This window comes from Rhinopithecus roxellana, chromosome 5 (assembly GCF_007565055.1).
Source record: "Rhinopithecus roxellana isolate Shanxi Qingling chromosome 5, ASM756505v1, whole genome shotgun sequence".
Lineage (NCBI taxonomy): Eukaryota > Metazoa > Chordata > Mammalia > Primates > Cercopithecidae > Rhinopithecus > Rhinopithecus roxellana.
In genome coordinates this window covers 64,262,658-64,836,200 of record NC_044553.1, presented here as the reverse complement: position 1 = coordinate 64,836,200, position 573,543 = coordinate 64,262,658, and the positions used below count along the sequence as shown (strand labels likewise).

At 43.8% G+C, this 573,543-nt stretch overlaps 2 protein-coding genes and 1 pseudogene across 4 annotated transcripts; 1 reads left to right on the top strand and 2 right to left on the bottom strand.

The window, feature by feature from the left end:
- Positions 1-47,279: 47,279 nt before the first annotated feature.
- LOC115897559 lies at positions 47,280-59,823 on the bottom strand (annotated as a pseudogene).
- A 28,604-nt stretch (positions 59,824-88,427) lies between these two features.
- On the top strand, positions 88,428-549,834 carry TLN2 (talin 2). 3 transcript variants are annotated; one of them, XM_010374223.2, is made up of 59 exons: positions 88,428-88,553; positions 154,633-154,775; positions 294,087-294,162; positions 354,701-354,872; positions 357,863-357,960; positions 359,320-359,449; positions 360,483-360,635; positions 363,108-363,250; positions 364,964-365,091; positions 380,998-381,061; positions 382,393-382,497; positions 394,218-394,373; positions 399,564-399,665; positions 401,044-401,120; positions 404,221-404,401; positions 405,292-405,405; positions 407,670-407,778; positions 408,562-408,770; positions 409,307-409,405; positions 413,607-413,774; positions 415,028-415,322; positions 418,114-418,280; positions 422,920-423,048; positions 424,148-424,261; positions 426,345-426,458; positions 428,901-429,035; positions 431,677-431,805; positions 433,777-433,879; positions 443,345-443,553; positions 444,666-444,785; positions 445,794-445,991; positions 447,037-447,176; positions 455,342-455,435; positions 457,421-457,510; positions 459,408-459,530; positions 460,867-461,010; positions 462,965-463,126; positions 469,202-469,342; positions 469,792-469,973; positions 471,373-471,505; positions 474,103-474,204; positions 478,714-478,884; positions 484,155-484,301; positions 488,528-488,629; positions 491,182-491,301; positions 500,626-500,772; positions 504,089-504,255; positions 505,163-505,346; positions 508,249-508,374; positions 508,534-508,650; positions 513,473-513,658; positions 517,831-517,938; positions 527,767-527,872; positions 528,730-528,854; positions 541,899-542,024; positions 544,114-544,176; positions 544,268-544,450; positions 547,275-547,400; positions 548,832-549,834. In XM_010374223.2, the coding sequence occupies exons 4-59, from the start codon at positions 354,737-354,739 to the stop codon at positions 548,958-548,960; spliced, it is 7,629 nt and encodes a 2,542-aa protein (XP_010372525.2). In that variant the 5' UTR covers positions 88,428-88,553; positions 154,633-154,775; positions 294,087-294,162; positions 354,701-354,736; the 3' UTR covers positions 548,961-549,834. The 3 variants fall into 3 exon arrangements, with proteins under 3 accessions (XP_010372525.2, XP_030787087.1, XP_030787086.1); XM_030931227.1 differs by lacking the exon at positions 491,182-491,301; XM_030931226.1 differs by lacking the exons at positions 88,428-88,553; positions 154,633-154,775 and adding an exon at positions 265,688-265,734 and having other exon boundaries at positions 548,832-548,966.
- LOC104670863 lies at positions 342,372-350,506 on the bottom strand. The gene is made up of 3 exons (XM_010374222.2): positions 349,711-350,506; positions 345,365-345,567; positions 342,372-343,822 (listed from the first exon to the last, which is right to left on the bottom strand). The coding sequence occupies exons 1-3, from the start codon at positions 349,773-349,775 to the stop codon at positions 343,503-343,505; spliced, it is 588 nt and encodes a 195-aa protein (XP_010372524.1). The 5' UTR covers positions 349,776-350,506; the 3' UTR covers positions 342,372-343,502.
- Positions 549,835-573,543: the final 23,709 nt, after the last annotated feature.

Genomic DNA, 573,543 nt, shown 5'->3' with positions numbered 1-573,543 from the left:
GAAAATAAATTCCTACTTAAGTGGATAATTATTATGGCACTTGCCATGACTATCTTTTGAAATGGTTTCAGCCCTTGGAGAACTCTATTCTTTTACATGGACTTCTGGCCTGTGAGCAAGTGAAATTTTTATATGTAGCATTGAAGAAGAAAATAAAAGTTGAAGACAATGCTCTTTTTTGTCAGTGGATTCTTAAAAAGTTGTTGATGAAGAGATGCAATGTAATCCTGAAGAGTAGGAAAGCAATTTATGCCATGAAAGATGGTATTATATACTTCAACAAATCATATTTGAAGAGAAGCTCTCTGGGTTGTTTTTGTTTTTGTTTTTTTTTGAGACGGAGTCTCGCTCTGTAGCCCAGGCTGGAGTGCAGTGGCCAGATCTCAGCTCACTGCAAGCTCCGCCTCCCGGGTTCACGCCATTCTCCTGCCTCAGCCTCCCGAGTAGCTGGGACTACAGGCGCCCGCCACCTCGCCCGGCTAGTTTTTGTATTTTTAGTAGAGACGGGGTTTCACCATGTTAGCCAGGATGGTCTTGATCTCCTGACCTCGTGATCCGCCCGTCTCGGCCTCCCAAAGTGCTGGGATTACAGGCTTGAGCCACCGCGCCCGGCCTGGGTTGTTAACTTTATGCCAATACATGCCCAGTATACTGGCTCATCATGCTAACGTTGCGTATGTTTTCTCATTAATGAAGGTTCAATGGACAAAAGAATAAAATGAGCATATGATAACTGTAGAAGCTGTGTTACAATGTAAGTGGAACTTAGACTGTAACTGTAAGGAATTTTATAAGCACATTCTACGAAACAAAGAACCATTAATGAGAGCCAAATCATTGGAGAAATATAATTAAAGAGGCATGTAATTTAGATACTGATACTTTATTTCAAATAAACAAGTAATTGTTAAAGTATGTTCTGTGCAATATTTTCCTACTATATGAGTGCATGTATGCATGGACAATTAGAAATTCTGATGTAATTAGGCATGCTGTATTTTTATTTGCTAAGTCTGGCAACCCTTGATACATAGGTTACTCGTCCAGAGACACTGCTAGTAAGTGACTGGGCCAGGATTTAGCAGCACAAAACGGACTGAGACAAGTATATGAGAAGGACAGGGTGATGGCAGCGTCATGTAAGATAAGTAAATCCTCATCTACCATAAGATGCCATGAATTTTTATACTAAATAAATGAATCGAGAGATAATAAAGACACTGCACTGTTTCAATATGCTCTGAAACATGCCTGCCATTAATGACTTATTCCCAACAATGGATTCTCTTCCATTTTAGTAGTTAGTTGCTTTCTCCCTGTCTCTGAGTGCTGTGTCCTGTCTTTTGTTCTCCTGTGTCCTACCAGTACTACTACAGAGTTAATTATCAAATATTTAATGAGTTCCAGTTATGAGCCAAGCTCTTTTAATTATACTCCCCTTGGCAGAAAACAGTTACCTCCTGATGGGATCAGAGTTGAAACATGGGTTTCTTCTCCCCTGCATCCCTTGTTCATGCATACCCAATCACCCTACAGGGAGCAGGTAAAGGGCAGACATCAGAGACAGCCCCAGGGATGGAACGGTTCATTCTTTCCGCTTCCTGGAGCTTCAGTTCCCGTCTCCCATACTCTGGCCGCAGTAGCTGTCTGAAGTGCTCTACTAGAGGGCCAATCCCATTGTCTAGTTTTAGTCCGTAGTTTTATTGGAATACTGTGCAATCTCAGATTGGAGTCGGCCCGCTAACAACCTCAGCCCCAGAGAACCTTCACCAGCTGGGAAAGCTTCCTGCCCTCCAACAGGAAGGAATTACTCTCAAAAACTTCTACTCTGTATTTCTATTTTACAGGCTTTACTGTACTCAGAGAATATCTATATATAAGGTTCAATAACTCTACAAGGCAGGCAACCTGGATGTTATCCCCACTCTGCAGATGAGGAACAGAACCATGGAAAGATTATACGTGGCCATTATGCACTAGTGCAGCATACCAATTGTTAAAAAAAAAAAAATTCCAAACCAGGTGGTAAATAACTGTTGCCCCAAATCTTCTAAGTTATTCTGCTAATAGTTATTCAAGCTTTTATCCCAAAGCCTCTCTTTACCCCTGGCTGTCCTAGACCTTCCCCCAGGACATCCTAGACTTCACTACAATTCACCAAGTGAAGGGTTAATGCCTAGCACAGCAGGAATCTTGGGGACCATCCCTCTGATGGGTCAGAACCTGCCCCATATTAGAATATATTTTCATACTTTCCCTGGTTATACGACTGACCCTGGATTACATGAGTAAATAACAGAAATAGGAAATTTATACTGAGGCAACTCAGTTTAATGGGGCAGGGAAATGGACTAAAGCCTGCCTTGGCCAGTGTTTGTCTTCCCTTAGTCTTCCTCTTAGAACATTTTTTTTTCTTTTCGAGACGGAGTCTCGCTCTGTCGCCCAAACTGGAGTGCAGTGGCCGGATCTCAGCTCACTGCAAGCTCCGCCTTTCAGGTTCACGCCATTCTCCTGCCTCAGCCTCCCAAGCAGCTGGGACTACAGGCACCCGCCACCTCGCCTGGCTAGTTTTTTGTATTTTTTAGTAGAGACGGGGTTTCACCGGGTTAGCCAGGATGGTCTCAATCTCCTGACCTCGTGATCTGCCCGTCTCGACCTCCCAAAGTGCTGAGATTACAGGCTTGAGCCACCACGCCCGGCCCTCTTAGAACATTTTAACATTACATGTGTTTGAAGCTATCTGATGATAATCCAAATTCTTTTTTAAAGTCTTATAAATGTTCATACACCTTCCTCATAATCAAAGGCGTAGCTGGAGAGTTAGAGCTGGGCTCTGTTACCTTTACCCATCAGAGCTAAGGGCTTTGTATTTCCAATATTTAGTTTATCGTCTGATGTAAGGCTCTGGAACAACTCTTAATTGTTTCTGATGTCAAGGTGTCAGGAGCTACCAGGTCTCCTCACAGACATTTCCAGTGCTCATAGAGGCAGGTGTGTGACAAAACACATTCACCCACAAGAAGAAAATATAACCAAATGAAACATGAAAGAACACACATGTTTGAATTGGGGATGAAGGTCACCGCCCCACTTCTCCTCTCAATAAGGCCTTCTTACTTATCCTTGTGTCTGGGTGATCATGACGATGGAAGTGAAGTTTAACTAGGACGCGATTGTGAGGAGTTTTCAATATGGCACATGGGCTTTCGGCTACATTAAACATGTGACAAAAAGCGCTCATTTGAGTCAGGCTATCATTGTAGCTAGCCATGCATCCAGTGAAGTTTCCTAAACTGTTGCAAGCTGAACTGATCCATTCATGAGTTTTAAGATCAGTTCAGCTTGCAACAGTTTAGGAAAGGACTTCAGAGGCCACAACCCCTAATGCGGATGTGGAATGGGCTCTTCAAACCCCCAGAGGTGACCAGCAGAACCATGGCCAGACTCAGACTAAAAAGGGCATACAAGACTACTATAGACACCTCAGATAAGAGGAATCACATAATGATTGTCATTTTGTGACTGGCTTATTTCATTTAATATCTTCAAGTTTCATCCATGTTGTAGCATTTACAACATTACAGAAATTACAGAATTTCCTTCCTTTTTAATGCTAAAAATATTCCATTGCATGTATATACTACATTTTGGTTATCCATTCATGCATCAATGAATATCTGGGTTGCCTTTATCTCTTGGCTATTTGGAAAGATACTGTTATGAACACGGGTGTGCAAATATCTCTTTGAGACACTGCCTTCAATTGTTTTGGATATACACCCAGAAATGAGATTGCTTGATCACATGGTAGTTCTATTTTTAATATTTTGAGGAATCACGATAGTTCCTTAATTTTGATTGCTGAACAATGTTCTATGGATATACTATATTTTGTTTATTCACACATCGGTTGATAGACATTTGACTTGTTACCACTTTTTGACTGTTAAACACGATGCTGCTATGAACATTCATGTGCAGGTCTTTGTGTGGACATATGTCTTTATGTCTCCTGGGTAGATACTTACAAGTGGAATTTCTGAGTTGTATGATAAATGTATCTGTAAATTTTAAAGAAATAGACACACTGTTTTCCAGAGTGGCTGCACCATCTTGCATTCCCACCAGCAATGGGGAACCCCCATTTCTCCACAACTTTGCCAACACTTGTCTTTTTCATTACTGGCTGAAAATCTCAAGGAAGACTGTGCACTCAGGATCATCTTTATGACTAAGTTTACAGTTTCTAGGAAACACAGAAGGATACTAGGGCAAGTTTTAAGACATCAGAAGAAACCAACTAACAAATCCAGAATGAGGGACATTCCATAATGTGTAAGACAATTGAAGCATGGTCTCTTCAAAGAGTCTTTTTTTTTTTTTTTTTTAAGGAACTCTTGGCCAGGTGCGATGGCTCACGCCTGTAATCCCAGAATCTTGGGAGGCCGAAACGAGTGGATCATGAAGTCAGGAGTTCAAGACCAGCCAGGCCAAGATGCTGAAACCCTGTCTCTACTAAAAATACAAAAATTAGCTGGGCCTGGTGGCAGATGCCTGTAATCTCAGCTACTTGGGAGGCTGAGGCAGGAGAACTGCTTGAACCCAGGAGGTGGAGGTTGCAGTAAGCCAAGATCGCACCACTGCATTACAGCCTGGGTGACAGGGCGAGACTCTGTCTCAATAAATAAATAAATAAATAAATAAATAAATAAATAACTATAGCATGTAGCATATATGCTATACACAAAGTAAGTGTAAATATTTCTACTGAATGAGTGAGTGAATGAGTGAATGAATGAATGGATGAAATTCTGAAGTTTGGAGAAGACTTACACGGGAAGAACACAGTGGGTAACGCAGAAGGAGCTGATACAAAGAAGCAGAGAGATTTTTCTGAAGATATCTGAAGGTACCGTCTATGTACACATAGATCTTCTCAGAAATGGGAACCATAAGGCCACTGAGAGCCCTTGGAAACCATTAACCCTTTTTGCCCGCCTGCAGCACAGCTGGTGTAAGCTCTTTCGACTCAGTTAGAAATATCCCTTTCTTAGCTTTGAGGACAATGCTTATTTTTCCCATTCATTAAAATGCATACACCTGCAAAAATCAATTTTTTGATGATGGTGCAATCAGGATCAGAACACCATTAAACTGCTCCTGTTGTTGCTGATTAGAATTAACTCATTAGCACAGAGGGCTAAGCTGGAGGTGCCAACAGCTCGGCTTCCTGCTTCACATCTCTTTCTGCTCAAAGGCCTGGAAGGAAATGAAAAATACTTAGTTGAAAATATCTAGTGGCTTCACAGGAAATGGGTCTTGCCAGATTCCAGGACCTTCTGCTCTTCACTGACCTGGAAGAAGAGTGTCACTCACGAATTCTAAGGAAATTTATCCTCAAAATGGGAACTTGGAAGAGACAACCAGAAAACCCCAGTACTTATAACGCTGTTTGGAACACGTCACTCATCTGGGTCAGGCGCAGTCCTTCTAGCTTAACTCATGTGCACTGGTAACCTAGAGGTCCCAGGCCTTGTGGAGCAGTCCTGCCCAAGGCCCTTAGGAGGCAGAGGTTGCAGGAAAGGCCGGCAGCTTGATTTTGTAAGACTAGCAGAGCCACCTTGTGGTGGCTTTAGAAAATTGTGTTTGAGACGGTGGTCTCAAAATACTAGAAACAGCATTAAATGATGACCCCAGAGGCAGGAGACGCACAAAGGAGGAAAGCAGCCAGCATTACCAAGGAAACTTGGAAACAGAGATAGCAAGTAGCATTAAAAAAATTAGTTCTGTTGACAACTGTGTTTAAGCAATTTTGAGTTAAAGTTAAAATAACTTCCTTCTCAGACCCTCTAAGATGTTCTCATTGATTGTGAATCTCTAAAAGCAGTATATGAAGCAGTATTTTAAGGATTAGTATGTGTGATCTGAATTTGATAAACACTGTTTAGAGCCACATGGCGAATGACACAAAAATCACAGCTATCAGTACCTGGAAATGTTCCTCCATTATTAGAGAAATCAAATTACTAGAAAACAATAATGTTCTTTGATAAGACTAGCCCAGAAGACTCAAGTGTGGATTCTTTCAGCTGGACAGTTCAGTTCCTTCAGGTGCATTTGATCTAATTCGAGCAGGGCATTCCCTTCCAACACTCCTGAAAGATGTCACACAGGCAGTGGCTGACAATGCTGCGGACCTCACCATGCTTGGAACTCATCAATGTGAAGTGACTCATTCCCTCTCTGTTCAACTCTGTAGGAATTTCTTATATTGGGCTGAAGTCAGCCTCTATGCTTTACATGAATTGGTCTTAGTTCTGCCATTTGAGTTCCACAGAGTGACGAATATTTTTCCTTCATGACAATCTTTCAGAAATTTGAACAGTTGTTATTTCATCTCATCTCAAAATCATCTCCAAGGAAAGCTACCCCAGCATTTTCTATCATCTATAATAGTACCTGGATGTGGTTTTCAGACTCTTCAACCTCCTGGTTGCTCTCCTAAAAGCGCTTCCTCTGCCTCGGTTTCTCTCTTAAAAAGTGTGTGACCTGGAATTGGATACAGCGCTTCAGAGCAATGGACAGTGGGACTACTTGGATATTATACACACGCAGAAAATATTTAATGAAGTCTATAATTGTATCAAGGTGTTGAGCTTTTTGAGCACCAATATTCCTGAGTCAAAAAAAAAACAAATCTTTTTACATAGTTGCTAAGCCAGGATTGCCATATTCTCTACGTTTGTATGTACATTGTTTTTTATAACATAAATGTCACACTTCATTCAGTCCTACTTAATTCAATTGGTAGTAACACATCATTTTAGCTTCTTGAGATATTCTTCCCTACCACTGACTTATCTATTTGTTCATCCTTCAATTCATTCAGTAAAGATTTATTGAACAACTTTTATGTATTAATCATTTCTTAGGCTCTGGGGATTCAAAGACAGTGTCTGTTCCAAAGGAGCTTATTACTATCTAGTAAGACGGCATTGATACTTGTTTCTATAATGTCACTGGGTCCTATAGTTGTCACTAGAAACCTTTCTCCAAAATTAGATTGACCCAACTGTTTAGTTGGGGTTCTTCTAACAGATAAAATTTTATCTGAAGTTATCATGAGAAATTTATCAGTTGTCTTGCTGAAAACAAGGTTAGGCCTACATTATTAAACCAAGAAAATGTTGCCAGGTGCGGTGGCTCATGCCTGTAATCCCAGCACTTTGGGAGGCTGAGGCAGGCAGATCACAAGGTCAGGAGATCGAGACCATCCTGGCTAACACGGTGAAATCTCGTCTCTACTAAAAACACAAAAATTAGCCGGGCATGGTGGCGGGCACACCTGTAATCCCAGCTACTTGGGAGACTGAGGCAGGAGAATGGTGTGAACCCAGGAGGCGGAGCTTGCAGTGAGCCGAGATCGCACCATTGCACTCCAGCCTGGGCGACAGAGTGAGACTTTGTCTCTACAATTAAAAACAAATAAGAAGAAGAAATAAAGAAAATGTCTTCCATATTCAAAATGGTTCAAACCCTAACATTAAATGCAGATACAAGTCAATTTAATTGTATATCAAATTGCTAACATAACACCAGAGAAAGTATAATCAATTCAAGTAATTTTTGAAAAGAATATAATTTAAGTGAGTAACATCCTGCGGCCAAAAATAACTGCAAAAAATCTTGAATTCATGTAATAGGTTTGTTGTTAGTAAAGCAACAAGTATAATTCTGAAACTATTTTGTATATAATTGTAGGATAAAACAAATAAATATATTGATATTTTGGAGAAGAAAATATCAATCCTCTCACTGTAGGAGAATTTGGAATGAGTGTAGATGCAAAAGAACTCTGTAGCATTGGATTTGAATTGGAGATGTTCTATAAAATCAATGTTTTTAAAAAATATAGCATATACTCCAGGTATACTCACTGAAAGGGCTTCAAAACATTGATATCCCAGTAACTGGAGCACTTGCAAGCATCATGACACTTCACCTCTGCATGTTTTGGCATGTATCTCCCAAGAACAAAGATATTCTCCTAAGGAACCACGATATCATTATGACATATAAGGATTTACTATTGATTCCTCGGCAAAAGGAATCAGGGCTCTTTAGAGCAATGGATGATTCCAGGAAAGTATAAGATGAACCTGGGGCCGGGCGCGGTGGCTCAAGCCTGTAATCCCAGCCCTTTGGGAGGCCGAGACAGGCGGATCACGAGGTCAGGAGATCGAGACCATCCTAGCTAACACGGTGAAACACCGTCTCTACTAAAAAATACAAAAAACTAGCCGGGTGAGGTGGTGGGCGCCTATAGTCCCAGCTACTTGGGAGGCTGAGGCAGGAGAATGGCGTGAACCCGGGAGGCAGAGCTTGCAGTGAGCCGCGATCACGCCACTGCACTGCAGCCTGGGCGACAGAGCGAGACTCCGTCCCAAAAAGAAAAAAAAAAAAAAAGATGAGCCTGGAAAGTCTTACGATTCTAGAAGGTGAGGATATGTTCAAACACTAATGGAGACATGCCAAAAGGACACAAGAGCCAGCTTGAGGAGGCTCCCATGGTCAACTTCAGGGCCGTTTGAGCATCAAAATTAATAATGAAGTAATGGATTATAATGGACTGGATAAAAAAGAATCCGTTTGTGTAGATACTATAAAACCAGGCTGGAGGGGAAGAGAAGAGATTCTTTTTTTCTAAAGAATATCAGTTAATTTCCTCAGCACAGAGATCATTCTCAAGGATAGACCATATGTTGGGTCACAAAGCAAGTCTTAAAAGATCCAAAAATTGAAATTTGTCAAGTATCTTCTCTGACCGCAATGGAATAAAACTAGAAGTTAACAACAAGAGGAATTTTGGAAACTATACAAACACATGAAAATTAAACAATATGCTCCTGAATGACAAGTGGGTCAGTGAAGAAATTAAGAAGAAAATTGAACAATTTCTTAAAACAAATGATAATGGAAACACAACATACCGAAACATATCAAGTACAGCAAAAGCAGCAATACTAAGAGGAAAGTTTATGGCTATAAATACCTATATCAAAAAAGAGGGAAAACTTCAAATAAACAATCTAATGATTCATCTTAAAGAACTAGAAAAACAAGAGCGGCCGGGTGCGGTGGCTCAAGCCTGTAATCCCAGCACTTTGGGAGGCCGAGACGGGCGGATCACGAGGTCAGGAGATCGAGACCATCCTGACTAACACGGTGAAACACCGTCTCTACTAAAAAATACAAAAAACTAGCCGGGCGACGTGGCGGCGCCTGTAGTCCCAGCTACCCGGGAGGCTGAGACAGGAGAATGGCGTGAACCCGGGAGGCGGAGCTTGCAGTGAGCTGAGATCCGGCCATAGCACTCCAGCCTGGGTGACAGAGCGAGACTCCGTCTCAAGAAAAAAAAAAAAAAAAAAGAAAAACAAGAGCAAACCAAACTCAAGATTAGTGGAAGAAATAAACATCAGAGCAGAAGTAAATGAAATTGAAATTGAAAAATACAAAAAAATCAAACAAAAAGTTGGTTTTTTGAAAAGTTAAATAAAATTGACAAACCTTTAGCCAGACTAAGAAAAAAAGAGAGAAGATCCAAATAAATAAAATCAAAAATGAAAAAGAAAACATTACAACTGATACTGCAGAAATTTACAGAATCATTAGTGGCTACTGTGATGTGAACAATTATATGCCAATAAATTAGGAAATCCAGAAGAAATGGACAAATTCCTAGACACATACAACCTACCACGATTGAACCAGGAAGAAATCCAAAACCTGAACAGACCAATAACAAGTAATGAAATTAAAGTTGTAATAAAAAGTGTCCCAGTAAAGAAAAGCCCAGGACCTGATGGCTTCACTGCTGAATTCCACCAAACATTTAAGGAAGAACTAATACCAATTCTATTCAAACTATTCCAAAAAATAGAGGAGGAGGGAATACTTTCAAACTCATTCTAAGAGGCCAGTATTAACCTGTTATGAAAACCAGACAAAGACATACCAAAAAAGAAAAATACAGGCCAATATCTCTGATAAATATTGATGCAAAAATCCTCATCAAAATACTAGCAAACCAGATTCAACAATTAGAAAGATCATTCATCATGACCAAGTGGGATTTATCCCTGGGATGCAAGGATGTTTCAACGTACACAAATCAATCAATGTGATACATCATATCAACAGAATTAAGGATAAAAACATATGATCATCTCAACTTATGCTGGAAAAGCATTTGATAAAATCCAGCATTCCTTCATGATAAAAACTCTCAAAAACTGGGGATAGAAGAAACATACCTCAACATAATCAAAGCCATATATGACAAACCTACAGCTAGTATCATACTGAATAGGAAAAAACTGAAAGCCTTTCCTCTAAGATCTGGAACACAACAAGGATGCTGATTGTCATTATTGTTATTCAGCATAGTACTGGAAATCCTAGCTAGAGCAATCAGACTGGAGAATGATAGTAAAGGGCATCCAAATTGGAAAGGAAGAAGTCAATTTATCCTTGTTTGCAGATGGTAAGCTCTTATATTTGGAAAAACCTAAAGACTCCACAAGAGAACTATTAGGACTGATAAGAAAACTCAGTAAAGTTGCAGGATACAAAATCAACATGCAAAAATCAGTGGTATTTCTATATGCCCACAGTGAACATGAGGAAAAGGAATTTTTTTAAAATCCCATTTACAATAGCCACATATATAATTAAATAGCTAGGAATTTGCTTAACCAAAGAAGTCAAAGATCTCTACAATGAAAACTATAAAACATTGATGAAAGAAATTGAAGAGGATACCAAAAAATGGAAAAATATGCCATATTCATGAATTGGAAGACTCAATTGTTAAAATATCCATACTACCCAAAGCAATCTACAGATTCCATTCAATCCCTATCAAAATACCAATGACATTCTTCACAGAAATAGGAAAAAAATCATAAAATTTATATGGAACCACAAAAGACCCAGAACAGCCAAAGTCATCCTGAGCAAAAATAACACAACTGGAGGAATCACATTACTTGACTTCAAATTATACTACAGAGCTATAGTAACCAAAACAGCATGGTACTGGCATAAAAACAGACATACACCAATGGAACAAAATAAGAGAACCCAGAAACAAATCCACACACCTACAGTGAACTCATTTTCAACAAAGGTGCTAAAAACATGCACTGGGGAAAAGACAGTCTTTTCAATAAATGGTGCTGGAAAAACTGGATATCCATATATAGAAGAATGAAACTAGACCCCTATCTCTCACCTTACACAAAAACCAAAATGGATTAAAGACTTAAATCTAAGACTTCAAACTGTAAAACTACTATGAGAAAACATGGGGGAAAATCTCTAGGACATTGGTCTGGGCAAAAATTTCTTGAGCAATACCTCACAAGCACAGGCAAGCAAAGTAAACATGAGCAGATGGGATCACATCAACTTAAAAAGCTTCTGCACAGCAAAGGAAACAATCAACAAAGTGACAAGACAACCCACAGAATGTGAGACAATATTTGCAAACTACTCATTTGACAAGGGATTAATAACCAGAAAATATGAGGAACTCAAACAACCTTATAGGAAAAAATCTAATAATCCAATCAAAAGATGAGCAAAAGATCTCAATAGACATTTCTCAGAAGAAGACATACAAATGGCAAACAGGTTTATGAAAAGGTGCTTGACATCATTGATCATCAAAGACATGCAACTCAAAACAATGAGATATAATCTCACTCCAGTTAAAATGGCTTATATCAAAAAGACAGGCAATAACGAATGTTGACAAGGATGTGGAGAAAAGGGAACCCTTGTACACTGTGGGTGGGAATGTAAGTTAGTACAACCACTATGGAGAACATTTAGATGTTCCTCAAAAAAACACTAAAAATTGAGCTACCATATGATCGAGCAATCCCACTGCTGGATATATACCCAAAGAAAAGAAAATCAGTATATTAAAGAGATATCTGCATTCCTATGTTTTTTGCAGCACTATTTACAGCAGTTAAAATTTGGAAGCAACGTAAGTTTCCATCAACAGATGGACAAACATAAAAAAAAGGTTTACAGCTACACAATGGAGCACTATTCAGCTATAAAAAAGAATGAGATCCTGTCATTTGCAACAACATGGTCGGAACTGGAGATCATTACGTTAAGTAAAATAAGCCAGGCATAGAAAGACAAAGATCACATATTCTCACTTATTTGTGGGATCTAAAAATCAAAACAATTGAACTCTTGGAGAAAGAGAGTAGAATGGTTATCAGTGGCTGGGAAGGATAGTTGGGGGTTGTGGGGGAGGTAAGGATTGTTAAGGTGTACAAAAAATAGAAGGAATAAGCCCTAGTATTTGATAGCACAACAGGGTGACTATAGTAAATAATAACTCTAAATTTAAAATAACTTAAAGAGTGTAATGGGATTGTTTGCAACTCAATGGATAAATGCTTGAGGAGATGGATAACCTATTCTTTATGATATGGTTATTTCACGTTGCATGCCTGTATCAAAACATCTCATGTACCCCATAAATACATACATCTACTATGTACCCACAAAATTTAAAAGTGAAACAATTATTTTAAAAAGAATATCAGTTCATAAATGTAGAAAAAGTAGAATTTTCTTAAATCCTTATTTTGCAATCACCAATGTAATAATTAATTCAGGGAAATATTGTTAAGAGATGCCAAAGTCATTGAGTGAAATAAAATAGAATATGCACATGACCTCAGGGTATTGCCCACAAATATATTATCTATTGATGACAGAAGTAAAAAGGAATATTTATAATAGAAAGATCTGGTGGACATCATTGTACCATATAATTAAATTTACCATCACTCTTCCATAAGATTCCACTACACATCTACTAGAAAAGTTAAAATTTAAAAGACTGACAATACTAAGTTCTGGCAAGGATATGGTAAAGCTAGAATTTTCATGTATTGTTAGTGGGAATGCAAAATGGTACAGCCACTGAAAAAAATAGTTTAGCAGATTATTATAAAGTTAAGAACACACTTACCATACAACCCAGTAGTCCCATTCCTAAGTATTTATTCAAGAGAAATGTAAATAAGTCTACACAGAGGTCCACAGGCGCTTGACTCATAATAACCAAAAGCTTAAAACAACCCAAATGTCCATCAACTGTGAGTGAATAAACAACTTTTGCTATATGCATACGATGTAATGCTAATCAACAAAAAGGAACAAACTATTGATACATGCAACAGCATGGGTAAATCCCAAACTTATTATGCTAAATGGAAGAAGCCAGATACAAAAGGTTACATAGTGCATTGATTCCATTTACTTCACATTCATGAAAAGTCAAAACTGTAGTGGCAGAAATTGACTCTGTAGTTTCCTGGATTTGGGGGTATGAAGACGGGATTGAGTACAAAGGGGCATGAGAACTTTGGGGATGGTGGAAATAGTTTCCATCTAGATTGAAGTGATAGTTAGACAACCACAAGCATTTATTAAAAACTCATGGGGCTGGGCACAGTGACTCACGCCTGTAATCCCAGCACTTTAGGAGGCTGAGGCAGGCAGATCATCTGAGGTCAGGAGTTTGAGACCAGCCCAGTGAACATGGTGAAGCCCCGTCTCTATTAAAAACACACCAAAAATTGGCCGGGTGTGGTGGATCGTGCCTGCATTTCCAGCACTTTGGGAGACTGAGGCAGGCGGATCACCTGAGGTCAGGAGTTCGAGACCAGCCTGTCTCTACTAAAAATACAAAAAATTAGCCAGGCGTGATGGTGGGCACCTATAATCCCAGCTTTTTGGGAGGCTGTATAATATCAACCCTAAGTACTGATTTAACTTAAATTAATACTACATTCTTTACGCTTTGGTCCCAGTCTGTTTAACGTAAATGTGAATTGATTTCATTTATTCAGACTTTTCAACTTCTACCATCACTTCTCACACATGCCTCAAGGTGTACATTGTTCGCATCTCTTGCCCTGCTCAAATCAAATGTGTTCCCTTTATGTTCCATAAATGATACTGGTTCACACATAACTTTATACATATATATGTTATATATGTATATATAAAAGTTATATACATATATACACATGTATGTATAAAATGTAGACATGCATGACATAGGTGTTTGTGTCTCATATATATATATATATATATATATATATATATATATATAATGGAGCAATAATCATATAGTTAAGAACAAAACACCTGTGTGCCTAGAGGAAAAGACCATTTGCTAAAAGTATTTGTTTTACTAAAAGGATTTTAAAAATTACTGCTATAGGCTATGATACTAAGATAGTGGAAAACATTGCAAAAATTATTAAAATAATTCAGCCTTGAACTTCTAATTTGCAATTTCATTCTTATCAGATTAGAGTAATGGTAAAAAGTTGTCAGAACTATGGGCAGCTCTTCTGCTCTGAAATCATAGCCTAGGACCCTGACGGGCCCCCTACTTGTCTGCAGATAATTGACAGAGCCCCTCCTCTGTGCCAGGGATGTGCTTGGGCCTCCATCGCACCGGGCGAAGGCAGCCCTCGGCAAAGCTTTCCTCAGCTCCAGGATGCTCCTCTCAGCCTCCGATCCATAAAGCCCTGAGAGCCTTGGGCTGTTTCCGGAGAGTGCCCCAAACCAAGGAGACTTTCTCCAGAGAGGGAAAAAATGCTGAAACTCACCAATACTAAGTTCAGTTCTGTCAAAGCCAGCTCTTTGCTGGCACTACTATTTTTAAAAGATCAGAGCTGGCTGGGCGCTCTGGCTCGTGCCTGTAATTCCAGCACTTTGGGAGGCCGAGGCGGGCGGATCACAAGGTCAGGAGATCGAGACCATCCTGGTCAACATGGTGAAACCCCGTCTCTATAAAAATACCAAAAAAAATTAGCCCAGCGTGCTGATGGGCGCCTCCTGAGCTACTAGGGAGTCTGAGGCAAGAGAACCTGTAGTCCCAGCTACTCGGGAGTCTGAGGCAGGAGAAGGGCGTGAACCCAGGAGGCAGAGCTTGCAGTGAGCCGAGATTGCACCACCACACTCCAGCCTGGGCGACAGAGCGAGACTCCGTCTCACAAAAAGAAAAGATCAGAGCTAACTTGTTACCATCATAAAGCACTATTCCCTCAGGGATATCTGGATTTTAAAAACTGCCTGTCTTAGGTTGGGTTCCCCAGAAGCAAATGCTGAGATAATTCAGGAGCAAATTATTTATTTATTTATTTATTTATTTATTTATTTATTTATTTATTTATTTGTATTCGAGAAGGAGTCTCGCTCTGTCGCCCAGACTGGAGTGCAGTGGCACGATCTCGGCTCACTGCAAGCTCCGCCTCCCGGGTTCACGCCATTCTCCTGCCCCAGCCTCCCGAGTAGCTGGGACTACAGACGCCCGCCACCACGCCCGGCTAATTTTTTTTTTTTTTTTTTTTTTTTTTTTGTATTTTTATAGAGACAGGGTTTCACCATGTTGGCCAGGATGGTCTTGATCTCCTGACCTTGTGATCCTCCCGCCTCGGCCTCCCAAAGTGCTGGGATTACAGTCGTGAGCCACCGCGCCCGGCGCAAATGATTTGTTAAAGCGCTTCCAGGGGAAACGAGCAAGGGAACTGGGAAGCAGGACAGGGAAAGGTTCGATCTCAGCCAAATCCTACAGAGACAACTTCAATCTGTTCTTGCAGAGGGGCTCTAGAGGACGAGTTATGTCTCAGAGTCTGTCCAGAGCTTAGGCAAGGGAACCAGGATCCAGACCCAGTCACCACTCAGTGGCTGGCTGAGGGCTGCAGGGGTGGAATGTCCCAGGCATTTTTGACTCTCCATGTCCATGCGATCAAATGGCCCCGGCAACTCAAAGCAGTCCTCCAAAGAAAAGTTACACATACCAATAGTAAAAGCACACCAAGGTTGGGGAGGGGCACATCATCACGTGGATTCCCAGAGGTGTCCCACCTGCCCATCAGGGGCTTTACCTGGAAAGGATAGATGGTGTGAGAATTCAACGGGATGGAGCAGGTGCAGATGCTTGGGGTTCAGTTGAACCAGCCAGGACCCTGACGAGCCTGTGCCTGTCCAGCCTGCCGTCTCTTAGTTATGATGCTGTTCATGTCTCTTGATTTGCTCTCTGGCTTTACCCTCAAGGCCTTTGGCATGGATGCCTAAAACGAAACCTCCCTGGGTTGTTTAGCCCTCCTGCCAGGAGGACTGAGACAGAATTCACCTCCAAACCTGGAAAATGTGTGTGGTCTGTCTGGTCGAGTTGGTTAAATTTGTCAGGTTTCAAACTCCGTTTGAAATCGCAGGATCAGAGAACCTAAGGAAACGAAGTGGCCATATTTTAGACAGAGAAGTATCATCCACCTTAACATCTCTATGAGTTCTCTTAATTCACTGGTGCTAAATGATGTCCAAAAATCCAGGCTCTCCTCACCTTCAGCCTTTCCTCTGCCTCCACCTGCCCGTCATTTGGGCTTCCCTTTCCCCCCTCCTCCCTGTTTTTGCCTTTCTGACCCCACTGTCCTTCTCCCAGCCGGATGGCCAGTTGTTGGAGCTGGCACGACTGTGACACAGGTGAAGCCACCTGTTTCTGCCAGGCCTTTCTGCCCCGCCTCCAGCAGCTGTTAGCTGGGCATTTCAAAGGCCCATTCAAAGGAAGGGAAACAGGAGGGGGAAAAGCAGGCTCTGCCAGGCCAGCCAGAGTGCTGGCCAGCAGCCGTCATCAGCCTGTCCTGGAAAAACAGATTGGGAATTTTCAGCCAAATTCAAATCATGGCTCCCATTAAGAATCATCCAGACTCAAATTCCAAGTTACATTTGCATCTCTGGAGCCACAGGGTATGCTGAAGCCTGTTTGCACATGAACAAACAGAAATTTTTTAAAAGATCCTCTTTCTTTTACAGCTGATTTAACTTTAACATTAAAAAGAAAAAAGCAAGCAAGCAACTTTTTCCATGAGCCATGGTTCTATACCATTCACTAGAAATATAAAGGGTTCCTGGGATGTGCATGGAGGCTGGCTCGGGTTCCCCTCCATATTCAGGAGACCATTGGGCACACAGAACATTGCATCATGTTAGTGCAAAAGTAATTGCGGTTTTTGCAATTACTTTCAATTTTGTACCAACTTAATATTACTCTAGTTATTATCCTCCAGCTCAAAGCATAAAGACATATGCTATGCTTTCTTAAATTTCCTGGTGGACTTTGGTTATTTTTACTTATCAGGTTAAGGTAAGTGTTGCATTTATATATAAATGTGGAAAGCATTGAAGAATTCCTTGGCCGGGCACGGTGGCTCATGCGTGTAATCCCAGCACTTTGAGAGGCCAAGGCGGGCAGATCATGAGGTCAGGAGTTTGAGACCGGCCTGACCAACATGGTGAAACCTGTCTCTACTAAAAATACAAAAATCAGGCCGGGCGCTGTGGCTCACACCTGTAATCCCAGCACTTTGGGAGGCGAAAGCGAGGGGATCACAAGGTCAGGAGTTTGAGACCAGCCTGGCCAATATGTTGAAACCTGGTCTCTAGGTTTCAACATATTGTAATTTTGTAAAAATACAAAAATTAGCCTGGCATGGTGGTGGCGCACCGGTGGTCCCAGCTATTTGGGAGCCTGAGGCAGAAGAATCGCTTAAACCCTAGAGACAGAGGTTGCAGTGAGCTGAGATCACACCACTGCACTCCAGCCTGGGCAACAGAGCAAGGCTCTGCTTCAAAAAAAAAAAAATTAGCTGGGCATGGTGGCACACGCCTGTAATCTCAGCTACTTGGGAGGTTGAGGCAGGAGAATTGCTTGAACCCAGGAGGTGGAGGTTGCAGTGAGCCGAGATCATGCCACTGCACTCCAGCCTGGGCAAGACAGTGAGACTCCGTCTCAAAAAAAAAGAAGTCCTTACTTCAACCAGGTGTGGTGGCTCATGCCTGTAATCCCAGCACTTTGGGAGGCCAAGGCAGGTGGATTACTTGAGGTCAGGAGTTTGAGATTAGCCTGGCCAACATGGAGAAACCCTGTCTCCACTAAAAAATACAAAAATTAGCTGGGCATGACGGTGCATGCCTGTAATCCCAGCTACTTGGGAGTCTGAGGCAGGAGAATCCCTTGAATTCGGGAAGAGGTTGCAGTGAGCCTAGATGGCACCACTGCCCTCCAGCCTGGACAACAAAGCAACTCCGTCTCAAAAAAAAAAAAAAATCCTTATTCCTATATCTTTCTGTGTTTTAATCCCTGGACATTTTGTGAGGCTAAGCAGTTTCCAGGGGAGATGCTGTCAATAATACTGTGCTGCCAGCATTGGCTAAGGAAGCTATATACTCACTATTTATGCACTTTATATTGCATAAGGAAATGTTTATAAAATTAAAATACCAAGCCAAATATGGCATAGAGTGAAATGTGTAATGAGATAAGCATAATATGTGATGAAATATTTATCTTTTACATTTTTAAATATTCATTGTTACATTTCCTTGAATCCAAAAACCAGCAAGAGCTATTTAGGGATAGTGATAAAATTATGTGTGCATGTGTGTATGTTAAGCAGTGGATTAAATAAAATAATTCTTGCAAAATGCCTGGCCAATAATAAGTTCTAAAATATGGCAATTTACTATTGATAAACAGGAAAAAAATCCCATGATCAACCAAATTTTAGAAAATTGTATTTAAACAAAATTAAGCGGGTACCTTTACTACAAGCTCTCAGAGCCACTTATATGCTAATAGCCTTGTGACTTGAGAAGAGAAATAGTAAAATACAATCAAAATTCCAGACTTACATGAACACAGAATCCTTCTTTCTTCCCTAAGTGAAGACCAGAGTTCTATGAATTGCATTTTGGAAAACACCTATTCGAACTATTCAGGAAATACATTAAGTATTTTTTTTTTTTCAAGACAAGGTCTTTCTCCCTGTCACCCTGGCTGGAGTGCAGAGGCACGATCTCAGCTCACTGCAATATCTGCCTCCAGGGCTCAAGTAATCCTCTACCTAAACCGCCACCCCCGCCCCTCTCCGCCCCCACCAGTAGCTGGAACCACAGGTGCACACTACCACGCTTGGCTAATTTTTGTAATTTTTTGTTGCTAGAAACAGGGATTCGTCATGTTGCCCAGGCTGGTCTCGAACTCTTGGGTTTAAGCAATCCTCTCACCTTGGCCTCCCAAAGTGCTGGGATTATAGGCATGAGCCACTGTACTCAGCCAAGTAATACATTTTTAAAGCCAGTATCTGTTACTATACACTTCATCAAATACAGGTTGTCCCTCCCATTCACCTACCACCATCCAGCTACCTTAACTTCTAATTTGTTTATTTCATTACTAAATGACCAATTGCATCTTTGCACGAATTTTGGCAAAACAAGGTCTTGTCAGTGGACTTTAAAATATATTTTCAATTGCAGTCTTTTTGGATATGAAATGTAACATATATGTACATATAACTCAAATATGTATATCTCCATATTTAAACAGGGTACCATTATCAGTTTTTCTTCTGAATGGCTTACTGATGGGTACCCTGCTAGATATTTCAAACAGAGAGGATTTACTACAGACAACTCATTACTACAGTGTTGAAAAGGCTGAAAGAACAAAAGGGGAAGATGAGATAACCCAAATATTAGGAATGTGAGGAAATACTATCACTCCTGGGGCTGTGGAATAAAAGGAGGGGAAAGGATTACCAGGCACATCCTCTCTACTCTGCTGCTGGATTGTCCTGCGCTGTCTTGGGCCCACCAGGGAACAGCCACAGACTAATGTTGAAACCGCCAAGTGCAGCACCACGGAGTAAGCCCTGAGCACCAGCGCGTGGAGCTGAGGAATCCTCAGCCCCTGTTGCAGTGCCTCAGAAGCCTGAAGCAGGCTCTCCTCTGCCTGCCTCCCAGTCTCTTGTCAAGGCTTCCCAGGGCAGAACCTAACAGAAAGTCAACTGACAAGAGTGTCTGGGAAGTGAAATTTCCAGCTTCCTAAAATACACCTCAGGGAACAGAAGGGAAGGCACAGAAGCTAAGGACCCATGAAGGACCAGCACATTGGCAGAAAGATATTCAAAAGGCAATCATATTTGTAAATTTTTAAATAAAGTCATTTCTTTTTCTTTTCTTTTTTTTTGTTTTTTTTTTTTTTGTTTGTTTGTTTGTTTGTTTTTTGGGACAGAATCTAGCTCTGTCGCCCAGGCTGGAATGCAGTGGCACCATCTCGGCTCACTGCAACCTCCATCTCCCAAGTTCAAGCAATTCTTCTGCCTCAGCCTCCCGAGTAGCTGGGATTACAGGCACCTGCCACCATGCCCAGCTAATTTATGTATTTTTAGTAGAGTCAGGGTGGCAGCTGCCACCATTCCCAGCTAATTTCCGTATTTTTAGTAGAGTCAGGGTTTCACCGTGTTATGTTGGCCAGGTTGGTCTCGAACTCCGGACCTGAGATGATCTGCCCTCCTGAGCCTCCCAAAGTGCTGAGATTACAGGCGTGAGCCACTGCGCCAGGCCAAAATAAAGTCATTACTTTTTCCTCTTACAATCGAGAGAGAGACTGGTTTCTTTCAACTTTGCAAATTTGAATTAATAATGAAGACACTAAATTAGCACTAAACTAAGGTAATTTGGGGGAAATAAGGACTTTTTTAAAAAAGAAAATTCTTCCAACTCAGTTTTGAAGGAATGAGAACAGGAAATAAAATTTTCATAACTTATAGTCTTAAATTTGTCTAAAATATGAGTACTTGATTTGGCCAAGCATGAAATTTTAATTAGTGCTAAGTACATCATCTCATGTCACTCCCTTTTTAAAAATGTTTTTTGCTCTTTGCAAATTTCACTCCTTGCTCAGGTTCTCAGGGCTATTAATATTCACCCCTGGGCTCTTCACGTGGCAAACACGGCAGCATGGTCGCCTGTGCTGTACACGTGCTGAGTAGCTAAGACTACAACCCAGTAGCAGCACACTGAAAACTGTGGCTCTAAATGATGAGCCTGAAGCCCTCAAATTCCTGAGCTGCTTTTGAAATTATTAAAGAACGATTGAATTGCATCTGGTTAAATTTTTTGCATAGCATTTCCCAAAATATAGTCTGCAAAACTCAAGCTCCTTAGGCTATTAACAGGATAGTTTAACAGGGTTTCTTTGATCTAATAAGTCTGGGAAAAATGGTTTAAACCAGTGCTTTTCAAACTCCCTGTGGTAAAGGACCAATTTCTTTTTTTTAATTTTCAATTTGTCTCAGACCAATTTTTTTGCAAAATACAGTAAAACTAATTATTTAATAGGTAAAATGTTAAAAAACAAAAAGAAATACTACCCCAGCTTTATAAATTAGTAGTATCAACAAGCATTAAATTATTCTAATTTCTCTAAACTTTCTAAATGCTTATCTAGTTCATTTCAGTACTTATCTCAGACCAACAAAAACAGTTCAGACATTCGGCTGAGTAAGTTTTCAGACCACACTTTACATTGAAACAAAATGTAAATGTTTCATTACTAAAGTACTTCTCCGATATTTTAATTTGCTAATCGGCACTGGAAATTTGTAAGGGATAGATACCACTTGCAGCATTAAGGATATTTGTTCAATTAAATAAAGGCAGAACCTCTTCTTTTGGTTGGTTGGTTTTACCAGCACATCCTATGGAAACTCTGGTGCATATAACAGGCTTTGAGAAACACTTTTTAATGTGTTTTGTTAAATTCTGATTATCTAAAAATTGTAGCTCCATATATATTGTATAGGTTAAGTTTGCTTCCTAGCACACCTGTATTTTCAGGGAATTCCAAATTAGAGAGAGAGAGAGACAGAGAGAGAGAAAGGAAGAGGAGGAGGGAGGGAAGGAAAGAAGAAAAAAGGGGAGAGTATTATTTTGCATAAGCAGGTATTAATATATGTATGTGCAATTGGTTAAAAAAAAAAAAAAAAAAAAGCCTGAGGGATAAAAATTCTTTGAAAGTTGCTTCTGTCTTAGACAATTTTCTTTTTCAAACTTTCTTTTTTAAATTTTGAAAAGTCGTTGCCATATAACCGTGTTATGTTGGCCAGGTGGTGCTCACCATGGAACCCACTTGTGTTTTGGAAGGAGCTGCCCTGCCAGCACCAGGAAAGTACGCATTCATAAAGAGGGGAGGCTCATAGGCTGATCCCTCAGGCTCTGACATTCTCAAGGTTAAATGTGGGGGTGGCTAGCAAGCCAGGCTTGAATATGCTTTCTATTATACTTCCCGAGGCAACAGGGTGGGTTCCTCTGCTACCCTCTCTTCTAACTTCCCACCACTGAGACCTCAGCGACACCAGCTGCTGACATCACCACATAACACACAGCCTTCTTGCCATCCCTTGTAGTCTGTGGATTCCTAAAGACACACAAAGAAGGTGTAGGCAGGAATGTCAAAGCCTCCTCAGGGGGAATATTTAAGGATGCAGATGGTTGGAGAACTCATGTGCCTTGGATTGCCTCTACCAATTGGTACAGGGCACCCAGTCCGCATGCCAGTTCCAGGGTCCTTGGACTGAGAAGTTCTGGGTTCTAGCAGCCTTAACTCTGAGTCTCCTTGGACAACTTAATCACCCTCTGTGAACCACAATTCTTCCTCTGTAAAATAATACTAGATGACCACTATGGCTCTTTTCAGGATATAATTATGTAACCTTAAATAAAGAAATAGGCCTAAGGCAAATATAAGATTATATTAGTATCTGTGCTACAATCTACTCTTATACATAGATTGATATGCCTAATTTGTGCATTCTTAATTATGTGGATAATTCACAATGAAAGTATGTATTTGAGGCAAACGTGAAAGAAGAGGTTCCACAAAGAGCCATCTTTTATATAGAATTTAAGTTGACAAGTGACTGTTGATGTGACTTCAAAACCCAGGAAGGTCTCCTGACACAAAACGAATACATTGCACAACTGTTTGCTGAGGCTCTAAGCTCTGTTCGTAGCACATACAACCTCTCATTTCCCAGAGATCAGGATGGAATCATGCTTTGATGAAGTGCCTGAAAGACAATCTTCCCTGAGAGAGGGTTTTACCGTGAGTCCCAGCTCAGACAGTACCTAGTTAGGCAAATTAATATGACCTAAGCTCTGACTACTCAATAAGCCATCCAAGGACCAGCAGCATCAGCATCCATTAGGAGCATGTTAGAAATGCAGATTCTCAGGCCCCACCCCAGACCTACTGAATCGGAATCTGCATTTGTACCCGACCTTAAAGTTGGAGAAGCCCAGAGCTAACAGGAACTGCATTCTGAGTGCATTGTGCATACAATTGTGAATAAATATGAATTACTCAGCCTTGAGGGCTTCTGGTGAACCAAACTGAGGCTGGTTTGGGTGCAAGCCAGTAAATCTGAGCGGGGGGGCGGGGGGGGGGGAACTACAGAAAGGGAACCTGAGCGTGAACAGACATAATTTATCTGCTACATTTGCATAGAATTGGATTAGCTCTTTGTTATTTTTCCTCAATTTGATTTTTTAAATGGAGCCATTATGACCCAGGTCTAAGGGGTTCAGAGTCATCAACCAAAGTGGTGCTGAGAATTAAAAAAGTGCCTTCCTCTTCCCGTTTAACATTTCACCCACTTTTAGGGGGAAAGGAGGCGTATACATTCCCAACTTTCCCAGATCAGGGGTCCTTAACTGGTGGTCTGTGATCTGGCTGTGGTGTGGTGGGAGACATCAGATCTCCAGCATCCAACTACCCTGGGTTCTAATCTAAAGTCTGCACTTTTGCCAGCCATGTAATTTCAGGCAATTACATCTCTAAGAGTCTTCATTTCATCTGTGGTAAAATGAGAATACTGATACTTATACTGTCCTCACAAGCAATTCAAAGATACAGAGAATCCAAAGCACCTACCTGGGATTAGGCAATGATGGCCGTGTAGCAAATGGGAATGCCTTTCCCAGTTCCAATGTACTAGGGCGCTTTAGGCCAACCCCCTCTTCCAAAGCCCCACTCCCGCCAGCTCCTCGTCCAGTGGCTTGATGAACGTATATTTAGGGCCTTGGGTGAGCCAGGCAAATTAATAAATAACAGGGCCTTCCCTGTGGAGGTCTTCATCCAGTAAGAGGTTCATATGGAGTTCAATGATTCTGAGACTTTCAGATTTCACAAGTCATTAAAATTTCAAAAATAATTTAGGGCAGTGATAGAGGGTTGCCAACTTTTGTGTGTGTGCAATTGTTGAGAAAAGTGTTTTGAAACTTTCATTGTTTCTAAAAGAAAAGCCTATTTTAACATAAAAAAGTAGGATATTATTGAAGGCAACCCTTTTTATATGAATGAATGAATTTAACTCTTTGAAAAATATTGCATGGTGCTTTTTTTTTTTTAATCTCAGTGTAAAGAAATGAAAACCTCTTCGTGAGCCTGTGGTATTTGGTACCCACTCCTTTTTAAAATGGGAGAAGACTAACGGGATAATTTTATCTAGAAGTTGCCGGAAGGTCCTGAGGCCTGAGGTTTGCTGACCATATCTAAGCTCTACCTTCATTTCCCTTCCCCCAACACTCCAGGATTTTTTTTTTTTTTTTTTTTTTTTTTTTGAGAGAGAGAATCTTTCTCTGTCACCCAGGCTGGAGTGCAGTGGCGTGATCTTGGCTCACTGCAACCTCTGCCTCCCAGATTGAAGCGATTCTCCTGCCTCAGCATCCTGAGTAGCTGAGACTTCAGGTGCACACCACCACACCCAGCTAATTTTGGTACTTATGTAGACACAGGTTTCTCCATGTTGCCCAGGCTAGTCTCAGACTCCTGAACTCAAGTGATCTGCCTGCCTTGGCCTCCCAAAGTGCTGGGATTACAGGCATGAGTCACTGCACCCAGCCTGAATATGTTTTATTTACATAAAACAATGCTTTCTGTAGGTCCTGGTTATAGGTAGGCTTTGGGAGGCAGCTGAAGAGTCCAGCAGATATTAATCAATGAAATTGTTTTATTTACTACATTTAGCAAATATATGTGTTTCTAAAAGAACTGAAAGGAACCACATCCATAGGTAGGCAGATGCTATTGCCAGTTGGGTGGGATTACAGATTATTTTTATGTGCTTTGAACTTTCCACGACTTTCCACATTTCCCCCAAGAAGATATATTATTTATGCAGTAAGAAAAAAGAGTTTATCTTGAAAAAAATAAGAAAGTAAAAATGTGGCCGGGCGCGGTGGTTCATGCCTGTAATTCTAGCACTTTGGGAGGCTGAGGCAGAAGGATCACGAGGTCGGGAGATCAAGATCATCCTGGTTAACATGGTGAAACCCCGTCTCTACTAAAAAATACAAAAAATTAGCCGGGCGTGGTGGCGGGCGCCTGTAATCCCAGCTACTCAGGAGGCTGAGACAGGAGAATGGTGTGAACCCAGGAGGCAGAGCTTGTAGTGAGCCGAGATCGTGCCACTGCACTCCAGCCTGGGCAACAGAGCAAGACTCCATCTCAAAAAAAAAGTGTAAAAATTTTGGACTATGGGCATGGGGCTCCCTGGAATTTTGTAGTATAGTACCTGCAAATGAAAAGATTAAAAGGCAGAAATGAAGTCCACAGGCAAACAGCCCGGGCGGCGCCCTGACAGCCCGGGTGGCGCCCTGAGCCTAGTTAAAGATCGACCCCGGACCTAACCGATTAGGTTATCTATAGATTCCAGACGTTGTAAGGACAAGCGTTGTGAAAGTCCCTGTCCTGCTCTGTTCCGTTCTAATTACCGGTGTCTGCCATATATCTCAGTCCTGGGCCCAGTACAAACACATTCCTCTATTTGTCCCAACTTCCTGAGCCCAACACAAACACATCCCCCCATATATCTCAGAAACACCACCTAGAGAGCCCCCGATAAGGTCACAACCGTTTGTAGTTTTACTAAAGGCGCGGGAACAAATAGAAAACTGTTAAATGTATAACTTAGAATATTAACCAATTGTGATGCTGCGACCAAAAGAATTCCTTTGTTCCTCTGTAACCTTACATATCCTGTATACATCGGGCTATAAAAAGCAGGCACATGCATCGTTCGGGGCCCTCTTGTATGTTGTAGAATGGAGGGACCAAGTTCGAACTTGCATTAAAGATCCTTGCCGCTTGGCTTTGACTCTGGACTCTGGTGGTCTTCTTCGGGGAATAAACGGTCTGGGCATAACACTCAGCCGTATGCAATGTGCCTGCATGAAATGCACTTAGTGCCACCGCATACCTGCATACCCTTTTATATCTTTTGAATTCTTTTTTTTTTTTTTTTTTTGAGACAGAGTCTTGCTCTGTTGCCCAGGCTGGAGTGCAGTGGTACGATCTTAGCTCACTGCAACCTCTGCCTCCCGGGTTCAAGCCATTCTCCTGTCTCAGCCTCCTGAGTAGCTGGGATTGCAGGCACACGCCACCATGCCTGGCTAATTCTTGTATTTTTAGTAGAGACGGGGTTTCACCATGTTGACTAGGCTGGTCTCGAACTCCTGACCTCAAGTAATCTGCCCGCCTCAGCTTCCCAAAGTGCTGGGATTACAGGTGTGAGCCACCATGCCCACCCTGTATCTTTTGAATTCTGTGCTTCATGCATATATTATCTATTCAAAAAATAATTGGTTAATTTTGGAAATGTTTGGGACACTCAAAGGGGAGTTCCTGCATAGTAAGGTTTACCTCATTTTCTACATACCCTTGTGAAACCCCGCCCAACCCTCCCCATCTTTGGGCCTCGAGGGTCTCCTCTGGTGGCCACCTGACTGGGTAGCAGGTGCCACCCCAATTAGACAGGATAGAAGACGTGGTTATCTCATCTGGCAGTGTGGCCTGGCCTGGCTTGATTGTTACAATTAGGGTTACAAATCACGAATCAAAATAAAGGTCACTTCAAAAGTCCTGTGCTAACCAAAGCATGATGCTGTATGAGAAAGTTAGTTGAAAAAGAAAAAATAAAGAGCTTTTCAAAGCCAGGCCACAGATGACTGGGTGGACAGAACTCCGGGGCCTTCTGGGGCCTGTCTCAGGTCTTCAAGGTAAGCTGAACATTCCTACTCATTAGTAAATATTTGACATGAAAGCTTTTTTGCTCACCTAATTACCATTTTCTCCAAAGCATCTGCTTCTGGGAGAAGATTAATTAGTTGACTATTCCTAAAGGATGGATTTGAGGAGATCAAAGGCCTGCAAAATGTAATGGAGAGAGAACTAAACTCTGGAAATGTTCTCTTTGGAGGAATGAAGATGAGAATCCATTGTAGGAGTGACACTGTGAACAAAACTTTGCTCTGATTTTCTTTCTTTTCTTTTAGAAAAAAAAGAGGCTCCTACTAGGATACAAATATTTAATTTATACTGTATTTTATTAGCTTTCTCATTGCAGGACTTACACCTAAAAATGTTCTCTCTCTCTTTGGATAAACATCTCGGAGTGGTATTCTATCTAAGACTACATGCACAGACCTTTCAGATACTTAGTGTGAAAAACGCAAGATTCAAGGATGGCTTCCTTATGTGCACTTCAAATGTTTCCTCATTTTGATTCACCATAACTTTTCCTTAGAGATTTAAATAAGTCAACCAGGAAATAGATATTGACAGTCTGTGCAAGTTTATCCTGTGCCTGTGCAGACACCTTGGGCTCAGGAACTCGACTTGTCAGTGTCCCTGTCCCTAGCCCATGGGACTCTGCTCCTCTACCACTTTTCTTTTCCGTTTTAAAACATTGTTGGCCGGGCTCACGCCTGTAATCCCAGCACTTTGGGAGGCCAAGGCAGGTGGATCACAAGGTCAGGAGTTGAAAACCAGCCTGACCAACATGGTGAAACCCTGTCTCTACTAAAAATATAAAAATTAGCTGAGAGTGGTGGCGTGTGCCTATAATCCCAGCTACTCAGGAGGCTGAGGCAGGAGAATCGCTTGAACCCAGGAGGCAGAGGTTGCAGTGAGCCGAGATCGTGCCATTGCACTCTAGCCTGGGCAACAGAGTGAGACGCCGTCAAAAAGAAAAAGAAAGAAAAAAGAAAGAAAGAAGGAAAGAAGGAAAGAAAGAAAGAAGAAGGAAGGAAGGAAGGAAGGAAGGAAGGAAGGAAGGAAGGAAGGAAGGAAGGATTGCTATTAGCATGGATTGCTATTAGCATGAATTGCTCTTAGCATTTTGTTGTTTATTATATCCTTCTAGTTTTTTTCTAGTCATATAAATACTTTTCTACACAAACTGAATATTACCATGCACAATATTTTGTCATGTTTCCCCCCTTTGTTTTTTCCATACACCAATCTGTAAAGTAGAGAAGAAAACAACTCCATTCTGACTGAGGTGAATGTTGAAATTATTCTTACAACACATGCCAATCACATTTCATCCAAATATTGCTAATATTGCTAATATTTCTGTATGCAATGGCCTTCAAAATGATAACTGAGCCCACTCTATGGGTCATCAGGACCACCATGGGTTGCCCTGTACTACACCAGACATAGACATATGTCTGGAGGGGATCTGGACACTGCGGGAGGCCTCCACCAGGGCCTCAGGGCTCTTCTGAGAGACAATGCCTTTCACCCCATTCCCCACTAATGAATAAATGCGTGGCTGCCATGTTGGCCTCTTCTACTCTCAATTAAAGGGAAGCCCTTTTGTTCCCCATATTGCTGTGGATGGAGCTCCATGTTAGAGTAAGTAAATGATTTTCTACCATGTTCTGGAGAAGTCCTCATTCCAGTTATTTTGTACCTTCAGATGATTTCTTATTACTCATTAATTACCTTTACTTTCAGATTGAATAACTCATTTTAGCATTTCTTGTAGGACAGGTCTGGTGTTGATAACAATGCTTCAGCTTTTGTTTGTCTGGAAAAGTCTTTATTTCTTCTTCATGTTTCAAGGATATTTTTGCTAGATGACTATTCTAGGATAAAAGTTTATTTCCCTCAGTGCTTTAAATATGTCATCCCACTCTCTCCTAGACTGTAAAGTTTCCACTGAGACGTCTGCTGTCAGAAGTATTGAAACTCTTTTGTATGTAATTTGCTTCTTTTTTCTTGCTGCTTTTAGGATCCTTCATTTATCCTTGACTTTTGTAGTTTGATTATTAAATACCTTGAGATGGTCTTCTTTGGGTTAAACCTACTTGCTGTTCTTACCCTTCTTGTACTTGAATATTGATATCTCTCTCTAGGTTTGTAAAGTTCTCTGTTATTATTACTTTGAATAAACTTTCTACCCTGATCTCTCTCTCCACCTCCTCTTTAAGATCAATAACTCTTAGATTTGCCCATTTGAGGATTTTTTTTTACATCTTGGAGGCATGCTTTGTTCTTTTTTATTCTTTTTTATTTTGTCTGCTCTGACGGTATTTTCAAATAGCCTGTCTTCAAGCTCACTAGTTGTTTCTTCTGCTCGATCAGTTCTGTCATTGAAAGACTCTGATGCTTTCTTCAGTGTGTCAATTAAATTTTTCAGCTCCAAAATTTCTGCTTGATTTTTTTTTTTTTGAGACGGAGTCTCGCTCTGTCGCCCAGGCTGGAGTGCAGTGGCCAGATCTCAGCTCACTGCAAGCTCCGCCTCCCGGGTTTACGCCATTCTCCTGCCTCAGCCTCCAGAGTACCTGGGACTACAGGCGCCCGCCACCTCGCCCGGCTAGTTTTTTGTATTTTTAGTAGAGACGGGGTTTCACCGTGTTAGCCAGGATGGTCTCGATCTCCTGACCTCGTGATCCGCCCGTCTCGGCCTCCCAAAGTGCTGGGATTACAGGCTTGAGCCACTGCGCCCGGCCAATTTCTGCTTGATTTTTTTTTAACATTTTTCAATCTATTTGTTAAATTTATCTGGTAGGATTCAGAATTTCTTCTCTATGTGATAGTGAATTTAATGTAGCTTCCTCAAAATGGCTATTTTGAATTCTCTAAAATGTCGTATGTCTCTGTTTATCCAAGATTGGCCCCTGGTGTCTTATTTAGTTCATTTGGTTAGGTCATGTTTTTCTGGGCAATCTTGATGCTTGTAGATGTCTGACTGTGCCTGAGCATTAAAGAGTTAGACATTTACTGCAATCTTCACAGTCTGGACTTGTTTGTGCCTGTCCTTCTTGGGGAGGCTTTCCAAGTATTCAAAAGGAATTGAGTGTTGTGATCTAAATCTTTGGTCACTGCAGCTGTATCTGCATTAGCGGAAACCCCCAAGCTCAGTAACACTGTGACTCTTGCAGACTGTAGTGGTACCGCCTTGGTGGTCTGAGATAATTCCTTGGATTGCCAGGTGGAGGCTCTTGTTCTCTTCCTTTACTTTCCCCCAGACAAACGGAGTCTCTCTCTCCATGCCACACGCTGCCTGGAGCTGGGGGAGATGTAACACAAGCACCCTTGTGGTCACCACCACTGGGACTGCACTGGATCAGACCAGAAGCCAGCACAGCATTGGGTCTTGCCCAAGGCCCATGTTGACCACTGCCTGGCTATCACCAGTGTTTTCAAGGCCCAAGCGCTCTTCAGTCAGCGGGTGGTGAATCCAGACATGCTTGTGTCCTTCCCTTCAGGGTGGTGAGCTCCCCACCGGCCCAGGGTGGATCCAGAAATGTCATCCAGAAACCAGGGCCTGGAGTCAGAACCTTAGGAATCTACCTGGTGCTCTATCCTACTGCGGCTGAGCTGGTACCCAAGCTGCAAGACAAAGATTTTCCCATTCTTTCCTTTCCTTTCTATACATAGAAGGAGTCTCTCCCTGTGGCCACCACCACCCCAGGCCCTTGACAAGTACAACCTGGCTACTACTGATGTTCACTCAAGGCCCAAGGGCTCTCCAGTCAGCTTGTGGGTGAATGATGTCAGGCCTGGGACTCACCCTGCAGGGCAGCAGGCTTCTCTCTGGCCCAGGATGGGTCCAGAAATGCCATCCAGGAGCCAAAAACCTGGAATTAGGGACCCCAGAGTCTCATTTTGTTGAGACTCTAGATTCTAGAAACCCTGGCTTCTTCTGTTTGTCCCTCTCACCCTAGAGACGGTAGCTGCTTCCTGCAGTTTTGCTTTCTGTGTTCACTCAACATTGCCTTTCCATTTTTGCAGTCCTCCAGCACCAATTTAACCAATTCTCTATATTAAAGTATCTCTGTTGAAGCCAGGTGCGGTGCCTCACACCTGCAATCCTGGCACTTTGGGAGGCTGAGGCGGGCAGATCACTTGAGGTCAGGAGTTCGAGACCAGCCTGGCCAATATGGCAAAACCTCGTCTCTACTAAAAATACAAAAATTAGGCCAGGCACCATGGCTCACACCTGTAATCCCAACACTTTGGGAGGCTGAGGAGTGTGGATCACGAGGTCAGGACTTCGAGATCAGTCTGGCCAATATAGTGAAACCTCGTCTCCACTAAAAATACAAAAATTAGCTGGGCGTGGTAGCATGTGCCTGTAGTCCCAGCTACTCAAGAGGCTGAGGCAGGAGAATCACCTGAACCAGGGAGTTGGAGGTTGCAGTGAGCCAAGATTGCGCCACTACACTCCAGCCTGGCAACAGAGTGAGACTCCGTCAAAAAAAAAAAAAAAAAAAGGCCGGGCGCGGTGGCTCAAGCCTGTAATCCCAGCACTTTGGGAGGCCGAGACGGGCGGATCATGAGGTCAGGAGATCGAGACCATCCTGGCTAACATGGTGAAACCCCGTCTCTACTAAAAATACAAAAAACTAGCCGGGCGACCTGGCGGGCGCCTGTAGTCCCAGCTACTCGGGAGGCTGAGGCAGGAGAATGGCGTGAACCCGGGAGGCGGAGCTTGCAGTGAGCTGAGATCTGGCCACTGCACTCCAGCCTGGGCGACAGAGCGAGACTCCATCTCAAAAAAAAAAAAAAAAAAAAAAAAAAAAAAAAAAAAAAACATTAACTGGTCATGGTGACTCACGCCTGTAGTCCCAGCTACTTGGGAGGCTGAAGCAGGAGAATCCCTTGAACCTGGGAGGCAGAGGTTGCAACGAGCCGTGATTGCACCACTGCACTCCAGCCTGGGTGACAGAGTAAGGCTCCATCTCAAAAAAAAAAAGAAAAAAAGAAAAAAAAAAATCTGTTGAATCAATAGCCAGTGGGTTTCTATTTTCCTGACTTATAAAGAAGTTAAATAATTTACTCAAGGACATGCAACAAGGAAATGACAGAATTAGAATTCAGACTAGCTCTACTGAACTTCAGAGTTCCAGCTCTCACCTCCCACCCTGAGAGCTGCTCTGTAGCTGGCTTAGAGGCTCTGAGAGAAAAGAGACACACATGTCTGTCTGCATGGCATCTCTGTCACTAGTTTTCTTCTAGAATGCCTGTTTCAAAAGATAAAAATATCTTTACAATAATTAAAAACTACCCTAAAGAAAAAATGACTACTGGTATGTGAAATGGATAAAGTATGGTACATTCCGAAAGTGCTTGAGGGTGATTACTTTTAATGCTAATTAAAGTCTTGAATTCTAGAAATAAGAGTATTTCTTATAGGCCAGTACAGTCATTAGAAGGAAGTTACATTTCAGAGTATTCAATCTTTTAAGGGAAAATTCATAATTTTATACTAATACATGTATTTAGAGTATACTCCAGAATACAATTAGTGGCCTAAAGGAGAAATAGTTTAAAGAACTATGTGATAGATATTGTATAGCTTCTCCAGCTTACGCACTTTAGAATGTGGGAAACGTAGAGTACAGCATGGTGTAGAATAAAGCACTGGAGAGAAAAGCTGAAGCTTTTATCTCATCTGGATCTAGAATGGGAGCCCAGTTCCACATTCCACTTCCCCACCAAGCTTGGAGCCTGGAGCCTGTTTCATCTGTTAATACCTTCTTCATAGTTTTAAAAGTGAGGCCTATGAATGGACAATGGCTAACACAGAGAAGACTCTTGATGTATTTTATAGTTATTCTTACACACACACACACACACACACAGACACACACACATCACCAAATGTTTTGTAAAGTATAAAAGTAATATTGAATGAAATATACCATGTACAGGATAAGGATATAAATTATTCTAAAGATGCAACTCTTTATTAAGTTCCTGTTGAAATTTAATGCAACTGAAAAAATTTCAAAGAATTTCTGTAGCATTCAATGATCCCATTTTTTAAAATGGGGTTACCGAATGGGCATTACGGCGGCTGACACCAGTAATTCCAGCACTTCAGAAGACCAAGGAAGGAAGGTTGCTTGAAGTCAGGCATTTGAGACCAGCCTGGGCAGCAAAACAAGACCCCATCTCTACAAGAAAATAGCTGTGTGCAGTGGTACATGCCTGTAAGTCCCAGCTACATGGGAGGCTGAGGCGGGAGGATCGCTTCAGCTTAGGAGTTCAAGGCTGCAGTGAGCTATGATTACACCACTGCACTCCAGCCTGGGCAACGGAGCAAGACCTTGTCTCAAAAACAAAGTGTTTTAAAGTGCTAATTAAGAGGGAAATATCCAAAACAGAAAGATAAAAGCCCTCTCTAATCCTGTCTGCCAGAAGTAACCACTGTTAACCGACTGGCGAACACTCTTAGACTTTTCTCTATATATACACAAATACACCTGTAACCTCAGTGCTCTGTAGCTACTATTGTAGGAGGGTGATTTGTTCCACCTATAACCACAGGGTTTCTATTACGCATTAAGCACATATGAATCATCCAGAACTATGTGTAAAAAGTCCTGGATCTGAGCAGGGAACCCATAAACCTAGAAGCATCCTTATCCCCTTTCTCCACATCCCTGCCCACACACACACATGGCACAGTGGTACCCTTCTGCTCCCAACGGGATCAGCTTGGACTCTAGGAGTTAAGTGATCAGTCACCAGAGTGTGGCCTGGGTTTTGGCTTCTCTGTTCTACTGATAAAAGCCACTACATCTACAGGTATGTATTTAACTGCACCATTTCCAGGTAAAAAGCTTTGAGGATAACATTTTCCTCTAAATGCATGGAATGCCAGTATCCCATACAGTCTAAATAACCTTTACCATTGTCTAGGACAAGGCTCTGGCAAGGAGCAATAGGCAGTCACACAGGGTGACTATCTTAATCTACTTTTGCTGCTGTAACAGAATACCTGAGACTAGGTAATGTATAAAGAACAGAAATGCATCCTCTCACAGTTCTGGAGGCTGGGAAGTCCAAAACCAAAGCCCTGGCATCTGGGGTGGGCCTCCTTACTGTGCCCTCACATGGTGGAAGGTAGAAGGGCATGAGAAGAACTCATTTTCACATAGCAGAAGAGCTGAAGGCAACCCCACTCCTGCAAGCCCTTTTGATAATGGCATTGATCCATTCATGAGGGCAGAGCCCTCAGGACCTGAGCACCTCCCACAGGCCACACCCCACAGCACTGTTGCATGGGGATTAAATTCCCAACACATGCGTTTTGGAGAGGACATATTCAAAGCTAGCAATGATTAAAAGACACTTAGCAAAAGGACTATTTTCAAAGGTGTGACCCAGGTAAAGGGACAACAAGGAGTGGTGAGGCACCCCGGGGGTTTATTTTTCTCTCATACCTGCTCTTGCTCTCATTCTCTCCTCTTTCTCCCTCTGCCTTATACTGCAGCCTCTAGCACAGACATTTGAATTTACTGAGGAAATACATGCCTGATATAACTCCACTGCACCTTATAACTATCTCATTGTTACCCTTTTAACCTCTCCTTCCACTCCTTGGGTTCTGTGAAAACTCTGAATTTTCAGCTGTATAGATCCAATTCCCCGACCCCCACTCCTGGGGTGCTGATTAATGGGAGGTCGAAGCTACCTTTTCTTTTTTTTTTTTTCTTGTTTTGAGATGGAGTCTCACTCTCTCTCCTCGGCTGGAGTACAGTGGTACAATCTTGGTTCACTGCAATTGCCACCTCCCGGGTTGAAGTGATTCTCCTGCCTCAGCCTCCTGAGTAGCTGTGATTGCAGGCATGCACCACCTTGCCCAGATAATTTTTTTGTATTTTTAGTAGAGACAGTATCGCCATGTTGTCCAGGCTGGTCTCAAACTCCTGACCTCAGGTGATCTGCCTGCCTGGGCCTCCCAAAGTGCTAGGATTACAGGTGTGAGTCACTGCACCTGGCTGAAGCTGCCTTGCTTTTTTTTTTTTTTTTTTTGAGACAGCATCTCACTCTTGCTGCCCAGGCTAGAGTGCAGTGGAGTGAACTCGGCTCACTGCAACCTCAGCCTCCCAAGTTCAAGCGATTCTCCTGCCTCTGCCTCCCAAGTAGCTGGGATTACAGGCGCCCACCACCATGCCCAGCTAATTTTTTGTATTTTTAGTGGAGACGGGATTTCACCATGTCAGCCAGGCTAGTCTTGAACTCCTGACCTCAAGTGATCTGCCCGCCTCAGCCTCCCAAAGTGCTAGGATTACAGGTGTGAGCCACCACGCCCAGCCTGAAGCTGCCTTTTCTTAGCCTCTTGGACTCCTCCACACCAGCATCCCTGGCGAGGGTTTGCCACATTATGCGATGCTGCTGTCAGGGCACTGAACACAGTAACGAGCTAACACGTGGGTACCCCGCATGGTTGGCTGGGATGAGCGCCTGAAACCGCCTCTCAAGATTTGAATGTGGTGTTGCCCACAGGCTCATACCCTTTTCCTCTGGTCCCTTGTACACCTACATTTCTCACAACGCCTAAGAGCATTTCTTCAGGAGGAGACCAGGGGCTGTCACCTGCCTCTCACATACACATCCATGCAGAAGGCTGGAGCAGCCTGTGAGTTTGCCCTGGATTTTCATGATCACTGATGCCTTGGTCCACAGCCAACACTTCACCTGTCTCATTACAGCCTCTTTAGATTTGCTTTTGATATACCAGCCCAGGTTCAAGAGCAGCCAGCTACCTTTTATCATCGTCCAACTGAGGTAACCACCATGGTGGAGAAGATTCCACTGGGGGTGAGTCAGCTCAGCACCTGCAATGGCTCCTGCCTACGCTTTATCTAAGCCGCAACCTGTTTTCTCCTTTACAACCCCCTTGTACTCTGTCTCACTTGAAACATGTTCAACTCCCACTAAATTATTAGAAATTATTATGCCCACTACTTGCCAAGTGATAAGGAACCCGGGACCCTTCCTCTACTCTCCTTACCCTCCCAAAGACCCCATCCAGAGCCAGCCCTGTCCACGGCTGCTTTGAAACCCTCTGCTTTCAACCCACACACCACTCAGTAGAATCCTGTGAATTCTCCAGAGCCCCTCTGATACATTCCATCTTGTAGCTCTTCCTTAACTGAATCCAATTCCCACCACCACCACCCACTCCCTGGGCCAACTCTGCATCCGCCACCAAAGCCTTCACTTTTCATTCCTGGGAGAAACATGGGCCTCATCACCTGCTTCTCCTCCCGTCCTGGTAACTTGAAGTGGCGTCCATGGGAGCTTTTGTCTGCTGTGGTCTTCGTGCCAGTTCAGACGTGTCACTGGCAGACCTGTTTCCCCTCTGAGAGTAAGCCAACTCTCCCACACAGTCTGCCTAGATTCACCAATTGTTAATATCTTATTTCACTTGCTTAGTATATACATATATATGCAATTTGACTATATGTACATATGCTCTAAATACATATGCATGATACATACATATATACATATATGTTTATATGTGTATGCATATATGCATAGGTATGTATACATGTATATATGTGTATGTATGTATATATGTGTAGCTGAACCATTTGAGAATCCGTTGAAGACATCATGCCTCTGAAATACTTCAGTGTGCATCTTAAGAACAAGGATGCTTTCTTACATAACCTCAATACAATGAACAGAGGAAATTCAACACTATAATAATACCCCTGTATAATATATAGATGAGGCCAGGTGTGGTGGCTCCCAACACCTTGGGAGGCCAAGGTGGGTGGATCACGAGGTCAGGAGTTTGAGATCAGCCTGGCCAATATGGTGAAACCCCATCTCTACTAAAAATACAAAAATTAGCCAGGCGTGGTGGCATGCACCAGTAGTCCCACCTATTCAGGAGACTGAGGCAGAAGAATCACTTGAATCCTGGGGGCAAATGTTGCAGTGAGCCGAGATCGCACCACTGCCCTCCAACCTGGGTGACAGACTGAGACTCCATCTCAAAAATAGATAGATAGATAGATAGATAGATAGATAGATAGATAGATAGATAGATGATATTCAAGTTTTAACAATTGTCTCAACAACATCTTTTGTAGCATTTTTTTTTCCTAATCCTCCTTCCAGTTCAGGATCCCCACTGCACTCAGCTGTCATGTAGATCCCCACTGCACTCAGCTGTCATGTAGATCCCCACTGCGCTTAGCTGTCATGTAGATCCCCACTGCGCTTAGCTGTCATGTAGATCCCCACTGCGCTTAGCTGTCATGTAGATCCCCACTGCGCTTAGCTGTCATGTAGATCCCCACTGCGCTTAGCTGTCATGTAGATCCCCACTGCGCTTAGCTGTCATGTAGATCCCCACTGCGCTTAGCTGTCATGTCTTTCTGAGTCTTCCTTCTCCTGGAAGACTTGTTTGGCCTTTTTCCTTCAGGACATTGACATTTTTGAAGAGCACAGGCAGACATTTTGTAGACTGTTATTCAATTCGAATTTGATTGTTTCTTCATGGTTAGATTCAGGTTAGGGCATATTGGCAGGATTGCTACAGAAGTGATATAGCTCCTGGGCATATTCAGTTCTGGCAGGAGAAGCTTGGAAGAAATCAGTTTAAATTCTTCTCCCTGGAGTTCTCCTTCCCTTCCCCCATTTGAGCAGATAGGAGATCCTGGCTTCCTTACCTCAGGGGAGATTTGAGGCAGGGCAGGAAGTGGTAGTCCCCTCTAGGCCCCTTCCTGGCTTTTATTTCCAAAAGCACAGGCTTATTGAGATTAAATGGAGGGACTTTGAAGGAAGCAGAGGAGGGGAAAGAATTGTCTCAGACCCAAAGGAAATTCCTTCAGGGTAGAGACAAGAGAGAGAAGTGTGTGATTCCCACTAGGAAACAGGGCAAGCATCCTATTCCCTGGCAGAGCTCATGAGGTGGCAGGACCTCAGAGGGAAGCACTGTGTGATGGCCCAGGCAGGCTGCATCCTAGGTCTGGGCCCCAGACTTCACAAAGACTCCTGTGCTCCCAGTAGAAGAAGGCCCAACAGAGCGGGCAGCCCTGAAGCACGGTGCAGACTAAGACAGTGGGGGCCTACTGACTGCAACATGGGGGCCTCGCCAGTGCCTGGCCCCAAGAATGGCCAGAACCTCTGTGCTCCCCTGGGACATCAGCACAGCCCTAGTGATGACTGCCCAGCAGTCGTCGGACTCGAAGGTTAAATTAAGTTTATTTAAGAAAAGCAAACATGGTTGGGCAAGGGGGCTCACACCTATAATCCTAGTACTTTGGGAGGCCAAAGGGAGAGGATCACTTGAGCCCAGGAGTTAGAGACCAGCCTGGGCAACATGGTAAGACTCCGTCTCTACAAAACTGTAAAAATTAGCCAAGTGTGGTGGTGCAAGTCTGTGGTTCCAGTTACTCAGGAAGCTGAGGTGGGAGGATCGCTTGAGTCCAGGAGGTTGACGTTGCAGTGAGCCATGGTTGTGCCACTGTACTCCCATGTGGGCAACACAGCGAGACCTTGTCTCAAAAAAAAAAAAAAAAAAGAAGAAAAAAAAAAAGCAAAGCAAAGGAAATGAAATATTTATCTTATCCCCAAATTTATGGCTGAAATTCAGGCCTGCTGAACACACCCCTCACTGCAGCCCCTCTACCAGTTGTGGACCCAGCCTTACAGAGTTTATTGCGAGGCTGGGATTTCATGCAGAAAACTAGTTGCAAAAGGTGCTGAAGGGTCTGGGGGAGCACAAGGGAGAAGGAGATCGCCCAGACATCAGGATGCGGGCGATCCAACTGGCCAGCACGGCACTGGCCTGTTGGAGGCTTTGCCACTGTGCCGGGTCCTGATCGGGAACCAGGAGCCCACACCCTCTGGCTGCTGCCATGGCCAGAGGCCTCTTCAAGGGGCAGGAGGCCACAGAGCCTCATTTCTTCTTCCTACTTTCAGCTTCTATCAGTGTCTCTCGCAGGCAGACCCCCAGCAGAAGCAGCTGGCAGAAGTAGGGTCTTGGAAATGTACTCTGGCCTCTGCCCCCACTGCTGCACCCCAGGCCTGCAACACCAAGGACTCTGCAGAAGAGGGGTGAAAGACTGCTGGCCCTTCCACACACACCCGCTGCCATCTGGTCCTTAGCCCTTTGCCTTGGCTGCCAGGAGACCACCCTCCAGTCAGCCTCTCACCTGCAGTGGAGGATGTAAATGTTAACCAAAACTAATGGAAAAGAATGGAATATGAGTCACACCTGCACAGGTGGGGGCTGGCTCTGGGTCACACATGGCCAAGGCTGGCCTTACTGTTCAATTTGTCAGCTGTGGAATCCATGGTTAGGAAAACCTGATGCTTTATTTTATTTCTTTAGCAACCATTCAGGATGACTTCCTTACATTTTTTCAATTTCGATTTGTTCTATATTTCCTAGGAGATACAGCAGAAATATTTGACTCGAGTGCTACACAAAACAGGAAATTGCATTTCACCAGGTTTTATTATTGCTGGTTCCCTTTAGCTCCTAGTACACTTCCAGTCAAATGCCTGCCTTTGAACAAGTGGCAAATTTAGCGGTAATTCAGAGACATTTATTGACAGCCTGCTGCTACTGGCCTGACCCTAATAATTTAAAAAGAAAAGGAAAGAAGAGAAATAGAAAAAAATGTCAGAGTCCTCATCTTTAAGTAGCTTACAGTTTTGTTTAGGAATGAGGCTTCTGCACATGCAACTTGAAGAAACAAATAGATACAGTATAATATATTCTACAGTGTGGAAGTCTGTGCTGCAGATTCTAAGGATGACAGAACAGCTGTCTTTAAAGGGATTATATTTCGAAGGCAAAGGAGAGGGCAGGACAAGTTCCTAGCATGAAGAACTCTGACAGCAAAAGAGAGAAGTGAACAGGCACCTGGGAGTGGGCAGTAAGATTGCCCAGCTGCCTGAGGGAAATGCGGGTCATATGCTTGAGGGTCTCGAACATCAGTTTGAGGAAATTGAATTTCATTCTAAAATAGCCAAAATGTGGTCACGAAAGCAATGACAATTATAAACCATGTTGTCATCATTCTGGTTTTATAAAATAATCATATATAAGCAGTCTAAAAGATGCAATATTTTAAACAACCTGACTCTTTTTTTTTTTTTTTTTTTTTTTTTTTTTTTTTTTTTTGAGGCGGAGTCTCGCTCTGTCGCCCGGACTGGAGTGCAGTGGCCGGATCTCAGCTCACTGCAAGCTCCGCCTCCCGGGTTCACGCCATTCTCCTGCCTCAGCCTCCCGAGTAGCTGGGACTACAGGCGCCCGCCACCTCGCCCGGCTAGTTTTTGTATTTTTAGTAGAGACGGGGTTTCACTGTGTTAGCCAGGATGGTCTCGATCTCCTGACCTCGTGATCCACCCGTCTCGGCCTCCCAAAGTGCTGGGATTACAGGCTTGAGCCACCGCGCCCGGCCACAACCTGACTCTTAAGTAATAACTTCAGTTCTGTAAGACTAATAAATAGGTTTTTATAAAATACTGATTCATTAGGTATCAGAGAGCAAATATTTTATCTTATACCTCAATGTATTTTTTTCTCCTAAAATACAAAGTATAAATATTCCTCACTCTGTGACTCCATTTGATTCCTGAGTAGGGGAAGTGAGATTAGATAGGGAGGGATACTGTGCTGTCCATTTCTATGTGGCCCCTGAATTCTTGAGTTAGGAAAGCAAGGGATTCAAGCCCTAACTCAAAACTGTATTCCATTGTCTTCCGTCCCTGAATGCATATGGGGAGGGTTAAGAAAGCAAAACTGGTCTATACCAAACTTCCCAGGGCTCCTTCCCTCCTTCCATTCCCAACCCCCTTTCCTCCCTGCTCCCGGGGCCTGATCCAACCCAAGGCCCCAATCCAGGTCAGCATCTTTTTTTGTTGTTGTTGTTTTGTTTTTGTTTTTGTTTTTTTTGTTGTTGTTGTTGAGACGGAGTCTCGCTCTGTCGCCCAGGCTGGAGTGCAGTGGCCGGATCTCAGCTCACTGCAAGCTCCGCCTCCCGGGTTGACGCCATTCTCCTGCCTCAGCCTCCCGAGTAGCTAGGACGACAGGCGCCCGCCACCTCGCCCGGCTAGTTTTTTGTATTTTTTTAGTAGACAGGGTTTCACCGTGTTAGCCAGGATGGTCTCGATCACCTGACCTCGTGATCCGCCCGTCTCGGCCTCCCAAAGTGCTGGGATTACAGGCTTGAGCCACCGCGCTCGGCCTTCAGGTCAGCATCTTCTATCACCTGCTCTTAGGTGGGGAAGTTGATAATCCAGCCTTCAAGCCCACGTGCTACTCAGGCACGCACATGCGTGCGCACGTACACACGCACATACGCACACGCGCACGCACACAGAGGCACACTCATTCTGTTGTTAACTTTGAGAAGAGTCCCTCTAGTGGCCACCTGTACAACACACTGTGGGACCAGATGCCTCTGGATGGCTGACGTTGGTAGGTTACCTCACAGTGGCTACACTTTAGGTTTTCTGAGTGGGAGAGGTGGGAGAGGAAATGAAGAGGTTGGCTTTAGCCAGATTGTGAAGGGCTTTTGTGGCTGGACTAAGGACTTTGTCCTTTCCCTTATAGCAATGTGAGATGTTGGGCATCCAAAGTTTTAGAGGAGACAGTGAAGTGATCAGTTCTCAATTTTATAAAGGCAATGCTTGCCTTCAGTACTTGGGTGACTATCAGACAGTAAATGATGATAATAAAGTAGCTAGCTTAAGACATTAAAAAAAAGCCATAAAAAATAAATAAAAATAAATAGGTCCGGGCACGGTGGCTCAGGCCTGTAATCCCAGCATTTTGGGAGGCCAAGGCGGGCAGATCACGAGGTCAGGAGTTCAAGACCAGCCTCACTTAACATGGTGAAACCCTGTCTCTACTAAAAATACAAAAATTAGCCGGGTGTGGTGGCAGGCACCTGTAATCCCAGCTACTCAGGGGGCTGGGGCAGGGGAATCACTTGAACCCAGGAGGTGGAGGTTGCAGTGAGCCGAGATCGCACCACTGCACTCCAGCCTGGGTGACAGAGCGAGACTCCATATCAAAAAATAAAAATAAAAATAAAATAAAATAAATGGAAACATCTTTGTATGTGCCTGGCTCAGTGCAAAGCTGAGAGGAAGGTGCTGCACCTCCTCGTTTACCAGGCTGAGGGGGGTAGGTACAGAAATTGGCGTAAGGCCTCTTAAAACGCAACGCTCCTCGCTGTCTCCTCAATCCCCAGGGACAGCGCATCTCCTTCTCCATCATCGCTCTCCCACGGTTTCAGACAGGGACATCTGTCTAAATGGAGATCAAGGACAATTGAAAAGGGAAGAAAAGAGGAAGTTACCACCAAAAAACACTATAAGGACCATATCAGTTAGGATTAGTAAGTTCATCTCAGAGTAAAAATTCCAAAATAACAATGGCTTCAGTAGATATAATCACTTTTATTTTTGTGGGATTTTTTTTTTTCTGTTTTTCATGTAAAAGTCTAGGGGCAAGCAATTCAGGGCTGGATTGTGGCTCTGTCCCTCCCAGTTCTCAGGAAACCAGTCCATTTCCATCACTATTCTGCTATCCCTAGAAAGTAGTTCTTATCTTCATGGTCCACGATGGATGCCAGAACACCAGCCATCACATCTATGTTCCAGGCAACAAGGTAAAAGGAAGATCAAAGAGAAAAGGAGGAGCACATGCTAGCACATTTTAAGGAAGTGTTCTATAAGCTGGAACAGCAATTCTGCTTACACGTCATTGTCCAGGCCTTAATCACATGACCCCACTAAGTGCAAGGGAGATTGGGAAATTCTGGAAGCCAAATGATAAAGTATGTCTGTTGGGAAGAGGATGGTGGGTTTCTTTAAGTCCCAGCCAGTGACCTTATCTTCTTCTTACCTTTTCTGTCCCTAAAGCCCATTGTCTGCTGCCTGTGTCCCAAGCTTGTGTTGTGCCAGCGCTCCACAACCCATTTCTTCCAATGTGTTCTGCAGATAAACAAGACTGTTGCTGCTGTATATTTACTGCTAGGGGCTCAAGTGCAGGAGGTACCTTTAGAATAAGACTTTTATGTTCTAGAATGGGGGTTGGCAAACATTTTCTGTGAAGAGCCAGATAGAAAATAGTTTTGCCTTTGTGGCCCATGCAGTCTCTGTTGCAACAATGTACTCAACTCTGCCATGGCAGTGTGAAAGCAGTCATAGACACTATGGAAACAAATGAGTGTGGTATATTCCAATAAAACTTTATTTGGGGACATTGAAATTTGAATGACATAATTTCCATATGTCATGAAATGTTATGTTTTTGGTTATTTTTCAACTATTTAAAAATGTGGCCCAGGCGTGGTGGCTCACACCTGTAATCCCAACACTTTGGGAGGCTGAGGCAGGTGGATCATTTGAGATCAGGAGTTCTAGACCAGCCTGGCCAACATGGCGAAACCCCATCTCTACCAAAAATTAAAAAAAGAAATTAGCTGGGTTTGCGGCACGTGCCCGTAATCCCAGCTGCTTAGGAGGCTGAGACAGGAGAATTGCTTGAACCCGGAGGTGGAGGTTGCAATGAGCTGAGATCGTGCCATGGGACTTTAACCTGGGTGACAAACGAAACTCCACCTCAAAAAAAATAAATAAATAAAAAATAAAAATGTAAAAACTGTTCAGTTTTGGCCCATGAACTGTAGTTTACCAAGCCCTGCCCTAAAAGATGAAGGCGTAGGATAATCATTATAAATGTCTTAGATATGTGACATTGTAAACGACTAGTGGTAGTGCTGAGCTAAGTCCTGTACACAACCCTCCCAGTAATCCATGCGTAGATAGCATCTGATTTTATAGATGAGGAAACTGAGACCCAGAGAGGCTAATTAACTTACCTAAGATCACACAGCCAGTAAGTGATCAAGCCTCATGCAGAGTTTGTGTCAAGTCACAGCACTGTGTCAAACTGACAAAGCCGTGGAACTTGCATGGGAGGCTGGAAGGAAAGATTGAAAGAACAATCAGGCAATATCCTACAAAGGCTCAAGGAGACACAGAGGCAGGTGCCTGCCCAGAGCAACTTGGTGGTAAAGAGTAGACTCTAGGGTCAGAAGCCAGATTCAAATCTCCACTCCACCATCTATTAGCTGTGTGGACTTAAGCACATCACAGGACCTCTCTGAGCCTTATTTCTCTCATCTGAAAAATAAGGATAATGATATTACTTGCCTCATGGAGTTGCTTGGAGTGAAGTGCTTAGCTGGCACCTGGCACAGAGTCACATTGTTGTCAAATAGAGGTCCAAGGAGTTTACTGTAGGATGAGGGACAAGCTGTGTCCTTACTGTGAGGAGACAGGAGAAAGGGGCTTTGGGAATGGCATTGTTATTTCAGGAAGTATTCAAATACCTAAAGAGAAACTCTTGGGCCTATGCTGGATGGGAGGAAAGAACCCGAGAAATTGAACTTGCGGCTTTGGGCTTTCACACCGTGCACTGGGCTGAGGGTGGAGAGGGTTGGAGAAGAGAGAACAAGACCCCACTCAGGGGAGCTGCCTAGCTTGTGGGAAGACGAAACGCTTAGATTTGAAAACTAAGAGATCACGTGCAAAGCCGTATTTTGTTACCTCCTACCTCCAGTCCTGCTCAGCCGCAATCACAAAGACACTGTTCAGGAAATGAAATCCCCTAAACACAGCAGGCAGGACACTGGAAGCTCCAGCTCAACCAGATCAGGGCTTGAGAAGAATAGGTTTTGAGATTGATTACACAACAGAATCCCGGGCAGCTTGTTCTCAAATATAGATAGCTGGGCCTCACCCTCTCAGAGATTTCTATTCAGTAGGTATGGGGAGGGTCCCAGGAATATGCATCTTAAAACTTTTTTAAACAACATTTTACTTGGAGATAATTGTAGGTTTACATGCAATTGTAAAAAATAATACAGAAAGGTCCTGCAGGCCTTTCACCTACCCTTCCCCAGTGGTAATACCTTGCATGACTATAGTATAGTATCACATCCAGAAAATCAACATGGATAAAAATCCAGCAACTTTATTCAGGTTTCACCAGGTTAAACATGAACTCATATGTGTGTGTCCTTAGTTCTGTGTGATTTTATCACATGTGCAGATTCATGTAACCGCCACACAGTGAAGACAGTCAGTTCCATCACCCAGATCTCTTGTGCTGCCTTGTATATCTGAAGCCATCCCCTTCCTCCCTAACTCCTGGCAACCACTAATTTTTTCTAAGACAAATACTTTTAGTAGCCTTTCCAGGTAACTGTGGACATTCTTTGATACTCTATCAGTAGTGCCTCTCTCTCTCCTTTTTTTTTTTCAGACAGTCTCCCTCTGTTGCCAAGGCTGGAGTGCAGTGCTGTGTCCATGGCCCACTGTGGTCTTGAACTCCTGGGCTCAAGCAATCCTCCCATCTCAGCCTCCACCTCCCCATAAATAGCTGGGACTACAGGTGTGCACCACCACACCTGGCCAATTTTTAAGTTTTCTGTGGACACAGGGTCCCACTATGATGCCCAGGTCGGCCTCAGACTTCTGGGCTCAAGCAATCCGCCCACCTCGGCCACTCAGAGTGTTGGGATTAGAGGCATGAGCCACCACGCTTTGTTTATTGTTGTTGTTTATCTCCAGAGATAATTACTTTGCATAACTGAAACTGTGTACCTTTTGACCAACACCTCCCCAATCCCCCTGCCCACAGCCCCTGGCAACCACCATTCTCCTCTCTGCTACCGTGTGTGACTACCTTAGAGTTCACATTCCAGGGGTCACGCAGGATCTCTGGCTTGCTTACTTTTCACTTAGCAGCATAATATCCTCCAGACTCATCCATGTTGCTGCAAATGCAGTATTTCCTTCTTTTTAAAGGCTGGATAGTATTCCAGCATGCATATATACCACATTTTCTTTATCTGTTTATCTATTGATGGACACTTAGCTTGATTCATGTCTTGGCAATTGTGGCTATGTGCTGCCATCAACACAGGCATGCAGCTATTTCTTCGAGATTGAGATTTCACAGGAATGTGAATTTTAACAAACACACCAGGTGATTCTGATACATGCCAAGGCTTAAGAAGCATGACAGGGCTGGGCACAGTGGCTCACGCCTGTAATCCCAGGACTTTGGAAGGCCAAGGCGGGCGGATCACAAGGTCAGGAGATCGATACCATCCTGACTAACATGGTTAAACCCCGTCTCTACTAAAAATACAAAAAAAATTAGCCAGGCTTGGCAGCGGGCGCCTGTAGTCACAGCTACTCGGGAAGCTGAGGCAGGAGAATGGCGTGAACCCAGAAGGCAGAGCTTGCAGTGAGCCAAGATTGCGCCACTGCACTCCAGCCTGGGCGGCAGAACGAGACTCCATCTCAAAAAAAAAAAAAAAAAAAAACAAAGAGGCGGTAGGGAACAGTGGTGGAGACCCTATAACCTTGGTGGAAATGGGAGCCTGCTGCGAAGATTAAACTGCAACTGGGCTTCCAGAGAATCATGAAATAAATGTTGACTTTGTTTTTAATCTTCCAAACCCCAGTTAAATTCAACAAAACTGATTGAGAGTAAAAACAGGTGTAACAGAATGAGACCCTGATCTAAGCAGGCTCTTGAGCCAGCAGCAGGAACAAGGAGGCTGTAGGGCAGCTGTCTGGGTAGGGAAAGGGTGTTTCTCATCCCCTGCTGCGGGGACACCAAAGCTCTGCAGACCAACTGTCCCAGCCTCATCTGCAGGAGAGGAGCAAGGGTGCGGGACTCAGGTGGGAGGGCCCAGGGACCCCTGCCTCAACAGCACAGTGGGGTGAACCTGAGGGGCAGACTGGCCCTTTGCTCCCCTGCGGCAGGCAGCTAATGCAGTTTTTCTAAACCAGTTTACTGGGCCGCAGATATTGTCATCCATGGAGAACTCGAATTGTCAGAATCGCCAAAGATTCTAAAACACAGATGGTGGTGGTTCAGTGGGCTCCACTGGACTCCTCCCCTTGTGACGCTCAGAGGCAAAGGTCCTTTTCCTGATTTCAGGAATGGGGCCAAGAGCGGCCACACGGAAATCACGTGAGCAGGAAGAGAATCATGGCAGTTTGGGGTGAGAACGCTGACTCCTGCGGATTAGAGGGCCCATGCGACGGTCATGGCCAGCCTTAGGGCCGGTGGGCAAGGGTCTGTGGTGGGGTGGACCCCACCTGGGCTTGCATGCTGACCCCGAGAAGCAGCAAGAGAAAGCAGAAGTTGTTTTCTGCCTGTAGTGGAGGATCAGGCGATGCCTTTCCCTGCTGCTTCCTTCTTGGGGCCCTGAGATCCTATTCTCCCTGCAAGAAAACAAAAAGGCAATTAAATGAGCGGGACTAGAAGAGACTGACAGGAGGCCGGCCGCGGTGGCTCACGCCTGTAATCCTGGCACTTTGGGAGGCAAAGGCAGGTAGATCACCTGAGGTCAGGAATTCGAGACCAGTCTAGCCAACCTGGTGAAACCCCGTCTCTACTAAAAATACAAAAATTAGCCGGGCGTGGTGGCGGGTTCCTGTAAGCCCAGCTACTTGGGAGGCTGAGGCAGGAGAATCACTTGAACCCGGAAGGCAGAGGTTTCAGTGAGCTGAGATCACACCACTGCACTCCAGCCTGGACCACAGAGTGAGACTCCATCTCAAAGAAAGAAAAGACTGACAGAGAAACAAATGGGAAAACACAGAGGAAGAAAGGCTATACTAAGCAAGAGCCACAGAGAAAACAAGATTCGAAACAGGAGTGGGGGTAAAGAAAAGGGAGATGTGAGCAGATGCAAGGAAAAGAAGAGGGCAAGCCCCCTTTAGAAAGAGCAAGAAAGCTGGTCAGAGTCAGGGTTCACTGTCTCGGCTTCTGAATCATGTGGCCTGTCCATGGGCTCTCTGGCCCGGCCGGGCCTTCCCTGGGGCCAGGCAGGCTGAAAGCAGGCCTGTGGTCTTCCTCAGAAGGTGAAAGCTTTAGACATGGGGACAAGAAGACAAGGAGAGGAAGCCATTGGAGCAGCAGAGAAGGGGGTGGAGGAAGGTGATCCTCCCTCATGATGAGGAACACGCAGTGGACAATGGGAATAATAGCACCCACTCTAAGGTTATTGAGAATAAAATAAGACAAGGCCTGTGCAGTAGCTACCTCAGCAGCACCCCCCAAGGACTGTTCTGAGAACGGTGATGACAGCCTGCACCATCCAGGGGATCGTGGGGACAGTATGGAGTTGATCCCAGAAGCATATAAGAGGCAGTCAAGATTGACTAGCTGTAGAAAGAAGAGCAGAAAGAGGCCAGAGGTGGTGGCTCATGCCTGTAATCCCAGCACTTTGGGAGGCTGAGGTGGGTGAATCACCTGAGGTCAGGAGTTCGAGACCAGCCTGGCCAACATAGTGAAACCCTGTCTCTACTAAAAATACAAAAATTTGCCAGGTGTGGTGATGCGCACCTATAATCCCAGTTACTCAGGAGGCTGAGGCAGGAGAATCACTTAAACTCAGGAGGTGGAAGTTGCAGTGAGCCAAGATCACACCACTGCACTCCAGCCTGGGTGACAGAGCAAGACTCCATCTCAAAAAAAAAAAAAAAAAGAAAAGAAAAGAAAAGAAAGAAAGAAGAGCGGAAGGAAGACCCAAAGTCTGTTCCTGGATTTCTGTTTTGGGTAACTAGTGGGTGATCATGACAGGGAATAAAGGAAATGTGGATTCTGGGGAGGAAATCAGTTGTTTCATATTATTAACATTTATATCTGGGCAGAAAAGTATAACGGGCCAATAAACATGAACATGTGCTCCTCCTCACCAGTAACTAAAGAATGAAAATGAAAACAAAATCCTTATTTATCGGAATGGGATACAAAATTGAAAATATCCAGTAATGGCAAGGATACAACAGGCATTCTCATACATAGTTGATGGAAGTGTAATGTATAAAACCATTTTGGGGAACAATTTGGAAGGATTTATCTAAAATGTTAATTGTGCTTTCTGTTTGATCCCATCATTCCCCTTTAAGGAATTTATTCTAGAGCTTCCGAAGTTAAAAGCACAAGGCTATTCCCTGAAGCTTGTTTGTATTAGCAAGAACACCTCAATTCCTCCATGATCCAACCATGTGATCTTGGGCAAATTACTTCCCTTGCCTGTGCATCAGTTTCCCCACTTGTAAAAGTGGCACACACACAAAAATAGCACTTAGATCATTCATTTGTTAGGATTAAATGAGGAAATGCAAGACAAGCACTTAGCACGGAGCCTGAGCTGTGATCGGCGCCCAGCTAAGGTTAGCATTCCTATTCCTCTTGCTAGCAGCAGGGGTTCCTGATGGTGCATTAGTGGAGGGACTCTTAGGGAGGAGGGAATAGCTGGGCTTTGGGGGAGCACTGCTGCATGAAGCTGAAAGCCCAGAGCAGACAGGAGAGAAGATGAGTCTGCTTCTAAAGTGCCCACTTCAATCACAGCAGGGAAGGAAGCAGGAGATTCAGAGACAGTCTGGAGAGATGTGTAATGACAGTAGATGAAAAGGAGAGGTAGCTGGGATTCTTTGTTTTTTGATTGGGGATATCTATAAACCAATGAGCCCCAAGGTTCCTGCGGAAAAGTCGGCAGCCTGGCACAGTCCCAGAGTCTTGGGGTGGATTATTTAGTACTCCCTTGCTGCAGAAGTGCACCTGGGCTTCCAGAAGAAGCAGGGGTGAGGAGCGAGGGTGGCAAAAGAATGGCTGGTCTGGAGCTTTGTGCCCTCACAGTGCTGGGAACCCAGTTCAATCATTCTAGGATGACTTTGGGAGCACGCAGGGCCTTGGGCTCCTCAGTAGGAATGGGTCTGTGGCGTCATGAACCTGATTTTGTTCTCAGCAGCTGTGTCACGTGGGGTAATCCGTTGTCTGTACTTGAATTGGGCACAGCTCTTTTGCATTCTATCTGCCCACTTTTCTTACTGTCACTGCTCATGGGCTCAGAACTGCAAAGATGTTCTGGGCCTGAGCCTCTCCTCCCCTCGGTCCCACCAAACCTCCATGCTGTGTAGGGAATCTGGAACGGAGTTGAAGGAGTAAGCAGACACCTTACAGTGCATTTTATGTATTTACAAATAGCTCTTGAAATTTCACCCTTAGAGAGTCCTATGTTTTGGGATTCTACAAGTATTCCTGACAAGTATGTTAACATTCATCAATTCACATCTGTGTGCAAATACATGTAATCCTACTGAATTTCCCTCGGAGCCATGATCAGTTTAGAAAGACAGAGGTTTCATGAGGTGGATGGAGAAGAAGAGGGCAACTTCAGAAGTCATGCCATTCACCAGAGGAAGGCAGGACTCAGTTTCATGATGAGGTAGGGGTTCTCTTTTTCTTTTCTTTTCTTTTTTTTTTTTTTTTTGAGATAGAGTTTCACTCTTGTTGCCCAGGCTGAAGTGCAGTGGCTCCACCTGGGCGCACTGCAACCTCCGCCTCCTGGATTCAAGCAATTCTCATGCCTCAACCTCCCAGTTAGCTGGGATTACAGGCACTCTTCGGCTAATTTTTGTATTTTTAATAGAGACGGGGTTTCACCATGTTGGCCAGGCTGGTCTCAAACTCCTGACTTCAGGTGATCTGCCCGCCCCAGCCTCCCAAAGTGGTGTGAGCCACTGTGCCTGGCCCTCTGACTCTTGAAAAGCCTGGAACCTGGAGCAGGAGAGAGAGTCTCCAAAATAAACCTGACCAGCTCTACAGGGTAGTGGAATCCTGGTAAAATGCAGAGATCGTATGGCTAGGTATGGAAGATCTGCATTCCTGTCTCAACTTTGCGACTTAATAGTTCCATGGACCCAATTCCCCATAGCTAATCTCTCTTCCCTAGGTTATAAAGGAGTCGGTCATGCCTGCCGCAGCGTTTGTTTGAATGTGACTGTGTTTTGAAAAATATTCCCACTGCCACCTAAGCTCAAGCACATTTTTTATCATTACTATTGGAAATATCCCATGAGGGCTGGCCTCAGGCAGGTCAATGTGGGAGCATGTTCTGGACGGCTGAGGCCGGCTGGCCGGCAGCCTTGGCTTCAGGTCTCTCAGAGTCACTCACAGAAGCACTGAAATGACCCACTCATCTTTGTTGAGACCTAAACCTTAAACAGAACAAGTCTAATTGACAGCAAGCTTCCTTCAAGGAGTTTCAATGAACAACTCAGGGCCTGCTGATGCTGGGATAAGATGGACAAAGAACTCTGGGTTTGTGCTTCTGCCCTGAGGAGTGTCTCTGCCAGGGCAGGCAGCCGGGGCCTGTGCGTAGGTCTCTCTATTAAACTGCTTTCTCTTGGGCTGGGCCACAGAGCCCTGATTCACCCCACAGCAGCTCCCAGCCCTGCCAAGAAAATGTGGGATGGGGCCTGCGCTGAGTGCAGAGTGAAGCAGGTGCCCAGTGGGCACAATGTTGCGTGTGCAATAAAGAAATTGTATAGGACTGCCCCTGCTCATGTGGATGGGAGAGAAGATGTAGGCACACAGTGGGGGCAATGCCCACTAGTATGTCGTAAGTGCAGTGGTGGTAGGGTGGGAAGAGCCCTGACCACGAGTTAGACATGAGTTCAAGTCCTTATTCTGCCACCTTCAACCTTTCTCAGTCTCAGTTTCCTCGTCTGTAAAAGCAAGGATGAGACTGCCAGAGCTCTCTGGCCCATGGTTGTTGTGAAGAGTTCTTGGTATTATGATGCACTGTACAAAAAACCTGTCATTATTAATGATGCATTATCAGCATTAATGATACATTGCTAATGATTCAAGTGCTGGAGGGACCACAGTAGAGGTGATGAGATTTGTGTGGCAGTTTGATGATCATGAAGCCTATTGGTAAATGTTCTGAAGATTTTTAGATACAAACGACTACTTGGTTTTACTTCATATCATAGAAGTCAGAGGTAGGAAAAGAGAGATTAATCATCTAATTCAAGCACCTTATTTTACAGACAAGCCGACAGAGGTGGAGCCTAGAGACTCCATTTGATTTCTGTTTGCTTTATGCCATGCTTCTGGCACAGACTAGATGCTCAATGCTTGTGCTCAGTACTAGTTGTTGGTGGTGGTGGTGTTGTTGTTGTTTTTTTTTTTTGAGACGGAGTCTCGCTCTGTGGCCCGGGCTGGAGTGCAGTGGCCGGATCTCAGCTCACTGCAAGCTCCGCCTCCCGGGTTCACGCCATTCTCCTGCCTCAGCCTCCCGAGTAGCTGGGACTACACGCGCCCGCCACCTCACCCGGCTAGTTTTTTGTATTTTTTAGTAGAGACGGGGGTTTCACCATGTTAGCCAGGATGGTCTTGATCTCCTGACCTCGTGATCCGCCCGCCTTGGCCTCCCAAAGTGCTGGGATTACAGGCTTGAGCCACCGCGCCCGGCCAGGTGTTGTTGTTTTGGAGACAGAGTCTCACTCTGGCTGGAGTGCAGTGGTGCAATCTGGGCTCACTGTAATTTCTACCTCCCAGGTTCAAGCAATTCTTGTGCCGCACCCTCCCGAGTAGCTGGGATTAGAGGCACGTGTCACCACACCCAACTAATTTTTGTATTTTTAGTAGAGGCAGGGTTTTACCATGTTGCTCTCAGTCTGATCTCGAACTCCTGGGCTCAGGCAATCCGCCCTCCCTCGGCCTCCCAAAGCACTAGGATTACAGGCACGAGCAACTGCGCTTGGCCATTGTGCTTAGTACTTAATGAGACAGAACTGAATTAATTCCCTCACCTAAGGCTTAGTGAGTGCAGGACTGGGACTCTATGACACTGCATGGTGAGATGGAAGGAGAAGAAAATAGGACCTGAGATCGACGTGCACATGCCCTTTTTCAACAGTCCTCAAAGCATCTGAAATACTTGAAGTGCCTTTTAGATAACATAATTTAACTGCATTACTCTATAAGTAATAAAATGATATAATTATGTCTATGTGTACATACATAGTTTTTTTTTTTTTTTTTTTTTTTTTTTTTTGAGACTGAGTCTTGCTCTGTCACCCAGGCTGGAGTGCAGTGGCCGGATCTCTGCTCACTGCAAGCTCCGCCTCCCGTGTTCAAGCTATTCTCCTGCCTCAGCCTCCCAAGTAGCTTGGACTACAGGCGCCCGCCACCACGCCCGGCTAGTTTTTTGTACTTTTTAGTAGAGACGGGGTTTCACTGGGTTAGCCAGGATGGTCTCGATCTCCTGACCTCGTGATCTGCCCGTCTCGGCCTCCCAAAGTGCTGGGATTACAGGCTTGAGCCACCGCGCCCGGCCCATACATAGTTTTTGGCAAGGGGAGGTGATGAGGAAACAGTAAAGTGATCGTAATTCCTGCTGGTTACACATCCTGAACTGCAAATTTTCAGGTATTTTAGTTTAGAGGTAACTCCTTCTCTTGCTGTTGAAAAAAAAATCCTCAATTTAAAATTAAATAGTTTCTTATAAATATGATATACACACACAGGTACATACATATATACATTTGTATGTATGTATCTATCTAGTCTACATATAATTTGCTTTTTTTTTTTTTTAACTACAAAAACTGTCCTTTCTAGCTGCATAATTAACACTGAGTTTTACTGCAGTGCTTCAACGTCCTTTGCCTGGCTACTTCCTCAAATGACCTAGATCTGTTTTGATCTCTGGATAGGGATCGCATGCTGCCTAGGGAAGATTCTGTATTAGAAATTATTCAGGAGGTCTGGCTGCTTGTCAAAAGTCTTCTGCTCTTTACTACGGACCTTGGTTTTCTCCTTGGGGTTGGGGAAGGCAGGGAACACGTGAACTAGCGTTACTTTACAAACATGTATGTAATCGGGCTTATGATTTGACAGCAACCTTCTAAGTGCTTGCAAATATGAACTTATTTAATCCTCATAACCACCCCATGAGTTGCCATTATTACCCCTTCTTTAATAGATGAGGCTAAATAATTTATTTAAATTCTGCAATAATTTAGGAACCCTTGGAAAAACCCTCTGCTAAAACTAACACCACTCTTTTTTCTTTCTTTCTTTTTTCTTTTTGGTGTAGTTGGCAGGATTTAATACCACTCTTCAATGAAAAAGGAAACTTATCTGATGGCTCTTTCTAATAGTAGATACTCTTAACTTTGGTAGGCGGTCATATACCCCTTGAAGAATTAGATGAGGCTAGGGGCAGCAGCTCACATCTGTAATTCCAGCACTTTGGGAGGCAGAGGAGGGAGGATCACATGAGGTCAGGGGTTCGAGACCAACCCGGCCAATATGGTGAAACCCCCATCTCTACTCAAAATACAAAAATTAGCCAGGCGTGGTAGCAGGCACCTGTAATCCCAGCTACTTGGGAAGCTGGGGCAGGAGAATCACTTGAACCTGGGAGGCAGAAGTTGCAGTGAGCTGAGATCATACCATTGCACTCCAGCCTGGAAGACAAGAGGGAAAGTTGTCTCAAAAAAAAAAAAAAGAATCTGATGAAAGTTTTAGATCCCTTACTTGGAAAATACACCTTCATTGACAAATTAATTTATATCCCAAAGTCATCTGTAGAATCCAAGTGAGAAACAGTTATTATAGTAGAGGAATGCATCAGCACCCTTTGGGAGGAATTACAGCTTCTCTCCATGTGAACTCCAAACCATAGAGAGGGAGAGATTCTGGAATCTGCCTTATGCTCTGGGTGCGACATGCTCCTTCTTTTTCAATTATTCTAGATTAGAAATCATCTGGACAAACGAATAGCCATAGTGGTTATGAAAGGTGAGATTCTTGAGTACTTTCACATTCTGCATTATATATTTCTGCAAATATTTTCCTGTAAGCATGTATTACTATTGTAATCAGACACAACATAAAGAAGAAAACCAAAGTTTGCATTACGGACAATAATAGATTTGCAAAATTTTGTGCATACAAAGATATTCACTGCTGTTTTGCTTGCAGTTCTCCTACATGGCCTCGGTAGAGGAGAGGCTAACTCAACTATGGTGCCTCCTTCACTGGATTGCTGTGTGGCTGCTAAAACACCTGCAGGGTACCTGTGAATGTGCCAAGAGAGCCTCAGATACATTGTTAGGAGAATAAAGCAAGATGTAAAATGGTGTAGAGGGTACTACAATTTTGTGGAGGGTAGAAAAAGGAATATTAGTTGATGCATCGAATACCTTTAGGAGGACCAGAAAAACCTGGCAAGAGTGATTGTCTCTAGAAGGTCTGAGCAGTAAGGGAGGCTTGCTGTTCACTCTGTACCCTTTCATACCTTTGAAATTTGTTCAATTTATGAATTACCTATTCAATAAATAGATAAAAATTTGTAAAAAGAAAGAGACTTTAGGGCCGGGCGCGGTGGCTCAAGCCTGTAATCCCAGCACTTTGGGAGGCCGAGAGGGGCGGATCACGAGGTCAGGAGATCAAGACCATCCTGGCGAACACGGTGAAACCCCGTCTCTACTAAAAAGTACAAAAAACTAGCCGGGCGTGGTGGCAGGCGCCTGTAGTCCCAGCTACTTGGGAGGCTGAGGCAGGAGAACGGCATGAACCCGGGAGGCGGAGCTTGCAGTGAGCTGAGATCCGGCCACTGCACTCCAACCTGGGGGACAGAGCGAGACTCCGTCTCAAAAAAAAAAAAAAAAAAAAAAGACTTTAAACATCATTGAGAATCACCTCCCTGTTATCTAAGAGTTTTCTTCCTACCATAGAACCCTGCATAGTCTGTCCTTTTTGCCTGGAGCACCCTTCTATACCCCAACCCAGCCTGCGGATCTCAGCTCAGTTGAGGGTTTCTCATCAAGGATATCTCCGGCCTCCCATGATAGCTCAAACACCCTTTTATCTGCTTTTGTAACATCCAATGGACCTTTCCATCAAACACTTTCCCAGTTGCAGTTTTACATACACTCCTGTGATTGTTCAATTCATGTTTGTCTCTCCCCATGAGGTATAAGCTACATGAGAGAAGGGTCTTTGATTTTGCTCACCACTATATCCATAAAATTTGGAACACACGAATGTACTTGGTGCACTGGTATGGAGTAGGGTAAATAGTGAATGAATGGGGGGGTATATGTGCCAGTCACCACCTCTACTACTGGTCATCAGGCCTGTTCTTAATTATTATTTAAAAATTAATTTAAACATTTTTATCTATTTATTTATTTATTTTGAGACCAGGTTATGAAACTGGCTAATTTTTATTTTTTGTTTCTTTTTTGTTTGTTTGTTTCAGATGGAGTCTTGCTCTGTCTCCCAGGCTGGCGTGCAGTGACATGATCTCAGCTCACCGCAACCTCCGCCTCCTGGGTTCAAGCAATTCTCCTGCCTCAGCCTCCCAAATGCTGGGATTACAGACACATGCCACCACGCCCAGCTTATTTTTATATTTTCAGTTGAGACAGGGTTTTGCCATGTTGCCCAGGCTGATGTCAAACTCCTGGGCTCAAGTGATCCACCTGCCTCAGCCTCCCAAGGTGTGAGCCACTGCGCCAGACCAGCCTGCTAATTTTCTTTTTTTAGAGACAGAGTCTCTCGCTAGGCTGGAGGGCGGTAGCGTGATCTTGGTTCACTGCAGCTTCAAACTCCTGGGCTCAACTGATCCTCCCACCTCTGCCCCTCAAAGTGCTGGGGTCTCAGGCATGAGCCACAGTGCCAAGCCAGGCCTGTTGTTAAACATCTGAGAACCAGGATCTCACAACTCCCTCGAGCTGTCCATTGTACCTTTAAATTCCTCTCATGTTGGTAATTTCAGCTCATATTGAGCTCAACTGAGTCTTTGTGGCTTTCACCCACTGGATTTAATTCCACCTCAGTAACACAGAGAGCAGGACTAATCCTCTTTCCTATGATTGCTTTTAAAATATTTGAGCATATAGAGTTTCCTTTTTACCTAACTATGAATCTTACATTCTTTCAGCCACTACTAACGGACTGAAAGCCATTACTAACTCTCCTTGAGAGTGGGGAAGATGTCACCTACATTTCTGTTATCTGTAGCCCTCAGCTCTGGGTTTGGCTTAGTATATGTTGTTTGGATAGAATCATTTTTTATATGGCATCTTTTATATTACTTACCCTGAACATGTTCCACTTTGCCTCTTAAAATATTGGCCAAAATGCTGGACAAATATCATAGCTTCAGTCTCCCCAGTGCACCTTCTTTCCATTGTCCATAACTCTAGTAATGCCAACTAAGATCCCATGAGCTTTGGGGGCAGCCATTGATGACACATAATCAGCCTTGTTCATGCTGCTCTCCTTCTTTCTGTTGTTCAGAGCTCCTGTTTCTACCCTAGAGCATTACTGTATGTTGGCCCTTATGTATTAAAATCCTGCACTCGACTGCTCCCAGGCTCATTAGAATGGCTAATGTTATAATGTTGACTTGTTTTTCAGACTCTCCAAAGCCAGACCAACAGCTTCACAAAACACCGTGAGTTCCACACCAAGAATGACATCACCATTAAAAAATAGGTCCATTTGGACCTACGTGTCACAGCAAATACTATTTGGGGCCAACCCACAATGGTTCCCTCTACAACACCTTTACTCAGTGAGTATCTCCAGAGACGAAAGGAAAACTTGAAGGTTTGAGCTTCAAGTGAGAGTTTTTTTTTTTTTTTTTTTTTTTGAGGCGGAGTCTCGCTCTGTCGCCCGGACTGGAGTGCAGTGGCCAGATCTCAGCTCACTGCAAGCTCCGCCTCTCGGGTTTACGCCATTCTCCTGCCTCAGCCTCCCGAGTAGCTGGGACTACAGGCGCCCGCCACCTCGCCCGGCTAGTTTTTGTATTTTTAGTAGAGACGGGGTTTCACCGTGTTAGCCAGGATGGTCTCGATCTCCTGACCTCGTGATCCGCCCGTCTCGGCCTCCCAAAGTGCTGGGATTACAGGCTTGAGCCACCGCGCCCGGCCAAGTGAGAGTTTTTTTAAAGGCCAGCCTCTTTACTCATCAACCCTGCTGCTCAGAACTCTGATGAGACCCATTCTCGAGAGCTCTTATAATGCTGAATCTAAGCTCTTAGCATCAGATGACTCCTGGGTAATGTGAGCACAGGCACATCATTGCTAATGTGCGCAGTGCTTGGCAGAACGCCACAAGGCCGATATGTCGAGTGTAGCTTCTCAGTCTCTTAGCCAAGATCAACCGCAGAACCAGTCAATCTCCAACATCGTAATAACTCCTCTGTGGGGAACATAGCCTGAGCTGGTAAGGGGACAGATGCAGTGATTTAGTTTCTTTTTCCCATATTCAGCTTTCATGAGCCATATGACAAATGAGCAAAGGATCAGAGCATGCTGGGAACTAATGAACCAGAGGGGAAAATTCATTTAATGACTTAAGTGTGTTTTATCTAATGTGAAATGTAGGTCAATTCACTATAAATTTATTCATAGGGATTATTTGTCCTTAGCCTGATTACATGGCATGTGCTGCAAGATTCAGCCCTGTGTAAAACAGAACAGGCCTTGCCTGTCTGTCTCCATCCTTACCTTCCCCCAGCATCCATTCCCCTCACACACACACACAGGGTGGCAGGAATCTAGCAATATCCATCAGTGCTTGTCTCAACAGATAAGACTGATTTCAAACTATTCAAAACACTGATTTGGGGCTGTTCATTTTATTTTTTCCAATGGGGTCTCACTGTGTCTCCCAGGCTGCAGTGCAGTGGCACAGTCATAGTTCACTGCAGCCTCAACCTCCTGGGCTCAAGTGATCCTCCCACCTCAGCCTCCCAATAGCTGAGACTACAGGTGCACCCCACTACACCTAGCTAATTTTATTTTTTTCTTTCATAATTGAGATTTTGTTGATTGAGGATCAGTACAGACAATTCTTAACATACATAACAAAAATCTAAAAAGCCATGTATTGCAATTCATTTTTAAAGTTATTCCAGTGACTTCCCAGCTTGAAATTCTGAAGCAAATTTTCCTTAAGAGGCTATCAGGCACCAGTATCTTCACATGTTGATAAGCTGTTACATACATCCCACCAATTCACAACTGGAATAGCGTGTACCCTACATATTCAAATTTTTAATATTTCACAGTACAGTAACAAAGTTATTAGGAAATCAGGACTACCACAACCAAAGTTGCAGATTGCACATAATTCTCACAGGGAGAGCCATAAACAAAGAGTGGTTTTCTTTAGGAAGCAATTCTACTAAAAAACAACATGGGAATAGAAGTAATTTAAAATGTTCAAGACATTAAATGCAGGACTGACTCCATATTGCCATTTAATATGCTTTGTATTACAGGATATGAAAACTAACCCCCCACCTATGGAATGTTAAGCTGATACCAGAGACAGTCAAAGCTTCCCATAATTCAATATCCCACACTATTTTCTGGTTATACCAAAAAATTAACAACCAGCAAATGATTTCACCTCTTTAAAAAAAGCATTTACACTTAAAAAATGGGATGAGATGGGATTCCCTCCCTCTCAAAAATGTTTCTAGAGCTACTAAAAAGCTTGTATTTACAAAATAGTTGATAAAAATATTCCTCTGGATGGTACCAGAAGGGAGACGGAGACCACTGATAAGACATGGTGTATGGCGTTCATCAAACTTGGCTTCCTTCTCTTCTGCTTCATCAGGGAGGCTCTCCTCAGTTTTCGTTTCACTGTTTTCTGCAGGTAAATCGTCCTAAGTTTCTTGATTAGCCACTTCAGCCTGTTTTCCCTTTGCTCCCCTTTTCCCTTTTGTTTGCATTTTTTTATCTGAAGATTTATCCTTCGCTGCTGCCTTTTTTGGCTTCACTTTCACTTTTGCAGGAGGTTTAGCTGACAACCGCGCCGATCTCCTCTTGGGCTCTTCCTTGGCAGCCCCTTAGGTGGAGCCGACCTTCCTCTTGGGCATCCTGGTGGCGAGGAGGGCACGTGCCGTGCCAGGTGCCTGCGGGCCATGGCACACCAAGAGCCTTCTCGAAGCTGGGCTGCCTGTCCGCTGCCACTTCTCCCTCCGCCCGAGCTGCTGGGACCCACAGCGAAGGTGGTGGGAGAACGGAATGGAACTGGAATGGGAGCCCGCCTCCTAATTTTCTAATTTTTGTAGAGATGGGGTTTTGCCATGTTGTCTAGGCTGGTCTCAAACTCCTGGGCCCAAGCTACCCTCTTGCCTTGGCCTCCCAAAGTGCTGGGATTGTAGGCTTGAACAACCATGCCCATTTTATTACATTTTTGGAAACACTTGGAAAAATCTAAAAGCTGGACACCTACACAGAAATTCAGACGTATTGCTGAGTAGAGTCCAAAAGAAAAATTAGACAAGAAGGAGAGAATTTCATCACTCTGTTGGTCCAGCCAGGTATGTGTCACCAGAGAGACAAATTTATCAAACTCAACAACCAGGGAATGAGTCTTGGGAGGTTTGGCTAGCAACGGTTTCTCAACTCTAAGAAACCCAAGATAACAATCTTAGGGCACTTGTCATCACCGTCATTGTTGTTATTATTTTGTAAAATGCAAATTAGTAACTGAACAGGTCAGCTTGCATTCATGTCTCGTTCGCTTCCTTAGCTTCATTACCTCTTAGAATAAAAAAGAATGTTCAGTGCTTGGTCCTAAAAGATAGGGGTCGTAAAGCAATTTGAAGGAAGATTTGAACAAAGGCTTAAAAAAAGACATCGATTCAAAATAAATGACCACAAGATCATATTTGGGGAGGAAAAATGTGTGAGGACCTAGTTCACATCGGTATAATTTGTGGTTTACTGCAGCAATGTGAAAGTCATCATCAAAAATCATCTTTCTGACTCAGAGAAGAGAATAATGAAATTGTAAGCTTCTTTTTCTTTTCTAAGTTTAGCATTGATTTTAGAAGAAACATATAGGGAAATGCTAAGAAACATTAACTTTCTTTTTGAGACGGAGTCTTGCTCTGTCTCCAGGCTGGAGTGCAATAGCATGATCTCGGCTCACTGCAGTCTCCACCTCCTGGGTTCAAGCGATTCTCCCGCCTCAGCCTCCCGAGTAGCTGGGATTACAGGCACATGCCACCACGCTCGGCTAATTTTTTCTTGTATTTTTAGTAGAGACAGGGGTTTCACCATGTTGGCCAGGATAGTCTTAATCTCTTGACCTTGTGATCCACCTACCTCGGCCCTCCAAAGTGCTGGGATTACAGGCGTGAGCCACCGCGTCCGGCCAGGAGCACTAACTTAACATTGAGCACCTAGCAAGTAAAGCCAAATGTCATACTTTTTCCCATGCCATTTTCATCTCCAAAACAAAGAACAAGATAATCTTTTCATAATTCTGTAAATTCTAATGCGTTTTACAGGGGAAAACAAAGAATGCAACTTTTTTTTTTTTTGAGACAGGGTCTCTTTCTGTTACCCAGGCTGGAGTGCAGTGGCACAATCACTGCTCACTGCAGCCTTGAACTCCTGACCTCAAGCAATCCTCCCACTTCAGGCTCCTAAGTAGCTGGTACTACAGGCATGCGCCACCTCACCCAGCTGATTTTAAATTTTTCTGTAGAGACAGGGGTCTCCCTATGTTGCTCAGGCTGGCCTCCAACTTCTGGGCTCAAATAATTTTTTGTTTCATGTGTTTCTAGTTAAGAAATGAGACCATTAGGTTAAATGCACTCTCCTTATCTTCCCTAGGAATCATGATTTAGTTTCCCTTTTTTTTTTTTTTTTTTTTGTAGAAAACAATGGAGAGGCCAGGCTCAGCGGCTCGCCTGTAATCCCAGCACTTTGGGAAGCTGAGGTGGGAGGATCACTTGAGCCTAGGAATTCAAGGTGACAACGAACTATGATCACACCACACTGCACTCCAGCCTGGGTGACAGAGTGATACCCCGTCTCCAAAAAAGCAAAATAAAATAAAATAATAAAACAGAAAACAGTGGAGAACTCTAAAAAACCTTCAAAGTAACTTCTCAAGTCCTATAAAAAGACTTAAATTGCATTGTTCCTAGATGACGGGGGTTTGGAATGTAAGTAATAATAATGTCCTATGTTTGTTTGAAATTTTATAGTTTATAATGTGCTTTCACTCATACTATTTTATCTGATTCTCATATTGCCCTGTGATTCTCAGAAGAGCTTCATCTTGCATGAGGGCTTGGGTTCTGTAGTCACCATGGAAGGTGAAATCACATACACTTAACATCTCCTGACCATGAAATAGAGGATACATAATTTTGTGTCTATGTAAATAAGTTCGTTTGCCTTAGAGGCCAGGATATACCAAAACCTCCACAACTTAAAACCCAATGAGGGGGCTGGGCGCAGTGGCTCACACCTGTAATCCCAGCACTTTGAGAGGCCAAGGCAGGTGGATGACTTGAGGACAGGAGTTTGAGAATAGCCTGGCCAACATGGTAAATCCCTCTCTTCCAAAAAAATACAAAAATTAGCGGGCACGGTGGCACATGCCTATAAATCCCAGCTACTCAGGAGGCTGAAGCAAGAGAATCGCTTGAATCCAGAAGGCGGAAGTTGCAGTGAGCTGAGATCACACCACTGCACTCCAACCTGGGCAACAGGGTGAGACTCCATCTCAAAAACAAAAACAAAAACAAAACAAAACAAAACAAAACAACCCAATGAGGGACACTAAGACCTGATAATAAGTGAGGGTTCCATGTCTCCTATCTCACCCTCACTTCAGGGCACAGGCTCATTGAGAGGAATGGCTAGTGTAATTGCCCAGCCTGTTTAGATTCTTATTCTTTCCCTCTCTTTTTTTGTCAAGGGTTTATTTGAATTGATTAGGGTCCAGTCAGAAAAACAGAAACCATTCTAGGTATTCAAACAGAGGAGCTTTATTACCCGGAAATAGTTGCACAGGGGATAGGAATGTCCAGAAGAGAGTTAAGAAGCTGATATGGTTTGGCTATGTCTTCATCCAAATCTCACCTTGAATTGCCGTAATCCCCACGTGTCAGGGGCAGGGCCAGGTGGAGGTAACTGAATCATGGGGGAAGTTTCCCCGCTATTGTTCTCCTGGTAGTGAATACGTCTCACGAGATCTGAGTTCCCCTGCACGAGCTCTTTCGCCTGCCGCCATGTAAGATGTGCTTTGCTTTCCCTTCACCTGTCACCATGATAGTGAGGGCTCCCCAGCCATGTGGAACTGTGAGTCCAGTAAACCTTTTCCTTTATAAATTACCCAGTCTCGGGTATGTCTTTACTAGCAGCGTGAGAATGGACTAAAACGGAAGCCGAATAAAAGACAGTGAAGCAACCCAGCCATTCCTGATTTCTGAAAGCCTCTGCCAGCCCTCGGCTGGAGGAAATTACACCAGCACTAGGGGCTGGGATCACTGAAGTTAAGCTGGAACAAGGTAGGCCTGTTCAGCAAGAACTGGAGCCATAAAGGAAATGCAGTCACTACTAGAGAAGCCACCCAAGAAGAGAAGAACGAGGAGAAATACTTGAGACTTTCTTCCTGCCCTCCAGTAGATTCCACAAATTCCCACGTTACTGCAGCTGGTGCTCTTTTGCAGGCACCATTTCCTGGCTGGAGGCCAACTGACACAGTCCATTACATCATCTCCAGGTAGAATAACACTGCATCCAGGAAGGAGAAAACATGTGCATGACCTCAGCTATTACCATTGCCTGTACTACCCTGGCTAACCAGGAGGTCCTGAGTCTGTCAATATAACCTTTTCATTACTGCTACAACCATCATTTGAGAAAGCCAATACATTAAGGCTATCCATAACCAAGGAATCTCACTCCTGCCCACTGGTGTCTTCTGTAGGTGGATCACAGCTGGAAGCCAGCAGAAAGGGCATCTGTCAGATGCAGCCCATGGGGGTCAGCCCCCTTGCCCAAGACACAGCAGATGAAGGGTGAGGAGTGGAGCTGAGGACAAATAGCAGGTCCAGCACTATAACTAAATTCTCTTTGTGCTAATTGTACCCCTGAATTCCTGCACGTTAAATGGGCATATGATGTGTCACCACTGTACATATTGCCACTTCCAATTGATACTTGAGGAAACTAAGATTCGGGTTAAATAATTTGTCCAAGATTACAGAGGTAAGAAGTCCTGGAGGTCCTCTGATTCTGATATCTAAGGCTTTTGCCACAACCCCTGATTCCTTTCATACGGATATGTTGGAAAAGGACTAGGACATCTGAGGTTTTAAAACCGCTTTTATATACTCTTAGAACTCTACTAATCCAGGGGATTTTAAACGGAGTACTCAAGCTCTGAGGTCCACAGACTATTTCAAGGACAGAGTCAACAGGACCCCAAGATCCACCCTCCACTTCAAACCTTGTGGCAATCTAATCTGGCATGTCTCAGGATTCTAAGGAAAATTTTAAGAAAATGATTCTGCTAAAAGAATAAAATTGTGTTCTAGTTGATCTCTCCTAAATGAAATAGTTATGGCTCAGAGAGGGTCTAGTTAACAGCAGGCTTAAACCCAGACTTATACCCAGGTGTTCCCGCTTGTTACTCAAGGCTCTTACCAGTGAATCGTGCTTTATGCTTACTAACAGATAGTGAGGCAAGAGAAAGGGAGAAGCAACAGGGAAAGGCAGGAGAAAGATAGACATCAAGCAGAAAGATGGCAAAAGGAAAAAAAAAAAACAGAGACCAAGCAGGAAGATGGCAAAAATGCCATTGCGTTTTTGCACTTGAGGCAAAAACAAAGGTAGCTGTCAGAAATCTGGCCGGTTCGTGGAAGGGCTAAGTGAAATCAAGAATAATCATCAAAAAGTGAAAACAATCCAAATGTTTATCAGCCGATGAACAGATAACACATGTGGACTATCCACATGGTGGAATCCTATTTAGTCATAGATACTGATCCGTGCCACAACATGGGTGCCCCTCAAAAACATGCCGCTCTCAGGCCTGTAATCCCAGCACTTTGAGAGGCCAAGGCTGGTGAATCACAAGGTCAGGAGATCGAGACCATCCTGGCCAACATAGTGAAACCCCATCTCTATTAAAAATACAAAAATTAGCCAGGTGTGGGGGCGCATGCCTGTAGTCCCAGCTACTTGGGAGGCTGAGGCAAGAGAATTGCTTGAAACAGGGAGTTGGAGGTTGCAGTGAGCTGAGATCGCACCACTGTACTCCAGCCTGGTGACAGAGCGAGATTCGGTCTCAAAAAAACAAAAAACAAAAAACCATGATATGAAGTGAAAGAAGCCAGACACAAAAGACTACACATTGTTTGATTCCATTTATGTGGAATGTCCAAAATAGGCAAATTTGCAGAGACAGAAAGTAGATTAGTGATTGTCAGGGGCTGAGAGTACGAACAAAGAATGCCTGCAAAGAGACCTAAGGTTTCTTTTATGCATGATGGAAAATGTGCTAAAAACTAGATTGCAATAATGGGTGTACAACTCTGTAAATTTACTAAAAATCATTAGATTGTACACTTAAAATGAGTTAATTTTATACCTCAATAAACTAATTTTTTTGTTTTCTGAGACAGAGTCTCACCCTGTTACCCAGGCTGGAGTGCAGTGGCACGAACATGGCTCACTGTAGCCTCAAATTCACAGGTTCAAGCCATTCTCCCACCTCAGCCTCCCAAGTGGCTGGGACCGCAGATATGTGCCACCACACCCAGCTGATTTTTTGTATTCGTTTGTGGAGATAAAGTTTTACCAGGAGGCTGGACTCAGACTCCTGGACTCAAGGCACCCACCTGCCTCGGCATCCCAAAGTGTTGGGATTACAGGCGTGAGCCACTTTACCAGGCCAAAATTAAATTTTTCTTAAAAAAATAAAATAAAACAAAGACAGACTCTAGCCTGTGGTCTTGATGGCACACAAAACTTGCACAATAAAATCTCATAAGAAAAAAAAATCTTGCAATGGCTATTGAGGTGGGTGAGGTGTGGCCATTCTACTATTCCTGTGTCGAGTCACACAGGTCACCTGCCTTCACGCCTGATAATGGATCTGTCATGTGGTACAACTGGGTTCTGAGATTGCCCAACACTTTTGTGTCCTGGCTTTACAGACTATAAAAGCTACATAGATGCAGATTTGGGGTGAATACAGTATGAGAATAACAAAGTTATTGTTACATCATATCTCTTGGCACCCCTCATTGTAATGATCTGCATACTAGTCTGTATTCCTTTCTAGACTGTAAGTTCCATGAGAGCAAGAACTATAACCATCTCATTCACTGTTTTTCTCTCCACCACAGAGCACAGGCCTGGTTCGTGGTCTGTTCTAAATAACCATTTGTTTAAGTAATGTATTATTTATTTTGTATTATTATTATTATTTTGAGATAGGATCTTGCTCTGTCGCTCAGGCTGGAGTGCAGTGGTGTAATCATGGCTCACTGCAATCTCCTCCAACAGAGCACAAGCTATCCTCCTGCCTTAGCTTTCCAAGTAGCTGGGGTCAAAGTCATGCACCACCATGCCCAGCAAATGTTTACGTTTTTTTTTTTTGTGGAGATGAAGTCTTCCTATGTTGCCCAGGCTGGTCTTGAACTCCTGGGCTCAAGCAATCCTCTTGCCTTGGCCTCCCAAAGTACTGGGATTACAGATGTGAGCCACTGAGCCATCCTAAGAATTTTTTAAATTATTGGGAACTCTCTAAAAAAAGTAGTGATGCTGATTCAATGATCATAAATTAATCTAACTACCTTGTATTTGGGAACACAAGCACATTCCTACATGTAATTTTATTTAATCTTCACAGCATCCCTGTTAAGCAGATATTACAGGTAGATAGCTCAGAAAGCTGAAGTGATTTAGTTCAAGGTGGTGCAGAAGGAATTCAAATTGAGGTTTCCTGATGCTAAGTCCCAGAGCAGTTTCATTTCACCTGAGTTTCACACAAGCAGAGATGGGCTCCTCAACTTTTGATAAGGTTGCAGTCCCCATAAACCCATCAAAAGCTGAACATATCATAAATCAAAAATGCATTTAATATACCTAGCCCACAGAACCTCATAGCTTAGCCTCATCCACAGTTGGGCTAAATCCTCTAACAAAAAGCTTATTTTATGAGAAAGCATTAATATTTCCTGTAATATATTGAATACTACACTGAAAGTAAGAAACAGAATGGTTGTATGGGTACTCGAAGTACAGTTATTATGTTACTATTTCAACTTGGTTCTAAAGTGATGATGCAACTTAAAATTTTTCAACATTGCCTTCAAATCACTGTAAAGTCGAAAAATCTTAAGTAGAACCATGGCAAGTCAGGATCTGTGTGTATGTTGCTTTAGATTTCTCTGATGATTCGTATCAAACATACATAAAGGGACTATGACTGAAAAGTTCAATACTTTTTATCAGGAAATGACCATAACTGCTTAGTGATTTTTAAAAATTCGTTGATAAATAGAGTCAAAATGTGGAGTGGACCACAGAGGTCTCAGGGGAATAGCTATCAAATGAAGGATAATTTTTATATGTCAGAAATCTGTTCTCCAACTCCTGAGCTCAAGTGATTGGTCCACCTTGGCCTCCCAAAGTGCTAGGATTACAGGTGTGAGGCAGAGGTTGCAGTGAGCCAGGATCTCACATCTGCACCCCAGCCTGGGCCACAGAGCCAGACCCTGTCTCATGAAAAAAAAAAAAAAAAAAAGGAATCTGTTCTAGGAAAAGACTGAACCAGGAATAACTGCCTATGAAGGCTTAAGCTTGATACTCCTAAAATTTTATTAAATTCTCTTAAAGAAAGAAAATAAACTACACTGGATACTTTACTGAGCAACTTTTAATAAAAGTATATGATAAACCTAACAATGACCACAAACATGGATGAAGAGATGCAAACTTCCAAGAGTGGTTGTAACTGCCTTGGACATTATTATTCCTTTTGATTATCCACCCTTGGTGAGTGGTTCTCACCATGCTGAGGAAACAAAAGCTTCCTTCTTCAGCTCTCCTCTATTCTTGCCTCCCACAGTTAGCTGCTTCTACACAGCCAGTGCCTGGAACGGTTCTATCATTCTCTTACTTTCCTCCCTTCCTTCTCCCTCGTGTGGTCTACTGAGTCCCACTAGAGCCTTAAATATGCTCATTTTTTAATCTTTGAGTAAGCTATTCAAGAATAATGAAACCTCATGCCTTTAATCCCAGCATTTTTGGAGTCCAAAGAGGGTGGATCACCTGAGGTCAGGAGTTCGAGACCAGCCTAGCCAACATGGTGAAACCCCATCTTTACTAAAAATACAAAAAAAAAAAAAAAAAAAAAAAAAACTAACCAGGTGTGGTGGCATGTGCCTGTAATTTCAGCTATTCAGGAGGCTAAGGCAGGAGAATTGCTTGAACCCGGGAGGCAGAGGTTGCAGTGAGTAGAGATCGTGCCACTGCACTCCAGCCTGGTGACAGAGTGAGACTCTGTCTCAAAAATAATAATAATAATAATAGTAATGAAACCTTTTGATATTATTGCTCTTACTGAAGATAGAAAAAGAAAAGTATAACCAACCTTGTATTCCTACAAAAGAGTGAGGCCCCAGGTGTCAGGCGCAGTGTTAGGGCCATGTCAGTTTCCATCTCAGGTCGCCAGAGATCTGGGTCAAGGATTTGCTTCCTCCTGTGTTCTTTCTTAGCAAAAGCATAGTTTATTAGAAGTCTAGATGCTCAGGGTTGGAGAAAATTACCAATATGATTGTGTAAAAACTCTCTCTGTTTTTTTCCTCTACTCCCATGCCACAACAATCATCAACACAGAAGACTTCTGTGACCAAATGTATGGGGGTTTTGCCCCAACACCAAGCAGGGGACACCAGCTCGGTATTCTCTAGTTCATTTCCAACACTGCCTGGAGATGATATCAGATCCCATAGGTTGCAGGCTCAGTCCCCAAGACTGCCCCCCTCAACACATACCAGTCACATGTCTGGGCCTCTGGAACTTCTGACCAACTGGTTTCAAGTTGGGACTCCCACAACTCCCTTTTGGGTTGGATTAATTTGCTGAAGTGGCTCACAGAACTCAGGGAAACACTTACATTTACCAGTTTATTATAAAGGATGTTGCAAAGGATACAGATGAAAACATGCATAGGGCAAGGAATAGGGGAAGGGGCACAGAGCTTCCATGACCCCCCTGCCTGGGTGCCACCCTCCAGGAACCTCCACGTGTTCAGCTATCCAGAAGCTCACTGAACCCTCTTGGGTTTTTAGGGAAGCTTCGTGATGTGAGCATTCGTTCCCCCAGGGAACAGGGCAGGACCCTCTCACGGGAGGGTCTTAGGACCCACAATCAGAAAGGTGGGCGAACATTAGAGTCCGGCCTTGGAGCAGGCGAAAGGAGGGCAGGAGACGGTCAGAGGCTGCCACTGCAGCCTCACACACCCAACATTATAAGAAAAGACTGCAACAAGGGCTGTGGGGGTAGTGATGATTAATACTGAGTGTCAACTTGATTGGATTGAAGGATGCAAAGTATTGATCCTGGGTGTGTCTGTGAGGGTGTTGCCAAAGGAGATTAACATTTGAGTCAGTGGGCTGGGGAAGGCAGACCCACCCTTAATCTGGGTGGGCACAATCTAATCAGTTGCCAGCATGGCTAGACTATAAGCAGGCAGAAAAATGTGAAGAAAGACTGGCCTAGCCTCCCAGCCTACATCTTTCTCCTGTGCTGGATTCTTCCTGCTGTCGAACACTGGACTCCAAGTTCTTCAGTTTTGGAACTTGGACTGGCTCTCCTTGCTCCTCAGTCTGTAGACAGCCTATTGTGGGACCTTGTGATCGTGTGAGTTAATAGTTAATAAACTCTCCTGACTAATACAGGGGTTATGAGCCAAGAACCGTGGATGAAAACAAACATATATCATAACACCATAATAGTTCCGATCAATTTCAAAATATATTTCCAATATGTTAATCCCCACATCCTATCCCTTTAATTCCAAAAAGATTCTGGGAAAAGTGTCCTCACACCAATCGATCTCGGACCTCAAAACATCTAGGCAAGCCTTGGAGATTATCCAAACTCAGATATATCACTTCATATTTTTACAACATAATTCATGTTTCTCTGGAGCTCTCAAGAATTTTACTTTCCCTTTTGCCATCAGCCTTATGTCACAGGGGCAAAAAGATGGGGGAAAAAAGGTGACTTTTTCTGACTTGATTTTCTTCTTTCTTTCTTTTGATATTTCCAACAGCTTTATACTATGGCAGCCGATAAACGATTAAAAACAAAACATCAAAAATGACCTGAGACCAACAAATGAAGAGCAAGAGTCAGAGGAAACCCAAAGCGACTCCATTTCCCTGATGCAAACTTCACCCTTCTCTGAATGGCCCCCTCCCACTTGTTTCCTGACCTCAGCACTAACTTTACTCAACAAAGGAGACTTCTGATTCTTTTACATCTGTTATTCCCACCCTTCCCACACTAAATAGGGAATTGCAGAAATGATGGAGGGTGACTTCAGAGGGTAGATTATAAAAAGGTTCCATGGCTTCTGCCTTGCTCTCCTGTCACTGCCTCTGGGGAAAACCAGCTGCCATGTTGTGAGGACGCTCAAGCAGTCCTAGGGTCAGGCCCTTGTGGGAAGTAACTGGGGCCTTTTGTCAACAACAAGCACTGCTTGCCAGGCATGTGAATGAACCACCTTGGAGGCAGATCCTTTAGCCACAGTTGAGCCCTCAGAAGGCTGCACCTCTACCGGACACAGTGGCTCACACTTGTAATCCCAGCACTTTGGGAGGCCAAGGTGGGCAGATCACGAGGTCAGGAGTTCGAGACCAGCCTGGCCAACATGGTGAAACCCCGTCTCTACTAAAAATACAAAAATTAGCTGGGCATGGTGGTATGTACTTGTAGTCCCAGCTACTTGGGAGGCTGAGGCAGGAGAATTGCTTGAACCCAGGAGGCGGAGGTTGCCATGAGCCGAGATCGAGCCACTGGACTCCAGGCTGGGTAACAGAGTGAGACTCCATCTCAAAAAAAAAAAAAAAAAAAAAAGGCCGCAGCTCTGATTGACATATTGACTGCAACTTCAGCAGAGATCTTGAGCCAGAGTACCTAGAAAATCTGCTCCTGGACTCCTGACCCACAGAAAATATTACTTTTTAATCCATTAAAGGTGAGAAAACTTATTATATAGCAATAGGCAATAAATACAAAAAGTAACCTGAATATGTGACTAATAATAAGACAGATTTGGTCAGAAAAGTAGCCAGATTCTAGTTGTTGAACTTGCTTCTAGTGTAGAGAGAGGAGAGATTGAGGTAAGAGGGGAGACCAGTATATTTGACATAATTATTTGTCTTTTAAAAGAACATAAATATGTTCTTTAACTTTAGGTGCATATTATTGCTGTCTTTTCTCTCCTCCACTTTCTTTCATAAACAGGATCTGAGCAGGCTGATGTTACCAGTGCATGCACCTCCCTGGATTTAGAGCTACTGAGATCACTGGAGAAGCACTTGAGTATGAATGAAGGACAGAGTCATTTTCTTTCTTTTGATATAAAAAAGGACATTCTAGACCAGGTGCGGTGGCTAACTCTTGTAATCCCAGCATTTTGAAAGGCCGAGGTGAGCGGATCATCTCAGGTCAGGAGTTTGAGACCAGCCTGGCCAACGTGGTAAAATCCCGTCTCTAAAAAAAAAAAAGAAAAAAAAAAAAATTAACCAGGCATGGTGGTGCGCACCTGTAGTCCCAACTATTTAAGAGATTGAGACAGAAGAATTGCTTGAACCTGGGAGGCGGAAGTTGCAGTGAGCCACTGCACTCCAGCCAGGGCAACAGAGCAACACTCCATCTCAAAAAAAAAAAAAAAAAGACATTCTAATTTCAGATTCTGCAATAGAATAACATCAGCTTTGTCTTCATAAGGAACTTAGTGTCTTTAAAAAGTGCAAATAGTAACTAACAGTGGTGAGAAATGCTAACCTGTTGTGGGATCTTCCTGGATAAAATTATACACCCACATACACACACATATAGACATTAAAAGCCAATTTCCAAGAGGAAAAGTTAATTGTAGACAATATTTCAAAGATTAGTCTTGGGAATGATGATGTATTGGACAAATGGAAAGTGGGATTAAGAGTGAGAAGATTAAATATTTGAGAAGAGTTATCAAATTTTACTTGAGAACGCCTTTCCAATTTTAGTGCACATAAAAATAACTTTTTTTTTTTTTTTTTTTTCTTTAAAGAGATTTGGGTTCCACTGTTTCCCAGAAGTTCGAGAACTTCTGGACTCAAGAAATCCTCCTGCCTTGGCCTCCCAAAGTGCTGGGATTATAGGTGTGCGCCACCACATGTGGCCCTGTTTGTTTTTTAATAGTTCAAAGTCTAATCATCTGTACAGTGGCAATCAGAGAAGGTCTTTTAAAGCAATTTTATTATAAAATTATATGTTTTATAATTTTAAATAACAAATTTTAAAATAATGTTTCCATGGGTTTTGATGCTCTTATTTTGAAATAACATTTGACTTGCTAATTCTAAAACAAAATGAGAAATTTTTAAATCCAGTTTTGGAGGTAAATTAGCTAAATACACATTTTTATTAGGAAGAAGATGCAGGAGAGAACTATAAATATCCTGACTGTGTGTGGTGCATGGTTGGTAGAATCAGTTTTCCTACTGACTAGCAACCTGCACTTTGCAGACGCAAACCCTAAGGACATACTGGTACAGCATGACTTAACTGTTCTCAGCATGGACCATCAGTATTTCCAGTCATTTCCACAACTGACAGACTGACAATTGGATTTGTGCAGCAGTGACCCAATTCAGTCACTCAGACAGTTAAAAAGCACAAACATGTCACAACACAGGCAAAAATAGGAAAATGACAGCAAGCGAAATAACAATCAAGAGAAAAGGAAGAACTCCAGGACTGAAGGGAATCATGGGGGACCCTAAGTCTGGCATCTTAATTCTATAGGTGGGAAATGGAGTCATGAACAGATAGAAGCTTGTCTTTGACTACACGCCGCCCTAGCTGGAACTCAGACCTCTCAGCAATTAGCCCAGTGGCCCAAGGATTACTGGGCTTAGCATGGTAAAGTCAGCGCTAACCTGCCCCAAGGACAGCAGCCTCTGGGCCTCATCACTGTCTTGGAGGGTGCACCTGGTTGCTCTGCTGAAGGGTTGCTGTCTCGAGTAATTTTTTTTTTTTTTAATTTATCTGTTGTTTTGTACTGAACTTACAGAAACCAATTTTTTTTTTACTTTAAAAAATCTTTTGAAACATTTAATTGGAAATTGACAAATTGTAATTGTATATATTTATAGGTTACAAAGTGATTTACTATATATGTATACAATGTGGAATGATTAAATCAACCTAATTAACAGATCCATCACCTCACTCATCACTTTTTGTGGTGAGAACATTTGAAATTTACTCTCTTAACAATTTTGGGCCAGGCATGGTGGCTCATGACTGTAATCCCAGCACCTTGGGAGGCTGAGGTGGGAGGATCGTTTGAGTCCCGGAATTAAAAGTAAAAAATTAGCTGGGCATGGTGGTACGTGCCTATAGGCCCAGCTACTTAAGAGGCTGAGGTGGGAGGATCACTTGAGCCCAAGAGGTCGTGGCTGCAGTGAGCCTTGATCACACCACTGCACTCCAGCCTGGGTGACAGAGTGAGACCCTGTCTCAAAAACAAACAAAACAATTTTGAAATATATAATACACTATTATCATCTGTTGTTAACATGCTGTGCAATATATCTCAAAAAAAAAAAAAAGAAATGCTCTTTGTTGAATAACTTTCTATGATTATAAATTTTAAAATAAAACATCAAACAGGCCAGGCGCAGTGGCTCACGCCTGTAATCCCAGCACTTTGGGAGGCCGAGGTGGGTGGATCACCTGAGGTCAGGAGTTTGAGATCAGCCTGACCAACATGGTGAAACCCCGTCTCTACTAAAAATACAAAGTTAGCTGCGCGTGGTGGCACATGCCTGTAATCCCAGCTACTTGGGAGGTTGAGGCAGGAGAATCACTTGAACCCAGGAGGCAGAGGTTGCAGTGAGCCGAGATTGCGCCACTGCACTCCAGCCTGGGCAGTAAGAGCAAAACTCTATCTCAAAATAAAACAAAACCAAAAACATTCTACACTGTAATAATAACGTGTTGGGGCCGGGTGCAGTGGCTCATGCTTATAATCCCAGCACTTTGGGAGGGCAGATCACTTGAGTTTAGGAGTTCAAGACAAGCCTGGCCAACATGGTGAAATCCCATCTCTACTAAAAAAAAAAAATCCATAAAAACAAATTTTAATTGGGTGTGGTGGTGCATGCCTGAAATCCCAGCTACTAGGGAGGTTGAGGCAAAAGAATCGCTTGAACCTGGGAAAAGGAGATTGAGGTGGGCTGAGATCGCGCTACTACCCTCCAACCTGGGTGACAGAGTGAGACCCTGTCTCAAAAATAATAATAACAATAATGTGTTAGCTGGGTGTGGTGGCACAGCCTGTAGTCTTAATTACTGGGGAGGCTGAGGCAAGAGATCACTTGAGGCCAGGTGTTCAAGGCTGCAGTGAGCTATGATAGTGCCTGTGAATAACCACTGCACTCCAGCCTGGGAAACATAGCAAGAGTCTGTCTCTAAAAACAAACAAAAGGCCGGGCTTGGTGGCTCACACCTGTAATCCCAGCACTTTGGAAGGCTGAGGCGGGCGGATCACTTGAGGTCAGGAGATCGAGACCATCCTGGCTAACACCGTGAGACCCCATCTCCACTAAAAATACAAAAATTAGCCGGGCATGGTGTCAGGCACCTGTAGTGCCAGCTACTCGGGAGGCCGAGGCAGGAGAATTGGCGTGAAGCCGGGAGGCGGAGCTTGCAGTGAGCTGAGATTATGCCGCTGTACTCCAGCCTGGGTGACAGAGCAAGACTCCATCTCAAAAAAAAAAAAAAAAAAAAAAAGCCCTTCTTTGTGTCCTACTTTAATCATTGATTGTATCATGAGTATTCCCAGAGAGGCGGGTTTAATGGCCCACTGTTTTCCAGGTTGGAACCCTGTTTATTTTGATCCTTTTGATATCTCTAGCCTTTAGCGCCATGCTGGTACACAGTAGAAACCCAATAAATATATATGTTGAATGAGTTAATTAGTAGAATATGTCATAGTTCAACTCATCCTTTATTGTGGCATATTGAGATTGATTCTACTTTTTTGTTTTTTTTTTTTTTTTGAGGTGGAGTCTCGCTCTGTCCCCCGGGCTGGAGTGCAGTGACCGGATCTCAGCTCACTGCAAGCTCCGCCTCCCGGGTTCACGCCATTCTCCTGCCTCAGCCTCCCAAGTAGCTGGGACTACAGGCACCCGCCACCTCGCCCGGCTAGTTTTTTGTATTTTTTTAGTAGAGACGGGGTTTCACCGTGTTCGCCAGGATGGTCTCGATCTCCTGACCTCGTGATCTGCCCTTCTCGGCCTCCCAAAGTGCTGGGATTACAGGCGTGAGCCACTGCGCCCGGCCGATTCTACTTTTTTCACAATTATAAATACTGCTGCAGTGAACATTCTTTGATGAATATTTGCACCTACTCTTTATTATTGCCTTATGATAAATTCCTAGAAGTTGACTTACTAGATCAAAGGCTTTGGAAACATATTGGCAAATTGCCCTTCAGAAAAATGGTTCAATCCCCCCTCCTCCTGCCAACTTTCTTTCCCTTTAAAAAAAAAAAAAAAGAACAATGAAGATATTTTTCTCTTGGGAACTGTAGTGCTGGCAAAACATTTTAAAAGCACTCCACCCATTTTGATGGAATAAAAATAGCTTTTGAACACTTTATGTCTGTATTATATTAAATCATACAAGAAATTTATCTAGAGGTGAAAGGTTATTGAAGCCACTGCTAAATCACTTATATTCCTTGGACTTGTTCTGCCTTATATATGTTTAATAAGGGAAAACATGTGACTTTTGCTTGAGAGAGAGCAAGCGAGCCCAGACTGGCTGTGATGGAACTACTGTTGAATGAATTGGCTAGGAGGCCAGGGGATACAGCAGGAAAAGCTGTAGTCTTGGAGAACTGCAGCAGCCGGAAGCAATGGGCTACATGCTCACATGCAGGACAATATGGGCAGATCTTCAAGCATACTGCAAGGCAGGGAGGAGGGGACAGACACATTTTTCAAACGTGTAAAAATTAAAATCATGTACATTAAACACATCAGAATGGTGCCTATATGGGAGGAAGGAAGTGATCCACCGGGATAAAATGTGAGAGGGACAGTGGACAGTCAGTGACGCTGCTAATGTGCCATAAACTAACGAGTCCAAGTAACCTAGTCCACAAGAAGAAAGGCAGAAAAGAAGGAAGGCAGGGAGGGAGGAAGGGAGGAAGAAAGCAGGGAAGGAAAGAAGGAAAGAAGTGAGGGAGGGAGGGAGGGAGCAAGAAAGGAAGGAAGGAAGAAAGAAAAATGGAGGAAAGAAGGAAAGAAGGGAAGCAAGGTGGGAGGGAAGGAGAGAGGAGGAAGGAAGGAAGGAGGGAAAAAGGAAGGAAGGAAAGAAAGAAGGAAGGACAGAAGGAAGGAAGGAGGAAATATCGAAGAAGGAAGGGAAGGAGGGAGGGAGGGAGAGAGAAAGCAAGGAAGGACAGGGTGTGGCACCCTCTGAGCCCTGACTGGCACTAACTCCAGGTGCACTGCCCTGGATCCTTTACCTCTTCCGGGCCTTGGTTGCACCGTGATGGGGAGAGGCTAGATGATTTCTAAGGTCTCAGCCATATCATGCTGTGACTCAAAGCACAAGTAGGACATGAATGCTGTGGCCTAGACTCTTAAGTGTAAATGCAGGTGTAGTGTTTTTCCTGTATAAGCTGACAAATACAAGAAGAAGAAAACATTGATTTTTAAAATAAGGCATGTGCTTTATATAAGAAGTACTTTTCACATAGACTTCCATGATATTATAAGCAGATGTAAGTCGTTTATTAAATTTACAAACAGTGAAGTCCCATAATGATGGACCTCCCTAACTATTCTTTGGCAGAATTCCAGCAGGAAACTTTCTGGTGTTGACGGTTCTTCTTTCCTCTTGGAACCACACAATATTAGACAATGTTTGAATTATTTAAATATGCCCAAGTCTGCAGTTCGTTGTCTTATTTCAAAGGACTGTGCTTCTATAAATCATATCAAACGTCTGAGATCCTGACCAAAAAATTGAGTGAAAAAAAAAAAAATCAGGCACAGATACTCCTGGCTATTGAAAGAAAGTATAGAGCAGAAGGAAATTATACTGCATAACGAAAGTAAGTATCCATTGTTTGAAAGGTTTATGTTAACAGAAGAGGACATAATGCAGTCAGCTGGCCCTAAAGGTAAAGATATGCGTGAGCCTGGGCAACATGGTGAAACCCTGTCTCTACAAAAAATACAAAAATTAGCCAGGGCATGGTAGTGCATGCCTGTAGTCCCAGCCTCTGAAGGAGGCTGAGGTGGAAGGATCGCTTGAGCCCAGGAGGTGGAGGCTGCAGTGAGCCATGAGTGTGCCACTGCACTCCAACCTGGGTTAAAGAGCAAGACGCTATAAAAAAAGAAAAAGAAAAGAAAAGAAAAAAAAAAGATGTATGTGTATCTGTGTGTTGATTTTGAATTAATCTAGTTTAAAATTGCATACCACTCTCATAAGAGTAACAACAAAGTCAATGTATCACAATATGTGAGGAGCCAGGGGTTGGCTAAAAGCAATTTTCCTCTTTATTATAGAAGGGAACAGCAAGCCCTCCTGAAACCTTGACACCATCTATGATGGTGGATCCCAGACCGTCACTGTGTGATCAGTTTCCTCCTGGTTTTCATTTGAAAGAGGAAGCAGTTTGAAAACCAGGGGTTTTCTCTAATTTTAGAAGAAAAAAAAGGCCAACTTTTCAATATTCTGTTGGTCTTCGACAAGTTATGTAGGACCCAGTCCCTCACCTCTAGCTGCTGCCAGGAATTAGATACACACATGGAAAGAGATGTGCAGGAACAAAATACAGTGAGCCTTACCAGTGGAGAACATTTCCTCTGCTCTTGGCTTGGCTAATGGAGACTTGGACTCTGGGAGAAACACTGTCAGTTTCAGCATATGTGGAGACAAAGACCAGGGCTTCTCCCAGCATGGGCTGCTCTCTCACCCTGTCACAGCCTCTGCTGATGTTGGTTCATTTCAGCCTACCTTGCACAGGAGGTGGGTGGATACATGGGAGAGACAGGAAGGTGGTGAGGCACAGAATTACTATCACCAAAAAACAGACTCCAAGACTGAGATTTGCATGCAGTGGGTTGACTAGGGAGTGCTTTCAGGAACACACTATTGAGGGAGTAAGGAAAGCAGGCTACACGAGGAAAAGGTTGGACTGTGATGCAGTCATGAAAAGACCTCGGTCCACCAGGCACGGTAGCTCACGCCTGTAATCCCAGCACTTTGGGAGTCTGAGGCAGGCGGATCACAAGGTCGGGAGTTGGAGACCAGGCTGGCCAATATGATGAAACCCCATCTCTACTAAAAATACAAAAATTAGCCGGGCATGGTGGCGGGTGCCTGTAGTCTCAGCTACTCGGGAGGCTGAGGCAGGAGAATCGCTTGAACCTGGGAGGCGGAGATTGCAGTGAGCCGAGATCACGCTACTGCACTCCAGCCTGGGCAATGGAGTGGGACTCCATGTCAAAAAACAAAACAAAACAAAACAAAACAAAACAAAACACCTCTGCCCATTGCAAGGGAAGCTGTGATGGGAGAAGCTCTTTAGAGCTTTCCCTCATGGTCTTTGTTGCCCACTGCCTACATGGGAGGAAGGAAGTGGTGCCCTGTATTTGAACGCCAGTCACATGGTCACTGGATGCTGGCCATCACCTCCCTCCACCTCGCATACCACATGCTTGGAAGGGCTGGAGAGGGACTCAGATAAATGCCATCAGCCGCCAACACCCTAGTGGCTGGGGAGGAGTGCCTCAGCGAAAGCATCACAGCGTCCACTACACCATATGAAATACATTTCAGCTGCTCCAGGAAAGAAGCCCAGAGCATCAGCTACGGCACAAAGCAGTACATTGTAAGTGTCATATGAATGACGTCAATTACACATTTTATAGATATGCAGAGAAATAATGGAAAGTTAGAAGTGGAATTATTCATGATTAGACTCAACCTATTCCTTATTTATTTATTTATTTATTTGTTTATTTAGAGATGGAGCCTCTGCCGCCCAGGCTGGAGTGCAGTGGCGTGAACTCGGCTCACTGCAACCTCCGCCTCCGGGGTTCAAGTGATTCTCCCACCTTAGCTACCTGAGTAGATGGGATAACAGGTGTGCATCACTACATTGGCTAATTTTTGTATTTTTAGTAGAGACAGGGTTTCACCATATTGGCCAGGCTGCTCTCAAACTCCTGATCTCAAGTGATCCGCCTGCCTCCGTCTCCCAAAGTGCTGGGATTACAGGCGTGAGCCACCGTGCCCAACCACAGCCTGTTCATTTTGCAAATAAAATTACTCTGATGTTAAAAGTGAAGGGACATGTCCAAGGTCACATATCTACTGTGGAGCCACCAGTAGAACCCAGTTTTCCTGATTCCCGCTTCAATTTTCATTTTCCTCTTTAGTAAACTGCCCCCATTGGGAGTGATTACTTTTGACAGAACTGATCTGCATAATCTTGAACAGAATCCGATAAAGTAGAAAACAGAAACCTCAAAATAGTCCTCAATTGCAGAATTAAATTCAAGCCAGTATCTTTGGTCTTAGTCTTAAAAATGGGCAAAGTCAAGATAAAGGAGTAGAAAGATCCCCCTTATAAATAACTCCATGTTTCATCACTTGTCTATTTGTGGGAATGTGGGAGGCTGCCATCTCTTCTGAAGGAATGGGCAGCTCTAGCCATGCTCATTTTGTGGAAATGAGAAATGGTTTCTTAGGGTGTTCCCCCGAAAAAAAAAAAACACCAAAGAATATATAGGCAAGAAACCACCAGAGTCAACACCAGGCCACACTGGTGGCATCTAGAGTTGTCTGGTAGACCATAGCTGTAGTCTTAAGTGTGCTCACCTCCTTCCAAATGACAGTGTGTTTTCTATTTTACCTGATTCTATTAGCATCATGAGGTTTCCTCAAATGTGGTCTCTGGATCAGCTGCGTCATGATTCAGAGAAGATTTTTAAAGGAAAAGATTTAGTAAATCCACATCTCTTGGAGCAGGGCCTAGGCATTTGAATGAGCAGTCTCTTGAATCTAGTCTCTTTCTAGAGAAATGTCCAATGCTTAGAAAGCCTCCTTCTCTCCAGCCTTTCAGTCCCATGGTGGTTCTCTGGGTGGCCTTACCTGCAATCTGGGAATATTCATTTCCTTGGAGATTTCCCCCTCAGAGAGGATTGTTTCCAACTTTTTAACATTCTATAAAGGGAATAATTCTATAATTAATTTCAGATTGGGTGAGAATGTTTCTTCTTGCAGATATGAATGAGTTCTGTTATGCAAATGGAGAAAATTTCCCAATAGATCATATTTGGAATATTGTTTAACTGTGGAACCCCTCCCCAACAATATGACAGTGATAATATCAGTGACAATATGACATATTGACAAAGTGACAATATCAGCTGCTTCTGAATGGAGCTAGACTTTTAACAACTTAAATAACAAACCAAACTTTTGAAACTAAAGGTTTTTTTAAATCTTCATTTGAATGGAATTTAGAGGGATTTGGCGCCTTCTTAGCTGCCTTCTTGTGATCATGTATTTTCATGAACTTTATTATAAACATTCTAATTCAATGAATTCTAAGATCTCATGGACCTTTCAGGGAAAGAAGGTGCCTGCCACCAAGTATATTCCTTCACATGCTAATGCTCAATTAGAACATCCTGGAAGGGTGCGGTGGCTCACACCTGTAATCCCAGCACTTTGGGAGGCTGAGGTGGGCGGATCACCTGAGATCAGGAGTTCAAGACCAACCTGGCCAACATGAAGAAACCCCATGGCTACTAAAAATACGAAAATTAGCCGGGTATGATGGCAGGCGCCTGTAATCCCAGCTACTTGGGAGGCTGAGGCAGGAGAATTGCTTGAATCTGGGAGGCGGAGGTTGCAGTGAGTTGACACAGTGCCACTGCACTCCAGCCTGGGTGACAGGTTAAGATTCCATTTCAAAAAAAAAAAAAGAACATACCTATTTTGCAGCCCCTAATGAATCTTCAATTCAGACAATAGGAATAAGTAGGTGAAACCATTTGTTAAAAGGCAGATGGGAACTTTACAATAGCGGGATCCAGCTGGCATCTCCTGAACATATTGATCAATCTCAGCTTCATTGAAAAATTGACAAACTGACATTCTGTGTCACCTGATATGATGTAGTATGGAACACACAGCACCAGCTATGAAGTATGGTTGCCTAAAAGTCAAACCTGAACTGAACTAAGCTGATAGAACCAATGTCAAGTTTACAATAGGAGGTTAGTGGGCCAAGTCAAACAACTTCACAAGGAAGCAACACATAGATCTGGAATATGGAACATTCCATGGGACAGTTAAGGAGTTTTCTTCTAGTTAATGCCATAGAAAAGGTAAGAATGGGCTACTCTAGATGTCAAGATTAAAAGATAGTTGAGAAAAACAAGAAACTAATCTACTGTTTGGTGTTTTAAAGACAATTAGGGAAATCTGTGAATATAAACTGGGTATGATCACAATATTGATAACATTAAGGAATTATTACTAATTTTAGTAGGTATGATAATGGCATTGTGCCTATCTAAGAAAATGTCCATATGTTGTAGAGAATGGAGTATATTTAGTGAGCAGGGGTGAAATCACATGGTGCTTGAGATTAGCTTTAAAATATGTACACACAAAGGATAGATGGACCAAGTAGCACTATCCTGAGATTGTTGAAGTTGAGTGATGGGGTATATGGGGTTCGTTATATAATTCTCTTTACTTTTGTTACATATTTGAAAATTTTCATAAAACATATTAAAAATAAAACCTACCAGGTCGGGAGTGGTGGCTCACGTCTGTAATTCCAGCACTTTGGGAGGCCTGAGGTCAGGAGTTTGAGACCAGCCTGGCCAACATGGTGAAACCCCGTCTCTACTAAAACTACAAAAAATTAGCTGGGCTTGGTGGCATGTGCCTGTAATCCCAGCTACTTGGGAGGCTGAGGCATGAGAATGGCTTGAACCCGGGAGACGGAGGTTGCAGTGAGCAGAGATCATGCCACTGCACTCCAGCCGGGGCAACAGAGTGAGACTCTGTCTCAAAAAATAAAAGTTAAAAAAAAAAGTTTTTTGGCCAGGCGCGGTGGCTCACGCCTGTAATCCCAGCACTTTGGGAGGCCGAGGCAGGCGGATCACGAGGTCAGGAGATCGAGACCATCCTGGCTAACATGGTGAAACCCCGTCTTTACTAAAAATACAAAAAATTAGCCGGGCGTGGTGGCGGGCGCCTGTAGTCCCAGCTACTCCGGAGGCTAAGGCAGGAGAATGGCGGGAACCTGGGAGGCGGAGCTTGCAGTGAGCTGAGATGGCGCCACTGCACTCCAGCCTGGGCGACAGAGGGAGACTCTGTCTCAAAAAAAAAATAAATAAATAAATAAAGTTTTCTATTTATTTCTAATTTTAATTTTATTTTTTAATTTTTTTGTGAAGTCATGGATTATATTGAATATATTTTAGTTTGAGGTAGAAAAAAATTAAGCTAATTGAGTTGGTGCTGGAGGTTTTTGTTTTTTTATTGTTGTTGTTTTGTTTTCATCTTATTTTAGACTGCACTGGGTAAATGTTCAAATAATGTTAAGAACTCATGCATTGCAAATCACCTGAATGGATATTTTCTTCTTTTTCCTTCTCTCCTCAGCTGCCCTCCAACTTACCTTTTACATGGCTCTGTAGCACACCAACTTTACAGTCTTTGTGAAGGTGATTCTGACTAATGCTGAAAATTCCGAGTTTGTAAAAATAAATATATGTGAAACATCAAAAGTCTGCAAATCTCAATGGAATCACCTTTTGAGGCAAATTTGTAAAAAATCAAAACTTCCTGAGCTCTAGGAGATGGATCTGGCAGGAAATAAAAGTACATTCAAAATGGTGAGACAAATAATATATGAACCATTTCATCAGAGCTCCTGCTACGTAGTTAATCTTAAAAGTTCCAGGCTATTCTAGACTGCTCTGGGCAACAGAAGGCAGGAGAAGGACCATATCTGTTATTCTGTGCCTAGGACTGGTCTTACCAAAAAATGTTTCCTTTTGATGTTTTCTAAACTCTTGGAGCTTGTAACTCTGAGGGAAGTGATAAGATGAAAGAAGACTTTTAAAGACCTTTTATCAACAGAATCAATTTGAATATCTGGTGTGGCCTCTCTAATCTTAAAAGGGAAGGCAGAGACTATTTTATTCAGTAGATGTCTGCCACAGCTGGGAGGGAGAGTGTCTTGCTCATAGTAAGTCCTGGCATCAACTCAGTAAATATTTGTTAAATTGATTTAAAGAAATATGCAAGTAAGAATTGTGCTGGACATATTTATTTTGCCTTCGATGTAAACCCATAGTCCTCGCTTACCTCCCTGAAATTACACTAAACATATCTAAGTAATTTCGGCTTAAATTTTCTATATTTCAGTTGATCACTTTTAATTAAATAATGAAAAACAATGATTTAGACATGATCTAATCATCTTATTTTGTTTAGAACAAATCCATTCCATTTGAGGAAGATCTAGAATAATATTTCCTAGATGACAATACATACATTATTTTAAAATTAAAATTGGTCTAATCCCTAAACAAAATGTTTTATTTTTTTAAGAGTTCTTTGGCACCTATAAATAAATAAAAAATCTCCAGAGCCCCAAAGACCAATCTTAGTTAACACAGTTTAGTGAAAGGCGGGGGGGCGCAACAGTCTGTGATAACAGATTTTTAAAACACTTTTTTAGTTTAAAAGTCTTTCTACTGTATCTTGATATTATGGAACAATTTCATGAAAACATATTTATACCAAACCTTAAAAAAAACGCAAGTGACCAGAGACTTAAATGACACATATTTAATAAAGCAATCTTGATGATACACAATAAAATATTTTAAAAAGATTTTTAATCACAGTAAAACTACAAACACATCTTAAATCAGCAAGCAAGCAGTCAAAAGAAAAAACATCCTGCCTCCATACTCTATATTAATCATTTGATTTGGATTAAGGATGAATTCAACTTAGGAAAATGACTATTGGTATTATATTCTTCTAGACAGTATATTGCTTCAGAGACATTTAAAGAACCTTTGTAGTATGTTTTATATGCTGCAAAAGAAAAATTAATCTCAAGCATGTTCTGCATTGAGTACAATGATAACCATTTGCTAAATCTATCGGAGCAATTTCCTCTTTTCTTTCTCTTTTTTCTTTTTTTTTTTTCTTTTTTGAGATGGAGTCTCGCTCTGTCGCCCAGGCTGGAGTATAGTAGCATGATCTTGCTCACAGCAACTTCCACCTCCTTGGTTTAAGTGATTCTCCTGCCTCAGCCTCCCAAGTAGCTGGGATTACAGGGGTGTGCCACCGCACCCAGCTAATTTTTGCATTTTTAAAAAATAGAGGCGGGGTTTCACTATGTTGGTCAGGCTGGTCTTGAACTCTTGACCTCAGGTGATTCGCCTGCCTTGGCCTCCCAAAGTGCTGGGACTGCACGTGTGAGCCACTGCACCCGGCCTCTTTTTTTCTTAAGAATAAAAAAAAATTAAAAAAAAAAAAAAAGAGGTAAGGTCTTGTTATGCTGACCAGGCTGGTCTTGAACTCCTGGCCTCATGCGATCCTCCCATCTTGGCCTCTCAAAGTGCTAGGATTGCAAGCATGAGCCACCATGCCCAGCCCAATTTCCTTTCTTAAATAGGACATTTAAATCTGTATCTGTTATGTTATTCTGAATAGTTAGGGATGAAATGAGGTCATATGCTTTGAGATAAATAAAAAACTAAAATATATTAATTTTTGCAAAATGTCAAATATTTGCTTTTCAAATAAATTAAAAGTAGCTTATGAACTATATGCTGTACTACAACTCAGATAATATTTCCTCCTATAATTTTTGGTTAATATACTCTCCTAAAACTTATAATCAGAAAAGAGGTAGAGAGATTTCTACAAACCTAAAGATATCAAATTATAATAGAAGCCTAAGTATCTTCTTTTCATCTCTGGTTCTGAATGATGGACAATTATTAGAAAATGTGGTTCCTAACCTTCCTTGCTCTCGGGAAAGGATACAAACATTTTTGAAAGGATAGGAAATCATGAACTGTTGGTGTATTGTATCAAGGGAGCCCTTTAAAATATTTTAATATGGCACAAAATAAGCTCTTATAAATAAAGTAGAACAAAATATTTGGTGGAATTTCTTTTATTTTTTCCACATGGACACAGTTGACCCCAGATACCTACAAGTGCTGACAGGAATTCAGGAGGTTAAGGCTCAGTGTAATGGGAGGAGAGGGGCAATCTCTTAGCATCCAACTCTTTAGCACCAAGCAAGGTCTAATTTGGTAATCACAAATCTAACTTGTGAGGAAAATGTTTTTTTGTTCCAGATATATTTATTACAAGTGACTTGGAAGCTATCTTTTTGCCTTACCTCCCCAAATGTTCCACTCTTTATTCACACACAGTGTATTTATTTTGTTACTTAAGATCTGCTTGGTAGAAGTAAGAGGCTGTAAAGGCTTGAGAAATTGCTTAGGTGGACTGTTTTATCTCCCATCCTGTTTTCCTCTGCTGGTTAGAGACAAAGCCCCAAAATGTAATCTTGTTAAAAAAAGTTAGATTTTGTTTTTTTGTTTTTTGCTGATCTACAATGAACTATGATCACTGTGAATAAAGACAGAGACTACTAGTAGCTAACTCTAAATTTAGAAATAACTCTTTTTAGGTTTAGGGAAGCATCTCAATTTCAGAAAAGTTAGTAAAGGTTACTGGTAAAATTGCTTTTACTTCTACTGGGGAAATTTTTGAAAAATATAATGTAGGACATAGAATAGTTAGTTGATTTCTCTGAAGAAAACAGTAAATGATTTTGGAGCCCTAAGAGTGGTTAGAAAAACAAGGAGCTGTAAAATTAAGTGTCCAAATCCAACTGGTTTGAAGCTAGAACTAAAGCTGAGTTGTAAGGTTGATGTTCTTTCTCACTGGGGGAAAGAATTTAATTGACCTTGGAAAGCCACAAAATAGTGCTATTTGGATTATTAATGCACAAATATTCAGACCCCTGCACCTCACCTTCTGAATGCCTTAGGATTTAGCTGGGACTTTGAAAAGTAACTGAACCAAACCAAGGCTATAAATCTACAGGATCTCAACATACTAGAATTATGCTGACACTCTAAAAGGAGAGATAACTTTTCAAATATCTCAGCAACTAGTAAAATAGGTACTGAACAAACAGGCTATTTTCATAAAGCAGATTTTTATTGAGTACCTATTAAATATTATGTGCCAGGCTCCTTCAGGCACAGAGATACAGATAAGGTTCTTGCTCTCATGGAATACAGCTTCTAATACTGAATGGCATCCTGTTGATGGGTAGTGGAAAAGTGTGGGAATACTTTCAGGAGGATGCATTAAGTAATGGAAAATCTTGAAATCCAGGTGTCAGAAAGATTTTGAGATGCTTAATAGGAAGCTATTGGGCCCTATGAACGGAGGACTAAGTGGAAGGGGAAACTCACTTTAGTTGCAACCATTTTTTCCTCTCCTAGATGAGCCTCTTACGTAAACCTGGCATTTGGACCATAAAAATATGGTTATTCTTTGTTAGTAAACCAGGCAACAATTTAGGTGGCATTAATTTAGTGAGCTTATTACCAGGCTTGTACAGAAATTAATAAACATGTACTTTTTAATCATCCCCTGAGATGGCTTGCTGCCACCACTAGTTATTCTGTCAGACTGGTGAATGTTAAAAAAGGCGTGGTGAACAAAAATACTTTACCTGTGCAATTAAAAATTGTGCCCTGCAATTTTTAGGACTTTCTCAAGTTGCCAAGTAATTGGTTCTCTCACTGTGCATTGATAATGCATACTTTGTTAGCTTTACAGTTTATTTTCTGCAATAAGTTACAAAGTTGTACCCTAAGGTTATCTTTGCTGTTATGATACAATCCGCTTCATCAGCCTGGATAAGGACAGGGTATTGTTCTCACAGAGTGTCCAGCCTTATCCAATGTCCCAATGGACTTATTCAAAATAATTTCAATTTACAAAATCAATTCACTATCTGGTTTATGGTGACAGCAGTTTCTTTCTCTGAGAAACACTAAAAAGTTGCCAGCAGTTTCATTTGAGAAACTGAAGAGATATGCTACCTATTTCCTGGTCATTCTGTATTGGGATGGAAATAATGTCGTCTTTCATTTTTGAGACAGGGTCCCACTCTGTCATCCAGGCCAGAGTGCTGTGGTACAGTCACCGCTCACTGCAGCCCCCGAGCTCCTGGGCTTAAGTGATCCCCCCAGCATTCTCCCCAGTAGCTGGGACTACAGGCATGCACTCCCACAGCGAGCTAATTTAAATTTTTTTTGTGTGTGTGGAGATAGGGTCTCGCTCTATTGCCCAGGTTGATCTTAAACTCCTTGGGCTTGAGACCTTCCTGCTTTGGCCTCCCAAAGTGCTAGGAGTAAAGGGGTCATGGCTAATTCTTTTCTTGTTTTTTTTTTTTTTTTTTTTTTTTTTGAATTACTAATGTGTCCCTTACAGATAAATAAAAAAGTAGAATTACTCACAATTCCACCAATTACTGAGAAATTTATTGGTGTTTCTTTATCCAGTCTTTTCTGCCTTTCTCTAGAAATCACAGTTTTTAAAAATGGGACCATATGGTACATAGTGTTTTGTCTCCTCACCCCCTTGAATAACCTTCACATTGTTCCACGGTATTTACAGTATTTACTCATAATGACTGTAAATGTAAGAGGTATGTAACTGACTTTATTCAGGGCATGGCAAGCAGGAGTGAATTATTTTCTTCTTGTCAATAGAGCACACCCCTTACGCCACTCATCCCTATAGTCGTTCTCTAAATTCCTAAGTGACCCCTGACTAGCAAGGTTTCAGGATCCTTGTACTAAAAGGAGCAGGCTCGCCTGGGGTCACGGCCCTCCGCTTCGCAGCAAGACCCCACCGCCCGGCACGGCCCTCCAGTCAGCCCCACCTCGTTTCCCCCAGGACCTGGCCAGTGGTCCCGAGAGGGCACTCCGCGGACCTAGGGGCCCCAGCCCACAAGACGCTGTGTCCTCCAGTCATCCCCTTTACACAGCAGAGCCCCAGTTCTGGGAAGCCGGGGTCACCCCGAGCCTCCCTTCCACGTGACAGCTCGGCCTGTGCATCGCCTTCCCTCACGGACCCTTTCAGCATCAGCCCACGCGGGGAGAGACCCAGGAGGGCGCCCGAGCCTGGGTGGCGGCCCACCCCCGGTGCAGCGCGGCGCAGCGGCCGGACCGGAGCCGCGCCGTCCCCGAATGATGACGCGCTTCCTGCCCTCCCAGCGCTCGCGGGCAGTGCGCTCGCGCTCGCCCTCGGCTCTTGTTCCGCGCCCGGAGCCAGCGGCGGCGGCAGCGGCTGAGGCGGCTGCGGGAGCGGAGTGGTCGCCCAGCGCGGGGGGACGCGGGCTGCACTCCCGGGTAGGCGCTCTGCAATGAGACAGTAAATGCATCCCCCGGTAAGGCGCACGGCTCACTCGGGTTTTCCTCTTCCTCCAGCTGCATGCACGTTGCATGAATTTCTCGTATCTTTTCCCTCCCCTCTCCAGAAGGAAAATGTGGGTGGTTTTTTTTTCCTCCCTTTTGCTTCTCGTGAGTGATGCCAATGCAGGAAAAACCCTTAAAGCTCCCAGATTTGATGGTCTAGGAGGGCTTCTTGCAGGAAAATAAAAATAAAATGATATTAATGCACCTGTCTATTGCACATGTATGTTTCACTGCACTGGACCCGGGCGCAGCGGTTTGCAAACAGCCTCGCAGCCGGCGCCAGAGAGCGGATTCCTGGCTGTGTGGGCAGCCGGTCCCCTCCGGGGCTCTCGCTGGGTTTCCGGTAACTGGGCTTTGAAAAGCGGCCCCGCCTGCATAGAGTGTCCCCTCGACCCCGGCCGGGCCCCCGCGCCAGGAGAGTTGGCGCGGGCGGAGCGGCTTCATTCCAGCACTGGCCGCCGGGACTCCAGCGCCACTTTGCAAACAAGTCTCCCGCCGAGGCTCTGGGCTAAGACAACCCGCCAGTGCGGAGTTCCTTCTCCAGTGCCGGACACTCAGACCTGCCGATCCCACGACTGCCCTTTACTTGGCAGTCTCGCCGCGGGCGAACTGCTGGCCGCTGAGCGACGGGGGCAGTGCCGGGCCGAGAGCAGGGACAGGCTTTGCATCCAGTGTCGCCGGCCTCACACAGACTCAGCGGCTCCCTCTCCTTCCTCGGTCCCACGAGCTGAAATTTTGCACCCATTGGAAGCTGGAGGGACCTGGAGACGAGTATTTCGGGATCCCTGATGGGACCAAGGAACGACTTTCGAGGGCGCCATATTTTCAGTGGGTTTTAGCTGCGGAGGGGAGGGGGCGAGCCGTTTCTGGGCCCCGGGGAGAGGGCCGCGCCCCCGTCGGAGAGGCCTGAGCGGTTGTCGCTGGGAAAGTTTGCGCGCAGAGGCAGGCGCGGAGGCGGCCGCGCAAGGCGCTCACGGCTGCTGTCCCCGCAAGGGCGCGCGGACTACAGCGCGTCGCCACGCCAGCCGGCGGGGCTTGGGGCCGAGAGCCGTCGTCACGGACAGCGTGCTCGGCTTGCCGCCTTCTCCTGTCCTGCCTGGACCCGGCCTTGGGGCTCGGAGTCTCAGGGAACACGCCCCTCTTCCCCGCAGCTATCGCTGCCGGGCGCTCAGCCGGAGCCGTGCGCTTGGCGGCGTCCCGGGGCTGGGCGCTGAGTGCAGAGCGTTCTCCCGGCGCCCGGGCTCACCTGGGTACTCCGAGGGGCGCGGGAGCTCACTCCCTGGGGGAGAGGAGGCGCCTTGGTTCGTGGATCGGGATCAGGGCCTTGCCTGTGGTCGCCCTGAGGCCGCCGACCAGCCTGAGCTTCCAGTCGCCTCCTTGACTTTGGCGGCGACAGCAGTAGCGCCCGCGGCTGCATGTTCTGCTCTCGCAGCTCGTGGAGGCGAGGAAAGGAGGGCGTTTCCAGAAGTTGGGGCTTCAGGTGACGCGTGGGGAAACTTGGATTCTTGCTGTCCGTGAAGGGCTGGGACAACCTGGGCCAGAATTCCTGTGTCTCATAGTGAAAACTTCTGGTCTTTCAGAAGAGGAGAGAGGAATGAACTTAAGTGTTGGGGTTGTTGGGTAGGGATGATGTCCTGGAGAAGTGGACCCCAAAATACACGTAAATTGCCCTGGTACTGTAAGTACCACTTCCTATTCCTTCTAATAGTACCTGCGTGTGTTGAGTTGTGGCATTGTCAGGTTGCATGCTGACCTCCCTTCTCCAGAGCTTGGAGGCAGCGACCTCTCTGGAGGGAGGGGGAAGCGGGAGTGGGGAATCTTTACTTTTGAAATAGACTGTGACCTCTGCTTTGTGAAGGGGCAGGGCACTGGTGTGTTTGCTGACCTACACGCAGCCAACTGCCGGAGCGTGTTACCGAAATGATGTCATAGTATTAAGGCCTTGTCCGCACTTCGGGTCTTCATCATTGAGGAGGCTAGAAGGGACCACAGAAACCTCTGGGGTTGGGGGTTAAGTGTGCAGAGGGAGGGGAGAGGCTCTCCTGTGGGAGATGTACCTGGAGATGTTTGGTGTTAGGCAGCTCTTTCCCTGATTCATTTCGAAGCGCCTGCAAAAATGTCTCCGATATGAATGTCAGCCAAGATTTTGTCTACCTTGATTGCTTATTTGGGACCTTTATGCAGAATCAGAGGATGGTGGTGGGTGTGACAAGTGGCCTTCAGAGAAAAGGGATGCCTACACGAATGATTTTTTTTCCCATTGAGCGCTAGAATAGTGGAAAACACCCAGAGCCCAAGATACATTTTTCCAAAATTAGCATAGCTAATTTAGAAGAGAAATCAGTTGCAGACAGCCTCCATCCGTTTTAAGTTTCCAGTCTTAGAGGGAGTACCTTAATCACAGAAACAGGTCTCTTCAGATTGGTGAAGCCACTGGTTTCTTTCTGCCTTTGTACCCATTCAAGTTATCAGGGAGTTTCCAAAGAGTATTAGAGGGTCTCTCTTTATGGCATTGATATGGAGCTTCTACCTCCAAAGAGAAAGCGAACTTTTAACAACGTGACCCTGTTGAATGAGTTACTAGGGATATTCTGTACAGGCATAGGCTATATATGTGTTTTGAACTTACCTACTGCTGACTCATTCAGGTTTTTCCAAACACTGTTCCCTAGAGTATTTTTAAGTGAAGTTAGGGTTTAGGAGGAGGTGGATATGTCATTTTCTAGTCAGTATCTTTCTTTTTTGTCTCAAAACTAATCTGATTTCCCCTCCTTCACCTCTCACTCCCAGAACATCATTGGTTCTCAAGAGTAGTAAAGGATGATTACAGGTGGTGAACAATATACATTTTTACCAACTATTCTCTGAAAAAAAATCTATGCATCTAAATATGTATTTATGCATTTTAGCATTATGCTTTATAACTACATATATGCCACATATATTTTATACATGTTAAACCTTACATAATAAAAAAGAGAAGCTTTATTGCAAACCCTCCAATCTTTATTCCCAACTTTACTACCTTAATATTTATCCATTTCTTTATGCCTCTCTCAACAAATTGTTATGAATTGTGTTTTGCTGCCACTTGCCTGATTCCTTTTTTTTTTTGAGACAGTCTTGCTTTGTCACCTCAGCCTTCCAAGTAGCTGGGATTACAGGCACGCACCACCAAGCCCAGCTAATTTTTGTATTTTTAGTAGAGACACGGTTTCACCACGTTGGCCAAGCTGGTCTCAAACTCTTGACCTCAGATGATCCACCCGCCTCGGCCTCTCAGAGTGCTGGGATTACAGGCATGAGACACCGCGCCCAGCCAACCTGATTCTTATTGTCATAACTTCATAACTTGTCCAAAGTTCTTGCATTTTTTTTTCCTTTTAGGATTTTGTAACTTAAAAAGGTTAGAAAACGAGTATGTGTTTTGGAAAGTTGCCTGTCTGTTTACCAGTCTGTGAGGTGGTGTTGTGATGTGTGTGTGGCATGTCCAGACTCTTGAGACAGTGTCTACAACTTGTGATCTGTGACATTATTGCTCCAGAACTTTTGATTCATAATATTTTCTTGGTGATTTTGAGTGGTGGTTGGCCAGTACAGGAAGTACTCAAAAAGAGTTAAATAATTCAGTTATTTTTATTAGGTACAAAAATTTTAAAGACAAGAAGGAAAACATAATAAGCAGGCCTGGAATTACAGCTTAACATACCCACTGGTGCCTTTTTAATTACAGTAGTTTCCCCAGAACTTTTTAATCGTATTACTTTTATATCTATTAGGGAGACTAGTTAAAACATAAGCCACACATAACTATTACAAATAATAGGGATAAATGGTGGGTATGACCAGATGTTTTGCCTAAAGTTCAAAGAGTTAGGGAATCTGAACTCTGTCAAATTTCCCCTGCAGGGCTCACATCCCCTCCTCAATAAGCTGGAGAAAGGCAAGGAAGTCAGGGTGAAGGAGGGGGAGATAACGTGCTTAAGGTGGGCCTCTCTTTTGCACTGACCACCCTGACAATCTGTGGCTCAGGGGCAGGTGCCATTTGAATGACAACTGGTGGACAAGGCTGGGTATAAAATGCTTTAGTCGTGAGAATCTTTATGTGTCGCCCAGAGCTATGAATTAGGACTGGGCTCATTTGCCACCCATTTCACAGTGGAGTTTCAGAGACAGTGCCAAGACCATGGTTTTGTTTTCCTCTTAACCAACAATTTAATTTCAGTCAAACTGATGCTGTTCTGAAAATGTAGAACAAGGAATGAACATTTGTATTTTCTTTTTACTCTTTTAGCTGCAATTTTTATAAACATAATTCCCTACATCTGTTATTCACTCATTCAGTGAATGTTTTTGAGGGTTTACCATGCACTTTATGCTAAGAAGATATCCCCTGCCCTCACAATGCCCACACATTGTATTCCGAGGAGGTGATACACTTTTGTACTTCACGTATCTAGTAGCCAGGGTGAGGGTGGGGTAGAGGGTGGGGAGATGAGAATGTGATGAAATAGTAACTGAAATACAACATTATAGAAAGATGAGAAAAGGATGTGACCAGGCAATTCCCAGAAGAAGAGATGCAAATTATTGCATCTCTTCTCAACTTCCCTAGTGGACAGAGAAATACAAATTTAAAAACAGGTATTATTTCCTGTCCATACAATCGAAACATCTTTTAAAAGGTTGGTAATACTCGCTATTTGGGGTTGGGGTGGTGGGAATTCTCAGACCTTTGATACAAGTGTGAATTGTTACAATCTTTGGGAAAAGCAGATGGTTTCTGTGAAAGTTTGGAGCACACATGCCATGCCATGTGACCCAGCAGTCCCACATTTGCAACCTTGTTTTACCTTAAGAGAAACATTGGCCTGTAAGGATCTGTGTGTAAGGGTGTTTGTTGTAGGATTTTTTGCAGTAAATAAACTAGAAGCAACAAATGTTCATTAGTAAAATGAATAAAATAAGGTACATACATAGTATGGATTATTTTGTGAGGGTTGTGCATGACATATTAAAAATAATATGTAAAATAAAAGCTAGTTGCAGAGTATCATATGTTGCATGACCGTATTTCTGATTTTATTTAAATTTTTTTTTTTTTTTTTTTAGATGGAGTCTCACTTGGTAGCACAGACTGGAGTGCAGTGGCTCCATCTCGGCTCACTGCAACCTCTGTCTCCTGGGTTCAAGCGATTCTCCTGCCTAGGCATTCTGAGTAGCTGAGATTACAGGCACCCACCACCACACCTGGCTAATTTTTGTATTTTTAGTAGAGACGGGTTTCACCATGTTGGCCAGGCTGGTCTCGAACTCCTGACCTCAAGTGATCCACCTGCCTCGGCTTCCCAAAGTGCTGTGATTACAGCATGAGCCACTGCGCCCGGCCGTATTTCTGATGAAAAAAATAAGCCATATGTGTATGACCTTGGAGAAAGATGTGTAAGGACACCCAAAACTTAACATTGTTTAAGATTAGCAGTGAGGAGGGAGAGGTAATTAACTTTCTCCATATACACTTCGGTTGGTTGACTTGTTCAAACACGCAGGCTTTTCTATATGAAAACAAGTTTAAAAATGTTTGATTAATGGATAAGAAACTCACCAGCAACCATTTAGAAAAAAAGGCTGGGAAATATCACGCTTACTTTCTCTGATGCCTCCTATTGCAATCTCTTATCTCTTTGGAAATTTTCAATTAATTTTGTGTTTTTTTTTTTTTTGTTTTTGAGATGGAGTCCTGCTCTGTCGCCCAGGTTGTAGTGCAGTGGCACGATCTCAGCTCACTGCAAGCTCCGCCTCCCGGGTTCACGCCATTCTCCTGCCTCAACCTCCGAGTAGCTGGGACTACAGGCGCGCACCACCACGCTCGGCTAATTTTTTGTATTTTTAGTAGAGACGGGGTTTCATCGTGTTAGCCAGAATGGTCTCGATCTCCTGACCTCGTGATCCGCCCGCCTCGTCTTGGCCTCCTAAAGTGCTGGGATTACAGGCGTGAGCCACTGCGCCCGGCACAATTAATTATTTTCTAAAATCCTTTGATTTCTCAACTTGTAGTAGAGTATACTTTCAGTGTAAAGGATAGCTTCCGAAAAAACTGTTTCCCTCTGCCCCAGGAGGTGGTGAAAGTAAGAGCTCAGGAAAGCTCTTAGAAGCACTCTCCTTTATCTTAACTTGCTCTGATCCCATTCTGAGGGAAGACCAATAGTGGCCCCTGCAGAGAGAGCTTCTGGCCAATTGAGAAGCCTTTCTTTTTTTATTATTTTTAGACAGGGTCTAGCTGGAGTGCAGTGGCATGATCTTGGCTCACTGCAATCTCCACCTTCTGGGTTCAAGCGATTCTCATGCCTCTGCCTCCCGAGTAGCTGGGATTACAGGCATGCGCCACCACTCCCAGCTAATTTTTTTTTTTTTTTTTTTTTTTTTTTTTTTTTGAGACGGAGTCTCGCTCTGTCGCCCAGGCTGGAGTGCAGTGGCCGGATCTCAGCTCACTACAAGCTCCGCCTCCCGGGTTCACGCCATTCTCCTGCCTCAGCCTCCCGAGTAGCTGGGACTACAGGCGCCCGCCATCTCGCCCGGCTAATTTTTTGTATTTTTTTTAGTAGAGACGGGGTTTCACCGTGTTAGCCAGGATGGTCTCAATCTCCTGACCTCGTGATCCGCCCGTCTCGGCCTCCCAAAGTGCTGGGATTACAGGCTTGAGCCACCGCGCCCGGCCTCACTCCCAGCTAATTTTTGTATGTTTAGTAGAGATGGGGTTTTACCATGTTGGCCACGCTGGTCTGGAACTCCTGGGCTCAGGCAGTCCACCTGCCTCAGCCTTCCAAAGTGTCGGAATTACAGACGTGAGCCACGGTGCCTGGCCTGAGAAGCCTTTCTAGATAGCAGCAGCATCTCCTCAAACTTGGTTTTCCTAATTGAGGCCCAGAGAGGGCTGGGTTGGGATTTGAATCCAGATCTCTTTCCATACGATCCCTGACTTAGCTGGCTGTTCCACCTCTACCATTTTCTTTTTTTTTTTTTTTTTTGAGACGGAGTCTCGCTCTGTCACCCAGGCTGGAGTGCAGTGGCCGGATCTCAGCTCACTGCAAGCTCTGCCTCCCGGGTTTATGCCATTCTCCTGCCTCAGCCTCCCGAGTAGCTGGGACTACAGGCACCCGCCACCTCGCCCGGCTAGTTTTTTTTTATTTTTTAGTAGAGACGGGGTTTCACCATGTTAGCCAGGATGGTCTCGATCTCCTGACCTTGTGATCCGCCTGTCTCGGCCTCCCAAAGTGCTGGGATTATAGGCTTGAGTCACCGCACCCGGCTACCTCTACCATTTTCAACGCAGCCTCCTAATGTGATTTTTGATATCTTGATAGAAATGATGAGTTTTTGCCAGTTGCAGCTAAAGCCACCTTTCACAAGCCTTTCACATTTTATTTTTATTTTTTATCTGAATAATATTTTTAGAGACAGGGTCTCTCTGATGCCCAGGCTGGAGTGCAGTTGTACAATCACACCTCACTACAGCCTCAAACTCCTGGGCTCAAGTGATCCTCCTGCCTCAGCCTCTTGTGAAGCTGGGGCTACAGGAACTTGCCACCATACCTGGCTAATTTGTATTTTATATTTTTTTTGTAGAGACCAGGTCTCACTATGTTGCCTAGAGTAGTCTCAAACTCCTAACCTCAAGTGATCCTCCCACCTTGACACCTCCCAAAGCACTGGGATTACAGATGTGAGCCACCACACTCTGCTCTACATTGAAAAAAGTACAGACTATGTGACTCTGTGAATCCTGACGGGAGATCCAGAATCTCAGCCCACTGGAAGCCAGGGCTGTGCTGCACAATTTGAAAACTATGCTTGAGATTACATCAGTGGTTCCCAAACTAAAATGCTTGGGAATCACGTGCAGGGCTTGTTAAACCCCCAGATTATTGGGCCTGAGTTTCAGATTCGATGGGTTTTTGGTGGGGTTTGATTTGCATTTTTAACAAGTTTGCAGAAGAGACTTATCCTGTGGGTCAGCCAGAGAGGGCTGGGCTGGTGTTTGAACCCAGGTCTGTTTCCATTCGATCCCTGGCTTAGCTGGCTGTTATGCTTCTACTATTTTCAACCCAGACTGTTTATGTGATTTTTGTAATCTTGATAGAACTGATGAGTTCTATGGAGAACCACTGGTTTAGAGGAACTAGCTACCTCTCTTCCATGGGTGTTATGTTCTTTTCCAGCCAGCTGTGTTATGGATGGGATATGGTTTGGCTGTGTACCCATGCAAAATCTCATCTTGAATTGTAGTTGCCATAATCGCCATGTGTCGTGGCAGGGACGTGGTGGGAGGTAATTGAACCATGGAGGTGGCTATACCCATGCTGTTCTCATGATAGTGAGTGAGATCTCATGAGACCTGATGGTTTCATAAGGGCCTTTTCCCCCTTTGCTTGGCACTTCTCTCTCCTGCCATCATGTGAATAAGGATGTGTTTGCTTTCCCTTCTGCCATGTCTGTAACTTTCCTGAGGCCCCCGGCCCCAGCCTCCTGGTCCCAGCCATGCTGAACTGTGACTCAGTTAAACCTATTTCCTTTATAAATTACCCAGTCTCGGGTATGGGTAATAGAGTAAATTGGTACCGCAGAGAGTGGGGTGCTGCTATAAAGATACCTAAAAATGTGAAAGTGACTTTGGAACAGTTTGGAGGACTCAGAGGAAGATAGGAAGATGTGGGAAAGTTTGGAACTTCCCAGAGACTTGTTGAATGGTTTTGACCAAAATGCTGATGGTGATATGGACAATAAATTCCAGGCCGAGGTGGTTTCAGATGGAGATGAGGAACTTCTTGGGAACTGGAACCCAGGTGACTCTTGCTATGCTTTAGCAAAGAGATTGGTGGGTTTTTGCCCCTGCCCTAGATATCTGTGGAACTTTGAATTTGAGAGAGATGATTTAGGGTATCTGGGGGAAGAAATTTATAAGCAGCAGAACATTTAGGAGGTGACAGAGCATGAAAGTTTAGAAAATTTGCAGCCTGACGATGTGGTAGAAAAGAAAAAACCCATTTTCTGGAGAGAATTTCAAGCCAGCTGCAGAAATTGGCGTAAGTAACGAGAGACCTTCACGGGAGCCCCTGGGAAAATGGTTTCCTGGGCTGGGTCCAGGGCCCCCCTGCTGTGTACAACCTTGGGACTTGGTGCCCTGCATCCCAACCACTCCAGCAGTGGCTAAAAGGGGCCAAAGTACAGCCCAGGCCATTGCTTCATAAGATGTAAGCCCCAAGCCTTGGCAGCTTCCATCTGATGTTGGTCCTGCAGATGTGCAGAAGACAAGAATTGAGATTTGGGAACCTCTGCTTAGATTTCAGAGGATGTACAGAAATGCCTGGATGTGCCACTGCACTCCAGTCTGAGTGACAGAGTGAGACTTTGTCTCAAAAGAAAAAAAAAAATGCCTGGATGTCCAGGGAGACGTTTGCTGCAGGGGTGGAGCCCTCATGGAGAACCTCTGCTAGGGTAGTGCAGAAGGAAAATGTGGGGCCGGAACCCCCACACAGAGTCCCCATTGGGGCACTGCCTAGTGGAGCTGTGAGAAGAGGGCCACCATCCTCCGGAACCCAGAATGCTAGATCCACAAACAGCTTGCACCACATACCTGGAAAAGCTGCAGACACTCAACACCAGCCTGTGAAGCAGCTGAGAGGGAGGGTGTACACTGCAGAGCCACAGGGGTGGAGCTGTCCAAGGTCATAGGAACCCACCTCTTACATCAATGTAATGTAGATGTGAGACATGGAGTCAAAGGAGAGCATTTTGGAACTTTAAGATTAAATGACTGCCCTTTTGGATTTTGGACTTGCATGGGGCCTGTAGCCCCTTTATTTTGGCCAATTTCTCCCATTTGGAATGAACGTATTTAGGTAATTCCTGTACCCCCTTTGTATCTAGGAAGTACCTAACTTGCTTTTGATTTTACAGGCTAATAGGTGGAAGGGAATTGCCTTGTCTCAGATTAGACTTTGGACCTGGACTTTTGGGTTCATGCTGGAATGAACTAAGACTTAGGGGGACTGTTGGCAAGGCATGATTGTGTTTTGAAATGTGGGGACATGAGATGTAGGAGGTGGCAGGGGTGGAATGATATGGTTTGGCTGTGTCCCCATGCAAAAATCTCATCTTGTAGTTCCCATAATCCCCATACCAGTGGGAGGTAATTGAATCATGAGGGTGGTTACCCCCATGCTGTTCTTATAATAGTGAGTGAGATCTCACGAGACCTGATGGTTTTATGAGGGGCTTTTCCCCCTTTGCTTGGCACTTCTCTTTCCTGCTGCCGTGTGAAGAAGGACATGTTTGCTTCCCCTTCTGCTATTATTGTAAGTTTCTTTAGACCTCCCCAGCCATGCTGAACTGTGACTCAATTAAACCTGTTTCCTTTATAAATTACCCAGTCTCGGGTATGTCATTATAGCAATGTGAGAATGGACTAATACAGGTGAAATTTAGCATCTCAGTCAAGGGACATTTATTACAATTCTGCCAGTTTCCCCCAGCTGGGAAAAATTAATATTTGAGTTATATTACTTAATTCTTGTCTGAATTTGTTGTAGATATTTGGGGATTTAATGATGTTTTATAGATATTTGTATGTTTCATCGGCAGTGAAAGTGAGAATTCGTGGGTATCATTCTAAATAGTCTATAGAGAGTTCTCTTGGGAAAGAGGAGATTCTGATTGCTGTTTTTTCCCGTCATACGTGCATATTCAAGATTTGATGTTATTGATTTCTTTTAATAAAAAGTTGGCTACATATGAAGGGTATTGAGAATAATATGGTGACCAGATGATAAATATGGCATAAATTGTGTCATAATCTGATCATTCATGCATTTTTTTGGAGGAAATTAAGTACAGTAGCCATTAATTTCAACAAATGTTTATTGCAGTGTCAGCGAAGTGGTTATGTTTCTGGTTTTTTTTTTCTTTTGTTTTTTTTGAGGTAGAGTCTCACTTTGTCGCCCAGGCCGGAGTGCAGTGATGCAATCTCGGCTCACTGCAGCCTATGCCTCCTGGGTTCAAGCGATTGTCCTGTCTTAGCTACCCAAGTAGCTGGGATTACAGCCATGTACCACCATGGTTGGCTAATTTTTGTATTTTTAGCAGAGACAGGGTTTCACCATGTTGCCTAGGCTTTCCTCGGCCTCCCGAAGGGGTTATGTTTCTAATGATGCTTATCAGTGACACATAAGTGTTTGGCTGTCCTCTGGGACCCTCGCTTGTCTGGATGTCCTTGAGAGATTTGGATGACTCAAAGCTCAAGCAGAGTATTCCCTAAAAGGCTTTCCTTCTCACTGATCTCCTAGTTCTAAATTTTTTTAGCAGCTGAACAGTTTATTCTGTTTTCAGCCACTTAGTTTTAATTTGTTTTGTTTATTTTTAGAGACCGGGTCTCGTTCTGTCACCCAGGCTGGAGTGCCAGCCACTTAGTTTTAGAGCCTTGAATGTTTTTCTAGTGATTTCCTATGTCAGCTCTAAGCAAAGCAAAATTGGTAGTGATAGTGGAGTGCAGGAAATAGGCCTGGAAGGGAAATTGTCTTGAAGGAGGTCGTGTTTAAGTGGGGCTTTGCAGGATGGGTTTCTTCTGCAGTGTTCCTGGACCTGGCTGCACGTTGGAATCACCTGGAGATTCTGTGTAGTTGGTTTGGGATGGGGCCTGGGCATTGGTGGGTAAGTTCTCCAGGTGATTCTAATGTGCAGCCACGGTAGAGGACCACTCATCTACAGTCCTCTGGTTTGCCTTGCCTCATTCTTGGGAGATTTTAGCATCCGGCCCACAGTCCCTCCTCCCATCAACATTTTTGGTGACTTGAACATCTGTGTAGGTTTTCCATCCAATTCCCAACCTCTCAGTCCCTTGACCAACTCTCCTTCAGTTATCTTTTCCTCTACCCTGCTTCAGCCTTCGCTCACGTGGTTATCTCTAGACCACTGATTCTCAGTGATTTTTGCGACAAGGAGGATATTCGGCAATGTCTAGAGACTTTTTTTTGGCACAACTTTGGAGGAAGAAGAGATGCTGTTGACATTCTAGTGAGGCTGCTGAACACCCTGCAATGCACAGGACAGCCCCACACAACAAAGAATTATGCCATCCAAAACGTCAGTAGTCCCAGGGTCAAGAACTCTTGCTCTAGTGTCTTTGCATTTTTTTTTTTAACCCTAAGCCATAGGAGAAATATGTCTTATGTGATGACCCAATGCAAACACACAGAAGTTTCACAAAACAGTATTTACTCTTACTGGGTATAATGTACTTTCATACTTTTTATTGTTTCATTAAAACAATAAGATGCTGATCCTGACCCACTAAATTGATTTCACCACCCGCCAAACTTGCACCCCATCATTTGAAAAATATGGTTGTAGACCTTATCGTTACTGATAACTGCACCTCCAGTAAAATCTTGACAAACTCACCAGTCTGACCCTCCCCTTTTCTCTTTTGTCTTATTGCCTCTAGTACTTGGTTCCACCTAGCTTTCACCTACAAGGGCTTCTGACCTGGTGGCCCTTTCTTTTTCATTGTCCATCATCCCTTTCTTGTCCTCCTTACCCAGCTCAGGTTCTTGCATATACCCTTAACTCCCTTGACCTTTCCCTGCTTTGTCTTACTGTCCTGGGAAAGAAAACCCCATCCTTGGTTAAGCTCACCCTCTGCTCACTCTCCTTCAGCTCCAGGCTGATGATCCTGGCTGGAGTAAACACATATCCCTTTGCATTGTCTTTCCTTTAATTTATGGCCACAAACCTCAAGGGGACTCTTGACACTTTCAGGTCCACTATGTTTCTAGACCCACTTCTCAGCTGATGAACTGGCTTATTTCACTGAGAGAAGAAGCAATTAGAAGCTACTTTCTTTTTCTTTTTTTTTTTTCTTTTTTGAGATGGAGTCTCGCTCTGTCGCCCAGGCTGGAGTGCAGTGGCCGGATCTCAGCTCACTGCAAGCTCCGCCTCTTGGGTTTACGCTATTCTCCTGCCTCAGCCTCCTGAGTAGCTGGGACTACAGGCGCCCGCCACCTCGCCCGGCTAGTTTTTTGTATTTTTTTAGTAGAGACGTGGTTTTACCGTGTTCGCCAGGATGGTCTCGATCTCCTGACCTCGTGATCTGCCCGTCTTGGCCTCCCAAAGTGCTGGGATTACAGGCTTGAGCCACTGTGCCCGGCAGAAGCTACTTTCATCATCTTCATGTACTAAACTTACTAACCTACCAGCACCTGTAACCATGTGTGAATGAGATCCTGTCCTCTCTTGGCTTTTATACATGCAACTATCTCCTTTCCCTTTGGCATCATCAGTTTCCCACTCTGATGGATAGTCCCCATCAGAAGCATGCAGTAGCACCTGTCATCTAAAGGAAAAAAACAGCAGGCCGGGCACGGTCCCTAACACTGAATCCCAGCACTTTGGTAGGCTAAGGTGGGCGAATCATGAAATCAGGAGTTTGAGACCAGCCTGACCAACATGGTGAAACCCAATCTCTACTAAAAATACAAAAATTAGCTGGGCATGCTGTCATGCGCCTGTAGTCCTAGCTACTCAGGAGGCTGAGACAGGAGAATCACTTGAACCCGGGAGGCGGAGGTTGCAGTGAGCCGAGATTGTGCAACAAAGCTAGATTCCATCTCAAAAAAAAAAAAAAGAAAAAAACAAATAGCAACAAAAAAAGAAAAAAAACAGCAGGAACAAAACACTCTTGACCCTGTGTCATAGTCTGCTGTTCTTCCATTCCTCTCCACGCCCTTCATGGTAAAAATATTTGAAAGAACTGTCACACTCGCTGACACCATTTCCTGCTCTCATTCTTTCTTGAACTCACCCCAGTCTGGCTTTTTGCCAATTTTTGTTTTTTGTTTTGCCATGTTGTCCAGGCTGGTTTCAAACTCCTGGGTTCAAGTGATCCGCCTGCCTTGGCCTCCCAAAGTGTTGGGATTACACACATGAGCCACTGTGCCCCTCCCAGAACCACACTTATGAAGGTGGCGGCAGTATCCATGTGTTGCAATCCAGTGGCGAACTCTTTAGTTGTCATCTTCTACAGGCTCTCCCCAGCATTTGTCCAGATCATTGCTTTCTCTCTGGAACCCTTCCACTGGCTTCCATGTTACAACCTGGTTCTCCTACCCCCTGGCTTCTCCAGCTCCAGCCTTCTTGCTGGATGTTTCTTCCTGGCTTAAAGTTGGGGGCGTTCTCTCACCTTTCTCTTCATTAGGAATCTGCTCCAGGATCACCTCTTATGAGGTCACACTGGCATCCCCCGGCTCCTATTCTCAAGCTTCTTCCTTATTTTCCCATCATTATTCCCTGATACTACATACAGGACTCATTTATTGTCTATGTCACTAAATGTAGAATATAAGCTGCAGAAGAGAAATCATCTCTGCCGTTGTATCCCCAAGTGCCTACAAGAATGCCTGGCACATGATAGGTACTCAGCAAAAAATTCTTAGTGAACGATTGATGAAGGAAACTTGCTGGTTAGAGGTTAGCCTTGGATGAGGGAATAGAAGTGTTTTCCAGACTTGAGCTAAGGTGGAGCATAATGTTGAAGTGGAAAAGCAGTGTTTCATGGTGCAGTAGTTTTAGGTCATGTGTTGAGAGTTGGGGGTTCAAGTATTGAATGAAGGAAGCACATCCTTGTTAAACACTTGTTGAGTGATATAAGGCACCTGCAGAGGACAGCTGGATGGAGACAAATGGTTGCAGTTCTCATCTTTATCTCTGAAGGGGGCACTTAAGCATTCTACTTGGCAACTTTTGTCGCTGGGTTGAAGACGATAAATGGACTTGTCTGAAGTGTTTATCATTGACCTTAATGTTCTGGTGACTTGTTTTGGTGAATCACTCATCCCTACGGTCCACTTCATCACAGGGGGAGGTGTCTCCTTCTTCTCCTAAGCATTTGAGCTCATTGGGGAGTTCAGTGGACCCTCTCTGTGCTGCTTTCAGACACCCAGGTTAAAAGAGCCCCAAAGCATCCTCATCCTGTGTTTAAATTAAACCTCCTCTTCTTTTTTCATTTGCATTGCTTCAATACAGTCCATTTAATTACTTGGCACATGCACCTAGGTCCTAGTTTCATGGAGGTGAGGCTATTTCCCAAGTTTAGCCCAAGGTCATGCATGGCGGATCTTCCAAGGGGGGTGTGGATTATTCCCGGGTTTGGGAGATTACATGGAGACTGCTTTAAGAAGCTTAATTTTCTCCTTGAAGGGCTCTCTACTGGACTCAACACCTGTCACTCCTAGGCTCTCCCTGATGGGGTTCAAGGAGCTTGCCCTGTGGGTAAGACATCAGACCAGGGCAGCCTGAGGCACAGCCACAAAGCAGTTAGGTTTAGTACACCCAAGAAGACAGGACAGATGTCTGTGTGGGACATCTCAGCGACTCGAGGGAAGTTTACTTTTATTATCAGTATTTGTTTTAAAGAAAGGTTGGTCAGAATGGTTGTAGGTGGGTGTCTCCCTTTGACAGGGAAAGAACTGAGGCTCAGAAGGTTGTGACGCTTGACAAAGCTGGCACTAGAACCCTGCTACCTCCTTTTCTTGGGATGTGCTGTTGGAACCTGTCTGTAATTCAGGGTTGCAGTTCTCAGCCCTGGGTACGCATCAGAATCTCTAGGGAAGCTTATTAAACTGCTAGTTCCTAACCCCCACCGGACTCACTGAACTGAATCGGGAGCCCTAGGAAGGATCCTAGGAGGGTTGCCTGTAGGGGTCAAGGCAGCCAGGGGACTGGGGACAGGCACCCTGCAGGGCAGACGCCTGCTGGCCGTGCACACGGGACAGACTCGACTGAGACATGACAGCCATCTCCATCTCAACTGACTGGGTCGCAGTTTGCTCCTCACTCCTGCACTGCTTCTGGTTTCTAAGACAGACCCTGTAGAGCTCCATTTAAAATGCAAATAGAAAGGGCTTTATATTTTCTTTGGGGAAATTTAATTTTCTGGCATTTTTCCAGTGTGTTTTGTCCTACTTAGGTGAGAATGAAAGCTGCGTTTAGTGTGAGGAAATCACCTCCCTGCGGGCTTTTGTGAGTCTTCTTGATTAGGGTCCCTAGGTGAGGCTGAGACTGGCTCTGGGGTGGGGTTTGGGTTTAACCAGCTCTTGGAGAAGCTGGTGGGGAACCAGAAGCTGGCCTGAGTGCTCCTGGGACAGAAGGAGCAGAAGGGTACAAGCTGGCTGTGCAGGGATGGATTTTAACAGTAATAAAGGATGGTAAATTGTTGGCTGGTTTTTGCTGGTGAAGTTGTCGCATGTTTGAGTCCCGTGATCTTGTGATAGTTGCTATAGGCTGGACACGGCCCAGTAGAGCCTGCAGCAAGGCCTTGTCCCACTGAGCTGGCTCTTTGATGAATCTCAGAAGATGTTTAGATGGAGCTTTATGAACCTTCCTGGTGAAGGGCCTAGAGCAAGCCCTGGGGAATCCGAGAAGCATCAGGTGGCCGTATCCCTAACCATAGGGACAGGAGAAGGGCATTTTTGTCTTGAATTGGAAGCTGACGGATTGTATTAGTTTTCTAGAGCTGCTGCAACAAAGTACCACAGACTAGGTGACTGGGATCATAGAAATTTATTGTGTCAGTTCTGGAAGCTAGAAGTCTAAGAGCAAGGGTTTATTTCTTCTGAGGACTGTGAGGAGGAGCCTGTTCCATGCCTCTCTGCGTTTCTTGTAGAAGGGAATCTTCTCCATGTCTCTTCATTGTCATCCCTCTGATGCAGGGCAGATGAGCCCCAAAGTGGGGCTTAGTCCATGAGGATTCTTGGCTTTGCCCAGGAAAGAATTCAAGGGCCAGCTAGAGGTAGAGGAAAACAGCTTTGTTGAAGCAGCAGTGTGACAGCTCTGTGCCTGCTCCTGCAGAGTGGCACTACCTCACAGGCAGTGTGCTGACAGTAGCGGCTCAGGGCCGTTTTGCAGTCATATTTATACCCACTTTTAATAAAATGCAGATTAAGGAGTGACTTATGCAGAAATTTCTAGGGAAGGGGTAGTAACTTTTGGGTCTTTGGATCATTGCATGGAAATGGATGGTAACTCCCAGGTGTTGCCATGGCAATGGTAAATTGACATGGCATATTTGTGGGCATGTCCAACTGAAAGTTGCTTTCATCCCGGCTGTATCTTAGCTAGTCCTCAATCCAACCTGTAAGCCCTGCCTCCGGCCTCACCTCTATCCTGTTGTGTCTGTTTCTGTGTTCAAATTTCCCCTTTTTATAAGGACAACAGTCCTATTGGATTAGGGACACCCTAATGATCTCATTTCAACTTGATTCTCTCTGTAAAGACTCTATCTCCAAGTAAGGTCCCATTCTGAGGTTCTAGAGTATTGGACTTTAACGTATTTTGGGGGATGGCGGGGCACAATTCAACCCATAACACAAATTGTCAGACTGACTTCTGTCTCAGAATCTGCATCTGACATGGAAAGCTTGTCAGTGAAGTTACCTTTACAGGCCAAGGGACCCTAATTGTGGAATTCCCTGAAGTAAAGTCAACAAAGCCTGCAGGTGCAGAATTCCACAGTGCCCTTAATTGTGGAATTCTGCACCTGGTAATTTTGTTGGTTTTACCTTTTATTAAGGCCTTGCACGTTGATTACCATCATAATCCTGTGAGGTATTTATTGTCACTACTTTGAGGACGCTAAGGTGTAGCAAGGTTTATATACTAAATAGTAGATAGGTTTGACTGAAGCTCAGATCTCTTCAGTATCATAGGTTTCTCCCTTAATACCAGCAAGTCGCAAACCTTGGTATGCATAAGAATCTCCTAGGCAGGATACTTATTTTCGTTACAGATACAGATTTGGGAGGTCCTATGGAATACCTGAGAATCAGAAGCTCAGGTTGCAACCACAGAATACGTATTTTTATTGTTTCCCCTGGATATTTCAGTGCATTCAAAGATAGGAGAACAAATGTACTCTATCATGGACATAATTTAGAGGGGAAAACCACCATCATTACCAAGTTTTCATTTAATTTTTGTTAGCTGGCTTGCATCGGAATCCCTAGGAGATGTCATGGAAAGGTACTTACTGGGCTAGATGTAATAATGGCTCATGCCTGTACTCCCAACACTTTGGGAGGCCGAGGTGGGTGGATCACTTGAGGTCAGGAGTTCGAGACCAGCCTGGCTAACATGGAGAAACCCCATCTCTACTAAAATACAAAAATTTAGCTGGTGTTGTGGCGGGCGCCTGTAATCCCAGCTACTTCAGAGGCTGAGGCATGAGAATCTCTTGAACACGGGAGGCAGAGGTTGCGGTGAGCTGAGATCACGCCACAATACTCCAGCCTGGACAACAGAGTGAGAGAGTGAAACTCTGTCTCAAAAAAAAAAGAAAAAAAGACAGGTGCTCACTGGAGTCGGGGACATTTCAAACCTTAGAGGCCAAGGGGATTGTCTTCTTGTACAGTACCCCTGCCACCATACTTGTGAGCAGGGTCTGAGCTCTTTGTCTGCCCACACCATGCTAATTGTCTCTCAGTTAGTGGAAAATAAATCTGGCTTGAACCTTCTGTGCTACACAGATGTACCTTGTACCACAGTGGGGTGGCGGGTGGGAGATAAACTGAGAGGGTGTGGCCATACTGTAAGTTACTGCATGCCTTATCAAAGCAAAAATAAAACCAGCAAGAGGACAAGGCAGAAAAAATTGTGATTATTAAGTATTTATTGTTATTGTTATAAAATGTGTTTGTATTAACTAAAATGTGTTTGAGCATGCACAGTGCAGAAGAAACACCTGAATAAATTTTTTAAAACATGGATGCCTGGGCCCCAGCCCCGGAGATTTTCTTTCAGCAAGTCTAAGATGGGCCCTCAAAATTCTGAGCTGCTGGTCAGGGGACCACACTTAGAGCAAGCAGCCCAATATTAATGCTATGTTGTCACTGTATCGTTCAGCTTTTGAGCTTACAATGACCATCTCTCTGAATAATGAAACTGTTTATAAGCTTTGGCCACTAGCCTGTAGATTGTAACCCATATTCAGGACCAGGATCCAAATTATTTCACCTTATTAGCTTTACTGTAGTGATTATATAGTAAAGTACATGGTCTCTTAGCTAGGGTTGTGTTTCTTAGAGTGTAGTCTTTGGATCACCACCATCAGAATTACCTGTGATTAAGGTTAAGTATTGTAACTGCCCAGTCCCTGGAGATTTTAATTTGGTAGTCCAGATTAATTGTATGGCCCAAGAACTTGTGGTTTTCTTTTTTTTTTTTTTTTTTTTTTTTTTTGAGGCGGAGTCTTGCTCTGTCTCCCAGGCTGGAGTGCAGTGGCCGGATCTCAGCTCACTGCAAGCTCCGCCTCCTGGGTTCCCGCCATTCTCCTGCCTCAGCCTCCCAAGTAGCTGGGACTACAGGCGCCCGCCACCTCGCCCGGCTAGATTTTTGTATTTTTAGTAGAGACGGGGTTTCACTGTGTTCGCCAGGATGGTCTCGATCTCCTGACCTTGTGATCCGCCCGTCTCGGCCTCCCAAAGTGCTGGGATTACAGGCTTGAGCCACCGCGCCCGGCGAACTTGTGGTTTTCTTTCTTCTTCTTCTTCTTCTTCTTTTTTAATTTGTAGAGACTAGGTCATGCTTTGTTGCCCAGGCTGTTCTTGAACTCCTGAGCTCAAACAATCCTCCTGCCTCGGCCTCCCAAAGTGCTGGGATTACAGGAGAGAGCCACCATGCCTGGCCCTTATTTTTACTTATTTATTTATTTATTTATTTGTTTTTGAGACAGGGTCTCACTCTGTCTCCCAGGCTGGAATGCAGTGGTGTGATCTCTGCTCACTGTAACCTCTGTCCTCCAGGTTCAAGTGATTCTCCTGCTTCAGCCTCCTAAGTAGCTGGGACCACAGATGGCGCCACCATGACTGACTGGTATTTTTTTTGTAGAGCCTGGCCATATTGCTCATGGCCGGTCTGTAACTCCTGAGCTCAAGCCTTCCGCCTGCCTCAGCTTCCCAAAGTGCTGGGATTATAGGCGTGAGCCACTGCACCTTGTAGTTTTTATAATCAAAATATCCTTAGGTATACTGAAGTTTAAATGTCACTGAACTGGGGTTTGGAAATCAGTTCTGCTTTTTACCAGAAGCCAGTCACACAGTAGGGTTATAAATACTGTTAGATTGTTTATATTGGCATTTGTTTCCGTTTTCGGGCTGCTACAGGGTCTCATTCTGCAACAGAGATGTAATCTTAATAGACTGTTAGCTTTCTTTTTTTTTTTTTTTTTTGAGGCGGAGTCTCGCTCTGTCGCCCGGACTGGAGTGCAGTGGCCAGATCTCAGCTCACTGCAAGCTCCGCCTCCCGGGTTTACGCCCTTCTCCTGCCTCAGCCTCCCGAGTAGCTGGGACTACAGGCGCCCGCCACCTCGCCCGGCTAGTTTTTGTATTTTTAGTAGAGATGGGGTTTCACCGTGTTAGCCAGGATGGTCTCGATCTCCTGACCTTGTGATCTGCCCGTCTCGGCCTCCCAAAGTGCTGGGATTACAGGCTTGAGCCACCGCGCCCGGCCAGACTGTTAGCTTTCTATTTGAGTAACCACCCCCATTCTCATTTTCATAAAGGCTCATGCAATTCATTTTAAGATAGCTTTTTAAAAAGTTACGTTCATTGTCAAAGTAAATTCCTTTGGAGCATTAATAGTATGTGAAATATATTTTAGATTTTTGGAGTTAATTCAAGGAGGCTTTGTGATTTTAAACTGCAAAATCACATGGTAGTTAGGAATGACCATGGTTGAAATATATGTATATTCTTGGACTCTGTGTGCATATTTCAAAAATTGGTAACTGCTTTCATATGGGAGGGGGAGGGTTGGGAGGAGATACTTTATTAATAGAAGAGATTCAGTTGTCTTGACCAGTGCAATAGATCTTGGTGTTCTAAATTCCGTGCTTTGCAGATGTTTCTGCAAATGGATTTTTTTTCCCCCTGAAGACAAGATTTTTAGTTCGATGTTCCTCCTTCTGGGAGAATGAGGAAGCTTCACTTTTAGAAAGGAGAGCTAGGGCTGGGCGCAGTGGCGCATGCCTGTGACCCCAGTACTTTGGGAGGCTGAAGCAGGTGGATCACGAGGTCAGGAGTTCAAGACCAGCCTGACCAACATGGTAAAACTCCTTCTCTACTAAAAATACAAAAATTGGCTGGGCGTGGTGGTGTGTGCCTGTAATTCCAGCTACTCAGGAGGCTGAGGCAGGAGAATTGCTTAAAGTGGGAGTCAGAGGTTGCAGTGAGCCAAGATGGTGCCATTGCACTCCACCTTGGGTGACAGAGCGAGATGCCATCTCAAAAAAAAAAAAAAAGAAAAAAAAGGGGAGCTAAAATTCATTTTGTGTCTTTGGGTCATATATGCTCACATCATTTTATATAATGTATTCTTAAAAAGTTAAACTACTTTAAAAACTGTAGCAAGATTTACATGCGTTTGTCAAAATTTATAGAACTGTATCCCTAAAAAGGATGAATTTTACTCTACATAATTATACTTTAATAAACCTGATTTAAAAAAAAAGTATCGGGAGAACTTGTCACTTTAGCCATACTTTTTGTGAATTAGCTTGCAAAGTAAAGATTCCTTTTGTGAAGCACGTATTCCCTCAAGTACCCTCTCTGTTTCATACTTGTTTGAAAACTGTTCTTTGTGCATTCTTCCGTTAGTGCTTAGTGGGCTAAGTGGAGTGGAATTGGTGCAGGGCTACTGAGGGATGGGTGCAGCCTGTTATCCCTTACTCTGACTCATTTCTTTCTTAGAACCACATCTGGCACATGTGGGAGTTCACAGAGGTTTGGGGGATGAATTAAACCATCGGATTGATGAAGAAGCCAAGGTACAGAGAGCGAAGAGGCTTGTTCAAATCCGATGGTAAGGTAGCGTAAGTGGGACGAGAGTCCTTTAGTCTTCTGACTCCTAGGCCAGTGTCCTTCCACTGTGCATTCTCCAATGCATAGTGTGTCTTGTAAATTTGTGTTTTATAGTTTGGGAGTCTTTTAAACCAAGGTACACCCATATGCGTGCTGTGACTGTGGAAGCAGCCTATTCTTGTAGAATAACCCTGGCTTTGGAGTCATTCATCTGTTTGGCACATCTTTTTCTGGGTGTCTGCTAAGTGCATGGTGGATACAGCCTGAAACAAAACTGACCTGAGCCCTGCCCTCATGGATAGAACAGTCTGGAAGGGTATGCTTGGATTGAGGCATTAAAACAAACCAAAGAGGGATGAGTGCTGCAAAGGTCACACACATGCTGATGTGGGAACCCACCACACAGTGGCCATAATTTAGTGTGACCTTGGACAAGTTACCTAACCACTGTAAGCCTCAGTGTCCTTATGAGTAAAACGTGTACATCATCCCCAAATAATGACATTATTGCAAGGATTTAGTAGATGATGGATGTAAAACAGATAGTTCATGTTCCTGGGCACATGGTAATTAGATGTTCTCCTTAGAGAGTGTGAGTAATGGATGTGTGTGTGTGTGTGTGTGTGTGTGTGTTTTGTTCCCATGCTGCATTGGCCTTTGTAGGCAACCTTAGGATAGAAGTTTGGTATTTTCTTTTTCTTTTGGGTCATCTTAACAATGGGGAGATACATTGGAGGGCTCTGCAGGGTTTTGCCCATTGAGGTTGAGGTTGGAGCAGAGCTTTCTAGTCAGGGAGCTGAATTATGCTAACAGGTGAGCTGAGATAGTGAATGATGCCTTTAGTCCTCTCTCAGTTCCTCTGGGGCTGCCAGGACTTAGGCCCTACAGATATGATAATGTTTCTAGTATGCCAGAACTTGGAAAAGTTTGGGAGATCATTCATCTCTCAAAATGGGGGCCCTGGAAACAGGGGCTTGGCTATTACATTTTAAGTTAACTAAAGAGAAAAATTGAAAGGAGACAAGGGGATTCACTGGTTGTGTGGGCACTTTAGAAGAAGGATGTGGATGAACTAGTTCAGGGTTTTCCAGACTTCTCTGATGATGAGATTCATCTGAGTACTAACTCAAAGTAAATTTACACAGCTCACTGGGCATGCGCTGGCGTATTTAACAGTTGGTCCATGTCATTCTTACCAGGGACATTTGGGAAACACTGGTTAGACGTAAGTCTCTTTGTCCCTGCGATTTAAAATTGGTCTGTGGACCAGCAATGTCAGCATCACCTGGAAACTTGTTGGAAATGCAGAATCTTAAGTTAATCCAGACCTGCGGACCCAGAATCTTCACGTTAATCAGATCCTGAGATGAACTTGCATGCGTACTAAATTTGGGGATAGACTTGCCTAGAGGACTGGGACACCCATCACCACCTGAAACCAGTAAGGTGGTGGTAACAAGGGCTGATAAGCTTTTTGAAGAATTGGAAGAGATGGAGGTCTGAGATTTGAACTCAAGTTTGTGGCTCCAAATTGAGTGCCGTTGCTCAAATCCTCTTGACCCTGTGGTCTGTCGTCATCTCTGATGGTAGGGTGCTAGCTGTCCTGTTAATGTTGACCCTGGAAGAATGATGCCCAGGGAGACAGGAGCGTGTGTTTTTTGGCACGACTGGGACCACCCAAATGTGTCACAATTCTTGGCATCCATTAACTCTGTCAGGACACCTTCTTCCTGTCCCTGGGTAAAGACTTACATTCAAATGTAAGAGTCAGCAACTTTGAGTTTTTGAAGACTTGTGGAAGTTTACATCATACCAGCAGTGGGTCCTTGAAAAAGTTGTTATATTTTTGTCCAAGGGTAGGATCAGATGGAGTACAATTTTTCTAATGCTCCCCTAGACTCTTAAATCCTCCTTCTCCAAGCACAATGTCAGAGAAAATACCCTGCGAGGCACTTGCCAAATGGCTTGAAATAAGCGTCCATGCACATATCCGAAAAGACAATTAGAAGCTTATTTGAGGAACTAAAGGCCTGCTGTGCTAGACATTAGTTGGAGAGAGCTCAGTGCCAATTTGGGAAGCTCTCCTGGGGGCTCTTTCTCATCACAGCCCCTGCTCGGAGAAGCTGAACTAGGGAAGTGGAGAGGCTGCCAGGCTTGGGAGAGTGGACAGGGAGGAGGGGAAAAGGGAATGATATGCCCTCAAGAGAAATGAACAATGCCTATGTCTCCTCCAAGAAGAATTGAAATCTTTGCAGGTAAAATCAAGTGGAAAAGGTAAAGTCATTACAAGTTCGTCAACACTTGAATCGTATTGCTAGTTAGCACTGGTATCCTGACCTTGGAAGACTCTTTAGAAAACTGAGCTCTCATGAGGTTAGGGCCCTGCCCAAGGTGACATATGGGGTTAGGGATAAAACCTGATCAGGATCCTGGGATCTTGTTTAGTCCATGCACTGCCCTCTGTGCTCTGCTGCCTTGGAAGATGCTAACAATGTAAAATTACAATGATTGGATCCAGATGTGTTGGCCCTGCCCTCACCCCCAATCTAACATAGTGGGTTTTATTGCTAGTCCATCTTAAGTGTACAAGGCATAAAGATCAGGAAGGAAAAATCTCAAGACAGTAAATATCCCTATTGTTGGGGGTGCTACACCAGGCTGTTTCTCTTGGCTTGATGCACCAGATAGAGTGACCTACGGAACACAGAACAGGGAAAACCTCTGCACTGTAAGTGGCAGGATGTTTGTGTTCAAAGTCGTGGTGTGAATTTATATGCTATTGCCAAGGTCTGCAGGGACAGGTGCACATTAAGTTTTTAAAATTAAATTGTAGAAAGGCTGAAACTTTACAGCGTTTCTTGTAGCATGAGTAGGGGATCTGAAAGGGCTCCAGTGCAGAGGCATGGGGTGGGTAGAGCCATTTTCTGTGATGAAACACCAGATTGCTTGTGCAGAAAATCTGAAGGCTTTGACGTTTATGCTGCACAGTTCAGCAATAGATTACACACTGTCTTGGTTAAAAATGGTTTAATGTGTATGCCTATTTTATTTTTGTCCACTAGATTGAGTTTTGAAGGCAGGAACCAAGCCCCTTATTTATCTGGCAGTCTGAGGGCATAGTAAACGATTTGAGCCATCTGGCTGCAGTGGTCAAGGGAGATTGCCTTGGGAAGTTGAACTTGAGTTAGAGGCCAAGTGCGCTGAATTTTGGTGTCCTTCCATGTGGTTTTGGCTGTGGCAGCCAGGCCATTACAACTTCTTCATAATCATATGTCATATTGGTTGAACTCAGTGAAATGTTAGCAAAATATATATATATATATATAATTTGAGAAATCAAATCCTTTTAGATGATAGTAGGAGCAAGTAAGTGGTGCTTGAGGTTTAATTTGATTTGAGAATGTGGGGGAGGAGAGTGAGCCCATGCTTTGATTTCAGTGGCAGAACACTAGTGTTCCAAGGGGATTGTGTTTGAGAACCAGTAGGCTTAGTCTTGCCACTGAATCCAGTAAGAAGCTAGTTTGTCCTTCAAGTAGCAGCTGAGGTGCTGTGTTCAGCAGGCTCCTCAAAGTGTAGTCCAGGACCAGTGGCAGCAGCAGTATCACCTGGGAACTTACTACAAATGCAAATTCCCCAACCTGGCCCCCAACCTACTGAACCATACGCTCTGGGCTGGGGCTTAGGAACCATTGTTTTAACAAGTTCTCAGGGGTGTTCTGCTCATAGAGGTTTGAGAACTGCTGTCATACAGTATGTAACAGCAAAAGTGATTTGGACGTTCAGTCTAGTGAGTCATTTCCCAAAGCATTTCTTTTTTTTTTTGAGATGGAGTCTGGCCCTGTCGCCCAGGCTGGAGTGCAGTGGCGTGATCTCTGCTCACTGCAAGCTCCGTCTCCCGGCTTCACGCCATTGTCCTGCCTCAGCCTCCCAAGTAGCTGGGACTACAGGCGCCCGCCACCACGCCCGGCTAATTTTCTGTATTTTTAGTAGAGACGGGGTTTCACCGTGTTAGCCAGGATGGTCTCGATCTCCTGACCTTGTGATCTGCCCGCCTCGGCCTCCCATAGTGGTGGAATTACAGATGTGAGCCACCGTGCCCGGCCTCCCAAAACATTTCATGTTTGGTTGCCTCCTTGTTCTGGTAACACAAGCCAAGTTGATGGGGGGTAAATAAGGGGTAAATAAAGTTAGATTTCCATTAGTGCTTAGTCATGATTAATGACAGCTCCAAGGTCTGGCTGGACGGAACCCTCGAGTCTACCTCCACCTTGGCTCTGCCAAAAGCAGACTCTGGTTGTGACCCAAGGAGGAGTAAATAAAAGAATTTTTCCTCTCAAGGATGCCTTTTTACATTTTTATTTATTTATTTTGAAATGGAGTTTTGCTCTTGCTGCCCAGGCTGGAGTGCAATGGCGTGATCTCGGCTCACTGCAACCTCTGCCTCCCGGGTTCAAGCAGTTCTCCTACCTCAGCCCCCTGAGTAGCTGGGATTACAGGCCTGCACCACCATGCCCTGCTAATTTTTGTATTTTTAGTGGAGACGGGGTTTCACCATGTTGGCCAGGCTGGTCTCAAACTCCTGACCTCAGGTGATCTGTCCACCTCAGTCTCCCAAAGTGCTGGAATTACAGGTGTGAGTCACTGTGTCAAGGATGCTTTTGATAGTCATGTTCCTTTTAGGGACAGAGATGGACAGATTTCTGGGAGGAACGGGTAGGAGAGGTGCCCGAACTGATCGACAGCCGCGCAAGTTTCTTCTGAGAAAGTACAGCAAGTGGCAGGGCTGAGACGTGGATATGATGTTTTTCACCTGGGTTCAGTTGGCTGCATGGTAGCAGAGATGTTTGATGAACATTGTGCTGCTGAAAGGACTTTCTCATTTTAACAGTTGAAACAGAGCTCTCTGTTTAAGAAACATTTCCTGGTGGAACAAATGATTCCAACTGAAACAAACTGAATGTTGAGATAGGATTTACTTTGACTTTGAGGGGAAAGAGGACAGCTAACAGTGTTCATTCATTCAACTCCTGCTCGCCCCATTCTGGGGAAACAGCAGCCCAACAAAACAGGAGTCCCGCTCTGCTGGGGTGACCCAGAGGAAGGGGCCCGCTGCCAGGCGCTGCTGGCACAGGGAGCAGTATGTTCCAAGGGTTGGGCCAGTGGGCTCAGGGTCGCTGTGACTGTTTCCTCCGCTTGGAATTTGTGTTCTTCGCAGTGTGTGAGGCTGAGAGATTGTCACTAAGCTATGTTCAGAGGTCCCCGTGTCAAGTTTAAGGATCTCTGAGTTGTGGGGGGGTGGCCCTGCATGTCCATGTGGTAAATCATATCATAAAACTTCAAGGGACCCTATTTTAGTTGAAGATGTAATTGGCTTAAAAATAATTTAAAGGGAGTCAGGTCTGGGTGGAGATTGGGATGATTCTGTGAAGAATGTTGGGGAAATAGAAATTAAAAACAAAGTTGACTGGGCACAGTGGCTCATGCCTATAATCCCAGCGTTTTGGGAGGCCAAAGTGGGAGGATCGCTTGAACTCAGGAGTTCGAGACCACCCAGGGCAACATGGGGAGACCCTGTCTCTACAAAAATACAAAAATTAGCCAGGCATGGTGGCACATGCCTGTAGTCCCAGCTACTCGGGAAGCTGAGGCAAGAGGATCACTTAAGCCCAGGCGGTCAAGGCTGCATTGAGCTGTATTCCAACTTGGGTAACAGAGCAAGACTCTATCTCAAAAACTAAATAAGTCGATTAATTAATTAAAAACAAAATCCCTTTTCAGTCCAGAAAACCTCTCCACAAAGGTAAAAGAGAAGGAACAGAATTTTATTATTGGCTAAGCATTAAGCCAGAATGTGATTTGTATCACAGGCAGTCTGCTAAAGGAACTGCAAAAAGGGAAAGAAATCTTGCTCTTTTGTGTAGCTAAGTAGATACAACTCATTATATTTATGTTTTCAAGATTAAATTGCTAAATTTGTCACATCTTTGAGGCTGGAGGTAGGGTTTGCAATTTGGAGTCAGGTGACAGCTGAAGTTAGGCCCATTTCCTCCCCAGAATATAGCATTATCTTCCTTGATATTACATATCAAAGAGATGACTCTGAAGCCATTGTGAGAGAGGCTTATTTAGCATTTGGCATGACAGGAGCCGCCCTGCCCATTTGCCCAGAGGAGTGTGGCTTGAGTGTGTTGGAATTCGAGGCTTGCTCTGAGCTCATGGAGGCTCCTAGAAGACCGGGCTCTGCCTGCAATAAGGGTGTTGACCTTTGATAATTACTCATGGAGGCTCCTTGACGACGGGGCTCTGCCTGCAATAAGGATGTTGACCTTTGATAATTACCTCCTCTTGCTGGCCTCAGGAAAATGAGGAGTTGGACTGGAGTGCTGTGATGCCATGGCATGGGGGCTCTGTTCCCCTCCGCATTTCTCCAAGCTGCCATTTCTCCTCTTCCCATCTCCAGAACATCCTGGCCAGCAGTTGCCCAGTAGCTCAGAAGCCTAACAGATCTATTCCGCAGATCATCGAGTTACAGAGCAGCTTTTGGAGCTGACGTTGGGGAGTGCTGTGGAGATGGCATCAGGTGTTGGGGTACCCTTTGGCAAGGTCACCTCCTCCTCCCCAAGGCATGAAGATCTCTGGGGACAGTTCTGCATCTGATAGTTGTTGTCTAGTCCTTGCTCTTCCTATCTGGCTCCTTCTGCCTCTGTAATTTTATTTAAGTCATTTAATTTGCCTGTCACCCTCTCCAGCTTGCTTCCTTCATCATCTTTGTCCCTTCTTTGCTCTCCATTCAGAATCAGGGAAAAATCCTTGTTTCCTCATCAGCTTCATTTCTGGGCTATTTCTAGAGGAAGTGGTAAGGCTTTACATGCCTTTTAGACCAAGTGTATTTAGCTTCCTCTCATGCCCAAAGCAGCTTAGAAAATTGCTTTACTGTGTCCTTATTAAGGACTTTCCAAGAAACTTTGAGTTAAATGACAGTGTTCACATATAGAAATGCCCTTTCAGATACTGCTTCAGTTACTTGATTCACCCTTCTATTACTGGATCAGAAAATGGTTTTCTCTGCCTGATTCGGCCCTACTGTGGGAACCTCAGACTTTGCATCTGAGTTCAGGAAGAACTGAATCGAGTCTACAAGGAGGTTTGTGAATTTGGAGCTATTTACTAAAGCTTCTCAGGGCTACAAGCCCTGCTGGTAGAGATTAGGTACTATACTTGACTCTCAGCCACGACAGTGCCTGTGAACCAGGGGGCATTGAAGTAGCACCATTGGAGGGATTATATATTCAGTGGGACAGAAAAAAATGTAAAAGCTAGGCTTGTCAGGCCTTGCCCTCCCTTTTACCGCTCTGGTCCCTCTTCCCATCCCACATTCACTTTCAGACCAGGGCGTGGTTGTCCAAGTGCTTGGCTTTGCCATCTCTGGTCACTTGCCCCCTGGCCTGTCTTAAGTTCTACCTGGTATTTAATGTAGAGAGGACACACGTTGCTTTTTCCCCCGCTTATCCGTGGATCCTGATGCGGCAAGGTAAGGAAGGAAAGGTCTCCCTGGAAATAGCTGTGGACCAGTTCCCATTGTGACTAATCTCACATTCTGTATCTATTAAATCCACTTAATATGTCACCTACAAGATGGTAGGGAACAAATGGTTCAGTGGATGTTGTATGCTGGGTGCAGTGGTTGACCCACAGTGGGGGCTCTGGGAATCTGCCTCCCTCCCTTTCTCTTGGTGAGTCTTCCTCTCTCCCAGTTGTGCCTGGTACACTCCCACTCATCCTTAAGACACAACATTGCAATGATAGACTATTCCAGAATCAACACAAATCCCTCATGATTTTGTCCTTTGAGTTGCTTTTATAGCTTCTGATAATTAAGAAAGGAGAACATTTGGTATGGAATAACTTGGAAAGAAAAACCCTTATACCTCTGTTGTCACTGCCCAGAATGGTTATTGAATACTTGAATTGTGGCTGGTGGGACTGGGGAGCTGAATTTCTGATTTTATTTTATTCAAATTTAAAACTAGTTATTGGAAAACTTTTAAGTACATTTGGAATAACTCGGGTATGTGAATCAGCTTTTTCAGCTATAAATGTTATGAGATCGAAATAAAGATTAAGCATTTCTGATGAAGATTTGGCATTCAGATTGAGATATGTGCTGTAAATGTAAAATACACACCAGATTTCAAAGTCTTGGCAAACAAAAAAAGAATATAAACTATCCCACTAATTTTTATATTGGTTATATGTTGACATGATGATATTTTAGATATATTGAGTTAAATAAAATATATTATTAAAAGTAAGTTCACATGTTTCTTTTTATGTTTTAAAATGTGGCTACTGGAAGATTTAAAATCACATACACAGCTCACATTGTATTTCTGTTGGACAGTGCTGCCTTAGGCCTTGGTCTGTCTGAAATGGGCTTAGAGGCCACAAGACAGCTGTTGATGTTAGAAGTTCCTGGAGAGCGATGCTTTCTGGAGTCTTCCTTAGTGATCTGCGTACATTATGTATCAGAGCTGCCACTTACAAATAGGAACTATTGGAGCACCCTCCTGACCTCCTGGAGTACAATACCTCCGGGAGCAAGTTGGAGAGAGCACCTTTTTCTAGAAAGGTTGAACTGAAGAACCTTTGAAGAAGAAACGTTAGAAAATTGCTTTACCTCTGAAACAGAGTTTTTTTTTTTGGGGGGGGGGTTGGGGGGAGGTTAATGGGGACAGTCTTGCTCTGTCACCCAGGCCGGAGTGCAGTGGCTCACTGCAGCCTCGACATGCTGGGCTCAAGCTATCCTCCTGCGTCATCCTCCTGAGCAGCCGGGGCTACAGGTACACACCACCAGACCTGGCTAATTTTTGTATTTTTAGTAGACCATGTTGCCCAGGCTGATCTCAAACTCCTGGGCTCAAGCAATCTTCCCACCTTGGCCTCCCAAGGTGCTGGGATTACAGGCGTGAGCCACAGTGCCCCTCTTTATTTCTTGACAACCCAAGGGGCTCCTTATCCCTGTCAGGTTTACTTCCTCAAAGATGGGCCTCTGCCAGGGCTCTTTGAGATTCCTGTTGATCCCACTTTTCTTTGTTCTTATTTGTTATGTTAGGACCTCAACTGAAGAACAATAACGCCAATCAGCCTTATAAAACTGGGAAATTAAAAGTGCTGACTCACTTTATAGCAGACTTGCTGAAAGCTGTGTGGTCTAGAATTTAATGTATTCATAGTGGAGTGGTAGGCTGGCATCAACTAATGGAATTGTATTTAAAATTTTTAAATGCCTAATTTAAAAGATAAGACAATTTGTGTTAAATAAATATTTTCAATGGAATTTCATGTCATTTTGGATGGTAATGATTAACCAGTCCAGATTTTTCAAAAATTGACAGTATGTTAATAGGTGATTAAGAAAACATTCTTAGAGCACCCCTGTGTGTAGATATCCTACCTGCTATATATATATATATTTTTTGAGATGGAGTGTTGCTCAGTCACCCAGTCTGGAGTGCAGTGGCGCGAACTAGGCTCACTGCAACCTCTGCCTCCTGGGTTCAAGCGATTCTCCTGCCTCAGTCTCCTGAGTAGCTGGGACTACAGGTGTGCGCCACCACACCAAGCTAATTCTTGTATTTTTAGTAGAGGCTGTGTGCAGGCCAGGTGTCACTAACCACTGTTTCAGTACTGAGTGGTTAAGTTAAATATTAAAAGCTAGTGACTTTATACAAAGGCTGGGATGTAGCAAAAGCCCATCAAGAGTTTTGCCTAGGCCTTTCCCGGGCCTTAAAGCATGACAAAATAACGAAGGAATTCTTAACAGGACCCATTTAGGATTAAACAAGCTTTATTGTGGATTCGAAGAAACTCCCCAGGCCTCCACAAACAAGTTTATTGGGGCTCTGAAGGAACTCCTCAAACCTCCGTGATTTAGTAGGAGATAAGATAAGGGTAATCACCCCAGCACCTGAACCCGTTTAGATTAAGTAAATTTACTGAGGCTCCAGAGCAAGGTCTTCAGGACTAATACCTTAGTTAAAGATTAAAATAAGTTAATCACTTATGTCATTAGATGAATGCACACTTACTCGTAGACATATAGTTTAGAAAGTATATAAGCTCTGGAAAACTTCGTAATTTTGAGTTGGTCTGGCGATAATTTCCCGGCCTTCTCTCTGTAACCAGTCACAGAGGTAAAAACTCTCTTCCTCCCCAGTTCATCTGCATCTTGTTACTGGGCCACAAGAAATAGCATTCCGACCCTCAGTTTAGTCTGGGAACAACGGGGTTTCACCTGTTGGTCGTGGCTGGTCTTGAACTGCTGGCCTCAGGTGATCTGCCCACCTTGGCCTCCCAAAATGCTGGGATTACAGGCATGAGTCACTGCACCCAGCCCCTACTTGGTGTTTTTTAAGCATTGAGAGGGGTGTAAAATGTCATTTTACTAGGAGACAGGTTAACACAGCTGCACCTTTATGTACATATGAAGGAAAACAACTTCAGGTTGTATAAGGAACATAAAATGAGTGTTATTCATGGAATACTATATAGCCGTAAAAAAGAATGAGACCATGTCCTTTGCAGGAACATGGATGGAGCTGGAGGCCATTATCCTTAGCAAACTAATGCAGAAATAGAAAACCAAATACAGTATGTTCTCACTTATAAGTGGGAACTAAATGATGAGGACATATGGATATATAGAGGGGAAAACACACTCTGGGGCCTATTGGAGGGTAGGGGGTGGGAGGAGGGAGAGGATCAGGGAAACTAAACCAGGCTTAATGTGGGGGTGATGAAATAATCTGTACAACAAACCCCCATGACACAAGTTTACCTATATAACAAACCTGCACATGTATCCTTGAACTTAAAAGTTAAATAAAATTGCAGGGGGAAAATTCTTTTTAGCAATATTAAGTCTTCTAACTTAAGCAAGAAAAAAAGTGAGTGTTGCTGAGGGTAGCGTTAGGATGAATTATTACTGCATTGGATAAGGTTTTAGGGAATCATTCTTTGTGTCAGACTTGCCTGTCAGGCCAGGTGCAGTGGCTCACACCTGTAATCCCAGTACTTTGGGAGGCCAAGGCAGGTGGATCACCTGAGCTCAGGAGTTTGAGACCAGCTTGACTAACATGGTGAAACCCCTTCTCTACTAAAAATACAAAATTAGCCGGGCCTGGTGGCACGTGTCTGTAACCTCAGCTACTCGGGAGGCTGAGGCAGCAGAATCAGCCATTGCACTCCAGCCTGAGCAACAAGAGCAAAACTCTATCTCAAAAAAAAAAAAAAAAAAAAAAAAAAAAAAAAGACTTGCCTATCAAAGTGTTTCTCAAAGTGCAGTCCAGGCATCAACCCTCGTCAGAGGTGAATCACCTAAGATGTTGTTTAAAGTGCAGATGTCGTGGATGGAGATAAGGCTCAGGATTGTGATTTTTTTTTTTTTTTTTTTTTTTTTTTTGAGATGGAGTCTCGCTCTGTCACCCAGGCTGGAGTGCAGTGGTGTAACTCCGGCTCACTTCAAGCTCTGCCTCCCAGTTTACGCCATTCTCCTGCCTCAGCCTCCCTAGTAACTGGGACTCTAGGTGCTCACCACCACGCCCAGCTAATTTTTTGTATTTTTAGTAGAGACGGGGTTTCACTATGTTAACCAGGATGGTCTTGATCTCCTGACCTCGTGATCCACCCGCCTCGGCCTCCCGAAGTGCTGGGATTACAGACTTGAGCCACCACGCCCGGTCAGAAACGTGAATTTTTAAAACTTGTGTATTCCCTAAATGGACACACTGATTGGTGCGTGACTTCAGATTATTTCTTGTGCAGAAGAATTAAAGCAGTTAGTTGCTATTAATATAAAATTATACTTTTTACTGTATTACAGTAATTGTCTACCCAAATTATCTGAGCATTGGTGCATTTACTATGCAGCGTTTCATACCAAGACAGAGTTTAGAGGAGCCCCGGAGGTCTCCAAATTGAAGGTACCAGGGATACCTTCTGTTAAGCGTTTCTGCCCTTGGTCCTTATCCCATCTCCTGGCACTCCAGCAGCAGTGCAGAAATGCCTTCCACAGGAAGACTCCAGTCTCACTCCCATACCTCTGCCATCTTTAATCAACCCATCTTCAACTCCTATGTGTGGTTTCTGGATTTTTCACCTTCTTGGTTCCATCCTTTGGAGACTGGTTTTCAGTTCTGGCTGCTCAGAAACACTTGTGAAAACTCGTAAGCTGGTGATGCCTGGACCCCTCTCCTGGAGATGCTAATTTAGCTCATCTGGAGCAGAGCGTGGGTGCTGTTCTTGAACACCGGTGTTGGGAGACCACCTAATCACTCAGACAAGCCCACAAACAGCTTCCTTTGGAGGCCCCCGCATGCTCTGCACAGTGTAGTGCAGCCTGCAGCTGGCTTCTCCTGGGAGAAGAGGTTATCCTGATGCTGCCCAGGATCACGTTAGCTCTAGAATCACATTAGCTCTTAAAAAGTCATTGGGACCTGGTGCAGTGGCTCGTGCTTGTAATCCTAGCACTTTGGGAGGCCAAGGCAGGCGGATTGCTTGAGCTCAGGGGTTCAAAACCAGCCCTGGGCAACATGGCGACACCTCGTCTCTACAAAAAAAATACAAAAAAATTATCTGGGCATGGTAGCGTGATCCTATAGTCCAGCTACTTGGAAGGCTGAGGCAGGAGGATCACCTGAGCCTGGGAGGTCGAGGTTGTGCCACTGTACTCCAGCCCAGGCAACATAGTGAGACCCTTTTTTAAAAAACAAAACGAAACAGCAACAACAACAAAAAACAAAGTCACTGGGGAGAAGGGTATGACCTGTGTCTCCATATTACCCGGGCCTAGCCCTGTACCTGACCTATAGTAGGTGTCCTGCAAATGTGCGTGAATGAACATACACGGTCACCCGAAACCACAGATCTTTTTCACGTGAACTGCCAGTAGAAATCATGCCTTTCCCACCTATACTGATGAAATGGATTTTTTTTTTTTTGAGACAGTGTCTTGCTCTGTTGTCCCAGCTGGAGTGCAGTGGCACAATCTCGGCTCACTGCAGTCTCCGTCTCCTGGGTTCAAGGAATTCTCATGCCTCAGCCTCCTAAGTAGCTGGGATAATAGATGCCTGCCACCACACCCAGCTAATGTTTATATTTTTGTAGAGACGGGGGTTTCTCCAAGATGGCCAGGCTGGTCTCGAACTCCTGACCTCAAGTGATCCATGCATCTTGGCCTCCCAAAGTTTTGGGATTATAGGTGTGAGTCACTGTGCCCCGCCTGAAATTGATTTTTAAGACATCACATTCAGGGCTTTAACTAACTCTGCTTTCATTTGGTAACTTTCCCTCTTTTCGAAGGCTGACCAGTGTTAATGTTAATTTCAACTGGATGTAATCTGGGTAGCAAAATGGTTAGACATTAGAACCCTGCACTGGGATTTGAATCCTGGTTCAGACATGGACTTGATGTGAAGCATCGCGTAAGTTCTTAACTGTCTGTGCTCAGTTTTTTTATTTGTAAAGATGGATAATAATAGTAACTACCTCAGTGGGTTGTGGTGGGATTGAGACGTTGCATATGAGGCACATAGCATGGAGCCTTAAGCCTAAAGATGGTAGTGATTGGGGTGGTTGCGGGGAGCCCACTCGTGCCATGATTTGCTGCAGCCTGTGCTCCCTTTGAGGGCCATGGATGAAGCTTCTCTTAAGGGAGGCAGCCGGCATTGTGAGTGGCTGATGAAGAAAGGAGAGAGGAATGAGGCACCGAGTGGTGAAGGCCTCAGGCAGGCTTGGTCCTGTCTTCCTTAAGTGAGATCTGCAGTGTGTAGGGAAGGATGGCTCTGGTGGCAGCAAACAACAAGAACACTGTACTCGTCACTCGTCTGTTGGTGTGTGTGTACACGCACCTCCACCTGCATCCTGCATCTCTTGCTTTCTCCTGGGATTAGCCCAAGAGTCTTGCTGCCAAGAGTCATTAGGCTTACCTGGCAGCTTTTAAACCACACCAGGCCCTAGTCCCACCACACACAAGTTGAATCTGAAACTGCAGTCCAGGCATCCCTATTTTTCTTTTTCCTTTTTTTTTTTTTTTTTTTGAGATAGAGTCTTTCTCTGTCACCCAGGCGGCTGGAGTCTCGTGGCCCAATCTTGGCTCACAGCAATCTCTGTCTCCCCAGTTCAAGCAATTCTCCTGCCTCAGTCTCCTGAGTAGCGGGGACCACAGGTGCATGCCACCATGCCCGGCTAATTTTTGTATTTTCAGTAGAGGCGGGGTTTCACCGTGTTGGCCAGGCTGGTCTTGAACTCCTGATCTCAAATGATCTACTCACCTCGGCCTCCCAAAGTGTTGGCATAAGCCACTCTGCCTGGCCTTTTTTTTTTTTTTTTTTTTTTTTGGTGAGATAGAGACTTGCTTTGTCACCCAGGCTGGAGTGCAGTGGCCTGATCTCGGCTCACTGCAACCTCCGCCTCCCCAGTTCGAGTGATTCTCCTGCCTCAGCCTCCTGAGTAGCTGGGACCACAGGAGCCTGCCACCATGCCCGGCTAATTTTTGTATTTTTAGTAGAGGTGGGGTTATGCTGTGTTGGTCAGGCTGGTCTCCAACTCCTGACCTCAAGTGATCCGCCCGCCTCTGCCTCCTGAAGTGCTGGGATTACAGGTGTGAGCCACTGCACTCAGCCCCTATGTGTCGTAAAAGCTTCCCAGGTGATTCTAATGTGCTGCTAGGGGACGAGCACCCATGGGAAATACTGTCTGCTGTTGCTCTCCAGCAGAGTCTCTTGTGTCCTCTGAGCTCTGCCTTGGGATGTGCATCCTCACAGCCTGGTAACTCCCCTTCTTGCATGGGGCCCCGTGACCTCGGCCTAGCAGTTGCAGTGAGGGGCATTGACTTCAGTGGGATCCTGTCACAAGACAAAGGCTTCCTAGCACCGCGGAGACTGCGTGGATTTTTATAGAGGAGGGTTAGATGTTACCAGAGACCTTTACCAAGAGGACTGGGAGAATTGTCTCAGCTTTTTAATATTAAAAGGGCTTGAGTCTTCCTGCTTTGGTGTTTGTCTCCTGTACTGTCATAATTGTGTTCTGTTGTATGAGTGCTCTGAAAATGTTTCATAGGATATGTCCTCTTTGGGTGTAATTTCACTTTGTGCAAGTGCTGGACTCTAGGGTTGGAGTCTCAGCCTGCCTGCCTTCTGCAGGACTCAGTTGGTATGCAGCATGTGTGTGCAAGGTTGCTTTTTTTTTTTTTTTTTTTTTTTTTTGAGACGGAGTCTCGCTCTGTAGCCCAGGCTGGAGTGCAGTGGCTGGATCTCAGCTCACTGCAAGCTCCGCCTCCCGGGTTTACGCCATTCTCCTGCCTCAGCCTCCAGAGTAGCTGGGACCACAGACGCTCGCCACCTCGCCCGGCTAGTTTTTTGTATTTTTTAGTAGAGACGGGGTTTCATCGTGTTAGCCAGGATGGTCTCGATCTCCTGACCTCGTGATCCGCCCGTCTCGGCCTCCCAAAGTGCTGGGATTACAGGCTTGAGCCACCGCACCCGGCCGCAAGGTTGCTTTTAGTAAGAGTTGCTCAGTTAATTTGCCATCATTGGTTGAGGGGAGAACCTACTTATTGTCCCACATGGAATAAGTTATTCTTTGTTGAGAGCCTTTAGCCCAGACTGCATTAGAGCTGCCAGGAACCTTTTAAACCACCACTCGTTTGTTTGTAGTCTTCAGTTTCTAAGTCCCCTTGACCTGTTAACTGCTTCTTTAGTGGGTGAGGGAATGGGGAGTTGGTTATGGGAACTGCCTTTCTCCAATACCTGGAAAGCCTCTACTAAGGTATGGTCCAGCTGTATCTCACATTTCCATGGAAGCATTTGTTTTAAGACCCTGCCTGAGGAGGGCCTTGGAGAAGCCATGGGGTGGTGTCCTAGAGGTGACTCCTGCTGTCACTCCCTTGCTCCCTGCATCCTTTGAGGGGGCTGCCAAGTGCCTGTATTAAGGCTGAAAGTAGGGTAGGTACAGCCTGTAAAGGTTCACCTTTTTCTCTCTCCCCATTTCATTTAAACATTTCAGCAGGCATTTATTAGGCTCTATACCAGACACGTTGGGAGGCTGAGAGGAGCAAAGCCGTTGCTGCCCTCCTGGGGCCGCCCCTCTAGTCTGGGAGCCAGGTCTGTACCTCAGTGCCTTGGCTCTGACTGGGAGGAGACAGACGGCTGCTGTGGGCTTTAACTGGCAGGGATTGGGATAGGGGAGAAGAGGTAATGTGGACAAGAGCCTTTCAGACCCAGACAGACCTCAGCCTGGACCAGCTGGTGAATTCTTCGTATGGTAATGGGGACTAAGCCTCAAGTATGGAAATTTGCCTAAACTAATTCCTAGTCAGATCACCGGGGACCCCGGGTGTGCTGGGAGTGAGCTGTTCATTCAGTTCTGTCTTTCCACTGTGGTTTCTAGTTGGTCCAAAGCTTCATGGTATTTTTTTCATTCCCTCGGCAAACAGTTTTTTGGGAGGCCCTGCCTTGTGGCCACTGCTTGGGACAGAGTTGACCACGGTGGCTGCTCTCCAGGGGCTGAGATTCCAAAGTCTGTTGGGCCAAGTGTGTTCTGGGAGCAGCTGTGTCAGAATCACTTTCTGTGCTCGTTAAAATGGCACATTCTGTTGCCTCACCTCATGCTACTAAATCTGCATTTTTATTAATAACAAGCCACCCAGACTGCCCCTCTCCATTTATAGCCTAAGCAAAAGGCAGAGAAACTTTGCTCTGGTAAAGATGACAGAAGGGGCTGGCTCAGAGGTTCTTTAGGAGGCAGGGCCAGCAGAGTGTTTTGAGTGATTGGAGGTATCAGGAGCACCCCCAAGGTTATTGGCCTGGGTGCTTTCATGGCCAGTATCAGTGATGGGCGCGGAGGGTGTGCATGCTGATTTTGAGGTCCTTCTCTGCATGATATCCCTCTAGAACTTACTTTGTTTTCATCCACAGACAGGATTTATGGGTCTGAAGAGGAGGGCTGGGATAGTGTGTGTCTCCTGGGAACTGTGGGGTTAGTTTGTGGGTCCAGCACAGATCTATGGCTGGGCACAGAAAGTTCTGTCTACTTGGAGTTCTTTCTTTCCTTCTCCTTGGCCTAAGCTTCTATTACCTTGTCCTTGGTATAGTCTCTATTCTGAGGTGTCCTTCACTTGCTGAGTGACTTGGGGTGAGCCCCCCAAGTGGGACTTGAAGGTGGCAGGAAGAGGAAGGCAACAGGAGGAGGGGGTGAGGGGGCATGGAATTGGGGTGAGAGCTGGGCAGGATTTAGCCATGTTTACCCCTGCTGGGCGGGGGGGTGGATGAGACCAGCCTGGCATTCCCACCCCTCCCCTTCTGCAGCACCATCCCTTCCAGATTGCGACCTGCCTTTGCCCTCCAGATGATGCCCTTGGGATCGGAGTCCCTGGTGACCCTGCCATGTCTCTCTGGGGGCAGTTTGCAGTTTCTGCTCCCTGGCCATGCCATACAGACAGCAAATGTGTAAATCGGATCTCAGCTTTGGGGTCTCTTCCTTGGGAAGCCTTGACTCCCTCTTTGTTCATCTTGGCTGTTGCCCTCCAAACTCTCTGGTAATTGCCCCATTTCTTGCCTGAAAACTGAGGCTTATTCCTAGGGCTAGGCAGTGTCAGATACGTGGAAGTCATCAATACATCTTTGTAGAGTGACCTATGTGATGTATATGACACATATATATTACTTCCTCACTCTTGCTTCTTGGAAGGTAGAATCTTTAGGGTCTGTAAGTGGGAGAAGACATCAAGAGCCTCAGCCTTCTGTTCTTGAACATTCATCATTCTCCCCAGCCCCTGCCGCCCCAACCCCCAATTCTGCTGGTCTTGGGTTTCACAGTCCCAAGAAAGGAGATTGGTTTATTTATTGGAAGACAAATAAGGTTTAATAGTTCATAAGTGTCACCTTTCCCAGGTAGGTTTGCGTTTCTTACAGGGAATTTGAGAAATTTGGTGGAAGAGTCATGGGAAGAAGATGGAGTTGCATCTTGCTGTGGTGGCCTTAACACTGGTGACAACTGACCTGCAACTTGAGTCCAGTTAATGCACACAGTAAAGGTTTCCAAGAAGAAGCTTATTTTATTTGTCTTTGTGGATGCACAGACATTTCCTTCTTTACTTGGTTGCTGTGGTTTGTGTTTAGTGTAGATGTAATGTTTGTGCCTCTAGAATTTATTTTAAGAACAACAGTAGGAGCAAGATTGTAAACTTGGTTTAAGGAAGAAAGCATGTGAAGCCACGTGCCTTGATCGCCTGGCCTATTAATAATCCAGTTTCACTCCTTGCCCGGTGTGTCTGGAGTGGGTTGATTATGTTTCGCTTTCCATATTCACAGGTGAATCTCTTTAGATTCTTTCGCACAGCTAAATGTGGGAAATGCTTTTGAGAAGAGGAAAAGCTCTTTTTATGAGAGTTACCTGTGCGTATTTCTCTAAAGAGATGGCATGTGAAACCTGGCAGGTACCTCCGGCAAAAGTATACTGATGTATGTGCCACGTGTCATATGTCGTGTGTTAAAAGTGTGAATTCTGTGAGTGCCACTGTAGTTTCCAGTAGGTAATGTTATAATGTGTGGTTATTAGTAATATGAATTTAGTATGCATTAATTCTTGACTGATCTTCAAGAATCACCTGGGGCGGCTTTGAAAATCCAGATTTCAGAATCTCACCCAGACTCACTGACTCAGAGCTTCTGGAATGGGACCTGGGGCCCTATTGAAAGCTTCCCCAGGGGAGACAGATATCATCAGCCTGACTTCCGTCTGGAGACCGGTCCTGGAGGCAGCGGGCAGCGGGGGGTGGGCGGTGGGTAGTGGTGAGCCCTTAGCAATCACTCTGTGGATACAGTAATCTTTTGATGGCACTGTTTCAGGAAGGAGGAGAAGATGCCTGGTAGCAAACTGAGGAGAGGCCTGTGCGGGTGGATGGTTCTGCCTGGGATATCTGAGTTTGCTGTTCTGGGAAGCCAGGAGGATGAACTGATTCATCGGTTGGTGAAACACCCTTGAACCTTTCCCTTTGGCTGCTTTGAAAATCGAAAGACTTATCGTTTATGAAAAGCACATGTGTTATGATCATGTCTAGCCAACTCTGCATTGTGGTTTCTAGCTAGTGAGACGTCTCCCCACCCGACTTGAGACCTGTCTTGGCCAGGGTTTAGTTACCCTCTAATATTTTGGCATGGTGAGTTTGTAGTTTAACAGGGAACTTCACTCTGGCCGGTGTATTTAATTGCTGGTGCGTTTTGGAGAAGCTAGAGAGAAGAAGTAGTCTGGAAGTTTTCTTTAGACGTGTCGACAGGTTTGGGTTAATTTTGGGGGCGGGAACTGTAAGAGGGGGTGGCTCTCTCTTGGTCAAGGTACCTGGGGTGGTTTGGTCATTTTTATTGTGAATTCCTAAAACGTCAGGCACACCTATATCAGAAATACCAGAAACTTTCTAGAAGCAAACATAACTTAATGCTGAATCTCTGTGTAGTTTCCTCGGCAAAGAAAGATTATTCAGACCCAAAATAATGTAATTGAGATATTTTCCTGAGAACTATCGTGTCCTTTCAGCCTATACGTGACTTATCCAAGATCACTGGTTAAGGTTTTTACATAACCGATATAAATGCAGACTTCCTGAGAGACCTGGCCCCAACTGATAAGAAAAAAGATTTTGATTTTATGATGATTCCAGTTTCACGATACTCCCAAATTAGTTTCTTCTAGTTCTCCTTTGAGTCCTCTGGAATGTATATATAAGTGTACAGATTTTAAAAAGAAAATTAGGTCTTTGTGGCTATGTTGATAGATTCTGAACACTCACTGGACCTCTGTTGTAAGCTAGCATTTATTGGTGTTTCAAAGGGGGAAAATTCTATGACAGTTTAATTGACTTTGGAGAACATAACCAGTGTCTAGAAAGTTAAACAACTGTTTTGTCTCTTCAGTGGAAAGCAAATTTGTATGACTTTCAAAATAGTGTATCTGTCTTATTGGGCCATTCGTGGTTAAATTGAAGACATAGAAACTATCAAAAACAACTACAACTATTATTTTCTGTCCAAACTCTTCCTGCTTAGAGGAATCTTGGCCTCAATTAAAACTTTAGCTTCTGTTTTGTTTCTAGATGTTTGTCCTCTCAGTTACACTTAATCTGGACTATTTGTGAAGTAACAGTTTTTGTTAGGAGGAGGTGGCACTTGTTTGAGTTAATGACGCGCACCACGTTTTTGGGGATGGTGGCTTTCATACTTCAATTCTGCAAGAGTTCAGGTGTATGGTGGACAGATCTCATCTCTGTTTGATACTTAGTCAAATGAACCAATACATATTTATTAAGCATTTACTGGTACCCTGCGTTGTGCTCAAACTCCACGTGGATCATGAGTAAAGTATACATCATGGCCAGGTATTTAAGATTGAACAGTAAGATGGTTAGAGTGAACAATCACAAGGTCATGTAGAAGTGTGAGTAACTCAGGGTAAATTGTTTGGGACTGTTACTTGAGTGATAATTCACTTTAGCCATTGGAGAGATCAGTTTGGTCTGGAAGTCTCAAAGGCTTCCTGGAGGAGGTGAGAAAGATTATAAAACAGGAAAAGCAATAATAATAATAATAATAATAATAATAATAATAATAATACAGAAAAACAGCCAACCCTTTCCAGGACGATGGTTGTAATTTGGATGATCAAGCACAAGGGAGGATCTGAGAGACTGATACCTTGCTCTGGATCCTCACTGAGAAATAATGACCTTGAGCTGACTTTTGAGCCGCAGGCCCACTGAGTGAGGCTTGAGGGGAAACGATTTTTAACAGGTAGACATCTCTCTGAAGGGCTCCCAGGGTTTAAGCAGAGGAGTCTGCCTACCAGAGTGTACCCAGTCCTTGGTCACAAGCCTGTTGAACATGTGACACTGCAGGTAGGGCTTTTCCCCTTGGAGAAGGGAAATACACTTATGTATGTATACTTTAATGTATACATTAAAGTGAACATTAAAAAGACCTAGTTCAATAACATTTTTGAATCTGAGATGAGAGCAGCAGAGCACTAGGGATAAACAACTAATTAAGGCTGGATGTTCTCTACATATTTGTGGAATATAATTTCACTGTGCACTGATAACATGTTAAACACAAAATTAGATAATTACATAATTAGGCAATTTAAACGTGTCATATCCCGAGGACACCGGAACAGGTAACTGTAAACGTGATCATACTGCTTGTTTGGTTTCTTAGGGTTTGTGCCTGGAAGGATCACATGTAGCCTGAGACTCTGGAATTTTGAAACGAAACATTGACAAGTGGCTTGTTTGAATTTGGTGGTTTAAGTTTGGATGCTGAAAGAATCTTTATAGCTCAGCAAACATAGACTTGTGCAGCTTTCTTTAGCTTTTTCCATTTGGAAAAACATTCAGAAGGAAGAAAGGGAAAATGGCATCAGTCGTTCCTCAGATATATAAATAAAATAAAGGAAATTTCTAAACATGGAAGACCAGAAACCTATGTATATTTAATTCTATGCTCTTGTTCGACTTTGGTGTAAATGTTCTGTGGATTTCGTCTCTATTGAGCAAAATATCAGGGATACAAATGTAGAGTGGGTAAGCTGCTCCAGGGCTCGGGCCCCAGGCATGGTCCTAAGCCCGTTTCTTGCTCTGGGTCCGTGGGACTTACGGAATGCTCCTTGGAAAGGATATGTTGCTCTTTAAGCTCCTGAATGCAGACAACAAATTCACTTGTAGCTAGGAATCATAGCAGGCCTCATCCTGGTGTAATAGTAGTTGGGCTGTATTCCTTCCGTGTCTCAGTGTGTGTCTGTTTAATTAAATTTCTTTACTTTTTATTACTGTATCTTTATTAGATTTTTCATCGAATTTTTTATTAGGTTCTCGGGAAAAGAATGAAACACTCTGGGAAAGTAATCCTCTATTTGAAGACAAAATGACCATCTTAGTCTGTTTCATGCTGTAAAACCAAATACCCGAGACTGGGTAATTTTCAAAGAACAGACATGTATTTGTCTCAGAGTTCAGGAGACTGAGAGGTCCAAAATCAAGGGGCTGGCTTCTGGTGAGGGCCTTCTTGCTGTGTCCTCACATGGTAGAAGGGCAAAAGAGCAAATCCATTCCGGCAAGCCCTTTTTATAGTAGCATTAATCCACTCATTAGGTTGGAGCTCTCTTTACCTAAACACCTCTCAACACTGTTGCATTGGGGATTGTTTCTGATATATGAATTTTGGATGATGCATTTAGATAATAGCAATAACATTAGTGTGACTTGGAAAAATAGGTGACACTGAGAAGTTTCTAAGAGTATCTAATGCTTCTGAGCTGGGAGGGCTAGGATTGACTGAGTGGCTTTTGTAATCTAACCATTGGGCGTAAGAATGGAAAGGTGGTTACTTCTCTTATATTTCCAGAAAACTTACATTTTTCACAAAGATGACTTATTTATTCATTTATCATTTACTGAGGAGCAGCTGTGTAGTAGGCTTCAGCTCCACTGGCATTGAGCTGGATGTACATGGGGTACCATATTGAGATGATGTATGTGAAGGCACTTTGAAAACAACCAGAGGCATGCTAATGTGTGTTATGTGATTTAATTTAATTCAATTTTTAAATGTTTTGAGGTTTGGGTTCTTGGAGGTGAAGAAACTGCAGGAGGTGTTTTATGGAGCTTTTACTGTGTTCTTGGCAATTTACTAGGAGTTGTTTTGCTCCTTCGAGTATATGTATTTAAAACTAGTAGTTGGCCATGACTAATTTAAGGTCCTTTGGTTTATGCCCTAGAATGTGTATTTATAGAGTTTCTACGCCTCTTGTGAAACATGCTGACTCCAGAAAATCCCTCACATAACTGGCAGGGGAGAGAGAAGTGTCTGTGCCCCATTTTCCTACGAGCCAAGGAGAAGCCCTTGCCAGGCAGGCATGGGGAGTACACATCCAGATGTGTTTGACATAGTTTCTGAAATAGACCACAGCATATGCCACTCGGTTTCTATTTTAAGATAGGTATTGACAGAGGCATTGGTCCCCAAATAGAGGGGCAGAGGGTGTGAGACGTGTACTCCTAGGGTGAGGAACTGGGTGTCTTCATCTGGTGATGTGAATTTCAACCTGAAATATAAATCATAGTGTTTTCTGGGAAGAAGACTACAGCCCTGACAGGGCTCTAGCCTGGGCGGTTCATTCAGAGGCTCTCACCTATACCTCTTGCTGGCCACAGGGACCCAGGGGACAACCTGACCCAGAAGCCTGAGGGTTTTTGCCTTGTAACTTGTTAAATCTGTATTAAATCAACTGTAAGGCTGTGGTATGCCTCTGGACTAATCAATTCCTGGTCCAGGAGGCCTGATGCTCCAAAGTTCTAAAACTCCATAGGGCCTGCTAAGAACCAGAGGACAAATCCTTGTACCACGTGACTGTCACCAAGGCAGATCTCTGGGGCACACCACCTCTGTTTCTAGGCTTGGTGTTAGCCAATCTCAGGTATGTGAATTCTCTGTTTAATCCTCTTGACTATGGACTGTGAATGTGTTACCTGCTTGCTTCGGGTCTGCTTACAGGCTGAGTAGTGTTTTCTGCTTTTGAATCAAGGTTCTCACTGGATTTTTCCCTCAGATGGCCTTTGTACATCAGGGCCCCGTTCTGGTGTAAGGGATACTATCTTATCATACCTGCCTCAGTTATTTGAAGCTTGAGTGAATCAAATCTCCTGTCTAGATTCACTTCCCTTCTTGTGGATCACTTCAGGTCAGGAGTTCAAGACCAGCCAGGCCAACATGGTGAAACCCCGTCTCTACTAAAAATACAAAAATTAGCCGGGAGTGATGGTGGTGGGTACTTGTAATCCCAGCAACTCAGGAGGCTGAGGCAGGAGAATCACTGGAACCCAGGAGGCAGAGGTTATAGTGAGCCGAGATTGCACCACTGCACTCCAGCCTGGGTGACAGAGCAAGACTCTGTCTCAAAAAAAAAAAAAAAAAGATTGTCTCCCTAATTTAGGCTCATCTGTCCTCCTTTCTTTTTAATATAATTTTAATTTTCAAAAAGTTAAATTTCACATGTGGTAAAAATTTTAAAAGTAGAAAGAGGTAGGCAGTGAAAAGTAACTTTGCTCCAACCCATCCACTAAAAACTAAGGTCCCTTCCTAAAGGCAACCACTGTTAGTGGTATTTGTGTATTATCCTGGAAGCGTTCTATGTATATGTGTCTTTAAGTTCTGACTCCCTTCCTCTCTGAATACTCTATATAGTTTATAAGGTATGTGTACTTATGCATCTTACTTAAAAATAAGTTAACATTGTAAGTTATATCCTAATAGATTATATAGAATAGCCTCATTCTTTTTTAACAGCAATATTATATTCCATGATAGTATATTCCATTGCGTCTTTTAACTGGCTCCCTATTGACATTTGGGTCATTTTTTGCCTTTTGCTGATGTGTGTGCACTCTTGCGCATGCGTGCGCTCTTTCTCTTGCATACAAGTGTGAGTACAGCTGTGGGATAAAGTCTTAAAACGATGAAGTCAGAAAGTATATTCGTCTTTAATATCGCTAAATTGTCCTCCAAAGAAGTTGTATCATTTTTAATCATTTAACCAACAACGTATGAGAGTGCCTGTTCCCAGGAGTCTTTGCCAACACAGTGTATTGTCGGACTGCCCATATTTGCCAGTCTGCTAGGTAAAAATGGAATCTCATATCACTTATGGTGTGTGATGTGAGATTGAGCATCTTTTTTTTTCCTTTAACTTTTAAGTTTAGGGGAACATGTGCGGGATGTGCAGGTTTGTTACATAGGTAAATGTGTGCCATGGTGGTTTGCTGCACAGATCAATCCATTACCTAGGTATTAAGCCCGGCATCCATTAGCTATTCTTCCTGATGCTCTCCTTTCCACCCCCAATACCCCAAAGTGTGTTGTTCCCCGCTCTGTGGCCATGTTTTCCTATTGTTCAGCTCCCACTTATCAGTGAGAACATGCAATATTTGGTTTTCTGTTTCTGTCTTAGTTTGCTGAGGATAATGGCTTCCAGCTCCATCCATGTCCCTTCAACGGATCATGATCTTGTTCTTTTTTATGGGTGCATAGTATTCCATGGTGTATAGGTTCCACATTTTCTTTATCCAGTCTATCATTGATGGGCATTTGGGTTGATTCCATGTCTTTGCTATTGTGAATAGTGCTGCAGTGAACATACACAGGCATGTATCTTTATAGTAGAATGATTTATACTCCTTTGGGCATATACTCAGTAATGGGATTGCTAGGTCAAATGGTATTTCTGCCTGCAGATATTTGCAGAATTTCCAGACTATCTTCCGCAATGGTTGAACTAATTTACTCTACCACCAACAGTGTAAAACCATTCATTTTTCTCCTCAGAAGTTGACTGTCTTTTATATGCTTAAGTCATTTTAATTTCTTTTTCTGTTCACTTTTTGTGTCCTTTGTCTATTATGTTGTTATCTTTCATTCATTTGTATTTGACTTTTTAAATTATTTTATTTATTTATTTGAGATGGAGTTTTGCTCTTGTCACCCAGGCTGGAGTGCAATGGTGCAATCTTGACTCACTGCAACTTCTGCCTCCTGGGTGTGAGCACTTCTCCTGCCTTAGCCTCCCAGGTAGCTGGGATTACAGGCGCCCACCACCATGCCTTGCTAAGTTTTGTATTTTTAGTAGAGATGGGGTTTCGCCATGTTGGCTCGGCTGGTCTCGAACTCCTGACCTGAGGTGATCCACCCTCCTTGGCCTCCCAAAGTGCTGGGATTACAGGCGTGAGTCCCCGCCTGGCCTTGCTTTGTATGTATTATGGAAATTAGCATCTGTCACATGCTGTGAATACTTTCCCTCATTTTGTCTTTGTTACTAGCATTTTCACTGTAGAAAATTTGTTATGTAGTCAAATTTATTAATCGTTATGAATTTTGAATTTTGTTTCATGTTCCATGATATCACTGTTGCCTGCCTTCCCCACTCTATCAGGATGTTTCTTGTGCCTAATTGTTTCAAACTTATGTCACAAACAAATTTCTCTGTACTTCCCATTGCTTTCTGCATCACAGATGTTCTGCTAACCTCCTGTTTGACCTGCGGTTCTAATTCAGTTGTCTGCCTCATCATTTATTCAATCATCCATTGATCTATTAGTTCATTGATTCCATGTTCCCTCTAAGTTCCAGGCACTGTGCTGTGTGGTAAGGATATAGTAGTGCACATCTGCCCTATGCTCAGGAGCTCATGGAAAGCATAGCCAGGCTTCCACTTAGATGGAATTCAAACTAAGAGTCCTTGGCAACTGCAGGGAGTGCTGTGCTAGAGGAACTGGTGTTCTACCCTGGCCTGGGGTGAGGCAGAGGGTGATCAGGGAAAGCTTCCTTGAGGGAATGTGTCCAACCCTATAGCCTGAGTGGGAGTTTGCCCACTTTTCGTGAGCAGGTGGCAGGATGTCAGTGGAGGAGGAGGAAGAGAGCTTTCCCTGTTGAGAAAGCTGCCTAGGGAAAGCCCTGGACAGCGGACAGGAGCTCAATGTGTTTGAGAAACCAGTGAAGGCCAGTGTGGCCAGAGGTCTCAAGGGAGTTGGAAGAATCGGGTTGTTTGGGGAATATCTCTGGGGCTATTATGGCTTGGTCATTTGCTCCACGATTCTTTGATTTCTATTTTTTTTTTTTTTTTTTTTTAGAGGCAGGGTCTCACTTTGTCCCCCAGGCTGGAGTGCAGTAGCACAATCATAGTTCACTGAAGCCTCGAATTTCTGGATTCAAGGGCTCCTCCTGTCTTGGATTCCGGGTAGCTGGGACTACAAGCAGGCATGCACCATCGTACCTGGCTAATTTTTAATTTTGTTTTGTAGACACAGGGACTAACTATGTTGCCCAGGATGGTCTCAAACTCCCGACCCCAAGTGATCCTTCTGCCTCGGCCTCCCAAAGTGTTGGGATTATAGGCATGAGTCACCGTGCCCAGCCCAATTCTGTGATTTCTCTTTTGTATACATCCTCTAACATTTCAGTAGAATTCCCAACACATTTGTTCAATGGACTTTTTAATCACTTTAGCTTCCTGTTATTTGCACAGTTGTGTTTCATCTCTCATTGATCATGAGCCACTTTAGGAAAAATACCATCAAGGACTCTTAAGAGAGCATCTCCATGCTGGTGTGCAGCCTGCCAGAGGTCTAGGAATCCTTTCTGAGGGGCACACTCATCAACAGCAGTGTATTAGGAGTTATTGGGGGCACATACAAGTTTCATCTTCAGTTTTACCTCCTGGTGATTGGTGGTGGCTGCTGAGAGAGATCATGAGGCCAGGTCAGCTTCCATGGTCAAGAGTATGGTGATGGATTAATATCTGCCACACCATGGAGGTGGAAGTTACTGCCACATTGTCTCCTATTCGCCGTCTGTGATCTAGAACATTAAGTACAAAGGTAGTATTTCTTTTCTTATTTTGCTGTTGTTGGCCTTTTTAAAAAATTTAATTTAAAAAAAATTTTTTTTTTTTCAGACAGAGTCTTGCTTTGTCACCCAGGCTTGAGTGCAGTGGTGTGAACAGCTCACTGCAGCCTTGAATTCCCAGGTTCCAGTGATTGTCCCACCTCAGCCTCCCAGGTAGCTGGGACTATAAGTGCGAGCCACCATACATGACTTTGTTTTTTTTTTTTTGTGGAGACAGGATCTCACAGTGTTGCCCAGGCTGGTTGTGAACTCCTGGCCCCAAGCAGTCCTTCTCCCTCTGTCTCCTGAAGATTATAGGTGTGAGTCATCATACCTGGCTGAAAGGTGCTAGTTCACACTGCCCCAGGTGTCTGTTGATATAGGTATATTTGGGCAAGAGTCATAATCATAGTACTGTGTGTCATCTGGAGCCATTCTCCTTACTGACATGAGCTTCTAATCCTAGCCCCTGCCTAAGGATACCAATGCCTCTGTTTTAGGTCAGGTTTACTTTTTTCCCCTGTAAAACTACTTTCAAAAAACACCATGGCAGTGTGTGTGTGTGTGTGTGTGTGTGTGTGTGTGTGTGTGTGTGTCTGTCTGTCTATCTATGTCTGTCTACCAGTTGGTGCAGTGGCCTCTGCATCCTGAGCTATATTTTCCCCTTGAAACGATCAGGGTTAATAGCATCTGCAAAATTGTATTGATTAACATAGTCATGAATCATTTATGCGACAACTGGCAATGCAACAGATTGATTTACAGACTTTTGGGTGTAGGAGGAGCACCAGGAGGAGATTTACAGACTTTTGGGTGTAGGAGGAGACATCTATGGACCATCCCCTTTCCCACTTTCGCCTCTGGTGGCAGCAGATGCACCCTGATCCCCAAGAGCTCACTGGGGAAGGCAAGCATTAGAGAGGATGTAGTGGGATGAGCTCAGGGCCAGACAGCATTTAGAGAACCATTCAATACAAGCCAGCCTTGGTCAGGTAGTCAGATTTACTTCCAGGATGTCTGGCAAAGAGCCATCACTTGCTGCTCTAGAAAGTCCATGACATGACCTAATCCAGTAGTGGTTATTTAAGGGAAAACAGAGGGGCACTGGGGAGCAGCCAGATCACATCCTTGCTCTTTGCACATTTGGCAGGATGTTTAAAGGGAGTAGGGGCTAATGCACTTCTCCCTGTGGAAATATGCCATATCCTTGTAAAGTTGAAGACAGCCTTGTCTGTAAAGCTTAGTCTGTCTGAAAGATCCTTTGCTATCCAAATTCCAGTCAGTGTCATTCCCCTCTGTGGATGGAAGTGCAGCTTTATCTGCTGAGATTTTGTTCTAAACATGTCAACCTTTAAACATTAAGGAGTTGGTGATCTCCTTACCTCTGGCCACTTGCAGCATTTGTTTGTCACATACAGTTTGGTGCATAATCAGTCAGCCCATATCGTTTACAGCGTAGCAAGTGTAAGAGGGAAGTAGGGAGGTAGGTGGGGCCAACATTCATGTTTAGGTCTGAGCATGGGAATAAGGATGAGCACAAGGCTATTGAGACCACATAAATGCCCTGGAACAATGCCTTATCCAGTAAATGGCACTCTGCAGAGTCAGTCCTCTTTACCCTGCCAAGTTCCCCTGTGTAATATGCCTGGACCAGGACAGATGCTCAGGTGATCCCAAGGACCTAGGGAGGGAAGGGTCCCCTGGCTGAGCAGGCTTCAACAGTTGGATCCTTCTAGCAACAGATGTGCTAGCACATGCTGGACTCGGATTAAAGTCATACTTCCTACTCTTAATTTCCTGTTTCTTTTGTACTTAGGATTTAATGATATGGTTGTGATTTAGATGTTGCTGTCTGTAGTAGGGCTTTTCTTTATTGTTTAAAAGCTAATTAGGGAAAAAGATAATTTTATGTGGTTGTAAATATATGCATTATATGTTTATGCATATGTATACAGTATAATTAGGATCAAGGATAGTAAATGCCTGACCCCTGTGCCATCAGTTTTTCTCTTGCTGTCATGGCAGACATTGCTAGAAGATTCTGACACTTTACTATGTACCTTAGGAAAGACAGCCACTGCCAATCAGTGGGAGTTGCCACGTGTGATAAAACCTGTTTGTCATCCTAGACCTATTAATAGATCCTGGAATACAGAACATTTGACCTATCTGAGCCAGTTTTTTTTTTTTTTTTTTGAGATGGAGTCTTGCTGTGTTGCCCAGGCTGAAGTGCAGTGGCACAGTCTCAGCTCACTGCACCCTCCGCCTCCTGGGTTCAAGGGATTCTCCTGCCTCAGCCTCCCGAGTAGCTGGAATTACAGGTACCTGCCACCACTCCTGGCTACTTTTTGTATTTTTAATAAAGACAGGATTTAGCCATATTGGCCAGACTGGTCTCGCGCTCCTGACCTCAGGTGATCTGCCTGCCTTAGCCTCCCAAAGTGCTTGGATTACAGGTGTGAGCCATGGTGCACCTATATCTTAGGCAGTTTTTATGGGTTGGGTCAGCATGCCACCAGCCTCTGGAAGCCCCACAGTGAGAATAAATGTTTATTTCTGGTGAATGGCAAGTCAATGACTCTCTAATTGTGAAAGCCTCTGGCTAGTGTTAGACTTTTTCCCTTTGGGTATTCATTGTCCTGTGTGAACATTGAGATTTTTGGCTTTCATTCTAGTGAGCTTACAGTTTCAAAAGTTGATTTGGCTTGAAGTCAGAGGCCATTAATTAGGGGGCAAGAAGATATTTGGTGTTTCTGTATTTCAGCTGTCTCTGGGTTAACCAGGGTTAGGGTTATTCTAGGGACAGGAACTCCCTGTGCAGAAACGGGGGCTGTGATACCATGTAAAGCAGGACTCCCAGGGCAGTGACCGGAGTTTAGACAGGGCAGGATAACCTGGATGGTCTCTTCATTTACTTGATTTAGGCGTGTTCGTATTTACTCATTTTACAGATGTTCATGAAGAACCTGCCATGTGCTGGACACTGCTGTCTATCCCAGGTTCATTTTATGTCTTGGCTCACTTGTCTCCTCAATCTCATGGTCTTCCTGTCTTTCAAATCTCAGTTTGGGCCTCTCATGAACTTGATTCTTTCTGCCTCTCAGAGGGAATATGTAACTTTTTTTTTTTTTTTTTTTTTGAGACGGAGTCTCGCTCTGTCGCCCAGGCTGTAGTGCAGTGGCCGGATCTCAGCTTACTGCAAGCTCCGCCTCCCGGGTTTACGCCATTCTCCTGCCTCAGCCTCCCGAGTGGCTGGGACTACATTAGCTGGGACTACAGGCGCCTGCCACCTCGCCCGGCTAGTTTTTTGTATTTTTTAGTATAAACGGGGTTTCACCGTGTTAGCCAGAAGGTCTTGATCTCCTGACCTCATGATCCGGCCGTCTCGGCCTCCCAAAGTGCTGGGATTACAGGCTTGAGCCACCGTGCCCGGCCGGGAATATGTAACTTAATGTTAGCATTTAATTAATTCTGAGTTGAAACATGGATTTATGGTATGCCTTGCTTCTTTAAACTCCTTGCATTTAAGATTGAGATAGAGACCAAATTGTCCCTAATTCTTACATATCATCCCCCACTCCTTTCTTAAGCGTATGGTACAGGTTTCATTCATTGGGAGAACAGCATTGTGAACTTGGCAAGAGCATGGTCCTGTCTGCAGATCGGTAAATACAACCAAATGGCAGAGCATTTTTTCTGTAATAGACTCCTAACCTAATGGGTGGGGTGGTGTTTGTGCCGAACACTGGGGAGGAAGGTGCTGACTGTCCTCACTGTCCTCCTCTGCTGTGGTGAATGTTTCCATGGCAACGTCTCTTGCTGTTCTCTTTTACCCCATCCCTGTCTTGCCCTTAGCTGTGGCCTCCTGGATCCCCACAGCAGGAATTATTGACCGTCCTACTTTTATTTATGATTGATACCTCCCTTTTAAAGTAGAGCTGTCATGGAAAGCAGCGTGTGATACCAGTGTACCTCTCTTATCCCTTCAAAAGTTTCTCTCCTTGAGGCAGTTTCAACCATTTTTTGTATCCTCCCCATGTACTGCTCAGCAAATACTGAAAGCATGAATGACTATGACAGCAAATACTGCTCTGAAGGAAGCAGTCTATAAAACAGGCTATTTCTATCTTGGAAAACAGCCTGCGGAAACAAAGCCAGGTTCTGGATATAGTCACATTGGTATATAATAGATAGCTGGTTCATCAGGTGCTTTATCCATCTCCTGCCCACTTCACATTCATCAGGAAAAGCTCTGGGACAGCCTTTCCTGATGAAGCTCACTTCCTGATGCAAATCCATTGAATTAGTGATGGGTCAGGTGTGGGTGAGTGTAACATGGTTCCAGTATAAGCAGAGATGGATTTGGCAAGAAGTTTAGCTTTAGGGCCCCTCACATGGAGGGATCCCTTCCGAGGCCTTGTGCTCATTTGTATTATTTACTGATCTAATTTTTTTGGGACACCGTCTTGCTCTGTCACCCAGGCTGGAATGCAGTGGCACAATCATAGCTCACTGCAGGCTCGAACTCCTGGGCTCGAGTGATCTCTGTGCTTCAGCCTCCTGAGTAGCTGGGAGTACAGCCACATGCAACCATGCCTGGCTTTTTAACTTGTGTGAGCTTCATGTGAACCCACCCCTGAATACAAGTAAACAGAAAACACTGAGGTAAACTAAAGATAGAGTAAACCAAGATATTATGTCCTACTCTCTACTCTTTCACAGTCACTCAACACTCCTGACACCATTGTGCATTGGGGCGGGAGGGCGTTCCCCACACAAATCTATTCAAGGCAGAGTCTTGAGTGGACACCAACTGGATGGCCTCTGATTTAACTCAATTTTTACACCATCTACCTGGAGATAGAGGGTCAGATCCTACAGGTTGAGGGTTTAGCCCTACAAGATTGCCCCCACTTCAGATGCCAGTCCCCACTGCTGGGAAAGGGAGAGGGGCCAAAGGTTAAATTGATCACTGATGGCCAATGATGTGATCAATCATGCCTGTTTAATGACACCTCTATTAAAAACATGAAGGACTGGGTTCAGATGAGCTTCCAGATAGATAAACACGTGGGGGTTCATGGGGAGTGGTGTGCCCCACCGAGAGGGCATGGAAGCTTCACACCCCTTCCCTCATACCTCGCCCTAAGCATCTCTTCTCTCTGGCTGTCCATCTTTATGCTTTGTAATGTTAATAATAAAAGGGTAAAGGTAAGTGAAGTGTTTCCTTGAGAGCTGTGAGTTGCTCTAACAAATTGAGTGAACCTAAGGATGGCTCATGGGAACCCTGATTTATATTGCCTGTTGTTCAGAAGCACAGGTCACAACCTGAGGCTTGTGGGAGGGGGACAGTCTTGTGGAACTGAGCCCTCAACCCCGACACCATGTCCAGGTGGATGACAGAATTGAGTTAAATTAGAGGATGTGGCCTGGTGTGGTGCCTCACGCCTGTAATCCCAGCATTTTGGGAGGCTGAGGTGAGCGGATTACCTGAGGTCAGGAGTTCCAGACTAGCCTGGCCAACATGGTGAAACCCCATCTATACTAAAAGTACAAAAATTAGCTGGTGTGGTGGTGCATGCCTGTAATCCTAGCTACTTGGGAGGCCGAGGCAAGAGAATCGCTTCAACCCGGGAGGTGGAGGTTGCAGTGAGCCGAGATTGCACCGTTGCACTCCAGCCTGGGGGGACAGAGTAAGACTACGTCTCAAAAAAAAAAAAAAAAAAAAAAAAAAAAAAAAAAATAAATAAATAAATAAATTAGAGGATGCCCAGCTGGTGTCTGCTGGAGAGTCACCTGGGAAACTGCTTGGTTGCTGTGTGAGGAGAAATCCCCATACATTTTGGTGATCAGAAGTGTAGTATTGAGTGTACTGTGTGAGATAATAGGAAAAAAAAATTCTGTTTTTTCTTTCTCTATATTTTAATACCCAACCTTCAAAATAAAATCAAAACAAACATTTTGCTGCTGTAGGAAATTACTACACATTTAGTAGCTTAAAGCAACACACATTTATTAACTTAGGGTTCTAGAGTTCAGAAGTCCTAAACTCAAGGTGTCATCAGGGCTGTGATTTTTCTGGAGGCTCTAGGGGAGAATCCATTTCTTTGCTTTTTCCAGCTTCTTGAGGCCGCCTGCAGTCCTTGGCCTGTGGTCCTATCTTCCGTCTTCCGAGCCAGCAGTGCCATGTCTTCTAAGCTCTCTCTCACCTCTCCTTCCACTGTCCCACCTCCTGTCTTCTGACGTTGGTCCTCCTACCTTCCCTGTTTTCAGGACCTTTGTGATTACATGAGGTGCACGTGGATAATCCAGACTAATCTCCCCATCTCAAGATCCTTCTCAATCATGTTTGCAAAGTTCCTTTTGCCATGTAAGATACCATTCACAGGTTCTAAGGATTGGGGTATGAACATTGTTGGGGGGCCATTGTTCAGACTACTGTAGTTATAATTTAATTCTAAATTTGTTATATTCTTTACAATCCAGTTTAATAAATGCCTTCGGTTATCTCTTCTGATAGCGGTTTTTGGTTTTTGTGCCCTTCCTGCTTCCTTAACTGGTTCTAATATACAACTTTAATTTGTTTTATCACCATTAACAATTTCTGTTGGACAGTGACATTAATTGGCAAAAGTTCTGCATCTTTGTTATAATACTAACACTTGGGCAATAGGAACATATTTTGGGCTATGAATGAGCTCTTTATTAAAGCTATAAAGGAAGATTTCTTTTCCTCTTCATCAATTTGTATTAGCAGCTACCTCAAAGGAGGCCCAATCAGCATCTATTAAAATTCCTAAACTGCAAACTTTAGATTAAAGGAGCATTGGAAAGAGATGAGATGAGAGTAGGGTATGGACATTCCTTCCTCATTTTCCCTGATTTCACCTGCTGATTGGAGAACCTGAGATTCACCTGCTGATTGGAGAATCTGAGATTCAGTCTATAGCGTGTGTATAAAATGGGAGTCTGAGCCATGTGCAGTGGCTCATGCCTGTAATCCCAGCACTTTGGGAGACGGAGGACAGAGGATCGCTTGAGCCCATGAATTTGAGATCAACCTTGGTAACAGCGAAACCGTGTCTCTACGGAAAACAAAAAATTAGCCAGGGATGGTGATATGTGGCTGTACTCCAGCTACTTGGGACGTTGAGGTGGGAGGATCCCTTGAGCCCATGACAGTGAGCCATGATTGTGCCACTCTGCTCCTGCCTGGCTGACAGAGCAAGACCCTGTCTCAAAACAAATAAAGGGGAGAATCTGTTTTCTAGCAGTTCATTGATGTTAGCAGTTTACCATCCAGTCAAGAACGTTTATTGAGCACCTACTGATGTGAGCCTTGGAGGGATTTTAATAGCTAATGGTGGGATGGAGCCGCTTGAACCTATAAAGAAGTCTGAGAAGCTACAGCCAGAGAGGGAGAAGGCAGGCCAGGGAAATGCTGAGGAGGAGAGTAAGGCTAGTAATTCTGGATGCTGCTTAGAGGGCAGGACGAGGAGATCTGAGAAATGGCGTTGGTCTTCAATGATGTAAGGTCGCTGGTCTTCATGGAGGTGACAAATCCCATGTGGGCTGTATCTTCAGATGACTTCATTCTCTGGATGGAGTGGTTTGAATCTTATGTAAGAAATACGTTCCATGAAGCGGCATAGGCCTTTGTCTTGGAGCTTTTGAATTCTCAAATTTGTGAATACTCCCATAGCGTATAACTTACCCTATAAAATGGAATAATGTAGACTTTGAAGATTTTGAATTGGTATTTCTGCTTTCTAAAGAACCATCATTTCTTAGTCCTTTTGCCTTTGTCTCCATTTCTGGCACCAGCACAAGGCTGTTAGTAACTGGTGCTGTCGTTGGTTCTTTACCGCACGGTCCTGACTCACTCTTGTGTCATGACCAATGGTGAGGTGTGTTGAAGTCATTTGCTTCTAATTATTGACTAAGGCTCTAGACTTTATGGAGGACTTACTAGAAAAAGGAAGCAAGGCAACTATTGTATTACTGCTTTTCCCATATATGAATCCAAAGTGCTTTACTGAGTGCGGCAGGAGGGCTAGAAGCAGAGCCAGCTGCTGCTGGGGTGCATATGATGTTGGATGCTGACAAAGGCATGTGGGGTTGTGCAGCATTGCCTGTCATCTGCAGTGTTGGTGCATGTGTATGTTTGGGGGTTGGTTGAGAGCCACTGGGCCTTACTGATGAACTAAAAGTACAAAGAACCACTATGCTGTAACAAAATTACAGTTATTATGTATCATGACCATGGAGTTACCAGGCAAATGCCCAGTGTCAGCTATCCAGGTCAAGTTCTGGGCAGGAGAGAGAATACCAGGCTTGGGGATACCAGGGGTTAGGGAGGCCTTGTTAGCAGAATCGATCTTTAAGATAGAACTGGAGCTGTTGAAATGCCCAGGCTGCAGCACCTGCAGGTGTGCTCCAGAGCAGTCGTTCTTATCCCTGCCTGTGGATGGGAATCACCTGTGGCATTACAGTGACCTTCACCTCCACCTCCACCTTTGGAGGTCTTGAATCTGTATTAGCAAATAACAACTCCCTTTTCTTCTGCCCCCAAGCAACTCTAACGTATATGCTATGTATGTTAGAGTTTATCTCATGATACTTTTAGACTGGTGGAGGAATAAGAGGTATCATAGTTTCATCATTGGAACTCTTTAGGAACAAACAGTGACTCACATGCATAATACACTGGTGCACACACACATCCTTAAGTAGCATTTGTTTGAATATAATCAGGCCTTACATATATTGTATCAGTAAACATAAATGTAGCTGTCTGAGAAGTAAAATGCTGAAACTATTAATGTGATATTCCAATAAAAAGTCAGTCAAGTGTCTTACTCAGCTATACAGATTACAAATGTCAGTATTTGATTTTCTGTTTTTGAGAGTGGGTCCTGGGGGAGACAGGGTCTTGCCCTGTCACCGAGGATAGAGTGTATTGGCCCAGTCACAGTTCACTGCACCCTCGACTTCCTGGGCTCAAAGAATCCTTTCACCTCAGCCTCCCAAGTAGCTGGAACTACAGGCACATGCCACCACGCCCAGCTAATTTTTAAATGTTTAGTAGAGATGAGGGCTCACTCTGTTGCCTAGGCTGATCTCGAACTCCTGGGCTCAAGGGATCCTCCCAAAGTGCTGGGATTACAGACATGAGCCATCGCCTACTGGCCCTTTCTTGATACTGAGCTCTGTAGTCTTAAACTCCTAATAAGCATTCTGGAATCTTCAGAGTGCCTAACTGCCATTTTAGCAGAGCTTGGGTCTTCTTTTTGTATTTTAATTCCTTGTAATTGGTATGCCTCTGTCCTACTGCCTGTGGTATTCAGATCACTAGAATACCTTAGATTCCTTTATCTGCTGGAAAACCAGCTGGAGTCTAGAAGAGTAAGGCTTATTTAAATCACAGAAGGAACACTAGCTAGTGGGTCAGAAGACTTGGGTCTTGGTTCTAGTCATGGTTCTACTATTGACTTTTTTGTGACTTTGGATGGTCTATTTTATATCTCTGGACTTCAGTTTTCTTATATAAAAAGTGAATGGAACTTGATTGCTGTGATTTTAAACAATTTTTGCATTCTAAGACACATGTGTGATTTTTACCGTTGGATCTAATACTTTCAAATCAATCTCTGTATTCAGAACCTGTACAAGGGCTGGACTGGGGGCTGTAGGGTGTTCAAAGACATGTAAGAAACACTCCTAGCTCAAATGAATATTCTACTTAAGATAATATGTAAATACACCCAGAGCTAAAGAACATAAGATTAAATAACCATTCAAGTCAGACATGGCATAATTAGTTGTTAGATGAATGGAATAGATCAGCATTTCCCAAACTCTAACATGGATCATCAGTTCTGCAAGAAGTTAATAGGGCTTCCTGAACAAATGGGTTTTTAGGTCAGTGGAGTTTAGAAAATGTTGGGTCAAACAAAATTAAACAGTTTATTTATTAAAACCTTCTTGAGGCCTTTAATAAATTAATCTCCATAATGAACGCATAGCTGCATAATCTTTGGTTTGCCAGACTTTGTTCAAGAAGCCCTTAATTTTTTTTTTTTTTTTAATGAGGAACTATTCACTAATTGAATGAAGTGCAATTTGGGAAGCTGGTTTTAGTGCTAAGTGTATTAGAAGTTTAAGGTGAGAGAGGTAGTTTCAGCCTGGATGGCCAAGGAAAGTTTTACGAGGTGGTGGGTCCAGAATGTTGGGGTGGGCTTGTACAGAGGGAGAGCCTGGGAGGAGCACTTGGAAACAGCATGCGGCTGAGCTGTGAGACAAGTGAATGGAATGGAGTGGTGGATGCTTCACACTTCAAAATCTCTGAGGCTCAGTCTTTTTCCTGGAAGTGCTCCTTGGACAGAGTTTCTTTTCTTTTTTTCTTTTCAGGCTGAGTGCAGTGGCAAGATCTCAGCTCACTGCAAGCTCCGCCTTCTGGGTGTTCACGCCATTCTCCTGCCTCAGCCTCCCAAGTAGCTGGGACTACGGGCGCCCACCACCACCCCCAGCTAATTTTTTGTATTTTTAGTAGAGACGGGGCTTCACCATGTTAGCCAGGATGGTCTCAATCTCCTGACCTCGTGATCCGCCCCCCTTGGCCTCCCAAAGTGCTGGGATTACAGGCGTGAGCCACTGCGCCCGGCCCAGAGTTAACTTTTCTCCCAAGGTTCGAAATCCCCAGAGGCTATGAAGGGCGCTCGGGCCCCGCCCCACTCACTCGTGTGCATTTCTGGTTTGTTCCTGCTATGTCCCATTACAAGCCAATTCATAGGCTTGCTCAGTCTGACAGGCTACCATGAGGTGCTTGTGACACCAGAATAGAACTTGGCTATTTCCTCACTGTGAGTGGGCCAGGACTGAGCTTCCAAAGGCTGGCCGAGGGCTGGCTGCCAATGACGCAGAATCCTCCGATGAGGAGCCCAGGAATCTGTATTTCCAACAGGTCCCAAGTCCTTGGATGTAGGGGACGAACTTGGAGCAGAAGCAGCATGGCTCTGATTGGGCCCAGGGAGCCTGCATAGCGCCTCCTTACATTAAATTTCACTGGATCCTCTCAATTGCCCTGGGGAAGGCTTGGGCGATCTATGTGCTATCGGCTCCAGTCCACAGCACTGAGGAGTAACGGGATTCCCAGTTGTTAAGGGCCTAATTCCATATAGCTTCCCTTGAACAAGTACATCCCATTGCTTTACAGAATTAGGTAGCAGTTATTGAGTCACTCGTTTGCAAATGTAGTTATAGAAATGCATGATCATATTAGAAGGATCCAGGGAGGAAAGAGGCTTGCACTGGGCAGGTTGAAGGAGCTTCACCTCTGGATTTGGTTTATTCTGTTTTGTGTTTGCTTTTCCTCCAGTACCCTCTCTGTCATGTGCTGCTTTTCTAAAACCTGTGTGGAAGTATTTATTACAGAGAGATGCCAGGTTTATTACTTTTAAGGGCGAGAACACTTGACATGCAGCGGGAGGGAAAGACATTGACATTGTAATCCTGTGGTGTAGCTTATTTTTAATCACAGAGAGAAATGCTGAGGTTTGTTTTAACTGAGATACAAAATGTTAGAAATAAGCTTTGGTTGTTAGGAATAGTCATTCATGGAGCAGTCTCTAGATTCACTAGTATGTTATCCCAAATCTGAAGCAAGCAAGTCCTTTTAAAGCTCAGCATCAGAACTCATGTACTGACCTAGTTTAGAATATTAAAGTGCAGCTCATCCTATCAGGAGAAAACTACTACAGAGCATGCTCTTCGAGTTTCTTCTTTATTTGTTTAGGCGGCTTCTTTTTTCCTCAGAGAGAGGGCATTAGTTGCATAATTTTGCAGGGCAACTGGCTTCTTACTCCTTTTGCATTCCTTAGTGGTATCTCAGCTTTGCAGTTTTAGGGGAAAATGAGCTTTGATGTGTAGTAAAAATAATAACTGATTTTAATATAAAATAGTGAATGCTGGGTATTAAACTCCTTGGCAGCAGGAAAAATAACATGTCAGAGAGCATTAGTTTTCAAAACCTGAAATGAAGTGGCTTAACTCATCAACAGAAGCCCTGGCGATGCAGCAAGTCTTAAGAGGAGGGGACCCAAATGGATTGGTGAGTGGTGTGGGGAGGGGTATCTGGGGCTATAATTCCTCCATGCGTAGATCTTGAAAAGTCTTATGCATGACCCAGATCTTTTGTTTCTAGGGGAGGGTCTTTGTCAGAGTTTGGTCCTGATGCTGAAGTGCTTTCTTCCTGTTCCTCTCTCCTCTGCTAAGATCCTTGGGGCTGCAGTAGTTACTTGATAGCCCAGTAGATGAGCTGGCAGAGGGCAGGAAAGTTGAACATTCATGTGCAGCACCTTTTGCATCAGGACTGCTCTAGTGTGGAGAATCACTGTCCCCCCGGGGCCAAATTCCCCTTTAAAAACAGGCTGGGCGTGGTGGCTCATCTTGTAATCCCAGCACTTTGGGAGGCCAAGGCAGGAGGGTTGTTTGAGCTCAGGAGTTAAGAAAATAAATAAAAATTGCTGGATGTGGTCTGTAGTCCCAGCGACTTGGGAGGCTGAAGTGAGAGGATTGCTTGAGCCCAAGGAGGCTGAGGCTGCAATGAGCTATGATCAAGCCACTGCACCCCAGTTTGGGTGACAGAGCCAAACCCTGTCTTTGAGAAAACCACAACAGAACCTTGGCCAAAGCTATGCACAGAAAGGACAAGAGAAAGTTGGCAAGTAGCCATGTTTCCAGGCTTGGCGTTCACAATCAAAAGTGCATGGTTCCGTGATTTTCTGTCTTTATTTTCTGAAATCACAACTTCCCCCTTGCTTCCTTCTTGCTGTTTCTTCTTTGTCCTGGTTGTAAAAGAATTTGGGCTCCTGGTGGAGTTCTGCCACTGTCACTCTCTTGCTCACAAATCTTCAGTAGCTCCCAGTTGCCCCTGTACCTGGACCCCAACTTACTCTCCTAATGTTTTCTACTGTCTCCTGCAGAATCTCTCCTCTGGCTTCCAGGCTCTCTCAGCTTCCAGGCTGACCTCTCAGTGTGGGTCTCAGTAGAGTCTTCACCTTTTGGCTTTTACTCAGACTCCTTGCCTGAAATGCTCTTCTCCCCACCAACCACTAGATCCTACCCTTGGATGGAGTATGAGCGGGGAATTGTTGCTTGTGCACTGGAGTGTGATATCTGAAGCCTAGCAAGGAGGCAAATCCAGAAGCTGATGGTGTATCCGAGTCACCATGTTTATAGAAAGCTTATCCTTTCCTTAACTTGGGCACGGGTTGAACTTGTATGTAAATACATATTCAGCATAGATAGTCCCCTGTAGGAGATACAGTGGGGATTCAGCTTTTTTTTTTTAACCTAACATCTATGAGTATTGCCCTACATCATTAAGTGGCCCCCATCCTGTGTGTGTGTGTTTGAGATGGGGTCTCACTTTGTCATCTGGGCTGGAGTGTGGTGGCATGAACACTGATCATTGCAGCTTCCACCTCTTGGGCTCAAGAGATCCTCCTGCCTTAGCCTCCTGAGTAGCTGAGTACTAGCTCCTGTGTGCTACTATGCCTAGCTAGCTAATTTTGTAGAGATGAGGCCTTGCAGTATTGCCCAGGCTGGTCTCGAGCTCCTGGGCTCAAGCTGTCCTTCTACCTCAGCCTCCTAAAGTGTTGGGATTATAGGCATGAGCCACCATGCCTGGCATATATATAGATATATCTATATATATCTATATATCTTTTTATTTTTATTTATTTTATTTATTTCTTTTAGCTCAAATGTTGTTTCTCCGTTCTTGTTCTTTTAATGTATGTTCTTTTAAGCTATGTTCTTGTTCTTTTAATGTTCTTTTAAGGGATCTGAGGATCCCTGCCTTTACAATTGCCTGGAGTGGTCTTTTTTTTTTGGTAGAGATGAGGTCTTGCTGTGTTGCCCAGGCTGTTCTTGAACTCCTGACCTCAAGTGATTCTCCTACCTTGGCCTCTCAAAGTGCTTTAGTGGATTATAGGTGTGAGCCACTGTGTCTGACCTGCTTGGTTCTTGCTAAATTTGAAGATTCCTGGGCACTACTGCAGACCCAGAGCAGAGTCCAGGAGAGGACCAGGGCACACGGATGTGATTCTAAGGGCCATGTGTACCACAGCCCCACTGCTAGCCCCTGGAGTCTGCAGACTGCCCCATGTGTCTAGGGCATGGTGTGAGGGGCTAGTTGTGGCAGTCTGGCCAGGTCAGGGTTGGGTGGGCAAGTAAGGGCTGCCAAGGAGAATCTGGATTCTTTTTTTTTTTTTTGAGACAGAGTCTTGCTCCGTCGCCCAGCCTGGAGTGCAGTGACCGGATCTCAGCTCACTGCAAGCTCTGCCTCCGGGGTTTACACCATTCTCCTGCCTCAGCCTCCCAAGTAGCTGGGACTACAGGCGCCCGCCACCTTGCCCGGCTAGTTTTTTGTATTTTTGTTTTTTAGTAGAGATGGAGTTTCACCGTGTTAGCCAGGATGGTCTCGATCTCCTGACCTTGTGATCTGCCCGTCTCGGCCTCCCAAAGTGCTGGGATTACAGGCTTGAGCCACCGCGCCGGGCGGAGAGAATCTGGATTCTTAAGAGAAGTTGACTGGGCTGGGCTCGGTGGCTCACGCCTGTAATCCCAGCACTTTGGGAGGCTGAGGCGGGCGAATCACGAGGTCAGGAGATCGAGGCCATCCTGGCTAACATGGTGAAACCCCATCTCTACTAGAAATACAAAAATTAGCTGGGCATGGTGGTGTGTGCCTGTAGTCGGAGCTACTCAGGAGGCGGAGGCAGGAGAATCGCTTGAACCCGGGAGGCAGAGGTTGCAGGGAGCCAAGATGGTGCCATCGCACTCCAGCCTGGGTGACAGAGTGAGACTCCATCTCATAAAAAGAAAAGAGGAATTGGCTCCACAACCCTGATTACCTGGCCAGGGATTGACCAGGACTGTGGTGAGGGAGCCTTTGCTGCTGTCCTCAACTAGCTTTTGGGCCTTGCAGAGGTCCACGGGCTTCAGGAATGCTTTCTGCCCTTGACTCTGTTTTATCTTTTGATGGTACATATCAGAGCCATGGCTAGAGTGCCCCAAGTCTTGTTTTGTGTCAAACACCCTCCAAGGCAGACGACCTGCAGTTTTAGATCATATATTTATGTGACATGATGCCTGCTTAGGGGTCTCCAGAGTCAGAAGTGGGGTGTGTGTGTGTGTATGTATGTGTTGATATTCTTGGGCAAAGGGTGATTCTAACTGCAGAGACCATGCGTCCTCCAGCCCCGAGGCTTCCCTGGTGCCTGTGGAGACAAACTTCATTGCCTATGGGGTTCTGGTCCTGGATCGTTTCTTAGAGCTGAGCATGAGGTGATGCCAAGGCCCTTAGGATGCACCAAGGGTGAAAGAATAGTGGGCTTGTGAGGGTGCTTCTGCAGGGAGCCCCGAGGCCTAGACAGACAGGAGCCAGGCGGGCTTGCGAAACGTTCTCCCTGGCTGCAAACCTGCTCCTCCCTCTGCCCTGGCCTTCCTTGCATTTCATTTGTATCCTGCTGATTTGATTTCCTTTTGCATTGTGTAAGGTTCTCAGTAGATACCTATTCCATGAAGTTAGAGATGAAGTAGACACAAGAGAGGGAAAGAGCTGGCTAAGCTGGAAATGAGAAGGAAATCGAAAGTTTAAGAACACATTGTGGTAAAAATAAACATAACATAAAATTTACTACTTTAACCATTTGTAAGTGTATAGTTGAGTGGCATTAAGTACATTCACATTGCTGGGCAGCATCACCACCATCCATCTCCGTAACTCTTTCATCTTGTAACACTGAAACTGCCCATTACATCCTCCTTCCCTCCAGCCCTTGGCGACCACCAGTCTACTTTGTCTTTATGATTTTGACTACTCTAGGTCCTCAATCAGTGGAATCATACAGCATTTGTTTAAGTTCACATTTTTCTGTGTCGATATTTTGAGTAAGTCCAATAAGTTAAGAAGGGGAGAAGGGACTTGATCTCCTTTGGAGGCAGTCCTCCTGCTCTCTTCTGCCTGCCCTTGTTGCCCAGAGTGGCGGGGTCAGTGTACTGCTTTACCTAATCCTCTGTGTAGAATGGGCTGGCAGCTGGAGGCTCTCGAAGTTTGCTTCCAGCTGTTCTTGGGATTTAGTGTTTTCTCTGGAATGAAGATAAAGCAGGGTTGCCAGATAAAATACAGGCTGCCCAGGTGAATTAAATCTCAGATAAGCAGTCTATCATTTATAGTGTAAGTATCTTCCAAAGATTGCATGGGAAATACTTACACTGCAGAATTATCTGTGGTTACCTGAAATGCAAGTTTAACTAGATTTCCTGCATTTTTGCTTGCTAAATTTGGGTGATCCAACGGTGAACACACAATAAAGCAGCTCATTGGTAAAAGGGCATGCAGTTGGCTAGAAAGAGTTTGAGAGACGGGTAGATTTGATGGTGCAGAGAGAGAGGCCATTTGGCATTGTCAACCTACTTTTTTTTTTTTTTTTGATAGAATATTAACTTGGATCCTAAAAGCAGGATTGGAAAGTAGCTACATAGACTCCTGTCGTTTGTGTCTTCAGAGAAACAAGCAGCGAGTACTGGCTAATGAGAATATGATCTGCACATGGCAGGTGCCAAAAGTGTGCTCTAATACAAGACCCTTTCTTCCTCTGCAGGTGCTGGGCTACCTGACTGATAGCAGGGACTGAAGGAGGGCAGTTCTTGAAGAGTTACCCAGATCCAGCTGCTTATCTGCCCCTGGCCATGGTTTATGTTGCTGACTGATTGCACCAGCTGCTGAGAGGTGGTTTTAAGTAGTGTGAGTAATTGAAAGTTGATTCCAAGTTTCCCTCTTGTCCCTTCCTGTTTAATGAACAGTCAGCTGTCCTCGAATTTATTTTGTGGTGGTACTTTGAATCAGCCCCCCGTGTGAGAATTCAACAAAAACACAACGGATGCAAAGCGTCTGCCCTGAGTAAGTCAGGCCAGCGTTGAACCCCTCTCTCTGTGTTTTCTGTGTGGCTGGTTTTCACTTACCTCCTCCCCTTTGGGTCTAGGTTCCTGTGACTGGTTTGCTTTCTCCTCGGTGTTTTGGAAGACATAAAATGATAGTTCTCAGGGTTTGCAAACAGTGTGAGCCCTTCCTGCAGCTGCCGGTGGGTGGGTGGATAAAAATCAGTTTCACTGCTATTGTCCACAGGCCAGGCCCACCCCCAGGTGCCAGTGGCTGACCCCTGGCCACCTGTGCAGGTGTGTGAGTGGCTGCCTGCTACAAGGGCCTCTGTGGCTCGGAGGAGATGGACACATGTGATGCTCCTTTCAGAGCAGTGGTAGACATGGTAGGTATTTTGGGGTTTTGAAGCCCTAGCATTTAGTGGCTCAGTTTGGCCTTTTGCTTCCCCTAAGGGATTCTGTGATGTTTAATGACTCAACTCGGATTGTACTCCGGATGTTTCTTTTCCACTGATGTCAGTTTATAGAGCAGTCCTCCAGCAAATGTTTGTGCGGGAAGGAGGCAGAAAGGGAAGGAAGAGGCGAGGGGGCACTTCGGGAGGCCAGGCCCTGACGTTTTAATGCCCAGTGCTTTTGCTTCCAGACTCACTGGAGGGGTCTGGTTGGGGCTTGGATGATTGGGGCCTGAGGGCCGTCTCATGCAGGGCTGCTGGTTCTCCGGCTGGGTTCTCTGTGAGAACTTTGGGATGCCAGGTGGGGGCACCCTCATGGGGTATGGGATTATTTTTAGGTCTGGTCATTATTATCTGGGATTATTTTAGGTCTGGACATTTAGGTGGGATGTCTGGCAGATGCCTTAGAGCACGTGTTTCAGGAAGTGGGGTGCAGCACAGGCCCCTGTGCCCCATCCCTTCTGCGGGTCCCCCTCTGGCTCGTCTCCCCCTCTGGCTCGTCTCCATAGGAGTTCAGCTTGACACAGGGAGTGAGGGAGAGGGCAAGGGCATGGGCAAGAGGGAGGGTTTAGTTCTGAGCAGATAGGTCCAGTTCCTTAGTTTGCCTTAGACACTGGAAAACTGGCTTCTTTCATTCAGCCCTTTAGAGGAGTGGCCCAGAGTAGCCTAGCAGGGACTGAACTCTTTCGGATGGCTTCCAGAGCATTCTTCCCAAGACCCTGCCTTCTGCCGACCCTGTGACATTGGGGCAGGTGGGGAGAGAAGAGATAGACACTGTCATCCCCCCAGTCCCAGGTCCCTCCACACAGCTTATTCCTCACTTTTCCTCCCCCTGGGGGGCTGGCAGAATCAAACTTGTGAAATACTGGACACAGGGGTTTTGTGGTGGGCAGTTATGTCCGTTACTAAGCACAAGGAATTTGAGCAAAGGAGGGAGAAAAATAAATAACTGTTTTTAAAGGAAACCACTGTATTCAATGGACTCCCCTTTTTTGAGGGTTTGTCGTGGGCAAAAGATTGTGGTGCCTCCTGAGAGTGATACAGAGGCAGTGAGTCCCCGACTCTGCCTGCAGGAGTGTGTGGGTCAGCAGTATTGCAGTTTCCAGGTCAGGAGAGAGGTACCCGATGGAGGGGATGTGATGGGGAACTCGGGAAGGGGTTCCTGGAGGTGCACTTCAGCCATGCCTTCAGCAATCTGCAGAATGTCAAAAAGCCAGTGGGAGATGATGTTCTGGACAGGAGAGACTGAATGAACCAAGACCAAAAGATGGGACAGCACAGTGGGAGAAAGGCAGATAGCACAGGGGTTGTTAAAAGACTGGGGCGCCACACTGTATGGGGAGCAATGTTTTTGTTTGTTTTTTTAACCACTGGCCTAGTGTCGGTTGTGAGCTGTCTGTTGACTTTTAGAAAGAGTAACCTGTATCTCGTTCCTCCTCATGGACTTCTGCGGTTACCACTATGCCAGAACACTATTCTGGAAGGCCTCCAGCAACCCTTTGGTGGCCAGATCTCACAGTTTGTTCCCAGGTGCCCTGCTTGGGGCTGCCCATCACGGGTCACTGCTTATCATCCTCTAACACCCTCTCTCCCTTTTGCCTCTGGGACTCCATATGCCTTGATGGGCTGTTTTCCAGCCCCCCTCTGCTATCTCTCTTGACTCTGACACACATCTCCATTCCCCAGCATCCTGACCTCGGAGCCATTACCCCTCCACCTGTTCCCTGTGCCTGAGCTTTACGTCTCGGCCAGGTGCGGGGAGTCTGGCTGACACTTTGGTTTTGCAGACCAGTGCAGCTGGCCTTGCTCCTGGGGGTTAGGGGTCTGCAGTTGTGAACCCCAGAAACCCAAAAAACTGAAATTCAATCTACAGACATCTATTAAGAGCCTACTGGGTGACAGAGTGAGACTCTTAAAAAGAAAAAAAAGAAACTTTGACCCGGTGTGGTAGCTCACGCCTGTAATTCCAGCACTTTGGGAGGCTGAGGTGGGTGGATCACAAGGTCAGGAGATTGAGACCATCCTGGCTAACACGGTGAAACCCCGTCCCTACTAAAAATACAAAAAAAATTAGCAGGGCGAGGTGGCGGGCGCCTGTAGTCCCAGCTACTCAGGAGGCTGAGGCAGGAGAATGGCAGGAACCCGGGAGGCGGAGCTTGCAGTGAGCCGAGATGGCGCCACTGCACTCCAGCCTGGGCGACAGAGCGAGACTCCCGTCTCAAGAAAAAAGAAAAAAAGAACCTTATTGGATCAAGCCCCCAAGGGGACAAGTGACAAGTAACAGCCCTGGATCATCTGGGGAGTACCTACTGCTTCTCCAGCCTTCCTTTTCTAAGGTCCTCTTCACTGGAAAGCTCTGAGCCGGATCTACATATCCAAGAAGGCCAAACTCCTTTTTGTCCTTTTCTGTAATCTCAAGCTTCTTATCTCTCTCAGCCTCCTACTTCCTAGCAATTTGACAAAAGGTGAAAACCGTTTCCTCAGCTCTTCAGAGCTACAGCAGTAGCAGCTGCAGCCTCAGCCGCACGGAAGGTGGAGGTGCTCTTGAGTGAGTCCTCCCCACCATTTAAAATGCAGGGTTGGACCTGAGGGATTTGTGTGTTCCCTGAGTATGTGTCTTGTGCAGGCGACTCTGAATTTGATACCCCTGTCACATAGCCAGTGCCTGAAAACCCTGAAATGATTCTTGGTATTCATAATTCACATTGGGTAGGCTTAGGTAGTATTTATAGCACTCACAAGACAAGCTATTGCCAAAGGAGGTAGTGACACTTATCAGGGCCTATGTAGGAGACACAGAGCTGAGTAGACTCTTTCTCTGGCTAATTTTAGATTCCCAGTGTTGAGGTTGGGAATGAGGGCTTGTCACATAGTTAGTATGCTTTCAGAGACTCTGATCTCCCTGAGACTACAAGTATAAAGGTTCTGTGGCCATTTCTGTTTCCTGGGGCTTACTGTTCCATCCGTTATCTCACTGCACAGGTTCTCCCTGGCGCTGTCCCCTTCTGCTGCCCTGTGACAGAAAAGGGGGGGTTCAAGGCTCCTTGACATTCTGACATTAGGCCACCAAGCTGTGGGATGGGGAATTCAGGGTGGGGGAGAATTTGACAGTAGGGCATCATGCCTCACAAGCTGCTTTTTACAACCTGTGAATGTTTGACACACTGTTTAGTTTGCCTGTGGGGGCCTGTCTACTCTTGGTCAAGGGGAATCTCCCTGGGGAAGGTGTTAGCTCAGGTTGCTTTTGCAAAATGCTGTGGACTGGATGGCTTAAACAATAGAAATTTTTTCATGGTTCTGGAGGCTGGAAATCTGAGATCAGCATGGTTTGGTTCTGGTGAGGGCCTTCTTCCTGGTTTACAGGCGGCTGCCTTCTGGCTGCGTCTTCACATGACAGAGCGAGAGCGTGAGAGCGTGTGAGCATGCGTGCACAAGCAGGCTCTCTGGCATCTCCTCTTAACCGGGCACTAACCCTATCATGAAGGCTGCACCGTCATGACCTCATCTAAACCTAGTTATCTCCCTACGGCCCTGTCTCCAGCACCATCCCCCTGGGGGTTAGGGCTTCAGCATAGGAGTTTGGAGGGGACATGATTGAGTTCATAGCAGGGGTTGTTGGAGATTTTCAAACTGCAGATTCTTTAAGGCAGAGGCTGGTGACTGCAGAGGAACTGGGTCCCATCTTCCTTGGGGGTCAGACCTCCAGTGGCCGAAGTGCCTTTTCCAGTGACCCAGGGAGAGTTCTTGCTGGGAGAGAGGGACAGCATTCTGGTGGCAAGGCAGGGAGCTGGCTGCTTTGTGTTGGGGTTTTCCATGTGTCTAGATGATAAAGCCACGGCCAGCAGGGGAGGAGTGCAGGAGGATGTACAGGCAAAAATGCTGCACCTGTGTGGGAGCTGGTTGGCAGGTGAGGGAGTCCTGGGGGCTGGAGGGAGCATGAAGTCCCCATTCTGCCCACTTCACTGCTCAGCTTCAGGTTCCCTCTCCTGTGTCACCTCCTGCAGTGAGCACCTAGAATGGATTCCTGCGGTTTTTCCTTTGTGTCATTTGTCATGACTCATTTACCTTGTGTAATTAGCCATGTTTTGGAAGTTTAGGATAGTTTGGAAGCAACTCTGCCAGAAAACTGGAAAAACAATTTTTTTCCGTTGACAGTGACCTGATGGTCAGGTCTGATCAATGGTCCCTCATCCACTGTTGTTGGGCCTTGGCGTCTCTTTCTTGGGATTCTGAAGTTTTTGTATGAGTCAACAATAGAGCCTCTATTGCTGGTGCCTCTCGGAGCGCCACCTTTGCAGTGGCGTGGGCATCTCATTGGTGGGAGTGAGGGCTTATGTAGCGATGGCCAGTGGGGACAAGGCTTACTCGTGTGCCCAGGCCTTTTTTCCAGTGTCTCTCCGTGCTAAGGGTCAGGTGGGGTCACCCTCCACCCCTGCCGCCTGCCGCCTCTCCCTGATTCCTTGAGATGGGTGTTAGAAATAGTACATTTGGAATCTTTCACATTGGCGACTTGGCTCCTTGTGCCTTTCCAGTTTCTCCTTCTGAGCTGGGCCTAATGAGAGACGGCACACTGATGACTTGTTAATAAAGAGGTGTTGCTGGTTGGTCATGGTTTTTCTTTCTTTCTTTTATTTTTTTTTAATTTTTTTTTTTTTTTGAGACGGAGTCTCGCTGTGTCACCCAGGCTGGAGTGCAGTGGCCGGATCTCAGCTCGCTGCAAGCTCCGCCTCCCGGGTTCACGCCATTCTCCTGTCTCAGCCTCTGGTGTAGCTGGGACTACAGGCGCGCGCCACCACGCCCAGCTAATTTTTTTTTTGTATTTTTAGTAGAGACAGGGTTTCACCGTGTTAGCCAGGATGGTCTCGATCTCCTGACCTCGTGATCCGCCCGTCTCGGCCTCCCAAAGTGCTGGGATTACAGGCGTGAGCCACCGCGCCCGGCCTTGGTTGGTCATGGTTTTTCTTTGCCATTCCTGGAGTGTCTCACAAACCTCTAGGAGGGAGAGATTCCTCTTGAAGATACTTAATTAAGAAGTATCTTCTTGAGGGGGCAGCCTGGGGAACATGGCAAAACCTCATCTCTACCAAAAAAAAAAAAAAAAAAATTAGCTAGGTGTCATGGTGCACACCTATAGTCCCAGCTACTCCAGAGGCTGAGGTGGAAGGGTCACCTGAGTCCAGGAGGTTAAGGCTGCAGTGAGCCATGATGGCACCACTGCACTCCAACCTGGGCAACAGAACGAGACCCTGTCTCAAAAAAAATAAAAACAAAAAACTCAAGGGCGATGCAGGGCTTGAGTGCGACTCTCCTTGCAAGTCCCAGCTTGCTTAATCAGCATTTCTTCCTTTTTGCATCCCTCTCCTACCTCTGCCCTCCTCTCTGGTGGCTAGAAGACCTAAGGAGGGGAGGCTATTAGTGGCTAAACCTCTATTTCAGGGGTCTGCTGGTTTATATGGCACTAACTCTATGTGAAAAGCAGTAGAATCTATATTATTATTATTATTATTTTTGAGATGGAGTCTCACTCTGTCGCCAGGCTGGAGTGCAGTGGCGCAATCTCAGCCCACTGGAACCTCCGCCTTCCGGGTTCAAGTTATTCTCCTGCCTTAGCTTCCTGAGTAGCTGGGACTACAGACGCCCGCCACCACGCCCGGCTAATTTTTTGTATTTTTAGCACAGATGGGGTTTCACCATGTTGGCCAGGATGGTCTCGCTCTTGACCTCGTGATCCGCCCACCTTGGCGTCCCAAAGTGCTGGGATTACAGGCATGAGCCACCGCACCCAGCCTTTTCTCTCTCTCTCTTTTTTTTAAGTAAAATGGATATCAGTTTGTCTGCTCTTGTCTGCCCTGTGAGGCAGAGTATGAATAGGATGACAAAATAAGAATGCACTTTATTTTGAAAGGGGTTGTGTCTTATAAATCAGTAACGATACCTTTATACTATTCTCCAAGCCCTGAACATCCTAGTCAGTTAAAACTTTATGACAGAGGAAAATTTACTGGAGTTTGAGTAGGAAAGTGTGCATGCCTATGTGTATGAGTGTGTGAATGAACGCGAGCAGGTGTGCTAGGCAAGTCAAGTCTGAACTTCTATTTTTCAGGTTGACAACATCCAACCAACACTTGTCTGGGCCCTTTAGTTTGAGTTGAGTCTTAGTAGGTGTCCTGGGGCAGGCTTTAGGTTTTTTTCTTTCCTCCTGCTGAATGTGATCCTTTTCCAGGGGCTTGTTTTTTGGGTCACATTTGGCTTGGGGCCACTTAGTGTCTGAGGTCCTAAGCTTTGGAGTGAGCCAAAGCTTAGCCAAAGCAATTGCTTTGTTACTCATGTAGTATTTTGACCTTGCCTCAGAGAGGATTTTCCCCTTGAATGATCAATTTTCATGACATAACTTAAAAGGAAGAAATTACTAGAAAGAGGCAGCAGGTCAGCCATGATTGTTCTTCTCCCCACTCTGGTGTGATCCAGGACCTCAACTCTGTAGGCTCTGAGCAGAGTTGCGGCTTCAGATGTCTGCCCAGGTGCTGCCTCAGCCTCAGGCAGTGACATTCCTACCACCTATTTCCATTTAAAGCCACTAATATTTATCGGGACCCACACTTTCTAGGGCTGCAAAGGGGGAAGAAGATTGTAGCAGCCAGCCCTGTGTCCTAGCAGGTTTCAGCTTCGGGCTGTGTTCAATGTGTTCACACCTCACCCGCATAACTAGCCACATGGTCTTGTGCAAAGATGCAGGTGTTGTGTGCTGCTCATCCAAGGGAAGCTCTATGTCAGGTGCCAGTCTTCGTGATGGACAGGAATCTTCAGCTGGCTTTACTAAGAAAAATAAGAATTCCATGTTTATTTCAGACATGTTTTCTCTCTTTGCAATGAAGTTTTGTTGAAATACAGCATAGAGAAATGAACACAAATCATAAATGGATGATTTGATGAATTTTCACAAACTGAACTCACCCGTGTTACCTACATCCAGCTCAGGAAATAACCCGATTAGTACTTCAGAAGACCCCTGATACCCCTGCTGGTGCACCCACCGCCTTCCCGCAGTCATAATCTTGACTTAGTTTTGCTTTTTTTTTTTTTTTTAAGACAGAGTCTCGCTTTGTTGCCCAGCAGGCTGGAGTACAGTGGCGCAATCTCAGCTCACTACAACCTCTGCTTCCTGAATTCCAGCAATTCTCCTGCCTCAGCCTCCCAAGTAACTGGGACTACAGACGCACGCCACCATGCCCGGCTAATTTTTGTATTTTTTAGTAGAGAGGGGGTTTCATCATATTGGCTAGGCTGGTCTTGAACTCCCTCGTGATCCGCTTGCATCGGCCTCCCAAAGTGCTGGAATTACAGGTGTGAGCCACCGTGCCTGGCCAGTTTTGCCTGTTTTTGAACTTAATATAAATGGACCTGTCCAGTGCATCCTCTTGTTTCTGGTTTTGTTCAACGTGATGTTTGTGAGATTTGCTTCCATCTTCTCTTCGTGTGAGTTGTGGGCCTGTCATTCTCGTCGTAGTATGGTATTCATTTTGTTCATATTATGTATCTATTCTTCTGTACATAGGCATGTAGGCAGTTTCCAGACTCTGGCTGTGATGTTTAGAGCAATGTGAATAATGTTATTTATGCCTTTGACACAGATGGGGTTATACCTAGACGTAGTATTTAGATGTGTTTGCTTTGCTTCCTAGTGCATTCATTTATTGAGTAAATAGTTACTGAGCATCACGGTGGGCCAGGCTCTGGCTCAGGCCCTGGAGTGAGAGCAGAAACCAGGCAAGCAAGGTGTAGCAGAGGGAGAGGGGTAGCTGTTCTGGATGGTCTCTTAAGAGTCGACATTTCAGCAAGGGCTTGAAGAATGAGAGCAAGGCTGCCAGGTAAAAGGCGTCTAGGGAAGAGTACTCCATGCAAGGGGAAGAGCACGCACAGGAACACTCACAGAAATTGCTGCTGGCTCAAGAGTGTTCAGCGCAGAGTGACCAACTGTTGGCGTGACCCTATCCATGCTGATGAAGTCATGGCCTGGGACATTTAATTTTTCATTGTTGGAGTCAAGTGGAAGGGCTATGTCTGTCTGTACTTTTTTGTTGTTTGTTTTTTGAGACAGAGTTTCGCTCTTGTTTCCCAGGCTGGAGTACAATGGCACGATCTCGGCTCACAGCAACCTCCGCCTCCCGGGTTCAAGCCATTCTCCTGCCTCAGCCTCTGGAGTAGCTGGGATTACAGGCATGCGCCACCATGCCTGGTTAAATTTGTATTTTTAGTAGAGACGGGGTTTCTCCAAGTTGGTCAGGCTGGTCTCGAACTCTGGACCTCAGGTGATCTGCCTGCCTCAGCCTCCCAAAGTGCTGGGATTACAGGTGTGAGCCACCGCGCCTGGCCATCTGTCTGTACTTTTCAAAATAAGCTAGGCCAGGCGCGGTGGCTCACACCTGTAATCCCAGCACTTTGGGAGGCCGAGGTGGGAGGATTACAAGGTCAAGAGATTGAGACCAGCCTGGCCAATATGGTGAAACCCGGTCTCTACTAAAAATACAGGAATTAGCCAGGTGTGGTGGCGCGTGCCTGTAATCCCAGCTACTTGGGAGGCTGAGGCAGGAGAATCACTTGAATCTGGGAGGCGGAGGTTGCAGTGAGCTGAAATCGCGCCACTGCACTCCAGCCTGGGCCACAAAGCGAGACTCTGTCTCAAAAATAAATAAATAAATAAAAAATAAGTAAATAAATAAAAAAACTAAATGATGGAAGAAGGAGCATCAGTGTGGGCTGCTTCACAGAAGCTCCCAGAAGAGGACCAGGAAACATACACTTTGCTTTATGCTGTCCTCAGTTAGCCCCCGGGTCTTCTGAAAGGTCCATGGGCTGTCCACTTGAGGGAACTGGCTGGACACGTTGTTAGGGCCATCTGTTTTGGAAACCAGCACTACTCTTGGGTTCCTGGTTTTTAGCCAGTGACTCATCTTCCCTGGACCCTGAGGGTCCAGATTCCCAGGCTGAGAGTGTGCCAGCCATGTTAGCGTCTTGGGGATGCAGGGAAGTCTGGTTAGCCAGAGGGGACCCCTGTTTTTAGGAGATGAGTGAGGTAGTGCTGTAGGCTGAATAATGAGAGACCAGAGCAGGAGGAAATGGCCTGGCGCTATGGGTGTGGCTCTTGCCAGCTGGAGTCCGGGTCTCCCTTCCAGAACCAGAACCAGTGTGATATGAGGCTCTGGTGGGAGTGAGACCCACAGGCAGGCTGGACAGCATCCTCTGGCCATTTCTCTTTCCCTGTTCATTGCCTTGTGTCTCATCTTTAATGAAAATGCCCTTGTTAGGAAATTGTCTAGTGCTGGGGAAGATCTCTCCTGACCGCAGAACTGCCACCCCCATAAGGAGGAGGATGTGGAAGGAGACACTAAGGACAGCGCCAGACTCTCTAGAGCTCCGTCTTTGCTGTGCAGCTGGCTGATGGCCATGGCCACAGCGTACTTATTCCCCGTTAGAGTAGGGGCACCTCTTGCCTTTCCCCCAACCCCCCCGCCTCTGGCAGCCCTTTTCTGAACTGCTTTGGATGTTTTTCTAGTGTGTATTTTCACCCTTCATTTTTATTAGTGAGGAAAGAAGATAAAAGGCTCTTGTGTCTTTCATGAAACTCTTCAAACTGTCCCTCTTACAGAGCAAGACTACAGCCACCCACTGACTTCCCACTTTCTGACCCGCCCCCCACCTCTGTGTTCCCCTCTGGATCTCTTCCTCCCTTCAGAAATCAAACTGCAATTTTGTGTTTTTGGATATGAATGGTGAGAACCATTGTTAATTGGCAGGTCTTTATTTCCCGATTTTTTTCTCTATTTCACTTAGCTTATGATGTAGAAAGCATAAAAGTTTGATTCTCTGGAAGCTTAGCCACCAAGAAGGTACCTTGTTTCCTTGTTACCTTTTGTTAATGCGATGTGAGTGCATTTTAAGAGTTAATCTGGAGAAATACAAATGAAAACGACAATGAGATACCATCTCACTCCAGTTAGAATGGGGATCATTAAAAAGTCAGGAAACAATAGATGCCGGAGAGGATGTGGAGAAATAGGAACACTCCCACTGTTGGTGGGAGTGAAATTAGCTCAACCATTGTGGAAGACAGTGTGTTGATTCCTCAAGGATCTAAAACTAGAAATACCATTTAACTCAGCAATCTCATTACTGGGTATACCCAAAGGATTATAAATCATGCTACTATAAAGACACATGTACACGTATGTTTATTGCAGCACTATTCACAACAGCAAAGACTTGGAACCAACCCAAATGTCCATCAATGATAGACTGGATTAAGAAAATGTGGCGCATATACACCATGGAATACTATGCAGCCCTAAAAAAGGAAGAGTTCATGTCCTTTGCAGGGACATGGATGAAGCTGGGAACCGTCATTCTCAGCAAACTATCACAAGGACAGAAAACCAAACACCCCATGTTCTCACTCATCGATGGGAATTGAACAGTGAAAACACTTGGACACAGGATGGGGAACATCACACACCGGGGCCTATCGTGGGGTTGGGAGAGGGGGAGGGATAGCATTAGGAGAAATACCTAATGTAAATGATGAGTTGATGGTTGCAGCAAACCAGCATGGCACATGTGTACCTATGTAACAAACCTGCACGTTGTGCACATGTACCCTAGAACTTAAAGTATATTAAAAAAAAAAGTTAATCTGACACCTGACTTGTGAGATGTAATTAGCCGTAAGTGTTCTTCAGTCTACTGGGCACCCAAATACTTTTTTTGCAATTAAATAATTGCAAAAAATTTTGGTGTTGTCGGGTGATGGATCACTTTTATTCTTGTTCATGTTAGCAGCCAACTATTGGGCATTCTTGAAATGCTCATTTTAAATGCAAATTCTTTGCACAGTTAGGAGGAAAATGAAATTGTTCTGGCTCCCAGCACTCACTTTGCATTTTTGCCATTCCTTCTGATGGCTGAGGGGAGGGCTCATGACTAAATCACTCAGCATCTTTATGATGATTTCGGATTTCTACTGCTGAGAGGAAACTTCGCCCCGGGATGTTAACCCTCTGTTGCCCATGGGCACTATGGAGGTGCATGTGTGATTACTCAGAGTTTTCGCTTGTCTTTTTTCCCCCCTTAAATGATCTTTAGATTTCCTCTCTCATTTGGTGTATGGATGATGCATATACTTGGGAAACTTGTGGTGAGTGCATTTTTTTTTTCATTGTTGTTTTTAAGGCAAATGAAATATGCTAAGCCCTTTACTTCTTCTACTTGGCAGCAGCAGTATGTGCTGTTTCCTTTTAGCCTTAGAATATTCCTCTGGTTCTCTCTCTTTGCTGGAAGCTGTTGCTTACTCTCCCCTTGGCCTAGCTGCCCTATCCCAGCTTGCCACCCGGAGAATCCCGCAGCTTGGTGTGTGATGGAGATAATAGGATTCCTGTGCAGCGGGGCTGGGGAAGTGGTTCTGTCTCTAACTCTTTCAGAGAATGAGTGTGATGATACTTGTATGGATGCAGTTAAAACCGTAATCCTCTCCCCTAGCCAGCCAGTTATATTCCTTTTCCTGAACGTGAAAATTTTACATGTAAAACAGTCCCTGTGTTCTGTCATTCTCGAGACCATCAGGTTGTGTGTGGAGGGGTTTAGCCTCTCAGCTAAGTTGTTGTATTCCATGGAGCTGTGTAAACAGCTGGAGCCAGTGGAGAAGGTTTTGGGAATGGCAAGGTGGTAGCACATTTTCTCTATTCATGAAACAATGGCTTTAATACTAAGTCTGTCCCCTAAGATGGGATGGTGAGCTGATTTTATGGTTGCAAAGTATTATGAAAAAGGAAAATTCTTATATGTACATTGAGTGCAATTGCAGCTGTGTTGTTTTCTTTTAATTTTATTGTAAAGCATTTTTTTTTTCCTCTTCTGCTTATGCGTTTCTGCAGAGCAGAACATAGAGCTGGAAATGACGCTTCCATGTCTGTCCTTAGTTTGTTGACCGAATAGAATCATAGGTTTTAGGGGTGGAAGGAGATTGTAGAGTCTAGAAACTCCTTGCATCTCATTCCTGTGGACTGGGAGGTTGCCAGGGACTGTCGTGGTGGCTGGTGATATGGAGAAAGAAGTTGCTTTTAGCATTGTGTGATGGGGCTTTGAGAGAACTGGTGGAAAATGCCCCCTGATCAGGGGAGGTATGATGAAAGGCAGTGGCTGCCAGCCTGGAGAGCAGCCGTCCTTTAAGCCCTGGAGAATTAATGGTTGAACTCAGTCTAGGGGTTGCAAAACCTCCGAAACAGGCCAACCTCTCTGTTTAGTGACAATGAACCAGAGACCCAGGGAGGTCCGGTGGTGCATCCAGACAGAGCAGCCTATCAGGGAACGAACTAGGACTTGTGACTTTGCTCCAGTCTTCTTCCTGCTTCCTACATTTTAGGGTTTCTCAGTCCTCAGCACTGTTGTCATCTGGGCTGGATGATTCTTTGTTGTGTGGGGCTGGCCTGTGCATCGTAGGGTGTTTAGCAGCATCCCTGGCCTCTCTACCCAGTAGGTGCCACTAGCATCCCCACCCCCTTTCAGGTGTGACAGTCAAAAATGTCTCCAGACATTGCCAGATGTTCCCTGAGGAGTAAAATTGCTCCTTGTTGAGAACTGTTGCTTTAGAGGAATATGATGCCCCTGGGAATTTGTAAACACAGCTTTTATATTAGCATGATCCCTTTTCTCCTTTTGCTTTGGAATATAAAATGCACAGCTAAGATATTTAGTATTTACTCTAGCCCTTCCAGTAGATAACATGGCTGTGAAAGCCTGTTGATAGGAAAGTGGTCAATGCAGTTCTGAATTAAACAGCCTTGTGTTTGGGTTGACAGTTTTCCCCTGAGGAGATTTGAGTCTGGTTTTATTTTCAGATTCGGGATGCTGATGATGCTGGCTCTGACTTGTCTCCACTAAGCAGCTTGTACTTTTAATTTTTGCAGATGACCGTGAATGGGGACAAAGTGCCTCGTGGGTCGGGAAGATGTCAAAATATTCCAAAAGCCAATGAGATTTCGGCACTCTGAAAGCCAGTGAAGAATTAGCTCTCCGTTTTGTGAGCCTTGCCTCAAGCTTGGGAGAGGACACTCACCAACCCAAACCTCCCTCAATATAGAGAAGATATGTGGGCAGATTTTAAGTTGACCATTGCCTGATGAGTTCCGGAATGGCTGTGGGTGCCTGTGAACTGGATGGATGTAAAGTGGCAGAGAGTCCCATATAGGAGGCCGGAGACCTGGCCTGACCTTCTATGCCTTGGCCTGCCTCCACGTCTTTTGGTCAGGTCACCAAACATAATTGAGTGGTAGGTTATTGTCTGTAAGAGAAGGAGGGAGACAAAATTTCTGCTTCCCAGATAGGGGTGAAGTGCTAAGTGGTGAGCCTGAATTTGTGAAACCACAGGATAAACCTAAGACATCTAATTGGAGCCTTAATTTTACTCAGGTAATATGGAAGACAAAAAATTATTTTGAGGCTGGCCATGGTGGCTCACGCGTGTAATCCAGGCACTTTGGGAGGTCATGGTGGGTGGATCACCTGAGGTCAGGAGTTTGAGACCAGCCTGGCCAACATGGCAAAACCTCATCTCGATTAAAAATACAAAATTAGCCGGGCATGGTGGCGCATGCCTGTAATCCCAGCTACTCGAGAGGCTGAGGCAGGAGAATCGCCAAGAGGTAGAGGTTCGTGCCATTGCACTCAGCCTGGGTGACAGAGCGAGACTCTGTCTCAAAAAAAAAAAAAAAAAAAAAAAAAGAAAGAAAGAAAAATTAGTGTGAAAATAAGCATGCATACATTGAATAATTGCAAAATTTGCATGACGTGAATTTAAGCTAGAACACAGGACTTCATAAAGGAAGGAAACCTCAGACTTGCTGTGAGTGGCTTCCCTAGTGTCAGGTGGCCCACCCCTTTAGTCCTTTGTGGAGTTTTCACCAGATAATTTTATAATCCCTGCGGGGCCAGATCTCCAAAGTTCCTTCTGCATCTAAAATTTCCGGTCAGAGCAGAAAAGACATATCTTTGGTGTAGAGTCTTGGGCAAGTTCACACACTTATCACCAGCAGAGCCTTAGAAAGAATAAACAACAGTAATAAAGGTTGTCTAGCCTTTAACAATCCAGACACTGAAGTTTTCCTTCCATCCTTTTGGTGTAAATTGGAAAGCTGTTGCCTTCTATTCTGGAGTGTGAGCCCATAACCAAAAATGAAAAGAGGGCAGGCCTCATTTTGGTGTGGGACCCTCAGAGCTTAAGCATTGCCACCTAAGAGTTGACCTAACCTAGGAAATGAGCCAGAGGGGATAGCATGCTGCTTTAAACTTCTTTGAAATGCCTGTAACAGAATGATGACAAGGGTGTTGGCTGTGGGGGCCATGTGAAAGTTAAACTACTGACATCCCCCGCACAGCTGGGACTTACTAAGCTGGGGAAAGTTAAGATGTTAAGACACTCCAGCCAGTCAGTTTTTATTTCTGAAATTATTTAATGTTACAAAGGAGTTGTCTTTTGATGTTGGTGTTCATGACAGTTCTTTCGAAACTAATGTCAAAGGCTTCAGACAGGGATGCTCATTTCCATGGTGTTTTCTTGAGAGCGATGAGGCCAGGGCCTGGCAGGTGAGCAAAAGAACACCTATGAATACAGCAATTGTCCAGAAAACAGCTGCTGTAACCATTTGTCAACAATTTACCTTGTGTAAGATGACTTTTCTATATGACGTAATAAAGATAATTTATAATGTTTTCATGAAGGCAGGAGTAGGTGGTAGAGGGGGTTTTTCTTTGTCTTTTTCTTGGCGTGTAATTGAAACAGAGCTTGGACTAAATGAGAAACATTTGTGTTGGAAAAAATATTCCAGAGGCTTCTTGACTAGAGTCAAAAATTGCTTCCTTATTTTATTGTGATCATGTAAGCAGACGTCTCATCTAAGACAAGTGTTAAGAACATTGCCATTTCTGTCTGTTCGTGAGCAGATGCATTTTCTGACCTAGGGAACTGTCTACATTGTAGACCCGATAGCACACACAGTGAATCAGAAAAAAAAGTATGTGAGTTGATCTGTCTCAAAAGAAATACATGGCTTTTGTGTGGATTTATAAATTCAGTTCCTTTGACAATGCTGCTTACCCAAAAGCTTTTCTTTATAAAGAAAAGTGTGCCTGTGCAGTTTGAAGTCTCAAGCTTTTTTAAATTGGCCCCAGAGGAATGCTGGAGTGAGCAGAGGAAGTCTAGTTATTCTGCCATTGGGAAATAGGGCCTGAATGGATGGAGCAATGTGACTGAATACTTTGTGTTGGTGGAGTGTGCAAAGAAAAACTCTGCTCTTGTTCAGGCTGCTTGTGTGCTTGGCTTGATTCTGGAGTTGGCACTCTTGAGAGCCACCCACAAGCACCCTTAAAGCACTAAGACACAGGCAATTCCTAAGTGGATACCTAATGAAGGAAATATTTTAATCCTTTTGCTCTTACTGACTCTCTTCTAGCTTAAGTCTGTAGTTTAAAAAAGCAAAAGCCAAATTAAGAATACAGAACCCACTCCTCAATATGTCACCTTCTTCAAAAGTAAAACATCCTGGTGGATTTTGCCATCTTTCCTGAGCTCAAGATGAGCATGGCTCTTGCGTGTGGGTGTGTGGGTGTGTGTGTGTGTGAGAGAGAGAGAGAGCGTGCACATGCACATGTAAGTCCAGCATTCTTCGTGGTTGACTCAAAACAATAGCTTTATAGGGAAACCATTGCTAAGAGCTCAGGAAAAGTAAAGGCCTGCCAATTCCAGAAGGACAAAGGGTTTCAGCAACTAACATGGGAACAAAATGATCTCATGCCCCTTTCCCACTGAGACTGCACATAAGTGGGATCCTTCTCAAATTCTGAGTGCTCACTTATAGACACAGTCAGTGCTTCCAACCTATGGGACCCATTTGGGAGGGTGGCCAAACCAGGAAACAGATTCCAGAGGTAGCTCTTTGATGTTTAACCCAGACAGTCGACCGACCCGGGCTCTTCAGCCAAGGAGGGGCTGAAACTCTTCAGTGAGGAATGAGACCCTGGCTTATGCTCAGGCATTAGTCACTACATCCAATGGCGAGTTCCCTTAAGTCAAAGGCCTTGGCCAGGGCTGACAGTGGACCTTTGATAACAGCTCTGCATCTCTGGGGCGCTTGGCTGCCAAATTTTAATTCCTAGTGACTCACTCTAGCTGGCTCTTCACACGCCTCAGAGAGCATGGGCAGGAAGCGGCCACAGGCTCCAGGCCTCCTGCCCCCAGCAGCCCTAAGAGTGGCCTGGAGCAGGTGCTGGGGAGGTGAGAATGGCATGCAGTTCTCAAGTGGCAGGTGAGATCCACATGCGCATGCGGGAGCTCTGGGATAGCCCCCAGCCACTGCCCACGGAGCCAGTGCAGGCACTGTGCTGGGAGAGAAAGGTGGGGGCATCTTTGAAGGTCTAAAAGTTTGGCTACACCTCCCTGCAGACAGTAGTAATTGTACTTTCAGTATCCTTCGAGAGAGAACATATCAAGACAAAAAGGCTATCGAGTGAATTCATATTTCATTAGTCGTAATAGCCCTTATATACATGTTTAAAGTAGCAAAATATAGTTCTGGGACAATGTTAATTTGTTCTATAGACAATACTTGACATATGTGAAGGATCTCTTGAATAACTGACACAACATGATAAAACTCCTCTGTTTTGCTCCAAACTGGGGTTAGGGTGGGGGTAAAAACAAACACAAGGCTGGGCATTGTGGCTTACACCTGTAATCCCAGCACTTTGGGAGGCTGAGGCAGGAGGATGGCTTGAGCCCAGGAGTTCCAGAAGAGCCTGAGCAACATGGCAAAACCCTGTCTCTACAAAAAATTAGCTGGACATGATGGTGTGTGCCTGTAGTCCCAGCTACTCGGGGGACTGAGAGGTGGGAGGGTCACGAGCCCAGGAGGTCGAGGCTGCAGTGAGCCAAGATCATGCCACTGCACTCCAGCCTGGGCAAGAGAACGTGATCCTCCCTCAAAACAGAACACATTTTTTTTTGTTGCCATACTTAGAGGCAGTGCTGTTTATAAGAAGCTTTAGGTCATACATGAAGATAAAGAGTATGTTTTTGAAATAAGCTATAACCTGCTTCACCTCCCGAGTTTGGGTGGGCTCCAGTGTGCTACCCCAGCCGCACCCCGTATACGGCTCTCCTGCATCTTTGCATGACTCTTATAGGGAAGTCCCCTCCACTGGCCCCTTCCCACTGCTCTAGGATTGTCTCTGTCAAGCAGGAGTTCCCTGAGGGCAGGAACCACCCTTTCCTGCTGACACCCCAGCCCCTTATCTGGGGCCTGGCACCCCAAGAGAGTTATACTACGGAAAGGCTGGGAAGAGGGGAAGATGCTTCTCTACAGAGGATCTTGAGGTAACTGAGATGAACGATAACGGTGGGGGAAGGGTGAGGTTGGCTCTCTTCCCTGAGAGGCCAGCCTAATTCAGTGATTTCACATTCGGGATTGAAAACTCAGGACTGCCAGGCGCAGTGGTTCACGCCTGTAATCCCAGCACTTTGGGAGGCCGAGGTGGTTGGATCACCTGAGGTCCAGAGTTCGAGACCAGCCTGACCAACATGGAGAAACCCTGTCTCTACTAAAAATACAAAATTAGCCGGGTGTGGTGGCGCATGCCTGTAATCCCAGCTACTCCCGAGGCCGAGGCAGGAGAATGGCTTGGACCCAGGAGGCGGAGGTTGCTGTGAGCTGAGATGGGGCCATTGCTCTCCAGCCTTGCAACAAGAGCAAAACTCCGTCTCAAAAAAAAAAAAGAAAAAGAAAACTCAGGACTGTAATAAAGACACAAGACAAATTCAACAGTCTTCCCAAAGGCTGCACGCAGGTGCACAGCCCAGCCTCCCCCATCAGCCAGTCAGATGGCAGCAGGAGGATGGAGGGGCAGAGGCGGAGGGATTCCTTCTTTCTTGCGCCTTTCTGCCCAGCTCGCAGTGGTGCGTTTCCTGCCTCCTTTCTTCCTTCTCCCCTGCGCTTGACATTCCCCACTGCATTCAGAATAAAGTTCCAATATCTTACCTTGGGATAGGAGGCCCATCAGACTTAGATGCTCACCCGATTTCCCCTGATTCAGCTCCTGTTCCCACCTTTCCCGTGCACCCACCCCCTTAGGAGTCAGTCCCAAGGACTGATGTCTGGGAATCTCCTCACCCCACCACATCCTGCACTGTATTCACCCACTTTGGGGTCTGTGTCCAAGTCATTTTTTCCAGGAGACCCCTCCCACACCACCTATCTGATAGAACGCTTTCTTTCCCCAAACCCAGATCACATGCCCCCAGTCTTCGAGATGATTCCTTGTATCTTCCTCATCTTTGTCCTACGGTGAGAACCCTCATGCCAGAGGGCTCTTTCTGTGTGCCTTTCACCCACACTAGTGTGAGTTCCTGATAGGCAGGGATGCGGCTCCCTTCGCCTCTGGACCCTAGACAGCATCCGGCACAAAACTTAGCAAACAGTGAGGACTCAAATAGGCACTTTTCCTGTGCTTCAGCCCTGCACTGAATGGGGTGTGGGCGGTCCAAAACTGAGTTCAAATGTTGCTTGATGTCATGGTGTCAGTTTTTGCCTATTGTAACTAAAACATAAAAATGACAGCTTTGTCTACTGGTGAGATTACCAAAAAAAGTCTTTTTGGATGACGTACTCTTGTTCAAATGATTAGGAAAGGAGTGTGCCTCCTTATTCAGTCAAAATGGTAGTGGTGAGTGTGGGAAGGGTTAGGAATTGAGACACACTGATCATGCTCCTATAGCCTTTACCTATTTCTCGGACCAATGGATGACCTGAGCATTTGTTGAATGAACAGAATTCCCTGAGGAAGGTAAACTGACCGTGAGTGAGGTGCTTGGAGGAGGAGAGGCAAGGAAGCCAGGCCTCTGTGTGCAGCCGAGGAAGGGGGTGGCCCAGGGTTCCTCCTAAGTCTGTGGTGGTGTCTGGTTCTTTGCTCCTTTCTCAGCTGTCAAAGGTGCCTTAATGAGACTGTTCCTGGTCACAGAATGTGCCACAGGAAATAGGCCTGCAGGGTGTGTAAGAGGAAAGACCAGTGGGTTTGCAGAAACCCGACACTGGCTTTTCCCAGACTGGGAGGCAGCCTCAGAGGTCAGCGTGGCATTAGCCCAGAGCACAGGACTGTCCCAGGGCATAGACTTTTAAAAACGAAAGTGTATTTGTAGATGGTGGCCCTGGGGACAGAACTTCCAACTGTTCCTTGCCAGGCCCCACCCCTTCACAGCACTGGGCTCACTTCAGTTTTATTGGTGTGTCGTAAAATGGGTTTGGGAATAACACTGAGAATAATGCTTGGAGGTCCTTGTCACTAACACAAAACTGTCTTTTTTTTTTTTTTTTTTTTTTTTAAGTGCTTGATTTCCGTATACATACAGAAGAGTGTGCAAAATGCAGGTGTAATTTAAGGAGTAATACGAACATCTGCGGAATCAACAACCGGGTTACAAATACCTTAGAAGTCCTTCCCATCTCAACTTTTAATTTTAACTGATCTTTGCTTTTTGTAATTGCACTGCCTATGTATGCATTCCTAAACAATGTATGCTTTTGTTTATTATTCTGATTTTGAAAAATTGAGTACAAAGCACACACCTGTGTATGTAAGGGAAGGTTCCTACTGAAACCTATTAAGTGAAGAATCCTAGCAGAAGCAGAGGGCTTCAGCAGTTGTGTGAACTCAGAGGTCATACTTCTCCCTCATCAATGCTACAAGAAGCCGGTTTCCTCACTGGATCCTGCTCTTCCTGTGCATCCCTTTGTAATTGGCATTGCCATTCACAACTGCATTTACAAAGGAGTTCTACAAGGCCGGGCACAGTGGTTCACGCCTGTAATCCCAGCACTTTGGGAGGCTGAGGCAGGTGGATCACCTGAGGTCAGGAGTTCGAGACCAGCCTGGCCAAAATGGTGAAACCCCCATCTTTACTAAAAATACAAAAATTAGCCAGGTGTGGTGGTGAGCACCTGTAACCCCAGCTACTTGAGAGGCTGAGGCAGGAAAATCACTTGAACCCAAAAGGTGGAAGTTGCAGTCAGCTGAGATTGCGCTCCAACCTGGGTAATGAGCGAAACTCTGTTTAAAAACAAAACAAAACAAACAAAGGAGTTGTACAACAGTCAGAGAGACTTATAAAAGAGAATTCCTTTTTTTTTTTTTTGAGATGGAGTCTCGCTCTGTTGCCCAGGCTGGAGTGCAGTGGTGTGATCTCCACTCACTGCAAGCTCCGCCTCCTGGGTTCACACCATTCTCCTGCCTCAGCCTTCCGAGTAGCTGGGACTACAGGCGCCTGTCACCCCGCCCAGCTAATTTTTTGTATTTTTAGTAGAGACTGGGTTTCACCATGTTAGCCAGGATGGTCTCGATCTACTGACCTCGTGATCTGCCTGCCTCGGCCTCCCAAAGTGGTGGGATTACAGGCATGAACCACCGCGCCTGACCAAAAGAGGATTCCTTTTAATATGTTAATTTAGCAGAGGTCCTAAACCTGAGGTTCATAAAGGAAATTTCAGAGGGCTCATAAATCCCTAGAAACTGAAGGCATAATTATCTCTATGTTCTCCTTTTTGGGTGAAAGCGTCTGTCATTCTCAGAGGAATTTGTCACCCCCTCTCCGCCCCTTTTTCACTCAATAAGAATAAGGGATAATGTGGGCCAGGATCGGTGGCACATGCCTATAATCCCAGTGCTTTGGGAGGCTGAGGTGAGAGGATTGCTTGAGTGTGAGAGTTTGAGACCAACATAGTGACACCCTGTCTCTACAAAAAATAAAACAATAAAATAATTAGCCAGGTGTGACAGTACATTCCTGTAGTCCCAGCTACTCGGGAGGCTGAGATGGGAGGATCACTTGAGCCAGGAGTTTGAGGCCGCAGTGAGCTATGATTGCACCATTGTCCTCCAGCCAGGACAGGAGAGTGAGACCCTGTCTCAAAAAAGAATAAGGAATAATGTGAATGTTATGGTAGTGTTTTGTTTTTTTAAATGGACTCCGAGGCTGTTGACGATTCCTTGAAATATGTTTGGTTTGCTTGTGTCTGAGTCTTCATTGGCTTCTCACGTTTGAGAGTGAAAGGAAAATGAGCAGTAAGTTACACTCTGGGCTGTCCCAGGTGGAATCCTTGACCATGCTGTGGGTGGCCTTGCAGCCTTTGCCTGTTCTCTGAAATCTGCATCTCACTCTCTTGACCCAGAGTAACTAGAATGCTAATGGAAAAAAAAAAGTTGGACTGGTTGCTGTAGTTTCAAAACAAATGACCTCACTGCCTGAGTTCTACGCTATGCAAAAGAAACCCTAATTTTTGCCTTATAAATAGTAATGGACCTTTGGGGAAATAGAGCCAAATACCCATTTAGTGAGGGTGGGGAATTTGGCTCTGTTTCCCTGAAGATTCATTTAACGATTTGTCATAGCTGAAGCTTACTCCCTAGAAACAGAATGCAACCGCTGTGATACCAACTTAGTAATTATTTCCTAAGAGATCTGCTAATTTAAATTTATAATGACTGACATTCATTTCTTCAAGTTAAGAAAATAAACTTTGTATAAGCTGACTTAATAGGAACAATTTTCAGTTCTGTTCCAAAAATGTAACAATGTTTGAATTTTCTAGCTGAAAGACACCTGAGTTTTATCACACTCCTCATTTTATAGATGAGTTGACTGAAGGTCTGCAAAGTTAGGTGTCATCTGCCCGAGGTTACACTGATGTGTCAGGGCTAACCAAAACTAGAATGCAGGGGAAAGAGGCAACTATTTGGATGATTATATTTAAATTAATAACCCACCAGCCTTTAAAATGCATGATTTTGTGTGGTCTCCAAACGTTTCCTGGGATGGGTTCTGGTCTTGGGTCGGTAAGCCTGATGTATAGAACAAGAGCTTTTCTTGTTCTTATTCTTTATATCTCACAAAAAAGTTTGTCAATTTCCCTCTACAATTTTCAGATTTTCCTCCCCTGCTCAAATGTGAACAGTTCTTTCTCGAACTTTGTTTTTTGACGAAAACCAGGAGTTTCAGTTTGGCTGGTGCAAGTCTTGGGATTAAGGGGAGAGAACTGGGGGCATGGTTAAGATCTGGAACTGCAGGCTGCTTCGTCTCTTCAGTTAGGAGTCAGACAGAGTAAGAATAACATTTGTTTAGAAACCGAGTTTTATTAGAGAGGTAATTTACAGGTAAAATGTAAGCTTTATAGACTCGATTCTGCAATTCTGTTCCTGGCCTTGCCATTCCTTGCTGCTGATTTAGGGCAAGGCCCATCTTCTGAGTCTTGACTTTTCTCATCTGTGAAAAGAGGGGCTTAGGCCTGAGTATTGCCAACGGCCCTTGGCAGTCATATAACTGGACTCCACGGTGGGATATTTGCAGAGAGCCTTCTCTGGAGCTGCTGCTTATGGGCTGGCACCAAAACTGAAGGCAGAGGGGTTGCCAGCTGTGTTGCTGCACGGAGTCTCAAGAGCATGAACCCTGTGTGGCATTTTTCCCTCCTCCTGCTTTGTCATCTGAACCCCAGCAGTGTTGTTCAGTGCCGGGAGGATGTTGCTCAGCCGCTGACACGGCTGCCTGCACTGACACATGTCATTTGTGTCTTCTCTACCAGTGCGCTGCTGCAGGGTAACATCTGGACTGGCCTCCTTGGCCCTCGGATGCTCGGCTGCCCAGACGTTTCTGGATCAACTTGTTGAAAACCATGAGTAATCTTCATTTCTGCTTTGCAAGCAGCTCTAGACCCGTGGCATCTCCAGCCAGGTCTGGCTGATGGACTCCTGCCCTTTGTGGCCAGCCTCTCTCACACCCAACTGCAAGATCCTCGAAGGTGACAGCAGGGACTCCGTGCGGGGCCCTTCTGTTGCCCCCAACAGTCATAATGGTTTCGGGCCCTTCTGAGTCTGCCTTCTTGGAGCTACTTTGTTCCATCACCAGAGCCAAACCTGTGAGTCCCGATTCTCTTCTTTGGCAGTTAGGGGAGTTTTGACCACTTTCCTCTTTTTCACTTTGCTTCAGCCACACTGGCCTGCCTTTACTGGCCTTCGAGAAAGTACCCGCTTTATGGTGACAGATGCAGGTGCCATTTCCTCTGTCCAGCATCCTCTTCCCTGGCACGTACCTTCTCATCCATAATGTCTCATCCTAATGCTATCCCCTTTAGAGATGCTTATCTGACTACCTTGTTTCAATGTCTTCCTCCACCCCCAGGTATGCATTCTCTTTCTCTCTCTGATCCTTCCGTGTGTCTGTCTTTGCACTTACAACAGGATAGATCTCTTTAGTCATGAGTAGACTGCCTATTCATCCATTCATTCAACACATATTTCTTATTTACTATGCACCAGCAACTGAGATAGACACAGTCTGTGCTGTCTAGAAACTTCCAATCCATGAAGAAAGATGAGATCAAGTAAAAGCCTGAGTAAACTGTCATGCTATTTGGGCAGATTGCTTTGTTCTAATTATTCTAAAGCATCCTGGGCATCTTGTTAAAACACAGATCCTAACTCAGTAGGTCTGGGTGGGCCTGGGAGTCTGCATTTCTAACAAGATGCAGGTGATGCTGCTGCCATATAGACCACACTTGGAGAAGTAAGGCTGTAAGCGTTTGGATGAAAGTAAGACTTGTCCTGGAGTGTGACTCTTGCTGAACTGCCTGGGTGGTTGTGGGTAAAATTACTGGAGACCCTCAAGGTTTTGTCTGGCCTTGGAGTGTCTTCCAGCTGCAGGAGACTGAGTGGTCTGAGACGTGAGCCTGATTGAACAGTAGGGGAACCTGTTACCATCACCTGCATCTGTGTGCTTGTCCTCCTTAAGGTTATCATAGGTGGTGGGTTTGTCCACTGAACCCTCCCTTAAATGTGCGTTTCACGTTCACTTGGTGGAATCCTACGGGATCCCTCTGCAGGGTGTGTTCTGTCTAAGTCAGCATTTCTGAAAATACTGAGGGTGTTTGGTTTTTAAGAGCAGACTGTATCTGCTGGGCTCATGGGGCACTTGCAGTGAGGTGTTGAGAAAGGAAGACCATACTGGAAGCTGGGGACTGGGGCAGAAGCCTTCGAGCAGGTAGACTGAGGGCAGGTCGGATGCAGGGCACTGCTGTCAAAGGAGAGCCTTGGGTCCAAGCAGCAACTTGGCCCCGGGGTTGTGCTCCTCATACCGGGGGCCGCTGCAGGCTCCACATTGTCCAGCTGCTGCAGTGGACCTCCTCAGAAACCTTGCTTTACTTTCACAAGCAGCTAAACTGATTCTTTCCCTGAATAGTTAACAGCTCTAACAGCATTCACGAAGTACTTCCCGTGTCCTCGGCATTGGGCTAAGTGTGTGGCACATGTTCTTGTAACTTAACCCTCCCTGCAGCCCAGGAGGCAGGTGCAGCCCTGATTTACAGAGGATGAGACTGAAGGAACTCACCCAGTGGGTCACACAGCGAGAGTGTGCAGTTGGGATCCAGCCTGGAGTGTCAGACCTCATGTGGGGCTCCTTCTCTTGCTTTTAACCCTGCATCATGACTAGAAGTGGGATTTTACAGCTGGTGGCGAGATGGGGTCGCTTATTATTTGCAGCCTAGGTTATTTGTTACTTTCTTCTTTTTACCCACCCTCAGCATAAACCCAGATAGGACCCTCCCCTGTATGGCAACTTTAAAATGTTGTTTCTATAGCACTCTGGCTCCTTGAGGTGGGGGAGAAACTTAGACAATGTGGGGACAGACATGAACAGGGAAGAGAAAAAGTGTGTGTTCATTTTGGAGGCAGACTTCTTGTCTACCTCTGCCCGCCTCTGCCAGGCTGGACAGGAACAGCTCTCCAGGGGGGCTCTGATTGTTTCTGGTAATCTGGAGAGCCAGTGCTTGAGGGCTCAGGCTGGGAGGTAGGAGGAAAGGGGTGGGTTAGGGGTAGATTCAGTGTGTTCTGATGACTGTTTTCTTGCCACTGGGTGGGATTTCTATGTCAAAGACAATCTCCAAAGTGACCTCGCTCTGGTCAGTTATTTTGTCTAGTCTGTATTAGATATGCAGTTCTAGTGTCTTACGGGTTTTAAATTTTCATTAGGCTTCTCCATTTTTGGCATCATGTATATGCTTAGTTCTGGGCTGGGCCAAGCCACTCACCAAATGCAGAATTAAGTTGAACCTACTTAGCCCGGCTTCCATGGCCAGGTATGTGTTGCAGTTCTTATGTTTTAGGCAATGGCAGATGGGAACCATGCTATGAGTTTTGTGCTACAAGCTCTGTTCCTAAATCCATGCCTATGCCTCCCGCCTGGAATGCTGGGATGCCCACCCAGGGATAGGATGGAATCATATCTTGAAGGCAACTCCTTCTTGCTTCTTTAGACTTAGTGGGGCTAAGCTTATCTTTCCATCTAGTCAAGCCTCTGGAGCTTGTGGGAGCTGGATTCAAATCTCAGCTCTGTAGCGTGATAACCTGTGCCTGTGTGCATTTACCTGGCCTCAGTTTCTCATATAGGCACCAAGGACTGGCACCCTCTATTCTCTGGGCTTATTTCCTCAGCAGTAGAGGAGGGAGATGATTTTCTTTTGCAGGGTGGTTTTAGCGCTATGCCCTTAGACTGCTGTGTACGTACCCTGGCTAGTCATCCTTCAAGGACTGTCCGAAGTGTCCCCTTCCACTTGCGTTTGGCTGATCCCCTCTAATCGAGCACTTTCCCATTGTCTGAAGCAAACTTCTTTGTCTTTATTTTTATTTTTTTGAGACAGAGTCTCTGTCTGTCACCCAGGCTGGCGTGCAGTGGTGCAATCTTGGCTCACTGCAACATCCAACTCCCAGGTTCAAGCAATTCTCCTGCCTCAGTCCTCCTAAGTAGCTGGGATTATAGGCATGCACCACCACACCTGGCTAATTTTGTATTTTTAGTAGAGATGGGGTTTCACCATGTCAGCCAGGTTGGGCTTGAACTCCTGGCCTCTAGTGATCTGCCTGCCTTGGCCTCCCAAAGTGCTGGGATTACAGGTGTGAGCCACCATGCCCGGCCATCTTTGTCTTTAGACAGTGAGCCCCTTGAGGGCAGGGACTGTGCTTCATCCTTGTGTCCCAGGGCCCAGCACGGGACCGTGAGCTCAATAAACATCTGTTAAATGAACTAAACAAAGTAATTTCCTTCTTCCATTAGCTTGCCAAAAGCCAGCCTATCTGAAGAGTTATTAATAGGCACACTGGTGAATACTTGAGCAAACCCAGCAGTGGTGATGGTGGGCCAGTTGGTCTCCTGTCATTGCAAGCCTCCTAATAAAAAGTCAGCAGGTGTTTCCTTGTCTTCTGTGGACTTCAGGAGTGAAGATTTCTCTGGGGTGTTCAGTTATTTGAGTGAAGGGGGAGAGCAGGTGGGTGGAAGATGTTGGTTGAGTATCGTAAGAAATGTCCGCTCCTTCCTATAACAGATTTTGTTTATATATCTTACTTATTGTTATTATTTTGAGACAGAGTGTCACTCTGTTGCCCAGGCTGGAATGCAGTGGCGCGATCTCAGCTCACTACAACGTCTGCCTCCTGGGTTCAAGCGATTCTCTGGCCTCAACCTCCCGAGTAGCTGGAAGTACAGGTGCCCGCCACCATGCCTGGCTAAGTTTTGTATTTTTATTAGAGATGGGGTTTCACCATGTTAGCCATGGTTGGCCAGGCTGATCTCGAACTCCTGACCTCAAGTGATCCAGCCGCCTTGGCCTCCCAAAGTGCTGGGATGACAGGCGTGAGCCACGGTGCCCGGCCTATATTTCTTTAAAATGTCTTATTTTATAAAGTTAGAAAAGTAATTTACAACCTGTTAATATATTAAAAAATAAGAAAAAGAAGTAAATATTTATAAAAAGAGAAAGCAGCTTTTTCCATAGTAGTCTTCATCACCCTGGTAGCCTGCCAGTGCTTCCAGTCTCCTGGTCCTGCATTGCATGCCCTACGTTACCACACTTGGGACTCTCTTCCCTCATTGTGCCAGGCTGTACTTTTTTTCCTTTTTTGAAGAAGTCACAATGTAACATAAATTTTAGATGGCCAGAGACACAAGCCCTCTTTCCCTTTCAGATACTGTGCTCAAGTGTTCAGACCTTTCCTGCATTGCTTTCTTTGCTTCTGGCTCTGCCTCAAGGTGGGATTCTATCAATCTCCCCTCATTCAAAATGTCCCCACCCCAGAGCTAACACTGTTCACAGGGCAGTTGGGATGTTGGGCACAGAAGAATTTTACCTGCAGTCTATGGCTGAGTACCCATTGGTAACCCCATTCTAGCGAACTAGTCCATTTTATCGTTTTATTACCTCGTCTGAAATTATGAGTCCATAGAGACATCCAATCACAATTCTCTTCCTCCTTTGGAATCCTGAAGGGCTTGTTTCTCTTCATTAAAAAGCATGATTTTGCTAATGAAAGGAATGATTTAACTGAGAGTTTGCAAGTTGTTCTTTTTTTTTTTTTTCTCTTGCTGAGAGAGTTTCACCTGGCTTAAAAACAACAAACTATTAATGTTAACCACATTTGCTTTTTGTGAGAAGGAAAAATATTTTCAAGGTGGTATCAGAACTATATATTACATAAAACACTTATGACCCCTTGTGTGTGAGAAAGTATGTGTAAGTTTTTTATTTATTTTTTTGAGACAGGTTTCAATCTATCACCCAGCTCACTGCAGTCGTGAACTCCTAGGCACAAACGATTGTCCTGCCTCAGCTTCTTGAGTAGCTGGAACCACAGGCACATGCCCCCATGTCTAGCTAATTTTTTATTTTTTGTAGATACAGGGTTGCACCGTGATGCCTGGGTTGGTCTAGAACTCTGGGCTTACACGATCCTTCTGCCTCAGTCTCCCAAAGTGCTGGGATTATAGGCGTGAGCCTCCACACCCTGCCAAGAAAGTGCTTTTTTTAAAACGAAAATAATATTGTTCTATATAATGCATTTACAAAACTAGTATAGATGTTTATTTCTTACTAACACAAATTTATCCCATATTTAAAGACTACATATTCTTTCTTTCTTTCTTTCTTTCTTTTTTAGACGGAGTCTGTCTCTGTTGCCGGCCTGGAGTGCAGTGGCGTGATCTCAGCTCACTGCAACCTCTGCCTCCTGGGTTCAGGCGATTCTCCTGCCTCAGCCTCCTGAGTAGCTGGGATTACAGGCGCCTGGCACCACGCCCAGCTAATTTTTGTATTTTTAATAGAGATGATTTCACCATGCTGGCCAGGCTGGTCTCGAACTCCTGACCTCAGGCGATCTGCCCGCCCCAGCTTCCCAAAGTTCTGGGATTATAGGAGTGAGACACCGTACCTGGGTATTTCTTTATATTAATTGTTACATATTATTTTTATATAAAAAGATAAATTATGTAACCACTCATTCTTCTGTTCCTGGGTGTCCCCCACCCCTTGGAATTTATGAAAACATATTGCATTGCACATTTCTGTAATGCCACACTATAGATCCTTATGGGCAATGCTATAGAATTTCAAGGTCAAAGGATATGCTCCTTTAAAAATGTCCCCTTTAAAAGATGATAGAATTGGCCGGGCACGGTGGCTCATGCTTGTAATCCCACTCAGCACTTTGGGAGGCCGAGGCAGGTGGATCACCCAATGTCGGGAGTTCGAGACCAGCCTGACCGACATGGAGAAACCCCGTCTCTACTAAAAATACAAAATTAGCCGGGCGTGGTGGTGCATGCCTGTAATCCCAGCTACTCAGGAGGCTGAGGCAGGAGAATTGCTTGCATGGGGAGGTGGGAGGTGGAGATTGTGGTGAGCCAAGATCGTGCCATTGTACTCCAGCCCGGGCAACAAGAGCAAAACGCTGTCTCAAAAAAAAAAAAAAAGATAGAATTTACATCTCCAACCATGAGGGCCCTCACTAGCATAGAATGTTATTAATCTTTAAACTTTTTTTTGCCGTTTTAAAAGCAAAATAAATACAAAAGAGTTTAAAAAAAAATGGCTGTTTCAGATTTGAGAATTCATAGGGCTTCAAAGTCTTCTAATCTGCAGACCCAGCGGTGGCAGGATGCAATTTCTGGTCTTGTGGTTCAGCCTTCATGGCCTCATTGTGGGGTTTCCCTGGGCTTCCCCAGCCCTCCCTGAGGGCTCCTCTTTCTGCATCCCTCCTGTTCTTGTTGTATCCGTGGTGCTTGGTGTTGACAGATGCTCAGGAGCGACCCCTTCTTGTGCAGGTGTGAATGAGAGCAAAGATGGGTGTCAGTGGGAGGCTGCTCCTAGTTTGCGCCTATAGCAGCCTTACCTGTCTTCCTTACCCAGTTCCCTCCCTCTGTTCTTGCTCAGAGGGAAGCTCCTTTGCTGGCTTGCTGTGGTCATCCTGGTCTGTCTGCATTAGCTGGGATCTCCTCGGTGCCCAGAATTACTCTGATGTTTGTTGGAAGCATATTTCTTCATGGCAGAGCCACAGCCCTTCTCTGTCATTCTGCAGGCATCTCTGGCAGATCTTGCATTTAACAGGAATGGACAATGACAGGAAAAAGGCTGATAAGATTCCCTGCTGGGTGAGCTCTGCTGACCTGGCTACCTACAACAGGCTGCTTCCTTCTGTGTTGTAGCCAGCACCCTGCCTGGTCCATTCCTGTACCAAGGGGACTTAGAACAGATCTCTTTCGGGCCAGAACCATTTCTAGTGCAAGTTCTTGGTTTAATTGTACTGTTTCCTTTAAAAATGATGTTCTCTGTAATCCCAGCACTTTGGGAGGCCGAGACGGGCGGATCACAAGGTCAGGAGATCGAGACCATCCTGGCTAACACGGTGAAACCCCGTCTCTACTAAAAAATACAAAAAACTAGCCGGGCGAGGTGGCGGGCGCCTGTAGTCCCAGCTACTCGGGAGGCTGAGGCAGGAGAATGGCGTGAACCCGGGAGGCGGAGCTTGCAGTGAGCTGAGATCCGGCCATTGCACTCCAGCCCCGGCGACAGAGTGAGACTCCGTCTCAAAAAAAAAAAAAAATGATGTTCTCTATCTCTGGATCAATCTCCCAGACAGCCGGTCTCTGTTTTAAGTATGTGAAATACAAATCATCAAAAGCAATTGCTGCTCTTTTTTCTCCGTCTTCCTTGGGCCGCCTTGACCTCCTTCCTCTGGAATCGCTCTCCTGGTGGGTACATTCTCTCCAGCTGTTGGTAGACATTAAGAAGTAGGAGCTCCAAATAAGCTCCATTCTAAAACCATCTTGATAAAAGCTATGAGTCTGGGTATGGGTCTTATTAGTTGGGACAGTAGCTGTCTCCCCCAGATGTTTTGTTCAATGGAAACATTTCAGTGATAAAAATACCTTCAAACTCCCTTCTGAGAGCAGAGGCAATCACTTAAGTAGCTCCTGCTGCGTAGCTGGAGCAAGTCACCACACCCATGGATTACATTTGGCAGCGTGTCTTTGGCCAGCTGCATGGCTCCCAGCAGATAAAAGGGCAGTGCGTAGAGAAGATGTTAGGGAAAGTGGTGGGGTGGAAGCAGGGAGGCGGTGACCCTTGTGCAGCAGCTGAATTCCCAGGGCGAAGTTTGGGCCTTGCTGCCCCCAGTTTACTGTCCAGCTGCTGCTGCTGCTTGGGCCTGCAATGCCGAGGATGACTGGGATCTGGAAGGCAGCTCTGGTGATTTGTAGGATCAGAGGAAGGACAAAAGCTGGGTCAGGGCGGGTGTGGCTGCGCCGGGTAGTTTACTGATGAAGTGAATTGAGCTTAGAGACTTGGATGCTAGTGCTCTGGGCCGCTGGTGTCTGCCAATGACTTAGTCAAAATTGAACACATTTTATTACTAAAAAAAGAAATATTAGCGTTCTGGTGGCAAAGTATCCTACAAAACAAGAGCAGATGGTACCAGGTAAGTTCAGCTGAAACGGAGGTCATTCATTTTGTGAATTATCTAATTTAGAGATCCTCTGGTCCAAGGGCCATGGTTTTTCTTTTTTTCTTTTTTTGAGACGGAGTCTTGCCCTGTCGCCCAGGCTGGAGTACAATGGCATGATCTCGGCTCACTGCAACCTCCACCTCCCAGGTTCAAGCGATTCTCCTGCCTCAGCCTCCCTGAATAGCTGGGATTACAGGCACATGCCACCATGCCCAGCTGATTTTTTGTACCTTTTGTAGAGACGGGGTTTCACCGTGTTGGCCAGGCTGTTCTCGAACTCCCGACCTCGTGATCCACCCGCTTTGGCCTCCCAAAGTGCTGGGATTACAGGCGTGAACCACCGCGCCCAGCCGGACCGTGGTTTTTCTGCTGGTGCCCCAAAGGCTTTGTGGGACCAAGAGTGGACTCCAGGCTCCACTCACCTAACTTCTCAAAAGGGATGAAAACTCACTCATTTCTGATGATGGAGTAGGGTCTGCTTTAGTTTTTCATTGCTGCTGCAACAAATGACCTTAAACTTGTGACTTGAAACAGCACAAATGTGTCATCTTACAATTCTCACTGGGCTGGAATCAAGTTATGGGGAGGGCTGTGTTCCTTCAGGAAGCTCCAAGGGAGAATCCGTTTTGTCGTTTTTTTTCCAGCTTCTAGCAGCAGCCTGCATCACTCAGCTGGGGATACCATTCCTTCGTCTTCAAATCCAGCTATGTGATCTCTCTCTCTGACCCTCCTTTCATCTTCACATCTCCCTTGGACCACAATTGGGAAAGGTTCTCTGCTTTTCAGGACCTTCGTGCCTACCTTGGGCCCACCTAGATCATCCAGGATAATCTCCCCATCTCAAAGTCTTTAACTTGATCACATATGCAAAGTCCATTTTGCCACGTAAGGTAACACATTCACAGGTTCTGGAGAATAGGACATGTACATTTCTGGGGACCATAGTTCTGGCTGCCACGAGGTCAGGTTTATCAGGCTTGCAGGGAGATCAATGGCTGAAGCAAGCCCAACGGTCAGGGCTTCAGCCCTTTCCTTCCTGCTGTTTGCTGTGCTGTTCGATGCCTGGCGGTGTGGTCTCCGTCTCAGGCTGCATTCTTCACTGCAGCTACCTTGCTCCTGGATGAAAGGCTGTGGACATGAGAACAGGAGTCATCTCTTCTCATGGGAAAAGGGCAGAAGTGTGGGGTGGGGGTAAGTGGTTGTGCTCTGAGAGTTTGACCTTGCTGTGGAATCCTTTATGGTGATTGTCAAACTAGCTTACATGAAGTGGGTGGGGACACTGTCTTCCCTCCCCTCTCCCACTCCCCTGCTTATTTAAATCAGGTAACCTCCTTTTCCTGCACTTCTTAGGGAGACCTCACGCCTGAAACTTGTGTGTGTTCTGAGCTCCTCACAGCTTCCTGGCTTGATCCGTGTATCTGTCTGTAATGCCTGGGAGCTGGATCTGTATGGCTGAGTTTGGATGGGTTGGGAGTGGAGAGGGGCACCATCACCTGGGTCTGTGGGTTGGAGGATGGTGACAGATGAATTGAATAGGGGGTGCTTTGCTTTATTTAACAGACGTTACTGTGGAAACACTTGGTGCAAATCGAGTGTTCTAATTGAGTGTGTTGCTTTAAAAGACTATTTTAAAATGATCTCAAACTTACAGAAAACTTGTAAAAAAATACAAAGAATTTCCGTATAGCATTACCTACATTCATTAATCATAAACATTTTGCCATACTTACTCTCTGTATTACATACTGTTTTCTCTGACCCATTTGAAAGTTGCACCATCATGCCCCTTTGCTGCTAAATACTTTAGAAAGTCTTTCCTAAGATCAAGGACATTCCTTTTCTTTTTTTTTCTTTTTTGCTAGCCTGTCCTTGCTGGCAGACATTCCTTTCATAACCACTGTTCAATTAGTTAAAACAAGGCATGTAATACTATTATCCAGTATGCAGTTCATATCCAAATTTTGCCACTTAACACAATAATGTCCTTTATAGTAATTCTTCTCCTGCCCTAGGATTCAGTCCAGGGTTACGCAGATTCAGTACTCAGTTGTCATGTCTCTTTAGTCTCTTTTAATCAGGAACAGTTCCTCTTTTTTTTTTTTTTTTTTGCCATTCATGACATTGACATTTTTAAAGGATACAGGTTGGCTGTTTGGTAGCTATTTTGGTTTGTGTGGTATTTTCTCACTATTAGATTTTCCACAGTTACATCTATTTTTGTCGGGCACGCTATATAAATGATGTTTTGCATCCTTCTCAGTCCATCACATCAGGAGGCACATGATGTCATTTTGTCTCATTACTGGAGACATTAGCTTCTATCTCTTGGTTAACGTAGGGTTGAATTTGCATAACGTGATCTATCAGTTCTACAGGAGTTGAGCATTTAAAATCAGGAGTTTAAAGAGGGCATTGTCCTCTAGAGTTGTGTCTGGTTTGCAAGTGTTTTTTTTTTTTTTTTTTTTTTTTTTTTTTAATATATTGGATTTTCCTAAAGCGGGCACCCTTGTTCTTTGCAGGGTCTGCTCTTTGATACAGGTAGAAGGGCTAATGTTCACAGAGAGCTCATAGTGAGGAATAAATTGCCTGAGATTTGAACACACCATTATCTCTGCCCTTGTAGCAACTGTGAGGTCCATCCCAGAGATAGAAGCATAAATGCAGTGTTCACAGTGGGTTCCCTTTGACTATATCTAACTATCCTGGTTGCTTTGGAGTTCCTAGGAGTGGCAAAAATAGATTAGGATGTGGAAAAGTCTCCTTCTAGCACATTTGACAGTTCTGTCTATGCTAAAGATGATGGTCCAGGCTGCTGTCACTGCATTTGCTTCCTTGTGAATCTCTTCTCTTCTGTCATTGACTTGTTGGGTTGATTCGGTGTGGTCAACTTGCATGATGTGTACATACCAGGCCAGTCAGACCTGCCCTGGCTGCTCATTCGCCGATTATGAGATTCCTTGTAGAAGTGATTCTCAGAACTCAGGAGGCCACCGTATAGGAAAGGTGTGCTTCCTAGAGCTCTGGATGTTTTTAGTTTGATTATTACCAGTATTATCTTGGGTCAGTGCTTCTCAAACTTCTTCCAATTTGTGAATCATTTTACAATTGAGTTGTTTACAAATGCCCAATCGTTGGGCATTTCACCTTGCTGACTCGCAGACCTATTGTTCTCACTTGTCATTATAGAAGCAAACACTTGCTGGGTGCTGTGGCTCATGCCTATAATCCCAGCACTTTTGGAGGCCAAGGTGGGAGGCTCACTTGAGCCCGGGAATTCAAGACCAGCCTGGGCAACATAGGGAGATCCTGACTCTATAAAAAATAAAAATGACACTTTGGGAGGCCGAGGTGGACAGATCACGGGGTCAGGAGATCGAGACCATCCTGGCTAACATGGTGAAACCCTGCCTCTGCTAAAAATACAAAACATTAGCTGGGCGTGGTGGCGGGTGCTTGTAGTTCCAGCTACTTGGGAGGCTGAGGCAGGAGAATGGCGTGAACCTGGGAGGTGGAGGTTGCAGTGAGCTGAGATTGCGCCGCTGCACTCCAGCCTGGGTGATAGAGCGAGACTCCATCTCAAAAATAAATAAGTAAATAAATAAATAAATAAATAAGAAAATTTGCCACACGTGGTGGCACATGCCTGTAGTCCCAACTACTTGGGAGGCTGAGGTGGGAGGATCACTTGAGCCCAGGAGGGAGAGGCTGCAGTGAGCTGTGATAGCACCACTGCAACTCCAGCCTGGGTGATAGAGTGAGACTCTGTCTCAAAAAAGAAAAAAAAGAAAAGAAAGAAATCCACAAACACATGGTCACATGTAATCCACTTTAGGATTAATAGAGAAAATGGTACTTTGTAAAATGAAATAGGATAAATGATCATACAAAAAAGTAAATGTACATTAAGAACAACAGTGTACCTTGACTGTCCTCCATAGTAAAGTTAAAAATCTGGGCAAACATGTAAAGGAGGAGGACACAGTCCCTGATCTGTCGAAGGAGTACAGATACTGGTGGGAGTAGAATGGGGACATATTTTAAGCTGAAGAGGTCAGGAAAGGCTTAACCAAGCAGTGGGTCCGAGCTGAGCCTTGGAGACTGGGGTGGGGATGGGAATTGTTGGTAAGACAAGGACAGTGATTATAGACTCACGTTTGGTAATAAAAGTTCACCCTTGCAGACCACCAGCAGGATCCATTGGGACTGCACTGTGAGAATCACTGCAAAATGGCCAGAATTTATGTTTGTGAGAAAATCTGAGTAATTTTTGAATGACTACCCAGCATTGCCAATTAAAATAAAACTTGGATGAGACCAGTCTTCCAATTCTGTCTGATGAAACATAAACGGAAAGCCTTTATAATGTAATATTACTGCCTGAGTGATTATTTTCAGAATACAATGATCAGCCAAGTGGCTTCTAATTGATCTCAAAATATTTACTGAGCCTCGCAGTGTGATAATGTTCTGCTGAGTTGCTGATTTATCCCCAAAAGAAGACAGTAAGAATATGAGCATTCCAAGACTAATAAGATACACATGCTGTGAATGGTTAAATATATAAATATAGGCTGGGCTCAGTGGCTCACGCCTGTCATCTCAGCACTTTGGGAGGCCAAGGTAGGCAGATCATGAGGTCAGGAGTCCAAGACCAACCTGGCCATTATGGTGAAACCCCGTCTCTACTGAAAATACAAAAATTAGCTGGGCATGGCAGTGCATGCTGTAGTCGTAGCTACTCGGGAGGCTGAGGCAAGAGAATCACTTGAACCTGGCCAGCGGAGGTTGCAGTGAGTCGAGATTGCGCCACTGCACTCCAGCCTGGGCCACAGAGCAAGACTCTGTCTCAAAAACAAACAAACAAAGGATATAAATATAGAATCCACAACTCTGTGAATGACATGAAGGTATACACAGGGGTCCTTCTTTTGCTCCTTTTCTTCACTTTTTCTAAAACAGTCCTTTGGTATCTTCAGTGATTCATAATCTGTGAAAAACCAAACAGGTTACACAAGCAGCTCAGGTGCAACTTCTCAAATAGCATAAGCATGTGTCCCAAATCATTAAACAGTTTATCTCAGAGGCACTTTTAAAAATAACACTGTGCAACCATTCCCTTCTAAGAAACCTTCCCTGAAACTTTTCATATAACCATTAGGAATTGGAGAACTGGTAATTCCTGGATCCTGACTTATTTTTTAACACTCTCCTTCTCCTGTCCACCCTGCCCCCAAAGCACAAATACCTCATCCTGGTGGTTTCGGCCGGGCGCGGTGGCTCAAGCCTGTAATCCCAGCACTTTGGGAGGCCGAGACGGGCGGATCATGAGGTCAGGAGATCGAGACCATCCTGGCTAACATGGTGAAACCCCGTCTCTATTAAAAAGTACAAAAAACTAGCCGGGCGTGGTGGCGGGTGCCTGTAGTCCCAGCTACTCAGGAGGCTGAGGCAGGAGAATGGCGGGAACCCGGGAGGCGGAGCTTGCAGTGAGCTGAGATCCGGCCACTGCACTCCAGCCTGGGCGACAGAGCCAGACTCCGTCTCAAAAAAAAAAAAAAAAAAAAAACACTGTGCAACCATTCCCTTCTAAGAAACCTTCCCTGAAACTTTTCATATAACCATTAGGAATTGGAGAACTGGTAATTCCTGGATCCTGACTTATTTTTTAACACTCTCCTTCTCCTGTCCACCCTGCCCCCAAAGCACAAATACCTCATCCTGGTGGTTTCAAAGTAAAGTCAACAAATCTTCAGTTCTCCTCCCTTTAAGGGACAGAGCCTAATTCCCTTCCCCTTAGATGTGGGTTGGACTCAGAAGTGAATCACAGTGTATAGAATCAAGTGGAAGGGATGACATGTGTCCGGAGAGACAAAGTGACAAAAGGCACTGTGTCTTCTCCTTGTGCTCTCTCGGATTGCTTCCTCTGAAAGAAGTCAGCTGCCATATTGTGAAGGTGCTTAAGCGGCTGATGGAGAGTCCCACAAAGTGGGGAAACTGTATGTTGCCCATTGTCAACAGCCATGTGAGTACCCCATGTTGGAAACCTCCAGCCCACATTCTGAGTCCAACTCAGTGAAAGAACCACCTAGGTATGCTGCTGTCAAATTCCTGACTGATGAAATCTGTGAGATTGTGTTTATGTGAAGGCATTGCATTTGGGGGTAATTGGTTATGCAGCACCTACAGTAAATAATAGACCTTAGATCTTCAGCGGTGATTTTAGCATATTCGTAGAGAGACTCACGAGCACTGAGACCTAATCCACGGGGATTTTATTATTATAAGCATTAGTTTGAGGCTTTTAAAGTGATAACTAACATCATGTGATGGATACATTAACCACTTTCCTCCCCTGGTGTTTATTTTAAAGGGATTGTTACTATGATTAAATTGATTTATGGATTCATTTGTTTATGAATTTTTAAAAAATTATTTGTTCTGGGCAGTTGTTAATGCTTGAACTTACGGGGGTTATCTCTGTGTGACTTGGGACACATGTTTGTCTGTATCCTCAGAGGAACTGGCTGTGGCAGTAGGGCCTTCAGCACATCCCAAAGACAGCTGGTTGGAAACATAAACATGCTTGGGCATATATTCCCAGAGATTGTGCTTGTGTGTAAATTGGAGTAAAATTTACAGGCAGCCTTAGGAAAATATATTTGGAGACATTCCATCTTCCCCCAAAAGATGTTAATTATTTAAAAACTCCTTATCCTATATCTTGGATATAGGATATATATATTATCAGAAGCTTCTCAGTGTTGTGTATGTTCTTACTTTTTAAAGACACAGTTATATGTCACCTGCTGTTCTACCTGTGGAATTTTTTGCATGAGGAAGGCGCTTTGGCCAGGTACACATCACTTGTTTTACACGAGTTCTCTGTGTTTGATCAGAAATGCTAGGTAAATGTGCTAGTGCTAGAAATGCCAGAAATAACTTCCAGGTTCTGGCAAGATTGCTTTGGGGTCATTCCCACCTTTAACTCTAAACCCCCAAATCTGAAATAGGTCTCAGTCAGTTTAGGAAGTTTATTTTGCCAAAGTTAAGGGTGCGCACCATTGATACAGCCTTAGGAGATCCTGATGACATGGGCCCAAGGTGGTTGGAGCACAGCTTGGTTTTATACATTTTACAAAAACATGAGACATCAAAATACGTAAGATGGCCAGGCGTGGTGGCTCACACCTGTAATCCCAGCACTGTGGGAGGCTGAGGCAGGCGCATCACCTGAGGTCAGGAGTATGAGACCAGCCTGGCCAACATTGTGAAACCCTGTCTCTACTAAAAATACAAAAATTAGCTGGGTATGGTGGCACATGCCTATAATCCCAGCTACTCGGGAGGCTGAGGCAGGAGAATCATGTTGCTTGAACCTGGGAGGTGGAGGCTGTGGTGAGCCGAAATCGTGCCACTGCACTCCAGTCTGGGTGACAGAGCAAGACTCTGTCTCAGGAAAAAAAAAAAAAAAAAAAAAATATATATATATATATATATATGTGTGTGTGTGTGTGTGTGTGTGTGTATATACATGTGTGTATATATATATACGTATATTATATATGTATATGTGTATATATATGTATGTATATATGTATATATATATGTATATACACACACACACACACACTTACATACGTAAGATATACATTGGTTCCCTCTGGAAAGGTGGGGACAACTTCAAGTGGGTGGGGGCTTCCAGGTCAGAGGTAGATAAGAGACAAATGGTTGCATTCTTTTGCGTTTCTTATTAGCCCTTCCAAAGTAGGCAATCAGATATGCTTTTGTCTCAGTGAGCAGAGGGATGAGTTTGAGTTGTCTGTCATTTGTCTGCAAGGAAATTCCTTGTGAGGGAGGTAAGTAGATAGCTTTTTTTTCTTAGTAGCAATCTTGTTTTAGGAATAGAATGGGAGGCAGGTTTGCCCTAAGCAGCTCCCAGCTTGACTTTTCCCTTTGACTTAGTGAGTTGGGGGTCCCAAGATTCATTTTCCTTTCACAACTCTTATAGTATGGTAGTGCTTGGAGTTTCCTAACAGTTAGAGCAGAACCTCACTACCTGCTTCCTGCTGGTTGGAGGAATCTCTGTCCTTCAGGGGATGATGTTTTCTGTGTTCTTGTCCTTGTTTAGGAATCTACAAACTGGAGGAAGCCTTATCTCACCAAGGCAAAAAAAGACAAATGGCCTCTGAGAATCGGGGCAGGGAGTATTAGTGGGGGAATCTTTTTCTCTCAATTTCTGGTATATATGTATGTATTTTATTAATTACTAAATGTCTAACAATAAATTTATGAGTAAGCTAAGTTATTCAGATGTATTTTATAACTTATTTATTATATAAATAATATATGCTATTATAGATAAATTAGAAGATTTAGTCCAGTAAAAGAAAATAAAAACTGGCTGGACGCGGTGGCTTACGCCTGTGATTCCAGCACTTTGGGAGGCCGAGGCGGGTGGATCACGAGGTCAGGAGATCAAGAGCATCCTGGCTAATATGGTGAAACTGGCCGGGGGTGCGGTGGCTGATGCCTGTAATCCCAGCACTTTGGGAGGCCGAGGCAGGTGGATCACAAGGTCAGGAGATCGAGAGCGTCCTGGCTAACATGGTGAAACCCCATCTCTATTAAAAATACAAAAAAATTAACTGGGTGTGGTGGCGAGTGCCTGTAATCTCAGCTACTCCGAGGCTGAAGTGAGAATTGCCTGAACCTGGGAGGCAGAAGTTGCAGTGAGCTGAGATCGCGCCCCTGGGTGACAGAGCAAGACTCTGTCTCAAAAAAAAAAAAAAAAAAGAAAGAAAACTATTCCAATAATCCCAATGTCTAGAGATAGTCTGTTTTTAAAATAATGTCAGTTTCCTTTTGTGATTTTTTTTCTTCAAAACTTTCCCCCCATAGATTCAGAATGTCTCAAACTGTGAAATTTATAAATTAAAATGTACAAGTTTTTATTTCCCATTCATTTATTCCAAATAATTGCCTTTTGTTATGGTAGAATTTGAGTAATCACAGAATTCTACATAACAGATTCCACAGAATTCCGTATCAGAAAAGTCTTGGTAAATCCTTGTTTCTCTAATAGTCCTTGAAGGAGGATTTTCAATGCTGCTTTGGAAAAGTGGGGTAGCCCAGGACGTTCTGCCACTCTTCCTGCTGTCACTGACATTTGAGGACTCGGAGTGTTGTGGCCTTCCTGTTAGGGGTGGAAGTATTAGAAGGATTGAAAATCTGGAACTCACTAATTGCATTTGTGTTCCCTCCAGCCTTCTTTGGGGGTGCTGGGTTGGATGTTCATGGTTCATGGAGAGACAGATGATGAGCGTAAATCATGATCTGGGAAGTCTGGTCCCAGAACAGCTGTCTGCCAGCTGCTGCACTGGAAACTGAGCAAGTACGAGTGAGCTTTCCTCTGATGGTCTGAAATTGTGTCAGAAACAGCAGAGCCATGCTCCACGTGCTTGTTGCAGGAACTGAGTTCAAATCCTGCCTCTCCCACCTAATGGCTCTGACTACAGGCCAGCTATGATGAAGCTTCTGGGCCTCAGTTTCCTCACGTGTCAAACACTGGTGACATACCCACCCCTGTAGGTTTGTTGTGCAGTGGGTGTTAAACAACACACATGCCTGGCTCTTAATCACTCATAAGGTCCTGTCCTCCCCTTGCTGTTGTATGATTGCAGTTGAGTATAGGATGAGTTTGAGCAGATTATCGTCAGGAGTGTTTGTTCTAAGCTTTCGTTACAAAAGGTCCCCCAAATCCACTCAGCCTTTATGCTCTCCCACATAGGAAGCTGGCCCAACACCATGGAGGTTCCCCTGCCGCACCCTGCTTCGCTTTTTTTTTTTTTTTTTCTTTTTTTGAGATGGAATCTTACTCTGTCACCGAGGCTGGAATCCAGGGGCACAGTCTTGGCTCACTACAGCTTCCGCCTTCCAGGTTCAAGAGATTCTCCTGCCTTAGCCTCCTGAGTAGCTGGGACTACAGGCATACACCACCGTTCCTGGGTAGTTTTTGTATTTTTAGTAGAAACAGGGTTTCACCATGTTGGTCAGGCTGGTCTCGAACTCCTGACCTCAGGTGATTCACCCACCTCGATCTCCCAAAGTGCTGGGATTACAGGTGTGAGCCATCATGCCAGGCCGAGGTTGCCTCTTAGGTAAGTAAATAACAATCTCCTTGTCTCAAGGGAGGACACTGCTGATGAAAAGTTGTTTTAGATCTGTCAAAATTATGGATGCAGCCCCCTTTGTCTGGGTGATCCTAGGATTCTTTTATTCTCAAGAAGACAACTGGGAGGAAGCCATGCTGGAGACTGGCTATGGTAGTTTTCATGTGAATTTTTATTTTCAATGCTTTTCACGTCTTCAATTATTTAAGTGCCCCAAGCCCGTGGTTTGCCTCAGTTTGGGTGGGCATAGCCAAGGGGGCTCCAGGGCCTCCAGCCTTCACTCAAGGATGACTTTCCCTAGGCTGAGGGCAGTGGACCCTTGACAAAATTCAATTACCATCTCTGCTTCTGGCTGGACCTCAGCTGGCTGGGTCTCGGGGGCTTTAAACAAAGGCGTGAGCCTCTCCAGAAGTAGATTAGGGAGATTTGCATTCAGGCCAGGGATTTGTATGTGGTGTTAATTCTCCTCCAGGCAGATATCTGCTTGGGAAAGGGCTGTGTGACCCTATTTAGAAAAATGGCTACACTTTGTTAACCTTTTTTCCCTTAAGAAGGAAAAATCATTAATGGCAGAAGTTCAGGCCCCAGAGGAGATTTTCCGGGTGATTCTTTGTTTCAAGAGTCATGTTTCCCCAGATGTGATTAAATTATCTGTAACTTTTAACTCTTCCCCCCCCCCCCATGCTTTAGTTGAAAAATAAAATCTGTGTTCATATTTCTTGCATATCATAGGCTTATGCCTCTTTCCAGCTCTGTAAGTCAAGGCTAAATATTTTTTTTAAAGGAAGAGGAAAAAAAGACATTTGTTTTAGAAGACATTGTTGCGTGCACCCTGCTCCCACCATGCTTTCATTTGGTGCTGGAAAGTGGTCAGAGGATTCTAAGCAGCCTCCTTGCTACAGCTGGACTGTGACGCTGTCCCTTACTGCCAGTCTGCTTGGCTCCTCCAGGCTTGATGCAGATGCTGCCCGCTCCCCACACAGCCCTCTTTTTTCTCTGTTCCCGGAACGCTGTTTGCTTCTGCTACCGAGAAGGCAATACTGGGTAAAGGAGAAAGATGCACTGATGTGGAACTGGAAGGCAGCTTTTACCACCTCCTAGCTGTGCCACCCTGGGCCCCCGAGCCTGGAGTTCCTTCACTGCACTTGCAGTTGCACTGTGCAATGCCTTCTCAGTCTCCTGGCTAGAAAATGGAACTCCTGCAGGACAGGATGTTGTTCATCCTATTATTTCCAGTCATTTATCTAGTCATTCATTCCTTTATACAGTGACCCTCCTAGGACCTAAGAATAGAGAGATGAACGTCATACATGTGGTAGGAATTGTAAGTTGCTGCTGCTTTTTGTTTTTGCTTTGAGTGATCCACTGATAGTTGAGAAAGTCTAGGACCTTTCTCCCCAGAGAGAATGCCACTAGAGAGGGAGAGAACATGACCCTGCCTCTTGACCCCAACTGTGACACTTCTGAAACCAATCTTAGGAAAACCTCTCATGGGAATGGCATTTCCAAGATTGGGGTGAAGTGGGACCTCCCTGTTGAAAAGTTGTCCTGCCCTCTGTCAACTAAACATGCCATAAGCAAGGGAAAGAATGACTTTTAATGACGGGGTAGAAATTGGGAGCAAGAGGCTGAACACAGGGAACAGAATTTTTTGAAGTGCCTTGTTAAATGGAAAGTAGATGTAGGAAAATTTGAAATGCTGGTATTTCAGATGGGCCCAGGCCTATCACCTATTCTACCTGGAGAGGGTAGACTTCTATTACTCATCCTTTTTCCAGAAGCAGTTTGTATGTAAAAGCCCTAAAGGGCCACATTCCACTTGATCCCTTTTATTAACAAAATTGTACTTTGCAGCAAGGTGGGGTGTGGCCACAGAGCCCTTTAAAGATGGGAGCCTGGAGGTGGAGGTTGGCTAATTGCATGTTGCCTTTTGGCTTCTTTCCAGTCTTTCATCGTGGATGACCCCTTATCTGTAAGTTCTAGGCCCCCCCCCCCCAAAAAAAAAAACAAAAAAAAACCAACAACAAAAAACAACCTTCTGTTTATCTTCTTTGTGTGGTTTTTATGAAGCTAAACAGATGATGATCATGATCTAAGCACTAGCTTTGGAAAGTAATTATAGTGGATGGAAAGGGTCAGGATGGATTCTCTGCCAGATGTCAGCCTGCAGAGGCTGTGATTCCAGGCTTCACTTGGTGGAAGTGACCAGTCTGGCCAGCTTTGCTGGGCCTCCTCTTTCTGACTCACTGTTCCCATGGATCTCTGGAAGCTGCTGGTTCTTACCTATCTACAAAGAGAAGCAGCTCATTTCCTGGGGTGAGGCATGCCCAGAGAAGATTTACTTCTCAAAAGGCATACTCGAACATAGTTCACAAGGCTGGCTGTGCCTCAGCATCACGCGTACAGCTTAAAAAGAAATTATAGGGAACCACATCTAGAGATTCCCTGTCAGATAAGGATTGGAATGTGTATTGTAAAAGAGCCCCCCCTCCACCTCACCTTGACTAGGATGGGCGTCAGGACTCAACACTGTCTACCTTCCTCACCCACACTTTGCAGAGTGTGGGCCATGGCCCAGCAGCTTCCCATCTTCTGGGAGCTTATCAGGAATGCAAATGCCCAGATTCCACCAGCCTTCTTGCATCAGAATCTGCTGTTTGAAGGATGGAGAAGCCCTGCTCCAATATGGCATGTGGTGTGATCAGTGCCTGATTGTTCCTGGAAATGGAACATTGACCACCCTGGTTTACCAATTCCTGTGCTCCTGAGAACTGGGCCAACATCTGCATAGATCCAATTTTAAAAACTTATAATGTGGATCCTCTCTGTTACAGATTGCGACCAACTTCTAAGTTGCTTTGCCTTCTGTTGTCCATTATACACACAACAATGGGGTTCATTTAAATATACTTAATTTGTAAAATGAACTGTGTTCTGTAGGCAGATAGGAGTATTTGTGTTCTGCCTTTATTGCATGTACACAGGCAGAACACAGACCTCTGCTCCTGGTGGTGTTAAGTAGTCTCCGGTTGTGCCTCCCTCCCCTCAGATGGAGGTAATTTCCTCCTCCTCTGGATTATGCCTTTCCCTTACGTGTGTGACTGTGATTGCACTTACCCTGTGTGTTGGAATTTTTTGTTGACATTTCTGACACCCGTGGGAATGAGGCCCTTTTTATTCATAGCTGCATCCCCTGTGTCTAAGAGGGCATACTTAATACATAGCAGGGATTCAATAAATGTTCGCTGAGGGAGTGAATGAATGAGTGGGGCTGATGATTGAGAGCTCCCAGTATACTCTACGTATGGACTTGTGTTTTCTCCATTCCTTCCTCCCCCAAATACCTGGGGCAGCGTGTGAGAGTCACTTCATTTTCTATCGGAAATTGGAGTACTTGAATCTAGAAGTTTAAATCTATGAAGGTGAAATGCAGTTAGGCTAAGTGGGTGGACCTTTAGTTAGATCCTGTCTGGGTGATTTGTTTCTCCAGTGGTACTTTCCTCCACTCCTGGAACTCCAGCAGTTGCTCCTTGCCCTCCAATGGATGCAGGATGCCTGCTTCCTCTGTGTGGGAAGAATCCCATTTCCTACTCCAGCAGGCGTTTTTGTTGGTAATTCTGAAAATCGTTTCTCAGAGCTCTTTCCTAAAATCGTGGCCACCCAGCACTGAGTTAGCCACAGATGACTCGGTGATAGCAAAGGCCTAGTTGCAATATGATTTTTCCCCCCCTGAGGATGGTTTTATGCTGAGAGATTCTACATCCGGTTTTAGTCGAACTTGAAGCAATTCGTATTTGAGAAGATACATTTATAGCTATAAAACTTTTAAAGAAGAATGATTTCCATTGCTCGTCTGGTTCCTTTTTTCCATGGTGTGGTTGTGGGTGCTTTTCTGTTATATAGCATTCTGGCTTCCCCATGTTGCTAACCAAGCGTGGACAGTTTTTGGTTTGCTGTTTTAAAGCCAAGTAAAGGTCCGTACTTCCTGTCTTGAGAGATTTAAAGTGTGGAATTTGGCCGGGTGTGGTGGCTCACACCTGTAATCTCAGCACTTTGGGAGGCCGAGGTGGGCAGGTCGCTTGAGCTCGGGAGTTTGAGACTAGCCTGGGTAACATGGTGAAACTTTTGGTACAAAATATACAAAAATTAGCTGTGATCATGCCACTGCACTCCAGCCTGGGTGACAGAGTGAGACCCTGCCTCAAAAAAAAAAAAAAAAAAAAGTCTGGAATTTTATACCTGGTAAAAATATAAATAAGAATTCGATTTTTTAATTCTGAAGTAAATAGCCTGGTTCTTACTTAACCTGAATTTGCTAAGTATCTCTTTATGATTCTGAATGGTTAGATCCTGCAAAGGCTGACCCTAAACATTTTGTAGTCTCTTCATTTGCCAAGGGATATTTTAAAATAATATGCTTCTGTATGGGTGGGTGTGTTCTAGAGAACTGGGGTAGCCATAAGTCTGATGATATTCCAGCGTCTGTCACAGGAAAGTGAGGTACATCCACGTATCACCTGACCCCCAGTATCTGGTGGGGTATCTTTCCCTCAAAATTTGCCTCCTAGGAGGATTTTTTTTTCCTTATAGTTCTTTTGGTATGTAAATACTAATCAGTCACCAATTCATTACATTTTAGGAATGGGAGAGTCTGTGTACATCATGATAAACTATTAAAAGGAATTTGGCGAAACTATTAAAGGAATTGACCTACTCTGAGGAGAGCTGTCTGTACAGGGGTTATTGTTACTGTTAAACAGAGTAGAGGTCAGTGAGTGGAATGTGGAGAGTCTAAAGTCATTGCTGACTTAACCACTAGTGAAAGACCAAGAAGATACTGTTTTTGCCACTGTGCTTCTTAATGACAGAATCAAAGACTTACTGTGTGGACTTTATGAAAGTCTCTAGGAATAAACTTGATGACAGATAATTTTTTTTTTTCTAGGCCATGTTTATATTTTCAATCTGTTCTTTCTGCTCCCTGGGACATTATTTTTATTTATTACAAAACATTGACCAGAGGGGCGCACGCCTATAATCCCAGCACTTTGGGAGGCTGAGGTGGGAACATCGCTTGAGCTCAGGAGTCCAAGATCAGCCTGGGCAACATGGCAAAACCCCGTGTCTACCAAAAAATATGAAAATTAGCCAGGCATGGTGGTGCTTGCCTGTAGTCCCAGCTACTCGGGAGACTGAGGAGGGAGGATCGCTAGAGCCCAGGAGGCAGAGGTTGCAGTGAGCTGCCTGGGTGACACAGTGTCTCCAAAAAAATAAAGTAGATAGAGAAATGGCCTGGATATGGCTTGAAACCAAGCCTCTTTTTTTTTTTTTTTTTTTTTTTTTTTTAATTGAGACGGAGTCTCGCTCTGTCGCCCAGGCTGGAGTGCAGTGGCCGGATCTCAGCTCACTGCAAGCTCCGCCTCCTGGGTTTACGCCATTCTCCTGCCTCAGCCTCCCGAGTAGCTGGGACTACAGGCGCCCGCCACCTCGCCCGGCTAGTTTTTTGTATTTTTAGTAGAGACGGGGTTTCACCATATTAGCCGGGATGGTCTCGATCTCCTGACCTCGTGATCCGCCCGTCTCGGCCTCCCAAAGTGCTGGGATTACAGGCTTGAGCCACCGCGCCCGGTGAAACCAAGCCTCTTTTAAGCAAACGTGTTTTAAAACTGGGAGAAAAGGAGGCAGGGCCAACATGCCAACTGATGAATGTAGTTTGCCACAGTTTACCAGCCCTTAAATTAGCAAGGTTTCTTTTCTTTTTTCTTTTCTTTTTTTTTTTTGAGACGGAGTTTTGCTGTTGTTGCCCAGGCTGGAGTGCGATGGCATGATCTCGGCTCACCGCAACCTCCGCCTCCTGGGTTCAAGCAATTCTCCTGCCTCAGCCTCCTGAGTAGCTGAGATTACAGACATGTGCCACCACTCCCGGCTAATTTTGTATTTTTAGTAGAGACAGAGTTTCTCCATGTTGGTCAGGCTGGTCTCGAACTCCTGACCTCAGGTGATCTGCCCGCCTCAGCCTCCCAAAGTGGTGGGATTATAGGCATAAGCCACCATGCCTGGCTGCAAAGTTTCTTTGGGAAAAAAAAAAAAAAATCATTGAAAATTACAATTCAGGTGAGGGAGGAGGAGTGAAGGTCCAAAACAGATGGTGGGCATTGGTGGTTTTCTCCTGTTTAAAATGAATGTAGGCCGGGTGTGGTGGCTCACACCCATAATCCCAGCACTTTGGGAGGCTGAGGCGGGCGGATCACCCGAGGTCAGGAGATCACGACCAGCCTGGCCAACAGGGTGAAACCCCATCTCTACTAAAAAATACAAAAATTAGACGGGCTTGGTGGTGCATGCCTGTAGTCCCAGCTACTCAGGAGGCTGAGGCAGGAGAATTGCTTGAACCCAGGAGGTGGAGGTTGCAGTGAGCCGAAATTGCACCACTGCACTCCAGCCTGGGTGGCAAGAATGTGACTCCATCTCAATAAATAAATAAATAAATAAATAAATAAATAAATAAATAAATAAAATGCAGCAGGGCTTTTCTGGCCCAAATGGCTCCATAGAACTTTGATTGCTAGGGAACAAATAGTCATTGTCTCCAGTGTGCTCAGTATATAGGGAGGCATTGTGGCTGGCCTCCATACTGCAAAACAAGAAGACACCTTTGCAGTAGATTAGAATGTTTAAACTGGGTTCCAGATGGGTCAGGCAGAGTCTAACTGGCCTTTGGACCCTTGGTGTCTAGACAAAGCCAGGCTTATAGTAGGCAAATGTAAATGGAGGCAAGGGAAGAAAGATTTCGTTCAGCAGAATTCTGTCAGAAATGGCTGAGAAAGACCCGCATATCTGCTGTGACAATCTGAAGTGACATCAATGCCCACTTGGAGTTGGGCACAATGTGAAATTCCTTCTTGAGGGAGCGCTGTTGGGAAAGGAATTTTTGCCTCAATTGAGCAACTTTTTCCTGCTATTTAATATGCATAGTCTTCTTGAGCAGTTAAAGATGCAGAAGAAAGATAGTATTGTTTCAAGACAATTCTCCCAGGCTGCTCTTGGCCATCTTTTCTGAGTGTGCAAGCCCCACCACAGTCCCTGCAGCAACACAGTTTTGTTTGTTTAGAATTTGGTAACCTAAGGGGGCTTGAAGCCCTGCCAGGGCACTTCTGTTCCTCACAAATAGTGCCACTGAAAAATGCATCTTGTGCAAATTTTGGAGCTTAGAATTATTCTGCTTAAATGTGCAATGCGCCATGGGGCATGTTATGGACCATCTCATTGAACAAACAGATAAATGACCTTTCTCAGAAGGCTGAAGGAGCTTGGGACAGGTAAGCCTCCCTCTGTTCATTGTTTAAGAAAAGGAGGAACTTTTATCTCTACCCTTTGCTTCTACTTGGCCGAAAGAGGTGGATTGGGTCATCTGTTGGCATCAGGGCTATACAAGTCCTTTTTGTTCCTATTTCTCCTGAGTAGGCCACATGTGTCTCTCTTTGCCTGAATTTCTCAAGCCTCCAGCTGAGGCCAAGGGCAGGGCTGGGGTGGATGTCCGTGACTGGCCACTGAGAACCCCCATCAATTTCATCCTTGATAGACTTGTGCCAAAAGAGTGACCCTCCCACGAGGTTGCAGGATACACTTAGTTGTTTGGTTGGCTCTCAAAAAGTGAAGCTTGCACTCACACTGCCCTGGGAAAACCGTAATTCTTGGTTAGGGCTTTTCATGATTCTGTCACACTTTGAATAGTAAGACCACCTGCTGTGGTGCAGAATATCTGGATTTCAGAAGTGACTGACAGATAAGTTTCTTGGAAAGGAATAGTCACAATTAGAGGGACCCATCCACACTGATGTGACAGAACCTTTGGATGTTGTTTTTTCTTTAATTGGACATAGTTATATCAGCAGGATTTGAAGGTGGTAGATGATTACATGCCATGACTAATGAAGGCTCATTGAGCTTTTCATGTTTTTTATTTCATTTTTAAGTGTGTATTTTGAAGAATCATATAAGCCTTATGCCTGATCTTTGAGATGATTATTTCCAAGGTAGGGAACTAATGAATGGGCATCATTTCCATGGAGGATCAGATACCAAGATTCTAGCTGAAAGCCAATTAAGATGTAGTTTGGGCACCCTGGTATCAGTGGGTTGGATATCACTGCATGTGATATGGCTTCGTGACCTTCCTCGCTCTCTTTGTTCTAAGCCTATGATGGGCCCCATAGGAGAACTAGTCACAGGTAGCTCTTCCTTTAAGAATATGCCTGTCTAATGCATGGATGATTGGAAGGCATTGCCACAACTTTCTTTAACCGAAGGAAGCTTTCAGAATTGTGGGGCTTATTCTCCTTGACATGCTGCTGCTCCCTTTGTGTTTTCATTTTAAAACAAAATATGCATTGTTTTTTCCTAGGGAAGGGCACGGTAGCTTGAATTTGCTATATTTGACAGCTTTTCTCAAATGCTTTCAAAACATGGAGTTGCCAGAAAATAAAGGTTTGGACTGCCGACTTCCTTTGTGAGAATATTACTTTAGTTTTGGGGTTTTAAAATTTCTAAGGAGGAAGAATGTCTTTGTGACATATAGGACAAGCAATGGGAGGGGAGTCAGCCAGGGTGTCAAGCCTGTGCAGCTGCCTGGTGCCTGACCTGGGACACGTTGCCGTAGGCTACAGGTGTCAGGTTTATTGCCAAAGCACTGGGCCTGGTGATACGAGGGGTCTCTTTAAATGGTGAGTTTCAGACAGAAATCATCAGTACTCTTGATTCCAAAGCTGGTAATCATGACGGTATTGATCCATAAAGACTCATGATGTATCATCTGTGCTTGGCTTCTGGTCTAGCTCGGGGAGAGGAGACAGGGGCGTCATCTGGTTCTGCATCCAGATTTGGAGATGGAATTTGAAAACACACAGGCAGGTAATGAGAACTGCCACTTGCAAAAATGCAAGTGAGTGTGAGATAGAAAGGCCCGGTGATAGTTGGTCTTGGACTTCTCTGTTTTCATATCACCTGTGTCTCCCTTCCTTGCTCTTGTACTGTTTGGTAACAACTTTGAGGTGAGTCCTTTCATTTTGGCTGTTAAAGAGCCCAGAGGTGGGTTGGAGGAAAACAGCTTTGTGAAGCCTGGAAGAATTGACTTCACAGTTCCGTTTGCTGCGTTTTCAAATACTGCTTTATTAGCCGCCCCCTCTTCCAAGGCCAGGTGGTTTGTGCCTTCTGGCCTGGCCACTCTGAGTCATAGTGCCTGGATTTATGTGGCCAGATTTCAAACTCTGCTACAACACAGTTGACAAGTTCCCTTTATAGCCATTAAAATATATGTACATCTGTTGTTCTTTATTATAAAAGTAATATGTGTTCACAGTAGATAATCTGTAAATATAGAAAAATAAAAAGAGAATAAAAGTCACTTAGTGAAACCAATGAACTGACCCTCCTAGGAAGTGACCCTCAGTCCTGTATCACCAGCAGTAAGATCTGAAGTAACCACGTGCAAACACCTGGGATCAGTAGGCCTTCTCCACATCTTTGTGTGTGCTGTGTAATTATTCTACCCTGAGCTTGAATCCTCCACTTACTGTAACTTTTAGCACTGATTTCTCCGTTTAACCCATGTGTGCTTTATACACAGAGAGCCTTCTTAAGTGATTAGTGATTCACTCACTGCCACAGTCTATTAAAGCTTCTTAGGGAAGTGATTTTCCTTCTGTGGTGTGAAAAGGAAATAACAATGCCTGCCTTGCTCTTTAACCTGTCTCTTCTTGGAAATTCCCAGGCATCTTGGTGGCCATGTGTCTGCCCTTGGCTGTGCTCTGTGGACCTCCTGCAGTATGCCTGCCCCATTTCCTCTCTTGGTTCTTCGCCAGCTTGTGGCCTTTCTAGAAGGATATTGTCCTGTTCTGAATTTTTCATCATCTTTATTGGTTTCTTCTCATTCCTCTGTGTTCTGTGAGCTTGTCTGAGAACCTGGAAACCTCACTTAGCTTCTAGGAGCAGGTCCTGGAGCTGGGCTCACATCCCTTCCCCAGTTGTTTTTCTCTCTCCTGCCAGCCTCCCTTTGATTCTTAGTTTTCAGTGAACTGTACAGTATCAAAGACTCTGGAATCTGAAGTAGAAAAAAGAGTACCAGGATTTGGGCGCCAAATCTGCCTGTTTCTTCATCTTTGCTTTTTTGAGCCTATTAAAAAAATCAGTAGAATCAGTTGCCTATAAGGTTCATGAAAGAACTGTGTAGAATTGTAAATTATTTTGCAGAGATTTGCTGTTTTCTAGCAACTCCTCCCTTCTTGACACACAGGTAGTAGCTCTAGATTTTGTTGTTGTTCTTGTTGAACTCTGATAGGTCTCTCAAATAAAAGGAAACAGATACCGTTTTTATGGATTAGAAGACTCAGCATTGTTAAGACGTCATCTCCCCAAATTGATCTGTAGGTCCATTATATTCTCATTCAAAATCCCAGAAGGGGGTGTATGTGTTTGTTTTAATACATCAGCAAGCTGATTCTAAAATTTACAGGAAAATGCAAAGGGCAGGCCGGGCGCAGTGGCTCAAGCCTGTAATCCCAGCACTTTGGGAGGCCGAGAGGGGCGGATCACGAGGTCAGGAGATTGAGACCATCCTGGCTAACACGGTGAAACCCCGTCTCTACTAAAAAATACAAAAAACTAGCCAGGTGAGGTGGCGGGCGCCTGTAGTCCCAGCTACTCGGGAGGTTGAGGCAGGAGAATGGCGTCAACCTGGGAGGTGGAGCTTGCAGTGAGCTGAGATCCGGCCACTGGACTCCAGCCTGGGCGACAGAGCGAGACTCCGTCTCAAAAAAAAAAAAAAAAAAAAAAAAAAAAAAAAAGAAAATGCAAAGGGCTCAGAGTAGCCAAATTAGTTTTGGAAAAGACCATAGTTGGAGGGCTGACTTCAAAGCTATAGAAAGCAAGACATATTCATGTAAGGGCAGACATATTAGATGGATGGAACAGAACAGAGTCCAGAGATAGACCCACACATGTATGATCAACAGAATTTCATCAAAGGGGCCAACGTAATTCAATGGAGAATGGATAGGCTTTTCAACAAGTGATGCTAAAACAGTTGGGTAAACATAATGGAAAAAAATGAACCTTGATCCTTAGGTTACACCATATACAAAAATTATCTTGAAATGGATCATAGACTTTAGGTAAAACTTCCAGTAGTTCCATTAGGCTATTTATCTATTGTTATCAGCGCAAGGGAGGAGCCAGAGTGCTAAGTGCTGAGAGAGTAACAGGAAGAAAGGGTAAGAGAAAGTAGTTGGTGGGGTGTGTGTGTGTGTGTGAGCGTGACTCTGGGCCATTCTAAACTCGGCCCCACTGCTCACTTTTTTGTTGGGTGATAACATTAAAATACAAAAACATGTTTCTTTCTTTTTTTTTTTTTGAGACGGTGTCTCACTCTGTTCCCCAGACTGAAGTACAGTGGCGTGATCTCAGCTCACTGCAACCTCTTCCTCCCAGGTTCAAGCGATTCTCCTGCCTCAGCCTCCTGAGTAGCTGGGATTACAGGTGCCTGCCACTATGCCCAGCTATTTTTTTGTATTTTTAGTAGACATGGGGTTTCACCATGTTGGCCAGGCTGATCTCGAACTCCCGACCTTGTGATCTGCCTACCTTGGCCTCAAAGTGCTGGGATTACAGGCTTGAGCCACTGCGCCCGACCAAAAACATGTTTCTTACTGGTACCTTCAGAGGATAATTTTTGTTCTCCCACCTTGTCCTCGTCTTCCTCTTATTTTGCAAGCAAATCTTACTTTAGCTTACACACTGTGCTCATGGAGAGTTGTCTTAAATCTGGCTTACATTGATTTAAACCTATTTTAAAATACTAGGAGGTCCTGGCGTCATGTTAGTAAGCAAGGAATCCTTCTATTTAGCCAGTGTTCTTCCAAAGTTCCTGTCCTGAGTTTCTGCCCACTGGAGCCCACCTGCCCTCTAATTGGGGTCTGCAGAAGTAGATCCTTGCACAGCTCTGTAATTTATCTGGTAGCCTCAGGCTGGAGTGTTTCCTGGACTTCTCAGAACTACAATGTTGGCTCTGTCTATTGCACAAATAGGTGAAATTTCAAGTCAATCTCCCTCTTCCCCGTTCTTGGTTAAGGATTGATTTGTGACATCTGTAGGGAGCAAATAAAGGAATTTACAACTGATACATGAGGAAGGAGGAAGTAAGTTCTCCCTAAACTTAATCTGTAACATCGTTTTTGACTTTGTCTGCCTCTATGATAGGTGGCGGAGGGGGAAGGGGAAGGGGAGTGTCTGCCTCTTTGGGTAGCCTGAACTTACATTAGCTAAATGTCATTGAACTTCCATGACTTGAGGCTAGTTACGTGATGGCGAAGTCAATGCCAGGTCTAAGATCATTCTTTCCTTTCTTCTATTTATGGAACTAATATCAAGAGAGCATTTACTTTTTGGCAGGCATTGTTCTAGACGTGGGGAAAACAATTTTGAATAAGACTCATAAAGATCTGGCCCGAATGGAATACATTCTGGGAGTACAAGTTTCCTGTTACTTTCTCTCTCATGTCTTTCTCTAAAAGCCCAGCACAAATCCAGGAAACTCTGATATCTCCAGGAGGAAGGGACCTCTCTCTGTCCTCTGAAATCATTTGTGTGTTGCAGGTTCCAAGAGTGTGGCAGTGGTTATAGCACATTATCTAGTGGCTGCTGGTATGAGGGTTTAGGCTACCCTCTGGGAAACTGGACTGGGTCAGACCTTTTTTGGGTGTGGTGAGGGGCAGAGAGTGAGGAGACTCTGCTATGGTGCCTTCCAAACAGGAAATGTTCAGCAAATATTTATTGAGCAAATGCATATCTGCATGAGGTAGTCACATGGGTGGTATTACAAACACCAGACTGGATTCCAGCTCTTCAGATTAACATTTGGAATTCCTAGGAACTGTGCTGAACCTGGCAAAGATGAGAGCCCTCCTGCCAGGAGATCTTTTAGTTTGTTTCTGGAGCATTCCCAATATGAAAGTTCTCCCATTGAGGTTAGGGGAGTTTTAAATTGCCAGTGTGTTTGAAACAAGCAGCATTGTCTTCTGAACTTTCCCTAGGGTCTTGCATACTTTGATATGGCAGAAGCAGGCATTGCTCTGAAGTTATAAATAACTAGGCAACTTGAGAGTTACACTCTAGGGCCCCAAGTCAAAACAGCTGATTCCACTCTTGTCGTAAAGCAGAAAACGATCTTTTCAAAATCATGTGTGAGCAGCATGGCATTCAAACAGGATATTAATCTTCCTAGAAATTTTACCAGGAAAGCAGAATGCTTCCTTTTCCTCCGCCCTAATTTTTATTTTTTATTTTTGCTTATGTATATCTGTCATTTCAGCATATGTGAAGTGAATGACAAGATATTCGTTGTATTTACTGGTGACAGATGATACATATCTTCACTTCTTTTTAGCTTAAAAACACTTGCTGAACTTTGATCAGCTGATGTAAGGATTAGAAATGATTTTAAGATTATTTAATCTCGTTTTCCCCAAAGAATTGATCTAGGAATTGGTATAAAGTCAGAAGGAGAAAAAGAAGGATCACGTTTCTGAGATAAATGTGCTCAGATAATTGCTTTTTATTAAAAGATACTGTTCTTTTTACTTCTTAGGTGTTGAAATGTCTGTTTTTAATGAGATCATGGTTCAAGGCTGGTTTCTCAAGATGAAGTTTATCAGCACAATTTGGGAAAGGTTGGGGGTATTCTGCTATGGAATACCAAAGTCTGGTAACTGGTCATCTCATTGAGACCCCCGTGTGATGCTTCAGTTGCCTACCTCCCACTACTGAGTCTCCATCAAATAGGGATGTTTATACTGTGAGTCCCTTGTCCTGAGGCTGGTCCTTCTTTGGGCAGCTTTGACTGAGTTTGGAGAATAATTGCTAGTCTGTGTAAATTTCATAATCATAACCCAGGCAAGTGCCTGGGAGGCAGAGCACAGGTGGGTGGGGTAAAATGCAGGGTGGGTTTTGGATATCAACTCTGATTTCTGTGGCCAAAGCAGAAATGCCCATGAGCTTGAGTTAGTGCAGTGAGTTAATTGCATGGTAATTAAATGCTAACATGATTGATCAGAGGAACTGTGTAATTGAAGCATAATAAAATGTGGCATGCTTAGTAAGCAACTGAGTTGTCTTCCCTAGGATGTAGGCAGTACTGGGCAGGATGAGCACAGATGTCTTGAACAAGCTGTTGAGTGCACAGTTTTGCCCTTTTGTCTTCTGAGGAAGATGTATGGGGTATTACTCTAAGGAGTCAAATCCCACATTCCATACCTGAGAACGAGATTCATAACTATATGTGAGATATTCTTTATTTTATAGTACTTTGCGTACTTTTTGGTATATAGACTATTTACTTGTTATCATTGGTGAAATTTCAAGGTTTTTTTTTGTTTATGGGTTTTTGGGCTTTTCTGTATATATTCTGGAATCACCAAGAGGCTTCCATGTTGAATTTTCTACAGTAGCTCTCTGAATAAGCCTTAATAGGTGTATTTGGTAGAGATGAATGAAGATACCATTTAATCATGGTGGTAAATTTAAATATATGATGTTTCCTTCTGGATGAGTGAATATTTAAGCCCTATAGATGAATTTTTTTTTTCCTTTTTTTTTTTTTTTAAAAAAAAGACAGCGTTGCTCTCTTGTCGCCCAGGCTGGAGTGCAGTGGTGCGATCTTGACTCACTGCAACCTTCGCCTCTCGGGGTCATGTGATTCTCCTGCCTCGGCCTCCTGGGTAGTTGGGACTACAGGTGCGTGTCACCAAGCCCAGCTAATTTTTGTATTTTTAGTAGAGACAGGGTTTCACCATCTTGGCCAGGCTGGTCTCGAACTCCTGACGTTGTGATCCACCCTCCTTGGCCTCCCAAAGTGCTGGGATTACAGGCGTGAGCCACTGCGCCCGGCCAAAGCCCTATAGATGATTTTTGAAACAAAGTTTTCTTTTCAAAAAAATTTGGACAGTTTGAAATAAAAATGACCAAACTTTCTATCAAGTTGAAAAGAAATTTAGAGAAATACGATTTATCAAATTAAAAAAGGTAATACGTTGGAATGAAGGAAAAAATTAGGTAAATTTTTCATAACTTAGATCTTAAGTTATTTTGGAAAATATGGGCCAAACTTTCAGTTGAATTTTTTTTTTTTTTTGAGACGGAGTTTCGCTCTTGTTGCTCAGGCTGGAGTGCAATGGCACGATCTCGGCTCACCACAACCTCTGCCTCCCAGGTTCAAGCAGTTCTCCTGCCTCAGCCTCCGTAGTAGCTGGGATTATAGGCATGTGCCACCACGCCCGGCTAATTTTGTATTTTTAGTAGAGATGGGGTTTCTCCATGTTGGTCAGGCTGGTCTCGAACTCCCGACCTCAGGTGATCCACCCACCTCGGCCTCCCAAAGTGCTGGGATTATAGGCGTGAGCCACCGCGCCCGGCTCAGTTGAATTTTTAGTACAGCATTTAGATTCATGTTTTTCTATTTAGATTTTGTGTGTGTGTGTGTGTGTGTGTGTGTGTGTGTGTGTGTGTAATATTACTTTTAGGAGCAGTGGAGGTCTCTACTGGCCATTGTTTAATCTCCTCCTCTTGTGAGCAGAATAATAATCAATTACTCCTAATCAGTATTTTTGGTGTTTTCGTATATACATGTGATAGTAAGAGTTACATTTATGTGGATGAATTTACTATAAGCCAGCCTGTAATCTTAGTGTTTTACTTATTTAGCTTCTTAACATTCCTGTGAGGTAGGTCCTGTTTTTATCTCCATTTTACAGGTAAACTAAACTATAGAAAGTTGAAGTAAGCTGCTTAGGATCCCATAAGCCAGGAGTTGGACCAAGGTGATTTGGCTCTAGGATCTGTGATCTTAACCATTACCCTATGCTTCCTGTCTGCGTATACTGGACATTCTGACTGTGATGGCTTTGGAGTGGTTCAGGATCTTGGAGTAGCTGCTTCATAAAAATAGATTTGCTTATTTTCTGTAAAATGTCTTGTTTTTGTTTTTGTTTTTGTTTTTGAGAAATGACCTTTGTATGTTAATACTTTAGTTTGCTAGTAGAGCCTGTTTGTTTAGTCATGGCTAACAGCATTTGTTTCAGGTTACTCCATTGATTGAGCTCTATTTCTGTTACTTTCTAAGTGTTTATTGTGTGTTAATAAAAACATACCCAACTGGCATCTCAGATCTGTTTGACTCAGCAAACTTGCAAGGTGTCTTCTGGCAGAATCTAGATTCCAAATAGCGGTCCAGCCTTGAGATTGAACTTCTGACACTGCAGTGTGGGTGGGAGGGTCATCCCCGCTCCTATCCTTGGCATGGCTTGCCTGGAATGCACATGCGCTGCTTAGAATGACCCCGCTTGGTCCTCTGGTCCCCTCCTTGTAGCGTCTCACTGATCACAGAGAACCAGGGAGGAGAGGGGCTTTCGGGGGCTTGTCAGGTCATGGCCATCCGTGCGCCTCCTTTACAGACAGGACCACTGAAGCCAGGGGAGGCTGTTGGGCTTGCCTGAGCCATCTCCCACTCCCTGCCTGGAACTCCCTCCCTCCGCTCTGCCTCCTAAATGCCTGTGCTCCGTCGAGGTAGAGAGAATCCAGTGGTTTTGGATTCCGTGTCCACACCTAGTTGTGTCCCAGTCAGAAAAGGAAATATTTAGCTTGGGGTTTGGATAAGGATGTTAGTTTCAAATTAATCCTGTACTTAGAACATTTTATTTCTGTAAGTCATGTGAAAAAAAAAATGTTTTTTAGCAAATAGGAAAAGGTTTTAAGACTATTGGGATCTTTCCAGTAGTCTGTATCCTCTTCATTCTTAGTGATGTTTGTCACTGGCAGCCTTAGTAAAGCATCTTGCAAAACAGGGGCTGGTAAGATACGGTCCCAGTACCCCAAATGACTTGTGTTCAGCCTCCCTTCTCACGACAGGTGCTGCCAGCCCCTTTGGGTCAGCACTGGGGACCCACCGGAGCATACCATTTTCCTCAGGGGCCCTGGAAAAGGGTTCGGAAGTGTTGGCCCTTGGGTGGTGAACCAGAGGGTGGGGCCCTGGGCTTTGGGATTAGCTAGGCTTGGGTGTCGCTTAGTAGCTTTGTGCAAATCATTTGATCATTCTGAGCTTCAGTTCCTTAAGCTGTAAAATGGTGCTTACCTTATGCAGTAGTGGAGATAATTTAGATGATGAGATGGCATAGAAATAGGTATATGATGATAGCATATGTATCATATATAAATCTTGCCCAACACATAGTAAAACGTACTACTTTGAACTGGGACTATGACTTGGCCTGTCATTTAATTTGTAAGTTATGGGTGTTGTAATTTGGGGGCCCCCATGAAGCCTCGGTTCTTTTATCCCCACTAATTCATGTATGGTGATATTTTGCCTGCTCTGGGGTGATGCTGTGGCAGGTGACTGAGGGTTTGCTGATCTTGCAGGAGAGACAGTGAGTGCCTGGGCAACAAGCAATACCCTTTCTCTGCCTTGCCTGCCCCCAGTGCCTCCAGGTCCTTGGAATAACTCTCTGAGAATTAATATAATCTGTTTTTATGGATGTGAAAGAAGATAACCCCCAGAGAATCTGGTTACATGGTATGAAGTGATACCACATGCTCTTCCTAAGTCTAGGAAAAGAAATGTATTTGGAATGAAGTGTAAAAGTTAAGACACAAAGATTGTCCTTTGGCCCCAAGTCCAATTTGAAAACATTTTGACAAGAACTTCCTACAATATTAGTGGGTTGACTATTTATTTTGTGCTGTTCATATCTCGCCCAATGCTAGGCTCTACAGTTAAATCGTCTGTCTTCCCTGTGGAAGTGACCTCCAGACATTGACCCTTCCTGTGGTTGTACTGTTTCAAGCTGTTTTGATAAGGCTGAACTAGCATGATCAGGACATGACAAAACAGCTATTAGCAGCACTTGTTATTAATGACATATGAATGTGGTAAAAAATACGGGCTTCTGATGAATCTGTTACTGTGTTTTTTTATGTTTAGGAACATTTCTAAGTTGAAGAAGGGCTGATGAGAATATAAGAGTGACTCCATACTTTTCCATGAAAATTCAACACCTATCCTCAAAACAGCTGGGTCTAGCTCCGAATTGCCCACTGTAGTCTTGTGAAAATTTCTTTGAATTCTCCCTTTTTTTCTCAAAAATACTTGGACTTCACATTCTATCCCATAGTGCATTTTATTTGTTTTTATGTTAAAATGCTACTTTTCTTTGCAAATGTTAGAAGAGGGTTGAGTTGCCTGTAAGAGGTGCCATGTTCATCTTGCAGCTCCCCTATCTGCTGTGGGCCCTGGGGGAGTCCCCCTCCCGACTCCACCCCCAGCGTGAGAAGCGGGGTCCTCTCTGCCACTGGCAGAGGGATGTTTGTGGGAGTAAGTGGCATGCTTCATGGAGTTCACCCCTGAATTTTGAAGATTGACCCCAGTTTCCTTAGTCAATTATTATGAAATTTCTAGAGATTGGTATATCTAACTCACAATTAGATCATTTATGTTTAAACCATTCTTTTGAGCCAGAGTGGAATGAGTGACCGCGTTTTTCTGAATTTCTTGCCTTTAGTTAAAACAAAAATAGGTGTTTAACTTGCCTTCAGATGATCTCTTATGGGTGTTTTTCTGAGAAGCCACTCTTAAAACCCAGCAATAACCCTGGTTGATTTTGCACCTGTTCAGTGGGGACTGTGCCTGAAATGCTCCCTTGCTGTGTCCTGGTGTCTAGTCCTGGTGTCTAGTCCTGGTCAGTGCACTCAGGAGGCCTGTAAAACTGAACTCTAGTCTTAAATACTCCTCTTCCAGCACTTATTTCTTCAGTCACAAAGTTGCTTTGCCCACCCAGCTGCTGTCCTGGGTCAGAGCTGGAAGCAGAGAAGTCTAAGCTTAGTATACTTTGGATGATGTTTTTTGCACATTTGCCACATGACAGACTCTAGAGCCCCTCAACATCTTTTTGTGTGAAATTTCAGTCTTTTAATGGTGAAATTACCACATCATTTCTTAGGCCCTCTGACTGAGCTGGTTGTCTATTCTCAGAAGAGGCTCACTTCTGGACCTCTCTTGGTTCAGAAATCTGCCCTCTCTTAGTGGAAAATTATTTCCCTTCGTTTCTTTGTTTAACCTTTCCCCCATTCTGGATAACATATTGATCTTAAGTAGCATAGTAACTCTGAGAAGCCACCCAAAGTCCCACAGCAATTTAAATTGCTGTAGAGTCTACTCATAACTAAATAAACCACTCTGTCTTGTCCTTTAAGATACTTACAGGAGACTTAAACAATTTAGATGGTAATTGCTAAGAGACACGATGTGCTCTTTCCGAGTGTACATTTTCTTTCTTCTCATGGATGGTATTTGAGGTTCTGTAATGATATCAGTTTGACAGACATAGAGCCAACCATAAACAAATTCTTGGGTTACCCTTGCATTGAAGTAAGTCGATGAAATGAGTGGCTATTTGTCCAGATGTGATTTGTCCACAGTGTGTCCCGGTTTCTTGGAAGAAGAACCATCCTACACAAATCCTCCATGCTGCTCTGCTGGTTTGGGTCAGGATGTTTTGGGCATCTTCAAGACTTCCCTGTCCTGTTTGGATTGGTAACAGTATCTGTTTCCCATTCACCTGGCCTGCAAAACTGAACTCTAGTCTTAAACCCTCCTCTTCCAGCACTTCTTCAGTCACAAAATTGCTTCAAGCCTGCTTTCCTGACCTCGTGATGCAAGGATTCTACTTTCTCCTAGTTAGCTTTGATTGGTGCCCCAACCTCTAATCTCTCAATACCCCCCTTTCATGCATCCAAGTTACAGCTGCTACATGGGCATTCCCAAGTTCTCCACTTTGCTCCAGCCGCTCTTCCTGCCTCAGGAGCCTCTGGTCATGCTGAGTCCTTCTCACAATGATGACCTAGATCCTCCATCTCTCCCGACATGGTCCAGCCACAGCCCCCTCCTTACTGCTTTGCAGGCCCTTTGCCGAGCTTTTCCTTTGCTTGCTGTGCCTGTCCACCTGTCGCCAGATGTTGAGAGCCACCTTGTTTCCCAAAGCCAGCTCCAGTGATCCCTCTTTTATGGTCCGTCCCACCACCTGCCTGCCAGGTGGGAAGTGATAGCTTTCCTGCTCAGCGCCTGTGATGCGCTGTCTCTTCCTAGTGCCGGTGTCCTTTGCTTTGTGTTAGAACTTCCTGCTCTGTTGTAAATGTTGCATTTCCTTCCTGCTTGGACAGGGAGATGTCTTATAGCCCAGGGTCAGCTGGAACGGTGGAGGGAGTGTATCCCATAACCTTGTAGACCTGGGTTTACCTTTTGCTAAGGGCAAGTCCCTTAACCCCCAGTTACCCATTTGTGAAATGGCCCATCATTCTTCCCCTGCAGGGTGATTGTGATGGTGAAAAATGAGGTGTGACAGATACTGACGGGCCTAGCCGAGTGTCTGGCACATGGACAACTCAGTAAATTCCAGATTCTTCTCTAGGTTTCAATCCGGATAGGGTCTAGAGGTTCTACATAAAATTGGTGCTAAATAAATATTGATGGAATTGCAAACCCTTTCAGAGCCTGTTTGGCATTTTGCAGCTACAGATTAAATGATGTAAAAGCCTGTAGCCTTGTCTGTTGGAGCTATGACTCTGGCTCTGTTTCACTGATTTCTGTCTTTACTCTAGGGCAGAGAATACTCCACATCTCTTACAAGTTAACCCCTCCGCCCTCTACTAACCGAAGCAAAAGAAACGCTTGTCAGGGAGTTGGCGGAAACCTCAACATTAGCTTTGCTGTAACTTGAAAGACACATCTTTCTACTTTTTTGCATAATATATGCACGCAGCACACACTGTACCCAGCTGCTTTACTCTGGTCACCAGTTGATTGTTGGCTACTAGCCTAGTATGCACACACCTCTAGCTTTTTTAGTTCTTGTCAGCAATTAATTTCCTAGAGGCTCTTATTACTTGAGAACATAACTTTTGAATACATTATGAATGAGGTTTTACCTGATTTCATTATGTCAGTAGTATTATGAAAAAATAACCATAAAACTTTCTTCATTGTGGCAGTAAAGTATAATTCTGTTAAAAAGATCAAAAGTCTAATGCTCTTAAGAAAAATCCGGAGTCTCCCTTTACAAGTACGTATGGTATGTTGGGAACAAAGTTTTAATGTGGTGCTTTTTTCCCCTCTCAAAGGTCTTTTATAACCTGTTTTAGGCAGATGAGCTTGTTTGATTAAGAGTGGTAATTAATGCAGAGTAGTCATTAGCATGTAAACATAATCTGACCTTCACGTACTATAAGAAGAGATTTTAGCAGTTCATGGGCATTGACTTTTGACAGAGGGAAAGAAAGGGAAATTGTATCAGTCAGTTTAGTGTATTTCAAAACATGGAAATTAATTTTGTGTCAGGTTGTGATTGTAATTGAAGTGTTAAAATCTTCGAGAGTGGTAAATTGCATTTAATCTCTCAGTAGTCCTTAAGTGAGTATTCAACAGTTATCTTCCTAAATAATTGGCATTGCTAATGAGAAGAGTTAAATCAGTTTCTATCTTTACCCTGTTGGAGTATGGAATTAGCAAACTGGGAAAGTGAAAACTTTCCCAGAAGAGAGTAAATATGCAAAATGGCATTTTAAAATGTATACCTCATTTACACCAAGGAGAGCAGAAATATAAGTCTGGAACATTTTGTGGAGAGGAGCAGGTATGAGGCAAAGGTACAGACCTAGGAATTAAGAGAACGTGAGCCTTGGAACTCCCTACCCACTGTGTTTGCTTCTCTGTCAAATGAGGCTGCTCAGCTAGAGAAGATCTAAGGCCCATTTTAATTATAAGATTTTATTATTTCTGTTTCTCTGATTTTTTTTTCATCTTCTATTTAAATCTGTGTGGTAGATGGCTATCTTCAGTCATCCTCCCAATATACTTTTAATCCCCCCAAAAGTATACTTATCGTATCAGTTAGCTATTGCTATTAGCTCAGCACTGTGTTGGTGAGATTGATCCATGTTGTTGTTTGCATGACTGGTTTGTTCATTTTTATTGCTGCATACTAATCCATTGTGTGAATATACTATAATTTATCCGTTTTACTGTCAGTGGAAATTTGCGTAGCTTCCAGACTTTGGCTACTCCAAAGAGCCAGCAAGTTGTGGTCTTGTTTTCTGGCATGCCTGTGTGCAGGAATTTAAAACTTTCTCTTTCTCCTTTTCTTTGAAATATAAGTATAACAGATCCTATTATGTGTTGAGTTTAGTAAACTCGGTGATGAGTGTTCTTCCTGAAGGAGAGGGCATTTCTTACTTAGATACAAGAAATTATCCCGAGGGTTATCTGCGTAGACATACTACCAGTGACTAAAGGATCACTGAAAACATGCATACAGTTTCTAGTTTTTAATTTGATCTTCATTTTTAGTGCCCTCTGTACATGTTGGGTGTTTTTTTGGTGTTTTTCATACATCTGATTTTTTTTCAGACATGTGTTTCTATATCAGACTCCAGTGAATTCTTTTGGTAGTGGACAGCTCGTAAAGTATAAATAAATCCAGCAGAACATACTTGCCATTCCTCTTGTAGGCACCCTCTGCCTGTCCTTCATGTGTGCTGGGCTTGCCCCATAGCAGCTGTGGGTTTTGGCATGTCCTGCTGTGCAGTGGCTCGCTGCTGCTGAACCCCCTATGCAACGGGATCCTGGGTGGGGAAGGGCAGCTCTGATATGATGTGGCCAGGACTCGAAGGGAGCCAATCAAGTGTGAATTCCAAAACTGAAGACATTTGATTAGTGTGACTCTGCCTTGTGGATCACCCAATGCAACCATCTCTTTTTACAGGTGGAGATGTGGGTTTAGAGAGGTCAAGTGACTTGTGCAAGTAGAAACTATGTCTTTTGCTGCCGTTCCTGTTGCAGCTTATATGAAATTATTATTTATAGATTAGAGGATAAGGCAGTATGAAAAGAAGACAGTGTGCTCACAATTTATTATAGTTTTTGGCAATAAGACCTTCTAAATTAGGTCCAGAACAACATGTGAATTTGCCTTCTCCTTTTTGCAGATGACACACAGCATCCTTTCCTCTTTGGATTATGTTTTCAGTATTTTTATATGGGTCATAGGTTTATTTTGGTCCTAATCTCATTATGCAGTTAGGAGTTTTGCTGTTCTGCCTGAAGAATTCTACATTTTACTTGATTTGTTTTGACTACAAATAAGACAAAATGTATCTGTCGGATGAAGGAACATATTCACTCTATGGTGTTGGTAGTGACCTGTAATTATCTCAAATCTTTTGATTTCAACTTTGGGTGCATGCTTGCTTCTAGACAGCTGCTGCAGCCTTCATCCCCGTCTTGTCTCTTTTCTTCCCATGACTGCAGGCCTGGTGGTGTCCTTCTGGCTTTGGTACCATCAGTCTCTGCCCACCCAGCTTAATTGGACAGAAGCTCTGGGGAGCAGGCGATCAATCATACCATGACTCATTTGTCTGTGCGGTCATTCTTAATAGCTGTGCCTCACATCATTTTGAGAGCAGAAAAATTTTTTGGAGCTGCTTGTGTAAGATTTTAGGTAGGAGGTGAGGTAAGTAATTGCATGAGGCAGAATTACGTACTCACAAACTAGGTCCTGAGCTTTATTTGAAAGGTGTAGGGTGACTGGAGAGAAGGGAGAGGTGGGTTTCACTGGGACCATCCAGTGATGGGATTGTTCTGACTGTGATGCTGTAGGTTGAAGATATGGCTGCTCCATCACCATGTGGCACCTCCTCACTGTTACTATTTCATTGAAGATCAGTGAATACAGATGAAAGAGCCAATAAGATTTCAGTGGCTGGCGGATGTTCTGAAGCCAAGGACAGCGAGAGGTTGCTGCTAATTCAGAGATCACCAAACCTTTGCCCTTCCTCCCACTTTGTGCCTTGGAGTTCCCACTTTCTGTACCTGTGCCTTTCGTCCTTTAGCCTCTATTTGCCTGTCCAGTCTTACTGCTCCTCAGGCTCACCCTTGTCCCTTTGTCCTCTTCCTTTTCCTTCTTACCCTGAACTGCTCTTAGTAGAAAATCACAGTAAAGGTTCAAGCTTTTGTTGTACTTGGAATAAAATGGGATGTTTCATGTTTTTGCTTGAAAAATAACTGAGTTAAATCCTTATAGAAACAAACATAAAGATATCCCAAACAAAATTGTTTCTACTTTTTAAGTTTGCTTGGGGGCCATGGTGGTTTACCCCCCACCACATTGGTCGAGCAGTGGAGAAAAATGAGGCGGTGATTGCTGTTTTGCAATGAACCTGAATAATTATTCCTCACCCCCAAGATTTTAATTTTGTACCCCTTTTGTAAACAAAAAAATGACATTGGCCTGGAGAATGAGGACTCTACTTACATTCTAATTTGTTTTTTAAAAGTCAAACACACTGCTAATGTTATAAGAGAATTGGTGCTTTGTGGCTTACCACATTACCCACTTGGAAAAACAAACATGTTAACTCTAAGGAACATACTGATTTGATGGTACAAAAGTTTCCCAGACCTGTTGGGTAAGTCTGTTTGTCTCTTTCTTTTTTTAAATGAAATAATTATGGGAGACTCTGCAGCCATGTCCCAGCTCTGCCACTTACTTAAATATCCCTGGACATATTACTTGAACTGTTTAAGCCTCAGTTTTCTCATAAGAAAAATGGGATTAATGATTTTACTTAGCCATAAGATTGCTGTGTAGAACGAGAGTAAAGCACTGACATCAGACTGAGCACATAGTAAATACTCATCAAATATTGGCTAGCAGCATTTTTTTTTTTTTTTTTTTTTTTGAGATGGAGTCTCGCCCTGTTGCCCAGGCTGGAGTGCAATGGCATGATCTCGGCTCACTGCAACCTCTGCCACCCAGGTTCAAGTGCTTCTCCTGCCTCAGCCTTCTGAGTAGCTGGGACTACAGGCGTGCGCCACCATGTCCGGCTGATTTTTGTATTTTTGTAGAGACGGGGTTTCACCATGTTGATCGGACTGGTCTTGAACTCCTGACCTCGTGATCCGCCCGCCCCGGCCTCCCAAAGTGCTGGGATTACAGGCGTGAGCCACCGCCGGCACATTTCTGTATAGTTATTTGTGTCAGAGGCAGGAAGGAGCCACCAGCTTGGAGAAGTAGGAGGAGCATAGGCTTTGAAGACAAATAGGCATGGGTTCAGATTTCAGCTCATTAGCAAGTTTGGTAAGACTTTAAACTGATCTGAGCCTCAGGTTTCTCAACTGAAAATTAAATTTCTATCTGCTTTATCAATGTTTTGAGGACTAAATAGGCTAGAACATGCAAAATATGGTGAACAGTGGACAGCCATGACCTGCAGTGTTTTTTGTTTGTGTTTTTGAGATGGAGTTTTTGCTCTGTTGCCCAAGCTGGAGTGCAGTGGCGTAATCTTGGCTCTCTGCAACCTCTGCCTCCCAGCTTCAAGCAATTCTCCTACCTCAGCCTCCCCAGTATCTGGGATTACAGGTGCCCGCCACCACACCTGGCTAATATTTGTATTTTTAGTAAAGACAGTGTTTTACCATGTTGGCCAGGCGGGTCTCGAACTGCTGACCTTAAGTGATTCACCAGCCTCAGCCTCCCAAAGTGCAGGGATTATAGGAGTGAGCCACAGCATCTGGCTTGCAATGTCTTTTTTAGTGTGGATTAGTGGTATAATGATTTAAGATTTATTGAGCACTTCACATGTGCCACACACAGTTCTAAGCAGGATTAGAAATACTAACTTGTTTAAACTTCACAATTCTAAGAGGTAGCTACTACTATTATTCTTATTTTATGGATAAAGAAACTGAAGTTTAAGTGGTTAAGCAACTTGCCCAGGGTCATAGACTTCTATGTTGTAGAGCTGGATGAACTTGATATGAAGTTGGAGCCCGCAGTATTGACCACAGAGCTGGGGCTTTTAGGTGAGACAAACCCTTTCCTCCTGAGTATGCTTTTTATATAAAAGGTAGACATTTCCCCAGCAATTGAAGTTGGCCGTCTCAGTACCTTTGGGTGGGGGTAGTTAAGTACCTCTCACTTACATTGGTAAATAGCTCATAAATATTAATGGCAGCCCAAGTCAAGTGTTGACCTGGACTGTGTTGATTTTTCTGTTAGTGTTCACACCTTTATTTTAAGCTGCATCCTTGGTGGCTCATAAATGAGACACTGAGGGAATTTGTTTCCTGTGCCTTTGCAATGTAAATTATTAGCTGGAGATGATGATAGCATATTAAATAAGCTTAACCTTAGAAGTTTGGCCTCTTTGCAGAACAGAGAACTGTAAATTGAAGACTCCAGTGTTCTCTTACTTTTACAGGCTGGTACAGGGTATGCTGGCTGCTAGAATTAGGCTAGGAAGCAAAAGTGATGGGTAAAGGAAAGTGGGTCTTCTCAGTGGTGCGGAAAGAAGAGTATAATGTGTAGCAGCAAATTTCTGTTTGATGGTTGAGGACTATAAAATTGGCTATACAGTTTTCAGTGAAAGATGTTTTCTAGAAAAGAGTGTGTTACGTGCGTGTGACATTGAAGTTGTATTTCTAGGAAAATATTCCTGAAACTTTAAAAAAGTTTTTAGTTAGTGTCTGTATTACTCCATTTTCACGCTGCTGATTAAGACATACCTGAGACTGGGTAATTTACAAGAAAAAGAGGTTTAGTGGACTCACAGCTTCATGTGGCTGGAGAGGCTTCACAATCATGGTGGAAGGCGAAAGACACGTCTTACATGGCAGCAGACAAGAGACAGTGAGGACCAAGCGAAAGAGGTTTCCTCTTATAAAACCATCAGATCTTGTGAGACTTATTCACTACCATGAGAACAGTATTAGAGAAACCACCACCGTGATTTAATTTCCTGCCACCAGGTGCCTCCAACAATATGTGGGAGTTATGGGCTCTACAATTCAAGATGCGATTTGGATGGGGTCACAGCCAAACCATATTAGTGTCTAAAATAAAGTTTTGAACTAAGAGCTACAGAATGTATGCCATTTATCTCTGGGGATCTGAAGTCTTCATTGTTGTACAGTTGTGTGCCTCCCAAAGTCGTGTTTATGAATTGTTACTTCTGATGGAAAATGGCACATTTCCATCTCCCTGCTTAGAAGAGCCTACAATTTGCCCCTGAAGTTTGTTGAAGGCACAGAGCTGAGTAATGTCTACATGTATGTAAGTGTACATATATCCACAGGCATACAGCCTTTCTCTCAGGAGTTAGAAAAGATAACCTTGATAGCTTTCATGTTGAATGTGTGGGGAATACAGAATTGTGAACAGGTTTTGTTATATCTACCCCTCTGTTGGCAACGGGACACTAAGTCAACCTTTTCTTACTTCTTCCAAACAGGAAACATAACTACAGCATAGAGACCAAGGAGGTGGTTGGAAAGATAACCATATATGTTGTTAAGCAGAAAAAGTAGCATCATATTGCAGATTTAGGAGGTCCAGCATTACTCACTTAATAGTTGTTTATTTTTTTAAAGTGTGTATCTGTTTTAGAAGTTCTATCTCTCGAGGGAGAGCAATTTAAAAAATAATCTGTGATGGTTATCTTTGCGTTCTTACTCAGTTGTTTTTAAAGGACCTTTTGATTTTTATGTACTCGCTAAATTTTTGAAAGGAGTGTGTAACTCCTTACATACTTAGTCCTTGCCAGGGTGAATGGTTAAATTAGAGGTGCAAAAAGCTCCACACCATTGCCTGCTGTTGGCTTGGGTGGAAGTAAGGAGAGTATGGTACTTTAAGTTTTCACTTTCTTTTTTCCTTCTTGCAGTGTCATTCCTTTATCCCTCCCATAGATTGACAGGGGCGTGTGTCTGGTCCCTTGACTTCTGGGCCAAACATGCTTAAACTGCAAACCTGAAGCTTGAAGGGAAAGACGATCATAAGAATAGTTTTTGGGGGAATTGTAGATCACATCCCACCCTTCTCTTTCTCCTCTATGGCTGAATTTTTGACATCTATGCGTTGCTGTTGAGGGGAGCAGAGAATGGCTGGGGCTGCGGGCCATGAGGGTGGGGGATACGGGGGAAAGCCCTGGAGTAGGGTTAGGGTGTTGTTAACCAAAAAACCTAGCTCTGTAAAATATTTAAAGAGGTTTATTCTGAACCGATGAGTGACCTTGGCCTGGGAAACAGCCTCGAGAGGTCCTGAGAAAGTATTGCCTGAGGCAGTGGAGTTCAGGGAGACAGTTGGGGGGCAGGTTACAGGTCATAGGTGGATTCAGAGATTTTCTGATTGGCAGTTGGTTGAAAGAGTTAAGCTTTGTCTAAAGACTTGAAGTAAGTAGAAAGAAATGCTTGAGTTAGGATGAGGGGGGTTGTGAGGGCCAAGGTTCTTGTTTTGTTATGTAGGTGAAGCCTCCAGTTAGCAGCCTTCAGAGAGAGATGGTCAATGTCTCTTTTCTGACCTTAAAAGGCGTCAGACTCAGTTAATCTCTCCTAGATCCTAGAAAGGCCTGGCTGCATTAATGGAGATTCCCCCATGCAAATGGAGATTTTTCCCCATGCAAATTTCTCCCATGAAAGATGGCTTTGCAGGACCATTTCAATATATGTCAAAGAAATTTATTTTTGGGTAAAATATTTCCATTTCCTCAGCATCTGCTCTTTGCCATGTGATGCTATACCAGAGTCAGGTTGGAATTTGGTATCTTACTGCCGCAAAGAGTCTGTTTTGTCAGTCTTTGATCTCTATTTTAATGTTAATGTTGGTCAGTTTTGCCTCAACTCCAAAAGGGAGTTGGTAGAAAGAGGCGTGTCCAACCTCCCTTCCCATCATGGCCAGAAATTCAGAAATTCAGTTTTTTCCGTTTTTTCTGGCGTCCTCTTGACCAAGAGGAAGTCTGTTCAGTTGGTGGAGGGGCTTAGGGCTTTATTTTTGGTTCGCAGTGTGGATGCATGACTCAAGGATTGATGCTCAGCTCTTTGACATGTGGTGAGACCCTCAAGGATCAAAGAAAGCAGGATGTGTCCACAGCTTGAAATAATCCCTCTTCTATTTTAGGGGGAAGATACCAAGAAACAAAAAAGAGAATCTGTGTCAGTAAATCCTTTAAAAAACATTGGGGGTGGTTTGACAAACTACAGTTGGTTGGTTTCTACACTTCATCCAAGATTGGTTTCTGAATAAAGTTTTGGTGGTGGTGGTCCATTCTCGTGGATGAAATACGGGTCAGCTTGCTGAAGCATTGGCACAAGTGGCATATGGATAGGTCTGTGCTGAATCCTGGCTGCCAGACCAAGTACCCTGTGAGATTTTTGCAGTTACTGGTTTCTGATGAACTTGTAGCTGAAAATCTGTCACAGAAGTTGCTTTTCAATAGAGGTGGATATTTCCTTGTTGTTGTTTTTTAAAAAAGCAGATTTGTGACTTGTTAACCCGAGGCTTTCTAAGACTGTTCTTCTGTTTGGCAGGTTTTCTCGCTGGTTTATTCTGCCTTTTCTTGTTGTATTTTTTTCTGCCCTGCAGCTGACATTTTGAGGACAGGACTCCCAGGCGTCAATTTCAGAGTTCAAAAACCAGAGGAGAAAATTGCCTCTTCTCTCTCTCATGTGCAATTAACTTTGACTTTGACAAAGATTCACTCACCCACTGGGATGTGGGAGAATGTTATAGAGGATTTGGAAGCTGCTAATGAAATGAGTGGTCTGCCCTGAATGTGGCTTACACATACACACTCACAATTTCACACACACTCACACTCACACTCACTCACTTCCCTCTCCCCACCCCCGACAATTCTATGGATCCTAGGGCTGGGATAAGTCCTCAAAGGTTATCTGTAGTTTAGATATAACTCCTGCCTGCCTTGAATATGCCAAACATTTCTCAGGACCAGAAGTTTATATAAAGTGCATCATGGCACAGCTGTTCTTACAGAGCCCTGAAGCCAGCAACAAGGGGAGATAAATTCCAGGGAGAATGAGTTAAACTGGGCAATTAAGTTGGGAAAGATAAAATGTTTAGCTGACATTTGACTTAATATTCTCAGTGAGGTATGGACATGGTGGTGTTCTCCTGTACTTCTCTAACCATAAAGTTCTGGAACAAATACTTTCTACAAACTTGCCTTCCCTTCCGCCCCATCCTGCTTGCTGATTAAGAGAAGGGGGTCAGAGGGCTTTACTTCTATGCTAGCAAATAGCTGTATGACCTTAGACAAATCCAGGACCATTTTATTAGCAGCTAGCATCTTCAGAGCTGAACACTATGCTAACTATGTTATATGTACTTTATTTAAGGATATATATAGGGAGAAGAAGTTGGCTGAATCTCAGAGGGAAAAGTTCACAAATCCATTGGCTTAAGTGGGAGAATTTATCCCAGTAATTGATACGTCAAATGGGCAAACAAATAAATAATAAAGGTAGAGAATAACTGGCTTGATCTAGTGGACACACATAGAACACAGCTCTCATAACTTGGAAAGTATATATTTTTAAAACATGTACATTTATGAAAAGTGACAGTGGACACACCTCAATAAATGTTAAACAGGCAGTGTTGTGTGGGCCACTTAAAAAAACAAAACCAATTAAGTTAGAAATTAAAGACAAAAGGCAACTAAATTGCACAGCGCTGTATGGATGCAAGATATTCTTTATTCCTTTCCCATATTAAACATACCAAACCCAGCTGGGAAGAGCTCAGTCTTGGGGAGCTAACCCAAAGCAGAGCAATCTGAGCAAAGCAACTTTATCCTGGGTTACTAGGATTAGATGCTGCTCCTATTTCCTTTTGAGGGACCTGGAGTGAAAGAAAGGTGGTTTGTGGGAACCACTCTGCTTCCCAGTTAGGCGTTTTGTAAACATAAATCCCAGTCCTTCCATTTTCTTAGGAGGAAGAGCCCTGAAGACCACCTGAAATTCTTTGTGTATGGGAATTCTGGGCTATTCCAGCATTCCTGTGCCCTGATAACATAGCCTTTTCAATGCTGGGAAATAAAACTGTCTTACTGCTTCATAAACTAAAATCATCAGCTTTCACAAAGCTGTGAATAGAAGCTTTGTCAACAGCAGATTTTATACTTTGAGTTTTTCTGTTAACATAACAATTTAACAATTGTCATTCTTAGAGGATCTTGCAGGTGTGTGCTTGTGTGTGTAGGAAGCAATTTAGGCACAGACCTGCCTAATTTAGGCATGAACTGTGTCTCCTGGGACAAAAGCCTGTCGTTTCTCCTCTCTGAGCCTCGGACAGGACTTCAGATCCCTACCTTGAAGTAGCCTCAGAAGGAGTAGATGAAACCACCGTGAACTTGAAGGAGTCCTGTTTTGGCGTATAGTAAATGTCGGTAAATGATATACATATTGAAGTTGTCGTCTGCAGCTTCATTCATTCAAATTCACAGCTTTAGAATTCAGAATCAGTTGGGCTGCCTCATACATGCATTATCTGCTTGCTTTTATTCATTCTTATAGATGTTTGAGAAACTGTGGTAGGAGCTGGAAGTTCCAGTTGGTATCCCTTGTCCGTGATGAGTTTCCCCAGCGAATGGATAGAAGAACTTTGATTCAAAGGATTTTGAAGTTGGAAACAGTTTTCCTTCTTTCATTTTGCACTCAAGGGGAAAAAGGCCCATAAAGTTAGAATGATTTACCTTGAGTTAAAGTTAGCTAAATAGGACAAGAGCAACATGGTGGAGCTCATCCTCATAGTCATCATGATAGCATCTCTGCACGTGAATTCATTTCACAACCTCCTTTTGAGAACACTGTTGTGGTCCAGTGTTACATGGTGACTGTAAGGCACTTGCCCAAGGTCACATGGTTCGTTCTCTGTGCTGTATAGCTGCAGATCTTACCCTCCTACTCAGAGCCCTGTGGGCACTGCCTCTCATGTATGTTTAATCAGTTTATTAAAGTTAATTTACTAAGGCCATCCCTGTGTCCTCAGGCAAGGTCATCTTCAACAAAATGAGGGTGATGTATAAAATGTTCTCAGATCTCCCTGAAATGTATACCAATCTCTTTGAGATGATTTAAAACCATCATGGGATTAACTTGCGCATCCAGATTTATGCAACTTGGTTCTGCTGAAATTTACTGAGTACATCCTGCTGTTCACTTCTGAAATGGGGTCATTCACTCGTCCCCTGGGGGCCACCATACCCCACCTTCTCCAATCATAATTTCTCTGACCATTGGCAGAACAATGTGTGAGGTTAGTACAATGTCTTTTCTGTGGTAATGTTGCGATTTAGTTTGATCTTTTTCTTGGGTATCAGAAATTGGTGAAAACATAACTGCAGTCAACCTTTTCTTGTCAGTGTTGGTTTCCTCCACTTTGTTCCCTTTTATTACTCCTTCAGTAACAGGGTTCTGAATACCTTATAGAAAGTAGGACATTTGCTTAGACTTGTGGGCCATTCTGTCTGTAAGATCCCTTAAGGTAGTGTAAGGGATCAGGAGACTGAGTCTTGAGAGCTGATATCCCCCCCCTGTGCTGTAGCTTAGCTGCACAGATAAGGCCAGCTGGATGCTGCCCTCACCTGTTCTCCCCACCACCTACACTGCACCCCTGCTTCTAGCTAAGGCCTCCTTAGTCAGTGTGCCCCTCATGCATCTTGCTGAGGAATTTTGGCAGTCTGTCAGAGCTCTTGGCTGTGTGCTGTGGGATCTGTCACTCTGCCACCAGTGAGAACTCCTGCAAGGGATGCTGGAAGAAGGGTAAAGACTTCAGTTTTGTGTGAATAGTGCTGGCGGCTTAAAGGGGGCTGGCTTGGAGGGGAGTGGCTTGGAGGAGGCAATGATGTGGTTGGTCATGTAGATTATACATTTATTATTTTTTCTTATATGTTATATACTCAATTAACAAACTCACCACAACCCCTGCCTTCCAGGTTCAAGTGATTCTCTTGCCTCAGCCTCCCAAGTAGCTGGGATTACAGACGTGTGCCACCACGCCCAGCTAATTTTTTATTTTTAGTAGAGACAGCGTTTCGCCATTTTGGCCAGGCTGGTCATTATTTCCTTTCTAATGGTGATGAAAACATTGGTGCATTTCCTCTGAATGAAACCATATGAACACATACAGCCATTATTGTTGTGCACTCTGATTCAACGGTATGCGTCCCTGGAGCTTTGCTTCTGCATCTCCTCGTAGTCCCTTTTGAGCCCCGGTGAATCCAGCACCGCGAGCCAATCTAGGCCCCTGGTTTGGAATGCCTGGTTAGTTACAGTCATCTCAGGGGTCCTTCCCTCAGCAGGTCAAGAGACATTCTGTGCTGGACAGGACCCTCGGAAACCTTAAAGGTGCTCTACTTTCAAACAGAAGCAAACGTTTAAAATCTCATGTTTTCTCTGTCAGCTTTAGATGCTGGCCCAAAAGGATCTCCCTTAGACCCTATCCCAAGTGATCTTTATTTCTGTTTGGAAGTTGGGAAATGTTCTTTATTTCCATGTGAGAGGTAATGTAGGGGTTATAGATGCCACCCCCCTGTTCTCAGGGACCTTATCCTACGTGCCCACAGACAAGCCATTAATACTTGGAAAGTGAAGCAATAGCATTCACAAAAGTGAGGTGTATGTTTTGGTGCTGTAGCATGTGTGCACATATACCAATCTGCACTCTGTAGTTAGAGTCTCTATGTATAGATGTATATTTACAATATACATACATGCACGTATAGACAGGCACATGTGGTACCAAAGAGACGCGATGTCAAGTTTGCTTTTGATGCTTGGGAAGACCTCAAAAGGTTAAATTGTTGAGACATGTGCCTTCAGGGATGGGTTGGATTTTGAGATTGTAGGTGAGGAGTGCATACCATAGCCAGTGGGATTGGAGAAACACTGTCGGGTGTTTGGTGTCAAAATCTCAAGTCTTCTTTGGACTCCTCAGGGATCATTTAAGGTGGCGATGATGATGAGTGAGTTGTGGCTTCTATGAGATATGTGCTGGGTTCCCTTGTGGGTTTCTTGGCTGGTTGAGCTGGGACCTTTATCCATGTATTGCTGAGGCTGGGGATAAAATTCCCAGTGCCTCTGCATCAGGAAACCATTAGCTGTATTACGCTAAAGCAAACCCTGTGTAATGAAAAGTCCACCTGGTTTATCACCCACTGTTGGGTGGAGGTGTTTGAGCAAGGCAGGAGGATCCCTGGCCTCTCACGTTGGTGACAGCAGTATGTCACAGGCAAAAAATGATGACCTTATAGCCTTAGAAATAGTCTTAAGTCATTCCCAAAGATGGACATGGCTTGGAAATTTTACAGAAAACGCCTTTCATCTCATTCCTGCAGCAAAACAAGTAAACTTGTTTGACAGATTTTACTTCAACTGGGAATGCATGTACAATTAAGACTGTATACAGTAAGGCTTTAACTTTCAATTCCAGGGCTGGGCTTTTAGCTGGTAGATCTTATCCACTGCCAGCCTCTTTGTCTCAAGGGGAAAAATGCCTTTGTAATGATAAAAGTACAAGATGACCATTACTGAAAGTACTGTAAAAGTGGAAGAATAAAGTAGTTACTCTGAATCCTATAGCCACTAACCATTATGATAGATTTCCTCCTAGTCTTTTCTCTGTGTATATTTAAAAGTGGCCAGGCGCGGTGGCTCACGCCTGTAATCCCAGCACTTTGGGAGGCCGAGGCGTGTGGATCACGAGGTCAGGAGATCGAGACCATCCTGGCTAACATGGTGAAACCCTGTCTCTATTAAAAATACAAAAAATTAGCCGGGTGTGGTGGCGGGCACCTGTAGTCCCAGCTACTTGGGAGGCTGAGGCAGGAGAATGGCGTGAACCCGGGAGGTGGAGCTTGCAGTGAGCCGAGATTGCGCCACTGCACTCCAGCCTGGGTGAGAGTGAGACTTCATCTCAAAAAAAAAAAAAAAAAAGTTTGACTTTTCCAGATTATAAAAATACATGTGGAAAATATAAAAAATACTTTAAAAATCACACGAATATATGAGTTACCTTGGAGATAACCACTGTTAACATTTTAGTGTGTTTTCTTAGTTTTAAAAATAGATGGATATATGCATATACTTTTTTCATTAAAATTGGTTTATTTTTATATAGTTTACATTCTGTTCAATTTTATATTTTTCAAATATTGAGAAAGCTTATGAGGTTACTGAAGCCAAAATATATTTTAAATTGATAATTCGTTATATGGATATGTCAAAACTTATGTAATCATTTCCTATATTTGTCATGGTGGGAAATTATCTTAATGCTGTAGTAGCCTCCAGGGACACTATCCCAGAAGTCACTAACAGAAAGGCTTACAGATCAGATTAAGGTGATTGAATCATTCCATTTATTAAGTGAATTTAAGCACACAAGGAGAAGCAAGAGGAAGGAGATGGAGTAGGTAAACAAACTTAGCTCCACCAGAGTAGATGGACCACACTGCGTGTATCCTGGCTTGGGCAGTGTTCATATCCACACTCTGTGTCTGCCACACACCATTCCATACCAGTGGCATGGTCATGAGGGCCAAGATCTGAGAATGAGCAAGGGGACTCGACACAGAAGGTGCCAGGAGCCCACATACCTCCTCTGTTGGAGAAATGCAGGGGCTATGTCTGGCAAAGGTATCACTTATTGACAGCCCTTCGTGAGTGTGTCCAGAGCTTTTTTTTTTTTTTTTTGCATGTCTCAGGCAAACAAGGCGGGTCAGAATGTCACCAGTGGGTGGCTGATCTTGGATATCGATGAAGACTAAGCCACCGCTTGGTTTTTGGTTTTTCTATCCCTTCCAATCTGTGTTCAGACTGCAGATGCTCTTCTGGCTTCATCTATGGCGGATGTCTCTCAGGTGTGTGCTTGTTTACTTTCTGTACTCCACACACCTTAGGCGTTTCATCTGTCCCATTTGGTTTTGTTGTCTTGTTCTCTACAGCAGAGCTGAACATCCTTAAAACACACGTTGCACTGGTTATTTCAACTTTTTACTCATAAGTAATGCTTTGATGGAGTCTTTTCATATAAAGCTTTGTTAGTATTTGGGGATGGATTATCAGAAGTGGAATTACTGAGGCTGAAGTAACATTTACAGGGCTTTTTTTTCTTTTCAAGACAGTTTTGCTCTGTTGCCCAGGCTGGAGTGTGGTGGCATGATCATGGCTCCCTGCAGCCTCGACTTCCCGGGCTCAGTTGACCCTCTCACCTGAGCATACTGAGTAGCTGGGACTACAGGTGTGCACCACCATGCCCGGCTAATTAAAAAAAAAAAAAAAATTTTTTTTTGTAGAGACCGGGTCTGTGTTGCCAGGGCTGGTCTCGAACTCCTGGGCTCAGGCAATCTTCCCACCTTGGTCTTGTGTTGGTATTACAGGTGTAAGCCACTGCGCCCAGTCATTTTAGGACTTTTATCGTCTACTGTAAAGTAATTATTGAAGAGAGAAACAGGGAGAACTCTTACTGCAACTTTATAGTCAGGTGGTCCCTCCTGCCCCATCCCATCTCCCATCCCTGCCCCTTCTTTGCCTCTCTTGTTTTTTCTTATTTTTTTCTCTTACTTAAAAGAAATAGAACAGTACATCCACAGAGGGCAGATAAGTAGGGAAAATAATTATGACTCCTACCTCTGTCTCTCAGGTACCAGTTTCTTTCCTCGCAGGGAATCTTCCCTCATGGTTTATGTGTGTATTTTTAAGCATAAGTGATACTTTTCAGTATTTTGCTCTGTATTTTGGAGATCTTTGCACATAAGTAAATACAGGACTTCTGGTTCAGGGGATTTAAAAAATGGCTGCATAGTATTCTATCATTCGGGTGCACTGTAACTTATTTGCCCAGTTCCCTGTTGATGGACATTACTTTGGTCTCTGATGTTTTGTTATTCTTAGGCCAGGCGCGATGGCTCACGCCTGTAATCCCTGCACTTTGGGGGGCTGAGTGGGGCGGATCATCTGAGGTCAGGAGTTCGAGACCAGCCTGACCAATATGGTGAAACACCTTCTCTACTAAAAATACAAAAATTAGCCGGGCATGGTGGCTTGCGCCTGTAGTCACAGCTACTTGGGAGGCTGAGGCGGGAGAATTGCTTGGATCCAAGAGGTGCAGGTTGCAGTGAGCTGAGATTGCACCACTGCACTCCAGCCTGGGTGACAAGAGTGAGACTCTATCTCAAAAAATAAATATTTTGTTATTCTTAACGAATATTCATGAACAAATAACATTTTGTATATTTGTGAATTTATATTTAGGAGAAATTCCTAAAAGTAGAATTTTTGGCTCAAAGGATTATAAATTAATTAATTTATTATTTTTTTAAAAGATGGAGTCTCGCTCTATTGCCCAGGCTAGAGCACAGTGGTGCAATCTCAGCTTACCACTACCTCCGCCTTCCGGGTTCAAGCGATTTTCCTGCCCTAGCCTCCCGAGTAGCTGGGATTACAGGGATGTGCCATCATGCCTGGCTAATTTTTGTATTTTTGGTAGAGACAGGGTTTCACTATGTTGGCCAAGCTGGTCTTGAACTCCTGAGCTTGTGATCCGCCTGCTTCAGCCTCCCAAAGTGCTGGGATTACAGGCGTGAGCCACCACGCCCGGCCCTAGAAATGCAAATTTTAAAAATGGATAGGCATTGCCTAATTTTTCTTCTTGGGGAAAAGATGTAAGAGAAGTTCTGTTCCCAGGACTTCTGTTACCTTGTACTTTCTGATCTTTGTCTTTCTGACACATGAAAAATAGTATTTTTTTATTTTGCATTTCTCTAAGTGGAGTTGAACATTTTTTCACTTGCTTGATGAAGAACTGTCCTATTTTCTTTTCTAACAATTATTCATACTTCTGTGCCTTTTTTTCCTATTAGGTGGTGTTGGGTCTATTGTTCATTTGTTAGAGCTCTTAATTAAGTTAGTCCATTGTTTTAGTTGTGAATAATTTTTCTTGTATCATTTGTCTTTATAGTATGTATTGCCATTCAGGTTTTTTATTAGATTTAGATCCAGTATTCCCACTTTTGGGTGGTTCCCCAGAAGATTTGAAGTCAGTTTGTAGAGAAGGTCTCTGTACTCTCATGTTCATTGCAGCACCATTCACAGCGCCATTCACAAAGTTGTAGGATCAACTTAAGTCCCATCAACAGATGAATAAATAAAGAAAATGTGGGCCGGGCGCAGTGGCTCACGCCTGTAATCTCAGCACTTTGGGAGGCCGAGGTGGGTGGATCACGAGGTCAGGAGATCAGCCCATCCTGGTTAACACGGTGAAACCCCGTCTCTACTAAAAATACAAAAAATTAGCTGGACGTGGTGGCAGGCGCCTATAGTCCCAGCTACTCGGGAGGCTGAGGCGGGAGAATGGATTGAACCCGGGAGGCGGAGCTTGCAGTGAGCCAAGATTGCGCCACTGCACTCCAGCCTGGGCGACAGAGCGAGACTCTGTCTCAAAAAAAAAAGGAAAAATGTATATATATTCACAATGGAATACTATTCAGCCTTAGAAATTGGTCATTTGCAAAAATGTGGGTCGAATTGGAGAGCATTATGTTAACTTGAAATAAACCAGGTACAGAAAAACAAGTACCATGTGTTCTCACTTACATGTGGAATCTAAAAAGTTGATCTCATAGAAGCAGAAAGTAGAATGGTGGTTACCAGGGGCTGGGCTGGTTGGGGAGATGATGGTCAAAGGGTACAAAGGCTCAATTAGAGGAATGTCTTTTTTTATATGCTTTAGGTATATTGCACAGTGTGATGAAGTGAGTATAGTAAATAAGAACGTATTGGATGTTTCAAAATCTCAGAGTAAATTTCAGATATTCTCACCATAAAAATAAATATTTGAGGTATTGAATATGTTAGCCTAATTTAATTATTCCACATTGTGTTCATGACCTCACGTGTACCCCATAAATATAGTTGTAATTTGTCGATTTAGAATTTAAAATAAAAAATTTTAAGTTTAATTCAGTGGAATGTATCCATCTTGTCTTATGTGACTTCTAGTTTTTGTCATTATCCTTGGGCTTCCTCACTCAACTTGAAAACATGGGAGTTTCCCCCCCCCAATACTATTATGGATATGATGTTCATCCCCAAATCATTCTCTCTAAGAGGGATGGGCTAGAAGTCTGTTTTTAGAGCCTCGGGTGAGCCTCCGGAAGCGGTGTGTTTGGGATTCATTGTCTTGTCGTAAGTGTGGGTGTCCCCCAAGTGATGTGTGATCCATCATGGAAAGAAGAGTCTGAACTGCTTCAAATATCACTCACTGGGAATAATTATTTTTTTGTTTTTTTACTTTTTTCTTTTTCTCTTTTCTTTCTTTTTTTTGTGACACAGGTACTCACTTTGTCACTCAGGCTGGGATGCAAAGGGGCAAAGAAGGTACACTATAGCCTTAACTTCCCTGGCTCAAGCAATCCTCCCATCTTGGCCCCCTGAGTGGCTGGGACCATAGATATGCGCCACCATGCCTAATGTGGTGGGGTTTTTGTTTTCTGTTTTTTTTTTTTTTTTTTTAGTAGAGACGATGTCTTGCTGCGTTGCCCAGGCTAGTCTTGAACTCATGACTTCAAGCAGTCTGCCCGCCTTGGTCTCCCAAAGTGCTGGGATTACAGATGTGAGCCACTGCATCTAGTATTACTGGGAATAATTTGAATTTACTGAAAGTTCATGAACTTTCATCAGGCCAGCTGGCCTGGAACTTTCATCAGGCCAGCTGGAGAGCCAGCTGCTCTCCAGAGCCCTTTACGACATGCTGCCCGCTGTCCCCGTTGGCAGCCACAGTCCCGTCCTGGAAGTGGGACCCAAAACAGTCCCTGCAATACTCTTGCAAGAGAGACCAGACCTTACGTTTTTAGAAAAGCATTGCTCTTGCTTCATGTGGCAATAGGTGATTTAGCAACAGAATGATGCCTCTCTGTTTGTTTGGTTTTTGTGAATTTGCTTCCATGGTCTGTTGAAAAGGCTTCAACTATAGTGTTTTAGCCACATAGTCACTTACCTGCTGTGTGACCTTGGGTAAGGATTCCACTTCCCCAATCAGTTCTTCCTCAGAACAGTGGGAAATGAGATGCCTCACAGTTAGGAAGATTAAGTAGAGTCTGATAATTCTCATGTAACTATGTGCCTAGATCAGATGGCAGTTAGCTTAAAATTTTTATGTGTGCAAGAATTCATGGGGAAGGGGTTGTTAAACATGTGGATTCTAGGCCAGGCGTGATGGTTCACGCCTGTAATCCCAGCACTTTGGGAGGCTGAGGCAGGCACATCACTTGAGGTCAGGAGTTTGAGATGAGCCTGGCCAATGTTGTGAAACCCTGTATCTACTAAAAATACAAAAAATAGGCATGGTGGCGCATGCATGTAATCCCAGCTACTTGGGAGGCTGAAGCAGGAGAATCACTTGAACCCAGGAGGCGGAGATTGCAGTGAGCCGAGATCGCACCGCTGCACTCCAGCCTGGGTGACAGAGTGAGACTGTCAAAAAAAAAAAAAAAAAAAAAAAAGTGGATTCTTGGGCCCAGGAATGGGATCATCTTCAGTGATTCTCAGGCAGGTGGCCCATGTTCCGCACTTTAAGAGTCTTAAGTTAGAGTCAGGGGAAAGCTGGTCTGGGAGACATTTTCCGTGATGGCTCCCCCATCCCCTAATCCCCTCCCTCAACAGTAATCCGCCTGTTTCTATCTTACATTTAGTTGTAAGAGCCCTAGTTCAGGTTTTTAGACTCTAAGGACCATTATAAATATATATAATAATAGATAAGCACATCTATATAGAAGGAGAGAGAAGCAGACAGACACTAAGAGGATTAGCTGCTTTTTGTTCTGAGAGTAATTGTGTTTTTCTTTCTCACCTCATTGGTTACTTAAAGAGATGAATTTTATTCCCCATAAAAAAGTGCCAGGAGGGTTTGAATTATGATGGCAGGTATTTAGATGTCTTTCTTGGTTTTAGCAGATGCTAGGACCAGGCCTGTAGGCTTTGTTGGTGCTTTGGCAAAGGAGAGAAGTTGGTCTTTCTGTCCAGCAACCTGTGGGCACCTGTGTAGAAAGGGCCCCATCCAGCAAGCCCTGTGGATTACTGTGAGTCTGTGGTGTAACATGCAACCCATCTGGTAGCTTTCAGGCTCAGGTGATTGGCTGCTCTTTGTGTCTGGTGTGAGCCACAGATGGTTGCCATTGTCTTAATTAACAAGAAGCAGTCACTTGGCTCTGGGATAGGGGTTACTCCAGTACTTCCAAATGTTAGTGTGAATATCAGTCACCAGGTGTTACAATGTGGATTCGGATTCAGCAGATCCAGTAGGAGCCTGAGGATCTGCATTTCCAACAGGCTCCCAGGTAGGGACCTTATTATCCAGGGACCTCACTTTGCGTAGCAAAGGATTAAGAGTCAGACAGATTAACCTATATTTAAAGCCTGGCTCTGCTGTTTCAAGCTGTGCTACCTTGTGTGACTTTGTTTACTCGTTACTTTGCTGAAGCTGTTTCTTCGTTGTATGACAGGGACAATACAATTGAATGAGATAAAGCACCTCGCTGGACAAGTGTCAGCATTCCAACCAGACGGTAGTTTATAAGATTAGAAAGAAGTAAGGAACACCAATAATTGGATGGTCACCAAAATAGAGCAAATAAATTTTGAACAAATCAGGAGGCTTACCAATTGAACAGATTTTTGAAAGTACCAAAGGAAAGAGTTCAGTATGAGGTAGTGCCGGTGGTCAAGATGTTTTTCCAGGTAACCCATTTTTATTGTTCATCCTGTCCTGAGACTTCCAATAAATAGTTACCTGTACACTCTGTGTGGGCCAATATGACCTAGCAATGCTGGTTTGCTTGGAGAGTAGAGGTTTGTGAGAATGAGATTTCTGATTCCCAGGTTTCATAATTCGATATGTAGAAGCTAACTTGTGTTTTGGTAAGTTCTTTTTTTGGAAATAATAATTGTTATTTTGATGGAGGCATGCAAGGATATAGGAAAAAAACAAATCAGTTTCTCCTAATATCCTCTTAACAACACTCAGAACAGACTACATTGTGACCTCAGGTCACAAGGATGTGTGGGAATTTCTCCCCACATACCCACCAAACAATTCTCCAGGGAATTGAGTCTCCTGCAGACACCAGCTGGGTATCCGCTAATTCAATTCTATTTTGACACTGTCTAGAGATAGTGTCAGGCCCCACAGGTTGATGTCTGAGTCCCACAAGACTGCTCTCCAGTTGAGATGCCAGTGGCCAGCACACACTGTGGCCTGAGCTGCTGACTGACAGGCTATATGCTGGGGGTTCCCATGACACCCTTTTCAGATTCAATTAATTTGCTAGAGCCGCCCACAGAACTCAGGGAAACATGATGGAAAAGATGCATAGGGTAAGGTATGGGAGAAGTAGCTCGGAGCGTCCATGCCTGCTCCGGGGTGGATGCACCACCCTCCACGAACCTGCATGTGTTCAACTATCTGGAAGCTCCCAGAACCCAGTCCATTTGAGTTTTTATGGAAGCGTTGTTAAGTAGGAGTTATTGGTTAAATCATTTGTGGTTGATGATCAAGTCAACCTTCAGCCCTGCTCCCCTCTCTGTGATGGGGAGTGGGCCTAAAATCATTCCCAACCTCTCATCGGGTCTTGTGACCAGCCCCCATCCTGAAGCTGTCTAGGGGCCCCCAGTCATCAGTCATCTTATTAGCACACAAAAGGCACTGTTATCACTCTGGAAGATCCCCGGTGGATTAAGAGCTATCTGTCAGGAAACTGGGAAGAAGACCAAATATATATTTCACAGTACTCTGAGGCAGTTGCCTCTATTCTTTCTGCTTCTCTACACGGAATTAGGAGATGTGGGTTCTGATCCTGGCTCTGCCCCTAAGTGGCATGCAACTTCAGGGAAGTCCTGCAGCTCTGGGCCTTTGCTCTGTCTAAGCCCTGTGAGGGCACAGGCTTTGTCTGCCTTATTCACTGCTAGGTATGGTATCATTTTGGAAACTTGGGTAGATTTTAGTGAACTTCCCTGGGTGAGTAGAAAGTAGATTAGATATCATTTTACTGTTGGGGAGCCACATTCCTTTGTGTTAGCTGTGTGTTAAGCACACTTTTGCTGTTGTTCTTCCTCCTGTTCTACAGGAAATTAGACAAGGCTGACCATGGGAATCACCTGGCACTCAGGTGCCACTGGGGCACTTCCAAAACTCAGAAACCTTCTCACCACCCCCAGATCCTGATGTAATTGATCTGGGGTACAGCCTATGCGTCGGGATTTTTAAAACCTCCCTAGGTGATCTATGGCAGTGGTGTGGTCCCGGCCACTTGGGAGGCTGAGGCAGGAGGATTGCTTGAGCCCAGGAATTTGAGACCAGCCAGGACAACACAGTGAGATCCTGTTTCTCTTAAAACAAACAAACAAAAACAATAACAACAACAAAACTCTCCAGGCAATACTAGTATTTAGCCAAGATTGAGTATTATTAGGTTAGATAACTTGATTTTTTTTTTGTTTGGAGACAGAATCTCGCACTGTTGCCCAGGCTGGTGTGTGCAGTGGTGCAGTCGCAGCTCACTGCAACCTCTGCCTCCCAGATTCAAGCAATTCTCCTGCCTCAGCCTCCTGAGTAGATGGGATTACAGGTGTGTGCCACCATGCCTGGCTGATTTTTATATTTTAGTAGAGACAGGGTTTCACCATGTTGGCCAGGCTGGTCTCAAACTCCTGACCTCATGGTCTGCCCGCCTCAGCCTCCCAAAGCCCTGGGATTATAGGCGAAAGCCACTGCGCCTGGCTGGTATGTTTTAAATTTATTTTAAATTTTCACACAATAATTCTTGTGTGTGTGTATGAACAGTTCAGACTTTTGACAAATGCACAAAATCTTGTGACTGCTACCGCCCTCAACGTTTTTAGCGTCCAGTTTTCACAAATATACTTTTGGAGTTTTACTCCTTGGAATAAACTTGCAGCCTTCCTTTGACATTTATTATTATTGTTACTATTATTGCTACTACTTCTGAAATCCAGTATCTTAAATAATAAGTATAAATTTCAAAACTGTTTCCTAGCCCTTCTTTGCCATGTAGTTTGGAGACCCTCATAATCAGTGGTTTAGTGGTTTACAGTGTTGGCTGCACAGTAGAATCACCAGGGAAACTTTTACAGCTACAACAAATGCTCGGGCCTGGGCTTTTTTAAAGCCGCTCAGGTGTTGCTAATGGGCAGCCAGGCCTGAGAAGGATTCTCTAGGATTCTCTCAAGGCACTCACTTCCAGGTCAGAGGTCACAGGTCTCATTGCCAATTCCCTCTTCCCTTCTGTCATCCATAGGGACTTCTGATATCTTGATTTTTCTTCTGTGGCACCAATTTGGGTACATTTTTGAAAAGAAGGAATCCAAGAAAAGGACTAAGTAGTACATATTGATTATTGGAGATGGTTAAATGCTCTTAATACATTTTTTGTATTTTTGCCTACCTGCAGTGGAATCCTGCCGATCTTGACAGCACATGTGTTTTGTCTGTCCTCCCTAGGGTGTCTCAACAGTGCTGTATAGTGTAGATGGTAGATGTGCCATCTGTGCGATGTGATATCATCTGTGGGCGTGAGGGAAGAGATGGATGCCCTCTGCTTGGGCTTTGTAAAGTCAGCAGGATGCTTTCCTGACCGAGCTATTCGCAAGAATAAGTGCTCTAATGGTAATTTTTAAAAAACTGTTTTAAAAGTTTTAGTAGACATGGAATAATTGTACATGTTTATAGGATACAGAGTCATATTTTGATATGTGTATACATGTGTCATTGTCAAATCAGGATAATTAGCATATTAATCACCTCCAACATTTATCATTTCTTTATGTTAGGAACATTCAAAATCTACCCTTCTAGCTACTTGAGAGTATACAATAAAATCTAGTTAACCACATTCATCCCAAAGTGCTGCCGGACACTAGAACTCACTCTGTCATTGTAGTTTTTAAAAGGTGTTTTCTAAATAGGTGGTGTTCAAGGAAAACCTTCACCTCTAGGACTGACAGCTCCTTGATATTTGGGGATAGGGGTCTAATCTTCAGTAGTACTTAGTCCAGAAGCCGAAACCAGCTTACCTGGAGGTCTCAGCTCCTAGAAAGTGGATTAATGCCATAAAGTTTCCAGAACGCTGTAAAAAAGATGATCTTATTTGATATTTATGTAACAAATCTGTTTTATGGATGAAGAAACTGAGCCTCAAGGAAGGAAGTGATTTACTTTCTTAGTCCCTCAGCTGAGCTTTTCACTTTTCTCTGCCCACAGTCTTGATTACTCAGCCAGTGTAAGTTAGGGTTATCTGAGAGGTGAGATGATGGATGAGAATGTTAAAGGATTGTTTTAAGGGTGGGGTGGGAGGTGCGGTTGTATCAACTTCAGACCTGATTGACTTCCCTGCTCCTGTACTGTGGGGAGTTTCTGGTCTCAATAGCCCAGTTCAGGCATCTAAACAGGGCATCCTTTTTATAGTGTTGAGGAGGCTCCTCGTTGTCTTGCCCACTCCCTCATTCTGCCACAGTGCTCCACCTCCCACACTCTGTTAAGAGCACCAGCCTTGGCCGGGCATGTTGGCTCACGTCTGTAATCCCAGCACTTTGGGAGGCCAAGGCGAGTGGACTGCTTGAGGTCAGGGGTTTGAGACGAGCCTGTCCAATGTGGTGAAACCCCGTCTCTACTAAAAATACAAAAATTCCCTGGGCGTGGTGACGGGCGCCTGTAACCCCAGCTACTCAGAGGCTGAGGTGGGAGAATTGTTTGAACCCAGGAGGCAGAGGTTGTAGTGAGCTCAGACTGCACCACTGCACTCCAGAGCCTGGGCAACAGAGTGAGACTCACAAACAAGTACAAAAGCACCAGCCTTTTCTTTGTTTTTACCATTCTAATATCCTCTCCATTCTTCCATCAAGAGCTCAAGAGTAATATAGTAATGGCCCTTGGATATTAAGCACCTACACTTCTGGCCCATTAGCCCTAATTCTTACAGGACCATTTCAAACTATTGTCATCAGTACTTTGCATTGAATGCAATATAATTTACCCAGGCGCTCAGAGCCTAAAGCATTAGACTGGAACTCAGCTGTGTCAGATGAATAAGTTATTTCCAGGTTGTACAGCAGAAAGTTCATTTCCGGGACATATGTACTTATAGAAACAAATTCTGTCCCTGTTGTGTAGGCTCTAGGACCCCTTTCAAACATCCTTCCTCCTTGGTTTTAGATTTGGGGTTTTAGTTTGATTTCTGAATCTACAGGATTCAATGGGCACTTTCTAGGAGGCAAAAAAAAAAAAAAAAAAAAAAAAAAAGCTAGTTGTACCTGTAAATTAGAATGTTAAATTCTCCCCTCTAACCTCTTCTTATGTGAGGAAGTATATATCCACTTGATAGACCCAGGCCATTTGTGAATCAATAAACCTAGCACTGTCATTCTGAAAAATTGTTACAATTTCTAAGAACAAATGCTTTAAAAAAATCTAGGGGTAAGTATATCCCATTTGATCTACTTTGGAGAGAGGGTAAGTGCTTTATTACCTGCTGATTACCATAATAAAACATCTCTATTCTTCGGAGAAACATAAAATGTAAAAGATCTTAAAGTATGGAGCATCTTGTAGCTTACTTCTGATAGGGGATTTAGGAGATTCAGTTGTGATTTGCAAAGGGAGAATTCCCATGGAGTCTAAATTTCAGGGCCAACCACAGCAAAAACCATAGCTTACTTGCAGGCAAAGATTTGATGACTTTCTCTCCCTGCTCATCCCTCTCCACCCTTAGCCAAATTAGAAGCAGACATTTTAGGGAGCTTAAGCAATGAAAATCTGAGGTAGTGCTGATAGAATTGAGGCGTGCTTTCTTGGAAGCATTTTCATTTTTATACAGGTAAGATATTGGGAGTGGGAGCAGGTTGTCCTGTTATGGTGAATCATGTGTGTGCCAACATTGAGTGGTGGGTGGGATTGGAACCTTGGCCCGCAGGCCTGTGAATAGTCCTTATGGTGGTGATGGTGGCATTCTCAACAAATCCGTCACCCAGTGGGCCCATGTCCAGAAAAGGACAGCATATATGATTGAAGTGATAGTGTACCTTCACTGGGAGGGGCCACTCCAGAGATAAGAGGTCTATAGGCAGATTAAGACAAGGGTCTAAAAGTGGCCAGGCATGGTGGCTCATGTCTGTAATCCTAGCACTTTGGGAGGCCAAGGCGGGAGGATCACCTGAGGTCGGGAGTTCAAGACCAGCCTGACCAACATGGAAGAAACCCCGTCTCTACTAAAAATAAAAAATTAGCTGGGCGTGGTGGCTCATACCTGTAATCCCAGCTACTCGGGAGGCTGAGGCAGGCGAATCACCTGAACCTGGGAGATGGAGGTTGTGGTGAGCCGAGATCACGGCATTGCACTCCAGCCTGGACAATGAGAGCAGAAAAACTCCATCTCAAAAAAAAAAAAAAAAAAAAAGGAAAAGAAAAAATAGAAAAGGGCCTGATGGAGAATGTGGTTGTTAAAGTCAGCGTCACTGTGAAAGGGCATCAGCAGAGGGAGTGCAGTTTGTCTACCAAATACCTGAGCACTGGAATTAGTGGGCATCTTGGAAACTAGAGGAAGGTAGTTCCAGTGCCTGGTGAGGCTGGGTGGGTAACCCAAGGGGCTTATTATCTTGGGTGAATCATTCGGACATTGAGCATCTACCTGGCATGAAGCACTCATTGGGAGAGATTTGCAATGTTTAAGGAGTGCTTCTTGCTGTCTCTCTGGCCATCATCTACCCTATTGTTTGCTTCTTTTATTTATTAAACATTAACTGAAGACATACCATGTGCCAGAAGACCATTAACTGATGATATCCAGGCCCCTTCTAGGCACTGGAGACCAAAATAAAAGATTAAAAGTCTATTTTGACTTAACTACTAAACCTCCAACTGCTCATTTTGCAGATGCACGTAAATACTTACACTACAATAAATAAATTCAAACGAACTCATCACTCTGTTCCGGGGGTCCATTAAAGATAAAAAATAAAACAGGCTGGGTACAGTGGCTCACACCTGTAATCCCAGCACTTTGGGAGGCCAAGGTGGGTGGATCACCTGAGGTCAGGAGTTCGAGACTAGCCTGGCCAACATGGTGAAACCCCGTCTCTACTAAAAATACAAAAAATTAGCTGGGCTTGGTGATGGGTCTTGTAATCCCAGCTACTAGGGAGGCTGAGGCAGGAGAATCGCTTGAACCTGGGAGGCAGAGGTTGCAGTGAGCCGAGATCGTGCCACTGTAGTCCAGTCTGGGTGATGGAGTGAGACGCCATCTTAAAATAAATAAATAAATAAACTTAAAAAAAAAACAAAATATATATGAGTAAACATCTTGGCCTTCAAAGAGTGATCTGTACAACTGGGAGCGACCTAAGAACCGATCACATAAAATGAGGTATGCAGGTAGAGATGTGCAGGGCGTAATGAGAATATGGACAAGTGGCGCTTTCTCTGAAGGAGGGAAGGGAAGAAGTGTTAACCATCATCTGGTCATTTTGGGACTGCGATGGGTGGTGTTGAAGAGGGCAGAAGGTGAGGAAATGCTTGCAGAAGCCAGGACCTGGACTTTGGAACTCTGAGAAGTCCAGCATAGTGGGAATTTTAGGAGTGGTGAGGGACTTGAGAGACAAGCATGTGCCAGAATGCAATGGGCCCTTCTGCCTAGGGCGGCGTTTGGATTTGATCCCGAAGGGTCTTAGGGTATTCACTGGGTCAGGATGCATGATCCAGGCGGAAAGGCAGAATTAATATGCTCGTGGGGAAGATCACCAGGGAGTTCAGGCAGTAACAGAGCCAAGACATGCTCATATGTTCCTAATGCTTCGTGGGGGCACATTGGGATCTGGAGGTATTTCCCCAGTCCAACTCAGCTCTGTTATTCCGTTGAGGTTTGCTCTGGTCGCTGCTCGTGACAGATCAGGAGGATGACTACCCAGGTGAGGTGAGATTCATGTGCTTTAGGAACTAGGCTGTGAACTTCTAAAGTCAGAATAAGAAACTGACTTAAATTTTTGCACAGGGCTGCTGAGATGACTTATGTTTGGGGCTGGGGGTGATGGGCAGTGGTGAAAAGTGGGTAGGTAGTCAGGAGTCACCCTGAGTAGATGATTTTTATACCTGTGTTGGGGTATGAGGTTTCATTGAACTGCCCTCTCTACTTTTGTATATGTTTAAAACATTCCATAACAACATTAAAAATAGGAAGAATAATAGCTTCGCGGATTTTCATGAGAATTAAATGAGATAACACAAGTAAATTTCCTGTATTGACTGTTGCTATTATTGGCCACTGTCTTGGCTGAATTTCACTTTTCCTTCCTCATTCTGTTATTTCTTGCTCTCAACTTTCTTGGCCTGTTCTGTTTCTGGCCTGGAATTTGCCTTGTAGATTTTGGACAGTTTAACTTTTCTGGCTTTGACCCTGGATGATGCTCCCAAGGACACTGCCTGTATATCTTCTCTGGTCCATTCTGCCCAGGGAACCACCCCTTCCAACTCCCCAATCCTATGGCCTACCCAGGGTCAGCCCCGCTGGATTGAACCTTGTTTGCTCAGGTACATGTGTGTGTGTGTGTGTGTGTGTGTGTGTGTGTGTGTGTGTGTGTGCTGGAAGGGAGAGGAGGGGATGGAGATGGAAGGAGAATGAGCCATAGATAGCACACCTGACAATATCCCCCTTGATACAGTGGGTATCTTCTTGAAATGTACTGTGACAATTCGGTTTTCATCGCATTATATTTTTATATATAGGCATGTATATATACAACAGTAAAGTCTGTGAATCTGTGAGCCGATAGACGTTATTACATAGATATTTATTGTAACTTCAAGATGTTTGTTTTCATTTTGGATGGAGCCTTGGCGATCAGTGACTGTCAGCCTTTTTATGTATTTATTTCTGGCTACTCTGGCTGTTTTGCTATATTGTGGATTATTTGTGAACAGATATTTTAATATACTAGATGAAAAGATTATTTAAAGGAACCCTTGGCGAATCCTTTCATAAGATGCAAAGAGTATTTAGGACTTGTTAAGTGCCAGACATTATGCTGGGCCCTTTCTTGTCCTTCGTTGATCTGTAAGATATCCTTTTGAAGTAAATGTTATCTTCATTTTTACTTTTTCAAAATCATATGCTTAATACAGTAGTCTCCCCTTATTTGAGGGGGTTACGTTCCATTTGGTATTTTCAGACCACAAATTGACTGCAGGCAACTGAAACTGCAGATAATGGGAAAATACTGTATATACTAGGATCCTTTTGGTTGTAAGTAAAAGAAGTTGTACCCCAGACTGATTCAAATAACGAAGATAATTTACTGGTTTTTGTGACTGAGAAGTCCAACCATGGGGTGTGTTTCAGGTATGGTTCGATCCAGGGATTCGTGTTGGTATTAGGGATCTGTTCCCTTGTCCTAGGACTGTCTTGGTTCTGCCTTCCTATGTATGTAGGCCTCACCATCATGCTGTCTTCACTCATAGTGACAAAAACAGCCTCAGAAGATTCAGGCCTTATGAATGAATGCCACATCAACCATAGAAGAGCCAGCAACTTTGACCCAGGATTACAAGCAGAAGTCATGAAATTCACTAAGACTAGATTGACTCAAGTCATGTGTTTGCCTTAAACGAGTCACTGTGGCCAGAGAAATGAACTGGCCACAATGACTTAGCTTGACCTAGGATATGGGACCTAGGACATGCGTCACCTTCAGGAGTATAATCAAGGAGAGATTGTTTGCTAGGAGGAAATGAGTGCTGGGGAGGCCGTCCACAGATGGCCACTACAGGGACAGGGCTAGGATGGGCATGTAGTGCTCTCTGTCTAGCTCCAGAGCCTTTTAATTTTCCCTAAAGCAGTGTTTAATACCTTCACTGTTGGTGCCATTCCTCAGGAAGCCTTGGGTGTTAAGTCACTGTCTAGCGGTTGCCCACATCATCAGATTGTTCAGAAGCTCTCTATTCTCAACTCTAAAACAAGGAGGTTGGACTTCATTAATTCAGCATATATTTGCTGAGTACCTACTATGCCAAGCTCTAGATCAGGGCCTGGAGATATAATTATATGCAGTGTGGACATGGCCTCTGTCCTTATAGGGCTTATTGACTAGTAGAAGAGACAGGAATGAAAAATGATGAGACAGATGTAAGATGGAGCTCTAGGCTGGATGCACTGGCTCATGCCTCTAATCCTAGCACTTTGGGAGGCTGAGGTGGACGGATCATAACGTCAAGAGATGGAGACCATCCTAGCCAACATGGTGAAACCCTGTCTCTACTAAAAATACAAAAATTACCTGGGTGTGGTGGAGTGTGCCTGTAGTCCCAGCTACTTGGGAGGCTGAGGCAGGAGAATTGCTTGAACCTCGGAGATGGAGATTGCAGTGAGCCAAGATCACGCCATTGCACTCCAGCCTGGTAGCAGAGCCGGACTCCGTCTCACGGGCGCCTGTAGTCCCAGCTACTCGGGAGGCTGAGGCGGGAGAATGGCGCAAACCGGGAGGCGGAGCTTGCAGTGAGCTGAGATCCGGCCACTGCACTCCAGTCCGGGCGACAGAGCGAGACTTCGCCTAAAAAAAAAAAAAAAAAAAAAAAAAAAAAAAAAAAAGATGGAGCTCTAATACATGCCTGGCCCTTTGTAGGGCCTTGGCAAATAGTTAATGAATGAAATAATCACACAAATATATAATATTAAACTGTGTTAAACTATTGTTCAGGCTACGATGAGGAGCCATGAGAGTATCTCCAGGGAGGACTGTAATAGTAAGCTGAAAACCCAGGATAGGACCTTGGGCTATTCAGAGGCTGGGTCTGGTGTGGAGGGTAATGTCGCCCATGAGATCCATTCTGGCCTTGACAGACTCTGATGTCCTCAGAGTTAATGAGGGGTCCTGATCTCTGAGAGAGCTGTAAGATAAGTTAGCGATCATGCTTTGTATAATAATCATTTGTGTTCTTAGAGTGGTTAATCTCCATTTGAACCTGCTCTTCATGTTAATCCAAATTTCAGATTCCTTAAAAATGATGTTTCTTACTTCTCCAGACCTTTTAAAAAATATTGTGGAAAGTTCTTCCCTGTAATAGGTGAGTTCTGGGTGGTCCAAGCCCAGTTCAGAGCCTCTTCGCTAGTCTCCCCCGGCCCCCCAAACTCTAGTGCCTCTTCCTCTGGGCTCCCCAGCACTCGTGGTCTCTGCCTCCTGTGGGGCATCTGCTTCCTTAGCCATCTTTCTGTGGGACTTTTCCAAAAGATTATAAGTGGTGGTAACTGGAAAAGGAGGTTGTAGGTTGCTCATGGATTCCTGGAATGACTTGTCTCCACAGACACCTGGAAGAAAAACCAGCACCGTGTGGACAAGGAAGGATCCTGCTTTCCTGAAAAAACAGACAGATTCCAGAATCTTGTAAAGGTTCCAAATTGAGGTGTGCTTTGGAATAGTTTTCATTTCCTGGAGCCCCGTTTGTAGCTTATCTGCCACTGAGCCATTCTACATTTTCTCTTTCCTCCCTCAACTCTCTCATCATCTACCCTTTGAAGAGAAAAAAATTTTTTTTTTTTTTAAATCACAGCTTGAAGTTTCCTTCCATTCCTAGAATGGCAGATTCTAATGGAAGTAAGAAGTGGTGTCAGGATTTGCTAACTTTATTCTTTCTTTTTTTTCCCTTATCAGTGCTAGTGGCAACCCAGTGATTGTGTTAATAACCCTGGACTTGTGCTAAGTGGAGATTTGGGGATGACCTCAGGGGTGGTGTTCTATGTTATGCTTTTTGTTTTATTGACTGGTGTGTGTAGAAAAATTGGGGAGTGAAGAACAGTACATTTCTTAACTCTTTCTTCCAAAAATTTCTTGTTGCAATAACAATGAAGGCACTGAAACAACACAAAAAGTCCACATTCGTCTGTGGAAGAGGAAAGAGGGAAAGAGAAAAATGGTGGGGAAAAGGCGGGTTATCAGGCTAGGAAACATTTCCAGTGAGACAGCATCTTTTTAGCCTTGCATTTGCATAGTGTCTCTTGAATCTAACGCTCTTTCCCTCTTTCTCTCTTTGTGTGTGTGTCTCACTGTGTCGCAGTGTGTTCTTTCCTGGGTTTTGTGGCAGGGTTCCAGGGATAGCAGAGCTGCAAATCTCCTGCAAATTTGCATATCCTTTTTATGCCCCAGTGAATCAATAGTGAACAATTGTTCCCTGTTCTTGGACAGCGGCCTGAAATCCACATTGCTCTGTGGGCATTGGTGAAATTTGGTAATCTCAGAACTCAGAACTCGAGCCCAACATGGCTGGGGTGTAGTGGCAGGGCCTTATTCTGACTGGGCACTCAATAAATATTTGTCGAGTGGCTATCCGGAATATCAAACCAAAGTTGGGAGTGTTTGTGTCCTAGACTGATGCTGTCAGTTCTTTCACCATGCTTGGGAGACAACGCCAGAAGAGGACTTGGCAATGTCTCAGCGTTCCAGGTCTTTGGACTGTATTTCCTTTCTGTGCTCTGCTGGTTCTATGAAGCAGTAGAGCCAGACATTCAGGACATGAGGTGGGGCTGGAACATTCTGGAATCCTGGAAACTTGATGAAGTGGGAGCAGCTGTTTCTGATTCTTGGGGGAAGAGCAAGTCCTCTGCTTTGACACAGTGAGACTGGCCTGCCTGGCGCAGTGCGGAGAGAGAGGTCGGCACTGATTTCCGTCTTCACTACCTTTGATGGGGACTTTTTCTTGACCTGTTGTTGACAGAAGGAGTTGCTGCAAACCACTTGGCTTTGATGAAATCAATTCTTGCTGGAGATTTTCCTTTAAGAAGCCGCCAGACAAGTGAGCTGGGGCACGGCTAATCTTTATCTGTGTTGGGTTCTTGGAGTGGACTGAAAAGTGCTGATAAAGATACTGTGATTGGTGTTTGGTTTGCTTTTTCTCTAATTGAACAGCAACTATTTGGATTCAGCTTTCTGCTTGTACTGTGTTAATTTTGGTATTTCATTTCTTGCCCCATAGTTGTGAACTACTAAGATGTTCTGGAAAGGTGAACCAGAAAGCTGGGAAGTGTTCTGGACTGGCTTCTCAGCAAATAGTCTTCCTGGGAGCATGTTGTCTGAAGGTTTGTTTTTTTCTATCCAGTTGCAAGGACAGGATAGAGAGCCCCTCTTAGCATAGAGCCAGTGAGAGTGTGAGTAGCTTACGAGGCCGTCTTGGCACCATGGCCAGTATGGATGGAAAGGCAAAACCAGTTTGGTCAGTGGCCACACAGCCAAGGCAGAGTCCTTTAGAGCAGGAGGAGCTTTGAGAACTACCTCTCACAGCCACATGGCTTACAATAAAGCTCAACCTTGAAAACATTTACAGACTAGAGCTACGAGGAGAATGAATCTCCTGGTAGTAATGTGATATGCAGAGGTCATAACGAGGCATGCAGCATTTCCGTTGCCAGGCCCCCCGGTCCGTAATACTGCAGTTTGTTTACAAGCCCCTGCTGATAGTCTGTGGACCTCTTGAGAAACTAGGAACCAGGAAAAGACCAGTGTTAATCGGGGAGGAAAGGGGATAAAGAGGCAGTATGGAAACGCTGAATCTGGCTGTTTACCAAAGAAACTGCTATTCCTTATGAAGGGAGGATTAACTGTTAATAAGCTCCCAATTATTATAGGTAAATATGTATTTGTAAAGATACTTGCTTTATTCTGTAGATCAGTCATAGTGATATTTTAAGTTTTGTCAGCCCTTTCATTTCTCTAATTTGTTGAAAAAACATGTTCAGATACTGTTAATATTGACTCCAACTGGGATGTCAAAATCATTGTGCAGATAAAGGACGTGTCATGCCACACATGCAAAAGGATTAGACTGGCTATGGTAGTATCAATCCTGTGGCTACACTGACATCTTTGTGGCTTGTATCTGAACACACACACACATTTTGTCATCTTCAGTGGACATAGTACTGGGTCCTGCATGACCCCTCAACTTACTCATGATCTCCTGATCATCTCTGTGATGCTTTGGATGACCGAAACCCCAAATTGGCTTAAACAATAAAGACAAAGTGGGTTTATGTATGTGCTAGGAGAATCAGGTCAAATTGGATGGAAAAGTAGGAGTGGGGTAGACATCATAATGCTTTGGATGACAGAAACCCCAAATTGGCTTAAACAATAAAGACAATGCATTGGCTCAATAACTGGTAAATCCCAACCTCTGTTTATTCATGTTCCTCATTTAAATCTCACAGATGTACCCCCAGAGTGCTCCAAAGGGATCTGGAGCTACAGGTATGAAAAGGGGATATACAAGATTTTGAAGATGGCTGGAGCTTGTTGTTGGGTAGACGCCTTGGGTTGTGTTTTTTCATGTTTTCCATTCTGGTGTTGCCCCCAGATGATTTTATGTAGATGTTTGAAAGGTGTGGATGTTTACTTTTTAGAACACAGGAGTTAGTCTTGCATCTTCATTGGAAGGACTTCAGCAATCTGCAAATGGAAAGCAGCCTGATAAATTTCTGATCCCCATCCAGCTGTTACTGCCAGTCTGGTTGTGAAATGTGACAGGGCCGTGGCCAACTGTGTGATGTTGGAATATGTTGCCTCTGAAACTGCTTTCTATCCTCTATATTGCTATGTGAATTAAGAAGGAGTGACTGGCAGTGACCAGGAGGTCTAAATCGTATTTTGCATATGCCTATACAGGAGTTATTGGTTTCCTGTTTATCACAAGATATTCTTCCAGGGGCCATTTGCAGGGATTGGAAACATGAAGCTTCATTCCAGCTCAAGACTATGCTTGTGGAAAGATACTTAAAAGTATAAAATAGGACATAGATGACAACAAATATCGATAATGAGACAAGAAAATTATGGGCCTGGATGTCTGCCCTCGGAGGGATTAGGACTCCAGCCTGAGTCTGGAAGACCAGACAGATTTTGAAAAATGGAGAGAGCAAGGGAGGAACATTTCAGGCAGGGGAATGAGACAAATGAGGAGCTAGGAGTGGATGGGGTATGTTGGGGACAGTTACAGAGTCTTACAAAGTGGGTTTATGTATGTGCTAGGAGAATCGGGTAAAATTGGATGGAAAAGTAGGAGTGGGGTAGATATCATAATGCTTTGGATGACAGAAACCCCAAATTGGCTTAAACAATAAAGACAATGCATTGGCTCAATAACTGGAAAAAAACCTACTTTTCAAGTTGCACACAGGGTTCTCTAGGTGTGCCTTCCTAGGCCTAGATTTCCTGATGCTCACTAGAAGGCAACTAGCAGTAGCCAGGGTTCCCTGGTTCTTTATTCACACCCATAACCATCAAACCAAAGACCTGACATTTATTCTGCCTAACTAACATGGCGGCCAGGGGAAATGCCATGTGCTTAGAACTGGGTTTCTGTTCATCCCACAGCTGAGGAGAATACGGTTGAAAGTGTGCTGATAAGGTTATGCTAGTAAACATCAACCTCTGGAGCTAAGTTTGGGGCCAGATCCTGTGGTTGCTACATAGTGATTTCCCAAAGGAAAATCTATCCAGGCAGAAAGGAATGGCAGGATAGAGGGTGGATTTACAACAAAAATGAGGTCAACTCAAGGATAAAAATTATGGGTGGATTTGAATCTAGGCTAAAGACTCTTGAGGAATCCAAGACTCTATTCTATAGGTAGATCCTCTTGGGGTTATTACTGTATCTGTCTTGGTCCTTGATAGGAGTGTGTAAGGGTTTGCCACTTATCTTACCTATAGCTGCATATGCCCAGAAAAGTTCTTTGGTAGCTAGTTTGCTTTCTTATCCTCATCTGCTTTAGCTGTTTACTAGGACTGTACGTGTACAGTCAATTAGCTGCCTTTTATTGAGACCCTAGGGAGTGTAAAACATGAATGGCTTTGGAGGGAGACCTTTCCTTCTTTCTGTAGGGCTCCCTGAGAGCCATACCCCAGTTACTTAAGATTCTTCTGTTTGGTTATTCCATTTAGTCTTCCATTTGTTCACATTAACACTAATCACAAATCACGTGGGATTGCTGAAGTTTATTTATTACTATTATTTTAATTGAGGCAAGGTCTCACAATGATGCCCGGGCTGGTTTCTAATACCTGGATGCAAGCAGTCCTCCCACCTCAGCCTCCCAAAGTGTTGGGATTACAGGTGTGAGCCACCACCCTTGGCCACTGAAGTTTAATAGTGCCACTCAGAGGCCCGCCACGCATGCATGCCTGCCTGCCATCCATCGATCCATCCACCCACCCACCCATCCATCCATCCACCCTCCCACCCATCCACCCACCCACCCATCCATCCAGTGAGCTCCTGCTATGCGCCAAGAACTCTGCTGGCCACTAGAGGCGAATCCAGGTATGGCGCGTGGTCCCTACTCAAGAGCTCCAGTCTGGTTGGGCAATTTGACAGATCTACAATTTTGAATTTATGTGGTATATACTGTATGTAGTGTGCTGTGTAAGTTTAGAGAAGAGCAGTTTCTCTCAACCAAAGGTGTCGGCTGATAACATTGTTTAGTTGAAGTGATGTTTAAAATGGGCTTAGAGAATTGGATAGGGCAGGGGGCAGATGTTTGGAGCAGAGGGAAATAAGAAAAATGAATCAAGGCCACAATGATGTCATTTCCAGGAAGCCGCAGGTGTTGTTTTATAGCTAAGGCTATAGTTCTTAAATAGCTGGAAGGTGGAGTGGAAATGCAGATTCCCAAGCCTGCCGCCTGAGATTCTGATCAATTGATTGGGAATGTGGTCTGGGCAACACACTTTAATCTACACTTTTCTAGCTGGTTCTGATGATGGTGGTCCAAGGAGTACCAGCCTGGGGTAAGAATTCAGGTATGGGGCTGGGAGGGTTTGAGGGATGAGGCTTCAAATGTAGTCTGGGGCCGGGGAAGAGCAGGAGTCTGGAGAGAGTGGCCAGAGTGGTTAAGGAAGGATGGAGGAGAGCTTCCAGGTCTGAGTGGTCAACAGGATCTTGTAGGAAATTAAAGGCATCAGCCAGCAGAGTATGTAATGTCCAACAGAACATACTTAGAACAGGAAATAATAGCTTAGGTTTATTTTTGCAGAGTTGAGCTAAAACATATTTACAGGGGGGAAAAGCCTCTTGAAATAATGACTTGGCTCTGAACTCATGCAGCCGAGAATTCAGGTTCCAAACTTCAAGTGCAATTCTTAGTCTGCAAGTCTGCCTCCCAGTTGGAAATTATTTATGTTTGTTCTATTAGCTCAGTGATTTTGGAATGCTCTTGAGTAACTTTGGAGGCCACTCTACAAATTGCTTGATTCATTATTTAAAACTATAATCGATTCAAGACAGAATAAAGATTCAGAATACTGAATATTTTTCAGTATTCAGAATAATACTGAATCTACATGGGTGGTGCATTAAAGGGGGTGTGCAGCATTTATGCAGTTAAGGATATTTGGGAGTCACTTAAATTGGGCCTCTTTTCATAGAATTGTTAAGACTTTGCAGGACATTTTAATTTCTTCCCTTAGACAGGTAACCACAAGAACCTTCTCAAACTGTTCTTGATTTATTCTGCAGACTGCTTGGAGTTCCCCATCTCACGGATGGTGTACTGTAGACTAGAGGTCCCCAACCTTTTTGATTTTGTGGAAGACAATATTTTCATGGACTAGGGGCTGCAGAAATGGTTTCAGGGTGATTCAAGCACATTACCTTTACGTGTACTTTATTTCTATTATTATTACATTGCAATATATAATGAAATAATTATACAATTCACCATAATGTAGAATCAGTGGGAACCCTGAGCTTGTTTTCCTGCAACTAGACAGTCCCATCTGGGGTTGATGGGAGACAGTGACAGATCATCAGGCATTCGATTCTCATAAGGAGCGCACAACCTAGGTCCTTCGCATGCACGGTTCACAATAGGTTTTGCAATCCTATGAGAATCTAATGCTGCCGCCTGTCTGATAGGAGGCAGATCTCAGGTGGTAATGTGAGTGATGGGGAGCAGTTGTAAATATAGATGGAGCCTCGCTTGCTTGCCCTCTGCTCACCTCGTACTGTGTGGCCTGGTTCCTAACAGGGCACAGACTGGTACCGGTCCATGGCCTGGGAATTGGGGACCCCAGCTGTAGACTGTACTTCTTAATTCCTGTGCAAGGATGGTTTTTACTTACCTGGTGTTAAGAACTAGAGTTTAGGCAGGGCGTGGTGGCTCATGCCTGTAATCTCAGCACATTGGGAGGCCAAGGCAGGCAGATCATGAGGTCAGGAGTTTGAGACCAGCCTGGCCAACATAGTGAAAGCCCATCTCTACTAAAAATACCACACACACACACACACACACACACACACACACACAATATTAGCCAGGCATGGTGGCAGGCCCCTGTAATCCCAGCTATGGGAGGCTGAGGCAGGAGAATCACTTGAACCTGGGAGATGGAGGTTGCAGTGAGCTGAGACCGCACCATTGCACCTGGGCTTCAGAGTGAGATTCCATCTCAAAAATAACACCTAGATTTCTGACTGGCTCTATGTTTTACAGTATTATTGCCCAGCTACCATTATAAGCTCAGTGAAAATGACTCAAAAAGTCACACTTTTCAATATAGCTTTTAACTGCTTTGTGTCTTACATTGCATTGAATTCATTAATTAAGTTTAAGAACAAGAGGCCACCTAGCAATAAAGTATGACAGCTGCTTCATCCTTGACATTAAAATTATTTATTGTTTTAGGCTTTAGAGTGTGGGTTGATAGAAGGTACAAGAAGACACACTTAAAGACAAAACATTGACTTTATTGGTCAGTTAGCCCAGGATTTCTTAATCTTGACACTGTTCGCTTTTTGAGTCAGGTACTTTGTTGTCGTGGGCTGTCTTGGGCATTGCTGGATGTTTTGCAGCATTCTGGTTGCTACCTGCTAGACCCGGTTTTGACAATCAACATATGTCTCTAGACATTATCAAATGTCCCCTAGGGAACAAAGTAACCCCTGGTTGATAATCACTGAGTTAGCAGAGACAAGAAAGCCTTTTATGGGCTATATTTTTATTCTGTTGTTAATCTGTCTTTTGAGAAATTTTTTTGACTATTAAATACATACAGTTGATTCCCATTATTCACTGATTCCATATTTGTCAATTTGCCTATTTAGTGAGATTTATTTGTAACCTGCAAATCTATGTTTCAGGCACTTTTGCTGTCATTCATTGACTTATGAAGCATGAAAAATTTGAGTTGACCACTGTGCACATTCCTAGCTGAGATCACACAAGAAAACACTCTGCCCTCTTCTTTTAGCTCTCATACTGTACACAGATGTCCTTTTTGTGGTCTATTTAATGCCATGTTTTTGCATTTTTATACTTTTTGTTGGTGATTTTGCTGTTTAAAATGAGCCCCTGGTTGAGTGCTGAAGTGCTGTCTGGTGTTCTTAAGCTCCAGAAGGCTGTGATGTGCCTTAGGGGGAAAATATGTATGTTAGATAAGCTTCATTCATACATGAGTTACAGTGCTGTTGGCTGGGTTAAATGTTAGTGAATTGGCAATATATTAAAGAAGGCTCTTTAAATAGAAACACACATAAAGCAGTATTATGTATTGATTGGCTGACAAAAATTTTGTGATCAGAGGCTTGTAGGAACATAACCCTGTATTTCCCCTAGGAGCAGAGGTTCAGTATTTGCTAATTCAGTGTTCATAGAGATTTCATAGAACATAACTACTGCAAATAATGAGAATTGACTATATGTTTAGTTTTCTAGCCTATATGTCAAAAGCTTGCATTTTAGGGATCTCATGTGATATGTGATTAAACAAGATCACTTTTCTTTCTAAAAAACAATATATCCACATTATAAAAACTTACAAATAATTGCTGAGTCAAAGGATGTCAGTATCTTTAAAGCTCCCACATACATTATGGAAAAGGTTGCACTGATTTACAATGCCAGCTTCAGTATATCTTTGCTGGCTGGCATTATTTTGCATTTTTCATATTATTTAAAAATAATGATGGTTGGGAATGGTGGCTCACTCCTGTAATCCCAGCACTTTGGGAGGCCGAGGCGGATGGATCACCTGAGGGTCAGGAGTTCGAGACCAGCCTGGCCAACCTGGTGAAACCCCCGTCTCTACTAAAAATAAGCTAAAAATTAGCTAGGCGCTGTGGCGGGCGCCTGTAATCCCAGCTACTCGGGAGCCTGAGGCAGGAGAATCACTTGAACCCGGGAGACGGAGGTTGTAGTGAGCCAAGATCACGCCACTGGACTCCAGCCTGGCCGACAGAGCGAGACTCCGTCTCAAAAAAAAAAAAAAGATAAAAAAATAAAAAAAGGCAAAATTGATTCATGTTAGAGAAAATTCAAATTACACAGATATATTTAAAATACAACTTAAAATCCTTTCCCATTTTTACTTTTTCCCACCTTTTCCTCACGAGTGTTAAGAATTTGGTGCATGTCATTTTCAGGCCTTTTCAGAAAATGCACATAAAAATAAATGAATTTTTAAAATAAATGCATCTATATTAAATACCCGTAATTTAATATAGAAGGGACAGAACTTTTGCCTGTTATGTGCCCCTAGCATTATGCTTTGTTATTGCATATAATTTAGGTGGAAAAATGCTTCCTTATTATTTATAAAATACTTATTAAAATGCTTAACTTGTCAAGAGAAATTACATAATGATGCTTCTGTTTAATAGCTGTGATTTACTTTTTATGCTGTGCAATTAGCTTGCGATGCATATCTTTTAATCTAATTTTTTTTTTTTTTTTTGCCAGTAACTAGAGCTACAGAATATAACACAGATTCAGTCTTGCAGTTTTATTATTTTCTTTCACTAGACTTGACAGAGGATTTCAAGAACTCAATTTTCAGGTAGATAAGTAGTTAATGACTGGATGCAATTGGGTAAACATTATCTAGGATCAACCAAGATGCTTAATCTAAATTATTACAACAGATGTTTGTGGAATGAGTACAATGTGAGGAAAACACTTTAGTGTTAAAGCGATTCTCTAACCCCTTTCCCCGTCACTGCGGCAGGATAACAGAGTATATTAAGGGTAGCTTGATGCTCATTCATGTATTTCAGGGAACATAGGGACTATTTAACAGTATGAATAGAATTTCTGTAGATAAAGATTTCTTTGATCTAGTATGAGGAAGTGAGACCTTGTACCAGCTGTTGATACCAGATAGAGAATTTTGGTTGAGTTTTAAGCCCTATTTATACCAGAAAGGTGTAGTTTTTTTTTTTTTTTTTTGAGACGGAGTCTCGCTCTGTCGCCCAGGCTGGAGTGCAGTGGCCGGATCTCAGCTCACTGCAAGCTCCGCCTCCCGGGTTCACACCATTCTCCTGCCTCAGCCTCCCGAGTAGCTGGGACTACAGGCACCCGCCACCTCGCCCGGCTAGTTTTTTGTATTTTTTTTTTTTTAGTAGAGACGGGGTTTCACCGTGTTAGCCAGGATGGTCTCGATCTCCTGACCTCATGATCCACCCGTCTCGGCCTCCCAAAGTGCTGGGATTACAGGCTTGAGCCACCGCGCCCGGCCAAAGGTGTAGTTTTAACTTAAGATGACTTACAAATAAAAACGCTACTGAAAAAATGTTCATAGTTTTCACTGACAGAAAAACTCAGGAGAATTGTAGAACTTTGAAATAAGTCAGGTAGGTCCTTTCTAGGATGACGGGACAGAGAAATTGTAAAGGTTTAGGATTACCTGTTTACTGCTTAGAAAAAAATAAAATAAAAGATACGCTTTTACCAAGGTCAGTAAGAACTATTTTCTGGAACAAATGGAAAAAGCTGGAGAATGCTACTGACTGAGCTAAGGGGATAAGCGACCCAATACCCAGGCCTCAGTTTCACCTAACAAGGATGCAGGCCTTGAGTATTGTTAAGAGCCAAAGGATTCTACTTTCCAGTGAGAGAGTACAACTTGCATGATAACTTTGCAGCTCCGTCCCAAATTCAGCACTCTACCAAGATGCCAGGAGTTTTCCTTGCAGGTATGGAGAGAACTTACGGGTTTGGCAGAGATGTAGATTTAGAAAATTCACGTATACTTGATTTGCTATGAAAAATTCACAGAATTTTTGAAGTTTATAAATTCTGTTTAGAAAGAAACAAAACAAAACAAAACCAAACACCCTTCCCACCAGTTAGGAGATTTCTTCCCTGTGATATTCTTAGTTTACTCTTGGAGTGATTGTTGGTTTGTTTACTAGTGCAGGCATTTAGATAATCGTCTAAATCCTATAGGTACACCCTTTGAAGTGCGAAGCTTTTCTTCCGGAACATCTATGGGAGAGGTCCTTAGTAGAATGTTTAAAGGAAAATATTTCAGATAGTTGTTCACGTTCCTTTCTTAATTTTATTCCTAAAAAATAGCAAGCAAACTTTTTTTTACTTTACTAATTTTTGATTTGCGAATATTTATGAAAAGACTCAGTTGAAGTGTTCCTTCATATTAACATTTTTTTGTGAAAAATATTTTTATTTACAGCATGAATGTTTGAATTCTTGCTTGCTCTGAAAGATTTAAACATTATTGAAAGCTTTAGAGTGAAAGTAATAGATCAGGTTGTATACCTCCTCAGAAAATCCTTTGTAAATAATACCACTTTCTTGCTGTCTTTGAACTTTGTTTACAAAATATAGGTTTTAACTGTGGTGTTTGCCATACCTGTGAACTTTTCTTTATGTCTTCTGGGTTTTGTAAATATACTTGATATTCTTTGTCTCTTTTTCTGGTAGTTTTTAAAATATTTATCTCTCTAATCTACCTAGGATTTGTTTTTGTGTGTGATAGTAGTAGAACTGCAACTTAATTTGTATGTGGATATTTACTTTTCCCAATATAATGTGTCAAACAGTTTGCTCTTTTTGTGCCAGTTTTAAATATCTCTTTTGTATCCTAAATATCAATGTATTTGCTTTCTGTACTCTCCTGTTCTAGTGATAATAGAATATGTCATTTTCATAATGCTGTCACTCTGTTTTTGTTACTGTAGCTTTGTAGTGTATTTGATTTTATGAGGATATTTCCTTTCATTATTCTTATTTTTTAAAATTTTTTTTTTTTTTTTTTTTTTTTTGGTCATCCTGAAGGTTTTTCTCTTCCAGTTGGACTTACAGGATTAGTTTTCTGAGTTGAGACGCTCATTGACTTACATCGAGTTTACAAACTGAGGAAGAATTGCTGTCTTACAATATTGAGTCTTCTCATCTGGGAAAGGGTAGTTCTCTCCATTATTTGTATCTTTTTTTTTTTTTAAATATCGTTTAGTAAAATTTAAAATAAGATTCGTTTTGGCATATATATGGGTGGGTTGGTTTATTTCTTAGGAGTTTTTCTTTTTTTTTTTCTTTCCCCTCCCACCCTTCTTTCTATTCCTATTTGCCATTATGAGTAGAATTTTTTGAAACGTCATTTTCTTTTTTTTCTCTTCTCTTCTCTTTTTTTCTTTTCTTTTACAGGGTCTCACTTTGTCATCCAGGCTGGAGTGCAGTGGCACGATCAGGGCTCACTTGCAGCCTCAACCTTCTGGGCTTGGGTGAGCCTCGAACGTCAGCTTCCTTGTAATCCACTAGACTCTAGGTAGACAGGCATTCCATTTGCAAATATTGAAAGTTTTACTGCTACTGCCTTCTTTTTAGTATTTTATTTCATTTTTCTGTCTGCATTGGTTAGTGGGTAAAATAAAATATTGAATAGTAATAGCAGGCATCCTTGTCTTCTTCCTGATTTTAATGGGGCATTATGTGTAACTCACGTTTGTTTTCTCATCTCCATACATTTCTGACTTTTCTTTATAAGGAAGCATTTTGATAAGAAAGTATCAAATTAACTATAATTGGGGAAAATATTCAAGTCATTTTTTGTTTTTCAAAGGATTTGGCAGTGATGTGAGATGTGCCAAGAAATTAAAAATGTTTTATGATTAATCAAAAACAGATTCATATTTGTCTCTCCTCTGAGGAATTCCCCATGTATAGGAGCATGTTAAAATATCTGAAGACTCACTGCACCACACAGAACCTCTGAGAAACGCTAGGAACACACTTTGAGCAAGCTGGCCTTATTTTTCTTGAAGGAGGGTGTGAGTGGGATCAAGGGTTCTCACCAGTGGCAGTGACCCAGGCTGGGGTGGAGTGTTGGGGTATGGAAGTCATGTTCTCCAGCAGTAGATGGAGCCACCTAAGTGGGCCCTAAGGGCCAATTGGTAGGGTTGAAATTCAGAAAATCTTGACTATTTGTCAGATCCAGAGGGTCTTTGGAGGGTGCATGGGAACAGTGAATTTACAGATGTCACGTACCAAATATAAAAGAGGAAGAGAATGACACACAAGATGTGTGATGTGATAGTGCAGGACTCTGGCACTTTTACATGGTGGGGGCCCTTATCTGATCTGTGTTACTGAAGAGTGGGCTGGCAGAGTTAAAGCCAAAGGCTTAGGATGTAACCTCAAACCTTGTCACAGCCATTCTGTCTTGCTAGTGGATTCTACTACCTGGGAACACTTTTTTTTTTTTTTTAAAAAGAGTCTCACTCTGTTGCCCAGGCTGGAGTGTAGTGGTGTGATCTCGGCTCTCTGCAAGCCTCCGCCTCCCTGGTTCACGTGATTCTCCTCCCTCAGCCTCCCGAGTAGCTGGGACTACAGGCAACCGCCACACACCGGACTAATTTTTTATTTTTGGTAGAGATGGGGTTTCACCATGTTGGCCAGGCTGGTCTCAAACTCCTGACCTCAAGTGATCCACCCGCCTTGGCCTCCCAAAGTGCTGGGATTACAGGCATGAGCCACTGCGCCCAGCTGGGAACACTTTTATTAGGTAAATTTCAAATTACTATGTGTGCCTGAAAGCCATAAGCCCTAGTACCTTTAAATGAAAGGCTTTGCGCCAGTGGTTCTTGGAGCCCTGTGTTCTTCAGAGATGCCTCAGTGGACTGCAGGGTTGCGGAGCTCCTGACCTTGTCGCCTATTTCAGCCAAAGCAGCTCTGCTTTTACACATCTCTGTTGCTTATTGGACTTCTGAGTGGAATTATATTTGAAGAAAAGACTGCCGCTAAAAGTTTTGAAAGCTATCATTGTAATTCGTTTTACTAATTTAAATCATGTTTGTATGGGTGATACTGATCTTGTCTACATAACAACATTTTGTATCCCAACTCAATTGCATTTCTCAAGGAAAATTTTCTGGCGTGAGGGATTTAAAAAAGACTTTGTCATCCATCTGATGTAGGTATTACAGGATTTCAAATGTGTAGGCATGTGATTGGGTCAGTTGTGTGCATGTCTTGTTTCCTCTAGTAAATGGTGAGCTTCTTAAGGACCTGCTTGTATCTTATTTATTTTGCTTTCCATTCCTGCTCCCACCATTACCCCTGAACACCTACCACATATGTTCAGGTTGTACTTCCTGTAGAAGAGGAAAAATTATTTTCTTCTTTAACCTTCACAGATTCTTAGTTGGAACAGACTCACTGTAACAAAAGACAGATTTAACAAGAGAAAAACCGAATTATTAACATGTCTATTTCATATATACATGGAAGACACTCAGGGATTGAGTAGTTCTCAAAGAGAGGTGGCTTTGAATTCCAGCTTATATAGCATCTTCAACAAAGAACAGTAGGTTTTTAGAGAAGTGACAACACTAAGGAAAAGGATTTTGATTCTCTATGGGCAGCAGCTTGGGGGAAGGTAAGTAACTGCAGATAACGGCTAGTTTGCAAAGTTTGTTCACATAGTTCCCTCTGGTACCATCTCCAGGCAGAGAAGTGAGAAGCATCTAAAGCGGTCAGCCATGGTTAACCTTTGTTCTCTCTGGTAAAAGAGGGGGCAGGATACCTTTCTTCTTTGTAAACACATGTCCTGCTTTTAGGCAGATCCAAGGAGAGCAGAGAAGCTTTCCTGCATCTGCTGCTTCTTAATTGTCTTCAGCTCAATAATCCTTCATGTTTTGGGGTGGCCTATTCTGGCCTGCCACATTCCTGATTATCTTCAAACCCCTGTGAATGAACATCTACTTTCCCTTCAGCTAGTGATGTCACTGAGAAGGCAGGAGAGGAGAAATTTAGAGGGAGGCGTCCTCCAGCAGCCTGACTTCCCTCTTGACTCTCAGTGTGCAGGCGAGTTGTTAAGAGAGCTCTAAATAGCCTCTTCTGGGGATTGCTGCATTTTAGTAGGATCACCAAAAATTGAGGTGGGAGAGCTTGCCAAGAAAACCTCTCCCAGTTCTGCGTGGGCTACAATCTAAGTAACTGAGGCCAGCGGATGTGGACTGAGCCTAGAGGAATTGTGGTAAGGAAGCCTTGTTTCATGGTGGGATTATCGACATCGTCCCCAATGTTCGGCTACACCCTTCCTACTCTTCATGGCCAAATTGGAGACCTGTCTCTACTAAGCAGCTTTGTTTGGCTCACAGTGAGCTGTGCTCTTTATTCTTTAGCCAGACCATGTGCATTATATCACTAGCACTTTTTTGTGCCCGTGCCTCCTATTCTGCAACTATCTAATAGAGGGTTTTGTCTTCCATACTAGCTCTGAGATAGCACTGTTGCCATAGCACCTGACATATACTGAGTGCTTATTTTAGGCAAGGCTATTTGGTGGCAGTGGAAACCCATTCATACCAGTTTGGTAAACAAGGAAGTTTCCTGTATGCTTTTTGGAAACAAAGGGCCTTGGGGATCACCAGAACTGGGGACTGAGGCACTGAAGGTGCTCTTCTGGGCTCCCACATACCTGGTCCCTCTTTTGGGAGAGGGGTGTGCTTTATCTTCTCATTATCTAGATGAACTTGCAAGGTCATGATTACCTCCCAGTTTCCAGTCACCCTCTGTGGCTGTCCTAATCTTTGTGACTTCGTAATCTTCCAACCACTGAGTAGAGTTCCACCAAATAGGATGGCTCACTTACTAAGAAGAATTCCACTGGCCAGAATTGGCCTATTTGATCAAGACCACACCAGTATTAGATCTCTGGCCTGGGAATGGATTAACTGCTGTAGGGTCAGGGCTCTACCCCTACCCAGATGGCTTTGGGGGAGTGGGAAGGTAGGGCAGGTCCCTGGGGACCAAAGGCAGCTCTTTTGGGCTGGGCAGACCACAGAACACATCTCTTACATTATTTAAGTATTTGCTAGATAAAATGATCATCCTCTTTTCCAATTGTAATACTCTGTATTTTTATTTTTATTTATTTATTTTTTTGAGACAGAGTCACACTATGCTGCCCAGGCTGGAGTGCAGTGGCCTGATCTCGGCTCACTGCAACCTCTGCCTCCTGGGTTCAAGGGATTCTCCCTGCCTCAGCCTCCCGAGTAGCTGGGATTACAGGCGCCTGCCACCATGCCCGGCTAATTTTTGTACTTTTGGTAGAGACGGGGTTTCATTATGTTGGCCGGGCTGGTCTCGAACTCCTGACTGCAAGTGATCCGCCCACCTTGGCCTCTCAAAGTGCTGGGATTACAGGTGTGAGCCATCATGCCTGGCCAATACCCTATGTTTTGATGTGAAATTTTTCTGTGCCTCCTGTCTTTAGTTAAGAATTACTAGGCGTTCTAAAGTATGTCTTCACCTGTCTGGACAATGCCCCTGCCCTGCTCCTCAGCCCTTCTTTGGGGTTGGACTCTGCCTGAATTACATAATGAAGGCTGCCAGAGAGGAGGGCAGCTCTGCAGGGGACGAGACTTGAGGACAGTGTGTCACCCCTTCCCACTCATTGAGTGTGCAGAACTGCAACCGAGGCAGCTGGAGCCAGGAGGCAACGAGGGTGCTGCAGACACAGCCTGAAAAGTGGTGCTGGCTTGTGTGGCTCTTTCCAGAGAGAAAAAATGATTTGCCTTTCCATTTGTACAGAATGTCGCTGCTTCCCATTCTTCCTCTATACAGAAGGAAAGGGAAAAGAAATCATTATTCCCAAACAAGAAAGAGAACTAGCCCCATTCAGGGAAGTCAAGTTTCTGGCTGGGCTGTGCTTTGCAACTTCATTAAACCCATGTGTTATTTTGAGTGGCGGGAATAATAGGACTTGCACCTAATCAAGGAAAGGAATTCCAAACAAAAGCTTGGGTGGGGTTTCCTGGGCAGAAGCGTGATATTGTAATAAATGGGAAGCAGGGTTCTACAGTCTAATCTCTGGTCTGATTACACAAATTACAGCAAAGGGCCTGTTTTCAAAGGAATGTAACACACCCCACCGAGGCCCCTCCCCAGCGGGTGTGTCTTCATTTCCTCAAGCTCCCTCCTTAACAGCTAACGCCTCTGCCAGAGGAGCTGAGGGCCCTATGCGGAATAATTAAGATGCCTTCTTTAGGGTCTCTGCCTTGGGGCCATTTTACAGGTGAGTTTACCTTATGCTCAAATCCTTTAGGGACTCCTGTGGCTAAATTCTCTGCCCTTCTCTTGCCTTACTGAACAGAAAGTGAATGCAGGAACCTGACCTTCCAGTCACAATTGCGAACATTTCCAAGCACTAATGAGCCAAGTGCTTTATATGGAGTTGAGGAAAGCATTTAGATGAAGAGTCTCTCTCTCTCTCTCTTTTTTTTTTCTGCAAAAGGTGTATCATCCCTTGCCACTGTGCCTGATCGCCTGTTGCTGTCGTTGGTCTTCAGATGCCCACCCCGGCCTCCTCCTTCCCTTTCCGACTCCTTGGGCTCAGCCAGTTGAGCCATTGAGGAATTCTCCCTGCTGTTTCCTCTTGCAGTATCCTGCTCCCTACCCCACTTTTTCTTTCCTTTCTTTCCCATCTTTCCCATCTTCAGATTTTAACATCCTCTCCTCACGAAAGCTCCCTGTACTTATCCTTCCTGGACTGTTCCTGAGTCTCTTTTAGATCCTGGAGCACCCTGGGTTCATGTTTTGAGTTGTTATCTCACCCAGTATTAAATGATACCTTTGCTTTTTTTTCCTTTTTAACTTATAAGCTCCTCGAAGTCTAGAACTGTCCATCTTCAAATTTGCGATACCTGGCACATAATAGATACACCCGAATAGTTTGGAGATACTGTCTCTTAAACAAATTATATATTCTGAATTTATTTTTTACTACAGCCAATTTATGCCCCATAGAAGATGTATTTCTATTATAGCCCTATCTATGTAGTATTAAAAATGTTTTATACCATTTTGGTTTGTTTCTACCCGTATATCTTGCTGCCTTGTTTCTGTTTAACTTTAAGATGCAAGGAGCCCAGTAACTGTGCAGCAATGCATCACAGGACAGTTGCTTGACACCTTGGCATCCTGGGTTGTGGCCCTCATCCTTCACTGGGGACGTGTTCAGGTTATTGCAGAATCTGAAGGGCAAGATGAAATCATACAGGTGCTGGTGCCTACCTCCTCCTTGCCTGTCTGATGCAGCCTCCCTCTGCTCCCTCTTGGCTCTGCCCCTTCCAACCTTCCTGAACTCCTCTCCTTCCTTCCTTCCTTCCTTCCTTCCTTCCTTCCTTCCTTCCTTCCTGGTCCTCCTTCCTTTCCTTCCCCTTCCTCCTTCCTTCCGTCCTTACTTCCTTCTTCCTTCGACTTCCTTCCTATCCTTCCTTCCTTCCTTCCTTCCCTCTCCTTCCCTCTCTCTCTTTCTTCTCTTTCTTCCTTTCCTTCCCTTTCCTTCCCTTCCCTTTCCTTCCCTTTCCTTCCCTTTCCTTCCCTTTCTTCTTTCTTTCTTTTCTTTCTTTCTTTCTTTTCATAGGTTTTTGGGAGAACAGGTGGTATTTGGTTACATGAATAAGTTCTTTAGTGGTGATTTCTGAGATTTTGGTGCACCTATCACCTGAGCAGTACACACTGAACCCAATTTGTAGTCTTTTATCCCTCACCCCCTCCCACCCTTTCCCTCGAGTCCCCAAAGTCCATTGTATCATTCTTATGCCTTTGCATCTTTGTAGCTTAGTTCCCACTTATAAATGAGATTATATGATGTTTGGTTTTCCATTCTTGAGTTACTTCATTTACAATAATAGTCTCCAGTTCCATTTAGGCTGCTGCAAATGCCATTCATTCCTTTTTATGACTGAGTAGTATTCCATCACACACACACACACACACACCCCAGTTTCTTTATCCACTCATTGATTGATGGACATTTGGGCTGGTTCCATGTTTTTGCAGTTGCGAATTGTGCTGCTATAAACATGCGTGTGTAAGTATTTTTTTTTGTATGATGACTTTCCTCTGAGTAGATACATAGTAGTGGGATTGCTGGATCAAATTGTAGTTCTAATTTTAGTTCTTCAGGGAATCTCCAACACTGTTTTCCATAGTGGTTGTACTAGTTTACATTCCCACCAGCAGTGTAGAAGTGCTCCCTGTTTGCTGCATCCACACCAACATCTATTATGTTTTTTATTTTTTGATTATGGCTGTTCTTGCAGGAGTAAAGTGGTATCGCATTGTGGTTTTGATTTGCATTTCCCTGATCATTAGTGATGCTGAGCATTTTTTCCATACATTTGTTAGCCATCTGTATGCCTTCTTTTGAGAATTATCTATTCATGTTCTTAGCCCACTTTTCGATGAGCTTGTTTGTTTTCTTCTTGCTGATTTGAGTTTGTTGTCGATTCTGGTTATTAGTCCTTTGTCAGATGTATAGATTGTGAAGATTTTCTCCCACTCAGTGGGTTGTCTGTTTACTCAGGTGACTGTTCCTTTTGCCCTGCAAAAGCTCTTGAGTTTAATGAAGTCCCACCTATTTATCTTTGTTTTTATTGCATTTGCTTTGGGTTCTTGGTCATGAAATCCTTGCCTAAGCCAATGTCTGGAAGGTCTCCCATTCCCGTGTCTGCCGCACTTTGCGCGTGCTGGCCTTGTCTCTCTCCCGTTGGGCACAGTGACCTGTCATCCTGCCAGGACTGGCTTCGCTGGCCTCCTCTGGGAAGCCTTCTGTGATTCCTTCAACTTCCTGCACCCTGCCCTGAACTCTATGGGTGAAAGCCCCCAGCGTGCATCATGTTTTATCATAGTCTTTGTTTATGGGTCTCGCCTCCCACTGGATGGAAGGGGGTGGGGTTCTCAGGAAGGGAGACCTGGCCTTACTCCTTTTGGTATTGTCCAGCATCTAGCTGAGTGCCAGGCATGCACTAACTACTAGGTAATCCAGTAAGTTATTTGATAAGGGCATTTTCTTCTTTAAATAATGAATTTTAAAAACTTAGTGGTGGTGTTTTGAGTTTTAAAATGATTGCCCGTGTCCTAGTATAGTTGGGGCTCTGCACTGTGCAACTCTGTTTTACACATGAGAGAATGGAGACTTGGAATCCTTAGCCACACAACTGGCAAGAGGCAGGATGGTGCCTCAGCATCAGGCCTTCAGAGTCTTCCTCTGGTGGGCTTCTTCCCCCAAACAAGAGAGAGTCCTGGAGATTTCATAAAAATGTTATGCTGGCAGGAGATTTCTGGTGTGCCCGTGGGTGGAGGCAGGCTGGACTCCAGGGAACAGGAACAGCTTTCAGAATTACCTCTGATATAGTCCAGAGGTGACCTTTTCAGACATTGGTGGCAAGGCTCATTTCAGTCTGCAAAGTGGAAAGAGTTCAGAGAATGAGAAAGGAGAGATGAAGTTCTGTGAACACTACAGAAGGCTGTGTTGAGGTTAGCCGTGCCCCGGAATTGTATACCTTATAGATTTTCTTACGTATTTTACTTTTGTGTTGTTTTTCCTGTGTACATTAATTTTCCTATGCTGTGCAAGATACTGCATTCTCAGGCTGGGCACAGTGGCTCATGCCTGTAATCCCAGCACTTTGGGAGGTCGAGGGGGGGGAGTGGATCACTTAAGGCCGGGAGTTCAAGACCACCCTCACCAACATGGCAAAACCCCGTCTCTACTAAAAATACAAAAATTAGCCGGGCATGGTGTCGGGTGCCTGTACTCCCAGCTACTGGGGAAGCTGAGGCAGGAGAATCGCTTGAACCCCGGGAGGGGGAGGTTGCAGTGAGCAGAGATCTCTCCACTTCACTCCTGCCTGGGCAACAGAAAGAGACTCCGTGTCAAAAAAAAAAAAAAAAAAAAAAAAAAAAATACTGCGTTCCCCCCACTGACACACACATACTCAGAAATGCTTATAAATATCCCATTGTTGCCTGCATAATTAGCCCAGAGGAGGAGAGATGCACGCGGGAGCTGCTAATTTGTGCTTGTCTGCTTGCTAGAGATTCACCAGCAGCAAACCCAGACAAGCTGTTAATAAGTGTTAAACACCCCAGAGGCTGCATGCTGGGTGGAGTCCCAACCAACACTCAGGGGACAAAAACCTTTCCCTTGGGGTAGCCTCTCTCGATTGCTATGGTAAATAAAGTTCATAAATAGCATTTTTAGAAGTATTTACAATATTCTTTTCATACAGTAAAATTTCATTTGTTTGGGATAATGAAAGTCATCTAACTTAGAAGCTATAGGGACAATTTAAAAAACATTAAAGTATATACATAATAAATTGCACTAAACTGACAGATGATATTTCTAAAAGACGTTTCTGAAATATGATCTGTGACACAAATTTCAGGCATTATTGCCCAATAGAGGGATTTAGGGGATCTGTGCTAATGGATATTTAAGAGCAGCAATTAACATACCACTTGGTAATGAAGTACTCCTGGATTGCTTAAGGGGCACTGCCTGGCAACAGTTGGACCCTTAAATTCCTTACATAGCCCAGTGTTCATTTGAATGAACTTAAAACTATTTGACTACCCTTGTTCTGCTAGACAAACGCTTTAAACTTCCCGTTGTGGGTCTAGGGTTATCTCACATTATGAATTAATGTGGTCTACATGAAGGACATCCATCCTCCTATGTTTTAAATCAGGAAATATTTGCGTATGTGCTATGTGCAGCAGTGTTGGTCAGCTTTCAAATAATAAAAAGTATTTCCTGCCCTCGGGAAGTTTGCAGTCCACTGTGTAGGACAGACAGAGAAACTGGCATTTGGCCCTGGCATAGCATTGTCAAGGGGCCGGGCTTTGGAGTTGGATGGCTCTGCTGTTTACTAGCTCTGTGTGTGTGTGTGTGTGTGTGTGTGTGTGTGTGTGTATTTTACCTCTTAAGCCTCAGTTTCTTCATCTGTAAAATGAGGATCATGATACATCTTAAGGTTATTGTGAGGAAGAGTGAGGTAAACCCATGTAAACTCTCAAGCATAAATGTTCGTTGTTGATCTGTTGTGGTTGCTGCTGATGCAGTAAGGAAATGGCTGAGATAAAGCATGGCACATGTTCCATTAGACTAGGTATGTGTTATATCCCTGAGAACACGCAGGTATGAACAGGATAACTCCTGGTTGGGGGTTGGGATGGGGGCAAGGGAGGCCAGGAGTTGGGGAAAAAGTTAGAAGGCTACAGATGAGCGGGACATCAGTACTTCTCTGTTCATTCATTTAGCAAACATTTTTGAACATTTTTGGTGTGCCAGAGACTTCACTAGGCACTGGGATTATAGGAGTGACTCAGAACAGATTAAATACCCTGTTGGAGCCTGCATTCCCATGGCAGAGAGAAGGGAAGTGCATACCCATGTGTGTAAGAACACTGAGGTGAGGGGTGTAAGGCAGTTCTAGGAATGTGGAGTAATTAAATATGGCTAAGAAAGTAGAGGGATGTGCATGGGGTGTAGGGGAACTGGATGGCCAGGCTTAGGAGGGAAGTAAGCACATATAGGAGGAAAGTAAGCACATATTTGGGAAGGCCTGATGAGCCTTTCTAAAAAACCCCTGGCAGCATTGAGAAGCCACAAACCTTTCCTTTTTTTTTTTTTTTGAGATTGGGTCTTGCTGTGTTGCCCAGGCTGGAGCACAGTGGCACAAGCACAACTCACTGCAGCCCCAAACTCCTGAACTCAAGAGATGCTCTCACCTCAGTCCAAGTCCTTGCCGTGTTGCCCAGGCTGATCTCAAACTCCTGGGCACAAGCAGTCTTCCTGCCCCAGCCTTTCAAAGCACTGGGGTTATAGGCATGAGCTGCTGTGCCCAGCCTACTTTTTAAAAAATAAATAAATAAATATTTTTATCTGCTGTCATTGTAACACTTATAGAAAATATATACAAAATTAGAAAGTAAAAGCAAAATACCCATAGCCCCACCTCTCAGGAAAAAATTTGTAGTCTGACCAGCTTATTTTCAGGTTCTGCCTCCATGGCATTAATTTATTTCTTGAGTCAACATAGTTATGATCATAAGTACAATTTAGTTATCTGTTTTTTCCCCACTTTAATAGAGTGAGCATTTTCTCAAATTCTTGTAAACAGTATTTTACTGGCTAAGTAGTATCCAGTCGGGAGTATGAAACATGGTTGACTTAACCAGCTCTTTCTTTCGGATCATTCAGTTGTTTCCAAGACCTTATTAGCATAAAGAATGAATGTTGAGCATCTTTATATGTGAAAGCATTTCTATACCTGAGATTATTTCCTAATGTTAAATCGGCAACATTGTGATTACTAGTTCAAGGCACTGGTCATTTTCAAATATGTTTGCAGTTTGGAACACATTGTCAGCGTACTTCCCTAAAAGATTGCACTGACCAAAAAATAGTGTAAACCTCTCTGTGTCATGAGACACCTGGAGGCATGGTGAGGGTGGATTTGAGCACCAAGATGCTGGCGGGAGTAATAGCTGTTAGGAGACAAAGTCTCCCCCAAGGCGATGGCATTGCTGAGAAAGAGTGAGGGGACCCGGCCAGGAGCCCTTGTAATCCCAGCACTTTGGGAGGCCGAGGAGGGTAGATCACTTGAGGGCAGGAGTTTGGGACCAGTGTGACAAACATAGCAAAACCCCATATGTACTAAAAATATAAAAATTACCCGGACGTGAGGGCGCGCGCCTGTAATCCCAGCTACTCGGGGGTGTTGAGGCAGGAGAATTGCTTGAACCTGGGAGGTGGAGGTTACAGTGAGCCAAGATCATGCCAGTGTACTGCAGCCTGGGTGACAGAGTGAAACTCTATCTTGGGGGGAAAAAATGAGGGGACCTTGCTTGAATGTGAAATGTGTAGACTTGTGGCACATCATGAACTTCGGCCAGGCATGCCGAAGATGATGCATTTTAGTTTAGGACCTCCAAAATTCCCTCTTCCCTTTCCCCTGTAGTCTGTACCTTGTAGCCATTTGCTTAAATGTCAATATCCCCTACTGAATTGAGTTCTCTGAGCCCACAATGGCAGATATTAGCATTTTTATATCCCTAGTTATTGTTTAAGGTCTGTAAAATGGAGGAGGGGGTGGTGAAGGGAAAGGGGACTGGGCATCGAGTGTGGCTTGGGCAAGGAACATGATCCTTGTCCCAGTGTGGCTGGGGCTGGCAGGGCTGGGCAGCAGGAAGGAGTGGCAGGAGGGGAGGGGACAAACCTCCGTGCCCTGGGCGAGGTAGAGTGGAGCCCGGGCAGGCAGCGGTGGAAGATTTGGCCCTCCATCGTGGCTCTGGTTTCACCACTGAGTGACCTGGAGCAAACCATCGCGCTCTCTCCATGCTTCATTTTCCTCAGGAGGGTGCCAGCAGCAGCAGTCCCTTTAAATGGAACATTGAACGATTATTTTTAGGTCTATAGGTAAGAGGTACAATTTAAAGAAAAGGCAGGGTGATGAAATCAAACTCAGAGGGCTCACAAGTAGCCCTCTTTGGAATGTTGGAAGCACGGTCCATGGCCCATGGGGAGTGCTCAGTCTGTGTTAGCAACGGAGATGGGTGATAACAGCCACTCATCGGAGGGTACCTTTCTCACTGACCAGCTGGAAATAGTGTGTTTCTTTGGGTAGTCTCTGCCTCTTGACAGATGGAAACACCTTCTCTATTGACCCTGCCCCTGCGCTTATCCTTTGGAAAACATCCTTGGCCTGGGCTTTTGGGTCTGGGAACACATTCCCCAGCCCTGCCCTCCTGAGCTCTCCTGCAGCTGCAGGAAGAAGCACCTGGAGGATGCCCAGCGGCACCCCGCCCAGGTCCTTCCAGAATCTCGAGGCTCGATAACCCCAGTGTTAGAGCATGTATGAGCCTCTGAGGGCTGCTGTAACATGTGACCACAACTGGTGGCTTGTAACAACAGGAATCTATTCTGTCCCAGTTCTGGAATCCAGAAGTCCCAAATCAGGGTGTCTGTCGGGCCATGCTCCCTTCAAAGGCTCTGGGGAGAATCATTCCGTGCCTCTTTAAGCTGCTGGTGGCTCCATGCCTTCCTCGTCTTGTGTCTGTGTCACGCCACACTCTGCCTCTGTCTTCATACAGTCTGCCTGTTCTTTGTGTTTTTTCTCTGTCTCTTCTAAGGTCACTTCTCACTGGATTTGGGAGCCCCCTGTGTAATCCAGGATGCTCTCCTCTCGATATCCTAATTACATCTGCAAATATCATATTCTCAAATAAGGTCACATTCACAGGTTCCAGGAATTAAGATGTAGGTATATCTTTAGGGGGACCACCATTCAACTCCTACAGGCCAGAGGTGGAGGTGTGCTCTCATGGGAAGACCAAAGGGTCCCTCTGGGCACCCAAGTCACAGATATTTGGCCTGACCTGGCTCTAGAGCCTCTCTTCCTTCTTAGGAGAAACTGGGAGATTCAGAAAGTTCCCAGGGGGAGGCAGGGTTAGCCTGGCATTTGGTGCCCAGGATTGCCTGGGTGCTAGGGTGGTTTTCTCAGGCACACTCTGCTACCCAGATTTTCTGGAAGGATGGCACTTCCAGCTCATGCGTGAGGTTGGTGCAGCCTGGAGTCAGATATCTCTCTTGGCTCTTGTGTAAGCAGGTGAACTCAGTGGCAGTAATTGTAGCTGTGGTTGGATTTTTGTGGTAAAGGGGAATGGCTGTGGAAAACAAGCTGGGTAGCACGTGAGAGAAATTTTGTGATTGTGTAGGATAGGCAAGGCTGAATTTCAGTGACCGGAATAGTTTTATAAACATTCCACATACGGGAATGCCGACAGTATAATTCAAATGAGAAGCTAGGATTCGTCATTGTGGAGGTCAGGTATGGGTTACGTTTCAGGGTTAATAATCAAGCTAAAGTTAATTCCTGGCTTTAAAGCTACAGTTGATGAAGAAGTAATTTTGTGTGAGTTTTCCCTTTCTGCCTTGCTCCAGTCAAAGCTCTGTTCAGTTCTTTGGTGATAACTGTCCTCTCTCGTCCTTCTCTATCTCTCCTCTCCCTTTGCTTTTCCTTATGCCAGCGCTCCTCCTCTTTCCTCTTCTCAAGACTCTTCAGGGCTATTGAACATACCAACAGGATTGCCCTGTTGATGTGAATGTGTTTCCACAGTGGTTTCAAAGTGGCTCGATCCAAAAGCTTAGGAGGTTTTTAGGGATTGGCCTTTCTGGACCACATTCTCCCCGCCCCACCCACGGGGAGGGTGCCAGGCAGATCCCTGGCTTGGTTCCAAGTGTGTCAACAGCCTGTTGCTTTCTAGTTCAACAACAGGGAATAATCTTGGGTAAACATGGCCGTTGGAAAAAAGCAAATATTTGTCTTGGCAGTTGTAGTCATTCAAGTATCTAGCCCCTCTTGTGTTCCTGAGGGAGCTATGCCAGAATGTATGGCATAAAATCCCACGTCTGGTTAAGAAATACTGGTAGGAATAGATAAATAAAGGATGTTTGGAAGGCAATGCTCTTTCTCCTTCTTCTTTGTCTTTCTCTTTCTTTGTCCCACTCTCCCTGTCTCCCTCACCTCTCTGAACAAGTCTGAATATTCTCTTTTCCCTAATTTTGGTTGCTTAAGCTAGTGTTTCTCAAGTTTAGCCTGTTGACATTTTGGGCCAGATCATTTTTTGTTGTATGGTGCTGTTCTTACCATCAGAGGATGTTTAGCAGCTGCTTTGGCCTCTACAAACTATGCCAGCAGCACTTGGCCCCAATGGTGGATACCAAAAATTTCCTCAGACAATGCTGAATGTCTCCTGTGTGGGAAAATTGCCCTTGGTTGAGAACCACTGGTTAAGCCCATCTTCTCCAAGGTGGTAAGCGTACTACTGGCGGCGTAGTGGAAGAAGCTTCCACAAGCGTGTGTGTGTGTGTGTGTGTGTGTGTGTGTAGGGAGGAGTGGCAGTTGGGTTCCTTAACCTTCGCACTTACTTCTTAAGGATCACTTTTCAACCCAGCTGTAGTCAGCCAGTCATAATGTGAGTCTCACAGCAGTGAAGGCAGCTGGTGATGATCAATCAACATGATAGGCCGTTCACTTTTAGAGCAGGTCTTAGCTATCTTCCTTTTCAGGCTTATTGCTGTTCCTCCTTTAAAACCACTGGAGGAACAGCAAAGTGGTTTTAAAATGCAGATGCCAGTTGCACTGAGGGCGCTCGGGAGATGAGCCTGACACTTGGTACCTTTTGGTTGCGTTATTCCTCAGCCAGGCAGCAAAGCATGACAGGAGTCTATTGCCCATCACTCCTGCGAGTCAGTCAAACTTACTTCATGTCATCTGGGGAGAAGGTGCCAAACTGGAATGTCAAGGTGACGTGCTCTTTGGGTAAATGTAGTTCCTGGACCTTCTCAAGCATGACCGCACTTTTTACAGCCAGCCAGTCTTGCTTCTTTAGAAAACTTAATAGACTCTATCCCTACGGAACTGTCCATCTACCCTTAAAACCTTACATATTTTAATCATTTTTTAAAAATACACTTTGAGAGTTTTGAGCTTGTTGTAGTAATGTCATACTGACACAATTAAGTTAAAAACAAGGTACTTTACCTTCATGTGTTGCCTCCTGTTTGTTTTTAGCTTGTTATTGGGAATTGTAAACATCTGCAGGAATGGAAGGACCGGTAGGCTCCCACGCACCAGCTTGTCTCCAGTTTTCAATACATGAGCCATCTTGTTTTAACTAGAGTTAAATTCACTTGATTATTTTGAAATAAATCCTCAACAACACATCATTTCATCTGTACATATTTGAGTATACACCTCTGAAGGGCTCTTTTCTTAAACACGATTATAATCCCCCCAAAGAAAGGAACCACCATTACACCTAAACATTCCTCAATATTAAACATTTGTTGCATTTGGTTGATATATCTCTTACATATCTTGTGGTCTACCCTGTAAAACCTTTTCATGTAATCAAAATCTTCGAGGACAGGACAGACCTGGAAGTCATCTTTTGTGTCTTTGCGTCCGATATGCGAGGGTGCAGAGCCTTGTGCCGGGCACCTGGCAGAAACATCGTAGATAACCTGCTTTTCCTCTAATTCCCTGTTATGCTCTTCTTTCCAGGTTCTCTGGCTTGACACTGGGCATAGCACTTTCTTAAGGGCAGTGCTCAGCTGGTGGGTGTCCTGAATTGCTTGACACTTCCTCCCCCCATGCCTGCCCTTGGGTGGGCTGCTGTCATTGTCACCTCCTTTTTTTTTTTTTTTTTTTTTGGTAAGTCAGGGTCTTGCTCTGTTGCCCAGGCTGGAGTACAGTGGCACAATCATGACTCACTGTAACCTGGACCTCCTGGGCTCAAGTTGATCCTTCCACCTCAGCCTCCTGAGTAGCTGGGACTACAGGTGTGTGCCACCACACCCAGCTAATTTTTTGTTTTTATTTTTTGTAAAGACAGGTTCTCTGTTGCCCAGGATGGTCTCAAACTCCAGGGCTCAAGCTATCCTCCCACCTTGGCATCCCAAAGTGCTGGGATTACAGGCCAACCTTTTTGCCCCCTTAGATGGAGCCTTTTAGATCTACTCTCTGTCAAACTTTTCTACGCCAATATCTGGCACCAGCCTGAGTTCTGGATGTACGTAAAAATGTACTAATGCTCGAAGCATTAGAGAGTAAACTGAGTCTGGATCGGTGCTTCCTGACGCTTTCTTTGCAAGCCACCTTTGTGGCCCCTGCCTTTCCTTGCTGTTGCCCCTGCAGGCCTCTCTGGGGAGGCTGTGCCCCCTCCCATACTCCCACTGACCCTGGGTCTGGAAGCGGGATCTGTGGGCACCTAACCTCCTGTTGCATTTTGGAATCCCACGCTCTGTGCCTGTTCGCCACCCCCTCCTGCTGCGCTCTTCCTGTCTTGCCCCCATGGCTTCTCCCAGCCTTGTGCTGTCCTCCCCTGGCCAAGGCCTGGCTGTCACCATGGAGCTGGTGCTCTGTTCATGGGCCTTCCTGGTTCCCATGCCTCTCTTCTCATAGCTAGTGGCTCCAGTTGCCCCTGCAGGCCAACCCATAACAACTGAGCCCCCAAGCTGACCCTTACCTGTCTGTAAAAGCCTTCCCTTCCAATCAGCAACCAGTGTTTATAACTGCATCCTGAGCCAGGTGTGGTTTCCCCAGAAATGCTGCCCTCTTGACATGCTCCACCTTGATCACACCCCTCACCAGCTCTTTGACCTCCTCAGAACCTCTCTGAGGAAACTCCTCCTTGTCTTCTCACTCTGGCAGCCGTCTTCACTTCCTTCTTTACCTGGCTCCACTGAGAGATCTGAACCCTGGAGAATGCAGGTGTTGTGGCCTCCTCCACCCTCCCACTGGCCCAGCCCTTGGATGCATCATTAGAGATGGGTCCCAGCTCATATGAGGACCCACTACCTTGGCTCGGCCCTCTTCCCACATTCATCCTTCTAGGGGCCCCGTTGAGCACACAGCTTCTTCAGGAAAAATGCAGCTCTTTACCCCTCCTCTTCAGCACCTGCTTTTCATAGAGAGCCCTCCTCCTATTTTGCACAGATGACAGGGGTTCCATGGGGCCATGCCCCCAGCTTCCCTTCTCTCTCCCTGGCCATGCTCCAGCCTGGGGGTGGAATAACCTACCCATTTCCCATCTCTTCCTTTCCCCAGGAATCCCCTTCCCTCCCTAGTCCATGGTTTCTGCCTTCCCTTTTGCTCCTTCCCTTCAGTCTACAAGTTGCCCAAATCCCTGAATTTCTTTCTTGCTTGCTTGCTTTCTTGCTTGCTTTCTTGCTTTGTTTCCAGCAGAAGGATCCCTCCCCAGAACCCTGAGAGGGATGCTTTATTATTCTTTTCTGTGGATGGGGACACAGTGGCTTAATGGGGAAATAGCTGCCCAAGCTCACAACTATCTGATTAAAGTTGGAGGCAGGTTGGGAGCTCAGCCACCTGACGCCCTGCACGTGCCTTCAACTTTGGGTCAAAGGCGGGGAAAAAATGCAGCCCTTCCTGGGTGTCCCATCTTTGGCGCAGGGTTAAGGAAGGAGCCTTGGGACCAAATGAAGTGACTGCCAGTGCAAGTCATTTGAGGCTTTAAGCTGCTTAACTCTCAACTCCTTGGTATTTTAGGTACCATCTGTCTTCCCATCTCAATTATGAATTCTCCAGGGACTGTCACTTCATTTTTTTTTTTTTTTTTTTGGTCTCTTGAGATGTTTTGTGCATAGTTGATGCTTAGTAATGGGCTCTTATTCATCTAGAAATTTTTTGCCTTTAACTTCAACCTGGAAGGCTTTTAAAAAACAGGAATAGCCAGGCGCAGTGGCTCAGCCTGTAATTCCAGTGCTTTGGGAGGTTGAGGGGAGAGGATCACATGTGGCCAGCAGTTTAAGACCAGCCCAAGCAACATAGCTAGACCCCACCTCTTCAAAAATGAGGATGAAAAAATTAGCCAGGCATGGTGGTACATGCTTGTAGCTCCAGGTACTCAGGAGACTAAGGTGCGAGTATTGCTTGAGCCCAGGTGTTTGAGGTTACAGTGAGCTATGTCGCACCACTGAAGCCTGGGCAACAGGGCGAGACCCTGTCTTTAAAAAAAAAAAAAAAAAAAAAAAAAAAGACTCTTTCCTTGCGTGTGTGTAATGAGTATAATGAATACTTGATGTTTTTGCTTATTGAGCTATGATCGTTCCAGACTTTAACCTTCCTTTTGTATAAATTTTTCTGTTTCTGAAATCAGGACCAATCAACACTGTATTATATGTCACAGTGTGGTTTATAATTCATGGCATTTTATAATTGAAGAAATTTGGCATTTTAGTTGTAGATATAAAAATGTAAGTGTTACAGATCCTAATCCTAGCTTTTTTCTGTCTAAAAATATAGAGTCTCGGCTCACTTTCTCTGTTTATCTTGCCACTCCCTACCTCCTACAAATGTAGAGGGAGATTGCCAAAAAACTGGAGATTCTGGTGGGTTGACTTAGATGAGTGCTTCTGAAATCATTTGAAAGTTTAATATCTGTTTCAGGGCTGGGCACAGTGGCTCATGCCTGTAATTCCAACACTTTTGGAGGTTGAGGTGGGCAGATCGCTTGAGCCCAGGAGTTCAAGACCAGCCTGCGCAACATGATGAAACCTCATCTCCACCAAAAATTTAAAAATTGGTCCAGAATGGTGGCATGTGCCAGTAGTCCCAGCTACTTGGGAGGCTGGGAGGTAGGTGGTGAGAGGTAGGAGGGTCGCTTGAGCCTCGGAGGTTGAGCCTGTAGTGAGCCAAGATTGTGCCACAGCACTCCAGCATGAGTGGCAGAGCAAGACCCTATCTCCAAAAACAAACAAACAAACAAAAATATTTTCAGGCTGATAAACTTTTGCAAAATTCAATAAAAATGAAATATTTGAAAAAAAAATACAAGCACATTTAAAAAAATCAGAATCAGTGTAAATCACTTACTCCAATTGCTATATAGAATTTTCTAAGTGTTTAGTCTCAATTTCTGTATTTACTGTAGACTAGTCACAAACTGGTGAAGGCAGACCACTTCTTGGTAGTGTGAACTAAATAATGGAGGTTTTACTTAATTCATCAATTTCCATGGAATCACTTAAAAAAAAAAATTAGTCCAACTTCTTCTGTTCGCTGATGACCATTCAGAAAACACTTCTTGGAATCTCACTAAAGTCCACTGCCCTGCAGAGGTCAGGCATGAAGGTTTGTGTGACTTAGCTTCATCAGTGTTCAAGCTATAGTTTAATTCCATGTTCATTACTTCATCCACTGAAAACCAGTGGAAAGCAAGTGAGTGGCTGTTCTCCAGGTGTGTGGAACGTGCCCAGCCCTCCCTGCTTTGTGGTAGAATCATGGATTTTGAATATTTTCCCAACTGCTTAGTGTGAAATTTCAGTATCCCAATTCATAACAGTCAGATGTAATTTTGTCTTATTTTGTTTATTTGTACGGTTGAAAGTAGGAATTGGGAACTGCCTTTTAAAATAGCAATAGAGTGTTTTGACTCTTGGTCTGCAGGGGTCTGTGGGGTGATTATGTGATATTTTATGCTCTAAGATAGTGGTGATTGTCTTACTAGAACATGTAAATATTTAAATCTTAGTGAGAATTGGCAGGGAATATTCAAGGAAGTATACAAAACAATTCAAAAATGAAGCCTGAGTTAATGTTTTTGTTTTAAAGTTGTGTTCAAGATCACGCCATTGCACTCCAGCCTGGGTGACAGAGTGAGACTCCGTCTCAAAAAATAAAAAAAAAAATAAAGCTGTGTTCAAATAATATTATTTATGGTGAGAGGATATGTAACATGTTTATGCATTTGTGAAAAGGAATTAGAATCTAGAGGAACACTGTCTACTATGAGGGTATAGCAGTGGACCCTCGGGAATTGCACCCACCCCAAAGGCCCCTGCCAGATGCATCGGTTGTTTCTTAGCAGGTGAGTTGTGTGGGGTAGACTGGCAATCTCATCCAAGGGGCAGGGAGGGAGCACGAGAATTGCTGGTACTTGCCCCATAAGGACAGACACCCACAGAGATATGAGTAAGACATTGCTCTGTATTTTTTTTTTGCATTTGAAGACATTGGAGGGGGAAAAAAGGATAATGGAATGATTCCCCCCCACATAAAAGGCTAATATGCAGGAAATTTGTTCCTGGAGGAGACTTTGCAATTTGTATATATATATATTTATTCATTCTATTTTTGACAAAGAGCAAGTACGAGTTAAGTTACTCTCTGCAGAGGAGCTGATTCTGGAAATCCGAGGGAAACACTGAGAACATAAATGGAGAAGTAGAAAGTCCTTGCTGTCCCATGAGAGCAGGGGCTCATGCAGGCGGGTGGAGTAGGAGTCCTCATGTCCTGGTTTCTGCCCCAGGGAGTGAGGTCTGGGAGGGCAGGCGTGTCCTGCCCATGGTCACCTGGCCAGCTGTGTGCCACCAGGAATCAACTAAGGCCTGCTGTGTCTTTCCTGGGTCACCTTTGTCTTACTGTGTGCCATAGGGATCAGATAGAGTAAGATGGCTGTAACTTTAATGAGTAGAGAATTTGTTTTCTAAGTGAAAGCAGCTTTGTTATGCTTCTTATTATTGAAAATACTACTTTGCTGGGCATGGTGGCTCATGCCTGTAATCCCAGCCCTTTGGGAGGCTGAGGTGGGCGGATCACCTGAGGTTGGGCATTCGAGACCAGCCTGACCAACATGGAGAAACCCCGTCTTTACTAATAATACAAAGTTAGGCAGGTGTGGTGGTGCACACCTGTAATCCCAGCTACTCGGGAGGCTGAGGCAGGTAAATCACTTGAACCTGGGAGGCGGAGGTTGCGGTGAGCCGAGATAGTGCCATTGCACTCCAGCCTGGGCAACAAGAGCGAAACTCCGTCTTAAACCCCCCCCCCCCCCAAAAAAAACCAAACAAAAAACTACTTCATAAAATACTTCTATTTAAATCTGATATGTGATACTTGCTTCAAAATAATCTCCAGTGAGTGCTGGGAAGGAATTAAATGGGGGTCTAGGATGAAATAATTTCGGACATGAGTTGGTAATTGTTGAAGCTGAGTGATGAGTACATAGGGGTTCATGATGATATTTTCTTTGTACATATTTAGCTTTTAAAACTTGGTTTTATTATGCTTTAAGTTCTGGGATACTTGTGCACAACGTGCATGTTTGTTACATAGGTATACGTATGCCCTGTTGGTTTGCTGCACCAATCAACTCGTCTTTTACATTAGATATTTCTCCTAATGCTCCCCCTCCCCGTGACAGGCCCCGGTGTGTGATGTTCCCCGCCCTGTGTCCATGTGTTCTCATTGTTCAACTCTCCACTTATGAGTGAGAACATGTAGTGTTTGATTTTCTGTCCTTGTGATAGTTTGCTGGGAATGATGGTTTCCAGCTTCATCCATGTCCCAGCAAAGGACACGAACTCATCCTTTTTTATGGCTGCATAGTGTTCCCTGGTATATATGTGCCACATTTTCTTAATCTAGTCTATCATTGATGGACATTTGGGTTGGTTCTAATTCTTTGCTATTGTGAATAGTGCTGCAGTCAACATTGTATGTATTTAACTTTTTTAAAAGAAAGTTTTAAACACGTATATAGTACATGACGTGGTAAATAAGTTATAAAATCTCGTCACCCAAAGAGAACCAGAACCACCAGGAACTAGAAAACATTATTTAATACCATTGTGCATGGTGTCTTACGCCTGTAATCTCAACACTTTAGAAGGCTGAGGCGGACATATTGACGTCAGGAGTTCGAGACCAGCCTGGCCAACATGGTGAAACGCTGTCTCTACTAAAAATACAAAAATTAACCAGGTGTGGTGGTGCATGACTGTAATCCCTGCTTCTCGGGAGGCTGAGGCAGGAGAAGAACTTGAACCCGGGAGGTGGAGGTTGCAGTGAGCGAGATTGTGCCACTGCACTCCAGCCTGGGTGACAGAGCAAGACTCCGTCTCAAAACAAACAAACAAACAAACAAACAAACAAAAACCCCATCTCCTGCATATTCCACTTCGTGAAAATGCTTTAAAGAAATACAGGAAAGGTGTGAATCCCCATCCTGCTCACAGAGATTTTATTCCAGGTAGGGAGCTGAGAGTCCGTGTGTGGGGGGAGAGAAAGCCAGCATTTATTGCAGGTGTGCTGTGCTTGTGTGTCCCTTGCATCAGCTGGTGAGGGAGACCCTGGCATTGGCCTTTTACAGGGGAGTGGAGTGAGGCATGGAGGGCTTACTGCGTCAGGGAGCAAGGATGCCCCGGCCCTGGGTGACCTGGTGCCAGGCTCGGTGCTGGGCACTTGAGTATTCCTTCTCTGTGTAGTCTTAGCAGCCTATGTTGTGGATTGGTTGTTAGAAAGAATACAACATGATAGAATGAGTTGCCATTTTATGCGGAGAAACCTACAAAACCCATGAAAATTTGGAGAAATGCAAGAGTAGGAGGAACCACAGGGGAAAGAGCGTCTCAGAAAATGGGAGCCTTGGGTCGACAGCTCAGGGCCAGGAGGAGGGAAACAGGGCTGAGGAGAATTAATTTATACAATATACTGAGAAGAAGAAGTACAGTTTGTTAGGAGGGATTTGGGTTTTGAATGAGAGGTGCCATAGCGAATATGCAAAAATATCACTGGCCATGTGAGGAAAGAGAAGAGGAATTTAGCTTTTGGAGAAATATATCAGGTGGCAATTTTATGAAAACGAGCCTTCACATGGTGAGAGAGAGCAGCACAGAAAAATCACTTTGGAAAGATGAACTTTGAGGGTTACAATAACTGCTAATCAGGGCCAAGTGGTGACAGGTTTTATTTATGGAAAGTGAGTATTCCTGATTTGCACATTATGTATACCTGAGTATCTAATTCAGTCTTGATTAGCCGAATCCTCAAATGACCTCGTGTTCTTGTTTGTGATACTTATCTTAGGTTGCTGGGGGCTGAGAAGACTCACATTACACTTTGATTGTTTCTTCCTGTTGCATTTACGTTGTGGTGTGTTGGCTCGTGGCATCAGGCAGCCAGGCTTTGTGGGCTGGAGGATGGAGCCAGTGTGAGTATTCATAGAAATGTGTCCCTTGAAGAGGATGCCCCTCCTTCTCCTAGCTACAGACCTGAGATACTTCATTACAGATGACGGAGTTTCCACTGGTAAGGAAAATCAGGTGAGATTCACCACTTGAGGAAGTCACATTCTCCCTCTGCAGGTCCTTCAGCTGGATCGTGTCACTGTGGAAGCAGTTCCTGAGGTTATGAGCATGGAGGAATAGCCCTCCTGCTAATGGTCAGGGTGGCAGTGAAAATAAAAACGGAGGAGGATGCACCTTCCCAGGGTCAGTTCTAGCAGCATGGAGTCTTGTGTGTGCAGCCCCTGTTCAACCGGAGTGCTCAGATACAGTCAGAGGATCTCTACCTGGCCAGGAGGATCCCAGATCCTCCATGTCTGCTTCCCTGGGCCCAGCCAATGTGTGTCACTCTACACCTCTCCCAGGCCCTGGCCTGCAGTGGTGAGAGTCCCCATAGGGAGTTCCTTGGCTTCAGTGTCTGGGTGGCATCTGCAGCACCACACCTCTTTCTCTCTGTATTTTAAAAAATATTTTGTTTATTTTTTAACAGACTTTATTTTTCAGAGGAGTTTTGGGTTTACAACAAAATTAAATGGGAAGTACAACAAAATTAAATGGGAAGTACAGAGAGCTCCTTTATATCTACTGCACCCATAGTTTCCCCATTACCAACATCCCACGCCAGGGTAGTGCATTTGTTATAATTGATAAACCTATATTGACACATCATTGTCACCTAAAGACCATAGTTTACTTTAGGGTTCTCCTCCCCTCCCCTCCCTTCCTTCCCAGGGTCTCACTCTTGCTCAGGCTGGAGTACAGGTGTGAGATTAGGCACACTGCAGCCTTAACCTCTGAGGCTCAGATGAGCCTCCTACCTCAGCCTTGCGAGTAGCTGGTACCACAGGCACATACCACCACACCCGGCTAATTTTTGTATTTTTGGTAGAGATGGGGTTTTGCCATGTTGCCCATGAATATGATCCTCACCTCACATGATCCACCAGCCTTGGCCTCCTAAAGTGCTAGTCTCTAACTCCTGAGTTCAAGTGATCCGCTTGTCTTCGCCTCCCAAAGTGTTGGGATTATAGGCAAGCACCACTGTGCCTGGCCAGGGTTTATTCGTGGTGTTGCAGGTTCTTTTGGTTTGGAAAAATGTAGAATGATACTTTGTAGTATCATGCAGAGTAGTTTCACTGCCCAAAAAATCCTCAGTGCTGCCTGTTCTTTTCTCCCTTCCGCCCACCCCCTGATCCCTGGCAACCATTGATTGATTGATTTTTTGAGACAGAGTTTCGGTCTTGTTGCCTAGGCTGGAGTGCAGTGGCACTATGTCGGTTCTCTGCAACCTCCGCCTCCCAGGTTCAAGTGATTCTCTTGCCTAAGCCTCCCGGGTAGCTGGGATTATAGGCACCCACCACCATGCCTGGCTAATTTTTGTATTTTTAGTAGAGACCAGGTTTCACCATGTTGTCCAGGATGGTCTCCTAACTCCTCACCTCACATGATCCACCAGCCTTGGCCTCCTAAAGTGCTGGGATTACAGGTGTGAGCCACTGCGCCTGGCCCAACCACTGATCTTTTTACTGTCTCCCTAGCGTTCCCTTTTCCAGAATGCCATGGAGTTGGAATTGTGTAGTATGTAGCCTTTTCAGATTGGCTTCTTCTGTTAGTAATGTGGATTTAATTTCCTCCATGTCTTTTCATGGCTTGATAGCACTTTTCTTCTCAGCACTGAATAGTATTCCATTGTATACATGTACCTTACTCTTTTTACTGGAACCTCTCATTCTGTTTTTCCAAAAGAAAAACTCAAGTAGTTGATGAATAACACTTACCTATGGTGTTGATCAGCTTCTACTGTTGGTATTCTGTGTGGCTTTGTGCTCTTTTAAAGGGTCCAAATTGGAATGAATGAGTGAGAGTAATAGACACAGTGCTCTTAGGGTTCCGGGATGAGGGAATAGCGTACAGAGGGGGATCTTTTTGTTTCATTCTCTAATTGTTATACCATGAAAGCCTTTGTTTGCTTTGGGGCTGGGAAAGAAGGCATAAATATAAAACAGTGTATCTCCCTAGTTGACAACAGACCAAAGAGGAGTAGAAGTTTATTCACAGACCCCAGGTTTGTAGCAAAAGGGTGAATAGCGGTCCGGGTATGGTGGCTTATGCCTGTAATCCCAGCAGTTTGGGAGGCCAAGGCAGGTGGATCACCTGAGATTAGGAGTTCGAGACCAGCTTGGTCAACATGGCAAAACCCTGTCTCTACTAAAAATACAAAAATTAGCCGGGCGTGGTGGTATGCGCCTGTAGTCCCAGCTACTCGGGAGGCTGAGGCAGGAGAATCGTTTGAACCTGGTAGGTGGAGGTTGCAATGAGCCAAGATTGTGCCACCGCACTCCAGCCTGGGCAACAAGAGTGAAACTCCGTCTAATAAAAAAAAAAAAAAAAGAAGAAGAAGAAAAAAGTATGAATGGTGGGCTAATCACTGGGACTGAGAAAGGAAAAGGAGGGCTTAAACTGGAACCTTGAAGTCCCAGGGAGGGTGATCATAGAATCAGCCAGCCATAACTTCAGTGGATGTGTGTGCGCACACGTGCGTGCGCGCGCACACACACACACACACATGCGCGCCTGATGCATTCCTGACCCTGCTGCTGTACCTCAGCTTCTTGAGGTCCCCTGTGCCTGCCCCACTTTCTTGGAGTCACTATTTTTCAGTCATTCAGTTGAGTACTTAATGTGTATAAGAAACTGTGCTCTGAGGTGAGGATAAAAATATGGGAGAAATCATAGTTCTTGCCCTGTAAGAGCTCATAGTCTATGGAGAAATACAGACATGTAAATAGATTATTTCAACAAACTTTTGGATGTACAGAAATTGAGATGTGGTCAATGAAGTCTCCTTGGAGCAGGTGGAACTTGATGGACAGCTAGATTGAATGGGGGTGTGGGGAGGCCATTGTAGACATGTAAGAGTGGGCATCAAAGCTCTCTTAGGGGAAAACTGGCTCAGAGGGCAGGGGACATGAGGCGCACTGGCTCAGTGGTGGTGGAGCACAGACTCCCAGGGCAGGCCAGGCAGGAGGTGAGGAAGTGGGTATCTGCAGCCTGGGAACTTGGCCTTGAGTTTGTAGGAACTGGGGACCCGACCCCAGTGACTGTGTTAACCTGGTTTAACCTGTTGGAAGGAAGCTGGCAAGCAGGTGGGCCTGGGAAGGCTGCTACAGTAGATTAGAGTATAGTCCAACCAGAAGTTGAGGATTGCCAGTAGGAAAACCCTGGCCATTAACTGCTTTGTGTAAGGAATTGAGGGTGGGGAAGGGTTTAAATTAATTTAATTTGCTGAAAGACCAAGGAAGAGTTAGACACTTTATCCCTGCTCTTTCCTCCCCTGCCTCCTTAAAAACAAACAAACAAAACATTGTTTCAAATTTTTCTAAAATGCATTGCCAGACTTTGTTATAATGGAGTTTAGCAAAAACAGTTAAGTTTGTACTTGTCCATTTGAAGGTGTTATAACATCTCAGGGTTATTTTAAAGATTACGTTCAGAATATTAAGTGTAATTTAATAGTATAGGATATTTCTTGATACCTATATTCCATGACCAGTTGCTTTTTCAGGAATTCAGTGTTAAAAGCTTATTTTTGTAGAGTTGCCTTTTTCTGAAAAATGAATGCGTTTCTTTTTCCTTCCCCCAAAGGAGACCCTCTGTGTGGCTCTAATTGAAATTCCTAGGCATTTGAATGTTAGTTAATTAGCCTTCTATTGAAAACAATTGGCTATAATAATATACTGAATATCGTAGTTGGTCTAGAGACAAAAACTTTCTTCTAACCCAGAAGTTATAAAGAAAAATACTCTTTTCTCCTCTCTCCTTTTTTTGGGGGTAGGGTGGGATTACAAAAGATGGGAGACTATGCTGGGAAAAAAATGGGGGAATAAACTTCTTTCAGAAAAGAGAAATAAAAAATGATTTTATAGTAAGCATTTCAAAATCAATTTAAAATATAAAAGTGCATAGTGTATATTTTGGCAAGTTCATGAAATGAGGTAGTAATAGCATGTTTAGGAACAGCTTATTTATTCATCCTTAGATTCATGTAGTCAAATATTTGTGGGGTATCTTGGTACCCAGCACTGTTCGAGGGCTGGGGATAAGGAGAGTTCTTGTTCTCATGGAGTTTCCATTCTAGTTACACCTATTACTAATTTATTTTTACTGTAACTGTTTTTAAAATTTTAAGGGGTGGGGAGTCAGTGAATTAGAGAACCATAAAGAATTCATGGCATCTCTGTTTCTTTTTGTTGTGAAAAGCTCATAAAGACAGTGTGAATTAAAGCAGTACAAGGAGACCTTTTCTCTTGCCCTCCTAGTAAGCATATATTTTAAGCTACTTTGAGTTGATATTGTTGACACCATTACCTGATTACTTATATGAATTGTGCTTAATCATTTAATTGTGAATGTAGTGGTACAAAATGAACTTTCAACAATTATTTACATACAAGAACTAATTATAGCATTATTTTCCAAAGTATTGCGTGGGACACTTGTCCCAAGATGTAGACCACAAAAATGAAGGAAATCTGTGCACACGTAAGGTTAGAGCTACTTACTCATAATCAACATGAGCATGTAAAAACATCCAGAATAGTCTGCATTGGAGAAACTCCTTAATTTTGTTTAAACCAGCATTTCCCCCCTTTATACTGAGAATCTTTTTTGCGTGTGACACTTTTTACCTCCTAGTTTGCTGGAATGCTGTTTTTAGAGCAATACAGAAGGATTTCTGGGGCTTTTCTGCTAGGCTCACTCTCTTCTCTGTCCTGCAAAAGGGCGAGGTAGCATATTGTCATCTCTGAGGTCCTTGGGTGTTGACGCTGTCTACTTGCTCTTCACTGAGTTTCCTTTGACCCTGACCCAAACCCCAGCCTCAAGCTGGAAAGTCAGTGCAGGGAAGCCATGAGCAGAGCATTGGGCATCTCCCCTTGGAGTCTCAGATATCTTCTGACCCAGCAGAGCTGGACTCTAATCACTGGGCTACACTTCGAATTACAGCATTCTCAAGACTTCAGCAAAAACAAGGAAGTCCTTGGCAAGTGGTGGAAGTTGGGAAATTTTGTTTTCAAAATTTTTCCTCAGCTCTTCCCATGTCTGTGTATGGCTGCCAAAGAACTTTTGGTTTATTTGTTTGCTTCTTGGATTTTATGATTTTGACTGATGAGTAATAAAATATGTCAAAAATTAGTGATCGCTTCAAGCCAAGAGTAATGCTTGTTCATCCTCAGCTAAACCTATTGGATTTTCTCTGCTTTACCTGGTCTTATGTTATAAAAACACTTTTTAAAAAACTTTGGAGAGCAAAAACACTTGGGCTGGGGCCCATATGAGCCCATATTCTGATTTTTACGCACATGCAGTTGATGTCAGGGCAAAGCCTGAGTGTGGTGTCGCCCTGTTCCCTGCCTTTTAATGGAATTTGATGAGAAATGGGTTCTTGGCTGCATGAGTCTAAAGCGCATAGTGAGGGTTCAGCTGCATACATCCTGCACACTCCACATCCCCTTCAACTTACACCCACATTCCTGTGGGGATTAAGCCAAGTAAAATGAGGAAAACCAGCCTGTAAAACTCTCATGGTGAAAAACTGCCAGGTATGGTCTCCATGAGATTACTTAATATGTGTCTTTTTTTCTTTAATGCTGTTGAGATGATAATATTAGGTGTATCATTTACCAAACACTTATTGGATTCCAGACACCATGCTAATCTCTCATTTCATCCTCACAACAGTCAAAATAGCTAAGTATGAGTATGATCATTTCTGCTCTTAGGATGAGCAACCGTGGACTCTGAGAGGTGTATTTAAGCTCTCCTGAGCAAGTAGGAAGGGGTCTGGGATGCAGGATCAGAGTTAAGGCCTGCCTTAATGCCCTGCTGTTGGTGACCGGCATTTTAGGTAGTAGCTTTTGCTGACTTTTGTTCACATCTTTCTGTGCTTCTCAGAATAATCCAGAAAAGGCACATGATGGGAGCTGCTAAATGATTTATCGTATGTTACTCTGGAGAAGGCTACTTTAAAGCAAGTTTCCTTTAAATAGCAAGCTCCTGGTCCTTTGAAATAAGCTCCTATTTACTTGGATATATCTTATCCATGTTGATAATAAGCATTTTAAACAGGTAGGTGTGCTTCCATGGAGACATGTTCTGTCTCAGCATTCTCTAGGGACCTTGTTATGATCAGGCAATGAAGGAGTTTCTAGCATGAGCTGTTGCCATCACACCCCCTGAGCTGGAGCTCAAGGGAGCTCAGTGACTATTGAGCATTGCTGATTGCATCAGATATAATATCTCCTTTAATCCTCACGGCTGCCCTTGGCATTATTACAGAAGAGGAAACTGAGGTACAGAGAGGTTAAGGCACACCAAGCTGGATGACTAGTAAATGATCCAACCAGGATCGGACACCTTCCTCTTAACTGCTGTGCTGTTGCTTTCCCTAAATGCAACATTTTGTCTCATAAATCCTCATGCATCTCCGTCGCAAATGTGGACTTGTTTAACACTAAAGAGGGCCAGAACAGAGGCCAGCAGTTCACACTGGGTGGCCCATGTGTTGGGGGTGGGGTGGGGGGTGTGTTGTGCTTTGGAGTCACAGATACTTAATCTATGTTAAGTCTCATGATTGCTCATCTCTGAAATTGGAGAGTGGTTCTTGTCCTTTGTCTAACTTCTAGGAAGATTGTGTGGGGAAGAAGAAGCTGCCAGCAGATGAAGGGGGTTAATTAGATTTGTACTTTATATCCAACATGCCTATAAAAAGATTTGTGCATCTACAAGGAGTTATGACTTTTTAGCCAAGTTTATAATTATGCCATTATGAAGATACATGTATTACATGGGACTCCTGAACTTTTACACATAAAGGAAAATGAGAAGAATAAATTTGTTTGCTGGAGATAAAGTAAACATTATGGGCCCATTATGGGGATACATTTCTGTATTTTATAATCTCCATAGAAAAAATTATTTCATATATAAATATAACCCAATAAAAATACATCTGTGAAGTGCTTACACATAATGGAAAGTATTTTAACCACAAGGAATGGCCCATCTGTACAATTATGTCTCCTTTGTTTTTATTCTTCTTCAGAAAATCTCTTCATCAATTCCCTTGTTAGTCAGGAATGAATCTACCTGCCTCTTGAAATAGTTTTTTGCCTGTTTTCATAGCAGCTTTGAGCTTCTTCAGTTACTTTAGCTGTAGTACATAAACATTAGTTGAAATTGTGTGGTAACTCTTCACTCATATGACTACAGGATTATTCTATTTTCAGATGGTATGGGATGGTTGAGAAGATGAAATGGAAAGGAAAAAGAAGCACTGTATTAGATGGGATTCTGTTGGTCACAGTAACACACTCACTCTGTCTAGCATAAGTGAAAGGGAGATTTGTAACAGGGATATAGAGTATCTTAGGGACCCAAAGGCAGGGGTGACATGGCCCTTGGAAATGAATGGGAGCTGATTCGAGGAAGATAACTCCCTACCCAGTGTTCACTAAGAGCACATGTGTGCACGAATGTCAGTAAAGTCAGGGAGGAAAAATTGATAGAGAAGGAGAGTGGACATTGATGTCGTATATTCCTTAACTTCAACATGAGATTTTAAAAGTTAAGTAGCTCCATTGTATTTAGAAAAATAATGATTGTTCATTTTATGAAATTCAAACAGCATAAGAAGTAAAAATCATCTAGCATTTTGATAACCAGAATCATAACTGTTTTGATAAACACCCTTCTAGATATCTCTTTGGACATCCAAGAATACACATACTCAAATGAATCATACTGCATGTGGTCATTTACCTATGTTATTCATGCAAAAGTATATAATCGATATCTTTTCATATCAATAAATATAGACCTCCAAAATTGTTTTCAATATCTATGTGGCTTACTCAACATGCCTCATATCTGTGGGCCTTTAGGGGCATTTATCCTCCTCCCTTCATAATTACAAACAATGCCATGTGTATCCATCTCTCTGCTTCCATAATTATCTACCTTGAGTGAATTCTTAGAAGTAGGATTGCTGGATCAAAGGGCATGCCAACTTACACGCTGACATAATCTCCCAGATGGCTACAGAATGATGTTTCCAATTTATATTCCCTTCATGAAAGTGCCCATATCATTGGTTATTTATTGTCGGTCTTTGCCATCTTTACCAGTCTGATAGGTACAAATAAGGTCTCCATTTTCTATCACTTTCTTTTTTTTTTTTGGAGACGGAGTCTCGCTCTGCCACCCAGGCTGGAGTGCAGTGGCGCCATCTCAGCTCACTGCAAGCTCCGCCTCCCGGGTTCATGCTCTTCTCCTGCCTCAGCCTCCCAAGTAGCTGAGACTACAGGCACCCGCCACCTCGCCCGGCTAATGTTTTGTATTTTTAGTAGAGACGGGGTTTCACTGTGTTAGCCAGGATGGTCTCGATCTCCTGACCTCATGATCCGCCCGCCTCGGTCTCCCAAAAGTGCTGGGATTGCAGGCGTGAGCCACCGCGCCCGGCCTAAAATTACGTATTTTTATTGTTGGTATAGTTGCTGTCTTTTCATATGTTTCTTGCTGTTATGTTTTTTAAGAGTCTTATGAAAAATTTTTCTTTATCCATTTTGAAGGAGTATTAATTTTCTTGTTTATTTTTAAGACTATCTTAGTCTATTTTTGTTACTATAAAGAAATATGGGTGCAGTGGCTCACATGTGTAATCCCAGCACTTTGGGAGAACCAGGTGGATGGATCACCTGAGGTCAGGAGTTCGAGACCGGCCTGGCCAACATAGTAAAACCCCGTCTCTACTAAAAATACAAAAACTAGCTGGGTGTGGTGATGGACGCCTGTAACCCTAGCTGCTCAGGAGGCTGAAGCAGGAGAATTGCTTGAACCTGGGAGGCAGAGGTTACAGTGAGCTGAAATCGCGCAATTGCATTCCAGCCTGGGCAACAAGAGGGAGACTCCGTCTTTAAAACAAAACAAAACAAAAAAAATATATATATGTATGATATAAATTTAAAATATATATAGATATAGGGTAGGAAAGGCCTTTTTAAGAATGACACCAAAATATGGAAGTATAAAGGACTGAGACGTGTAGCTAGTAACAATTTTTTTTAATCTAAAATTTTTGAATGGCAAAAATAGAACAGAAATTTTAAAAACGATACTTTTGTCAAAAAATAAAATAAAAAAAGGAACCTTTTTTGGGTTTATTGTTCCATAAGTAGGGAGAGAGAGATGTAGAGTTTTCTTCTCTTAAATGCTAACCAACACCATTTGTTAACTAGTCTGCTGTACACCCAGATTTGATTGCATGTACTTGGGACTGTTTCATATGAATCCTTCATTCTGTATCTGGATGTTTATTCTGTTTCGTAGATATGTGTGCATGTTCTCACGCAGGCGCCTGTTCGTTAACTGTGGCTAGGCCATTTTGTTGATTTCTACAATTGCTTATAGTGCTTCTCTGCTTCAAATTGGGTTTCCACAGAGCAAGTTCCCAGTGCCTTAGAGAACCAGGAGCCACATGGGAACAGCAAAATCAAGAAGGGACCACTTCACAGATGTGTTAGAGGAACTACATAGGAAAAAAAAGAAGACAAGAGCACCTCGTGTAAACTAATTTTAAAAAGAAGCAGAGTGCACTGCCTGAGATTTTTGTTTTCGACCTTGAGGGAGGTGGATGTCTGTATTTGGTTTTTGTTTAAATTCAAAGCCATTAAAGCATTCCTACCACAAGAAGAAAATGTGTTTTGTCTCTTTGCCAGCAGTAACATGATTTTGGTCTTCAAAATAAGTGTCTTGGGACCTGAATTCCCTGTGGGTAAAGAAAATTCCCATCCCATGTGTTGTGGCGGAAATTCATTGTTTCCTGAGTTATTTCCTTTCATGCTTAGTGTGGGGGAAATGACCAAATGTATAGATGGAGATTCTTTTTCAAAAACATTACTTGACTCTGATGGTTTTTATTATTATTTTAGGTGCTGCAGGAGGCTTCTCACATGCTTCAGGATATATTCAGGGAAATCCACTCTTAATAGAAACTGAGAATTTAAGGTAAGTCCTTTAGCAAAGATACTTTATTCTCATCAATTGGCCAACCCCCTGCATTGGTATAGTTTTATAAAATCTTAAAACTGCTGTCTGTTATGCTGTCTCATTTGATCTTCCTGTGGTTCTGTGAGGCAGGTGTATAGAGTGCCCAGTCCTAATATTCCCATTCCTGTCTGATTTTTCCTCCTGGTACTTTGGTGAGGTGATGGTAGGGGTCCAGAGGAGGAGCTGAGTAGCTGTTTTTTTTTTTTTTTTTTTTTTAAATCATATTGGACCTTATAATGTGAATTCTCATTCAGTCACCCTGGTTTGCTTCCTAAATCTTCTCTTAGGGTGGTTTGAGGGGGTAAGTGCTGGGTAAGGAATTAATGCAGAAACTTCTGGTGGTCTTTTTGTCTTTTTTTTTTTTTTTTAACTTTTATTTTAAGTTCGGGGTACATGTGCAGGTTTGTTTCGTAGGTAAACTTGTGTTATGGGAGTTCGTTGTACAGATTATTTCATCGTCCAGCTATTAAGTCTAGTGTCCATTCGTTATTTTTCCTGATCCTCTGCCTCTTCCCACCCTCCATGCCCCAGTAGGCCCCAGTGTGTGTTGTTCTTCTCTCTTCCCGTTTGTTTCCTTGTGTTGTCATCATTTAGCTCACATTTATAAGTGAGAATATGCAATATTTGGTTTTCTGCATTAGTTTGCTGAGAATAATGGCCTCCAGCCCCATCCGTGTTCCTGCAAAGGACATGATCTTGTTCTTTTTTATGGCTGCATCGTATTCCATGGTGTATATGTACCACATTTTCCTTATCTAGTCTGTCGTTGATATCTCTGGTAGTCTTTGAACTGAAACTGGTTGGTGGTTCCTGGAGCCCTCCATGGTTGGGAAACAATTGTTCTAGCATGAGATAAAGTAAACTTTGGTTGTAGATTATTGTTTTCCTTCTTTGGTTGTCCCGGGGGAGTTGTATGATCCCAAGTAGTGTGTGTGTGTGAAGTATCCTGGGCAGAGACACAGGTTTTTTCTGCTGGTCTTAGTTGATGCTCTTACTCAGTAGCTGTATCATGGCACACCCCAGATGTATCAGTTCTGTTCCTGACCAGCTGCAGAACTTGGGACAGGTTAGTTAATCTTGGTGTCGTTTCTCTTCAGGTGTAAATTGGCCTAACCTGGTCATGTCTATACTTTCAAATTTTGTGGAATAGGAAAAACAATTTCAGGACCTATTTCTAATTTTTTTGGCTGTGTGTAAAGAAAGTTGATGATTAAAGCTGGATAAGTGAATGAGGGTTCACTATATATTTATATACTGTTCTTTGTATTTTGTGTGTGGAATTTTTAATAATCAAAGATTTATTTTCTTTTTTTTTTTTTTTTTTTTGAGACAGAGTCTCGCTCTGTCGCCCGGACTGGAGTGCAGTGGCCAGATCTCAGCTCACTGCAAGCTCCGCCTCCCGGGTTTATGCCATTCTCCTGCCTCAGCCTCCCGAGTAGCTGGGACTACAGGCGCCCGTCACCTCGCCCGGCTAGTTTTTGTATTTTTAGTAGAGACGGGGTTTCACCGTGTTAGCCAGGATGGTCTCGATCTCCTGACCTCGTGATCCGCCCGTCTCGGCCTCCCAAAGTGCTGGGATTACAGGCTTGAGCCACCGCGCCCGGCCTTCAAAGATTTATTTTCACAAAATAACTGCCATCTACTAATATAATTTCGCTGAAGAGAAAATAATACTAAAAGAATAGGATTATTCCTAAACCTGTCCTTAGATTGTACATATTTAGCATTATGAAAATGCTGTTTATTTCCTGTGTCTTCCTTGTTTCTCTGTAGTCCAGTGACTAGCAGCCATAGACTAACCAAAATTGGTCTGAGAACTGGTGTTTGGGAAATACTGGGGCACATGACTGCTGAGGGCTCTTCTGCCTCTAAGACTGTATCATTCCTCTGAAGCAGGAAAGAAACCTACTTTACTTATACATTGCCTGTTTCCAGAAAATGCTGTGACTGCTAGCATGGTTGAACTAAAGAGGTCAGAGGGCCAAACAGAAGGGATTCTGTTGGGAACCTTAAGTAAAAATGGCCCATTTATGCGAGCATCCAGTTTAGCTTTGAGTCACACCACGGTCAAGGTAAAGACAAAAATTGACAGTTTTAAGTAACCTGATGGAAGTGGCAGACTCCTTCCTTCCAACTGTTGTGAGGCAGCCTCTGGCCAGGTGTGATCTGACAGTTATGTGTCTGCCTGGGATGTGGGGATGCCGAGAGCCAGGGGTGAGGCGAGTGGAATAGCAGACTCCAAAGAGACCAGTGCACACCGTGGGTGTGAGGAGCTCCAGGCTGGGTGTGGAGGTCGAGGGCACAGCCCAGAGTTCCGAGCTGATGACAGTGGAATCAGGTGTGCTCAGGATGGAGAAGAGCTTGCCTGCCCAGAGGACCATCTGAGAATCCAGGGGGGTGGATATTGTCCTTTGAGGACCCACAGAGGGTGCCGAGTGGTCCAATCTGGCTGAAAGACCTGGGGCACAGTGGACAGGAAACACATCAGATCGAAGCCTTTCCCAAGACTTCAGATCTGAAAGGAGTGTTCCAGGTGGATTCTTAAGCCGTCATCTGTGGGAAATGGAAAACTGCTTTCTGTTTACTTTTCCTTGGGGTATGGGGATATGTGTGAGGATGAGGGTGGGAGGAAGACAGAGGGAATAAAGGACTGAATTATTTAGCACAGCAAACTAATGTGGGGAAGAGTGGCAATACCTATTCCAAGAAGCCTGCACAATCCTAGCTGCTTCTGAGAGTCCTGAGAAGTTACGTGTGCTCTGCGTTGATTGGAATATGGTGGTTCGGTCCTTTGGAACTCTCCCTTAGTGATTTCTGGCTTTCATTTGTGTTAACATTCTGATTTTCTGGGAAACCTAAATGAAATTTGACAGACTTACCTAGTTGTTTTCTGTTCTGTCAACTGTTGGTTTACTGCCTAACTGGTATGCTTCACATGGGTTTCCTCTACCCGGGAATATTGATTCTCTTCCCTTTTTAAGAAAAAGCTGTATTGAACAACAACAGAAACATTTGTCTTAAATGTATAGGAATAGGAGAGATTACCTGAAATCCTAACATGTCTGAAAGTATATAAAGTCATGAGTAAATGCCAGCAGGAGCTTTTATTTTGACATAAACCAGAGGAAGGAGAATTGCTTTAAGTGATCTGGACCAGTCTAAGTCTGAATAAAAGTTAATGAATGAACAATGTAACCAATCAGTCATGTTCTTGAGCCTTTCATAAGGCTAAGACATTCTGGATGAGATCTTGTAGAGATGAGCAATTGAGAATTTGAGACTGCCACGCTTTGCAGGAATAAACATGATGCTTTAAAGAGTTACATGCATGCATGGATGCGTGTGCATGTGAGAAAAGAGAGATTGATAGATGGGGTGGGGGAATGATAAATGATTTGTTTAGCATTTTATGTAATGACTTGTGATATATTCTGAATTTGAGATTAAATGCAATATTCTGACCTTTTTGTTCCTTGAAGGCTTGTAAGAAAAATATTTTAAAATCGATTTTCAATGAAAACTACTGTTTTTGGCTCTCAGGGAATTTTTAGTTCCCACTGCTGTTTAGAGAGAATTGTCGAATCTGTGAACTTCAAAGGAGGATCTTTGCAGTTCTTTGTCATTCTGTACCAGTCACTTAAGGGCTATGATGTCAGTGAAGAGAAGTTGTTCTATGCTTCCTTTACTTCATTAAAAATGTAACCTGTTATGCACTTTTGTCTTCCTGCCACCCTCCATTAGCTGATTCTTTGGATGATGCTTCTTGATGACTGCAGGCATCACTTGCTCTCCCACCTACAGGCTCCCTGAGTGACTGAGAGTCCTCCTTGGCACTGTCAATCAAGAGTCCTGGACCTAGGCTGGGCTCCTCACTCTGCTGTTTGTGCTTAGTAAATGTTTCAGAACAACAATAACGATTTCCAGGCTAGGCCAGATGCGGTGGCTCATGCCTGTAATCCCAGCACTTCAGGAGGCCGAGGTGGGCGGATCACCTTAGGTCAGGAGTTCGAGACCAGCCGAACATGGTGAAACCCCATCTCTACTAAAAATACCAAAACTAGCCAGACGTAGTGGCGGGTGCCTATAATCCCAGCTACTCAGGAGGCTGAGGCAGGAGAATCATTTGAACCTGGGAGGCAGAGGTTGCAGTGAGCTGCGATCCCGCCACTGCTCTCCAGCCTGGGTGACAGAGCAAGACTCTGTCACCAAAAAAAAAAAAAAAAAAAAAAAAAAAAAAATTCCAGGCTATTTTTCATAATTAAACTTACTAATCCATGGTATAATAGGATATGCTGTTTCCTTACATTAAGAATTGATTGGATTGCCTGGACTTGATGACTCTAGAACACATTTATCTGCAATTGAGTATTTTTTTGTAGAACTTGAACCTTTAAAAACAATCACTTTTCTTTTTTAGCTGCGAAATTCCATACTGTGAAGATCTAAAATGGCCATTCTATTCTGTTTACAATAAATGAGAATTGGACAGCTTTCCAAATCCATAAAATAACTAGTGTACTACTTATAGAGTGTAAACATGACTTTACTAAGATTAAAAAAAACACATGTAAGGCCAGCTGCAGTGCTGTCAACACACCACTATAAAGCCTGATAAACGTTGAGGAAAATCCTATTGCTGTGATCTAAACAATGGTCTTATGGAGGATCTTTTATTTAAAAAATTTAAGTCAAAATATTGTATGCAAATGGCTAAAAATAAGAAACATCTGTATGAAACCACAAAAGACCCTGAATAGCCAAAGCAATCTAGAGCGAAAAGAACAAGGCTGGAGGCATTATACTACCTGACTTCAAAATATGCTACAAAGCAGTAGTAATGGAAACAGCATGGGTACTGGTATAAAAACAGACACATAGACCAGTGGAACAGAATAGAGAGCCCAGAAATAAATCCACAGTTATGGTCAATTGATTGTTATTGTTGTTACTTGTTTGTTTTGTTTTGTTTCTGAGACAGGATCTCTCTCTGACACCCACGCTGGAGTGCTGTGGTGAGATCACGACTCACTGCAGCTTTGACCTCTTAGGCACAAGTGATCCTTCCACTTTGGCCTCCTGAGTAGCTAGTACTACAGGCATGTGCCACCATGCCCAGCTGATTTTTAAATTTTTGGAGAGACAAGGTCTCCCTATGTTGCCCAGGCTGGTTTCAAACTCCTAGGCTCAAGTGATCCTCCTATGTCAGCCTCTCAAAGTGCAGGGATTACAGATGTAGCCACCATGCCCACCTCAATTGAGTTTTGACAAAGGTGCCAAGAACACACAATGGGGAAAGGGCAGTCTCTTCAATAAATAGTATTGAGACAACTGGATATCCACATGCAAAAAAATGAAATTAGACCATATCTCACATCATATACAAAAATCAACTCAAAATGGGTGAAAGACATCAATATAAGACCTGAAACAGTAAAACTGTTAAAAGAAAACATACGGGAAAAACTCCGTGACATTGGTCTGGGCAAAGACTTTTTTTGGATGTCAACACAAGAGCGCAGGCAATGAAAAGAGAAATAGACAAATGGGATTACATCAAACTAAAAAACTTCTGCAAAGCTTAGGAAACAATCAAGACTGAGGAGACAGCCTGAGAATGGGAGAAAATGTTTGTAAATCATGCATCTGCCAAGGGGTTACTATGCAGAATATATGAGGAACTCAAACAATAGAAAAAAACAAATAATCCTATTAATAAATGAGCAAAGAATCTGAATAGACATTTCTCAAAAGAAGATACACAGATGGCCAACAGGTATATGAAAAAATACTCATCAGGAATCATCAGGGAAATGAAAATTAAAACCACAGTGAGACTAGTACGTCATACTTGTTAGGATGGCTATCATCAAAACAATGAAAGATGGGCTGGGTGAGGTGGCTCACGCCTGTAATCCCAGCACTTTGGGAGGCTGAGGTGGGGATCACTTGAGGTCAGGAGTTTGAGACCAGCCTGGCCACATGGTGAAACCCCGTCTCTACTAAAAATACAAAAATTAGCCAGGCGTGGTGGTGGGCACCTGTAATCCCAGCTACTTGGGAGGCTGAGGCAGGAGAATTGCTTGAACCTGGGAGGTAGAGGTTGCAGTGAGCTGAGATTGCACCATTGCCCTCCAGCCTGGGTGCAGACTCCATCTCAAAAAAAAAAAAGATGAAACATAATGAGTGTTGGCGAGGATGTGGAGAAAAGGGAATTCTTGTATATCACTGGAAAGAATGTAAGTTAATAGGGTCATAATGGAAAACAGATTAGAGACTCCTCAAAAAATTAAAAATAGAACTTCCATGTGATCCAGTAACCCTACATGTTGAGGAGACGTCTGCACTCCCATGTTCATTGCAGCACTGTTCACAGTAGCTAGGATATGGTATCATCGTAAGTGTCCATCAGTGGATAAATAGATAAGGAAAATGTGGTATACATACACAATGAAATACTATTTAGCCTTGAAGGAGATTGTCATTTGTAACAACATGGATGAACCTGGAGAGCTTTATCTTAAGTGAAATAAGGTAGGCATAGAAAGACAAATACCCACATTCTTAGTTACATGTGGAATCTAAAAAAGTTGAACTCAGAAAAGTAGAGGTGGTTACCAGTGCTAGGGAGATGTTGTTCAAAGGATACAAAATTTCAGTAGATAGAAAGAGTAAGTTCAAGAGATCTATTGCACAGCATGTTGACTACAGTTAATAATGTATTCTTGAAAATTGCTAAGAGTAGATGTAAAGTGTTCTTGTCACAAAAAATATGTGAGGTAATACATATGTTAACTAGCTTGATTTAGTCATTCTATGATAATACATATTTAAAGTGACACGTTATTTCATGTTGTATAATTTTTATTTGTTAATATATTTTAACATTTTAATTATAAGGCCGGGTGCAGTGGCTTATGCCTGTAATCTCAGCACTTTGGGAGGCCGAGGCAGGTGGATCACCTGAGGTCAGGAGTTTGAGACCAGGCTGGCCAACATGGCAAAACCCCGTCTCTACTCAATAAAGCCTTCCATGATTTTATCTTTAGATTCTGAATGTTAAAAACCAACAAGTGGGCCGGGCGTGGTGGCTCAAGCCTGTAATCCCAGCACTTTGGGATTACACGGGCGGATCACGAGGTCACGAGATCGAGACCATCCTGGCTAACACGGTGAAACCCCGTCTCTACTAAAAAATACAAAAAAACTAGCCGGGCGAGGTGGTGGGTGCCTGTAGTCCCAGCTACTCCGGAGGCTGAGGCAGGAGAATAGCGTGAACCCAGGAGGCGGAGCTTGCAGTGAGTTGAGATCGGGCCACTGCACTCCAGCCTGGACGACAGAGCGAGACTCCGTCTCAAAAAAAAAAAAAAAAAAAAAAACCAACAAGTGGTGTTTCCTGTATTGTGATTAAATAGATGCTGTTCCCATTGGAACCTAGTTGTAGAGTGAGATTCTAATCCTCAGAGTCTGAAGTCCTCACCCTTTTGCCCCTCAGTGGAGTATGTTTAAATGGATTCCCCTTTTATACCACAGCAGCTATCTTGAATCTAGCCTCCAGTTCTTCTAGGTTCTCAGTCATCCCATTGCCTCTTTCAGGACCCGGCTTTGTTTCTGGAGGTCTTGCTTTCACAGCCCACCCTCCTTGGTCAGGATGGGTTGATCTCTAGGCACGCTGCACAGGGCTCAGCAAGTGCCAGTGGCCAAAGAAAGCTCGTGATTACTACAGCGTGAGCATTCCTATTCCAGACTGCTTGGGTCCCGAAGTGCTTCAGATTTCATTTTTGATCCCCCCAGATTTTGGAATATTTACATATACATAATGAGATGTCTTTGGGACGGGACCCAAGTCTATACATGAAGTTTATGTTTTACATATACCTGCTACACATAGCCTGAAGGTAATTTTATACATTATTTAAAATAATTTTGTGCGTGAAACAAAGTTTTGACTGTACGTTGACTGTGACGTGTCACATGAGGTCAGGTATGGAATTTTCCACTTGTGGTGTCTTGGCAGCACTCAGAAAGTGTCAGACTTCGGAACATTTCAGATTTCAGAGTTTCAGATTAGGGATGTAAAGTGTCAGACTTTGGAACATTTCAGATTTCAGAGTTTCAGATTAGGGATGTATTGGAGAATCAGCCCAGGCTCTGGTGTCTTAGATGGTGCAGTGGCCTGATCTATAAAATTTGCCACCATGTATTGAGGACCTGAAATGTTAGGCACCTATATCCTTGAAGCCTGATGTCTCTTGAAATTCTCACACCAGCCCTTGTAGAACAGATGTTATCACTGACATTTCACACACAAAGAAGTTAGACCCTGGGTGGGTGACTTCTGAGACCTTTCCTGTACTGGGAAGTGCTTCTTGGATCCTGTGGCAGGCTGAAAGCATGGTGGCCAGCTGTATTTTATAGGTGGGAAAAGACTTCTCTGGCTCTGGCATGTCTCACACACGTTCCTCCACAGACCTCTGTTTTTACCCCAGAAAATCGCTGCTGCTGTAGCAGTCAGCTCTGCCTCGCTCCCAGCCTCATCTTGTTGTGGGTTTGCCTTGTGGCCAGGAGCGCATTCTAAAGAACTCTGCTGTGTGTGGACAGCGAACATCCTTCTCTGCCTGATGTTCCCTTGGTGAATTTGATGCGAGAAGTTGGACCTCTTACCAACCCCACTGGTAAATGGGAAAAGGTGTTTTATCAATGACCATTATTGTATTTTGTGTTTTCTCATAGCCTGAAGTGTGTCTGTGTAAGTCAAGTCCATTTGATTCTTTTAATGCTTCGTGTGTTTTTGTGGTTATTTTGGAAGAAAGTTTAGAAAGATAATCAAGTTTTACTTTTGACACTTCTATTTTCTCTCAGGAATGGAGAGAAAATAGAAGTGTTAAAAATAAATTCAGAATGGTGGTCTGAATAAATCTTCTAGTATCCTGGTGTTTGTGAGTTTCCTCCGATGGTGGTGAGCGGGTGGTTGGCAGGTGTCCTGGGCGATGCGGCCCATGCACACTGTTGGTGTCCTTCCCACTCCTCCTCACTAGACAGAACTAGATGAAGCCTTGACCGTGGAACCAGGTGTCTCTCCACAGGCCTATTACCAAAGAATTGTTCTCTGCTTTCCCCTGGAATAGCACATTGAGGACTGGGTGGCTGTGGATGCAGTTCCTCCTTGTTACTTCTGTGTCAGGCCAGGGTGGTGGCATTAACATGTGCTGTCTCCGTGCAAATATGCTTCTTTTCCAATGACGTTTATGCCCCCAAACAGGTATTGAATAAAAGGAAACATCTTTAGAGCTGTGCCTCAGTTACTTAAGGAGGAGACATTTGGCTTTAGTGAGGTCAAGTCTTAAGGGAGAGAGGGAAGTCAATATTTAACCAGTTGCAGTGTGACCAAGGATGATGTCCCACATTTAAACTTGATAGTGATAAGTAGTCCAAGGTTACCCTACCATCAACTTACAGTGATCTCAGTCTGACTTGAAACTTTTTATATTGATTGGTTGTAAGGACAGGATAGAATGCTGAGCAAAGAGATTTGTAATCTGTGTGTGACAGCTTTTACTCTCTTATACAAAGATCAGTAATCTTCACAGCTTTCCAAATCCGGTGAAACCTGGATACAAATGATGTAGTGGCACAAATCTATTTGGAAAATGTAAATCTGAGGCAGACTCCAACCGTTCATCAAGAGGGGGAACATCAGTGAAGTTTACAAAGCCTTTTTACCTGATCCTAAATATTTCCCAGATATGTTCTATATTCTTCAGTTTACTGATCTCTAAGGGATGGGGAGTGACTCAATCTGCCCTGCAGGAGAACTTTTGGCTTCGCTCACCCAGGTGGTCCCGGATGCTGGGTTCGTTTGCCTTCCCTTTAGAGAGGTTGTTGCCGGCATGGCGGGTGAGCTGTGTGAACGTGGGAGGGAACGCTTGCTGTCCCTGTTGACCACTCTTCTGAGAAGTTTGGATTCAGAGGAAGTGGATTCAATACCCTAAACTAGGAAGGAAATAAAAATTGACCGTGGAGGATACGACGACTTGGGCGTTGTTCTGTTGTGTTTACATGTTTCCAAAAATGCTGCAGTGCCGAGGGGTCGGTGGTAGATGACAGATGAGCAGAAGGAAAGTTGAGAGGAAGAAGGGGATATTGCTAGAGTGGGTAGAGCAGGTTTCCAAGAGGAGGTGGAATTTCCTCTGAGTTGATGTGAGTTTTTGCCGCTTGTAGCTGAAAAGACTGAAAACAAAGTGGGTTATGCAGGACAGAAGTTTAGTTTTCTCTCACCTGGAATGAAGTCCTGAGGGGGCTGTTGAGGACTGATGGGAGGGCTCACAGAGGCTGTGCAGTGACTTGGGCTCTTTCCAGGATGAGTAAAATTTTGGTGCGGTGCAGTGGAAGCTTACTTGGGGTGAACGAAATTCAGCACATCAGGCAAAAATTCCTTATAGACGTAATTTCTCGTGAATACCCCTTAGGAAGGTGCCACATTAGAGGCCAGTATTCTGTCTCCCAGTGAGTCCAGCAAGTGGACTTTTCCTGCAGTGTTGGAGCAGCCTGCTGCTAAGCAGTTGGCCCCTGTGTTTAAGGGCCATGTTTTCAACAATGGACTCATTCTCAGCATCAAGACGGGATCCCAAGAAGCACTGACAAGCCCAGGGCACTATAAATTCCTATGTTCCCTCCCACAGTCATGTGGGCTCACACGCTCACTGAGAGGAACGGGAATGGAACCGCCTGCCAGATTTGTTTATTCATACTTTTAAAAAAGGAAACTTTCAAACATATTCAAAAGTGAAGAGGATTTTATAGAGAACTGTGCATGTATTACCCAAGTCCAGAGATGATTAATTCTGAGCCAGTCTTTTTTCTGTCCACTTCCCCCTTCCCACCCACTATTTTGAAGCACGTCTTTATTATTTCCTGTCACTATTTCAGTATATATGTCAAATAGATAGAACTTAAAAATTATCTACATTCTCTTATTGTGCCAAAAATATAAAAGTTAATATTTTCTGAATATTATCCAATATCAAGCTAATGTTCAGATTTTCTCAATTGTCTTATTTTTTAAGTTTCTTTGAATCAGGATCCAAATGAGACTTATTCATTGCAGTTAGTTAATATGTCTCTAATCTTTTCATCTATAGGCTTCTTCTCTATCTCTCCATACCTTCTCTGACCCTTGTGATTTGTTGATGAAACTGGGTTGTTTGTTTTTTAGAGCAGAGATTCTCACACAGGGATAATTCTCCTTCCCAATCTTGGGATATTTAGCAATATCTGGAGACATTTTTGGTTGTCACAACTGGGGAATGCTACTGACATTGAGTGGGTAGAGGCCACAGATGCTGTTACACATGGTACAGCACATGGAATCCCCCCACAACAAAAATGTATCTGACTCAAAATGTCAGTTGTGCCAAGATTGAGAAACCCCACAGTTTGGTTCTACAGTCCGCATTTTGGTGGTTGCTTTCCCACTGTGCTGTTTAACATGTTCCTCTCTTCCTTGTATTTTCTATGATTTGTTAGTTGAATATGAAGGTTTGGTCAGACTCAGATCTCTTGGGGTATGTTTTTTATTTTATTAGTTTGTTCTTTGGCAAGAATACATGTAGGCAGGCTATATATTTTCATTGAGAAATACATAGTAACTGTAGACTCTTTGTTACATTATTAGCAATTGATGATCATTGCCTGTATCTCTTAATTCATTAGTGATTGCAAAATAGTGATATTCTAATTCTTATTCCTACCTTGTTTATATACTAGAATACTTATATAAAGAGGAACTTTATAACTTTATACTCTCATTGTTTATTTGTTCACCCTGAAATTTATCTTGGAAAGTCAGGATAAATAAGTTCTTTTATTTTCCAAGCAGCAGTATCCAAAAGAGATCCCTGAGATTTTATTTATTTCTTTTTTTTAGTGTAATTTAATTGATGTGTTTCAATTTAATATACTTATTGATGCTCAAATTGTCCCGTATTTGGACAGTGGAATCTAAATTGGCTCCCGAGTCCTTTTGACATGACTCATGAATTTTTTGTATTTTTGTGTACTTTCTGGTGAGATCAAATGTTATGGGATTGTCTTACCCATTTCTTGCCCCAGACTGAGATCTGCCAGTTCTCCAAGGAGCCCTGGTTTCCTTGAGTATTTAGAAGGCACAATATAGAAACAAGGCATGTTTCTTGCTACTGTATTTATCATTGTTTCTGGATACTTACAGTGGACAGAACTAGGGTGTGTGTGTAGATTATAGTTCATACTGATACTTCCAGGTGAAATTCAGATGGGCAGGATTTTCACTTAGTTTCATCAATTATATACTCTGTTCTTTCATCCGTGCCAAAAATCCAGTTCTCAGTGATACCGTCATATTTTTTCATCTGCTTTATCTCATGCTGCATACACAACAGTCTATATTTGAAAGACATTTTGAATAGGCCTTCTCTCTGTGATTGTGCCACCAACTGAATACATAGTTAGGTTCATTGGTTTTTATTTTATGTTTTTAGAGGTTCCTTTTTTCAATTTCAATTTTAAATAATTATGTACAGTATTGTCAGGGTTCCAGAGTCTCATCTATCAAATCTTACTCTGTAGTCTCTTAGTTCATTTTGGTTGCTATAAATGGGGTGGCCTATAAACAACAGAAATTTTATTTCTCATAGCTCTGGAGGCTGGGAATTCCAAGATCAGGGCACAGGCAGATTCAGTGTCTGGTGAGGGTGCACTTGCTGGTTTACAGACGTAGCCACCTTGTTGTATCCTCACATGGCAGAAAGGGAAAGGCAGCTCTGGGGCCTCTTTTATAAGAGCACTAATTCTATGAGAGCTGAGCCTTCATGTCCTAATCACTTCCCAAAGGCCCCAGCTCCAAATACCACAGTATTGGGGATAAGGTTTCAGCATAGGAATTTTGGGGAAGCAAACATTCAGTTTATAGCTAGAGGTGTTTGCTTTTACCCCAGTTCTTTCTCCATCCTATTTTCTCCCACCCCATATGTAACAATGGAAAAAATTATGGTTTACCTTGTAGTGTTTTTTTTTTTTAAATATTTGTTAGCAAATGTGTGCCTACTTTTGTATTAGTATCTCCCTCCCTTCTTAGTTAAGCGAGGCATACTTCATGCACGTTTCTCCGCTCTGCTTTATTCATTTAATTTCCCCTACTTGCTCTTCTGTAGTGGCATAGAGAGAGAGAGAGAGTCCTCACTCTTTTGTGCATCTGCCTCTTCCTCCATTGTGTGGATTTGCTCTCCCTTATTCAACCTGTGCCTCATTGATGGACATTTGGGTAGTTTCCATCTTTTACAATTACAAATAGCTTTGTGGAGAATAGCCTTGATACTCTTAAAATCATTATTCTTTTTTAACCTCATGGAAGTTAAATGTATATATGAGGTGACTCCCTTTGTAAAGACAAAGCAGGATGTCTACAAACTATTGGGAGTGAACAGAGCTTTGGAGCAGGAAAGGAAAAGGAAGTCATTTTGGGAGAAATAGGGAAGGACATTTCAGTGGAGTCTACATTGTGTCTTCAAGTAAATAAGGTTTATAGGAAGGCCTGTTAGATATTTTGATGACCTGTATTGCTAAGCCAAAGGCTATGGATTTTATAATGCAGGCCAGAAGTTAGCAATCTTTTCTGGCAAAGGACTCAATTACAAATATTTGAGGCTACTGCCTATGTTGCAGCTATTCAACTCTACTATTGGCACACAGAAAGCAGGCATAGACAAGTCGTAAATGGGTGTGGCTGTGTTCCAGTGAAACTTGATTTATGGACACTGAAATCTGAATTTCATATAATTTCTATGTATCATGAAATATAATTCATTTGGGTTTTTTCCTTAACCCTTTAAAATTATAAAAACCATTCTTAGCATTTGAGCCATAATTTGTCAACCTGTGCTCTAGGCATTTGGGAGCCATAGAAAATTCTTGCACATATGAGGGAGCTGCTCAAAAGGATTGTCAAGGCAGGGCGCGGTGGCTGTCTACTGTAATTCAGCACTTTGGGAAGCTGAGGTGGGAGGATTACTTGAGCCTAGGAGTTTGAGACCACACTAGGCAACAAAGTGAGATCCCATTTCTTAAAACAAAACAAAACGAACACCGCACACATACACACACAAATTAGCTGGGGGTAGTGGGTAGTGGCATGCACCTCCCATCCCAGCCACTTGGGAGGCTGAGGCAGAAGATTCGATGCTGCAGTGAGCCGTGATTGAGTCACTGCACTCCAGCCTGTGTGACAAAACGAGACCTTGTCTCAAAAAGAAAAAAAAAAAAAACAACAAAAAACGGGTCGGTTGGGGGGCGATTGTCAACGGTGTATTAAAGAGAGCTTCATAAGAGGGAAGGAGCCCAGGTTCAGGAGGGTGTTGGTGGTTGCAGTGTATAGTTGGAAGGCGGCTGTGGGCGTGGAAAGTGGATTTCTTCTCTTCTTCATTGTCATCTTTTTTTTTTTTTTAATTATTTGAGATTATGGAACTATTGGGAAGCATGGAGCTCATATTATTCAATAAGGGATTTATATTAATCTCTCAAAGCTGTGTTCTATGATTTTCCACAGATTATACATTGACCCAAACGTACCATCCCACAGCATGTGGACCTAGGGCAAAATTTTCTCATTCTTTGCCTGTTCTTCCTCCTTCCCCTTTTCCCACATTAAGAAACCCAAGATTGAGCCCCATCAGAGGTGAACTTTTTGTATCCACTGTCTTCTATGTCTTGTTTCTTACTACATTTGCAGGCTAACTTGCAAAAACAGTATTTTGTTTGTGGGAAGAAAATCAAAGGTGATGTAAATGAAAAGTGCATTTTCATATAATGGAAATTATTAGAGCAACTTTTAAAATGTCACTGCGGATTAATGCAGACAAGAAGGAGCCGAATATACTAGAAAGTAGGTCAAGTTATCTCATGTTTATGAATGAGTTGAATTACAGTATAGGTTTAAGTTTATAAAATTGGGCAGTACTATAGTTTATATGAAATATCCTAGCCTAAACGGTATTAGACTAAAATATAATTAAAATAAATTGAGTTTGTTTCCTTATCCTTTGTGGCTGAGTATTTTATACCTAATATTTTACAAATTTAATAAACTAGTAAAACCAATGAGCTTCTTATTTTTATTCACATTTACTGTGTTGGACACAGAATCTACTCTAGGGAATTAAAGCTGAAGTCGATTTAATCCAGGGGCAAGCGCGTCCAGAATCCTTGGCAGTTTGGGAGCAACAGGCTTTGGGTTGAGCTTCCGGTCTACTCCCTACCCCCAGCACCATCTTTTCCTACCAGGATCAGGGAAGTTAGGCTGCGGCTGTTGCTGTGAGAGGCTGTTGAATTGAGAATCTGGCACTTGACCTGCCAGCTCAGACACACGCCTCCTCCACCAGGAGGTCTTGCTTCTTATGGATAACTTTGTGCTCTGCTTTTCTTCCTTGTGACTTGGTTGAACACCAGAGTCACCCATAAGCCCATGTCATTGGTGTGTCTAAATCACGTTGGACACCGTAGCGGCAAAGAGGTCTAGGCAATCAATATATGATGTTTAGACCTGCAACCTCCCCAAGCTGCAAGCGAACTACCCTTCCCATCTTCACGAAATGCCTCTTCAGATGTGCCTGGAACCACAATCAGGGGTAGAAGGGCAGTCTGTCAGAATTTCCCTTCCTCAGATACGTTTCATGTGACATATTTTGATAGACTTGTCTAGAGGTAGTAGTGTTATAGCAGTGTCACTAGTGAAGTAGTATTAGTCAATAGCACTAGAGATGACTGAGAGAACCTAATAAGAAGACAGTGTGTTTACCATTTCAAAAAGTTTTTTTTTTTTTTGAGATGAGTTTCACTCTGTCGCCCAGGCTGGAGTGCAATGGCGTAATCTCTACTCACTGCAACCTCTGCCTCCTCAGGTTCAAGCAATTATTCTGCCTCAGCCTCCTGAGTAGCTGGGATTATATGCACCTGCCACCACACCTGGCTAATTTTTTTTTTTTTTTTTGAGACGGAGTCTTGCTCTGTCGCCCAGGCTGGAGTGCAGTGGCACAATCTCGGCTCACTGCAACCTCTGCCTCCTGGGTTCACGCCATTCTCCTGCTTCAGCCTCCCGAGTAGCTGGGACTCTAGGGGCTCGCCACTACGCCTGGCTAATTTTTTGTATTCTTTAGTAGAGATGGGGTTTCACTGTGTTGGTCAGGCTCATCTCGAACTCCTGACCTCAGGCAATCTGCCCACCTCAGCCTCCCAAAGTGCAGGGATTACAGGCATGAACCACCGCGCCCAGCCTAAAAAGATATTTTTTAGGTTGAAATTATTGTGAATAATACCAGGAAAGGAATGCCTGTGGTTTAGCAGTAAAAAAGTTTAGTGATAGTAGAATCTAGCCAGGCCTAGTAGTAGTTGATTTCCCCCATGGAGGATGATGAGTCAGAACATGGTCCTGGTCATCCATGACAGCAATGCCGTCAGCGATATAGCATTCCTTTACCCTAGTATTGTTGGCTGACTTCCTATCCAACAGACACTGCCTTTTTTCATCTGGATAAGAACAGTCATTCACAAGAACCGGGAATAGTACTTCAAATAGAAGGCCATTGATTTTGAAACTGGGCAGACTTGGGTTGAAGCCTGAGTCCTACCACTTTAATAGCTGTGTAGATTGTAACGTCAGTCTGTAGCTGTGTCATCTGCTGCATAGAGTGGAGTGAAATGAATAGCAAGCACCCTCCTCACAGTGTTTGTTGTAAGGCGATGCTCGGTGCAGGCCTGGCACAGAGCAAGTACTCCACGGTGGGCCACTGTTGTTGTGTGGTCACCATCACCACCTCCACCACTGCCACCACCACCATCATCATCCTCCTCGCTGTCACCGCCACCGCTGCCTAGAGTCCTCTGCCCCTTCCTCATCTCTGGATGAGTTTTCCATATGGCTGAGCCACTCATGCCTCTTCACAGCAGTAATTTTCTTGCCCGTGATCCTGGGTCTCTTGGAGGTTGTTTCCTTTTTGCGCTTGTGGGGCTTTCTCCTGCCCTTCAAGCGCCCTTGGCTTCCTATTAGACTTTCTCCTTCCTCTGGGGAAAAGATCTCTCTTCATGCTTAATAGGCATCAGAGCAGCCTTGGGTCACAGAAGTCATGGTAGCTTTCTATTTGTCATCCTGACAACAAGGCCTCTCTGATGCTTGAAAGGATGATGCTAGCCCACCCGTGCCACCTACCTTCTTAATTAGATTACTGATTCCATTTCCTTGATGGTTTTAAGCTAGAACAGCTTTATTCTGTTGCCTTTAGATTGTTCTTTCTTGACTCCATCTTTCCTTTGAATTTCAGCAATACCTAAAGTAAAGTGGATGACAGCAGTTGGGAGCATATTGGCTGCTATTCTTTAGCAAAGCCTCCAGAATGGCTGTATTATAATGGAGTTTACAGAAAATATAAGGAATAATAAGCGAAAAGTTCAAAAGGATTCTTCCTTTCAAACTGTTGTGTACCAAGTGAGTTTCTGTAGAAGGGGCCCTTTTGGTTTTTAGCTGTGATTTTGTCTTCATTCCTTAGGATTTATTTGACCTGTATGTGGAAAAGGCCCGATTTCCCCACTTCCCTGCTCTTTTGTGTGTGTGTGCGCACAAGTCCGTGTGTGTGCACAAATCCATGTGTGTGTGTGTACGCACGCACACCGCTCTTTTTGAGTTCACCATCTACACACCATGCGGAGTACAGCCCACACATTAAGTGTAGTGGAATTGAGTCATGCTGTGGCATGCAACAGCCAGCCGTGGTGTAACTGCTGCCTGCTTGACTGTGAACAAGTGTTTCCCTTCTTTGCTAATGTCTAACCTCAAGGACCTTGAATTTGAGCTGCCAATTATTTTATGCAAGCTCTCTGACATTTTTGTTAGGCTTTTGCTGAGGACATGAGTTGTGTGTTCAATACTTTGGCATATCTGAAGATTGGAGTTTGTGAAATATTAAGTCGGTCTACTACTCACCCTCCCCACCCCGGATCTAATTGACTCTAATTGACATTCATTTATTCAACAAACATTTATTGAGCATCTACAAAGTGCCAGGCAGTCTGCTGAATGTTGGCAGCATTGTTGGAAAAGGAAAATATTTTTATATAGTTGGTGCAGAGGGTTTAAGACAGAGTTAGGGTTGATAAATGGATTTTGGAAGATCTAATAAGCGGCGGGGGTGGTGTTAGACGTCTCCCTAAGAATAGTGGGCATCCATTATAGGATTTAAGCTTAGTGAGCTGTAGTCAGACTTGACACTGGCTGGGATGTGGAGAGTGCATTGAAGAAGCGTTAAGAAGAGACGTGAGGAGCCTAGCTGGGAAGCTGTTGCAGGAATTTGGACAGGAGACAATGGGATGGCAGTGTCATACAGTAGGAGGAAAGCACAGGTTTGAGAGTGATTTAGGAGTTAACATTGGTGTCTAGGATGACCCTCCATTTCTGGTGTTGGCAGGTGAGTGGATTGTGAAGTTACTGAGATCAGTGACACAGGAGGGAAGCAGGTTGGGAAGACATGGAGACAAGGGAGAGGTGATGAGTTTATTTTTGAGTAAGATGAATTTGCTATGCTTGTGAAAGACCTTGGGGAGGTGGGGGGTAGACTTGGATAAGGGGTGCAAGGGAGAGATCTGGCTTCTGTGCAGAACTGGTGAATGCAAGGCCTGAGGGTACATGGGATGGACCAGGAGGAGAGGGGGTCTAGGAGAGAACTTGAGGGAGATTATTTCTAAACAACGGAGAGCCTGTGGGATTAGGGGTGGAGTGGCGCTAGGACCGGACAGAAGTCAGAGGAGGGATAAGATGGGTAATAGGAGGTCTGTTTGGGTAGAGAATTCCGGTAGGCATTGTGGCTGTGCAAGGGAGCATAGAGGCCAGGCACTAGCCTGGAGGGTTTGTGGGCTTGCAATGGTGGTGGTGGTGAGTTACATTAGGGATAGATGAAGAAACAAAGATGAATGTTCCCCCGGGCCTCCTCCCTTGTCACACTGACTGTTCTATGTTACACAGCTTTAAAATAATACTTCAAACGTTTTTGAAACAATCACAAACTTACAGAGAAGCTGAAAATATAGCAGAAAAAAGGTTTCTGAACCATTTGATTGTAAGTTGGTGACCTAATGCACAATCACCCACCATTTCTTTTATGTTAGCAGGTATTTCCTACAAAAGGATATCCTTGAACACAGCCACAGTGCAATCATCAAAATTGCTATCATCTGATTCTCAGGTGCCATTCAGGTTTTACCCAGTGTCCCAGCCGTGTCCTTTATAGTGAAAGGGTCAAGTTCAGAGTCATGTGTTGCCTTAACTTGTCTTGTGCTGTTAGTCTCCTTCAGGCTGGAACAGTTCACAAGCCTTTCCTTGACCTTCATAACCTTGACCCTCTTGAAGGTGAAAGGCCAGTTATTTTGTAGAGTATCCCTCAGTTGAGGTTTGTGTCTTTCTACATTCTTGAATTCAGCTGATGCTTTGTTGGCAGGAATATCACAGAAGGGATGCCATGTTCTTTTTGCACCCCATCATGTGGTGCCCAATCTAGATGTGTCCTGTTACCGATGGTGCCTACCTCGTCACTTGACGGAGGTTTGACTGAGGTGGTCTTGGCTAGCTTTTGCCTCGGGAAAAGTTATTCTCTTTGTGTAGGGGTACTTTGAAACTATGTAGCTATCCCATCCCTCATGAAAATTTAATTGTATTTAATTCATTTATTTATACCAGTGTGGACTTATGTTTCATATTTTATTCATCAAGCTATAATGTTACTATCATTATTTTGACGTGCAAATTGTTCTGGATTTAGCCAGTAGACGCCCTTTCAAACTATGTGCTTTCAATCCATCTCCAACATTCTTTGAACAATTCTTTGCTTTCTGGCACAATAAGACCTACCAGGCTCATCTTGTACTTACTGTGCTCCAACCCTAGAACTAGCCATTTTTCCACAGAGCCCTGCTTTCTTTTATTACAAAAAAAGATAATCAGAAGTCAAGATCTGAGTACTAAGTATGCTTTTTGCTATTGGATATCACTCATCCTAGACTACCTCAATGGACAGAGTTAAGGAATTCCATTGATTCTTGTTATTTACAGTAATTGTTTTATTACAGCAGTTATATTCTGTAAAGGCTCTTCAAATACTGAATTAGCAAATAGTTCCTAGGAGACATACAGGCTTGAATTCCTGTAGGACTCTGGTCACAAAATTTTTGTGAGCCAGTCAATACATAATCTTGTTTTATGTGTGTTTCTATTTAAATATACCTTACTTAATATATATTGTTGATTCATTAACATTGAATTCAGGGACAACAGCCTGAACAAAACTTAACACATGCATTTTCTCTGTAAGACACATCACAGCCTCCTTCTGCTTAGGAACGCTAGACAGCACCTCAGCACTATGTTTAGGGGCCGTTTTAAACAGCACAATCAACAAAAGGCAGAAGATGCAAAAAGCTTGGCACTAAATAAACTGTGAAACAGAGACGTTTAGGAGACTGAAACAAGAAAGCAGAGTGTTGCTGGGTGGCCTCAGCTGGGATGCTGGGTGGCCTCAGCTGGGAACATGCAAGGCTGACAGCTCAAATGTTTTGCTGTTCTGCACTTGTCCATGAGGGACTGCAAATGTGCCAGGAGTGTTGATTTTGGGGTCACAAGTAAATTTTAACAAGTGGATTTGCAAATACAGGATCTACAAATAATGAGGATCACCTGTGTATCTCTGTATGTGCACGCTGCTGCAGGGTGCACACATGGGTGTGTCTATCTTGAAATCCCTGATTCACACCAATACTTCACATTCCAACTTAACACGATGGACTTCCTTCTAATTTTTCCCTTTTCTGGGCTACCATGGCACCCTCTCCTGCATCGCTTGCTGGCACCTGCCTGATCCTTTCCCACCTGATGGCTCTAAGCCTGAGTTTCTCAGTAAGGGAAGAGTTGGGGGCAAGAAGCGAGAGGGATGTGATTATGTCTTATGATGTCATTTATGTTCTAGTGTGCTAACTTAAGATAGAGTGATATTAACATATTTATAAAGTCTCTTTATATCCTCATAATTTAAAATAATGCAAGTATCATCAAAACTAAGAAAAAAAATGTTTAAGCTGGTGAGCATAATGATTGAAAAAAACTGGCTTTGTGCGACTGGTTTATGGCAGTACCATGCCACCTGGGAAACAGAAACACCTGCTGTTCTTTCTAGGCTCAGGTATGGATGCTGGGTGTCATAAGAGTGTCAGGAGTATGTCCCCGGCTGGGAGATCCACTCTTGCTGAGGTAGCCTGCTTCCCTTGATAGACAGTAGTCCCCAGAGGGCAAGGGACTGTGTCTGATTTATTCAGTACTGTGTCCCCAGGGCTTGGCATATGAAGTAACTGGTGATCATTTGGGGACTTGACCACATCCCACCTAGTGGTTGTCCAGTCTCTTTCTGAAGTCCTTTCCTTTTCCTGTAGTACCTCTTTCTTTTCAGTTTCCCTAGAATCTCCTATCTCTCCTTCCTGCAGGAAGGCTTCTAGGCCCTCACTACCCAGAGGGATCATTCTCCCACAAGTTTCTGAAGCCTTCGTAGAGATTTTGTAACCTAGTAGCTAAGACCATCAGCTTTGGAGTTACCAGAGCCACACTGGGTTCCCAGCCTTACCACTTACTAGCCACATGGTCAGGAGCCTGTCCTGGAACCTTTCCCCAGTCAGTTTAATAATCTGTAAAATGGAGATAAGAATAATGGCTATCTCATGATTTTTGTGAGGATTAAATGAAACACCATTTTGGAAGTACTTAGCAAGTGGCTGTACATAGTGTTAGCAAAGATGTCAGTGGTGTATAATTATTATATGAGACTTTACGTGTCATGATTTTATGTAAAGTACAATCCCTTTCCCCAACTTGATGATAAACTTCAAATTGGGGTAGAGACCTTGTTTCCTACTTCTTGTTTGTATATCTAAACCCCCCGCCCCCGGCATCTACCTGCCCACCTCAGCCTAGTACAGTGCTTTGCAGCCAGTATTAAATATGTGTTGATTTGTCATTGAACAATCTTCCTTCACTCTATGATTCTTCTACCTGTACATCATCTTGCTAATAGAGCAATTTCCTTCCCTTTTGTCGGAGTGCTGGGGAGATGCTGATTATTTTTTCCAGCCTTTCTTCTTTTTTGCTTATGAATCAATATTCTGTATACCATGGTCAATGTCACAGTCTGCTGCCTCTAGGAAGTGTTGTTTTCCTTGCTTTCTCCTTAATGCAGGTGCTATCCTTGGTGCCTATTGTACTCTTAGGCTTTCTGTAGACAAAGAGGTGACTGCACAATTGCCCTCTGTTTTTACCCTTTCAGAACTATGGCAACAAACTCCCACAAGTTTTAAAAACACAACAGATTGCTGACCTGGTTATCTTGTAGCCCTGGGGGTTTTTATGGTAAGGCCTTTTAGTAACTGGATGGGTTTTGTGAAACCGTAGCAGTCTGAGATACAGTGGATAATAAGCCTGCTTGCTTGTGAGATTTTTTTCTTATTGTCACCAGAAAAGCAATTTATTAAAAATAAGCCATGTCCTTTGAAATAATGCCCCTCACTTCTTAGGACTGACTTCTGTACTTAATAGGCGAGATATGCTGGGTTGAGTTAATCAACATCTATTCTGTCATTGCTCTGATGATTTTATATTATGTAGAAATGTTGTATGAATTGAACATTTGCTCCGATGCTTTAGTGCAAAAAGATATTCCAGGGCTTATTAAATGGTCTCTTTCTTAAAGATTTGTAATCCATTATCTTTGTGGTAGAACTGGAAAGATAGAGCTACAGATAGTTCACAGGATTATTTATTGTAAAACAAACAGCATTTGGGAATGTATAACTGGTATACATTGCTGCGAATACAGGTGCCCACCACCATGCCTGGCTAAGTTTTGTATTTCTAGTAGAGATGGGGTTTCACCATGTTGGCCAGGCTGGTCTCGAGCTCCTGACCTCAGGTGATCCGCCTGCCTTGACCTCCCGAAGGGGATACAGGAGTAGTTAAGAGCTAGGTCATTGTTCAGACCTCTGGGTTCAAATCCTGGTCCTACCACTTCTTAAGTAGCTCAGTGACCATGAGTAATTTATTTGTCCTCAGTTTTCTTGCATGTAAAATGGATTTGGTGGCTCAATTTTGGTATCTACCCTTATGGGCTTGTTGTATGGTATTTACAAGATGGATGGAATACATAGATTCAGGTATATGGTAAATACTCAGTAAATGTATTTCGTTCTTTTTGATCTATTTTGATACTTTTATTATAGTCTGTGTTACAGGGAGAGGGCAGAAATTAAAAATACACCTTTATAATTATTTAGAATGGTCAACTTCTGTCCAGTTCCTAGAAAGTAGACAAACCTGTACTTAGTATATGTTGCATGGACAGGGGATCCCGTGTCCTATCAGACACTCACACAGCTCTTGTGGAGTAAATGGAACTCATGTACACTGCGGGTGAGAATGGAATATGGTACAACCTCTTTGGGAAACAGTATGGCAGTTTCTTCCAAAAATTAATCACGCACCTATCATGTGTCCCAATGATTCTGCTTGATATTTACCCAAGAGAAATATATAAGCTACATCCTTGGAAAGACTTACACGTGAACGTCCAAGGCAGATCATTGGATACATGCGCTCTTTACCATGAGCTTTATTTGTAATAACCCCAAACTACCCAAATGTCCATCCACACATGGAAGGATCGAGAAATCATGTTGTGTCCATTCAGGGGACTAAGACTAAGCATGAAAGACAAATGATCTATCAGCATACTCAACAAGAGGGATCAATCTCAAAATAATTACGCCGAGTAACAAAGCCAGCCCCCCCCCCCCCCCAAAAAGAGTGTATACTATATAGTTCCTTTTAAACAAAATTCTGGAAAAATGCAAACTAATAGATAGTGACAGGAAACAGATGAATGATTGCCAGAGGAGAGTGGAAAGCAAGAGCTGAGGGGGAGCTGATTTACAAAGAGGCATAGGAAAACTTTTGGAGCTAATGGCTGTGTTCATCAACGTGATTATCAGGATGGTTTTACAGGTATATACAGATACTGAAACTTACTTGTGTTCTATAAATATGTGCAGTTTATTGTATATAAATTATGACTCAAAAAATGAGTGCTTTTAGAAAATCAGGCTTACTGTACAGAAAACCAATAGGATTTGCTGTGCTGCTGTAGCTCAAAATTTATCAGCTAATTTTCATAAACATTTACTGAATTATTAGCTATTTTGTTTTCTTTTGGAACTTGTAGCGATTTATTAGGATTTTGGGGGAACAATATATCCAAGAGAATTTGAATTAAAAACTTTTCTGTCTTTTGATCAAATCCTCTGTGGCAGGTAAGGGATTTTGTAATCACTGCACTGACTTTATAATTAGTCATTACAGCATCAACTATCCTAAAAGTTTTTGTAAACTTTCAATTTTGCTGCTTGTGTATCTAAGTGGCCCTCTACTCTTTAAAAAATAAATACACACACACACACACACACACACACACACACACACACACACACACACACACACAGTTTTCTCACTCTTTCCTCCCTTTCCTTCTCCCTATCCCGCCACCTCTCTGCTCAAAAGAACATTCATTTCTTCGTTGTAAAAGGACTGCAAAGGAAGCCACGTTTTTTGACATGACTGGATTTATAATTGGTGCTAAAATAATTGTAATTTTTATTGAGAAAAGTTAAAACTGAGAATTGTAAAAAGTTTTAAACTAAAACATAGGCATTTACGTTTTGACCTAAAAAATATGTATGTCTTCAACATATGTCTCTGAATGTGTTTCTTATGACTTCTCCACCATCTTTCTGTCCCAATTGACTCCTGTGCTGTAGGGTGTACAGTTTTTAGTTTGTGCAGTGGCAGGATCTCAGCTCACTGCAACCCCCGCCTCCCAGGTTCAAGCGATTCTCTAGCCTCAGCCTCCCGAGTTGCTGGGAATGCAGGCGCTCACCACCATGCCTGGCTAATTTTTGTATTTTTAGTAGAGATGAGGTTTCATCATGTTGGCCAGGCTGGTCTCGAACTCCTGATTTCAGGTGATCTGCCTGCCTGGGCCTCCTGAAGTGCTGGGATTACAGGCGTGAGCCACCGCGCCTGGCCTGTTTTGGGGTTCTTTAAAGAGAAATGTGAATTTAAGAGAGATTTGAAAAATCATCTGAGAACAGGCTTCTTTATACTTAAAAAAATTCTCTCAAACTATTGACAGATGTCTGGCCCTCACCTAATTTGGCAGTAATTTTCTTTTTTGGCAATGCACACAAAGCATTGTATTGAGTTTTCATAGGAACAGCAATTCTTTCTTTTTGCACTCATACTTCTTTGGCCCATAGCATATTTAAATATGCAATTGCACAATAAATACAACTGGTCTGAATGGGTTTGAGAACTCACTACTATAGCAGGCCTACCATGTAATGGTGGGTGCAGCCCACCCACTGAAGAATGACTTTTAATTTGGCAAATTGGTTAAGCAGAGCTTGATTATGAGATTGTCTACTGTATATGCATCTTGTAGGAAATCAAAACACAGCAAACTAGAAATCATTTGTAAAGCCAGATCTTAATACAGTGTACTCTTAACATTTAGGTAGATTTTCTTTTAGTCTTTTATGTGCATATGCCCGTGTGTATGTGTGTAGTTTACATCATTTTGTATCCTGCTTATGAACAAAGCAGTGATGGATATCTTGGAACATAAACAGTCATGTTTATCTTTATTTATCTCAGTAAATTCCTAGAAATGAAATTATCAATCAAAGGAGTCTCATCATATTTACGACCCTTGAATAATATTGCCATATTGACTGCGGAAAATGCGGTGCCTCTCTGGAGGGGAGTGTGTGGGTTTCTCCATATTTCTTGCCAACATGATGAGTGTTCAGACTCCTGCTAAGATGGTAGAGAATATCTTGTTTGGATTTGTATTTGGAGGATAAACTTTTTTTTGTATTTATTTCCTTGCCGTTTGCATTTGTTCTTTTGTGAAATTTTTATTACTGTCCTTTAACCATTTTTTATCATGATACTTGTTTTATTTTTTTACTAAGCTTTTAAGCTCTAGATCGTATCTCTGTGGTACATAGTAACCTTTTGTCATTTTCTGCAAAAATATTTTCACGGTTTATTACTTATCTTTTGACTTAACTTTACCTTTTCACATTTTCTCTTGCGAAACCTCTTTGTGATTTCCTCTTGCACTGTTTTTACTTAGACCTTTCCCAATGTGACTATGATAGTTGGGTTATACGAATGCACGTATGAACACTATATATGCTCTTATGTCATGTCTGTTTTATTTATGTGTCCTATACAGCCTGAGGATGTAATTATTTTTGGCTTTATAAGTTGGTATTACTGTCTGGCAAACAAGTTTCCATCTTTTTAACAGTTTACTATTTTCAATACATTTTCTTCTTCTTTTTTCTTGTTTGAGAGACAGGGTCTTGCCCTGTTGCCCAGTCAGGAATGTAGTGGCTTGATCATGAATCACTGCAGCCTCAACCTCCTCACCTCAAGTGATCCTTCTGCCTCAGCCTCCCAACGTGCTGGAATCACAGGCATGCATCGCTGCACCTAGCCCGTTTTCTTCTGAAATAAATATCTCCAGATGGAGTGTAGCCTAGGCTCCTAGTCATGGTGTGAGTGTCTCCCCAGCTTTTGTATTCAGTGGGTAATTTCACTGGGAACCTCATGTGGAGTCAGAGAGCCTTTGCTGTCTCATCTGGACATTTGTCTGTTTGCTTCTTAACAACTATATTCAACCTTTACTTAAAGTGTTTTCGCTATCGCTTTTTAAAAACCTAGTTTGAATTGTCTTGTTAGTCTCTTATTAGAAAGCATTTGATAAATAATAATTGCTTTCTTAAATGAGCAGTGCAGAGATTACATGTTCCTGCCTGTGAATGGTGTGTTCCGTGCCATCTGGCCTGGCTCTGACGGAGTGGAAGGTGGTGTCTGCATGCGTGTCTTCATACATAATTTTCTAATAGCTCTAATAGAAAAAGAGACTGCCATGCAATGCTGCATGTCTGTAAAACATCCCTGTTGGGGTTTGGAGTTGAATGCAAGACTTCATGGAGCTCAGATTGTTTGGAATGTCCATTAAAAATCACAGTGCATAGGCATTCTCAGGAGTGGGGTCAGGTGCATTCTTTTTTGCCTGTCATCTTTATGCATTTGGAAAAATTGTACAGCAGCTGACACATGTCCAAGCAGAAGGCAGAAGTTAGCCAGGCCAAATCTGTTTTGCCACTCCTGCATTATGGGTGAAACCAGAGGGTCCGTCTGAAGGTGACCATAGTGACTTTGGCATGGGCTGCTCCTGGAACCATTCCTTGGACTCCTTGGTGATCACTTTCTGGTTTTGGCATCTCAGTCTGGCCCAGCGATGTTGGGGTTTTACATTCCTGATCTATTATGCCAAGGCACTCACCTATCCTTGATTGCACGTTTATCAGGAGCTATTAGCAGACAAGAAACATGACTGTAACAGAAGCGGGGGGTACACTGGCCACTGTCACCCCCTTTCTCCTGCCTCTGTGAGCTCCCTGTTTTGGTGGTCACCACCCTGATCAAAGATGCCATCTCATAAGGCCTCAGCCCGGCTGCCACCCTGCACCTGTGACTTTTAAATCAGGTGCCATGGCAGCGCCTGCCTATTTGAAGTGTCTGCTGCACTGAGTGGCTCTCTGTTGGAGTTTCTGTTCTTTTTGCTTTTTGCTTCTAAATCAAATGCATACAGGAGAAGGAGGTTAGTGCTGAAGATGTAAAAGATGGAATTTATACCTTCTGATGTTTAGGAGAAACATATTCTGTAGTATTTAAAGTATGAAACTGGAAGCAGAACTGTAGTCTTCCAGTTAAAACGTCCTTTCTGAAAAGAAAGAAGACTCTTGAAGGAAGCTTGAGCTATCCAAGTGATTCATCATTCAGGCAATTTTTTTTTTTTTTTTTTTTGGTAGAGACAGAATCTCACTATGTTGCCTAGGTTGGTCTCGAACTCCTGGGCTCAAATGATCCTCCTGTCTCGGCCTCTCAAAGTGTTGAGATGACAGGCAAGAGCCACTGTGCCAGCCTCAGGCAATTCTTGAGATATGTGTTTGGTTTCTTCAATAATAGCCAGGTGGATCATAGTGGCCCAAGACCCTGGGAATTATTTTTAGTGTTACATGTGATTTGGAATTTAGTTTGAAAATTGTCTCCTATTCTTTCATCCATTTTTGTTTAGGTATTCTGTTCAACTTCACTGACTATTTTCTGGTACAAGATTTGTAATGTTATTTTTACCTAATTCCTCTCTTCCCACTCTACACTCTTCCACGACAGAAAGTCTGCCTGGCGGAGGACACACGCACTTGTTACTCTGAGTTGATGACTGAAACTATGGACCCCTGAGTATTAACAGAGGACTCAGTGGGAGCTCCTGGTCAGAGTACTTGGATGTTGTAATTGTGAGCTGTTTGTATGTTAAAGGGCTTCTGCGTGTGTTTTGGGGAGGTGATCATGAGACACAGATTTCCACTAAAGCCCAGGGTACCAGCCAGGTACTGCTTGTCATGACTAATACACTGATGAGGGCGTGCGTCTCTGTCCATCCTCTGGAAGAAGGAATGACAGCGTCAATGGAGCTGAGTGAGTCAGACCTTTGACAGTTTCCTTCTTAAAAATGCTTTTAGTTACTATGAAGGTGGTTGATTCCTCAAGCCTAGAGAATTTGTAGATGTGTAAGGGTTTTCTGAAGCTTTCCAGTTTGTTTCTCCTGACATGTTGGTTTTTAGAGTGAAATACTGTGCTGGAGATGTTGAAAACCTTCTCTGGCTTTATGTGTACAGAACAAAGGTTCAGTTAGAAAACGTGCATTGTTAAAATGGCTTTCCTTCTTGAGTTGCTGCTAATGTTATAAGCTAAACTCACACCATATAAACTTGTTTATGGGATGGAATAGTTGTGCCTTTCATTTTTTGCAGAATAAGTTGGAAAGCAGATCAGCGTTTCTGTCTGTGGCCTGTACTATGCCCTGTTTTCTGTTCTCAGTTTGGATTAATTTATGTTGCTTGGAGCTGAAATATTTGATTTTTTTTTTTTTTTTTAAACTGAGCATAGCAATGAATCTAGGTTTTATTTATTTATTTATTTTTCTCCTCAAAACAGTGTATGTTGGCTACAAGTCTTTCTTCGATTGGAGGTGAAAGGAGGGAGGCAGTATGCATGTTTTTTCTGAAAAATGCCATTTACTTTCCATGTTTGGCTCTGACGACACAGCTCTGCTCTGTTAGAGAAGAGTGAGGTGTTGGAGAAGCTGCTGGGGAGTGGCCATGCTCATTCTCATAGCTCACCTCCAGTTTCTCTCCTTAGAGGAGCTAGCTCACATGCTCCGTCCTCCAGTTTGTGAGAGCTGTAGAGATGGCATTCTGCATCTTTATAATTCTACAGGAAGTTTTTTTTTTTTTTTTTTTTTTTTTTTTTTGAGACGGTGTCTTGCTCTGTCACCCAGGCTGGAGTGCAGTGGCCGGATCTCAGCTCACTGCAAGCTCCGCCTCCCGGGTTTACGCCATTCTCCTGCCTCAGCCTCCCGAGTAGCTGGGACTACAGGCACCCACCACCTCGCCCGGCTAGTTTTTTGTATTTTTAGTAGAGACGGGGTTTCACCGTGTTAGCCAGGATGGTCTCGATCTCCTGACCTTGTGATCCGCCTGTCTCGGCCTCCCAAAGTGCTGGGATTACAGGCTTGAGCCACCGCGCCCGGCCCCTCAGAAAGTATTTGTATATCAAGGGAACTCTTGCCATAAGAGCTCCACTCGATTTTTCATTAACAACTCCAGTGGGTTGAGTACTGTGTCCCACCTGCCCCCTGCCAAAATTGTGTCTGCCTGAAACCTCAGAATGTGACCTTATTTGGAAATAGTTTTTGCAGGTATAACTAGTTAAGAATGGAGATAAGATCATACTGGATTAGGGTGGGTCTGGAATCTGATGACTGGTGTCCTTGGAGGAAGAGGAGAGGCCACACAAACACATGGAGGAGAATGGCATGTGAAGACGGAGCCCCCTGGAAGCTGAAAGGAGAAAGGAAGTATTCTTCTAGAACCTTGGAGGGTAGCGTGGTCCCACTGACACCCGGATTTCAGGCTTCTGGTGCCTGTAGCTACGAGAGAGCTAATTCCTGTTGTTTTAGGACACCAAGTTTGTGGGGTTTTTTTTTTTTTTTTTAAAGCTCTGGGGAACTAATGCAACAACCAGTCCAAAATGGCAGAGATTGAAGGTCAGTCTCCCATTGACCTTCAGCTTTAGGTATCCCCAGTTTATCTAGGTTTTATTTTTATTTTTAGAGATGGAGGTCTTGCTCTGTTGCCCAGGCTGGAATGCAGTGGCCCGCTTATGGCTCACTGCAGACTCAAAGTCTCAGACTCAAGCAATCCTCCCACCTCAGCTTCTTGAGTAGCTGGGACTACAGCTGGGTTCCACCACACCGGCTGTTTTTTTTTATTTTTATTTTTTGTAGAGACAGGATCTTACTATATTGCCGAGGCTAGTCTCAAACCCCTGGCCTCAGTTAATCCTGATCGAGGTTTTAAACTGCAGTGTTGATAATCAGTGCAGCAAGAATTTCCACGTGCAAAATGTTCCTGTGTCTGGTGTACCTTTCATTTTAATTTGGTCAATATATAAGCAAATTTACTAGAATCCTATACCACTGGGAGACGTTTCCATGGTCTTTAATCTGAACCTTTGGAAATGACCTGCCTACTGCTTTTGTTGTTGTCAAAGTGAATTCATTCATATTTTCATATTCATATTCATATTCATTCTCTCTCTCTCTCTCTCCCTCCCTCCCTCTGCCCCCTACCTCTCTCTTTGTCTCCCTCCCTCTCCCCCCCACCAACACCTTTTTCTTTTTTTTCTCTCTCTGTTGCCCAAGCTGGAGTGCAGTGGCATGAACACAGCTCACTGTAGCCTCAACCTCCTGGGCTCCAGCAATCCTCCTACCTCAGCTTCCCTAATAGCTGGTACTACAGGAGTGTGCCACCATGCCTGGCAGATTTTTAAAAAAATTTTTGTAGGGACGTGATCTTGCCATGTTGCCCAGGTTGGTCTCAAACTCATGTGCTCAAGCGATCCTCCCATCTCAGCCTCCCAAAGTGCTGGGATTATAGGTGTGTACCACCACACCTGGCCCCAAAGTGAATTTTCAGATTCCTGCAACCTGCCTCTTACAGCACCTTGGGACTGAAGGAATGAACTGTGTCTATGAAGTATTATATTTATTTGTTTACCTTTATCAGCACTCAAAGATTCAGGTTAGAGCATCAACAAATTTGAAAGCCTTGCAAAGGATGCAGGAGATATTGCACGGCCGTGTCCTTTGGAAAGTTTACTGGGAAACATAGCATTTGGGGCACAATATGCTAGTTCACACTATTAGGGTGAGTAGAAAGTAAAGTCGATACACAGATACTGAGAGCAAGAAAAAGAGCGTCTTTTAAAGGAGAAATGATTCTCTTGGTCAATAGAGATAAATACACAGTATCTTGCTGGCATTGATTCAGGCCCTCCAACTTTGTGCCCCCAGGCCTGTATTCTCAAATGTGTACTAGAAGTTTAAATCCAGATAAGTTCAGGCCCTCATGCTGTGAAACTCAATTGCACAGCAGTGATATGTGGCAGAGGTACTTACAAGGTTGAGAAATGTTACTGAGCTCCTGCAGTCTTGCACTTCAACGTCATGTTATTTGTCTAGATTTCTTGGAACAGGGTCCCTCTTATTTGCTGTGACGAGCTCCCTGACCATGGCGAGATTGGCCCAATATAAATGGAACATCATTACTCCGCAGTAGTTACTAGTAGCTCTTGCATTAGCAGGTACTAAAAAAGAATGGCAAAATGTGGGAGATTTTTCCACACAGAATTTCTAGCTAATTCTACCAAAGGGTCCCCCCAACACAGATGGCCTCAGGACCTCAGGGCATAAAACCAATTTGGAATGGAGAATCACTCTGCTAGTGTACATGTCATTTGTGCACGTTTAGGAAAATCTTGCTGGTATCCAGTAGAAAAAAACCATGCTCTCCCATCCTTCCCAGGCAGAACCATGCATGAGCCAGGCTTTTCTTGGTCTAAAGGACTAAACCCTGAGTGGGGCGGGGGTGGTGGTTGGCGGGAGGGTGGTGTGTGCAAAGGGAAAATTACCAGTTTGATTTACTCTTCAGAGTAATCCTGTGCTTTGTAGGCCTTGGTATTATTAATGTGAAAGTGATTATTAGTCTTAATTTGGAAACTGAGGATCAGAAAATTAAAACGACTCACTCCAGGTGATACAATGAGATAATTAGTAGAAACTTTTGAGCTACAAAAGGAAAGAAGTGGAAAAGGATGTAAGTGTGTGTGTGTATCTGTAAAGGTTGAGGATTTTGCGGGGGGATGGTTTCTGCTTTCAGCCATGTATTTGCCAATTTGGAGGGACTCCTGGTCCAGACAAGTGGGGAATACCTGGCACCCAATCTCTTTCAGTCCAGTCTGTAGGGTGGAAACTGATGTGTGATCTGTCCTGTTATGTATTAGGCACTTGCCCCTTGATATTCATGAAGGGGACACAGAGACAGCCTTAACTCTCCTCTGTGTCCTGAAACAACTTATTATAATTAATAATATGGATTAAATATTTTTTTACATGTATTGACTGAACATTTTTATATATCCTGTTCATAATTTAAAAAACGCAGACATGGTGTTTTGTAATCTATCTTACACATACATTCACTGAGTTAAGTTGCCTTATTCTTATTTAATATATACGTTGATTTCATTTTGTTTTGTGCCTGAGTCAGTGATAAAAGAGAGAAAAGCTGCCTTGGTCCTGCACGGTGTCATGGAAACTCCAACTTTATCTTAATAAAATAAGACAGAGTTTGGGTTTCTCTTGGGCCAGTTCTGTATCTGTAATAACACTCTAAGCTGTCGACATAGCATCCATCACTGCCCAGACCAATTGCTCAGAGCCCATCGATGTTGCCCATCATCTGTCTGTGTGCCCCGCACAGCTGGCCCTGAGTGCCAGCCTGTCTTTCTTACTCCAGCTGACAGGGCTAATCAGGGTGATCAACGTGGCCTCCAGTCCTCACAGTGTAGTCACTAAGTGGATTTACTTTGCTCAATATCCATATGGAGTAACTGAATGGGCAGTGGAGATTTTAACTAAGTCCTGTACTGATTAATCTGTTTGGGAATAGAAAAGAATGAAACATTACTGTATCCATAAAAACAAAAGCTCTGGCCGGGCGCGGTGGCTCAAGCCTGTAATCCCAGCACTTTGGGAGGCCGAGACGGGTGGATCACGAGGTCAGGAGATCGAGACTATCCTGGCTAATACGGTGAAACCCCGTCTCTACTAAAAAATACAAAAAACTAGCCGGGCGTGGTGGCGGGCGCCTGTAGTCCCAGCTACTCGGGAGGCTGAGGCAGGAGAATGGCATGAACCCGGGAGGCGGAGCTTGCAGTGAGCTGAAGTGAGCTGAGATCCGGCCACTGCACGCTAGCCGGGGCGGCAGAGCGAGACTCCATCTCAAAAAAAAAAAAAAAAACAAAAAAACAAAAGCTCTTTGGGACAGCACATCCTAAACCAAGTGTGTGTTTATAGATAGTACAGCACTTTAGAATTATTTTTCAGATGATTGTCCATGGCTAAGCATGAAGGGAGCTATTGGTTTGACATGTGCGGGAAATCATTTGTTCTATTTTTGTTGAAAATCTAATAGCTTGTAAGTCAAAGAGAAAGGTAGTGTCTCTTACATAGCTGATCCAGTGATCTAGTGACGGTTTCATCTACCAAAACCGACTTACATTCATGAGCATACTTTCGCAGTATTGCTGAGATAATGATTCTAAGTTCACTCTGTGGTTCTTATATGAAATCGTAGACCTTTATGGAATGAGAATGCATCATACCTAAATTAAAGTTTAAATCATAGCTAATCTATGTCATCCCAACTGAGATCACCATTTGGTATTGACAGTATTCCCTGGAATTACTGTTAACATTTATTTGGCCCAAAACTCAAAACATACATTTCCTTCTAATCCTTTGTTTCTTAGCAAGTTGATCATTATCAGATAGTTTTCCACTTGATCCAGAACCTATTTCTCTTTGGTTTTACTGTTTCTTTTAGGTTTATGTATTTCATTTGGAGGTGAGAATAAGTTCGGTGAGATAGCAGAATATGAGAGAAAGGCATATGGACTCTCGGTTTTGGAAGATGAGTGGCTTTGTCATTCCATTGAGGAGTGACCCGTCAAACTCACTGCTGAGGTCAGATCTGCCCTTAGTTGGTTCTTTGCTTTAGATACTACTGTACTTTTTCCTTTACTGTCAAGCGCATAATGGCTAGGATTCAGGATTTTCACTGTATCCTTCACTGCAGAGGAGCACAGGGGATCCAGTGCCTCACATGGGCCTGAGGATGGGCCTGCTCCGAGTGGTTTGATAATGGAGCTACATGTGAGGTTTGTATTCCACTCAGAAATAATATATTAGTGTTGGTTTTAAATAGCCAATTAACTCTAATCTTCAATAGATCCAGGAAGATCCGTGCTGTTTGGATTGCACCTTTGCAGGGTCTTTGCACGTGGTCATGTTTTTTCATATTTGTACCAAGTTTGAGAAAATTAGTCTTAGCTGGCTTGCAATATTATTTTCCTGATGGATTTAAAAGTTACGTAGCACTGCCAGAAGTTCCCTGCTTCTCAGCTGATAGAGTAAGCCACCACTGCCCTTCTGACTGAATCCCATCCTGGGTCCCTACAGAAGGACGGAGTGTTCTGTCCCTGGGAAGCCTTGAAGTGGGAAGGTCTCATTGGTGATAGGATGCGTGAATGTGCTGTTTTACAGCTTTGTTTCAGGAGCTTCGTCATTCATTGTTGACATTGAAAGCCATAAGATTTTCTCTTTTAGGTGTAGATAGGAAAGAAATTATCCCAGTTAAAAGACAAGAGCAGAGAAGGAAGAAATAGATAAGCTTTGATGGTTTTCCTCTGCTTCTTTGTCAGGTTGTCTTAACACATTTTTCTTAAAAGCACTGGAGTGCTGACTTAATTCCTCAGTCGTCCATTCTGTGATGTCAAAGGGGTGTGGGGGTGTCTGTGTGTGCATGCACAATTATGTACATAAGCACATGATGGCACTAAGGGCAAAGAGAGTCTTGCTTTAAAAAGTAGGGTTAAAGACTAGTAGCACCATGTCAGTATGACAGCTACTGACCAAATAAGAAAAAAAAAAAAAATGCAACTAAGAACGATTAAGCCTGTCTTAATCAGAGGCTATTGCCTTGGTTCGCTAGAGCATGGTGACCTAAAAGCTGCTTGTACTAATAATGTCTTAGATTGCTTTCACTTTCTCTTTTTTTACTTTTATTTTTTGACTGCCTGACGGGAATATTGTTGGGCTTTCAGGATGACTGCAGGATGCAGGGGTGTGTGTTGTCATGGTGCTGGTAGTCAAAGCTGATGTGAGGGTATTGATGGGGGAAGTAGTGAGAGGACCCACCTGCAAATGTTGCTTGCATCTTGCAAACCACACATAACTGTGGGGCTTGGTTCTTCACTACTGAATGTGCACATGGGGCTTCAGACTATGACTCAGGCCCGTGACCTACTTTTCTGGTTACTAAGGCTGAATGAACCCTTTAGGAAAGCTTGGCCAAGGTGGAGTCATCTTGATCACCCCTGGAACCTTTCAATGCCATGGCCAGTTGTGGAGTCCCCTCCACTAGGGTATGGTTGGGCTCTGGTGGCTGCAGTGTAAGCTGAGGGTTTTTTGGTACCAGAGACCAAATTAATTCATCCTTATAATTGAATTAAAGGTAAGAAGGCATAGGCTGTGGTTACAGCAAGAAATATGGGGATATGCCTTCTGCTATGAGATGGTCTTGGAGGTTTCTGCATCCATGCTGTTAAAAGACGATGCTGCTCCAGAGCCAAGAGGAAGCCCACAGCGGCTGGGAACAGTTAGGCTACTGCACGCAGGCGAGGGCAGGGGGAGGACAGGAACTCCCGCAGCATATGTGTTGGGGGCTGAGGGTGAAGCATGGGTTGATGCCCATGGCCAGAGTGGAATTTTAAATGGAACCACCTGTCTTTTTAGAGAATAAGACTCTTTCAAATCCAGGCATTTGTGGGCTTCTGTGTTGCCAGCCTGGCCTTCAGACTGTGCTCTGGTGATATTATTTTGCTGAAGAAGGCAGAGATCTGAGTGGACAGATGGGAATGGATGCTGGAGGAAGAACTGTAGGCCCACTCCTGTGTGAATGTGCAATAGAGGGAAGCTGGGGTTGTCGAGGCTATAGGTGGGGTAGGGCCCGACTTCCCTATGAAATCTGTCCTAAATCTGTCCTCAAACACTAGGCAGATGCCACCTTCTCCCGTGGGCCAAAGGGCAAGTTTGAGAGTCTTCCTATACTCTTGACTTCAAGCCATTCATCTTAATGATTTGCAAGCATTTGGGATTATGGCACACACAACGATATACATGACAGATTAGCAAATGTAGGTACGTAGAAGACATTTTGATAGGAGCTGGTCTTGCATTTGAGGCTTTTCAAATTGTTGACTTTCAAATAATTTTATAGGTCAACAATTCTATCTTGCATTTTCTGGAGTTGTGTTCTCAGTGCTTAGGCAAACATAAACAGTCATGTTTGTTGCTTTTCATCCAGTTGAACAAACAAAATAAAAACCAAAAATAGGTATTTCAGGTTCATTTTGCCTGGAATAATAGCATAAATAGTTTGCTGACATCTGCCAGTATGTGATCTCTCACCCCCTGGAAGATTATAGTCAAAGATTCAGGCGGGCCAAAGCACTGTTGACTTGAATATGGAAAATGAATGAACATGCTCACTGCCACCCTTCATTATTTTCTTCCCTAATTGTAATATAATATCCTGAATCCTTTGAGACAATCGAACACAAGAACCTGGGACTGAAGTTTGCATTTTCCCTGATCTGGGCAAGCCAGCGGCAAGGATGTGCACCTTAGACATGATGGCATGGGCTGCTAGAAGGCCACTCTGACATCACCTGGTCCTAACCATTTAGCTCACAGAGGAGGAACGTGAGACTCAGAGATGATAAATGCCTTGTCCAAGGACACACAGTTCTTATTAAGGGGCCACTTATTGCTACTTGGGAGGTTACAAAAGTAAGCTTTTAGTTGGATCAGATATCTGTGTCTACTGGTGTGAGGTTGACATATGCATGAAACTGAAGATGGCATAAATTGCGTTTGCTGGATGGTGGACACAGAGGGAAGAAACTTGAGGAGTGTAGGGTTAGTTGTAGCGCAAGGACGAATACCAAGGTGTTTCCTCTTGGCAGATACCCAGTTACATTACCATAAGTATTTTAAACTCTGCTCAGCTGAAATTGGATTGTAGCTATATTGCGGGGGTTGCAAGGAAGGGCTAAGGTAAGTGCTCATGATAAAAGAATCAAGGAACGTCTTGCTTTTTGCTTGCTTGTGCTGGCCACGCCTTTATTACACATGCCTTTTAAAATTTCATTATCACTGAAGGCTAATGCAGTTCTAGTAGTTAGGCCATTTTGTTTCTTGGCAAAAGAGAATTCTTAAGGGGGTGATCCATCCTCTTGGATGTGCAGGAAGGAAGGTTAGATATTAAATTTTCTCTATCGTTCTGCCTTTTGGTAGGGTGGAATTATACCCAAACACCTCAGTTGCTTTCATCAGGAGATGAAATGATAGGTGTTCGCTTTCTGTCTTGCTGTCTCTTTGTTGCTCCTGATGGAGGGAGTTGGTGAATTTTGGGAGCTAGCCAAAGAGGGAATTAGGTAAGTATAATCTTTATTTGTGTTTTTTTTACCTTACATTTAGAATGGTAACATTTAACAGTTGTAATTATCCTTGAGATAAGCAAAGAGAGTCATCATATATAGAATTATCTTGTGAAATGTTGATTTGTGCTTCCTAGAGGCTAACATGGAAACTGAACTGCTGTGTGTGCTACACGTTGTTTTAAAAGTCGAAAGAGCAATACTGCATGCAGGCTGAGGGTTTTGTCTCTTAGCTGTACTAGAATTACCTGTATTTGTTTGAGTTTTAGAAATTGATTATTATGCAGTTACATCATTAGGATCAAGTATGTTAATTTTCTTTACCTTTTCTAATTTCCCCAAATTTTCTTTTTTTTTTTTCTTCTTTAAGAAAGCATCTTGTTAAAACTTCCAGAATGAGTGATTTTTATTAGGCAGTTTTGGGCTTGCTTGTTTTACCCTCTTAATTCTTTCCAGGTGGGGCTCATGTTCTGTTTCCTTTGCCTGTGTCATGTGCACTTTTAGCATTGGAATTTAATCCATTAAGATTCTAATTATGCTATGAATTTCATTTTCAATAGAGAAAATTACACAGAGGGCAAAATCACACAGGGACTGTCAACATGGGAAGCAAACATTCTCCTTTTCTAGAGGCCCAGTATAGACATCAGAGTTTCATTATTGTATTGACATACATAGGTTCTTTAACTGAGAAATCTAAGATTAACAGTAATGCTAATTGATGGTTTTTGCTCTATTTAAATCTCATTTTGCATTTACTTAGTCTTGGTAACAAGGTGTGGACTATAATTTTCTTTCTCCTTTACTAGTAACTCACTGTGTAATTCTGGGGTAAGGCTACAATGGTTGTAGTTTTGAAACTGTTCATGTACCTATGGGGGCTTCCCTGCCCTTTTAAAGCAGCAGATTCAGATTTCACAGTGTAGGCATCCCAGGGTGACTTGCTTAGGCAAAACCCCAATTTACACAATGCCTTTGAAACAGGAGCAAAAGTCGTAATAATACTAAATGCTTAGAACATCATATATAGTAGGCCTTCAATAACGTTTCATTGAATTAAATGGAATTATTATAAGCATGTATGAATTACAGTAGAGATCATATGCCTTTTCTAAGCCTATGCTAAAATAAAGACCTTTTTTTCAGAGAAAGATCTATATTTTAAGCCTCCATTTTTGACCCTCATAATTAAGATCTAGGATTAGAAGAAGGGGTGAGCATTCATTCCTGTGTACCAAGCATAGAAAGACAATCCAGTTCTGAGACGACGCACTGGAGCAGAAGGTTGCATATGGCTGGCAGAACCAGAGCAGAGAGTCCTGGCAACCTTATGGGATTTGGTCATAAAATGATCTTGCACTGTACCTTCTTCCACTCTAGGTATTCCCTGTCCTGATACCTGCGAAGTTTTCCCAGATAATCCTGGAGGCTTAACCTATTTGACAGCATCATTCCCAGTTTTCTATTTTATTTATCAGAAAATTTGGTAGTGGTTCTGGGCACAGTGTCTGTCACCTGTAATCCCAGCACTTTGGGAGGCCAAGGTGGGAGGTATGAGGCAGGAGGATTGCTTGAGCCCAGGAGTTTACGACCAGCCTGGACAATGTAGTGAGATCCTGTCTCTAAAAAATAAAAATAAAAAATTATCTGGGCATAGTGGCACATACCCGCAGTCCCAGTTACTTGGGAGGCAGAGGTGGGAGGATTGCTTGAGCCCACTCGAGGCTGCAGTGAGCCGTAATCACGCCACCACACTCCAGCCTGGGCCACAGAGTGAGACCCTGTTTCAAAAAATGAAAATAGCCAGGTGCGCTGGCTCACACCTGTAATCCCAGCACTTTGGGAGGCCAAGGTGGGCGGATCACGACGTCAGGAGTTCGAGACCATCCTGGCTAACACGGTGAAACCACGTGTCTACTAAAAATACAAAAAATTAGCCGGGTGTGGTGGTGGGCGCCTGTAGTCCCAGCTACTTGGGAGGCTGAGGAAGGAGAATGGCGTGAACTCAGAAAGCGGAGCTTGCAGTGAGTGGAGATTGCGCTACTGCACTCCAGCTTGGGCGATAGAGTGAGACTCCGTCTCAAAAAAATAAAAAAATAAAAAATGAAAATAAAAAAGGAAATTTTGGTGGTGGATTTCATTTAGGCTCTGCCACTTCTTTGGTGTCACCAGCTTTTTGTGGCCTTAGATGAAATAAATGAGATAAACATTGTGTGCCTGGCACATAATGTGTGATCAGTACATGGTGATATCATTTCTCTGTGAGATGGTGCTTCCGTGTCAGCCATCTGTGGCAGTTCCCAGGTTATACTGATTCCAACTTGATTCTTCTCCTAAGAGAAGAACCCTAAGCTGAGCTTCAGGAGGTGTCTTGGTGTTACCTACTGTGAATTTTGTTTTTAAAGCTTTTTATTTTTGACCTGCGCTTTTGTGTTGATATCTGTTAGTTTTGTGTGCTTTTCCCCCAAATGAGGTATTTTCCAAAGTTGTCCTTACATTCCAAGGTAGGGCCATGTAAAGCGAAGCCATGAGCCCTTGGGGAGTAGCAGTTTTATTTTGTTTGCAAGTGTGTGGCTCAAATGAAGTGTCGGTAAAATGTTAGTTCCCTTTAGAATAATTGATATACTGATTTTCCATATTTTCTGCTAATCTTTTGAAATGTATGTTTTTGAGTTCATTTTGTTTTTGGGACCCAACAAAAGGCAAATATTAAACTATTTTAAAATAATTAGGATAAAGACCCAGTCAGCAGTTAAAACTGAGAGTCCTCATACGTTGAAGCTTTGTAAAAATCCCTTAGAAAATACATGAACATTTTAAAGGTAATTGAGGGCACCATAGATCATTTTAACATTCTCTTCCCATTGTTCTTAATCTAGAGAATCTCTTCTGTGTCTTTAAAGTCATGAAATTATCTTTTTTGTTTATTTGGTGGGGTTATTGTCAGTTGTATAGCATATATAACAGGAGCTGCCAGAATGATCATTTATAACTGTAAAATCACGTCTGCGGTCAGAAGTAGCCGTTTTGTAACTATTGGAAAAACTGTGGAAATATGGCACCAACTAATCATCATTTTTGCTTATTACTAGGTTGGCTATCACTTGGAAAGAGGACAGGTCGTTTAGGTAAAGCCGGAGTTTAGATATCAGAAGAGAGATCCAGAAAACCAACTTGGGTTTTAGACTAGATGACCTCTAAGGTACTTACCTTCCTTAAACGTTGTCTGGGCTAAAACCCAGTGAGAAAGTTGAGGAGGGCCACTCAGACATTTTTGGTGCTGAATGAGGACTTGACTCCCTGAGATTTTCACTTTTAAATACATCCCACTCTATTCCCACTGGCCCTGAGGTCAGACTGGTGGGACTTAGCCCTAAGAGCACATACCTCAGAGGAGGAGGAGCGCCACAGACGTGGGGGTCTCATCACAGAGGAAGGTCTGTGAGCTGCCATTCTCCAGCGGTCTGAGGCTGGGTTTGTTTTGGCATTGATTTTTTATTTCTGTTACTGCTCTCTGGAGGTATATCACAACAAGATTTAATGAATGTTTTTTGGTCTGCATTTATTTGATGCATGACCTTGTGATTTGAGTTCCACCATTACCTTTTTTTTTTTTCCTTTCTGATTATGTACCACATAACTAAATCAATAAAGAAGAGAATGGAGAAACAGCTCTGTTTAACGTTTCAGGGGTGATGGAGTAACGCTGTCTATAAATATTTATGTTTTTCTGAGATGTCTTTTTCTTTTTGACATTCAGACGAGTTCACCAAGAGATTCATCACTAAAGAGGGGGGGAGGAGTGTGAGGGGGAATGAAAAGACATCTTCCCCCCAGTAAATTTCTAGATGTCTTTCAAAAGGTAAATAGAAAAGAAGAAAACTCAAAAGAGTTTTTCATTTGAATAAGTCATTTTTTTCCTAAGGCATTGGAATATTCAGCTAGCCTTTTCTCACCCAGGATAGTAACAACTGGGGGAATATGGATATATAATCGAAGGATCCCCGAAAGCAAAATAGACTCTGTTGGCTTGCAGCTTCCTATAAGTTCTGCAGCTTCTCATACCTCCCAGGTTGCAGTCTCTCTCTCCTCCTTTCTGCCTCCTCTCCTTGTCCTGACTTCAGCCTTGTCAGAGCCAAATCACTTCCTAAAGGCCCCACCTCTTAATACTGTTGTATTGGGGATTAAGTTTCAACATGAATTTTGGAGAAGACACATGCCAGCCGTAACAGAGGAAGCTTGCTCAGTGGATTCTTAAGATGCCGTCTCTTCTCTAGCACAAATAATCACTTATCCATTATTTTTCAGGTTTGATTCCTTCCTTCCTTCCTTCCTTCCTTCCTTCCTTCCTTCCTTCCTTCCTTCCTTCCTTCCTTCCTTCCTTCCTTCCTTCCTTCCTTCCTTCCTTCCTTCCTTCCTTCCTTCCTTCCTTCCTTCCTTCCCTCCCTCCCTCCCTCCCTCCCTCCCTCCCTCCCTCCCTCCCTCCCTCCCTCTGTCTTTCCCTCCCTCCCTCCCTATGTCTTTCCCTCCCTTCCTCTTCTTTCTCTCTTTTTCTTTTGTTTTTTTGGTATAGACGGGGTCTCCCTATGTTTCCCAGGCTGTTGAACTTCTGGGCTCAAGCCATCCTCCTGCCTCAGCCTCCAAAAGTGCTGGGATTATGGGCATGAGCCACCATGCCCGACCTTGATAGTTTCATAGTGAGGTATTTTTTAATAGTTTCCTCTCTATAGATGATGATGAGATCTGTCAACCTCAGTTTCATTGGTAGCTGTGGTGACGTGGGAGCCCACAAGGATCACAGTAGGTGCAGCCATTGGACCACCAGTAAGAGAGTGGCTCCGAAGTCTCTGTGGGCACTGGTTAGAAGTTATGTGTACTCTCCCCTGATCTTACATACAAACTTACTGTCGCAGCTTTCTAGACAGCCCCTGCCACTGCTTTTAGGCATCAATGATAATAAACAAGTAGTTAACGGAGGACATAGTCTCGTTCTGGGGGCTAGTGCCCCTGTGAGGGGTGGCATTAAGGTTGAGCAGCTCTTGCTTGTGCTGGAGGCCATTTCTGTTCTGACTAAATCTCATCTGCTTAGGTCTTGCCTGGGAAGGTCGAGAAGGCCCTAGAATAATCTTGGAGTCCTTCAGGAATCTCAAGGACTCCTAATGACCTGAACCCCTAGAGGTGTGACTTCATCCTAGATTCACTACATGTTGGAAGGATTTTAGTGATCAGTGTGACCTTGCTCTTATTCCAGACTTGTCACCCTGTACTGCTTGCTGCTTTCCTCCCCAAGCCCTGTGGAAGCTCTTGGAGGGCAAGGTAGGGCTCCTCTCTCTACAGGCAGCAGCTGTTCTACTACATGGCACCTGCCAACTCTCTGAGAGTTGCTGTGAGAGTTTAAGTCACGTGAATGCAGGACCAGCCTTATTCCATCTTGTTTATTCTCCTGAAGTAATCAGCACAGTGTCCTGTGCATTTTAAGTTATTGATAAATGGATGTAGATTGACCTGTATCCTTCCTCTAGGCCCAGAATCTGAACCTTACCCTCTATATCCACAAAATACTGTGCCCTAGATATTTATGTCTGCAATTTGAGGTGGTTGTGCTGAATGTGGAGGGAGACTCCACAGAGGTGCTTCCCATCCCTTTTTATATGATAGAGGAGCGATCTGACAAGGAAAAACACTATTTGGTTTCATCTGTATTAGAGTAACCGAAAGTGGGCTTGTGTTGCAGTTGAATTTATTTATTTTAATTCCAGTATAACAAAAGCCAAAATAAAACAAACAGGAAACAAAGTATAATTCTGCCACTCTAACAAAATGCTAACATAGTGTCTTTCCTACTTGGCTGGAAGCACCCTAAATTCTGTGTAGCATCAATCATATCCTATTCTTACAGATAATTTTCAAATTACCATGTAGTTTTGTTAGGTGGTGCAGCATGGCGGTATTATAACAAGACATGGGCCCTGGAGGCAGATATACCCAGGTTAGAGTCCTGTTCCTGTCATTTGCTAGCTTTGTGACCTTGGGCACAATATATACATGTGCATGTACGTATGTCATTGCCTACACCAGCACCTGCATCTTTGCTTATATTTGTTTATTTGTTTTAGAGATGCTGTCTTGCTCTGTTACTCAGGCTGCAGTGCAGTGATACGATCATAGCTCACTGCAGCCTTGAACTCCTGAGCTCAAACCATCCTCCTGCCTTAGCCCCCAAGTAGCTAGGACTACAGGTGCATACCACCATGCCTAGCTACTTTTTATATTTAAAAAGTTTGTGTAGAGACAGAGTCTTGCTATGTTGCCCAGGCTCCTGTTGAACTCCTGGACTCAAGCAATCCTCCCACCTAAGCCTTTGAGTCAATGTGATTATAGGTGTGAGGCCCAGCTATGCCTATATTTACATATTCACACACGTTTATAATTAGTTTACTGATTACCACTTACATTTAACTGTACTACTTGCCATTTTGTGTTAAAAGAGCTACATTTAGGCTTATTGTACTTATTAATATCCTAATTGGGCCATATTTAGCCTGGCTAAATAGATTAGTTTGCCAGGGCTGTCCCCTAACAAAATACCACTAACTGGGTGGCTTAAATAACAGAAACTGATAGTCTCACAGTTCTGGAGGCTAGAAGTTGAAGGTCATGGTGTTCCATCTGGAAGGCTGTGAGGGAGGGATCTGTTCCAGGCCTCTCTTGTGGCTTGTAGATTGCCATCTTTTCCTGTCCTCTTTACATCATCCTTCCTGTGTGTTTGTGTCCAAATTTCTCCTTCTTATAAGGACAATGGTCAATTTGGGTTATGACCTGCTCTAATGACCTCATTTTAACCTGATTGCCTCTGTAAAGGTGCCATCTTCAAATAACGTCGCAGTCTGAAGTCCTGGGGGTTAGGACCTTAACATATGAATTTTGGAAGAAACACAATTCAGCCCATAGCATTAAGCTAGGTACACTGTTGGAGGACAAGATGAATATCAGTTTTATAGACTGGTGACAGATGACACAAGATTGTAGCACAAATTCCCATGGATGAGGCCCCTTTCCAATTCAGGGGGTTCTTTAGTCCTGCCATTTCTTTAGGGATTCTTATCGTTTATCCCTGTTTCTCTTTGATTGGTTTGTGCATTTCTTCTGTTATTTTTCCAGCTTTATCTTAAGTTTTATATTTATTTTTGGAATTGTTTTTCAAGAGTAAGTCCAGGTTGTGGAGATACAACAAATGTGACAGTATCTTAAAACAATCCTTTAAAACACTGTCCTCAACTGTGCTGTTGAGAATTCATTGTTTCATGTCATCTCCCATGGGGACGTGTTTGTTTCTTCCTTGTGCTTTTGATGAAGTAATATGTATGTGTCCAGGCTGCAGTTTGATTTGTTTTTTTTGCTATTTGAAAATACAAATCTTATTCATAACTCACTTATGAAATTGGCAAGACTTTTGATCTGTCTTTATTTTATTAACTATAGGAAAATGATACTTCACCAGCATACTTCAATTTAGTTAATATCCTTTTTGTAATTGGGGTTCGGTCTGGTAGACAGTTCTAAAAACTTGGGCTTACAGACAGCAGCACGTGGCTGCTCACCATGCACATCCACACGGCTTTTTGTAGTAAAATCTAGTCCAATCCTCCTCCTCTCTGTCATTTCCACTGTTTGCAATATATTTTAAAATTTATGTTAAACATTTATCTTTTCTCTGCCTCTTTTCTGTAAATCTGGTTTATTGCCTATGCCAGATGTTTTTTCTCCCATTCATTCCTCTGTCAATTCTGTCTGTTGGTGTGGTCCCTTACAGCTTGAGCCCTGGATGGCAGGATGGTTCTGTGGGGTAGATTGAACCATAAAACCTGGATTGATTATTGGCCTTCCCAGTTGTTAATGCATATTCATTTAGCTAACCCATAAATCAAACAGTTGATACCTGTACATTCAGATTTCATTATTTCTTGTTGTTTTGTTATCTTCTGGGTTGCTTTGTAAAAATACTGATGATTCCTTTAACAAAAAGAAGAAATTTAGCTTAAGAAAATAATCTGAAATAAAAAACAGAAGAGGTTTCAAACAAAAAAATCCTTATTGCATCCTTATTTGTAATAGTGAAAACTTGTAAATAGCTGATATACACAAAAAGATTAAATTATGGGGCCTTATTAATAATATTATGTATGTATGTATATATGTATTTATTTATTTATTTTTTTGAGACGGAGTCTCACTCTGTCGCCCAGGCTGGAGTGCAGTGGCTGGATCTCAGCTCACTGCAAGCTCCGCCTCCCGGGTTTACACCATTCTCCTGCCTTAGCCTCTGGAGTAGCTGGGACTACAGCCGCCCACCACCTTGCCCGGCTAGGTTTTTGTATTTTTTAGTAGAGATGGGGTTTCACCAGGTTAGCCAGGATGGTCTCGATCTCCTGACCTCGTGATCTGCCCGTCTCGACCTCCCAAAGTGCTGGGATTACAGGCTTGAGCCACCGCGCCCGGCCACAATATTATGTATTTATTAAAAACAATGTTTGTAAAGAGTTTGCGATACTGTGGGAGAATATTATGTAATTAGAATGGGGAAAACTTAGGATATAGAATTATATAGAGCATATCATCTCAACCACATAAAGTATGCATATTCATTGGAAGGAAATGTGTCCAAATGTTAGTGGTATTTATCTTTGAGTGGGATGGGGCCAGACATGGAAGTCTAGATTCAGACAGACCTGGGTTACCTTTCCTCTTGTGTTTGCCTGTTACTTACAAGACATAATCTCTATTAAGCCTAATTTAGGGTAAATAGGACCTCCTTCACCTAATGATTTTCCAGAATAATTAGGTAAAGTGCTTAGTTCAGTGTGTGACATATAATAATGCAACAAGTGAAAGTTCAATTATTAATAAAAACATTATCAATAAAAAAATTTTTTTCCCATTTTACTGCATTCCTGGCATAAGCACTGTATCGATTTCTCCATGTTCCCTTCTGTTTTAAACAGCACACATTAGGAGGCAGAACCCCCAGATCCATGGCCTTGGTCAAGTTCACATAACTGCTCTGTTTTAGTTGTCCTGCTTGAGTGAAGTCTAAACCGCTTAGTATGGGGTTATGTTGAGGATTCAGTGCCTTAACATAAAAAGGGCTTAGCATCAGTGCCTGGCACGTAATCACTTACATATGTTAGCTGCTATTATGTACTTAGAAAAATTTTTTAAATATATGTATTTATTTGTTTTAATTCTTACATGCAGAAGGATGGGAAAATTACAGCAAGGATTTACATAACCTGTAGAGAACTAGACTTAATAACTTCTAAGTCTAAGATCACGGATACTGTAAGATATATATATGTATATATAGTTTAACCGAAACATTGCAAGTTTTAGGTATAAGATGGGGGTGACCTTGGAATGAGTGGTGGTAGAAAATGAGGAGCCTTTGGAGAATCCAGTTTGTTCTGTGACTCCTGGATTGGTAATGCGGTGATATGTGGATGGACTTTGAGTCTATACAAATGGAAAGTTTAGTCAGGTTTCTTGGTTTGTTTCAGTTCTCCAAATATATGCCAGATTTTTAGGTCCTTCTAATTTATGGTTAATAGGTTAACATAGATAAGTGGCAAGAATAGGTTTTTAATTCCTTTCCTTTTTTCTTCAAAATTGAAGAAAATTTCGCCCAAGTCCAAAAATGTGCTGTTGCCTTTTTGAGTAATGTGTGGTGTGGGGTTTCAGCCTTTTCCTCCCTGGTCCTTGCAGGGGAAGGAAATGGAGCTAGGAAGTGCAAGATTCTTCCATTTTTGGGGTGAAAGCAAGCATGATAATGTAGGTTTGCATGGTCACTCGGCAACCCAGATCCATGCTGCTTTTAGCAGATGTTCCTCAATGGGGGCCACACTTTCTCACATCAAATTAAGCCCAGCGTGAAGAGAGTCAGTTGAGAAGGAACTTGCATATAGTTCTTGTCACTCATTCTTCCAGGGTCAGTCTGGAAGAAAACCCTGAATGCCCTCCCCGAACGCTGTAGAACCAAGCTTTCCCCCTGACCCCCAGTAAAAGTCAAGTGTATCTGTATCCATCACAGTGGTGTGTGCCTTAATGACAAAGCTCGTGTTGCTCAGCCTCAGCAGGAGCCGACGGAATACGCCTTCCTGAGATTGTATAGGCTCACCACCAAGGGTCAACGAAAACAAGTAATGGGATGAGTTATTCCCTGTTATCTAGAAAAATGGTAAATAATTCATAGTTCACCTGGTCTTGACCTTCACTTTTATTTTTCTTCTATTTTTTTCTTGGACCTGACCTTTCACATTTCTATTGTATCCATTTTTGTAAACAATCTACTTTCAATCGTTTGAATAAGTTAATGTACAAAAGAATTCAAAGTCAGAGTTCAGTTTAGAGCCACCTTCTTTCTGAAGCGTGTAACAAGAGGAGGAAAATAGCAGGACTGAAAGGCAGACTCCAAGAGGACTGAAATGTATGAATGATTTATTCAGCTGTCTTTGCAACCACAGGGGAATAGTGAGATTGCTGGAGGGCTGACACAGCCTTCTTACGGTTCGACAAAAAACGACAGTATCTTCCACACACAGGCCAGGAATTCACGTATCTTCCCAGAACCTCTATTTTTATCTATGAAAGGGGGGGTGCAAAAAAAAAAAATCAAAATCTTTTTAACTTTCTAGCATATTGATCATATGCAGGGACAAGACATACATGGATGTACCATGGAGCGCTTCAGTGCTGAATGGTCATCAGGTGATAGCATTTCCTGTTTGTTTCACTGGTGACTCAGGCCAGGAGGGCTAGTGTTGGAGCAGGATCGCAGCTGAGTGCTCCGAGAGTTGAGGGCAGCAGACAGATCCTTGCTTGTTGGGACAGGGTTTAAAGACTAGTTTATAGAAGCAAAACTGGATGCTGGGTTGAGGGGTAACCGAGAACCTGCAGTGGAGGGTGGTAACATTTCAGACACACAGGCTGAAATAATTGAAGCAATTTTGCAGAGATTGAAAAATCATCTATTTCATTAGTATGGAGGATTCTTATAATGTGCATAGGAGATAGGAAGCAGGTTAGATGAGGCTGGGTGGTGGGTGGGGACCTTAATATTTGGGCTAAGCAGCGTGAACCTGATTTTCCATACATTTCAAAATGCTATGTGTGCATTAAAGATCGGCTCTAGGCAAAATCATAAAGCTGTGAGAACATAGGCATCGGCTCCCCTGTCTTTCAGCCGGTCCTTTTTTCGTACTCCCCTGCTCACTGCCCTTTCTCCACTGTGCCAGAGTTCTAGTGTGTTCTGTAGCACACTACCCCTTCCTCAGCAGAATTTCCTCTTAATTAGGCATCATCTTTAATAAAGGGCAGAGCTCAGCTAAGTTGCCTGGAGGGTTCTGAAACTTACCATTTCTATGACAGTGATAGGCAGCAAATGCACACATCCATTTTTATTGCGAAGTTTAACTGGGGACAAATCTTTATGACCAACAGTATACTTAATGATGGAATTGCAGGTGCCAGTGCCAAGAACTGCCTGGCAGTGGGAGGGTAAGTTGGAGGGATCCTGGGAGGGCTCTAACCAACCGTGTGCATACCCTTTCTGTTCATTGTGGCAGTGTGAGAAGGTCTGGTTGTGCTTTCTGGCAGTGTGAACTTTGGGAAGGTCTCTTGACTTCAAGGTTTTAGTTTCTTCACCTGAAAATGGGAAACAGTATCAAAGGTGTTTTCTCATCAGTCTTGTATTCCATATTGTGGGCACTCTCTTTGGTTTTTAGTGGAGGGTAGAAATGCTGACTTCTCCCCACCCCATTCATGCATTAAAGAAATATGTATTGAACCCTTTGTGTCAGGCACTTCATTGTGAGCAGTACACATGGTCCTTGCCCTCATGGAGCTTCCAGTTATTTCTGACTGATGTGGCATTGGTTCTTTTTTTGAGTTGTTCATTTGCCCAGATGGAGAGCTTCATCTTGTCAGCCTTGAAGTTCAGCATCTGTGCTTCCTAGAGTGAGCTGTTGTTGAGACATAGCTTGGTCTGCTGGATGTTGGCCCTCTGTTCATCCTTTATTTGTGGTATTACTGCGGGTAATTCCTAATGACTAATTTAGGGGAAAATCTGGTTAAATCTTTCCATGGAGTATGTATTAAGTCCACAGATATTTATTGAGCACCTACTATATGGTGGACACTGTGATAGGCCTTGAAATGTAAAGATAACTCCATTGATGCAGTTACTGCCCTCTGAGGCCAGCAGGGGAGATGGACTTCTAATGGCAAATGTATTCCTGACACTAGGTTATAGATCTAGATCTATATCTAGATCTGTATCTAGATCTATATCTATCTATTTCTTATTGCTGCTATATTGGGAACTGTGGTGGCCCTGCAGTTTACCTAGGGATACATGGGGTTTGCAAAGCAGCCCTGGGAGCCGACAACTTGGCTGGAATTTTTATTGACCTGCATGGACTGCTGCTAAGTTCACAGTTGTGTGGGTGGTTAATGATTTCTCCTTTGTTCATTTACCACTTGACCTTTTAAGTTAAAAATGGTTATTTCTAGTTGAAGTGTTCAAACAGTAGTCCTGGCCTCTCTTGCCTCCATAAGGGAGAACTCAGGGATTCTTACATAAATGTTCTCTCTAGTTTTCTGGTCTCCCCACTCTGGCTACAGACAGGAGCTTAGCTGTCCTGGTCCTATTCTAAGTGGCTGTTATCCACATGGAAAACTCACATGAGCTGTGTTCATTGCTGCTTTCCCTGAGCTTACTATAGCATGGAGTTCTCTCAAATGTAGATACTGAGGCTAGGGGAGCCTTTCCACTCAGGCCCTGCCCTCTGGGTTCCTACCAGCTGGGAAGAGATATCCAGGGCCCAGTGGGTTGATAAAATTAATAGGGAGGGCCTTGGTAACTTTCAGAAGATGTGGCTCCTTGGTAAAGCTGGACTGATGATGAGATCAAATGGGTTGCCCTGCTTCCTTGCCTCCTGGTCCCTCCTTAAATTAAAGATACCTGGCTCCCAGTGAAGGCATGACTTGACTTACCTTCCTAGATGGGGACAGATAGGCACCTGTCTATGCCTGACCTGCTCAGTGCCTGGAGTCCGAATGTTCAAGGCAAGTCCCAGGGTACCTGAGCCCAGACTGTCCTGCAGAGCGAGATGGAGGGCAAGACCCTGGCTTTGGCATTTGCAGCCCTTCTGGGTGGCTGTGACCCAGTACACGGTGGGTTCTTACCTGCAGAGAAGCTACTTCTCTTCCTCCCTTGTAGAAGAGAGGTAGGGAGTGGAGAAGGGGAAGCTCTTTCCTTGATGTTTCTTTGAGAGAACTGAATCATTCCCAGGAGATTGAGGTGTAGCCACAGATGAATTGAAGCAAGTACAGCCATCCAAAATTGGGCACAGAGGCCTTCCCAAGAGGTCACGGTGGAGAGCCAGTGGCTGGAGGCAGAAGAGGGGGAGGGTGGTCAGCTCTTACTCTTATAGACCTCCAAGGCCCCATTGAGGTATGGTGGCCTGGCCCTCTGGTCTTGCCAGGTGGGCACAAACCCCTGCTTTACGCAGGAGTGTGCAGAGCCCCCATTGTGTCTCCCCTAAGTTGCCCCTAGGCAGAGCTCATGAACAAGCCCCAGGGTGGAAGCTGATAGTAATGCCAGCCTTACCCCACAGGGTGAGGACTTTTTCCCTCTTGAACTCCTTGGTTGGGGGAACCTAAGTGACCTCCAAGAGAAACAGCCCAGGGGCTATAGGAGTTAGCTGCTTGACACACACACTCAGCCTCACAGCTCATCCTCAGAAAGTTCTGTGTCTAGGAAAAGTATGTTGTATGACTGCCATAAAAATAAACACAGGAGCTATATTTATTTATTTTTAATTATTATTTTTTTTTTTGAGTCGGAATCTCTTTCTGTCACCCAAGCTGGAGTGCAGTGGTGCAATCTTGGCTCACTGTAGCCTCCGCCTCACGAGTTCCAGTGGTTCTCCTGCCTCAGCCTCCTGGGTAGCTGGGACTACAGGCACATGCCAACTAGCTCGGCTAATTTTTATATTTTTAGTAGAGATGGGATTTCACCATGTTGGCCAGGCTGGTCTTAAACTCCTGATCTCAGATAATCTGCCCACCTCGGCCTCCCAAAGTACTTGGATTACAGGCATGAGCCACTGCGCCTGGCCCACAGGAACTCTATTTATGTAAGTGAATAAAGGGCTAACTAGAAGGTGAGCTCCATGTAGACAGGAATTGTACCTGTCTTTGCCCCCTAATGCCTGTTAGGTTATCTAGTACATAACAGATACAAATAAACAATGAAATGATGTTTGTAGTTCAGATAGTGGCCGACTCAAGTATGCTGCTTCCATTGTTTCTGCAGCTCCCATGATTAATGTTATTAATAATAACAAGCCCAGGCGGGGTATGGTGGCTCACACCTGTAATCCCAGCACTTTGGGAGGCCACGGCAGATGGATCACCTGAGGTTGGGAGTTTGAGACCAGCCTGGCCAAGGTGGAGAAACTCTGACTCTACTAAAAATACAAAATTAACTGGGCATGGTGGCATCCGCCTGTAGTCCCAGCTACTTGGGAGGCTGAGGCAGGAGAATCGCTTGAACTCAGGAGGCAGAGGTTGCAGTGACCCGAGACTGCGCCACTGCGTTCTAGCCTGGGCAATGAGCGAAACTCCATCTCAAAATAATAATAATAACAATAGTAACAATAAACCCTTACCTAGCCTTTTCTCTGTGCCTTTGACTCATTTAATTCTCTAGCAGTCTTATAGGTAGACCTGTTACTATCTCCCATTTTGTAGGAGACTCAGGCAGATGTCAGTTAAGTGACAAGCTCAGGTCACGCAGCTGGTAAGGCAGGTGGGGTCGGGGCACCTCATGGTCCTCCCTTATAGGCAGAGACCCAAGGGGAGGCTGTTCATCTTGACCAATGACAGGCATTTATTTTGAAGAGAAGGAGGCCTCTGCTGGAGCTGAACTTGTTTGTCCCTGGGTGAACCAGGGTGATCCTGAGCAGCCTGCACTGCTGCCATCATCCTGGGCTGTTTACAGCTCTCTGGGACTGAAAAGTGTATTTTAAAAGGACAGTGTCTGGGTTTCACCACTGGTTTCATCAGCTCCATTTCCACAGAGGAAACCACAGAAGGGTTTTGTGTTGGGTCATGCAACCTTCAGACATGCAATGAAGGCAGAAATGGTCAGAGTGAGACAAGATTATGAACAGAAACACAATGCAGGTTTTATGAATTTATATCCAGTCTTTGAACAAAAAAAAAAAAAAAAAAAAAAAAAACAAAAAACCAAAAAACAAAACTTAAGATCCAATAAGATAGTAGTCATTCAAATTAGGGGAAAGGAAAAACAAACAATAAGATAAAATAGAAAAAGGGATTAGAGTATAACAACTCTGCAAGACATTGTACAGATTTGGCTCTGAACTTTCATGCAGCCAAACTAGAAAAGGATACCTGATCAGCTGTCCTAGCCTCAGAGTCTGCACGATGAAAAGCCCAGAGAGGCATTCAGGTACAGAAAAGTAGAGGCCAGAACCAGTTACAGTCTGTGTGCTGCCCTGAAAACATCACAGTGGACAAGGAGCGTAAATCTTTATTGAGGTGTGTGGTCTGAGCTGCCTCATTTTCGCAGGGCTTTAGTGGATGTACAGTTAAATTTCTCACAAGTGTGGAAAATACACAGTCATCTTTAGTCTACATGTCTAGGTTGCTATATGTTCAAATCCTACTTTCTTTTTGTTGTTGTTTTTGTTTGTTTTCTGTTTTTTTGAGACAGAGCCTCACTCTGTCACCCAGGCTGGGGTGCAGTGGTGCGATCTCTGCGCATTGCAACCTTCTCCTCCTGGATTCAAGTGATTCTCCTGCCTCAGCCTCCTGAGTAGCTGGAATTACAGGTGCCCACCACCATGCCCAGCTAATTTTTGTATTTTTTGTAGAGACAGGGTTTCTCGATGTTGGCCAGGCTGGTCTCGAACTCCTGACCTCAGGTGATCTGCCCGACTTGGCCTCCCAAAGTGCTGGGATTACAGGTGTGAGCCTTCACACCCGGCCTTAATCCTACTTTCTTTTGCTATAGGGTAAGTCATGGTACTTGATTCCAGCAAGTGTCCATTTTGCCAGTGTCTCATTTTGTTGTGAGTGGTGCTAGAAACAGCTCATTGCTGTGGTTCTTGTGGGATGCTGAATAAATCCCATATACTTTGATTTCAGAGCTCATCTAGGTTTCCCTATGTCAGTGACCATCTTGCATGAGAATAATTAAAATACCTTGTCTTTAAATATAATGTTGTAGATTACAAAATATTGGCCTTTTAGAGACATTCCTGGGAAGTCAGTTGTTGGCCTTATCTCGAGCTTCGAAAAACTAAATCTTAATAAAACAGGGAGTGAGAAGTGAGAAGGCGACACTGGGGGCTTTTAGTCTTACACCCATGTGTGGTGTTCTGTAAGAATGACTAGTTTGGTTTCCAGGGTTTTTTTTCTTTTCTTTTTTTTGGTATATTGGGTTCCTGTAATGCTTTTTTGCAATAGTTGTTTTTGGGTGATAAAAAAAAAAAGTTGAGGCCACAAGTCTTATAGTGAATGTAGTATTTCTTGTCTGTTGAACACCTACCCTGAACTACCCTCCATTCCATGCCCTGCCCCCTCTTGAGATGTAAGGATGAGGAGACTGAGGATCCAATGGGAATAGTTGGCCAAGCATTGAGTATCAGGAAGCTCCTTCTGTGGCAGCAGGTTACCTCCTGCTCTCTGAAAGCAGCAGAGGGGAAGTGACGGGTCCCGAGGTCAAAGGCATCAGGAGGCCTGGAATTGAGCCTGCACCTCAGACTCCGCACCCAGGGTCCTTTCTGTGAACCCAGACTTAGCCACTCACCTTCTCTGCAATAGACCCGGGGCAGCCATGTGCACCTGGTGTAGAATAGAGATTATGTATGGTGAGGAAGGGCACTTAGCTGTCCTGGGACTGTCTCTAGGACCATAATAAGGTGGAAACGACGTCTATGTAGATAATTTCCCTATGGAGTTTACAGCAACCATGTGATGTGCACTTTTGGATTACAAAGTCTTAAAAGCATAAATCTGAGCTACTGCCTGTTCCTCTGCCCCCTCCTAGCATACCTGCTCAGGAGACAAGTCCATACCTGCTGGGCCACCCCTGTCTTCCATCTCTTTCCTGAACCTGCTACTCCAGGCGCTCCCCTGCACCACCCCCCGACCCCCATCCCCCTAAAGCCCTCCAATTTGCCAGATTCAATTGCAGTGTCTCAGTTGCATCTTACCTGACCTGTGACCAGCAATGAGCACAGCTGCCCTCTCCCTTCTGTTTGATGTGCTTTCTCCTGGGTTCCACCCTCTGTCTGTTCTCTTCCCACACCTACCCCTGTGCCTTCTTTGCCAGTGTCTTCTCTGCCAATTCAGAATGTTGTTCCCAGGGCTGAGTCATTAGGTTTCACCTTGCTCTCCCTCACTCCCTAGGTGGTCTTTCTAGCCCCTCCCACCCAGTTCTCTCTCCATCTTTGCGTTCAACTCTACCTCTCGACTGTATACCTCTCAAAGAAATTCACCTCCAAATCTTTGCCCCCAGCAGCCTTTCTTTTTCCAGTTGTTTTGGACATAGGTTTTCCTTCATGTCCTCGTGTTTCTGCTTCTCTCCTTCCTGTCTGCTTCCCAGCTCTCTGAGCCTCTCTCTTGTGCACCTTGTGGACCCTGCAGCCCCAGGTGCCTTGCCATGCCCTGCAGGGCTCCCTCTTTCGATTCTGCTGCCCCTTTTGCCGCTTTCGCCTTGCTCCTCTGTGTTTCTCCTGCTTCCTTCTGAGCTCCAGTATTAGGTCCTGCTGTTACATTTGGGTCTAGGGTCCATGTCACGGCTCCCTCTTGGCTTCGATGGAATCTCTCTCTGCATGGTTAGGGGGACCATTCATTTGCCTTTCAGAAAGCTCAGTTTTTAGCCTGGGGAGGGCAGACTTCACACAGCAACACTTAAAACATTTCCTTTTCCCAGGGAACAGATGATATTAACCATCCCATCCTCTCTGTTGTATCCCATAAACAGCATCCATGACAGCATAGAGCTTTGTGGCTTTCCTCACTGACTATTACCACCAGTCATAGATTTTAGCAATTGTCGCCAGCCCCAGGGGACAGACTAGCCATGGAATGATCTGCATCATAGCAAATTAGTCCATTTATCTCTAGAGTTTAAATTTTATTTCCCCCAATCGGGGAGTTGCTGGGTTAACTTGGCCTATAAAGGGTGGGGGGGCGGAACTTTTACATATGGCTTTAAAAATCCTCAATATTGCAGGTGGGAATTGCCAGATATTTTGAACCCCTCTGCTGTGTCAGCAATCCAGCCACTGCCTAGGCTTTAGTTAATTAATTCAGTTTTAGGCAGATTCCCAGTGAACACTGCTGTTGTTTATTGAGAAGTATATCCTGACATTTCTCAACTAAGGAATGTTTTTACAATTTTCATGGCAAAATTCATTCAGAATGCAAGCAGGGGTCAGAATGACATTGCAGTTGGACAGCCTGAAAGGTTGCTTTGTGAGACCGTGTAAACCATGCCCACGTTCACCAGAGCATCTGTTGAGAAACATCTCCTGTATCCAAGTGACCCAGCCACCTGTTGTTAGGACGCCAGCAATCAAGCATGCTGAGAAGCTGAGACTCTGGAGGCATCTGCAGCACTGCCTGGGCCTGGGCAGCCTGCTGTCCCCTCTGCCTTGTGGCCATTTCATTTTCTCCTGGCACCTCCCTTCTTCTGTGGGAAGAAGCTGGAGTCCAGGTTTACTACCTCCAGGTTCTCTAATGAAACACAAGAAAGAGAGTGAGCTTGAAATACCTGTGGATTGATGTTATCCGGGCTGCTCTAAGATTCTATTAGCTACTAACTATAAAGGGCCTTGTTTTGCTTGCTGGGATGACACTCAGCTGGTTATTTCTGAGTTGGTTCTTCAGGCACAAAGGAAAAAGCATTTGTGATACAGGTTTCTTTCTGTCTGTCTTATGCCCAAGGAGTATATTTGATAGAGACCGGCTTGGGTTAAGTGAGTAGGGGACAGGTCAGTTTTTGGCCATGAAATGGAACAGATACTGGAAATACACCATGAGCCACCAACTCCAAGAAAAAGCACTAAGTCATTGAACTTACGTTTTTAAAAAAAGGCTTTTATGAACGAATTCAAACTTAGCCTAAACCTGTGTCTTGCCTTTCCTTCCTTTCCTTCCTTTCCTTTCCTTTCCTTTCCCTTTCCCTTTCCCTTTCCCTTTCCCTTTCCCTTTCCCTTTCCTTTCCTTTCCTTTCCTTCCCTTTCCCTTTCCCTTTCCCTTTCCCTTTCCTTTCCCTTTCCTTTCCCTTTCCTTTCCCTTTCCTTTCCCTTTCCTTTCCCTTTCCTTTCCCTTTCCTTTCCTTTCCTTTCCTTTCCCTTCCCTTCTTTCCCTTTCCCTTTCCCTTTCCCTTTTCCCCCTTCTTCCCTTTCCCTCCTTCCCGTTCCCTTCCCTTCCTTCCCCCTTCCCCTTCCCCTTCCCCTTCCCTTCCCTTCCCTCCCCTTCCCCTTCCCTTCCCCGTTCCCCTTCCCTTCCCTTCCCTTCCCCTTCCCTTCCCCTTCCCCTTCCCCCCTTCCCCTTCCCCTCCCTTCCCTTCCCTCCCTTCCCTTCCCTTCCCTTCCTTCCCGTCCCTTTCCCTTCCCTCCCCTCCCCTCCCCTCCCCTCCCCTCCCCTTCCCTTCCTTTCCCTTTCCCTTTCCCTTCCCTTCCCTTCCCTTTCCCTTTCCCTTTCCCTTTCCTATTCCCTTTCATTTCCCTTTCCCTTTCCCTTCCCCTTTCCTTCCCTTTCCTTTCCCTTTCCCTTTCCCTTTCCTTTCCCTTTCCCTTTCCTTCCCTTTCCCTTTCCCTTTCCCTTTCCCTTTCCCTCCCTTCCCTTTCCCTTTCCCTTCCCTTCCTTCCCTTTCCCTTCCCTTCCCTTCCCTTCCCTTCCCTTCCCTCCTTCCCGTCCCTTCCCTTCCCTTCCCTTCCCTTCCCTTCTTCCGTCCCCTTCCCCTTCCCCTTCCCCTTCCCCTTCCCCCCTTCCCCCTTCCCTTCCCTTCCCTTCCCTTCCCTTCCCTTCCCTTCCCTTCCCCTCCCCTTCCCCTTCCCCTTCCCCTTCCCCTTCCCCCTTCCCTTCCCTTCCTCCCTTCCTTCCCTTTCCCCTCCCCTCCCCTCCCCCTCCCCTCCCTCCCCCTCCCTTTCCCTTTCCCTTTCCCTTTCCCTTTCCCTTCCCGTTCCCTTTCCCTTTCCCTTCCCTTTCCCTTTCATTCCCTTGCCCTTTCCCTTCCCCTTTCCTTCCCTTCCTTTCCCTTTCTCCCTTTCCTTTCCTTTCCTTTCCCTTCCCTTTCCTTTTCCCTTTCCCTTCCCTTTCCCTTTCCCTTTCTTCCCTTTCCCTTTCCCTTTCCTTTCCCCTTCCTTTCCCTTTCCCTTCCCTTTCTCCCTTCCCTTCCCTTCCCTTCCCTTCCCTTCCCTTCCCTTCCTTCCCTTCCCTTCCCTTCCCTCCCTTCCCTTCCCGTCCCTTCCCCTTCCCTTCCCTTCCCCTTCCCCTTCCCCTTCCCCTTCCCCTTCCCCTTCCCCCTTCCCCCTTTCCCTTCCCTTCCCTTCCCTTCCCTTCCCCTTCCCTTCCCCTTCCCCTTCCCCTTCCCCTTCCCCTTCCCCCTTCCCTTCCCTCCCTTCCCTTCCCTTCCCTTTCCCCTCCCCCTCCCCTCTCCCCTCCCCCCCCTCCGCCCTTCCCCTTTCCCTTTCCCTTCCCTTCCCCTTTCCCTTTCCCGTTCCCTTTCCCTTTCCCTTTCATTTCCCTTTCCCTTTCCCTTCCCCTTTCCTTTCCCTTTCCTTCCCTTTTCCTTTCCCTTCCTTTCGCCTTTCCTTTCCCTTTCCCTTTCCTTTCCCTTTCCCTTTCCCTTTCCCTTCCCTTTTCATTTCCCTTTTCCCTTTCCTTCCCTTTCCCTTCCTTTACCTTTCCTTCCCTTTCCCTTCCTTCCCTTTCCATTCCCTTCCCTTCGCCTTCCCTTCCCTTCCCTTCCCTTTTCTCCTTCCTTCCCTTCCCTTCCTTCCTCCCTTCCCTTCCCTTCCCTTCCCTTCCCTTCCCTTCCCTTCCCCTTCCCCTTCCCCTCCCCTTCCACATTCCCGTCCCTTCCCGTCCCTTCCCTTCCCTTCCTTCCCTTCCTTCACCTCCCCTCACCCTCCCCCCCCTCCCCTCCCCTCCCCCCTCCCCTCCCCCCTCCCCCCCCTCCCCTCCCCTCCCCTCCACGCCCTTTCCTTTCCGTTCCGCTGTCCCCTTCCCGTTCCCGTTCCCTTTCCCTGTTCCCTTCCCTTGCATTTTCCCTTTACTTCACCGTTCCCTTCCCTTTCCCTTTCCCTTTCCCTTTCCCTTTCATTTCCCTTTCACTTTCTTTTTCTTTTTCCTTTCCCTTTCCTTTCCTTCTTTTTTTTTTTTTTTTTCTGAGACAGAGTCTCACTCTGTTGCCCAGACTGGAATGCAGTGGCATGATCTCAGCTTTCCCGGGTTCAAGCAATTCTCCTGTCTCAGCCTCCCGAGGAGCTGGGAATACAGGTGTATGCCACCACTCCAGGCTAATTTTTATGTTTTTAATAGAGACAGGGTTTCACCGTGTTGGACAGGCTGTCTTGAACTCCTGAGTTCAAGTGATCCGCCCCCCTCAGCCTCCCAAAGTGCTGGGATTACAGGCGTGAGCCACTGCACCCAGCCCCCTGTGTATTTTCCAAAGCTATTGAGCTGGACAAGAAACACAATATCTCCATAGTTTGTCTAAACAAAATCAGAATTGAGTTGCATTTATTCACTTTGAGACCCCAATCACGTAAAGCTTCTTGGTACCCTTTGGGTTTAAGATCGGCCTTTTTGGCCTCACATTGATCTTTCCTTGGGATTCTATTTTATGCACTGTTCAGGGCCAATATTATAGCCACTTTATTTGTGAAGAAATTGAGGCAGAGTGGCCAAAGTGACTTTCTCAGATTGACACAGGCTCTTAGTGATGGAGCTGGACCCAGAAGCCAAGTCTTTTGGTAGGTGGGTGGTGGAGCTCTTGTGCCAAGGAGTACCTGAGAGGACTTCCCTGATTCTTCTCTGTCCCCAGGTGCTGAGAGGACCCAGGGAACTGAGGCTGTCTTTAGGACTCAGTCATAGGTGCCCAAGGCTCTCTGCCTCTTGCCTTGAGGACATTAACCCTGGAAATTCTACTCCCAGGACCTTCTCTCGGAAACCCCAAGGAGGGGAACTACTCAGAGGGAGGTGTGGTGAACATCTGGAGCTCCCTCCTTCTCAGGGGTTCTACTTGTCACCCTGTAGTGATAACTGTTAGCTGATATTTTGTAGTTGTCCTCCTTTAAATTTTTCAAAATTGATTTTTAAAATGTGTTTTGGACCTAAAGTGTTCTCTGTATTTGCTGTTTTATTCTCTTTCCCTGTTTAAAATTGATCTTAAAGTCCAGCACTTTTTTTGTTTTTTTCCCCAAGACAAACTATTAACGTGAACATCCAGGTTTGTCTCTTTGTGTTTTCCAGACATTCTAAGTGAGACTGTCCGCATCATCTAGGAAAATGGTGGCCCTGTCCTTAAAGATTTGTGTCCGCCACTGCAATGTGGTGAAGACCATGCAGTTTGAACCATCTACAGCTGTGTATGATGCGTGTCGAGTCATTCGGGAACGGGTACCTGAGGCACAAACTGGGCAAGGTAGGTCATGGGTTATTTACTGTCTTCTTAAAGTGTGTTTGCATGTTTTTCACTCTTTGGCTAAAGAGACAGAGGCTCTGGCCGGGTGCAGTGGCTCAAGCCTGTAATCCCAGCACTTTGGGAGGCCGAGACTGGGCGGATCACGAGGTCAGGAGATCGAGACCATCCTGGCTAACACGGTGAAACCCCGTCTCTACTAAAAAAAAAAAAAATACAAAAACTAGCCGGGCGTGGTGGCGGGCGCCTGTAGTCCCAGCTCCTCGGGAGGCTGAGGCAGGAGAATGGCGTAAACCCGGGAGGTGGAGCTTGCAGTGAGCTGAGATCCGGCCACTGCACTCCAGTCCCGGCCACAGAGCGAGACTCCGCCTCAAAAAAAAAAAAAAGAGACAGAGGCTCCAAGTGGTACACAAGCCTATTAGTGCATATGCTTCAAATGAAATGTCTTCTTAGATCAGACACTACCTGCTTCCTCTGTGAGATTTGTGATGACAATGACCATGCCCACTGCTGAGTCATCACTGTCATTGTGCCCAGCAACTTGACCCTCATACATGAGGATTATGCTCTGCAGTTTATAGATCACGTTCTCGTGTATCATCTTGTCCCAAAGAAAGTGCAAGTGAAGCTGCCCTAGCAATATTGGTGATATGTGTCCTAAACCCTATTTCCCATGCCTGAACGCTTTCCACTGCCATTGAAACCCAGGGCAGGTCTTATATTTCAAGTTTTTTTTTTTTTTTTTTTTTTTTTTTTTTTTACAGGGAACTTTATAAATTTTATCTCAAACCTTTAAAAAAAGACATTTGTGATATATGTTTTGTTTGAAGTTTGGCTAAATCACTCATCCCCATTAATCTGAGTTTAAACAAAAGCCACTTGTACCATTTTATTTTCCCCTTCCCTTTGTCTTCTCTCTATGTGTCTTTCCTTTATTTAATATTTATTTGACAGGCAGTTGAGAAATTGGATCCCTTCCAAATCAGTACATCTTTAGTGTGAAAGTGGGATAAAACTTATCTTAAAAATGGAAAGAATAGGCCAAGCATGGTGGCTCACACCTGGAATCCAAGGCAGGAAGATCGCTTGAGCCCAGGAGTTAGAGACCAGCCTAGGCAACAGGGTGAAACCTTGTCTCCACTAAAGTCTGAAAAATTAGCCGAGTGTTGCGGTATGCGCCTGTAGTCTCAGCTACTGGGGAAGTCGAGGCAGGAAAGTAGCTTCAACCCAGGAGTTTATGGCTGCAGCAAACCGTGATCCAGCCACTGCACTCCAGCCTGGGTGACGGAGCGAGACCCTGACTCAAAATAAAAGGACGAATAAAAATCAAACATCACAAGGGTAATTATAAATACAAAAATCTCTTCTTGAAAGATCTGCTTTTCCTAAAATTCTTTTTGGTCTGAAACATGATGATGATGATGATAATGATGATGATGATGATGATGATGATGATGATGATGATGATTTTTTACATGGAATCTCACTCTTGTTGCCCAGGCTGGCAATGGTGTGATATCGGCTCACTGCAACCTCCACCTTCCGGGTTCAAGCAGTTCTCCTGCCTTAGCCTCCCAAGTAGCTGGGATTACAGGTGCATGCCACCACACCCAGCTAATTTTTTGTATTTTCAGTAGAGACGGGGTTTCACCGTGTTAGCCAGGGTGGTCTTGAACTCCTGATCTCTGGTGATCCGCCTGCCTCGGCCTCCCAAAGTGCTGAGATTACAGGCGTGAGCCACCGCGCCTGGATGGTTATTATTTTTTGAGACAGGGTCTCGCTCTGTCACTGAGGCTGGAGTGCAGTGGCCCCATCACACTTCACTGCAGCCTCAACCTTCCAGGCTCAGGTGATCCTCTTGCCTCAGCCTCCTGAATAGCTGGGACTACAGATGCACATGCCACCACACCCGGCTAATTTTTGTATTTTTTGTAGATACGAGGTCTCGCTATGTTGCTCAGGCTTGTCTCAAACTCCTGTGCCCGACTGATCCATCTGCCTTGGCCTCTCAAATTGCTAGGATTACAGGCGTGAGCAACTGCACCCCCTGGCTATTAAAACATTATTTATGTTATTAGTAGTGTTTCTAGATTACTTAGAAATAAAGTTTGCTACATCCCTAACTTTCCTCCACTGTTTGGTTGTCTAGTCATTTCTGGTGCCTTTACTTTTCTGTTCCCTTTTTCTGTCAGATTTTTTTTTTTTGGTTGGGGGTAGGGAGCTTGATTGCTATATAGTGCTGGTGAAGGTATAAACCTTTAAAGATTTTGAAGTTGCTTTTCTAAAAAACAGCAGGAGCTCTTACCCTCAGTGGGGTCTCAGAAGAAAGAAAGAAATTTTGGGGGTAGGAAATGGTACTGCTCCTCTCCTGCCACCCCGCCCCCTTCGTACTTCCTATGTCAGATTAAGGGGTTTCTGCAGAGAACACCAGATTTAATTTTGCCCCTTTTGCATAATTTGTTGGTGTTCGGGGTCAGAGGCCTTATCTCACAAGGGACTCCTACGCCTCTTTTAGACTGCTCAGTTGGGGTGATGGAGGAGGGGTCACTGGAGACATAAAGGCTTCATTTGTCCCCCTTTGCCTGAGTGGCCTTGGGCATAGGTGGTCACTTCCTTAGTTTCTTCACCGCTGTCCTGTCATTCTCCATGGGATGTTGGTCTGGTTTTTATAGCAAGGGATAGAGAACAAGCTCAAATTCAGTTAGAAGGAAATTTGGACTGCTTCTAAATTTTTCTACATTTTAGACACAACTACAGCCCACCGGTTTTCGGAAACACAGACCTTAGTTGTGGGCGTTGCTTCTGCAACTCAACTCTTACTCCTCCAGATCTGCTGCAGTCCCGGCGGCTGCTTGTGTTGTCAAAACGAAACATTTCTGTCTGGTGAAGGAGAACACCCACATCCTTGCTGAGTCAGCAGGCTCAGCGCCTGGAAGTCAGTGATGGCTTCATCACCACTTTGCCTACTGTTTTTCTTCCCATTTATATTTCAGCTTCTGACTATGGACTGTTTCTTTCGGATGAAGACCCCAGGAAAGGGATCTGGCTGGAAGCGGGCAGAACACTGGATTACTACATGTTGCGGAATGGGGTATGCTGCCGATCCCAGTGCTGTTTCTTCATCCTTTTGTCCCTGGGCCTTCCATAGACGCCAACACGGTTGCGCTATTTTGATTCAAGGGCATCTTATTAATAGTTCGATGCATTGTACTCTCTAAGGGCTGTTCAGGTGGTGATAGAAAATATCAGATATCCAAATTCTTGAGATTCCATAGAAGGATTGAAGCAGTCCGAGGTTAGTACTTTAAGTAGTTTCTACTTGTCGTTGTTGGATTTGGTAATTGTGAGTTAAGATACAGCATCTTGCTATAAGTATGAAAGAGATATTCCTGTGCCTGGGATGGGAAGTAAGAACAGATGAGAGGGAAAATGAAATGTAACCCTAACAGTAGTTAGAGACTGAATATTAGTGTTTTGCTTTTGAAGAAGAAACTTCAATTTGAGATGTGAGTTTAATAATGATCAGTAGTAGTAACAGCAACAACAAAAGTGATTGTGTTATGGAAGTAGGGAGAAGTCATGAGTAAAACCATAGTAAACGTTTTATTCAGCTTAACCTCCAAGATACCGGGTTTTGGTATGTAGGATGAACTGGACCCATCAGATTGATGGGTAGTCCATAAAGTCAGAGTGAAATAGGTGATGCCAATTAATTTGGATAAGAAATTAATAGTTTAGTTTTAGGAAGTTCATAGCTCTAGTTTTAGGAAGTGTAGTCAACAAGTTACTTACAAATATCCCCTGAACATGTTACCCCTATTTGGTCTTGTCATTAATGTATTTCAACACACTATTTTGAACATCACTACTACTGTGATATGACACTACTGTGAAGAATGATGAGGATGCTATTTATGTCTTTCATTGTTTATAATATATAAGGTAAAATGTATTTATAGTAAAAATTAAAAACATATTTATATGCAGATAGTAAAGATATAGAGATAGTAAAAGTTGATTATGACAGTGTTAAAAGATAATTGGAGACACACACTGCTGTCTTTTGAAAAGGCAAGTAGTCATCTCCCTCTGCTAATTCTCCTTAGAACAGATCATTCCCAGCGTTTTGGGAGGTCATACTCTACTTTCATTTCACTGAGGATAGTTTTCAGTAATTGTGAGGCATAAGTATGACTTCTTTGGGCACAATTTTGATATCAGATTTTTAAGAAATCTTTATGAAAGCAGTTATTTAGCACTGGAGAATCTGTATTATCATAGTGGCAACAATCACCTGAAAACTTTGAAAGGTTTTCAAAGATGTTTTAGAAGAAAGAGGAAATCAGAGTCTACTCTGATTTTTTTTAATTCATTTTTTAAAGAAAAGTGTCCCAAGTTTGTTATTTATTTTCCCACACAGTGTGAAATTTGTGTGTGGTTTGTGCTCTAGGATATTTTGGAATATAAAAAGAAACAGAGACCTCAGAAAATCCGGATGCTGGATGGATCTGTGAAGACGGTGATGGTGGATGATTCCAAGACTGTGGGGGAGCTCCTGGTCACTATTTGTAGCAGAATAGGTGAGCATTCATAAACCTTCCTTATATCTTTTGTTTAGTTTTTAATTACAGGCCTCTTCTTTTTCCACCTGCATTTGATCTCTAGGCAATTTTGAATATGTCTTAACATGCCGAGTTCTGCCCAATCCCCAGAGGCTGTGTCCATTCTCCCAGCTTGCCAGTATATGAAACATTTGGACTTCTCACTAAGTCGTAGTGGAGGGCTTTCATTTCTCTCTCCAAAACAAGGAGATTTTCCAATGGAAAGTCATGTGTAATTCAGCCTTCTGCCCATTGCTGCCTTCTATTCTATACGAGCACTGTAGATGTTCACTATCTCCTTGAGTACTTATGATGACAATCCATATGATTGATTATTAGACAGTTTTTCTTCTTGTGATTTCTATTAGTCTCCCCAGAAAACAAGTCTGCCTTCTTTCTAATGAAGCCCTTCAAATATTTGAAGAAAATAGACTTGCCTATCTTAGTTTTCTCTTCATGCAAAGGGAGCCTAGTTCCTTCAGACACTTCTTGTTTGACACTGTCTTGCCTTCTTCTGCATGACGTACTCTGTGGCAGTGTTTCCCAAAAATTATTGCAGATGAGAGAATTGAATGTGACATAAGTTTTACTGTAAGTGTGACTTCTTTGGGTACAATTTCACTACTACATTTTTAGGAAACCTTTATGAAAGAAATTACTTAGCACTGGAGATTCTGTATTATCATAGTGACCACAACCCTGTGAAAATGTACGAAAGTCTTCAAAGACATTTTGGAAGAAAGAGGAAATCAGAGTCTGAGTTTTAAAAATTTGTTTTTGAAAAGAAAGTGTTCAAGTTTGTTACCTGTTTTCCCCCACAGTGTGAATATGACTTAACTAGCTGAAGCTCCCTCATTTAATTTGACGTGGCCACCTCCCTGACCCTCACATTAATAAGGCTGTTTCTGGTTCTTTGCCACCAGGAGCTCCTTGGAATATCACAGGCCTTAGGCTGGAAGAGGTTGACAGTAATTTAATTATTTATAATTGTAACCTAATTTCCAATTTTTAGGAATCACAAATTATGAAGAATACTCCTTAATCCAAGAAACTATTGATGAAAAGAAAGAGGAAGGAACGGGCACACTCAAAAAAGACAGGACACTGTTACGAGATGAGAGGAAAATGGAGAAGTTGAAGGCCAAGCTGCACACAGATGATGACCGTAAGTGTTTGCAGAGGAAGCATGATACAGACACACAGGCTTTGCTAAGCCTTACTTCCCTCCCACCATCTATATGACCCAGGACAGGATTTTTGGTTTTTGTTTCTTAAAACTCTATTTAAAAAAAGTAGGCTGGGCACAGTGGCTCACGCCTATAATCCCAGTACTTTGGGAGGCCGAGGCAGGTGGATTACCTGAGGTTGGGTTTGAGACCAGCCTGGCCAATGTGGTGAAACCTCATCTCTGCTAAAAACACACAAAAAATTAGCTGCACGCCCCTATTCCCAGCTACTCAGGAGGCTCGGGCAGGAGAATCACTTGAACCTGGGAGGTGGAGGTTGCAGTGAGCTGAGGTCGCACCATTGTACTCCAGCCTGGGTGATAGAGTGAGACTCTGTCTCAAAAAATAAATAAATAAAAATTTAAAAAAAAGTAACTGTAATACCATTTCACATCTAAAGAAATATCTTAATATCAGATATACAAATCATGTTCACATTTTCTTCATTATTGTCTAAAAATTTTTTTAGTAGTTTGAACTGGGATCCAAATAAGGTTGAACAAGTTAATTAACTAGTTAATTAATTTGTTTTACTAAGAGTCTTTCCATCTCTCTTTTTTAATGGACTAATACTAATAATGATGTATATTTATGGGGTGCAGTGTGATGTATCTCTGTAGACATTGAAGGATTCAATCAAGCTAATTAACATATCCATCACCTCACTAATTTATCTTTTTTTGTGGTAAGCATTTTTGAAATATATAATGCATTATTATTAACTGTGGTCACCACTCAGTGCGATAATTCATGTCTTTTTGCAGTTTTTGTATATGTGAAGAAACCAAATTCTTACTTGTACAGCATTTCATACAGTCTGGATTTTGTTCATCGCATACCTATGGTGTCATTTAACATGTTCCTCTGTCCCTTTTAATTCCTTAGATCTGGAGGCTTGACTAGATTTAAGTGTTTGTGTTTATTTTAATAAAGATGCTTTCTTCAGTGGTGATGTGCACTTCCACCAGGAAGTTGTTTCTGGTTTTCTTTTTTGGAAGGATGTTTAACATCCATCAATGACCATTGCCTTAGACCCATTATTTCCTTAGGAGTTAAAAATAGTAATAGTGGGTTGGGCACGGTGACTCATACCTGTAATTCTAGCAGTTTGGGAGGCTGAGGCGGTTGGATTACTTGAGGTCAGGAGTTCGAGGCCAGCCTGACCAACATGGTGAAACCCTATCTCTGCTTGAAAATACAAAAATTAACTGCGTGTGGTGGCACACGCCTGTAATCCCTGCTATGCAGGAGACTGAGGCAGGAAAATTGCTTGAACCTGGGAGGCGGAGGTTGCAGTGAGCTGAGATTGTGCCACTGCACTCCAGCCTGGGTGACAGAGCATGACTCTGTCTTAAAAAAAAAAAAAAAGTAATAGAATTCTATTATTGGAAATTCGTTTTCCACAGCTGCACAGTTAATTTATGGAAAAGCCAGCACGTAACTCCATGTGTCCCTAAAGCCCATGCTGTTTGCACCTTGCTGCCTGACCCTCCACTGAAAGGGTCTTAATTTGTTACCTAGTCCACCTAGACTTCCTGGCCTCTTTCCTCCTTTCATTGTATTTGTTTTTGTGGCTGTATCAGGACGACATCATTATTGCCATTGTGTTTATTGATCTTCTGTGAGGCTCTCATTTCCTCTGACCCTTTGTGTGCTTTTTTTTTCTTTCTGCCTAATTTGATTTGCAGTTATATACTTCTTTCCAAGAGACTTAGATAGAAAGATCCCAAGGATTTATTATTATGTGCAAGATACTCTCCCAGGTACCGTGGGAGATGTGGGAGACACGTTTTCTGTACTTAGGTTGCTTATAATCTAGAGACGCTGGTGATAAGGACTTAACTCACAATGTGTTTTAAGCCCGCAGAGGAGTGTTGGAGTGAGAGCTGTGAAAGGGTAGAGGGGAATGATCAAATCCTGTACACATAGATGAGAGAACAGGGTTCTCAGAATGACTGAGATTTAAGCTGACCCATGGCACGGTTCTGCCAGCCCCGCTTTACTGTTGTCTCCCCCACTCCCTCCATACTTTCATTTTCTTCCTCTTTTCTACTTGAGGTCAGAGGTTACTAACTATGCTCAGAGCCTCTAAATCACTTTATTAGCTGAGACTGGAGTGTCTGCCCTCCACCCTGCCACCGGAGAGGCAGCATATTACACATTCATTGTAGTGCTTTAGCTATAACTTTAGGAATGACTGGGAATTTTCTCCCTCATTTCCATTTTGGCTGGTCATTTGGTAGATGTGAAATTATTTTGCAAAGCTTAAAAACCACAGTTCTAATGTAAGAAGTAACTATAACTAAGTATCAGAGTTATAGAAATCTGCATCACACTGCTCTTTTGGTAAATTCCCTTTAATTGAGAGGAAAAATAAACACAGTTCTCTTATATGTCTTATTGTATTGCAGTAAATTGGCTGGATCACAGCCGAACATTCAGAGAACAAGGAGTAGATGAAAACGAAACGTTGCTGCTTAGACGGAAGTTCTTTTACTCTGATCAGAATGTAGATTCGAGAGACCCTGTGCAGCTGAACTTGCTTTATGTTCAGGTACAGTATTTACTGCTCAGACACTGAGGTTGATGAGATTGCAGGAAGATCCTGGCTGTATCTTGTGGCGAGCAGGAGGGCGGCGCTGGCTTCTGCCACGTTTATGGCATCGTTTCCAGCAGGCGTTGCTCCTGGGTCCAAGCTTGTGTTTGGTTGTGGTGCAGGTTGATATTCTGGATGAGCAGCTGACCATCCAGAGTAGGGCCTCCCTATGGCTTCCCAGACTGTGACCTGGTAGCCAACACTGTCCCTCTCTGCCAGGCTTTGGTGACCTGGTAGCCAACACTGTCCCTCTCTGCTGGACTTTGAGAGACAGTTGTATTTCACTTCACTGGCTCACCACTTCAAGTGCACTAAAGGTTTCTTAGCTGGCATCTTAGATTGCAAGAGAATATTGGTCAGAAAATCAGGACTTCTCATTAACTGGAAGATATCCTCTCAATAACCTTTCATGTGGTTACGTTTAACTAATTGTTAAACTGACAAGCCATTTAACATGTGTGAGTTTCCCAGTGTGAAGATGTGGATTGTACTGGATTGTCCCCAAGGTTGCTTGTGGCTCAAGGAAAATATCATCCATCTTTGTCCTCTCCTACCAGCTTCCTTTCTTCCTTTCCTTCCCTCCCTCTGTTCCTCTCCATATTTATCCATCTGTCTACCCATAGAAATAATGTAGGGGGTTGCAAACAACAGCCATGCCTTTTGCCTGTACTTGTGAATAAAGTGTTATTGTAGCACAGCTTATGTATTCAAGTATTACATATTGATAAATCCCCTTGAGGGTTATGTGGTTGTTACACATATCTTCTGTGGCTGTTCTCGCATTCTGGTGACAGAACTCAGCAGTTGTGACAGAGACTGTGTGGCCCAGGAGGTTTGAAATGTTTACTGTTTGGCCTTTTAGAGAAGTTTCCTGACCCCTTAGTTAGTGGATGGAAGGATGGCATGGAAAGAGGGCTGAGAGGAAAGAAGTGGGGAGGCCAAAAGGAGAGAGATAGCAGGGCAGTGTAAAGATGCTCGTTGGCTTAAGGCTCAGAGTGATAGCTGAGAGTGTCCATCTTTGGGTGATTTGGGGGTCATTTAGAGAAAGGAAAGGCAGAAAGGAGGGCAAGGGAAAACAACAGCAGTGATGGATGGAGAACTGGGAGGGGGAGGAGTTCAGACACAACCAGCTCCCCATTTTAGGATGCAGAATGCTTGTCCTTTCCCCTGCTGTCTTGAGTATTGAGTGTGTGTGCGCCTATCACCTTTCTTTCTCTTCTTCTCTTACATTGGCTTTTATCTGGGGATGGGGGTTGGGTTGATTTTACCTCTAGATATTTGATTAGCTAGCTTTATGATGTAGGATTATAAAAAGTACACCGAATTTGTCTTTTGGCCTCTTTGAAGCTGATCATTTCATATGAATTTCCTTGGCCTCTTTTTATAATCACTTCTGCCTTTCTGGATTGTCGTCAGACTTTGCTTTTGCTGTACCGGACATCTCTAATGTTTTCCATCTACAGGCCATTTTGGACAAAGGTTTGTTTTTCTTTCGCCTTAGTTTTCTCGCATGTGGTGATCATCCACTGTGTCCTGCACATGTCACCGTGGGTCGGCTGGCACTGTCCCCTGCTCCACAGAGAGAGTGTGCTGGGCCATGGGAATGTGTCAGTGGAGAGAATGCGTCGCTCCCCCAAGCCTCTGATGCTTTTCCTTCTTCTTGTGTTTCAGGCTCGGGATGACATCCTGAATGGCTCTCACCCTGTCTCCTTCGAGAAAGCTTGTGAGTTTGGTGGATTTCAAGCCCAGATACAATTTGGACCTCATGTGGAACATAAACATAAACCCGGATTTTTAGAGTAAATGACATTTTGTTTTTCTTTTTTTCTCTTTTCTCCTCTCTTCTTTTCCTTTCACCTTTTTATTTTTGAGCTAGGTATCTAAGATCATACCCTAATTTCACCATTTGTGAGAATGCTAGCTTGTCTTCAATCAAGTTAGATGACTAAATTTGCAGATTTGGGGGAAAGCAAGATAAATTGAGAAGTTTTTCTTGCTGAATGGAAATTCAGTGATCTGTGTCCCCCTCCACCCCCTTTTTTTTCCTTCTACTTCATCTTAGTGAAGAGGAAAGTTAAAAAAAAAAAAAAAAAAAAACCACTCCAGTAGGGCTATGGTGTGACCACCAATGGGGGAGTAAGGGGGAGGACATGAGCTTTCCTGTAGGATGTGCCAGTCAGCATGAGATGTGTCCAGTAGGCCGTTCATGTTATTGTGCATTCATTGTATTGGTTCAAGTGTATCGCAGGGAGAGGATAACGGAGAGGCTTCTTTGACCCTTGTCCCCACTTTCACTTTGGTGGAAAGTAATTGGGACCAGTATATGCCTTTGAGTAAGAAGAAAAGTTAACTTTTCTTCTGGTGCCAGAGAATGCCTCGCCAATATGCTCTTTGGTCTAAACTGAGTTGTTAACCCCGCAAAAAGCAAACCTGTGCCCTTGGGTTAGTGAATCCCAGGGAGCCTTTACAAGGTGATGCTGTGTCCTGCAGTGTGCCACACATTGTGAGTCTGAGGCTGAGGATGGCTCTGAGCAGTTCCTACCACCTACTTAGTTCTGTATTCTCCAAATGAGTCATACAGCCGGGTGTTCCTCAGGGCCCGCTTTTACCCCACTAGTCTGGCTTCCTTCCTCAGGAGCCTCAGGAAGCGTCCCGTTCTGTTCAGCCACCTATCGAAGGCCGTGTGCACAAGTTCCTTTAGCAGTTTCCACATTCCCACCTTCTGGCCTCACAGCTGGCCCCTCAGATACAACTGATGTCATCAGCCTGAGGATTATGGCCATGGATATTGAGGAATAAACACCAAGAGCTAGTGAGGCCTTGGAGGAAACAACATTTTGTTTCTGTTTTTAAAGTGCCTGGTGACAAATAGAAAATAGAGGGAAGATTGATGAATCAAAAAAATTGAAATAAAACATTTACCTGTTTTTAGACTTTTGTAGCTGTGAATTTATGTCTCCCTGGTAGGAAGGAGATCCGAATGTAGCCATTCACCGGGTTCTTATATTGATGACGCTGCCACCCTGGTCATTTTATTAGCTCACTTTCTCCATAGCCCTGGGGCAACTAGTTCTCAGGACTCCCTTGTGAATTGAGAACATAGTATTTCATTTGATAGATCTGGAAGAAGCAGGAGAGAGAGAAGTGGCTTATTCACAGTTAAAGAGTTTCTCTGCAAATAGCTTCTGACTTCTAACACCAGGCTCTCATTTTCAAAGGCATTCCTACTTTCAATGAAAGGCAAAGTTGCCCCTTTCACTGGTCTCCCACTATGCAGCAAAGGTACTTAAAACTGGGATTACAGGGTGCTTTGGTCTATTTCCTAGTATGATGGATCGTACCAACCAAATCATTGTGAATGTTAGATTACAAACTAATATGAAAGCATTGGTATTGGTCTTAAAACTACCTACTGCAGTTTGTGGTCCTGTTGAATGCTACACACTCACACTCCAGCAGCAGTATTCCTCTCTTAATAATCTGAGACCACAAGAGTTAAGCAATTGCATTGAGCTCATTTCTTTTTTTTTTTCTAAGATTATAATAACAAGTTTATGCCTGTAGTGGTACCTGCACCCTTATTCAGATTCCAAATTAAAATAAGGTAATTTTGCCTGGTGGCAATTACTTTTCCTTATGAATTTGATTTACTTTTTAATTAGGCCAAATTAGGTAATGAGGCATTTTTACTTAATGTAGATGTTTAATTGTGTACATTGTTGCTTATACCATGCAGGTAAAACTTCTTGAGGATATGAGTCCCTTCTTAATTAAAACAAAACAGTGAGGCCACATTTGCTGATTTGTGAGTTGGATAGTCAGGTCCTGTTTTTACCTGGGCTGTCCCTGGTGACTGACTGGGCTCTCTTTTGCAGCCTTTAGATCTTTCCCAATCTAGCTTTCATATGTGCGATCTGCTTAAACACTTTAGGGTTTTAAAATAATAATGAGAAGGTTGGACTTGTGACAGCCATGCTGAAGATGCAGCCCCCAGAAATTTCAGTTACGTAGTTGCTGAGGTGGGTGCATAGGGATGTGAACGAGGGCATATCTTTTAATTTTTTTTTAAAATTTGCTTAGCATTTTTGCTCAGAGTTGCAATATGGACGTTTTTATGAGATTCGCTTTGAACTTTCTTCAGACTCTCCAGTGATTTCTGGATTTGGTACTTCAGTGAAGATACTCATTTACAATAATGAAAATCATCAGAGTCTGAAAGATTTTCACAGTTTTCAGGGATTTAAGGATTATTTAATATATCCATCTACCCTATTGATGGGGAGAATAAGTGCTAGAGAGAGACAGAGACAAGGCCCAGAACAGTCAAGTGCGGGGAGCCACAGGAAAGCCAGGATCTCCTAGATTGAGTCTGATATGCTTTATCTACATGACAGTTTTCCTCAGGTCACCTTCAGAGGGTCCTAAGAAGGGACGTTTTATTGGTGCATGAAGTAAAAACGACACATAATCTAGTAATCAGGTATTTGCTTTATGCTTTTCTGTGTTCAGAAAATGCTTGCAGAAAATAGGCCGTGTGATGTGAATTTTTGTACAAATGTGTGGGGTTCGTGTGAAATTTTGTTACCTATGTGTGAGCCTGGTGTTTTTCTTTAACTCACTGAGGACTTGCAGATGTGTTTTATTGTGCCAGGTATAGGGAAAATATAAGGGAGCTATTATAAGCAAGCAAAGCTTGCTGTTTTTGAATCTACAGTCTGTGTGGCAGATAAATATATGAAATGGTTATTATGCAGAACCAAAACTTGGCTCTGATCATTTCAACAAAGTCCAACTTTTTAACTGTATTTTAAATGCTGGATGGTCTATTCAGGAAGTTGAAAGTTGCAGTGTAAACTATGCAGACTACTATGGATTGTTTCTAAAAAGGTGGGAAGAATATCATGCAAGAAGCAATGTTGATTAAAGAAATTGACAAAGTAGAAGGCAAATCTAAAGAAGAATTAACTCTTAAAACAGCAACAACAAAACATAATAATGACTAATTTCCAGACCCTTAAAAATGCTGTGGAAAACTTTAAGAAGTGGTCAGAGTAAAAGCCTTCTATAGACTATATTTTATTGGAGAAGATGAGAGTTACTGGTAAACTTCAGATCCTAAATCAAGTATACTTGATAAAATTGTAGGTGACTCTAGGTGACATATAGAATGTTCAGTACACAATTTTTTCAACATTGTGCTATGTTTGGAATTTTTCATAATAAAATTGTTGGGAAGAAAATGAAGATAGCCTGAGAGAATATAGATAGACTGTATATGGAAACAGTGAAAGAAACCAGATTTCACAAGTTCTTTAATAAAATTTTATTTACTGGTCAAAACAAACAAGAAGAAATAATCTGTATAGCTTTCAAGCCAGTAGGGGTAGGAGGGAAGAAATGCAGATAGCTTGACCATTAAAATAGGAGCTGTGCAGGGTGGCTTATGGAAACAAAGTGAAAAGGTCTGGAATAAGATATGGGAAACATTGTAAATATATTAGGTATCATACCAAATGTAAGTAAATGAAATGCAGCAATTAATAAACAGAGATTCTCATTGACTGGAATTTTTTTTTAAGTCCAGGTCTATATTATCTCTAAAAGACACACTTTTAGACAAAGAACAGAGAGAATGACAGAGGAAAGTTTAAATGCATTGAAACTGATATGCCAGGAAATTTCTACTTAAAGTACACAAAATAGACTCTTAAGGCAAACAAAGCATAAGTCAAGATAAAGAAGATTATAAAGACAGAAGGACTAATTTATCAGGATACTAAATAATTGTGAACCTGTATATGTGCCTAACACTGCCTTAAATATATATAAAGGAAAAATAGACTGTATTGCAATAATTTCAGATATGCAATTTTAGTGAAGTAATTTAACATACTTCCCTCAGTGAATGATTAGTAGAACAAGATCAAAATAGAAAAAAGAAAATATTTTTTAAAAAAATAATGAAATAAAAACCACAGAGAATCAATAAAACCAAAAGCTGGTTCTTTGAAAATCTTGATAAACCTTGGGTAAATGTGATCAAGAAAAACAAAACAAGAAAAAGGCAAAATAAGGTAAAGAGATATTAAACAGCAGTTGAGAATGTGATAAACTAGGAAAACGTAGAAAAAATGGATAATTAGAAAATTGAAATAACTCTATAATCTTGAAAGAAATTGACTTATCAGTTTAAAATATACCAATCAAAAAACAACAAAATAAACACTAGGCCCAGGTTATTTCAGAAAATAAAAAAGTAAAGGCCTTCACCTTAATTTGAAACTAGCAGAACTGTAATACCAAAATGAATACAGACAATAGAAAGCTTTTCAATTGAATATAGATGTCTTGCTCAAAAAAGTTAATCAAGTATTAACTAAGTCCAACATGACATATGTTCATGCGTAAGTGCAAGTTAGAACTAAATAATGTTTCTTTAAAGAAGGCAAAATTCATTTATTTAACAAATAATTTGTTGAGTGCCTTCTACGTGGTAGACACTAGGCTGCTGGAGATACAGCAGTGAAAAACACAGTCAAACATTTCTGCCCTCATAGAACTTAAATTCTAGTGCAGAAAGGCTGATGATAACTAATAAGTAAGTAAAATACATAATATATTAATAATGATGAATGCCAAGATAAAAAAGCAGAAAAGGGGAATAGGGAGTTTGTGTATTTTAGGGATTGAGAGAGAACTTGACATTTTAGAATGGAATACCAAGAGACACATCTTAACGGTAGAAAATGTGTTTATATAGTTTACCATGTTAGATTTTTTTTAAAAAAGACTATATGATTATCTTAATTGCTAGAGAGAAAGAATTTGATAAAATGAAATAATCTTGATGACAAAAAGAAAAACTTCATGGCATGCCAGAAATTCATGAAAACCTTTTTGGTCTAAACAAGTATGATAATTAATAGTTTAATATTAATTCCCTTTAATGTCCAGAAGGATGCCTGCTATCAATGCTTCTTATCAACATGATACTAAATATCCTAATGAGTGCAATAAGGAAAGAAAAAGAACTAAACCGTATCAGGATTAGATAAACAAAACTGTCATTAGTTGCAGGTGATATAGGATTATCTACATAGATAATCAGTCAGTCTACAGCGAACCTTGCTGGAATTAACAAGACTTTTAAGCGAGGTCTTTAGAAAGAAAAAAAAAAAAAATCAACGTATAATAGCAAATAGTATTCCCATACAAATCAACAAAGAGGAAATATAATTGAAAAAAGGAAATTACCTTTTATAGTAGTTACAAAAAGTATAATTTACCTAGGAAGACAGCTGTCCAGTGATCTCCAAGATCTCACCCATAAAATGGTGAAAGCTTTTTGAAGAGCATAAAAGGCAGTCTGAGTAAATGCTATGTTATTGCTATGTTAATGGGTAGGAAGACTTGATATCAGGTAAAGTACTTCTACCCAAACTTATTAGACTCAGTTCAATTCCAGTCACTTACATAATAATGAGAAAACTTATTCTTAAAATGGACATCTCAATAAAGCTGTTAAAAATTAATATGAACTAGTCAAGGCTCAAGAGTGGTAAAGGCTAATTGAAGATATATGAAGGACTCATACAACTACCACATTTTTTTTTTTTTTTTTTTTTTGAGACGGAGTCTCGCTCTGTCGCCCAGGCTGGAGTGCAGTGGCCGGATCTCAGCTCACTGCAAGCTCCGCCTCCCGGGGTTACCGCCATTCTCCTGCCTCAGCCTCCGGAGTAGCTGGTACTACAGGCGCCCGCCACCTCGCCCGGCTAGTGTTTTGTATTTTTTAGTAGAGACGGGGTTTCACCGTGTTCACCAGGATGGTCTCGATCTCCTGACCTTGTGATCCGCCCGCCTTGGCCTCCCAAAGTGCTGGGATTACAGGCTTGAGCCACCGCGCCCGGCCCGCAATTTTTTATAAAGATAAAGTAATTAAAACACTATATTAGTGTCATAAGGTGATGCAGTAATTCAAAAGATGGATAAATCTACCTTTATTAAAATTAAAATACCTTATTAGGAAAAGACGTCATCAACAGTAAAGCTCCAAACTGGAAAGGAATTTACATGTCTGCAGTGCATACTTCAGGGTCAGATTAATATCCAGACGATATTAAAAAAGAAAAAAAAATCTGAGAAAAAGATCACCCAGGATATCAGTAGGTACTTTAAAGAGAAGGAACTGTAGTTGGCTTATAAAGACATGAAAAGATGTTTAACTTAATAAGTGATTCAGAAAATGCAAAATCAAAAGATATAGAGCATTTCCTATCTCTCAGATGGGCATACATTTAAATGCGTGAAGACACCAAGGTTCTTTATAGAGGAAACAAGGTATTTCAGAATATGAATCTTTATATTTAAAAATATATACACACAGAGAAACCGGATGGATTGTTTATAGACACAAGGAGTTACAGGAAGATATTAAAATATCTGTGGAAACTAACTTCAAAAAAGTGGTGGCCAAGCACAGTGGCCCACGCCTGTAATCCCAGCACTTTGGGAGGCTGAGGTGGGTGGATCACCTGAGGTGGGGAGTTCAAGACCAGCCTGACCAACATGGAGAAACCCCGTCTCTACTACAAATACAAAATTAGCTGGGCGTGGTGGTGCATACCTGTAATCCCAGCTACTCGGGAGGCTGAGGCATGAGAATCACTTGAACCTGGGAGTTGGAGGTTGCAGTGAGCCAAGATTGCATCATTGCACCCAGCCTGGGCAACAAGAGGGAAACTCCGCTCAAAAAAATAAATAAATAAACTAAATGGCTACCTAGTAAAGAAAGGATATGGGGGCCGGGCGCGGTGGCTCAAGCCTGTAATCCCAGCACTTTGGGAGGCCGAGACGGGCGGATCACGAGGTCAGGAGATTGAGACCATCCTGGCTAACATGGTGAAACCCCATCTCTACTAAAAAATACAAAAAACTAGCCGGGCGAGGTGGCGGGCGCCTGTAGTCCCAGCTACTTGGAGGCTGAGGCAGGAGGATGGCATAAACCCGGGAGGCGGAGCTTGCAGTGAGCTGAGATCCGGCCACTGCACTCCAGCCCGGGCGACAGAGCCAGACTCCGTCTCAAAAAAAAAAAAAAAAAAAAAAGGATATGGGACTTCCACTAATTCTGTAATCTCTACTTTAGTAACAGAAGAGAAGTAGCAATCATAAAGCAGATGTGGCATCATGCCAACATGTATTTCTCCTTGGTGGTAGGTGTATAAGTTATAAAGCATATACTTTTCTATAATTTGTAATATTTCACACTCAACTTTTTTTTTTTTTTTTTGGAGACAAGGTCTCACTCTGTCACCCAGGCTGGAGTGCAGTGGTGCCATCTCAGCCTCCACCTCTCTGGCGCAAGCAGTCCCCTCACCTCAGCCTCTCAAGTAGCTGGGACTTCAAGAATGCACCACCACGCCCGGCTAACTTTTGTATGGGGTCCCAGTTTGATGCCCAAGCTGGTCTCGAACTCCTGGGTTCAAGCGATCCACCCTCCCAAAGTACTGGGATTACAGGCTTGAAACGGCACACGCAGCTCACTGAACTTTTTTTTTTTTTTAAAAGATGGTTGCAGTATCTGGGCTTGAAGTGATAAAAGCTTATATTCACCAAAGTTGGATATTTAACACGTGGCAAAGGCAAAAGTAATAGGCACTGGAGGCCAGACAGAAAGGTTCCATGACTCTGCATGTTACGGGAAGAAATGGTCCAAGGGCTGAGAGTGGGCAGGAAGGTCACAGGCTTAGGAAACCTCTCTCATCCTTGACTCCCACAGCCCCCTCTTCCTATTTGGGAATTCCTCGGAAGTATTTTACTGAGAAAACAAAGCGACCCAGGACATGAATCTTTATTGAGAAAGAATTCACAGTGGACTTGGAAATTTTCCCCCACAAACTCAAGCAAAGCTTTTGACCCAGTAGGAGGTCTTAAACCAGTTTTTCACTTGGCCTCTGTTCAAACACATATTCCTCCTTTGGAGTTGATCATCTGTGCGCTTTTGTCAGAATAATTTGGCCCTTGATTCTCTGTTTTCAAACTAACCAGAAATCTGGCATTTCAACCTCTGTTTTCATCAGCTCTCTTACATTATATTCTTCACCACCATCCTCCCACTAAATTAAAAGTAAAATGCAGTAAAAAGCCACTTGCGTACTTCCTCCCTGTGAACTTCTGTCTTGTGTTTCTGACAGCCTGGAGCTCTCCTATCCTCTCAGTTTTGGAGGTAGCGAACATTCTGTAGTGTCTGTATTGTTTCATCCTAGCTGTCTTCTGAGATTGGTGCCTATCTCCCTAACGACTTTGAAACTCCAGAACTTTCAAACCAGGAACCGCTGAACATATCCAGCCCTGTGCTGTCTCTGAGTTCCTGGACAGTGCCGTGTCCTTATATTAAAGGACATTTGGATTGGTTCAGGATGACAGAACTGCTGTGTGACCAAGATAGACTTCAAACCCATTTCCTTTGTTTCTACCATGCTGCTGTGGTTTGAATGTGTTCTTTCCAAAGTTTGGGTGTTGCCAAAGTGATAGCACTAAGAGGTGGGGCCTCAAGACATGATTAGGTCATGAGGACTTTTCCCTCATGAATGGGATTAAGGCCCTTAAAAAAGAGGCTTCACACAGCATTCAGCTAGCTTGCTCTTCTGCTCCTTTGCCTTGTGAGGACACAGCCTTTCTCCCCTCCTCAGAGGATGCCACCCGAACCAGACAGCTGAACCTGCCAGTGCTTTGACCTTGGACTTTCCAGCCTCCAGAACTGTGCAGAAATAAATTTTCTGTTCTTTATAATTGAATTATAAATTATAGAATTAAGTATAATTAAATATAATTAAAAGACCGGTCATTACCCAGTGTGTGGTATTCTTTTGCAGCAGCACAAACTGACTAACAAGCTGTTTTCCCTTTCCACTTTTTCTTGCCATTCTGAGCGTTTCCCAGCTCACTCAGTGCTTCCCTCCACCTGCATTATCACCTTACTTAACCGGAACTTAACTGCTACTCTCAGTTGCAGACATTTTGACCTTTGAGTCTGGATTCAAATCCAAGTGTGTCTGAATCTGTAATTTGAGCTTTCAGCCCACTGTGTCAGTGGTTCTGCAACTTCATCTGATCAGAATTATCTAAAGGGCTTATTTAAAGATGCCGGGCCTCACCCCGAGAGCCTCTTATCCAGCAGATGTGGGGTGAAGCCTGAACACTGACATTTCTGTCACATTCCCAGGTGCTGCTGATGCTGCTGCTCCTGGGGCCACACTCTTGAGAACCTTATGTGGTACCAGATTTGACATGTTGTTGTTAATCATTTGGTGATTCAACATCAAGGTTGGAGTCAGGATCCTGGGTGTTCCAGCATCCTTTGGGTGATGCTGTCCCTATTGTACCTCCACCATCCCTCCCCTCTCTTCCTCCACCCTGTGCTGAGTGGACACTCTGCTGCTTTGTTTGTATGTTCATATGGATTCCCTCAGCTCTCACAAATGAGGCAACATCCCTTGTTTTCAATTCGTATGAGCGATAACACTCATAGGTTGGAAACCTCTGCTTTTCAAGTGATAAAAACCAACTTAGAGAAACGGTGACTTCTCTGTGGTCATGCAGTGACTTGATGGCAGCCCTGGGACAGATAAGAGGCAGTTTACGTTTCCCCAAATCATAGCTGCCTCCCTGTGTACTTGTAACTTACGGCCAGACTAGGAAACATCTTTGAAACTTCTCTTGTGGAATTACTTGTAGAGGCAGCTTAAATTTTATATAAGAAAATGAGGTTTGATTATGTACACACAATGAAATAATATTTAGCCTTAACAATGGAGATGCTGCCATTTGTGACAACACGGATGGACCCAGAGGACATTATTATGTCCTCTGAGTGAAATAAGCCACACACAGAAATGAAAATACTGTGTGGTCTCACTCATATGTGGAACCTTAAAACATAACAAAAGAACTCAAATACATAGAAACAGAGAGTAGGAAAGTGGTTACTGAGGTTGGGGAAATGGGGAGATAGTGGTCAAAGGGTACAGAGGCTCAGTTACATAGGATAAATAAGTCTAGAGGCCTGATGTTCCTTATATACAGTGTGAGGGCTATAGTTGATAGTACTGTATACTAGAAATTTACAAAAAGTAAATTTTAGGTACTTTTACCACACACATAAAAACTGAGATGATGGATATGTTAATTTGCTTGACTGTAGAAATTCTTTCACTATGTATATTATATGAAAACATCACATTGTATACTTTAAGTATATACAATAAAATAACAAAATTGCATCTCATCCTTCAAAAAGTAGAAAATGAGGTTTTGGTGACATCTGTATTTGAATTCAGATCTTGATCCCCTAAATGTGTTAAATTCTCCTTCCCTGATTCCACCGGCTTCTGGGCATTTCTGTAAAACTCAATGGCCACCACCTGGTCTTCATTATCATAATCTGATTATTATCTTATTCCACAGGGTCTGAAATACTGATCACATGGGATGTTGTTTGACTAAAGAGTAACTTGGAGCGGTCAGGGTGTGTGGTGGCCCAGAGTATGGTCCCCAGTGCTCACGGATGAGACAGCATGTTGGCTGTGGCCCTGGGCAACTTAGCATCACTGATCCTCAGAGTCTGTGTGTAGAATGGGGTCTTTGCTTCCCACGGCTTTTGTCAGTACTCAGTTAATCTGCTAGTGCTTGTAAAGCACCTGAAACGGTTTGGCCTTCAGTAAATGGCAGCTGTTTTAATTGTAGAAACACTCTCCCTCCATCTGGTTTGGACTATTAGTTGGATAATCCAAAAAGTCATTTAAAATGTAGAATCATAACAAGTGACATCTACCGCTCGAAACCCATTATTCTAACTTTGAACTTACACATGTGTTGCTAGTGTTTTGATGTAGGGCTAAGGTTTTTTCTTCTGTGAATCTCCTGATTGGATTTCTACAGTGTCTTGCATGAACCATGCATAATGCATAATCTATGAGGGAATTTAAAGACAACCATGAAGCGATCTGAGGACAGAATAGATTTCCATGATATTTTTCTTTTTCAGTATTTGACAGTTGTCTCATCTATATGTCATTTAATACATTTTATGACTATTACCTTTAGGAGAATGCAGTAGCTCAATTTTTGTACTATTTCAGCAGCTCATGGGCTATGTCAGTATGTCACATAATCATGTGCTATCCAGCCAGCTGCAACAAACTGGAGAACAAATACAGTGGACTTGACCAGAGCAGAAGTCAGGGTTTGTGAGAGAGCAGTCTGTTGGCTGCAAACTTTCAACCTCTCATGGATCTTAGAGAGTCTACTAGAGATTAGTGTACTAACTTTACTGTTATTATGACTGCATTCAGAAAGGGCCATGCTTAAAAGGCTGGCAGTAGAGTTTGGCAGAGAAGTGAGTTCTCAATGCACAGTTTGTAGATGGCTGCCCTTTTAAGGTGAGAACATTTAAGGAGACAGTGGGAGGGATTTTGCTTGGCCAGAACTTGCTTAGTTAGGAATATTTCCAATCAGGTTTGACAGTCTGACCCATTTTTTTCTCCGACAAGGCTGACAGATTGCACTTGTATACATGTCCCAGATGTTAGGAGCCTTCCAGACTCAGGTTTGGTAATCAAAACAACAACTGAGCTGGAACTACCGCGCTGCTGGCTGGCAGGCCTTGATGACACCCTGCCTGCTCCCTCCTGCTTTGTGCTGAAGTGGCACACATGGCTGATTTACTGGGGAAAGTACACGCCACACACATGCGCACACCATTCACATCTTAAAATGGTTTTTAAACTCCCCACAAACCAATTCTTGAGACCTCAGGGGTAACACCTCTAGTGCACCTTCTGATGTTGTTTTCAGTAATTCCTGAAGACTGCATAGGAGGCAGATTCAGATGGGCTGGTTTGGCGGAGTTTGAAAGAAGGGAGCTTGCTGCAGTACAGGACTTTCTTGCCATAAATGGTCAGCATATTCTACCCTGCTGGTCCCCTGGACACCACCATCTGGTATTCTTCTAGTGACAATCATTGCTCTGAGTGGGCTTGACGTGGAGCCCTTTTTGGGCGCTTTTGCTACCCTTAACCGCATCTCTGTTGCTGATGTAGGAGCCACTACCTAGAGGCTGGCAGCAACGGTTCTCTCATGATACCACTTCTTTATTTTAAATGGGCCCCTGAGAAAGCCTGAGGCAGCTGTGTGTGCAGGTGGACCCACTCTTGTTCTGGGAGGTCAGAGGCTCTCTGCTACTTACTCACACGTCCTGTGCCTTCAGCTAAATCTTTACCTCTCTGAAACTCAGCTTCCTCTTTTGTGATGTTGGTGCCTTCCAGCTCTCTCTGAACCGTTCATTTTTGCCCATGAAGTTGCTTAATGATAATTTTAATGTCTAAACTGCTGCAGATTAGATATTTCTTAGATCCCTTCTGCTGACGCACTTGGAATCTCTCTTTTTTTTCTCATTAGTGAAATCATACAACTTTTCCTTCGTGACTGGCTTCTTCCCCTTAGCACAGTGTTTCCATGTGGTAGTATATTTCGGTACTTCCTTTAGATCCAAATGATTTTCCATTGTATGGAGAAACCACATTTTATCCATTAGTTGATGGACTTTTGAGTTATTTTCATCTTTAGGCTCTCATTAATAATGCTGCTGTGAACATCTGTGTGCAAGTTTTTGCGTGGAAGTGTTCTCATTTTTTTCTGGGCATATATCAAGGAGTAGAATTGCTGCATAATATTTTAAGGAACTATCAAACTTTTTTTTACAGCAGCTGTACCGTTTTACATTCCCACCAGCAGTGTATGAGGGTTCCAGTTTCTCTATGCCTTTGCCAACACTTGCTGTTGTCCATCTTTTTTATTGTAGCCATCCTAGTGGGTATGTATTGGTATCACATTGTGGTTTTTCTTTGCATTTTCCTAGTGGCTAATAATGTTGAACATACTTTCATGCGCCTATTGGCCATTTGTATCTCTTCTTTGGAGAAATGTCTATTCATGTCCTCTGCCCGTTTTTAATTCAGTGTTTGTCTTTTCCTTATCAGTTAAAGGTTTTTTATATATTCTGCGTATATTGTAATATATTGCAATTTCCTCATAAATAATTTGCAAATATTTTCCCCCATTCTATGGATTGTATTTTCACTTTTTTGATGGCGGTATTTGCAATTTAAAAGTTTATAATTTCAAAATAGTCCTTTTTTTTTTTTTCTTTTACTACATGTGCTTTTGGTATTATATCTAAAAACTCTTTGCCTAAATCAAGGTCGTAAAGATTTACTCCTGTATCTTCTTCTGAGAGTTTTATAGATTTAGCTATTACATGTAGGTCTATCATAGATTTTGAGTTAATTCTAGTGTATAGTATGAGGTATGGGGTTCGGTTTCTGTCTTTTGCATGTGAACATCCTGTTGTCCCAGCACTAGTTGTTTAAAAACGTATTCTTTCCCCACTGAATTGTCTTGGAACCCTTGTTGAAAATCAGTTGACTATAAAGGTGAGGGTTAATTTCTGGACTCTCAGTTCTGTTCTATTGACCTATGTATCTGTTCTTACATCATTACTGCACTGTCTTTGTTACTAGAGCTTTGTAGGTAAATATAGTTCTTATATCTCTTTTAGTTTATTATTATGCCCTCCTTTTCACTACTCCTACCAAGCTATTTATTTTTGAAGAAGCTAAGTTATTTTCTTAGAATTTCTTGTGTTTGGGTTTGGCTAATTGTATCCTGATGGTATCATTGAACATGTTCCCCTATTCTTTTTGTAAACCCTTATTTAGATTGAGGGACTCAATTAAATTCAGTTTTAATTATGTATTTACTTATTCTTTATTGCCAAGAATTCTTCCTAGGTGGGGCTGTATACTTCCTTTTGTATCAGTTGGGAGGCATATATTATCTGGTTATCCTACTTTGATTAATATTAAAATTGATCATTGGGTTCAGATGTTATCAGAGCGATCAATCTGTTAAAAAGTTCCCAATCAACTTGTTATTTTTTTATCTTACAGTCATTGAAATTTGCTTTGATCTATCAGTCATTTCAGTAAGAGTTGTATAATGATGATTTTGGACTTCTTTTATTTTTTCTACATTTATTAGCTGTGATTCTTGCCCTCAGCAACATTTAGAAACATCAGAATAAATACTTGTTTCTTTCCCCTCATTTATAATTTTCAGTACAAGTTGGGACCATAGCAGTCTCTTAAGGTGACCAATGATTTTTAAAAAAAATCTTTGTAGATATTAAATATCTGTGCTTTAACTTACTGCAATCATCCTTTTTCTGATGCTTAAATTGCCCCATCACATGGTATTCATTTTATGATGTCTGGGATTTGCTTCGGAATAATCCAGGGGAGGTCAGTGGGATGGGGAAATAGATGAGTCATGATTGGCCATGAGTTGGTAACTGTCGAGGCTGGATGGATGGGTTTATTATTTTGTTCTCTCTTTTTCAATATACAGTTTTAAATCATCCAATTTTTGGCTAATGGGAATTCATTGATACTGGCTCCAGTATTATCTTGGTAACTTCCTTGATTCAAGCCACAAGAAGTCCCAGGAACATTTTATACATTTCCTGCCTCAGACCAAGAATCAGTGATTTATATGAGACTTGGTTCCTTTTAGTGGAAATGGTATTTAGAAGACCACCTGGCCTAGGCACCAGCAGGGATGGCGGGGGCGCAGGGTGCTATCAGGTTGTTATTGCTCCTGGCCTTTAAAGGGGACGTAGCTAGAAAATGTTTTTCAGGAAAAGAAAAATGAATCAGGTACTCAGGCCAGTATTTCCAGTTCAAATAAAAGATGCGGAATGTTGAGCCAAGTCTTTTTGCATTTTGTTTATTTTTATCTATTTTATGCTGAAAAACTTGGTTCCTAACAACAACTATAATTACTCATTTACTTTATCCTAATTATATATAACATCCTACTTATATATAATGTAATATCCTAATTTTATTGTGTGTGTGTGTGTATGTGTAGACAGGAGGGAAAGTAGATGTTAATTTGAAATACTAATATTTTTACTAACAAGTCTACTATGGTTTATTTTGTCCATAATATCCTACGAGGGATATACAGTCAAATGACTGTTTTGCAAAGTTACTTGACATAATTATTCTCCCTGTAGTTATGCTGTCAACTTGATAGATGGTTTTAGTTTGCTTTAGATTTTTAGATGTTGCTTTTTTTTTTTTTTTTTTTTTTTGCAATTTCATGTGGTTCTAAAGTGAAAACTATAATACAAGAAATATGGAAGTTTAGTTTCCATCCCTGTTCCCTTCTCCTTGTTTTTCCCCTCTTCCATGGAGAACCATTTTTATTAGAACTAGGTTTATCTTGTATTTTTTTAAATATGTAGACAATAGAAAATAATGTTTTTAAAATAACTATCTCCTTCGTTTCTTACAAAAGGCAGCATACTATATACTCTTGTGCTCTTTTTTTTTTTTTTTTTAACTTTACAATAGATCCTGGAAATTCTTTCTTCTTTAAATATGTTAGTTTGACCTTTTCTGTCATACTAGTTTTATGTCTGTGTCCTTATTCAAGTGCATCGTAGGATATAGCAGTCTGTTATTAATTACTCTGTAAAATATTGGGAGACTTAGTGAGTTAACTGTGAGTTGTATTAAATGTCTTTGCTTTGCTTGTCATCATAGAACATGATAAATGCCTTTCCTTTTTCAATGTCTCTCTCTTAGTCTGAAGGAATTCCTGCCCAAAGAATATATCAAGCAGAGAGGAGCTGAAAAGAGGATCTTTCAGGTATTGGAAATGTACAGAACTTTATTATTCTCCTCACTCCCCATCCTCATTTATTAGTATGAGGGGGCCTCTGCGCATAATGGTTTTATACCTCGTGCCTGTACTCTTATATAGTAAATGATTAGTGACTCAAGAGTAAAGAAGCTGACAGTTCTACTTTGGGCAGATTTATTATCTTAATCCATATTTTCTTGCTAAAGGTTACCTACCCCTTCTGAGAAAAATGTGCATACATTTAATTTCAAAGGCATTATCTTGGTAACATTGAAACAAGACGATAGACCGTTAACACGCACTGAGGAAGGAATCTACAAGTAGCCTCTTTGTCCTGAGATTTGTTTTTTGAAACTGGAATTTGGAAATTAGCGCCTTTTAAAAATCCAGGATTATTCTAAAAGTCAGACTTGTCCAGTCTACACAACCAGTTAGAAAAGCCCTAACACAAACTTTGGCATGCCACACTCTAAGGAATCCAAGATACCAAAGTCGTCTTTGATCCTGAAATGTAAATATAAATTAAAATACAAATTTCATGCATATAAAACATACTTTTCTCCAGTATTGTTTCTGAATACTATCGTATGCAGGCATGTATTTACCCTATTCTTTAGAAAATTGTACTTTTTTTTTTTGAAGCAGAGCCAAGATGAAGTGCAGTGGGGTGATCTCAGCTCACTGCAAACTCCGCACCCCACCCCCCACCCCCTACCCACTACCCTGCCCCCGTTCAAGTGATTTTCGTGCCTCAGCCTACCAAGTAGCTGGGATTACAGGCATGTGCCACACTACCCGGCTAATTTTTGTGTTTTCAGTGGAGATGGGGTTTCACCATGTTGGCCAGGCTGGTCTCAAACTCCTAATCTCAAATGATCCACCCACCTTGATCCCAAAGTGTTGGCATTATAGACATGAGCCACCACACCCAGCCAATACATTTTGGATAGATGTTAGAATGACACCTCTCCTGAGAAGAACATTTTTCTTGGTATCATTTAAAGTCTTGCCCCTCAGCCATTTGGGACATAGAGTCCTTTGAAAATGTGATTGCAGTTATGGACCCTGTTCCCACCACACTGCATGTGTGCAGGAATTGTCGCATTTAGTTGTGAAGTAATGTGGGCTACTTGGGCTCAAACTCTGGTTTGAAATCCCTATGTTAGAACTTCCTGTGTGCTCTGATCCTTGGTCAGCAGTTGCCTGTGTCATGGAGGGGCCTCAGACAAACATCACTTAATGATCATTCCTAGCCCCTGTGTCCACCACATGCAGTAACTACCTCTCTCTGCTGGCAGAGATGCAATAACTGCTCCCGGCTACTGTCACTTTTGCAGGAGCATAAGAACTGCGGAGAGATGAGTGAGATAGAAGCCAAGGTCAAGTACGTCAAACTCGCACGGTCCCTCCGCACATATGGCGTGTCCTTCTTCCTGGTGAAGGTGAGTTGGGCAGAATGGGGAGGGCGTTCACCTCGGCCACTTTTCTTTTTTCTTTGGTTCAAGCATTTGCTGTTAAGTCTGGTTTGTCCTGCTCACCCTGCTAGCATTTGCGGGTGGAACATCTGGCTAGTGCTGACCTGCGTTTAGCTGCACCACAGCCATGAGGGGTATGACCTGCGGGCTGGTGAGTGAGCCCTGCTGTCCAGGAGCCCCTGGGCAGCTGGGCTTTGGCTGAGATCACTGTCAGGGCTGTAAAGTCCCTGAAGGAGTGAGTTCACTTTTTCTTGTTATTCCTTCTCCTGACAATGTTTCATTTATGACGGTCAAGAGTCCTGTGGACTAAGTGAAGGCTCTTCACCACTGCAGACCAAATCGAATTCATGTGGTAAATATGATGCTTAATTTGTATACTTTAAGACAGGACTTGGGATTTTACGGCCTTCAGGTCTGTTTTCATGGGAATTTTCTGTTTTCCTACTAGAGGAAAAGAGGCGTGTCTTTGAAATTGCACCTGCGAGCAAGCCCAGGTTGGCCCTTGATGGATGTCATCTTCACTTGGCTGACAACTCTTCTGGTTATCTTTGTTACCCCTTTGCTTTTCCTAACCTCAGGGAAATGATATTCTCTTTAGTTGTCTAACTATTAGGTTTCACATATTTCTACTTGTTTTGCTTTGGCCCCTTTGGGCTCTCGCCTGGGGCCCTGGAGAAAGCTCTAACTTATAGTGAGTCTTCTTGTGTTGCTTTCAGCAAATGGAAGCAAACCAGCCGTGTTGCGGCTGCATCCAGGGACTGAAGTTGGAAGGACAAAACTGACCAGACTAAGAAGGTGTCTCTCCCCACAGCCAAAGAGATCTACAAAAGAAGAAGTTCTATTGTCCTCTAAGATGTTTTTCTTGACTCCACTCCTCATTGGAGCAAGCTGCCTCATTTGGAGAGAGGAGATAGCAAGAAGTTATGTGTCAGAAAGCCATATGCTGCGTGCTGATTAGTTATTAATACATCAACCAAACTAGCTCTCAGTTTTACACCCAAAATCGCTGGGGCCTTTGCAATGAAGAAAGTGTATGTCAGTCACCTTGTTTTTAAGAAAAAATAATTGAGAGGTTGAATCTTTTATGTTTAGTGGCAGTTTTAAAGTATCAGTGAATATTTGAATGGCACTGATGCCATCTAGGTAACAATGACTCCACTTATCAATATTAATAATAACAGCAATAATGTTTAGTAAACAGCCATCCATCAAGCTTATCTCATTCAAACCTATCAACAACCCAAGGGCAAAACTACTATTAGTATCTTCTTTTTGTTTTTGGAGACGGAATCTCACTCTGTCGCCCAGACCGGAGAGCAGTGGCACGATCTTGGCTCACTGAAACCTCTGCCTCCTGGATTCAAGCAATTCTCCTGCCTCAGCCTCCCAAGTAGCTGGGACTACAGGCGCATGCTGCCACACCCGGCTAATTTTTTGTATTTTAGTAGAGACAGGGTTTCATCATATTGCCCAGGCTAGTCTTAAACTCCGGAGCTCAGGCACTCCGCCCACCTTGGCCTCCCAAAGTGCTAGGATTACAGGTGTGAGCCACAGCACCCAGCCTTACTATCTTCTTTGTGTAAGTGAGAACACAGAGGCCCAGCTAGATCCAGTGATTCAGTTGGGGCCATAAGGCTAGTAACTGAAGAAGCCAGGGCTTGAGTTCAGGTCTCCCTGATTCACAGATGGTGTTCCCAGCCTCTAGCCGTACTGCCTTAGCTGGAGTGACCCCATTTGAGAGGCAGTCACCTGCTTCCACCGTTCTAGCTTCCCATCTGTGCCCTGAACACATGGGGAGATCTGCTCATTTTAGAAATTGTGCTTTTCATTCATTATTGTGAAGGGCATCCAGTAGTAAATGAGCTCCAATGCCTTGCAGGGACAAAGATTAAACAAATTTTCGTCATGTCCACTACTAATGGCATCAATTTCCATTTATTTTCTTGAGTTTCCCTGTAGTCCTCCCAGTATTAAATTCATCTCTTACATTCACGTCGTCTTCCATTAATACCATCAGGCTTCACACACAGTCAGTTTCAGCGATGTGCTTGCATATAGGTTAGTAAATTTAGGATAATAAAGAACATACAGAAATCTGTAATTAGGAAGAGAAGTTGAACACCACATTGTAGAAAAAATCAGTTTGTTCTCCAGTGACAATTTAGAACCTAAGAAAAATCGGTCCATGGTCACTAGGATAATTTGAGAGAGAGCAAAGATCTCGTTATAGCAGGGTCTTGCAGATTTGATCAAACCAAAATCTCTGTTTACAAAATTACTTAAGGCACAACAAGAACATGAGAGACCTTTTTTCCCTTCCTTCCTTACTGCTTCCTTCCCTCTCCTCTCTCTCTGTCTTTCCCTTCTTTCTCTATATTTTTTTAAAAATTGCATCTCTTTGAAGGAAGGAAGGATTAAGAAAGTAGGCAGCACTTGCAACTTTTTTTTTTTTTTGCGATGGTGTGTCCCCCAGGGTAGAGTGCAGTGGCGCAATCTCGGCTCACCACAACCTCCACCTCCTATATTCAAACAATTCTCCTGCCTTAGCCTCCCGAGTAGCTAGGGTTACAGGCATGCACCACCATGCCCAGCTCATTCTGTATTTTTAGTAGAGATAGGGTTTCTCCTTATTGGTCACGCTGGTCTTGAACTCCCGACATCAGATTATTGTCCTGTAATCCCAAAGTGCTGGGATTACAGGCATGAGCCACCATGCCTGCCCAAGCACTTGCAACTTGTATATACATATGAAATATTCAAATTTTTATTTTATTTTTGTTGCTTTCTACAATGTTAATAGCACATTGCTCACTTCAGTGTTTTGCTCAGTGGGCCCATTAGTATGACATTTTATTTTACAATTGTTTTTAATATAATTTTTGTGACCATAGTTTGCCTTATTTTAAAAGTGTATAGCTAAAAAATGTAGGAATTAGTCAATATTAAGAATAAATGAACCTGAATCAGATCAAGACTTTAAATAAGATGATATCATATGACTATTTTATATAAAGCCACTAAGATGTTTGATAAAACTCAACATCTTATTGAAAATTCTTTAAAATGCTGGAATATAAGTGTACTTGCTCACCATGATAGAGGTTCATCAGTATCAAACTTCTCATTAGTATTATACTTAATAGAAATGCTAGAGAGAAATCTATAAGAGGCTGGGCATGGTGGCTCATGCCTGTAATCCCAGCACTTTGGGAGGCCAGGGGAGGCAGATCACTTGAGGTCAGGAGTTCAAGACCAGCCTGGCCAACATGACGAAAACCCGTCTCTACTAAAAATACAAAAGTTAGCCAGATGTGGTGGTGCACACCTGTAATCTCAGGTACTTGGGTAGCTGAGGCAGGAGAATTGTTTGAACCTGGGAGGCAGAGGTTGCTGTTAGCCAAAATTGCACCACTGCACTCCCACCTGGGCAATAGAGCAAGACTCTGTTAAAAAAAAGAAAAAGAAAGAAAGAAAGTTGTAAGAATTGAAATCAGAATAAATGTGCCCACCATCTCATTACCCTCTAACATTATTTTGGAAGTTCTGGGAAATATAGTAAGATACAAAAATGCGGGGAAAATCATTGCTTTAGCAAATGAAGGAACAAAATTACTATGACTTGTAGCTATGATTATTTATCCCATAACAAGATACACCAAGTCATTTTTTTTATTTTTTACTTGGAAATTATTACAGATTCACAAGAAGCTGTAAAACTAACTCAGAATCAAAAAGTCAGATGATAACAAGTGTTGGTGAGGATATGGAAAAATTGGAACCCCCGTAACCTGCTGGTGGGAATGTAAAATGGTACTGTCACTTTGGAAAACAGTCTGTCAGTTCCTCAATTGATTAAACACAGAAATACCATATGACCCAGCAATCCCACTTGTATGAATATATACCAAAGAAAATTGAAAGTGCGTATCCACATAAAAACTTACACATAGGTGTTCACAGCAGTGTTAGCCAAAAGTAAGAAACAACACAAAGCATCAGCTGATGAATGGGTAGACAATTTATGTTGTATCCATACAATGCAATATCATTCAGCCATAAAAAGGAATGAAGTACCGATATATGCTACAACATGGATCAACTTTGTAAATGTTATGCTAAGTGAAAGAAGCCAGTCACAAAAGACCACGTACTATATGATTCCGTCTATGTGAAGTGCCCAGAAGAGGCAAATCTATAGAGAGAGAAAGAAGGTTAGTGGTTGCTCAAGAGTGTGGTAAGGGAGATAGGGGAATGATGGCTAAAGGGTGCAGGGTTCTTTTTGATGTGTTAAAAATTTTCTAAAACTGACTGTAGTTTTAAAAATAACAGTAATACAGAAAGGTCGTATGTGCCCTTCATCAGGTTGCCTACAATGCTAACAATGGTAGAGTAACACAGCCAGGAGAATGACATTAGTACAATCCACAGACCTTATTCAGAGTTCTCCAGCGTTCTATGTACTTGTGTGTGTTTAGTTCCATGCAGTTTTTTCATATTTATAGATTTGGGTAACCCCCACCATAATCAACTTACTCCAGCACCATTTGTTGAAAGTGCTATTCTTCCTCCATTGAGTTGCTTTTGCATCTTTGTCAAAATTGAGTTCAGCACATCTTTATGGGTCTATTTCTGGTTCTCTGTTTTGTTCTCGTTTAAATATGTATCCCTCTGCTAGTCACACTGTCGTGATCAACTTTAGTATAAGTAAGCCCTAACATCAGATAAATTCCCTTTTTTCTTTTTTTTCAAAATCGTTTTAGCCATTTTAGGTTTTTTCCTTTTCATATATACTTTCCAACAAACTTATCTATGTCTGCAAAAAGGCTTGCTGTGATTTTGATAGTAATTGCATTAAATTTATAGATCAATTTGGAGATAATTGACATTTTTACTCTGTTAAATCTTTTAACCCATAAATATGATATAGAGAGCCTCCTTGATCGCTTTCAACATTTTGTAATTTCAGCTTATGAATCCTGTACATGTTTTAACAATATGTACGCAATCATTTTAATTTTCAGGTTTATTGTTAAATTGATTAAATTGGCCAAGGAAATTGATAAGGCATATGTCAACCATGTGAAATAAGCCCTTAGAGTATGTATGTAAAAATTAGCAAAACCATTTAGAGTGTCTGATAAAAAGAGATCACATGCAGAATAGCACCAAAAAGAAAAAATTGTATACCTAAGGTACACTTTTTTTTTTTTCAATCGCTTTTGGGGTATAAGTGGTTTTTTGTTACATGGGTGAATTATATAGCAGTGAATTATAAGATTTTAGTGCTCCCCTCACCCAAGTAGTGTACATTATACCTAATGTGTGCTTTTTTATCTGTAGCCCCACTCCCGCCCTTTCCGTTCTGAGTCTCTAAAGTTCATCTGTATGCGTTTGTGTACTCATAGCTTAACTCCCACTTATAGGTGACAGCATATGGTTTTTGGTTTTCCACTCCTGTGTTACTCACTTAGAATAATAGCATCCAGCTCCATCTTGTTGCAAAACACATTATTTTGTACTTTTTCATGGCTGAGTAGTATTCCATGGTGTATATATGCCACATTTTCTCTATCCACTCATTAGTTGATGGTCACTTAGGTTGAGTCCACATCTTTGCAGTTGTGAATTGTGCTGCTATAAACATACATGTGTAAGTGTGTTTTTCATGTAATGTCTTCTTTTCCTTTGGGTAGATACCCGGTAGCAGTAGTGGATCAAATGGTAGATCTACTTTTAGCTTTTAAGGAATCTCCATACTGTTTTCCATAGAGGTTGTACTCATTGGGACAATAAATTCTTTAAAAGACATCAGTAACAGATTTCTCATGCCCCAAACCAAACATTGCATTAAATTGTGAAGGAATTATGCTAATGAAAACATAATTTAGGAAATAAATTAAAAGTTAGTAATTCCACTTTCCCATTCACTATTTTTATAGGCTTCTATTAGAAACTCTAAATAAGTAAATGAAATTATAATTAATAATGATATTGAACATACTTACTCAAAGCACACAGCCTTGAAATCAGTCATAGATATTTTGAAAGGACTGGTTTCATGTGCTTAGAGCTGCTTACATCATATTTTCTTCTATGTCTATGAACATTTTGTCCTAAAAATCAGTATTAAACTTTGTGTCGTTGTAATAGAGCATGCTTGCATGTTAGAGTTGGGAAGATTGTCCTAGAATCCAGGATGGTAATTTACACCTGTGTGAGAAATAGTAGAAACTTATATGACCTTAGGGAAAGTACCTAAACTCTAAATCTCAGTTTCTTCATCTGAAAAATAGGAATAATTCCTTATAGAGCTCTAATGATGAGTAAGCGAGCTAATGTATGTAAGTAAACAAGTGTGGTGACTGGAAAATAAGGATATTGATTAATTTTATTTATTAGTTTTTTAGAGACTAGATCTCACTCTTATCACTCAGTCTGGAATGTAGTGGTGTGATCATGGCTCACTGCAGCCTCTTGAGTAACTGAGACTACAGGCACATGCCACCACACCCAGCTAATTTTATTTTTTCTTAGAGATGGATCTCCTTATGTTGTCTAGGCTGGTCTTGAGCACCTGGCCTCAAGTGATCCTCCCACCTCAGTTTCCCAAACTGTTGGGATTGCAGGCATGAGCCACTGTACCTGGTCTGATAAATTTTAGATTATCCCAGACACTGAACTCTTCCCAGATTTCCCAAATCCCTGGCCCTAGGGGCCAGCTAGTAAACATTTCAGGCTTTGCCAATCATGCTACTCAACTTTGCCCCTGTAGTATGAAAGCAGCCATAGGCAAAATGTAAATGAATGGCATGGTTATGTTTCTACAAAGCTTTATTTTTGGACTCTGAAATTTGAATTTTATGTAATTTTTGTCACACAAAATATTCCTCTTGATTTTTTTTAAATTTAAAAATAGAAAATTCATTCTTAGCTCTTGGGCCATAAAAAATAAGCTGGATTTAGCAATGGCCATAGTTTACCCACCTCCATACAGAGCATGTCTGCGAGCCATATAATGAATTCACACGGAATAGCATTAGGCAGCAGTATTTTCAGTGGCTAGGAAATATGCTTTGGAAAAGAAGGACTTCAGTTTAGATCCTGGGTTTGCCACTTAGTAATTTGACCTTGGATAAGTTACCTTACCTTCCATCTCTGAGCTTCAGTTTGTTCACCCATAAAATTATGACTTTTTATGAGGTTTAAATAAGTTAATACAGAAAAGGGGACTGCCTCATATAAATCTCCATAAATGGGAGCTGTAAATGTCTACGTTCTTCCTTCTTTCATTGGCTTCTTTTGCATTTCATCATGATCTGCTACACCAAAACCCCACAAGCAACAGTAAGGCATTTCCCATGACTGGCATAAAATCTTGTTTTATTCCAGCAAATCACTGTGTAACTCTTCTCACTTCTAAATTTGCCTTTGAAAATTGTTTGCAGACATAGCCAGAGCCTTGAGGTTTTAGATTACCTGGGGAACAGACCCTCTTCTCCCCTAAACTGTAAAAACACCAGACAGGGCGTTCAGAGCAGCTCAGAATCCCAAGTGTAGTCAAAATGGATTGGCAGTCACTTGCAGGGAGAGAAATGGCTAAGAAACAGGGTCTGCAGGTTTGCTCTTGAGCAGCCGTTTTTCCCCATGCCCCTAAAAGAAAGAAATATACTGAAGACAGAACAAAACACTCAAACCAGCCCTTTGGCCAAGCCAATCTAGAACTCTAGTGAGCTCAGCTGGATCATGGGGAGGACCCTTTGGGCTTGGGCCATATTGAAGTGAAGGACCGGGAGCCGGAAGCTCAGTCCAGTTGCATTCCTCCATCCAGTGCTGGATCTCAGATGTGAAGCAGAGGTGATTTCAGAATCAGGCAATCTCAGCACGTGTGAGAAGAGTCTGCAGACAGCAGGCTTGATCACAGCTGGCTGCCAGGGCTAAACCCGGAGTAGCAGCTGAAATACGTTTGAAAGAGGAGGGTTTGAGTTTATTAACGAATCCTGCTTCTCCTTGGTAGAATGCCTGCTTTCACCTGCCTCTGAGTTATACAAGCTGCAGACGTTTTCAAAACAAAAACAATCTAATCAGGACCACCTTGAGAGAGAAGCTTCTAGATGGCTGGCAGAAATCACAGCTACAACTCTGTGTGTGTGTTGGTATATGAGATAGATGGATCTTTACTGGTGCCTGCTTTAGCCTGCTTTGTCTACTGGAGATAAAAGGAAGCTGGTCTGTGTAGTTGAAGGTTGGAAAGGAGTGGTGTGGGGGTTACTGAGACTTGAGGCATAGGAAGGAAAGAGGGAGCTTTATTACCCTGTGGCCCTCCCCTCACATCCCTGTCACTGAGGCTCTAAGGCAGGTCTCTGCACCAGGGAAGACCTTGCATCATGATCACAGATCTCGGCCATTTGCGACTTTACCTTTCTCCAGCTGCTATGCGTTGTGTGTGTAGGCGCTGAAGTAACTTTATCCCTTGATGGTGGGCTCTGTTGACAGTTCCAGTATTTTTTGAGTTCCCTCAGCCCCTTTTCCTCAGTTGTGACCTGCTGATAGAAAGTCCACTGTAACTTGTTTGTTCACTGTGGCTTCCTCTCCCAATCTGGAATGATTTTGACAAGAATTAGGGCAATCCGTCACGATTCTGTGTTCCCGCACCCCAGAATCCCTCACTGGGGAGCAGTGCAGATGGGAAAGAATGAAGGCAGCAGCTGCAAACCATATTTTATCTCCAGTCCCCTTCCTGGGTTCCAGAAGCTGGGTTTGTGCCAACCCTGTGCGACTAAATTAGCTGCCTAGAGCCTCTCAACCTAAAACTCTGTGTGGCTTCCGAAGCCAAAGTAGATTAACTGACATTGTCTGCCCTGCACTGATCTCACCCTTGTGGAACTGTCCTCTCTTTGAAAAAAATCTGACCCTTCTCAGTGTTTAAGACTTAAGGTTCAGGGAGGAATATTCCCCTCCTCAGACACCCAGGTAGAGTCCTCACACAATGGTGTCCTCCCTGAGGAAGCTGGGGGCATGTGGTGACTGTCACCATCTGAGGGTTACCAAATGCCCATGGTGAGGGCGGTTGGGGTTGGGGGGGATTTGCCCTTTTCTCTCTTTGCTTCCACTGGAAGACAGTCAACTACAGTAGACAGTCAGCTTTTGGATATTTTTGAGCTACTCAAATCTGTGTTCAAAGTATGGCTTTACCACTCACCACTGTTGGCCTTGGGCTCTTCACTTACAAAGTGAAAAATGATGATACCAGTGTTTTGGAGATGCTCTGAAGATGAACAGATGATGCTTATTACGTATCTGGTATGCTCCAACTGTGTTTTAAATGCCGTTACCCTGTGTTGGGTGTGTGTAGACACATCCACAAATGGATCCTTTGTGTGAATGTATATGTCTATGACCCTGAGAATAGCAGTTGAGATGTTGCTAGATTTCAGCAAATATAACTTGAAAAGGTTTTCCTGACAACCCTAAAAATATACATGCATTAAGTGAAATGTTGGAAATAAGGAAAAGCATGAAAAAAAATACAAAACACATGAGATGTTCAGTGCCATGTTTTTCATGTAATGGACATATGCCTATTTTAAAATTTTTATTTCCCCTAAGATTAGGCCCTACATTCTGTTTTTTAATAATATATTATGAATAATTTACTTCCATAAAACCAATTGTTTTTCTACAATATGATTTTTTAATCATGTAGGGTAATCTGTTATCTGGATATATCATCATTTATGTATTAAGTCCTGTGTTATTGAAAATTTGGATTGTTTCGTCTACAGCCATACCACCCTGAATGGGCCCAATGTTGTCTGAAAATTTGGGTGGTTTCTAGCTTTTCACTATGATTTACTGTGATTGAGCTTCATGTGGCATAATCTTTACACACATTTATAACTTTTTTTTTTTTTTAAATTAGTTCCTAAAAGCTAGCTGTGTCCAAAGTAGGGACTTTTTAAGGGTTTGGATAGATATTGACACATTTTCTCCCGTGAAGGCTTTGCTGTCTTAAGCTTTCATCACTACTGACCCCCTTCACATGTTCCTCAAATCTGAGTATTAATTTTAATAAAAAACCTCAGCTATTTTAAGTGAAAATTTATTTGCTTGTGTTATTTTAAAAACATTTTATGTTCATATTCTTCAGCAGTTATTTTGTTGATTTATGAACACATCACATAGACAGTATATGAAGTCTATTGCCAGTACATTCATTGTCACTATTTATTGCCCAGTCTTTTTCATTTTTTATGAGGTTTTTTAAGCTGCTGCTCCCCTCCCCCTGATCTATCAAAAGTATGTATATTTTGAGTTAAGCCTATTAATTGTTTCCTTTATGGCTTCTTATGTTGGTGTTTTTCTTAGGAAATCATTTCTCACCCAAGGGTCACAAAAATACTTGGATGTTCGGCCGGGCGCGGTGGCTCAAGCCTGTAATCCCAGCACTTTGGGAGGCCGAGACGGGCGGATCACGAGGTCAGGAGATCGAGACCATCCTGGCTAATACGGTGAAATCCTGTCTCTACTTAAAAATACAAAAAACTAGCCGGGCGATGAGGCGGGCGCCTGTAGTCCCAGCTACTCGGGAGGCTGAGGCAGGAGAATGGCGTAAACCCGGGAGGCGGAGCTTGCAGTGAGCTGAGATCCGGCCACTGCACTCCAGCCTGGGTGGCAGAGCAAGACTCCGTCTCAAAAAAAAAAACAAAAACAAAACAAAAAAAAATACTTGGATGTTCTTCCTAAATTATTAATCTCTCTTTAATTTGTTTTGATATGAGTGTGAGCTAAGGGTCCATTATTTTAATAGACATTACTGTGTCTTAAAACATTATTAAAACTAGTTATACAGTAAGTTTTAAGAATCAGTAGATATACAAAATTCCAAAACAAAGAATCCAAACAGAAATATATTTCAGAGATTTAAAAAAGGGCAGGAAGCCGTGTCTCCTCATAGTGAGAAGATTCTACTTCGGCAGAGTTTTAGTTAGGCTAATTTTTTTTTTTTTTTTTTTTTTGAGACGGAGTCTCGCTCTGTCGCCCGGGCTGGAGTGCAGTGGCCGGTTCTCAGCTCACTGCAAGCTCCGCCTCCCGGGTTTATGCCATTCTCCTGCCTCAGCCTCCGAGTAGCTGGGACTACAGGCGCCCGCCACCTCGCCCGGCTAGTTTTTTTGTATTTTTTAGTAGAGACGGGGTTTCACCGTGTTAGCCAGGATGGTCTTGATCTCCTGACCTCGTGATCCGCCCGTCTCGGCCTCCCAAAGTGCTGGGATTACAGGCTTGAGCCACCACGCCCGGCCAGTTAGGCTAATTTTAAATCTCAGATTGATCCTCTTTTGTTGCTCACTGAATTGGCCACTGGAAGTGATAGTACCTGGAATTCACCTTTGCTTCTTTTTCTCTGAATGTCTTTTCAGTTCTATCCCATCTTTCTGACATAGTCTGTTTTTGGAGCAAGCTGCCCTCCTGAACAGGAGGCATGCTTTTGTGGCTTTTTCCATACTTCTCATGTCTTTGTTTGAGTTCCCATACCTTTATTTAATGAGTTACTCAAAACCTTGGTTTTCCTATAGCCCTGCCTGTTTTGAAACACAGTGTATGCAGGTAAAATGTTGAAAAATCACTGATTCCTTGGCAAAGTCAGATGTATTCAGAGGAAGAGCACTGACTCTTGGTATCTCCTGTTTCAGGAAAAGATGAAAGGCAAGAACAAGCTGGTGCCTCGCCTGCTGGGGATCACCAAAGACTCGGTGATGCGTGTGGATGAAAAGACCAAGGAGGTGCTGCAGGAGTGGCCCCTTACCACCGTCAAGCGCTGGGCAGCCTCACCCAAGAGCTTCACACTGGTAGGGACTGGCGGAGGGCAAGGAGAGCTCTAGCGTGGCCTTGGGTGATATTGTGGGAACAGGAGAAAGACCAGATTCTTGCCCATTGGGTTTCTCTGGCCTTGGAGAGCCAGCATGGAGTGAGGAAGATGGTGCAAGCCCATGGGCAGGGAAGGGGATGTGTCCAGAAGTAAAAGAGGTCAGCAAGCCTGGGTTTCTTCAGACACTGCTCCTTCTCTGCACTCTGCATAAGTCAGCCTCTAGTTCATTATCTAGAAAAAGCCACTCACCCAGATGATTCTCAGTTCTGTGTTCCTGATGACATCCCTAGCACATACTGAAAGGAAACTTTTAGTGCTCTGACACACAAAGGCCCCCGCTCTGTTTTATATTTTCCTAAGCGTTGTGATTATCTTGCTGAGGGGTGTTTTCTCAGCCTGCCTAGAAAGACAGCATAGTACACAGTGGAAATAACGTGGACTTTAGGATATTATCACTATAGAAATCCAGTTTGTCATTTCCCAGTTCTGTGACCTTGTTTAAGTTACCTTTCCTCTCTGAGCCTTAATTTCTTCAGCTATAAAATGGTGATAGTCATGCCTAGAGAGCTGCTAGGATTGAATAAGATGAAGATGATAAGATGGTTAGTATAAAATTTATGGAAAGTAGTGAGAATATATTTGTTTCAGGTCTTCAGACCTCTGAATTCTTCCTCTTGATTTCAATATTTGTTGTTAGCAGAGTAATAACTCTATGCCTTAATTGTAGCCACATTTACTTGTGAAACACAATAGGGCAGGTAGTTGGTAGGGCAAGTTGTACAATAAGGAAAATCAAAAAGTGCTAGAATTTGTCAATTTCTTAAGACTCCTGAAGTCACTAGTGAATGCTTGAAATATCACCTCTTATCTATGCAAGATACCATAATAGGATTTAAAAAAAAAAAAAAAAAAACTGTGTAAAGAAGGGACCATGGAAGAAGTCATTAGTTATCTAATTTGACTATAGATTGTTAGGTTCCTGCCAATTAGAAAGAATCATCAGAAAACATACCTTCTATCCTCCTGTAGCTGTAACAGCTGTGCCTGTATGGCCCTCAAAAGATGAATGTTCATACTTAGCTGTGTCCTCACCTTCCATTGCAGGAAGTCATGGATAATTTCTAAATTAGAAAAATCAAGAAATCAATATAAACATATTATTTAGAAATACTAGAAGAAACCGCTGAAACAGTTGAAAGTGGTTACCTTTGGAGGGGTATGTGATAGAAAGTGAATATGAGAATGTGTAGGACAGGGAACAACTGTGTTTTGTTTTACATCTTTTAATGCTATTGGTCTTTTTACACTAGGTCCAAGTATTTATTGCAAACAAAAATTTGGCCAGGCGTGGTGGCTCACGCCTATAATACCCGCACTGTGGGAGGCTGAGGTGGGCGGATCATGAGGTCAGGAGATCGAGACCATCCTGGCTAACACAGTGAAACCCCATCTCTACTAAAAATACAAAAAATTAGCCGAGCGTGGTGGCAGGTGCCTGTAGTCCCAGCTACTCCGGAGGCTAAGACAGAAGAATGGCACGAACCCAGGAGGCAGAACTTGCAGTGAGCCGAGATCACACCACTGCACTCCAGCCTGGGTGACAGAGCAAGACTCTGCCTCAAAAAAAAAAAAAATAAATAAATAAATAAATAAATAGTTATGATAACCTCATTAACTACCTCAGGCAAAAGAGAGCACATCAGTATTTTGATTAAAGCCTAACGTTGCATAATGCATAATGCATATAATGCATAATGCGTATAAGCTCATTATATGTAGTGATTTTTTCCTTCCTATTCCTAGCCTTTATTTAATTTCCAAATGTTTGGAGGTTTTTCTGCTGTCTTTCTACTATTGATTTTTTAGTTTGATTCCATTATGGTCAGAGAACATACTCTGTATGATTTCAGTCCTTTTGAAATTTTAAGGTTTGTTTTTATATCCCAGGATATCATTTTTGGTGAGTGTTCTATGAGTACTCAAAAAGAACATATATTCTGCTGTTATCATGTAAAGTGGACTCTGTAAATACCAGTTAGATCCCTATTAGTTGATGGTGGTGTTCCAGTCTTTTGAATGAATATCTTTGTTAATTTTCTGTCTGGCAGTTTTCTCAATTGCCTGAGAGTGAGGTTCTTAATGATAATTGTGGATTTTTCTACTTTTTCTTTCAGCTCTCAGTTTTTGTTTCATGTAATTTGAAGCTTTGTTGTTTGTTGCCTGTACATTTAAGATTCCTATATCTTAACGGAGAAGTTGTTTTATCATTATGTAATGTTCTTTGCTATTAGTAATTTTTGTTTTGCTCTGAAGTCTACTGTATCTAATGTTAACATAGCCACCAGTGCTTTTTATAAAACGAATGTGGGCATGATATATCTTTTTCCGTCGTTTTATTTTCAACCTGCATATATTGTTATATTTGAAATGAATTTCTTGTAGAGAGCATAATTAGTTGGGTTGTGTATTTTTCAATCCATTCTATCTCTGTCTTTTATTTGGTGTGTTTACACTATATTTAAGCTAATTATTGATATATTAGGACCCAAGTCTATCATTTTGTATTTTTCTGTTTGTCCCCTTTGCTTCTCTCTCTCTCTCTTTTTTTTTTTTTTTTTTTTTTTTGCCTTTTCTGTGGGTTACTTGGACACTTTTTAGAGTTTCAGTTTGCTTTGGGTGTTACATTTTGAGCATATCACTTTGTGTAGTGCTCTCATTGGTTACTCTAGATATTACCATGTGCGTATAAAATTAAACACAGCCTACTGGTACTGGCTTTTCCCCTTTAAGTGAAGTGTAGAAACCTTACTTCCATTTAGGTCTTTTTACGTACCCACTCCCCACACTTTTTGAGTATAATTATTTAAATATTTTTTCTTCATATATGTAAGATGGTTATTTTGTCTATAACCACATAAGATGGTATTACAGCTTCCGTTTTGAACAGAAAATGTGATGAAAGAAACTCATGAGGTGCAGAACAGTCTATTACATTTCCCTTTATTTTTATCTACCCCATTGTTCTTCTTGCCTTTCTAAAGTTCCCAGCCTCCTTCTGTTATCATTTTGTGTTTGGAGAGCTTCCTTTAGCTATTTGTTAAGGGTACATCTGCTAGAAGCAAATTCTCATAGTGTTTTCTTCCTCTGAGAACGTTATTATTTCCCCTTCATTCATGAAGGGTAATTTTGCCAGGTACAGCATTTGGGATCGACAGTTCCTTTGTTTCAGCATCTGAAACATGTCATGCCACTTCTTTCTTACCTCCATGGTTTCTAATGAGAAATTTGCTGTCATTCAAGTTGGTGTCAATTTGTAGGTAATATATCATTTTTCTGTGGCTGTTTTTAAGATATTTTTATCTCTGGTTTTCAAAATTCTTGGTATGGGCCTCTTAAGATTTCTTCTGTTTGGAGTTCACTCAGCTTCTTGAATTTGTGGGTTTAAGTTTTCACTAATTTGGGGGAGTTTTCAGTCATTATTTCTTCAAATGCTTTATTTTTATCCAACATTGTCCTCTCTGTTATTCTGATGATATTAATGTTAGATCTTTTGTTACTGTCCTATAGATCCCTGAAGCTCTGTTTTTTAGTTTATTTTCTCTATGTTGTTTAGATTGACTAAATGCTGTTGATCTGTTTTCAGGTTTACTGATTTTATTTTTTATTAGCTCCACACTACTATTGAGTCTGTCCTGTGAGTTGTAAAATTTTGGTTATTGCCTTTTTCAGTTCTATACTTTCCATTTGGTTCCTTTTTATGACTTCTATTTCTTTGTTGGAACTTTTTATTCTTTAAAATTTGCTGCAAGAGAATTTGTAGTTTATTGTGAAGCATTTTTTTTGATGGTTGCTTTAAAATCCTTATAATTCCAATATCTGATTTATTTCAGTGTTGGCATGAGTTGATTGTCTATCATTCATATTGTGGTTGTCCTGGCTCTTGATATGAATATTTATTTTTTAAAAAACATCCTAGACATCTTGGTTATTAGGAGAGTTGTTGTTTTTTGTTTTTTGTTTTTTTAAATAGGCAAGTCTCTCACTCTGTCGTCCAAGCTGAAGTGTAGTGGTGTGATCATAGCTCACCTCTTGGTCTCAAGCGATCTTCCTCCCTCAGCTTCTTGAGCTGGAACTGCAGGCTCATGCCACTATGCCTGACTAATTAAAAAAAGAAAAAAAATTTATAGAGGTGAAGTCTCACCGTGTTGCCCAGGCTGGTCTTGAACTCCTGGGCCCAAGTGATCCTCTCGCCTCAACCTCCCAAAGTGGTGGGATCACAGGTATGAGCCACTGTGCCCAGCCTATTAGGAGACTTTTGATCTTACCGAAATATTCTATTTTAGCAGGTGGCCACTTTGTTCATGTTTAATGTGTAGGGTTCTGGCCTACTTTCTTGGGCTTAAGTTGCAATGACAATTTTATTCTCTGAGCCCTTTCAATGCTATTCTGGGCTGATTTTTTCTTTTGACACGAAGGTTCCTGCTCAAACCCTGTTGGTTCTGTTGATAAAGGCAGAAGGCACTTCCCTAGGCTACCTGCTATTGCTGGGTGACCTTCATTGCAGGAACCAGAAGGCACTGGGCCTGAGTCTCTTTAAGCCACTGGCTGGAGGGCAGGGAGACACAGGGCTTTACTGTGGCTGCTGCAGCAAAAGGATCAGACCATCCACCTGCCTGGGTTGTGGAAAAGGGCCTGAGAGGGTCTGAGGTTTCACTGCTCTGCAGCTTCCGGTGAATGTCAGCCCAGGTTGTTGAGCTGGAGTTGGAGCTCCTGACTACTTCCTCCAAATTAGCCTCTGTTGGGCTTCCCTTCTCCTGGTTCTTTGACTAAAAGCATACTTTTCGGAACTGCCTGTTGGAGGTTCCAGTGTTCAGGCCTCTACAGCTCTTAGTCTTGGGGGTATATGGGACAGGAAAGAAAACCCAAGAACTCAACCACATTGTGGTTTTTCATGTTCTGAGGCCCCCAACCAGTCCGTCTTTTCAGTTTTGAGAGCTCTTTTACCATTGTTGAATATTGTTCAATAAATTTTAGGATATTGGTTTGTATTTAGAGAGAAGGAGCAGGGGAAATGAAGTCTATGTCATATTGTTCTAGAGCTGGATCTCCTAGCCTTTAAAATGCTGATATATCGGATTTAGCTGTATTTCCTCCAATGCTGTCTTTTCAGGATTTTGGGGAGTATCAGGAAAGCTACTATTCAGTACAAACCACCGAGGGAGAGCAGATATCCCAGCTGATTGCAGGCTACATTGACATCATCCTGAAAAAGGTATTTTGTATTGATGCAAATTGGAAAAGCAAGACCGCTTTATTAAAAGGCTCAGTTTCGATGGTGTGGGTACCTTGAAAAAAAAAGCCCTTTTAAAAAATACTTGAGGCCAGGCACGGTGACTCATGCCTGTGATCCAACACTTTGGGAGGCCGAGGCGGGCAGATCACCTGAGGTCAGGTGTTCGAGACCAGTCTGGCCAACATGGTAAAACCCCGTCTCTACTAAAAATACAAAAAAATTAGCCAGGCATGAGTGCCTGTAATCCCAGTTACTTGGGAGGCAGAGGCAGGAGAATCGCTTGAACCCAGGAGGCGGCGGTTGCAGTGAGCTGAGATCACGCCACTGTACTCCACCCTGGGCGACAGAGCAAGACTCTGTCTCAAAAAAAAAAAACAATAAAACTTGATTTACTAATTTCATCTTTAATCATTAATTAAGTATGAGATATTTGACCTCAAGATCCTATGAGAATTCCTGCTTTTTCTGTAGCACATATTTGTATCATCTACTACCAGGCAGTGAACAATAGCATGTCACTTAGCTAATGAATGAGCCTAGCACCCCTCAGCATCTTCCTTTCCACGTAGCTGTACTGTGCTTTTCAGCCTCTGTGGAAACTTGGATTGAGGAGCTAAAAGTGATCTTTGTAGTTTTCGTGTTTTTGTTTTTTTTTTTTTTTAAACAAATGTAATGGGTTTATATGCCATAGTAGTATACAGAAAAACAGATTTCTTAAGGTTTCAAGATACAGCCCATTAAAAAAACCAAGTTTTAATAGAATGTTAATATGTGCATCTTGATTTTTTACTATGTAAAATTAAAGTCTGTGCAATAAATACATGACATTTAACTATATATTAAATAATATATTTCTCTCGTTTATTATTATGCTTTTGTTCATCCATCACTTACTAAATATCCAGTATAAAGAATTTTGAGTAAACTTCAACACTTTCACTTGTGTCCCTTCAAAATGTTTTTTTAAAGGTCCTTGTATGAAGACCTGCTGATTTTCTTTTCTTTCTTTTTTTTTTTTTTTCTTTGAGACAGAGTCTTGCTCTGTCACCCAGGCTGGAGTGCAGAGGCACAGTCTTGGCCCACTACAACCTCTGCCTCTGAGTTCAAGCAATTCTCCTGCCTCAGCCTCTGGTGTAGCTGGGATTACAAGCTCCTGTCACCATGCCAGGCTGATTTATGTTTTGTTTTGTTTTTTTTTTTAAAGAGATGGGGTTTCACCATGTTGACCAGGTTTGTCTCGAACTCCTGACCTCAAGTGATCCGCCCACCTCAGCTCCCAAAGTGCTGGGATTACAGGTATGAGCCACTGTGCCCGGCCTGGGTTTCATTTTTGCATTTTGTTTTATTGCATTTCCAGAAACAAAGTAAAGATCGGTTTGGACTAGAAGGTGATGAGGAGTCAACCATGTTAGAAGAGTCCGTTTCCCCAAAAAAGTAAGTATTATGAAGAGCACTAGAGAACCACCTTCTCCCTAGATGGGCAGGTTTCCTCTTGCCAGCTTGGAGCCTGCTGCTCTGAAGCCTGTCACCTGGCGAAGATGACAGCAGATGATATAGTTGAATCTTCTTCAAGCATGGTCCCCAGACCAGCAGCATTGAAGTGGCAAAAGTCTCGTGAGGGAAGCTGAGGATTTTAGGGAAGCATTGACCAAAGTGTGGCGTTTAACTGTCTTTGAGGCAGTAAGTGTTCATGAGTCCTGTTCCGCATTTCTGATTTAAATCTCATGATCGAATCATACCATCAAGGTCAGAGGATGAGCCTCTGTTTGATTCTGGCCCCTTTTGTGGGAGGAGGGCGTGTAGCCAGTGGAGGAGTTTCAGTGAAGCACTGCTGCATGCCACGCTTGTCTCGAGTGCTGTGAGGTAGCATAGTACAGGCGAGTGGTGAAGAACATGGAAACTCGTGCTGGGCTCAAGTCTGGGGTCTGTGTTCCACTGTGTGGCCCTGGGGATGAATTCTCTTCTGGCATGATCTCATCTATAGAATGGGGATAATGATATTACTACCTAAGTAGGTTTTATTTCTGTGGTAGTTACTAATAAAGCACATAAAACAATGCCTGGAACATAGCACTTGCTATTATAACTATCATCCTCACAATCATTATTTTAAATTCACAGTGTTCTCAATTTAGCGCCATTTGTAGATGAGGAGACAGGTTTATTACAATTAAGTAACATCTAATAAATGTTTTTTATGGGGAACCTATACAGGCATCTCTTTTATATTAATAGAGCAATGTAATGACTGTTCTTTATTCTTTAGTGTGTGTGTCTGACATTCTGTCTCATCTGGAATTCCAGTAACAGCTCCCTATGCAAAGGGAGGCCAAGTGCTATCATTCTCTGTCCACGGATAAGGAAACTGAAGCTCATGAAAATTAGTTGAGATATACACATGTGGTAGAGCCAGGACTCAGATTCAGATCTTGCGATGTTTCCCATAGTATGCTGCTAGAAAGTTCTAGCATCTTCTAGTCCATTAAACTTACTTAGCTATAGTAGTTTCTCTAACGTTTTCACCCTTGCTGCCAGTTTCTCACAATTTGCTTCCTAATCACCCAAAAGGTGTTTTTCCATTTGTCCCCACTAGTATGCAAGTTAGAACCAAACTTGATATGATGTGTTTCTAGTACTTGCCACCCTTGGGCAGAGCACCGTAAGTCCTTGGAATTATTCATGGCCATTGGATGTAAATTAGTGAGCTAGTGCTCTCTGACAGGGTGATCTGCTTCACTTCAGAGGACTCTGCTGTGCTTTGCTTCCCATAGGAGCAGCCCAGTAAGTGTCTGAGCCCAGAGGGCTGGGACCTTCCCCTGCCTGGGACCACTGTAGCCTCCTCTGCTGCCCACGGCATCACTGTGGGGTCTGATCAAGGCAAGCAGGAAGAATGGTCAGGATGGTCGCCATCTCTAGACCTTCCGCTTCTTCCTATGTTGATCCTTGGCTGAGATCTCAGAATGCAACTGACTTCTCACTGGAGCCTCCAGACCCACCTTCCCTAGTCTCTCACCACCCCACCCCTAGACTGCAGTGTTTCTCCATGGATGCCTAATGCTTGGGATCTCGGCTTGGCTATCGAGCCTTGCCCTGGGCAACAGGGAATGATTTGTGATGGTGCAAGGGCCCTGGGACAGAGGCCCCTGTCTCTTCATGCAGCTGCACCTGCACCTTCCTTCCACCTCACAACACACACAGACGGTGTCTGTGGGTTTGTCTGCTGGGCTGCTGAGGAACATACACCACCCTCAGACTTCTTACCTCCAGACGATCCGCGTCCTTTGCACTTATTCTTCATTCTAAGACAATATAAAGTAAACAATGCAATTTTTTGGCTGAGCACTGTGGCTCACTCCTGTATTCCCAACACTTTGGGAGGCCGAGGCGAGTGGTTCACCTGAGGTCGGGAGTTTGAGACCAGCCTGGCTAATATGATGAAACCGTGTCTCTACTAAAAATACAAAAAATTAGCCAGGCGTGGTGGCAGGCACTGGTAATCCCAGCTACTTGGGAGGCTAAGGCAGGAGAATCACTTGAACCCGGAAGGCGGAGGTTGCAGTGAGCTGAAAAAAGAAAAAAATTAAAAATGCAATTTTTCTATTAGATACCTTAAGAGTCTTCCCAATATTTACCTGAAAGCATTTGGGGAAGGTGCCAAAGCCTCACGTGGTCAAGGCTCTACAGGCAGTGAAACATCCTCTGTGGTCAGTGGTGGTGGGCCTGACGGAGAAAGCTAAGCTGTGGGAGATTTCCCCCTAGCTTCATTTCCACATTTCCCCTTTCAAGCTACAGATAAATGATCTGTATCTCTGATGCTTGGAGTGGAACCTGGCAGAAGGTTGATACCTGTTTAGTGAATGTTCTTTCAGGTATGATTTACCAAAAATAATATATCAACATATCAAAACATTCACTTAAAACCTGGGACATCATCATTATAGGAATCTCTGTGTTGTTGTTGTCATTTTTTCTTCTTGAGACAGAGTCTTACTCTGTTGCCCAGGCTGGAGTACAGTGGCATGATCGTAGCTCACTGCAGCCTCTGGCTCCTGGGCTCAGGTGATCCTCCCACCTCATCCTCTTGAATAGCTAGGACTGTAGGCATGTACCACCACTCCAGGCTAAGTTTTTGAATTTTTTGTAGAGATGAGGTCTCATATGTTCAGGCTGGTCTTGAACTCCTGACTTCAAGGAATCCTCCCCGCTTGGCCTCCCAAAGGGCTGGGCTTACAGGGGTGAGATACTGCACCCAGCCTTGTATTTTTAATAACAACTAATTGCATAATACCATAAATCTATTAAGTGGATAAATTGGGAGTAATTATTTACATTACTTATTGTAAAAGGATTCATCTCAGAGCTCTGCTAAGTATTGTGATGCCACTTCTTCATTCCTGCTTCTCTGTCTGTATGCGCCTCTTTAAACTGGCCTTCACAGCATAAAGCAGGGAACATATGTGACATCTGTGGGGTCTCCTCATTGCACTCCACATGGGTGGCGTCCTTGCAGTGACCAAACCGCTTTTCCCGGCAGGTCCACCATCTTGCAGCAGCAGTTCAACCGGACCGGGAAGGCAGAGCACGGCTCAGTGGCGCTGCCGGCCGTGATGCGCTCGGGCTCCAGCGGGCCTGAGACCTTCAACGTTGGCAGCATGCCCTCGCCACAGCAGCAGGTCATGGTTGGGCAGATGCACCGAGGCCACATGCCGCCACTGGTGAGGCTTCCTGTGCTCCTCCCCCGCTCGTTAGTCTGCTGCCTCCGGCATGCAGGGTGGACACCAGCGGTGGTGATGGGCTGAGTGTTGGAACTCTCTGTAGTTCCCGGCTGAACCATGCGTCATTCAGCTGTGCATTTTTTAAATTGGATGACTCGGATCACTGCCTGTTTAGTATCGGAGGTGTCCTCTGTGACTGGAAAATTACGAAGCTCTCAACATGACTTGTGATACAGGGACAGAACCCTGCTCCCATGTCCTGGCAGCACCAAGCTGATTGGTCCAGATACCCCTAGGAAAGTCTGAGAAGTAGACCAGGTTTTTAGCAATCTTGAGGTTTCACCCTGGGAGTCATTGATTGCTTTCCACTGTGCTGATCTGTCTGGCTCGGTGCCTCTCAGGCTGGCCTTGGGACTGACTCCCTTGCTATTGGACGAGAACTTTTTGAAAGCTCAGGAGCAACACTTGTCTCTGAAAAAGTGTGTTGACCATAGATTTAGGTGGAGTCCTTAAGCATCTATCAGGAAGCATTCTCATTTAACACCCACGTGTTTCCTGTACATGAGGAGGTCCTCAGTACTCAAAGACTGGATCACCTCAGTTCCCCTGCAAGGACTCTTACGAGCCTTCTTGTCAGCTAATTAAGCTCTTCACACACTTCTGATTATAATCCCGCCATGGCAATCACCTTCATTTTGTGTTCTATTAATATAATGCAGTATCTATTTCTGGCCTCCAGGTTGAAATGAGAGACAGTTCAGGCGCTTGTTGAGATGTAGCCTGGGCTGCTCTGTCTCGAGCGCAGAGTTCTGTTTTGCTTTGTTTTGCATAAAGGGCCATGTCAGTCCCAGGAGTGTGGGATGGCAGCTTTGTTTCATCTGCCTTTGCAGACCTCAGCCCAGCAGGCCCTGATGGGGACGATCAACACAAGCATGCATGCCGTCCAGCAGGCCCAGGATGACCTCAGTGAGCTCGACTCGCTGCCACCTCTCGGCCAGGATATGGTAAATACTGTTGAGTGGTTTTCATGCCAAGTCTCTGTCCTGGCAGAAAGCAGTGTTATGTACTCGGTCAGGATTCATCTAGGTAAATTTCTGTCTCTAGGTGAAATGGAAACCCATGATATTTTCAGGAGAGTGAGACTTCGTCTCTCAGTTGCACCCATAGGAGGAGAAAATCACAGGGTACTGCAGGCTGTCGGCAGTACCATGGGAGGGCAGAGAACTTGGACCCTAGGATCCTGCGACCTGGGTTCAAACCCCAGCTCCAGTACTGGCTGTGTGAATCTGGGCTACTTGCCTTCTCTAATCCTCTACTTTGTCATCTGTAAATAGAGTTGTTGTGAAGCTGCAATGATCTAATCACCTGTAGAGTTCTTACCATGGCCCCTAGCACATAGTAAGAGCTCAGTAAGCATTAGCTGTTTGTTAGTTTTATCGCTACCAGTGGTTCTCAAACTGTAGCATACATCAGCATCATCTGAAGGGCCTGTTAAAACACACATTGCTGGACTCTCCCCCCATTTTTTGTTTTGTTTTGTTTTTGTTTTTGTTTTTGGATCTTGGGTAGGGCCTGAGATTTTGCATTTCCAACAAGATCTCTGGTGATGTCAACGCTGCATGCCTGGGGACTGTGCTTTGAGAAGCACTGGCTTACTACCATTGAGCTTTTCAGCAAGGTAGGGTGATTAACCCAGAGATCTTCCTGTAGCTACTGGCTGCATAAAATCTTCCAGCTCCTCACTGCTCAAATCGTGGTCCCAGGACCAGCAGCATGGCAATTCCTAGAGTCTTGTAAGAGGTGCAGAATCTTGGGCCTTTCCCAGCCCACTCAAACAAAATCTGCTTTTTAGCCAAGTTCCCAACTTCTTTGTGTGACCATTAAAGTTTGAGAAGCACCGGCTAGCACTGTCATTCTCAACTCTGCTTTGTAGGTTAGAATCATCTGAGGAACTTTAAAAACAAAGCCCAAAGCACCAGCTCTGACCAAATAAATCGATGTTTCTGTGGGTGGAGCCTGAGAATCAGTGGTTTTTATTCTCACTAGCTGATTCTAATGGCCAGTCAGGGTTGACAACCACTGTTGTAGGACTGTAGGTGCCATCACAGGGGCCAGAACCAAGATACAGTCTGTAGTCTCATCTTGTCCTGCCAGGATAACTGCCTTCCAAGTTCTCCCAGAATGCTGAGTTTTTCATTCGCACATTTGTGTGCGTGGAGGTTGCTGGTATCCTCAGTGCCATTTCTCCCAGGTACCCGAAAACAATAAACATTTTGCTTTGGAGAACTCCAGAGTAAAAACATGTATGGCAGACTCCCACATCCAGTATAATTGGGAGGTAGAGTTTTAATATATTTAAGATTTAACATTCCTCCTTCACCAGTTTTCAAAGATTTAGAATGCAAGAAATTATTTTTAGTGCTAGTCACATCCTGAACATAGATGAATATTTTTGGGATATTTTGGGAAGCAGACAAGCACCTTACTGCAGGGTCATCATTATCAAGATAAATGATCATTTATTAGGTAAGTTCTGAAATACCAGAAAATAGAGAACTTGCTATTTATAGGTTCAAATAAACATATAAAGTATAAGAGCTGGAAAGGTTTTTAAAAACCATTGAATTCCTACAGTAGAAAAAGTATAAGGCACAGGACCTGGATATGATTTGCCCAAGGTCCTATCACCTACTAGTGGTAGATCTGGATCCAGAACAGGGGTCTCGACCCATCCCCTCATCTTACCAGGAAGGGTCTTACCATCTACATGAGCATGGCCTTCAGTCGTCTTCAAGGCGATGCGTGTTGTAAGCAAGAGACATTTCCGACATTGACAGAGAACACCTATGAGCTGAAACACCCTCCTTCTCACCCTGCTCCCTGCAAAGCAAGGTGAAAATTGGCAACAACTATCAGTGCTAATGTGCAGTATTATTATGAAACATTGATTTTTCGCTTCTCATTCTTTTTCAATTGAATTTTTCTAAATAAAGCCATGTGGAATTTTTCTCCCTAAGATCTTAAAAGTTAAAAACGCAAACAACATAATTAATGTAAGACACAGGGAGAATTTGGACGCCATTGAGTATCTCCGAAGGAGCAAGAGGCCTGTTAAGGATACCGTTTAGGATAACTTAAGGGCCCTGTCGGCGCTGGCCTCATAAGAAGAATGTAGCCAAAATGCTGGTCTGATTTTATGGTGGGGCATTTCCGGTCTCCTGGGTGATTCTGTGCTGTGATTGTGTTGTGCCGTTGTCTGGCTTTGCAGGCATCTAGGGTATGGGTTCAGAACAAAGTCGATGAATCCAAACACGAAATCCATTCTCAAGTTGATGCTATCACGGCTGGAACGGCTTCAGTTGTTAACCTCACGGCGGGTAAGTCCCTTGAGATTTGTGCTGCATTGGAGTTTTGTTTAAAAGCTGTTTTTTTTAATTTTAAAATATAAGTTATCTGTTGATTGAAACAATAGACTTCATATTATGAGAGGATAGTCTATTCTTAGGCACTTGGAGTGCTGTAGGCGTTTTCTCCAAGTGACCCAGGAGAGCGGGTAAGGAACATCTTATTGCTTTTTGCCTGTATCTTGCATCCTCGTTAAAAAACACCTATTCAGATCTTCTCATGGCTTGTCAGTGTGCTGGACATACTGCAAAGTCTGTTGAGGCTACTTTCTCGCTTCTGGGTACCTACAATTGGAAAATGGTTTTGAATGAACAGACCTGTCATATGTGCCTTCGCCCATCTTGTCCAGCAGCGGTCTCTTCTGGCACAGTGTGGCTCCCAGCCTTGCGCTCTCAGAGGAGAGCTGGGAGCTTGCTTGGTTTCACCCTGCAGCATATCAGCCTTTCAGGAGCAGAGTTGACCCCCTGAGCTGCTGACAGGGGCCTAATGAAAAAGACTGTGAGATGCTGAGACATCCTTTGGATTTTTAAAGGTGGTTGTACTCAGTATTTCAATACTTGAGGCCTCCAGGCAAAAGGACCTTTTTGAAGTCACTGTGGAGACAGGGAGCAGGCCATCTCACTGTGCTCATGTGAAGCTTGGTGTCTGACTCCTGCAGGATGGTGGGTGAGGAACTCCTGCCAGTGTGGGGTTTTGAAAATTCTCACTAGAACCATGTGCCCTCCTTTAATGGGGATGGTTCTTTTCTCTCCCAGGTGACCCTGCAGACACTGACTACACAGCTGTGGGATGTGCGATCACCACTATTTCTTCCAACCTGACGGAGATGTCCAAGGGTGTGAAGCTACTGGCCGCCCTCATGGATGATGAGGTGGGCAGCGGGGAGGACTTGCTCAGAGCTGCCAGGACCCTCGCTGGGGCAGTGTCAGACTTGCTGAAAGCTGTGCAGCCTACTTCTGGAGAGGTGAGCTCCAGAGGCAAGCAATCACTGGGGTTCTGATGGGACGGCTGCATCCGCGGGGGGACCATGGGGCTCTTGCTTCCCCAGCTGTTCCTTGCATCCTGATGGGGTATGTTTCTCTCTGCAACTAAGAGCTCAACCACATTCAGGAGTGGTTGAGCTCTTAGTATAAAGGCCTCCCCCTCAAGGGTACTTGAGTTGATGCAACCCCAGGAACTTAACACACACGATTAACACACATTTAAGGGGAATGTAAGTTTGCACCGTAATTTCCACAGAATGCATATCACCTTCTTACCACCTGAACAAGGCTCACTAATGGGCCATTCAAACCCACACACCTATTGCTGCTTTCTGAGACACTGGGTGTTTCCTTGCAGATTTCACCAGGATGTCTTCTGCCCGGCAGACCACCTGAGATTCTCACTGATAGACAAAGGGAGCAAATTCTATGAGATTCTACTTCCTGTACTTCCATGTCTGATGGCACTGGAGGAAATGCGTTTTCTTTCCAATTAAAGTGTGTTCTTTGTTCACAGCCTCGACAGACAGTTTTGACTGCTGCTGGCAGCATCGGACAAGCCAGTGGGGATCTTCTGAGACAGATTGGAGAGAATGAGACCGATGAGCGATTCCAGGTAGGATATTTGCAGGCTTATAGTCATGGAAAGAAGTCTAAGTGATGGTCTAGACCCCAGCAGGCAGAATGTAATATCTCAAAAACTAACTAAATTTTCTTTGAGATTGTCAAAAATGCGATTGAGATGTATTATCTTGGGAGTGAGGTCTTTTTGTGTTACCAAAAAAAATTTTTTTTAATAGGAAAACTAATTTCACTGACACCATGTTTCATCACTGTAAAGCACATATGTAGCTTTCCTGATTTGTTGTTGTTGTTGATGTTGTTCATTAGAGTTTCACTCTGTCACCCAGGCTGGAGTGCAGTGGCATGATCTCGGCTCACTGCAACCTCTGTCTCCCGGGTTCAAGCGATTCTCCTACCTTGACCTCCTGAGTAGCTGGGATTACAGACGCACACCACCACACCCGGCTAATTTTTGTATTTTTAGTAGAGATGGAGTTTCACTGTGTTGATCAGGCTGATCTCAAACTTCTGACCTCATGATCGGCCCACCTCGGACTCCCAAAGTGCTGGGATTACAGGCGTGAGCCACCACACCCGGCCCTGATTATTATTATTTTTTTCAATATGCTGGACATTCTTTCATCACAAGAAGGGAGGAAATATTAATAGTGTCATGAACTCCTGGTATCTGTCACCTAACCTCTGATTATCAGCGCCTGGCCAGTCTTATTTTATCTGTTTAGGAGAAGGGTTTAATGGCATCATTCTTGAGTCCTCATAAACATGAAAATCTACGTACTTCAACACACATACACACACAGAGAGAGAGAGAGAATTTCCTTTGTACCCAGAGGTGGTTTGTTTTTTGTGTCTTATCCAAAACCACAAGCGTGGCAGAGAAGTCTTTTTTGTGACCCTTCTTTTTCAATACCAGGGACATGTGCTGCTTGCCCTCTGGGGAGCGCGTGTCACCACTGTGTGCAGTATCACCTCACGGCAGCTCAGAAAGCATCAGGTATCTCTGCTCGTCTGCCTCCATCCCTGTCGCTCAAAGGGTGAGGCGCAGAGGCCTGCTGCTGGGGGAGTTCAGGCCAGGATGAGCTGCTTATGTGCTGGTGGGCCAGTGCTCTTTACTCCTCCTCCTAAGTCTCTAATTTTGCAAGACATATATAAATATATCCTAATTAAATTGTTACTGTTCTAGCCCAGGTTCTCTGAAAGATGCCGTTTTCCAAATCCTGTGTCAAGTTCACTGTTTAGGATTCTACAGAATTTCATTGGCCTTCACTTATTAAAATTTTTTTTGAATTATTATATAGTGAAATATTTACTTAGAAGAAATCACAAAGAATTGCAAACTTATATGAACTCATACCACAAATATCACCAAGTCCAGAAAATAACACAATGTTTCTATTAACTACCTGACACCTTTCAATACCTTTTTTCCTGCATTTTTGATTTCATCTATTTTGACCACCTCTTCATTTGGCAGTGATTTTATAATATGTTATAGATGGAACAAAAAGATCATTAGCTTTCCTCTGGCATTCAGGTTTCTTGCTTCATGGGTGGCAATTTTGCATGCCATTTTATCTAGAACTTCCAAATTTTATAAGCAAAAGATGTGTTAGTTAAACTAAGATGTGATCATGTATATTGTGAGACATGAAATTTCAACCTTCATGAGTAGATGTGTTTGTTTCTCCTTCACTCTCCACATGCCTGTGGCACTGGGCTATGGGATTCACTTATGTCCCGCAGTGCAATAAGGCATTCAATGTATATTTATGTCATGATGGAGGCTGAGTTCGTATCATGGGCTGTAGGAATATTCCTGGAAGCCATTTCTACACTGAGATGGCCAGTCATAAGTTCCCTAGAATCAGAATGAACTGCACATCAATATATTCTGCTAAACCCAAGTTAATTGTGTCCCCATCCTGATTTCCCTTTCCATATCCCCAAACTTCTCTTGCATTGGTCTTTACTTTTTATATGAGGGCAGGTAATTATTTGTAGGCAGGTACCTATTTAGGAACTTGGTAAATAGGAGATTCAGCTGTTGTTTTACTAGGCTTAATTATCTTGACATGGTCATTTACTTTCCCCAAAAGTATTAATATTATTGTTTTCTCCAAAGTGCCAAGGAAGGTTAAGGAGAAAGACAATTCTTCCTTAAAGCATCGCATGCAACCTTGTATTTTTTAAAAGCTTTACCTGCCTCTCCCTGCTTTAGCAGATTATTTGCGTTGTGTATGAATGTCAACCCTGCTTCCTAATGTTTGTTTCTATTCAGATGTGCAAAGGAAGCAGGTTCAGGTTCAGGGTGATAGTCCTACAGAGCCTTTGTTAGCAGGGACAGGCCTGACTTGAATGTTTTCAATTGTGTAAGTTCTCTAGGTAAAGACCAGGCCAGTAAGGTGATCCTGCAACCTCCTCCAGTTATGGGTAACTGACATTGGATTTCTTACTCTATTTTTCTGATTCTTGAGATCATATCTCAGAGCTTTTCTTGGGTTCTTAATGTACTGCATGTTCCCATAGTTAACAAAGATTTATTTTACACTGGCTGTATAATAGCGGTCTTGTTGAAAATTTTGACAAGGGCCTTGTCAGCAGCTATAGCTGTAGTATCACATTCTTTTTCTAACTGTATTTTTTTGGACAAAATTAATAAGAGGAACAGGATTTCTTTAAACAATTCTAACAAAGCCCTTTAGAACAATCATGATTCTATGTGACCAAATCCTGGCCCCCATCTGAAAAGATGAATTCATGTCAAGTGAGGGAATACCATGACCTACTTTGGAAAGTTATTTTTAAAAATCTTTTTAATAATTTGTGACATTCAAGCTGTGTTTTCACTGAGCATTGAGATAAATGTCCAGGAACTGTAACTTTGCCATAGTGGGAGCAATTCCTAAAAGTTGTGTGGTAGACAAGTGCCAGTCAAATCCCAAAGGGATCTTCAGCTTTCAGCACCAGGGGCTTTAATTATACCTGGAGTAGCCAGGAAACATCACAGACCTAAGAAAGACTGGAATAACCTGCTCCTTGAAGACCACTTAGTTTTCGTCCGTTTTAAAATCAGCTTACTTGATAGATTCATGGGTTTCTGTTTTAGCTGGATTGTATCTAGTCTTTGTTCTGTGTAAAATTCTGCAGGCTGAATATTATTTCCATTGTATCTTCTCATAAAATATCTCACTGTAAAGGCACTGTGGGTGCCCTTTACATTTAGAATCAAATGTGGTCTTTATCATCTGATGAATTAATAAAGACTTCTGACCGTATTTCCTTGAGGGGAAAAGCCTTGACATGTTTGTGCAAAATAAAAATGGCTTGTATGTTTGGGAAGGCATTTCCAAGTCAAATAAACTACTTTCAGTATCGAAAGAAAAGAAGTAAACTCATTGTAACCGTGGTTATTCTTCAGGTCAAACAGATGGGTGACAAATCTGGTAGGCTCAAAGGATTCTTCTTTCTGCAGGCAGAATGCCTAGTCATTGAGTTGAAGCATAAACTGATGTTTCAAGGCTCAGCGCTCCTTGCATCTTCAGCCAGACCATCTTATAGCTAGTGTATTTATATAGGCTCTCTTTCTGCTTTCTGTAATAATTTAATTCCTACCCCGAAGGCTACAGAACACTGAGAATAACTCATGTTCAGAGCATTTGTTGGCTCTTGAGCTGTATTGGTACCAGCTATGTGTCTGTGTTCATCAAATGTTGCCCTCTGGAGGTAGAGCTATGGCTAAATTTCTGATGACGACTTGGATCTTTGGGCAAAGTAGAAATCCAGAAGATAAATTTTCAAGTTGCAGTGGGGCATGATGACTTGGAGGCCATGAGTTATAACTATGGCACATGATGTTGTGGCATCTGGCTATGTTTTCAGCTTCTCCTGATCCACCATATTGGCCACTCATCCAAGAGACGTGGTCAAGACATTGTGTTAGATAAGTGCATGAATGTGAATCAGTGGTTAAAATAATAACCCTTCCCTCAAATTAACTATTTTAGATTTAAGCCTGTGCTACTTAATGGATGTAAGAGACTGAGGTATTAGGATACAAGTCTCCTTTTTTAATTACCTCTAAGGATAAGTTGACATTTTAAAAAACAAGTAAAAAAACTTCTGAAGTGCTGAAGGAAAAAGATCAAATGGAATTTTAATAACATGTTTATTTTCAGGCTGTGAAAGGTGATTAGAGAGAAATAAATGAACAGTCTTTGATTCCCTTTTTTCAGGATGTTTTAATGAGTTTGGCCAAAGCTGTTGCCAATGCAGCTGCCATGTTGGTACTAAAGGCAAAGAATGTTGCCCAAGTGGCCGAAGATACTGTCCTACAGAACAGGGTAATTGCTGCTGCCACCCAGTGTGCCCTCTCCACCTCACAGCTTGTGGCATGTGCCAAGGTAAGGCAGCTGGCGCCCCAGCCCTTTCTATCCAGTATCATCTGCTGTTATCTGCCTCCAGGCATTTGGTGGGTAGCAGGGGTGGAATTTGTTCAAATAGTCCAAGCTTTAGAACTTCTTTCAAGTGTCTTAAGTGATGATGGGATTTTAGCATAAGTGGTCTGATTTTGCTTTTATCATTTGTTCTTTGCCCAAGTCCTCAGGCCGTTGGTACTTTTCACTAGTTCATTTCTATATGCAAATTGCTGTGTCTCCCCTTTGGACTTCTCAGTGCCTCTTACACCTGCACAAAAATAGTTCTTGCCTTATGTGGTGTACAGCATTATAAATGGGTTCAGAAATAAGCCGCAGAGTTTATGGGAACCCTTTGTAGGCTACACAGTGTCTGAGTGGGGATGTTAATTGTTGCCAGGGTATACACACTCTGTGTGTCATACATCCCCTCATTACATCTCCCCGGTAATGCTGCAAGCAGGATTAAGCACCATTATCTGTAGTTCACTGATGAGGAATCTGAGGCCCTTAGATGTTAGTAGGTTAACGCCACAGAAGTAGTAAGTGGCAGAACTAGAGTAACAACTCAAGTCTGTCTGCCTCCAAATACCTTTCCCCTCCACTTCATGTGTCCTCTCGGTGATGATGCATCAGAAGATGGGAAATGTCCGTTTCTGGACTTGATGGCCTGTCATGTTGTGTAGATCTGTGATCTGGCTCAGCTTCACATTGAGAGCCTATGGTAAGATTTGCAGCATTGTCCCCCTCAAGCTTTCCTTGTCCACACTGCTAGAATTTACAAGGAACTGACAGAACCCCCCTGTTCATTAAAGGGCTATGAGGCAGAGTTTCAGGTGTTTCTGGGAATAGAAATAGAATTCTTTTAGGTAGTCTTTGTATCCCAACTCAAAAGACTCAATTCAAAGAATCCTAAAAGGAAGGAGGTATAATTGGGAAATCTCAGGAATTTCTCTCTATGGAAGTAGGGCAGTAGTATGGACTGTCATGTGTGACTAATGACATTATAAATCAGCGGAACATTTCAGATCACAAGGATGAAGTAGAATAGCAGAGTGTGTGAGACTGAAGCAATGGTTTCATTGAATGAAATGATCCTGTAAGTAAGAAACTGAGCAATGGTCCTGTGAGTAAGAAACCGAGGCCCAGAGCAGGAAGGGCCTTGATGGGACTGTGGGGGCACATGGAGAGGGACCAGGATTCAACCGCAGTGCCCACAACCTGTTCCTGTCTCTCTTCAGGTTGTGAGCCCCACTATCAGCTCCCCTGTGTGCCAGGAGCAGCTGATTGAAGCAGGGAAGCTGGTGGACCGCTCAGTGGAGAACTGCGTCCGTGCCTGCCAGGCAGCCACCACCGACAGTGAGCTCCTGAAGCAGGTCAGCGCAGCGGCCAGCGTGGTCAGCCAGGCCCTCCATGATCTCCTGCAGCATGTGCGGCAGTTTGCCAGCCGAGGCGAGCCCATCGGTCGCTACGACCAGGCCACCGACACCATCATGTGTGTCACTGAGAGCATCTTCAGCTCCATGGGTGATGCCGGTAAGGCACTGTGCTGTGGGTGGGTGGATGGGTGGGTTTTGGTGTTCCTGGTGGTGGTGCTCACCCACAGGGAAGGTAAAGGCTGCCTGGATGACTGGCAAGGGCAAGTTCTCATCGGTCTCAAAGACTTCCCCACTGAAGCTCGAAAAAAGATACAAGACTCTTCCATAGCCATGCTTACAGACTTAAACAGAGTTCACCGGGTTTCTGTTATAAATGGTTAGATTTTGTTATTTTGTTAGATTGCAGCGGATCCATTGTTCTGTGAATGCACATGTTGGGTATGGTATGGCAAAGTTGGAGCAGCCACAGAAGGAAACAAGATCAAGGCTTGGAATTCAGAAGTTTATTGTATTTGCGTGTCCCCTGGAGGGGGTCAGCGCATGCCACACAGGGTCATGGGAGAGCACCAGGGTGGTCAGGAGGGAGAAGACAGGAGCAAGGGGAGGGCCTAGACCATGGCCTTTATTGGAACTTCCTTGGGAAATGCAGGGCAGGGTAAACAATTTAGGATTGGCTAGTTTAAATAATTTTGGCAGGCTCTAAATTATGGAGGTGGTGGCTAGTTACCTGGGACCTGGCCCCAGGATGATCCAGGCAGAGGAACAGTGTCTCCTGAGTGTCTGGGCCAGTTAGAGGAGGAATAGCTCTGGATTGGTTAGTTTGCATATCAAAGACATATTCCCTGCTGAGCCTCTGCAGTCTCTAAATTGTCTAGCCCTTAGAGGACAGTTTGTCTCCAGCAGAAAGGTGTTTTCAGATTCCAAAGCATCATACATAATATGCAGTCAGTTTAAAAACATATACAATACACTTTTTGTAATCTATCGAAAAGGAAGTCTCCCCAAACCCAGCTCACCACTGTGCCATCAAAATCCCCGAAATTCATAACCTTTTCACTTTGTATATCTTAAAGACTTTTTTTTTCTCTCTCTTTTTTTTTTTTTTTTGAGGTGGAATCTCACTCTGTTGCCCAGGCTGGGGTACAGTGGCACAGTCTTGGCTCACTGCAACCTCCACCCCCCAGGTTCAAGAGATACTCCTGCCGCAGCCTCCCAAGTAGCTGGGATTACAGGCATCTGCCACCATGCCCGGCTAATTTTTGTATTTTTAATAGAGATGGGGCTTCACCATGTTGGCCAGGCTGGTCTCGAACTCCTGACCGCGGGTGATCTGCCCGCCTCAGCCTCCCGAAGTGCTGGGATTACAGGGGTGCGCCACTGTGCCCAGCCTGGACTTTTTTCATGTCCACCTGTGTGTTAATCTTTTTAGTGGCAGCACAGTATTCTATATTTGTAGGCATCATAATTTAACCAGTGATCTTTTAATGGACATTTAGTTTTTTTGTTAGTTTGTTTTGCTTTTACAAAAATACTACAATAAGCATTCTTGTAAAAATAGTTTACTTTTCAAATGTAGGGTAAATTCCTATTAATGGAGGTGCTGGGCCAGTAGGTAGATTTTTATTTTAAATGTGTCTAAGAAATTTTTCTCCAGAAAGGACCCACAATTTGCAACCCAACTAGTAATCTGTGAGATATCTATTTTTGAGCTTCCTTGACAGCATGGAATAATACCTTATAATGAGTTTTGTTTTTTTTTTTAAGAAAAATTGTCTTGTGTTCTTCTGTATCCGTAAATAATTTAACAAGATAGGAATGCTTCACACATTTGAATTTGTTGTTGTTGTTTGTTTGTTTTTGATAATCCTTTTATTTTGAAATACTTTTAAATTTGCAAAAAAGTTGCAGAGGAAATACGGAGAGTTCCCATATACCTTCCCCAGTTTCTCCATTTTTGACAGCTTCCCTAAAAGGTAGCACATTTGTCAAAACTAGGAAATTAGCGTTGGTACTTTACTAACTAAACTACAGACATTATTCAGATTTCATCAGTTTTTCTGCTGATGTCCTTTAACCGTCTCGGGATCCAGTCCAGGATACTACACTGAATTAAGCACTTTTTTATTTGAGTAAAAGCTTTCTTCTTCCCCCTTTTTGTTACAGTGCTTCAGCATTCTTTTCAGATGGCTTTTGCTAGAGGAAGAAATCCCTTACATTTGAATCGTGCTAGTTTTTAATGTTGGTTGTTATACTATACTCCTCCTACTTCCAGAAGGAAATTAAAATAGATTTCAGTAAAATCACAGGGACAATAAGACCAAAGAATAATGCAAGATCAAAATCAGTGCTGGGAAAAAAAGGATGAGCAAAGAGAAAATTGGCAGGGAAAACTCCTAGGCCAAGGCAAGTCATAGCATTTGAGCATGAAGCTGGGGTCCGTGCTTCTGTTAGCAAAGGCCAAGTGGCACACATTGAGTGGATTGTGTGATATCCCTCATCTGGTGCTAGGTAGCCTACACATTAATACAGAATTTAAAAATAATTTTGTTCTGTGCCAGTTCTTCAAAAAGTTTATTATGGAGGCTTTTGTGTAAGTGGTTTTCAAAGTGAAGAAGGCAGTGTTTTCTAAATACGTGTTTACTAATGCTAAATCCACAGTAATTTTGTTCCCTGCCCTCTCTTTATAAAGTGTGCCTCTTTGGCTCCTTCTGTTCTCTTCATGCTGCATAGTGAAAGGATGTGTTTGGGGAGTATCATCCTGGCAGCCGCAGGGAATATTTTCATTTTGGGTTCTAATTTGGATGCATCGCTTAGGAGTAGAGCATGGAGGTTCAGTTTTTTTGCTCCCACTTACCAGAGGAGTAGAGACAAGACTCTACTGGCTCCTGAGGTTTTACTGACCTTTGAAAAGCAGACAAACAGACCACATCTTCTATTCCATCCTCTAGGTGAAATGGTGCGCCAGGCGCGGGTCCTGGCCCAAGCCACATCAGACCTCGTCAATGCCATGAGGTCAGATGCAGAAGCCGAAATCGACATGGAGAATTCGAAGAAGCTCCTGGCAGCAGCAAAACTCTTAGCCGACTCCACTGCTCGCATGGTGGAAGCTGCAAAGGTATTCTACTGGATTTGTTTGTATGAAAAGTGAACGCTATTAAGTGTTAGGATTTGGAAGGTACCTTCCAGATGGAGGATGTTCAGCCATGTGCATTTCTGTTTGCTTAAAACATATGTGGCTTGTAACATCTAACCCTGTTCTTGTGGCAAAGGAGGTGATGGAACATCTCAATGAAATGCTTCAGGGGAGTGGTACTGACTCAGCCATAGCAGCAAAGTGCCCTCTTTAGGGAGGCCTCTTTTTCCATTTGGTCATCACTGTGTTGGCTTCATTGAACGTGGTGACTAATTTAAACCTGAGATTTTTCAATAGCAAATTCACCTAAACCTGTTCTCTTCCTCAATGCCTTAATGTTGCTTTGCCCTCCATTTGACTTCTCAGCTAAACTTCTAGCAAGATTTTGCACAGTAGACTATTTCCTACTTTACCGTTCTTTAAATCCCCATCACAGTTTTAAATATTATAAAAGGATGAGGAGTTAAGTGTTAGCTTTGTGCTTTTTCACAGCTATGCTATAGCATAATGCTTACAAAACCTAGTGATTCTGAACCTGGGGTCTGATACATAGCCCCCTGTGAAACATGTTAAAATTCACATGCCAGTTTCATCCCCAAAGATCCTGATTCACAAGGTCACTGGTAGGACTCAGTGTGCGTGTGTGTGTGTGTGTGTGCGCACGCGTGCGCGTGTGTGTTTAAGTTCTGCAGAGTATTCCGATGTGCATCTCTAGGTGAGAACTGTTTTAAATGAATAAGGCTATATTTTTCTGGGTTTTTTATTGTGTACCTAGCACACATTTCTTACAGAATTAATAGAACATGCAGATAAATGTGAAAAAAGAAAATAAAATTCACCTTCAAATTCCTGCCCTTAAAATAATATTTTAAATGTATTTCTATGCATATAAGATTCATTAAGGCCAGGCACGGTGGCTCACGCCTATAATCTCAGCACTTTTGGGAGGTCAAGACGGGAGGATCACCTGAGGTCAGGAGTTCGAGACCAACCTGGCCAACATGGTGAAACCCTGTCTCTAATAAAAATACAAAAAATTAACTGGGGTTGGTGGTGTGCACCTATAATCCCAGCTACTCGGGAGGCTGAGGCAGGAGAAAATTGTTTGAACCCAGGAGGTGGAGGTTGCAGTGAGCCAAGATCGTGCCACTGCACTCCAGCCCGGGTAACAAGAGCACACCTGTGTCTCAAAAAAAAAAAAAAAAATAGATTCATTAAGTGTTTCCACATCTTATCTCCCTGGCTGCCGCGAATTGGTATCTCAACCTAATATGTGCATTACTTCACTTACAATGTATTGTGGGCTGGGCATGGTGGTACACGCCTGTAATCCCAGCACTCTGGGAGGCCAAAGTGGGTAGATTACCTGAGGTCGGGAGTTTAAGACCAGTCTGACCAACATGGTGAAACCCTGTCTCTACTAAAAATACAAAAATTAGCCAGACTTGGTAGCACATGCCTGTAATCCCAGTTACTAGGGAGGCTGAGGCAGGAGAATTGCTTGAACCTGGGAGCCGGAGGTTGCAGTGAGCCGAGATAGCGCCATTGCACTCCAGCCCGGATGACACTGCAAGACTCCGTCTCAAAAAAAAAAAGTGTTGTGACACATAGCCATGTAGAGGACCTCTCCTGACTGAAGTGGCATTCATGTTACCTGAGGACTGAGAGTTCTTAGAGACACCTCGTGGGTAGCGGTGAAGGAGAGACCCAGGGAGGGGCAGCATCTGAGCTTCCTTCCCTTGTCTCCTAATCCCCGTTTCAACCAATAAGCTCTGCTTTTAACCTCCTTCTTTAAGCTGTACATATATCATATATGTATATATGATATATATATGTGCTCTGTGTGTGTGTGTATGTATTGGGTTTTATGTAGTAGCTGAATTTTTTTAAAAAGGTTTTACTAGTTTACCTCACCTCTCTCAGTCTACACATAGCTATTTGAGGCAATCTTACATTCACAAAAAATTACCTGCTAGGTTGGAAAGAACTGTAGGGTAGATCTAGTCCATTCCTTATTTTACAAATGAAAAAAATTAAAACTCAAAAAGATGAATGCTAATGCCACATAAGCAGTATTGAGCCAGGCCAGTGTGCACGTTTCGTTGTTTTTTTTTTTTTTTTTTTTTTTTTTTTTTTTTTTTTGAGATGGAGTCTCGCTCTGTCACCCATGCTGGAATGCAGTGGCACAATCTTGGCTCACTGCAAGCTCCGCCTCCCAAGTTCACGCCATTCTCCTGCCTCAGCCTCCCGAGTAGCTGGGACAGACACCTGCCACCATGCCCGGCTAATTTTTTGTATTTTTAGTAGAGACGGGGTTTCACCGTGTTAACCAGGATGGTCTCGATCTCCTGACCTCTTGATCCACCTGCCTCAGCCTCCCAAAGTGCTGGGATTACAGGCATGAGCCACCACACCCGGCCATGTTTTGTTTCTTGATGTGACTGTTTACCAGGCCAATTCACTGCATTTACCAAGTTACCAAAAACTCATTTCTTCTAAGTATTCATGTGATTTTGGTTATTTATATTAAATGGGACAATGTTAAGTGTTTCTGTAAATTCTTGCAGCTTTTAGTTACAAGTTTTCATTTTGTCTTTGTAGCAATATTTTAATTTGCTGAATTTTGTTGAAAGCTAAAGAACACACAATGGTTAGACTTCCAAGGATTATATTTAATGTGCAGAAAAAATATATTTCATGATTAGTAACTAAGATTTCAGGCCAAGATTAGTACCCCATATCTGAGACATATTCATCATAAAAAAAGACATTGCTGAGCAGGGACCCAAAGCATCCACATCAGTGTGAAGTGCAGAAATGCTGGTTTCCAGCTGCTCAAAATACATAAAATCAAGACTGATGTGCATGTGAGACATATATAAAGGAGCGGCTTAGAAAATACCTGATGACCAGAAAAAAAATGACTTCCATAAACCTGCAAAAGAAATCAAAAGTAGCCCAAACAATCCTTTTTACATGTGAAATGCAGAAATAAAAATTTTTCAGTGCTAGAAACACAAAATCAAGATTATGAGAATGGTTAAGGTTTGAAAGAATAGGAGATTCTATTCAAGAGGGTTGCCAAAATAATTCTGCCACAGCTGTTAAAACTAGTCCATCCTGTATGCATTGCTATAACTTTTATAAATAGCTCAAAGAAATCGGTTCTTATAAATTGGTAAGTTTAGCAAATTGGCCACTTGGAAATCTAGACCTTTAGGAAATTGATTTTCAATGAATCGGTGTGCTGTTCTCTGCTGTTCTCCCTGCCTGGAGAGCAAATATTATTGCCTGAAAGCGTTCATAGGAAGAAACTCATTGATGTATAGACATCAAGCACATATTACAAAGCATTCAGGCCCTGGTAAGGGAAATCTTGACGGCTGCTGTTATTGTTGGTGGAAGAGGAAGGCTGGATGTGCGGTGAGCATTTGTTGAATTATTTTAGAGTTAAAATGATATCCTTTCTCTACATTACCATTAGCCTTCCCCTGCTTCAGAATCCCACTCATGTAAATAAAATCCACTTAGGTTTCTAAGACATGTTCAACTAAAAGCAACAAAGTGAAAGGGCTGTGGGGCTGGACAAAGAATGCATGACTGACTGCACATTGCCTTCCTCTTTTTCTGTCATGTTGAGGGCATTACCTTTCTCTCATTAATTCATTACTTTTGGGTACCATCTCAACTTTACACTAGACTTTCTAACTCTGTCTCTAGGAATGTGATTTCTGGGCATGGTCTTTCTTCACAAAATTTCCTTGGAATCTTTTTAATGGCATTCCTGAGCCCTCCCTCCATCCTGCGCCGTCTTCCCTCTGTCCCCGCCTGAGTTGATACTGGACTCTTACCCCTTCACATTTACCTGTGCCACAGGGTATTTCAGGAGTGACCTGAAGACATGTGTCATTACTGTGTCATGCCAATGAAAAGAAGATTCTCCCTGGGAGAGATGGGAAGAGGGGAGATTTAATCTTCCCATCTTTTAAACCATGGGTTTCTGACCACAGGTTAATCTGTATGGACAACCAAGGCAGTGTTCTCAAGTGTTTAATTATTACTTTGGATTTCTTTTTTTTTTTTTTTTTTTTTTTTTTTTTTTTTTTTTTTTTTGAGACGGAGTCTCGCTCTGTCGCCCAGGCTGGAGTGCAGTGGCCGGATCTCAGCTCACTGCAAGCTCCGCCTCCCGGGTTTACGCCATTCTCCTGCCTCAGCCTCCCGAGTAGCTGGGACTACAGGCGCCCGCCACCTCACCCGGCTAGTTTTTTGTATTTTTTAGTAGAGACGGGGTTTCACCATGTTAGCCAGGATGGTCTCGATCTTCTGACCTCGTGATCCGCCCGTCTCGGCCTCCCAAAGCGCTGGGATTACAGGCTTGAGCCACCGCGCCCGGCCGTTTACTTTGGATTTCTAACTGCTTAGCCACGCAGTTTTGAAATATCCCCTGGTAGGTATTTTTTTGTTGCATGAGGAAACATCTTCATCATAAAGATATTATTGCTTGCAGCATTCGACTGTCCTTCCAAATGCTTTCTATTACTAAGAAAAAACAATACTAAAGGCATGAATTCAGTGATGTCTCCCACTGGACCACTTGAAATCTTTATTTTCACCTTTGCAGGGGGCTGCAGCCAACCCGGAGAATGAGGACCAGCAGCAAAGGCTGAGAGAAGCTGCAGAAGGCCTCCGGGTAGCAACCAACGCAGCTGCCCAGAATGCTATTAAGAAAAAAATTGTCAACCGACTGGAGGTCAGGAAAGAGGCTGGCTTTCTGGGATGCCCATCTTAAATTGCAAAGAGTTATTTGAAAAGATAGTTGAATTAACAAGGTGTTGCCCATATAAAGAAAGCCACGTCAAGGTTGTTTGACTTCAAACATCATTGTTTGAAGGTGTGAGTACTATAAAAGCATTGACTCCATTGGGAAAAGCTGCTTCTGTAAGCTCAAGTCCTTTCTAACGTTCAAGAATAGAATTTAGACTCTTTTCAGGAGGAACTGGATTTTTTTTTTTTCTAGCATTAAAGGATATACACATTCAAGAAGGATCTTTTGCTGAAAATATTTATATTCTGTTGGAGTCAGTGACTTTGTCAGGACTTCCCATAGGAAATATGAACTTCAGAGATTAGGCTTGGGTGGAGAGGTATAGAAGGGAGTGAAATATATTTGTTATTTTTTGAAGTAATTATTCTGAAAAAGAAAGTTGAAATAGTAATAGGCGCAAACTATGTTTTTTTTTAAAAAAAATTTATCCTACAAATGCACATGGGAGAACCTTACACTGAAATTTGAGAGTTTGGAAGCTGAGACCTTTGCTTGTGTACTGGGAAGTCCCTCCATATGCAGTCTGCTATATTCTGGAAGAAAAGTAACGTTGTTGTTCTTGGAAAAAGAGGAGGATAAACCCAATTAAGTGGCCTGGTGGGAAAGTCTCAGCATTTTGGAACTAAGGCTTTTGAGTACTGAGAGAGCACCAGCACTTGTGCTTGACACAGAACCGTCTATGCTGCTTGTGGAAGATTTTTTTTCCAAAAACATTTAGACTTGGTGAAGCTTGTCAGTGTCATTATGATCTTGGGATCATCCCTTTTGTTTTTGCGAAAGACAAATGAACTTCAAAGCTTGAGCTTTCAAGCATGCCTGTCATTGTCACTTGTCTCAGAGGATGTCAACACAAGGAAGATAGTGTGTTGTAAGATTAGGATCATCACTGGTTTTAAAAGGCAAAGCCTGCTCTTTGGAGTTCTTTTAGAGCAACAAACCTATCCTGACTGTGGTGGAAGTGACCTGTAGGACATGCACGTGTGTTGCATATGCAGACCCTGACTCATCTATCACTCCTCTGCAGGTTGCAGCCAAGCAGGCCGCAGCAGCAGCCACACAGACCATTGCCGCCTCCCAGAATGCAGCTGTTTCCAACAAGAACCCTGCGGCCCAGCAGCAGCTGGTCCAGAGTTGCAAGGTGAGGTTCCAGTGCACAGAGAGCCAGGTCAGCTGCAGATGACCCTGATAACGTTAGAACGCCAAGTCCCCTGGTAATTCAGTAAAGACAGATTATCCAAGCTTCTAATCCAATTTGTCCCAGTTTCCATGTTCCAGGTGTATACACGTCTGGTTTTTGTCCATTAAGTGGATGGCCTGTGTTTGGAAGGCAAGTATGATTTTCTTCCAGCATTGTCTTACTTTTGTCCACAGTTTTCTTTTCAAGAGACTGAACCAAAGAGGATCAATGACGAGGCCATTTTAGGGCTCTGATATAGGAAGGAAGTGTTGAGTTTCCAGAGTGCCTTTCTTTGAGAGGCAGGACTTTGAATTCAGCCTTGCTCCCTGGAGCAGGGTTGATTTCCTGCTTTCTAGTAATTGCACCTCAAGGATTTATTTCATCCCGTCTAGCCTCTGTGACTTTGTGCTTTGGTGCTTTTTGCTGTTGCCCTTATGTCTCTATTATTCTGACACCTGGGCCTTGTTGCTAAGTTGAGCCCAGTTTACTACAAAAGGTACAGTAAACACCCTTGTTGGTTTCTCTAAGAGCTCAGGGAGTTGACTTCCCCAGGGCTCCTCTGAATTGTGGCAGACACAAAATCCAGTTGCAGAGCCACTGCCCACATGTGGGTGGCATGTCTAGCTGGCATGTCTTAGAAGTATTTGCAGCTAGCCGTGGTAGCTGGCTGGGAGGCATACCTGTCTGTGCTGGGGTTATGAGAGCCAACTGCACCCTCTCTCCTTCTTCAAATCTCTGCCAAATGATTCACATTTGTGAGGGGTGCCACTGCTCCCACTTCAGAAATGGCTTTACTTCTGATAGAGCCCTCTATTCCTGAATCTGGGTTCTCTGAGGCCAGCCCTGCTGCTGTTGTGGACTGAATGCACTCCAGGAAGAAAAGCCTCAGTGATATAGTAGGGTCCTGGAGGGCTGGTGTCCTTCGGTCCTGTGTGGATAGCGAAGGGGTCTTGCTGAGAGTGAGGGCATCTGTTGTGGGGGAGTTTGCTTCCTTTTGGGTCCTCAGTTCAGCTGCTAGCAGAGGTGAAAACTTTCTTCTCTAGGAGCTGTGCAGCTCACATGCAGGGACATGCCACCAGATGAGTGAGACCTCTCGCCCCTCTTCTGCAGAGAGACTGAAGATACTAGGTCTCAAGTGTCACTGCCAGGAAATGAAAGGATTGAGATGAAGAGGGGAGAGTGGAGCAAATGACTAGAACTAGCAGAACTAGCAGTCCTAAAGGGGGCCTAAAATTCCTTGGAAACATTTTTTTAACCTGTGCTGGAGCAGTCCTAGAAAAATATGTTCCCAGGCCAGTATGCACTGTGCACCTTTATCTGCAATGATGGCCACAGTGCTGTGGCCTCTGAGAGCCTCGTTAAGCAGAGAAGGACGTGTGGGCACAGAAAGGAAGTGTGGACAGAACACAGAGAAAGTAAAAGGCTCGTCTCCCAAGACACCATAGGAGCCCGTTACTGTACAGCAGCCCTGCCTCACGGAATGCTGTGCCTCTCTCCTTTCCCCTGGCTTTGGGCTTTCCAGTTTGAGAATGAGAAGTCCTTCTTAGAGAAAGAGGGGCCATGGCAACACAAAGACTGATGCACAGAATGCGTGCCTGCAAAGTAAGAAGCCAAAGCACTTACATGCACGGGTATCCAAGTATTTCCCTCACCTTCTGAACATGGGGCCATATGACTTCAGTTTACCACCGGTGAATTGTGTAGATCCTTTGATTCTAGGTTTGCAATGGCAATGAGCCAGATGGTGTGAGTTGTAGCTAAGGAAATTCTTTTAGGCCTCATCATAGACAATCATCTTTGAAGAAATGTATTCAGACCTCCAGTACCACAGGGTAGAGTGTGTGTAGACAAAATGCCCAGAAAATGGGATTCAGTGTTGGTAAGGACCCAGCTGGCTTAATGTGCAGTGTCATTCCAAGGCCTGGGGCTGGTGTCCCCTGGGAGTGGTTGGCACATCCAAAAAGCACTCTTGAGTCATGTTCTAGCTTCTTTGGATGATCCCACCATTCTAGCCATGCTGTTTTTATTTCCTTGCCTTCTGCAGGCAGTGGCTGATCACATCCCTCAGCTGGTCCAGGGAGTGAGGGGGAGCCAAGCTCAAACCGAAGACCTGAGTGCCCAGCTGGCTCTCATCATCTCCAGCCAGAACTTCCTCCAGGTAACAGGGCCGTGGTCACCTTGGGCTCACTCAGAGCCCTCGTCTGGGCAGGGACTGCCCTTTAAGGAGAGGAGTTAATGAATTCCACAGCCTCAGCTAAGTCTTTGCAGTAGGCAGAGCTTGAAGGCCTCTTCTTTACCTTTCCAGTTTCAGGAGAGGTGGGTTCAGCTTGGCAAAGCAAAATGCTGATATGCAGGGAAATTGCCCTGGGGAGATGGCATATGATCCATTTTCCTCAGGATCATCATATGTATTTCTCTTCAAAGAGAAGAAAACATGTAAAAAGTTGCAGGTTGTGATGAACAGCCTAGGAATAGGCATTGCTTTAGGTTTTTGTTTGCAGAGATCCTAATGTCATTATTCGTGGACCGGGGAAAGAAGTGTGAAGTGCATCTTCTCCAGAAAGATGATCGTTCTCTGTGGCAATTGTACAGTTAGTATTGTCAGTCTCTTTGGGGTGAAGAAGGGTAGATTCATTTTAAGGAAAATAAACAAAAATATTAAGTTGTGGAAAAATTCCCCTTTATGTGCTTCTTATATTCAAATGTCTCTACTTTATCAGCACTTTTTCTCAACTTAAAAGCAGTTGATATGATGAGGTGGGTCAATTCCGCATCCCTTTCTAGTTCAACTGATAGTTGTAGGACCCAGCGATACATTTGTTTGGTTCATTTTTCAAGCTGTATAACTCTAACATGCAGAAATAAAACGTGAAAGGTTTGATGTATCTCCTCATACTTTACATGCATATGCAACACAGTATATGTATGTGTGTATATATTTTTTTAAACTGGTATTCATTGTATGTAGGCCCTGTGTGTTTTTCGTCTAACATATGAGTGTTTATGATTTTCAATAATCTGTTGTATGACTATACTCTTAACTTTTCTCTCATCATTGGACGTACAGGTTTTCAATTTTTTGCCATCATGAATAACGTGATAAAAATCTTTATGTGCTCAAGTCTTTGTTCTCTTCTTGAATTCCTAGAGAGAGGATTGCAAATAGCTTATTTTTATCTTTAGGACATTGCAAATTATGACGTGGACAAGGCATTTCTCTCTTCATTTGAGAGGGGAGAGAGCCTGGAGCCAGTTGTGGGTACTGTCTCCACCCTGGCAAGATTGTAGGGCATTAAGACAGAGCCATGTAGATGTGTTCCTGGTTCTACTCTGTCCCTGCCCTTGTTTTCCTTTTTTCTTTTGTTCTTTTAACTTTGCTATTATAGATAGATCTTTACAAGAAAAAGGGAAGGTTGAAAATAAATAGAAATTGAATTGACAGATCAAAAAGTTGGTACATTTTAAACTTCATGTTTTAAAACTCCTCTTCCAGGAGGTTGAACAAATCTAAATTTACAACTTAGCAGTAATACGGAGTGTGCTTTTAAATACATCTTTTATGAAATTGGGGATTAAGGTTTTAAGAAAACATGTATGTTTTTGCCAGTTTGCTCTGTAAAACGATTTTTGTTTGGTTTTTCATTTCTCTGATATTCACAATGTTGAACACTTTTCATAAGTTTCAGTTATTTTTTATTATGCAAAATTATCTTTTTATGCTTTTTGTATACTCATGGTAGCTTTTATAAATGTTAATTATTTAAATATTAAAAATATTAACTTTTGTCCTTCATATTTATGATCTGGCACTTGTTGCAACTTTTCTAAGTATAGTCTTATAGCATATATATTAAAAGTCTTAAAAGTATGTATATTCTTTGATCCAGAAATTCTACTTTTAAAAATTTATACAAAAAAAATTATAAATGTGTACAGATTTAGCTACAAAGCTGTTTATCATACCATTGTTTATTAAATTGGAAAAAATGGAAACGTGCCCAACAACAGAGAATTGAGAAATGGCAATAGATGCATATACTGGAATATTGTATAGCTGTTTAAAAGGTAGGATATGTGAGACAAGGAGATTGTGAAATAGAGTAAACAGTATGATCTTATTTTTGAAAATGTATGTACATGCACATAGGTATCCATTCACTGGTGAAATTATTTTGCTCTGTGAGATGCGAGGTCATGTTAGCTGTTTTATTTATATGTCTTCATTTTCCTAAGCAGTCTTTTGGGAGCATGTGAGACTCAGAATGAAGAGCTATTCTCAGAAATACAGTGAAACCTATTTCATAAGGAACTCTCTTTGAAATCTGTTTTAAATGAGAATTTCAAGCCACTATTCTAATTTTGCCTTTTCTACCTTCCATGACACCTCCTTTTTTCTTTTTTTAAACATTCCTAGAATGTACTGCCCTAGAGTATCTGGCTTGAGGTGGCAGTTTGGGAGTAGGGGACGAGTTGTTTAATATTCCTTTTTTTTTTAGGACAAAATCAGTTCTGACTGCTGTGGAGACATCGCTGCTTGGGTCTCTCCTCTCTACCTCTTGCTGCCCAGGAGCCGTCTTACTTTCTTTTCATCTCTCTATAGCCTGGAAGCAAGATGGTGTCCTCTGCCAAAGCCGCAGTGCCCACCGTGAGTGACCAGGCCGCAGCCATGCAGCTGAGCCAGTGTGCCAAGAACCTGGCCACCAGCTTGGCGGAGCTGCGTACCGCCTCGCAGAAGGCAAGTGGAGCATGTCACAGGGGTTAGCTTGTCAGGAAGGGAGCTGGGTGGCATGGGTGCCACCAGGGCCTGAACACTGCTGAACCTATTTCTTGGCAGAGTTGTCCATTCCACTTGCATGACTATTAAAGATGCCCCTGTGGGTTGGCATGACTATTAAAGATGCCCCTGTGGGTTGGCTTTTATTGCATTAAGCCACTATCTCCCAGACTTAGTATTCACTTTTTGGTTTCAGATGCCTTTCGTTGAACTATTTTGAGTTGCATACTTCCTCCTCCTCCCATGTCCTGGGACAAGCAGTGGTCCACTTTTCACAGTCTTAGGGGAGAATGGTAGCCATCAGTGTCTCAATGCCAGCTAAATTGTGGTCCAGAATAAGTGATCATATATTCCAGGTGTCATCTTATGAACTTAATAACAAACTGTATAGGCAGAAAATCTATTATGAAGGGTCATCTTTGTTATCTTTTTTGCCCTGGAATGTTTTCACATCTTGCATGGAAGCATTCACCTTAACAAGGTCCTAAGGAGAACAGAGTTGAGTACTAAATGAATTTCTGTCTCTGGAGCATATTAATTACCAAAGGGCCTCATTTACTACTCATGTTTGATGTGGTATTAGCATCAAGTTCTAGCATGAATTCACTTTTCTTCATTGTAGCAATCCCTTTATAGAAACAAGCAGCCTCATAAATTGGTAAGAGAAGAAGGTAGAAGCTGACTTGAATTCTTAATATGAGGAGTATGCTACACTGCCAAATAAAAATATCCAGAGCTTTAGACTATATCCAATAAAAAAGTTATTTTGACCTATGTTTCTCAAAGAGAGCTCCTGGTACTGTCTACACTGGAATCACCTGGGGATGCTTATTAGACTGCACATCCCTGGGCCTCGCCTCTGAGAAACCAGATTAGAATTTCTGGTCGTAGAGCCTGAACATCTGCATTTTCATAAGCTTCTTTGCTGAGTCTGAGACACACACCAACATTGAACCACACTGCTCCAGAGCAGTGATCCTTAAAGTGGGACTCAAGCAAGACTGTCCATTGGGTACAGGAAGACACTGTGAAAACTTGTAAATATATATGTGTGTGTGTGTGTGTGTGTGTGTGTGTGTGTGTGTGTGTGTGTGTGTGTATGTGTGTATATATGTGTGTGTGTGTGTGTGTATATATATATATATATATATATATATTTTTTTTTTTTTTTTTTTTTTTTTTTTGAGACAGGGTCTTGCCCTGTTGCCCAGACTGGAGTGCAGTAGTGCAATCATGGCTCACTGTAATCTTGATCTGCTGAACTTAAACAGTCTCCCACCTCATCCACTTGAGTAGCTGGACCACTGTCATGTGCCACCACATTTGATCAATTTTTTTTGTTTTTTTTTTTTTTTTATTTTTAGAGATGAGATTTCATCATCTTGCCCAGGCTGGTCTTGAACTTCTGAGCTCAAGTGATCCTCCCACCTAAGCCTCCCAAAGTGTTAGAATTATACGCATGAGCCACTGCACCCAGCAATGTGTTTTAATATGTAGCATAGGGATTAAGAGTGCAGGCTGTAATCCCGGCACTTTAGGAGGCCGAGGTGGGTGGATTGCTTGAGTCCAGGAGTTCAAGCAGCCTGACCAACATGGTGAAACCCCATCTCTACTAAAAATACAAAAATTAGCCGAGTGTGGTGGTGCACGCCTGTAGTTCCAGCTACTTAGGAGGCTGAGGCATGAGAATCACTTGAACCCAGGAGATAAAGGTTGCAGTGTGCCAAGACCATGCCACTGCACTCCAGCCTGGGCAACAGAGTGAGACTCTGTCTCCCAAAAAAAAAAAAAAAAAAAAAGTGCAGGCTCTGGAATCAGACTGTCATTGACTAATTTTGTGACTTAGACAAGTTAGTTAACCTCTCTGTGCCTCAGTTTCCTTCTTGAGTAATACTGGCACAGAAATCAATTGGTATTTATGTTTGCTGTTATTACTATTATCTAAAAATGGAAAGAAATGAAAATGTACCAGTATTTAGTGTACTAATCAATAATTACATGTTTATATAATTATATGTGCATGTGTATATTGAGGGATGGAATCAAAGCATTTGGAGATCAGTATTATACATGACCAAGAGATAAAGTAATTTTCATAAATTACTAAGGAAAAAATATTTTGTAATCTTCGGTACAGAAAAGTAATGATTTATAATTTAGAAATTTGTAAAGAGAAGCAATAAAGTTGACATAGACTTGCCCCCAGAGTCCTGGGTGGGTTCATTTGTTCATGCACTGCATCTTTCCCATGCCTCTGTGTACACACATGGCTGTGCTAGGTGCCCTACCTCTATAAGTCAGCCACAGTGAAAATAAATGATCCACTGAGTCTGAGAGGCCAGTGCATTTCAGATAAGGATCACTTCTGGAACACTTGCTATATCCAGTTATGAGACATATGTAATTGATGGTTTAAGGAAGTTAAGAGTAAGGTTCTAACTGAGGATGATTTTGTTCTTAAAAATACTTGCTTTCCTTGCTCCTCCTGCTGGGTTTGGAGAATCACTGGGTATATCCAGAAAGCCATTTTATAAGTTGCAAAAGTGTTGGGGACACTTTTCCAAAGCAGACTGGGTACACATATTCCCAACTCTGTTGACAGGCCCACGAAGCCTGTGGTCCGATGGAAATCGATTCAGCTCTGAATACTGTGCAGACGCTTAAGAATGAACTGCAGGATGCCAAGATGGCGGCCGTGGAGAGCCAGCTGAAGCCCCTTCCAGGGGAAACGGTGAGCTGTTAGAGCCAGCTGGGGTGCAAGTGTACCTTTTGTTATGACGTTAAATTATTTGTTGTTAGGGTGTTTGCTAAATGTCGCGGCATGTTGAGAAGTTTCTAATCCTGTGGTCTTTTTCTGAAAAGAATGCCCAGGGCAGCTGGAGGAACTAGGTTTGGAGTTAGGAGTGCTGGCTTCTACACTCAGCTGTATCATCAACTAGCTGTGCACACGTTTCATATCTCCTCTGTGTCTCAAGTATTTTATCTACAAAGTGGGTAGCAATGAGGCTATCCTGATACACATAGAAAAGATTATCAACAATCATTTTTAAAAAACATTTACTTAATGCAAAGCACTAGGATGGACAACGGCAAAGTGCATCCATACAGGAAAGCCATACTGCAAATGGAATAATGGCCCTAGAGATCTACTGTGGTCGTATTACCACACCTCCTGATGCTTATGTCAGAGTTTTGTTGGCTAAAACTTTACCAGTCCTCCTCATTTGTATGTACTTTCTCACATCACTGAACATTACTAGTAAAATACCACCATGTATTAAGCATCTGTGAAGCACTGTACACACACAGTCTAGTTTATCGTGATAGTAACTTTCATGAGCAAGTTTTATTAACCCCGTTTACAGTTGAGAAACGCAGAGCCACAGTTTGTTACTGTTTTGTCCAATGTTATCTGCCAGTTAGGAGCAGAACCACAGTTTGAATTCAGATTTGCAGGACTCTAAAACCTGTGCTTTTGAGAGCTTCTGGCTCTTTGAATGAACTGAAGACTTTTAGAATGTAAAGGGGACTTCAGGAGCATCTAATGTACCATAGAACAATGCCTGGTACACAGAAAGCACTCAGAAAATGTGTGTTAAATCAAGTTCCCCTTGAACTCAGGTTCAGAGAGGTTAAGTCATTTAACTTAGGTCACCCAGTTAATGACAGAGTTGGGATTGCCTCCTGGGCCCACAGCTTTGCAAAGTAGTCCAGAAGTCTCTTTGCAAAGTCCTATACCCCAGGGAGTGCAAGAGAGACTGGCATGACATGTCATTCCACCTTTACATAGAGCATAGACCAGTCAGTTAGAATGCAGGAAAACATCATGAATTTTTAAAGAAATTGCTCTAATAAAGTATGTATTGTGTCATAACATATTGTTTGCTATAAAGGACTGGGCTCTATTTCTATTGGAAAGCACTGCCTCTCCTGGAAAACATGTTGCAAGCTTTAAAATGCATTTGTTGTCTGATGCCTTTTTGTACTCTCGCAGTATACCTAGAAATTCTCTTCCAAAACCTCATCTAGTAATCAAATAATTGTCCATACTCTAGGCCTTTACTGACTTCGTTCCCTGAATTTTTTATTCAGTTTACAAAGCAAAGTAACATGCTGTTCATGGGAAGCAAGCACTGTGCCCATTTTCATAATCTCATTTACCACTCCAACCCTCTATTTCTATGGCATTTCCTTTCAGTTGGAACTCCTCAAAGTATAATGATCAAATTGAACAATGTTAATGGTCCCACATGCCAGGAAGGTGGTGCAGCTGGATGTCTGCCCACTTCCTGCCCAGCCATAATTAATTCTCGCTAAGGATTTGTTGCAGACTTTCTAAATTAGCTTCTAAAGGCATAATACTAATAGCTACCATTTGTTGAGAGCTTACATTAGTTCTCTGAAAACCTGAGCCTAGATATTATGATCTCCTCAGGAAACTGAGGCTTGGAGAGGCTCAGTAATTTACTCAATCTCATGCTAGTAATTGGGAGGGGAGGGAGCAAGGGGCAGGGATTTGCTCCCAGATTTGTTTGTTCTAAAGCTCAGGCTCCTCCTGTACCGCCCTGCTGCAGCTTAGTGCCATTATTGGGAAAGAGCTAGGGCTCAAAGTTTGATCTGCATGACTTTTCTAAATGATGCTAAGACCTCAGCAGATGTTCCTTTTCTTCTACGTTCTTTTCCTCCTTGAATATTCTTATAGCTGGAAAAATGTGCTCAGGACCTGGGAAGCACATCCAAGGCAGTGGGCTCCTCCATGGCGCAGCTGCTGACCTGTGCTGCTCAAGGCAACGAACACTACACAGGTGAGACCCACGCTCTTCATGCCTCTGTGGTCAGCTGCAGACCACTGGGCGTAGCGGGGGAGGAGAAGGAGAATGTTCATTCATTTGACAATACACGTGCCATTTTTCACCCAGCAGTTCACCATATATTTTTCAAGCACCATGTGCTCATTACTGGGCTTGATACTAAGCACACAAAGACTAATAAAATATGATTCCCCCAAACTATTTGTGGATTGCCCCCATTAGACTATAAAGAAGTAGTAATTATAGACTTCCAGGTCTATCTGTGAATCCTGGAATCCCACTAAAGTAAAGGCATAAAAAAGGCTAAAGAGGGTAAGAGGTGATGACAAATAAGATGTCAATGGAATGTGTGAAAATGGAGGGAGACAGATACGTGGTAACAGGTAGAGGCGAGTGAACAGAAACCTCAGGGGTAGGGAAACTAGCAAGGAAGCAAGCTGATTTGTGCTGCAGAACCCTGGGGGGTGAGGCGGTATTGAGTATTGGTGATGCCGGGTGTCCCGAAGGTAAGAGACTCTTTCAACAGGAGTCTGTATAAGGAACAGATTGTGTAATCATCAACTCTAAGAGAAGCAGAAAAGTTATACAATAAGGAAACGTTATTGTGGTAGGAAGTCTACACATATCTCAAATTTTAAAACCAAGAAGTTTCAGTATGGGCACATTTCTTAAAAATATATATGGAAGGAAAGCTTAAGGAATTGAGTGGCTCTAGGAGGAGGGACGAAGAGGGGAGGAGTGGGTTTTGGATCATTGCTTTTGTTACACAGTAACACTGCCTGACTTTTTGAAATATGCATTATTCAAGTATAATATATGCACAGAAAACAGCATAAATCCTAAATGGATATCTTCATAAGGTCTCACAAATTGCAAACACCCAAGAAGCCACTAGCAGGATGGAGGAATCAAACATCTTCAGCCTCCCAGATGCTCCTTTGTGCCCCCTTCCCAATCACTGTATCCCCGCTCTCCTTCCCCAGAGGTAAACACTCATGGCTTTTAACAGCATAGATTAATTTTGCCTGTTTTTGAGCTGTAAGTAAATGGAATAATATAATATGTGCCCCTCGTGTCTAGCTGCTTTTTCATAGCACTGTGTTTGTGAGACTCATCTGTGGTACACAGAGTGGTTCTTTCATTTCCATTATCTCTATGGTATTACATTACATAAATATAGCTGTTCTTTATACTGTTGTTGGGCATTTGGGTTGTTTCCAAAAGACACTGCCAGGAACAAGTCCAGTCCACGTTGTTTAGGGAAGACAGCAAGCATTTCCTAGCTGTGTACCTAGGAGTGGATTTCCTAGGTCAGAGGCTCCCCATGTGTTCAGTACATTTCTTTCAGCAGCGTACGGAAGCTCCAGTAGTTCTGTATCCTTGTCACCACTTTGTGTCATCAGTCTTTTAATTTTAGCCCTTTTGGTTTGTGTGTGATAGTATCACATTGTGATTTTAATTTGCATTTCCCTGATGAACAATGCCATCGAGGACCTTTTCATAGGGTTTTTTGGTCATTTTGTGAAGTGTGTTTGTGTGTTTTGCCCGTTATTTGAAAATTGGGTTATTATCTTTTCCTCATTTATAGGAGTTCTTTGGTACTTACATGTATTGCTTGTATATTGTGATTTGCATTTTTATTCTGTTAAAGTGCCTTTTAATGAACAAAAGTTTTTATTTTAATATATTCCAATTTACACTTTTTTTCTTTATGGTTAGTACTTTTTGTGTCCTGTTTTAAAACTTTTGCCTAAGATCATGCAGATGTTCTCCTCTGTCGTATCCTAGAGCTTCACTGTTTGATTTTCATGTTTAGAACTTTGAACTATCTGGAATGAGTTTTGTTTATGTGCAGTAGGGTTCATTTAATTGTTTTTCCACATGGATATCCATTTAACCCAGCATCACTGATTGAAAAGGCTACTTTTTCCCAATGATCTTTAGTGCCACTCTGTTGTAACATAAGTGAATATATATGTTTGGATCGGTTTGTGGTATTTGTTCTTTTCCATTGATTTAATTACCTCTTCTTATATTAGTACTACGCTTCCCTAATTGCTATACTGCAGTTTTATACTAAGTCTTAATGTTTGGTAATGCACATCCTCCAACTTTGTTGGTTTTCCTCAGGGTAGTATTGGCTATTCTTGGCCTTTTCCATTTCCACATAAATTCTAGAATCAGCTTGTCAATTTCTACAAAATAATAATAAAAAATACTGTTTTCTTAAACCAGTATTTTTAAACCACTATTGGGATAGCATTGAATCAATTTTGGGAGAATTGTTGTCTTTATATCATTGAGTCTTCTAATCTGTGAATATCCATTTATTTAGGTCTTCTTTTCTCTCAGTACCGTTTTATGGTTTTCTGCATAGAAGTCTCTGTTTTGGTTAACGTATGCATGACACATCTTTTTTCATTCTTTTACTTTCAATTTTTCTTCATGCTTATATTGAATGGGTTGGGTATCCACTGAGTTTGTCATTGTTCTCTGGGGAGGGCAGAGAGTATTTGGTGGTGTAACAATCTTTTTCTTTCAATTAGAGTATTTTGTCTATTTATAGATAGTGTAATTCCTGATATGTTGGAGTTCGAGTCTATCATCTTAGTATTTGTTTTTTTTTGTGCCTACCTGTGGTAAGTTCCTTTTTTTCCCCTTTGCTTTTGCCTCCTTTCAGATTCGTATACATTTTCTAAATTCTATTTCCTTCCTCTTGATTCGCTTGTTAGTTGTACATTCATTTACTATTCTTTTATGATTTCTTTAAATCTAAGTTACTCCGTTTACCTCTTCCTGCATAGAGCAAGAATCTTGGGACATGTTAGCTTCATTTACCTTTCTTTCAATTATTGTCGTCTTTTTTCTTTTTTCTTTTTTTTGGAGATAGAGTCTCACGCCGTCACCAGGCTGGAGTGCAGTGGTGCGATCTCAGCTCACTGCAACCTCCACCTCCCAGGTTGAAGCAATTCTCCTGCCTCAGCCTCCCGAGTGGCTGGGACTACAGGTGTGCGCCACCACACCCAGCTAATTTTTGTATTTTTAGTAGTGGTGGGGTTTTACCATGTGGGCCAGGATGGTCTTGATCTTTTGACGTCGTGATCCGCCCGCCTTGGCCTCCCAAAGTCCTGAATTACAGGCGTGAGCCTCCGTGCCCAGCTGTATGTTTTAATTCTAGGTATATTTTCATCTCTGCAATACAGTCTCAGTATTGTTCCAGATAATCCTTATTCATTTGGATTTCCTCCCATAGTTGCCCTTTCCATCACCCTTCATTCCTTCTGCATCTCCAGGGGCTTTCATTAGGGATCATTTCTCTTACACCTGAAGAACTCCCTTCATGATTTTCTTTAGTCTTAATCTACTGGTGACAAATTCTCTCCATTTTGGTTTGTCTAAAGATGCTTTTGTTTAGCTTTTATTTTGGGTGGACAGTATCACTTATTATAAAATTTTAGGTTGGCAGTTGTTTTCTTCCAGCACTTTGGAGGTGTTATTCCATTGTCACTGGCTTCCTTTATTTCTGTTGTGAAGTTAGCTATAAAGGTAATATGGTTTTATTTTTCCCCTTTCCTTGCTTTTTGAGTTTTCTTAGTTTTTAGTTTTCCAGCAGTGTGCCTGGGGGAGTTTTCCTGCATATTTATCCTTCTTTGGGTTGTAAGTACTCCTTGAAAATGGGATTTGTTGTCCTCTGCCAGTTTTTAAAAAATCAACCTTCATTTCTTCAAATATTGCTTCTGTCCCATTTCCTTTTTCTTATGTTAGATCATTTCACTGTGTTTTCTACATCTTCTGTACCCTTTTCTTTTTCATCATTTTTCTTTTCATGCTTTATTCTCAATATTTGCTTTTGATCTATCTTCCAGTTCACTTTTCCTCTCTTTAGCGGTGTCTATTCTGCCAGCCCCTTCAATTGAGATTTTAATTGTAAGTATCATATTTTTCAGTTTTAGAATATCCATTTGATTATTTACTTATAGTTTGCGGCTCTGCTGAAATTCTGTATGTTGTCATCTAATTTCTTCAACATATTTATCACAGTTATTTAAAGTTGAAGTCCAGTATCCTGATATCTGGATAGCCTGTGCCTGTTTTTATTGTCAGGGTTTTTTTCCCCCACTTTTGGTATTTCAGCCATTGGTCTTGTCTCCTGGTGTTTTCATGTTCTTTGTTTGTTTGTTTGTTTGCTTGCTTGTTTTCCTTCAAGACTGAACGTTGCTATTTTAAATTGTAGAGATAGTTTGAGGCTCTGAATTACGTTTTTTTCCCTACATAGGATTACTGTTTTCTCCTGACAACTGGTTAAGATAAGGACAGATCACAATAAAAATGCAGGAACTGAGCTGATTGGAAATTGTGTGGTCTGTTTCCAGTTTACCTTTGAGGGTGTAGCCTTTGCGTGTCCTATCAGAAAGGGTTGCTATTTACCAGAGCCGTTCTGTTTCTTGAGCTCAGAACTATGCTTTTTCTCTTTCTAGCCCCATGAGACTTCAGGAAACTTTACTCAGCTTCTCAGCTTGTTGGCAACAGGTTACAAATTAGGAAATGCCTTTAGAGAAAAAGCAGCCCTGAACATTGGACTCAGTCCTTCTTTTCAAGATCTTGGCCCTCTTTACCTTGGGGCCTTGGTATTTCTCCAGTGCCTTCAAATAAATGTTTTATATATGTTTTCCAGAGTTTCTATGTGGGAAGGCTGTTTACAGTAAGTTGTTCTGCCATCACTACAAGCAAAATCCTCTTTGATTTGTAAAAACTGTATACATTTATTACTTTGAAAATAAAAGTTTTAAAGAGCACAATAGGAACACAAAGTTAGTACAGCATATATAGTACCTGCAATAATAAGAACATAAAATTTGATTCCAATGGGAGGATAGGGGAAATTTTCAGAGCAGAATTGACACCTAGCGTGGGCTTTGTGGATTGTTTAGGACTCCTTTAGCATTCTAGGAGAAGGAAAAGTAGGATAAAATTCTTAGAAAATCATAGGGTAATATGAGAGATTTAAATTTCAGAAATTTCTACACTTTCCCTAAATCTTGCCAGCTGTTGTGTAGATAATGAAATGCATATTTAGTAGAGAAAAGACTACTTTACAGGTTGCGTCATCTCATACTGATAACACCCAGAAAGATATGCTGTCTAGTTGGTGTCTGAAAAACAGCCTAGAAGTAGCCCCATTTAATTTTGGCAGGCATTGGAAGGCAGTTGCATAAGTGAGCACTGCATGTATGATGCCTTAAAGATGAGAGAAAGAAGGCTGATGGAAGGAACTGAAGATGGTGAAAGTAATAGGCAAAGAGGAAGTGAGAAGTAAAAGGATAAGGCTGAAAAGTTAGGCCAGGGTCAGATCCTAAAGGGCCTCATAAGCTAAAATAAATGAGTTAGACTTTAACTGAAGAATATGTGAACATGTTTTTCAGCTGTGGACACAGTTCAGATTGCTTTTTGTATAGGTTGCCCTTCCTCCCATGTGTAGAATAGATTGGATGGAAACAAAGTGGTAGGCAAGCAGGCTGTTGCATTAATCCAAATAAGAGATGATAGTGTCCTGCAGTGGAGATGAAGTGATGGATTGAAGAAGCAAAGACTCGATCATTGTTGGTGACTGGTTAAAAGTTGGTGGAGATGGTAACATGAACGGTTCCAAGTGTTTGGCCTTATAGCTCAGTGAAGAATTGTATGAATCACTGATGGGAACACAGGACCGTTGGTAGGAGTAGGGGAGGTGAAGTTCAGGAATGCTGGGTTCAGCACTAAATATATTCCATTTGAAGTGCTTGGAGAATATGCAGGGAGAGCATCATTAGGCAGCTAAATCTTTGGCTCTGGAACTCAGTAGAGAAGGCTGGGCTGGATGATACAGATTTGAAAATCGTTGGTAAAATGATAATGATTGGAAGTAGATAATTTTGCCAACAGGGAGTGGTAGAGTAAGAGACATCTTATCAGTTGTAATCTTGAAGAACATGACTGGTTAAGGAGGAAACTGGCAATGGAAATCTTTGAAAGAAAGAAGAACATGGAGCTGTGGAGGGGGCAGAGAAACCAGGAGAGAGGGATGTCTCTAGAGCCACAGACATAGTTGCTGCCCAGAAAGTCTTGTCAAATGGAAGACTTAAGCATCCATTAGCTTTAGGAATAAGGAGGTCACTATTCTCCTTGTTGAAGGCAGTTTCAGGAAAGTTGGAGAATGGATGGGAAGCAAGGAAAGAGACACCATGTGTGGAAAACTTCTCCCTGGGTCTCAGTTTCCTTGTCCACAATTGAGGTGTGTGGGATTTTCAGAAGTTGCCCGTGAGCTGCCACTGGACTGCATTCTAATACAAGTGTGTTTCTGTTTGACCAGTGCAGAAACAGTGCAGTGTTCAAAATATATTTCTGTATAGCTGATTACAGTTACACAGAACCCTTTGTAAATACTTTGGAACAGATAAAAGATTTGTGTCGTACCTAGTCTTTATCTTCTGAGGTTGCTGTGTGGCCCAATACTGTCTGGATACACAGTCCACCTGAATTCTGGTAAAGAATAGCAACCATTATGAAGAATGCTGCTATATTTGATATCACTTGATATGCCTTCATAAGACTCTGTTACTGAGTATCGTTTAAGATCCAGATGGCAAGAATACCGTGAAAGTAATCTGTGTTTTCAAAGGACTGTGGTTATTGAAACAGAACTCTGCTTTAGTATTTCACTCTGGTGGTTCTGGTATTGTGATGCACACTTTGACTACAGGAACAGTTCCATTCGGAGGGCGTTGTTTGCTTGGAGATCTGACCCTGTAGTGATGAGCACTGAGAATGTTGCTGTGTGTTCAGCCATGCACAGCCATGGGTGTTCATTGGGCTTTCTGACCTTCGATAGCCTGGTTTCATCCTTTTGATGGTATGGCTTCCTCTTTACAGAAACGTGATCTCTCTCAAGAAGGTCCTTGTTGTGCTTTGAGATTTCACAGTGAGTCCTCAGCAGAAAACACATGGGTTGGACCAGCTTAGGTTTTTGGAATTTAGCTCTTCTGATTTCTGTGTTTTTTTAATTGTATGAGTCTAGGAAAGGTTTTTTCACTAAATGGATTTTGCATAAACATGTCTTTTCTAATTGCATATGATAAATGATTTACTCTTCCAAACTTATATATGACTCAAATAGAAGTGGATTCCAGAGTCCATGTGACAAACGGGAAGACAAGAGGAGAGGTCTAGAAATCACAGCCTAGAATCTGCAATGGTCAGAGCTAGGAACTCAGCCTCTCCTAAAATCCTTGAGAAACTGAGGCCCCGAGGGAAAAGGCAGCAGTCTAGACCACACAACTAATCAGCAGCAGAGCCAGAGCCAGATGAGGTCTTAACTACATCTGGCGCTTTTCTGAGCAACAGCATCCTTCAATCCTGTGCCAAAAGCTTAAGCGTAAAATGGAATGACCATGCTCCTCAGATTGTTTCTCTCCTTCACCTTAGCTTTGTTTACCTTTGTGCTTTCTCTTCTGGACTTCTCCTCTGCCATCAAAAGCACTTAGTTTAAAATTCTTTCATTCCACCAGCTGTACTCAGAAGTGCCATGGGATAAATGATAGATTGGCAGCTTTGTAATTTACCTTGATTAGATCGTAGTTTTATATCCCAGCTGTGTGATTTACTAAATATTTACATATTAGCAAGTCTGCAGCACTGCAAACCCGTCTGGTTTTATGGATCTGAGGCCTTTCACACTCGACTGTATCACAGAGCCTCACCCTCAGTGAGGAAAAGACCACCTCCTGTGTAGGTGCTGACTCAGCTGAAGCAGTGGCTACTAAAGACCACGCTCGCTGGTGCTCCCTGGTTCTACAGGACAGACCTTCCAGCTCAGTCCTGTAGAAAATAGTCATTCCAAAAGTTCATTGTGAGAGAGACATCGATTTGCATATTTTTCATGTAGATCTTACATGTTCTAACAAAAAGGACTCTTAGTTCTGTACTCCAAAAAGCACTATTAAGAATATTTGACCTCAAAGTGAGGAAAGCTCAGATGTAGCTCTCGTGCCACCTCTGGAAGTGTTTGTGGGCAAAATACATCTCAGCACCAGGCTTCATCTGTGAAATTTCATGAGATGAGCTCTAGGGTAAACTGTTCAGTGATTCTCAGGCTCATATGTGTCCTGGTGTCTCCAGTCTTCATCCTCTTCTCGGGTGTGTCAAGGATTGCGTGCCAGGCAGTAAGACTCACGTTTATTCTGCATGAGTTGGTGCTACAGCTTTAAAGGACTAGTTTATATTCATAGTTTATCACCAAATCCCATCCTCTGTTTAGATGCAAATTTAAAGATAAGCAGGCACTTCACAAAAGAGGATATCTAAATGGCCATTAAGTGCATGCAAAGGTGCTCAACATCATTACTCATTAAGGACATAAAAGTTAAAACCTCATTGAAATGCAGCTACACATGCATCAGAATGATTAAATTAAAATCTGATGATACCTGGTGTTGGCTAGGATATAGAACAACTGCAGTTCTTACAGACTGCCAGTGGAATGTATAATGGTAAAATCATTTTGGAAAACTGTTTTTGTAGTAGCTTCTAAAGCTAAATATATACTTACTCTATGACCCAGCATTTCAACTCCTAGAGAAGTGATTCCAAAGAGAAGTGATCCCATATGGCCACTTGAATATATAAGAACTTTTTTGTTAGATTAATTCATAACAGCCCCAAATGGGAAACAACCCAAATGTCCATCAACAAGAGAATGGATAAACAAATATTGGCATATTTGTATCATGGAATACTATATAGCAAGAAAAAAGAATGAACTGCCACTCATCACAACTTAGCTGAGTCTCACAGCATTATGGTCAGAGAAAGAAAGCAGACACAAAAGTATACATGTATGTGGTTCTGTTAACATGAAGTTTAAGAACAGGTAAAAATAGTCTAAGGTAATAGACGTTAGAATGGTTATTACTTCTGGTGTAAAGGGAGTATTGACTGGCACAACTGATGGTGGATATGTGGCTGTATTCATATGTACCAGTTCACTGAGCTGCACATGTACACTTGTTCACTGTAGTGTATGTAAGTTATGTCCCAGAAAGACAATTGAGAAGAAAGGTGCCTTTAAATGGCCTCCCACAAACGTGTGCATGAACATACTCAGGTACGTCCATCTGTGTACTCACTCCCATGCACTTGGTGTTCTAGGTCTAGGGACAGTGGGGCAGTGGGAGCAAGGCAAGTCGGGGGAAGACGTCTTCAGTATTGCATTTGTTATTAACGTGTCTCTTGGTTTGGCCCAGAACCAGGGGGATATGTTTCTGAAGCCAGTTACTTCTTTGAGAAACACAGCAGTTCAAATTTTATGAAAACTAATCTGCAGCTCCCCTTCTGTGCCAGGCCCTGGTGCAGAAGCTTATTCCTAAGTAAAATGTGACATTTAGATGGAATCTAATTATAAGTCTGATGGACTTTTATCCCCAGGGGTGGCTGCTAGAGAGACGGCCCAAGCTCTGAAAACGCTGGCCCAGGCCGCCCGTGGAGTGGCTGCATCGACGACCGACCCCGCGGCTGCCCATGCCATGTTAGATTCTGCTCGAGATGTGATGGAGGGCTCCGCCATGCTCATTCAAGAGGCCAAGCAGGCCCTGATTGCACCTGGAGATGCAGAGAGTCAACAAAGACTGGCTCAGGTGAGGCCTGTGGTTGTCATGGTCATCATTAACATGGACTTGTGGGTGGGCTGTCTCCTGGGCACTTTTCCCTGATATGAACACTGACACAGCAGTTTTTTGCAGAAACGTCCAAAGGTCATAACAGTGCTGGCCATACATGATACTCACTTTTGTAAGTCTTGCCTAGTATTCTCTACATTAACGTGTGATCTGCTTAATTCACGGTCAGGATTGGGTATGGGGGCCTTTGAATTCTGTCCTTGGGAGTTTCGGAGCCAGGACATACATTTTTGGGCCTATGTGTGCTGACCTATATTGCTGTTCCTCGCCAGGGAGTGAGGTAGATCCACTAGGGCTGGCCACCTAGAAGTTTTCAACTCTGGCTCTCTATTACTTCTTTGAATGATTCTTCGACTGCCTGATGGAACCAGTTGGCTAAGGAGCATCCAGGCAGAGTCCTAGATGTGGGGCTGGCAAGGGGATGGCTTAGATTACAGGAAATGACACTTCCCACCTCCAAAGACCTTCCTTTTAATTGAGGATACCGAAGAATGCATACAGGGAGCTGCTAAACATTCCTAGACAGCATGAGGGCAACTCCAGTTGTGCTCAGAGCACCCCACTTGCCCCTGGGTAGAGTGAGGTTTGGGAGGATGGCCCCATGGGTCACTGAGAGGAAATTAACCACAGGCCTTCTAATTGTGATCCAAAAAACTCAAGGTCTCCTTCCACCTCAGTGACCTCAGCAGGGCTCCCAAGAAGGGAGATATTTTCATTTCTCTTGGTATAAGAAATCTTTGCTTTAGAACCTGACCTCATGCTGGAGAGTTCTGTGTTTGCATCACAAAACTGTGGCTTAGCCTGGCTTTGGGGAACAGGTGGGATGTGCTGTGTCACTGTGTCGGACCCTTTGCTGAGACAGAATGTCCATCCCAATAAGAGGGTGGAAAACATCTTCTCTGGGACGAGGGGCCTGGATGAGGTGGTGTAAGACAGGTGACAGTGGCAGGCGGATGCTGGTGGGTCATTTCCGTATGTGTTTCAGCTCTGCGTGCTGTCACTGCCCATTCCCAACCAGTGTGCAGAAATGTTTGTACTTAAAGGTGCTTCTCTCCCCCCAACGAATTCAGGTGGCTAAAGCTGTCTCTCACTCCTTGAATAACTGCGTAAATTGCCTCCCTGGGCAGAAGGATGTGGACGTGGCCTTGAAGAGCATCGGGGAGTCCAGCAAGAAGCTGCTTGTGGATTCGGTGAGAGGTTCTTAGATTGGGAAAGGACACTGGGGGACTCGGCTTGCATTAGGTGTGAGTGAAGTCTTCTCTCCATGAGATCTCTGAGCAGCTAACCCTTCCTTTAGGAGTCCTGTTTTTCCCACTCGTCTTTGTTTTCTGTGTTTTGCTGTCTGATCAACAAAGTTCCCAGGTGAAGCTTTTAAAGCTTACTTTTTCTTTGAGTGCGTGTTGCCGTTTCCTCTCGGATCATCCCAGAGAGACAGGCAAAGGGGTGTGTGATCGCCTGGCTTCTTATCAGGACATCTCAGATAGTGACAGTCAGGTGTTGGAAGGGTACATGTGTCCAAGACTCAGTGGGACAGCGAGTAGTCTGAGGAATTTCACCTTGGGGCCTGTTCCCGTCCCTGCTTTGTCAGTCTGCTGAAGGAGGGTTTGCGCTCGTGCATCTTTGTTTCTTCTCTGCACAGGTATAGAGACAATGCATGTGGGTGATGAATAGAGTCTAGCTTAACTCCCTAGAACATTTCACAAATAGGTTATCATTCTGCTAGATGACATTTAAAAGTTATTAGCAAAGACCACTAATATAATTGTTGGCTATTAGTTTGGAAGAACACGATTTGAAGTTTGATAGCAGCTGCCTTTTAGTTTACAAAGCTAAAACTTAGCTTTCATCTTAAGAGAGACAAAATAGGGTAGAGTTTTAGAGAATGAACCCCGGAGTCAGATTGCCTTGGTGTGGATCCTGTCTCTGCCACATAGGAAACCTTGCACCCCTGTAGATAGCTTACATTTTTAGATCCACAGTGTCTAGCACTGAGTAGGTGTTTGATAAATTTAAATGAATGAATGTATATGTTCAGGGTCAAACCTATTAATAAAATGGGCTCAGATGACTCAGAGCCTTTTAGTCGTGATGACTCAAATGCATCCCTGAAGAGTCTGTCCCCCCTCCACAATACCTTCCTTTTATCCCTCCCCCACAAAGCAAAATGTCTCATGGGGTGTGCCATCTGTTTCTCATAGCTACCTCCAAGCACGAAGCCTTTCCAGGAAGCCCAGAGTGAACTGAACCAGGCAGCAGCTGATCTGAACCAGTCTGCTGGCGAAGTTGTCCATGCCACCCGGGGCCAGAGTGGAGAGTTGGCTGCAGCCTCTGGAAAGTTCAGCGATGATTTTGATGAATTCCTCGATGCTGGCATTGAGATGGCTGGCCAAGCTCAGGTGGGTGTGGAGGTGGTTGTCTGGAGTTGACCTTAGCCTCTCCTCTCAGATGGACAATCCATCCTTGAGACTGATTGAACAAATAGGAAAAGGAACCTGGAAGCAGGCAGGCCATGGTTGCATTCTTTATGCCCTCATGGGAATAGCATTCCCAAAGATGCTATCAGCTTATGCATGAGGTGCTGTTAGTAATGAAGGATAACTTCTCCCATGATCCTCCAGCAGAATTCATAGTCTTACTATTTGGAGGAAAGGTAGAAAGAAGGAGGAGAATGTTTAACAAAGATTAGAACAGCTCTTCAAATGTGGGGTAATAAAGTAAAAATATTTGAGGTTTAATGGACCATTCAAATGGTCTATGTCTAATACTGAGTGTCAAGTGATTAAAAACTGTCTCCTTCAGATGAACAGATAAACCCCTTGTTTAGAACAAGGGAGCTTGACTGATCTGGTGTCAGCTTGCAGAGCTGTTTTTTTTCCTGCGCTCCTTTGACCTCCCTAAAAGAGATAACCAGGGTATATCTTCTTCTAGTATCTACAAAGAATTGTTTCTCAGATGGCAACCAGGTGAGAAATGTGTCCTTTCCCGAGTCAGGAACTTTAGGGATGCAGTCAGCTCTGAATATCGAGACAGTGCTGGTCGTTTGTGCCAGGCCGAGATGTACAGCTCCTTGACAACTCCAGCATTGTTGAGCAAGATGCTAGAATCGCTGCCTGGTCTGTGCATTGGCTCACAGCTCACTCGCTCTCCTCCCACCCCACTCCCCGCTTAATGCCTCTAGTTGTGAGAAAGCACAGCTCTTGGCTGACCCACTTGGGGATGGATTTCTTTCCCCATGGCATGCATCTTGATCTGAGCATCTGTTTGGAGAAGGGTAGACACTGGTCAGTGTCTCAACGAGTTAGGCATCCGCAGGCTAATTGGGTTTAATGTGATCTATACAGATAACCTGCCTGCATGTCAGGATGCTGCTTCTAGCTCTCTGAATGCCTCCTTCAAGAAATGGACAGGCCCTAATCGCTCTGGCTCCTTTTGACCTTCCAGACAAAAGAAGACCAGATCCAAGTGATAGGAAACCTCAAGAATATCTCAATGGCATCCAGCAAGCTGCTGTTAGCTGCCAAGTCTCTCTCTGTAGATCCAGGAGCTCCCAACGCAAAAAATCTCCTGGCTGCAGCTGCAAGGTAGGAGTGGGACAAAATGTGCTTTTGTATGTGGTTAAACAGTGTCATTGCAGTCTGAAGATGTGCCTGACATCCTCCCAGTTTTGCTGAGCAAAGAATTGGTGCTGTCCTTAGGTCATGGGAGGTGGAGCTGAGAGTGATGGACACTCTGGTATTTTATAAAACTGGTTCATTTTCATGTTCTTTCCCCGCTAAAAATATCTTCCATCTTCTCATACAGCCTTTTCGGTAGAGACTTGCTTAGACGTAAGGTCCTTTTTGACTTGTAAGCACAATGGATCAGACAGTTTTTTTAAAGCAGTGTTATATCTTTCAGATTATAAAATAACATATGCTTCTTGAAAAATCAGAAAATACCAAAAAGTGTAAAGATAAAAAGCGGTGCTCATCAAGTCACTTAACAGACATTTGTTGAGCACTTAACCCTGTGCCTGGCATCAGTGTTCGACTGAATGTAATACGTTGTATCTCTCACATGGGGAAGGCTCCACTTTAAGATGAGTAGGGAGTCAGTGGGAATAAATTGTTTTTGGAAATATATTAAAACATGAGTGTGAATTTTGGGATGATTCTGGTGTCCTTCTTTCCTGTTGGTTTCACACAGGGAAGTGGGTAAAACAGTACAGTTTCTGCTCCAGGGCCACAAGTTAGTTCAGTAACTAGTGGTTGAATGTGGTATGTGGAGTACTGCAGTGACAGCCCAAGGGGTTCTCATGTCAGCTGCTCCTCTTTCATTTTCCTGAACCCAGAGAGTAGGGTGGTCATGATTCTGTGGTGGTGCAGGCATGTTTTCTTAGCATTATTTAACATCACATTATATAGAAGAAAGCTGACAGTGGAGAGAGATTAAAAGCAGGACTATTAGGGGATAGAAAGTAATTGGAAGCCTTTTCAAAATGTGCAGATTCGTGATTTTTGAAAAGCATAGCTTTGATTCTGCTTTTTTTAAACTTGGTTTTTAAAATTTACTTGTGTGTGTGTGTGTGTGTGTGTGTGTGTGTGTGTGTGTGTGACTTTATATCTCCCCTGGGAGCTCAATGGCTGTTTTTTAAATTGTTGACATCACGAGACCTGAATTATATTCCAAGCTTTTTACTACTTGACTAACTCAGTCGCATTGGTCAGGTTGCTCAGCCTGTCAAAACTTTCCTGTCTGCAAAGTGGGGGTGTGAACTGCATCATCCCAAAACTATCTTTAGCTCTCAGCACATGAGATCTCATGGTACTCGTGGTCCAAACCTGCCCTTCCTCCCTTCTCGGCTTGTAGTGGGGTGTGTGTGTGTGTGTGTGTGTGTGTGTGTGTGTGTGTGTGTGTGTGTGTGTTTAAAGGGTTAGACACTGTCAGAGCAGTTTGCTTGCAAACCCTCGAGTTTCTTCATTTATTCCTGGAAGGTACATTTTAACTGCAAACAATAGCTAGAGCCACTAGAGGATTGGAAAATTACCTTCCCATCTCCCCATCTCATGCTTTGTTAGTGACTATTCTAGTAAATAAGTGACCTCCCTCGATGGTGGGAGAGTTGAGAGGTGGGGTTGGGGGTGATGTCTGTTTTGTTGAGCAGCTGTTTCTGATAGAAAACCCCCTCTTGATCATTCCTTTTTTTCCTACAAAGAGCCTTTGGATAAGGCAACTGACATTTCCAGGTATCTGAACTCAGATGTTTTTCATTATCTTCAATTTTTTGCATCATTTCAAAATTACAGTTTCCAACTTGGAATGTCTTCACTCTCCTAAATTGTGAGAAGGAGGGGGAATGTATAAATTGCCCTTTTGAAAGCCAGCTATAGAAGGAAACAGACCCGGAAAGAATATTGCTGGTGTACGGCTCTGTGTATAGCCGCAGGCCCCCTGGTGGTGGCTTGGAAGAAAGGACATGGGGAAAAGGGAAAAAAAAGCTTTCTTTGCCTTTCTGTGCAGGCTTTTAGGAGTTGACAGAGAATTCCCAGCCTGGTGGTTTCATAGCCAAGTAAGCACTTAAAAATCATCATGTGAAAATGATTGTCTCAGGATGGAACTGTTGCAAGAAAACGCTGGCACATTCTCCTTGGTTTCTTGGCGCGTTTTGGCAAGCTTCTGCTCCCTGGGGCTGTTTCTCAGCAGAAACTCCAGCCAGGTCAAGAGGATCAGGCAGGCTCCTCTTGGGACACAAAGCTCTGCCAGGCTGGGGTTCATTCATTCATTGTCTTACTCATTCATGTCTTCATTACATAGATTTTCATCACAGACCTAATGTGGGCGAGGCCCAGTGCTGAGTGCACACTGTGAATAAGACAGGGATGTGGCCCTGGTGGAGTTAGGCAGGACTCAGCACGTGCTCCCCTCATTTCATCTGGGCCTAGAACAGTCCTGCATAAAAGTGCACAGGAAGCTGGGCGGAAGGGATCTGATCATCATAGTCTCAGTCTTCAGTCCTCTGTCCTCCTTGTTCTTGAGACTGTCAGGTCCTGCCTGTCCTTCCTGCGTGTATCCTCAAAGTCCCTAGAAATGCCACTGCGAGGGCCCAGGCCTGGACCAACTCAGCCCTGTTCCACTCCTGTGTTAACAGTCTCAAACCCCTTATTATTTGTGGTGGCTGTGGTCCTTCTTTATTTGGGAAGAAAAGGTTTGCTTCTGGAGAAAAAAGTAGAGAATGTCTTGTTCCTCTGTTCTTAATTGTGCCTCTGAGCCTGGGTGGAATTTTGGGGGTTTTGGGGACCCTACCTAGCCCCTTGGTTTTGGATGCCTAGGGGAGAGGAAGTCATTTGCTATTTAGTGCCTGGCTTGTTCATTTTCTTCCCATGTAACTGATTGGGTTCTGGCTCTTCTCTGACAAGTCAGGTGAAGCTGGAGACCCTTTGTCACCCGTTTGTCAGCCTTTTTCCCCAACCAGGGGCTGGGCAGGTGCTCCCTAAACTTAGTCAAGGAAATAGAAAGCTAGCTTGCAGTTGCCAAAAGGAAGGGGGTATCCTACCTCTGAGCACCTTCCCTGAATCACTGCTCACCACCAGTCATCCTGGCCAGAAGGACTCCAGAACTGAGAAGGCTTTAGGCCCACAGCGGCCAGCATCAGACCCCGGGGCCAGGTTTCAGCTGCTTTCCAGTCCACAGAGGGTGCTCCCTGGGAACTCGCAGGTAGCGCCTGTGCCCCTGGCCCCCCTTTGGTCTGAGGTTCTTGCTGGGCAGGGCTCCTTCTGTCCCCAAAGACTGTGAAGACGGATGGTCCAGCAAGCAGCACAAACGAGAAGAGTGCATCTGCTCCGTAAACAGAAAGGTATACAAGAGACCTTTGCTCTCTGTGGGTCTTACATAGAATGTTTCCTTCCCTCCATCCAAATCAGGATCTCACTCAGCCCTGACTTCCAATTGCTTCAGTCTACATCGAACCCTCCCTTTCAGGCAGACTCCGCGCCCCACAGCTGAGGTTTTCATTTCCTTCTAGCTCCCTGTGAGTCCCTGCATTTATCTGCTCCCTGGCTCAGCCATCTATCATGCCCTGCCAGGTGTCCGCCCTGGTACTGCTTTCTTTCATCCGACTTCTTTGTACCTTGTCTTCTCATTGTCTTGCCTTTTCAATTAGATTGCAAACACCTTGCCATCCTAGAGAGATATAAATGATTATTTTTGTTATTTTTAAATATATATATATATATATATATATATATATATATTTTTTTTTTTTTTTTTTTTTTTTAAAGAGAGGGAGTCTTGCCGTGTTGCTCAGCCTGGTCTCGAACTCCTGACCACAACCTCCAGAGTAGCTGGGATTATAGGCACAAACCACCATGCCTAGCTAGATGATTATTATTATGTTTATATTTTTATTTATTTATTTATTTATTTTTGAGTTGGAATTTCGCTCCATTGCCCAGACTGGAGTGCAGTGGCACAATCTCAACTCACTGCAACCTCCGCCTTCCGGGTTCAAGCGATTCTCCTGGCTCACCCTCTCAAGTAACTGAGATTACAGGCCCATGCCACCATGCCCAGCTAATTTTTTTTTTTTTTTTTAGATGGAGTCTTACTCTGTTGCCCAGGCTGGAGTGCAGTGATGCGATCTTGGCTCACTGCAACCTCCGCCCTCCGAGTTCAAGCAATTCTCCTGCCTCAGTCTCCTGAGTAGCTGGGATTACAGGCGCCTGCCACCACGCCTGGCTAATTTTTTGTATCTTTAGTAGAGATGAGGTCACCATCTTGGCCAGTCTGGTCTTGAACTCCAGACCTCAAGATCTACCTGCCTTGTCCTCCCAAAGTGCTGGGATTACAGGCATGAGCCACCACGCCCAGCCTCTAATTTTTGTATTTTTAGTAGAGATGGGGTTTCACCATGTTGGCCAGGCTGGTCTCAAACTCCTGACCTAGTGATCCACTCACCTCGGCCTCCCAAAGTGCTGGGATTCTAGGCGTGAGCCACCGCGCCCAGCCTAGGTTATTTTTTAATATCTGTGCCTTGACACAACAGGACCCTGGGAATACAGCTAGGTCAATTTCGATTTGCTCTTTCCTCCTTTCCCAGGTGCCTCTTCCCTGGAGGCAGGAAGAGAGATATCTGCTGCTGCTTTTTACCCTCTAAGCTCCTGACTGGGTGACTTGTGCAAATAGGTAATCAAAAGCACAAAGCGGCTGATTCTTCTCACACTCCTCCCCAATTCTGTATCTACTTGAAACTTCCAGCCAGAGCTCTCCCACTAGTTGAATCAATTCAGCATCTCTGAACACTAAAGAATTTTTTACCTTAACCCTTTTTAACCATTGAAGTTGTAGATCCCAATTTTTTAGAAACTGAGAGTAGATAGATAAGCCTAGATGAAAACACTGTTTCTGGAAGGTAGCATTATGGTTATTTAGCTTTTTTGTATTTTTCAAAATGAACTTATGTAGCTTTGATCATTAAAAAAAGATTGTAAAAAAAAAATAAAAGTAACTATACTTCAGACCTATTTGGATTTACAAAGAACAGAGACCCTTCTAATTTTGGCCATATTTCTTAGGATAATGTAAATTGTTTAATTTCTAATGGGGGGTAGATTTATTGAAAGTTTTTCTTTCAAAATAACATAAAGTCGCCTCACATTTTAATGTATGTCATTCCATCATTTTCTATGCATATATATGTTTATTTTTAGAGTGGTAGGCCCATTCTATTTATGTTATTTTGTAAATTTTATTTTCCTTAATCATGTAACACATATATTCATCTGTGACATTAGTAATATGCTACACCACTGACTTTTAATGGGTCCCCAGGATTCTGTTGTGTGCTGTGTATTTATTTAATCCTTTATTGTTGCATATTTGGGTTCCTCTATATTCTCTGCTCATAAATAACTGCTGGGGTTTAAAACATAAATATCATTTTTCATTGTCAAATTTACATAACCGTTTGCCTCTGGACCACTTAGCACTTATTTAGCTGTTTAATCCCGACTGTAAAATGAGTTATGGAAATTTGTGATAGCTAAATAATGCTTCTTAGTTTTGGATCAGTATTACCCAAGCATCTCACTTAGACACGCGATGCTGGGCTGTGACTTTTGTGGATTACCCAACCACAAACCCTTAGTCTGTTGGTTTTTGTCCCAAGTTTTTATTTGAAAAAACTTGACATCTACAGAAAAATTTAAGAGATGAGGAAAACTGGCAGCTTTCCCACAGCCGTATATCCTCTGGATTCACCAGTTATAAACACTTAGTTTTTAATGGAAGAAACTTTTATATAGTAACACGGTTTTTTAAAAACACAGATGAACAGGAAACACAGAGAGAATTAAGCTAAATAGAAAGCTTCTGTGATATGTGGAAATAGCACCAAACGATCATGCCATTATGATGTTGATATATGCCAGCCTGTCTCAGAAGTGTGTCTCAAAGCCACCACCACGTAGAACAGGGTGCTGGTCTCCCCAGGGGGTACTTGAAATGCGCACATTGAGGACTACACCCCTCCACAGTCCTTGGAACTAGGGATTGTCCGGCTGTCTCCTTATTCTTGTTTTGCTTTGCACCATGGAGAGCACGGTGTTTCCCAATGACACCTTAATTAAATAGTGGTCCCTAAATAAATGAATCACCAGAGTCAATCTTACGAAAACTATTTTAGAATTTTTCCTATCACCCTAGCTCAATTTAAAATTGAAAGCAGTATCTCCTCATCAAATAATTAAGCCGCTTACTTTTGTACATTGGCAACATCATTTTCTGTCTAATTTGATATTCTGTGGGAAGCTGCAAAGCCAATTTAACTAATAAAATGAGGCATCTTTTATATTAGTGTTGGTGATTAACAGCAATATGTGCCTATTTTATTTTTGTTTAACTTGCCAAAGCTGCAGTGGTTAGAAACTGAGTAGAATTCGGGGCCCTGCCAGAAGTGTGGACCATTTATGACACTGCAGAAAAGAACTATGTATTTGGTTTTGGAGTTAGAAAGGCATGAGTTTAAGTCTTATTTCTACTGCTTATTTGTAGCATCCTTTTTGGGATTTATCTCAGATTTTTCATTTATAAAATGCATGGGTTTTCAATTTTAAGAGTATAAAGCTAGTCATTAAAACAGTGTGGTATTGACAAAACATTGACCATGTAGATCAGTGCAACACAAATCAATGGGGAAAAGATTGTCTTTTTCAACAAATGGGGCTGGAACTATTGGGCTTACATATGCAAAACAATTTTTGAAAGAACTATGACCCATATCTTATACTTTATAAAAAGTTAACTACAAATGGCCATGACTTTCAAAATTATCCATGTCATTAGCTCAGACAAATTAAACAGGGGCTGCCCAGGAGGGACAGAGTGCTTGTCAATGTAGAAAAATCTGGGCTACCTCTTATGTTCTAAGAACAGAAACAAGTAAAGTCGTATAAGAGTCCCTAGTTTATTTCTGTTAATGTTAACAAAGAAAATAGCTATTTTAATGAATAATTTTGTGGTCGCTTTTAGGAACCAGTCAATCACATAGAATTTAATGGAAGGAAGAAATTTTACAATCATAGGCACAGTTCACTTTATGTCTATGTGTTAAAAAATGTACAAAAGGTCGGGCGTGGTGGCTCAAGCCTGTAATCCCAGCACTTTGGGAGGCCGAGACGGGCGGATCACGAGGTCAGGAGATCGAGATCATCCTGGCTAACGCGGTGAAACCCCGTCTCTACTAAAAAATACCAAAAAAACTAGCTGGGCGAGGTGGCGGGCGCCTGTAGTCCCAGCTACTAGGGAGGCTGAGGCAGGAGAATGGCGTATACCCGGGAGGCGGAGCTTGTAGTGAGCTGAGATCCGGCCACTGCACTCCAGCCTGGGTGACAGAGTGAGACTGCGTCTCCAAAAAAAAAAAAAAAAAAAAATGTACAAAATATTCCAAATTGTTCAGGTTGTCTTGTTCCTTGGGGGCTGCTGATGAAGGGTCTTAAATAGTGCTAATACGGTCTATTTGCTTGTTGCAAATTCTTTCTTATGAATGTATTAGCTTTCTTAGGAGAACTACAGTTGACCCTTGACCAATGCAAAGGTTAGGGGCACTGACCCCTGCACAGTCAAAAATTCGTGTATAGCTTTTGCTTCCCTAAACTTTACCAACAGCCTACTGTTGACTGGAAGCCTTGCTGATACCATAAACAGTTAACACATAGTTTGTATGTTGTATGTTAATATATTAAGTACTATATTCTTGCCATAAGTTGAGCTACTAACAAAATGATAAGGAGGAGAAAATGTACTTTTCACTAAGTGGAAGTGGATCATCATAAAGGTCTTCATCCTCATCCCTGTCACATTGAGTAGGCAGCGGAGGAAGAGGGGTTCATTTTGCTGTCTGAGAGGTGGCAGAGGTGGAAGAGTTGGAAGGGGAGAAAGGAGAGGTAGACACACTGCTGTGATTTTTACTGGAAAAAAAAAAAAAAAACCCACCTATAAGCAGATTTGCACACTGCAAACCCATGTTGTTCAAAGGTCAACGGTATTAGGACCCCTTCCAGGTCTAGCAAATGAATTATCCAGAGGCAAGGTAGAGTTTCTCTGTCTTCCCTGGGTATGGTTTATTTTTGGTTGTATAGGGCCTCTGTGGAAGAGTTCTCCTGGGGACCCGAGCCAAAATAGTGAATTAATTGTATTTCTGGTGAGCCTGCAAAGCATTGTAGGGGAAATTACTGTTGATCTTTAAAAAAAAAAAATTCTGTTTCTGTCACAGAGCTGTGACAGAGAGCATCAATCAACTCATCACTCTGTGTACCCAACAAGCCCCGGGCCAGAAAGAGTGCGATAATGCCCTGCGGGAGCTCGAGGTAGGTCCCTGGGTCCCTGGGAAGGCTGCTGAGGACTTGAGAGAGGGAGTGTCTATGTCTGTGTGTCTGTCTCTCTTTGTCTGTGTCTGTTCTTTCCCTATAGGGCTAGTTTTCTCTTCTTTGTCCTTGCCTTTTAGCTTTCCTCGGAGGTTGTTAAGGCCAAAGTTCCAATCCAAGTGGAAAGAAACTGAAGATAAACTACATTTAGTTGGGATTATCGTTCCTGCTTCTCATTTTTCCAGCAGGAGAAGATGTATTTTGTTAAAGGATTCTTTATTTCAAACAGGAAGAGGCCTGTGATGTTGGGTGTAGGCTGAAGATCAGCAATTTTTACCTAAAAAATATTGGAGAGATTGTTCTGGAACAATGGGGAGAGAGCTAGAGGCTGGGATAGGTGTGCTTTTGAGTAAAAATGATTTTCCCATATATTGTATCTGTACCATATAGGGGATATGTAAGAGGAATCCTAGGACTAATACTACTTACACAGTCAAGGTGGCTGTGGGTCCCCTAAGGGCCCAGAACACAGTGTGGGTGCTTTTCATTTTATACTCATACTCATGTTATTTATGCTTGAAAAGTTATGTATCCCCATAGAATGTGTGTGTGGGTAAACATAAAATCAGTGTACCTACTTGTATGTCCTAACCTGCAGTCCTAACCAATGCAGGTTATATTGAGGTGCCAGATGGGTATCTCAGTAGATGTGGGTTGATTGTCCCAAGGTACCTTCCATTTCTGGATAAATCAGCATGTGTCTGGCATGGTGGGAATACCCACTGCAGCTCCTGGAGCATTTGATTGAGGCCCTGGTACTGGCACTAGGCCATTGTGCACAGCTGGAAGTGAGAAGGGGATTGTTATTACAGGACCGAAGCCTTCTGAAAACAGTTGAGAATATTTCTTACATTGGCTGAATTACTGCCCTATTCTGCTCTGTTCACATTTGCAAATATAAATATGTAGGCTGTGGATCTAAATGAGCTCTGTTGGCCTAGGTGCCAATACTCCATCCCTTATTGATATCCTTGTTCGAAAAATATGACTATTTTAGGATTGCTGTTACTAAAACAATTTTGATTATCCAAGGAGTGGGAGGAGGTTCTTGAATGAAATGAGCTCATTCCTTACACTGCCCTCTTTCCCTCCCATTTTTAACAGCTCAGCAGTTCCCCTTCCTTATCTCCCAGCCCCCCACCAGCCTTTGTAACTCAAATGACTGTCTTTTTGTTGGCTGTGTCCCAAAGATTGCTGGGCCCTAATGTACATTCTCACTCCCTGGGGAGGAGGATAAATGGCTGCATCCCCAGGAAAAGTCCCTTACAAGTGGTGATCAAAGGTCATTACAGTGCCATGACTGAGCTAGCCGTGGTTTTCAGTGGCTTAGAGACAGAGAGCCAGGCCCCTACACCCATTTATTTCCTTGATGAGGACCTAAACAACAATAAATATTTTCTATACTGTTTAAATTAAAAACAAATGAACCATTGCAATGGGCAGTTTGGGGGAATTACCTTCTTTCATGCCTTCCCATTAAAATGTTCCAAAATTGGAAAAACTGAGGGTTCTTACTAGTCATGAAGAAATGAATGAATGGCCTTTTGAAATTTAAACTCCTTAGAATTATCCTGCAGAGAAATTGTGCTAATTGACCATGCATGTATTGCCTTATAGTAATGTTCTAATCTGTTTTAAATGCCATCCTTCTGTGTTTACCTTGTTTCTTCTCCTTTAAAACTGAAAACAAGAGATTCTCATCTCTGGCAAAGCTAACCGGAGGCCCGCTCCCCTATAATGAGCATTGTGTTGCTAACAGGAAATTTGAAGTCATGATGTCATGATCTAAATTCTCAAAAATCTGAGTAAAAGTGATTATGACCAGAAACTTAACATATGGAGGGAAAGTTGATAGTTGGTAGTTGATGTTGCATTTCTTTTGCTGTATGACGTTTGCTTGCTTTTTATGTTGTGTTGTTCTTCTGTAGACTGTGAAGGGGATGTTGGACAATCCTAATGAACCTGTTAGTGACCTCTCCTATTTTGACTGCATTGAGAGTGTGATGGAAAACTCCAAGGTAAGACTGTCTGTACCATAAGTCAGAAGTTAGCATTGCTCATCAAAGTGGGGAGAAGTTTAGACGTGCCTTATGTGCATCTGCCCATGGCTGGTCTGCAGGGCTAGCCACATGTAGCATGAAGCCTTATGGAGCCCTTTGCTCAGGAGCTTCTCAAACTTGAGGATGCATCAGAATCACCTGGAGGGCTTATTAAATACAGATTGCCTACCCCCAAGTTTCTGTTTCAGTAGATGTGAGATGAAGCTGAGATTCTACATTTCTGACTATCTCCCAGGTCCTGCCCCTATGGTCCAGGAACCATACTTTGAGAACCCTTTCCTCTCTTTTTTCCACAACTGGGTCTTATTGTGAGTCAAATCGTGTATTTTCTACACTGGAACTGATTTGGAAAGTCCTTCAGTGACTTGACTTACATGGGCTCCTCCTGTGTGTTCTTTTGCAATCTGTTCATGGCATGCATTCTCAAGGAGGGTGAAATTGTTTTGTTTTGGTAGGACATTGGAGAGGTGTTGAAAAAATTTAAGATAATATAATGGCTCGTTACCCTGCTCTTATCTTAACCTTACTCAGCAAAATCTTGTTCTTTGGTATTTGATTAGGAAAAAAAAATTTTTTAATGGCTCCTTAGTGGAACAATAATGAAAAACAAACAAACAAACTGTTGAGAAACACTCCTCTGTAGTAATCATACCAATGTCTTTTGAGAATGTGAAAATTTCACCTTCATCAGAAGGTGAAAATGAAATGTAAGGGAGATGAATGGATGTTGAGTTGTTGCAATCTGGCTTTGTAGCTGGAACATGGTTACTTTTATTCTAGCGGGGAAACATCTGTATTGGTAGTGTCAGAAGGACTCAGTTTGATTTAGGCTAAAACTAGAATATCCTCATCCAGTACCTTTTATGGAATTATGATTGTCTAAGGGAAGGATGTGTACACACTCAGATCTAAAGAAATGGTTCCTTCTTAAAGAGGAATGTGAGCTTAGGAGGGAGGGAGAAATAGTGTACATAAAACTACCCTCTACCTTCTTCTTTTTTTTTTTTGCAAGTCCTTATGTAAACTGGATTAATTTGTATATCTAAGCAATTTTAGGAAATTTATTCCTTTCCAAGGTGGCTTATTGACAAATGGTCTCTGCTTTGGGTTCTAGACCTGGCAATACCATAGTCTCTCCAAAGGGTAAGACATGCTTCAGTTCCATCATTGTTGCCCAGGAAAATATGACCAGCCCTCCTGGGACATAGTGAGGGAACATCAGATTCACATCGTGCACCCTGTACTTGCCCATGCGACCTTCACTGTGACCTTGTACAGGATGCGTGATCACTCTGGGTTGGATTCTGAACACTAAAATCTCTTTTAGCTGTTAAATTGTAAAGAACTCTGAAGAAAGAATACACCATGCCAGCGATTTTCAAAATAAGGCAAAATTCTTATAGTTTTCAGGAAACATACTTAACAAAGATCTGTGTTTAAATTTTATTGTCAGTAACTAGACAAATGACATCTGGAAGGCTGAGTCTCCTGCTTTCTGTTTATGACCTCACCTACAGCTCGGTGGATATGATTTTTATATTCTAGGAACTAGTTCTCAGTTTAGACCATTCACCTTTGAGTTGCCTTTTATAGACTGTACTCTATAGTCTGTGTATATTAACTGTAACTCCTTGGAATATAGATAACTTTGGGGTTATACTTTCATTGTACATATCTCTTTGTGGAATGGAAATGATGTAATTCTCTTCCATCTCTTCTTAATACAAATAAAGGAGAAAATGTCAAATGTTCCAAATTAAGTTGCCTTGAATGTTAAAGTTGGAGTGTAGCCTCCTTTACCCCTTGGTTTGAGGCAATGCTGGATAGAGAATGTTGCTGGCCGTTTGTTTTGCAGGTTCTCGGTGAATCGATGGCAGGGATTTCACAGAATGCCAAGACCGGGGACCTCCCTGCCTTTGGGGAATGTGTGGGGATTGCATCCAAGGCTCTCTGTGGACTGACAGAGGCCGCAGCCCAGGTAAGGGGCTGGTCCTGATACAGCCATGTGCCCTGTGCCAGATCCCTGTGGGAGGTGCGGGGCAACTCCAGCTGCACCTCTTTCTCCAAGTACCATGGGAAAGACAGTGGCTTCTGTGCTGGCTGGGGCATTTACACAAAACATGAGCCAGTTACCCCCCAGGAGCAGAGCAGCCATGGGCCAGGCTGGGGAGCATGGTGAGACTCAGTACAGACCCAGCATATAGGTTCAGAGGCCAACTTTTCAATTGTTTTAAAAGTTTTTATTATAGATGAATTGTTTGGGGTAGAAAAATAAGCACTAAATAATTTAAATTTGCTGAGGCTTTAGAAATGCAAAACTGTTATGTCATGCTCTTTTTAGGATCAGAGAGAGAAAAAAATTAGATGCCATCATGCAGAGAGATGATTTGGCACATTCCTTGCCCTTCTTTGACTATCCTATGTATTTTCAGTGATGATTGACCTCCTGTGACAGAAGCTTCAAAGATGTCAGCATCTACTTTAACGGGTTCATCTTTTGACAATTATACCTTGAACTTAGAAGATTTTACTGAACCACAGAGAAACATTACTAGTTTAGGGGATGAAATTCTCTACCTTCATCCTTCCCCTCCGATCTCAGGGGAAATGAAATAAGATAAAATTCCTGTGCACAGATTCATTTTTTCTCTTTTATTTGGCTGACACATCTAAACGGAATTGCAAAGAGAAGGCCTTCCTTTGTGCCCTCTTGTCCTCTTGGGAACCAAATGCTGTCTTTTTTGTTGTTGTTTTTTTCTGGGCCATCTTACTCAATTACAAAATTAAGATCCCTTCTGCTATTGAAAATACTGACCTAAGCAATAAGGACATGCTTCAGTAAGCTATGAGATGAGGAACCCTAGGACAGGGCAGGCTCCAAAGTTGGCTGACCCAGCAGCTCCACGCCATTGGTCTGCATGCACCCACTGTTTTCTGCCTCTCCTGTCTGCCAGCCAAAGAGTCAGCTTCATTCTGAGGCTGGGCAGCCTCGTGATCACAAGACAGCTGCCAGAGTAGTCAGGGCTGCTTCCATCCTTATCCATGCCCCCAAAGAAGAATTTCTTGAGGCTCTCTCCTAAGAATAAGGAGACTTTGTTCCATGAGCTTGTGATAAACTCCTGCTGGCATGTCAAGCTGGCATAAACCTGTTCATTACTGCACCCTTATTGGTGAGCGGCATGAGATTACCTTGACCAGTTTGAACTAAGGAGTGCCTGAGTGTGACAGCAGCATATATAGTGCGGACCATCATCCCCTACAGGCTCACCTGGGAGCATGGAGCCTGAGCTGTGGTTTTTCTCTTCCCTTTCTAGGCTGCATACTTGGTTGGCATCTCGGATCCAAACAGCCAGGCAGGCCACCAGGGCCTAGTGGACCCCATCCAGTTTGCCAGGGCTAACCAGGCCATCCAGATGGCATGCCAGAACTTGGTAGACCCTGGCAGCAGCCCATCACAGGTAACTGTTGGGGAGGATGTAAGATTTCAAGCCCTTAAGCAGCTCCTCTAGGTAGGTTATGGGAGACTATGAGAAATTAGTAAAGAATCTTGTTCTTTCAGAGCTTGCAAAGGTAGCTAAATGCCAGCACTATAGATAATGACTTGGGTGGGGACAAATATTGCAACATATGATGGATCTGGAAATTTGTAAGTGCCTTGAAATGGGGTGCCAGAAGGCAAAAGGAGTGAAGTAATCACAGTGAGATTCACAAGGAGTCTTCATTTCAGGGGACATGCATTGAGGGCTTGTTCTGTGCTTAGCTGTAAGGGGTCAATGTGCGCAGGGCTCCATTTTCTACCCCTTGGCTCTTAGTGTGTTGGGCAAAGTTTGGAAGATGCAATGACCAGGGCATGATGACAGTGCCAGGGATGTGCAAAGGAAGGTGTGATTAATTCTCCAAGGGGGCTGTCAGGGCTCACTTCCCAGAAGGGATGGCACTGAACCAGGCCTCAAAGTTGGGTAGAATCTGCAGCACAGAAAGAAGCCAGAGTGCCATTTGATGAAGAGCCAGTACGTGTGACATTCCATAACATGTCTCATACCTGAGTGGCATGGGGTCCCGGTCACTTATTAAAACAGTGTGTACCGAAAGGAAGGAGAAGTGGCTGGAATGGGGGTGGCGGAGGCAGTCTTGTTAGTGACATGTCCACCATCAACCTGGGGCCCACATTCTTGAGGCGGGAGAAGGACCTGAACAAAGACGGAAACACAAGGACCGTGTGGACCTAAAGCAGCCCCGAGAGCTGGTGTGTCTGGGAGTCCTTACTCATCCAGCAAGGCCAAAGGGGTGTTACCAGCCTCAGCAAAGCAGAACAGGTGGATTCAGGAGAGCAAATGAGTTGAGGCTGGCGGGGTGGAGCCTGTGGAACTTCCTGAGCCAGACACCTCAGTAGGTGTCAGCAGCTCTCCCATGGATGAGAAGGGAGCTGTTGCACCTTGATACGTATTTTTCTCATCTGGATCTGGGCTCTACAGTCTGATGGCCACTGGCTACATGTGGCTGTTAAGCACCTGAAATGGAACTAGTCTGAATTGCGATGGGTTATGAATATGCAGTACACCCTGAATTTCAAAGACTTGGTATGAAAAAAGATGATAAAATCTCAATGATATTTTTAAATTGATTATATGATGAAATTTTTGGATATACCAAGTTAAATAGAAGAAATTATTTCATTAATTTCTCTTGTTTCTCTACTTATTTTAAGGTGACTACTGGAAAACTTAAAATTGTGTATGTGTAAACCTTGGTCTAGATTCTACACCCTGGACCTCCTATGTGGGATTCCAAAGGCTAACTGATTACATCTCCTTTAAGACTACGTGGGGCGGGCCGGGCGCGGTGGCTCAAGCCTGTAATCCCAGCACTTTGGGAGGCCGAGACGGGCGGATCACGAGGTCAGGAGATCGAGACCATCCTGGCTAATACGGTGAAACCCCGTCTCTACTAAAAAATACAAAAAACTAGCCGGGCGACGAGGCGGGCGCCTGTAGTCCCAGCTACTCGGGAGGCTGAGACAGGAGAATGGCGTGAACCCGGGAGGCGGAGCTTGCAGTGAGCTGAGAGCCGGCCACTGCACTCCAACCTGGGCGGCAGAGCAAGACTCCGTCTCAAAAAAAAAAAAAAAAAAAAAAAAAAAAAAAAAAAAAAAAAAAAAGACTACGTGGGGCTCAGCCTATCCCACCATTATGTCAGCACCTCCTTTTTTCTTGTTCTTTCTTTATTATCTTTGCTTAAGATTTCTTGCCCTCCTCTTTCTTGGAGTGACTTTGAGGGTGGCAGAACTAGACATGCTTATAATTACGTAGGCTCTGACCATGTGAGTTGAACAGGAACCCAGGGCCGAGGACCAGGGTGGACCCCTCTGCACTGTAGCCTGGGGTACCCCCAAACTAGCTCCATGCTTTGTAGGTCCTGTCAGCTGCCACCATTGTTGCCAAGCACACATCAGCCTTGTGCAATGCCTGCCGCATCGCCTCATTCAAGACGGCCAACCCAGTAGCCAAGAGGCACTTTGTCCAGTCAGCCAAGGAAGTCGCCAACAGCACTGCCAACCTGGTGAAGACCATCAAGGTAGGTAGCTGGATTACAGGCCTTACTCAACTCTGTTCCGGAGAGGGAAGGGGAACAAGATTTAAGTTCCGCTCCTCTCCTTGTCTAGTGAAGCTTAATTTCTAATTCAGTCTTATGGTTTATGTCACTGAAGAGGCATCCCTTACTAATGGAGATACTCTTCGTGAAAAACCAACAGCCTTGCCCTCTACTAACCTTTTAGCTGGTGGGGAAGGAGGCCTCCCCGAATTCTGTAGATGAGGAGCTTAGGGACAGAACTCTGATGGGAAAGGATTGGTTATAGGGCCTCTGTTAGCGCTATGCTTGTGTAGCAAATACTCTGATTTTACTTAAACGATATGTTTACTTATGGCGTTTTTGGGTGGGCTGGTAGAGGGCTCTCCCATTGTTGCTGGATATATCTGGACCAAGAGAGTAGGTGGAAGGAGAAGGGAATGGGAAATTGTGGAAAAATCACTTAAAACATTTTCATCATTCCTGTGATATTAATTCTGTTTATAGCTGTTTGAATTTTTTAAGTGGAGCATCAACTTTTCAAAATAGAGCCTCTAGTGTTCGTAGCAAATTCACCTGTGCATTAAGGTATATGGGGATGTGGCGGGCAGGCAGGGTTCACTTGCAAGAAGCAAGTGGGAATCACTAGGCCGTAGTACTTGTAGATGGGTGATGAAGCCACAAACACAGTCTGCCCTCAGCCAGGACCAAGCAGGCAGCAGGCAGCTGACCTGTGGGAACACAGCCACAGCCTAGACGACAGACCACAGGCAGAAGGCCCAGCACCATCTCCCCAGCTCCCTCCACAGCCACAGCCTTCAAAGGAGCATTGTCATGGGAGGCAGGATACCAGTTCTGTGTTAAACCCTGGACACTGCTGAAGGGAAAGGCATTGAAGGAGTTAACACTTTTTACTTCAGGGTTTTGTATTCATTCAGATGGGAGGGTTGGCTTTACTGCTGGGACAAGTCCTAGAGTAAGAGAAGTTTTCCCAGTTCTCTCCAGAGGATAGGACACTGCACACCTAACTTTATTTTGACGACAAAAAACCAGTGCAATTGTATGCAGAAATTAGTCAACAGGATGACCAAGCAGAGGCAAAAGGAGAGAATACCCAGCCCAGCACCAGCTGGGAGCTGGCGGTCAGCACATGGGGCTCGCACCCCAGTCAGCAGCTTCTTAGCTATTGAAACAAAGAGTCTTTTTTTAAGAAATGAGCAAACAAAAACCCCTCCCTATTTGAAGGCAAGAGTAAGCTCAGTTGAAAATGAATAAAGCCAGTGTCCGGGTGCCCCATGATCCTAGCGGCAGGTTACCTGAATTACCATCATGGTTCACAGTAATTAGGATCCTAGCGGCAGGTTACCTGAATTACCATCATGGTTCACAGTAATTAGGATCCTAGCGGCAGGTTACCTGAATTACCATCATGGTTCACAGTAATTAGGAAGTAATAAAGCTTACATTTAAAAACGTTTATTTGGTGCTTTGGGTATGTCACTCATTCACTCCATACAACCACCCTGTGCTTACCCCATTTTACAGGTGGGAACCTGAGGCACAAAGAGGTTAAATAACTTTACCAAGGTAACTCAGCCAGGAAGTGGTGGGGCAGAATTCAAACCCAGGCCCCAGAGCCCCTGCTTTCAGCCCTGGCATGCTGTTCACCTCTTGGGATGGAGAGACAAAGTCATCTCTCCAGCCTGGGAAGAAAGACCTTGCTGTGTTTGCAGGGCTTGTATGTGAGTTTGGGGAGGTGAGGGTGGAAAGAGCAATAGAGTTGACAGCAGTGACATCGTTGGTTGCTGTGTAATGAGCTTATCTCCGTTAAAATCACTCACTTTCTGGTTGTTAAAAAACATTATATTTAGATGGACCAATGGGGTAAAAAAAGGAAAGACACTCTTTATTCTGTAGAAATTCCTGGAGCCCTTTCTTGTCTGCCTTCTCTTCGGTTTTAAATCCTGACCTATCTCTATATAAAGCATCTCTGTTAAGATCTCATGTTCTTTTCAGATTCTCCTCACAGTGTCAAACCCTGTTTGCAATTCCCTGCAGCAAATGAGCTCTTGTGATGGCCTAAAAGATAGGCCTGTACAGAACATCAGAGGAGGAATGTCGGGGGGTTGTAACGTGGAAAAGATAAAGGCCTCTGTCTCCTGGAGTACCCTGGGAACAAGGAGCAATGCAAGAGGAACAGAAATGAACATGTTGCCCCTCAGCGTGTGGAAATGGGCCTGGTTTTTCAATTCCCATCACGTGGCAGGGTTTGCTGGAAGCCATGAGCTTTGCTTTTAATTTACTAACAGGAAAGTGGTAAAGGTCGTTTCACTGTAGCACATGGTACTATATACCGAACATTTTCCTGTTTGAAGGAATGGTTATGTATTCTCTCAAACAGAAAAACAAATGAATATTTAATTCCCTAAGTGCTTAAGACAGCTGCCCTCATAGCTGCATATTACTCTTAAGTTTTATGTGCTGCTTAGTGCTGTTTTTTTCTTTTAACTGTGAGGATGTGCCCAAGCCTAAATCCCAGCTGCCACACCCTTGTAGTCATAAAGAAGGGAGGGGAGCCACCAGGAGAAGCACGAGGGGGCAGGAGCAGATTACGTCACACAGTGGCTCATTAGCATCAGTCACTACTGATGGCACTCTTTAAAATCCCAGAGCAGGGCTCCACGAGAATCCATTTCTGTGTTTCTGCCTTCTGCCAGGGATGGCTCTAAATACTGGGTATGGTAGAAAGATGCACACCCCTAACCACAGCGGCTGTGTCTCCGAGTCACCACGTACTCTGTTGCCTGCCTTTCTGTCTTCATTCAGCTCATTACCTAGTCTTGAATCAGATGTGTGGAATGGAATGTTATTTTAAATGTGCAGTCACTCACATTTGAGTGCCAAGTAGAAATTATGCAACAGCAGCATTTGTTTTTCTGAGAAGTTGAAGTTTGGCCTTGCCCCTCACAGCAGAGTTAAAGTTCGGGGTTTTTGCAGTTAAGCACTTTCAGTGTGTACCACAGACACCCGATCCAGCTCTCTTTAATCGAATTTGACTTGGCCGTGAGTATGCTTTCTTGATCATCCCTATGTTTGGATTGGGAAAGTGGTTTCTTTAAAAGGAAAAGGAAAAAGGCTCTTGGGCTTTTTACTCCGTGTTCTGTTGCCTTTGTCTAAGGTCAGCAGGAGAGAAGGGAGCCAGGAGGCTCGCATCATTGTTTGAGGCATGCCAGTGAGTAGCAAGGTGACCTTGTCAAGTCATGTCACTTTCCAGGTGCTGGTTTTATTGTCTGGAGAATTGGGGGTTTAAGCTTAAATTGTCCTTACGGTCCCCTCTAATCCCCGAAGTTCGTGAATCTTTTATTTTGTGCATACACAGAAATTGTCTCTTCCAGATCTCCATGGTATTTTGCTAAGGGGGACCACTTGGAGCAGGCTCCGGGTTTGGAAGTGTTCTTGTCCTGGTGGGGCCTGGATATATGGCTGAGTAAATTTACCCTTTCATCATTATGGCTGGTATGCCAGACGTTCTGTGACATGGAAACTCTCATGCTTGAAATTTCACCATTGGGCAGCTTTGAGTATTCAGTTTCCTTGAGTGGCTCTGCTGTGCCCAATGGAAGCAGAGTTTAGAAGTGAAATATTACCTGTGCAAACTATCCTTTCTGATGCCGGATGCCTTCTTTGGATGAAGTAACTTGTCCTTTTTGAGAAGGGAAGATGATTGATGTAGCTTGCTATTCTAGTTCATGTTATTCAAGGCTCTGACCTGCAAATAGCAATGGGCTATATGTTAATATGATTTTAAGGCCTATGCTCAAAACAAAAGCCCCAAACAAACAAACAAAAAACCCCGTCTTTATTCTAGTAGTGCTGTCTATGAAACCTACACAATTAGAAAACCATTCCTTGAGATTTCCCTTGAGTAGAGTCATCTTTTCAGTTTGAAGAAGTTCAGCTTAGGGTTGGTGGCTTGATTGGCTGCCCTTCTTCCCAATAGACTGAGAGGTTGTGGGAGCAGAAAGGGGAAGAGAAAAGCGTGGAGAGGTAAGAAGCAGGAAGGGGGAGCAGCACCAAGGGAAGGCTGAGCATCTCCTGTTAAGCTAGAAGTTGTGTGATCCCAGCTGAAAGGATATGATTGGAGAAAGCCATGTATCCACTGGTGGGGCTGGGACCTGAGTTTCTTCCACTCCAAAGTCCACTCTTGCAATCAGCTTGCTTCACTCCTTTGCCTATGTTTGGGTCCACCTGTGTCAGGGATCTGCTGAGGGGCACCCACCCTGCCTGGCACTGGTGTTCTCAGATTGCCCTGAAGTCTGGTGAATCCTGACCTCCAGGGATCTACCAAACTTCAAAGCGATATTAACAGTGCAACAAGATCAGAGTGCCAAGGTGGTTCACTTCTACCTGGCCAGTGCCAGCAACATAAATCAACATTTACCAAGTATGTAAGTGGTAGTGAGAAATGAGGTTTAAATGTGAGCAAGAAGTAGCTGGTGTGCAAGGGTTTCCATCGGGCCTGGAAGAATGGCAGAACTGGAGAGGTGAGGGTAGGGTCAGGGCCTGTCTGGTGGGAGAAGGGCATGAGCCAAGGCGAGCCAGGCACTGTATTAGCAAAAAACAATAAATTAGCCAGGCTTGCGGGAATTCCTCTGAAAATATTAGCATTGTGGGTATGTAATTATTGTCCCAAGCTGCCAAGGCTTGATTGGAATGTAGTTGTTATTCAGAAATCACCTTCAAACCAACGGTGCCTGCCTCCTCTTGCTTTATTGGAAAACAGAAATGCTCCCACCTCAGATCTGCTGTGCTTGGTGATGCCAGTGCCCCTATTTTTTTGATCCCAGTTGTCTAAATTGGCTTTATATGTTGCTCATAAGGGTTAAGTTAAAAGTTTAATTGGTCATTTAACAAGGAAATTTGCATTCTTCTGCAAGCATAACTGCCTTTTCAAGGGTAGCCTTTTGCTGGGAGGGAGGGTTTCTGTCATTGGATCACAGGCTGTAGGTTCTAACAGTCTTGATCCTGAGGAGGTAGAGTCCAGGGCTGGGAACCTCATTGAAGTGTTAACCCTTTGTGAGGCAGTCTGGCATGGATCACAGGCCACATTCCGGGATTCTTTCATCCATCCAGGCCATAAATCAGCAATAGGCCTGATCACTCAATGCCATTGTGTTACCTGCTGTTAGTTTTGTTTTGTATTGTTTTTTAATTATGAAGCGTAAGATACATAGAGAGAAAACACGTTATGTGTAGAGTTCAGTGAATTTTCTCCAGTGGAACACACCTTGGTAACTCTAGCCAGATTAAGAAACAGAATGTTATTGGCATCCAGAAACTTTCCTTGTGCTTTCTCTGGTCTTATCTGCTCTTCTCACACCCTAGATTAGGAGGGCCACCTGTGTTTGCACTTGGTACTAATGGAGTTGTACAGGAGGTACCCATTTGTGGGTGGCCTGTTTTGTTAAATATTATGTTTGAGATTTGTTTGTGTGGCTGGGGGTAGTTCTCGTCTATTCCTTCCCATTGGATTCCATTGTGTTCATTTCCAAATGATGACAGTTATGCCCACCTTGCCTGCATCAGTCGTTAGGGAACATGCAGGTAAAACTTAGAAAAAGTTAAAAGTACTGCTTTAAAATACAGTAAAGTATGTTTATTGTTTGGAAGAGAATAGATTTAATCTGAGTAAAATGAAGGCGAAGATCCGAAGGATTCTAGTCTCAAAAGTGAGGAGGAAAGTAGTTCCGCTGCATGGTCTGGTGCAGGGGGTCACGGGGCATTGAAGAGCAGGCTGCTGTTTAAATCTGTGTCTCTGCTTCCTGGGAGTGGGACGTTGACTGTGGAGGCCGTTGTCTTGTGAGCTACACATTTGTCTTTAATTCTTCACAACTGCTAACGGGGCCCCTCTGCTTAATGGCGGGAGTCTCTTTAATCAGTTCTTATTTATTGGTTATGAAGTCACCAAACATTTTCAGTGTTCCCATTGAACCACCTTCTTTCACTCAGAGGTGATTCCTGTGGTTCAGGAATAACTTGTGCTTCTCAATCAGGCAGAATCTCTGTGTTTTGCCCCATCAGGCCCTGGATGGGGATTTCTCTGAAGACAACCGCAGTAAGTGTCGCATGGCCACCGCACCCTTGATTGAAGCTGTGGAGAACCTGACAGCGTTCGCCTCAAACCCTGAGTTTGTCAGCATTCCCGCCCAGATCAGCTCCGAGGTAGGGAGTTTTTGTAGGAAGATAACACTAAGGTCTTTGGCTAACTTTATGTGGCACCGAATGAGTTAATAGTTAAAACTCCGAAAGCTCTTTCTGTCAACATGTCCGCGACTGTTACTCTTGTCCATCATGGCATGTGCGCAGTGAGTGAAACACAGTGACTCCACCTCTCTTGAGAGATGACGTATATGTAGAGAACAATCTTACTGCCTAGGTTTGGGGCGATTCTTGGGATGTGTCACACTCAAAAATGCTAGTTAAGGGGCAAACATGGGTTTAAATCCCCACCGTGCAGACCCTGGGTAATCCAGTCTTCATGGTTCCCTACCCTCTTTGTCTCCTTCAAAGGGGCGAGGTGGTGATTTGGCAAAGAACAGGACCTTTCAGGGCCCACCTCATTCACTTATATCTTCGACCCTGACTTTGATTTCTGTGCCGTTTGGTCTCAGGGTTCCCAGGCACAGGAACCAATCCTGGTTTCAGCCAAGACCATGCTGGAGAGTTCATCGTACCTCATTCGCACTGCACGCTCTCTGGCCATCAACCCCAAAGACCCACCCACCTGGTCTGTACTGGCTGGACATTCCCATACAGTGTCCGACTCCATCAAGAGTCTCATCACTTCTATCAGGTCAGTTTCCCATCCGGAGGTTGCTGCTAGCCTGCATCTCAGTGGGGCAGGAGGAGGATAAGCCTACCAGGCTTTATACTTAATAGTGATGTTGTTGATCATTATCATCTTTTTCTTTATCTCTTCGGGGCCAGAAGCACTGGTCACAATAGTAATTGCTAACTTAAGTACTTACATATGCCAAATACTACTCCAAGTGTTTTATCTGTGTTACTTTATTTGAACATCACAACAGTCTTGTAAGGTACCACTGTCATTATTTCCATTGTACTGATGAATAAGTTTAGGCAGAAAAATTTGGGTAATATTCCCAAGGTCACCGTAAGGCCCAATGGCTGTCTAATCACTGTACCACATTGTCTGTATCTAGGAGTTTAGGCATTGAGCACCATTGTTATTTAGCAGAATTCGGGGTTGCAGTTAGTTTGCTAATAAGACAAAGAATATTCTAGGGCCTGCAGTAACTCTGAGCATCTCTGACCTCCTTGGTGATAGTGGGAGCCTAAAAAAGACATCCCCAAATAGACATAACATTTCTGAAGTTAGCCAGTTAATACCTCACAGCATGAAATTCATCTTCCTTAATTATATTTTGCTTCCTAGTTGCTTTTGAAGCTCAAAACCACAGTTAACTTTATTTCTTAATGGCTTGCAAAGAAAAATTCACTACATGTTTTAATTCCTACTATAGCCCAGGACTTTGTGACTAGTATGCAATGTAGAAAGCATAATACATTTGCACTGGAAATAGTGCTGACTTTTTTTTTTAAATAAGAGTCCTGGCCGGGCGCGGTGGCTCAAGCCTGTAATCCCAGCACTTTGGGAGGCCGAGACGGGCGGATCACGAGGTCAGGAGATCGAGACCATCCTGGCTAACATGGTGAAACCCCGCCTCTACTAAAAAATACAAAAAACTAGCCGGGCGAGGTGGCGGGCGCCTGTAGTCCCAGCTACTCGGGAGGCTGAGGCAGGAGAATGGCGTAAACCCGGGAGGCGGAGCTTGCAGTGAGCTGAGATCCGGCCACTGCACTCCAGCCCGGGCGACAGAGCGAGACTCCGTCTCAAAAAAAAAAAAAAAATAAGAGTCCTGTGCTTAAGCCAGTGAATAGAGAATCCAAGTCCAAATTGCTCCCGTTGCAGTTGCCTGTTATCAGCCTAAGGTGGAGGGCAGGACCATATTCTTTCCACCAGAAATAAGTAGAGTTATCTGAAGTGTTAAATTAAGGAATGCATGGGCTGTGCAGTGAGACATTGCCAACCAAGGGTCAGGGATTCCTCCTGAAAGGAGGTGACTGAGTCAGGGAGGAAGTGGACAGGGATCCTGGCCCACCAGTGGTGGAGCAGGCCTTGGGACTTGAGCCCCATGGAGCCTGTGTCCAACTTGCACTGTTCCTTCCAGGGACAAGGCCCCTGGACAGAGGGAGTGTGATTACTCCATCGATGGCATCAACCGGTGCATCCGGGACATCGAGCAGGCCTCGCTGGCTGCTGTCAGCCAGAGCCTGGCCACGAGGGACGACATCTCTGTGGAGGTAAGCTGGGAATCTGGGGGCCTGCTTAGCAGCCTCTAGATATGTTGAAAAATCTCAGCATCAGACTTGGAGGGGTAGAGGTTGTGGGTCCAAAATGTTTCTGTTGCTGGAGTTTCATCATTAGACAGCCATTCTCTGTGGAGCCAATCTGGGAACTTTTTGGAGAGGGTAGGGCAGATGCCAAGTAGAGAAGGGTGGCTTGGGGGAAGGAATATATGTTACTGGGGTGGAAAGTTCAAATGTGGCTGAAATTGGGAGGGAAAATATCAATATCAAGGTAATTTAGGGGTTAGGTGGGCACCGTGTTTGTTTTAACACATCAGTAGAGTGGACCTAGGTATGTAAATTGTGAATAATTCTCTGTTGTCATATTTCATCAGTGTGCTTTTTAGTTAGTTGGCAAATTCAGCATTAAACTAATGCATTGGGTCTGTTCAGAGATCAAGGATTCTGCCCTAAGTTATTCAATATCTAGCATTTGAGGACTTTGGCATCCTATTATTAATTTAAAGCCACTTTGCCCTCTCTTGCTTGTTTTTCCAAAGTTTAGAATGGAATTTTCCTACTTTTTCCCTTTGAGTTTTTTCCTATTACCTGTCCAAAGGTTCCTGACTTTTACTTCTATCTCTACTGAAAGCACAGTGCTTGACATGCAGAAGGTGCTTAATAAATATGGATGGTCTGTTTATTGATGTTTATCTTCCTGCCACTGAATTCATTAACAATCAGCTTTCGGCCCAGAGTTAGTATTGCTCATTTTTATTAATAGAGCTGTCTATTTCGCTCCACCTTCACCCTCCTATTTCCAGAAAAAGAAAGAGTAAATTTTCTCAAACTGTGTGGGATGCTAGAATTATTCTTTTGAATCTGTTATTAATGTCCATATGTATATGCAGGCAGACAAGTACAAATAAGTGTACCACTTAATGAATTATCACCAACTGAACAGGCCTTTCAACCAGCACCCAGATCAAGAAGCAAAGATGAGGCCAGGCACTGTGGTTCACACCTGTAATCCTAGCACTTTGGGAGGCTGAGGCGAATGGATCACTTGAGGTCAGGAGTTCCAGACCAGCCTGGCCAACATGGATGAAACCCCATCTCTACTAAAAATAGAAAAATTAGCCAGGCGCAGTAGCAGTCACCTGTAATCCCAGCTACTTGGGAGGCTGAGGCAGGAGAATCACTTGAACCTGAGAGGCAAGGTTGCAGTGAGTGAGCCGAGATTGCTCTACCACCCTTAAGCCTGGGTGACAGAGCAAGATTCCATCTTAAAAAATAAAAAAAGTAGCAAAGATAACCAGCACCCCAGAAGCCCCCCTCATCCGCCATCCTTTCACCATATCCTCCCCCAGCCAGTACATCTCCTGTTTTAACTCCCTCACTAGGAAGAGAGCCCTTCTCCTTTAACTGCATGTGCTCCCTAATCATACAGCCTGTTTAATTTAACAAACCATCTGTAATAAGACAGCACTGTTGGAATATTCTTGCATTCTTGACTATAATCACATTATGAATGTGAAGATAATAAGTAATTAGCTAAATAAAACCCTTGGCCGTCTTGGAAGTTTCTCTCTGCCTGCTCCCATCTGTCTCTATTTCTCTTTTTCCTTTTCTTTTTCTTTTTCCAGGGTTTTGTTTTCAAGTTTGCGTGTTAGTCTGCTCCTCTTGTTGAGGACACTCTGCCCACATCCCCGCTGGCCCATAGACAGCATTGTTCTGTGGGAAAGTAGCAAAGGCTAGAGTCTCATTTCTGATGAGCAGGACATCACCACTTCGGCGGAGTTCACTCAGTTCCATGCTGGTGTGTGCAGACCTAAAACGCCCAGTGCTCTGATGCATTAATCCTACATCTATCAGTGAAGCTCCTATGAATAGTCCTACAAAGGGATCTGATCTTTCCTGCCACTGGCTGAGAATCTCCACCTTTGAATCTCCCGTCCCCCACATTCTCAGAATCATCTAGATATCTTGCTGTCTCTTTAGAGCATGATTCAATTCTTTGGGGGTGGAGAGATTAAACCATCTCTCAAGCCTGAGAAGAAAGGCCCTGAGGGCTCCGTTTTTAATAATTTGCATATGCACCACCAAACACAGTGGACTGAGCATTTTCACGGTGCACTGTTTGGGAAGTAGTCCTGCTTTAAAGGAGCTAATCTCATTTTTATGTCGCTCTCCCTCCTTAAGGGGTTATTAGTTCTGAGAATACAGCGACCCGGATGTTCCCTCAGACCCCTCCATTGTCTCCCTGCATTTGGAAGAAGTCATCGTTTTGGAAAGCCATGACTGTTCCGCATGTCCACTAATTACATTAAGGAACCTAAAGTAAAGATACCAGTAACGTCAGTTGTCAGGGTTGACAGGAGCAAGAAGCCAGTTGCGAAAGTGTCTCTCTCAGGCCTGCTTCTTCTCTGTCTCTCTGGAGGAGTCATCACTGAGAAGGTCAGGGCAGGGCGCAGTGGCTTGATGGCACACACCCAGGCATTTTGGTGTCTGCTTTGTATGGCCTCGCTCATTTTTCAGAGGGGCCTTTTTGAATCAGTGCAGCTCTGTGGGGAGCTGTTACGGGATGAACTTGACACTTCTCTCCTTATCAGGCCCTGCAGGAGCAGCTGACTTCCGTGGTCCAGGAAATCGGGCACCTTATTGATCCCATCGCCACGGCAGCTCGGGGAGAAGCAGCTCAGCTGGGACATAAGGTAATGCACACCGAGGGGATCCTGTGAGGGTGTGCGTGTGATCACAGGAGAGAGGATTTTACTGACTTCACTGTTCTCATTCCCAAAAGCCTGTGGTACAAGTATTGTGCCTGAGTCCAATGCTGATTTAAGCTGCAGAAAATAACACTGAACCTCTCTCTGGCATCCTCTCCAGAAATTATCAGTTCAGGATCTATTTTTACCTAGAGTTCAGAAGAAAACTTCAGTACAGTTTTTCTGGTTGTGGCCAGAGACGTAATTTGGCATTTACAGTCGTCCGTTGCAATCGGCCTTTGCTGAAAGAAGCCAGAGACTGAAGCAGACACTCCCAGCCTGGAGTCTGCCACCTCTGGCTGGCTGGCCAGCCAGCCCCATTCTGGTGTGTTTAAGGGTACATTATTCTTTTGTGGTTTCTAACATAGTGTCTACTCTTTGACATAATGAGGCAAAGCAGACCTCTCTGGATGACCAAACCCTCCCTAGGTGTCCACTCCAGGGGAGCTGTTCGGCTGGCGGTTCATACCCACATTGTCTTAAGAGCCGAATGACGTTTTGCCTGGTTGGGGTTCATTTTGCAAATTCTTCAGGGACAGTTGGCTTGTCGTACAACCTGTGCCTCAATAGGGAGAGCCCAGAAATTGGATTTTTAACCACCTTGGGTTTCCTAGTGCAGCCATCAGTATAGATGTACATAGGAAGAAATACAGTAGCCAAAATCTTCTTGGCAAGTATCGATTTTAGAAAATCAATATTCTTGCTTTTTCAAATTACAGAATAGCTTAAGGGCCTACTCACCTTCCCACTGGTTCCAAGGAGGGATTTTTAAGATTTGAAATCTCAAAGGCCAGTGTCTCTCTGCCTTTTTAAGTGTGGCATATTTCATTTCTTTCTCTTCTCTCTTCTCTTCTCCTCTCTCTCTGTGAGACAGAGCTTTGCTCTTATTGCCCAGGCTGGAGTGCAATGGCGCGATCTCAGGTCACCACAACCTCCGCCTCCTGGGTTCAATTGATTCTCCTGCCTCGGCCTCCCAAGTAGCTGGGATTACAGGCGTGTGCCACCACGCCCAGCTAATTTTTATATTATTAGTAGAGATGGGGTTTCTCCATGTTGGTCAGGCTGGTCTCAAACTCCCAACCTCAGGTGACCCACCCGCCTCGGCCTCCCAAAGTGCTGGAATTACAGGTGTGAGCCACCGTGCCCAGCCAGCATCTTTCATTTCTTAGCCGAGTTTCTTTATATGGCAATTAGAGAAGGGCTTGTCCTTCTGTGTGAAGAGGTTTGCAGGGGTAGGAGAATGGTCTGGACACTGGGGCCACTGCCTGTGTGCCCATAAGGGAAACTGAGTTTAGAAGAGAAGCCGGACATTTTTTCAGCGTTACTTTTTATTCCAGAACTTTTGTAATAAAACATTTCTGGATGTCTTTAGAGGACAATACCCATGTCTCTGCGGATACTTCATTAGTATACAAGATTAATTCCTATGTGACTGGTTAGCATCAAAAGAAACATAATGTATTTATGTTACTTGACTTAGAAATTTACTCTTGGCCCTTGGGCTAATCCATCTCTTACCTTCTAACAGAGAGTTTTGGACAGAGGCAGTCTGTGGGCCCTCTATCCCGAAGAGCCGTGGACTGGGAGTTCACACCCACATTTTCCCCAAGGCTTCATTGCAGTGCTCATGGGGGGCCCCAGATCAGCAGCTTCAACAGCACCTGGGAGTGATAAGAAATGCAAATTCTCAGACCCGAGCTGTGTTCATGAAGTTCTGTGGCTTAAAACAACAGAAATTTATTCTCTCATCCAAAGTCTAAAATCAGGTGCTGGCAGGGCCGTGCTCCCTCTGGAGGCTGTAGAGTAGATTCCCTAGTGAATCTGTTGTTTGCTTCTTCTGTCTTCCTGTGGCTCCTGGCACTGCTTGACTATCACACTGATCCCTGCGTCCATAATCACGTTGTCACCTGCTCCTCTGTGTCTCTTCTATCTCTTAGATGGACACTTTTTACTGGATTTAGAGCCCACCCAGCTAATCCAGGACATTCGCATTTCAAGATCCTTAAATGCACCTGCAAGCACCCTTTTTCCACATGAGGTCACATTCCCAGGTTGCAGGGATTTGAATATGGACATATCTTTTGAGGGATCACCATTCAATCCACTGTGTCCCTAGACCTAGGAATGAACATCATGTACCAAATACTCAAAATTCTGTTATTTTAATGCACATGCTAACCCAAGGGAGGATGTTTCCTATTCTATCATGTCCAAGAACTAAAGGTGTTAAAGTCCTTGCTAAGCTCCCTAAATACAGAGAAAAGCACATGACTTCAGAAAGCTTTGCCTGTAATATGTGAGCACCTAGCCTTTAGTGAGTGCTTCCTATGTGGCAGTTAGCGTGGTGAAGGGCTTTCATGTACACTAATCCTCCTACCAGTCCTGATGAACTCTCAGTGCTATTATTAATCCCCATCTTAGAGATGAGGAAACTGAAGTGGAGCAATTAGAACAATTTGCTAACTATTTCTCAGTAAGGAATTGGCAGGGAAGATTCAAATCCAGTGATTCTGAAGCCAGAGCTGACGTCCTTCATGGCCCAGCCATGCTATCTCCATGGGGAAGCTGGGCTCCCGTTCAGTTATTGCATTTAATGATTCTCAGCACACAGCAACCGCTGACATTTGACAGTTGCATTGATGAAATATACTTTTAAAATAATAAAAATAACCTGGAAAACATGTAAGATTCTAATGCATTAAACATTTTGACTCCTCCTTTAGGACATAAAGGACCACCCTAAGCCCTCAGCCCCGATGACCCCTCAGTGCCCCATTCCCTTTGATGGTGACACCAATGCCCTTCCTGGGGATGAGGATGAAATCACATGCAAGTGTGTGGAGCTGCTCCCTGTGGTTGTGCAGGCCATGCCCTCCACAAAGGCATTTGGCTGAAGTGGGAAGTAGGGACCAAAATTCAGCCTATGCTCTGCCCTGGCGTCACTCATGTCTGCCCAAAGGACCCCTTTAAAATTCACCCAAAGGCTCCCTAAGGGCTGGCAACAGCCCCATTCACCAGATTTGAAACCTCTCGTAAGATAACCATAGAGGGGATAACCATTAAAAATATGCTTATTGTTGGCCAATAATCATGTCTCACTATTAGCGCTAATTAAGGTTTGTTTTTTGGACACGTTCCCCCACCTTGCCCTAGCCACCACCCGCCATCATCCTCCACCCCCTCCTGCTGGCCCAGTGACTGCTCATGTGAGTGGTCTTCCTGTCCACATCCCACAGCACTCATGCTTCTCACATGTGATGGGAAGAAGCGTTAAGGGAGGTGCTGGCTAAAGGTTTGAACTGAAGTGCTCTTGAAGGGCATAGTTTAGCCATTCGTCATTACCGCACAGAAAGAGGCATTGAACAGAAACGTGTGATTCATGCCATTGTGTTTTCTCTGAGTTGAGGATAGATTCTGAGAGGGGATAGATTCTGGTATCTGAAGTGAATATAGCAAAATGTTAAGATCTCATATTCTGGTGCCAGGTAGAGGGGTATCCAAATACCAAATGATAAACTTCTATAAGTGCAGTGCTACAAAGCAGCAGGACTGCAGTCACAATGAAAGTGACGGAGACCATAGACTGTGGCAGCTGAGAGCTGGGGCCGTGGGGTGGGATGCCGCTGTCTCCAGCTCTCAGCTGCATGAGATGGAGCATGCGTCTCAACCCCTCGAAGCTTCGGTATCTTCCTATGTATCTGCCTCTTAAAGTTACGGAGGCTCAGTGAGGAAATGGATGTTAAACTTTCAGCAGAGAGCCTGGCACAGGGAATGCGCCCACTGGATTGCAACACGTGGCCCACACCGCCCAGCTGGTAGGCAAGCTTTGGTGAGCATGGATGGATGTGCACGGTATCGCCCTCCTGGAAAGGGGCCTGTGCGGAGGCAGTGGTTCCTGTAGGGATAAGCTTTTTTTGTTCTCCCAAGTTGGGCTAATCATAAACAGAGCATCTAGGCTGATGTGAAATCATTTGTGCTTTTTTTCCAAATCAAGGCTTGGTCAAAATGCTCCGGGCAAAATGCAGCTGGGATTGGCTTCCTACAAAGCTTTTGAAGGTTTCTTTCATCTCTTGCTTTTTTCTGCTCCCCTGCTACCTTATCCTTTTCCACTCCCCCTTCCTCCTGAGTTTGTAAGATGTCTAGTTCTTTTAAAAGTTGTTACTTTATAGAAATTGACAGTTTGTAAAATTGAATTCAATTCTCATATCTCACTCTGGATCTTGGAATGGGTTTCTTAGCACCTCTGCCATATTTAGAGAGATGAAGAACTCCCTGGAGGAAGTAAAAACCGAGAAAGAGTACATTAATTAGCAAGCGCTTTCAGCAGTAAATTGCCGCAGATCTGCCTCTGCCTGTGAGTCAGCCCAGTCCCGTTCCCCTCCCGCACCCGACCGTGGAGCCCCTGAAGGAGACATGTGTATTTACATGATACATCTGTGGCTTTTTCTTTGAAAGGTGACACAACTGGCAAGCTATTTTGAGCCCTTGATCTTAGCTGCAGTCGGTGTGGCCTCCAAGATTCTTGACCATCAGCAGCAGATGACGGTGCTGGACCAGACCAAGACGCTCGCAGAGTCTGCCTTGCAGATGTTGTACGCAGCCAAAGAAGGTGGTGGAAACCCCAAGGTATGGTCCAGGATTTCGGGGACTCACTTAGGACCACTAAGAAGCCATCATGCATTCCTGCCATAATGTGTCCCTCCGGGAAAAAACACTTCCAGTTCTTGTTGGTGGCATTTGAGCTCCCACTCTGAGATCAGAAATAATTTATTGGCCTTCCCAGGGTTCTTAGGGAGGAAATGAAGAAATATACATAAAAGTTATTTTTTTCTTGACAGAATGTGTAGACAAGTGTCCTTGGGGAGGAAAAATGTATGGTGTGATGATGACAGGGATGAAAACTGTAATGCTTGCTGGGTCCCTGCTCAGCACTGACACCCAGCTTGCACAAAGGAATGCTCTATTGTGCTCCAGTAATTTCGATTCCTAGTACTTAAGAGACTGCAGTTTAATATACAAATCTCCCATACCAGTGACCAAGTATGACGACAGCCTGTCATAGGAGACCTTGCACCACATTTTACTCTGAACTTGGGAAGTGAAGAAAAGAGAAGAGCATATGCAAAGTCATAGGTAGATTTATTAAAGGGTTGTGATTTCTTCAGGAATAGTGAGTGGTCTGATCTATCTGGAACATGCGGAGTTGAGGGACCACCAGGCAGGAGGATGGACTAGGCTGCAGGGTGACAGGTCTCTTCCACATTACGGACTTCGGTCTTCATTGTAAGTAGTGGGGAGCCATTGGCGGTCTTTAAGCAGGGGAATGGCACAACCAGTCCTTATTTTAGAAACATTAGTAGCAGTGTGAATAATGTCATGGACTTTCCTTTTCTTTTCTTCAGATAATGTCTCACTATATTGCCCAGGCTGGTCATGAATTCGTGGCCTCGTGCCTTCTTCCTGCCTCAGCCTCCCAAGTAGCTGGGGCCACAGGCACATTCCACCATACCTGGCTGGCCTGCTTGCTCGTTTATTTACTTATTTACTTAATAAATTAATTATAGATGGGGGTCTCACTATGTTGCCCAGGCTCATCTCGAACTCCCGGCCTCAAGCAATCCTCCCCCTTTAGCCTCCCAAGTACCTGGAATTATAGGCGCAAACCACAGCACCCAGCTTGGACTTAAGTTTTCTATGTTCAATTTTTTCATTCATGTGCTTGGCAGTTATTAAGAGCCTCATTCTGGGGATGCTGAAATATTAAGAGCCAGCCACTGCCCTCAAGTCGTTCAGAGTCTTTTGGAAAAATAAGTTGAGTTGCTGAAGTGGTGGAATAGAGCGAGAAAAAAAAATACCATTTTGACTGTGGTGGAGTAACGATAGGGTGCCCTGCAGTCGTGCCAGCCCCCTTTGCACCCTCCTCAAACTGGAGGAGGCAGAGCTTACCTTCTGACTCTCTTCTGGGTTGTCTTTTCTCAGGCTGTTTACTGCCACGTGTCCCCACTCCTACCTGAGGGTTTCAGTACTAAAAGAATAATTCAAAGGAGGAGGTTTCTGGATTTTTTTTTTTTTTTTTTTTTTTGAGACAGAGTTTTGCTCTTGTTGCCCAGCCTGGAGTGCAATGGTGTGATCTCGGCTCACTGCAACCTCCGCCTCCCCAGTTCAAGTGATTCTCCTGCCTCAGCCTCCCAAGTAGCTGCGATTACAGGCGTGTGCCACCACACCCAGCTAATTTTTTGTATTTTTAGTAGAGAGGGGGTTTCACCATGTTGGCCAGGCTGGTCTTGAACTCCTGACCTCAGGTGATCCACCCACCTCAGCCTCCCAAAATGCTGGAATTACAAGCATGAGCCACCACACCTGACCTTTCTGGATTTTTAGGACATTAACACATCTTCTTGGACTGTACATTCAGAGCTCCTTGTGGAATTTTATTTTCTCTCAAGGAACCTCACAACCTCAGCTTCTCCTTTCTGGTAAAGCAGAGGCTGTTACCGGAAAGCTTATAGTGCTGACTCTTTGTGCTCCCAGCCATCAGAGATGGGGTCTCGCCATGTTGCCCAAGCTCATTGCAAACTTCTGGCCTCAAGCAATCCTCCGCCTTCAGCCTCCCAAGTACCTGGGATTACAGGTGCGAGCCACAACATCTGGCTTGGGCTTAGTTTCCTGTGTTCCCACCCATAGAGCACACATCGTCAGCACTGTCAGCTTTCTGGTAACAGCCTCTGCTTGAAAGCGGTGTCTAGAATAATCTTCCACCAGTGTGAAGTCGTTTTCAGTAAAGCATTAGATGATGAAGTAAAACACGATGAGTGAAGGCAAGGCAGGTGATCACTTCTGTCCCTCCCTGGTCTCATTCAACCTGCTCTCTTTCTGCAAACCCTGACAGGCTTAGCCCAAAGTGCGCCTGGGACACTGCAAGTCTGCGTTTTTGAACCCTTTCCTTAGATGCCTGACGCAGAGACTTTATCACCTTGAGTGTTATTCTTTGGACAGATATTTACTAGGTTTTATTTGCCGTGTGCTAGGTGTTATATATCCCTGTTTGCAGAAGAAATAAAAGTTTGTCAGATAGTTACGGGTAGCTTTGATTTGGTGAAAAATAGCACAAGCTTTGGGGTCAAACATAATTGGATTCAAATCCCACCTCTGCCTCTCACGAGTAGATTACTTCATTTCTTTGTTTCTGCAGCTAAACAACGAAGGCAATTATGAATACCTCCCTAAGGTACTGGTAGAGACTAAATGAGATAATGTGCCTGATATAGAAGTTATGTTTTTTAAAAAAGTGGCAGCCCAGAACACGGTGTTAATGAATTACATGCTTACCAAGGCATTTGCAGTGTAACCTTTCCCTCCCTTCATTGAGCTCTTCTGCAGTATTCTCAACCCCACAGTGCTCCCTTCTCCACTCATCGCCACCCCGCCCAGTTCCCTTCTGCAGCATCCTTGATGGGCCCCCACAGATTCTGCCTGCAACACTTCAGCAGAAGCACAGCCGTCTCCACTGTTGGGCAGTTCTAATTATTCCTTGTTTTTCTCCCTCTACCAAAGTTGAAATCTGCTCCCCTGTGGCCCTCTCCCATTTTTCCATACTCCTGTGATGTCTGTGCCTGCTATACTGGGCTTTGTATTTGAAGCGCTGTAATGAAGAAACAAGGCTCCTTTGGAAGCAGACTTCAGACATGTGTCTGAAAAAGAATGGAATCTGGTTTTTCTCTTGTGTGGTGCCATGAGGAACAGTAACAAGGAACCCCTCTGGAATCTAAAATAACGACCTCATTGTTGGGCCCACTGATGCCACTTATGAGATTGCTGTCGGTGGTTTAAACAGGCCTTAATTGAGATCCAACTGTGGTCTTTGGGTATCTGAAACTATTGAGCTCTACTAGCAGGTGTGTGTGATTTGAGATTAGGCTGTCTGATAAAGATGAGACTTGCCTTTGGTGTTCAGAAGAAAAGGCCCTGGGTGAGGCCTGGAGTAATTGGAGGAGGCGTCATAGAAGAGGTAGATGCTGAGCTGACCCTCTAAGAATCTGTGAAAAACTTAACCATGAGAAGTGAAGGAGAGCAGGCCTTCTAGAGAATTCATCAGCATGAGTGGATGGGGATGTAATTCATTTCTGGGACAGCCAAAAGCAAGGATATGCTTTCATAGATTTTGGTGACCTAGTACAGGACAAGCGTCGTTTAAATTGTCCAAGGAGTTCAAAAAGTTTTGTGCTTTACTGCTGCCCCCCAGATTTGCTTCTGAACCTTCCTGAGCCTGCATGAGAGTACAGATCCTTGGCAAGCAGTGCTCCCGTCTCCTCAAGAAAGTGTACTTAATTTTCGTATGAATGTGTAGAATTGCTGGCATTTTTTTGTCTTCAACAGTCATCTCATTCTAAATGAGACTTAGAGAAATATGCATCCTCCCTTTCACCTTCTGTATGAATAAAAATGTATGAGATGCTCTTTCTGAAGAGTAGGTCCAAGAGGTTTCACCTTTTACACTTCTATCATCAAAATAAAGCAATCGGCACATTTTGTGTTTTACCATCTCTGTGCCATGAAATCAGCTATCAGCCCAAATTACCGGTTTACTTCACTCATCCCAAAGACAGTCCTGTGTATCCTGACACAGTTGCCTCAAGGATAACCACCCATGACCAACATATTTCCCATCTCATCAGATGTCATATTTGAATAACTTTTCTTGCTTCCGATGGCTTTTCGATTCAGACAGGGCCAATTCCTGTGGCTCACATAGCCTCTGAAATTCTCTTGTGTTTAGAAAATCACCCAGTGAGTTCTCGTTTACTGCTTTCCACTGGCTTCTTTACCTTCTCATTTACCAAAGTAAAGATGCAATATCTTGGCCTTTTGAAAGGGTCTACTTCCCTAACAAGGTGGCTCAGGGCAGCCATGGCCACAGCATGGGTAGACCCAATGCCTAGACGTAATGCAATTCCGACCCTAAAAACCTGACATCAGGTCAGATTTTGCAGAGTGTGAGGGCATGCTTTCCTCCTAGACTGCCCTTATAAATGACAAGGCACCTGCAGCCGTATCATCCCATCACTGCATAGTGTTGCTATAGTTTTCCCCATTTTACCTAGGAGGACTCCAAGCCCAGGGCCACTTACCTAGTTAACCAGCAGTGGAGCCAGAACTAGAACCCAGGTTTGTCTGTCACCTTGGCTGTTCCCCCTGCATCTTGCTACTACTTGAGGTGTCTTTCAGGGAGCCCAGGGCTGCCATTATTTCATTGTTTTCATCCACTGATTTACTGAACCCCTACTCTGCTTGACACAGGTGTGAAACACCTGCTTCCTAATATGGTCTAAGGAATGCGTGGGTACTCAGGGCTTTACCTGCAGGGCTGCATGCATTTCTCCAACCTCATGGCATAATTTGTGACATAGTTTCAAAGCCTATTAGGCACTCCACAGATACATTTCCCTTAGAGGTACCTACATTTCTGTAATCCAGTCTTATCTTTAGACAGGGAATTATAGTGTGTTGGGTGACTTTGAAGAGAAGTACATTTATTTTAAGCACATTTTTTCATTATATTATTTTTTAAATGTGTCAACTTGTATATTTAGGGACTTGTGGCATTCTGTTTCTACAGTCCCGAACACAGTAACATATAAAATTAGTCATGTCGTAAGATTTTGATATTGCAGTTTTATTTTTCCCTGATTGTAAAAAGAGATCTTTTTCTATTTGTCTTTCTGATTTTTATTTACTTTGCAAACAAATGGCCAAACATAAAGAAAGGGAAGGAATAGAATACATTGCTGTGCTCCATTGTGGGGGTATGGTTTTATATTCTACTTTTGAAGGTTATTCTTAGAAGACTGAGCACTGCACTCTTCTGCTTAAGGAAATGTTTCACACTTCCTTCTCAGGCGCAACACACCCATGACGCCATCACAGAGGCCGCTCAGCTGATGAAGGAAGCTGTGGACGACATCATGGTGACGCTGAACGAAGCTGCCAGTGAAGTGGGGCTGGTTGGGGGCATGGTGGACGCCATTGCAGAGGCTATGAGCAAGGTGGGCGTGGGCTCCAGGGCTCTCTACTCCCTCATCTCCCTCACACATGGGCCTTGTGTGCTTTTCTGTAAGCTGCTGTCAAGGCTCATAGCAACAAGCATCTACTTTTCTTGAAGGTTCTAGTTAATGTACAGATATCCAGTCACACGTCCAACATATTATTCTTTATTATTAATGCATTACTTTTGTAAGCCAGTTGTGCCCTTCCTTCTAATTTTACATGAAAGAAAAAGATGGAAATGAAAAAGATATCTTAGGCTTCCTCACTTGTAAGAAGGAAATTGATTATCTACTTCATAGGGTTTGCTGTGGGGGAACAATTGCCAAAATGAAATAAAAGTGATTCCTGGCCAGGCGCGGTGGCTCATGCCTGTAATCCCAGCACTTTGGGAAGCCAAGGCGGGCGGATCACCTGAGGTCGGGAGTTCAAGACCAGCCTGACCAACATGGAGAAACCCTGTTTCTACTAAAAATACAGAATTAGCCGGGCATGGTGGCACATGCTTGTAATCCCAGCTATTCAGGAGGCTGAGGCAGGAGAATCGCTTGAACCCAGGAGGCAGAGGTTGCGGTGAGCCGAGATCGTGCCCATTGCACTCTAGCCTGGGCAACGAGAGCAAAACTCTGTCTCAAAAAAAAAAAAAAAGTGATTCCCAAGTGCTAGCTTTTGGAATGGCTATTTTAAAATCATGTGGAGCTTTAAGAATGTAGATTCCTAGGCTCCCCCCGCAACACACTCAATTGGGTTCCATTTTAACATACTCTTTTTAAATGTTCCTTGTGGTTCTGATATCTAGCCAGGCACAGAAACCACTGAAATAGTATATATGTAAAAGCCCTTAGTAAACCCTTGCAGGCTACAGACATATAAAAGAACATGAGTATCATTTTCTCATTTAGTGACCCATCAATTGAGTCGGATCATTAGGGTGACATGACTGGAGACAGTTTCAACTCCATATCTTCTGTTCTTTCCCCCAAAGAATCCTTCACTAGTCATGTAAGTTTGACATTCATTAGAAAGAATGCTTGTTCTTCAGCATCTAATTGCCATCTGTGATAGCATGCCAAGAATTTTAGACATCGTCTATGTTTTGAAATGTCCATTGTCAGATTGTGAATACATTAATAAGGTTTTTCAGGATAATAAGCAGTCTTTAATTGCGAATTTAGAGAAGATTGGTTGTTCATATCTCCATGAAGAAATGATATGCTGTAACTATAATTAGAATAATTATCCTTAGGCATTATGCAGTCATTGTCAGCCTCGGAACAAACATAACAAGCCCAGGATGGAATGCTGTGTCTCCCTTTAGAGACTCCAGGCTCCACTTTGTCAAATTGTCCATCAGTTTCTGCTGTGGGCTTCTCATGCTGCAAATGTGGACATTGTGGCAGAAAATGAGTGAAATTTCCCTCTTCTCAAGGCTCTTGGATAAGTCTCAGTAGATTTATTTGGTTTTCAGGACATCAGAACACCAGAGCTTTGAGAATAAACCATGTATCTACCCAAGGACATTAAATAACGGAGCCCAAGGTTTCTTGGTGCAAATTAGAAATTCAAATGATGATCTTTTTCTTCTTGGGAGAAGATATTTTTCAGTACCTCTCAAATGACAGGGAAAGATTCCATAAATCTTAGGAAGATGGACATCAGATCCAAAGTCTTTCTTTGATAGCCCTATGCCTTATGCACTGTGATGGACTGTGGACAGAGAGAGCAGGCCCTGCACCACCTGCCGTTAGTGGTATAGCCTATGCTGTCCCAGCCAGAGACACATTTGATTCTTCTGGATGGGCTGGAAATAAGTCAGGTGTTACTTGATAGCCGTAATTAGGAACTGCCAGCCAACGCAAGCCACAGAGGCCAGGAGCTATTCTTCCCCACTCAGTTATATAAAGTATATAATTGTGGTTTCAGTGTTGCTCCTAAACTCTTATCTACCCTGGCCTGACATCCAGGGCACCACACAACACCTCTTCCCCATTCCCATTCCCCTTTGCTTAGCCTGTTGCTGGGGACTTCTAATTAAGTGATGTTTGAGGTCCTTTGGCTCCCTGTGCCGCAAGGCATTAGAAAGCTGGCATAGTCTCTCAGAATTTCGTTAACTTGGTTAAACCTCTGAGATACTATTAGACTCATTGTCTGAAATTCTCAAAGCCAGTGAATTATAGAAAAACATGAGTGTAGCCAGAGTTAGTTGTAACTTGGATGTGACTCTTGACACTTTGGGGGCTTCCACTGTGGAACTTCTCTTTGAGATTTTGTCTCGTCATCTGAGCACTGGGAGGTTTGGAGACTCACAAGTGAGTATGAAGTAATCAGCTTTCTGGGTGGCCTTGGACAGGCATTCAAGCTCTCAGAACCTTGATTTCCTCATTCAGTGAGGTTAGCAGGATCCTATGGGATTTTGTGATGTGGTATCTTTTCTTTGTTTTTGTTTTGTTTTTGTTTTGGGCCAAGTAAGAAAATTAAAGAAACAAAAACAGACAAAAACTGTGCTGTCTACATCACTGCTGTTTTATAAAAGAAAGGTCATGTTAGCACCCACAAAAGGAAGAAGGCTATAATCTCAGAATAAAGGAAAGTTCTTTCAAATAAATGAAATTGAAATCCTAGTCACTACTTTGTTCTTTCTTTTCCCATTGTCCTCAGACTAGTTAAAGGTTCTTTGGCTGGTGGCCACTGGCCAAGAGCTCTGAGCTGCCCTTCAGCTCCAGCATCCTGACATGTTGGTAGTGATGTTACATCTCACATGCAAGCTCCTAGTACATGGCCTGAGGCTTAGAAGATGTTCAGTCAATTTACAAGTGAATGAGTATGCAGTTCAGTCTCCTTTGACTAGCAGGGCCCCCATGCCATGCTGGGGATATAGCATCTATCTACCTGATAGGGAAAGCTAAAACAGTCTAGTGTGGAGTTTGTGTTAATAGTTTGGTGAAAATTATATGCTGGGCTATGCAGCCACATCATGCATAGGCCACAGTTATGCGTTCCTTTCACTCAGTGCAGTCCATGCCTGCTCATGACAAATAGCTCTCACTGAAGATACCAGCTAACATTTTCCTAATTGACCACTTGGCCTCAATCTCTTCTCTGACTGAAATTTATGGCACAGAGCTGCCAGGGAAATCTCAAATACGTCATTGCCTACCCAAGATCCCACTGTTGTCTTCATGATTTCAAGGTTCTCCATAAAACAGATGCAGCCTCATTCCCACTGCTGTCAACAGCTCCCTCCTATTCAGGTCAGGCTGACCTCACTAGACTCGCTCTGCCTATGTTCATTTCTCTTCACTTTGTCTCTTCGCCTGGAATACCATCCAGCAACCAGTGGTGATGGTGAGGATAGTGGTGGTGAAGATGAGTTGCCTGTTTCTTCATCACTGACATTATCATCGACATCGTCATTATCACATTCTCTCCTCTTCCTATATGTAGTTCTTGACCAGGTGTAGTGTTGATTTTTACTGTAACCATGTGATGCCTGGAAGTTAACACTGAAGGACTGGAGATCAGAGTTTAAGTAACCAGCCTGTGGTTCATTCACAAGCCTTGGAAGCAGATCTTGAATACAAATCTACACCAGTATGTCCCCAAGCCTTCAAGGGACATAGTCCCATTGCCTCAGTTCTTCTACCCCACAGTGATCTTGCCCTTCTCTCAGTTCCTATTGCATTGCATTTATGGTCAGGTGAGCAACAACGTATTTCTGGTGCCTCTAATTCCTTCTGTTCCCCAATTGCACTCATAAAGAAGGGTTCCAATGGATAGCCATGGACTCTACCATTCCTCAGCAAGCGCTTCCTGATGGACAGTCCGCCTCCTTTCCCACCTCATCTTCTGCCCCTTTGCACTTCCCTAGAAGTGTCAGGCTGGCCCCCGCCTCCATGTGCTTGAATTCTGTTCCCTTTTCTTGGGATCCCTTTCCCACCTTTTACATGTGGCAGACTCCACTCCTGGTAAGACTTGGCCGAAACATCACTCCTCTGGAAGGCCTCCCACTCCTCAGGCAAGGCTGGGAGCCTCTTCTTGCCATGTACCCTGAATACCTTCTGTGCCCTTCTGTTGAAGTCCTTATTGCACAAGTTGGGTAATTGAGTTGACACTGGGTGAAAGAATCTCTGAGGCCCTCTCTGTTTTTCAAAGTTCCTAATTCTCATAAATACAGTCTACACTTCAGCAGGCTTCTTATGACCTTTGATTCTTTTCCTCTCCTCTGTAGCTGGATGAAGGCACTCCTCCAGAACCAAAGGGAACATTTGTCGACTATCAGACGACTGTGGTTAAATACTCCAAAGCCATTGCGGTGACAGCTCAGGAAATGGTAAGAGGGGAGAAAGCTGCCCTCCCCACTATTGGTCGCCTTTTTATCCACTGCTGCCACTGAACCTGCAGATCCCAGATCTGTGTCGGAGAGAGAGCCCAGACCACTCTCTAGTCCCTCAGGGGCTCCAGCTTCTGTCCTTTATCTGTGGTCTTTCTGGCTGCCTGTGTCCAGTAGCCCCAGTCTGCTGCAGTTCTTATCTCATGAAAAAGCTGCAAGAGGTAATTAAAGGTGGCTGAGACTTGGGCATGAGGACAGAGGCGCAAAGGAAGGAGAGAAAATGAGAAGATGGGGAAAACAAGGAATTTGTAGTTAAGGAGAAAGGGAAGAATCCTATTCACCTCACAGAGGACTTGAGGTGTTTTTAGTAGATTAAAATAACAGTGCAAGAGAAGATATTTCGGGATAAAATAGAACAGAGATGAGATTATCTGATGAAATCAAGTTATAGTACTTGGACAATAAGGTATTGCCACTCTTTCAGGTAAAATGAAACAGTATGGTTATGTAAAAAGAAAAAAAAAATTCCTGACAGTAGAAGGCATACAACTTTTGGAGGTAATGTTTGGTTTGGGTTTTTTTTTTTTTTTTTTTTTCCTAAAATGTAATGCAGCCAGAACTGTATTATATAGATCCTTAGATACAAATGGCATTGAGAGAGAGTGAGTGCTATCTGATATGTTAAGTAGTTATAAGAAAGATGACAAATGTGGTCCCCAAAGAATTGATAGGAGTCCATAGAAAATGTTTCTCTCAACTTTTAAAAGCTCAGATACCATAAGATAAAATTTCTTTTCCTTCTCGGGGGAAAGATGCCTCTTTGATACTTGCCACATAAGCCTGGGTTGAGAAATCAATGGGCCTTCCTCGCTGGAGTGACCAGAATGAGCCACCACGTGGTTGCTGTGCCCAGGTCCCCTCTGAGTGGTTTTGTCATGTAATCGTGTGTCCACTAGAGGTTGAGCTTGGACCACAAAGTCGTGCCTGGCTGCTGCCATTCATTCATGGAAACTCTGTGGTTGTGCCAGGCTTGTTTAAAAGAATTCAGGCTGGGGAATGGTACACCCATCTCAGTGTTCTGTGAAAAGCTGGAGCTGAGCCCAGTCTTGTCCTTCTCAGGGGAGCGTGGGGGACGGATCCTAGGTCCGAGCCAGCAGCCCTTCAGCGCAGATTCCTGATGAGCAGGAAGCACAGCACAGCAGCGGTAAAACATGTTTGAGTAGCCTCATGGTGTTTCTGGAATGTCTCCAGAGCCAGGTCCTGGGCTGCCCTGGCCTGACCCTGGGTGTCCATGAGCTTAAGGAGCCGAGCTTCAGGCTGCGTGGTCACTCCTGAGATAACTGGCCTGGCTCCTTGTGTGAAAGAGGCCCTCCTCACCCCGTCAGGATGCCCAGACTCTCAGTGCACCTGTTGGCAGGTCACAGTGGAGCAGTGCGTGGCACCACTCACTCTCGTGCAGCTCAGTGTGCGTTCCTTGGAGGCCACATCTCAGCCTGAAGCCTGGGACGTGTCCTTGTACACATGCCTTAGATGGGGTGGACATTCCTGTCCTGCCTTGATGGATGGAGAGTCATTCAAAAGGTATTTTAAAAGGCTGTTTAAAATCAAGGTCTTAAAAGGCCACAAATAAAGAGACAGTATTGTTATCCAGAGCAAGAGGAGGTGGAACAGGAGGGGAGCCCCATGATGAGGGACAAGTGACACCCTTCTGGGTGGCAGATTAAAACTGCTTTTGTGAGAATTTAAAGGTATTTTTGTCCAGAGGAAGAAGAAACACTAGAAACTAGCATGCCAGCTACCTTAGATAATTGAGATGCATCAGTCTATGAAACAGAAAAATCCCGAGTATCTTCATAATAAAGGCAGAACTTGACCATGTGGGCTACACACTACTCTTAACTAAATTTGTGGCTAAAACCTTGTAATTCTTGGGCACAAATTTACTGCAAAGCTGTATCCTCTATGAGTTTTTTTCCTCTAAAACATTGGCTTATCCAGCACTTCTCATTCATGGTTTTCTTAACAGCCCTGTCCTCGTGCCCTCTCTCGCCTGGGTGGGACCTGCTTCGGGGCACCCAGAGACCAGATCAGCCCCCCACAGAAGCCTGGGCCCAGGAGTGAGAAGCGAACAGGGCTTGTGCCTTCTGGGGGTTTCTAGGGGGAATTCCTCTGGTGACCCCCCAGGGCAGGGCTGGCGAGGGGCTAGCACACTCACCTGCCAGAGGGGGACCCTGGGGGCTGGCTCCAAGCTGCACGGCCCCAACGCTGAGCATGTCCCCACCGGCCCAGTCAGAATCTGGCCTGAGCAGGGCCCTGCGAGGGCTCTGGCCTTTTGTGTGCAGTGCAGCATGGGCTTGGCTTGAACTGCCCTCTCCAGCTTCTAGCCCCAAATGCAAGGTCTGGCCTTCACCCCCTCAGGAGCTTAAAAGTGAATGAAACCCTTTGGCTTCCAGTGATATTAACACGTGGTTCTCATGCTTTTCTCTGTGTGTGTATGTGTGTGTGTGTGTGTGTGTGTGTGTGTGTGTGTCTTGCTTGTTTTCTTTTTCCAGATGACTAAGTCGGTTACTAACCCGGAGGAGTTGGGAGGACTGGCTTCACAAATGACCAGTGACTATGGGCACCTGGCTTTCCAGGGCCAGATGGCAGCAGCCACGGCGGAACCAGAGGAGGTCTGCCACCTTAAGACCCCTATTTTAAGATGCACACACACACTGGTGCCCACTCCTGGGTATTTCTTTATAGCTTAGTTCCACTCTAGAAGACCCCAGCCCAGTAACCAGAGCCCAGTTTATTTCCCCACCACTGCACAGCGCAGGTCCAGACCCAGGCAGCTCCAGGCTGTACTCAAGGCTCACTGCCCCTTATGGGGCAGACTGGCCAAGAACTGGGGCATGGGCTTTCAGACAGAAGGATTTTGTGTACAGTGTTCTACCAGGTCTCCTGTCCCTAGGCCCATCCCCTGTTGTCTCTATTAGCATGCCCGAGCTTGAGGCTGCTATCTTGTCACTTCCTACTCCAGTTAGCACATCCCCCGCAATTATTTTTGTTTTCCAAAGGTTCATAGACATGTTGAAAAATTCCAGTATGAAAATTAGCTGTCCCTCTCCCTAGAAAGAGCTACTTTCATGAAACAAAGTCTTGCCTGAATATTCTGGGTGGCTAAGAATTGACCCAGATCTCTCCCCCCATACCTCCTGTGGACTCCTTTTATTACTTCCCTGCTTTTCCTAGACCAGCTTTCCTTAGTGACCAGTGTAGACTTGGCTTTAGAATCCCTGTACCCTTAAGAGTCTAACAGTAGCCGGCCGGGTGCGGTGGCTCAAGCCTGTAATCCCAGCACTTTGGGAGGCCGAGACGGGCGGATCACAAGGTCAGGAGATCGAGACCATCCTGGCTAACACAGTGAAACCCCGACTCTACTGAAAAATACAAAAAAAAACCTAGCCGGGCAAGGTGGAGGGCGCCTGTATTCCCAGCTACTCCGGAGGCTGAGGCAGGAGAATGGTGTAAACCCGGGAGGCGGAGCTTGCAGTGAGCTGAGATCCGGCCACTGCACTCCAGCCCGGGCGAGAGCGAGACTCCGTCTCAAAAAAAAAAAAAGAGTCTAACAGTAGCCAAAGTTGGGCCCCAAAGGCCACTTTCTAAGAGCTGCCATCTCTCATACTTCTAATGGGGTGGTCCACTGGGAAGGACACAGGTCAGGTGCAGCTCCAGGGAGCCTCAGAGCATCTGTATCAGTGTGAACAAACAGAAGGAGTCCAGGGCTTGGGGAACCACATGGCTTCTTAGAGAAAGGAAGCCCAATTTGAAATGAAGATTAATGGAGTGGATTACAGGGACACTTGAAAGATAAAGGTAATTACATTCTGTGAAATTCAGCAAGCTATTTATTGAGTGCAAACCCTGTTCAAAACGTGCCTAAATGAACCGAGTTGTCAAGGCAGAAGGTTGTAATTGGTCTTCTCTTCTCCTTATGGTGACAGTCACTGTCCCCAAGTTAACTCAGTGCTGCTATTTCTCCTGGGAGTCAGGTCTAAGTTTGTTTTTACAAAGACTCCCAGAGATATTACAGAAATGAAGTCCCAAAACAAATCACTTTCTAATGTGTGTGGTAACAATGCATGTAAATAGGAGTACCATATATATATATGTACTTGCATACATATATATCTAGCATGGGATTACTTAAGTCTCTAACAGAGCCTGCATTTTGAGATATTAGAATAATTGGCTAGGCTGTAACATGAATAATTCTATTTGCAATGAGTGTGAACTCACTACCAAAAAAAGAGAGTTATCAGATACCGACATTAAGATTCTGTTGACTCCTAACACAGGCCTATCTTTTTTTTATTCTTATTTTTAAATAGACTCCCTGTTTTAGTAAGATCATCTAGATTGATAATTCATTTGACTAACCTATAATTTTGAACTCCATAAGCAAATGTAAGGGAACTTATGTTACAGTAAGGAAAAGTTTGCTTGGACAAAAGGAAAATGTGGACTGGGCTCGATGGCTCACGCCTATAATCCCAACACTTCAGGAGGCCAAGGCAGATGGATCACTTGAGATTAGGAGTTCAAGATCCAGCCTGGCCAACATGGTGAACCCCCTTGTCTACAAAAATTAACTGGGTGTGGTGGCATGCACCTGTAATCCCAGCTACTTGGAAGGTTGAGCCAGGAGAACTGCTTAAACCCAGGAGGTGGAGGTTGCAGTGAGCCAAGACTGCGCACTGCCCTTTAGCGTAGGCAACAGAGGGAGACTCCCATCTCAAAAAAAAAAAAAAAAAAAAAAAAAAAAAAAAAAAGAAGTATTTGGCAAGGGAGGTTTGGATATCTATCTGTCCACAGAAACCTTTAAAAATGGAATCTACCACCATCTGCCTTAGTTTAACTGCTGGCCTCCCTGACTGTCTACAGGGCCCTTTCCACATGAGCTCTTGTAAGCTACCCACCCAACATGTGAAACAAGCAGATTTTTTTTTTTTTTATTACAACAGAGACCAATGAACCAAAATATAAAATAATGCCAAAACAGCAAGGAAAGAGAATGTGTTGCTAAAAGTACAACAGGTTACTTTGGTTATTAGCCCTGCATTTGTAGCAGCTGACGTTTTCATTAAGGTTTTCCTTTTCACTGTTACATCTTGAAATGTGTTTTACATTCCAGACACGAGAGCAGTGTGACCTGGAGTGAAAAGGGGCAGAGAGAATATAAAATTTCCAGTGGCTTGCTAAGGAAAATTCTTTGTGTACATTTGCCAGACAGATATTTGAGGAAAACTGAGAAAGTTAGGAGATCCCTGAAGCAATGTAGCTTTTTATTCCAAGATTGTGGAATTATTTGTTTACCCAAGAGGGCTCTCCCATCACGGCATGTGAAAATATTTATATCCAGGGGAAATAAGAAGCTGCTCCCTTTGCTGCAGTCCTGCATTCGGCTGTGCAAGGTCAGCATTTTGGTCTTTTCCAGAATGTGACAATTACAGGAAAAGTCATAGCTCTGCCCTGGAACGTCAAGCAGGAGCTTTATCTGCTTATTTTTCATGGAAAATTCAAACCTTTGTTAACATCACTGTGGAAACTTATTTCTTTGGAAAAGTTAAAAGCCTCCAGCAGCTTTGCAATTTCAGATTAGTTTCCCCTTAAAAGAAAAGAAGAAGAAGAAAGAATTCGAGATCCTATGAGCCACAACTTCTAAATGGAAATGCTGAGGAAAAGATTTAGCGACGAAAGCTTTGTCTCTGAGGAAAATCTGCGGTAACCACTTGAAATACCAGATGCCTTAAAAGCTGGCGCAATCATTGGTTAAGCGCCTATGGTGAGAACCACAGCGTTTTCCCCCAGATAAAATGGATGTCTGCTTTAGAATTCTCTCAGATTTTCCAGCCTAAGATACACATGCTGGAGGTGGGAAAATGATGCCCCGCTGCCACTGGACCCACTCTTTTTTTTTTCTTTTCTGAGATGGGGTCTTGCTCAGTCACCCAGGCTGGAGTGCAGTGGCGCAATCTCGGCTCACTGTAAGCTCCGCCTCCCAGATTCACGCCATTCTCCTGCCTCAGCCTCCCAAGTAGCTGGGACTACAGGCACCCGCCACCAGGCCCAGCTGATTTTTTTTGTATTACTGGTAGAGATGGGGTTTCACCACGTTAGCCAGGATGGTCTCGATTTCCTGACCTTGTGATTCACCTGCCTCGGCCTCCCGAGGCAAAAGTAAATGCAGTTTTTGCCATTACTTTTAGTGGCAAAAACCACAATTACTTTTACACCAACCTAGTAATAATACTATTATCTTATTATTTTGAGCCAGGGCCTCGCTCTGTTACCTAGGCTGGAGTGCAGTAGTGCGATCACAGCTTACTACAGCCTTGAGCTCCGTCCTGGGCTTAAGCAATCCTCTCACCTCAGCCTCCCAAGTAGCTGGGACTACAGGTGTGCACCACCATGCCTGGCTAATTTTTCTGTTGACAAGGTCTCACTCTATTGTCCAGGCTGGTTTCAAACTCCTGGCTCAAGCCATCCACCTGCGTCAGCCTCCCAAGTGCTGGGATTACAGATGTGAGCCACCATGCCCAGCCACTTTTTTCTTCCATGTTTTCTATCTTTGTCAGATAAGTTCCATTCTTGCCTTTTCAACTTTGACAAGCTATCCCAAGCAAATTACATTTGACCAGGTTTCAGATGTAGTTGTTTTTTAAGGCTTGGGAAAAACCAGTGCGTTTTGTTTTGTTTTGTTTGAGGCAGTGAGGAAAGGCGATCAGGATTCCTTAGACCCCCTCCAACTGGAATCAGATCCAAAACTTCATAAAGACCAGGCTTTTAATTTCCCCCAAGGCACAAAACCAGGAGATGATTTTCTCCATTTTACTTTTATTTCGACAAGAAAAGAATTGAGGGTTTTTCTTGAGGCTCAAATAACACTTTTCTAAAGCTGCCAATTTAAAACCCCACATTTTGTGTCTTTGAGCAACATTCCTTTCTAATAAACACTGGTAGTTCGTTGGATCACCCTGTGGGCTGGTCATATTTACTGAGAAGTTTAGTATTGCATGGAGAAGCTTAGCATTTTTAAATCCCTTATCTTTTTTTTTTTTTTTTTGAGATGGATTCTTACTCTGTCACCTAGGCTGGAGTACAATGGTGTGATCTGGGCTCACTGCAAGCTCCGCCACCCAGGGTTCAAGCAATTCTCCTGCCTCAGCCTCCTGAGTAGCTGAGATTACAGGCACCCGCCACCATGGCCGGCTAATTTTTGTATTTGTAGTAGAGATGGGGTTTCACCATGTTGTCTAGACTGGTCTCGAACTCCTGGCCCCAAGTGATCTGCCCATCTTGGCCTCCCAAAGTGCTGGGATTACAGGCATGAGCCACTGCGCCCAGTCTAAATCTCTTATCTTTTTGGATACAGAATGAATTTCCTCTGTGGCTCACACCTGTAATCCCAACACTTTGGGAGGCCGAGATGTGTGGATCACTTGAGGCCAGGAGTTGGAGACCAGCCTGGACAACATGGCGAAACCCCATCTCTACTACAAATACAAAAATAAGCCGGGCATGGTGATGGCTGCCTGTAATCTCAGCTACTCGGGAGACTGAGGCAGGAGAATTGCTTGAACCCAGCTAGTGGAGGTTGCAGTGAGCCAAGATCGCACCATTGCACTCCAGTCGGGGCAAAAAGAGTGAAACTCTATCTAAAAAAAAAAAAAAAAGGATTTCCTATCAAGGATGTTCCCCCAGTAAAACAACATGTTCTAGGAAATTGCCAGTAGACTGTTGATTCTGTTGTCCTCTTTCATTTAAGTGCCCTAGCTATTCCACGTGCCTCTGCAAAGTAATAGTAAGAGTTATTATTTATCAAGTCCTACCGCGTATCGGATGCTGTGATGGGCCCAATCCTGTTTCCCCTCACAACTGCAGTGAGATAATCTTTTGTTCTTCCCCAGTTCACAGATAAGCAAAACCAGGCTCAGGGAGCTCAGTTAAACTGCCCAAGACCACACAACTACAGTCGCTAGTATGTGAGCCACTTTAAATAACTTTGGAATAAGTGAATGTTCCAAGTAAGTAAGTAACAAGTAAATATGTGGAGTAGCCAGGATTCAAACCCAGGTTAGTCGGGAATCACAACCCTGGCTACCTCTCTGTACCAGTCTGCCTCCTTTTTCAGCAGCATGCATTCATATGGCTTTTATCTTTTTGAGATTTTCCACATGTACCTGTTCATTTGTTCATCCCATCAGCCCCTGGAATGGGACATAGTTTCTGTCCTGTGTCACGGGAAGGAACAAAGGCCCCTCAAGGTTAAGAGTGTCAGGTTCCCAAGGAAAGAAGGCAGAGCTGGAAGCAAGGTCCTTAGTCCTTTCTGCTGCCCACGGGGGTGAAAGGTTGAGAACAGGGCTGGCTGGGAATCCTGAGATCCTGTCCTTCCTCTTAGATTCAGCCCTCCTGGCCCATCAACATCAGTGGGTGAAGCCTATTTCAGCTTGTCCTTGATGACACTACATCCCTCCCGTGTGCTGTCCAAATAGGATTGTGCAGACACACATACACCTGTGAGGCTGAGCCTCAAGGGGGTCTCCAGGTACCTAGATGACAATTGCGTGACTTGGCACAGCCCTGAATATGGAGGCAAAGCCCTGGGTTGACTGAGAACACCAAAGGCCTTTGCAACTGCTGCCTCACTTATTTTCATCCCCTTGTTTTCTGGTGCTGGCCTTCCTTGGAGCGTCTTAACTAGAATTTTATTTCTGATGACCACTGGGTCAGCTGCACCATTGACCATATACAGGCTCATTTGCTACATGCCTCGTGTCACCTCCAAGAAAGGGGCCGGACAGCAGGGCTCTAGGGTATGTTTTTAGAGCGTAGCCTTTGGTGGGGGCTGGTGCTAAGGGACCACAAAAGTGTTGTTGAGGATGTATCCCACCATGGATCATGTCATCCTATAGGGTTCAGGTTCAAGACAGCTCAAGAGCGGGTCCTCCCTCCCTCCCACTCTCAACGGGATTTAAGATACAGGTGTTCGTCCCGGTGCCTTGCATTTTGCGAATAGAAAGCTCAGGCTAGACTCTGCACAGGAGCAGGAAGAATGCACAGAGAAGTCTGAGAGCCTGGGTCTCTTCTAGCAGCGTGGTTTCATGCCATGTTCTTCAAAACCCATGGAGGAGGTTCTGCATGTTTGCCCCTAGTGTTGCTTTTTAAGCTTAATTTAACTATTGTTGAAACTGCTAGGAAAACCCACCCTTGCTCTCAACCTTTCACTCATGTGGGTGGCAGAAAGGAGCTTTTGAGTGTGGTCTAGACCAAATGGGAACGCCTTGGGGGCCACCGGTGCTTTGCTTCAGGCTGCTGGGTAGTTTTGTGCTGATCTCAGGCTGCTGCTGCTCCTGCCTTGGCTGCAGTGGTCAACAATGGGGAGGAAACTGCTCTCCTTTGCTTTCTTTATGCATGTAACAGGATCTTCTCAACACTATCGCCAAAGCAAAACACAGAAATAATTTGGTGGCTGAGGCTGTAACTAGCCTTCATAACCTTATCTGTAACACTTTGGTTCACTCGGTCTCATTTTTGGCTTTTTATTAGGTCAAAGATATACATTTTAACTCATAAAGGAAGAGCATACTAATAACCCATTACTGCTATCCATTTGACATACTGAGATCCACAAGAGATTTAATTTGGATTGGGAGAGGAAGGGTTCTGCTGCTACGCAAAAAAATCAAAGAAGTTAGAAAAACACTGATCTACCAAGTAGAGCACTGTGCTTAGGCTTAAAGACCTGGATTCTCACCTAGTTTTGCCAGGGACCAGCTGTGTGATCTTAGGCAAATCACATCACTTCTCTGGGCCTCCATCTCTTCGTCTATAAAATGGGAAGGTTGACCTGGTAAGATCTTTTTTACCTTGAAATTCTATAGATGTTTCTAACTCCATTTCCTTCTTACCTGACTTTTCCAGCAGCACTTTAGCCTTTAAAGATCTGTGGTTGCCACTGACCTCAGAGCCCTTGTCTCTAGATTATCTTACCCTGAAATACTTAGGTTTTAACTCTATGGATCTGGAGCGCTTCAGGAGCCAGATTGTTTGAAACTTTAATGTGGTATACCCCTGCTTCAGCTTAACATTATTTTCAAACCAACAAACATGTCCAGCAAACACGAATGTTTAAATGACATTACATCTGTGTGGGCTGGAGTGTTTTTCCCGCCTCAGCGGCAGCCTTACTGCTACACTGTTCCCCAGATCTGTTTGCAGAGCTGCTGTGTTGTGCAATCCGGAGGTGCTGCTGCTGTTGTATTCTGCATGGAGGTAGTCAACAAGACAGCCCTGCCTAATTATGAAGCGTCTGTAGCACCGGTGTACGAAGGTGTATAGAAGTGTATAAAAAGCGCCCAAAAGAGCAGAAACTTGGCTGGGCATGGTGGCTCATGCCTGTAATCCCAGCACTTTGGGAGGGCAAGGCAGGCGGATCACTTGAGTTCAGGAGTTCGAGACCAGCCTGGCCAACATGGTGAAACCCTGTCTCTGCTTTAAAAAATACAAAAAATTATCCGGGTGTTGTGGTGGCTGCCTGTAATCCCAGCTACTCAGGTGGCTGAGGCAGGAGAATTGCTTGAACCGGGAGGTGGAGATTGTGGTGAGCCAAGACCACACCACTGCACTCCAGCCCAGGAGACAGAAAAAGACTCCATCATAAAAAAAGGAGAAGAAAATGTATAGAAGACACCTAAAAGAGCAGAAGCTCAACTTTGTCAATCACGAGAATATTCTACTGAATGGAGTTAAAAGTTCTTTGGGCCTTTAAGGGGTTTAGAGGAAGAGTTCTTTCCCTAAAAACAGTGTTTCAGTAATAGCAGAAATAACAATTGCAGCACCCCTCATTCTCTGAAGTCATCCTTCCTTTAACTGTGACTAATGAGACGCTATTGGAAGATAGCATCCAGGGGGCCAAAAATCTCCCAGGTTTTATTCACAGTACCTGAGATCTTTTCGTAACTATTCCTGATAGATGCTGGAAAAATAAGAGCCGCAGCTTCTAGCTATTGTAGATTCTTGAAAATGACAGTGACCCGTGCTTAAAGTTTTGTTTTGGTTTGGTTTGAGTTGCCTACCTGGGCTGGAAGGCAGATTATTTATGGCAGCTGTATTGATCAGACCAAAATGAAATTTGATGTGAAACGGGGCCGGAGGAATGCAAACTTCGGGGAGGTGGAAGTGGAATTTATTACACCTTAAAGGAGACAGCTGGCAGCTAATCCACAGCGGAGCCCGTTTGGCCTCTCTTAGGCGAAGTACCTTTTATAATCACACAACCCAGGAGTTATTAAAAGAATGTGTGCCTGCTGAGCTTTTAGCTCTAAAAATGTACCTTTTAAAGGAAACCTCAAACCTAGCCTGATAGGAAGTCTGGGCTCAGTATGGTCGCTGTCCCCATGGGATACAGCTGGGGTAGGTGGTGTTCTGGTTGGTAAACATACCAATTTTGCAAGAATCTGAACACTTCAAAATATGCTTAATACGGAAACCACATTTTGAACCTCTAATTACCCTCTAGAGCTATTGTGAAGAATAAAAGAAATTAAACACATTACCTGCTTAGAAGAAGCCTTGACACACAATAGGGGCTCAGTAAATGCTTGTTGAATGAATAACAGAATTATCCCACAAAGTTCATCTAATTAACATTCTTACCAGGTGGCTGGAGGAGCAGATAAGCCATAAACCAGGAAAGATACGTATCAAGGAGGGTATTACACTAGGATCGCAAGATACAGGCTTGTTAGGTAGAGACTGGGCATTTTACAGTCTCTAAAAAGGGAAGCAAAATCAACCAAATTCCATACTTCACCAAACACAGACTCGTAATAGGAGTGGAATTTTCCTAGCCAGGCTCCCATAGGACGTAGGAGAAATTTTCCACATAGGGAAGGCCTCGATGGCAGGGTCCATCACGCTTCTCCTTCCCCATCCTGGGCTTGCCTCTGCAGATCGGATTCCAGATTCGCACTCGTGTGCAGGACCTGGGCCACGGCTGTATCTTCCTGGTGCAGAAGGCAGGGGCCCTCCAGGTCTGCCCCACAGACAGCTACACCAAGAGGGAGCTGATCGAGTGCGCCCGCGCCGTCACGGAGAAGGTAGGGAGCAGCCCTCAGTTTAGAGCCATAGGAACCGGCGGTGGCTCTCAGTGATCCGCTGTAATCAAGGACAAAAGCAGGAAACGAAGCGAAAACTAACCCAGCTGACTCAGCTGTCTCACCCCAATCTTCCCCACTGCTCAGATTCTCCTAGGAATGGGGCGTGTCAGGGAGCTGGGATGATCATAGGCCCAGAGAATTTGAGGACTTAGAGGGTCTCTCCCATGAAGGTCAGGCCCTGGCACCCCCCATTCTTGTAGGGCTTTCCGGTGGGCAGATTGTATCAAAGTCCCCATCAGCAGCCAGGAGCCCTGGTCAGGGGAGGCCTGGAGCCGGAGCCCTTTCCTGCAACCCCTGTTGACACCATCTTTCTTCTCAAGGAGGCTCCTGAGTGCTGAGGGCTGAGTCAGGAGGAGTGAAAATCCCTTTGGTGTAACCTCTAATTTACAGATGAGACAGTGAAGTAGGGTGGGTTAGGCCACATGGGGCAGTGGCGTGTACCTTCGTGGAGAAGCAGAAACTTGCCCTCGGTTTTCTGACTCTAAAGACACTTGTTTGTAGAGAGATTCTCGTGGAGTAGTGAACAAGGCTCTAAGATCTTAGCTAAGGTACTTCACCTTTCCACAACTGGATTTCCTCGTCTGTAAAATGAGGATTAAAATATATAATGTCTGACTCAGAGAACTGCAAAGATGTACTGTGCTGATACGTGTAAAAGTGCCTGGTGCAGTACCAGACACATAGTCACACATTTCATAAATCTAGCCACTGTTTTCTCGAAACTTTCCTCCAAACTTCTTTTTCCCCGGGCAGTTTTCCCCAGTTAACCATGCCATACTTAGAATGTTTCTTCATTCCCAAGTAGCTCTTTTATTCTTCCCCAGTATGTGAGTCTTTTGCTTTGCTTTTTGTCTCGGATTCATTTTTCAGGTCAGCTGTTTTGCAGGCTGCTTGAGGTACAGGATAAAGCATCCAGGCTTGATAGCTTTTCCCCTTCCCTTCACTCTGGTTCGTAGGACATAGAGCTCTGTCCTGTTTAGAAACTTGGCAACCGACTTGAGGGGTGGGCAGGGAGGACCCTCAGCTGGAAGGTGCTGCCACAGAGACTGCTCTGTCCGTGGCCCTCCCCGAGGCCAAGCCACAGTCTGGCCTTCTCCCGTAGCCCACAGGGCTGTCCAGCCTCCTGGGACTCCACAGACAAGGAAATAAATCTCTCAGCTGGAGGAAGGCATTTGCCTGCCTTTCAAAGCCCTTTCTTGTTATTGAAGTTATTCTTGCCATATTCCCCCATAAAAGGCCTTGTAGTGGGAGCACCAGGAAGGGAGGAGAGGGGTCCAAGCTGCATAGTGTTTGCAGGCATGGCCAAGCAGCTTGATCTCCCTGAGCTGGCCTGGGCCCTGCACCCTGTCCCGACTGTGGGTCCCTGATTTGGGATAGCTGGAGGGAGCACCAAAGGGGAGGAGGTGGCCCATTCCTAGCAACTGGCCTTTTGACTATTTCTTGCTGTGCATCCCTGTCCTCTATGCTTTGTGTCTTATTATATGCCTTGATGGTGTATATAGTGCACCCACACACAGCCACGACTTGTCTGCCTTTGTGTCCTCAGCCCCTAGTGACTAGCAGATACTCAATAAACACCTGCTGGCTGGCACACCCTTCACAGAGGGTGGGTTGCTATTTCTGGGCTCTTTTTCTTTCACCCTGGCTAAGAACGTCTCCCACACACACACACACACACACCCCTTTAGGCTTCCCATGATACTTGTCTTGGCCTTTGTCATGCATCCTCTGAGGGGCTTTCCAGAACCTGGATACCTCACTTCCAGGGCAGCTCTATGCCAGTCTGACTTGTCTTTTCCTGGTAGGACCTAGTAGCATTTAAAAGAAAGGCAGATGAGGAAGAGAAACAATTCCTTGTGGGCTGGTCTCAGAATGTGGTAGGTACCAAGGAAATGGTCCCTGTGCCTCTCCTGCCAGACTGTGTCCACAGCCTCTGCTGAGATCTAAGCAGCACTGGGGACAGAGTGTCTCATACTCCACGCCTCTTGCTGGCACAGTGACACAGTTTTCTCCCCTGCCCTGGTCAGCATGTTTTAAGAAATACACGTATGAAACGTTGTCAGATTCTTCTTTGGGTCATGGTCAAGGGTAGCGGGTGTGTGCACACACAGATTAATACGAGGGCTCCTGGACTCAAAGAGCCTGCAGCCACTAGCCTGACACATGCAATTTACATTGGGTGCAGTGGGCCATCCTGAGGGCGAGGACGGTGTGCTGTGGAATCCCAGGAGGCTGGACTGTCTCTGGAAGAGGGGAGCAGGGGGAGGAGGCTCAACTGTTTTGCAGGCTGCTTGAGGCACAGGATGATATATCTGTGTTTGGTGGCTTTTCCTTCTTTCTTCACTTTGGTGTCTTGCAGGCCAAGTAGTTCGGTGGCTCGGGGAGAGGGGCAGGAGGCATTGCAGGCAGAGCGCGGACCCAGGGTGGAGAGGTGGGAGTGTTTGGGAAAGTCAGGAGCTGGCGGATGTGGTGAGAGCTGGGTGAAGCAGACACATGACCAGAAGGGGAGTTCAGCCAGGGGAGACTTGTAAGCAGGGTCTTAGCATGGTCAGGTTTATGTCATAGGAAAGAATCTTGGAACAGTGAGTGTGTATGTGGTGGGTGAGGGTGACAGCACAGGATTTCTGACATGGAAGACACCCGAGTGCCCTTGGGGCACTGAAATGATGGTTCAGGGGTGGATGACAGCTCGCAGGAGTGCTAGAAGTAGAGATCCCCTCCAGACTCCAGCCCTTCCGAACTCCATTCTGGAGTATTTCCATCCCAGTGAAGGAGTGATGAGTGGTGGCAGTGGCCTGTTCCTACTGAAAACCCAATAAAAGGGGATGTAATTGCCACACCTTTCACAGGAGCCTAATCCTTTATCCCATTCTGTGGTTTCAGAAACATAGTAGTAATTAAATAAACAGCATCTGCCCTCTACTGAGCACTTACTGTATGCCAAATGCCTTGCTAGACACTTGACAGATGTTTTTCTTCCTACTTAATCCTGTCAGCCCTAATAGGGCAGAAATAATGGACCCATTTTACAGGTGAGGAAACTGAGGTTTGGAGAGGTAAAGCAGCTTTGCCTAAGGTCACATGGCCTTTAAATGGCAAAGCTGGTATTCAGACCGAGGCTGTTGACTCCAGACGTGTGCCTGTAACCCCTAAGACACATCAGCTCCTAGGAGATAATTCAGTATTTTCAGACTCTGCTTTTAGGTTCTGTTCTCTCCACTTCCCAGCTCCCCTGACATTCCCTTTCTGCCTACAGGTCTCGTTAGTGCTCTCGGCTCTCCAGGCCGGGAACAAAGGAACCCAGGCATGTATTACAGCTGCCACCGCTGTGTCTGGGATCATTGCTGACTTGGACACCACCATTATGTTTGCAACAGCGGGGACGCTAAATGCAGAGAACAGTGAGACCTTCGCAGACCACAGGTACGTGGGGGTCCTGGACGGGGAGAGGTTCAGGCTGGCCTGCCCCTGAAACTCATGATCGACTTGGAGACGCCACCTGAGAGCCAGAAATGTAGTTATCTGTTTTGATTTCAACAAGATGCACAAGTTGGGAAAGTGAACCGTGTAATCAGAATAAGCCCCCTTTGCCAACTGTAAACACAGTGTCGTGGTTCGAGCTTTGCCTTTGACAGCCTTAAATCCAGCCTGCTACAGCAAAGGACAGCTTTTAGACCTGCCACATTCTGAGCCAGAAAGCTGTTCCTCGAACTGCTGGCCAACCCCAGCAGGATTGGGAATGGCGGGGGCAGGCCTATTTCGCTTAAACCCTGTTTTGGGAAACCCTGTGTGCTGAGCTTGCCGTGAGCCTCTCTGTCTGCTGCTAGGGACCCCTGAAACCTCACCACGTGTCCAACACCTTTCTTCCCCTCTGCAATCCAAGGGCTGGGCTAGGGAGGCGGTTCCCAGAGCTCTGCTGTCCCTTCCCAAGCCCAGCCTCTGATCCTGAACAAGGTGCCCCAGCCCACATGTCCTCACAGTCACTGAGACTATGATGTATTTTAAGGGACAGTAGGAACCACAGAAAAGAAGCTGACCTTTCATTGAACTGTAGGGCTTGGGAACGGATCCGGGGTGGTGGGCCTGACTTTCACTGAAGTTTTCCTGTCAGTCGGCTATGTGAATGAATACTGGCTGACTTTCTTCTTCTCCCCCCAGTTTTGCATTTGTGAAAGATGAGAGTCCCTTGGTAAGGGGAGGTGTAACACAGCTTCTCTTCTTCAAAGCCCTTTAACAAAAGCCCCATGTGAGGGATTTCTTTTCTTCTTGAAGTAATCAAGCTTTGCCCTCTGTCTCTCCCCCTCTCCCCTGCCCCTCCTGGCTCTCTCAGGGAGAACATTCTCAAGACAGCCAAGGCCTTGGTGGAAGACACGAAACTACTCGTGTCAGGAGCTGCGTCCACTCCTGACAAGCTGGCCCAGGCGGCCCAGTCCTCAGCAGCCACCATCACCCAGCTCGCAGAAGTGGTCAAGCTGGGGGCAGCCAGCCTGGGCTCCGATGACCCCGAGACCCAGGTACCAGCAGGGCCTGGGGAGTGCGTCCTCCTGGTCTTCCCATGAATGCTGCACGCTACGCCTCAGAAGCGGCCTAAGGCAGAACAGGAACTTTTGAAGTAGACAATGTGTGTGCGAGTATGTCTGGTTTGAGGAACCGGTAGGAGGCAGTCATCCAAGCGAGAGAGTGGCACAGACTGTGGTGGTGGCCATGGGGATGGAGACAAGCTGAGGGATTTGAGGAGAGTCTAGAAGGAAGGCTTGGCCTGGCCTGGGGAAGGCTGGAGCACGGCATGCCTGAGGGAGGGGGAGGAGTGAAAGGCGGCTCCTTGTGCCCTGAAGGGAGAGCTGGTGTGGGCAGGGAGGTGGAGGTGATGGAAGTGCTGGAGCCACACGCAGGTAGAACTAGTGAGTGCGTTTGAGCCTGCCCAGGCACAGGGCTGTGGGTTCAGGGACTGTTGCCATAGAGATAGCGACTGCAACCACATGAGAGGAAAAGCCAGGGTGGTCAGGGCAGAGCCCGGAGGAATCCAGCATTTCAGACCACGTTACCGTGCAAGTGGCGCAGGAGACTGAGAAGCAGCAGCAGCTGCGGGGAGGAAAGCCGCAGACATCGTGTTGCCAGGATGGAGTGTTTCAACCCATCAGAGATAGTGAGAGTCAAGAAAGAGGGAAGTCTGGGAAGGTTATTGGCCCGTTCCAGTAACCACTGAGTGCCATCGAGGACGTTGGTGTCCCCAGCTGCTTGTGTGGAGTGGTGGCGCAGCAGCCAGACAGGGGTGGGGAAATGAACACAGCACCTGTAGATGGCCCAGGTGAGAACTTTGGTTCTCAAGGAAGAGAGAGAACTGGTAGGCTAGGGAAGGACGCTGTGCTTCTGTGACCTCTGTTTCTGATATTTGGCAATTTCATTGAGATCACCTGCATGTTCCTTGGTCCCCTTCCCAAACCATTGCTCCTCAAGGACAGTCACCACAGTTTGCTCATCTTTGAAACCTGCACACCCAGCACAGCTCCTGGCACATAGTGGCTACTGGCTACTGAACAAGTATGTGTTCACCTATTGTTGAACTAACAGCCAACAAAAGTCATTAATAAATGGATGATGCCTGTTCCCAGAGCGCAAAACTTGAAAAGCAAAACAAAACAAAACAAAAAACTCTGTTCTCTCTATTCCCAGAACCATGAAATGCCAAGCACTTCAGTTTTCACTCCTTAAACCATTCTCAGTAAACTAGTCTGTCTGGACAAACCTGGTTAGAAACCCCCTGCCATTCAGTGCCGCCAGGAGATGCAGTGATTATGCTGCTTCACTTGAGGCCACCGCCTCGTTCCCTCACGGCAAAACCCTTCCCTCCCTGACACCCATGAGTGGAGCAGAGCTCCGAGAGGAAACATTCCTTATGCTACCATTTCATCCTTTCTGTTGGATTTCTGATAACATCAGAATTCAGACTGGCTGCCTTTTGGAATTCTAAGCGTTCACAAAAACCTCCGCTACAGGTGGCGGGCGCCTGTAGTCCCAGCTACTGGGGAGGCTGAGCAGGAGAATCGCTTGAACCCAGGAGGCAGAGGTTGCAGTGAGCCGAGATCACGCCACTGCACCCTTAATACGTTTTCACATCGGAGATCCCAGTTTATCTTCAAAACAATTTAATGAGGTAGATGGGGCTAGCACACTCATTTCACTGTGGATGAGGAGCCGGAGCCACACACACAGGCATGGCATAGTGTGGAGGTTAAGACCGTGCCCCCATGCTCACCAGACTCTGAATCCCAAGTCTGCCACTCCTAGACTCTGGGAGTGTGGACAGAAGGATTGTGGTTCCCACTTGAAAAGGTGGTGGCAAGGAGTAAATGAGATAATGTGTGTAGAGTGCTTGGCTCAGCGCCTGAACACTGCCCTCAGTAAAGGGAAAATGCTTTTATTATTATAGAAATAGGAGTTACTGGAGCTACTGGATTGGGAACACTTCATTGCAATGCCCAATATTGTGTAATTCCCATCTAGACCTGGTACTTTTCACTCTAAATCCAGCACTTTGAAAAGATGATCTGTGGTCTCTGTGAAATTAGAAAAGCAAACACAGATAATGCATCACATCCAGGTTTATGTGGGAACATACCTGCATCTTCATTCCACAAGTATTTACTGAGTACCTGCTGGGTGCTCGTCCCTGTTACAAGCGTGAAACAAAGCAGAAGTCCAGGCTAAGCCTCCTGGAGCTTTCATTCAAGTTGAGGGAGAAGACGGATGACTTATAAGTGAATAAATGATAAAATAATTCCACCTACTGATAAGTGCTGTAAATAAAACGGCAACCTGACAGTTTCAGCAATTGTGGGAATGGGCCCTTAGCTGAGGGATCGGAAAAGCCTCTGAGGACATGACATTTGAGCTGAGGCCCAAGTGATGGAAAGAGCTGAGGCCCTGAACAGGAATGAGTCAAGATTTCCCATGGAGAAGACAGGCCGACCTGTGTGCCTACAGCAGAGCACCCTCATAGCCAGAGAGTTGGGCAGGGCTGCTGTGGGGCCTTGAGGGCCGGGGTCAGCTGGGGATTTTTACTCAGTGTTCAGGGTGCCAGTTAGGAGTGAGTGGTGTTGCCTCTCTGGTGTCCTTCATGCTGTCAGAGGCAGCTCATCTGCCAGGTTGCTGTCTAGGAGGTTTTACATAAGCTGCACGTTTACACCTGACTTCTCCATTCTGGCTCGGCTTCAGCCTGCCCTGGGCAGCTTTTCAAAGTCCTGAGACCTGTATCAGAATCGCCAAGGGTCGCTTCCCAGGAGGTCTGCCATGCTGCAGACTTTAGACTGTCTTTCTCTCGTTCTCTGTGCCCTGGCCTGCTCTCAGGCTGCATGCCTTGGTGAAGCCCGCAGCTGACATCTTGCCTGCTCACCTGGGCTCGGTGCTCTCTTTCAGGTGGTTTTGATCAACGCCATCAAAGATGTAGCCAAGGCCCTTTCCGATCTCATCAGTGCTACCAAGGGAGCTGCCAGCAAGCCAGCAGACGACCCTTCCATGTACCAGCTCAAGGGGGCCGCCAAGGTAGAGTGGGGCACTGGCTGGGGACGAACACCTGAGTTCTCTTGTCACTTAAAGGAAAGAGAGGTGTCCTTGCTCATAGCATGCGATCCAGAAGTAAAAGGAGTAGGGGCTGAACCTGAGACACTGCACTATCTGAGTTCATTCTTTCTTCCTGTGCAGGTGATGGTGACTAATGTCACCTCCCTCCTCAAGACTGTAAAGGCGGTGGAGGATGAGGCCACCCGGGGCACCAGGGCGCTTGAGGCCACAATTGAATGCATAAAGCAGGAGCTTACGGTAAGGAGTCAGCAGTTACCTCCCTTGGGTACCAAAGTCCCACAGCTGACCCAAGTCAGGGCTCATTTGAGGTTTTTTACCAATGAGGTTTTACCTAAAACACCTGAACTGAGAATGCCCCTTCACCTGCCTGCTGGTAGTTTTATATAATTGAGACCCCATGTGTCACTGAGTTTGGCTGGGATTGATGTGTCATTGTAATCAAGGAGTTAATTGAAATGTATCACTTAGGACTATTCAGGTTTAGTTCCACTAAAACTATAGCACAAAATCAAAGCATTGTCAACAATTCCTGGAGAAAGGGAAAGTCAGTATGACTGAGCTTACCTGGAGCATTAACCCTGTGAACAGCGCACAGCCTCTCTTGATGCACATTGCTCTTGGTACCCGCACACATGCAGAATTGGAAGTCTGCCGTTTGCTATTGGAAAAGCCTGGAAGCCTTTACCTGAGACACTTCCCTTGAAAATCCAGCTTCCTTCCATTGGAGTCATCTGACCTAAGAGAAATTGACCTTGTTCTTTTCTGACTTGTTCCAGCATTGCAGAGTTAAGGACGTTCTGGAGTCACTGCAATGTGGATGATACCTGCTGTTCTTATGATCCCACAATGGTTGTGGATTGACTCATTCTAATCCCCACACACAGAAATATGCCGAAAATGAGTAGCTTCAAACAGATTTCTGTTTGATAGGAGGTCTGATCACAGATTCAACTTTTTGGGGGAAGAGGGATACCTGCCTTTGCTGCCAATTGTTCTGCACCTTTAAAGGGTCACCTGCAAAGGCAACCCTAGAGCACTAGAAACAATAGTAGAGCAGTTCCGCGGGGTTTGGGTGACAACCTTGGGTTTTCTTGTCATATCATTAATGAATCTAGCCTTGATGGATGTTGCGCTCAGTGCATGCTTTAAAGGAGAAACTAAAAAATACAGGAGTAACTGAAAAATGTGGTGCCATAAGTACCACTGTCTGGCACTCGCCTGGCTGCACAGGTTGAGTGTTTGCTACCAAAATCCAGACACAGCTCCTTTTTTGTTTTTTGTTTATTTTTAATTTTTGTGGGTACAGAGTAGGTGTTTATACTTAGGAGTTACATGAGATATTTTGATAACAGGCATGCAATGCATAATAATCACATCAGGATAATTGGGGTATCTATCACCTCAGGCATTTATCCTTTGTGTTACAATCCAGTTATACTCTTTTAGTTATTTTTAAATGTACAATTAAATTATTTATTGCTGTAGTTACTCTCTGTGCTATCAAATACTAGGTCTTATTCATTCTTTCTATTTTTTGTACCCATTATCTCTCCCCACTTTCCCACCCGCAACCTCCCACCTCCCTACTACCCTTCTCAGCCTCTGGCAACCATCCTTCTACCCTCTATCTCCATGTGTTCAATTATTTTAATTTTTGCTGTCACAAATAAGTGAGAACATGCAAAGTGTGTCTTTCTGTGCCTGGCTTATTTCAGTTAACATAATGACCTCCAGTTCCATCCATGTTGTTGCAAATGACAGGATCTCATTTTTTTTTTTCCTATGGCTGAATAGTACCCCATTGTGTATGTGTACCACAGTAGCCAAGATTTGGAAGCAGCCTAAGTGTCCATCAACTGATGAATGGATACACATATACAGTGCTACACACACACACACACATATATAATATTGAAGAGATATCTGCACTCCCATGTTTATTGCAGTTTACTTCATATATATAATCTTCGCTTTTGTGAATAGTGCTGCATAAACATGGGAGTGCAGACTTTTCTTCAATAAACTGATTTCCTTTCTTTTGGGTAGGATAGCTGGATCATAAAGTAGCTCTAATTTTAGTTTTTTGAGGAATCTCCAAACTCTTCTCCATAGTCGTTGTACTAATTTACATTCCCACACACGGTGTACAAGGGTTCCCTTTTCTCCACATCCTTGCCAGCATTTGTTATTGCCTGCCTTTTCGATATAAGTCATTTTAACTGGGGTGAAATGATATCACATTGTAGTTTGATTTGCATTTCTCTGATGATGAATGATGTTGAGCACCCTTTCATCTGCCTGTTTGCCATTTGGATGTCTTCTTTTGAGAAATGTCTATTGAGACCTTTTGCCCATCTTTTGATCAGATTATTAGATTTTTTCCTATAGAATTGTTTGAGCTCCTTACACAGGCTAGTTATTAACCCGTTGTCAGATGGGTAGTTTGCAACTATTTTCTCCCATTCTGTGGGTTGATTGTTTCTTTGCTGTGCAAAAGCTTTTTAACTTGATGTAATCCCATTTGTCTATTTTCATCAGCTATACTATTCTGGAGTAAATGTTTTTTTCCTTCAGCACTTTAAATATGTCATGCCATACTCTCCTGGCCTGTACATCTTCCACTGAGAAGTCTGCTGCTAAGCATATTGGAGTTCCATTGTGTGTTATGTGTTTCTTTTCTCATGATGCTCTTGGGATCCTTTCTTATCCTTGACCTTTGGGAGTTTGATTATTCGACTCCTTGAGGTGGTCTTCCTTGGGTTAAATCTGGTTGGTCTTCTCTAACCTTCTTGTACTTGGATATTGATAGCTTTCTCTAGGTTTGGGAAGTTCTCTTTGCATAAACTTTCTACCCCATCTCTTTTTCTACCTCCTTTTTAAGGCCAATAACTCTTTAAATTTGTCCTTTTGAAGCTATTTTCTAGATCCTGTGGGCATGCTTCATTCTTTTGTATTCTTTTTTGTCTCCTCTGACTATGTTTTCAAATAGCCTGTCTTCAAACTCACTAATTATTTCTTCTGTGTGATCAGTTCTGCCATTAAAAGACTCTTATGCATTCTTCAGTATGTTCATTGCATTTTCAGCTCCAGAATCTCTGCTTGATTCTTTTTAATTATTTCAATTTCTTTGTTAAATGTATCTGACAGGATTCCGATTCCCTCTTTGTGTTATCCTGAATTTGCGTTTTCTCAACACAGCTCTTTTGAATCCTTTGTCTGAAAGGTCACACATCCCCAGGATTAGTCCCTGGTACCTTATTTAGTTGATTCGGTGAGGTTATGTTTTCCTGGATGCTTATGGGTGTTCATTTGTGTCTAGACATTGAAGAGTTAGGTATTTATTATAGTCTTCACAGTCTAGGCTTGTTTGTACCTGTCTTTCTTGGGAAGGCTTTCCAGGTACTCAAAGGGACTTGGATGTTATGATCTAAGCCATATCTGCATTGGGGGTCACGCCAAGCTCAGTAACACTGTAGTTTTTGCAGACTCACAGAGGCACCACCTTGATGGTCTTGGATAAGATCCAGAAGAATTATCTGGATTACTGGATACTTACTTTCTCCCAAACAAATGGAGTCTCTCACTCTGTGCTGAGCCTCCTGAAGCTAGGGATGGGGTGGCACAGGCACCCCTGTGAACACAGCTTCTGACATGCATAGGCAGGCCTAATGGTGGGGATCGAAGAGACTTGAAATTTGGAGCTATTCTGGGAAACTACAGACACATGGGTTATTCTAAGTGTACCGGTGTGATTTAAAATTCACCCAGAGGCCAAGCGTGGCGGTGCATGCCTGTAATCCCAGCACTTTGGGAGGCTGAGGCAGTAGGATTGCTTGAGCCTAGGAGTTTGAGCCCAGCCTGGGCAACATAGGGAAACCATATCTCTACAAAAAATTAAGAAGTTGGGTGGGTGTGGTGGCGTGAACCTGTAGTCCCAGCTACTCAGGAGGCTGAGGTGGAAGAATCACTTTAGCCCAGGAGGTCAAGGCTCCTGTGAGCCGGGCTCACTGAATTTTATGCCGGCTGAATAAAATTCACCCAGATCGTGGGTTTCCATGCAACACGTGTCATGAGGACCACATTAGTGTGAAGGACTCTGCATGTGGCCTTCATTCCACTGTAACATTCAAGGGTGAAGTGGGGATTTGGGATCTTAGACTGCTTAATTGCAGCTGCCCATTTTCAGGGGGCAGTGATGTTTGACAGTGGTTGGCATTCTATGGGATACCGACTGAGCCTGCTCTTCTGCATCAGGGAAGCCTTCCTTGCTGAAACATGGTTGCCTAGGGCTGAAGACAGGGCAGGCCCACCTAGGCTAGGGGCCCTCATGTAGGGACAGATGCACATTCAGCACACATCCAGGGTACCAATTGCTCATGTTAGAGAGGCAGAACAGATGAGCATGAAGCAGAAATGGGATATTGACTTACCATGATGAATTTATTTCAGCCTCTGTAAAGGGGGTGGGTGGGTAGATTGCTAAATAATTCACAGTGTCACCATGGCACACTCGACATGAACACCTCTGCACAATTATGCAGTTATATTTATAAGACAGGCTAAGAATAGAAGGAACTGATGCTTCATTTCCCCCAACCTCACATCCCCTTAGAGAGAGAGAGGTGAGTCCTGAGTGATGTGGCCAGGTCAGTCCTACCCTGAAACCAACACTGGGACTGAGAGTTTATGGAAACTGCCAAAGCACCAGCAGGGATGGGGGAAGAGAACTATGAAGCCATGCAACAACCTTTCACAGGATGGGTAGTGTGTAAATATTGGGTGTCAGTTTCTGCAGACCAACAGGTTAACACTCTACATACGTCTCCCTCACCATATTGTTCCCGTGAATGCTTAGTGTAGGCCAAGAGGTTTGTCCGTGAGAATCTTGAAAACAAGAACCATATTACTGTACTCAGATTTCTAATTTCCTGCCATGTGACAGTTTCTTCCAGTTACTAGCTCAGATTTCAGACACAAGCTACAGCCTGGTTGGAGAAGAATAAATTATTTTTTTCTTTTCCTTTTTGATTTTTTTAATCTCTCTGTTTCTGACTTCCAGTTGTTCCAGTCAAAAGATGTACCTGAAAAGACATCATCACCTGAAGAATCTATAAGGATGACGAAAGGCATCACCATGGCAACAACCAAAGCCGTGGCAGCTGGAAACTCGTGTAGACAGGAGGACGTGATTGCTACTGCCAACCTGAGCCGGAAAGCCGTGTCAGATATGTTGACGGCTTGCAAGGTAAAGGCCTTGGCATTGATTTGGATGCATAGATGATTCTCTGTCATGACTGGGTTGCTTGGTGTAGTCTGAAAAAAGAGAGGGGCTCAGAACCTTAAACTTTGTAATAAAAATGCACACAGGGACAGTTGTGGTGGCTCATGCCTGAAATCCCAACACTTTGGGAGCTGAGACAGGAGGATCGCTTGAGACCAGGAATTTGAGACCAGCCTAGGCAACATAATGAGACCTCATCTCTTAAAAAATTTTTTTTTAAATAACCAAGTGTGGTGGTGTGCACCTGTAGTCCTAGCTACTCAGAAGAGTAGCTATAGCAGGAGGATCACTTGAGCCCAGGAGTTCAAGGCTGCAGTGAGCTATGAGTATGCTGCTCCACTCCAGCCTAGGTGACAGAGCAAAACCCTGTCCCTTTAAAAAAAAAAAAAATGCACGCTGAATATGGCATATGCACCAGCCTGTGGGAAATGACTCTGTAAGGCAGTTTTGTGTTTGAGAGGAAATGGAGTCAGCCCTGCTGGCCCTAATCCTCCCACTTCATTCTAGTTCTTCCTAAATAGGCAGGAGGCCTTTTTGCAGAGTGTGGTGGAGGCCTCTCCGAGGGTGGTGGATAGGAATTGCAGCACTTGGTTCCAGCTCCTCCAAGTGGAAACTGTTCGCTCTTCTGCTGGACCCTTTCTTACCTCCATAGGTCAGCCATTGTGCACTAGGAGAGGTGTTGCCATCCCTGGTGAGGAAGTGAGTTGGAGGAATACAGCAGAACTTGGGGAGCTACTTTTCTCAGTCTGTGCTAGACATCTTGGAAAAATTCCTCTGCTCCTTGGGTAGATAGTTGGAGCAACTGCCCTGAGCCTGTGCTTGGTGAGGGAGCTGTGGAGACCCAGGGCCTGGAACCTTTATTTTTGATCTATTAGGAAAGTGAACTGTAAGAGCCCCCACCCCAGGCCTTCACCCTTCTAGGGACAGCCTTGCCCCCAGGGACTCTAACTTCTGCTCTGCGATCAATTGATGATCCCCTGCCATGGTGAGTGAGGGCGGGCATTGACCCAGAATTAAAGACCTGGTCCTGCAGCGTGGGGTCTGAGGGAACAGAGCCATTCTTTGTGGTAAAGTGAGTTCAGCTGGAGTTGCTGCTGCAAGATCCAACTCTTACATCTTCTTGGTGGCTCCTCAGGAGAGGGAGGTAAAGAAGGGGGCAATGAGGGAATTTGTGTGCAAGGGCCCAACCCTGGGAGACAGTACCACATTTACGGGACCCCTGGGTGTGACGGAGGGTGCAGAGAAGAGGGTGGGCTGGAAGAAACAGGGCTGGAAAGACTCCACTTTCACAAAGGACCCAGGGCTGCTAGATCAGGGAGTTAGGACTCTCTCTCTCTCTTCAGGCTGCAAGTATTGGCCACTTTGATATGCTCGATGGAGTCCACCTACCAGAAGTGATAACTGCCAAAGGGGTTACATCCTCAATCAGAAGTATTTACCTAGCAAGATAAGGCCTGTGTGCATCATGGTGTACACACACGGCACCTCAAAATTTTAGAAGGGCTGTCATGGATATTCTCTCATTTGATCCCATATGAGAAAGGCGAAAGTAATGATTCTATTTGTCACATGATGAAGTGGGCTCAGAGAGAGAAGTGGCATGACCAAGGTCACACAGCTATTTACTCTTAGAACCAGAACTGAAATTGGCTCTCCTGAGTCCTCAGCCACTCTGCTTCTGCTACTCAGGGCCTCCCAGATGTAGTACTCAAGGTCGCTATGGTTGATGCATGACAGACGCTTTTGTCCCCAAGCTACAGACATGAGCAGGGGAAACTGAACAGAAAAAAATAAAAACCATGATTAAATGGTCTTTTTAAAGGGAATGCAGCTCAGAGTTTTAAGTCTCTCCTAACATGTGCTCCCCTGTTTTCCGGGGAGGAGCTCAGGTAAGAACAGCGTGGGTGCTATTTGGCCATCTTCAGCTCCTCTCTGTCATCTTGGCCCCAGGTCACATTATCTGGGCTTTGCAGGACAAGGTAGCAGCCAGAGCGCTGAAGCCTGAACGTCAGCTTCACCCACCAAAATCAGACTCGACAGGAGTCACTGCTGAGCCCTGATGCTCCTGTTAGGATAGGACTGACTTAGCGAACTTACTAACATTTCTGCTTCCCTTGGTCTCCTGTATCCCTCACCCCTTTGCAAAAGGAAATGAGGTCTCTGGCCGAAAGGGAGTGCATGCAATAATGCATAGACAGGAAAACTGGGGTGCTGAGTGGTAGTCAAGACGGAAGCCTTACATGCCAAGCAGAAGGGCCTAGTCGCTATAGTCCAGCTCTGCCTTTTCCCTGGCTACCCTACTCAGCCCACACACGGAGGGGCAGAAAATTACATACTGACTCATCTTAGAATGGAAGGATTACTGCAGTTCCTTAGGCAGAGAGAAAGACTTACCTAAACCCTAAGTTAATTCTCATGCGTATTTCTTTCTGGTCTTACTTTCACGTGCACACGTGTATATTAGATGTAATTTTATATCTACTATTATGATTAATGTTATAAAGCTATTTCTGTGTTGCTGTATTGCTGACTTTTTAATGACTACAAAGTACCTTTAATGAATATTATCTTCCCACTGTTGACAGATATTTAGGCTGTCTACATTTTTAAAAAATCATGAACTTTACTGCAGTAAACTTCTTTGGGCATATATGTTTTTTTCTATGCTTTGGATTATTTCCTTAGGCAAGATTCCCAGAAGTAGAATTAGTGGGTCCAATAGTATAAGAGTTTAATTAGTGCCAGATTATTCTCCCAAAGGGTTCTACCCGGTTACAGAGCCCCCAGCAGTGCACGCAAGCACCTCAGCTCCACCTCACCCACTCCCTGCACAGGGGCTTGCACATAACCTGCTGGAAGTGACTCTGAGTAGCATCTGAGCCTGTGTCTTCCCACAGTGTTGTCTCATCAAACAGACGCGGGGCGTTTTGCCTCTCTGTTCGCGGCACGGGTATGAGGATGAATAACAAGTGATGGTGGGTGGCTGGGAGCATGGCTCTTGGTTCCTGCCTCTGAGCCCATTAGTCCTCAGATGAGGTAAACCTAGCTCATACATAACATGCTGGCCATGAGAATTAGCCCCACTCTGTCCAGGGATTGGGGGTAAGTCAAGGCGGGAGCCCAGGGTATTCCCATCAGCACTCCCGTTCCTAGGAAGAGGGGCTTGAGTGGATAAAACATGGATCCTGGTCTTTGCCCTCATCCTTTACCTTTTGTCCTAATGTGTGATTTGTGTTTGTCCTGATTAGCGATATCTTTGTAGTTTTATGTATTTCTGCAAGCCCCTCAGTTTCTTTCCAGAGGGAAGCTGTAGAAGGAAGGGGTAGGGTTGCTAGGTTTAACAAATAAAAAATAGGGTGTCCCATACTTGCTAAGAAATTTTTTTCATTGATTATCTGAAATTCCAATTTAACTGGGTGCATTTTATCTGGTGACTCTGAATGGGTATCCCTTCAGAAATGATGTAATCATGAATGACTCAAGTTAGCAGGTCATAAGTACAAGAAAAAAGCTCAAGATGCTCTGTTAAGCATGTATGCTGGTTTGTGTATCTCGGCTTTTGTATAATATGAGATGAGTTATGGTGCCTCTAGGGTACTGGGGAGCTCGCTATCTGGAGTTTCCCAGGAGCTAGAGGGCTCGGTCACGGAGGCCTCACTGACTGTAGCATGGTCAGGCCCGGGGTGAGAGCCTGGGCTTCATTAGCCTGTGAGCAGAGAGGGGCTTTCAGGACCCCTTAAGCTGCTAAAGAGAGGCAAGGCTGACCCTAGGTCAGTACGTCTCCAGCTGTAAGCACTGATCATGAATCTTGCTGGATGTTTTTGTGCATGTGGAATTTTTTGCGTTTCAAAAAAATGTGGCGTGGGAAAAGGAGGAACAGAGGTCCAGATTGAGCTGTTTCTATCATCTGGCTGCAGGGCACTAACAAAGTCTACACACAGACTGCATCAGAGGGCCTGCTGTGGGCAGGTGGGAGGTGGCAGAAGGATGTGGAGGAGAGATACCTCTTCTGTCCAGAGAGTCAGGGCAGTTTCTCGAGGTCACCAGGGTTAAGGTCTCCTGCCTCTGAGTCTGGGACTGCCCAATAATGCTGGCTTTTCCCATGTTAAGATTTCAACATTCCTTTGTCTCTCCAGCAAGCATCCTTCCACCCCGATGTCAGTGACGAGGTGAGAACCAGAGCCTTGCGTTTCGGGACGGAGTGCACCCTCGGCTACTTGGACCTCCTGGAGCACGTCTTGGTGGTAAGAAAGCGCATGAGTCAGGGTTGGGGAGTAGCTATATCCCCTCTGCTGCCCTGGCTGATTGGAACTATGCTTTCCTTGGGAGGACCTCTCTCAGAGTCCTGTCCAGTGCCACTGTGAGGCTGGGACTGGATTGAACTGGAATCTCCCCTGGTGCACTGATCCAGCACACTGAGCTAAAAAGTGCAGTCTGGATGAAGTTGCAGTTAGAATTCAGGAAAGCCCAGTTCTCTTGTGCACCTGAAAGGCAGGATTAGCATGTAAAAGAGGAGGGAGCAGAGTAAGTGGGTGGGAGGCCAGTGCCAACCTAAAAAAGTATCACGAGGTCTTGTTAGGAAGCCCCCAGTACATCCTGCAAGGACATAGAAGGCTTCTGACAGAGCCATGCCAGCCTCCGTGGCATGTTAGGGAGGCTGCCATTGCTACAGGTGACCCACCAGCCCTTCACAACTTCCTCCCATCCTCGAATGAATGGCTTAGATCCCATTGAGAATGACTCCCCCAGCCTAGTGTGCCCAGTGTGGAGCTGGGTTAAGAAGGCATGAGCAGAAGACACCAAACAAGGGCGTAGATGGTCATGGCGGGTGGGCTGCCCACGTGGGAGCCTCAGTTTGTGCAGTTCCTAATGAGGCTTGACTCGCTACAGACTCTAAGGACCAAACCACAGAGCACCAAGAAGTATTTACAGTGTGCATCTGTCTCTGTTGAGTTCAGGAACCATGTTGAGAACCATGTAAGGTCTAGGGCAGGCCTCGATAGTCAGGGACACCCCTAGAAGAGAGTTGATGATGTCTTCCCTGCATCACTGCCCTTGCTCTTACCAAACCTAACAAAAGAGATCCAACAGGCCACCTTTAGATACATAATTCACATATCTAGAGGAGGAATGCCAAGCCCTTCATTTGCTGGGCATTCCCAAGTTTTCTCATTCTGTCCTTGTGCAGCTGTGAGGCGTATAGGCCAAAGGAATGATCTGAGACCCAGAAAGCTTGTCCTTTGGTTGAAGTCACCCAGCTATTCAGCAACAAAGCTGGATCCAAATCTCAATTCTTACTATTCCCAGCTCTGTGCATTTCACTGCCTCCTTCTTAGAAATAAATTATCTGCTGATGCTAAACATTTTAGGTCATTTAAGGGATCATTATTTTTATTCTTTATCCAGGTAACTGTGGTCAATTCTGAAGTGCATTTTCTGGGAAAGTAGCCAGTCTGGGGTTACTAACATTGAGCTCGCAAAGTCTGAACCCTTGTGAATAGAGATCAGTGTATCATATGTAGACCAAGGAAAGACATCTTAGCCAGTCAGCATTCACAGGCAAGAGCCTCCAGCTAGACACGTTGGGATGTAGTTAAAGTGTTCAGTCTGTAAGTGTGCCTAGCAGGAAATTCAGGTTAAAGAGAACACCAGCAAGGCTTTCCAAAGACCTCTTTTTCATTATGGAACAATATATTCTGAGTCATATAGAACCTTGTTATAACTAAAAATTGGACAATAGGATGCAATCAGTAGATTTAGAAGCCTCAGGTTCAAATCATGGTTCTGCCACGTAAGTAGCTACATGGCCACTGTCTTGTCTGGGGTGCAGTTTCCTCAGAAGTTAAACAGGCCGTTTATTAAGGATGAAATGAGCATGTCTGGAAACCCAGGGCTTTGTGGCCAAGCTAACATTTGCTGAATGCCTTATTGAAATCTGCCAGGGGCGGTGGCTCACGCCTGAATCCCAGCACTTTGGGAGGCTGAGGCTGGTGGATCACTTGAGGTCAGTAGTTCAAGACTAGCCTGGTCAACATGGTGAAACCCCATCTCTACTAAATATATAAAAATTAGCCAGGCATGGTGGTGGGTGCCTGTAATCCCAGCTACTCGGGAGGCTGAGGCAGGAGAATCACTTGAACCTGGGAGGTAGAGGTTGCACTGAGTCAAGATCACACCACTGCACTCCAGCTTGGGCGACAAAGCAAGACTCCATCTCAAAAAAAAAAAAAAAAAAAAAAAAAAAAAAAAAAAAAAAAAGTCTGTTACTGGGAAGGTGCCATTTCTGGCTAGTGGATGGTACTTGCTGACGTTGGGCTTGCAGTAGCAGTGCCCCCTGCCTCGTAAATGGGACCTCTCCCCCTATGCTCCATTTCTCCTTATTTTTCCTCTCATGCTTTTGCTTTTGTCTTATTCATTTTGGGGGAAGGGAGGAGATACAGGGGCCCTCGTATTTCTATTTCACCACTTCTCCGCAGTTCCATTTCTGATTTGAAGCAGATTTTCTCCAGCACCTGTGCAGCATTGATAATGTACATGATGTCTGTGGGTCCAGGCCCTGCACACATGGGCCTCAGGTTGGCGATCTGTACCTTGGCCCTTGGTGAGTCATTTAACAAGAACCTCACTGTGTGGGGTCTGCCTCCAGCTTTATGTCTGACACATACACAGGCCTGGATGCAAATGGAGTGAAGGTCTCCCCTTTCACTCTCCAGCAAAAATACAGCTTATTTTGGGGAGAGGAATTCTGTCTGCGTAAGGAAGGGCAGGTGCCAGCACTTGTCTTAGGGAGAAGTTTCTCTCAGGGGAAAGGAAAATGGAGGTCTAACAGGGTCACCTCCCTGACCACATGCTGACTCTGAACCCTATCCCAGTATCCGGGAATAAGGTGTTGGATCTGCTCAAGTGTTTCCTTTCTCCTCACTTCCCTCTCCATGCCCACCTTGTTTGGGTGAGCAAAATAAGGACAAGGCTGTCTTATCTATATGGTGTGCATCTGTCTGAGGGGCGGGCAGATGGCTGGCCTCCGCGTGAGCGGGGGACGAGAGGTCCAGGATCTCTAGGAACATTGCAGAAGGTCTAGGAACACACCCAGGCCACACATTCAGAGACTCCTGCTTAGTGGCCACTCAGTCGCTATGTCAGCATCAGCCCTGATGGTAAACGGCAGCTTTTTCTGTAACAGGAAGAAGGTCACTTGCTGCAGGGAGACCCAGCATCACAGGTCATTCAGGACGTTTCATCTCATGGAGGCTGGAGATTGGAAGGAGGGAGAGTGACCACTACTTTCTTTCCCAGGGCCTAGGCAAGAACAGATTGCACTTTGTGGCCAGACGTGCTTCTCTGGTGACCATTGACATTTTAGTTGATTGATTTTCTGTTATGGATTCTTCCTCGTATTTTCTGTAGAATCAGGACTCTTTTTGTTTTTTGTTTTTTGTTTTTTTTTCTTTTGGAGACGGAGTCTCGCTCTGTCGCCCAGGCTGGAGTGCAGTTGCCGGATCTCAGCTCACTGCAAGCTCCACCTCCCGGGTTTACGCCATTCTCCTGCCTCAGCCTCCGGAGTAGCTGGGACTACAGGCGCCTGCCACCTCGCCTGGCTAGTTTTTTGTATTTTTTTAGTAGAGACGGGGTTTCACCGGGTTAGCCAGGATGGTCTTGAGCTCCTGACCTCATGATCCGCCCGTCTCGGCCTCCCAAAGTGCTGGGATTACAGGTGTGAGCCACCAAGAATCAGGACTCTTAAATCTTATATGTTACAAACTTGGGTGGTTGATATATCTGTTAAAAGCCTGCCAGATGAGTTTCTTGTCCTCATTGTATACAATTATTGTCATTGTTTAGTTCGTCACTATGGTAGAAATATCAGTGTCCTAGTTCTCTAAGGCCATTCAGAGGTTTCTGGTAGCTGGTACTAAAATGAAATCACTAATAGAAAGAAAAGCTAAATGATAGTAAAACTATTCCTATAAAAGAAACAGAATCCATCTCATCTTTTGCAATAAGGATTTTCCCCCTTGAGACTGAAAAGATCCAAATATATTTTAAAGATCAAATTGTTCAAAGTTAGCAGCTAAGTATGAGAAGCAATAGAAAGGAAGATTAAAAGTTACCTCCAAAGTTCTCCAGCTTCAAGATTAGGATCATGGTAATGCTATTGACAGAGCAAGACAGAAGAAAGGGAGATTGTATAGATAAAATCTATAAAATTTACAATATGCCTAAGTTTTATTAGGCACACTGTGCATTTGATACATTCTCTAGATGTAAAGATGGCGGAGGAGATATAGTTCTAGTGCTGGCAGTTGAAGGCTTTTATTCATGTATATGGGCTTTTTTTTTTTTTTTTTGAGACGGAGGCTTGCCCTTCTTGCCCAGGCTGGAATGCAATGGCGTGATCTCAGCTCACTGTAACCTCCGCCTGCTGCGTTCAAATGATTCTCCTGCCTCACCCTCCCGAGTAGCTGGGATTACAGGCAAGCGCCACCAGGCCTAGCTAATTTTGTCTTTTTTGTAGAGATGGGGTTTCACCATGTTGGCCAGGCTGGTCTCGAACTCCTAACCTCAGGTGATCTGCCCACCTTGGCTTCCCAAAGTGCTGGGATTATAGGCATGAGCCACTGGGCCTGGCCAATATGGAGTTTTATTAAGAGCATACAGTACAGACATATAGAGTCAAGGCTAGATCTTGAGAAAACGTGAATCAGTAGAAGCCAGGAAAAAGATTGGAGAAATAATGGAAAAAAGAGAACTTCAGAAATAGTCACTGAAAGAAGGGGAATACAGGAAAAAGACTTATCATTTGGGTTTTATGGTTGATGCATTAAGTCATCGTTTATTTTATTGACTTCCTTCCATAGACAACACAAAAGAAATATAAGCTAAGCACATAATGACCCCTGCCTTCAAGTAGCTCCTAATCCATTTGTAGTCTAGTCAGTCTCACTCAGTGGTCTTGGTTGTTGTTTATAGAATGTTAAAGAGTAAAACAATCAAAGATAAAACTATCAAAAAAAAAAAAAAGAATTCTCGCCCTTGAGGGTGACAAGTGCTGATGGCTCTGACATCCGAGGATGTGAATGAAATAGCATTATGTATGTATTTATTTACTCATTTGTTCATGTTCATGTATTTACTTTTGTTCCTTAAAAAGCGTTATTTTTTTGAAGAGTATTTTCTAATTAAAAAATTTAGGCGGAAAACAAGCCTCCGTTTCTAGGGAATTATCATAAACATATAAAAAATACAAGTTCCTGGTGAAAAATTATAGAAACCCCCACAACAGTATTCGGTCACCTAAATCGTGGTAACATTGGTCACTGTCTTAGGGCTGCTGCCAAAAATAAGTTCCCATTCACACCGTTAGCTTTAACTCCTAGAAATCTGGGTTAAAGTAAGGATAAGAAAGAGGAGTATTGTTTTACACTGAGAGGCCTGCAAGCCACAAGACTGACAAGCCAGTGCTGTGTGAACACCCAACAAGAAATGAGGAAAAGGAGAATGCCCAAACCTGGGAAGCAGTGTTCATTTTCAGAGGGGATTCTAACGACAACCAGAAAATGAAAGCCAAATTGCCAGTCTAGAAAAGACATCAGAATTTTGTTGAAATTCTTTTTAGGGTAGAAGAAAAGAATGTCTAGTAAAATGTGATTAGTTATTTGCAGGTGATAGATTTAAAAAGCAATTAAAAAACTAGAGATTTTGATTCTCTCTGTCTGTCTCTCTCTCACACACACACGCTCACTCACTCACTCTGCCCTTCACTCTGCCCTTCACTCTGTTCTTTGGTCTCTGCAGAAAGACTGTGTATAATCATATGACCATGGCCTCTCCATTCTGAAAAAGAGTCGACTTAAACCAGACTGTACCCGTAGATCTTAGGGTAGTCTTCCTGAAATGCTTGAAAAATTGATCCCTTGTTTTTAACAATTTAAGGAGAATCGGTGGAGATTCCTGAGAGCTGAAGAAAGGTCAGATAATTGTTCATTTTTTATAAAAAGGGAAAGAGAAAATTCCAGAAATCAAGGTTTAGAGAAAGTGTCCAGCAATCTGCAGAAATAAGTTGAGGTCATTTTCAGGTGGTATGAGGAGAATCGGGGGTCCTCTTCAGTGAGTTGCTTTTCTGAAATCTCGGCACATGAAAATATGCATGAGTTTATGGTGTCCTCGCCTTGTTCGGTTATAATATCTACAGCTAAGGATTCTTAACCTTTTTTGGCTGGTTTGTATATTTTAGTTTTTCTTTGGAAAATGCTTAAATAAATACAGAAACTAATAGCAGCATCTATGTACCCACCATCTATGATTGACTAATTTTGTTAACAGTTTGTCCTATTTGCTTCAGATGCTTATATTTTAAAGAAACATATCAGTAATAAAGTTTGTATCTATTCCCACTCCCATTCTCTCTTTCCCCCTGTTATAGATGCCAGTGACTGTCAAGATTTCAGCGTTCTTCGTCTTTTGTGGGTCATGGGGCCCTTTGAGCTAAAAGCCCTGGGTCCTTTCTTGCCTTCTGCAACCATCATCAAAGAAACATCAGCACAGACACGCAGAATGATCCTCAAACTGTTAAGAGGAGTCACAGACCCACAAAACCTAGTTAGAACCTTTTGGTATTTAGAGACTGCAAATGGAGAACCCCTGCCTGGGGAATCCTTTAGATAATTCAGTTAACTCTCAGCAAACACAGGATCTAATTTGGACAGAGCCATCTCCCCGCTGCCCTGAGAGCTGCTTTATGACGCTTTAGAGATGTCCATTTGAATGATGGTGGCCTCCTGCATTTGCTGTGTGCTGGTTGATCATAGAGGATTTGTATTGCAGGACAAAAAGCAGCTACTTTGCCTCTGCAACTATCACAGTTCAATATTTCTGCAAAACCACAGTTTGAGATCTTTGGCAGGGATAAAATTACCCTCGCTTCCACTGGCAGAGCTTTAATTTGGATCTGTCTATTGTCTGCTATCAGAAATCATGTTGACTTAATGGCAGAATAAAAATAGAACTCCTCTTCTCCTCGTTATCTAAAGCTCAGGTTCTTTATCGGGGCTGTTCCCTGTCTGCGGGCCGTCATGGTGTACGCTGCTCACCAAGGGTGCTCCTTTTAGAAACAAGTCTTTCATCATTCCACTTTGTGGGAATGTTGGTAGAAGTATGTGAACAAACATCCTTCCCTTGTCTTTAGCTTAGGGGAAAATCATTCAATCTTTTACCTTTAATTATGAGTGTCCCTACCATACCTTTAACCCTTAGCTTATTCGTGCTGTGTTGGCCACTTTAGAGAAACCATTTAACAATGCCTGTGGACTGCTTAGCTACTGAGATCCTGAGCCATAACTATTAATAACCTAGTAGTCTTACAGCATATATTGTTTCAGATAAATATGGTACAAGCCTTTTGCAATTGAGTGGTGACAAATGCCACCATCTAAGTCTAGAGCAGTGGTTCACAACTATGGCCACATAGGAGAGTCACCCAGGGGAACTTACAAAAATTCTTATGCCCAGGCCACACACCGGAACAATTCTGTCAGTAGCTCTTTATGTATATATTAATTTATATAATCTCACCACAGCTCTACAAAGAAAGTCTGTTGTGGTCACTTAATAAACTGAGGCTTAGAGAGAGGATAAGTACCTGTACATTGTGTACATTGACATTGACTGCTGAACCTATGCCTAACTAAATTGCCTGCCCACTGACGGTCTTGGAAAGTAAAAGGCATTTATCCCCCTTCCTTCTATTTCTCCATGGCTCTAGTGTTCTTTTGGAACTGGTCTAGGAAGCCGTCATAGTAGGACTTGTCCCAGTAATGTATTGGTCTGCTTTTCATTCATTAATTCATTTGTTCATTCAAAGGTCTGTGCTGAGTTCTTAATATCTGCAGAATTATATATATATATATATGTGTGTGTGTATATATATATATATATATATATATGCCCTAGTGTGAGAGAATGAGAATCACAGAGCAGCTGGAATCATCGTGGAACAGTAGCAAATATGAAAGAAGTGTAAAAGATTATAAGAGGAGGGAGGATGAGGATAGATGCATGTGAAGTAATGCTCAGAGATTATTGACTAATCCATTTGTGCATATGCATAATGTCATCTATACACTGCTGTGTCTAGGGCTGGTCATGGCGTAACCCATATTGACTCCTCTGATCTGTTTTTTTCTAAGCTTTCTCTATAGTCATGGTGCAAAGGGGTTAGTCCTGGGGTCTAAAAACCATCTTTCCAGATTCCTGAGAAACCCTGTGCTACTACCTGGGCAGGGGAAAGGAGTGTGGGACACCAAGAAGGGAATTAACATTTAATGCATGTCTGTTGTGTTCCAAGCATTGTGAGAAATACTCGCCATGTGTTATTCCATTTGATCTTTTTTTTTTTTTTTTTTTTTTTTTTGAGATGGAGTCTCGCTCTGTTGTCCAGGCTGGAGTACAGTGGTGCAATCTCGGCTCACTGCAACCTCTGTCTCCTGGGTTCAAGCAATTCTCCTGCCTCAGCCTCCCGAAGAGCTGGGATTACAGGCATCCGCCACCACACCCAGCTAAGTTTTATATTTTTAGTAGAGACGGAGTTTCACCATGTTGGCCAGGCTGGTCTCGAACTCCTGACCGCAGATGATCCACCCACCTTAGCTTCCCAAAGTACTGGGATTACAGGCATGAGCCACCATGCCCGGCCTCCATTTGATTTTTATGCCAGCCCTGAGACCTAGGCATTATCCCAGCTTTACAGATGAGAAAACAGGTTTAAAACCAGTAATGCATGAAGCCAGGTTTGAACACAAGTTTGTTCATTTCCAAAGCAGATGTTTTGTCCTCTACTCAGAGGCTCCAAAATTGTGCAGAGATAGACAGCAGTTATACTTCTCTCCCGACTGTCTGAACCTTTCTAAATCTGAAGATCACCTTTGGGAAACATGAGAAAGAGATAACAGGAAAGAGCATTGGAAGAATTTCAGCATGAGGAAGGGATAGGATGGTATGCACCGGAATTTAGATCCCTGGTGGAAGATGGGGAAGAGCTGTCATCCTGTGTCATAGTTCCATTCATGGATGAGTTTGAGAAGAAATCAGCTGGGGATGTCTTAAAGGTGTTTAGGATTCTCGGTGCCTTTTTTTAAATCCATAAAAAACAGAAAGCAAAAGACAAGTTTTAAAAACCTTTGAACTAATTCAAAAGAGGGCAAATCCTCAGGGCTTCTCCCAGGGGAGCTTGCAGTCAGAACTCTGGAAATGGATTATTTTCTCAAGAATGATCCTCCTGATCAGTTAGTTGTTGCTCACTAGGGATTTTGTCTCTAGGACTTGAGTGGCACATTTCCTCTGGTCCTTTATTTTTGTACTGATTGGCCCCTAGCCTGGGGCTTTTGCCTTTACTCAGCATGTTCTTTTTTTGTTTTTATTTATTATTTTTTTAAGAGACTGAATCTCTCTCTGTGGCCCAGGCTGGAGTGCAGTGATGCAGCCACTGCTAACTGCAGCCTTGACGTCCTGGGCTCAAGAGATCCTCCCACCTCAGCCTCCTGAGTGGTTGGGACTACAGGTGTGTGCCACCGTGCCCAGCCAATTTTTAATTTTTTTTTTAGAGATGAGGTCTTGCTATGTTGACCAGGCTGGTCTTGAACTCCAGGGCTCAAGCAATCCTCCCACCTCAGCCTCCCAAAGTACTGGGATTACAGGTGTGAGCCACTGTACCCAGCCAGAATGTTCTTAAAGTTTGGGTGATTTTCAGGTGCATGTGTGTGTTTTATGTACAAGTAAAGGATAAATGAAGGTCCAAATAAAAGACAAGTGAGGACTTTGTCTCCTTTGTGATCTTTAGGAGCTATGTCAGAAGGGACCTTAGAGGCGCCACTGGTTCCCAACGTTTTATTTCTCACACGGGGAGACTGAAACCCAGTGAGCCTTAAGCACTTTCCACAAGATTCTGAAGTCATTCGGGACAGAGATGCAACTTAAAACCAGGCTGCCTGACCCCACATCCCCCAGGAGGAATGTGCTTCTTTCTTATCTCAGTGGTTACTAACCCCCCATGCCTCTGACTTGTTCTTCACCTGTAGATTCTTCAGAAACCAACCCCAGAACTCAAGCAGCAGCTGGCCGCTTTCTCCAAGCGCGTGGCCGGTGCTGTGACGGAGCTCATCCAGGCGGCGGAAGCCATGAAAGGTAGGCTGGAGTCTCATGTCTTGGTGGAGGGCAGCCCTTCCAGGCAGTGCTAGTACAGCAGACTGCGCAGAGGAAAAGCACAGTCTGCACAGGCCTTTAGCTAGCAAGTGCAGCTGGGAATAGAGTGAGGACTTTCTGCAAGCAAATGGGTTTCTAGTTAGCTTGAAAAAGTAACATCCTGCCTGAAGCAAGTCTTTTCTCTAGTCTTTGTATTAAGTGCTTCTACTTAAATGGTATCCTCCACCTAGAACTATTCACTTCCCTTAGGAGTCTCCCCATTTCTTTTTTGTCTGCATTTTCATTCATCAGGATATTTATTCTCCTTCAAATAATACTTCATGTTTTGAAAATGAGGCTATCTGACAACATTGTTTGGACACCCTTTATGCTTACATAGAAGCAGTCAACTCACCTGGGAAAGATCTTCTCACCAATTTCCTTTCCTTTGAATTAAGGTGAGGGGTCATTCCTCCTGGGTTCCAGGGAGAAGAGAATGGCAAATTCCTGTGTGACCTACAGCATAGTCTAGTGTCTCCTGAGGATGCTTACTTATATTCGTGAGCTTTAAGTTCAAAGTCAAAGCAAGGCTCAAGCCTTGGTCCATGAGATCATTTTTGAAGCTGCCTGGTGACTGCCCTGTGGTAGGGCCGTACACACAACTGATTTAGAAAACCAGAATTAGCACCCCCACCCCCATCCAGATGGCCTTTATGAGAGACGGAAGGAAGGTTCCTTAGGACAATGCAGGTCAGGCTCCTGGAGCCTTCATGCATGCAAATCCAGATATTGTTTGTAATTAAGCCAGTGCCCTGAGGTCTGCAGCTACCAAGAATCACTTTCTTTTGGACTGATTCTAGGAACAGAGTGGGTGGATCCAGAAGACCCAACTGTCATTGCAGAAACAGAGTTACTGGGGGCTGCAGCATCCATCGAAGCTGCTGCTAAGAAGTTAGAGCAACTGAAGCCAAGAGCAAAACCAAAAGTAAGTGTTCATTTATGGTTGGCTGTCCGGTGTCAGTGGGTTCTTCCAGTGGGTGGCTGTGAAATGGAGCTAGGAGTGCTGCAGGGAGCTTGACTCCTTCCTCATGGTCAGATTAGCAAGCGGAAAACGGGATCTACCTGCCTGGCACTACTTTAGAGTATGGGGAAAAAATGGCTGATGAGTCTAAGTTAACCACCCAGAAAAATACCTCTGTGTATCCAAAGGAAGAATTGGGGCATTTGCAGTCTTGATTTAGTTCCATTATCTAGAGCAGGTATTGGATGCTTTCTGTCGGAAGTTGCTGTTACTGGAGAGGAGATTGTTAGCCTCCAATTTTCTGGTTTCTCTTTTGCTTTTTACAAAGAAATAGCACTGCTGGGAATCAGAGGGCAATGAGAACTTCAAAAGTGTACCCATTCCAGGCTTTTTCAGTGTATGCTGGAGGTGATGGGTAGCTGGTATGTTTTTTCCATCTATGTTTGTCATGTAGATAAATGTTTAAAACTTAAGATTATAGGTATATGTGAAGAGAAATAGCCATTTAAAGGAAAGAGATACTTTTAGATTAGGCAGGAGGAAGGACGCTTTCTAAATAAAAGGATGACAAACTAGTGCTATCTCCAGGGGCAAAGCCCCCACCCTGTTAAACTAATACCTCCTACCCCACCTTCCATGGCTGTCTTCAGCAGGAAAATGGTAGAACCAGAGGAGGCCTCTTTTTCTTCCTATTCAAGTAAGTCCCTGGTGTGGTGCATTGTAACTCACCTATTTCCAAGGACCCAGATATATTAGGAAATAATATTTGGCTTTTCCCCTCGAAAAAGGGCTGGATTTCACCAATTTAAGTATACCTAAAAGTTTACCTATTTTTGTAAGACCAAGGGATGGAGTCTGGGCCCTGAAACAGATCAGACCACTGAAAAGCAGTGCCTGGGCCTGTGTAGTGTATGAAATAAACACAGACTGAGTCTGTTCAGCTTGGGAACATTCTTAAAACTTTCGAGTGTTCACAACCAACCTCCTAACAGTCACTCTGGACTTGGTAAAGGCACATAAACATTTTCTCATCAAGATGTAACTTAAGGATTTGGGTTCTCTCTGCTGGCCTCTACCTGAGAGTCTTGGGTTGCCTGATATTGCCGAGTTTTTCTTGCAAACTTAAGAGCCAAGTGTGGGTGTTGGGACAACTCCATTTTCTGGTTATGCCTTTGTTTCTGCTTTGTCAGTCAAGTTAATCGTGAATGAAAAGTGTACTTTAAACTTAAGAGTCAACCATTAACTAAGATTTAGAGGTTTGGTGCATAATGTTTTTCCATTTCCTTGTCTGATTTATCATGAGTGGCCTTTCTTGGGGAGGGCTCTATCCACTAATGCCGAAGCCATGACAGTTGACACATTCGTTCTCCTGGAGAATTAGCCTGGTGCTAATTTAACATTAACACTTCCCCATATTCTAAGGGCTCTTGTCTCAATGTCTTTCCCTTTGTCCTTCCGCAGGGTCCTTCTGAGCTCTTGTCTGTCCCTGAATCCTGGTTTCCCCCTGTCTGGTCTTTCACTTCACGATTCCAGATGGGAAAACAAAATTATTAAAGTTCCTACCCCATAGGATTATGGTTATAATAATTAAATAAGATAGTATAAGAACACTGCCTGACATACAGTGAGACTCAGTAAATAGTAACTATATCACCATTATTATCACCATCATCACTGAAAATATGTGTCTGGGACTTTTTCCCTAGGAAATGCCTGAAAACAGAAAGCTCACATTGTTCAATTGCCAAGCATGTGCCAGGCAGTCTTCTAGGTACTTTATGAGAGTCACTCATCTGATCCTTTCAAAAAGTCCATTAGAATCAGAAGCACCAAGAGGCGAATTATCTTGCCATGGTCAGAGCACCGTCACTCAGTTGGGAGGGCTATGTATGGCCCTGGGTGGCAGTTTCAGTCCATTTCCATTTCAGTCCATTTCAGTACCAGCCTATTTCCCTACCCCATTGTCAGAGAAGGCTGGTCTAGTCCCACAAGGGCCATTTGTAGTTTATGTGTGCCCTTTGAGCTACTAATCCCACCTCTGGGAATCTCTCCTGAGGAGGAAATCCAAGAGGGGAAGAAAGTTGTGTGCCTGTGAGAGGGTTGTCCCTTGCAGCCTTGTTTGTAGTAATGAGCAGTTGGATGTGGACCAAGTGTCTCCTCGAAGGAATATTATGCAGCTATGAAAAATAATGGTTGCTAGGACTGTGTAGCATGAAGAAAATGTTCATGGTATAACAAAAAGGATGCAGAATTATGTACTCATTATGATTACAACTCTAAAAGCCCACAGATGAAAAAAAATAAGTAGGGAATGTACAAGAATGAAGATGGAATTGGGATGATGGAAGGGTCTGTGTTTTAGCATTTTATAAAACAAAGGTTTAAAAATAACTGCACCTTAAAAATTAATGGTGACTGCTGAAGCAGGTCAGTGAGGACTCCCTACAGTACTCCAGGATCATATAGCCTTTGTGTTTGCATTGAGGATTTTTATAGGAAGGCCAAGGAATCCTTCGGCCAAGGTCAAGGTTACCACAACTGATGATGTGAATCCTTTGTTTGAGGGTTCCTACCTTAGGTCACTCTCATCATATTAGGAAGGGTGGTGGGTACTTCTAGAATGCTTTACAGTGGTCTCAAGTCTTTCTCTGCCCGATGACCAGAGGCAGGCATTATGTATGAAACTGTTTTGGAAAACCTTCAACCCAGACCACAGTTTTTGTGCCTAATAGGGCAATCCACATTGCAATAACTTTTGCATGAAATAAAATATCCTCCTTGCCTTTATAAAGGAGTTTATTTCCCCAATTAAAAAACAATAACAACAATCTGCACCAAGATCAGCCAGTCTTTTGAGGTTAATCACTTCTCTCCATTCTCTCCCAAAATGTTAAAAAAAATCCTCAGAGTACTGTAAGTAAACAATTGCTTATTACATCCCTATAACCCTACCTTTGCACACACACATGCCCTCCGTATAATATGGATGTATCTTCCTTCTGGGGAGTATTCACACTGCTTTCAGGAAGAGTTTGGGGAGGGACAGTAATTTTGTCAAAAATGCTCTGCTCAGCACATTCTCAGGTTGCCTGTTTTTAAAGGAGAGGCTCATGGTTTATGATGATGATTCTGGTGTATTTCCACCTCAGGCTCTTAAAACTTAAGCATCACTTTTTGCCTGGAATCTCCCAGACATGCACTGTGGAATCCGCTGTTCACCTGGGGAGTTGAGAATGTCAGTGAGCGCTGGTGCATGCGCTGACAGTATTGTTAATGGCGCCGTTTCCACACCTGCAGGCAGACCTGTGCTCCAAAGACAGGTATCGGAGTTGCTGCAAAAGTGACCACCCCCTGCAGCTGTAACCTTCAATACTGTGCCTAGTCTCGAGCTCAGTCAAACCTGGATGCCTTTTCTGCAGGCCTCTGTGTGATATGTTTGATATATTAGGTTGTTATTTAATCCAACTATATATCAAACATATTCCTACAGTGTCTTGCCCTGTCTCCGGGGGTTCCTAATAAAGTTTATAAGGCAACAGGAAAGAACACGTTAAAATCACAAGTAGATTTAGAAGACGGAGCACTCATTACAATTCATGTTATCTTCTAGTTCTTCTTGTAGCATTTGAGACCTGTGTCAGTATTACTAGATTATTTGCTTATTATAGAAACAAATAATAAGTATTGATGTTTCATAAGAGCCTGGGGTATTTTGTGCGGCTTAGTTTTGTGCAGTGATGAATCCTTAAGGAATTCAATATGCTCAGTGGAAAAAACGGTTCCAACCCATGTCTGTGAGGCATAAAATAAAGGTCAGGATTATAGCCTCAAACACATCTAGATGTATATTTCATTTTGGTTCATTTTTATCCTGATCTTCAATTTAGAAGTTCATGTCAGGGTTTCAGCAAAAATTCAAGGAGCACAAATCAGTTTTCTATAACTTCCCTTTCCACTCACGGTAACAGAATGTATAAAGCAAATCCGCTATACCAGCTGCATGGATACTGAGTCAGTGAGCTTTATACAAACCTTGGATATAGGACTAAATTTATCTCATGAAGGTAATATAATGTTGACCGAACTCTTGAATTTCCTGTTATAGGTGAACTTGTCAGTGGAGGTTGGTAATATTTAGAATAAGCCAACAGGCAGAAAGTAATTTCATAGCCTAGTTGACTGTGGCAGGAAGTTTGGGATTATGATATATAGAAAACATTTTTTCTGGTACATAACAGCCTTCTTTGGTTGGTTTTGACCTCTTCCTTATAGAAAAGCCTGTGAAGTATGTGTGAGTTCATTCTGAGTTCTCTCAACAGAATACTTTGTGAGCACAGCTTTCTGGAAAGAGAACTACTGTGCTCATAGCTCAGTGTTGTGGAGGAGAAAAGGTGTGAGCAAGTGGTTTAAACAGGTCAGTCATGAAAGCTTCCCCTTACTGTGTCTAGAAGTCATTGCCACATTGCTTACAAGTGAATGCATAGTGACAGGGTTGCCAACAGCAGCATCAGAGAGGTGATGACACAGGAGAGGGTCCTGTGATGTTGGAGTCCTGGCTTCTGGAGTTACACAATGGAACCTGTCTCTGGAATCCTTCTCCATTGAGAAGCGATCTGTGTGTGTCAGCAGGTGCTCTGTCAGGCGGGTTTCAAGATGCTGCCCCAATCAGTCCCTCCTTCACACAGCTGGAGAACACTGGTTTTGGTTTTGAGTCCAGTTGCATTGTTTGACTGAAATGGTAAATGGCCATGGAAAAGAGACAGCAAGTTATTACGAACAAAGAAAACCATGGTTTCAAAAGGACCTGCAGATGAAGCCCATTTGTTTGAATTGATGTGATTTTCTTGTTTCTTTGGGTGACTTTGTCACTGACCAGCATGTTCTCTGTAGTGATAAATATGGTGAAGGGAAAAAGGAACCAACTGTTCAGGGAGAAGGACAAATACAGCATTTTCTATATGGCTGCACATGAGCTCTGAGTGGCACTCATTGGTTCCAGACCAGGAGCATATAGGGTGTGAAAAGCAAGTATGAGGCCGGGCGTGGTGGCTCTCACCTGTAATCCCAGCACTTTGGGAGGTCGATTCGGGCAGATCATTTGAGGTCAGGAGTTCGAGACCTGCCTGACTAACATGGTGAAACCCTGTCTCTACTAAAAATACAAAAAAATATAAATAAGCCAGGCATGGTGGCACACACCTGTAGTCCCAGCTACTCGGGACTGAGTATGCTTGAACCTGGGAGGAGGAGGTTGCAGTGAGCTGAGATCAGGCCACTGCACTCCAGCCTGGGTGACAGAGTGAGACTCCGTCTCAAAAAAATAAATAAATAAGAAAAGCAAGTAGGGGAGACGCCCCTCCAGGGTAGACCAGCAGGCCCTTGTCAGACCCTTCACAGACAAATAAAGGGGGCTTAAGATGTAGGGAGTTTATCTGATAAGTCTTGGGAGAAGAACCCTGTTATCTTTTGTCTGTGCTTCCTATATTGACATTCAAGGGCCCCTAAACAGAAACAGTGATGAAAAGATGATTCCAGTGGAATTGCTTTTCATTTTGAAAACAAAAATAAAGCAATGGATACTGTGGGAAAACGAATCCCAAGATACTAATCAGGCAAGTGCGGACCTTTTCCAATAGACGGTGCATGAACTCGCGCGTATTCCTCAGGTGCAGAGGGTGTGGTCCCTTCCCAGTCACAGGCACAGCCATTTGGCAGTTTCTTTCTCTGTCACCCATCTTGCCTGTTTAAGGTCTCTCCGGAGCTTTCCCTGAGACAAGGCCAGCTGTCCATGCCTGGCTCTTGGCAGTTCCAGTTGTTCTGGGAGGTTTACCTTTTGTTAGAACTAGTAAAGGTGGCAGTCCTGAAGCCACCCCATCCATGGGTCCTCCAGAAGAGAAGCTGATCTAACCCTTGCACAGTTTGGGGCTTTGTATACAGGCTAAGGCCTCCCTCAAGGCACCTCTCAGTTCAATACCAGAAGCAAACTAGTAGCAGCCAAACTCACAACCAAAAAAAGAGAAATGTGGCTGTCTGCTCCACTCCGGCTTCCAACTGGCAGGAAAATGCCTCACTCCTGTTGTGGGAGTTCTAGGCCTTGGCCTCCTTTTTTCCCTCAAGGACATTTAAATTAAATGCAAAATGTTCACACTTTGAAAAATATATAGCTAAGAGGATTTTTTTAAAGTTTCTGATGCACTATGACCTTATTTTTAGTAGCAGGCGTTCTGCAAGACTCTTGAGTAACGCAGAGCAAAGCCTGAGACCCTGCTGGAAAGATGACACTGGGGTGATTCTTCAGTTTGTGGAGCCAGTTGTGAGAAGGGCAACCATTGTGTTTTTAGCTCTCAACAAGGCATTCCCTCAAAGGAAGTTTTCAGGGAGGAAGGCAAGGCCTTTGGCCATCTGCAGTGGGTGCCTTATGCTCCTTCACCTTCAAGTTCATTGGGGAAAGGAACTCGGCGGGGGGTTGCAGGGCATAAAGAAATAGGCCAAGGAAAAGACCATGGGTGGACATTCTCTTCCCCCGCCCAACACTTGCCCAGGACCTGACAGGGACCGTGAGCAGGGGAAGTGGGTAAGGATGTTGAGGAGCAGGGGCAGTGGCAGATGTTGGTAAGGATGTTGAGGAGGAGGCCAAGAGAGATCAGAAGAGAAAAAGTAGTTCCTGCTTATTTTAGTCACCGCCTTCTAAGAGAAGTTTAATTTGGAAGTGTCCATGTCTAGGCAAAAGGACCAGGAAGGTTGAGTTGCTCCTCAAGTGACAAACAGAAAACTGAGTAACTGATACCTGGAGAAGGGCAGCAAAGACCCCACAGTCACATGGTCAGAGTACAGAGCAGTGACTACCACCCAGATTGTCCCACTCCTGGTTGGGTGCTGAGAGAGAAGCTGGCGCCCATCTGTGCTGTTTGTTACTTGACGCTTACTGATTTGTGGGTTTTACTTATAATTAATTTAGGCTGTAATCAGAAATAGCAAGAAGAATTTTTATTAGAATTATGAGTACATAACAGGGTTTAGACAGAGGAACAGATTCATTTAGCCCCAAACCTGAAAAAACAATTTTTGATAATGAAATTAATTGCTAATGGTTTTTGAGCATCTCCTATGAGTCAGCCATGCTTTACATATACTAATCATGTACTTGTAATGACCCCATCAGATAGGTTAGAAGGGGAAGTAGGCTTGGAAGATGAATGAATTAGTCTGAAGACCATGTTCTCAGAATCCATGAAAGGCCAAACACCAAAAGAAAAAATGAGGAAAGGCTGTCCCTTTTCCCTCCTCCTTTTACCCTTCTCCGCTTTCCATACCACTTCCCCTACCGCCACCATTTCCTCTTCCAGGGGACATACAGCTCCTGAAACTTTAAACCCATCAGAGCAAACATATAGGAGTCTCAAAGTGGGAAACGGGAAGGGAGTCAACCCAATATGCGGTCTTTCCCAAGAGGGATCTCAGCAGGCCACTGACTTTTTAAAGGGTGAGCAGGGAAGAGGTCAACTACAGGGTGCTCAGACCTTTCTAGAAGCTACCAAAAGGCCCTGGTGGGGATAAATCTATCCTCTGCAAGAGCTGGCTAGACAGCCCAGGAAAAACGATTGCTAAGAGCTGGTGGGCACCTGGCCAAATAGCCTTTTCAAGTGGAGGGGAAGGGGGAAAAGAACAGTGTATCAAGGGAGAAGATAGATTCAGCATGCAGAGGCAGCAGCACACACCTTCATTAGGCAGAGTAGATGCTTAGTTTGTACATCTGTTCACTCTTTTTCTCAGTGCTGTCTTGTTAAGAATGCCTCTTGGTAAAATGCCACTGTGTTTACATTTGTATGTCCATGTATGACTAAATGTCACAAACTGTGAATTCTAGTTGAGGGATGCAAGTAGAGTGTACAATTAACAACCCACGGCCTTAAACGGGGCAGGAACCCCCTGCTCATAGCTGTGTGTGCATCTGTCCACCATGGCTCAGGAGTGGATGCTAATGATATGGATGCTTACTCTGTGTATTTCTCCTTCTCCAACCTTGTGCATTGTGCTCTGGCTGAACTCTGGAACTTGGGAAACTCATTTTGAATGGATATATTCATTCAGCAAATGTTGATCATCACATGGGCTCCTCCGCCTGATTTGCCTGATTTTGTGCTGGAGAAAGCTAGGTTGAATAAAACACAATCTTGCCCTGGAGGGGATCACAGGCTGGTAGGATTAAGTTAACTGGTGTTTGTTTTCCTGAGTCCAGGCCAGCATTTCCTACAGAGTAGTGTGTAACCACCTCTGTAAGAAATACAGAGTCCTGGCTCCCACCTCAGACCTACCAAAACAGCATCTGCATCTTTACACCAGATTCTCAGGTGATTCTGCAGTGAGGGCTATCCATGTGTTTATTTTTCTTTAAAATTTTTTTTCTGTTTGGTTTTTGAGGGTACATAATAGGTATATATATTTATGGGATACATGAGATGTGTTGATACAGGCATTAGCTTGTTCTCACACAACTAAAATAGACATACCCAGGACTGGGTGATACATAAAGAAAAGGTTTAATTGACTCACAGTTCCACATGGCTGGGGAGGTCTCACAGTCACGGTGGAAAGTGAAGGGGAAGCAAGATATGTCTCATATGGTGGCATAAGACTTATTCACTATCACGAGAACAGCACAGGAAAGACCTGCCCCCGTGATTCAGTTACCTCCCACCAGGTCCCTCCCATGACACGTGGGGATTCTGGGAACTACAATTCGAGATTTGGGTGGGGACACAGCCAAGCTATATCAGGCATGCAATGTGAAATAAGGACATCATGGAGAATGGGGTATCCATCCCCTCAAGCATTTGTCCTTTGTGTTATAAACAATCCAATTACACTATTCTAATTACTTTAAAATGTACAATTAAGTTATTGACTATAGTCACCCTGTTATGTTATCACATAGTAGGTCTTATTCTATTTTTTTGTATTGATGAACCACCCCTACCTCCCAGTCCCTCACTACCCTTCCCAGCCTCTGAGAACCATCCTTCTATGTCCATGAGTTCAATTGTTTTGATTTTTAGATCCCACAAATAAGTGGGAACATGCAATGTTTGTCTTTCTGTGCCTGGCTTATTTCACTTAACATAAGGATCTCCAGTTCTAGCCATGTGGTTGCAAATGGCAGGATCTCATTCTTTTTTGTGGCTAAAGACTATCCTGTTTAATGAAACTATTATCCTGTTTAATGAAACTATTTTCTTAAGTTTCTTGCTTTAGCTTGATGCCAGTAGTTATAAAGAAATATAAATAGCCACATGCACAGGATTAGTCATAATCTTTAAAAGATTTTAGTGGGTCTTTACATGATCCAATTGCTGAAAGAATGAAAAACCCAGAAGTGAGGATTCCATTGTCCCCTCTGTAAACCAGAGGGGCAGATCTGACTGACCCTGGTCAGGTCAGTAACATCTCAGCTAAAGAGGACCTTAAGACACCAATGAACTGAGCCTCTCTGGTGAAGAGGTGGGAATGAGAGCTCCGTGAGAGGGGCCTAGCCTCCAGATTCTTCCCCAGAGTCACTGTGCACCACGTTGCTCCTCTTAGTCTCCCAGTCTCTCAGCTGCAGTAGGGACTGTTGCATTAACAAATTCTGCATTTTCATTGTGATCCTTTTATCTAGGAAAGTCCTTTGAAGACCAAGTGAATTCTGTTTCTCTCCTTGTGATGTGGTTAAGTGTGTGTCCTTCCTACCTTCTCCTTTATTCCATTCTGCATGCTGGTGGGAGCTGGAACTGATGGGGCACCTGGGTTTTTGACCACGTCTCCTTAGCTTGGGGAGATCCCATTTTCTCTAAGGCTAGAAGTTGTATGGTATGAGGACGCATTAAGTATTGGTGTCTGATTTCAGCAGTAGAGATAGGGTGGGTAGTGCATCTTAGTCATAAACCTGGCATACAGGAAAATAGGGACCAGCAGTCAGAAGGCAGGTCTCATCAGGATACTCTACTCTGCCCAAACTGTAGCATCTAACATTAGCCCTCCATCCCTGTGCCATCCCAGTCAGCCTTTCTAGGGAGAATCTCTAATGCTTTCTAATCGGAGCAAATGTCTCCCAGAGATAAGGCCTTCTGCCGTGTCTGTTTTAAAGCATAGTGATGTTACGGAAAGAAAAATAAAAACTCATCAAAGAGCATTACAATAGTTGCCATTACCAGAAAAATCTGTGCGTGTCAAAAATGTTTCCAAGTTGAATATTACAAGCATGTGTTTAAAAAAAAAAAAAAAAACCTCCCAGGCAGCGGAAGATATGGGAGAGGCTCTTAAAATCGGTTGTGATGAGATTTTCCTATCAGAGCTACCCCTGCTAAAGACTTAGCGCTTAATTTTAAGGAAATTGCATTTTTGAAAATCTTAAAATTTGGGAAACCAAAAATCTGACAGAGTATTCCACACTGTAAAGTGGACTCGGGCTTGGAACCCATAGTGTAGTTGAGGCCACCTGAGACCAGAGCATGGGAGACTTCAGGAGCCGCCATGAAGAGCTCCCACGAGCCTCCGTTTCCTCATCTGCAAAATGAGATGAGGAGTTTGGAGTCAAAAATTCTGTGATTTCCCTAGTGCTTTAATCTGTTATGTGCCTGACATTCTTTGGCAGAATGAATTTCCAGAAAAGCTCTTACTCTCAAGGTTATTACAATATACATTTTAAATATATATTATTTGTATATTTAATAGGTATAAATTAGAGCCTACTGTAATTTATTTGTGGACTACACAAGAGTTCCTTTTATGCGAGTGTCTTACGGCAGATCATTTCTGTATTTCAGTCACTAAATTCTATACTCCACTAATCCAAAATGAGTCCAGTAGAGCTAAATTCATTTCTGTCCTAAATACTCTTAGAGGAAGACTTGGTCAGCATTAAGAAACAGTGCACAAGTTGTCTCAGAACTTCTGAAATGCCACCACCATTCAGATCCACTAGAAGTGCAAAAGAAAAAGGACTAGCACCTTTCATGGTTCAAGATATGGCATTAAGAATGGAGAACTGGAGAAGAATTGTATCCCTCCTGTCTGATGTTTCACACGGGAGCCTTAGCAAGCTGACTTTGAACAAACTCTGGCACAAACCATTCCTCATGGATACCCTAAGGGGTGGCTTCGGCTAGTTACAGTGCCTTATTTTGGAGTCAGATTTAGGTTTGATTCTGGTTTAGATTCTTCATGCTGCCACATCACTTTGGCCCAATAATCTACCTTCCTGAGCCTGGGTTTTCTCACTGTAAAAATAAGGATAAAGATAATTCCAATATTAGATTTGTTTTTTTTTTTTTTGGTGAGAAGTCATTGTATGTAGAAGTGCCTAACAAAATACTTGGTACACAGTAGGCACTCTTTTTTTTTTTTTTTTTTGAGATGGAGTCTCGCTCTGCCGCCCAGGCTGGAGTGCAGCGGCGCGATCTCGGCTCACTGCAAGCTCCGCCTCCCGGGTTCACGCCATTCTCCTGCCTCAGCCTCCTGAGTAGCTGGGACTACAGGCGCCCGCCACCGCGCCCAGCTAATTTTTTTTTGTATTTTTAGTAGAGACGGGGTTTCACCATGGTCTCGATCTCCTGACCTTGTGATCCGCCCGCCTTGGCCTCCCAAAGTGCTGGGATTACAGGCGTGAGCCACCGCGCCCAGCCCACAGTAGGCACTCTTAAAAATGTATTACTGTTGGCACAAATTGTGAATGTCTGTAATGCCACTGAATTGTACACTTAAAATTGGATAAAAGGGTAAGTTTTGTGTTACATGTATTTTACCACACATACAAAGAGAATATTACTGGTCCTGGCCATCATCTCTCAATGCCTGAAAGGTACCAGCCACATCTTCAACACTGTGTGACCTGAGGGCAGCTTAACCGAATTGACCTTGAGTCATGGAATGTTACCACACAGGTCTAATCTGACCACCCCACCCCCCACAAAACTGTGATGCTCCAACCCATGCAGCCTGGGACCATAGTCTTTATACTTGTCCCACTTCTCCAAAGCTTCTCTTCAACTTTCTGAGTTGTTTTAGCAGCAAAAGAGATAGTGATGAATTTAGACCAGAGCCCTAACGGTCTGATTACACCTACACAATGGTGTCCAATGTTCTCCCCAAGGTGGAGCCCGTGCCTCGGATGTCCAAGGGACACAATAAGCTCCACCTTGATGTCGTGTTGCCCTGGTTTCTTTTTCACCACTGGGCAATCTGTGCTTGGTCTGTAACTGTCTCAGTGCTCAGCCACAGAAATGCCAGTGCTGTTTGGCTTTAATTTTTACCCAGGAAAAAGATGACTTTTGAGAACCGATACCAATCTTTCCTTTTTGTTTTTAAAGTCCATTTTTGAGGCTTAGGCTCTGGAAGAGAGTGAGTGCTATGATATACTGTTTTGATTTTATTATTTTGGGTTTGGTTACTGATGTTGCTAAAACCATTTGAGTGTATTTTATTCACAGTGAATGTCTATCTTTAAAGATTCTGTTCCAGAAAATGAGTCTGTCTTTGAATTTCCCGATTTCAAATGTCTGTGGGATGTCACGCTAACAGCTTTTGCCTTTTGGAGTCGGGGGAAGGGGCTGCAGGTGGAGAGGCATCCTGACCTTTCTATCCTGGTGTTGCTGTTGTACAACAATGTCAGTGTATTAATACTTAATGTTAAGTAAAAGGGTAAATTTTGTGTTATATATATTGTACCACACATAGAAAAGTAAAGTATTGCTGTGTCTGGCCATTGTCTCTTAATGCCTGAAAGGTACCAGCCACATCTTCAACACTGTGTGACCTGAGGGTGGCTTAACCAAATTGACGTAGAGTCCTGGAAGTTAGCACAGGGGACCTGTGGTCTGCTTCTTGTTAAGGAACCATCCCATTTCAAGTGTGGTTTGTCAACAAAAAACAATAGGCAGGTGAAGAGCCAGGTGACCCGGCAGTAAGTAGTTTGGAAGAAAGAGCCCTTTGTGGATATGAATTGCATGTGATGCTGTTTTCTTTTGGTTATAGCAAGCGGATGAGACCCTGGACTTTGAGGAACAGATCTTGGAAGCTGCTAAATCCATTGCTGCTGCCACAAGCGCCCTGGTCAAATCGGCCTCGGCAGCCCAGAGGGAGCTGGTGGCCCAAGGAAAGGTAGGTAAAGCCGCTGACCACATGGGGGACACTCAACGTACGGAGAGCCTCTGAGGGCCCAGGAAAAGAGCTACAAGCCTTTGTCCTGTCCAAGGAAACACATGCAATACCTTCCCTCCCTGAATTGCCACTCTCTGTGCTGACCGACTGAAAACTACAGAATTCAGACCAACAGAATAAGAGGTTTGACTTCTGGGCCTCTCATCTGCTTCTTGTTAAGGAAAGCATCCCATTCCAGGCAGTGATTGGGGCCTGAATGAGACATTTATATTCCCACTGTACATTAGGCTACGTAAAGATGTAAACTGTCATATTTTCCTGGTGGGCTGCTCTAGAAGCACCGCAGTCGGCGGCTTTTATGATACCACTTTCCAGCTCCAAAGGGCTCCGTTTGTTTTCAGGACTGGAGAGCTGAATACCGGCCAAGTTTGCAGTTAGCACTTTCCTAAGTCTGCTGGTGAAAGGGCCAGTCGGATTTTAATTCTGCAGTTTCTTCAGCTTTATCTTTAGTCACCCATTTGATCTACTTTAGCATAAAAGTATAGTTGTTTTTCGAGGATTCAAAGGATTATTAGTACATTAGTAATTCTGGATATGGAGCAGTCTTCTGATTTAACATATTCCATGTGTCTTGTGATTTACATACACGTGGAACCATCCTATCCACACTGGCTTTCAGAGAGCCTCTCAAATGGAGAGGCCCCACAGAAACGTGACCAGTCATGGGTTTGGGAAATGTGGTCACCATCATTGTCATTCATTTCTGTTTGATATTAAAAGGCTTTTGCTGTCAGCGTAGATAGGTTGAGGCAAGTTGTGTCTTGACTCGAGAACTCACAGTACAGACAGGAAGGTTGTGTCTAACCATAGGCCACGTATCTTCTTCCAGGAAGTCTTTTGTGAGCTCAGCCACAGCTTAGTCCAGTCTACAGCCTTGAATTCTCTTTTAAACCATTGTGTTGTATGTTACTCAATATTGGTCCGTGTCCGTCTCCCCACCTGGCACATAAGCTGTTCTCTTCATCCTTCCCGTTGATCCCCTATAGAGCCAGCATTCTGCCAACCTTGTCCTTCCTGTACTCAGCAAGTTCTTGTTCGCTGGTCAACATGTAAAGACCACAAATGTGTCATTGAACAGAACATCCTATGTCAAAAAAAAAAAATCCTGGTTATTTCAACATTCATAAAGGGCTATGTGTCCAACACATTGCTTAGATACTAGAGAATCCAACTTGGATATGGCCGAGTCCCTAACTGCCCTCCAAGGAACCAAGCATTTAAAAAGTTGGTGACAGAGGTTCAGCCAGACTTGGGTGAACTATAGGATTATAGGCAGGACCTTGGAGTTTTACCTGACATTCAGCAAGCCCTGATATGGCCCTGTCACTGTTTACACACCCCCAATTTCATATTCAAATTGAGATACTCATCTCTTACCTCACCAGGCACGTCCCAGAAGCTTGAAGGTATTTCCTCCTGTCGCTTCTCCCTCTAGCTGTGGACAGAAAATGTTCTACTTGCTGCCGTGATTTCTAAATAGAAACAGAGATCCGTATTTCTTCCAGCCTCTTATTTCTCTCCCACCCCTGACAAAATGGTATTTCCTTAAGACCAGGGTCTGCACTTAATTGTACCAGAGGGAGGTACACCACACTTTTTTAACATCATCTGCCAGAAACACAGTGTGGTTTTCAGGGTCAGTAATTGGGAGAGATTTAAATTTCCCTTAGACCATGAAAAAAGGAGGCCTAGTGGCTCCCGCATTTGAATTGGAGAAAGCTTAGCAGAGGAGTAAGTGTAGAAAGACAGCCCCAGGCCATCATTCCTGAGACGTTTCCCAGAAATGCTGTACCTGGAAGCTAAATGGAGCCATTCTTAGCATTTCCCATTGCCTCTTGGTGGCGAAACCTGCCAGGATGTGCTATGCAATCTTGGCATGGCCTGAGTCCCACATGAGAAAGGCCTGTGCTGTTGGCAGGAGGCACCAAGTGGGGTGCACATCTGGTTCCTGAGCAAGGTGTGGGGACGAGGGGCTGCGAGCACTGGGGCTGCCTGCCCTCACGGCCAGTTTCTCGACTCTCCTCTCTAGGTGGGCTCCATCCCTGCCAATGCTGCAGACGACGGACAGTGGTCACAGGGGCTGATTTCTGCTGTGAGTTGCCTTCTCCTTCCTCCCAGTTCACTTTTTGCGTCCCCTGAGGGAAGTTTGGGCCTTGGGTCACTTCTCTGTTGACTGTCCCCAGGCCCGGATGGTGGCGGCTGCGACCAGCAGTCTCTGTGAGGCGGCCAATGCCTCTGTTCAGGGACATGCCAGTGAGGAGAAGCTCATCTCATCTGCCAAGCAGGTCGCCGCTTCCACGGCTCAGCTGCTGGTGGCCTGCAAGGTGAAGGCCGACCAGGATTCAGAGGCCATGAGGCGGCTACAGGTAATGGTCACTGATGCTGGTGGGAAAATACTCCTGTTGGAGCGGGTAAGTGTCACCAAAGGGGACGAGCCTCACTTCCTTGGCATGCCCCACCAGGCCTACCATCAGCCAGCTCTGTCCACGTTGCAGCCTCATCTACTGCGTGCGTCCATGCATCCTCCACTGCTGCCCCCACCAAGCTGCCATTCTCCGCATGTGCCTTCTGGTCTCATGCCCTGGGGCCCTGCTCCTCACCAGCCCAACCCAGCAGACCCCTACTTGTCCTTTGTGACTCATCTTCAAAGTCCGCTGTTCTGGGAAGCCCTCCCTGACTCCCAGTGTCTGGGCAGTTTATCCCTCCTCTGTCCTTTGAGAGCCCCTAGGCAGACCACTCAGGTTCCCATCACGTTACCACTGCAGGTCTGTCCGTGAGCAGGTTGTGAGCCTCTTAGATGCAGATACCACACCTTCATCTGTGCCTCTCTCACATGTTACTAACTCGGTGCCTGCTTCAGAGGAGGCCTTCAGCCAATGTCTGCTACAGAAGGGAGTAAAGGAACTGAGATTATATGAGACTATGGCTGCTTCCCAGAACCCAGAGAACATGTTAGGAAGGTAACAATCAAGTCCTTCCCAAAGCAGATACATTTTCCTGATTGCTTTAATTGTAAAAATATTTTAAACACAATAAAAGAAATGCTTGAATGAAAAAAAATCACACAGCCCCCAACATCTTCATACATCAAACGTTATCAGTTTTCTGTTCATTTTTATCTACATATAAAATAACTTTGTCTAGTTGTAATCATGGCGAGATACATTCTGCTTTCTTTTCACTTAACATTTTATCATATGTATTTTTTCCTTGAAGATAAGGCTTCATTAACTTCTCTATGCAAAGCTAGCTGGCCCATTTTTCATGAGTTCCATTTTTAATGATTGCATGATATTGCATCAACTGATTATGCCAGAATTTCTCTATACTTTGGACATTTTGTTTCCAATTTTCAAGTTTTTTTATTATAAGTGTTAAAATGCAGATCGTCTGTATTGCTAAAAATATGTTTACATCAGTCATGAAGCAAATCATCAATGGCAGAAATGTTTGAATAGTTCTACCAAAGCTCAGAACTCTTATTTTATTGTGAAAGGCCTAAAGTGCGTTTCTGTTGTTTGGGACTCTTGAGTCCCTCTCTGACCCACCTCCCTCACCTTTACACCTTTATTCGATACCTGGGATAAACCCAGGGAAAAATTGAGGAGCTGTGTGTTTGTGAATATGTGATTTCTGGGTCTGGGGGACGTTTGTGAGGAAAACATCCTGAGTTAAGAGAGACCTGGTTCAAGTCCTGCTTCTGCCGTTTATTAGGTGCATAATCTTATGTAAATTACTCAAAACTTTTCAGGGGCTTCATCTGTAAAATGGGGATAGAGCCATCCACACTGACTCTTGTGAGGGTCAAATAGGAGAATGGATATGACAGTGCTTTGTTAGGTCCTAAGGATTTACACAGATCGAATGCAGCATCACTCTTGTTCCCATCATTACCGATTTAACTGGATGCTGCAATGTTGTGTTTGAGCCCCTTATAAATGACTCAGGAGTACCCTGGGGCTAGATGGACCTACGTGCAGATCCCAGCTGTATAACTTGCTAGCTACAAAATCTTAGGTTTCTTAACCTCGGTTTCACATCAGAAAAGCAGGCTAAAGATTTCTGACCTGATAAACCCTTTGGCGAATACGCACATGGTGATTACTTGTCAAATATTAATTGGTTCCCTTGCCATCCTGTGCAAGCCCTCATAGTTTGCATTGGGCACTTTAGTTCACAGACCAGGTTGGGCAGTTAACTTTGAATGAGAAGAACTCTCAACTTTCTGACGGCAAACCCTCAAGCACAAACCTTCAACCCTGAGGGGGCGCTGGACAAGAAATACGAGAGGTTTAATGAAGCCTTAACCACTTTTAGAAGAAAATTCCAAACCTCAGCTGGCATGTCCCTGGGGACATGCTTCATGAGCATTAAAAATAAGCCAATACAGGCAGCAGCTCTTAAGGAAGATCTAAGGAAGACTGAAAAGCTCTTCTTTACCTGTCTCTAGCAATCGCTCCATCTTAGAGCCTGTGGTGCAAAGCCCAGCTGAAACCCTAAAAGTACGTGCAAAAGGCCATAGTTACTGTGAGGCTCCCAGCCCTTCCACACAGGGGTAGCCCTTCATTCCCTCAAAGCCTTCAGTGAGCACCAACTGTGGACAGCCACAGTGCCGCTGCTGGGGATGCAGGGATTCCAGTCACCGTCCCTGCCTTCAAGTTGCTGACAGTCCAGGAGGGGACAGCCAGCCACAAGCATGGTAAAGGCTGCAGTGAAGCCGGCACAGCACACTCCAGGCACACAGAGGGAGAGGGCATGGGTAGAGCTAAGGGAGCCAGGCGAAAGTGATGTCTGCGGCAAGTCCTCAAGTATGTGCTAAATCAGATGGAGGCAGAGGAGGTGGTTTTCCAGACCAAGGAGGCAGAACTCAGGCTTGCCTCTGTTAACACACGTATCACATCGCTGGGATCATTTATTAAATATTTACATAATTGTAATTCCCCTCAAAAATGAGTGTTCCTCGAGGGCCACTTTGTCTCATTCATCTGTGAGTGACCAGGGAGGTTCCAGTGTTGGCAGAAGCCACGGATGGATGGACTGACAGATGGGTACTCGCTGGCTGGAGAACTTCATGTTGTAATTGGATAATCAGTTGACTCACAGTCTCACAGACTGTACCTTCATGTCTGTTCTTGCCAGGCCCACATGGCTGTTTCTAATGATATCGTGTATGTTTTGTTCACTCTCCAGGCGGCAGGAAATGCTGTGAAAAGAGCCTCAGACAATCTTGTCCGTGCAGCCCAGAAGGCAGCATTTGGCAAAGCTGATGATGACGATGTTGTAGTGAAAACCAAGTTTGTGGGGGGCATTGCTCAGGTTTGTAATTAAATCAAGACTAGTGTTTACTTCCCGAGGTCGGTGTCAGGTTATAACAGAGAGACAAAGGAACAGTGACTTCAAGATGAAAGTTTATTTCTTCCTCAGGTACCAGAGATGGTGCGGTGTTTCCTCCATGCCTGAGAGCCACGCCCATCCACCTTGCTATCTCACCATCCCTGAGATGTTACCTTTGGCCGTGTGGTCCACATTGGCTCAGTAGCCCCCTCAGCTTTCCATCTGGCAAGGAGGGGAGGCCATGACCCTAAGCTGCAGGCATTACTTCCTCTCACATATGTTGGTCAGCTCTCTGCACGGGAGGCTGGGCAATGTAGTATTCTTTTTTGAGTAGCATTTGCCTAGATAAAAATCAAGGATTCTATTGTAGAAAAGAAGAACAAAAATGGAGGACGGCAATATTATTGAAATAAAATACATTTGGAGCTACTGCCCACTCCAGACATTGGGCTCCACAGAGAGAGAGTGCTTTCCCTCTCCCAGAACTGTTACAAGAGCAGTTGGGATTCTGACTTAGGCAGGATGACATTTTCATGCATAGGAGTGAGGAGAAAGCTCTAGGAAGTCAGGCTTGCACTTTTTGATGTGTGTCCATCTCGTAAATCCATTTTAGGGGACTGTTTTATTTGTCCGCACCAGGAGCACTGAAGTTACTCACGCCCCATGCCTGCCTTTGCTCTTCCTGAAGCACGCCCTGTGTTTGGCTATGCGCTGCATGTATTTTTACCAGAATGTGTTTCTCATGAGAAGTTTCACAGCAAAGGGGCTCTGATCAAATAAGGCTGGAGAATCCTGCATTCAATAACCCCGCCCTGGTAATGATAGTCATTAGCCTAGGAAAGGCTCTGGAAAGCCAGGAAAGGAACTGACTTTGCTTTTTTTGAACACAACTTTCCCTTTTCACACAATACCTATTAGCAAATCTTCCTCAGATCACACCTTAAAAGCATGCAATAAGCATTTGAGGGCCATCTGGTGGTTCAGGGTTCCGCTTTAGCTTTGCCCATACCTGGACCAGGTCCTCCTCCACTGGCTGGGTGACTCCAGACAAGTGGACCTACATCGCTCAGCTTCAGATTTCTTCTTGGAAAAACAAGACTTTCAACCGGACCTGCTTCATAGAGCAGCCACTTCAGTGAAAAGTGTTTGCACCAGAGCCTGGTACACAGTGAGGCTGTAGTAGATGTTTGCTGTTAAATCACCGGGCAGAACCAGCGTGTTTTCATGGCTCGGCTGGGTCGTTAGTCTCAAAACCCAAACAGTAACAGAGGCTGGTCTCCCGGGCCAAGACCGTTCCTGATGCGCTGCAGTGCCCCACGGTCACGGGAGCCGTGGAGCTCCCATGAGCAGTGGGGTTGGGGGAGGGTTTTCTAGAAAGCGTTAGATCCATCCAGCTTGTTGCTTTCTTTCTAGATCATTGCTGCCCAGGAAGAAATGCTAAAGAAAGAGCGAGAACTGGAAGAAGCAAGGAAAAAACTGGCCCAAATCCGCCAGCAGCAGTATAAGTTTTTACCCACCGAGCTGAGGGAAGATGAGGGCTAAGGTGCAAGCCCAGATGGCGAGTCCCCAGGGAATGGCCCTGGCTGAACTGGACAGTGTTCCTGAGAGGCTGGGCACTTACCTGGAAACTGCCCACCTCCCCCCGGGGTGAGCCTGGAACCCTGCGTGCTTGTTCTCACATCTCTGTCCCGTCGGCACCGGCTGCATGATCATGATGTCACACGGTACAGTGTCCTACCCACAGCTCCTCTGCCGCCTCCCCTCCTGCCTCACTGTGTCTCAGGAGAGAGGGGCGCACGTTTCGTGGACTGTTACCAACAAAGAAAAGTCAGTATTATGTCGTTCTCAGACACGTTTGCTTTTGTTGGTCCTTCTCTTAGGCCTGCTCCTGGACCTCTTTGTGATATCGTAATAGGGAAAAAATCATTGATGTCATAGAATATTCTTCTTCCTCTCAGGAGAAGACGGAAGCTGGAGTTGGACATGGTTCATAAAAGCCAGAAACAAACCCGTGTGGACTCCGGGAGGGTGACTCAGGTCCTCCTTCCATGTCTTGAGCACTGGCTCACCCAGGGGGTGAAAAATTCCCGCTCCTGTTTGCACGCTTTCTTGCCTCCGTGTGTAATAAGCTCCTTGTACAACCTAGACCCATCTTGTATTTTGTGGCCCAGAAAACTGAACAATTATTTTTTCCCTCCATAGTCCAAAGGGCAGAGTTGTGGGAGGCCGTCAGGGCTTGGTGAGCAGGGTCTGTAATAAAATCTGTGGGCTCCTTACTCTGCAGAGGCTGTTTCAGTTCATACAGAGTCATCCACACAAACCCACGGCTCCCATTTGACAGTCAGTGGAACGCTCGTCTCCTGAGTGTCCAGGGTGGGGATTCTGCTGGAATAAAGAGCTCCCTCAGTGACTCATCTTTAGGTCCCACGCTGGTTTCTATGCCTTCAGAATGGTCACAAGCCCGGATTGGAAAGCATCTGCTTACAAACCTGTCACCTGCCCTCCAACCCAAGACACCTTTTTTTCTGTCTTGATATCTAGAAAATCTAAATGCATCCTAAAATCAATGTGAACCTTTAACAAGACAGTTTTACTTATTATCACATAAGTGAAGACATAAGATTTTTTCAGAGTTCATTTTCTGGATGTCACACTTCCACAATTTTGTATTTTTCCCCTCTTTTCTTTCCCCTTTTCTTTTCAGAGCCCTCCCATGGGAAGGGCACCGGAAGACCTTGAATTTACCCTTAATCTGCGCCTTTAGCCAAGGCAGTGCATGGAAGATGAATGGCTTGACAGAGTCTAATGCCAGGGAGCAAGAGTGTTTGAAAGAATTCACAGTGGGGGAGGTAAAAGTTAACGGAAGTACATGATTTACAAAACTGGTAACAGTTAAAGGCACTCACCCTCTGCCTCTCTTTCTGGTGTGCTGTCGTGTCTCAGACTCCATCCACACTGTAGTTTCAAAGTTCCACCGACGGGGGAAAGTGGGTGCTTTGGTCCTTCAAAGATGTCACCTTTCGACCTTGCCTCATGATCTTGTTCCACCATTCCAGATTCTAGCCCATGTCATGGCTTAAAACATAGAAACTTCTGACAGCTTCCCATAAGTTACTTGTAAGTGCTTGCACGTATTAGAATTTTTTTTCAGACCAGTGAAGTTATAGAAAAGACCCTGTAAAGGAAAAGCAAGTGAGAGAGTGTGTAGGACACTGACAGTGTGTGGGTACCAGTTCTGAAGAGGAGGGGAGCTGCTAGAGCCCTAGCCTCCTGGGGAAAAGCTGGCACACTCTTGGCTCACCCTCTTTAAGTGGAGCTGATCCAACACCTCATGCCTGCCCTGGCTGGACACGGAGAGGAGGGGCACACGTGCTTCTAGAGACCCTCAGAAGTCAGACCCCAATGCTCAGAGTCACCATGTGTTAATGGCCTCCTGTAACAGGACTCTGGGGAGCCCCTCTGTGGCCCAGCCCACCCCACCCTCTGCTCTTCTATGCTATGCCCAGGGCAGCTGCCCTCTTCCACCTGTCCCCCGTCACATCCTGGAACCCCAGGACCGAGGCAGGGGCAGGCAGTGAGTTCTTCCACCCTGCCTCAGAGTCGTTTAAAACCTTTACTGCATTTGATACCAGAAAAACCTCCAGAGACAAACCAAATGCAAAGGCCTGGCCTTTACAACTCTAAAGAACGGGCATCGAAGAAAGTTTATTTTTGTAGGAGCTATATAAATACTCACCTTTCTGGAGTCGTCCAGTGCTGGGAGCTTTGGGGAGTTTGGTTCTCAGTTATCACCTGGTGTGGTCCCAGTTTCTCATCTGTCCTTTCCTCATCCACCCTGCTTATGTGTATGTGAATGGCCTCATGGCCGGCGTGGTGGTTTCTCATTTCATAAGATGGTTGAAGGGCCATGCCTGGTCTGGGTGTTACTTAATAAGCATTACTGCAGTGTCCTCAGATGGCACTGAGGGGGCCTTGTGGTTCTTCAAAGGAAAATAAATAACACAGGCGTGAGTTCATTTGGGAGTGTGAACTTCCAGAGCATCTAGTAAGAGAGTGGTGTCAGAGTAAAGATGGTCCCAGGTCTGGAGCATAGAAATGTGTCTCAGTGAAGAGGGAGCAGGTGTGTGGATGTGTTTCTTCTCACACCCCTCTGCTCCTTGAGGGCTTTTTGAATCCTTGGGCTGATTTTTTTGTGCCAGAAATTGCTGTTCCTGATGGCCAAAAGGGGAACTTGAAGTGGAATTCAGAACTGCCCAGTGACGAAAATTTGGATTTTACTTGGTTCTGCCTTTCAGAAGTCTTTAGATAGGGAAGCTAAGGTCATGTTTGGTTAAATGAACAGCCCTTGTTTAAATGTTGCCGGTGTCCAGCCAGCTGTGGCCCTGGCCGTCTGTGCAGGCAGGTTCCTCAATTCCTGGTTGGCCCTGTAGTCGGTCATCGCAGTCCCTCCAGGTCAGCTGCAGAGGCAGCTGCCCAGCCTGCAATCTGTGCATGGGCCTTAAGAAGTGAGCTGCCGGCAGGGCGTGGTGGCTCAAGCCTATAATCCCAGCACTTTGGGAGGCCGAGACGGGCGGATCACAAGGTCAGGAGATTGAGACCATCCTGGCTAACACGGTGAAACCCCGTCTCTACTAAAAAATACAAACAATTAGCTGGGCAAGGTGGCGGGCACCTGTAGTCCCAGCTACTCGGGAGGCTGAGGCAGGAGAATGGCGTAAACCCGGGAGGCGGAGCTTGCAGTGAGCTGAGATCCGGCCACTGCACTCCAGCCTGGGCCAACTCAACTCTTTTTGAGCGAGACTCCACCTCAAAAAAAAAAAAAAAGTGAGCTGCCTGTAGCCTCATGGCATATGCTTTTTATCAGGAAAAACCCTTTGAGCTTCTCCTGGGTCTCACCTGCTTGCTTTCCGGCTGTCTTAGTACGTTCACAGGCAACTAAAGCCTGTTCCTAATTTATCAAAAAGTTATTACCAAAATTCACCATAGCCTGAGAGTAAACCCCACCTCCAAAGTGATGCCAAGGCCAACACCTCATGAAGCAACTGGACACAGGTCAGAAGCGATGAGCAAGCCATGGGCTCTGCTCCTGGGGAACTCAAAGGCTGCTCCCTGAGGAGCCTTGGTTTCCTCCCTGGCAGGTAGTCCCCAGAATCTTCTCTCCCAGCTTTCAGGTTCTGGGCTCTGGAAAGGCTTCTGGGATTCTGGCCTTAAGACCCCAGCACAGACTATCTGCATGTTCCATTCTCAGATTCCTGGAAGAAAGGTACCCTCTGTTGACCGAGGGGCTGGCTGCTTCTGAGACTTACCAAACCCAAGAAATTTGGAGACGTTCACCTCAGGCTAAAAGGCAGTGGTCCCCAGAACTCAGAAAGCAAAAGACCTTGACAACTGTGCTAGTAGTGGCTCTGGTCCTCTCTCTCCACAGTGCTGGCCTCTGCTGGGGAAGACATCTTTCCCAAAGGTATCCCCAAGTACCATGTTGAAAATGTCCTCAGTCTGTTGTTGCTCCATCTTTCTGAGCCTGTGCTTGGTATGTTATGTTTATGGTCATTACGGATGAGTGTGTGCAGAGCTTCGTTTTTTTTTTTTTTTTTTAAGCTACGAAGAAGAACTATTTCTTCTCAATAAAAAAGGTTTGGATTTGGCCTCTTCCTCTGAGCCCACCTCCCAGCCCTCCAGGGAGCATCAATGTACCTGAGTCACTTTGTCTGCATCTCTTCATCCCACAAAACACGAGGCTGGGTCTCATTCAGCTGCCTCTCACCAGCCTTCAAGATCCAGAAGAAAACAGGAACGTTCAGCTCTGCCCTGTGTCCTGTCTAATCACATACATTAATTTATCTAACCACATAAGTTATTTTTTTTATTTGCCAGAAATAAACCTTTAAAGGAACAAACCTGTGTGGAGGACTCATGGGAACGGGAGGAAGGTGGACAAGAAGGGGGAGGAAACCGTCTTTATCGTGAGAGTAGACATCCACCTTGAGGACTAGCTCCACAGTTAACAGAGGTATGTCAGGAGAGAGAGCGCGCACGTGTGTGTGAGTGAGTGACAGACGCAAAGCCACAGGGTGCCAGTGAATTTCATGTAGCTTTGCTGACACAAGAGTTAACTTGGAGAAATTCCAGGAGCAGGCGTCCTGGACAAGTAGCTTGGGGACTTTTTGGCTTTACATACCACCTCTGTCAGAAGACTGCCCAGTTAAATACAGAAGTGCATATGGGATCATCTCCAAACTTGACCCAGGCCCTGACACAGGAAGGTTAGGTTCACTTCTGACAGCTGAGGCCACAACTGCAATCCCCAGAGACTGCCAGGCCCTCCTTCCTGTTTGGGAGTGGGAATTGCCGGGCCAGAAATCCCTGTTTGTGGGGGGCACCCAGACTTAGAAAAATGTGAGGCATTTCTAATCTGCAAGAGGGGGTGTCAAAGAATCACCGTAGCAATGAAGAGAGTCCCTGGTGTGTCTAACAACCAATAAGATAGATTTTTTTTTTCACCCTTAAAAGGATGATTTAGGATCTCTAAGCCAGTTGATAATGAAGGTTTTTATATCTTTGACTTAACAAGACCAACAAAAATGAGGTTGGGCCTGACCATACCCACAACGAAGGTAGGAAGCCTGAGCCGACCAGAAAGGGGTAAGAGGACTCAGTGAGTCTCCTGTGTGTCACATCGGTGCTGCTGGACACCTGGAGCCCTGCCCTCGGCAGTCGTGGGGAAGGTGGTGTGAGCATTTTGCAGAACGGCAAACCAAGACTCATGCAGAAGTGGTCATGTCTGTAGGAATTCAGAACCTCTGCACACGCAGCTCAGTCAGGCTGCCCTATCAACTCAGACCTTAACTTAGACGTGCCCCGGCCCCTGCTGTGTGTAGGACGCTGGGGATCCGAGCCTACTTCCTGGAGGAGGTCACAGTCCAGGGAGGGCAAACAGTGACCCACAGCCGTGGGAGTAAAGGGCAGAGCCCTGAAGCTGGGAAGGAGTTCCAAGAGGAGGACATTTGGCCTGACTCCTAATGAATAGGAGTTCCCCAGACAGAGAAGGGACGGGGTGGCACTCCAGGCTGCAGGAACCGCACTTACGTAGGCCTGGGTTTCTGAAGAGGCAGTTGCTTTAGGAGGTGAACAATTCAGTGAGGCTGGAGAGGAGGGCAGCCAGGAGCACAGCGTGAGGGGCCTTGTGTCAGGGAAGGCACTTCCGGTCCACTTAGCGGGTGAATCACTGCAGGAGATCAGGAGAGAGATTCTGTCCAGGGAAAATGCATGATAGAAGCAGGAGATGCACTAACAAAGGTCAGCAACTGGAGAATGAATTCGGTTCCAAGGTAAAAAACTCAGAGCAAGGTAAGCTGGGCCACAGAGCTGCCCAGTGGGAGATGCTGTAGTGGGAGGGGCTGCTGCCAGAGGTAGGATGGAGGAGCGGTGTTCCATCTCTAAGTTAGCTTACACCTACCGTGTGTAAGACATTCACCGTTATCACCTTTATTTAATTCTCACAACTATACCCAGTACAATGCATGGGTGCTCTTATCTCCATTTTATAGACAGCAAGGCTGAGGCACAGAGAGGTTAGGTAACTTGCCCAAGGCCACACAGCTAGCAGAACTGGGATCTCCCAACCACTATGTTAAGATCACCCAGCTAGTGAGTGGCAAAGCAAGGACTGAAATTCCAGTTAGTTTTCAACACTTTTTTTTTTTTTAAACCAACAGCCTAGGGAGAACCTCAGTCTGAGCCTGGCCAGTGGGAAATTAAGCATGCAGACACAGGGAGAGGGAGCTGCGGACAGAGGGTACTGTATGCATATGGCAGAGCCTGGGATGTGCTGGGGGCTCCTGGGCAAATAGGGACAGTGAGCATAGGGGCTGGTGAGGGCTGCGGGAGAGGCCAAGTCTGCACGTGTCTGTGGTGGGGGGAAAGAGGACATCCTGAGGCTCACTGAGTGAGCCCGTGCTACCGAGCTTGTTCTGTAACCTGCAGTCACAGAGAGCCTTGCTTTACTTTATTCCCACTGAGTGTCTCCAAAACCCTGCTTTACCCTGGGTTTAAAACCACAGTGTTCACAGGTAGCTGTATGGTTCAGAGATACTCCACCAGGCATTTTTATTTGAACACCCTCCACCCCAAGCAGAGCATAATTGCAGGAGTTTTGCTGCCTGAACTCCCCAAGGTGAGAAACCGCAGCCCAGACCTTCTGTGGCCAGGCTGACCTGGGGATGGTGGGCGGAAAAGCCTGCTCATGTGGGCTGGCACCTAGGAGGCGTAGTAACAGCCTGAGCTCTTGCTGCCATATTCAGAGTCTCAAGCCTATTTGGGCCTCTCTCAGGATAATCTGCAGCTTATTTTCAGAAAGAGAAGTTTAATTCCCTCAAGCTCACAACTGAATGTTGGAGAAATGCTTTCTGGATTCATCAGAAGGCTGACTGCGTTCCACATTGGGGTAGCCCAGGATGAGAAGGGGCCCAGAGGGAGGCCCTCAGTCCCATGCACCCAGCACCCTGGTGTTACAGAGGCATTTGGGAAAGCAGGAAGGGAGAGGGGCTTAGAGGCTCCAGGGGAGAGACGGGCTGGGGTCCTCTCAGCTCCCTGACTCTATGGGCATGAGAAGAGATGGAAGGAGAAGGCAAGGCACAGTCTTTCCCTCCAAAGATCTCAGACCACCCTGGAGAAGCCAGTCTCCTGCAAGGAGAAATGAGAGCAATGCCAAGTTATCCAGTGTGGTGGGAGTCCGGCAGGACTCCAGCCTCAGGGAGGGTCCTTGGGAGGGTAGGACTGAGGAGGAGGTGGACTGGAGTAGATCCTCAAAGGAAGGGAAGCAGCCTGTGCTACTGAATAGAGCAGAGAGAACTTTTAGGGTATAGGCATGCAGGCAGGAAGGAGGGATGTGGGGAGAGGACCATGTAAAGTCTAAACCTGAAGGGACAGGTAGGGACGGAGGCTGTCTGGCCGGGCCTGCACTCCTTGGAATCAGGGCTCCGTTCCAAAGGAAGGAGGGGCCAGGGAAGCCGCGGAAGACACAGCAAACCCTTAAGGCTGGCTGCCACTCTGCCTCAGTGCTCCATTCTCCATGCCTGCAAGCTCATCATCAGCTCACCTGATGGATCGGGGCATTTTGCTTGGCTACCAGCAAGCCACAAACAGCCCTGTTCTCTGGTTTGCATCCTAGAGGCACCTATGTTTGCTGACTCGATGGATCCTGACTGAGCCATTTGGCAATCACGGAGCTTACCGGGTTTCGTGGAGGAAAGCCCTCTGCACCCAAGTTTGGGGTCCTTGCTGTTCTTCATCCCGGGTGGTTCTGACCACAGGGGGCAGTGTGGTTCCATGGGACACCAATAGATCGGGTAGTCCTGTTTTCCTGGAAAGAAAAGGGAGGCATTTCATGGGTAAATAAGTATCAGAAATCAGGCTATGAAAGGTAAACAGGTTAATAATTTAATAAGTCTCTATGAGACTTCTTAGAGCCTTTAAGATACTCATATGCACTGGATATCTCCAAAAGGAGCCTATAATATGTGGAGTTGCCCCAGTTTGGAGGCCCTTGGAGCAGTTTTTAATTTCAGTATATTTTGAGGGACAGATATTCCAAAGATCACACCTTGGGAAATGCTGCTCCCAAATCCTATTGCAATTACTGTCTCTCCTCCCCTCTTAGCAAGTCACATACCCTGTCTACTGTTACTAGGTAGTATTTTGCCTGTGCAGCAACCTCATCTAGGTCTCAAGCAGGGATCTCATGCAACCTCCCTAGCACCCAAAACCAAGCCTTGGACATGTGAGGTATTTAATAAAGATTGACTGCCTGGGAGAAAACTTCAGACCATGCAGTTGGTAACTCGTGTTTATGACCTGCTTGGTGTCAGGTGCTTTGGACTCTGGCTGATTTGAACTTAAACAGACTTAAAAAGCCTGTTCCCAAACAGCTACCACCCACCACAGCTGGCTTCTTCCTCCTGCCCACCTCCCCGTGGCCTTGCCATGCCACAGGGCAACATTACTGCCTCAGACTAAAATAGTTTCTCTGAAAATCGCTTTCCTAGGGTTTCCTTCCTAAAACAGCTGCAAGGAAACACAACTTGATCCTAAATATCCTGCCACCTCCTGGTAACTCTCCCCGTTGTCCAGCAAAATCCAGAAGACAGGTTCCAGCTCAAAAGTTGTTTGTTTTTTGAGACAGAGTCTTGCCCTCTTGCCCAGGCTGGAGTGTAGTGGTGCGATCCTGGCTCACTGCAACCTCTGCCTTCCAGGTGCAAGCAATTCTCCTGCCTCAGCCTCCAGAGTTGCTGGGATTACAGGCACACACCACCACACCCAGTTAATTCTTGTATTTTAGTAGAGACAGGGTTTTGTCATGTTGCCCAGGCTGGTCTTGAACTCCTGACCTCAAGGGATCCACCCACCTCAGCCTCCCAAAGCTGGAATTACAGGTGTGAGCCACTACACCCAGCCAAAGGGGGTTGTTACTGAAATATTGAAAGGACCTCGGATGGTATGAGCCAATCCCTACGCGATGGTGCCCCTGGTCTGAATGCCAGTGGGATGTGAGGACCACCTGAAAAAGAAGGGGAAAGTGGAGGGGAATGGGTACTTTAAGAAGCAGAGTTTCCTCCTGCAGCTCCATGCTCCAAAGGGCACTTGAAATTCAACTCACCAATCCTTCCCTCCCTTTTCTTGCCTCATGTAGTACAGTGAAGTGAAAAGAACCTACAAAGGCTTTGAAGGTCGGAGACATGGCTCGGAGCAAGTCTTAGCTTTCACGCCTGTTGATAGACATTGTACTTGACTTCCCAGCACCTACTCCCCTCTGCCTATGGAGTCCAGCAATATCTGGGGGGATTTGGTCTCAAGTCAAAGATAACACCATTCCCCCTGCTAGTGACTGGTTCTGAAATGGGCATACAACCTGATTCTGGCCAAAGAGATAAGAGAAAATGTCTGCTGGAGATAAGAGGAAACACATTCTTGACAGTGTGTTTACTGAGTGGATGATATGTATTTCTCTTTCCCACTCCCAGATTCCAAATTCCCTGCCTTTTGGGCCCACCTCACCACAAAAGCTCCAGAGTTGATTCATTATGTTTGAATGGATGCTTCTTCCGGGAAACTGCAGGAGTTCATGGAAGAGTTTCAGAAAGGAATGAGAATGCCTCAGGAGTTGTTCTGTGATGGAAATTGGTCTGTTGTTCTATTAATGCTGCTAGAAACACAGCGCTTAATAAAAATCTATTCTTTTAGTTAAAAAAAATTGTTCCCTTTTCTTTCATAGCTACATGAAAGCAATCTTGAAAATGTGACCAATGAAAATGGTGTTATCCTTGACTTGAGGCCAAGTCCCCCAAAATATTGCTGCACTCCACAAGGCAGAGGGGAGTCGATGTTGGGAAGTCAAGCACAATGTCTATCATATATCCCCCAACAGGCTCTCTCTTCCCTATTATCAGTGGTGAATGAAAAAGCCACTTTCTGACCACAAGCAGCACCAGCTCATCATGGAGCCTCCCCCAGGGACGGTGGAATGAAGGCAATCGAAGAATCTATACTTTGGTGGCAGTGTCGATCAGTTTGTCTGACCTAATTCTTCCAGGCTTCCCAATCCCTAACCAGATACACTTCTGCCACATTTAAGCCAGCCGGAGTTGGGCTTGCAGCCAAGGCACCCTAACTAATGCCAGATAGCAGTCGCATAGGAAAAGGCCAACAAGCATTTGACCACATATTAGGCACGCAGTGAAATCTTGTTCCCTTTTCCTTCACACCTACAGGAAAGCAATCTTGAAAATGTGACCAATGAAAACCCCATTGCGTCCACTTTCAAGAGTTAACTGAGCACTTGTGCCCCTAACATGATGCCAGACCCACAGCAGGTCTTCAACAAATGTTTAGTTTTTGATGCATCTTCAGAGTGCGATGTTGGTAACACCCCGATTCTAGTATATGGCTTACTTGACGGGTGTGGAAAAGGATAGCAGACTTATTGCAGACAGCAGCCATCCCAGTCCTGTTTCTAGACTCTGGGATGAGCAGTTGGGGCACCGGTCTCCCCACCCCTAGTCTCCATCCCCACTCTCTGAGAAGCTAGAGAAGTCTGTGGCCAATCACCTACACAGCAAACCGTCTGAGGAATGTCTGGTATTTGGGTATGTGGTATGGTATGAGTTTGTTTTTCCTGTTCATCATCACTTAGGATGGAAACCTGTAACTATTTTGACTGGAGGCATGAGCGTGGAGCTGAGGACCCCAGGGATTGGAAGGTGGGGAAGGGTGCAGGACAGTCCTGGTCTTTTTTCTGCTCCTGGGACTAAACGGCTCCATCCCTGACCTGGTGTGTTTTGCTCAGGCTCTGACTTTTCCCTGTGGCCCCACAAAAGCGTTGATTTAGCAGCAGCAGTAGCAGCACGGGGAAGACATTTCCTTGGGCAGGGAATCACCAAAAGCTACAGAGACGAGTCTGGCAGGAAGGAGACTCAGCCCCTGTATGGAGGGGCTGGTTGTCCTTTGTGCTCAGTGTCTAGCTCCTAAGTTCTGCACAGGGGACAGAATCTGGGCTGGAATCTAAGACTTGGGTTCTGGTTCTGGCTTGGTGATCTTGGGCACATTTCTTTACTTCTTGGAAACTTTTTGTTTTTATGTATTAACAGGTCTTTTGCCATGACTCTGAGTCTGGATGATGAATATCCTTGATCTTTGACAGCTACCAATTCTTTGAGAATAAATTGTATACTAGGTGCTCTACTGGGTGTTTTATGAATATCGTTATTTTCCTCATCACGGATAACATTTATTAAGTGCTTACAGTATACCAGTCGACTGCAGTTCCAAGGGCTTTTTAAATATTGACACATGTAACCCTATAAATAAGTGGGGTCTAACCCTATTTTATAGATGAGAAAATGGAAGCACAATCAAATCAAATGCAACTAGAAAATTGTGTGCATCTAGGAAACAACAGATCCAAGAAGCAAACCCTGGCAGCCTGGCTAAGAATTCGTATCCTCAACCACTGTCTTCTATTATTATTTGTTATTTAATTTTTATATAACAACATTATATAAATGGAGCATTGTCTCCATTTTATGGCTGAGGACACTAAAACTGAGAGACATCTTACAAGTCAGCCAAGATGACCCAGCTTTTAAAAGGTGGAACCAAGAGCTAAACCGAGCTGTGCCATCCAAAGGTTTCCACCACCCCGGGCCCCCTCTTGACAGATCAATACACCCACAGAGAGTAGACTTCGGACCCCAGGGTGACCACTGCAGCTTGGTGGATTTGATCTTGGAGGTCTCCATTTTTGCAGGCATGATGAGGATGTCAAAGTCTATTTTTCAAAAGTTCAAAACACGGCTCATACAAATATCTAGTGAGCATGTGTCAAAGGTTTAACTCACTAATGAAAGAACCAGCAGAATGACAAGATTCATTAACATATATATAGAATATTAATCATCACTGAGAAAAAAGAATACTGCAATTAAAACTACTAAATCAGTTATGAAATTAATTATCCTATCAGGCAGCAAAACTATAACCTTTGGGGTTGTCATCCATCTTGTTGGAGAAAATTACAGCACTTCTGTTCAAGAATCCAATGAGTCTCTCATAACTTCATATCTGCTTGGGGTAATATAATATCCTAATCAATAGAAAATAGATCAAAAGAAAGGAATATATCCCTAGAGAATGGCAGAAGCCTCGAAAGGATCTGTTAGGGAACTCCAAGTGAGTGTGGGGTATTCTTTCTAAACACAGGGCACTGAGCCCGTGCGCAGCCATGGCATTGTAAGCTAGAGAAGCACGATGTTTAGATGAGAAGACCAGCCACAAGGTTCAAAGCACACCATTTTGTGTGCTTGTGCAAATCCCCATACTCTCTGAGCCACAGCTTTCTTTTCTGTAAAGAAGAAGATTCTGTTTTTTAATTGGGAGAACAATTCTCTCTCTTCAGCCTCACAGAATGTTTGCCAGCCTCAGCCAAGAGTGGACATAATAGGACTGGGTCAGTGATTGTTGTGGCTTCTGATATAAGGGAACAACCAGCCATTGGCCTCAGGCCCTGGAGGCCCCTTAACCCCTTAACGGAAAACTCATTTTTCTTTCTTCCTTTCCTTTTTTTTTTTGAGACAGGGTCTAGCTCTGTTGCCCAGGCTGGAGTGCAGTGGCACAATCACAGCTCCCTGCAGTGTTAACCTCTCCAGGCTCAGATGGTCCTCCCACCTCAGCCTCCGGAGTAGCTGGGACCCCAGGCACACACCACCACGCCTGGCTAATTTTTTGGTATTTTTTGAAAATACAGGGTTTCACTGTGTTGTCCAGGCTGCTCTCAAACTCCCGAGCTCAAGCTATCTGCCCGCCTCAGCCTCCCAAAGTGTTGGGATTACAGGCGTGTCACTGCACCTGGCCTGGAAAACTCTTAATGTGGCAGGTGAAAAATGTCAAAGCCCTCAGCTGTCTGTGATGCTCTAGCAAACACTGGCGCATCCAGAGGAACACGTGCCACCTTCGGGCCAAGCCAGCAAAAGAAGGATTACGAAGAGTCTTTGAAGGCCTACATCATATTAATGACTTAGAACTGCTGTGTTTTTGACAATGAAGCTTTGGATGGACACATTGACCCAGTGTCATCTCACCAGCCGTCCCAGAGTGAGCTCAGAAGGGGACCTATGTCACAGTCTTAATCAGCAGTTGGCAAGTTTTTTCTTTAAAGGGCCAGATGGTAAATATTTTAGGCTTAGCAGGTCACATACAGTCTCTGTTGTTGCATTTTTTTAATGTGCATGTTTTTATGGTTTGTTTTTTTTTAACATTTTAAAAATGTAAAAGCTATTCTTGGCTCCCTGGCTGTGCAAAAATAAGCAGCGGGCTGGATTTGGCTCATGGACTGCAGATTGCAGGCTCAGGTGTTACTGGCTTATTTGCAGGCAGTGGACAGACCACAGGCTTTGGAGCTGAAACTGACTTTGAATCCTGCTGTCCTCACTTTCCAGCTGTTCGAGCTTGGACAAGCCTCCTTACCCCTGAGCCTCTGTCCTAATCAGCAAAAGTATTGCATGAAATACTCGCTGCACATCTACTACCTTGCCAAGCACAAAAGCAATGCTTATGAGGCTGGAATAAAATGAAAAAGATCTGGCATGAGAAAGGAATGCAGCAGAAGGCACGTTGGCTATTGCTTGAACCCTAAAATGATTTGGGAGCTGCCCTGGGTGGGAGACCGTGAAAGGGGCCTTCAGTCCATGACGATGGCCTGGAATCAGACAGGCTGCGTGACGGCATCCCAAGGACTTGCATGCAGCTTGTCGGGGCTGGGTCCCAAGCACCTGTATGTTTTAAATACAGATCCTCCGGGAGTCTGACCTGAAGCCTAGATTTAAGAAGCCGCCAAGGAGTTTCCCCACAGGTTTGTGGGTCCAGCAGCAGAGGCTCCAAGTGGTCTGAAAATGGGCGTTCATGCAGTCGGCACAGCATCTCCCTGGTGTCCTCATTCCCACCTGCGCCCAGCTAAGCCTGGTAACCCTCAAATCGAAGCCTTTTCCCCCAGTTTGCTAAGGGTGAAACGTGCTCACGGCACCAGCTTAAAAGACTGTTTCATGCCAACATCGATAACAAGTGTTCTTATGACAGCATAGAAATGGTAGCAATAGTCACGGCCCAAATCCCATTACCACCATCACAGGGAAGAAAAGTGGCATTTCAGAGCGAGACCTGATGTGGACCCGTTGTCTGACGCCCACACCTGTCCCAGCCTTGTTCACAGATGCAGATGCTGAAGCTCAGAGGCGTCACCCAAGGCCCAAGGCCACAGAGTTAAGAAATGATTTTGATAAAGAGAGAGAGGCCCAGCGAGTGTCCAGTGAGAATGGTTTCTCCCGTGAGTTGCAGGCTTGTACAGCAAGTCCTCACCTAAGGTCATCAATAGGTTCTTGGAGACTTCGACTTTAAGAGAAGCAACAGACAGCAAGTTTTCAAATAATGTCGTTTTGTTCAATGTGATTTCATTATAACGTTGATGAGGAAAAAAATTGGTTTTGTCAGTCATACGTCATTTGCTCAAAGTCACAGTTTCCAAGAACTTAATGACATTAAGTAAGGACTTACTATGGATTTATGAACACTTTGCTTTGTGGCATTTTCTTTATGGATATAGAACAAATGTTCCATTGTTCTGGCCTATACCCGTAGGTTGTGTAGGTCAGAATAATGGGACATTTATGCTAAGAATTTTCAAGTGGAATTTTTTTTTTAATCTTGTTGAGCTCAAGGTTAACTTTAATCTAAAAAAGCAAATTCCAGACGGGTGCAGTGGCTTCCGCCTGTAATCCCAGCACTTGGGAGGCCAAGGCAGGCAGATCACGAGGTCAGGAGATCGAGGCCATCCTGGCTAACACGGTGAAACCCTGTCTCTACTAAAAATACAAAAATTAGCCAGGCATGGTGGCATGTGTCTGTAGTCCCAGCTACTCGGAAGGCTGAGGCAGGAGAATCGCTTGAACCCAGGAGGCAGAGGTTGCAATGAGCCGAGATTGCACCACTGCACTCCAGCCTGGGCAACAGTGTGAGGCTCTGTCTCAAAAAAAAAAAAAAAAAAAAAAAAAGCAAATGTCTCCTACTACTCAATTCTGAGCTGGAGATGCCCAGGTGGTCACTAAATCTATGCTTTACTCAATAAATATATTCCTGAAGAGACTGAATGAAATCAAATCCATACATGATTTAAAGAGGATCTCTGGGTATGTTTGGGGTTTTTTGTTTGGGCTTTTTTTTAAAATAAAAGAATCCTTCTGCAAAGAGAATAATTTGCCTTTATTTGGTTTACAGATTTGGATTTTCTGAATTCTAGTATATTGGGTTTTCTTAATTATGTCTGTAATTTGAACTGCTGTGTCTCTAGTGACAGTGTCCTCAATTCCCACAGATGGCATTTACACTGCGTGAACACGGACTCCTAGGTACCTAGAAAGAAAGTAACAAGCATTTCTTCAGCACCTCTGTGCCGGTCACTGCTCGAGCAGATCACATACGCTCTTTCATTGACTCTTCACAAAAGTTCTGCCACACGGGTTGTGTTGGCCCATGAGGTGCGCGCTGTTCAATACGGCAACGGGGAGAAATGACAATTCCACCTTAGTTTTTCTGATTCTAAGGCAAGTGCTGCTCCCAACTCAGGAAGCATGAGGTTTTCCTCTTCATTGAAAAACTAAGATGGAGAAACTTCATCCTTCACCCCTCTATTCCCCAGACCAAACACCTTCAGGAAATCCAAATTGCTGGTTGACATGAAAACATTTGATATTAACCCAGCCACCCTTTTGCACAGAGGGAGAGGAAGCTGGGTTGGACAGGCAGAGACCACAGTGAGGCTATAGCCTCTTCCTAAGCAACTAGAAGCCTGTACCAGCCTCTGCCAGGCAGTGCAGGACCCGAGCCCAGGGTGGGCTGCAGCAGAGAGTGGTCTAGGTGTCCAAATCCCCTGGTGAGCCCTGGCACTGCCCTCTGCTCACTGATGCTCAGTTTCCTTGTCCATGGTGTGAACCTGCTGCCACTGCCTGCAAAGCAAGATTGCCAGGAGGAGCAGGGACCACCCTACCCACAGTGGTATTGGCAGGTGAGAGAACCCTCACCATTTTGACTTTCCTAATCCATGGACACTCTCTCAGGTATAAGCACCTTCCCTTCACACACACCTTGTAAATCTGGAAGGACTTTTTTTAAATGAAAATTTCGTTTCCAGGCTCTTACCTGGACACACCATTTCTGGGCTGCCTGATGCGGTAAGGGCCATGGGGAGGCCAAGGCTATGCAGGGGCAAGGTGGGTGTGAGACAGCACAGGAATGCACGTGGGTGCTCCTGGCTTCCCCAGAGGCCTTGCTGGCTATGAGGCTGCTCCCCGCATTCCCCACCCCTCCCAGTCCCTCTCTCAAGGTGCGGAGGAGGAGAGCAGCCACTCCTGCCACCACCGGCTGCTCTTGGACACCTGAGGAACGGAAGGAGCCAGAAGCCACCTGGCCTGGACTTGGCTCCTACCTCTGCTCCTGGCAGGCTTTGGGACACAGCAGATAACTAAACTCTGAAATGGGGCACTGCCACCCCTCACCTCAAATGGCTGCAGGGAGATTAGAAGAAGATAATTAGGAGAAGGACCTACAGAGCAGTGATTTGCCAACATTGAAATGCCAGTCAGAAACACCCACACAGGGTAACGCACAGGTGCTGAGTCCCCTCGTCTCTGATTGAGTGAGTTTGGGGAGCGGCCCAAAGAGTTTGCATTTCCATCACATTCCTGGTGATGCCTGTGCTGCTGGCTCACGGGCCACAGTTGGAGTGTCCTGCCACAGATGACTGTTCATGTCCTGTTCCCACACTTACTACCACTGCCCACAGGGCTGGCAGCAGGGCCAGCTCCCCATAAGTTCTTGGCCAGCCTTGAGGATAGGAGGTGTCCCTAATAACAGTCTTTCCACAGCAGACACGGGGCTGTGGTGAGGACCCATGCTCTCCTCCCCTAACCTCACCCTGGCAGAGGTGCAAAATGGACGTTAACCCTGGCAAAATGTAACCTGCCGAATGAATGCCCCAGTGAGTTTCAGAAAAATATGAATCTGGCACCTCAACCACAGAGACTGACTCAGCAGGTGCCAGAGTGGGCCCAGCCACCACTCTTGTTCCTAAGCACCCAGGTAGTTCCGAGGCAGGCCGGCCCTGGGGAAACTCTGCTCACTCTCTCCAGGTCTGGCCCTTGAGGCAATGGAAGAACAAAAACCTGTAGCCTCTCAGATGGGCCTCAGCGGATGTATAAACCAGCTTCTAAGCCTCCTTATCTTCTTATGGAGTAAAGTAGGAATATAAATTAGTAAATAAACAGCTAAGTTAGATCGATGCTTAGCTTTTAAACCTTGAAAAAGAAACCCTCAGCCAGGCGCGATGGCTCACGCCTGTAATCCCAGCACTTTATGAGGCCGAGGCGGGTGGATCTCGAGGTCAGGAGATCGAGACCATCCTGGCTAACACGGTGAAACCCCATCTCTACTAAAAATATAAAAAATTAGCCGGGCTTGGTGGTGGGCACCTGTAGTCCCAGCTACTTGGGAGGCTGAGGCAGGAGAATGGTGTGAACCCGGGAGGCGGAGCTTGCAGTGAGCCGAGATCACATCACTGCACTCCAGCCTGGGTTACAGAGCAAGACTCCGTCTCTGGGGGAAAAAAAAAGAAGAAGAAGAAGAAGAAGAAAAAAGGAAAAGAAACCCTCATTAGACTTCTTTTGGTCAAAATTTCACTTCCAGGTTTTACTTCCAGATCTTACACTTTTTATATAATCACAGCAAATAGACAATATTCAGCCTTCTCAGTGACCATATTGCAGGCATTGCCCAGTCATTTTGTGTAGTTCTTTGATGTCTCAAGTCCCCCTTTCTCTGCTCCTAGAGCAGTGCTTATCAGAGGTGTTAAGTGACTAAAAACTTCATGCCAATTTCAAATGGTTCCCAAAACTCATATTTTCTCTTATTGGGCAATTTTCTATGTTCCAAGGACTGTCTTAGGCACCAGTCAATGTTCACAAGTCAGTTTTTCCAGTAGATATACATGACAGTGGTCTTAGAGGTGGAGGTACATGGGAACTTTCTAGATATTACATTAGATGAGCTCATGAGACATCAACACAGTTCCTGGCTCACAGTCAGTGCTCCAGGACCCTGGGGGCCAGGTATGGGCCAGGTATGGAAAATCCAAGAATGAACAAACAGGGAGTTTGCCCTCAGGAAGCACACAGTCTGCAGGAAGAAGAGTCAGGTGCAGAGAAAACAAAGAGCAAGTCATGAGCCTTACAGAGAGTAAGTGCCACGGGAGAGGCTGAAGGCATAGATCAAGATCTTTGAACCGTCTTCACTAGAAGTTGAGAGAAAACCAGAAAATTTCTCTGCAGGCCAAATGCCTCTGAGTAGGGCTGACAGGACGACTGAAGCTCCTCACAGCTGCAGGGGCCCTCGCAGAAACTAGCTGCACAAAGCGACCATGCAGACCGGAATGAATGAAACCCAGACCGTCCTGCCTGGTATGGTTCAGAGGCTTTTTGTATGCCCAGTGTAGCCAGCTTGCCATACTGAACAGAGATTTGCCCAAGAATGAATTATAGGTACAAAGTTCTTTCTAGAAAACATATTATGGAAAAGCTTTTTTTTTCTGAATTACACTCTGCTCAGCGTAACAGATATTAAATATTAGTTGAAATGAGTGACTATTCTGTGTCAAAGTATAACAGTCACAGAAGCACCAGCAGGGAAATGACATTGCACTGAGAAATAACGTTCTTACCCTTTAACATGTAACTACTAACCTTTTCGATAATGAAATCATCATAACAATAATACTTATTTAATACAATTTCAGATTTCTTCTGGAATCTCAAAGTTCAGTGGTAACTTTTGGCTTCAGCGTCAACTTCAGCCAAATATAGATGTTTAACAATTTAGCCTTTTGCCAATATCCCTGATGAACATCGATGAGAAAATCCTCAATAAAATACTGGCAAACCAAATCCAGCAGCACATCGAAAAGCTTATCCACCACGATCAAGTTGGCTTCATCCCTGGGATGCAAGGCTGGTTCAACATATGAAATCAATAAATGTAGTCCATCACATAAACAAAACCAATGACAAAAACCACATTATTATCTCAATAGATGCAAAAAAGGCCTTCAACAAAATTCAACAGCCTTTCATGCTAAAAGTCTCAATAAACTAGATATTGATAGGACATATCTCAAAATAATAAGAGTTATTTATAACAAACTCACAGCCAATATCATACTGAATGGGCAAAAACTGGAAGCATTCCCTTTGAAAACTGGCACAAGACAAGAATGCCCTCTCTCACCACTCCTCTTCAACATAGTATTGGAAGTTCTGGCCAGGGCAATCAGCCAAGAGAAAGAAATAAAGAGTATTCAATTAGGAAAAGAAGTAGTCAAGGTGTCTTTGTTTGCAGATAACATGGTTGTATATTTAGAAAACCCCATCGTCTCACCCCAAAATGTCCTTAAGCTGATAAGAAACTTCAGCAAAGTCTCAGGATACAAAATCAATGTACAAAAATCACAAGCATTCCTATACACCAATAGCAGACAAACAAAGAGCCAAATCATGAGTGAACTCCCATTCACAATTACAAAAAAGAGAATAAAATACCTAGGAATACAACTTACAAGGGAGGTGAAGGACCTCTTCAAGGAGAACTACAAACCACTGCTCAACAAAATAAAAGAAGACACAAACAAATGGAAGAAAATTCTATGCTCATGGATAGGAAGAGTCAATACTGTCAAAATGGCCATACCGCCCAAGGTAATTTATAGATTCAATGCTATCCCCATCAAGCTACTAATGACTTTCTTCACAGAACTGGAAAAAACTACTTTAAATTTCATATGGAAGCAAAAAAGAGACCACATAGCCAAGACAATCCTAAGCAAAAAGAACAAAGCTGGAGGCATCATGCTGCCTGACTTCAAACTATACTACAAGGCTACAGTAACCAAAACAGCATGGTACTGGTACAAAAACAGATATATAGACCAACGGAACAGAACAGAGGCCTCAGAAATAACACCACACATCTACAACCATTTGATCTTTGAAAAATCTGACAAAAACAAGCAATGGGGAAAGGATTCCCTATTTAATAAATCGTGCTGGGAAAACTGGCTAGCCATATGCAGAAAGCTGGAACTGGATCCCTTCCTTATACCTTACACAAAAATTAACTCAAGATGGATTAAAGACTTAAATGTAACACCTAAAATCATAAAAACCCTAGACGAAAACCTAGGCATTACCATTCAGAACATAGGCATGGGAAAATACTTCATGACTAAAACACAAAAAGCAATGGCAACAAAAGCCAAAATAGACAAATGGGATCTAATTAAACTAAAGAGCTTCTGCACAGCAAAAGAACCCATCATCAGGGTGAACAGGCAACCTGCAGAATGGGAGAAACTTTTTGCAATCTATCCATCTGGCAAAGGGCTAATATCCAGAATCTACAAAGAACTTAAACAAATTTACAAGAAAAAAAGAAACAACCCCATCAAAAAGTGGGCAAAGGTTGTGAACAGACACCTCTCAAAAGAAGACATTTATGCAGCCAACAGACATATGAAAAAATGCTCATCATCACTGGTCATCAGAGAAATGCAAATCAAAACCACAATGAGACACCACCTCATGCCAGTTAGAATTGCGATCATTAAAATGTCAGGAAACAAGATACTGGAGAGAATGTGGAGAATAGGAATGCTTTTACACTGTTGGTGGGAGTGTAAATTAGTTCAACCATTGTGGAAGACAGTGTGGTGATTCCTCAAGGATCTAGAACTAGAAATACCATTTCACCCAGTGATCTCATTACTGGGTATATATCCAAAGGATTATAAATCATACTTCTATAAAGACACCTGCACACATATGTTTATTGTGGAACTATTCACAATGGCAAAGACTTGGAACCAATCCAAATGTCCGTCAATGATAGACTGGATTAAGAAAATGTGGCACATATAAACCATGGAATACTGTGTAGCCATAAAAAAGGATGAGTTCATGTCCTTTGCAAGGGCATGGATGAAGCTGAAAACCATCATTCTAAGCAAACTATCATAAGGACACAAAACCAAACACCGCATGTTCTCACTCGTAGATGGGAGCTGAACAATGAGAACACATGGATACAGGGCAGGGAACATCACACACCAGGGCCTTTTGTGGGGTTTGGGGAGTGGAGAGGGATAGCATTAGGAGAAATACCTAATGTAAATGACAAGTTGATGGGTGTAACAAACCAACATGGCACACGTATACCTATGTAACAAACCTGCATGTTATACACCTGTACCCTAGAGCTTAAAGTATAATAATAAATAAATAAACAATTTGGCCTTTTGCAGTCTGACCAACTGTATATTCCGAGCATCTCTATGCTGTTACCAGGAGAATGGGAGACAGGAGACCCTGCCTGGACTGGTTTCAGTTCCCTGACTCCTCCTTTCTTTCCTGCCTTCCTGCCTACCCCAGCACCCCAAATAAGTAATTGGGCCAAGGATGACAAGTGTCTCAAACCAGGCTAAAGCCCTTCCCCATAATTTTTCTAAATGGAGCCAACTTCTTTTTTATTTTCTTTTTTGGAAGCTGAAAAGGATTTGACCTCAGAGCTGCTTCTGAAAGCTTTGTCCCTGGGCATGCAGGAAAAATCAGACAGGAGAGAAAAAAAGAAAGAGAATTGGTCCCCAGGATCTCAGAGCTGCCCTACCTCCCATAGCTCTTCCTTCCTGGTTCTGTAAGCTAGCCCCAGGTCCTTCCAATAAATCCTCCACTTATATTGGTTTCAGTTGAATTTTTGTTGATTGTCACCAAATGAGCCCTGATGAATGTAGCTAGTACAGAGCTTAGCACAGAGCCTTGTACATGGTAAGCCTGTGATTGTTCTCAAGCACGTGTCTTCATTTGTGTCCCCAGAGTCAGAGCAGTGCCTTGCACAGGTAGACAGTTATCAAGGTTGACCAAATCTCCTGATCAAGTCTACATAACAACCAGCTAACAACAGGATGACAGGACCAAATCCGCATATATCATTATTAACATTGAATTTAAATGGGTTAAACGCCCCACTTAAAAGACACAGAGTGGGAAGTTGGATAAAGAAGCAAGAACCAACTATATGCTGTCTTCAAGAAACTCATCTCATATGCAGGGACACCCCCAGGTTCAAAGTAAAGAGATGGAGAAAGATCTATGAAGCAAATGGAAAATAAAACAGAGCAGAGGTCCCTATTCTTATTTCAGACAAAACCAACTTTAAACCTACAATGATCAAAAAGGACAAAGAAGGGCTTTAAATAATGATAAAGCGTTCAATTACAAGAAGACTTAACTATGCTGCATATATGTGCACCCAACACTGGAGCCCCAGATTCATAGAACAAGTTCTTAGAGACTTAAGAAAAGACTTAGATAGCCATACAGCAAAAGTGGTACACTTCAACACCCCACTGACAGTGCTGGACAGCTCATTGAGGCAGAATACTATTAATACAAGATATTTTTGACTTAAACTTGACACTTGACCAAATAGACTTAATAGACATCTACAGAACATTTCACCCAACAAAAAAACAAGTTATACATACTTCTCATCTGCACATGACACATACTCTAAAATTGACCACACCCTTAACCATAAAGCAATTCTCAACAAATTCAAAAAAATCAAAATCATACCAACTACACTCTCAGACATAAAAATAGAAATCAGGGCCAGGCGTGGTGGCTCAAGCCTGTAATCCCAGCACTTTGGGAGGCCGAGACGGGCGGATCACGAGGTCAGGAGATCGAGACCATCCTGGCTAACATGGTGAAACCCCGTCTCTACTAAAAAATACAAAAAACTAGCCGGGCGACGTGGCAGGCGCCTGTAGTCCCAGCTGCTTGGGAGGCTGAGGCAGTAGAATGGCGTAAACCCAGGAGACAGAACTTGCAGTGAGCTGAGACCCGGCCACTGCACTCCAGCCTGGGCGGCAGAGCGAGACTCCGTCTCAATAAAAAAAAAAAAAAAAAAAAAAAAATAGAAATCAATACAAGATCTCTCAAAACCATACAATTAAATGGACATTAAGCAATCTGCTTCTGAATGACTTTTGTGTAAATAATGAAATTAAGACAGAAATGAATAAAGTCTTTGAAACAAATGAAAACAAAGATATGACATAACCAGAATCTTGCAGCTAACGCAGTATTAAGAGGAATATTTACAGCACTAAATGCCTACACAAGAAGTTAGAAAGGTCTCAAATTGACAAGCTAACATTACATCTAGAGGAACCGGAAAAATGAGCGCAAACCAACTCCAAAGGTAGCAGAAGAAAAGAAATAACCAAAATCAGAGCTGAACTAAGCAAAATGGAAATGAGAAAAACCACACAAAACACTGCTCAAAGAAATCAGAGACAACACAAACAAATAGAAAAACATTCCATGCTCGTGGATAGAAAGAAGCAATGTTGTTAAAATGGTCATACTGCCCAAAGCTATTTACAGATTCAATGCCATTCCTATCAAACTACCAATGACATTTTTCATAGAATGATAATCATTCTAAAATGTATTTGGAGCCAAAAAGGAGCCCTAATAGCCAAAGTGATTCTAAGCAATAAGAACAAAGGTGGAGGTATCACACTACCTGACTTGAAACTGTATTACAGTAACCAAAACAGTATGGTACTGGTACAAAAACAGACACATAGACCAATGGCATAGGTTATAGAACCCAGAATTAAAGCCATACACCTACAACCATCTGGTCTTCAACAAAGCTGACAAAAACAAACAGTGAGGAAATGACTTTCTATTCAATAAGTATTGCTGGAATAATTGGCTAGCCATATGCAGAAGGCTGAAACTGGACCCCTACCTTTCACTAGAAACAAAAATCAACTCAAGATAGATTAACGAGTTAAATGTAAAACCTAAAACTCTAACAACCCTAGAGGAAAATCTAGGAAATGCCATTCTGGACATAAGCTGAGGCAAAGGCTCATGTTGAAGACTCCAAAAGCAACTGTAACAGAAACAAAAATACCAGCCTGAGCAATATGGCAAAAACCCATCCTACAAAAAATTAAAAAATTAGCCAGCCATGGTGGCATCCATCTGTAGTCCCATCTATTCAGGAGGCTGAGGAGGGAAGATTGCTTGTACCCAGGAGATCGAGGCTACAGTAAGCCATGATCACATCACTGTACTCCAGCCTGGGTGACAGAGTGAGACCCTGTGTCCAAAAAAAAAAAAAAAAAAAAAAGATGTGAGACCTAATTAAACTAAAGAGCTTCTGCACAGCCAAAGAAACTATTAACATAGTAAATAGACAACCTACAAATGGGAGAAAATATTAGCAAATTTTGCATCCAACAAAAGTGTAATATCCAGAATCTATAAGGAACTCAAACAAATCAACAAGCAAAAAACAAACAACTCCATTAAAAAATGGGCAAAGGACATGGACACTTCTCAAAAGAAGACATACGTGCAGCCAACAAGCACAGAAAAAAAAAAAAAAAGCTCAATATTACTCATCA

What these genes read in the sequence shown, in the direction of transcription:
- LOC104670863 (XM_010374222.2), bottom strand. Translation starts at nt 349,775, where the DNA reads ATGAAGGAAAACCTATGTCCAAAACAACTGGAAAAAGAAAGGCTGCTG. An exon ending in CTGGGGGCAAAGATTTGGAG is followed by an intron (nt 345,568 to 349,710) that starts GTGAATTTCTTT and finishes TTCTGCCTCCAG; the next exon opens with CCACTGGCTCTCCACCGTGA. An exon ending in GAGAAGTAGCTTCTCTGCAG is followed by an intron (nt 343,823 to 345,364) that starts GTAAGAACCCAC and finishes TCCCATTTTCAG; the next exon opens with GTGAAGAAACTAAAACCTTG.
- TLN2 (XM_010374223.2), top strand. Translation starts at nt 354,737, where the DNA reads ATGGTGGCCCTGTCCTTAAAGATTTGTGTCCGCCACTGCAATGTGGTG. An exon ending in AGCCCCTTCCAGGGGAAACG is followed by an intron (nt 431,806 to 433,776) that starts GTGAGCTGTTAG and finishes ATATTCTTATAG; the next exon opens with CTGGAAAAATGTGCTCAGGA. An exon ending in TCCTGGAGCACGTCTTGGTG is followed by an intron (nt 517,939 to 527,766) that starts GTAAGAAAGCGC and finishes CTTCACCTGTAG; the next exon opens with ATTCTTCAGAAACCAACCCC.